Raw genomic sequence first — 528,524 nt, forward strand, 5'->3', positions numbered from 1 at the left:
ACATCACACACTGTTGAATATTAAGATGAAGTGGGGTGTCTGGGTGATCCTCCGGCAGTATTTCTGACTCGACATCCCTGATTAATGTTGTACTCGACCCCAAATCCCCACCCTCCACAGTTTGGAAACAAGTTTGTTTTCTTTCCTTTTTTTATTGTTCTTTTTCTTCAGTGTGGAATTGACATCCAAATTTGCAGAAAAAGCAGAAAAAAGGCACATGCCATTGAGTGGAACACTAGAAACCATTCAACAAAAGAAGTGTGAGGATGACAACATGACTGTATATGTGTTGAGCTGTAATGGCACTGGTGTGTGGGCATGGGAAAAAAGTTCCTGGGGTAAGTATCATCTCAGGGTGTATGGAGTAGTCAGTCACTCCAGTGGGCGTCTTTCGTGAAGAGGTCACCGGCAAAGTTGGTGGGCAGTGAGGAGCGTCACCTTGGTGTGTTTGTATTTGTGACTGTGGGTGTGTCCTGTATACTCTGAAGGTGAGAGTTATGACAGTTACGTGAGAAATGTGCTGGTAACATTATCCTTTTTGTCATGATCAGGCTACATCCAGTAACATTGCACGTGGGCTATTCCCCAACATAGAAGAGTGCTGGAAACAACCAGTTTTTAGACATCCACTGAACGTGTTGCACACAAATCAAATGTGACAAACAGTGTTCTTCTGTTTTATGTATATACATATAGACATATATGTATACATGTATATATCTTTTGTATTATATAATATCTATGTTTCATTCAATATCCGTCAACAAAGTGAAAAGTGTCTCAAAAAATCCAAAAGGTAACAAATGTGACAAAGGGCATAGCTGGAAGCCATTCTATATTATTGTTATTATTCCTTTTTTGATTATTAGTAGTAACATTTTTAAAATTCCATATTTACAAAAACACAACAAAGCATGCTGATAAAATAAAACAATATAATACAATATTTATAGTTTCTCTCAAAAAGTTCATCCTTTATCAGCAATTGTGCCATTTACATCATAGCCTGCACTGTACATATATATGTTTTTGTGTTTTCCTTTTTTGTCTTTTTTCCTTTTTTTTTTTTTTTTTTCCAAGTGCGAACGTATCATTCTAAAACATTACATCCAAGATGAACATGGGTAAATTGGATGACATTACTCACTCCTCCTGTGGTTCTCATTGGGAATGTATTTGGTTTCAGTGTGCAGCAGCCAAACTGATTAAGAGACCTCATATTGTAAACAGACCTCCATTTATTGTTTTACAGGGGGTTCTGGTACAGGCAGTGTTAAACACACCAAATGGCAATAGTGGTGTGATGATGGATGCTAGATTTATGTCCAGTCATCCACTGAAAAGTAGGACCATCACTCCTATGTAGAAAAAAAATGGCAGAACATCTATAGAGGCAGTTGTATCTCATTTACCGAATGACATAGCCTCGTTTAATTTTTTTTTTCCAATGGAAAAACACCAACAAAGCATATCATACAACATAGCTGCTTTATGTGAGGTCTGCTGATGGTTTTTCTCGGCAAGTGTTAGCTTTTCTACCTCCATCTCTGGCACGTTACTTTTGAAGCAGGTGATAGAATTTCGAAAGTCTGCAAGTATGTAAAAAATATGTTGCGACCCTGGGTCCAAGACCACACAGTGATTAAGAGGTCCCACAAAAGCACAATGATACACTGACAAACATGGGACTTTCAGCAGTCTGACTTGGACCAAAGCACTATTCTCGTCTTTAGCTCTTGCTGTTCTTTTTCTCATGGCAGTCAGTCGAAAACCTTGCAGGGAGGGCTTCTATCTATGTATTGGTCCATGTTTAAATTGTGTTACTTATCACTCATCCACCTCCCTGAAAACCAAACAGAATCCATTTATTTCTACAGTCTAAACCACAAGCCCTTCATAGCAATCCACTTTCCATACATGCTAGGCACGACGAGGCATGTCCTTGTGATAATTCTTTGCTAACTCTGCTGTATCAGGTGGTCAATGTCACTCTCACTGATCAAACCCTCTTCTGAGAATGATAGCATCACTTTTTTTTCTTTTTCTTTTTTCTAAAGCTGACAACTCAAATTGTCTGAAAAGCACTGTCCAAAACCTCCATCCAAGGAAAAACCTTATGTGGACTTGACAGAGTACAAATGAGTAACCTAAATTAAATGAATCAGTAAAAGTACTCTTGAATGTCTTTACCTAAACACAGTTCTTCCAATAGCCCTAAACAAAACCCCAAACAGAAAAATAAACTAAACCAGACATTTAAACTACATTTCCATTACCTTTGCAGGAACTACTGCAGTGGAGGTGATACCTATTGACACTTAAGCACACTGGACTCATACTGGTGCCAGATATGGATTCCTTGGCGTGAAACATCACCTGCTCTTGTTGCTGTAACAGGGACCCGAGGTAAGTAACAAAAGTGACTGCTGGATGGCTGTAAGTAAACAAAAAGATCCAAGCCCCAGATTTGGTTCAGGAAAACTGACATGGCCCTCCAAATCTGTGCAACCTCAACATGAGGATATTCTGCTTCCTAATACTCAAACACTTCACACTTTTTCTATGCTATTAATATTCAGAGCAGCAAAAAAAACTTTTCTATTGCATGTTGTTGGCTTATCCGACTGAGACTGTGCCTCTGAGTGCTTACATTCACCTGATACTGACATATCTGCATGTTGAAAAGCAAAACTAGTAAAGGGTGGGCTCACACAACATCATTCCCCCAACATCCCATATATCGTAATTCAAAACCATCATTCTCCATTTATAGTTCTTGTAATTTCCCCAGTGGACAGCCTCAAACTTTCAGTCAAGCCACTAAAGTGGTCTGAGAATTAGTGTCTGGTGGACTATGATTACTCATGCATGATTCCTGATCAAAACATGCCTTCATGCAAGTCATTTCTATGCATTTTACGAGCACAATAATTTTTTTTTTTTTGGAACTCTGTATGAGCAAGTTTCCTTCAGCCCAAGTCAAAACATTGACTAATGACCCCTATTCACTCAGAATGAAAGCCCATGTAGAAAATGTCTTTTTCAATGTCAGTATAACAAAGAGAGGATGAAAAGACGAGTGACATGGGCCAAAATGTTTTTTGTTTTTTTTTGCTGCTCAAATAATGTAAAGATGCAAGTATATTCTGCACAAACAAACAAAAAAAACCTCTTTGACTACAATACTGTGTCCCCCCCTTCCCTTGTTAGTGTGTTCCTCATAGCTAAACTTGCTTAGTAGATTAATGTTCTCTTCTTGGTAAAGATGGCAAACTTGGTGGAACAGACCCTCCGTTAGACTGCTGATACAGTTCTTTTGAGATCTGTGTGATCCAGCCCGGCAGCATAAGAGCTTTGCTGCAGGATTCCACACTTGGTGGTGGCAGGTATTTCGCAATCCTCCAATCATTTAGCAGTGATTTACTGTGGCAGTTGGTCCCAAAAGAAATGTGTGCCACTGGCCGGCACACTGAGTCACTGTTTTTTTGTTTTGTATTTACTCCTCGTTTCTATTAACTTAGTCGCTATGCAGCAAAAGTTCTGCAGTAAACTGATTGTGTTTGGTTCAGCTGTCTCTGACAACATAGGAAACCACATTTCCTCAGTAGTATTTGAGTATGTAAACATTTTTTTGTGTTTTTTTTTTCTTTTTTTTTTCTTCTTAGTTTGAAATGATTTTTCTACATTTGTTGGGTGTTTGGGCTCAGAGTCTCATCTCACTGTGTTTTATTGGATTTTGAATTACCGAATCCTAACACTTGGATTCCCACTCATCTTTTTGGTTTTTGTCCTTCTCTTTCCTGGCCCAATCCTCTTTGCTTTTGTCCTGCTTCTCCTTGTCAGGTTTGGTCACGCTGTCATAAGATGGGAGAGAGGCTGTGGACGGTGTGCTCTCCTTCTTCTCTTGGTTGGTACCACCATTTTCAAGCTTATTATTAACAAAAGGGTGGCGCTTGAAGATGATGCCACGCCTGATGAGGTGAGAGCGGTAAGCATTCTGGATAATTCTGGCAGAGACATCCTCTTGTTTGCGGCGGAGGGTGGTGGTGATTGGTTCATATGACACCTTGGAGGGGTTGGCTGCCACGAAACGCTCCTCCATCTGCTGCCTCAGCATGTCCAACTCACCACTGTCACCCAGCACACGCTTTGTGAAGGCAAACAAGATGTCCAGGCAGTGAATGCGATCACCACTTACCATGGGCATGTCCATAGCAATTAGTTCTATAGTGTTGGGCTTTGGCACACGAAGTGGGTGCTCCAAAGTGTCAGCAAAGTCAGACAACTTGGCAAAAGTAATGAACTGAGAGGCAGTGGGATCAAACTTCTCCCAGATCTCGTAAAAGGTCTCAAAGTCATCCTCACTGAGTGGATCAGCACTTTCCTCTGTGGCCACACTGAAGTTCTCCAGAATGATGGCAATGTACATGTTAACTACAATGAGGAAAGAAATTATGATATACATGACAAAAAAGAAGATTCCTACTGAGGGATTACCACAGTTGCCCTTCACTGATGTACCAGGGTTCTCATAATTGGGATTGCAGTCTGGTGGGTAGTTGAGGATTGGCAGCAGCAAGCCGTCCCAGCCAGCTGATGTGGTGATCATGAACAGGATGATCATGCTGTTGCCAAAGGTCTCAAAGTTGTACAAGTCATCAATACCCGCTCCATGTTTTACGTAGCCAAAGTTAGACATGCCAAAGATAGAGAAGATGAACATGACCAAGAAGAGCAGTAGGCCAATATTGAAAAGAGCTGGCAGTGACATCATCAGTGCAAAGAGTAAAGTCCGAATTCCCTTGGCTCCTTTGATCAGACGAAGGATACGTCCAATACGGGCCAACCTAATCACCCTAAACAAGGTTGGTGATACAAAGTATTTCTCAATGAGGTCAGCCAGGAACATGCCTGAGGGGAGGGAGAAGAGAGGAAAAGTGTTTAAACAGAATTAAATCACATTTCTAAAGGCATTCTCAAATCATCCACTCATTGCTCCATGTCCTCCACCTCCATCACTCACCAACAATGGACAGGATGACCACCACCACATCGAATATATTCCACCCATTGGTGAAGTAATAGTGGCGCAGAGCAAAGAGCTTCAGCAAAAACTCTGTGGTGAAGACTACAATGAAGATAAAGTTGACCCAGTAGAGGACATTTTCTGTTTCATCCGACTGGTCGTCTGTTTCCACCATCATGGTTACCATGTTGAGGCAGATTAGTATCATGATAGAGATGTCAAATACTTGCTGCGTCACAAAATCAAACACCATTCCCTGGATCTTGTTCTGCAAAGCGAGAAGACACACAGCGGGATGGAGTTAAGTTTTACTGAAGTTCCAACAAACACCTTAATATGCTGAATATTATAGCCAACATCTGGCTATAAGCAGTAACCATAAGAGAAATTATACCTGTGGTCGAGGAATAGGTTTTTGTGGCTTTTTGGACCCCAGTTTTTTCATGGCATTGTAGTATTTCTTCTGTTCCTCTGTCATGAAGATATCCTGACCTCCAAAGTATAGGAATAAACAAAAAATTGGTTATAATCTAGTTCACGTTTTAGAATTATTTGACCAAAATAGGAATTAGGAGACGGAACAATTCTTATCTTTTTCTTCTGCTGATTGAAATTGTCAATGATCACACCAATGAAGAGGTTGAGGGTGAAGAAGGACCCGAATATGATGAAGACAACAAAGTAGATGTACATGTAGATATTGACTTCATAGTCAGGCTGGTCTTCCACCTTAAATGGAAGAACAATGTTTAAAGTTAAGATTCTATTTAAATATTTCAATTTGAAGGAAAAGCTCAACATTGTAGGAAATATGCTTTTTCTCTGACTTGGCAGCTGGATAACTTAGCTTAGCATAAACAAGCATAAACTATGGGGAAAACGGGTTGAAGTCTAGCTCTGTCCAAAGGGTTATCTGTTCAGTTATACCGATAAATGTATACTACTTAACACTTATTAGCTTAATCTATGCAAAAACCAAGTGAATATTATCTATCTTCTATGTACTTCTCTGGCAAAATATGTCTTTGCAGGGACTTGAGTGTCCTGTGGCTGCCTAACAACTGAATGCAACAATAAATTGTCCAATCTTTCTTATAATCAAATTAATTTGGCTGCTGTAACTTCATATCTAATGTTAAACATGGAACTCTATGTTTCAGCAAGAAAGTGAATATACCTTCTTTTCCTTTATGACGTGTTACTCACAGTCAGGCATATAAAGAGATCATTTAAATCAGCATTGTAATAAAGCAATAAATATACCTCTCTGGAATCCACAGCAGCATACATAATGTCCATCCAGCCTTTGAATGTGGCCTTTTAAAAGAGAGACAAGGTCTTATGTATACATTTGTTTATACTCAGAAAACAATATAAAGAAAATAAAAACTGTAAACAATTGCAATCCTCAAAGAATACTCAAACCGAAACTGATGTATGTCCTGTGGTACAGCTTGTGCACAGAAAGAAACAAGTGTATGAAGAAAAGGGCATGGAGAGGCATACAAATATACACAATGAATATGGAGAATAGGCATCATCATAGTGCTGTGAAAGCAAAAAGCAAATGGAATTTAAAGTAACAACAGACCTTCAGGTGAGGCACATAAAGGGAAAAAAAAGTGCACAGGAAAATAAGAAAAGAACACAAGTTAGCGTGAAACGAGAAATGGAGTCAGGAGACGAGATGAAGAGCGACGCTCTCACCACTTGCAACAAGGCGAGGTAGCCGGCGCCCACATTGTCAAAGTTGATCTTGACATTCTTCCACCTGACCTCAGTATTGTTCTCGTGAATGAGTGCCTCACACTGGGTTTTGTTGTTGACCACGTCGACAGGAAAGTATTCCTCTGATGTCTCATTGAAACAGTAGTAGTACTTGCCCGCAAACAAGTTGACCCCCATGATACTAAAAATCAGCCAAAAGATGAGGCAAACCAGCAACACATTCATAATGGAAGGGATGGCACCCACCAAGGCGTTGACTACCACCTAGACCAGACCAGGAGAGACAGGATATAAAAGTGTGAGAACCACGAAATAGACAGAGTTCATTCTACCCCTCAGATATGACACTACATACTGTTATGGCATTACACTTTCTGCTTGAAAATGCTTCCATCTTTTTACACTCAGCATTAAGAGCAGCTGTTAAAAAAATGGTTCTGTGTGCTGGTATGTGCAAACTGAAGAGTGGGCAATTAAAGGCAAGGAGAGCTGTATCAGTCCCAGTCTAATTCGAGCATCACTGATGTGACTCTGAGATGTTCTTTGATCTCTTTAAGAATGCAACGAGGACTGCTTTAGGGACCCTCAATCACACATACTCGCACAAATATGAGGCAAATGAACACTTAAAAATCAGTCAAACTCAAATGATGTAAAATGTACAATTCACATTTCTGTATATAACATATTTTTCATGATTAAAGCAGCTTTCATACCACACCGATTTATATTTGTAATATTTGTATATTGGTAGTTTGTAATGCGTAATTTATACGTACATTACTGCAAGAGATTAATTGTACATTTTACAACTTATCTATTCTAATTTCTGAAATTAAAGACACACACACATAAATACACACATCCTTCCAAGTGTCTATTTTCTAAAGCTTTAGCTCCTCAAAAAAATCACCAGCTTGCTAAATGTTCCAATTTTTTAATTAGAATATACATACTGAACATTTATTACATTATAAATGTGTTAATATATTTTAATATAATGCAAAATAATAATAGGATTTGACTGTAATGTGAGAAATATATTTTCACATATTTAGAATTTTTCATTTATAAGTAAAAAAAAAAAAAGTGTTTGCCATACCACTATGAAGTGTCCACTTTAACCACCCCAACTTTAGACAGTCAACAGTTCTACTATAGCTCCTCTCCAAAACTAGCCCAAGTCAATCAACGTGACATTAAAGCAGTAGAATCATTGAATAATTCTTCCCACTACCACCCAAAAAAATCTATTCCTGTCTAGCAATTCAGACTGATTTCCCATAGAATTATAAGCTCAGCACATAGTGAACAGGTTCACTACCAGTGTTAGGCAGGCCGACCAGCAGCTCTCAGGCAGACAGCTGAGCATGCATGTCTTTGGCAGACTCGTTTTGTGGAGCCATATTCCCTCCTCATTACAAACAGACAGGGAGGAGCTTTAGAGCAGGATTCTTTCAGCGTGTGCACGATCCTCACAGGCTGCTAAGTGTGAAATCAAAATTTTATATATGGAGTATAAAACACAGTATTGAAATATTGTTTTGAATGTAAAACATACAACTGAAGGTCTAAAGAAAACTACAAAAATGGCAGTTTAATCTTCGACAGTGATGCCAGTGCACTTGCTGAGAGAATGACTCTTTGCTTGATTGCTTGATCTGACTTACAGTTTAATCGCTTTAAAAAATTCTGTTTAAAGAAAAAAAAAAAGAAAAGAAAAGAGGGAATTAGGCCATGCTATGTAGAAAGCATTCTCAGAAAGAGGGAAAATGGCTTTCAAAAATGCATAATGTGCATCGGCAGTTATAATACATGCGTGTTATATGGCATTGTGCAATCTCAAGAATCTGCTCAAATCAATACACAAATAAATAGAGAAATGCTTGGAGAGAGAGATAGTGGATAGAGTGTTGCTCACTAGTTTATCTGACAAGTAGTTCTGGCATTTACATAGTTTGTATCAGAGTCTAATAAATATATATGTAATGATGTGATGATGTGGGATATCAACATTTGGAAGCTTGGTCTGTAACATGTGTCAGCTCCTGATTAAAGCAGCTGGGGTTAAGAGTTTAAATACAAAGGCCTTATATATCATATAATTTCAAAATCTTTTGGTTGAGCTCAAACAAATATGTCTGTAAAAAAGGAGCTAAAGGTGCTTGTCCCTTAAAATGCATCGCTCAAAAAACTAGAACCGAGATTACAACATTAAAACAAAAAATAAAGTCAAAACAGCCCCTTATCATTGCACGGTAAGCAATGCAATGTGTCAGATTAAAGCATATCTGCTATTCATATCATAAGACTCAACGATGATGCAGAGGTTTTCATGATTTCAACTCTTCAGAATCTCTTTCAAATGGTTTCATCTCTCCATTCATGTACTTCCCTACTCATTTATTTATTGCTTTGACCTCTAATTTTCCATTTCCAGTTCAAACAAAATGGTATTTCAACTGATTAACACAAACATTAAGTAAAAATAATGCTAATAATAACAAACTGATACAGCAGGGTCAGATTCCTCAGCTTTTTCCCCTTTACATTACTGGGCCAGCCTGAAATCGCTTACCACATACACCCAGAGAATGAGTTAATTCACAGGGGCATTGGTAATGATATAGTACTTGATTTAAGCAAATGTGCCATGTTTTCCAACCCCAAAAATGACAACATCTTATTGACGCTTAAACCTAGGAAATTTCAGAGAAACAGTCATGACGGCATCCATAAAGCCTATCCAGGGCCTAAAAGCATTGATGTCTGCTCATGTGCAACAGCATCGGATTTTAGTCACTGGATATCTAGTATGAATGAAACTTCGCTCTGAGTCAGATTTGATGATATTAGTTAATTTCCAGTCAATCCACCCTCTAAATAATTCCACTCTCCTTCTTCATCTGCTGGTCTGTCATTTTTGGGACGTGCTAAACAGAGACGACACATCTGTCTATGGTTGAGAGTGTTGTCTGAGCGCTGTAGTGCTAGTCAAGCTATGAGCCACCGGGCGTCTACAACTCAAAGTCAGAGTTTAACTTTGCCCATTGTTGCCTCCCAGTTTCACTTCCTGTGGGAGTGGAAGGCAACATGAGGCCAGGGCCTGCTGTATGCGCTACAGTATGTGGTGCCATGACATGATTGCAGAAATGCTTTGTGGAAATGATAGTCTAGCATATTTGCTAAGCTTCTGCCTGCATTCCCAAAGGAAGGCATTAAACCTGCTTTTATGTGTTTAATATGAAATTTTTTACATAAAAAACATAACAAAATATGCTGTTAGAATAGACTGATAGCTGATCAGCTGTTCAGATGGTACAATCCAAAGTCTGACAATGGCAGAAGCTTGACAAATAATTTTCTCCCAAAGCCACAACACTGTGAGTGTGTGGTTTATGTCTCTGTCCCTGATGCAAAAGATCCTGAACAAGCAGGAGAGAGTGGGGGACCCTCCAGCAGTCCAGCCTAGCCATACCGGGTCCAGGTGGAGTGAGTAGTGGAGGGATAAAGAGGTGCGGAGGTAAAGGAGGGGGAGGAAGGGTGGGGCGGGTGGGGCAGGTGCTGCGCAATGCTGCACATGTGGGGCTGAGTAGGAGCAGGTGGCAAGAGTTTGAGGTGAAAAAGAGAATCTCAAACTAGAAGACAAGACAACCAGCCCAAGAATAGTGAGAGGAAAGGAAGAATGGGATCAAGAGGTCAAGAAATTCATAAAGAGAAAGAGACAGAGGGGACTACAAGTGACAACAACCAGGTGCAACCTATCGTTAAAACCAGTCACAGAGACGACCAATCAGATCTGCATATTTTAGGAAGAGACGGCTGGGGCAACCACAGGTACTGCTGCAGCAAGTCATTTCTGTTCTGTAAATAATACAGATTTCTTTGAGTGGTTGTTTGTCAGCCGACCTTACAGAGTTTTGGTGTGACTGGCTGGGCAGAGGTTTCCGTGTCCTGCAGCTCCCCGGTTCCTGCTGGTTGTTCTCGATGCCAGATGCATTGAGGTATGGGTGACTGGGGTGGGAAGAGGTTATGGGAGCAGGAGAGGTGGGTGGGGTGGGGTGGGGGGGGGGGGGGGGGTCATGTGGAGGAGAGGGGGAAGGGGGGGTGTCTTAATTGAAAGCAGTGGTTGATTGAATTGTTGGTTTGAATGCGCTATGAGATGGCATGTAAGTTTGGTTAGCTTTGACCATTTTCGCATTCAGTTTGGCCAATCAAGAAAAAAACAAAGGAAAATGAAGTAATAAGAACTTGTAGTTTGTCTCTGATGTGATGAGGCAGCTTGTGAAAAATATTTCTTTCTATTTTAGTCATTTTTATTTTCAAACAAATCAATTTTTGTGTGTAGACATTTTTGTTTGTTTGTTAAGGAAATTCAATTGAAATGTATGTCATTCTGCTTGCAATGTAACTTTACTGTTGCTTTACTCAGTCTCCCAGCTGCATCATGACTTATTCTTTCGCTCTAACAAAGGCATGGTACAGAACTGCGCATGGAAATGTGACTTTTTGGCTTTCATTTCCTGGTTTAAAATCAATTCCCCCAATATTTTCGATTTTTTTTTTTTGTCCTCTTAGTTTGTTTTAGATCAGTTCTAGCATGCTTTAAACTGTTGAATGGGCATGCGGAAGGATCAGCTGCTTAGCTTTGGATCTTACCCTCATCCCCTCAAAACGTGACAAGGCTCTGAGGGGTCTCAAGGCCCTTAGTGTCCTGAGTGATTTAATGGGCCCTAGATCGGAGTAGCCCAGCGCATTAGCTACAAGGCTGACTATAGACACCTACACAAAAACAGAGAAGCAAAAGAGGTTCCAAACTGTTAGACGTGAGAATATTCACTAGGGAAGAGAAACGGCCCTGGTATAGGCGGAGATTTGCTTGACATACACACATAAATCTATGCATGTATATGCATGTATAATATTGCATTTATACATGTATATACACTGAGAGAGAAGGTCAGTGTTTAGTATAGGTTTTATGTGCGTTGTATTTTTAGTAGCAGTAGGCCATAGGGATTATTTGTCTGTTATTTTGGGGCAGTTGACGAGATGTGAAAAGTCCTTTGTACCTGCAAAGAAATTTGTGATTGAGAAAGAGAGAGAAGAGAAAGACATAAGACTCGGAGGGTAAATTAGGCAGAGTGCTACATGATTAAGATACAAGTGAGAGGACTGGAAGAGCAGAGGAAGAGGATTTGGGGAGGGAGGAAAGGAGAAAGGTTATCCTGTGGAAGCTGATAAAAACCCAACAGACTTGAGAGCCTTACCCTTGCCCCTCTAACATTGTCTCTCCATGTCGCTCTTGGGCTGAGGCATAAAATCCCATTTAATTTAAGACAGACAAACTAACGGAACCTAAGAGAAAGAATACAAGTGAACATGTACAAGTATGTCATTTTGCAAATGTCTTTCTAAAATATCAAATCAAGTTTTCACACAGCGTTTTGAGTCAAATAGGAGAGCTACAGTCACATGAACCACACACAGGAAACAGGGATGGAGGTTAAGGGCACACCTGATATAGTTATTAGCACTGGATGGTACTGAAAGGACAAAAAAAAAACACTGAGTACAGTCGAGTTACACACAATTAACAACGGTTAACAATAACAGCACATGACCTCAAAGAAACTGGTGCAGCCCCTTATCAATTCCACCAGCACCCACCAAGGAATTACCGCAGCCAAGGAACACTTGGTTGAGCATTATAATTTGATTAAGACACTCACTAAATCCTCAAATTTACTCATTATCTCACAAAACTGCATCCATCCACTTCAACATCATACACAAAGGGAACTCTTAGGCTTCTATTGATCCAAGCTTAACACATGTACAGAACTGCACTGTTAACCAAGGAGGAAATGGACAATCGCAAGTGTGGTCAATAAACTGCACTTATGGTCTTTGAGCAGCGGTGAAATAAGAATGACGAACTTAGCCTTATGAAAAGAGCCATGAAAGGCTCTCTGCTGCACAGTGAAGTATTGTAAAGATGGATTCTATTGCTGGATGCACGCTACTCAAGACACTAAATGCAAGTGTCGGCAGCTATATCAGAGTGAGGTCCAAGTGTCAATGTTTAGTTACATTTTGTTCTTGATTTACTCAATAATCTGAGAAACCATATTCTCGAGAATTTTTTTTTTTAAGCATTATTGTAACTTTCTTGTTCTGGATGCTGGAGGGATTGTAGCAGAGGGAGTGCCAGTTACTTATAAATAAGAAAAAATATCAACAGTAAACACATGTGAAAGCACCTCCAACCAGCCACCGACACCAACTGGTCAAACTCACCGCAAGAAGTACACAACAACCAAAGCTTACCAAAATCACGGAGGGAGGTTTGTAACAGGCAAAATCTTCATTTTGACTGATGCTGTTGTCAGCGAAAACTACAAGAGATAGATAATTTCAACCATTTAAAATCTGTCAGAAAGAGCACAAGGGCAAGTGGCAGCATGGATGCAGAGTCTCTCCTTACTGGAAATGTTAGATACTTGTCAAACATTGAGTCCCAGGAGGTCTGAATAAGGCCTTCATTTAGATCTTGTTGGCATTGCTCCAAGCACTTACTCTTTGGCACGATCCCATTTAAATCAATGGACTTGCCTCTCAAACAAGTTAGCAGCAATTCTAATGGGTACACAGTAAAATAAAGATTTTGCCTTAATCTAAACTACAGTGTTTGGGGTAATTGTCACCTTTAGCCTGACCCCTTGGAGAGCCCCCCTTTGGGGTGTCTGGCCTCTGGCCCCCCCCGCTGGGCCAACTGTGTGGTAGCGGCCTCAGTGTCTCAACGTCCTTCTCACAGAGCTCTGCAAGGCAAGGCCAATGACATCTGGGGCTGTGATCCCATGATGACGACAGCACAAACCAAACAGAAATAAAATGAACTAAAAACAAAGGGAAAAACACAACAAAACAATGATAATAATATGAGTGAAAAAGAAAGATGAATGGAGTATGACACCTATAGGCCTCATGCTACATACATTTCTTAAATCATTAGATAAATATATATTTTGATAAAAATCAGGATTATTATTTCTACAGTGCAAGCAAAATGTAAATTTAACTGTTTTTTTTCCTTTGCAAATATCTAGTTTATATAGTGAAGATGCCACTGCCTTGGCATGTCACTTATACTACACTGATCACTTGCCTTTGATAGATAACAACCACATGATAGAATACAAACATTTTTAGAATGAAAATCAGGGAGGCGCAAATCAAATGAAAAACAAAAAGATGCAGTAACAGGGAAATGAGGAGGAACAAACCCATACAAAGAGTCACATTCAGAGAAAAATACAGGCCGGTCTAATGATGGTGCCCCCCCTTTTTGAGTCCACGGCATTGGTTTCACCCCACAACACAGGACAGCGGGAGGCACAGTCAGGCCACAACACAGCCCAGACTCATCAAGCACAGTCTTTTTCTTTTTTTCTTTTTAAGGGGGAGCGCTAGTGAAGACCAAACTTACCGCTGGCCGCCTGTCACCCACCATCATTACATCTCAGCACAATATCACCACATTCCTGATGTTACACTTCCAAGAAGGAATGAAAGGGGGATGGATAAAGAGGGGAGGAGGGACATTATAACATGTTCACAATTTGGGAAACATGACACCCCGTACTGCCCCAAGTGTTTGGCTACACAACACACCAAGAGGGAGGAAGTCTGCAGTGGAAATAATCTGAATCAGAACAGTGTGGTTTGATTGCAATTCACATATAGCTGTGCATGCTCTAAGTTTTCATTTAAAAATGAGCTATGGTTGTGAATTGAAGTGTAATTTCATGTTGTTTAACCTTAAGAATATATGCAAAATAGGTAATGCAACCGAACAAAGTGTACATCATCTGGAGGAAATACATGCATGTTTGCTGAAGGGGGGGTGGGGTTGGTGGGGGGGGGGCTGAATAAAAGGAGCTCAAAATGAACCAACATGGCAACCTCTGGCCATTGATAGGAGTCCATTCACAGGTATTGGCTGAGGTGTTGAACACTGCGGAGAGGTGGTTAGTTCAAGGAGAAAGTCAGATATCAAGGAAATTCTTATTCTATCCACCTGTGCCACTTAGCGCATATTAAGCCCATGATTAGCATGTCAGCAAAGTTAGTTTTGAGAGCTCATGCATCTCAAATCTTCTCCCTATTTCTGCCCCACACTGTAATTGGAGTGAAAAAAATTATACATCTAAGTACCTTCAACTAATCTAAGGTTGTGAACTAACAAAATAAACACCATACATTTAAACTGTGGTTATACTAGTATGTGTGGCTGCCAGAGAATAGAGTAAAGAATTCCTGTTCTGGACTTTCAGTCTTGACTGACACAAGGAGCACAGCAGTACACAAAGAGAGAGGACAGAGGCACAAATAAAACATTGTACAGGTCAAAACCACAGGCAGAGACAGCAGCTTTACAGAAATACATCTTTCACACATCCCATTACTCTGAGTATGACTTGAATACAGTTAGTTAAACAATAACTTCAAATTATTGATCATCAGACTCTAATATGGTGTTTGTACAAGTCTGTTGTACATAGATGCGTGTTTAGCTCTAAATTAATGTTTGATTTTGACTAAAATATTCAAATTTCAATAGAAATTTGCAAAATGAGAAACAGATTAAGACATATGTGCATGTAGCACACCTCACCTTTTTATTCATTTGCTGATGTACAGAGTAATGTACATAATCAAGCATCTCAGAGTGATATACAAAATGTTGCTGGATAGTGTTGTAAAAGGTGACAGAGGCATGAGTGTGCTAGAAATGGACAGACTGCAGTAAGGTCTTGTAAAACACCGTCCTTAGAGCAAGATTGAAGAAAACCAAGAACATTTTCTGTTTTAAACAACATACCCTCTCACCAAATGCAAGCTACCAAACAGATATTCAATAAAAACCCTGACCTTTTAGACCTAACCACACCCAATGGAGAACACAAAGGGCAACACATAAGTAGACATGCAAATATCATATGCTCTATATGATATGTATAGAACATTTAACTTAGTGTCTAATAGTCTAATTAAGCTAAACACAATTTTTTACTAAACTGTCAAAGTCAAATCTACTCTTTGATAGTCTGTATGAGTCCATGATAGTGTGTCACTTCACCAGGGTGCGGTTAGGGAGCCAATTAACTACTCATGTCTTCAACACATAGAGAAAACAAGAGGGTGACTTACGTCAACAATGAAGAAGTCCAGCCAACACCAGGCATTGGTGAAGTACTTGACAAAACCATAGGCGACCCACTTCAGCAACATTTCCAGGATGAAGATGTAGGTGAAAACCCTGTCGGCATACTCCAAAATTATCCGAATGGTCTTCCTCTGCTCAATGTACACATCCTCAAAGGCCTGTGGAAAGACAGGAAACATAAGTCAGTTACAACCAAGACAGCAGCAGAAGTATTACAAATGATGATTTACGATTCTGCCAATGAAATTACACACGGCACCAGAGGTGGCTGATAACTAGCAGTCATTTACAGGGGGAAAAAATACCTGTTCTGAAATATTTTGACAAACTTCTCAAGTGTTTTAGTATTATCTGACATGCTTGAGAACATGACCCCCTTCATCCCCAGAAATTCACCTCTTATTTGATAGATGGTGCACAGTCCATTAATCACCAGCGTCCCGACCCCTCACCAAACCCAGCTGCCTACACCACTGATTGACTTGTTTTACTTCCTCACTGTCATAGACACACTGGAGTCTGTGATGCCTTTATTGAGTCATCTTTATTCCTTCTTTATTCATCCAACTTAGATTTTGTACAGTCCATAAAATGTGTTCACTGAGAAATTCATATAATTTATGGTTTCAAGTATCTGTACAGCCTGTTCGTGTGTCTGCAGAGAATGCAAACACATGCCTCCTTACCAGGGCGCCACTACTGAGGAGGATCATGAAGATGATCAGGGTCTCAAACCAGTTGTGTTCCACAATCAAGTAGCAGGTTTTTCTCAGGAACCACCAGTTTTTCCCCCAGCCCATAGTGATGTCAAGGGCACAGCACTTATACTTGGCCACACAAGCTGAGGACAAATAGAAGGGGCAAGATGAGACAAAATATGAACTGCAATATCAAGTCACATGTTTTGATATGAGTCTAGCGATGAATCAGCAACTGGAAAATGTTTAAATGTTTTCTACTTTACCTTGTCTGTATCTATGTAAAATTGAACAATATAACGTGAAATTAAATACATAAAATATTTGTGCTGTAACTGTTACTACATTTTTTTCTAGGGTTAATGTTCTAATACAGATTTTGCCAGCAAAAAAACATCGGAATTACATCACAAGTTTACACTTTTTTATTTTTAAATCCATGTATTTGTATTAATTCAGTGAAGTCCTGGAGCTATGCAGACACGAAATTAACAAACTTTTCCCTATTAAGGGAATTTTCCGCTTTGTTTCTATTATCAAAAATGAGGCTTTATCATATAAACATTTGTCTGAAAATGTAGTGAGACATCAGTGTAGCCGAATATGCATCAGATGCATTGACAAACTTCATGCATGAGTGATCCTTCATAATGAAATTCTCCTTCATTCTGCCCCTGTAATGTGAACCTAACCCAGGGGAGTCCGGGTGATGTGGAGTGGAGGTAATGGGTGCATTGGATGCAGAGAGCTCACCATCTGTCCAACATGCTTCTGGCTCCATATATTCCTCCACAGTCTCCACCACCACCACCTCTTCTACGTCTGGCTTGATGTCGATTGTGCTGCCCTCTGAGGAACTGGTGTCGTCGAGCTGCAGAGAAGCAGATTTATGAGTGTGCGTATGGACAAGCGTGCAAACATTTCAGCTTTGATCGCAGAATTGAGAAAAAGGTAAAGCTGAGCTCATGATGCCTCCTGGGACCTGCGAAGGAAATGTACATTTCATGTCATTTTCAAATGGCATTTACTTAATAAATGGAAGATTTGCTTTAAATTTAAAAAAAAGCTCAAAGAGACTTTTTTCCTTTATACTGAGATGGACTTTACAGTAATCGTTATCATTTACTATACACATAAATGTTGAAATGGAATATCAAGTGGCAGATAATCTGCTCTGAAACGCTTGTAAATACATTTCATCAAAAGGCATGCATCAGAGGGAAATCATTCTTCCACACTCCAGTTACTCTAGATGTTTCTGTTGAGTAATGGTGTTACATTAGTGTCTGAGCAAAGTCAAAGGAGCCAGCCACACCCATGGCTTTACCGCACAGAGAAAGAAAATTGCACTGTGTGAAGTAGCTTAGGATTATAAAAGGCATGTATAGAATCATTTACATTTTCATGCTTCAGCTAAATGGTTAGTGTTTGAAAAACACGACTGTATTTCTGAGTATGATTCAGATTCTTCTTCTGTATGAATAATGTGATATCTGACCTCTTTGCTGTTCTCAATGTCTGACTCGCTGCTGAAGTCCTCGGTGTTGAGATTCTCAAAGTCGGACTCTCCTACGGCTATGGGTACGCAAACTGTAAGATTTGGGTTGTGGATGAACGACATGTGGTCTTCGTCAATCATGTATTTGCCCACGCTGCTTCCAATACCGCTGGTGGTGCCGTTGCCGTTCTTGGCATAGTCCAGGTCACGATTTATGTCCACCCCGGTGTGATTAGTAATACAGATCGGCTTCTTGTCATACATGTCATCCAAGGGCTTCTGCTCATCCTCCATCGGTGACTTCTTCAGCAAACTTGCCACCAGTATTCGCATCTTTGCCTTTATCCACGCAATGCCCTTCTTGATGCGCTTCACAGAAATCTGTAGATTGTTGGGCTCACCGTCATCGTCTGTCGCAGCTAAGTTGTCAGCACTGAACGAGCTCAGCAGCAAGGCAAGGAACAGGTTCAACACCTTGAAACACACAACAACAAACTTGATGAGTTCTAATTTTTCAATCTCTGACCTCACTCCAACAGCCTCCCAGCTTGGACACTCACCACAAGGTTACCAATGACCATGACCATCATGAAGACAATGAGGCACATTCCCTGGCCAGCCACCTCCATACAGTCCCACATGGTCTCGATCCACTCGCCGCACAGAACCCGGAAGACGATCAGAAAGGAGTGGAAGAAGTCATTCATGTGCCAGCGAGGCAGCTCGCAGTCACTTGCGATCTTACACACACAGTCTTTGTAGCTCTTTCCAAACAGCTGCATGCCCACCACAGCAAAGATAAAGACGATGATGGCCAGCACCAGAGTCAGGTTTCCCAAGGCTCCCACTGAGTTACCAATGATCTTGATTAGCATGTTGAGGGTGGGCCATGACTTTGCCAGCTTAAACACCCTCAGCTAAAGAAAGATGGGTGGAAAGAGTGGGAGGGATGTGATTCAGTCATAATATGTTCTCATCAGTAAACAGTTGCTTCACTTTAGTGAGGTAAAAACAGGATAAATGAATGTGTACTTTATCCAAATTACAAGAACTACTTAGCTTAATAACTTTGAGATACAGATTTAGCATATTTTATATGATCAGAAGATAATTCCATATGTAATCTGTATTTGCTTTTGTTCAGGAAGGAGCTCAAATCAATATTTACCAATCGGAATGACCGCAGCACAGACAGGCCCTCAACGTCAGCCAGAGCCAGCTCCACTAAACTCAGAGTCACAATGAATCCATCAAAACAGTTCCAAGCCTCCTGGAAGTAGTAATATGGATCCATGGCCACAAGCTTGAAAAGCATCTCTCCTGCAAAGATCCCTGTGAAGACCTGTTATGTAGGAAAGGAAGATGATTGGAACAAGTGATTTCACAGGGGAGAATGTGAAGTACGATGAGCAAAGAATAGAAATGTTAAAGAAGCTAATCATTTTATACAATCCTGTTTCCAAAAAATGTTGCAATGCTGTGTGAAGTGCAAATGAAAAAAAGAGTACAACGATAAGCTAATCATTTAAAGCTTTCATAAAGTTCAGATAAAATACGATATCCAAAATGAGAAATGTCATCCTTTGAGAGAACATCTGCTTTCTTTTAATCCTGCGCTATTATTAAGACTCCAACAGGTCCTCATGTGGGTGGTTAGGTATTAACACGTATCTTTTCTAGCTGGTTGATTTATGTGACCTGGAACACCTGTAGACCTGGTAAGTACTGTGATTTTTCAAGTCCTGACTTCAGTCTAATCACTCTGCTCCCTGCTTAAATGAGATCAGGCCAAAAGAAATTGGTGGAGCTTCTGCATTTTGTTATACATTTTTTTCTTGCATGCATGGATGTGGTAACTGAATTCACTGACTATGGGTTTTCAGGGGTGTTCCCAAACCCTTACAGTGATTTCCATAAGAGTGGAATGCAGTGCCACCTCGGCGGCTGAAAATCAAAACCCCTTTTTTTACATCTTCTTAGCAAAAACCTGGATTTTTAAACCCTTCACTGTACCAAAGATGATGAAATCCCCAAATTATCTGCAACCTGCAGTTTAACTAGTTCTTATCTTTCCCCTCTGAAAAACTCATGTATACTCATGTTGCTGATCTGTTGTCAATTAGCCTATTACCCCAACAACTTTTTAATTTTTTATAGTTATTTTTTTAAAGCTATCTAGCCTAGAACATTTCCAGTCTTTTGTAGACCATGTCCCAATATTCAAAATGAACTAATGTTTTTCAAAAAGCGATAGAAATGCACATATACCAATAAGGAAGAACAATTACTATTGAAGGAATATATTTCTTAATTATTTGAATTCCTATAATAACGCATAAGTCTTACTAAGGATACAGTAGCATTTTACTTTAGTAAGCTAATCTGAAACAATCATCACTGCACTCAGCTCTGGACATGCGATTGGTTGATATTTCACCATGTTCCCTGAGTAGTTTCAGCTTTATTCAGTTCAAATAGACATTCTAAATTAAGTGTTTAATATATATTAGATATAATGGGTAAGCTTTTCTTTGGTAACAGGGATGTACAGTATCTGACATCTATAACTATCAATTAATATTCTTTCACCAGTAGAATATGTCTAATTGTTTAAAGAGGGAGCCTATCTAGATAATGTTAAGTGTGTGTTCCAGCTGTACTACAGGCAGTGTGAATAAAATTATTTTTTCAAACTCTTCTGTGATCTCATAACAGCTCTAATAAATGATTGAGGACTACCGTCAATCATAGAGCTGACATGTAGTAATGAATAAATGCATGACATAATGCATGTGAGTTTGTGTGAGTGTTTGTGTGTACTCCTGTGAAAGAGGATAACTTATATCGTATCAAGATGACCAAGAAATGTATGTCCTTCCAACACATTTGCATTCTCTGGCAAGAAAATGAAAAATGACACTTTTTTAGAGCTTTCAATGGTAAGTTAATACCTGAGCATACTAATGTACCCACACACAACTCACAGAAGCAGACACGGCGAGCGGTTCATCATTGCAGTAGTTATACTTGTGTCTGTATCATTTATAACCTACTGTTTTTGGAGGCTGAAGTAATATGTTATCAAACATTATGGTGCCAAACAGATTTAGTGATTTAAGTCAAATAGAAAATAAAAAATAAGCACTAATAGTGAAAATGGCCAGGTTGAGTTAACTGAGCGGTGATTCAGGCACCATTTTGGTGCAGTTCATTGATCAGTCTCTATGAAATATTAATGCAGGCCTCCCAGCGGTCAGCCAACCAGCAGAGATGCAGGCTGGTCCCACCGAAGCAAACAGCGGCTCCACAAACTCAGAGGAAAAAAAGAGGGAAAAATACAAGGAGAAAGGACAGGGAACATGTGTGTGCAGGAAAGATCCAGGAAAACAGAAGACGGTTTGAGAATTTCTTCCTCCTCTTTCAACTCCAGCTAAGCAGTGACAGTGCCGCCAATTATGACTCAAAGATAACACCTCTCTATGAGCAACTGAAAGGAAACAGAGAATTAGATTAAAGGTGGGAAAAAATAGCACAAACATTTCCACTCACCAGATTGCCTACAGAGAGCATGTCCTCAAAGTCGGGGGTCATGGGGTAGTGCTCCATGGCCATGAAGAGGGTGTTGAGGACGATACAGATAGTGATGGCCAAGTCCACGAAGGGATCCATGACTATCAGATTTACTATCTCCTTGATCTTAATCCACATGGGGGAGCACTCCCAGATCAGGAATGTATTAGAAAATTTATACCAGCATGGTGGACACTTGCGCTGAGACTCCTCCAGCTCTGAAGACATAGCGCGGACCATACATCAAAACCAAAAATAGTTACGTGCGAGAGCATACTGCATGCAATGGTATAATATGATAGAAAAAATTTTATGCATTGTATGTATCTGGTACTGTTGGATATGCAAAGCAGATAAGCAGGAAATTCATGTCAAACTAATTCAACCAATGAAAGCAGCCCTAGTTAAAGAATAATGAGAGAGCAGGTTAAATAGCTGGGTAAAGTGGCAGTACCCTCCACTAGTGTGTTGGTAATGACGCTCATGACACTGTTGGCCCGCTCTTTCCGCCCAAAGGAGGTATTGAGCTGGTCCACAGACACCATCAGGGAGCCCGACAGCTTCTTCTTCACCTCAACCTCAGTAGTCGGCTGTCAGGAGGAGAGGAAGAATCAAGCACCCATGGAGAGGACATGAACACCATCCCACATCACCACCGGTGGCCGGCGGAGGGAAGTGCACAACAGCATTGGCAGGATAAAGTAGTTGAGAGATTTTTGGGGTTGGAGGTAGGTCATGTTTCATCATTTTCTATCTCAATGCTGGTTTCAAGGAAGATGTGTGTATGCTGTAAATGCATGCAGGTCTCAGCCAAAGTGGGAGCAGTGATCTAGAGCTACTTGACCTAATTGTGTTTGAATGTAATTGCTCGTCCCAATTGGATAATAAATGGATAGTGAGATATTGTGCAGGGAGAACTGCTTCTGCATGAATGCATTTTCAGTCTTGTCATGCAATAATGGAGGCTTTGCTGCCATTGCAATATAATCATTAGGTTACTTTACAAATTGTCTCCCAAATCTGGCCATTTTATTATCACTTGCAAATTGATACTAATATATCTTCCTACTTTGAAACCATACAACTTATATTGCAACCATCAAGTCAAGAGCATTGTAAAGAGATCATATGGAGGCAGGTAGTTCAGATCCATCCAGTAGTCATGCATGAGCATGCTCCAAGTCAAAGAGAAGGAGAGGAAAATTACAAACAACATAACCATTGTTCTACTTGTCTATGTCATGCTTGTTCTACTTTAAGATTTACTACCATGCTAACTAGAATGAGACATGACTAATTAACTACTGTTGACCAGGGAGAGTTTGGAAAACAGAGACAGGTAAAGACAGACAAGGACAGCAGCCCTCCTTTGTTTCTTAGTGTCTTCTAAATGCCTAACAGGGTGGTGTATGTGTTACTATTATATCTACTCTTGAAGAAAATGGGGGGGGATTAGGGAGGAATATAAAAATATCTGTGGCTCTACAGTTCTGGGCCCTTCTGTTTCCTACTGTAGATCTACCCACACACAGCAAAGGACCTGGATGCCTGGAGGAACACATTAACACACTGGAGCATGTTAACTCATCATTATGTATTCTTTGATAACAAACTTTGTGTGTTAAGCAGGACGTTGATGTCATCCAAAACATAATTGTGCATGAATTCTTAACCAAGCTTTGATGTAAGTGTCAAAATCTCAAAGGTAAGTGGTGAATCAGCTGATTGACAGAATCATGTTTGTTTGATTAATGTCTGTTTGACTAAATTTGATCATTATAATTTCATAACCTTCATTTTTTAAGTCAACCAAGAAAGTTTACTGGAAGTCACTGACAGACCCAGTTTTACTAACCTATGGGAAGCAGGGTTGAGTAAAAATTCCATTTAACTACATCTAATTTCTCCATCCTTTGCCTACTGTTGGAGGGCAGCATACACTGCAGGGACTTAGGGAAGGGAGGCGCGAGCGCTTAGCCAAGAGATACATACGGACTTGCAAAGATGACATAGTAGAAGAAAAAGAGCAAAAACGGACGGGAAGGGGGCCATGCCTAGATAGGTCTACTCATTGACTTCCTTACACTGTCGTCAGTAGCTGCCTTATCTATTTTCACCTCAGGCAGAAGGCGTCCACCAAGCCCAGGGCCGATGAGGGACACCACCCCGTTGCAATCCACTGTGCTGTTCCTCTTTCCATGGAAGCCACTGTAGCTGTTCCGCCGGTAAGGGCTGAACAGGGAACCACGGCGCTCCTCGCACTCCTCAACCGTGCTGTGCTCATCATCGGCGAATTCATTCTCTGAGCCCACGTCCTTATTGCGGCCCTTGAAACTAAAGATGCTGCTCTTACTGTTATGGCGGGAGAGGATAGGCGAGCCGGGTATGCTCAGGAGGGACTGGAAGAAAGGAGGTGGAAGAGGGATGAAGATAGGAGACATTTGTGTGACAGATGTTGCTGATGGAAATTCTGAATTACAATTGATCATTTATATGGTGTTTGTCATCAATTTTGGAGGATAAACGGTAACATGTGTGGGAAATCTGATGCAACCAGAGCAATTTCCCAAGAGGATGAATATTGTGCCGGAGCCATCTTGTTGACTTAATAAACAAGAGGGAAATATATAATTAAGTCAGGGACATGGTATACCATCAAGGTCACAGTCACACAGCACAGATATACACATCTGAAACAATGTGGAAAAATTCCACAATGATACAAAATTTAATATATATACATTTTTTACAACAATTCTCTGCTTGAGTAGATGATGACTGAAAAGCAAGAGGTAATGAATACTTGAGTTAAGATAGATTTTAACACCACCTTGTTAATGTCTTTAGTTCGAACTACACTATAAAAAAACTATGTAAGCACCAGCGAAGCATGAGTTCAGCTCAAATACAAAGGCAGGACTGCTTCCTTTGAAACATTCATGTTTTCACAGTAAATAATTCAGAACCTGGAATTGTATTCTGTAACTCTGGCTGCTATATGCTCCTCTGCATGTGAGCTTTTGAAAAACCACACAGTCTATTCTGAATCTGAGATATTCTGCATCAGCCAGTCAAAAAAATGAAAAATAACACCACTCATAATAGCACATCTACAGTCTTTCCATAGAGATTAAATGTTTAATGTCCTGCTCTACTATTTGGTAAAGCACATCACCCAACTCTACTACTCAGTGTGGGTATCTAATGCTAAAAGTGAGTATAAGGCATATGAAGTAATTTTTTTTTTCAAATTTTGATACTATCTCCAGTCAGAGAAATCTAAATTATTTGTTAAAAACTCTGATTCTTATTAATATGGCCTCAAGTAAATAAAAATCATTTTCTATTGCTTCTTTCTCTCTGATCCTGTGGTGTTTGTTTCCCTTCAGATGTGTATCTCCAGTCATACACATATTTTTACATTTATTAATTGAGATTTTTTTTTTCATGATATCTGTCACCAGCCTAAACATGTGGAGCTAAAAGCATTCACAACTCCGAGGGTTAGGGTTAGGGTCAAAAAGAGCTTGTGTTTCTAAAATCCATGTCCCGCTCACTCAGGATCATCTCCAAACTTTGCAGTTGGAATTGCACAAATAAAGTTGGATTCTGTCTTTGGTTTTATCTTCTGGGAGTAATGCGGGGACCCAGGGATGATTTTTTTTCTCACCTGGTTCATAATCGAAGACTTTCGGCCCAGGCGGTTATCAGGGAAACGGAATCGGCTCCTTTTGCTGCCATCATCAGACTCTGACTTGACAAACTTCTCACTGTCGCCCTTCTCCTTCTCCTGCTCTTTCTGACGCCACTTTTTCTTACGGTTGCGGCGCTCTTTGGCACTCTTAGAGCTGAGTTTTGACATCTCAGAGGAACTGCAAGACAGATGCCCTCCTCCATCATCCTCTACCGCGTCCTCCGACACTGTGCCTGCAGAAGTTGCCATGTTGTTTTGCTACCAGGAGACAAGCACACAGTCAGACAATACTATTGCAGGATTCAAGAGTAGTTTAAGCCTCCATTTTTGCAGTGAACTGACCTGGGCGTCCTCTTGCTGTTTCTTGAGCTGCTCCAGCATGGCCTTGAATTCTTCCTCCTTCTGCAGGGCCTCTTCCATGGTTGCTTGATTCTGCTCTTCATAAGCCATGGCCACCACAGCCAGAATCAGGTTCACCAGATAGAACGAGCCCACAAAGATCACCAAGACAAAGAAGATCATGTAGGTCTTCCCCGCTGCCCTCAATGTCTGGAAGGAGGCAGTGCAGCACATGTGGAGGAGGAAGGTTAGGGATAAGGGAAGAAGGACACTCATTACATCTAGTATATGACCCCAATCACTGAATTGACAGTCACTCTATCATAATGACTGATCTGAATTATGCATTATGCAGATTGGCATAGGCCTGCTAAATGATCAACTGAGCATACTTTTTTCCCTTCCTCTGGAGTTAAAAACATGATACAGATGCAGCTTTCACACTTATGTTTACATGTTTGTTTTTTAAATTAGCTGAACAGCCATCTAATGAGTCCAAGATTGCTCTTCTTTTTCATGCTCACTATACAAATCAGTGTATGGTCAAACAATCTGGATGCTTTTCCATGTGTAAATGGGCAAAGAGATGGGCACAAATAAGAGAAATCAGGAAAAACCTTTTTCACTTATTCCTAATGTTAATACACAATGCCTAAATTCCATTTGGTCAGGGAACCTCTACTCCACTACTACATTTATTTAGATATGTTCATATTTCAAGGTTTTGACACATTTTTTTTACTTACATCTAGCAGTGGGACTCCTCTGGATTCTCTTAAGGGAACAAAATAAAAACTGAAGACTTCCACACAGAGAAGTTAAATTCCCTTTCACATTAAATAAGAGTGTAGTTGACATGTAGGACTGAGAAGTATGTGCACCACAAGATTTGGCCAGGAATCACCTGGCCACAATACTGGGGAAGAAGCATGACCATCAGGATGACTCGGCATTTAATTTCTGAACATCTGACAAAAATCATTCAGTACTAAACCTAAAGACAGCAACTTAGGGATTCATCAAAACACAATAGCAGAGAGAGCTTGAATGCTAGATGCTGCTTTTCAAAGATGGAAACAAAAATAGAAATGTGTTATGGGGAGCTGCTATCATATCTCAGGTCTCATCTCTCACAGGCCACACTAAAATCCTGAGCTGTTAATATTTCATGCTTCCTTCTATCCACTCTGCCAGCACATGAGAAGCCAGGAGCTTTTCACCATTTCAGAGAAACTAAGTGAGGAACGCTCTGACACACGGTGTGGTGGTTAGCACCATCGCCTCACAGCAAGAGGGTTCCAGGTTCAGGTTGGAGTTTGCATGTTCTCCCCGTGTATGTGTAGGTTCTTTCCGGGTACTCTGGCTTCCTTCCACTGTCCAAAAACATGCATATTAGGTTAATTGGTGTCTCTAAAATTGTCCTTAAGAGTGTGAGCATGTGTGTGATTGTTTGTCTCATTTGTCTCTGTGTGGCCCTGGACTGGCGACCTGTCCAAGGTGTATCCCGCATCTTGCCCGATGACTGATGGGATAGGCTCCAGCCCCCCGCGACCCGACCAACGGATTAAGTGAGTATAGAAAATGGATGGATGGATGGATTGGCTCTGACACACTGAGAGGATGACAGCACCCGTATCACAGTTTCAAGGTGGGGCAAGTAGGGAGTTGGGATAAATATGGAGGTATACTACAGTAGAACTATGATCATTCACAAATCTCCGTCTGAGAGGTGAAGTTAGAGTTTATAAATAAGCCGAGTGGAGGGGCCGATTTTTTAAAACACTAGCTCTGCAAAGGTCAAAATCTCACAAGATATCTGCTACTTTATTGTTGCCATTTTTGGATCTTTTAAATGGGTTCAAACGCAAACATTTTGGCAACAGTGTTCTAATAATAATTCAGCCATACCTATAATATTCATAACTGTTTATCTTTCTTATTTTATTGATTAATGTTTATTCTATAAAATGTCATAAATTTAAAAGGACCACTTCTGAGGCCAAAAAGATCCTTTTCAATTTATTTTGTTTAGTAATTAATGCTTGCAGTCCAAAAATCTCAAATATCATAATTAATCATAATTTACACAAGGCAAATTACAGAAAAGCTGTAAATCCTCACATTTAAAAGTTATGTTTGTTTTTACTGTTCGTGGCTCAATTAAAAGTGGAAAAATGCATTTTTTCTATCGATATGCATTAGTATTTAAGGACAGATAAGTGTTGTATAGTGAAAAATTCAGGACATGTTGAAACATCTGCTTTACCAGCATGTAAAGGTTTTCCCAGAAGTCCTGTGTCATGAGTCGGAAGAGAGCCAGGAAGGCCCAGCCAAAGCTATCAAAGCTGGTGTAGCCGTAGTTTGGATTTCTACCAGCTTTCATGCATGTGTAGCCCTCCGGGCAGCGGCTGAGGGGTGAAGAGAGGCGCATAGAGTGAACAGGGCATCCAAAATGACTCAGCACCATTTACTTATAATGCAATGTGACTACAGGCAGTTCCCTGTATCAGTAGAAGCGTTTGGAGGAAGGAGGAGAATGCAACTCACCCAGAGTCGGAACTGTTCCCACAAAGTAGAGCATCTAACTGGTTGGGCAGGAAGTAGAAATTGGCTGCAGAGAAATCAAAAAGCCAATATAAGTTATTTCACCCACATTTTTATCAGAGCTACACTTACTTTGTGTGCAAATCCTTTCAGACCAATTCTAACTTCAGTTTCAACCCAACACTTAAATTTTAATCCAATTCCTTTTGCCAAAATGACATATTGCTTTCTCATCCCAGCATATGGAATGACTCATACTCCGACATGGCTGCCAGGGCACTGATGGTGAAACATGCTTTACTTACTGTCGTTCATGATGTACTCATTCCAGTCGAAGCCCTTGCTGCCATTGTTCAGATAAGTCTCATTGAGATTGATTGGCCAGATCACACACTTGTGGCGCAGGTTGCCCATGAAGAGCTGGAGACCAATAAGGGCAAAGACGCTCAAGCAGAAGACTGTTAGGATCATCACATCTGAGAGCTTCTTCACAGACTGGATCAGGGCACCCACAATGGTCTTCAGGCCTGAGAGTAGCCACACATACACAAACCACGCAGGTGATGCAGCAAACTGCTAATAATGTCACTGGTATGATACTAGATATTCTGTTTTTATTCTATCAATGGGAAACTCTCAGATTTTGATAAAAAATCTGGGCCTGGCAAAAAGCCACCATATTGGAGTTAATCAAATTATTAAGAGAACTGTATTCATTTACTTACATAGGGAATTATCAGTGGAATTATATACTTAAATGCTCATTTCTGATGTTGCAATGACTTCAACACCTCATCAAAAAAAATGTATTTCATCAAATTTGAGTCTAATAATATATTTTGCACAAAACTGACATACTACGTTAAAACACCTCTAGGAACAACAAACAGAAATAAATCAAAAATTAAAAACTCAGGAGCCTTCCCACTCTTTTCAGAACGATCCAAACAGAATATATAGAAAGAAATTGAGTCAAAACTGGAGAATTTGTATTCCCTGTCAGTAATGGATGATGTGAAAAAGAGGGGGAAAACTGCAAATAAGTGAAGAAATCCATAAGGAAGAGAGCACAGCAGCACAACAAGGGGCCATGAGAGGGACATAGGCACAGGCAGGGGCTGGAAATCACATGCAGGTCATTTAAACTCCAAGGCTGAACAGGAGCAATTCAATGCCAGTGCCGGTGCTGGCACTTTCTTGAACTGTCTTGTTTAAGGTGTCATTAGGAAAGCACTGACTGGCCAAACCGTGACCCTGCAGTCTGTCTCATCCACAGTTTCACTAAAGACAAAAATAATTTTACCTTTCAAACAAGCATCCTCTGGCAGCGTTCATGTGGGTCCACATGGAGGCAGGATGAGCCACACCTCCTTTATTCAGCCTCTACAGGTACAGTGGACTTTACCAGCTGCACGTGCAGAATATTCTTCCTAAATATGCTCCTAATTTAGGTTTACACATCAGCACGATGTGAGGAACGCTTTATTGGCTTATCAGGTTCAGTTTAGACAGACAGAGTTACTCTTTTTTTAATCAATTTTAAAAAGTACATGAGAAGATTCCAAGGAGAAAATTGAATTACGAGGCAATCAATTGTGCAGAGGCACTATGTTAAAATAGATCTGTTAGTTCCAAGTAAACTAGACTCTCCAACGTACTTACAACAAACCGATAAAGCTAAATTAACTGAAATTAAAAAGAATAACTAAAATCTTTGGGAAAATTCTGTTATTCATGTCATGAAGGAGTGCTAGAGGAGATCAATACCTCCTGAAGAATATCTCTCCATCAAGCTGGTGGTTCATTAAGCTTAGCAGAAATACTGGAAACACAGGGAAACAGCCAGCCTGACTCTGTCTGAAGGGTAATTAAATCTACCTATATGTGTTTCAAAAGCTAAAAAGGCATTGTATCTTGTAATAGCTGAGCTTATAGCCACACATTTTGTTTTCAAATGTTTATTTTTGTACAGACGGAACAAATATAATGTGTTAGTTAGTGAGCTTTAGAGGAGCTGGAAGGTGGAGTCTTTCATATGCACGTACAGGCATCTGGGAGCAGTGACATGCCTCATGTAAGAGGTACAAACAAATTGGCTGTTGGCACTGCATGGATAAAATCGATTGGATATTACTCTGAATGTAATTTTTTCAGTGCCAGCGTGTAACTGTGGTGCAGTGTTGTAGTGGAGGAACCTGCAGGAGCCCCCATCTCACCATCTTTGAGGTTGGATTGTAATGAGGTAGTCGAAAGTGGTTTCGCTACAAGTACATATCATATGCCAAGGTTTCCAATCAATTTCCATTAAAAGCATAACATAACCAAAGACAGCCCAGGTTTAAAGGGATATTTTAGTTTCCATTATATATAAAGTGTACATTATGTTAAGAATATTTTCAATGCCTTTTTAGCCCTAGGAAATGAAGATGTTATGTCCATCTATGCTCTCTTTAAAACCCCAATACATTAAGCCAAATATAACACAGAGGCTGCTGGACTACCAAAACCTCAATCAACTGACTTATATTATTCTGTGACTTAAGTGTTGTTCAACATTTGTTCAGATTCAAACTAACACCATAAAGGCATATTTCATTTTTGAACTGGGGTTTGGTGTTTTACGTCTGAGTTATCAGTCTCTTGCTTGCAGTAGACATCAGTCTGAGAGCTTTTTAGAAGCAATTTTTTATCAACAGGCGGCCCTAACCCTGTCCATAACAACTCACAGCTCAGAAAAATGTATAGCAGTTCAAGCGACAGCTAATATGTGTGTTTTTACACCATGTCACTACTGAATCAAACAGACAGGTGTGTGTTTCGTAACTACATTTGCTTCATTGCAAAGCATCAGTTTTGTAGCACTGTGGCAACAGATACTGGTCCACTAATCCAGTACATGTAACTAATGCAGCGGTCAAGTGGTAAAAGAAAAAATCCCAGTATTTATAATTTAACTTTGAGCAGTTTTAGATGGTGAAAACAAATCCTCTTCTCATGGCCTCTTTTTAAGTAACATATGGCTTAGCTCTTCCATCAGACAACATTTTGATCATTTAAACTGAGAGCTCTCTGACTGTCTACTGAAACAAAAGACACTTACTACTAATAAGAGCTTCACACAACCCCACTTTTGAAAAAAAATGCAATACATCTTATGAAGCACCTGCTGAGGGCGGTAAATCAATATATATCTTCATCATCATCATCATCATCATCATCCATGGATTCTAAAATCATTTCCTATCATGTTTGTGTTTGCTCCTCTAGCAAGATGGTCGATAATTGTGCAAAACTGTGGATAGAGAATAGCGTCACATGTTGCCTCTTTGGACAAAGCAAAGCTAGCTGTTTGCAATCTTTAAGCAAAGCTAATAAGTTGCTTGAAGAATAATGTACTAACATGGGAGTGCAATCCATTTTCCAGAAATACTTTTACTATTAATGCACTTATAATGTACTATGATCCATTTGGTTTGCACTTAGATTGGTCTTTCTTTTTTCAGATTTCACATAAAATGTGTCATTATTTATTAATAATAAGCCAACCACAGTTGCCCTTTTGAGTACACACAACATCTGATTGACATTTTGTCAACAGATGTCCGCATACTCCACCGCACACACCTCTATAGTGTGAGTACATTGATTTATTTTCCAAGGGATGCTTCATTCCAGTAGTTTGTTGAAAAACAACAATCAAAACATAAAAATTGAAAGAAAAATCAATAATAACAAAAAAACAAGAAGAGGGCAAATCAAACTTTCAATGCCATTTGTCAGCCAAGCTCTTGATAGGCTTATATTATAAAAGCAAGTGACCGAAAAGCATCATGCAGCATAAGAGATATGTTCACAAACTAGGCTTGGCAGTCTTCATACATTTATAATAAGCATTCTGTGGGATCTCTCTGAGAGCTATTCCATTTCTCTTACTATATAACATAGACCAGGGTATTTTTGGGATTCCAATTGCAAGAACCATGTTTTTCCAATTCATTCTCTAGTTAAACATGTGAAACAGAACACATTTCTTTTGTAGAAGGAAAACTACAAGGACTGGTGGGAAATTTGAGAGGCTATGATCTATTTCTATCTGCATGAATTATCACCTGATGTTTCTCTGTAAGAGGAGGATACTGTACAAATTTCTTTTTTACAGACAGGGGCATTTGCTTATTGCGAAAGCTAGTAAAATGAGTGGGTTAAAGCTATTTCTTAAGAGAAACACAGCTGCCTTGGAGACAAGCCTAATAATCAGAGTGCTACTGGGGCAGAAGAGAGTGCAGACACTTTGGACGGCCCTAGAGGAGACTGCAAAGCCTATCAAAAATGTATTAGTACCATTTTTGATAATTTTGGAGGAAAAATAAATCAAAAAATGGTTGTCTCCAATTCTTTTGTTCTTGCTTAAATCATAACTGTAATCATAATAATAGTGAGTGAAAAGGGAAGGGTGAGAGGATCAGCCTTAGTGTTTAAACTGAGTCTCACCTGGAATGACAGAGATAGTTTTCAATGCTCGGAGAACTCTGAACGTTCTCAGCGCAGATACATTGCCCAGGTCCACAAACTCTGTTATATATCTGAAATAGGGGAAGGATCACACACAAAACAAACACGATGACAAAAACCACACACGCCAAGAGCACAACACCACCGAACCAGGAGGAGACGACGCCACTCACAGAGCCTGTCCACTGAGGAGAAGGGTGGAAGGTAAAGGAAAGAAAGACACACACACCTAACACCGACCCCGCCCCACCGCCCCCCACCCTATCCTGTCTTACCTGGAATTACAGAAATAGTTTTCAATGCCCTCAACACCCTGAACGTGCGCAGAGCTGAGACATTGCCTAGGTTTACAAACTCTGTTATATACCTGCAGGATCAAACCACAGTTACAACAGCTCATTATTTACATTCAGATAGAAGATGAAAATGTGAATTCACACACAGCTGGGCCTCTTGACGGGTCAACAAACAAGAAATTCTGTATCTTATTAGAAGAGGATGACTTTGGAGTATACGTTTTCTCATATGGACTCTGGAGGACTGAGAGCTCAAAAGTAGTTGAAAAGGAGAGCTTGATGGCAAGACGAGGACAAATCAGATGAATGAGAATGATATGTGGGTGCTTTCAGGGAGGCTGCAGAATGTCAGATGGTGATCAGCTTCAGTTCCCAAAGAGAAAGACCAGAGAAGTCTCACAGCAATGGAGGGAACATCGAAGATGGGTTATCAGACAGCAAGAGTGAAAAAAGTCAGAAAGGCAGATAATCACTGAAACATCAAAATCTGCACCCATTCTCTGTAATAAAATGGCACAGTTTCATTCCGTTATCTAATGACAGTTCAATTACAAGCAGAATACTTACGCCATCGAAATGACCATGAAATCCAGCCAGTTCCATGGATCTCTTAGGAATGTAAACCCATCTATACAGAATCCACGTGCAGTAATTTTTACAAGAGACTCAAATGTATAAATTCCTGTGAATGTGTACCTGAAAGACAAAAGCATTGACAGAATCAGTTCACCACACTGGATCAAAGCTTGCTCCATCATTAGTTGTTAAAACACCCAGGAAATGATAAATTTAGAAGCATAGAACCGGATAAGCTAGAAAACAGTATAATAAGCAGACATGTCATTTACAGAAATCAGTTTGTTCACATGCGGTGTTAAGTCTGGTGCCTTGCTATGGCTATAGCACGATCGGCCATTTCACTGTCCACATTATGAACCAAAAAAAGTAACAAACAGTTTAGCTGAAGGCAAATTCGGTCTATGTTGCACAGTGAATTTGGACCGCTTAAAAACTCTACTACAAAGTGCTGTACGCTTACTTTAAAAAAAAAAGACATTCTTGGTTATTTTATGTTGGTACTGGGTTCTTCTTCTTCTGTTACTGTAGGGTCAAAGCCTGGAACATGAACTGTGGAGTATGCAGAGTGCCGAGGCCACTTCAACATATATCTGTTGGTGCAACTCGGCTCCCAATCATGTTTTCTGTGCGCGTTAGTCCAACTTTTAAACTTTTCTGTATAATTTCAGTCATGTTTACACCTGTTTCAATAGTTTTGTTTAATATGGATTAATTTAATCGTTTAATTGAACATACTCTCTGATAGCGCTAACAGACTGCCAATGTCAGCGTCAATATAACTTTACAGTCTTAGCATGCTAACATTTCCTAAGTACTGATAAGGGTTAGTTTTAGTAAAACTAATGTTAAAATGGTTAGCATACATTAATAATACTGACTTAGAATATAAAATGTGTACTTACTCTACTTGTTTTGACCACTCGGGAGGATCACTAAAGGTCATGAATATACAGTTGGTCAAAATAGTACACATAATGATCATGCTGAAAAGAGTGAGGAGCAGGTTAAGGAAAATATTGAACATAAAGACACAAATGTCAAACCTCCAAAAGGTGTAAAAACAAACATTATCAAACATTACAGTTTATAATGTGACTTCCTCAGTATGTTACTCCTGCCAGTCTTAACAGCCTTCACCACACACAGGGTTTAAGTCATAAAACCTACGACAAGCACTTAACACAAGGTGCCCACCACCACAAAGACCAATATTTTCTCATGAAATATTCATATGGTTGATATTATGCAGAAAGTTATGATTAAAACAATGGTACATTGTGAGGCTTTTCAAGCTTTCAATGTAGAGAACTGTACACTCAGAGTAAACCAGGAAAACCCAAGGATTAGCTTCGGAGTAAGCCAGAGGTCAATAATAACAGTGGCTGTTGTCTTTAAAACAGGAAATGAAGTTAAAGTTAACAATCACAATATAAGTTATACATTGTACCATCAAATGTACATTTCTCATTATGGTAGAGAAAGAAATGCTTTTTTTATTTTTGAAGGTGTTTTAAGTTTTTGTTACTCTGTACCTTCAGTGCACTGGATTATATGAGTCGTTGCAAGGAGTGTTGCAAACATCATACAAGTGACAATATTATGCTATCTAAGATTCTACATGCTTATACTTTTAAAGCTGGCAGTTAATCGTGAAACAATGATTGCATATGGCTACTTCCTGACAGCAGTGGTGAATGCTAGCTGATATTCAGTTTGAAAGTCTAAAATAAATTTTCACTCTCTTTTCAACAAGTTGTAATTGTGTTAAAACAGTCTATCAGATTTTGGGAAGATTTGACCAACGCTCCTTTTAGCTTGTGTTCGTTCTGCTTAAACAATTGTTCTTCCTCCTACTGCATCTTTGACAGCTCTCTAACCAAAGAGAGGCACAACAAGCAGTTAATCATTGAACTTAGGAGGTCTAGCATGGTTTACTGTTAAGGATGACTCATCATTTGGGCCAGCCTTTTACTTCAGTAATAAAATGGCAACTGCATAGCGTCACGTGCACTCCTATATGTGAGGAAGTTTTCTGACTGTAACACACTGATCCTCTCCTGCAGCACCAGTCACTGACAACATCAACAGAAGTACGAGCAGAGAGACAGAACATATCACCATGAATAATGCACATGAACAGGAAACCCTCTTGCAGTGCCATTAACAGCATCGTTTCAAAGGATATGAATGTATCAAAATTTTAATAGCTATTCGCCTAACCAAATTGAAAGGACTTATGAAGTACAAGGCAGGAGTGGCACTAAAACGGAAGATTGTCTTCCCTCTATTTAGCACTATAAATGTCTGTGGAGAGAAGAAAAGAAGAAAAAGAGAGTAATGATCAGTTAAACGAATGCACATGCATAAAGCAGACAACAGTAAGTACTGTTAGCACATTTTCAGCAATTCAGTGTGAAAAACATATATACATATGTGGATAGTACATCTTAGAAAACAGAATATGTGTATTTACTAATAAAGTAGCACATCATCAATTTCTTAACCAGAATTACAGAAATACAATGAAACAGAATTTAAAACAACTGTCAGGATGTTTCCAATTTTTGCATGTTGTCCCAGTCTCTCAAGGTTGTCCTGCCCAACATCACAGCAGTTGTAAAAGAGGGAAACGAGCAAGAGGAGCTAGCAAACCACTTTCTGAGGATAACCTCATAATTGCCTAAATAAAACATGGCAATCTGCATGAAACTTTAATGAAACTGTGCATTTGCACAAGTGATATGGGCTCTTGTGCTTTTAACAAGGCATCCCTCACTACATTAAGCACTGCTGAACCACTGACTGTGGAGTCAGGAAGGAGGGTAAAGAGGAGGAGGGAGGAGAAGCAGAAAAGATGGGTGGTGGTGTCACATGTGTGAAGGTAAACTATGCACTGCCGGTAGATATGAGGAGCATGTGTGAAGTGTTGTTAACAAGACAAGTAAACATCTCAGGGGAGACAACAATGAGTGTTCCTGCCCACATGATGAGATGCATTTGATCCAGGACAATAATCTGAATAAAATTAAGAGATGAGTCAGATCAAGCCATCTAAATTGAACATAAATAGATGATTGGATTCTTCATAGGTCAGAGCAGCAGTGTCTCTCATAAACATCCCCAGAAAAAACTATGGTCAGATGTAATGACACACTTGGAAATGTCCCAGTTTCTGGGTGCGTGACATTTCTGTTAAATACAACCATCATAAGCAGAGTGCATATGAATGGCTGCTCCACGCAAACACAGAGACTGAGAGACACTGAGAGAGTGCACACAAACCTGCATGTACAACGCACAACAATGAATTGGCAATATTGTTATTCATACAGTCCTACTCACAAATTTCTTCATACCTAGAGTCTTTTTTTGTAACACATGACTGCACTGCTGCAAAGCTACTGAAAATTTCATTATCCAGAGCTGAGCAAAGACGACAGCAAAGAGGAGAAAGGCAAGAAAACGGTGGAGATGGAGAGCAAGTGAAGCAGGCAGGCAGCAACTGTGGCAGCAGCAGGCTGAGGGAGCTGGGCAGAAGACGGAGAAGAGGAGGGGGGAAGGGCAGGAGATAGAGAGAAGAAGAGAACAGCTTCGACAGAGAAGCTCGAGCAAGCAGGCAGTGATACAACATCTGCATCCGCAAGAGCCACAGCAGCCACTCAGAAAGCAGCCCTCTCTCAAACCTTGTGCTAAATGGTAGATGGACTGCGCTTTATGGTGCCTTTAGTCTAAGAGCCTCACACTCATGCACATACATTAACAAAGCAATAACTCCTCTGCCATGCCAACCTGCTTATGAATTCCTTGTCATGCTTTCTTTTGTTGTAACCACTTTACATGAAAAAACAATTATGTCTTAGTGAAGAAAAAGTATGATTTACCCCAATAATTTAAATGCCCTTACACAGATCTTCGTATCATGTAGGTATATATCCCTTACATCATGGTTTGTCACAAACTGTCTCTGGAATTTGCGATATTGTGTTTGGTTTATTTTTCACTTTAAAGTAAAAATCCTCCTGAGTGATTCTGACTGCAGCAAGAAGAGCTCATGTGTGTACTCATGCATCCTTACACATGTCGTCAATTTCATCTCTGTCCTCACATCATCTCCCCCTCCCTCTATCTTTCCCCTGTCCTTGAAAATTATGTTTCATCTGCCTTGTACGCTGACGTAAAGCATGACCTGGCCCAGCTTGGCTCAGACCATCATGCAATAGCCCTGCTTCGACCACCAGCTGGGAGGGGAGGGCTGGATGCTGCGTCTTCACCCAGCCAGCCCTCCGGTCCTCAGTCTCAGTTATGATACAATCTAAAAGAGCCACAGATTAAGATTTGTCATGAGGATAGATGAGCCACCCTCCTTCACACTTTCCACCCCTCTTTTATGAAGGGAAAAGGACTGCAAGCTTTCATTGACAAAGACACACAGATCAGTCATCAAGGTCACCACCTGATCTGACGTCAGGGCTGCTTGAGATCCAAAGCAGCATCAGTTCCCCTTGGCACTGGAATGAGACTAGAATGAGGTCCATATTTAGATTAATTTGAAGCCAAGAGCTGACATGACTGCTGGGGAAGGAAGGAGCAAAGACAAGGGGCAAAAAGTCTGCACAACCAGCATGAATCTGTGACAGTAATGCATGAAACATGAGGGAAAAAAGGCAAGAGAGCTGTCTGTTAGCGAGAGAAAAATCAACAGTCCCACAATGAAATGCTGGACATGTTTGCCACGTGTCATTTAAATCGTGTCTCCTCCTTGTGCGCTGGACTGGTGTGTTACATAACAAGCAGCGTGCACTGTGTAAAGACAGGGAGGTATAAGAAGGAAACAGACGGAGAGAGAGAGACCAATACTGTGCACCTAAACGCAGACACAGGCACAGTATCTAAACAAATCAGTTTAGCTCATGATGATGGTGACTAACACTCTATTACAAGCTTGTTTTCAGCTACATTTCAAGGTACAATGTGGACCGGCAGAGAGTTACACAACATTGCCGTACAAGTACATCAGTTTTTAAATGAGTATGAGACTTAGACAAAATTTTGTTACATAATTCTTTGTTAAAAATAGACAACAAGGAGAGGATTTTAGCCACAATGTTCAGTCCTGTTAGAAACTCACCACAATTCACCCTGGATCTGGACTGATGCTCAGGAAGAGAACAGCCATTTCATGATAAAGTATTCTTGCTTTTGGATGTAAGTGAAAAAGGAAAGTGCATTTGTGGCTAAAACTTTTAAAAACAGAAGCAAATTTGACCTATTTCACTGTTGTTTCAGCCTCTTTCAATATCTGTGTATATCTATGTCTTCCTGTTCTCTTATAATCTCCAGTCAGAAATGGATTGATGCACCCAGAAGCATGAAACAAATGATTCTCCTTTAGCAGATTTAGTTTACAGTTAGCTGGTGATACTCAGAGTCTCTCAAGGTCACACCTGGTCATCCTAACACAGAGCGTCAGGTGTGACAGGAACCCCAGAGAGACATGTGCCTCCTCTAAGACAATCACAGTCACCTCTACCTGATGCTGCTGCTTCCATCTTCCACCTCAGATTAAATTTTAAACAATTAGGAAAGTCTTTTAACAGTAACTGCCTCTGACCTTCTCCCAAGCCACGTGAGCACATTAGAGACACGGCAATGGCTCACTCAACATCTTGAGAGCTCAAGTCTCACAATCCCTGAAGGTCTTTGAGGAAGAATACACAATTAAGTTCAGCCACCAAATATGAATATCAAAATAACTGTTAACATTGCACACCTGGAGGTGAAACTTGAGAAATTGCACAATGTCTCCTGTCCAAGAATATATGACTGACTATGACATCACGAAGCATTTCATCTACCAGCAACTGTCAACTGTCATGTCTTACACCAGAACACCAACCCACAGGGCAGAACTACAAAAGTTAGCAGATCATTTAGGGAGAAGAAAAAACAAATCACCAGAACTAACTGTTACAACTGTTTCAAAAGCAGCACAAGTGAAATATATATATATCAGACATAAACTGCAATAACCTGGGCTTAGAATATCCAAATGAATGGACATGGTTCTGTACAAGAATCCACAAAATCATTGATTTGTATTGAAATGACTTTGATCAATCACCACAGAGATTTTCAAATCTCAGAAATCTTAACACAGACCTAATAATCCATATAAAATCTTTATAAAGCAGCATGATGAAGGCAAAACAGGCGATGCACAACAACTAAAAGGTGACCGTGATGTAATGTTGAGAAGAAAAATGCAATGCTGGAGTTTTTCGCAGAACATCTTCTTGTAAATCAAGACTTGAGATGCTTGAGAAAAAGGGACAAATTGCAAACACAGAAATACTATTACTTTGTGTCAGAATATATAACCGCATGTGAGTATATTTGTATGTTTCTCTAAAAAACTCTTTGTGTTGTATATGAAAAGAAGCCTGAAATGTTAAATGGGGGGGGGGGGGGGGGGGGGGGGGGGGGTGTCCTTGTAAACTCACTTTCTGAGTATTCAGGTAGTATGGGTCCAGATCCTCCAATGGTACCGCCACCATTCCCTTAGGGGTGTCCCCATAGATGTAGGGCAGACTCTTCCCAGCCTCCAAGTCACTGTTGGGTTTGGGCTTGTTCTCGTCATCGTCGTCACGGTAGCTGCTGTCCTGCTTGGGTGGCTTCCTGTTCTTCTCCTCTTGGATCCGCTGCTCAAGGACCGCCAAAGATTCCACAGTAAACTTTTTGAAACTACCAGGTCCTGGCGGTGCAATAAGGGGTGCAGCCATGTTTTCATCCTGCAGCTACTTGGTCATTAGGTTTGTACCATCCACAGTAGCAGCTCTGCAAGAGGGGCAGGATTACACATCTTTTATTTGCAACACCAAGAATTTGCTGGTCTCTTTTACATTCAATGCAAAGGTACAAACAATACAACTGAACTCAATCCAGACTCAACCTGATTGAGATGTGTGACTGCACAATATACCATGACCACTTTATCTTGTATAGATGTATATTCTTAAAATAGCTAAAGTGAGGAGAGTCATTAACAGATTTATTTAATGTCCCTTTACAAGAAAACTGAAATAATTGTACAAATGCAATATGTACAATAGCATTTTCTGACTAATTACTTAAACTAAAGTGTCAAACAGGAACAGATGGTATTTTCTAAATAGAAATGTTAATGGAAGAAATTATATTATTTTAATGTAACCTTGGCGATTTTATTAGTAGAATTTAAAAAAGAAATATCCAAACTTTCATGCTTCATGACATCTGATGAATTTGGTGAGTTGTGTTACAACATAGGAATCCAAAATAACAGCCTCAGAGTTTGGCAATTACACAGTATTGTATAGTCATTACCAGTTTCTTATGGCTATATGTATGTATATATATCTAAGATTGTGATTAGACTACAAAATCCAAAACATAATTTACATATCTAATGAAGCATCATGTCAACAAACAATAACAAAATGTGACTAAATATTATCTCTTATTTTCAGAGGTTGGAAAGGACACTATATACTAAACAAAGACCCATTTTAAGACTTTACTCCTCATTATTTTATTCAGTGTGGAAACACTGAGAGAAAAGCAAGCACAGTTAATGGCTGCATGACTCAGTAAAGCCTTTCTCCAACACAGTTCGGTGTTAAAAGGGTATAATGGTTACATGACAAGGGTTCAAGCTGCATGCAAGGCAGTGCAGAAGGAAAAAAGAAGGTGGTTGAAGTAGAGAAGAGCTCAGCCACACCTGAGAAAGCAGAATGAAATAATCAGATTTAGGGGACTTTTCATCCTTCTTGGGCTCCTTTAATTAGTCATTATAAAGCTGTATTTCCAGTATGTGGTGGAGGAGAGGAAGGTGGATGCAGCCTGAACAGGACTGTCAGCCATATCTGAATCACAAGGCCTGTCACTCCCCTGCTCCCCTCTTGCATAACACCCTCTAATTGCAAATGCTCGACGTGTGAAGCTGATATCATTCAGGAAACAGTCGACTGGTATGAGGTGGAAACGCACACATACACATAGCACACTGAGAGAGAAAACATGCACCCCGCGAGACAAGACGTCTGTTTTAAAATGGACCCCGGAACCTTCTGCTGCTCTGTTGGCGCTGTCCGCTTCAGCACCACACGAGGGCACGCGTACTTACACCAAACACAACTGTGTGCGCGCGAGTGCATGCACACGCAAAGGAGAAATCAAGAAAAAAAAAAAGAAAAACGTTCTGCTCTTCAGCAGTCCTTTTAGGTGAGCTACAGCCTTCTGTCCCGCACAGTTTATCCTTCAGTCCTCTTTAGGTCGTGCTGGTTGCACTCGTCTTGTTTTGTCTCAGTGTCGTTAGCAGCACTCCGCTTAAATCAAAGCTTGGCAACGGGATCATTCTCACGCAGAAAACGTGCCCATTCTGTTATCTACTCGGTTATTTTCTTAGATGCAGTTGAACAGTTCAGTTCAGTTAAAGATGGGTCAGAATTCGCCTGTGTTTCTCTGATATTTAATTAAATAGAAAAGTACTGCTCCGCCTCTGTGAGGAGCTGGAGGTTATACTGCGCAGAGAAGTGGCCCGTTCCAATCAAATCGGCCAAAGCGATACTGCTGCAGTGGGTGGTTTGTATGTTGAGAATATCGCGCTAAGGTTAACGCAGCCATGGATTTGTGACAGACATGAGCGTAATGTCGATGTCTCTCTATAAATTTACCAAACGTGAACTGCAGGTGTTGTTATTCTGGGAAAAGACCTGATCCCCCCCCCCCCCCTCCCCCTGGATATTCTGTGCGTTTTTGCGCGTGAGAGATCTGCACCACACCCGCGAAGCCATGTCGACAGTCAAATCAATAAGGGTCTACCCGTGCGATATACAGCGATGAGAATGACAGAAAACAACACACGGTGTGCAACATAAGGTGAACCGATCCTACACGATGTATAGCGTACGGTTATGGCGCTGCCACACCAAGATCACTTTGAGGAACGGAAATTTCTTGACCATCACTGATAAGAGAAAGATCAGCCTACTTACACAGCGTCAGCCCCTTTAGTCGAAGCCTTTCGTTCAACTGCACCATGCTATAGTCCAGAAGGTATAAAATACCTGCGAACTGAAGCCACGAAATTGAATAAAAGCCTCAAATTGTGGGGGTCATTTTCTGTGCTGGAGCGGTCAGACTGCGCCCTGCCTGAAGCCTAATACATGAAGTATCTTCACACTCAAGCCACGGGTGCTCGACGAATTCCCATAAATTCCTTGTAATGGAAACCGAACGGTTGGTAAATAGAAATTTTAGGTGGTCTGGTCCAGCAGAAATATACTGCAAGTGCTGACAACCCCTTCGGTCCCGCTCCAAAAAGAGGAAAAAATATCAGTCAGAAGAAGGAGACGTTGGGCAGTGTGTAGCTCTGCGACATTTAGGCTACACAAGGATACCAACGGAGAGAAAATCCCCCCTCAAACACCGACACATCCCCGCTTTTCCTCAAACCACTATAAACGAAGCATACTCACTTTTTAAGGGTTACAATGAATCCGGAGAGGCGTTGCAGGACTGCAGATGTGGAAAAGATTGAGGAGAAACTGCGGTTGTCGCCATATTGTTGCTGCTATCTTCCCCCTCAGTGCGAGCAGCTTCCCTGCATAATTGATGACTCTCAGCAGAATGTGAGGGGAGTGTCGCCAAGTGCGTTTCGTAAAATCGTAAAGGTCATTTAGGCCTGCAGCCTCCGAAGCCCGGTGCGAGCCCCGACATACAGGTTCAGAGAGTCTGGGTTAGAAAAGGCGCGCAAGGATTTCTGAATAAGCGCGTTGGGCTCTCTGTGCAGGAATTTATTGGCTGTAGGAATTCAGCTGAGACGACTTACATCAGACCACTGCATGACTGATATGCAAAAACAAAAATTAGACGAACATTTATTGACACTTAAGCATTTTTTGTTTAATTTCTTGATTTAGATGTAGCTAACATTATTTTCGTGAATTGCAAGCCTGTAAAAAATATTACAGTATGATCAATTTTGCGCAGACTCTTGCCCTTTTCCCGCACTTTGTTCTACTAGTACAAATTGATGTTCAAACGCTTCTGAATCTGTTAACCTGCTCCCTGTCTTTTGTTACTTGATATCTGTGTGAATGAGCACAAACAAAGTCAATGAAACTGCTCTAAAAAGTGTTCATATCGTTTGTTTACTATCATTATTTCAACAACTAATCAATTCTTTACTGCTGGGTTTTGTCGTGGCTTCACTACTCGCTATCTTTAACCAGGCGCAGGTAAACGAGCTTACCGTGCACATGACGTCACGTCGCGGAGGGAGTTGTTTTTGTTTGCGGTTAAAAAATTCCCTAAAGAATGCAAACCGAATGGCGATAAAGGCTCATCTGCTGTTTGTGACTGCCTTGTGTTTGACTGCGCCAACTTCAGCACAGCACAGTGAGTTCAAGCAGGGGGCTGAGCAGGAATTATGCTCGTTGAAAAGTGCTGACTTTTATTTCCTCTGTTTAATGAACCGATCAGATTTTTTTTCTTAAAAATTCTCAAAAGTTCTCATGTTGATTTTCTTCACTAAGAGTTCGTTGTTTTTGGCAAAAATGCCACTTTGTTCATCCAAGCAAACTGTGCGCATATGCTCTTCAAAGTAATGTGCAGCAATTTGTTATAATTTTTGGGAATTTATTTTTTCAAAGTAAGAATTATGCAAAATGTGAGACCTTTGAAGGAGAGAACACAGTCCTCAAATGCAAATGATATATTTTACTACTAGCAAAAAACATTGTTTGTCAGTTCAATTATATATTTAAGGACTATGTGGTGAATAATGTTTGATAACTCTAAATTCAGTTAATGTTACTGAGGAATTATTACTATTGAGTAACGTTTGCTGTGTTTATCAATTTGTGTATCAGTCATCATTTCAAAACCAACAAACAGGTTCTGGTATTTTCTATTCCAGCTCTATACCCTAACACAGCAGCCATCGTGCCAGAGGCAGGTAATATCCTGGACAGGTCGCAGTCCAACACAGACATGAAAAAATGATGGACAATTTGTATTGCTGCAATGTAGATTATTGTGATTTTTATTTGACTAAATTAGATGGAAATTAACTGAAAATAATTAAAGAAAACTTTTAAAAGTTGAAGTGCTGCAGAGAAACTTCAATTCCCAAAAGTTTTGTTCTCTGTGGTTGAAATCCACAGAGATCACCAAGAATGGATTGAAATGTTGTTTTGTAGCTTGACAACAACTTTGATGATGATGTCACACACAGCGTTGGCAGGCAACACTTGTGAACTCTCTGTCTGCCGTCTGTGTCAGCCCATAGAGTTTAAAGCCACGTAGAGAGGTATTAGAGTCGTTCTTGCAGCATTGTTTTGGTGAAACAAATAATGCTACATTCCCAATATCCTCACTGCATCCTTGTGAGGGATTCCAGGCTTGTCTATACATCTGCAAGTGATCTCACATTTCCCGTGAAGATCAAAAAAAGAAATTATTTAAACTTCCTCCTGAATTCTCTATGTTTAGTTCCTACATATCTTCTGTTTGAGTGATTTTGATTCTAATTTCAGGCATGTTTTAGGCTTTGGAAAGGTCAATCAGCTGTTCCTACATGCAAACAGCTTTCTCGTTGGCATAGTTACGCATCACAATAGATTTTAAAAAATAACAGAATAACCTGCATGGTTAATTCAATCACACACCATCTAAACGCGTACATAAAGTTGAAAAAAGCCAATGTTTTCATAGAAAAGCTGATTTCCAGGATACAAATAAAGACACAATATATCCAAAGCTGCTGCAGCAGGCTGCCACTGGTGAGACCAAATAGTCTAAGGCATGCACCCAGCCTCCAAACTTCCCAGATACCAATCAGATGGGATCTGTTGGCATCTAATGAAAACAAGCCTAATCTACATAGATCCCATTCCTCAACCCACGTAACCCAAAGGACCCATAACATCCCAGTACCAAACACTCCAGGACATTATTAGACGCTCTTTGTCTATTTCCTTACTTGTCAGAGCTCTTTTTGGTGCATGAAGAAGACATGCACAATGATAGCTTAGATGTGACAGATTAGGCGGCTTGTTTGATGTACATAATGCATTTTATTGGTAATTAAATGTTTTGAGATTATCAAAGAGAAAAAAACGTATATTTTCTTAATTCAACACTGTGTGGCTGTCTAATGATTTTTTCTAAGTAAGGAGCAATATTTTCAAGATATATCTAAAAGCACTTAACAGGCGTTGCTTATTACAAAATTGCCCCTTATTTGTATTCAGTAACTGACTACACTGAACAGAGATCTGATGCAATACTATTGCTTGATATTCAATTTAAAGTGCTCACAAATATAAGCATCATTTCAATTTAGTTTCCTTTGCTTTGGCTTTTTGCTACTGCCAGTTGGTGTGACAAGTGTGGAAATCAGACAAAAAAGGAAATAAAATAATGCACACAAAGGATAAAAATAATGACAGCCCAGAAGGAAAATTTTTTCATTTCCTTTATGAAATTTAAAGAAAGCTTGTCATATCGCAGTCACTCCACCATTACTTTTACTTATAATTCCTTATTTCAGATTGAACTTTGACAGACTTTTAGGTAATCCAATCAAAGGGGTTTAGTTTAAATGTGACAAACATGGCAGAACCATGATTGAGCATAAAGCATGAGTATTATAGAGTAACTTATAGAGTATTGGGTTTTGAAAAAAAAGTGTGTTGATGTTGTTTCTGAGATGAAAACTGATGTTTTCATTATCATATTGACAAGTCAGCTGTTGACTGATCACTTTGATTAGCTACAAGTTAGCTACAATTAACATTTAACATTTGTACACACATTTAAACAGTCACATCACAGCTTGGCACAGTGTGAGCAAGAAGTTATCATTTCAGCATTCACACCAAAACTTTGATTTTGTTTATCAGGATGTGGGAAGCGATTTCTGGTGGGGCCCCCAGGCGCATCGCGGATAATGGGTGGCCACGAGGCTCCTGAGGGGGCGTGGCCCTGGCAGGTCAGCATCCAGATCCTGTCCAGGCATCACTGCGGCGGAACAATCCTCAACAGCCTCTGGGTTCTCACTGCCACACACTGCTTCTACAAATACCAGTGAGAAAAAAAAACTTTCTGTGACCAAAGTGCCCGCACACACTGGTTTTATTTGATACATAAGGGTTGTGACAGCAGGTTCTAAACAAAGACAAACATATGCAAAACAGTGACTATAAATAAAAACTAAAGCAACAGGGCTACATTTAAAGGTGAATCTGGGTTTATCGTCTGTGTTCTGTGAGAAACCAAGTGGGCAGCATGTCTGTGGTGCATCACTGGTTCAAAGAGAAAATTAAATTCATCACAAGCCCAGAACACCATGATCATCTTAACGAAAGCCATGAATGGTTGTTTAAGTAGGTTTCTGGTTTGAAAAATTGTGAATGAAGCAAGCTTAGTGTCAAATCTAATGAGGAGTACTGCAAAGTACGATGTCTATAACAGTCTGCAATATTACAGTTGAGTGAAGTTTAAATACTTGGGAGCACGCTCATCCACCAATTAAGACATCGAGATCTTTTAAGATTTTTTTTAATCATGTTTGCTCGGACGAAGTGTGTTCCTTCTGCTGGACACATACAAAGAAGGAGGGGGTGAAAATGTAAAACTGACTTAAATTTCATGGGCAATAGGGTCCAATGTAGCAGCTGCAGTGAATCAGACAGGTTCTGTTTTGTGTTCAGATGGATCAGCAAAAACTATTTTCGTGTCGTGGCAGGATCACGTCAGCTGTCCACTCCTGAAGCTCATGCCCAGTTTCGTTCCATCAGTAAAATTAAAATGCATGAAGACTATGATGAAGCCACATCTGACAACGATGTAACCCTGGTGCTGCTCAGCTCTCCCCTCTACTTTACGGACCACATTCAACCCATTTGCACTCCTCATAATGTGAGCGATGAGTTCATGTTTAACTTCAGCCACTGTTTCATCAGCGGATGGGGGAGCACCTACTACAAAGGTCAGTGTAAAAACAGATTCTGCCAGGTCCCTGTTGGTTTTTCCAGGTGCTTCAGAGTCACAGTAGAAGACGTTATCACTTTGTGGAACCAGAAAGTCATTCATTAGGGACGGCTTTGCAAGTTGGAAGGTTAGCTTACAAGCCGAATTCCCCAAAAAATTGAGACACTGTATGAAATGTAAGTAAAAAATAGAATGCAATTATTTGCATATCTCAGAAACCAATATTTGATCTATACTAGAATATGTAAAACAAATAAAATGTTTAGAGTGAGAAATTTGACAAATTCATGAAAAATATTAGCTCATCTTAATTTATGGTCGCCACAAGTCTCTAAAGTTAGGATGGGGTCAACAAAATGCTGAGGGAACCTGTTGCAACTGATTAGGTTAATTGGCAACCGGTCAGTAACATGATTGGGCATCCAAAGAGCACCTATGTGAGGCAGAGTCTCTCAGAGGTAAAGATGGGCAGATATTCAGGAATCTGCAAACAATTCTTGCGAAATTTCAGAATAATGTTTGCCAATGAAATTTGCAGATGTTGAATATTCAATCTACAGTACAAAATAGAAAAAATATGAAGACAAACTCAAACATATGACAAATTAGACTCAGGACATGTTGAATCCTATATCAGACAAGAATGGGACAAAAATTTTTTGTCAAAGGTCCAGCCACTGGTCTCCTCAGTTGCCAGATGTTGGCCCTGTCTCAACTTTTATGAAACATGTTGCTGTTTTAGTGTGCCCTTGGGTTCTTATGATATTGGCTTAAGAAATTTACAAATCATTGCATTCCCTTTTTATTTTGATTTCACACAGCATCCCAAGCTTTTGGAGTTTGTGGTTGTATGAAAACAAAGTTCACATTCAGTTAAAATGTCTTTTATTAAACCTTGAATTATAAATGTATTCATCTATGTCTAGTCGAAATTAAAGTGAAACCTTCCAGTAGATACAAAGCATCTGGCCAAAACATATTTTATTAATGGCTCAATAACATTTAAAGGCTGCAGTCTTGATGGTGCATTTTAGAATGAAAACCCCTTTTATTTATTTATGACTTTTACCAACAACTGTAACTGTGCAGATACCCATCACAATGAGCCAAGTTTGCATCACAAATATTTCTGAGACTTGCAGCTGTAGAAATGTTTGATTATGTGAGGGGTAACATGTTCAAAAATCATGGCAACAGTCTGTACAATGTAAAGAACTTCTGTACGTATTGTAGCTTCATGACAGTATGTTGTTATATTTGATAGTAACTGTTAATACTTAAGGATCATATATTAATTACAATTTATATTGTTTGTTACCAATAACAGAAAATTAGTCTAATTCACTATGTCAAAAGGATCATTATAATCATTTGCAGGTGAGTTTCTTTACTGGCTACTACCTCACGTTAGCAGAGGCTGAGGAATGTAAATAGATGTGATGCTGCCGAGCAGTCATCAGGTGAACACACTGACATAACATAACTAAACCTGACATCTTGTGATGTTTACACCATGCCACACAGCCTGCATGCGACACAGTGATGACCTGTGATATTTGTGAATAAATTTTGCTCGCTTCTGTGGTGTGGCCAAATTTGAAACTGTCATTGTTTAGCTTGCCTGATACCACAAGTAATGTGTTACCTTTTTTATATAATTCCTCCAAAACTGGTCTTACTTTTATTATATATTTTAAAAAAAAATTTAAAAGTCCCCGATTGTATTACCCTTTTTAAATGAATGACAACATGCTGGTAGACACTGTGGAGCTAGATGAAACTTATAGTTATCCATCTGACATGTATTTTAGTTCTGTACACTGCAATATCCTGTTAAAGTATATGAAGATGTGGAAAACTCTTAAACAGTGGAATTTTGCTCTACAAACAAACTTGCCTTGCCTTTGCCTTGTTTATATCTGCTAGTAACTTCATTACAGTGTATTATCAATCATTTGTTACATATTTAGATACTGTTTGTGTTTAATCTCCTAATGTGATTTTAATTGTTTTAATTTTAATCTTACATTTTGCCGGTTATCACTCCATAAAGTGTGAGTGGGTCTATGTTTACCTGTTCATGACAAACTCTTTTCAAGTCAAGCACCATATCGGTTTGTATACTGTAGGCAGGCTGATGGACAGACTGCAGGAGGCTGAGGTTGAGCTCATTGACACGACAAGGTGTAACCAGTTCACTTGGTATGACGGCTTCATCACTGAAAACATGCTCTGTGCAGGACTGGAGAGCGGAGCAGCTGATGCCTGTCAGGTCTGGCTGTGAATTGGCGTCTTTTGAAAATCTTTGTAGGGTTCAACATCAGTGACACAAGGAGACTGTTTGTGTCCGGTGCAGGGCGACAGCGGGGGTCCTCTGCAGTGCTACAGTGAGAACGATGAGAGTTTTTATGTGGTGGGAGTGACAAGCTTTGGAGAAAAGTGTGGACTTCCTCAGAGACCTGGGGTGTATGCACGGACCAGCAGGTTCTCAGATTGGCTGAAGGCAAGTCAGGTGGCAGCTGCTGCTTCTGCTGCACAATGCAACACAAGGCCGATCACAGCTCTGCTGAGTGCTGCTCTGATGCTGCTCTGAATCACCCAGTCTGTCGGCAATAAATATCATCACAGACGCACTACTGGATCTGAATGTTATTGTCACGGATGAATAAACAAATTCTCTGTCTTTTTGGACAGTCTTTAGTTTATCACCAGTGAATTCAGTCATGTTGTTAGAGGTGTCATTTTGTTTAAAGCCCTTCAGAGCCTGTGTTTCTCAGTGAGCTTCCTCCCTCTGAATGAGAAGGACATTTACATCTTTCCATAAAAACATATTACTCGATAATAATCATTTCACATAAAAAGATGTATGTGAAAAAAAGACCTGTCGTTCTTCGGTGACTCAGATGTCTATATTCTTTCCGGTTTTATAGTTTATTGGGCTGCTGGCATCTCTGGTGCTAATGCTGCTCCCCCACCAGACCACAGCACAGTCGATGACACTCTTCAAGATCTTCAACACTTTACTGCACACATTGGAGGAGCTTCCTCTGAAAACAGAGTCTGCTCATGCTGTACTGAGCGTTAGGACCGGTCCTCCACTCCAGTCTGTGGTTCAGACGTAAACCTAGAAGTAATTTTGGTGCTCAGCAATCTCAGCTTCCTCTTGTATGATGTTTGTGGACTTAGAGATCTTCTCTTACCGAACTGTAAATCACCAACTCCTTGGTCTTGGTGACATTTAAGAGTTGATGATTTCTGCAGGAACGATCTGCACAGTTGTCCTCCAGCTCCCTGTGCTCCAACACCAATCTCTGATTCATCAGACCTCAGAACAAATTTCTCCTCAACCTCAGTCCATTTTAAATAATCACAGAACCAGAATAAGCAGAAACCTCTCTGAACCTTGTGTATATGTGTTTTTCTTGACATTCATTTTGTCTGCACCGTTGATGGCTGTTAGAAGTGTTCCTGTCTGTCTGTGTTAAATGGAGGACTGCCCATGGGCATCACAGACATTATGTCAACACAACACGTCGCTGGCATCAGGTTCAAAATGAGCACATTTTTAAAAGAAACAAAAAAATATACCCGCTCAGTCTTGTGTGTTGACCTCAGACCACCTTTGAATAAATACAGCCTTTGCAAATCACTGCATTAGTTTTTATTTTCATTTACAAATTTGTTTTTTCTTGAGTAATTTTATCGGTTATTTTATCGGTTATCATTTAATGATATATACTCTGTAAAAGGTAGAGAATTTGAAGAGTTCTCCATAGTTGATGCATTTTTAGTTTGACTGCTGGAAACCGTTAATCAGAGCTTTCGTTTGTACTTGAGTACAATTTCTTGTGCTACTTTATACTTCCTCTTCACTACAATTCAGGGTAAAATGTCACACTTTATACTTCACAACATTTAGTTAGTGTTGTTTGATGGAGATTTTGAAGAGTGGATCATGTAAAAAGTCAGAATCAAACGCTTTGCTGAAGATTAATCAGGTGGTTTCTGGACTTTTTTTTTTCAAAGAAAGTCAAAGAACAAACACGGTAGTTTTAGCTGAATAGCTCATTTGATTTCTTCTATTGTAAGGTTCTTCACACAAGGCTTAAATTTCAGCTCAAACATCTGCTGCTGAAAATGACTGAAAAACCACAGTTGTTTCAAAAATACATTGCCACAACACTGTTCATAAATAAAAATGTAAAATGCGTTTCAACAAGATAAAATGTTTATTTCAGTCAGTGTGAGAATTTTAAAAAAAATTTTCCCTTGTCCTGTTCAGCATTATGGCAGCAGAATTGTAGTCTGAATACCTTTGATGCCAAACAGATTTGCTCTGCCAAGGGAAGTTTTATAAATGTAAAGCTCCCCTTGATGCCCATTTATTTATTTCTGTTTACAATATATAACATGTAATAGAACTGAACCGGACCGGGGGACAAGGAAAGAAGGGGAAACAGAACAAAAATAGAAACAAAAACCAGACAACCAGCTGCTACACCTGTAAAAAACAAAACAGACAACAATCCATGGCCTCTGAGGGGAATCCAGCCTTAGAGCCACCAGGAGCACCTGAAAGCAGACAAGCAGAGAAAAAACAAACACACAAACAAACAAAAACAAGCACAAGAAGCGGCAATCGCATACAACACAGCTGTGAATATAGATGACCTGAGACGACATGATAATACATCAACTGCTTAGCGACCATGCTACTGGGCTAATGAATGTGTGTGTGTGTGTGTGTGTGTGAGAACATGCAACACCCATGGCACAGGACCTACATGATAACCGTGCTTAGTTATGAGTGTATAAGTGTACAGAGCCACAATCCCCCCCCCCCCCCCCCCCCCCCCCCCCCCCCCCCCCCCCCCCCCCCCAGCAATCAGAAGCAGGCAGAGAGGGCCATAAGACCCAGGCCACCAGCAGCCCCCACAGAGCACAGAACCCAGGAAGCCCACCGCAGGGACAACCACGCATCCACCCAGAAGACTGCAGAGGAAGCCCCCGGACAGAGCCCCCATAAGCATAGGGCAGAGGCCCCCCGGGAGCCAGGGGCAACAGCCCACCGACCCCGCCAGGCCCCAGCCGCCCAGACACGGGCCGTGCACCGGACCAGGGCCCCAGGAGCCCGAGCGCCCCCAAACCCCCCGGCAGAGGCCCCACCCAATACCCGGGAGGGCCAAGCGCCCCAGACAGCCACACAGTGGGTCAGCGCCTGCCCCAGCGCCCCTGGCCAAGTGCCCTGGGAGTCAAGACGTGCCCCCAGGTGGGTGAAGTCGCGAGCAGCGGGGAGAGGCAACGCCACCCCCCCATCGGGAGAAGCACAGGCAGGCCAGGCGACAGCAAGTCCCAGACCCAGGCCCAATCATCACCACACACACTTTCTCGTCCCATACATCCACACGTCAGTGTGAGAATTCAGAAACTGAAGTGACAATCACAAGTAAATAACAGATGAAACAGCAACACTGCCGCCTGGTGGGGATATTTTTCTGTTGAGCAGCTGATTCCTGAAGCTTCCAGACACATCTGGATGGAAGTAAGAAAAAAAAAAAAAAGAAAAAGCTGGAGAGTCAGACAAAGCATTTTTATTGTTTGACATGAAACACATCCAATGACAGTGTGACAGTGTTTTTGTCAAGTAAGACATATTAGTTATCGCACCATTGACTAGTCCAGAATGTCTTTACTGCAGCTCGACGATGCATAGTGAACAGACAGTTGCTGAGGTATACACGGTGGGCCCTTGAGTTGTTTTTGTGTGCATGCGTGTGTGAGAAAGACCCTAATTTCATTACCTCACATGTACAGTTACAATTTGTGCTTAGAATAATTTCTGAGGTTCGAAATGTAACGCACAGCACATGTTGAAAACTGAAGATGGAAAAAGTGGATTTATGTCTGGTTGCATTGTCCAAGTAGAGGTGCCTGTTGAAAGGCTTTTCATCAGATCTCAGAGGTGATGACAAACTATTTCAAAGTCCAGGGGGTGAAAAAAAACAAAAACTTATTTTCACACAAAAAGGGCATCCGAGGGGGAAATCTTTTTGTGATGACATTGGAGGACAAAAATCTGTCAATGCTCCTTTAATGAATAGCACCAATGTCTATTGAAAAGGCTGGAAGGCCAACGTGAAATTATAAAACTTTATTAAAACTCGTCGGAGTGAAACAGTAGCAACAAAGCAATTATCACACAGTTATTCATGAGTAACTAACTTACTGGCTCACATACATGTCCTCAGTGCCTGTCACTGAAAGAAAAGTGGTCTGTGGAGGTGTTGCACCATGTGTCCAGCTGCTTCCAAATCAAAACCAGCTGTTAGCAAAGGTTGTGCAGTTCCAAATGCAAAATGCATCGGGGAAATATCGATGAGATCCATATAAAATATATTAAATCCCAATTCTGGATGGAAAGAGTAAAAATTCAGTGGAGGCGACATAAAAACAAAAGAAATTTGAAAAGAAAAGAAAAGAAACAAAATGTCTATTTTGGGATTAATTTCTTACAAAAGACAAACTTTGCTGCACCATAAAAGCTAAATATCACTGATAAGCTGAACACACGCACACATGCCCTTATAGACACACACACTCACACACATCAAATGATAGTGAGAAAGTGCACATTGTTTCTGCCCAAATAGTCTCTTTTCAATGTGATGCCATTAAATTAACAATGCAGAAAATGCTGTCAAGTATGAAAGATCAGTCAAGTTTTTATCTACAGTCCATCCCCATGTACACAGTAACACTAGGAATACAGTATGTGACCTCTAAAATACAGTTTACAGACATTATTACCCTCGTGTAATGCGGTTTTTTTTCTTCTTTGAAATGGAGGATTCTGTCATGTTTATTTCACAGGTTCTTACAGATTTTTCCTAATTTATTATATTTTTTTCTTCAGTGTTACAGACATTCAAAAAAGAACTGGCTTCAATATTGATGGTTATGTTCAAAATCAAAAAGGCATGACCACAAACTTGAAGAGAACAAGACAGCTCCTACCTTTAAAAACGTTGTGGTTATAAACTGGTGTTTGATTTCTCCCGCAGACTGGTGGAACTGTTCTTCAAAAAAACCAAAAACGTAGAGAAGTTCCACAGGTTCAATAAGGCAAAGTTCTCTCCTCACTCAGCATCTGCTGTTTTCTTAAAAATTATAGTCCGTAACCATAAATGTCTCGATGGTGAAAGGCACTGACCTGCCTTCTGATGAGCCAGAATTATCTTATCAACTGTGACGTCAAATGAAAGTTGTTGGATTTCAGGTTCAAAACTACACACAGACTGAAAGCTAGCAGCTCATTTAACAACCTCAGTCCAAGCCCGGACCCAGCAAATCCTCCTACCAAACCAGACAGCAACAGTTCAACGTAAGGTCCCCTCCCATTTTTTTTTTTTTTGTTACAAGACATTCAGATTTAAACTGTTTTAATCAGCAGACACTCAGACCTTAGTTGAACTTTATTTTTTTTTTTGCCAACTCCCATTTTCAAAGTATAGAATAAACTGTTAGGCTTATCATCCAATCCGTCAGCTCTGCCGACATCAGTTTGAGCTTCTCATTAATCACCATTCAGTTGAAGTCACAGAGCCGTGGATCAGATAGACAGGAGACATACCAAGCAAATATCCAGAAGGCCTTAAACAACACTGCTGCTCTGAAAGCATCTGCAAGATGAAAACGTTTTCTGTTCTGTGCTGCGAAAACATTTTCAACCCATTTCCCAAGATGTTAGCCAGAAATTCTAATCGTGCACAATACTGAAGCCGGCCTGCAAAGTGAATAAACACTGATTTATTTTTGTTTTTTCTGCTGGGAGTTCTTCTGATGGTTGAAATATATCATCCATCTAACCAACGCCTTAGATTAAGCATACTGTCCCCATGGCTATGGTAAACTGATCAGTACATTTCTTTTAAATTATGCCTTACATTACTGTATATTCTGCTTTTTTTCAGTTACAAGCATGAGTAAGCTACCAGGATGACGAAATATGCCTGAAAATGTTGCTACACCTGACATTAACCGGGCTCAGACAGCTCTAAGCACTGGAGATCCAATGAGCAACACTGGGAGGTTGTCTGCACCTTATATGGCCACATTTTAGCAGTATGAACACACATGTCCCAGCCACACCGAAGGACTATCTTAACTGACCGGGTTTCTTGAGGCTCTCTAACAAATCTCTCATTTTATCAACTTCTTTACTTTTACTTCTGTCTCCAATTGCATCCATTACATTAAAAAAATTTTATGATGACCATCAAATACTACTATTAAAGGGATTCAATAAGGTCTGAAACAGGTCAATGTAATGGAGCAATCCGGGTGGAGATGTGTTCTAAGTGTTCTTGTACTAAGATGTGTCCATTTTTAATTGGATCACACAGAAGACTAATCTTAATGTCCATGCATACCGAGAGCGTCCGTTACACTGTATGGTTGCAGAATCTTTCAGAAGTTTTCAGAACAGCAGTATTATCAACCAGGTGGCTCCAAAAACAGCAGATATTTATTTCTGAGCTGTGACTAATAAGAGGCACAAAGTGGGGCTAAGCTCTGCCAGCATATTCTAAACCGACCAGTCCACTGCTGTGACTCCTGGGCTTGTTAGGGTTTCTTTTTTAATTATTATTATCCTGCGAGAAGACATCGATTGCACTCCCAATTAGCATGCACACCTAAACACCTGGCATAGCTGCAAATCCTGCTCTGAAAATTGGTGCTTCTAGTTAAAAAAATGATTAGTATCATCACAATCATACAATCTATCTAACTCAGCGAGTCCTACTCACACCGAAAATTAAGAATCTGTTTCACCTTTACTATCCAGGTTTGTATGTTTCTGAGGAGAGTCTTTCGTTTCCCGCACCAGCAAGTAATTCAAGTGTATTTTAGGACGTTTTGTAATGGGTGAATGCCGACACCATGGCTGCTGGCAAATACAGTATGAGAGCCACTGTGCATCTTGTGACGAAGTCATGACAGCTGCTGTGGCTGGACTCGCTGGTGGCACTTTTAATACTGACATTGATTTGCTCTTGTGAAAGCAGCAGAAGGGGGAAGGTCTCCCTTTGAGGCGGGTGACACAGGAAATGGAGTCAGACGTGCGAGGACATAAAGTGCAAGGGGAGGAGGAAGTTCCAGTGGGCCATCCTGCCTTCAACAGGAGAGGGGTAAAAAGAAAAATTCAGGAAAAGTAAAACACACAAAGATTCAAGATTGACAACAAACAAGAGAAAAGGTGGCCTTTTTTTTCTTTGAGGAAAGTATGTAATCAAAATGTCTTAAAATCTTAAAAATATGAATTGGATTGCTGAGGGTGAAGCTGGGTGCAGATAGTGGATGGAGATCATATTTCTTCCAGTTGACAGATGCGTTTACTCTCAAGAGAAGAGAGAATGTCGTCCCCTCTCTAACCTCGGTGAACCTGGACTGCTGCGATCAAGCAGGTAGAAGCAAAGGAAGAACCGCTTCTCAGAGGGAAGCATTTGTTGTTATAGTGCTTGTACTATCCTTGCATTCCCAGATTGTTTGGTCTTTTAATTTGTGTCTGAGACTTAACGTTGGGGTTGCTACTGTTCATACCCCTAGTCCTTGTCCCTCATGTCTGTTCTCAGAGCCTGGCTCAGTTATATGCATGAGTTTCTGAAAGTCGTTCACATGTTGTAGGCCACGTAGATGGGGTCTAGTTGGTCCGCCAGGAAGGAGTCTCGCAGATGCATCCTCTGCTTCTCTCCCCTGGAGTTGATGGGGATCACCCCGGGGTCCACGATGACCACCACCCCGACGATGAGGTGGTGCTCCTCCAGGACCACATTCGTGACGAGTGGCACCAGGTCCAAGGCTTCCTGCTCCGAGCCGCTGAGCTCCGCCACCACCACCAGCAGGTTGGTCCATGTAAACACAGCACTGTGGGGGCGACACGCATGTAAATCACTTGTTTAGCACTGTAATCCGCAGCTCGACGTTATGTGCATGACTGGTAAAGAGCCTCACCTCTCTGCAATGCTGCGGTGGGCTCGGGACACAGATGTCTCAATGTCAATGGGGTGATAACGCAACCCCCTCAACTCCAATGTTTCATCAAGAGAGCCCACCACAAACAAGGCATCATGGCGATCTGTGGCAGAAAAGAACAAAACTAGGACTTCAGTAAAGCTGTCATCTTTTAGAGATTTCTCTATACCACCGATACCGGGTATCTCGTCTTATGATGAGTGTTTGCTACTGTGGGCAATGTTACAAATCAATAAGCAACACTGATTTATCGCACTGGAGGATTTTTGCATCAATCTACGATGATCCTTTATTGTTCTGCTACTAATATTAAATCAAAGAGCAAAAGAGAAGAAATTTGTTTAGATTATTTAATTTAGCAACAATTTCTCAACAGATTTTCAGAGAAACGTTATTGACGTTGTTATATAAAATCACAAATGTCAGAAGAAGATTTTACAGCAAAGTCAAACGGTTCATCAAGCCATGGTTATGAACAGAAAGAGCGGCACGGAGTCCACTTTCATCAAATGTCCACTCACCTCCACTCGCATCCAGCAGCTCAGTCCTTTTGATGAAGCCCAGGTAGCCTGTCCTGGCCCACAGAGTTTGGGGCTCCCCAAAGCTGAGTCTGGTGTTGAAGTGATCTGCCTGGAGGCTCTCCTCCCCATAAATAGTGTAGTAGCCACTGGCACTGTGCGAAGAGGTTACCCAGATCTGCACAATGATAGAAAGGCAGATGAGCAGGGCTGGAAGGACGTCTGAACTCTGAACAATTACAACTTCCCTGTTAGACTGATGGGAGAAAAGCGGATACTGAAAAGGATTTGTCAAGCTACAAGTACGAGCACTCTCCCGGTTTTAGGGTCAGCAACCTGGATTCATTTCAATCGATTTAGGGGAAACCATTCACGATTCAGCAAAAGTCTAATCGTAGTCTTTGTGCTCCTCACCTCCCCAAGATGTGAATCTCCCAGCGGGCCTCTGGTCTCTGGGTTGACGATGATGACCCTCACTCCTGGCAGAATCTTAAAGGAGAAAAAAAAGAGAAGAGTTTATCTTTCTGGTTCTGTAGCCACTAAGTTTGACACAAATGGAAATGAATACTTACAGTGCCCGACTCCATGAGCGGAAGGCTCTGTGGTGCTCCTCTTTCCACCAGCCTTACCCTGAGGGCCACACAAAAAGTAAGTCATACGGTTTGTTTTAACCAGTCAAATCGAGTGACCACTGAAGCTGCCTCTGTACTGCTTACAGGAGTAATTCGGTCTTACCTGTCATGACGCAGGGACTTCATGTCAACATAGACAGTGGAGGGGTCTGGTCCAGAGGTGCCCTATTATCACAATATAGTGTCATAACATAAATCGGACTGAGCTTGAAGCTTTTTAGCTTGTTTAGAACATCAGTAGGTAGCTGTAGTTAAGGTTCTAATGGAAAGTCTGTTCAGCAGAGCAAAGGAAAATGCCTGTGTGAAATTGAGGTGCGCTGATGAGACAGTTCAGTGTGTGTCAGTATGAAACCGACCTGCATGCATATGGCCAAGTTGACCCTGGAGCCGAAGGCGGTGCTGACAGCTCGTGGCGACAGGCCGAGGTCTTTGAAGAGCTTGGAGAAGGACTGCGTGAGAGCGAGGCGAGGCCGCTCTTCTGCGATCACCACACAGCTCCGCACACATGAGAGATTCAGACCCCGCGCCTGGAGACACACACAGCTAACAGTTAAATGTGGACAGTGCTTACCAAAAAAATAACATTAGTGCAAAATTCCATTTGCTTTGAAGTAGGAATATAAAGCTGTTTAAAAGAAAAATGGATTTTGATAGAGACGCCAGCTTAATCACACTGTAAAAATGTTTAACAAATTAAATTTATGTCATTCCAGGCATTTGTTTAGGCTACTTTTCCTTTTTGTTGATGGGATACCCTGAGGAACCTTTACAGCAAACTAAATGCTTTTATTCTGTTAAAACAAAAAAAATAAGGACACATATTGTTCCCTCGCCGTTTGAATAATTACTGTTGTCATCAAACCTTTTGAAATATAATAATATCTAATTGATTAGACAGAGGCTTTTTAGCCGCCATCACAGCAGTTAAGATTTCTTTGAGAAAATGATTAATTAGTGTGTTGTTGCTGGAGTAATGACACCGTTAATTCAAGACAGCAAACCACACGCAGCAGATTGTGTGTGAGTGTGTGTGTGTGTGTGTGTGTGTGTGTGTGTGTGTGGTTCTGACCTTCAGCATCTCAGTCTGGGTGCCCAGGCCTTTGGTGCAGAGCTCCATGACAGAGTAGGAGCAGAACGTGTCTCTGATCTTGTACTGACTGAGTGTGCTCAGCCACAGAGGCAGCGAGCTCTCCAGCTCCAGGGGAGGAATAAGGATGGACTGGTGACCTGAGTAAACACTGGAAAACAAACAAAAAAAAACACTCGCTACAGCAACAGTGTAACATACAGAGGAACCCACAGGTTATGTGAAAAAGTGTTTCTGACTTACCTGGAGAGGCACCACAGGACGAAGCCCAGGCCACAGTACGGGTCCAGGCAGATGGCTATTTGGCGTGAGGAGTAAAGCTCACACTGCAGCTTAATGGAGCGGCAAAGAGTGCTGACGGCCGCATGGGACATCTAAAGAAATCAACCAATTCTTCAGAATCACGAAAATGCCTTTTTCCTCTTCCAAGAACTCCCTTCCAGTATTGCTTGTCAAACATCTAAAATTATTCAATATCCGGATCCCCCTTCAGTAATCGGACGCCATCGTCTCCCCTAAGCAGCTGCCCAGAACCCTGGTAGCCATTACCTCAGTTTGTAAGAACATAGTTAAGAACAGTTGACATGAACAGTTAAGGCAAATTAAAGAAAGAAAATCTAAACTGGCGTTTGACTGTAAAAGACTCTGGAGTGTCAGTGCTTTACGCAGCGACACCTGCAAAACTATGACCATCATGACAGAGACTTCAGTAAAAAAAAACTGCACCCTCGACTAAATAAATTCATCATCACAAGGTTTCAAATGTGGCTGATAAAGTTTAAAAAAGAACATTTTTGGCAGAACTGAGCAAAAGTATACTTGGAATGAGGATCCAACAACAGGAAAATGATCCATAAAGCACTGTGACATACTGCAGAAAGGGGGTTCTCCTAATGTCTTCTGGACATCAGGTCATCTTACTCACTTTATGATTCACAGCAACAGAAAAATCCAACCAAACGTTTGTGTACTGATAAGAACTTCCAGTATAACGGGATTAATCGTTCTTCGGTTAATAAAATAGTTTTTCTTGATATACAGGGTGTGGGATAACTTACCTTGACTCCAGTTAACATGCCTGTAGTGGACACACTGAAGTCCAGGTAGGCCAGCATCTCAGCTGTGGGGGGTTTATAGATGTGTGGAGGCCGCTTTCTGGGGAGATCATCTGTGAAGAGAGAAAAATAAATAAATCTTTAATCGTTCAATCGAACACGTATTTTCAATATTTCAGATGTAAATGTACATTTCACATTATGAACAGCACCATTATGTTCAGAAACACGTGGAATTACAAAGGAGAGCTTAATCAACATATGGTCTCCCTCATATGCTCAGAGTTAGTCAAAGCGCTGAAAGGACACCTTGTGGCCAAAAGAGGGAAACATTTCTGAGCAAAGTCTGTATGCATCCAGAGCTGGGTCATGAAAGAAGAGCATGAGCAAAATAACTGGATTCAGAGAGTCAGAGTCCAGCACCTGTATCGATGATGGTTGGCCACGTTTTAACATTGACGCTGGCAGCGGCCTCCCTGGACCTGAGGATCCTCATGAGGGGCTGAGTGGTCAGGATGCAGGCTGCTTTGCTCACCTGAGACACACAAAAATACAAACACATGCTCATCTAAAAGAACAAAATAGTGCTTTAATACTGGCGTATGATGAAGAAAATCAGCCACAGGTGGTATAGCTCAAATAAAGTTAATTTAATTATTCATCATTTATTGATATCAGTAACAGGGCTCAAAGCAGAAGTACTTCACTTTATCAACGAAGGACTCTTCAAGGTTAATGATTCGTAACTCAAAGGGGCATCAATAGAAAAAGGTTCCTGGTCATTTTAAGGTATATCCAAGTATCACAATAATGCAAAAAGTCTACTTACTAAGTGTAAAAACCCTAAAAGATTTATAATATATATTTGTACTTTACAAAACTATCATGGTGCAGTGACTCACATCGATGATCATGCGGACAGTAGGGAGAGTAGCAGCCAGGTTCTGAGGATGGGGCGGCCTCACAGTCACAGGGATGACACCAGCATAGAGGCAGCCATAAAAGGCAGCTATCAAGTCAATACCTGCAGAGTAAAATATCAAAACCTTGTGATTAGGACACATCAAATTTTTTATTGAAAATGGAAAAAAAACAAAAAAAAAAAATAACAGTGAAAGATGGCGAAATTCCCAACGATAATGTGGGATGTTTTAATCTGCCTGCTCACCTGGAGGATAAAGCAGCACCACATTGTCTCCTGGTTTGAGGCCTCCTCTTTCCATCAGGGTGGCCGTGATTTTCTCTGCTCTCTTGTGTAGCTGTGCACAAGTGGCTGTGCACACTGCTGCCCCCTAGTGTAAAAATAGTGGAGATACAGCTCAACTCACACCACAAAATGGATCACCATTAGCACTACAGAAACATGTAATATAGTGAAACATTATGACGCCTGTCAGCATGCATTTAGATGCTCTGGCTCTTTTTATTCAATGACTTCTCTGACTGATTGAGTCTCCATGTGATTTTGTGTAGGAGCCATCAGTGTTTAATTACCTTTGCATTGAGCAGCACATACAGAACATGGTCAGGGTCCGTTTGGGCTCTCCACTGCAGAGCTTCAGACAAGAACTGATGCTGAAAAAGCACAGAAAAGAATGTGTCATCACATGTACACAAACTAAAAGAAAATAGAGATATCTGATGAAAAAGGTTTTCAGTCTAGGACTGTGCTTAATCCAAAAGATTAGCGTTTTAATTGTGTAGTTCAATGTCCCATCAAGTTGCATCACTGGCACTTTGTAATCTATTTCATGATTAACAGATAAAAAGCTTTAAATCAAAAAGTGGCCCTGTCGACTAACCAAAAGCACACAGTGCTCTCAGTGACATGTTTGTTCATTTCAACCAGACTGGTAAGGAGAACAGAACATTTCAAAGTATGTCAAAGATATCCTGAGATGCTTTTAACCTCCCATACAAACACAATTAAGCGTCAAGAGAATTATTTTGCAAAGACATGGGTCATGGTGTCACCATCTGAATCAGGTAAGAGGCAAATCTGACAAGGTTTACAAAGAAAGTCCTGCTACAGTGTCTTGGGGTCTATTTGGTAAAAATATTGCTTAAATGGAACAATTCCATCTATCTTTACTCATTAGTAAATAAGTATTATAAGAATTATAAATTTAATGATCTGTGGTGGCAAAAAAAGCTGAGTAAGTAGCCACAGTGCCAGACACAACAGGACAGAACATGTAAGCGAACAATTCCTTTGCTGGAAGAAAACAAAGACACGTCAGGCAGCACATAAAAAACAAAACGTCACCATGATGTACAGTCGCACATTCGAAACACTAAAAAGCTTTACTGACATATCTAAGTCACGAGTCAGAGTCGATCTCTTGTGCCGCCACACAACATGTCGTGCTCTGAATCAGGAGTGACATCATGCAGACTGGTGTCCCTGAGCACTCAGCAAGCCATGCTACAAGTGGGAGCGTCACAGTGAACCCAGCGAGCAGAGGTGCACACAAAAATTCTCCTAAAAGACACCTTTGGTGCTTAAAACAACACCTTTGTCTAACATAGTAGTATATACATAGTTAAGCACACATAGAAATGTCAAACTTCAGTTTCAGCCTCACATCTATGAATGTATGATAAGAGTAAATGTGTGGACCCCTGCTGGCTCAGGAGCCAGCCAGGACAGTCACCACACTGGGCCAAGCGGTGGCTGGACGCTGTCAGGTTGGTGCAGCTGCAGAAGCACATGTGACTGACAGAAGCAGCACAAGCAGAGACGGTTTGGGGCCAGACTAGAGCCTTACCATCATGGTGGGCCACATACAGAGCTAAAGCCCAACCCAAGTAAAGGCAGAACAACAACAGAGGTTTAAGATGAAACATCAGCATCTATTTTCTCTGGCAGATAAAAAATAAAAAACAATCATTTAACTTGGCAAACATATTCAGAGCATGTTTAAATTGTCCTTTAGATTCATTTGAAGAGATTTATATACTATTTCCTACAGTCCTAATTCAATGATTGTTTGGTCTAAAATACATTTAAAAAAAAAACATCACCCAAACCCAAAAATGTTACATCATAACAAATCAGCAGTTAACTACCTACATATCTTTTTAATCTTCTGTTGTCTGAAACTAATGGGTAAGACAACACAGCACAAATAAAAGCAGCGCCGTTATAAAGGATGGCATTGATGTTGTTGCCATAGACATGCATTGCTTCAAATTGAACAATTCACAGTATAACAAATTGAATTGTTGAAAAAGTCACTCAAGGAATGGTCCTTTTTCCTGACACCGTGCTGAAAGAGGCAACATCCTTTATTAACAGTCAGTTAAGTGCACAGTGTGTTCAAAGTATAGAGCGGCCTGTTTGGAGTTACCTTTCGAATGAGATCCTGGTCCTCCACCACACCCAGCTCTCTGCCCGTAGCTTGGGCAATCCGCTTCCCTGCCACCAAGTTACCGACCAGCATAGAAGCTGGACCAACATCCACTTAGCAGATCAGAGAGAGAAATTTAACAGTCAGAAGCAGCAGCCCCGATGCAAACAGTAGAAATTCATAAATTGCCAAACTGACGACCGGATTATGAAAAATGATGAAACCAAAAAAGCCAGCAAAAAAAATGATGATTTGAATTTGGCTACTTTTCCTAAAAGAGTAGCCACTTTGTGCACCCAGCTTTCCTGCCAAGCTCTGAACACTCCCTGAAAGTCTTTTCTGTCTTCTGAAGGTACTGACAAGCAGGTTTGCATTTGTAATTTCACAGCAAGTTTCAAAAGAGAGCAAACAAGAAATTCTGTTTAAACCTGAACCTTCCTCACGGTGGGGATCATCAACGGTGCTGAAAGCTGGATGATTGATAACATTCAGGAGACCAAAGAGTGAGCTCCAGTGAATGAATCCAAGACTACAGAATGTACGTCAGGTCAAGAGTGCGACCAAGAGCCCGCTTATTGCTTCTCTGACATGAACAGGTTTGGGCATAACAAATTCATCTCTTAAGATCAGACTGTTAACAGGAAGCTCTGGTGTAAAGTTTTTTTTAAAAGGAGTCAGAGGGAGAACATCCAGTGCAAAATGACCTGCACTGTGACACAAATAAATGCCTGCTCCTAACATGTCAAGACACTTATTTTTTGGACTAACAACCGCAATCATCTCTCATATTTGGCCTCCTTTCTGGATTTGAAGCTTCCTGCAGCTTTTTTCTCCTCTCAAAAATGCAATTCCAGTAGGAGTGTCTTTGCTTCACACAGTGAAAAAAATTCAGTGCGAGCCGCAAATGCACAACTCAAAGTGGTCAGAGAAGGAACCTCTGGGAGCATCCAAAGAGTGGGGTTTGTGTTGGTAGTAGTTTACTGCTGCACAAGGCAGAAAGCTGCTGATTTCACTGAGTCACACAACATACTCTGAGATGTATTATACTGTATATATTCCTGCTGCAGCTTTGTTTAGTATACATAGATGATGCCTGATATTGCTCACCTGGCTGTTTCTGACGAGGCTTGGGCATGTTTGTAACACAAGTGTGTGGGCACATAAGAATATTGCAGGGGTGCAGGTTTCCCTCCAAAAAGCTCTGCTTGGTTTCGTAGATGTGGATGCCTCCCAGTGGTGTCTTTGGGAGAGTGTTGGCTGGGACGAGAGCGAGGCAGTAAAGGCCAACCTGGTGGATACTGTCGATGGCCTTTAGAAAAAACATGCATCATGTGAGTTAAATGGATGGGAGATTTACACAATGCAACCCGTAACTGCCTCTTTCTGTTTTAGTTAGGAACGCCTGTGAGAGCAATGCACTGACACCCTAAAAAAAAACCCACTGATTTCAGTAGATGTATAACTTACCTGAAGAACTCGACTCATCCACTGGAAGCTGTCTTCTTCATTGGCATCAGGCCTCTGTTCTGCCACAATCACTATTCTCTCGTCAAAAAACACTGTCACAGAGAACACAGCAATCCTGCATGGATGAGAAAGAGCATTTAATCACACATACTTTTACGCATCGTTTGCTGGATTTTTTTCCAGAGTGTGCACCTATGGACTCTTATAAGAGGACAGTGTGCACACACTGGCTCACAGGCAGCACGTAGTGTCATACCTCCCCCTGTAAACAGTTTTGACAGGCTCCACTGCTAACGCGGTGGCCACCAGGTCGTCAGCATTATGGCGTCGCCCGCTCACCATCAGGAGTCCCTCAATCTTCCCCACAACAAATACAAGACTTCCCTGTGGAGCAGACATATTCATCTTCACAAAGTGCCGACTGTCAGCTGTAGTGTATTTTTTTACCTGGGATCTATTAGTCCTAGAATCAGATTGTCGTAAGTGTCTGACAGCATCACAGAAAGGATCTTTAAAGTGTTGCTGGTGAAGAAATCCTAAATAAAAATATTTTAAGATGAGTTGTTGAAGGAAAACAACAGTCTACACATGAGCGTGGGGGCTGCCTTAGAAAGAGCAGAGCAAAGTCAGAGTTGAGACACGAAACACAGCTTTCTATAGACAAACACTTGTTTGAGTAGTTGCTTTTACTAATTTAAGTTAAGAAATTAGTCTTGGTTCTCTGAGACGGGAGTGAGGCATCTCACTCTTACAGTCTAGTGAGATAACAAGTGTTGAAAGAGACCAGTGGGAACAGAATGTCAAGCCACCCTTTGTTTAGCTCTTACAGACATTCAAGGCCGCTTGGGAGCGTAGAAGTGTAGACCATCCTGTGTTTGAACATTCTGACATGGCTGATCACAGCCATTCAAATGGAGAAATAAATCCTACATTAAGCACTGTTTTCTAAAATAAAAGAACGCTGTTCCAGAAGCAAGACCTGCTGTGGAGTTTGTGAAGATCATTTTTTGTGTGAGGCGAGGATCACTGAAATAAATGATCAGGTCTGGTTAGATTTGTTGATACTTCTATTTTTCAAACATCACATGACCCACGGACCAACACACATCTGACACCAGAGGAAGAAAAACGTAAGCAGAAAAGTCCGTCTCTGTAGACATCCTTTCCATGATGTGTCAGATATTTACAATCTGAGGTGAAAATAGAAACCTTTCACTTTGCTGCAAATAATTGTTCCAGGCACAGAATTGTGGTTTGATAGTGTACCGGCCAACGGTTCTGAACACTTTAAATATTGAGACGCTCGTCTGTGATATAGTTCCTTTAGGGAGGCATCTCATTGGTTGATTTAATTCAGCAAAACAAGCCCAATCATACAGCCATAATAATAAAAATGTATTCCATACCGGTCCCACAAATCCAAGCAAACCAGTCCGAGAGAATGGAATTTCTCCTATGGGTGCTCCAGCTTGGTTGACAGGAATCACCTAAAGTATAAATAAGTAGAGAGATCAGAGGGACTGAAGTCAAAGACACTGCAGAGTAAAACTCATCCCTGACACTGGACGTGAAAGTGATGCGAGTATGAGATTACTGTAGATTTACTACTATGGATAGTTAAGTAACTAAAAATATTAAAAATACTCAGAGACGATGGTGAAAGGAACAACTATGAGTGAGGAAACATAGTCCTCTCATGCCTCTCATGGACAAGTTAGAGAGTAAATACAATATTTTCCATGTCACCTATAAATAAATAATGTAAGAGCTACTTTACCATCCAGCAACATTTTCAATACACCATAGATTGTGCAAGTTTGAGGAGGACCAGAGCTGATCCCAGAGCTGATCCCAGTGCAACATACATTGATGTCTCATACCACAATTTCCACAGTCACAGCATATCACAGGTTACACTCAGTTGGAAGAAGATAATGAAGCAAAGAAGCGATTAGAGTGATTAAACATCCGTCTAGGACAGACCTCAAATGTGTTCTTGGTAACACCAGGAAGACCGTAGTACATGGTGCCTCCAGCCCGAGAGTTGATGACAATCTCTCCAATCTCATCTGTCTTGCACAGCTGTGGAGGCCCGTCTGGTTTTACAATGCACATAAGAGCTGGAACACACAATTTGGCGAAAACATTAAAAATCCCATATGTTTAAGCTCCCTATCTGTGAAAAAGATCAAGAGTACGATAAATGTGGCAGCTGCTGTACTTCTGCATTGACAGCTGAAACCAGATGTGGTGGCTAACCTCCAGGCATGATGTGGCCCACATCCTGTACAGTGAGAGCAGAGTTCTTGTCTTCTGTGTTGACCCTGATCACCCCGTGGCTCAGCCCACCCATGGACAGGATGGCCCTGGCTGGTAGTGGAGCTCCTCGTGCACCAGGCCTGGAGAGAAGGCGAAAATCGGGCAATTTTACTTCCAGTGTACTGTGTATATTTTCACTATGTGTGGTCCACACAGTATTTAAGAAAACTATAATCCTATATTTTAAAACCTACCAAAATTCAAATGACTAGTTTAAGTATCAGCGTATGTCTTTTCAGAACAGGAGTTCTGAAGTTCAGGTACCTGCGTATGGCCACAGTCAGGGCCTCAGGAGAGGTAGCACATGGACAAATGACCTCAGGCTTCAAACCGTGAGACTGGAACACATTCAGGAAGGCATCACACGACGACACAGACCCTGGTTGGAAGCAACAGATAAAAACATCAGCAAAACAATAACTGAAACTAAACCACAAAGTTTAAAATGTCAAAAAGGGACTGCGCTTGTGGAGGAGAAGCTACTCACATGGGTTAGCTCCATCAGCCACTATAAGCATACGTATAGAGGACAAGTTCGTGTCCTTCTGTTCCTTGTGGGCCATCATGGCCCAGTGGAGGTCACGGCACTTCACCAAGGCAACACGCGCTGTAAGAAAGTAAAAGCAACATGTTATACAAAGTACAATCGTATGAAGAGAACTTTGTTTTATCTTAAAATGTACATTTGAGCTTTCTAAATAGTCTCCTTGACCTTTCTCCAACTTTCCTCAACATGCGGGCTGGTAGGTGCTCACTTTCATGTTATACTGGATATGTAATCTTTTTAAACAAATGCTAGTAAACTACAAAGAAAAAGTACATCTGCAGAAGCATTTAATACAAAAGTAAAATGGTTGTTTGGCTGAACCTTTGTGAATGTGAACCCTCTGCACCCAGGAAATGGGACAGGCTTTCATGACAGCATATGGGACAGTGATGGTGTGGATTCTGTTCATGACACTCTGCAAGGAAAGATACACATTTTCAGTTTCACAGTCCGTCACACCGAAGACACGAAGAGCATCCCGATGGCTTTACAAATCGCTGCATCCAGCCTCACCGTTAAGACGCCGTGCCACAGGCCCATGTCTTTCTTGCAGTCCAACACATTGACCAGCGTCTCCCCTAAGACAAACGCGAGCATCAGCATCTCATTTAAACACATAAAAGAGCAGACGAGAGAACGATTTGACAGATCTATTTCAAAATGTTCTGACCTTCGCAGTAGTTGCAGGCCTGAGTCAGGGCTTGACAGTGGGTCAGCATGGAGATCTTGGACACAGCAACTCCCATCACTGTTCCCTCCTTACTCGCTTTGTACTTTGATGGGAACGAATCAGACACACGAATGTCAGTGTGACGTATGAAAAAGATTTGAGGCAATCAATGAGCCAAAAACAATCATCAGAAAAATATTCTGCACAGGATTAAAAATTGTGTCCCTTGGCTGAGAGAAGAGTTTTCATATCTTAAATCCAACAGGAAAATAAAAGTATAGTTGGACTATGAAGGTCAAAACATTACAATTATTTCCAAATTTCCTTTCAGAGAAGGCTTTGTTACAGTGAACGGTGCAGTATCAAAAGGATCATTCAAGCTGATGAATCAGAGGATAAAAGAACCCTAATATTTATACATTTACAAGGGAGCTGATACAATCATTCATTTAAATTCATCTGACAACCTATTTGGAAATACAGTCAACTGTAATGTCATGTTTTTACCTCTATGTAGGCAGTATCTGTGTTGGCAGTGGGGATGTGAGGCTGCCAGTCTTTAGATGGTTTGGTCAGGTACTTGGTGTCCGTCACTACCCATTTCATCCTTGGCCATCCTGTAATCACAACAACACAAAGAAGATGGAGCACACTGACGACACACTGCTGACACAAAGAAAAAACGTGCTTTTGGCTGAATGAATTAGGAGATGTTTTACATTTTAATGTTGTGGGACAACATTGGCCAGGGGAGATCATATTATGATATATATCATATATATGATTTGCCCTGGATGTATAACTCCTGTTGAGCCAGCAGCTCTGGCTCAACTCATTTTCATTTTCAAGCTCAAACGCAACTAAAAGGGCTTTAAAGAGCAAATGGAGCGAACAGCTTAATTTAAAGAACACCTGGACATGAAATAAAATGTAAAAAACGAGTAACACTTACAGTACAATAATGCAATGAGCAAAATAACAGGAAAAAGAAACAATAAAAAAGCAATAAAAAATATATAACAAGGCAGTTTAAGCTTGCTTACCTTTGAATTGCACAATCTCTCCATTGGGAGTCTTTGGCAGCCCTTTGAGGCACACCTCACTGGTCAACGCCAAACTCACACCGCAGCTGCCCAACAGAAAGCCAATCTGCTGGCTGCCTGCATCCTGTGTTCAGAGACAACGGTCAGGATGGTGAAGACATGGTCTACAAAACTGAAACGATGATACAAAAACTCTAGCTGACAACATAAACGATGAACACTTATGCAGAGAAGCATCAGTCCCTTTGGGTTCTTCCATCATACTTTATCCGGTCTTTCATTTGACAACAAACCATTTCACCCACGTCACGTTTCTCTGAGGCTACCACAGAGTAACTGACAGCTTTACCTGTCGTGACAGCGGTACTTCGATGGGCACAGGGATGACCTCAGCTAACAGACAGCCATAGAAAGCCACCCAGAACATGCCAGGGTCACTGTTTGGATAAACCAACGCCACCTGAGAGGTAGAAAAAGCCGTTTCCATTGTTATGTTCCTTTATAATTTGATTACCAAGAAGTGTTACTCGATCTCTTACTCGATCTCCAGGTTGTAGGACAGGCTCAGTCTTGGTGCCCAATTTATTCAGTAATGTATAGGCCAGCTTCAGACTGCGACTCCATAGTTTTCCTGTGGAAGAGAAAAGGAGAAGAATTATTTTCATTCTTTTTTTTTGTTAATCATAATGCATTATCACTATGTGATATTTGATGAAGCTCATTTACAAGACATTTCCTTAATAACACACACGTGAAACGCATGAAAATCACACATGAAAATCACACATGAAAATCACCCCTATAACTGTATATAAACCCAGAGGCTCAACCAAAATCTTTAGTTGGTTAATCTCTAAGTTTTGCTCACCGTATGTGAGGGTATAAAGGGGTTTGCCAGTGATGTCCAGTACTGTGAGGGCAGGGCTCTTGGCCTGGGTGGCCCCCCAGCGGGCGAGAGCGGCCTGCAGAGCAGGAGGCCAGTTACTGACCACTCCGAGAGGCTCCCCCTTCACTGGGATGATTTGACGTCCTTCAGGTTTTGGGGTGTTAGGATCTGGCTGGGGAACTAGACATAAAAAAGAGAAACACATTAGAAAGAAACTCATCTGCAGTCCAGTGAATTTCAGACAGAAACACAGCGTTTCATTTGTCTGGGAAGGGAATTAAACTAAAAGATGTGTGCTAAACAAGAAGCATGTTTATTTCTAACAGTTTTATTAGCTTCGTCAGCACAAATAAAACATAGAAGGCATTATTTAAATATGTTTTTCTACAGTTCTAGCTGTGTCAGGAAGATCTAAAATTACAACAAAACTGCCATTGAAGCAACCCATCCAACAAACTCTGAGCTCTTGTTTTACTGACTTTTAGGACAGTGAACTTCAACCATGATAAATGCTTTTGCAAACTGATGCCCACTATGGGTCTTCACCTTCTACGATTTCCTCAGAGTCATCGAGGAAGAATTCGCTGAGTGGTGGTCTTTTGGGCCGCTTGAGGGTGTTCAACAGCTGCTGGATCTTAGTGGACACCCTGCTGCTGACAGGCACGCCTGGACAAACACCAAGAGAAGGCCGTCATGACAAACATATGCAGACAAACAAAGTAACACACACATGCAGTTCTTTCCAGCTTATAGCTCTACGTCATCACACGCTCTCACACAGGCAGAATCCTACGCAAGAGCACAGTCAGTGTCAGAATCAGCAGCAGGAAGGATTCGAAAGGGAAATTTGTACGCAAGGAGACACAGATTGGATGGTTTTAAGGAAAATCAAGTGTAGGAAGTTTTCTACTTCTAAACCTACGACACCAGACAAACAAAGAGATAGGCTGAAAAGCAAGCTGATTTGGGCCTCTTCAGCATCCCTCCCCTTCCCCAGGTTCGATGTATATTACCTTTTCTCTTTCCTTTTTTAAATGAAAGGCAAGGGACAGGGACAGGATTAATGGACCCAAAAGAAAGAACAAAATATCTGTCATTAGCAGTATTCACCACAGTGAAATGACAATGACTTTGAAGGTGATTCCCGGCCAACATTTGTCCCTCATTTGATCATATTCAATCAGCTTGTCACTGCGACACAGTGAGCCTTATTGGTCAATGGAAAACAGAAATATGTTAATCGTTGCCATGGTTAGAACATGCAAATGGTGTAATCTCCTGATTTGAAGAAAAAACTGTACCCAAAGTTTCACACTTGACGATGAGTTAGAAACCCCCACTTTATCCAATAAAACACATTTATCAACCTCCTGGTTTGTGTGAGTTTACCGTCAGCAGTATCCAGCATGCTGGAGCGGCTCTGTCCACGACTCATACCCTTGACTGCTGGGGGAAGGTCCACCCTGGAGCCTCTTTCCTGTGGAGTGGAAGATGTCACATCTGGGGGGACACTGTTTTCTGTTGGAGGAAATAAACATGAGCACTGTGAAGGACAAAAACAGCATCAGCAGTACTGATCAACCAACAGTGGAGCTCTCCATTAAGCAAAGTTTACCTATGCGTGTGTGGGCCAGTACGTCGGCTAACAAAGAAGCAGCAGGCGGAGGCTGGTGCTGAGGCTGAGTCTTAGGCTCTCCATGGGAGAGGGTTGAGGAAGCAGATGAGGAAGTGGAAGAGCTTTGGACGGAGCGATTGATCCAGTAATCGGGGCTCTGGAGGCTCTGGGCGAGCACTGCACTGAGTGCTGCCTTTCTGCGGAGAGAGCCTTCATCCTCTGATGCAGAGGATGTGTCTGAAAAATAACAGGAAACGCCCATCATACGTAGATTTAAATCAGCAAGTTTTATCATTTTGACATGATTTGGCAGAAACAACCTTTAAGGTCACAACCAACAAATCCACCTGCACAGTGGGTGAGATTTACCTGGAGGTGTGCAGGTGTCTAGAGGAGACTGAACAAAGGCGGAGCGTCTCTTGGTTGGCATAGGGAGCGCCATCTTCTCTTCTTTGTGTTTGGCCAGAGCCGCCTGCACAGCTTCTGTATGGATGTCTACACAAAAATAAAGAGACACAAACCAGAAACAAAATGACCTAAATGGTGAACAAACTGGCTTAAAACTTTACTTATGGTGGGAAATTGTTTTTAGAATACATTTTCGTCATATAGTATGCTGTATACCTGATCTGTAGCGCTCGTCCCTGGCCCCTCCACTGCGATGTGCACGATGGTGTCTGGAGGCTGAAGAGGTGGAGGGGCCCGGGGCCTCTGGACTCGGGCTCGGGTCGGCACTGTGGCTTGGGGATAGCTGTACATCTGGCAGAGAAAGATCCACATCTAAAGAACAGAAGCGAGCATGTGCAAAGTCAATGCAGATATGTGCAGGTCAACATTAATAAATAAAGCAAACATGGGTTTTAGGAACATCACACACACCTAAAGAAAACTCCTGCTTTACATAATGCCATTACAACAACATGTAGGCATAAATATTAGATGATTCTCTGATAATATATCTAAATTTAGCCTCACTAAAGAACCTCAGAAACTTAGAGGGGAAATAAGGATATGGACTAGAATGATGCAACTTACACTATTAACAGAGTATATGAAACTAGGTTATATTAAAGCAAATGTATTCTTCTTTTCTAAGAAGGCAGCAGCACTTGCAGAGTGGATGACTTTGAGGAACAAAAGAACCAAAGAAGATGGGCGTAGGAGCACAAAATCATCCTTGTGCAAACAAAGTTTCTTGGCTTCTGTCGACGTTGAAGGTAAACTGTCAGTCACTGAACAGAACCCACTAAAAACCAACAAAGCATTGAATATGGACACAATGTAAGTCTTTAGTTGGTCTTTGGGTGTAATCGCTCAACGTGAATCATGTGGTTGCACAAGCAGAAGCAAACCAAGGTCAAACTAAGAGAAAAGGAAGTTTTGTTTTAGTCTTTGGAAATTAGCTTACACACGAAAAAGTGCTTCTGTTAATGTGGTGCAATCCTTCCTGAGGAAACATAAAATGTGACTGAATAAATGTAGCACTCCAATCGGCACGAAGGCGACTGGCTCAAAGTGACACAGAGAAACGTCCCACTTTCACCGAATCATCACAGAGTCGAGAAAACCGAGTCAGACGACACTGAATCTTCAAAAGCGACAATATGGTTATTCTATATGAAACGCAGTTTTCATTTTGGCCACTAGAGTGCCACAGAAAGCCAGATATTCTATTGGACAACTTAGACAAAGAGAATTACACTCACTCTGGAGTCAGTAAAATTTCATAAAAAGGAAAATGGTTTCAGTCCAATTCACTTTGCAGCTGCGAGAGAAACATTGAATAAAATATAAATTCAAGCTTCGGGAAAAGCCTGACTTGGTAAGTTTCTTTGATGCAATGCAGTCACTTTACGTTTGTCCCTTGACAAAAGGTAGAATTCAAACACAGGAGAGAGAAGACAGATTCAGAAAGAAGGTGATAAAAACACAATGAGCAGAAGAAGAAGAAGAGCTGGTCTCACTTGGCAAATGGGGGATGTAGGAGGCCAGCAGCTTGGCTCTCTTCTTCTCATAGCCCTTCTGCGTGATGTCACCTAGGAGAGAGAACAGCAACACCACACTGTTATGTTAGTCATAATTACCACACAAACTCAAGACAACTGCACACACACTGCACTCCTCTGACACACACACACACACACACACACAGCTTCTGCTTCAGCTAATATATTTGCAGCAGTTGAGTCATATTAATAATCCTCTTTAAAACAAATCTTCTCAACTTCACATGTTGCCAGCTAAGTCTAATTACAACTACGCCAAGTGGTAGCACCATTGTTTGGCCTTACATTAGCCCCTGTGAACAAACATGATTAGTAAACAAAAACCTCCTCCTCGCCATGAAACCCAAATACGACTCTGGCATCTGGCAGATAACTGTGCAAGGCACAGAACAGCAGAGCAAAGAGGAGGACAGGTGAACAAGTTTCACATGGGGACCATTTGTCTCCTCGAACATCACCCCCCTTTCCCACCGTTCACTCAGCACCACTCCTTCCTAATTCGACCTTGGACTGTCAGGACACTCAGCGCTATCAGAGTTTGCAAGACAGCAACAGAGGTATGACAAAGTCCACCTATTTGGAACCCCAAAACACAGTCTGCTTATGCAGGAAACATTCATGCAAGACACTCTCTACCCCTCTCACCTCTCAGCTCATACACACTCCCCTGGTGCACACAAACAATCCTAATGCTACACTCCCCTACACAGCTTTCTTCTTTTTTTGTGCCCAGTGATAACAAGGTATGCGGTGTCAAGTGCAACAAGACAAAGGGCTGCTTAACCTCCATCCTCTGACATCTACCCCACACTGACAAGTGACAAGAGACCCTAGTCCAATCAACTGAGAGGAGGAGAAAGACCTGAGAAGCACATATAAAGAGGGGGTGAGGGTCAAAGCTGGAGTTTGAATGAAATGGGGTGATAAATGCACACTGAGGGCCACTGGCAGCAGCAAAACATAGTCTGGTGTGTGTGTGTGTGTGTGTGAACCAACAATGGAAAGAAAATAAGAGGAGAGAGTGAGTGCCAAAGTTCAGCAGGCAGAATGGAGGGAGGTGGGTTGGATAAGGCGGCACTGGGTGTGGAGTCCCAGATAGTGTGTGTTGTGTCTCAAAGCTTTCTCACACTCTGGTTACTGTCCACTGGAGTGTGGGATTTGCCTGGATAAACACGAAAATCTCCCCTTGGATGGAGTATATAGATCACCAGTATGGGTTAGTTTCCAGTTTTGCAGACTAACTTCTGATCGATTCCATACAGAAAACACTTGAGGTTTCACAAGACGGGAATTATGAGCAACAGGGGGAGAGGGAGGAACGTTTATAGAGAAATGGCCATCAATACAAAGTCGGACAGTTTTAGAGTGCGAGCGTATGAGCGCTCAGTGCTTTGTCACTCTGTGAAAAAGCTCAAATGGGGAGGCCAGCATTCAGCTGAGTCCACGCCCGGGACCACACTGGCTTAAAATCTATTCGGGAGTAAAAACACAACAGCAGATGTGTGTTATCGTCTCTTTTTCTTTGTTTATCCATTTCTTATGCATGTTACAGGCTTGTTTGTGTTGAGGCAAACACTCAGACAGACATGCGTGCAAAGCAATCAGAAGCAAATTAATTGTAGTGGACTGGAGCATCATTGTTGTCGGAGACAGCATTATGCCAAGCCCAGTTCTGATGCCCAAGCGGGGCCATGAGGGAGGAAGGGGGAGACGGAAAGACGGAGGGAGGGCAGTCATTAACACAGACAGAAGAGAGTCTGTGTTGATGTGGGGCTCAAACAACAGGCACAGATTGGCACGACCACACTGACTCTGTGTATGACAGAAGGCATAAAGACACTGAAAGACTCTGGGTTGAAAGACTGACTGTAACAGCTGGCTCAAAACAGAAGAAAAGCTGCACGTTTAAAGAGCAAGAATGTGGTGTTTTGAGTGTGAGCACGAGCAAAACAGTACAGTAACTGTGCGTGTGTGAAATCTGAGGTCAGAGGACAGGATATGAGCATTACCCCACCCTGTGTGCGCACTGCCAAAACTGTCTCCCTGCGTCTGTCTAGAGAAAGAGGAATGTGCTGATTGGAAAACACCATGCTAACAGAGATGGCCAACTGGCCAAGAGAGCTAGCTCATTGGCCAAAAAATCCCCTGTGGTGCAGGAAGCTGGTGGATGTGTGTGTGGACACAGCTGGTGCAGGTTAAAGGGTGCAACAGAACTCAGAAAAATGAAGGCTAATGGAGCCTGAAGCACAGTGACACTTCAAGCCTTCTCTGAGATGTGTGTCAGTATGTCAAATCAGAGGTGAGGGTTTTGTCCAGGGAAATGTCAGACCTCCTTAACATGCTGCAGTACAGGCAGCGCAAAGCATGTCTCTGAGATACATGAATGAAGTCACTCATCTTTTTTAATCCAGGCTTTTTAAAGTTTGTGTTTATCACGCTGGTTGTGTAAAACAGGCCTAACGATTCCTGCTTTCAACTGCTGCTGTAGACCTTTGACCTCAGGCCAAGTTAGAAAGAAGGCTGGACCCCTCACAGCTGACAGAACAGGTTACAGAGAGGATAAACACACACTCACACAAACCCGAATCCCAATGACTCAAACAAATACCGAGCTAAAGGCATGAAAAGGGTTTTACTAAACAGTACAAGTCATGCACTTAAGCATTACGGGTGAATTTTAGTCATACTCAAAGTGAATCAGCACAGTGGAGCCTTCAGTGTTTGTGTGGCTCAAGTGCATTTCATCTGTGTGTCATGCATCCCTCATAAAATACATCTCAAACTCCCTGCATCTCATAAAGACACACTTACTCAGAGAATGGAATGACTCCGAACGTAAAGATTACAGTGGATGGAGGGTAAATCACGGGGGGCAGAAGAAGGTGTTCAGATTCCATAGCAAGATAAAAATCTGTTGTTTTTCCAAGCAGCTAAAATACTCAATTATCTGAAGATGACATACTTGGCTTTCTCAGGAAAAAAGAAAGCAAAAAAAAGTGTGGCAACAGAAGAGAAAACAGTCAACATCCCTGAATGTGAGCTCATAACTGATGCGAGCAGACAGGGTCTGAAATGGACAGTTAACACTCACTCCTCCACCAGCCCAACTCCTCAGAAATCAGATCAATGTCAGCAGAGCACATTAGAGAGCAAAAGATTGCTGCTGTGCGTATGCTGTGTGGTGGGGGCAGCGGATGCCTTCAGAATCATCTGACTGGCCTTCCAGCACTCACATGTTTACGTTAGATGAACAATCCCTTACTTCTCTTTTAAGGAAGCTTAAAAAAAACATGAGGTCATCTCCCCAAACACCATGTGCTTTATGTTGGGGGGGGGGCTCCTTCCACTTGAAACTAGTTTGCGAAAACACTCGAGTCTTGAATCACTTGAACTCACTTGAAAAAAAAACTAAACACCCAAATCCATCCAGATCTCTGCAGATTAGTACCACACCTCTCTCTGTGCTATCCTTCCACTTTCTAAAAGTTTGCCCGCTGACCTTCATTTTTATTTCTTATCTTTTTTATCTTATAAAGGTGGTCTTGCTCGAATAACTAAAGGAAGTTTTAAATTATTTGGGGCCCATTTGGTTGTAAAATGATCACTGGACATTCTACCCACCTTTGATATGCAAGGACTTTTGGAGTTAAATAAAGCTTTTAAGGAAACATACATTTATTGAGCATTCAGAGCACAAGGACCCTCCCCTGCTTACACACATGCAGTCCCCCCCCCCCCCTGTGTAATTACAGCGGGCAGATTAGCAAGTGCCATGAGTGCCACCCACAACTTCCACTTGCCTCACTCACACCACATCAGTTCCGCTCGCTGCTTACAGACACACACGTTTGAAAACGCATAACTTTACCATGAGATGCACATTTCCACGAGGTTAACTGACCTGATTATACAGTTAGCTAAGCAGTAAACAAAACCTTCCTTTTTACAGGACAAAAATCAGGACGTGCTCACTTTTTGGGCTTAATCCGTAATCTCACTTTACAGATCAGATTATTTATGTGAATTAGTCCAAAGCACTGATGTATAAAAAAATGAATTAATAGAAAAAGAACTGAATCTGGCCTCCAACCGTAGAGCGTAGGACCTCTGACTGTTAGAAGTCATGGATGTTACGATCTACTCAAAAGCTGACCGATTTACAGTCTGTGACAAATGTGGCGCAAAAAACATTCAACACTAATACTGTCCTGTATCACAACATATCACAAAACCTAGTGGCCTTCTGTGAGAAAATAATAGTGAGAAGATGCCCTGAACAAGCCCAACACACAGCTACAGTATGCACATTCACATGTAAATACAGACCAACACTGGGGTTAAGAGAGGAACTAACGTCACCCACAAGATCTTATTTATAGAGACTCTGAGCAGAAACACAGAAACAATGGGCAGACTGTGCCGAGAACATGGGTAAATAGCACTTAGCAGGAAATGCAAATGAATGAGTCTGACACCAAGGCCATTTAATGGCACCTGGTCTCTTAGTTCTTAGTTAAAGAAGATGCTGGCAGCTTATTTGAACCATGCTTGCAGAAAGAGGGAAGCACAACTCTGATTTTGCACAGCAGAAGATTCACAGCTCATTTCAGTACAGTAAACTACAAGTGGAACAACCGTCTTAATCAGTCAAACCGGAGAAAAGTTTGTGAAAACTACTTCGATGACAAGAAAAGGCGAAAGCAGCCTCGTCTGCAAATATTCATTTAGATGCCAAGAGTGGTTTAATCTTTTATCTTTAGGTAAAGCTTGTTTTTGCATGTTATTTCCATCTTGTTTCACAACATCTACTAACCTGTTATAATGAGAAAACGAGCTTTGGTTCTTCGATGTTACAAAAGTGATGATCACAAACAGAAGACAAACTTAATCACATTAACCCCGACAACACAAGGCCAGTTATCTCGATATAATAACACACATTTATCCATTTTCACAACAAAACCATCCTTGTCCTCAAGAAACAATGAGAGAAAAACCCAATATCGCTACTAAGTGTGCGTCGTTATCTTGAGATGAAGAAATAATTAACTTGTGGTCTTGAGATACTAAAAAAACGTTTGGAGCCTTGTGGCTTTGGGTTTCTGTTCATAACTGGCAAATTATTTTTGACAATGCCAATAATTCCAATTTATAAACAGAAGGTTTGCTGTCTTACAATGTTTTAAGTAGACTTTAGAAGATAAGAATCTTTTTTTAAAGCCCTTTCTCGGTCTCTCACTGACTGCGCCCATCATTTCTCACTCACGGCGCATTTTGTCCATATCTTGGTGGTGATTAAAACAAATTTGTTAAGACCTCCCACCACTAGAACCGATGTTTTCCATTCCAAAGCCAACAAATCCATGTGGGGGGGGGGGAGAGAGAGATCAGTCAAACAGAGAAGATGAAGTGATCTCTGGATGGCTGAAGAAATCTGCCGGCCAGCTGAGAAAAAAGCTGGGGGAGTGTAATTTCTCATGGCAGGCTCTCCATCTGAGGCTGGACTTGGTTTGTATTTGGTCTCTTGAAGGGCGGAACGAGCGGGTCGTGACAGCATACGGCCTCGTCTAATGATGACTGAGCGCGGTGGGCAAAAACAGAATTAACTGGCGTGCATCACAGTGATCTTCCGTAAGATGAACATATTTACAGTGATACACAGATATTATGCATCCATTGGCCAGTTTACGAGGTAAAAGTTAAACAATGTGCATTACAAATGAAGGATATCTGTTATGTGAAGCGGGTGGACAAAATACACAATATTAAAGAGCACCATAAACAGACATGCTCTGAAATGCTCTCTGAGCGGAATCAACCCCTCTCAAAACAGCGAAAGCCCAAATATTCCACAGAAGTACTTATACAGCTGATAATGCAGGTCATGAAATTCAACAAGACACGCTTACATATGTAGATAATGTAAGATAAATTAACATAAAAAATGTGTTGTTGTCATATAATGATGGGCTCTATGGAGAAAGTGATGGATATCACCACCGTTCACTTAGTTAATCGTCTCCTAATCTGTCTTTTTGTTGTTGTACAGCAAAATTATGTATTCAGGAGTTTATTACTAGTCCCCTTTCAATTGGAAAAAAAAGAAAATATCCCCAAATTTCAAAGAGAAATTTGACTTTTTACGACCTTCGTTTGCCCGTATAAGGTTTGAAAAAACTAGATAATCAAAGACGATAATCTTGAATAACCCAGCACGAAGAATATAACAAGGGATGTCAGTAGTGTTCAAATTAGAGGTGAAACCACCTTAAAGGGCTCTGCTGGCACACAACTGAGGTAGGAAACTTCAGATGGCTAAGCTCCAGAAATGGAAATATGCGTGCACGTCAACACCAATGAGATAGTAGCACAAATGTGAGGCAATCACAACCAAAAAGCCTTTCAAATAAAATGCCCATGAAATCTATGAGGAAACACACCCATACACACATCAACATGCTGCCTGAGTCAAGCACCTAATCACTCCGTGAAATCAGACCTTCCGGTATGGGACACGAATTCTTAAGCACAATTGTATTGGCCCCCTTAAATTATAATTAAGTCCACTAAGAAGTATGAATAACACTCTTTCTGCGTTGCTGAGGTAAGATAAAACTGGACTGACAGCATCCTGAAAGTCTTGCCAAAGTAATAAAATAATGTTCCTTCCAAGCCTTGAAAGCATTTTCACTCTGTTTGAGAGCAGAGGGACTTTTGCAGCATTCCTCCATCACTTCCATCATGCGCGACATTTTGAGCTCACTGTGTGAAAACGGTGATGTTTTTTGAGCGGGGGGGGGACTTACACATCACTGAAAGCTCACTTTGGCTTGGTCTCTGTGAGAGAGATTGAGGAAAAAGCACACTTTCTGTACACTTCTTTACTCCGCATCACTGATTCCAAACTCACTTTATAACTCACTTGAATGTGGCACTCTGGACTCACGTATTTTGCTACATCCACACGCTTCTCTGGGTCACTCTGTTCTCAAGTCATTCAAGTTTCCGTGTCACAGGCTATTTTCTAGATAAATTCAAAAGGCATCGCTTCATTAAAAGTGAGAGAAAAAAAGAGAGATTTGACTGCAGAATCTGATATTTGATGTCAGGGAAGTAACGACAGGTCTACTGTAAGTAAGTGGTGAGCTGTAAGTTTCGGCTCTTAGTTGGATGGATAAGCGAGACCACTTGAGACAATGATTTCTGGTTGGATTACCTAAAAAAAAATCTAATCTGTCCTATCAGTCCAATTTTGGCATTTATTAAAAAATTCTTGCCAGCGACTTCCTTAGTGACAGAGACTCAATGACGTGGCACTGAAACAATGGGACAATAACATCACTGATGTTACTTGTTAAACCAGAGTTAAACCAGAGCCTTTCATGAGTTCAGAGACTACATTTATCACAATTCCTACACGAATACATGTTTCTGTGATAAAATGTTTCAGCGAATAACCATAAAGGGATAGTCTGATATTTTCATGCACATTTTCTTTCATGACAAGAGCTACATGAGGGCAACCACAATCACGCCTGTACATGAAGAATGAAGCTGGAGCCACGAGTTGCTTTCCTCAGTTTTGCTGATTTATTGCCATTTTCACAGGATCCTAGTTCCCCAGATGTATACAACTCAACTGGCCCAGACACAAAAGGAGGTGTAAAGTACATCAGCAGAATAATGAACTGGGGAATATGGGATCTTGCTGCTTTTGATGTGCTCCTGGCTTTCCTCACAGACTGATAGCAGTGACTAACAGCTATAATGATTCCTGAAAGTAGAAAATTCTTGTGTAAACTGATGACCAGGTGGTTACGGCTCACACGTCTGATTCACTGGATGTCATCTACTGGTCTAAACCTGCTGACTGCTGGATTCTCCTCTCCTTTTCCACTTCCTGCGTTTTACAATGTATTAAAAAAAAAGAAAAGTCAATATATAAGTCATATAAGTGCATATGTATATAATATTCACAACTTTATAAAGGGGACATTAAAGAAGGTTTTTCCTGCCCAACCCCCTTACAAGAATGCTACAGCATATCGGCCAGGCCACTCTTTATCACAGACACATCCCTGTGAAGATGGATCTGTCTTTGCAAGCGAGACAAACCACGAGCTAAAATGCCCTCAGCAGTAAGGTCAGTGGTTTGACTCCCAGGCAGCTGAGACTCTGCTGAATGCCATTTGCCCGTCCTCTTTCTTTTTCCGTTTATCTTTCCTGCACTGTGAAAACGAAGTAAAATATCATTCTTTAAAAAAGAAAAAGCTCCTTTATTAACATGTTGCAGCTCATGAGTTAAGTCGGTTCAAACTGTGGTGATTTTAAGGGGAACTTTGAGCTGAAACCATGTGACGAAAGGCAAACTGGATCCGAACAAAATTGTCTTTAATTGTCTTTCATTCTGTGTCTAAATCAGCTTTTTTCACAGCAGAGATTGTTCACATGTCAGAGGTACAAAAACACATTTTTAAACAGTCAAATTAACGCTGCCTGAACGCCACCTTCAGACTGACTCTCCGTTGCACTTGAATCAAACCAGGAAACGTCAACAAGTCAAAACATCTGTCCTGCGGTACAAAACAAGCAATGTGAGAAGTTTTGTCACTTCCTCTACTGTTTCAATGAGGCTAACCTTGAGGATAGAGTGATCAGGTCAGCAGTTTGACTCATTTCAGCACGCAGAAAAGAGAACAAAAAGAGAAGGTGCTCCTTTAAGGCTCCTGTATGACAGAGTAGTATTTTAGCTTTGCTGGGTAACCAGATTGTATCGACTGGTGGAAGTGAGTTTGGGGTCTCGGGTTTCCGTGCAGCAGTGTTGTGACAGAGATACAGCGGCCAGAAGTGTGGGGCGGACCTGACCTAAGGTTCCCTCAGCCCCATACATCAACTGAAGGGTCATGAGTGTGTTCTGCTTTCCAGAAACACTTGGGTGGTCAGTGAGTATCCAAGAAAATTTAGTGCAAGTTTAGCAATATATTCTGATTGTTACATCTCTCTGTGGGGGACATATGAACAAATGATGCTCCCTGATAGTGCTTCATTGCTCACGAGTAAAAAGGGGACATTAATGTAGAAAGATTAAGGATAGCCTGGCAGTTGACCAAATTAATATGGGACACTCATAATAGACTAGCAGCAGCCTTTGAAAAACACCTCCTGGGGTCTAAAGCTGACACTGCAGATCTCACTGCCTACATTCCACTCATAGACAGCTCATGGTCCTGACCTCACGCCACCCACCACTCACAATCATTAAACAGCCTGTCATCAGGATGGGAACCTTTCACTGCAACTGTAAATGATGACTTTCACTCTGCGAGTCGTTCAAAAGGATGCAACAGCAGGGAAATGTGTAAAGGAGGAACGCAAAGTGGTGACAAACACGTCTAAACAGCAGTTTACCTTGTTAGAAAACGTCTGTCACAATATTTGTGAGAATGTAGTTTAAAAGATACACTTTATTTGGAGTCTGGCCGACTTCTGACATTTGTGAATTAAGTCAGCATTATAAAAGTATGAATAATCTTTGCACTGTGTTAGTGTTTATGGAGTTTGTTATGAAGCTGTGCAGAAGTACAGACATATAGAGTGCATCAGATGGGTCGATATGTGTGGAAATGTGAGTCGGAGTAAGGCATCTGGGTTATTCAGCTATTCTTCTTTGGCTTTTCAGCAGCCCTTTCTTCCTTCGTTTCGGTTTGTGGTGTTAAGTTATGGTGGAGCTGTCCCCTGAGAAATTACGCTATAATATGGGCTGCCAAGTTCTATCAAAGTTTTGCACAGAAACAACAGGCAGACATGCCTTCACGGCTGTACATCAAATCATCTCAACCTGTTGCATCAGTGCTTGTTGTTGGCCAGCCCAGACGCAGCTGTACGAATAAACGAGAAGGGAGGGGGAAAGGCACATTCTGCCATAGAGAAGGAAACGTGAGCTCTCGAATTTGTATTTTTCCCAAGCAAAGTCTAAAGGATAAGTTTTATTAGATATTCTTGTCATCATAACTCCGGTGACTGTTCCGCCCCAATCCCAGCCAAGTGATTTTAATAATAACCAGACAACTGTCAGTGTGCCGTCATTGCCTGTGGGAGTATTTCAGACACGGCACAAACCTCCCCCAGAGTTTAGCCTTCCAACTGATGTCAAGAGTGTAAAAAAATACTGTTGTGTTAATATGGCGAAACTACTCGCTGTGATATGTTGGATACATTTCCAGAAACACTCAGCACTAACGTCACAGAATGCAGTTAAAAAAACCTGCATGGTATGTTCATAACAACAAGCATAATGTTTACAGGCACACAACCAATTTTAGCCCGTCTCCAGGAAATGACTAAGGCCAGATCTGCAAGTAACTCTACCAAGGGAATCAAAATATCAACCCATATTAACTCCAAATATGAACCCACTCAATGCAATGAACACATAATACATTGACTTGTAAAAGACTGACACTATAGACAGTTGTGAAGCCACTCCCATTCAATGTGTTCTCAAGGCCTTTGTTTAGCCTCCTTCTCTGGGGAGTTGAATTAAAGGGGTCCATGACTACAAGCCAAGCTCAAGTACAATGTGTTCTGGGAGGCCGGGAGGGGAGATACACATCGGATCGTTGAAGGGGTTTCCTGAGGACTTCTACTCTACTCGCTGGGAAAGTTTGATAACCCTTTGGCTCTGCACAAGAATTAGGAAGGTAACTATTCAAACACAGCACATGTCCAACATAAAAGAGCTTCTGAAAAAGAAATGGCCCGATGAGCAGGACACAGAGAAAGCGGCTGACCTTTTGGAAACTTTCATTGTACATTTACAGCAGGACTGTTTTACCCCTGATCTCTGCTTTCCCATCAGCCCTTCCTGTGACGCAGGCCTCAGTTTTCATATATAGAAACTTTCTGGCTGCTGAGAAAATACCTCATGTTCCTCACACCCACTTAAAAGGTTTCAGCGATCAGCTGTGGAGGACCAGCTGAAGAGGCCAGGGGGGAGACGGAGTCAATGTGGTGGAGACCGTGCAGGACAGCCTCTACAACAAACAAGAAGGTGTGTGACCAGAGCTCTGCTCAAACATCTGTCTCCAGTTAATGGCAATTCTTGCTCATCTTCATAGATGAATCACAATTTTCCCCTCGGATCTGCTCACTGAAAACGGACAGCAGGGGTAACCCAGACAAGTTAATTAACCTCTAAACCTGCCATCTCTGGGACGCTAACAAGCTAACTAACCCAGCCAAGATACTTTGCTGCTGGCATCAGTCTGCATAATTTACTGGCAACAGGTTACAGTGCAAATGTTGCAAAACACTAAAACATGAAACGTTATCTGCAGTGTTTTGCATGCATGCAGTCAGGCGATTTCATTTAACCAAGAGTAAAATGTGACTTTAAATAGTGTCTGAGGAAGCGTTATCGTCAGGTCAGGTGACCAAAACGCTGCACTGACAGGCTACAAAAGAACCGACTGCTGTAGTATACTGACTGGAAGAAATGTCAAAAGCTGCTTGTCAAGCAGAAAACCAGTCAAAATACTCACTGGTCTGATGCTTTTACCATTAGCACACCTCGAAAAAGAAACTCAGGGGGTCTGACAGCGGGTTGATTGGTTTAAGAGGGGTACCTCCAAACAGGCTGGGGTGTTCCAGCCAGTGACCCACATGTAGCAGCCAACCAGCCAGTTAGTCAGTTGAAGCCAATTGGTGGGTTGAAAATGTGTTTGCTACAAACCAATGTATCGTAGCCAGGAATTAGCTTAAATGAGAACACGCACACCTTAGACTGGCTCCTTAAAACTTTGAGAGGCCTCCACTGCAGTAACGCTGGAGCTTTTGTGTCAAAGAGATGCTTGTTTTCTCTTCCTCAGGCATGAAACCAAATTGGTCTTGCCAGCTAGGTCTATTTATGTTCACAAGAGCATTCTTGAGTATTAGCATAGTCACGTGGCCCCCTGGATAGCTGATATAAAGTAGCGATAGACCAGAGGGGCCCTGGAAAACTTCAGGAAAAAACTCCAGGAAAAACAATTCAATCAAAAAGCACTGAAATACTCAGCTTCTAATTTACCCAACAATTTATTAGTCTGTTATCAAAAGTCGGTGCAATGTCCGGGAGGTGTCGCACCCTCACCTGCAGCTCATGCTGAGATAACATGTTGGTTAAATGATGAATGAACGTGGGTGCTGACTACAAGAGAGGGTCTGATATCATAAAATCCTCATTCATTCTTGCCCTACGATGAGTCACAGTGTGCATCTGCCTTCAAAACAGAGGCAAAAACAGGTTCTCTCACTTTGTGGTGGATGGATGTGCCCGGAAGAAGAGGACACACCTAAATTCAGTGACTCACAGATCTACAACAGCACAGGGCACAGCATGCACAGTTTTTTTTATAAACACTGACTTGAGACACGTGTTGGTAAGATGTGACATCAAGGTGAAACTTTATTCATATAGACAACAGCCAGGTCTGCTCAAGGACACGTGAATTCTTTCACACACAAATACTTAAACTCACGTTTTTAATGGCATTCTGCACACACTGTCCTGCTTTTTCATGGCTTCCATGTGTCCTCTTAGATTCTCACTGCCAAGTAACAGCTGAGGCCTGAAGCTGGGGCATGGTAGAAGTTTGAGCTGCTAGTGGACTTTTTTTTGCCACAGTTTAATTATTAAATGCAACAGCTTAGTAATATTCAGTTTAGTGCATCAAAAGTCTCAAAAGGACCATTTCTGATGTGCTACATTTGAGTTTAGTTTATTCAACTTGAGCAACATTCCACTTTCTCCTTATTTGTTGATTTCAGCCGCATTGGCCACCTTTACCCGACCTGAGATGTGAGCACCGTCTACAACTTCAGCATCTTCAACTATAACGATGAGCTTTCACTCATCAAAAACTGTGCATGTGAAACGTTGGGTGCTATATTGAGTGGGACCTCAACATAGCTGCTGGCAAATGTTCAAAGATGTATGGTTGGGGGTTTTCACATGCCTCAACTTGTACCTGGGGAACATAAAGAAGTCACGTTCACCAGCCACACAACCAACAAGCCCACCCACACCACTGTGAGGGTGTTCTGGTATTTAATGAGAGCATGTGAATAATTCAGCCAACTATGAGGCTGGAAGAGGAGGAGGGACTGCAGCCATCATTAACTATTCACAGAAACAGTATCATGTCAGATATACACACACTCGCATGCGCAAATATACTGTGTACAGACAAATACACAAAACAAAGGACCTTTACCAAGAATATCCAGCCATCTGCCAGCCCTAAGGCCCTGGCTCTGAGGCTTAAAGGAAGCCAGTTTCCGCTTTTTGGATTCTGACCTACAGGAAACGTATGAAAAAATACAAAACCCAGCAGAAACAAACTTCTTCGATGCCCACCAAAATCTATGGAGACGAAAATAATTAAAAGCATTAAAATCTCTTTCTAATGTGCTGAGAAATAAATTGATCTGTTTCTGTTGACTTTTTGCAAGCAGGACAAAAGATGCTTTTTCAAACCATTTCTGTTAATAATCACAGCTACAGAACCGCCATCACCATGGTTCATATGTGCCAAGTATAAACAAAAAACAAGTTCAGTTGGACCATAATCTGCCCCGAGACGATCGGTGACGCCTGAAAACATGCATTTTTTTCATATACAGGTACTGTGTTCTATAAGAACAGCAGAATAACTCAATGGGGTTTAACAGCCTCATGCACCTTTATAAACAGTCAAGAGGATGTCGTCCAGTAGTCTGCAAACTTCGTATTTATTATCATATGCTTACTTAGCTGTCTCCGTCTCTTCCTTCCCACTTTGACGCTTTACACATTAAATTATACAAGAACAGCAAAAACATATTCATTGCATATTCTTGAGGCAAAACGCAAACATTTACAAGATATTTTACTATGTCAAAAAGACAACAACACTGTTGTAATTGTTGTAATAACATCCATTTTAATTCAGCTCTCACTACGATTTGCAGGAGAATCGGGCAGTGATGTACCTCCAAGAGTCAAAAGTTGAGGAAGTATCTCAATCATTTCACAATCAGAGGCCCCTATTCTTCTTTTTGTACCAGACAAAAAAAACAAGTTTGCCATGCAGTTAGAGGAAGTGTCCATCACATGTCTCAAAATAAGCACTTAGTCAAACAAAGATGTTTTCTGTATAGCCAACCCATAAATAATACAGACAAGATATGTTTTCACAGCACTCCTTCCTGATGGGATGGCTCATGAGGAACTACTGGTAATCAGTTGGGACTCAGCTGGCACGGCTACATGACCAGTCTACAGTAAGCTGCCGAGGTATGCATAGTTCCAGTTCTTCTGCACTGCATCTCCTTAACACAAGCATCCACGATGCTCCTCCACTGCTTGTCTTTTTTTTGTCTGTTGTTTTTCTAAACAGAAATTGATCCAGGCACGTGCGCAGTGGGCGAGCTCAGGCAGCAGACTCACAAATCTCTGTGCTGCACAATGTTGGCTGCAGAAGGACCAGGTGGACCCTTGTGGACTGGTGAGGATGATGACAAACTGATGTCACGCATAGCATAAATTCCTGTTCCCTTTCATCCTCCAGGATCCATCAGGATTCGTTTGGGTCCACATTAGCACCATCGCGCTGTGCTGAGGACCCTTACTCTTAATATGCATATGCACAAAGCCTACTTCTGCGGCATCTGTGTCCTAGAAAAGAAGCAACCTGAAGTCATGAGGACTGTCAGTAACACCACATACAAATGGCCAAGCATAAGAACTCTACACATAAGAGTAATGCTATTGAGCTAAAAATTAAATGATTAAAAATAAATAAAAACAACTGATGCACACTGGCAGACAGTCACAATCATTTAAAGTATTATAATGTCAAAGACACCACTTTTGCCTTCATCACCACCTCCTAATTCAAACGGGTATCATTTTTCTTGAGTCAGCATGTTGAATTTCTCACAACAAACTTCCCCGACGATGTGGGATATAAACCAGGTGGAGTCAGGCAACCTTTTACCCCTAACCACTATAAACGGCAGGGGAAACCACTCCTTGCAGAAGTACATGACTAGACGTCATCCTCTCAAGTATGACCATTCACCAGCCCCTCCCTTCCCTTCATATGGAGGCAGCTCATTCCAACATGAACACAAAGACTGGGTTCAGCTAAATGGCCTAAATGGTCGCAGAGCTCCTGGCCACTGTGGCTGGGACCAGCTCAATGGTCCTCATTGTGCCCCTGTGGTCGAGTTGTTTTTAAAGAGACCATTTGGCAAGCCTGTGTTCTTATCCGAGCAACGCGGGAACAGGCATTTCCACTTGGTTCAGATGTAAGCTTGTAATGGAGTCGATGAAAAATGACCAATAAGGCGGTGACATGAGGCACGCATTCAGTCACAAGGGAACAGTAAGGCGTATACATCCACGAGCAAACACAGAAATATTAAGTTAACACGGCTTCAGAGCAGCAATCTAAAAGACATCGCACTCACAAGCTAGGTGGCCAGACGAACACTGAACGTATAAAGCTGAACCAGAATAATGTGATTCAAGGGGCTTCTCGAGGAAAAAATGCTCCTGTTTGGCAACAGACTCTCAAATCTCATACATCTCATGAGCACTGCAACATGACAACCAGGAAGAGTCTTCAAAAGAGCTCACGCTTGGGACCACATTACTGTGACAAAAAGTGGAAAAGCTCACCATTAAGCCAGTTTAAAGATAATTTCAAATTAAGTTTGACACAAAGTGACAATCAGCAAACCATTTAAATGAAGAAAGGCTACTTAATAATGAGAAAACAGCAGTGGCCCATATGGACAAAGCAAAACATCTGGTGATATTTGTCATTTCAAACCATAGCAGACGCAGACTGCAATGTAATGCACTTCTTGGTACATGTCTGAACATTTTATGCATAAAGCAATCCAGCAAATGACAATGACTTAAAATCACAGGGATGCAAACATATGAAAATGAACTGCTGCTACAAAAAAAGTCATGACTAATTTGCAAAACACCGCCCTTAACAATACACCCTGGTAAGCTAAAAGGACACGCATGACTGGTTACAACTGTGTAAACATCACTGTCAAATTGTTTGTCTTTTTAAGACAGATATGGTCACATTAATCTCACTCATAATACCCATGATTAGTTGCAAATCTGTATAATATGGTCAAGTAGCAGCAGGTTTTTTTTGGCAGGTCAGCTGACATAAACAGAAAACAGAGTCATAGTCAGTCAGCTCCTGCACACGCACTCATATCAGGAATATTATAGGCTGATATGCCTTAGAAAAAAAGATAACAAATAAAACAAATTAATCACCCCTTTGAAGATTAGCCCCCACCACCATAACCACACACACACAGCAGCAAAAACCAAATACGATGATGTCAATCACGGGTTTGTTGACAACCATCTTAAATCGCTGAGTTCAGCATTTTGGCCATGACCTTAACCTCCAAAAAACGGACGTTACAAGCGAGTGGCGACTGAGAACTTGTGGGCACTATGAATGGCCACCACATTTGATCAGTTTAACTATAGTTTCCCTATCTAGCACACAAATGGAAGTGAGAAACTGTGCTTTTAAGAGTCTTGAGTCACTCTGGAATAATCTAGCTCAAATCTGATCCGTCCTAGGCTACAGTTTTAATCAAAACCAATCTCCTTCCAGGCAAATGGATGAGGACAGCCTTTGAAATAATCTCTGTCTATAGTAACAAGCCCAAAAATTGCTTGTCAAAATGAATGCGGGGGAAAACAAAGAGGTAGGAAACTGATACCACCGAGTGTGTTTTTTTTTTTTGCCTGGACTGATGACGAGGTGGAGCTACTGCTTAAAGAGACTCTTTTAGGCTACAGAAAACACAGATTGTGAGTCTTTGCAAAGATAATAGGGTAACATAGAGACAGCAATATCAAACGCCAGAGGAAGCAAAGTAATGGGAAATACCTATTTAGACCAGAAGTCCGCAGCTTTTCCTCAATCTATTATATCTAACCACAACTCGAAGCTGAGTTCAATTTAGCTCAGAATTGGGAAATCTAAGCTATTTTGCGCTTGCTTTAGTTTTGCTTTAATAGGCTAATTTCCATCAGTAATTACATGGTTCACGATGCTCTATAATGTACTTATGTACTTATAATGTCCAATGTTTTACGTCCCCAGTGTTTGAGAATATCCCCAGAAATTACCCACATAAAGAAAGTGGAAATTCCAGGTTACCACTGTACCAGAATCCTCGATATTCTATAAAATGCTGCCCATATAAACAATAGCTCTTTTTTTGTTTGCCTTTATAAATTACAAGAGGATATAAGCGAAAGTGATGCCACGAGTTTATGGAGCCTATATAAGACAGTGGAATGTCAAAGTGGCCGACTGAATGTTAGCTCAACTTCAGTATTCTTATCAGTGTCGCGTTTCACCAACCTGGGCCAACTCAATGCATGACTCCCAACAAGATTGTGTATAAGAGAGGGATCAGTTCGAACCGGTTGGTAGACTGACTGCAGTCTAGGTACCGTGTGCTCTCTCATAGGCTGACAACGTACTCCGAGGGTTGTGAACGTGGTCACTCACAGATGGACATAGATCTCAACGAACACATACCTCAAAGCTGGAGCGTTAACGGCTCCCTCCAACCCTAAACCGGTGTGCAATGAACAGAGGTATAAACACATTTCAGTAAAAGGCGCTGTGGTACTGTGACCAAAGCATTATATTAGGGTTATAAACAAAAAAACAGTATTAACTTGAAGGGAAAAAAATCTCCGATTTAAAGGGCATTAAGGCTTTACCTAAAATGTTTCATATGCCAGGAAAACTGCAAGAGACAGTCGCTTGAAGCAGCAAGCTAAATTTCAAATTGGAAGTTGGGATCTAGAAGCCAGATGCTACGTGCGCCTGTCATATAATATTATTGTTGTCAGCATCTTTTACAGTGCTATGGTCTCTTCGTCTAAAGGGCTTTTATTTCAAGCAAGTCATTAAGCGTTTGTATTAAGAGTTGACATGGGATGGGGGTATCAAATGTTCGCCGTCAGAAATAATTATCTTATCCCTATATTGCTCACATCATGGATAAGAAGACTTTGAGTGGTCATCGTACAGGATAATTGGACTAAGCTGGATGTAAGCCTGGCTGCCACGAAGCAGAGCGGAGATGTGTGACAGTGTGTCATTAGTGGTGTAGAGGGGCTAAACAGCTGCTCTGGGGGAGGGGCTGACTTCAACTATCCCTTGGATGGATGGATTGTAAACTAAAATACACAAACATATCCATTAATCTCCTCCATCAGGAGGACACTCACACCTTACAAGTGAAAAATATACATATATACCTTTGTTGACCGCTAAATTGAGGGTGTGTGAGTAGCACAGGTACATAAGCCTATAATTGTGAAAATGAAAGGTTTGCACAGGAGTATCAAGTGTTGTTTATGTTATCAGTGAATCTGGCTAAACTACTGGGTCAACGATCTCCACAGACCGTATTCTCACGTCACACCACAGAAGACGATGACTGTGGGCCTGTAGGCATTACATGTCAACACTAATCACAGTGACTCACAGGTTTACGGCCATGAACGTCTCTTAAACGGAAACTTAAACATACACACACCCTGTCAGAGGCTTTGAGTGTTGCTCAGCCGGGACGAATATGAGGTCACAGACGAAATTAAAAACGAGGGACCAAGATGACAAGAGCAGGGTCGAGCCTTGAAAACCAGACCTTGCCTGTGGCCATCCCAGTATGTCAGACAGATCCCACACAATGAGCTGTGGCTTTAAAAAATGTAGTCACAAAGCCGAAGAGGAGATATGGTACACAGCACGGCTGGAACACGGCGTTTCGGTGTAGAAGATAAAGAAACACTGTGAAATGGATGAAAGGCTTACCCTTCCTCCTGTACAATGCTGCTTGTCATGCACTGCTAGCTCGTAAACCCACATCCTCTCCGTTAGCACCAAATAAGCTAGGTGCCACCGTCTGGTTGGCTGGCGCGTGCCCTCAATCAATACAGTATACCACTGATTTCATTTAAAGTATTGGTTCAACGAAGCCGGTAAACACAGACAGCTGAGAAACACACATAGCTAGCTAGAAAATCTGCTATAGCACCCCCATCTGCCCCATCAGCCCCCTCCCCTGGTTTACCTTCAGACAGCTCCAGATCCAACTCCGCCAACTGGTCTCTAACCTCCTTTGGCAGGGCGGACAAATCCACGCCGCGGTCCGCCATGATTTCGCTGAGAAACACGAGTGCAGACTAGTTGAAATGGGACCAGGCTGTTGTGGGTAATTGTTCAAAAACAAAAATAAAACCCCTCCCTCAAGACGCGAAACAAGCATCAGAGTGGGAGAGACTGTCCATCCGCACGGCTGGTCCTTCCGCCATAATGGGGGGAAAACTCATCAGCGGCAGCGCGCGATCACGTGACCGCCCTTACCTCGCCTCGCCTCGCCTCCGCGAAGCCTCACCGCATCCGAGCCGAAAAATCCCACCGAAGCTGCTGCTCCCCCTGGCGTTGCACCGGCACGAACACACACATTCAAAATACAGAACAGCATATGCCGGAGCTTGTGGAAAAATAAAAGGTCAGAAAGTTGTTTTAAATATGCTCCCGACAAGTCCAAATTAACACTCTAAAATGACCAAAGCAATTCTAAAAATGAAAAATTAATGAATGTCCCTTAATGTTCTGTTTGACTTTCAGACAAAATGCATCGACAAAAGCAAAAAAAATAAAAATACAACAAGAAGAAGGATGCAACATCATTTGAAAACATGCAACATGAAAACAGAAAAAAAACAATGACTTTCATTTTTGTCTTTAAATGTAGATGTGTTATACTTTTTGTTTTTGTCTCTTAGGTTCGTTGGTTTTATCGGATGCAGTTGTGTTTTGCACTTTTCGAACCAATCTAGATTTCTATTGATCATACAAAATGCTCAATTATGATATATCATCTGTTAATAAACAGCGCACAAATGGCACATGTATGATGGACAGAGTCACAAGAAAAAGAGTCTGTGAGGGCCTCTTCTACACAGGGCCCTGTGGAGGTCTTCTGGATATTACTCTGGATAAAGTGGCTTCATATTTTATTGTCTCAAATGTTACATATAAATTAATGTGCTACTCTTGTATAAGCACGAACAGATGCTCGACTACACTCCTCGAGACACTCCCTCAGCAACTGGAGCCCACTTACCAAAAGTTATGATCTTGTTTTCCTCATGAGAAACATCCACATTGTTCTCTGAGGAAAATCATCTTCAAAGCAAACTGAACAGAACAACATATTTTAGGGCTGTTGTCCTCCCTGCATTTTCAGACACACTGGAGTTCAGAACAAGAGCATTAAATTAAAATAGAGCCAGCTCAAGGAGTTCCTGAACACTGACATGCTGAGTTCAAGCCTTCTGATACTTCCCAAATGTCCTGAGCAGATCACAATGGTATGAAATCATTCTTAACTTATTTAAATAATGTCAGACTTTGAAGTGTTGATGAAAATGCTGTGTCAGCTTCTTGCACTCAAATATAAGATAAACAACATTATGCTCTAAATTTGATCCTGGAATAACTCAGTAATAATATGTCATAAAGTAGAATAAACATCCTCCTTTGACCCCTACGCCTGCCCAAAGGTCCAATGAAAATACAGAAGACATGACCTGTGTCACAGCAGATTTATCTAACGCTGAACAGGCCTATAATCCATATGAAACAACTATTTAAAACCAATTACATTAATGAGAGTACTTAATAGTATATTTTTGTTGTTGTAATCTGCAGTCATTTGCAGCTGAAAGGGGAGCGAACAGCATACAGGCGACTTTAACAAAGTACACATACAACGGTGTCATGTATGTACTACATCAGGCCGAGCGCCCGTCTTAAATCTGAAGGGTGATCTCTTTAATTCATGTAAAACTGCAGCAAATTTACATGAAAGCAAAGCAAACGGAGCGAAGTTGAACAGACAAAACAATGCGACGTTCATTAAGATGTAGTTTCTTTAATTAAAACTGCAGCACTGTAAGTGTTTGTTGTATTCCACTTGGACATGCATGGAAAAGTAAATATATTCATATAGCACAGATATGTACAGTACAAGATTTTTTTTTTTCTGCAATCATCCGTCCAACAATGGGAGTGTGAAAAACCGTTAATATTCGAAGTGAAACTTTCGCACTGCTGCATTTTTTTCTGATTAACTCCTCCTCTGATAGCAGTTCTATCACGGAAAGGCCAAAACCTGAAAAGAATATTGTAAATTGATCAATTAAAAAAATGAAAAAATAAGTTAGACGAGGATATGACCGAATTTCACCTTAAAGGGTTTAAAACAGGGGTGGCAACAGTCCTTTTTTGAAAAAACAAACAAAAAAAAAACAACAAACCAACAAAACAACTCTGTGTTAAAGAAATTAGTCTCTATATTCATCAGTATAACCAAAAGCTTTACGAGAGGTTGAATAGTGCTGAAAACAGCACACAAAAAAAGAAGGGGGGGGGGGGGGGGGGGGTGCCCGAGACACAAATGACACAACAACATGAACACTAAATATAGTTTGAATTGTCATTTCATAAGAATAATCGTCTATACGGGACTGCCGGCTAAATATATAGTGCCAGCGAGTACAACAAAATGCCAGGGTCGCCATTGGGACTGTAGGATGAGAGGATCAGTCAATGGTAAGATTTAAAAGTTGCTGAGCAAATTCCCATTCATGTATACAGTACATATAAAAAAAAAAACACATACTGAAAAAAGTTCTGACTCTTGGAACAAAACAAAAAAAAGGGACCACGAGGACAAGAGAGCTGCAAAACCTGAACAAGACGAGCAGGAATACAAAGCAACAATTAACTCTCATTACATTAGTGCATACAGACATGTTCTTATGATACTGGACAGACATCCTGCTTGTGAAATATCGCATCTTGTAAATATATGATCATAGCGGACAAAAAAAAAAAAAAAAAAAAAAGGACAGACATGTACAAGAGAAGCAAGGAAACCAGAAAACTTGCTTCAGAGTTGATGCAAAAAAAAAGTATAATGACATCTGGATAAAATATCTTGGTGAGATTTCTGAAGAACCGGAGCCTTTCAGAAACAGTCACAAGATGTCTCTCTGCCCTTAAAGCTTTGACCACTAAAAATGTCTTTGTTGTGCTCCTCCACCAGATGACAGAGAAGAACTGTAAGATTTTTTTACGAGTCGTGAGTTAAATAAGCACTATATTTAAAGGCTTTGAGGAATCTGCAGCAAATTATTGGACCTTTTGTTCCTCATTGGCTGTTTTTCATTTGATGAACTGAATTAAGACAAGTACATTTCTCCAAGGCTCTGTTGTTTTTCAAATCAGCAGATCTCTATATATCAACATGGGGATATTGGAGGCACCGATGTGATCTTAAGGCGAGAATCATCAGATACATGTGTTTGAGACTGTGTCTAAGTGCATTCAACAAGCAGTGACATACTGCAGATTGTGTCTCTGTGACCTCTGCATCACAAAATAACAGTCAGGCTATTTGATTCCTGCTTCAGAACAAGTACAAAGTGGTCTTTGGAGATCCAGAGATCAGTTTTATTGTCATATATGGCTTGTTTAGGTTTGGTAAAGACCAGAAAGACTAAAAGGGCTCATCGCACTTCCAACGAGCAGCAATGACATGCAACCATCCTGAGAAGTGTGAAAATAACAGTTACACCAAGTCCAGGACCCACACACGGAAACACAGTCATAGAAAAGGCAACACACTTACAAACCAGCTGAGCATCCCGCCTATGTTCATTTTGTTTTTTATTTCTATTTAGTAAAAATGTGAAGGATGGGGGAGACTTAATTCCCTTCAAGTTAAATGATAAGTTTGCAAACAGATTTGAAGCCACAGTCAAACATATTTTAGTTGTGTCAATCTGGGAAGATGTGCCAATTAGTTAAAAAAATATATATATACATATACATACACACATATACATATACATATATATATATATATATATATATATATATATACAGTATATATTTGTATATACATACATATACATACACACATATACATATATATATACAGTATATATATATATATATATGTATATGTATATATACACAGCTGCACATACATTATCTGAACATAACAGTTAGAAGTTAGAAGTCGCATGCTAACAATCCTGCTAATAATGCATCAGATCAGGAGGAGGCAAACTGCTATGTTCTGGTGTACATAAATATAAAAATCACACACTTAACACATTTTATCATAAAGGGGTGTAAATGAGGTAAGGTTTTTGGGTCCGAGTTGACATTAGCTTGAGGTGGAACCAAAAGGTGTGGGTGGATAATTAGGACACGAATATCTGTGTCAGAGAACAAATGTTGCATCTTTTCAGCCGAAGATGCGTGGGGATGGTGTGTGGGTGTGAGTGTGGCTAAAAAGTCGGGGAGCACAGGGCGCTATTCCCTGCTGGAAACAGCGTAAAGTGTGCTGTTTGATATCCGATTTGATCAAAATTGTTTGATAGAAACTGTGCACGAGTGTGTTGGAAGTTTACATGGGGAGTTCATCATGGCAGAGTACTCGACGCAGTCCCTTACAGTCTGATAAAAAGTCATTTTGAAAGAGCTAGAGGAGAGACGAATAGGTGGGCTGAGGGGAGGGATATTGGAGTCCAGCCCCTGTAGTTTGTGGCAAAGTGAACAGGAAGCTCTCAAAAAGTTTCAGTCCATTACCAGAAGGCTGCTGCTGAGCTCCAGGCCACAGCATGATGGCTCTGCAGGAAGGTTAGAATGAGGAGAGAAGAAAGGGGGGAGGTGGGGATGTGAAATTTGGACTCTAGGATTGGGGAAGGTGGGAGTCTTTTCTACCCCTGGGTGATGAGCCGAGTCTGGGCCACGGTGGCGCTGCTCATCATCTGGCGGCAGATTGAGACTGTGCAGCCATGATAATGTGAGAGGATCCACTCTCAGCCCTCTGCTGCTGGCCCATTCCTGCCAGCACAGACATAGCCATGGCCTCAGCTGCTGCCCTTGAGCTCAGGCCATTGTGGCCTGTAGAGGGGCTGGGCGCCAAAGAGCTGTGCTGAATCACAGGGGCCGGGGAACCTGTAGGCTCTGAGGTGTCTTTCATGCTCTCGTCTGCAGCTTCAGAAAAACAAAAAATAAAACAGGCAACAAACGTACAGATTAGTAAATAAATGAGCAAAGACATCATTTTTAATCTAACTCATAAATATGTAGCTGAATTACTAATCCCTTAGAAATATAAACTGTAAGATGCAGGTTTTTTTAAAAAAAAGTTTTGATGGTATATCCTGTAACTCGTTGTTCTGCGACACCACTGTTGCTGAAAAAAAGCAACTCTGTGAAAGCACGAGAAAAAAACAACTACAGATCGTGTGAAAACACAGAAGCTGCACCAGCGTCGCCACTTTTGTCTCGCAAACAACCCCTTCTTAGGCACTTTTTCATCCTCTTGATTGTAACCTATGTCGTCCCAACTCCCTGCCAGAGCTACAACGTCACAAGAGTCAACCACATATGTCACTGTGACACTTTAAGCCGACAACCATCAAGAGCTTGTGGAAATGTTTTTTTTTTATCATAAGATGAAAAAAATCCATCCATCCATTTTCTGTACATCCCATAGATGTATCATCTATGGGGCGAGAGGCGGGGTACACCCTGGACAGGGCGCCGGTCCATCACAGGGCCACACAGAGACGAACGAGACAAACAACCACACACACACGCTCACACTCACTCCTAAGAAGACAATTTAAGAGTCACCATTTAACCTAACATGCATGTTTTTGGTCGGTGGGAGGAAGCCGGAGAACCCGGAGAGAACCCACGCATACACGGGGAGAACCTGGAACCCTTTTGCTGTGAGGCGATGGTGCTAACCAGCACATCACCGTGAAGCCCCGGATGAAAAAAAATGTCTCATCAAAACATTGTGACTGTGACTCACACGTATCTATCGATAGAGGAGAATGAACATTACGCTCATAATAAAACCCTGACAATCGAACTCCAAACCTCTTTTACTCTTACTGAAACTAATCTTAAAATAAAGTGCAGTTATTATGCAGGTGTTTTTGCACAAACAAACTATGGAAAATGAAGGTGTAGCACATCTTCCTCGGGGCTGTAACAATAACTTAACTGTCTCTGCACAATTATCCTGTCAAAAAACATCAACATAAAGGTAGTTTTTTTTTTTTAATCCCATTATCAACAGAAAACTTGAAAATAAATGTTTTGTTATTAGGCTAATTCATCCTTCTCTTTAAAGTTTTTTGTCTCCTTTTCCAGCATTCAAATTACACCGACAATCCGAGGTGAGGTAGCTCTAACAACTGAAGCGATCTGCATTCGTTCATGACTGTCGGTCTCTCTGCTGAGTGTTTCACATGACTGACTGAATCAGATGTATCTAAGATTCACCAGCTGGCCGCCAGTCACGGCCAGATAAGCAAAAAATGGAAATATCAACTGATTAATCCGTATGTCTCCATAAGACAGTCAAGTTTCCTCTTAACATTACCTTGGAAACAACAAGGCACGCTGTATCTGTGCAGGGGCTCACCTAAGTAGGCAGTCTTCTTTTGTAGGGTGGTTACAGGACAGTCCTTATGGGCCAGCAGCAGCTGCTTCAAATGAGCCACTTCATTCCGCAACAGAGACACCTCGTTCTTAAAAAAGAGAGAATCAAAAACTTCATGTAATGAATTTCCTTCAGGATCAATAAAGTATCTATCTATCTATCTATCTATCTATCTATCTATCTATCTATCTATCTATCTATCTATCTATCTATCTATCTATCTATCTATCTATCTATCTATCTATCATGTGTGGCAGAACAGGAAACAACATAGATACTTATGCTGAATGACATAGTTCAAAATTTTGAGGCATTTACAACTTTCTTCCTTTGGTTTTCTTTTCAGTTCTTTTCAGGAAGGCAACGCTGACACTTAATTTGTTTTGATTCCAGTGCACATGAGCTGTCATTGGGCAAGTGGGCAAACAGCTGAAAAATAACTTAAAACCACAAACTAATACAATGAGGATCCAAATTTTTTTTTAAAAGTCCTAATTGGTTCGATGGCTTCAGTTTTGCAAGATTACTCTTTCCTAATACTACCAGGTATTTCTTACCTAGAATCCCACACTTCAACTTTCAAAACTAGTTGGAAGCTTGGACGTTTTCAACTAACACCACATTTCATCCCTTTCCACCCACCCACTCACCGACAGTGAGACGTTCAGAGAGCTGAGCTCCTCAGCCTTCTTCTCTAGAGAACAGACCCACAGTTTGCGTTTCTGCCTGCAGCGCGATGCCGCCGCCCTGTTCCTCTCCAGGAAGCGCTGCCTTCGCTCATCCGGGTCATCGTCTGTCGTCCGCCGTCGACGCCCACCTGTGGGTTGTGCTGGAGATACCTGAAGGGAAAGGAGGGGGAGAGGTCAGAAGGAAACAGACAGACAGGCGAGGGGACGGAGAGAAAAAGACAAGAAAGAAAAGGGAAGTATGAGTCAGAGTTTCATTATTTAAAGCCAGTACACGTAATAGTCATCCCAGTTCAAGAAGTATAACTAAAACATTCTCTGTAACTTCATCAGGTTACGTCCCGCAGATGGAACAGGCTTAAGCTCCAACAGACTGAGTTGCTTTTGGACCTTAAAAGCACACTGTCAGGATTTCACAGAAAGTACCTGAGGTTGTGCAGGTGATGGGGCATCTGGCTGTTGGACAAGCAGCTGGCTCTGCTCGGCCTTTTGAGGTACCATGGGGCTGCTGCCCATGGCCATGACACCCATACTGTGTCCTGATGGGCTCTGCTGGGACAGCGCAGCCTTCAGACGCTACAGAGATCAACCACATGAGCCATATCAAAGTGACAGTATGAACAAATTAGATAAGAAATTTTGAAGATAAGAAAAGATTGAAGGTAGAGGGTGATATTCTACAGCAGTAGAAAAAAATATTTTACTACTTATTTTATTGTTTCAGGGAGAATAACTAACTTTTAGTTCATTTTTGACAGAGAAAAAGGCTGAATTTCCACAGCACACATCGAGTCTGTTTGCACTGAGTTCAGTTCTCAAGGCTTTACATGTTCCTGGAAGGCTTTTCAGACGTTGTTGCTCCATGGTTATAATATTGCTTTGTAATGTTGCACTATCCAGCTGGCATAACAACTGCTCAACGGCTCATTTATATAAACACCACTATGACAATGATCATTTTGTACAAGGAGAAACAAAACATGACGAAACAAAACAAGCCTGTATTTAGACTAATGGTCTTTCGCCTTAAGTTGAAGTGTAGGCACTATGAATTAAAGGGACTGTCTACTAAAGCAGATACATTGTACGTTTGAATGCTAAAAACACATGCTTTCATACAGCTTTGTGCATGCTGTTGAGTCTCACAAATACAGTATAAAGTGTTGTCAAGCGCAAAGTTAGAAAAAGTCATATGATGAGCAAAGTAAGCTGGAGCAGACAAAGTCTGGAGGGTGAAGATGTAGAGGAGAAGAAGAGATAAAGAGATAAAAATAGAGAGCTAATCTAGGGCTGACCATCTTGGCCTCTGAGTGGATGCTGTAGCCAGAGGGGGAGTTTGAGCCGCTGCTGCTGCCTCCCAGAGGGGGACCAGGGATCCCAGGAATGTTGGGTACCATACACATGGGTCGAACCAGCTGAAAACCGTACATGATGCAGAAATACACATGCATTAAAACTCAGCCAACTTTATCATAGTGAAACTGAGACACAGCACACTGTCGTTCCGCCTTACGTTAATGACCGAGGGAATATGTCCCGGACCAGGGAGCACGGGCACTGCCTGACCGGAGGGAAGCATCATCATCGGATAATGACTGGTTGGAGAACTAGAAAGCAGAACCAACAAAAGATTCAGTCATATTTGTATGAATTAATACATACAATCAACACAGGAATACATTTCAACTCTGCACATGAAAAGTGTAGAAAAAAATCCCAACGCACAGGTTTTTTTCATTTATTAATGAGAAAAATTAAATTAATTCCCAAAACAGTGAATGCATTTCAACATTTGAAGCCACAGATAAACATTACAGCATTTTCAAGGACTTTCAGTTTCTTATAAGCGCCTGCAAAGCAGGAACTGAGGACTACTGGAGCTCTGAATCTGCAAGTCACCTGTCACATTAACAGATTAACAACATTATGCAGTTCAAAGCAACACTGTTGATAACCATCCTGTAACAGGCCGTCTGTTCAGTTTGGGCCAAGAATGCAGTATTATTAGAGTCTTACCTTGTTTTTGATAAACTATCGCCTATTAGAGACACTGTAAAGTGTCCCAGCATTGTCCCAGTGTCCTCAGTTTATTTAAGAAGCGCAGTAATTTCACTGGTGTTGATTAACGAGGAGGAAAAAAAAGAGTGACTGAGCGCCGTGAGGATAAATGAAAAGTGGATACTGATTGAGCTTATCGGCCTGGCAGCAGTTCAGAGTGTGAGGCAAACAAGTGGCAGCAAGGAGATGAAGAGGAATAAGCAGATTCGGTGGAAGCAGGAGTTTTAATGGCTGAGGAAAGAAAAATGGCCAAATGTCGTACGATATCTGTAGAACAGCTAACACGAGCAATGGATTTGAATGATTATAAAAACAGCTAAAGACATACTGAAGCTCTGAGGGTGGCCAACGGGAACATGCCGACAAAAACTGTAAAAGCAATGACAGCTAACGGTGAATACTGCTGGAAATAAAAAAGAAAATAGCCTTGAAGGTATTTAGTTCCCCAGTTCCTTGCTATCATCAGAGAGTCCACACAACCTTTTGATTTGAAAGGTTCACTCATAAGAACACACAGATATTGTCGCACACAGTTGATAAATCTGTTTTAAAAAGCCCTAAAATGTATGTAAGCTACATTTTCAGAGACAAATAGAGGTTAGCAGAGGTCAGCAGTAGGATGCTAAATATTACTCACCCCAAAGTGCGATTTGAAGGTGGTGCCTGTGTGATGACAGAGGTGGGTGATGGCATGGTCGGCTGAAGAGCATCAAAGCCCAAGTGTAGGGGAAGGGAACCTGGACGCACAATAGTAGGGGTGGGGGCTGAATTCCTCGGTGGTGTGTCCTAGGAGATTAGCAATGTAAAGATGTCATTCATAAAAACATTTTTCTAATGTCTAGCGTTATTGAAAGAAAAAATATGTTACTACATAACAACTTCTTTGATAAATAATAAATGAGGAGCCACATTTTTTCTGCAGGGTTTAAACCCATCTGCTCTGAACCCTTGGTTTGTGCCGTACCTTTCCTGTAACTGAAGAGTCTTGGTTGCTGTCCGACGTCCCGGATATTGATTCAGGGCTGCCCGGTGGCGAGGAGTCAACTTCTACAGGTGCCTCCTCTTTCACCTTCACATCCGATGGTGTCTGCAGGCTCATGTCCAAAGCCACAGAGTTTCCAGCGGGGAGCTGAGAAGAGACAAAGAAATTAAGAGAAAAAAAATCAAATGATCAATAGACGGTGTATGAAAAAGGAAGTTGGTATTTATCACACAAAGCAAAAGGTCACACCTTCTCTAACTGAAACATTATTTTAAGTGCAACAAAACACTGAAGTGCCCATCGTGCCCAGCTGCACAAACTCTAATGATGCATGAACAAAGCGTGCAACGTAGCACTTTCTGGCTGTAGATTTTAGCCAAATCAACACTTGAGACATGAAAGAAGGAAGTAAAAAAGTCTTGTTGTTTCATTACAAGGGAGTCTTTGCAGAAAGTTTCCCTGGTTTCTGAACAAAGAAATACATGCAGAGTTGCACGTGCACGGGCGTCATCCCCAAGCCTTCCTTACAGAATTTTTGGCCCTCTTGTCTTCATCGTCTTGTTCAAAAGAGCTGGCCAGCTCGTTAAACAAACCAACTTCCTCACAGTTCTTCAGGAAACGGGTGGGGGTAGGTGTCTGATCTGGGAAAAGACAATGATAATGAAGGAGGTGACAGTTCAAAACAACACTTTCACACTTGGTTCACACTTAGAGACCAATGTCATGTTTAATCTTCGAGCACAGTCACTATGGGCTATTCGACAACGTGGTGCAGTGAGGCAGTGGTACCTGCAATGATAACAGAGTCAGTCCTGGCTGGTCCAAATTTCAGAGTCATCTCATGTTTGTGTTTGTGTACCGCCAAGTGGTCCTCATTGGTAAACCTCTGGAACAATTTAACAAGAAGAAAAGAAGGAAGATAAGAATATTACAGCCAACAGATCACTGCAACAGAGTCCTGGTTGAACCGAGGAGACGGCCTTTATTACTTTAACCTAGATATCATTTGGCAGTAATCACAGACACAGCACATGGAGCCAGTTAAAAATGATGAGACAACTCACAAAGAAAACTGTTTCTGTGGTGTACAATTCCTGCCCTGTACAGGAATCATTATAGCCAGAGGATAAAGGCTCAAATATCCTCACACCAACTTTAAAATGTCCAGCAAAAGACAAAGGGCTAGTGTGTATGAAATTCCTGAAATTATTTTAACGGGATAAAAATGCAGAAAATGAGACGCGGAATGGACGTGAGAAAACAAGATGCATCAAAGGAGTTCCTACAAATGCAAGTGCGACTCGCTGTTGTCAAACTAGTTGGTGTGTAAAACATAAGGATACGGTAAACTGTGGCTCTGCACTCATCCATATTGTGTTACTTCCTATCAAGTATCCACATTAGAAGCCACAGGAGGCCTGGCACTCGGACTCATCAGACATATAGAAGAGAGCGGTGCTCTCAGACATGGAACGTCTTCTTTTGAGAAGTGGCAATGTGATTCACTCAGAGACGTAGGAGGAATAATCTTGGCTCTGGCACCAGCCTATTCACCATTCACTGCAGCCTATTTTAGGGCGCCGCGTTGCGAGCTCAGTCGCGAGAGTGAAGTGGAAACACAGTCAAGTGTCAGGAGCCTTATTTTTAGCCCGACCAGAAAGCATCACCAATACAACGCACGTCTCATCTGTCTCTTTCCTCTGGACAAGGCGACTAGATCTAGCGGAGGAAACTATCTCCGACTAATCTCCCTGCGAGAAATAATGGCGGCTAGGATTACCCGTCTCCCTGCAATAAATACTGAGCATCATATTAATGGGGGAGCTGCTGTTGTTTTTGTTGTCAATGCTAACTTGGTAAAAGGAAAATCCTGAGCAAAGCCAAAAGTCAATCATCTCTGTTCTATTATGGGCATGAATCAGACTTTCCTGGTAAACAACTGTTGCCTGTAAAGGGCAACAGTAAAGCAGCATTTGAACATTAAGACCTTGTAACACTTGTGATGTTCTTTCTGTACGACAAATATACATCACGGCACGTATCATTTAAGGCCTTTAAAACATCCAGAGTGAACTTCAATGCTTCTGCTAGCAAGCAAAATATGCAAGGATAAGTCAACTAGATATCATTAGTATAAGAAATAAAACGTTTGGTCGGTTTAACAGTTTAACTATTTATCAGCGTGAATTTATATAAAAAATACAGTTTTACATGATATTTAGTCAAATATCTTGTTCAGCTTGATAACATGTGCGTATCTGAGCTGCAGACACAATAAACAAGCATCTAATTCTAAACCACTGACATGAATTCATCAATAAGTCAGCTGCAGACCAAGATATTTCTCTCACAGGAAAGTAACACGAGACTTCGATTTGTCACATGGCCAGAAAAATGACAAGTTTTTTTAAAAGCCACATCTGTTTACGTTCCACAAAGTAACGCGGTGTTGCGACATTAAAAAAAAAGACACCCAAAAGTTTAGCGCCACACTACAACTCCAGACCTGTTTAGTTTGACACTCAAACAAGACTGCTGACAAATCCACAGCTGCAGACCAGCACCGTCATCAGAAAGCCCTGTGAAGCTCCCGCACTGCTGTTTTAACTGTTTACTAAATTAACAATGGAATTCCAAATGAAATATGCAGAGTATTTACATGTCCAAACGAAAGTTGGGACCCCCCCACGGTGCCCATGATGTTGGGAGGAGAAAATAACCAAAATGATTATGATTTATTCATCGAACATGCATGTTTGATCGCTCTACATGGCTGTCCCACATACAACAGATCACTTTTTCAGACGATGGAAGAAGTCTTATACTGGCCAAATGTTTCATAACCACGCGAACACATTCTTCCTGTACACCACCGGGGAGTACAGTAGAAAACATGCGCCGCATCAGATACTATATTTCCTGTACTGAATAACTGTGACACATAGAACCTACTTCTTATAATTTCAGCTTCTTCTTTCCCATGACCAAGCCGAGTTCCAAAAGTGCACCATGCAAGCGGCATGTGAGCGCAGTATTGGTACTCAGCTGAGTCACTGCTGTGGCTCAAACCTGTGTCTGCAGGCGCTCCCAAGTCAGCTGTGACAGGTTGAAACAATAACTGTGCTCTGATTACTCACTGGAGCCTCCTGTGAGTCATTGCTAAAGGAGACAGCATTGTCTCACAAGAGCATGTTCGGTAGAACATTACTGGTATGATGTTCATTAAAACTGTTGCATAATTCAGTCAGTTTTCTTGTGTTGGCATATGCCACAAAAATCCAGCCCCTTTTCAAGAACATGTATCAACTTTTGTCTAACATTTCTTAAAGAATTTAAATTGTTCAACCGCACACAGCAACTGCCAAACACCAGAAAAAAGAAAACATTTTCCATGCCTGCCACACACACACACACACACACACACACACACACACCTGAAACCTGGGACAAGGTGGGAGAGGACTTACCTGTCCACAGCCAGGAGCACAGCACACAAAAGGTCTGTCGTCACCCATTTTTGAAAAGAGCTTGCAATGTAACTGTGGGAGAGGAGAAGAGGAGAACATTGCTGTAGCTTTTCTCAATCTGTGAACGGGCAAATCCCGAAAACAACAAAACAGGGATGCTGCGGCTTGTAGTCTTTAGTCTGAGCAGGAAGCCGAGTGCTATTTAAAAATAACCCTGGCGCGGAGGAAAACATGCACAGAGGCAGCGAGAAGAAGTTTCCCTGGTGATACTTCCTTCACACAGAGGGGCTTCTGGTTGGCCAATGAGGAGCTGCTTACAGAGGACAACAGCTACCATGTACACAAAGGCATCTCCCTCTCCTTCTCCCTTTCCCTCTTTCTCATTTGCCTTCAATCCCTCCTTTTCTCATTACCACTCCCTCTCTCCACCTCTCCCACACCTTTCTCCTGGCAGCCCTCACTCAGTGTGTCTCCGGCTCTGATTCAGCTGTTTCAGTCTGCTCACAGTCTATGTTTCAGTCATCTGCGACTCATATTTCTGAGGACTCCCATGTGAATCCACAGCACAGACATCTTGAACTGGGCAGAGTGGGCACACTCACACTGACCTGACTGTAACTCACTCACTCTTGTTCGAGTGCCTAAGACAGTCACCAACAGTACAGACAAAATAAGATTTCACTCTCCACACGATAGGCCTTTGTTCACCAAGTCTGCATTTTTTCTGTCCAGTGTTGTCCCACATTAAGAATAAACACGATGTTACATTATGCCAGAAAAATGTACACATTGACTCCGTCCCCCATTTGGAACAGGTTCAGTGTTTCAGCGCCACCATGCATACAAACATCAGTACTCCAAATTATATCTAGTTTACTTTGTTTCTCAGAACCAAGCATGTTATAACAAACAAAGTCAAGAATACAGCGTGAACTGGATTGCAGAAATTGGTGTATCCCAAAACTGGCGTCTTTTCAATGTGGGATCCAAGCTTTGCCAGAGGGGTAACAATACTGAAACAGCTTACACCTGGAAACGATTGGGATCATTTCTCAGATCTTCAGCCAGTGAAACAGGCCTTGCTCTTGAAACCGGATTGGATGGACCGAGTAATTGTTTATTATACTGTAAAGAGGTGGGATGACAGCAAAATCGTCCTCACGGCTTCATTTTGACTCATATCACAAACATCGGTGATGGATAGATCACCAAAGGCTTTCAGTGCAAAACAACTTTTAAAGTCTGACATACATATCCTTTTTAAATGCTCACAAAGACACATGGACACAAGTCAAGATAGACGTACTGTTGAGATATTTTCATGAAAATCATTTCGAATTATACACTGACTGGGCTTTATTATAACGTAATGCGTCTCTTGGACATGTACCTTTGCTGACTGTTTGCTGATTTACAAAATAATCCAACTCAAAAAAGCCAACAATGCCTAAAGCCTCTGCAGCTACTTTTAAGACAGTATAGCAATGGACATATTGGATAGTATAATCAAAAGTCTGGGCTATTTTTGGTGTTCCCAAAAATGATTACTTTGACTAACAGTAACCCCTATTGTGAGACAGATTAATGCATCTTTTTTATGGCTCTCCTTACTCATGTTATACTATTTTAACACCAGCGTGAGATATGTTTCGAGCTACTTTAACAGCATAAATTATATCTGAGTAATATGAAAATAGAGGCACATAAAGGCATGTGTGTTGGACACAGGAAACACCTCCAAAACTTTCCGCAGAGCTCCAAAATACTCTTTTTGTAAATGGCCATGTAAAGATTTAAATATTAACAAGCTCCTGTTTGCTTTCTCTTCCTGTTGTGCTCCAGCTGGAGTGACATGGACTAAGGCTGAGCGTGGTTTGCTGCGTCAATCAGCAACTCAACCCCAACCCCATCTCCAGCAAGCCACCCCACCCTGCACTGCTCTGCACAGCTAGACAAAACTCCTTGTAAAGACGAGCTGGAAAGTTAAGAAAAAAAAAAAAACTCATTAAATCTAAATCAGGGAATTGTTGGGGGGGTGGGGCGGGGGCTGACATGAATGTTTCAGCACTCTCAGCTGGCCCAAAGTGACGTCTGGCAGCTATATTACGCAACGCCGTCCCACTGTCAGTGCAGCAACAACGAACATGCATGCAGTGCCCTGCTATGCATTAAAGTAGAAACAGATAAAACAACAAAAGCCACAATTAAACTCGGGACTGCAGTCAACATGGCTCTGGTCATGAATGTGTGCGGTTGTGAGCAGAGATCCTGTCCAAATTGAATACTACAATGCCAGGTCTTCAAACTGCACATCCAAGAAGTCTTTTGTGACTCACCTTCTCAGCTTTCACTTTCAGTATGTCAGTTTAGCATGGCAGCTTCAGCACACTGCTGTTAAAACTTGTTCTTTTGTTCGTCTAAAAAGCTCCAACATACGGACATTCCACCAACTGGAAAGCGATTTGAATTCAAAATCCTTAAAGTCGAGTAATATCGCTGATAAAACTCTTGTAAATACTACATGGGTTGAGCACGTCACTTAACATTATTGAGTGGGACAGATTATTCATTACTTTGGCCCGGGATAAATGTCTGAATGTTTTCCCAGTGTTGAAGTCAGTATATTTTCCTCCTTCCTCCCTCCATCTCCCTCTGCTGAGGACAGCTGCCCCTGAGCCAACACATGATTACTGAGGCCTTGTGCTGGAATATGACGCTCTCCCATGACGCTGAGCTTGTAACGGGCCAAAATGTTCTGTCTTTCAGCTTTACGTTTTAACAGGGAAAGGGCTCTGAATCGCATTTGCAGGCAAAGGCCGCTCCTCTTTGCACAGATCACGAAGTCCATGAAGCAGAGCGGTCCGATTTCTTGCAGAACTCCTGCATGCTCTGGACAAAGGCAGCAGGTCAGTGACAAAATGACTCCAATCCACTGAGTCTATTTGTACAGAGATGTGTCTGCAAACAAGATACTCCATCTAGCCCATTATACCAAGGGTGTGGACTGAGTGGGGAAATAGACACATCTGGCGTCGGGAGTGGGAACAGATTGCACAGTTTACATCTTACTAAAGACATGCAAGACATTAACTTGGCTGCCTGGCACCTACATAAAATGTGGGGTTTTGATCATGTGGAAACTCCAACATGACTTGCACTTGACAAATGGAAAATACCATTTGTTGTCATTGCTTCCCCCAAACAATATCTAAGCCTGGTTAAACAGATGTGTTGGGTGTTTTCATCAGCATATACTAAAAAAAAACAGCGCACCTTGTGCAGCACCATCAGCAAGCGTCTGCTAAATTCCTTTGTATATAGAAAGAAATGCTGTTGTGTGTTTGTGTCTTTGATTGTCAGATGGGACTTAGAGAGAGTAAACTCTGGGGAGTCATTTAAGAGTTGACAGTGTTTTATTGCACTGTGTAAAATGTCTGCTTCGTGCAAATCTCCAGCCTGTGAGAGCCAATAAATCAGACGGCTGGTTACAGCACTCTTGATGCACATCACTGATATTAATCACAGGCTTTGATATGAGGTCCACCTGTTTTCACCTCCTTTCATCCAAGGTGACATGGAAGCACTCAGAAGTACCCTGATTCCTCTCCCTCTCATTGAGCTTCCTGCCAAAGTCCCACCGTTAACTTGGATTTCTCCGACTCAGCAGGTGTAGGGGAACAAGTCCCAGCTATAATCAGCCACAGCCATGGAGTGTTTGATGCAGCTTGCTAGGAAACTGACTAAACAAACTGTATTAATAGCTTGCACAGCAGCCATGACGTTGGAATCTGAGGCTTAAATTGCCAGAGGGTAGGGGAGACCCCACAAAAAGAAGAAGAAGTAACGGGAAGGTGAGGAGAGAGGCAATTTTTGCAATAGTGAAATCTGGAAAAAAAAAAAAACTCTGTCAGCAGTCTGTAAGTTAAGTACTGTATCTTGGATTTGTATAGGATCACAGGTATACACGTCTATGACCTTTTGAGACTGGAGATCTAGGTTGTGGTTGGGTGTGTACTGCTGCCAATATGCACTTATGTAAGCAAAGCGAACACAAGATTTACAAACTGGAACAAATGAAATCCTATATCCACGTCTGCATAGCTAACAAGACATAAAAGCTAAATCCATCCAAGCTAGCGGGACAATGCGAGATGGACCTGGGGCAGTTTTCTAAAATTAAATCGAAAAACACTGTGTACGCTCTAGCTGTCATATTTTACTCCTATAACTACACATTCAAAAAGAAAAATACCACATTACTTGATGTTTTGTTGTTTTATTAGAGGAAGAGCTTTGCTTTATAACTTACTTCATCTTCAGCAATATCAGTTAAAAAATAGTAAAAGTCCAAGAAAAATTAAGTTGCAATACGTGACGCAGCAGAACAACACACCAATATAAATCCCAAAGCTTCACCGATAAAATACTGTCAGTTGTCAGTTCATTCAGTTTACAAAAAAACATTTCTACAACTTAAAATCTGTCATTTCTGAGCGTGCAAAGAGGTTTGGACATACAGAACACACTGCAGTTTTCTCTGCTCAGACACTTCTCGAAGTGATGGAATGAAGTACATCTCTGCCAAAAACATGACCTACATTCCTAATGAAGGTGTTGACATGCATGGGGATACGGATCGTCGGGCGTTCAAGAGTTTAGATTGCAATACCATGAATATCACTACTACTTGAGACGTTGAATTCTTTTGAGGCTCTTCTTGCAGACCCATGTTGTTATGTCAGTATATTCCAACGCAAAATACACGGGTAGGCTAAGATCTTAGCAGAGATCCGGGCATGCAAGAGTGTCAAATGTCAAATCATGTTCTCAAAGTCCCTCAAACTTTAGTTCCTTCTTCCAGACAACGCTGACTGGCTAGTAAAGGTTTGTCTTTTTTAGCCTCCATTACCTTCTGGCTGCAGACTTAGCCCTGCCTTTTCCCGTAACAAGACCGCCTATTCTTCGCTGCCATTGGACATCAGCATGTCAGTCAACAGCCTCTCACGCACGCATAGCTTTGGACCCTGTCAATAACAGCAGTTAGAGGAACCTTATTGGCTAAAACCACGAATTCAACTTTTTTGCGTCCACGCAAAACTTATTGCTAGCTCCTGTGGCTAGCTTTAACAACAGGCCGAACGCACATTGAAAGTGAGTAACAACAACGTTACTAACAGTTTCTGCGCTAACAACAAACACGCAAGAACACCGATTTAACTGTAACGCAAGTGAACCAGTTTATTTTAAAGTCGTCGTGGGTAACCAAAATCACGAAAGCAGACAAAGCTAGCAGTTAGTTGGTTAGCGGACTGACACTTGAGTGCAAAGCGAGACAGTGGGACCGAATGAAACGTTGTAACTGCCAACAGTTTTGACAATTACTCAAACGTCAACATTTAACAGTACCAATCGCTATAAGGAGTCGCGCCCGACGCAAATTTGTTAGAGTTTGGTGAAGGCGACATATCTTACATGAGTTTAGAGGTTAATAAAGTGTTTACAAACTCACCCTTGCTCCCCTCTCTCTGGCTCCCCTCTCCTCTCCTCTCTTGGAATTTGACACTCCCCTCGACGGTGAGTTATCGCGAGATGTCATGAGTTGTCGAGACTCGGTGGACTTTGAAGTGCGACCCTAATGCTTTTCTTTCCCATAGATGTTTGTAAGACCTCCAAAAAATCAATTCTAAAAAAAATTATACGCTTTATAACAAAGTGACGTAAATGGCTTCACTTTTGAAGGTAAAGAAAAAAAAATCAATCCATGCCATATTCAATTAAGTAAAGTTAAGCTCATTCAACTCCAACTTTATTTTCAAGTTTTTGAAAAAGGTCATTCCTTTATAAATTTGACTTTAGATGTAGGCCAGGGGGAAAAAAAACACCTATTTTCTTCATAACACAGATATGAAAGACAACATTATTCTTATATAAACATTACCAACCCATTGAAATCCACGTGTGGGGCAATATTTTAGTACAATGCATGCAGTACCCAGAAACGGTGTCTGTGATTTAGATGTGTCAGAATTTAATTTTCTCCGTAGAAACTTAAGCTGTATTAAAAGAAAGAATAACAATAACTTCCAGATGTCTGAAAATGCACATACTACTGAACTGAATGCAGCTGTAGTCATTTAAAGTCTATTTTCCTTCAAACTGTAATTTCACTTCAAATACAAGTGAAACTCAGCTTTTCATTCTCTTACAGTTTTAAACGTGGTTGTCTGTAAATTTAGAGATAAGCCTAGAGAGACCCCTAATGGATCCTGTGAGAATTGAACTTGCTCAGGTGAAAGAGGGAAGTAAACAGACAGCCAGTGCTTAATTTGCCTACATAAATGTTGCTCTAAACCTATTCATTCAAATTCAGTTTCCTAATTTTTCTACATTTTCACCATGTAATTACAGATGGTGTTAGTTCCACGCTTCCACATGGCTTTGTTTTTTTGAAGATCGTACACAGTATGTTAGATCACCACATCAGTAGCATCAGCAACGCCCGCGCTTTATCCTACGAGTGCACAGGTGTCTGCTATGTGCGCTGTGAAAGAGCTTTTGGAAGTAAAACCTCTGACTCTGCTCTATTATTTGAATGTGTGAAATATTTTACTACAGGCTTCACAGCCCACTACGACTGAGAGAGCGATGTGATGATAAAACTGTGAGGAAAAGCAGGAAGGAAAAAAAAGTCAACTGGAATATAAAGGCATTTACTTAAAGTACGGTAATAAAGAAGCACCTTTGTAGGTGAACACAAGACATGATCATTCTTAGGGTTAACTTTTAACACACCACACTTTTCAGCCTAATTGAGAGGATGCTTGAGGAACAAAAACCTGGTTACCATGACATTTTATGCTTGTAACACTTAAATAAAGTGATTTTCATTGTGGACCAGTGAGCACCCTTGAAAACCTAAACTTTTACAAGTTAAGACGAGAAGCATCCATAGTAAAAAAAAAAAAAAAAAACTAGAAAACATAAACACCTATATACCAACTTGGCAACTAGAACTGCACACTTGGTGAAGTTAGTGAATCACATATGAGAGAACACATGTTGATGTCACTTTTGTCAGCAGTGAACATTTGATTAACAGTAATAATATTCAGCCACCTTCTGCTGCTTCAACATAAATAAAAGTGTTCCCATCTGGCACAGTCTTTTCTTTGCTCCTCAAAAGTGTGTGTTCTTTTAAAGTCCTACTTTCCAGAAGCAAGACATCACTGACAAGCAGGTGGATACTTTAACTATGACACAAACTACTTTAAAACATTTCTTTCAGGCTACAGCAGGAACTGCTTCATTCGACAGAATTACTTGACGGTCTGAATCATTGGGCATCACCCTCATTCATTCATAAACAATAAGTTTAACTGAAATATAGCAACGTGCTTTTGCCCTAAGCTCGGTATTTGGGCTTTTCCTCACTCTCTCGGGCAAATAATTCAGAGTATTTTAATTTTTTTTTCCTTAATTACTTTTCTAATTTCACCAGAATAAACAGAATTATGCCAATTAACTTACTAAAATGGTCATAGTTGATGGCTCTTCGTGGAGCATATTCAGAGCACCTGGACACAAGGTGTTTCTTCTCACTCCATTCCTATGATGAAGCCAAACAACTACGTCACAGTTGCTCTTTCTGCTGCACTAAAAGTAGATAACTGAGATAACACTTAATGATTACACTGCTCAAATGTATCCAGCGACACTTAAAATTCCTGCTCATTTCACTGTGTAACTACTGGATAATAAAAAAGACGGGATTTTTTTGTTGATCTCTCTCGGTGCATACATTTTTATCAATTTTCAAGAAGGTTTGGTAAACGAGGGCCACATGTCACACCATACCCTGTGACTTCACTTCCTTGCCAATAAATCCCATCTGATGTCTGATCATCAGCCAGTGAGGTCTGAGAACACCCAGACAGCTTCAACATCATTCTCTCAACAGCAGGTAGTCTTTGATGGTCTCTGGTAGAGGAAGCTCTTTTACGGCGGAGGGGAGGAACTGCGCTCCGAGACTCTGCCGCACGGCACAGCGTGCCAGAGAGCGAAGCGTTGGAGCCTGAGCCACCATGTCGGTGAGCCTTGCCAGCAGCTGGGGATCTTTACTTAGCTCTTTGGGAAGGGTGCCGTCAGCCCGTCGGATATCAAACCGCCCTGCTGCTCGATACAGCAGATCCAAGCACTCTTCCTCCTGTTCGGTGCCCAGGCCCCGGGCCAACAGGGCTACCAGTCGGGAGATAGGGGTCTGGCCCTTCAGGTTGGTCACATGTACCTGGGCTCCGTAGTCTAATAGAACTTTGACACTTTCCAGGTTGCCTTTCATTGCAGCCCAGCTCAAAGGTGTGTCATTGTTGTAGTCCCGAGCATTGGGACAGGCCCCGCTCTCGAGCAGGGCCCTCACACACTCTGGGTTATCTTTGAAGGCCGCCCAGTGAAGTGGAGTGTCCATGTTTCCGTCCAGGGCGTTCGGCTGGGCACCATACTCCAACAGCAGCTCCACGCAGCTCTCGTCCTTCTCTGCAGCGTAGTGCAGCGCTGTACGGTTATAGCCATCCAAAGCGTTCACCTAATGAGGAAATTAAATATTCTGAGAGGTCCTGCACTGAGGGAGTCAACAACAGCAGTCCAATTTCATTACATTTTTGTTTATCTTTGAGCAGCAGCACTAATTAAATGGCGGTACATGTTGGAATACATATTATATTCAGATATGCTTAGTTTAGAACGCTTTGTTATCAAAATGAATATTCTAAATTAATGCTGAAAATAAAAATTGGAGGGAACTGGCCCATTAAAAGAAAACTGATTTCTTTTTGCAGGTTTTCACTGACTAACTAGAAACAGACACATTCTATTTTCTGCCTGCAAATCATCCTCAGATTAAAGTACTTTTATCAACTTTCAGACAATCGCTGTGATCAATTAAAAAATGGATTTACCAACACCAACAAGTTCACCTCTCTTTGGGCTAACTTCCATTTCATACATCTCTCTGAAAGGTTCAAAATTAATCAAAAGCTTGATGATATGACAAAGAATAGATCTAGTTACAACACGACAAAATGAAAGTGCATTTCCTGGTGCCAAAAAAAGAACAAAAAAGGTGGAAATTGGCTCAGGGGGTAAGACTCATGCATAACATACCTCTGCACCCTTCTCCAACAGTAGCTCCACACAGTCAGCATCAGCCACCATACAGGCACAGTGCAGCGGTTTGAGTGTGCCATGCATCCGGTTAACATCAGCTCCCTGAGGCATAAAAACATACAAATATAATTACTGCTGAAGATACTTGAGAATATTATTCCTTTTAAGCATTACAGGATGTCGAGCTGCCATACTTTACGAATAAGATCCTCCACGTTGTCGTGTGGGAATGAGCGAATGGCTGCGATGGTGCGGATGAGCCGCTCGGACAAGGAGTATTTACTCTGAATGCTCTGCATGATGTACCACATAGTAGAGCTCATGTGTAACGGAGGACCATGGCACCCAGGCTGGGGTGACTCTCAACACACTGAAACCCATTTTTCAAAAAAGCTGGAGTTAGAAGACACACTGAGATCACAGAACATTGGAAAAAGAACTAAACTTATTACCAAAGAATTGCATTACATTATTAATTACATATTAATAATAATACATTAATGTAATATTTACGTATTACATTTATGTTTTACTTCTTTTTGTGTGTGTGTGTGTGTGTGATGGTGGGGGTGGGGGGTAAGTCATGGAAGGAGGTGTATCAAATGAATATTACTTGGCGTTTGCCACTTGAACACAATTTTGCTTTGTGTCCTCCACCGTTTTACCAGTATCTTGTTTTATTCTGACAAAATACGCGCTATAAATCAACTTAATGAACAGTTACACTGCTGGTTAGGTTTATTGATAGGGTTTTTTGCAGTGACTTATGTTGAATTTTAGGGGTCTTGTGATAGATCCTTTTACTGTACGCTTGTAAATCATATTGAGACGGGTTTTGTTTTTTTTTCATATCTAACACCATATACCGGTAATGGAAACTGTACTGTGGCACCAAGATGCAAAACGCAACACTTTTCACAAAACACGCAAATAAAGCTGGAAAAGCAAAATCAAAACAGAAAAATTTCCTAAAAAACATCACACACAACTGTAAGATAACAGCTGTGTTTACTGACATGTTGCTCTTCTTTCTGTTTCGTAACTGTTTTTTTCTGAGATGTTGCTATGTTGGTCTTCCTTTTCTTTTCAGTAACATACTTTGAACTGTTTTTAGATTCTTATTCAATGTAGATACTTTATGCACCTTAGTACCACCACAGAAATGACCTGACTGACTTTTGGAGAGTAACTCGTCTATGGATCTCAACTTTCAAATTGCATATAATTATTACAGAAAATAACTGCTAATCCTATTTTAGAATCAATTTACTGTTGCTATTTTGCTTCTACTGTACAAAAACAGCTGTCAGTAAAATTTACGCTGAATACTCAGCAACGTAACAACGTAAACAGGCGACTAACACTAAGCTAACTCCCCTCGTCAAGAAAACGGCTGCAACAAAGACACACGGCCTACACTGAAGTGACAGTACAAAACGTTAATGCATTAATCTTAAAAGCCACGTACTGGTCCGCAGCTGGCACGGAAGGTCAGGTTTCGAGAGAAAAATAGAGATCCCCAGCTACATTTTCTAGCACTCAGTTAGCTAGCAAGCTAACGTTAGCATCGACTTGCTAACAATAACCGACAGCTGTAGGCATAAAAATCGAATGACACAACTTTCAAACACTTGTAAACATTCTTAGGAATGTTATTAGCAATAGCTATCGATACAATATCGATGGTTGTGAGATAGCGTACCGTTTACAGTCCACGATTTGGAGGTCTTGCAGGTTATCTTATGGAAAGCTGGCTGTTGAGTCGACATAAACACCGAGCGTCACGCGACCACGCCTTCTGGCCGTCACCTAAACAGTTAAGCTCGTTTTCCCCTGTGAACTTTGCCATGTACCGGGTCTTGCTGTAGGTTACGTCCTTGCCTTGCGTACTGGCATTCCCAATATAGTCATGTCTACGACACCGACAGGCATTCATCGGCCGGCGTGCCACAAATACTCTCTGATCATGTCCATATTAAGGAGCCGACTGTAAGAGGCACCGGAGTAGAAATTGACGTTCTCCGTTTTTCAGGGATACAGTAGATTCTAACCCGTTATTTCACCAACCTTGTAAACTCATTCTACGGCCAAGAGACCCAACAAATGGTCCGCCAAGAAACGAATCCACGAAGAGACAAATATCACTGGGTTGTTTTTTTTTTTTTTTTTTTTTTTTTTAAATATGGCATTTTTAATTTATTCCCGAAAATAATATAAAACTGTGATACTTGTGTTGTACGTAAAACGTGTAACATCGTAGTCAGGGATCGTGTGTCAGAATCCTCATCTTCTTAAATAATTTACATACTTACAAGGGCAAGATAAAACTGTTTGATCAGAATAATTCTCAATGTGAGAGAATGAGGAAATGCAGCCATTATACTTTCAAGATCCCTTTTTAATATAAGACAGTGTGAAAAACATTGAATCCTGTCCACTTTTTGTGTGTGAGCGCATATATGTATATGCACAAAACTAAGAATAGTCATAAGAAATGCAACACTGGGAAGCCAAATCAAAATAATTTATTTTTGGTGACATTTCGTACAGTTCTAAGATTGTGTCTCAAACACTTGGTTGATCCATTACTACATTTCCTGTTGCCACCCCAACCCAAAATTAACAGAAAATAACCAAAACATATTGCAGGGGCAAAGCGATTCCTGTAGGTATTTGCAAGCCTTTCAACATCAACCATATGCTTCTAAAATTATTTCACATTACTCATGAGTATGATTCTTTAAAAAAAAAGAAAAAAAAAAGTTAGTGCATTTATTTAATCATTCTAAATCACTAGCTGCTCATACTTATTACTGAAGAAACAAACAAAATAAACCAGCCCCAGTGATTGGATACTCATTTACTGCATTATTAAACCCAAATTCAATGCATCAAGTATTTTTTTCCTCTCGGTTGACATCTCAAATCAGTATTATAAATGTCATGTGTGATTTTATTGTGCCAATGCAATTTCACACAACTTTGGGGAAACCAGCCTACCAAGATTGGGAGAAAAGCGTTGCGCATTAGAATTAAAATAAATAAATTTAAAAAGCAATACATACAGTGAGTCAAACTTCAAATTCTAGTCAACCTGTTTGTTTTTCAAACGTTTTATAAAATAGGAAAAAAGAGAAGAAGAAAAAAAAACACGAAAAAAAAAGCCAGCAAACTCACCCTAAAGCAGGAAAAAAAAATAAATCTGGTGATAACCTGCTGCTGAAAGCCTCTCTCTTGTAAGTTCAGTACTAGAACAATTACATTCTCCCACACACATTTCTAGTGAAGGGTTATTACAATATAGCATAGGCATCTACACCTCTACAGCTTCTCAAAATCCAGTTTCACTGAGTCAAAAAGTTTCCCAAAGACTAAATTATTTAGCAGATCTCAATAAAAATCTTATTCTAGCATTCTATGATCGCAGGCTGCTGGCACGTAGCACGAGAAAATGAAATGTCCCATTTTCTTTTTACCCACGACTTGGCTGCAAGATATCATATAGCTATCATCCTTAACTAACAGCACTCCTCAATCTATTTTCTGACATTATGCCGCCGTTATGAACATTTCACAGATATAAGCTTAACCTGGATATCCTGTGATGATATAGAAAAGCCGAACCTCACCTGAACCACCAGGCACACTGAACAGTCAAATCTTAGCATCAACCTATACATTTTTTCATGGAAACATCAACCTACTACCCAAACAGACATGTAAACAGAGAACCTGACTGATTATCAACATGAACGATTTCCTGAATCCATTCCAGTGGGTAAACCTAAAACAGTTCAGATAAACGGAGATAAAAACTCAACATGAAAAAACTTTGGACCAGGCTAGCAGGTTCACCGTGGCTAATAGGCCAGTGTGTGCCCCAAAGGGCATTTCGGCTTCAAACAAAACCACACAGATGACAGTGGTGTACATCAACAGTTTCTAATGTCTGACGGCGTTTAAGCCAATCGTGAACCAGGATCAAAACCACATTTAGAACGCATTTCATTAATATACATTAGAAGAGCACACTGTCCAATTTTGGTACAATGATTCAGAATCTCTGCCGTAAAAATCAAAAAGTCATCCATTTCATTACATCAGTGCAACAGCACACTGCAGCACCTCAGTCATTTTGCTTCACAATCAATGCACACACAGACATCAGTCAACCCTTCAGTCATACTTTCAAACCTAAGCACACAAGGAAAAAAAAAAAAAAAAAAAAAAACTGATGTCTCGTTGCTTGTTAGTGATATCTTTGTATTTGTACATGACGTATATGCATGTTCTTTTCGTCTTAGTGCATATTGTTCTTGCAGACCCAACAACTATTCTTGGAGAAAAAAAAAAAAAAGAAAAAAAAAAAGGTAGAGGGCCATTTGCATGGCCCAGCATCCCACCTCTCCCTAGCAGAGCATAAACGAACGGCTTCCAGATAAATCGCACTTAAATTCTTTTAAGCATAATGCTGGAGGCCAAACGAGATTTTTGTTTCCTTTTCAAAATCGCTCATTAAAAGTTCTTCAAGTGTCACTTTGCCCTCAAGTCCTGGATGTCAAAGTCCTTTAAAAGCTTTTGTTTGGACGAGTTCCAGGTGGGAAGGTGGCTACCATAATGTTGTTGCTTTTATGTTATTCATTTTTATATAATTATATATATCCATGTATATATTCATACATCTTTTTTTTTTCTTTTCTATTCATATCAAGTTTTTACTTTGGCGATACAGGTGGGATGTTCTGCTCTTTGCCGGTGTGCCTGTAGCCTCCCTGAGGAGAGCTGCGTCGGGCTGGAGGCGGGCGCCGCTGGTCCCGAAACTTGAGGCCCCCTGTTCCTCTGGGGCCGTTGCTGCGGTAGTAACCTTGAGAGTCACGTTCACGTGGTGGTCGGCTCTCCATGCGTTCCCACCCACCCTCCCTGTCGTGGCCTTTCTCTTGCTTGTCTCCGGGGCTACTGCTGGAGCCCAGCTCCTCAGCCTTGTTCACGCGCAGCTCACGTAGCGGCTGGCCTGACGCCGTGCCAGAGGAAGCTGGAGCAGGGGCGGCAGGGGGAGGGTCCTTGGGTGGCCGTTGGCACACTTCGGCATAGCTGAGTTTGCGAGGCTCCTGAGGCAATGTGCAGGGGTTACAAAAAAAAAAGGGGGAGAAAGGGTCACACGGTTTTATAAACTGGCAACATCAATACACTTATTTTCATCATATCTTCTTGTCAATCCCTCAGATCTCATAATCTTGACAGTCACTGGGGTAGGAGTGAAAGTTCTGGACTTGTGGTGGGACAGAGTAGAGAGAAGAAAAAAAAGTAAGAGACAACAAAAGAGAGAGAGATAAACATGAGGGAGACAGAGCCAAAGCCCGTTACTTCACTACCTCACTTCCCTCTCTGCGCAAAAGATCTCATCATCAGGAAGACAACTACGCTCAATTACTGGCAGCCAAAGTACCAGATATCTACCTGTGTAGGGGTCGTAATAGTGGCTGTAGCAGGGGCCGGCGTGCTGGGTGGTGCCGGTGTGGAGGCAGCAGGAGGCTGAGGCCTGGAGCTAGGCGCAGGCTGCGAGGAGGAGGAGGCGGCGGCGGCAGAGGAATTGACCGTAGTTTGAACTGGTGTGCGTGGAGTTGCTCTTGGAGCAGGGGGCTCTGCCCGATCAACCCTTTTCTCCTGACGAGTCATACTGTCATAACAGAGGTTTGAGGCATCCAAGTTAATAATAAAGATTAAAACAAGTGTTTCAATCAAAATACAAAATATCCTCAATTCAAAGTTGGAATTACTGAGCTCATCATACCTGGAGCCCTGAGGTCCGAGTGGTTGAGTGGTGGATTTTGTGGCTGCCTGGGCAGGAGGACTTGTTACGGCCACAACTTCCTCTGCGGCAGGAGCTTGGCCTGAAGCTGGACTCACAGTGGCTTCTTTATTGGTTTGTTCTGTCTATAAAATGCAAGCAGTCACACAGATTATACCTCAGAAGTCCAAATCTCAACAATCCAGTCAGTGAAGCAGGACTCAAAACACAGTTTCTTACCTTGTCTCTGTACAAACCACGAACAACATCCGACATTCTGTTTTCTAGCACTGGCTCTCCTTGTGTACTGACAACACAGCCAGGAAGGGGTGGGAAATTGGTGGCAGCCAAATCAAACTTGGGAGGAGAAACCTTCACCTCAGCTAAAGGTACGGGCCTCTGAGAAAGGGTAATTGGAAAGGAGTAAGGCTGGATCTCAATTAAGATTCACGCTCTAAAAACAAAGCATAAGTTCAGTGGGAACAAGACGTTGCCATTTACCGTGTTCCGCTCGTCTTCTCGCCTCCTCCGTGTTCCTCTGTAGGTTGTGCTCCGTCTGAAATGCACAAAAACGTGCGAGTCAGTGTCTCTGCCTCAGTCAGCGCATTTCCATGCTGTGTTACTGTTACTCTCTGGATTGCAACTCTATTTGAAAAGGCCAGTTGATTTTAAATGTACTTTGATGGCTCACACAACAGTGTGATTGATTTAAAATTACACAGACCAGACAAAGTGTGTCAGTTAAAGTTGGATTGTGGATCATTTTCAAACAAGGATGCGTGGTCTCTGCGTAATGACCTCTACTTATCATTTAAAGATTTATATTCTGAAAACACCACAGTAAACTTAGACATACAAAAGAATTGCAGAGAAGTACATTCAGAGCAGAGAGAAAGCTACAAAAAAAAACAGAAAGCTGGTTTCTTATTTCCATTAAAGTTAAACCGGCTTTCTGCTACAAGTAGACCTGTAAGTGCATGAACTGATCCGAATCACAGCCTGCAAACAGAAACCATTACTGTGAACCATCCACGCTCACCTTCCACGCCCAGCCATGCCACCGTCATCACTAGGATCCAAAGACGAGGAGGAAGAGGAGAGATGTGAGAATGCCGAGCTCAGGTCAGCGGTTGTCTGGACTGGGTTAGTGGTGGCGGCCGCAACAACGGAGGCATGAGGTTGCGGGCTGCGCAGCCCAGTCAGACTCTCCAGTGGGACAGGTGTTACAGATGATGGGGACACATCGCTTGTCCTCACCTGGGGCTTCACATGGTTTCTGTTGCAGCAAGGGAGGAGGATTAACGGCAATTTGCAAATGAAATGCTCCAAAGACAAACTGGCAACCAGTGCTTCCTATTGAACTTGAAAAAAAAAGCTACAGGGCATTACAGTCATAAGCTTTTTAAACCCGTTATTGCTGAAAGTAGATGGAAAATTGTGCCGAAAACACTTCAAAAAGTTTTTCTTGTTGTTGGTCAAAGTCATGTTAGGGCTGCTCTTATACACCAGGAGGCACCAGGAGGGCCAGTGAACTCTGTCTCTCTTTTTGTGGGCAACGCACCGTCGGCTCTGTTGGACCACGTCAACGTTTCTTTTCAGCTGATTCAGCGTTGGGTCAGTCACAGAGGGAGACATCGCTCTGATTGGCTATTCAGTGAAATGAATGACCACAACATGTTGATGTGGAAATTACTGTTACTTTTCACTGTGTGAAGCTTAAAATCCAAATGAAAGCATACAAAAAATGCATAATGTGTTAGTTGGGATTGAAACATAGGTTACTGAGCAGTCTGAACACAGTAAAACGTGCCTCACTGAGCGAGCACTATGCTGACTTGATGCAGACATTACTTCAACCTTCCAAACCCACCCTCCTGCTTTTTTAAAGCCATCTTCCAGTTTCTCTTTTTTGTCATACAAGGGAAACCGCTCTCGTCTGCACTTTAAAGCTATGGACTCTCGTGCTGGTGTCGGCTGTACATCTTAGCTTGCAGCTGGATTTAGTCTTTACAGCACGTTTGGGTGTTAATTTGAACACTAGAGATTGTAATGAGGCCCAGCAGTGAGGCATTTGCCACCACTGCTGCATCTTGACGTTGGTGTATAAGAGCCTTTTCATCTTCAGGAGATGACATGTTAAATCACCATATGGTAGGTAGAGATTCTCTTTATATTACTTATGAAACAAAAGAAATCCACTTTAATAGCAGCGCCAACTGGAGTAAACAGCTACAGGCATATGATTTCAAAAGGAAACACTGGTGGCACCAACTGAAACTGGACAGCTTTGTGGGACGGCATGCTGTGTCCTCAGACTGAATGTAGACATGCAGGTCATTCTTAGACCACAGTTTGTGCTCATGATTGGTTGAAGCAATGGAGACTATGGAGCAGAGCTGACACCACCCAAGAAAGACCTGGCTGGGCACTACAAATAAAACCTCATTTTATTTGCAAATATCTATTCAGATATATTGATATTCACAATAGTCTTTGACCCTCAGATCTCATAATCTGAACGCTCATTGGGATGGGAGCGAAGTAACCCACTTTGAAAAGGAAAGACAGAGAGAAAAAATAGAAAGAAAATGAGAGAACCAAAGCCAGTTACTCCATCCCCAATTGTCCCTCTATGCGCATCATGATCTCATCATCAGGTCTGATTCATTTCTTTGCCAGGTTTTTTTTTGTAAGTAACATACAAGTCGTCATGTCAGTTTAAGCAAAGATGACCAACACTCAACTCTTAACAGTCAGTCTTTCTGTGTAATAGCAAATAACCCCTCATGGCCCACGGCCATACAGTCAATGATGGGGGAAGCATTCAAGAAATTTAAATAAAAGAAAATGGGTGGTTAGTTACGATGGGGGGGGGGGCTTACAATGTGTGCATACATATGCAAAGAGGATGTTTCTGGGGCTAAAAGAAACCTTCACTGGTAAAAAGCAAAAGCTCAGCTGACAATGATCACATGACATGACAAATCCAGAATTTTTTTTTGTAAACACTGCTTCGTCACACCAATGAAGAGGGTTAATATGGCAAAATGAACAAAAAAGATCTAACTGCCTGCGATGGATTGTCATTTGACTGCTGCAGTATGGTAAGAGATGAGTGTAGCAATGAAGCTTATTGTACAGTGTAATATCGGTACCTGAAGGCATTTATTACATTCTTTCTTGAATAGAGGGGGACACTGTGGGGACAGTAAGAAGACAGGGAGTGAAGAGCAGTTCTCTGGAGAGGCGGGGAGGGGGGGTTACATTATCCTGAGACAGCAGTGCATTGTAGATGATCTGATGTTCACAGTTTTTACTTAACATGCAAACAAGGACACGAGTGGTAAATAATACATCCCAACTGGAGAATGTTTATGCAAATTGCAGGCTCAGATTCAACTTACAGTTTAAAAGGCTGACAGGAAGAAGAAGCGCTTACCGGTTTCTGTTGAATGGGCGGGTGATATTAAGAGCAGTGGTGCCCGTTTTGTAGTGCGCAGCAGAGCCAAATCCATTCACAAAGCCGCTGTTGGGAAACGGAGCCTGCTCAAATAGAAAGGCAGCTTTTACTAATCCAGTTTCATGTAACAATCCACGCAGTTATTTACTCTGTAGCAGTTCAAGGACCTTGCGTATAAATGTTCAGTATCATCAGCCCTACACGTATGCATCCAAAGGACAACTGCACACCAACCAAAGAACTCATGTTAAACAAAACTGTGTGCACAGTGATGAGGACTCAAACAGAAAAAAAGAGGAAGTCTCATTTGAATTCACTCAGATATCACAGAAAAAAAGGTGGCAGTGACTGCTCAGGGTTTCTGCTACAGCTGGCGCAAAACAGGTGGCTAACAAGGTCAACTTCCTGCATTACATTTGCACCGAATGCTGATGAAGTCAACGTTTTTCCTATGAAATGTCTGAAAGACGTGTTTTGGCTGGATTCTTAAAGCAATTTACTACCAGTTGTTGCACAGTCATACTGGAAAGAATATGAAAGTCAGATGGAAACCAGCAGGGAGGATATGGTTTTGAACTAATTTAGTTTTAGGAGCATTTTCTTTTTCTCACTTCTTTCTTGAAGTCAATGACTCTATTACTTACAATACAGGTGCCCTGTGAATCTGCATGAGGTACAGAAAACACATCAAAATTTAAACTTATTCACTTTAAAGACGAGGCAATTACTTGCTATGAGCCTGATGTGGACTGAAATTCAAAAACGACCATGAAAACCTGCAGCACAGTTCTCTGACACAGCTGATTCCTACAACTAATGACTACACGGGTCACAAAGACCTCACTGCAACAAGAAGAAGCTCTGTGCATATTAAATATAAGACTGGTACACTGTGAGCTACTGTAGTAAATCCAGTGCAAGCTGAACACGATCATTTTGATTCATCTTAGTGGTTTTCATCTGTACAAAAATAGCCGAATGAAACTAATAAATGCCATTTTCCACAGCTTGCCCCCATTCTCTGCACAAACTCTGCCTCTAAAATCGGACTCAATGCATTTTGATCAGTATTTAGGGACAGCATCACAATTTGGAACATTTCATTTTTAAGCCAAATGAAAAAGCAGAGTCCCAAGCGATGGAATTTACCAGACCTGCAGCTGACAAAGGTGCCAATGTAACTGGTCTGAAACAAACAGTGGCCAAAAAATTCAGTCATTTCTTTTAACACTTCATAAGCGCAACAGGCCTGGGTGTGCCGCCTCGTTAAGAGAGCAAGTACAATCATTCTTACCAGAGGAGTTTCAAAATAGGGTGTTGGCGAAGGTGGCCAGGTGGGAGGTACGATGCCATAGACTGGGTACTGCTGCTGGGGATAGACATGCTGCATGTAGAGTGGAGAGCTGTACTGGGACTGGTTCTGTGACTGCTGAGCGTACAGGCTGCTGTCCATGCTACGGTAGCCATTCTTTGCAAAAAACGTGTTGATGGCCTTTATCCTGGCCTGTCAATAAAAAATGTAAAGAAAAACGCATGAAACAATGAAAGCTTAACAAAAAGGGGTCTTTCCAAACTGACAAGCTTTTCTTTGACTCACCATGATGGGTTTTCCCTGAAATGTTTTAACTTCCTCTCTCAAGTACTTGTATGCCTGGAAGATATTAAAAGAGTCACAGGGTCATCCGAGGTCCTGAATTTCAACACAGTAAAAAACACAGGAATGAATCGGTGAAGTGGGACCAGCTGTACCTGTTGGGCATCCGTGTCAGACTGGAATGTGATGTACCAGTTGTTGTTGTGCGCAAACTCAACACTTATCACCTTTGGACAGTTGTCGTTTTTGAAAAGCGACTCCACTTCCTGTTAATTTGAGACAAAAGACCATCTAATTTCAGCTAAACAGACTATGATTAACAATTCGGCTCGAGCGTTACACATTGCTAAGCACATGCACGACTTCGGTTTACCTCGACAGGTGTGGTTTCAGGGACTTCTCTCAAGATGATAATGCACCGCTTGTGATTGGGACGCACCTTCTCCCCCTTCTCATCCACTTGTACCATAGGAGAGGCTGAGGGAGGGATTTAAAAATGTCAGTGTAGCCATATCTATAAACAGATATCTAAACCAGCCATCCACCTCAACCTTTCACTTACATCTCAACACATCCAGGATGAGATCCATGTCAGTGGTGAGAACCTTGATGCCCTCCATACTGGCTATAGTCCAAACAGGGACGAACTGATCGCTGTCCATCTGGGACATGAGGTACAAATCCTTGGAAAGGTTTTCTCTGCATTCAAAAAAAAAAAAAAAAAAAAAAAACAGAATCGTGCAGATTAGCGTTTGGATTTGTGAAATACTGAGACAAAATAATAATAAAACTAAAGCTGTTTTCACACATCATCAGCAGAGAAGTTTTCGGGGGAAAAATATGGAGAAAATCTGCTCCAGACTTTATCCCCGCAGTTGCTCTTCACATATGTGCTTCACAGCTGGAGACTTTCTGCTAGAAATGCACGCCAAAGGATGGAAATGTCAGGGTTGGTGCGGGGGAAAGTCAGCCTACAGGACTCGGGACGTGGTGTAGTGATAGCGAAGAACAGGAGATGAGGCTCCCGGTTGTGTTGAACGAGTGGAAAGCAACACACGGGTCAGCAGAAACAGGAATGAAGCTGCAACTCCCATCTGCACACACACTTGCAGTAAATATTCAAGCAGACTTGCCATGTTTACCCGTTGTCTCACAGACTTAACTTACAGAGATTTCACTCAACTGCACACTGAAAGATCTCAGTAAGAAGTCAGAAGCAAGTGCTGCGGACATTTCCGCCACCCGTCTGAGACGTCTCTAAAACCTTTCAGGGTTCGCAGCGCATGTGTGAAAACCGCTTTACAGTAGCTCTGTGTGTTTGCTCCTTACCGAGAGAAATAAAACTCCAGCTCTTTCTTCAGAGACTCTCGTAGATTCTCAGAGGAGATCGGCTGTTCTTCAGTTTTGGAATCTACAGAGGACAAAAAAATGAAGTGGTCAGAAAAGGGACAACATGATATTACAGTAATAACAAATGATTCCTCACTAATTAAGGTTTGCCAACATTCAGTCCTGTGACGGGAGAGTAATCTGGCCTAAATTTCATGACTCTTCCAGAAGCGTCACAATTTGAATCACACTCCTTGCAGATAATGCAACTGAACTTGTGATCACACAATGAGTTTTCATAAGATTGCCTGGTTACAAACGTCATCATTTTAACTTAATCTTAAGGACCTTGTCTTCTGATGTAATTTATCTAGTTGGAAGTGATCATTTATGTCTATGTTTGACACCCTTTTATAAGCATCAAACTAATGATCCACTTGCCACTACAGTCGTCCTTTCACAAAACTCACACCATCATAATCCTTAGAGCTCCCCAAAAGGACTGTACTAACTGTGGTGTGGCTAAACAAGCTATTGGCTAAGGAGCAATGAATACAAAACTTCTGCTCTGAAAACCAAATCATATAATAAACCTGATGAGGAATAGCTTGTTCATAAAAAAGAGAAAGCATCTTCTCAGTAGCAATCTTTCCAGTCTAATGGTCTGAGGACAGATTGCTGCTGGAGTCGGTGCACTGTTTAGGGGCGTCAGAGAGTTCAGAGTCAAATACAGGATGTGAAGTTGACGTCAAAACAGAGCGGTTACAACAACCGCAAATCTAAACCACAGTGGTATTAACAGGTTAGTCGCAGGGGGATGTAACGTAACAGCAATCAGACATGCAGCATCCAAGCCTGCTTGCTGAACCCCGGATATAACACGCCGAGGACCATGAGCATGTGATGTTGGGGTTTGTATTGAGGCCAGGCACACAGTTCCCATCCTGTTCCTCCAGGTCTCAGATCACAGCAAAGCAGCCTCACCTAAATGTGGTTTCACCCACGCACACATTCAGATACCAACTCTCTTCCCTCTTTTTCCGGTGGCAGCACAGCAGTTTGAATTTATTGGCCCTTATTGTTCCATCAAAAGTTTTAAAAATTATTCAATTTGAATGGTGACAAAATATTTACCTTTTGCATTTTACACAGAAGAAACCCCAACAACAAGTTCCTGTATGTTCCTGACAAGATGGTGCTCCCATACCAAGCTGCAACAAGACATCACGTACCTTCACATTTTCCACTGGCACTTTCCAGTGGATTTGTGTCACTTTACACCGTAAATTGCTCTTAATATCGTCTCCTAAGAACAAGCTGATTGATAGTTACAGCACATCTGAAATACCCTGTTTGATGAGAATCTCTTTCAACAAGTGGAAACTAGTGTCATAGTTGAGGGAATTCAGACATACGATATTGTACTGGCCATAATTGTGGGTTTCGGTCGCTTTATCCAGCGGTCAAAGTTCAGCTTAGTTGAACTTTGACCGCTGCCTCCACACAAACTCGCTCACCTAGCGCTTCGTTTGGCGTATCTACAGACTCAGCATGTGGTATATGCCATTTGAAATAATGGGTTTCAGAAAACAGCAGTTGCATTACGCCTCAGAAAGCAATCCATAGAGAAATTACTCTAAGAGCAGCGGTGTTTTCGGGACTGCGTTACATTCACACGTGCTTCCACTCCTCTCCCTGTATTTAAATAGCAGGGAAGACATGTTGAAAACCCTCAAAGTTGATCTAACAAAAGGGAGCAACTGGTTTTACTGTTGTACAAGGAGGAGAGTCGGCTTCCTCAAGTCAAACGCAATGATCATGGAAATGTAGCAAATCAAACAAACTGCTGTAATGGTTAGGTGTGGACCAACAGTCTGTATGAACAATGTTCATCTGGCTGCAAGACTAATTTACCTTTGATGTTTCACAACATTAAGCTGGACCTTAAGGCACGAACCTAGCACCAGATGGTGCCTGTTCACACACTGTAGTGGAAAAAAACTCCTGTTGTGTCAAAGTGGTGGAGGCTGTTGACACTACAGAGCTCAAACTTTATCTCACTGCATGCGACACTCACATCCCACCCTAACCTTATCACTTTCAGTTGTACTGAAAACAGATTAATCTCCGCAGCAGCAGCCAGTTAATGTGTGGAGACAACTACATGTGACGTGACTGACCTGAGGTCCCCGTTGTGGACTCGGCGGGGGAAAAGCCCAACTCTTGAGGGTCCATTCCATTAACTGCTATCTCAGCTGTTGCTGTGGAGCTGCTGTCATCCAGAGCCGTGAATCCCTCAGTGTACTGCTTGCACCCAGCAGACAAAGGCTCAGAATAATCTGTGGACAAAGTGAAAAGTTTGATTCGGAAACAACAGCAGACAGTTTAAGTCCCCAAACACATCTTCATTACTGTGTGATGGGTGGGACATACATGCCATTTTGTCAAGTTTCTCCAGATAAACTTTAGTCAAACTTTAAAAAACAGAAAAATCAGTTTGTGTTATGTGATGGCTATTTCCTTCAGTTGACAAAAGTGTATCTTACCCTCACTGATGTCCGGGGGAGGCCAATGAGGGCTGCTGGTAACGGCCTCGCTGGGGGCCACGGGCATCTCCTGCCACACCTTGGCATTTGGGTTCAAACCGGCACCCTTTGAGGTGACCTTCAAAACAGAAACTGCACGATCAGACGAGTTCTAACTCATAACTACATCAAAAAGGATCAGGAGGCTTGCACTGCAGCCGCATCAACTTTTCCAAACATGCACAGAGATGAGAAAACAAAGTGGACAATATCTTGCGTGTGAGGCGGTAATTGGAAGGCAACAGGTCAACACAATTTTTCTGCACAGATTCGAATGAGTTGCATTCACAACCCAGGCCTCAAAAGTACTTATTCTTTGTGAGGAACTCAAATAACTGGGGCTAATTTGACACAAGTAATAGCAGGGAGAAAAGGTTAAAAAAATAAATAAATGAAGATACATGAACTACAGACTTCATCAATGCCATGTAGGACAGAACATTTAGGTTAGACCTAATCACCACAATAACTGCTGCTTCCACTACCACTTTAACCAAATACTGAGGAAAAAAAAAACTGTGTGGTCTCTGGAGGACAAGAACATCTGCATACTGCTGCACCTCTGTCAAAAAAGAAAGCCGCCATTACCCTAATAACCTGCAGCAGGAGCGTTATCAGAAACATTTTACATAATCAAAATGACAGCTGCCATTAATGTGTTGATAAAAGTGGATAAAGCAGCATAACAGCAAAATGTTACCAACGCTCCATCTGAGATTCACCATCATTAATGCATTTTAAATGCATCCTATTCAATCATTGGATCCGAGTCTCCCATATCAAGCCAGCTGTGTTCTGGCATAAAAAACCCTGACCCTGCAAAGATCTGTGGCCAATAATAGGTCACATACTGTATTTCATGTATACCGTTTAGGCCAGCAAAATATGTATTTCGAGCATTTACATCACGATGTGTTTGTATGCCACAGTCGCGATGTTCAAAGTGACAAGTAAGGCAAATAAACCCACATTCATCACTTCCTGTGGATAATAAGAGAAGAGTGTCTGACAGCATAATTGAATCACATTTACCAGGGTTCTTGGATTTAAAGAGTTTTATGTAAATATTTTATCTATCAAACTTTTTTTGTTGCTTGTGGATAACTACAGAATATACCCGAGTGCAACAAGACGAGCAAAGACCCAGAAGAAAACAAAAGGGGAAGATTTGAGCTCAAAACAAAACGCAACATTAGCTGTAAGAAACCATTTCTATAACAGAAAGGATGGAGATAACGGCAGCACCTTGTAATTGTTGCCAGGTAATCCATAATTAGTTTGATCCCTACTAAATGAACACCAGTATTTTCCTGTTAATCATTGATTTTTTTTTATTACTGCAGAAAAATTACATTCAACAATGTCATTTTTTTCCCCAAGAAAGTGAAGCCCTGGTGTAGACTGTTTGTGAACAAACCTATTTAACCCAATGGGGAGAGAGTGACAGCTTTCCACTAACTGTCAATTCGTCCAGCCTCCCATTTTAACGTTGCTACTTGCCACCTGCTGACAGATCCCCTTTGTAGAAACCATCGGTCTGACAGCAGCAGCTTCCAGTTACAACATGCATCACGACACCCCTCTCTGTACCCCGCAGTTCAGAATTGATGCAACGAGCCGATCGGCTTCTGCACAGTTCAAACAAGCACGGGCATTTGTGAGCTGTGCAACTTGACACATGGTGACAATGCATGCTTCAGTGTAACAGGCCGTAGCGGGCCAAGCAGTGTCAGCTGACTGCGCAGCGCAGCACAGGCCAAGTGTATGCAACGCATGTCACCGCGCTAGCTAGGTCCGCTATTTCAGCGATTAGCTAACACATAACGTTACAGTGTATGAACGTATATCGTTCAGTATATAATCGAAGCATCGATGGCATACAAGTTGCAAACAGCCAAATGAGAGCTCCTCTGCTCCGTGTAGCGGTATCGTCATTCCACGGCTGCGTCAAACTTAAGTTACAAGCTAATGATTACTCAGCAAACTACTTAATGAGCGTGCTTGTTAAAGTGGCTATGCTACAGTTAGCCGGCAGCAGTGGAGCCGCGGCTAATGTCCACTGTGTTCAATTAACTGCCTGTACCGTCTGCAAGCGGCCGCTCAAGCGCTGCCGTGTGTGCGGTGTCTGTCGAGAGTGTTGTCACAACACTACTTTGTGACTAAGCGCTGTCACACACGGGGCTTAACGTTACGCAAAACGCAAGAACGTCAAAGTCAAACTGACATTAACTTGTATAACATTAGCATTGTTTTGGTTGATTTAAGCGGTTGGCTCATCAACATTGGTCATCCCGCAGAGGGCGGCGTACTGCGCGAACAGGTCTCCCGTGAGCAGATGCTAGTTAACTAGCTTGCTAAAGAAGGCCTCACTCACCATGCCGCCTGACCCTCCCTCGCTCCCCAGCGGAGCCTCGTCCTTCCCACCGGTCTTCGGTCCGGGATCAGCCTCCTCCTGCAGCAGCGGCGGCTCTCCGCTCTGATCTGAACTCATCAGCCGCTCCTGACTCACTTCCACCCCGTCGCGTTCTCCCGGCCCCCGCCTGCCACCACCGCCTCTCTCCGAAACACCGGCTGTGTTCAGCAGTCAGTCGGCTTGTCTCCTGGTCGTCTGGATTGGCGAGCAGCACACTACAACTAGCTCACACGCTAGCTAGCCGGCTAGCGACCTAGCGTAAGATGAATCAACGAAGCAGGCTAACGACAGCTAGCTCAATGAATCAAGCTCGCACGCTATTATACTAATAGTATAAGCGATGCCAAACCATGACTCTTCTTAGACCACACTCCCTGCTGGCGTTTCATCAAATATTACACCATACACCGGCTGCTTGAGGCGCATTCCTAACCGGGCGACCGGAGCGGACACTGGGGACATGCACCTTTCCTCAGCGCAGGCATACAGTCCGCCAACGTCCCAGCTGCCACCGCGAGTTTTCGGTGACCTTTGCTGAAACTATTTCCTGTTCCTTTTTCCCGTAGTTTTCTACAATATTTCAAATGTTATGTTTAAAAAATATATATTCATTTTAGTTAGACACACAAACCTATGCTGTCTTCTTTGTGTGTTTTAAAAAGAAATGTTCACTTTCTCATTCTAAAGTCGCATTTTAAAGCCAAGGTGACTAAATGATCTGATACTATATGAATGTTTATCTTCCCATAGGCAGGAACAAGACTGAAGAACTCATTGACCTAAAAGTATTTCGAACCATAAGTTTATAAATCACACTGAAAGAAGCACTAAATCATACATTTCCAAAGATACCCTATTCTACTTTTATGTTGATCCTTTATCTGTGTTTTGATAGTAGTTTCTTTCACTTTGCATTATGTATTAAAACTACATTACATTTTTATAATTTTCTCTATGTTAACTGTTTAAAAAAAAAAATTCATTGATTTTTTTTCTGTAGTTGTCTGCACTTCTTTATTTTTAAAGCAGCACACTCTAGAAATAAAAAAAATATATCTGAATGTAAGAGTGGAAAGGGGTGCTTCGTGATTACCAGCAGGTTTTCATGTGTAGTACTCTGACTTCTTGTGTTGAAACAAAAGAAAAGAGAAACTTGTGGTGTAATCGGTTCTTGTTTTTGCCCAACTTGAGATATAATCACGATTGATAAACAATGTCAGCCAAAATGTATACTGGTGGTGTGGATGACAATGGTTCAACATTTTTTTTTTGTTAGATAGTGGAAGTTAGGAAACAGTAGTTGCAATGTCATACTACATTTGCTGTAGGACACCTTCACATGCTATAAATATGCTCTTTTAGATCAACTCATGTCAGTGAACGAGAGTTATAAAACAAATAAGTCTCTGGCAGTGATACAGCCCATACGTTTGCCTTGAAACTTTTTGATTTCCACCATGAGTCTTCTCCACACCTCCAAGAAATGTTGGTATAACAGAAGAAAAAGATCAATTCTCTTGTATTTATGCACATCTTTATTGTACCATGTGTTACATCAAAGCTGCTTTGTAAGTCAATCTTGGTTCACAAAAGTCTGGATATGCACGAGATCAGTTTTGAAAAAAAAAAAAATTACATTTTTACCTCCATCTAGCCAAAATGGTAAACTGCAAAGTAATTAACAACAATATTACAATGAGTCAGTGATGTTTAAGTTATTTAACCTGTTCTAAAAAGTCTCAGCTGCAAGCTCAACCAGATTTGAAGCAGCAGATAAGTTTCAGTCACAGACGTATGAATGGTCTGGTCATTTCAGTGAGTGTGTCACATTTTGAAAAATTCAGGACTGATAATAGGTTCCATTTCTGTAAGAAGTATTTTTATCCTTAGATCAGAGTACATTAAAATGCCTAAAAGATATCCGAAGAGGATTTTAAAAACGGGTCAGTACTTCAGAGATCCTGCAGGCAGCTTCAACTGTCTCTAAGATTCATGAGTTTGGCAAAAAATGGAGTGATTAATCGATGTGTTGACCGTTAACTTTTAGAGACCACAGGTTTTTAATCTGGCTGCTTCAAGATCTAGCGACATGTATGCACCACATAGGACCATGACCAGATTGTGTGTTCTCAACTAACGCAGGAAGTGCTTCTGTCATTTCTAGAGTAAGGATCTAGTCTTCTCCACAAACCAACGAAAATCTCTTTTATCAAGGCAGATGGAGATGAAGAACAATTTTCTAATGGAACAGAGAAAAATCCCCCCCCCCTTGCTCATGCATCTACTTCTTGAAGGAGCCAGTTTTATTGAACACATGCTCCATGTCAGCGTGTTCAGACGTGTCCAGTTTGATGTCGTACTTGGCCAGGATCTTCATGATGGGTCTGATTTTCAGCCACCATTGTGTCCTTGGGATGCGGCGCCTGCAAGTAAACAGAGAGGATCAGTCGACATTTCACCTGATGCTGTACTCCTCTCAGTGAGTCACTCGGCAGATGTGCAGCTTACTCAAAATCCGTGTCTGCCCTCAGTTCAGCAAGAGGCTGGAAGGTGAGCGCTCTCTTCTTCATGCCCAGCACGCAGGCGGAGTCCGGTGTGTTGGCGAAGATACGACCTAAACAACCCACAAAGTTAAACTGTTTCTCTGCCATGTAATCATCTCTTGCAGTGGATAAAAATATGAATCTCCAAAGAACATTATGTGGGTATGTAATGCAACATACAGTGCAGTCCCAAGTTTGTCATAATGATAATAAGTACGTCCAACACTTGCAGTTTGTGTTGTACACTGATAAGCCAAAACATTACAACCATCTGCCTAATATTCAAGACCTGCTTGGCAACAGATCCTTTAATTATTACAGGCATCCAGGGATTGTTTTTCCAGAACGACACAGATGCTTGACCTGATTGAGATTTAGGGATTTTTGTAGGTCAACACTTTGATTTCTTCAGCATGATCCGCAAACCACTCCTGAACAGTTCCTGCAGTGTGGCACAGGGTGATTATTCTGCTGAAAGGGAATAGCAGTGCCAGTACTATTCCTATGTTCACATACTATTTGTACTCTCAGCCATTTCGATCTTTAGGTTTTCACCTCAACGGCTTCAAGAACTGGCCATTTACTTGCAGCCTTATACTTTACCTCCCACCCCTTAGAGTGTCCTTATAACAAGAAGCTCAGAGTAATTCACCTCATCTATCTGTGGTTTTAATGTTGTAGCTGATCAGTTTGTGTCATCAAATGTGCTGAATTTTTTTTTTTTATGTTCACGCACCATGTCTATAACACTCCTTGAGTTTATCAGTCAACCACAGAACAGACTTGGCACCCATCTTTGTGCCAAAATTCCTGTCAAAGGGTGTTGGGGTGCCACCCTGCAATGGACAGAGAGGCAATTAGGACACAATTCTTAAAAAAAAAAAATCAAAGATCAAATCAATTTCTTTTATTCAGAGTGCCTGTAGACACTTTCCCACCTGTTGCATGTGTCCGAGGACGTTTTTACGGCAGTCGAAGATTCCTTTGCCTTCCTCCGAGTACAGGTTGAAGATGAAGTCAGTGGTGTAGTTGGAATTGCAGTTTTCATTCCTTTTGAAGAATGAACAGTTGCGCATTATTTTTGCTGTCAATTTGAAGGACGTGGACTCGCAGCTGACATACTTATCAGGATATGAACTGAGGCCCCTTTAATGCAAACATTTTGTATGTTCATCGCACGAGATAACAGGGGTTACCTACATCACGATGACCGCTGTTTAATTGAAGACTCCCGTAGAGTAATAAACTAGGATGGCTAAACAGAATCTAGCTATTATTCTTTTTATGTGTGCCTGTTCTATTGTAACACATCTTGGTTTGTGTATCCTGTGACCAAAGGATAGAATAAAAGGAACTTGTATTTTTGAAATCATGATTAAGGCTCTGCTAAATGATTAAACAAGAACCTCATGTGTTTTAACTGGTTTGAATTGCTTACAAGTCCTCTCAGGAGTATGCGAGTGTCCAGACCACTGGTATTTGAACAATATGCCTCAACCGTTTTCCTTCCCCAGAAGAAAGTTACCTGAGAATCAGACCTCTCTTCACTGTCGTCTTCATCTTCTCCACAAGATGCTCCACGTTCGTCTGTGAGCAAAATTTCATACACATCGTTCAGACTCTGCAGATCATTTTACGAACAAATAAAAGATGCAGCACTTTGAACTTTCTTTCAGGTAAAATGTATTTAGACATTTTTTTTCCTGATGAAAGTTTTAAGAATATAAAGGATTCCTTAGTTTTTCCATTTTAAAAAAAAACAACACCGATGTCAACAATATCATGAGCTATAAAGTGAAAACCTGCTCTTTCATGGTCGCCCAGCTTACCTCCAGATCTCTAATGCTGAATTTTTCCTCGTAGATGTAGGCAGCATCAGCTCCCGCAGCCAGACCTGCCATGGTGGCCAAGTAGCCGCAGTATCCACCCATAGTCTCAACGATGAACACTCGGCGCTTTGTTCCAGCTGCAGACTGCTTGATTCTGTCACAGGTCTGAAATAAAGAAAAAAAAAAATCCAGAAATGTGTTATGCCGTTTGGGTTTTTTGTGCATGTATGCGAGTGTGTGTGTGTGTGTGTGTGTATGGGTCACTCACGGAGGTGATGGTGTTGAGGGCAGTGTCGGCACCAATGCTGAAGTCAGAGCCGGGGACATTATTGGAGACAGTGGCGGGAATGACCACCATAGGAATGCACATCTCCTCATATTTCTCTCTGGCCTGAACCAGCTCCAGGCCTCCAACGTAGGCCTGCAGCGGGGGGAGGAGGGAGGGTGGTTAATTTGCTTTTGCGTTTTTCTAACAGGAGATCTTAAAAAAGGAGAAAAGATGCCATCCTACTTCAAATCCACCGATGATCACCAAAGCATGGATGTTGAACTTAGCGATGTTCTGGCTGATTTCCTCCAACAGTTTGCCTGGAAGAGTTCTTTAGGAAACCCAGAAAAACAGTAAAAAGTAAATCACATCGACTGTATTTATACCACTAAATGAAAGTTTCACTGAAAAACAGAACAAAGATTTTTCACCTCTTTGTGCCCAACACTGAACCTCCTTTTCCAGTCCAGCCAGACACCGAATTCCATGTGATAGGCTCAATCTGCAGAGTCAAAACAACCAACCTTAGTCTTTAAATACCAAAATCTAAAGATAAGCATTTAGAGTATTAAACATACAGCAATGTGTTGGTAAATTTAGAATATGTATTATGTGAAATGTAAAAAAAAAAAAAAAGTTTATATATCAGATAATGCAAATGAGATGTGGGATTACAGTATCATTAATATAACCAGATCAGAGCTCCAATTATGCAAGATAAAGTGTAGAAGCACTGCATGTTCACTTTCAGTTTGTATGTGATAAACTATGGTTGGACTTTGTAGATGCAGCACAGTACGTTGTTCTTGCACTGTTTTTGCCCTTATAATGCATCTATACATCTATGGCTTGTACCTTGCTCTGCTCTCATCCAGCACATCATGACACATCTTATGACAGACTTTATGTTAAACAAAAGGATAAAAGTAATGTCTTACTCTCGTTCCATTGTTACTTTCCCTGCCATTTCTCAGTTCAAAAGTGAGCAAGATATCACAAAAGCGCAAAAAAGGTTGCAACCATAAAGTCCTTTACAAAAAGCAGCAATGTGGCTGTCCTTGACTCTTAGGAGTCATAACAAAACAAGGTCTGAAACAATGACGGAAATGATCGGTTACCTGTCCGTGAGCCAGACCGTCAAAGCCGTCGTGGACGGCCAACATGCTGTGACCCTGGATGATGCCGATCCTGACTGCTGCACGCACTGCAGAGTTCATTCCAGCACAGGGAGCTCCAATGTTCATTATGGCCACGTTGATGTTGCTCTGCCATTAAGAAAGACAGCTGAGGAGTCAGTTGTAAATGTAAAATGTTGTCTCTGTTACATGAATAACAGCAGTGGAAAGAGTCTGGTGCAAAAAACAGAGGGAGCTCACCTTAACATCTGGAGGATTTATGTGAGCCAGCAGCTTGTATGTGTTCCAGTTATTCTCAAAACTCCTGCAAGTCATAAATCAGGTTGACTGAGCAAGATTATCAGCTCAATTAAAAATGTAGTTAACTTTTTAAACGGCTTATTTTCACCTCAGCCAATTTTAGGTTTTATAGTTTTTCCAGAGTTTTGGCTCATGTTTTCAAACCACAAAACAAAATATCCTTCGTTAAGTCACTGGGACCTACTCGACTTTAATCACCGTCATAATACAGACTACACATTATAAAGGCTGAAGTAAAAGGAACATTAGATATGACAAAAAGTAACCTTTCCTTTTCTGCCATAAGTAGTGAAATATTTTTACATTTTATAAAATTTTACAAAACTGAAACTAAAAACAGCCTTTGAATTGAGCTTCTCATGTCATGCACAGCCCAATTTTCAGAATTCAATACAAATAATTTGACATTTGGGATGGCAATACGTACTTTCCTCTGAGCTTGATCGCATCTTCAAATTTGCCTTGAGACATGGCGGCAGTCACGTCTTTAGTCTATTAAAAAAAAAAAGGGGGGGGGGGGGTGAGGAAGAGGAATAGGAAGGACGCTCGGAAAGTAAAGTAGGTAAAAATACTTTACCACTTGCACACACTCCATAAGGGGCAGTCTGATTGCCTGGTTCCCAGACAGGCTGACAACACAAGCAGGAGTGTCTGGCGTGGCCTCCAGCAGCGCCATCACTGCTTCAACACCCATCCTACTGCCCTGGACCACACACACACACACACACACACAAGATGTGCATGAGAACAGGCAAAGACAGAGCTGCTCGCTTGATATTTGCTGTTCAACTGAGACAGTCACCAGGATTCTGTCGAAGGCAGAGGGTGTTCCTCCTCTTTGGACATGTCCAAGAGTAGTGGTGCGGGTGTCAAAGCCGAGCCTGTCAGTCACCAGCTGGAGACAGATGAGCCCAGTTTGTTTGGAATTTTGACAATGCAGCTCAGAATAACACCATACAATTCTGACTACATAAAGGGGAGCTTGCCTTTTTGATCTGATCAGAAGTAATTGGTTTGCCGTCTCTGGAAATCGCACCTTCTGCCACAATGATCACATTCAAACGAGAACCTCGGGCCCTTTGCTAAAAACGAGCGAAAGACAATGTGAATGTAAATGCCTTCCAATAGGCATGTGTGAACAGCAAGCGTAGGCAGCCATCTGAATAAAGACAAACTCACATCTGTCAGCCTCCTGCACAAGTGGTTCTCCCAGTTCTCATCTGGTGGCATCTCTGGAATGAACACCCAGTCAGCACCACAGGCCAGAGCTGTCACCAGCGCCAGGTACCTGATCACAAACAAAACAGAACCAGCAGAGTCTGTATGCAGTTCAGGCATAGATAAACATGCATGTTCATAGCAGGCGATGTACCACTTTGTTCTGCAGATGCTGATATGCTGGGCTTGTGTCAGAAAAAAAATAAATAAAAGCATTTAAAGAAACAGCAACATTATAATAGAAAGGAACAGCTGTTTTTCTTTTTTAAACTGGAACCCCTGTTCTGACTCATTTTCAATCACTTCACCAACTGAAACTATGTACGTTTTCTGGTTTCTCTGTTGCGTTTTGCATTGCAGAACCATTGAATCTTAAACTAATTTTCAAATTCAACAACTTTTACAGTGAAACAAACGGTTTTGAAAGCATCTTGCATTTTTAATTTGATTTATGGAGTGACCTAAAACAAACAAAAAAAAAACAAACAGGGGTATTAATATAGTTTTTCTACCTTTTTTTGTTATTGTTGCTGGCTGTAGAGTCGTGACGGGAAATAGGGGGAACAGAGGAGAGATGACATGCAACAGGTTCCCTGAAGGACTTGAACTGACACTGTAATTAAATCTAAGATGGTTTAATGGGCTCATCAAGTTATACACGTTTTTGTTTTGACACAAAAATACCTGAATTAATCGATTTTATAAAGCATAAGAACTTAGATTAGGATAAAGCCATCTAGAAATAAAAATATTTGAAATTAGAAAGAAGATTAGGTTGTATTTGTGGATGAATCTTTATCACGTAATATGGATAAACACTAATGGCAAACAAAACTGCCATTATGTCTTAAAGCAGTGGCACACGTGGACACACAAACAAATCGAGGTACTGACCCGCAGTGTCTTCCCATCACTTCCAGAATGAATGTCCTCTGATGGCTGTGGATGAACACATTTTGCATTTTATACAATTTAAAAGGGATCGGTCACATACTCATAGCTGCACGTTCTGTATATACACTCACAACAACCTATGAATTAGTTAATCCATTGAACATTTTTCTTCACTATGTTGAAGAACAGCATGGGACAAGCTTTTTGTGCCACACACAACCTGGACTGAGACTGCGCTTACTTTTGTTTTCATCAAAAATTGCTACCGCTGGGAATCATTTTCTGCCTGTACAGGTGCAGAAGAAACTACTGCTGCTATAGATTTTAAATTATACATTTTAATCATTTGAATGAACGAAAGAAATTTTGTATGTACGGGAAGGGCTGCACAGCAACCAAATCTTACCTCTGTGCAGTTGTAGTGATGGCATCCACCACCTCAATGATGCGATGCAGGGCGGAATCCGTGCCAATGGTCATGTCAGTGCCACAGAAGTCATTGTCAATAGAGCCAACCATGCCAACAATGTTCAAGTGGGAGGATTTCTTGGCTTCTTGGTCTGTTATCTTATCTGCAGACAAAAGGATATTTTATCTGCAATGACGAGGCAAATATAGAAAGATAAAGGTGTGAAAAAGATCTTGTAATAGGGTTTTACATAAAGATATTTCTATTTATCAAGACATTTTTTGTTTAAAAAAGAAAAAAATAATTATTTGGTTCATGCCATGTCTTTGAAATTAAATAATTACATCTGATTACTTATAAGTTGGAAAAGTAGAAGCAAAAAAGTAAATTACAAATTCAAAAATTAAGAATTTGACATATTCCATCTCTTTCAGCTCATTAGTCTTTTTACCAGCTCGGACCAGGTCAGCCAGCAGGCCGCTCCACTCTGTTCTGAACTGGTTGGCTCCAGTCAGACTACCATCGCCTCCAATCACACAAAGGTTGGTGATGCCCAACTTCACCAAGTTGCAGGCCGCCTTCATTCGACCCTCCCTGCTTCTGAAGTCCATACAGCGGGCGCTGCCAATGACAGTCCCACCCTGACACACACACACCGAGATGAGAAGTTACTGATGTGCAAACATATCCTGCCTTTAAGGCAGGCAGGTTTATCAATGAGGGGAATGCATACATTTAAGCCAGCAAAGTGTACAACAACTCGTTACGAAGCCTTAAATTCAAATCAAGTGATGTCACATCATTTGTGGGTACAGAGGCTTTTTCTCCACTGCTACGCTGCTTTATTTAGACAACAGAGATGACAGAAATGTGAAACATGAGCTTCAGTCTTAATGCAACTCCACCATCCTTCAGTCAGAGGGTTGGCTGATTAATGTCACCATCCAAAGAAAAGAAATTGGAGTATCGAGTTATCAGAGCCTCTGAGGCTTGGGGGAAGCTCAATGTTCCAGAATAGTTCAAGGTTAAAGGGTCAATTCACTAAAAATTTAAGAAAAGAAAAAAATAAAACATATCACCATAACAACAGCAACTCATCTCTTCATATCAACAGTTGCACTGTTCACTGGCTCAATGAGTCTGTGCTTGAATAATTTCATATAGTTTTTAGGAAAATTATTTCCTGTGAAAACTGAGTTTTGCATATTTTCTGAAAACACATGGGAACATCTTCTGAAGCAAGTCTTTGTGGTGCCATGAGAAGCAAAACAAAATTATCCTCCCTTTGACTTATACAAGTAGCAGCATCAGCAAATAATTCCCAATGAATGTCAAAACATGGAGAAACAGAACCAAAAACATGGGATGAAACAGCACTGAACAGCTCAGAGAAAGAGGCAATAACTCAAAACAGACCTCAGCTCACCAGAGACTAAAGACATCCGTCATCTGTTTTGTCTCATGACGACGGTCATGTTTTATAAGAGCGGCGAGACAGTGAACAAGGACTTTCAAAGTGTGTCAAAATCTACCACTTCCTCAATTAAAAAAAGAAAAAAAGAAAAAGAAACCATCCCTTTGCACCTGGGTGAAAAAGTGGGTAAAAATAGTCTGAATTCAGCCGTTTACAGCTGGCCCTGCACTGGGAGAGGATTACCCTCAGGGCACTCTAGCAGAAAAGCTCCAGGAAATCAGTTTGCATATATGAAGAGCTGTAAAATCCACAGAGGAAGAGAGTTGAGTGGATGGGTCAAATGGATGGTGTCCAATGTGAAACTAAAACTTGACCTTATAGGTATGACAAAAGAGGTGCGGGCGGGGGATGCTTTTGATTGAGAACAGGGGAGTAAACGTTTCAAGGCTTTTTTGGGTTTTGAAGTGCCATCTTCTCATTTTACTTGCGTCTCCCTGTCGCTAGACTGCAATAAAGTGTCATGGAATAAGATTATAAATGTACTTTGATTTGATTTCATGTACACAGCTCGTGTCTCTGCACGCGTCTTTAGCTCACTCACCAGCTGAAGCATCATAGACACACTCTCCCAGGTTGCAGGACGTATGTTTTCTCCTCCATCCACCAGGCCCTGGTAGCCCTTCAGCACAAATACACCATTATCATTCACAATACGTACATTTCTTAACAACAGGCGAGTTTTGTGTGCGATACCACAGTGAGTTGGTGTACAGTCACCTGCATGCAGAGCATACCTCATGAACAAAGTAGACTTTGGCTCCGGTGTAAAGACCAACTCTTACAGTGGCTCTCACAGCAGCGTTCATACCTGAGACACACAAACATCACCTGTGACAAATGTTTAATTTAGATGCAAGGCAAGTGTGATTCTCCTTAACGCTCTCTGTCAGATAGCCACTATGAACAGGACCATCTTGGCCTTTTAAGTGACCTACATGTTGGCACCAGATAAGACAAAAATAGTCATGTGGAAAAGAACAGGAGCAAAGTTTAGGGGACTGTACATCTTGTGAGCCCTCTCACCCCGGATATCTGTACACTAAAGGCCACTAAGAGAGTTTGTGTTGTGACAAGCTGGCATGCTCCAGCTCTTGTTTCAGCAGACAGCAGCTGTGGTGGGTGGGCGTTTCTTTCCTCCATACCAGAAAAAGGTCAGCATCTCTAAAATTAGCCTTAAAGAGGTAAAATAAGGAAACTAATGAGGGCTAAATAAGTGGATCAATACAATGGTTTGGACACTGGTCTGAGCAGAAGGCTTGCAACATTTTCTTAGAAGACAAAAGAAAAATTGGTTGATGGAAGAATGATGTCTAATCATATTTTCAAACCAAAAAAAAAAAAATGTTAGATCAAACTTAACTTGTGAAAAGTCTAAATCATCCATTTAATTAAAAATTTTTAAGAGATTAAACCTCAAATGTGCATTGAATCCAAGTTGTAATTCGTCATTCACATTTGTGACTTCAAGTCAGATTTATAGCCACACATCCATCAAAGTTCAATAGTCGGCTCTTGCTTGACATCTCAGAAAAAGGTGCCTTTTGGGCTGAAGCTGCCATTCAGTCAAAGTTCTTCACTGGTCTTCATAAAACATACTTCTGCAGCCTCTTAGGATTCATTGTTGCTCACAGTTTCATCAGCAGGGACTGAGGTTGTCCAACAAACTCTCCACTTATGGTGGGACTTGTTTAGTGTTTTAGTCCATAATATAATTGTGATTAAAGATAAAAAACTCCATCAGCTTCTTACCCTGGGCGTCTCCTCCTGAAGTCAGCACAGCAATGGACCGTCCGAGGCCCATCTTCGTGGGATCCATGACTGGATGGAGACCCTTGGACAAGACAGGTGTCCTTGAAGAGGGAGAAAGAGGAAGTAGAATTAACAGAGTGCTCTTCCTTCACCCTGCTTCTAAGGGGGAGTCACAAGGGAGGGGAAAGGCTTTATGGACTACTGTTGCTGCTTTTGCCCCCTCCCACTAATATCTCACAACTACTCACTCACTCGCACAGCTCTACAAAAATATAATGAGGACCAGTAGGCACAGGAGACATAATGCACACAGCACCAATGTACCAGGAAACTGCACAAATGTATCTCACATTAGTTATTTCCAAATAATACACTGCTACATCCACCAAACTGCGCTAATGACTTACTGCAGCTGGACTCACCCGGGGCTGATTACTACCAGCCCTGCTCAATCAAGCTGTCACTCGAATAGATCAGTTTCAGAAATTGGTGAAGGGACGAGAAATACACCATGTCAAAATCAAAAGAAACACTGGAAGAAATCAGAAAGGCAGTGACTGAAATACTGAAGTCAAAGAAGGGTATTAGTTACTTCTAAGGCTCTGAGAATCCACATTGAGACATTACTGAGAAATAGAGAAAGGGGTCGACCTTCCACTGACCTCCAAGAGCAGCAATGATCCAGCAAAAATATGTGAGTAACTCAAGGCCTTTCTCGCCTCACATAAGGTCGGTGTTTATGATCTACTATCAGAAAGGTGCTGGGCTAAAAGTTGTCCATGGGCAAATGGCAGGACAAAACTACTGCTGACAGAGGGACAAAAATTGTTTGATACAATCCGCCTTTAAAACTCTCAAGGAAGAATGTTCTGTGGACCGAAGTTTTGTTACAGGTGCTGAAAACCAAAAGACTTTTCTCACAGGAAGCATGTTGACTTGTCGCAGGATGAAAAGTACAGATGTATTTCCGATGGCTGCATTCCACTTGGTAGGGATCACACTTTTGTGCATGCAAGCTGTCATCATTTAATGGAACTGAGCTGCCATAAAAGAGACAGCTGTGCTTTCCTTATTGTGATAAGACATTAGTCTGCAGCTGGCCGTGCAATGGCAGAGATTTGCTGTTTTGAGGTAGTTTTCCATTATTGAGGCTGACATGTCATTGGTCTGTGAAATGAAGATTGTCTGCAACAACAACTGATTCAAACATGAGAATCAGTCCACCTCTGGGCACATATAAAGGAATTAGATTTAAAATTTTGCGGTGGCCAAGTCTAAATCTGGACGAGAGCCCTTGAGATGTGGTGGTGAGACTAGAAAAGAGCAGTTCATGTTTGTTTAACAAGTTGAGTTTGAGGAAACATTACTTCTTTAAGTTAACATCCCACTCTTCCATACATTTATGGAATACAGGTGACATACTTATGAAAAATAAACAAGGGGATTCATTAACTCCAAATATATCAAAATAATATTTCACAGCTTATTTTTTTTAAAATCTGTAAAATTGTGATTTAAGTCATCTGGGTGTTTTTGTTCTCCAGCTCATGTCTGACAGTCTGTCAGCGGCTAGCAGATTCAGCAGCAAGGCGTCTTTCGTATGGACTGGATGGTACCATATGTCCTTTCCCTACTGGACAGTGTAACATGATTTAACATGAAGCTGACACGATCTGCGAGCCTGGCTACATGATCTGGGGAAAAAGGCATGAACCCTGGCTGTCCCAGAGGCAATCTGTGGAATGCAAGACAATATCACATATCATGTAATCCTCTTCTGCATAGGTCCTCAGATAGCGTGGCGACCCATCCATAGTGTACCCCACCTGGCACCCAATGGCTACTGGGGTAGACGAAAGTAGCTACAGAAAATTAATGGATCTTATGCACATCTTTAGTAAAAAGCATTACAGGTGTCCTGAATAGGACTTTTCTCACAAGAAATCGCATCATGTCAATGGTTTCACTCCTTTATTGTGGACAAAATAAGTGATTGGTTAGTAAATAGACGCAGTGACATTTGTATTGAGTGCCCCTTTTTTCACAATTTAAAGTGTCAAAAGAAACCAGGCGTGACCCATTAGTAACATTTACACAATAATTACAAACAAATATACAAAGAATATTTTCGGTCAACACAAAGTCTGTCAAAAGTAGTAATTCTCTGTGCCCAATTCATTTATACTATAGCTATCAAAAAGTCTGCAGTGACTTAAAAATCTACTGAACAGGCAGAGACAGTTGGACCAACATCACTTTTATTGTCTGTACACGTAGGTTAGCTTTTCACAGAACAAAATGTGTCCATGTAGTGCAAATCATCTCTCTTGCAGTGATGAAGGACTGGAAGAGAGATCAGGGCCGATTGGAGCAAATCTCTGAAAAGCATAATGAAAATGAACTTGAGTTTTCATTTGTGTTTGAGCACAGACAATTTAAAAGGTTCATGTTTAACAAAAAACAAAAACAAATGCATCAGTTTTATCAGCTGATTAAACCACATTCAGCGATGGCAGCTGCTGATTCAGTTTTATTCATGTAGCACCAAATCACTACAAAAGTCACTTCAGTAATAATACGGTCCAAATACAGCTGATTTGTTTCCATGTTGCTTAAATTATGCACCAAATAAATGTTGTTTATTTGTGGTCATTCAAATGTGATTTAGGATTAAAGAGTTACTTTGTCATTAGAGCCTTAATTACTGCAAATTACCCAAAAGATGGATTTTGGTGGACCTGTTTGACTCTAGTAGTAAATAAAAATAACTTTTTCCTTCTTTGCACTCATTGAACAAACTGAGCATTCAGTTCAGTTAAAGGCTCAGTTTTTACTCACTGTGGAGTCTTCAAAGTGCAAGATGGAGGCCAGCGGGTTTCCACAGCGAGGCCGAGGGGGGACAAACCCAGGAGCGGCTGGGACGGCCACAGAGGTGTAGGTGGCCACCTCCTCATCCATAAGCAGGTCCTCCAGAGGAGGAAAACGGTTACGCAGCATCGCCATCACAGGATTTAGAGAACAAGACTTCTGAACAATGAGGTCTGAAACAAACAATAACGCACTTAGATTAGTGCTGTCAAGTGACTAGTTGCAATGAATCATTGACAGCACTTTTAAAGACATACCAATCTCTAATATGAATTATTGTGGGGTGTGTGAGGGGTCTGCAGTACCTGTGTGCAGACGCCGAACAGAAGGCTTGATCTGACTGATTAGTTGAGACTCAGCGGATGTTTCATTGTGAGCCGTTGGCACCTTTCTCTGTTCTGATGACAAGGGACCCCGTTGATCCTGCTGAGCTGTGCTCTCCAGCTTCTTAAACCGTGGGGCCCTCAACAACGTTTTACCTGTCGAGAAAAAAATAACTGACTCCCTGGGCAGGGCTTGCAATGTGTTCTTCTGCTGCTCCTCCTCATCACTGTTGGTCCCACTCGTCTCTCCCTCTTCTTCACAGGGAGGTTTATTCTGAGGATGTGGAAGAGAGGGGGAAAAAAAGCAATAAGCTCACGGCTTATTTCACATGGATCAGAATTTACTCTGAATATGGATGTCTGGCTGATTTTGACTTCACTTCGTACAGATGGAGCTTGAAGTGGAAACTGTTCTGCTTGTGCCACAGGAGCTTTGTCTGTCACATTTGTGTTCTGCTCATCTTCTGGATCATCAAATAATCTCTGGACAACCTCCTGCTAACACACAAAGTCATCTGAATTGTAACTCAGAGTACAGTATGCTCACTTCTGGTTTAAAAACTCTTTCTGCTCAGACTTTTGCACAGTCTCAAAAGTTTGAAATATCTTTGAATCCGATTGAAACGGTGAGCATCGTGACTGCCACTGACGTGCTCTCACCTCCTGACGTGGCTGAATGCTGCTTTTGACGCTCCTGGGTCCAGGAGTGCAGTACGGGGACTGCTGTGGTGACTGATGCCATTTCTGAAAACAGCAACGTGGTGAAATGAGGCTGCATGAAAAACAAAGTGCCAAACTGACTGGAAGCAGGATTACGAACCATAGCAGACATGGGCTGATGTTTTGTGTTGCGAACTCTCTGTGGAGTCCATGTCTTCAGAGGAGTCTCTTTGAGTGCCGCTGCTCAGAGGAAAGCAAACACGCCATGTCAATGTCAGGGCAAAAAGAACAAATATACAAAGCTGCATTTGGCGTTTAATACTGCTGTATCTTACCCACTGGACCGCCAGCTGGTTCTGCACGGTTTCTTCTAACAGGAACTCTCTGAGCCTAAAAAAATAAATAAACACTCAGTTAAACTGTTCCTATCAAAAGCAACATCGGAATCTAAAAGCAGTAGCAAAAATACAACAAAGACAGAACTCGGAAGTGAAAAAATGTGTTACCGTGTAGATTGATGTGCTTCTGCCAGGTGGACGGACTGAATTTCTCGGTGTGGCACCTGTCGGCCGCCCGTCCTTCACACCCTCGTTCAGCAGGATACTTTGCAGCGCAGCAGGGTCCTGCGAGAACTGCGCCGACCTCACTGAAGGTGAAAGGTGCAAAGAGAACGTAACGGGCTGGTACGAAAGGAGGGAAAGCTCTATACTGTATTTCCACCAATGTACAACTAACTACTGCTCAGTTTGAAAGGTTTGTTTTTTTTCCAACAGTTATGTTTAAAAATCTTTATTTTGGAGGTTTCCCATTGGTGATGAGAGTAGACAATTAATCCACCATCTTCTACTTTAAGCATTAAATATGTATTTTTATTTTCATATGTATTTATTTTAAATTAACACCCATTGTTTGGTTTGTCCAGTAAATATGAAGCTATGAGAAACGTTAATGCAGATTGAAAATCAGAGTCAGAAAATTTAAAAAAAAATTATGAATAAAAATGTATAAATAAATAAAAAATTATGACTCTGCAGCTGTGCAAAGACGGAACTAAACCTAATAAAAAATTTAAGTGTAAAGTAAGTCAAGAAGTGCAAAACTGTGACCAGTCAGTTTGCCTCCTCAGAGAAAACATCAAGTGCATTTCCAGTGTTTAAATCTCCAGTCTCTTATCAAACTCTTACCATATTCAGCTCCCAAGCTTTGTTAAATACCAACCTTAATTCAGTGAAGGTATTATTATGAAACATCAACCAACTTTGCAGTGACTTTACATGACTCTACTTCTGTACATGTGAGCTCTCCAATGACCATCAACCCCTGTGGTGACCAGTCAGAATGCCTGTTGATTGCACCTCATCTTTTAATGCATATCAAGTAAGTGTGGCTGGTTGGGCATTTCTGGTGTCTACATCTTATTCTGCACTTAAGGTCCACCTGTCAGAACCCCTTAAAGCTCATCACTTTCTTGTTCCAGGGGAATAATTTAATATCTCAAGCTGGATAATGTGCGAAGACTCCGGGAAGTCTGTTTGAATCTATAACTTCCTCCATGAGACTGCAACCTCGTAGGCTCACAAATCATGAAACAGTTTTGTACTGTGATGTCATGGGGAATGTAAACGGACACATTGTGTTCTCTTGTGTAATGCTGACCTGGACCGGGTCCAGCCATCTGCCGACTCTTCAGCACAGACACTCGCTGAGGCTGCAAACAAGACGATTCATAGAATTTGTGACACCAAAATTTCTGACCCTTGAAAACAAAAAGCGCTAAACACCAAACATTAGCATATATAGGGATAAAACATGCTGTAAAACGAAGCCCTACTGCACATCTGTGACAAAACCAACGCACCAGATAGTTATATGGTTTGGAGTGTGGAGTTGCAGATGCCCGGCCTGCCACACCAACTCCCTCGTTCCGAAGGATACTTAATAAAGCTGCATGGTCTGTCAGGAAATTTTCCCCTGTTGTGAAATTAAAAAAAGTTAAACCAAGAAACGCATTAAACGACTGTTCAGAGGATCAAAGTAACCTAATCAAAGATGTAACTTTAAAAAGAAGATTATCATGAAGAAACACAGGTACCAACATTGATGCAAATATGATCTCTGCAAAACATAAAAGGTGTACAGTGAAAATGTAGAGAAAACTGCTTAATTACCATTTGAAGCTTTCGAGGCATTGCCCTGCGTGGTTGGTTGTGCAGTCTGATCAGCATTTAATGTGCTGTGTGAATCTTTGAGACTAAGCAGGTTCATGTTATCCAGGCAGACCTCTGCACCAGGAGGCTGCTGTGCACAGGAAGTAGCTTCATTCTGATGTGATGTGTGACCAGGAGCGGATGACAGAGGATTTGACAAAGTGGCTGAAGTCTTTAATGTGTTGGACAGACCAGACTGTTCTAACAGGTGGGATACTTTTTGTGCGGTTGTTCCATGAGACTTCCCCACACCCTTAACTGAATCCTCATCGCTTCCATCTTGACGTTTAGTAGGTTTTGAACTGCAGGTATTTTTTTCAGGTTGGATGGAATGAGTCCGCGATTGTGGAGCAGTTAAAGGTTGCTGTTTTTCATTTGCCACTTTTGTGTTTTTGGGCTGTGACAGATTGAAAGGAACAGGCCGGGTGCATGGCTTTTTCTTCTTAGCTTTCCCCTTCAGAAAAAATGAGAAAGGATTAAAAGCATGAAAATCATCTAATTAAACAAAACTAATCTGAATCAAAAGGATACTAAAGAGATACTTACAGCTAAAGGTTTCTCTTGCCACCTGAGGTGCGACTGCCCAAAGTCCGAAGGAGTCTGAAGATGAAGGGACTTTGCGAGCACCGGAAGCCTACTTAGACTTTGTTGCCAGGGTGGTTTCAGACAGGATTTTGCTGGATCTTTGTTCTCACAGTCTTTTTTCGAGAGATGGGATGAAAGCTTTGGATCTGCTTGTTTTTTGTTGTGTCCATTCTTCATTCTGTGTTGGGGAGATAAAATCAGTTGTAAAATAATAGATGCAATTACGAGTGGAAATGGAATTATTCTAATTATTTTGCTACTGACATACCTGGTTTTAAAACATGATATACAAAAAACATGTCGTTCGTTAGGAGTTTGTGAAAAACAAACTGGATATGCAATAAACGGACTGACTAAAAACGACAGAACTATGAGAGCTATAAACATATCTTACTTAGACGTCTCCTTTTTTATAAATAAGACAAATTTATAATTTATTTTATTCAACACCAATCCAATACATAGAGGGGGGGAAAAAAGTGAATACTAATGAAATGACTTGCCTCTGAAAGTCACTGCGGATTTTGTTCTGATTTTGCTGACGAAGGACCGGAGAAGAGTCCATGATGATGGCAACAGGAGGAGGATGAGGGGGTGAGAGACGAAGATCTGAACAACTGGAGGAGCAAAAACAAAATAAATTTGAGCAACCTTGCATGAAACACTGAACGGGCTTATAATAAAGGGAGTACGAGGATGGACAAAATAACACGAAGCATTCAATAACACAAGTAGACGCGTGTAAGATACTGGATAAAAACATGTGAATGAAGCGCCATGCAGCCAACTCCTGCATCGATAACACTGCAAATAATCAAAAAGGAAAACGACCGTCGCAAATCTAACTATTCCAGCAGTAAATACGGACATCTGCGTCATCGCAAAAAGGACATATCTAATATCAGGTAAACCCATGCACAGCACATACCAAGACAATGATAATCAAGCGGAGAGCAAAGAGTTAGTCTAACCCGAGACACAGAAGGCTAAGTTTAAAGTACAAGCTACACTCGACGTAAAGCTGAATGTCTACGTTCAGGGTTCAAAAAGGCGTCGGTTACTTCTGTCTAATAACCTATTCAACTATTTCTAATACAACTAAATCCAAACTTTAATTCGTTTTGGTTTACCAGACGTTTATTGCTGATTTAAAGATCCTTCGTTCAGTTCTTTATGTCTATGAGCAGGACTGTCAACTTCCTGAACTAACAGCGGTTTGTAAAAAGCGCGCCTCACTATTGGTCACAAGAAGAAGCCGTGTCAACCAATAATAACCCTCATCTTGGGGATGACAACATCTTCGACCAATGAACAACGGGCTTTAATAAACAGCTCCATGGTAACGATGCGAAAGTTGTTTTACCACGTGACTAGTTTTTGCCGCGGCTTCCTCCACCAATAAAGAGACATTCAGAGAAACTATATAGATATTTTTTTCCTGTTGCATTTATGGATTAATTTGCCAAAGTTTCACATTGTGATTTGTTTGATATGTGAATTTTTTTTATCCATCAGACTATGTGAATAAAAATGTTTTTACTGTCTAGTGTTAGACAGAACAATAAGTGTTTTCAAGTTGTCAACATTTGTGACTTCTGCCTGTGCAGACAGAGGGGATGTCAAATAAAGTATCCCTAAAACCTAACATTGTAACGCACGTGATAGTTGTGATAAACATTTAAGTATAGTTATACGATCTTAATTCCCATTTGGGCCTCAGAGTGTCATGGATCAGAGAATTTGGTGCCACTTTCACACAGGTTATAGATTAAAATAATACTAAAGATAAAGGCTTCATATGAACTGTATGAAATGAGCATAGTTTCACAGGAAACCACATGACCGAATGTAAGGATATATGAAAAGTTCAGGGACTCAGGGAAGTTCAGGGATAATTATTTGATCAGTCAGCGATACATTAATTGAGTATTCAATAATATCTCCACACAGTTTGAGATGTCTTGAAACAAGGTTAATGTATTGAAGGGTGCAAAGGTAAAGTTAGGGGGTTTTTGGGAAAAGATTCAGTCTTCATGCTGGCAAAATAACAGGTAGCATACAAGTTGACAACTAGGTGAGACAAGCAAATCAGAGCTTGGACAAAGCTAGAAGCTAATTAAGTTAGATCCAATGCTGAAAGTAAACCCATAACTTAAAACTACTTCTCTAGCTTAAAATAATGAGACTAATTTAAAAGCAAACAGTGTTAGTTTAGTTTGCTGATACCTCTTACTTTAACACATATCATCAAATTAATGAGAACTTATCATCAATACTTATTAACTGGTCCACAAAGGCAGCACAGGTCTGCTGTACTTGATATATTTGATTTATCCTCTTAAAACCCTGCATCCTCAGGGTCTAGTGAAATAGATCCTGGTCCTCACAGGAAGACTTTTTTTTCAACTTCATAAACAATTTCCTTTTTGAAGGGGAGGGGGGGGTGCACAAACTGTGTGGCCCTCCCTGTTTCAGTGATCATGGACGTCCAGCAGGTGTCACTGCTGCCGGGCTTTGCTTTAGTGTGTGTCTACCTCACAGCGGCAACCCAGTGTGTGTGACAGCCTGTCACCCAGGGGCCCTGTGTGTCAACAGCAGAGAGAAGAAGAAGACACGTAGAGGAGGAAATCAGAAAATAACGCTACTGCAGACATGGACCTGCGGTCTGAACTGCTCAAGTCCATCTGGTACGGTTTCACAGCCCTGGATTTGGAGAAAAGTGGGAAGGTATCCAAGTCTCAGCTGAAGGTGAGTGGATGGTCCTCAACCTGTGAGATGGGACTACAAGACACCTTCTTTTTCTGGTCTAAGACTTGTGCTGCCTCATTTCCTCACTTTGTACTCTGCCACATGCCCTCACTCTTAATAAGATCAAGTTTGTGAGGTGTTCAGTAAACTAAATCCAACATATACTAAGTGTATTTTCAAGCCTGTGCTCCAGGAAATAAGAGTTGTTAATCATAAATATTTCCTGTGTGAAACGCTTGTTTTTTTCTTTGACTATGTTTGCTACAACCAGGAACAAATTTGTTCCCCTTATTCAGAGTAAAATGCTTACACTGCTGAAAGAAAGCACAATATGCACTTCTGTCTTGCAAGAGCATGCGACTAACAGTTTGCTCTCAGTCTGTATATGAATGGGAGCCCTCATCCCCAAGCTGGGCTCACACTGGGCCTCGATGTGCCACCTTGTAGTGCAAAGGGACCTCTGGCACTGGAGAACAGCATGTTGAATGGAGTATGCTCACAGCATGAACGTCAAAAGAACATTGTTGCAATGAGAGCAAGGACAAAGTGGAAACATGCTGGTGATAGCTGTCTCTTGCCACAATGAAGAGTACTGTACTTTTTGTTGATCTCACTGTTATGTCACTTGGTCTTGGCGTGGCTCTGACTCCATTTCCAGCCACCTCCACGTTCCTACAATGTGCTGGTTGGTGCTGCTGGCTCCGTGCGAGTCAGCCTCATGACTGGGCTTATCCCCCGCAAGCATGCAGCCTGTGTACAGGCCCCACGCTCTGTAGAGACGCACACAGCCAAGTAGTTTGCATGTCATGGCTTCAAAAGCGCACAGATGTTGTAGAGCATTGGAGACAGGATGTGGTTATAGCTCAACACACAAAAAGTGGGTGCCTGATAGCATGCAGTCGATATCTCAAGATTTTAAATGAGGAAAATATTTACTGAATAGATCAGACATTAGCGGTAGTAACACTGCCTATTACATTCATATCACGTATGGCTGATTTTTACATTTTACTTCCTTTTAATTCTAGTATTTGCCTTTGCTTTTCAGTCATTAGTGACATTTCTTTCACATCTCTGTATTTTATAACAGAATTTGCAACGTTTAGGCTGGAGCATAGCAAGTGTTACATAGTTGCTTTCTACACCTTGCCCTACAATATTCTTACAAAGTATAAAAAAGAAAAAACTGAGTAATTCGCTTAAGAGCACTTAACTTGAGGAAATGCTGCTTATGACCAACAACACACAGACTAATTGTAATGTGGCTCCAAGGGAAGTTATCAACCTCCCACATAACTTCACACTTATTGTAACATGCATTCTTCTACAACAGCAACTTTGAGTTACCAGTTATAGAGAGAACTAGAAAACAAAAATGCCAATTTAGTGGAGAAGAAGACCAAAATAACAGGAAACAAACAAAAGCTGCTGTTGAATTGACACTGAATTAACTTAAAATAACTTACAAATTTGACTCGGATCAAAGCATGGCATAAGGCAAAGTCATTGATGCGGCTCTGAACAAAGGAATTTACTGAGAATTTACAGAGAGACGTATACGGCTAATGAAAAACAAAGGGAATGCAGGGTAATAGGTTAATTTAATAAAGTGGTTCAGAGAGAGCAGAAAGAAGGATAAACCGTAATAATCCAGATGACAGACAAAAATATAGAACATGAACAAAACATTCAACATGAACTTAACCATGTCTAACACAGAAAATATGGAAATCTGAAGGCCTATCGAGCATCTAAACAGACCTAAAAACATAACAACACATTCACAGACCAGGAGATTTAAAGCTCAGTATACTTAAGCTGATATCCATAGACAAGGTGTCTCAGAGAGGGGTGCAGTTTTGAAAAGATTAGCTCTTTTCAGCATTTAAGAATGATAAGCTATAGTGTATTTAGAGTGTACCATGTACAATTTATGCCACGTCAGATTATAAACTCTCAGATAACTTTCACCGACAACCTCCTGTAAGTTGTCAGAGTCATGACTCGCTCTACCAAACATGAGCAAACATCCCACTGTTAGACATAGAAAGAAATAGATGAGTGAAGTTAAAAAGATGATGTCGTCTACAACACACAATGGATTATGTCAATAAGCACAAGCCAAGTTCTTCGTCATCATAACGCACATGTATGAGCTGTGATAGTCGTCAAAGGATGTGTTCAGGAGTAATTAACGTGCAGCTTGCTCAAACCTTTGAGTCTTTTTCTTTCTTTTTTTGTTTCAGGCTACATAAGAAAAAAGAAAAAAAAAAGAACAAACTTGATTTGTTTGAGAGACATTTATCATTTTGAATTTCATGCCTTTTCTCAAATCAGGTCATCTTTTACTCAACTTAAAAAAAAAAGGATTAAATGTAGTTTAGTCCCAAACAAGAACTAAAAAGGACCTTTGTTCACTCTCAACTCCACAACATCAAACACTTTGGATTTGGAGTACTTTGTCTGGCATTAGCATGTGTGCAGATGCTACATATAAGAAGTCTGATTTGATCTTTCCTTTTCTAAATCAAACAAAAAATGTATCCTTAAAAAAAGAAAGAAAACAGGTACTGCAGAAAATTAAAACGTCAGTTCCCTGAAGTTTTCAGTTAATCTTATTTTTTCCTCTTTTCTGCCCCACTGCTTTGCAATGATACTAACACAGAGTTTGTCACATCGAGCAAACTCAGCTGTCTCTAGAAACAATAACGGTAATGAAGCTTGTTGCCCTACTTTTGTTCAAAAACATTTCCTCCCTGTTCAACCTGATTTTTCAGGTGCTGTCTCACAACCTGTGTACAGTCCTGTGTATCCCTCATGATCCAGTCGCTTTGGAGGAGCACTTCAGGGATGATGATGATGGCCCAGTTTCCAGTCAAGGTTACATGCCTTACCTGAACAAGTATATACTGGATAAGGTGACTAACAGAGCAGCCCTCCGCTTTTATTGTTCCTGACATTTGTGTCATGAAGTAGCTTTTTAAGTGCTGCATTTGTGTTGCTGTAGGTTGTGGAGGGATCTTTCATTAAGGAAAATGTAGACGAGCTCTGTTGGACCCTCACAGCAAAGAAAAATTATCAGCCAGACAGAAGCAGCAGCTGCATTCTGCCAGAGAAAGATGCCTTTCGACTGTGGTGCCTTTTCAATTTTCTCTCTGAGGACAAGTACCCCTTGGTAATGGTTCCTGATGAGGTGGGTTCAGCCAGAATATGTATGTGTTTTTCTCACTTTTTACCCATTACATTGAGTATTACAAGATCAAGCTTGTATGTTTTAGTTTGGAATATGACCCAATATTTTGACTCTGTACGAGAGAACAGTTTTCACTTTTTGCAGTCATCATGTGTCAATGCTGTTGCTTTTCTCTCTGACTTTAATCATATGTCTTTCCAATTTATTGCGCTACATTGTAATTCTGAGGCTGCAGTCAGTAATCTGTGACCTTAAAATAGAGTTGGATCACTGAGTAAACTGGCTGAAACTTTGCGTCATGGCATTATGGAACATGGTGCTCTTTTCATGCAACAGTGTGGGCTTGTTTCTCACTTGCAAACTCTCATTTTGGTTTCCTGTCGTGCATTTTTCAAAGCCGGGAGCCAGTAGAAAGCCTCAAATTTCAAGGCCAAATTTCAAGTAGTTCCTTTCACACAGCTTTAGAGGGTATCATCCACTTTAGTCTTGGTATGTTTTTCACACACGTGGTGTAACACGCATTACAGTGCTACTACAGGAGGTTTTAGAACAAAACAACAACATTTTAAAGGGGTTTTTTTCTTTTGTTTTTTAGGAACATAAATGGGGAAAAAAGAAAATAGAATTGCAAATAAAGAGTTCCAGTGAAACTAAATATCTTTCTCCACCTTTCACAGAGAAACAGGGTAAAAAAATATAAATGACCTATCACTCCTTCCCTCTGCAGGTGGAATACCTCCTCAAGAAGATATGCATGGCTATGAGTATTGAGGTCAACTGTGTTGAGTTGGAAGACTTCTTTTCCCAGGATTCAGTGCAGCAGAGTGGCATTACTGTCTGGATTTTTTTAGAGATGATGAACTCCGGAAAAATAACCCGGGGAATTGATAAGAACATAATCAGCATGGCTATAGAGGAAGTGTATAGAGAGATAGTTGGTGATGTTCTTAAAGAGGTAAGAGACCATCTGCCGCCAGATAAGTCTGTGTTTCAGTACCCAGCATGCTTCACTGTGTGTCAGTGACAGTATGTGTGCGTGTCCATTTGGATGCATACAGGGTTATCTGTGGAAAAAAGGCCAACTGAGGAGAAACTGGAAGGAACGCTGGTTCACCTTGAGGCCCAGCAACTTGTCCTACTACACTGGGGAGGACCGCAAGGACTGCCAAGGCAACATAGTCCTGGATGGGAACTGCTGTGTGGAGGTGAGCAGGCGGCAAAGATCACTTTTCAATGCTGAAGATTTAGTCACATATTCTTTTCTAGTTCGTTCACAAAAGAAATATTTATTCTACACATTTGTCCGCTGCTGCTGAATCAAAACATCGGCCTTCAAGAAAGCGGTTCTCAACATGAGGGTGGAGATTCCCCCAAGGTGCCACAAGATGAGGCTGAGAGGGTGACAAAATGGTTACCAGAGATTTCTGTTCTATGTTGGCATTCATCTTTGGCTTTTCTCGTGAATCATTAGAAACACATCTTGCTGTTATATATATTCATAGCCCTATGACTAAAAAAAAAAATTAACAGACTTTTCTCTGACAGTGAATTACTCTGCTAGCTCAGAAGGGCTGAACCTTCTGTTTCTCTCGTCTTACCAGACTAAACGCATCCCACTCTTGACTAAGAAAAACTCTTTCATAGTTTTGACAGGTCAGATACAGGAACCACGCTGTTGCAGAAGGGGCAGGATGTGGGTGACCGTTATCTTTATGAAAATACACCATCTGCATGGAAGCATATGCTGCTTCGAGATGTTTCTTTGTCTTGCAGCATTGATTGTGTCAGGATATTTGTGCCCTCAGAGCAGCCCCAAACCCACTTCATAGGGGCTCTTAAAAGCCCACAGATATGTGAATGTTCCACTCAGCAGTTCACTCAACTGGAAACGTAAAACAAAAGCTGTTGGAAGAGGAGACTACGCAGCACATTTATCCGGCTTGTTGTGTTCTGTGATCTATTTGAGCTACTGCTAGAACTCTGAAACTTCACTGTTTCTATCACTCTGAATGTGTACTAGGAATAAAGAAATGTATGATCCAGTAGGCAACAGATAGCGCACCTCTAAATTATCCCCACATCAGGTAGTGACAGGACCTATAGAAGTTACACCGTGTGCACCAATTCACCTCCATCACCGATGCTGGTTTGTGAATGGTTGATCGTAATTAGCTGATAATAAACCCGATGGTTCCTCTTCACTAGTCTGAAGGATGTACCATTTGTATTAACCAAACAGAATTCAAGTTTTTCATTCATCAAACCAGAAGACACTTTTCCACTTCATCTCAGTGCATTTTAAATGAATACTAGCCCCGAGACAGCTTCAGCTATTCTGGATGCTGTTTACGTTTTTTCTTCTTTGCATAGTGAATATCATTTGTGGAAGCAGTGACGAAAGTCGGCTCAGTAACACAGTAACAGTGCACTGATTTCAACCATAGAATAGTTTGTTTTTAACTCAGAAGTGCTTAAAAACACCACAAAATAGATTTCTGTGTACTTTTTCGCAACTTTGACTATTTTTTCAATGAACAGAAAATATCCAGTGCAAACCTCAGAGTGCAGAGGACAGTTAATTTCAAATTTCACTGAATACTTTCAAATCTAGAAAATTAGCAAATAAAATAAAAAAATCTAGATATTTGGCTTGCCTTTGACCATTTTCACCTAAATATGGGGTTTAAATAATTTAGAAAAAATGTAACTCTGCTTTTACTTATATTTTATAGATTCTCCCAACTTTGCAAACTTTCACTTGTTGATTTTTAATATGGTCTGTCACATTTTACTGTTTAATGTTGTACTTCTATCTGTGAAGATTTGCTGTAGAATATTTACAAACTATGTGTCACCAGCCACCAAAGACCCTCAAGGTCTCTCCCAAAAAAGGAGAAAATACTGAAGACTTCCTCTTTGGACCATCACCTCCCACAGGGTTGTTTTAATTCAGTCCTTCAGAAGACATTCTTTTTATTTAAGTCAACTATCAAGCTGATAAAAGCACAACAGTTGAAACTGAAGGTTGCTAAGTTTCACATTCATTTTCTTTAAACATTTCACAGACCTCCAGTGAACAGAACTAATTAGTCACTCATGAATGACAGAAGTGTGAAGCTACAGAAAGAGGGTTTGTAGTTGCTTTCTTTTGATGTGAACTCATGACAAACATCTGGATACATTTAGCCCAACACACATTTAATTAGAAAGAAAAATGAGGAGACAAGCAATGGTTGTGAAATTTATGATTTATGATACGAAATATTTTTTGGTTGTTAAAAATGGATCAGAAATTACATTTAAAAATATAATAAGATATTAGGACACATGTAAACAGCAGAGATAGAAGTTATGCAAGATGAGATGATAAAAATATCAATAAAAGGTGCATTTGTTGTTTGATCAGGTGCTGCCGGACCGAGATGGGAAGAGGTGCATGTTTTGTCTGAAAACCCTCTCCAAGACTTATGAAATGAGCGCCTCGGACACCAAACAGAGACAGGAGTGGACTACAGGTCAGACGAGACTTATGCTCGCTGAGTTATAAATCGGTCTTGAAAATGTCATCTTCCTCTCAAGATATTAAACGTCATCTCCTTCACAGCCATTCAAACAGCCATCCGGCTGCATGTGGAGGGCAAAAAGTCTCTCCACAAAGATCTGAAGCTGAAACGTCGGGAACAGCGTGAGCAGCGGGAGAAAAGACGACAGGCCAAAGAGGAGGAGCTGCAGAGACTTCGGGCCTTGCAGGAGGAACGGGAGCGCAAGCTGGCAGAGCTGGACCTCCTGAAGGAGGCGCAGAGACAGGCTCAGGTGCTTATGGAGCAGGACGAGCAGAGGAGACGCCAGCAGCATGACCAGCTCCAGCGCGCCCTGGAGGTTCAGCTTCGTGAGGCTGAGGAGGTGAGGGAGGAGGCAAAGGAGGAGAAATTCAAACAGCTGAAAGACAAACACATTCAATCCTCTGCATCGTTCTTTGCGTCTTCAGGCACGGGTCAGTATGCAGGCAGAGATGGCTCTAAAGGAAGAGGAAGCAGAGAGGCAGAGAAAGAGGATCCAGGAGCTGGAGGAGATGCAGAAACGTTTGGAGGAGGCGCTTCAGCAAGAGATTAAAGCCAGACTGGACGAGGAGGCCTTCCGCTATGCTCAAGCAGGGTGAATATTGCACAATGTGCAACCAACCAGATGTGCAGCATCACACTACATTAAGCTGTAGGTCGAGAGTTGCTCATGTGTGCAGACTGATATCAAACTGATAAGTTCTTGTTGCGTTATGTTCCTGAGGAAGTTGAGCTACCGGCAGAGGAAGTTGTTAAACTGTGCAGTCACACAAATTAGAGTGTCGGCGTTCCCTCCCAGCTATCAGATTAAATTTCCTGTTCAATGAAGACACCTCACTGTTGACTCCTGTGTGTCCTTTATAGATGATCAGTTGTAGAAATGGTCACATTTGTGTTCTCTGTTGTTCTCAGGCTGCTGGCCGAGGAAGAAGAAAAAATGAAGGCCCTAATGGCCCTGCAGGAGGAGCAGGAGGAGTACATCCTGAAGACACAGAGGGAGAAGCAGGAGCTGAAGCAGGAAATGGAGGTCAAGTCTCGATCCCTCGAAGAGGCTCAGAGGCAGTTGGAGGAGGTCCGAGCCAACCGGCACAGGGTTGACCAGGATGTGGTGGTAAATCGAAAAAAAACGTGAAGATGATATTCTATTGAATCTTATCTGGTTATCAGATTAGACCTTCGTTACTAGAAATGATACATCTGTAAGAACGGATGGAAGTGTTGTTAGAACCAAATAGCATATAGAAAAAAAGAAAAAAAAAGGTTTCTCTGTTGTTTTATGGTCATTTCATTATCAGTTTGTTCCATTAGGTATGTCAGATGTTGCTGATGGGGGCATGAAGATTCTGCTCTATCTTTTCAGTCGCTGCTGAATATTGCCAACAATTTGATACCAAAAGCTTGTACAGTTATCACAAAAAGGCACACAAACCAAGAAATGGAAGCAGCCTTTAATAGTAATAATAATAATAAAAAGGACTGCTGCCACGATGAATTTAATTTGCAGCCCATAGAGAGATGAAGCTTTTAGTCCTGAAGTATTCAGCAGTTTGTTTTCTTCTCAGAAGTTGATGCTTGTGGGGAAGAGACCTTTTAGAGATTTTTTTCCTCTGACAGGCTGCCCAAAGGAAGCTTCGCCAGGCGAGCACCAACGTCAAACACTGGAATGTCCAGATGAACAGACTGATGCGACCAATAGGACCAGGTGGTAAGTGTGCTATCCTTATGAGGAAGAAGTGCATTCAGAGACATGACTAACTTGTGCTAATTCATCCTGGTTTACCAGCAGCAACTCAGGAACAACAACAGCTTTATAATAAAGGTTAATGCTGTGCTTCGGGGTGCTGTCATTTTTTTCTGCTACCATGAGCAGTGACACTAAGTTCCAATATTAAAGAGAGAGATAATATGTGGTGCTTTTCTTAGTTCAGAGGGTAGGAATATTGGACGTTTCTCACAACTGAGACAAAAAAATAGATGTTAGTCACATTTCATTGTGTGCTTTGCAAATACATTTCCTTGAATTTGGTTCCTTTTCTCATATGTGCACTCCTGCTCAGTTTGCTTCATTGCAGAACTCATTGACATTTAATTTGACATTTCTATTTCACTTTTTTTTTTTTTTTTCAGAGAAAAGACCGTCCTTGGTAGGCTTCCAGATCCCGACACAGAGGGACCCTGGACTCCGTCTCAGAATGCGATCAGGATCGGAGGATCAGGACGAGGAGAGCAAAGAAAATGTTGACAAAAGAGATGGCTGTGATTTAGAGAAACGTCGCTCGCATGCCTCTAACGGAGACATGGACATCCCCTAAAACATGAATCATTGAGGATGCTTGGTTTGCCCCTGGTGTGGTTTTCCTGCAGGAAGGCCAAGAGACAACTGTCTAATGTGTGAACATTATGAAAGCAGTGGGACATCTGCACTCAAAACTGAACTTGTAGAACTACCATTTCTAATTAATGTTGAATATACTGACCTCATAACAAAAAGCAACAACAGTTTGAGCCATTTTAGTGAGCTTTTTCCAGTTTTCACAGCTTGACTACTGCTTTGATTGCACCCTGTGTGAGGTCTGATGTGATGCATCAGTGCAAAGAAAAGAGCCTTAAGAAAGACCCTCGAATGCAAGGTTAACGGTGATGCTTAAAGAGTAATTCTTACGTACAGTGCATGAATGAGGCTCGGAGTTTTGTAATATAGAAAGTTTGGTTTTTATCTAAGTCATTTTTGGCATTGTAGCAGGTGCCTTTTGATGTAGAGAGTTGATTCAGTATTGGTTTGTACAACCATTTCACTCCTGAAAACAGGAAAGACAGAGAAAGAGAGAGAGAGGGGAGGGCAGAGCACTTCCTGTTGCTTCTGTGACATAACGTTATTGTAAATAAAAAAGTGAGTTGATACCTTAACCAGATTTCTATCTGTATCTTTGCTGAGTATCATTTAAGGTCTTCACCATCATAAAAGTCTCAAGTGATAACATGAAATGGAAAACGAAAAAGTTAAACTGCTGCGGTAAAAAAAAAAAAAAGGTACCGAGGACACGGTGGAAGAAGTCAACACCCACTTTGCTCAATGTGAAATCTGCACGTCGGCTTTAGTTTGCATTTGAATCTACCTCATTTGTGAGTGCAAAACGTGTCACCACTGACTAATCTGACGCCTCTCGGTAGTAAAACTTGAGTCAACAGAGACATCAACTGACAAACTGGCAAAACTGCACCCTGGCTGTTACATTTTGTGTTATTTAACTGTTTCTAAAAAGCTTTACTCTACATACTGTATGTCTTTTAATTTCACCTGCTAGTATGAACTGCTTCTCATCTTTTACGCTAAAAGAATCCATTCTTATATAGTTGCTGATTTACAGTAAGAACTACAAACTGTAAATCAAGAGAATACATAAAATATATGATTTTGATATTATAGTTCTCTGTATGCGAGTACTTATTTCTATTTGCTTGGGACACACATGATTGGGTCCTAAAAAGTAGCAGCTTGTTGGAAATGCCTGTAAGAGAAAAAACAATGCTACCCAACAATGAAGGTTTAACCGACGGTACTTATTTCTTGGGGGAATTTGGAGTTTGATAAATCCTCGAGATTATGAGTGCAGACCCAGGGCTGATTAACCTGCTGGTGTGGATGAAGGGGGAAATGAGCAGTCAGGGGCCTACAGTACACCGTTTCCATGGTAATATTAAATGGTGATGTGTAATTTAATCAAACAAAATCAACCAAGGAATATATTTATTTTCCCTTTCTTTTTTTTTAATCATAACTCTAGTGTTTCTCTCTAGAAAAATAAAAAATGAAACCAGCTCACACTTGTTGACTATTTGACCTACTTTCAGTGATGTTGCTGCCTGGACAATTTAATGGAACGCCACATAAACAACATTAATGTGATGACTGGCAGTTTCTTCCCAACAAAGTTGCAACTCCAGCATGAAAACCGTATTCCATCTGTGAAGCACAGAGTCTGTAGCATGGGACCTGTTTAGCTGCACCTTGGCCAGCTCATCTGACCATAATTGATGGAACAATGTGTTGCAACTCCATTCATCCGTCTATTTTCTTTCACTTATCCGATGTTGGGTCATGGAGGCAACAGGTGCAGAGAGGGAAAGTCAGACATCCAGCTCCCCTTGAGGTATCCCAAAGTGTTCCCAGGCCAGAATGGATATGAAATTCCTCCAGGGTGTAAGGGCTCTTCCTTGGGGCTTTGTCTCAATTGAATGAGCCTGTAAAATCTCCAAAGAGAAGCAAAAAGATGGCATCCTGATCAGATGCCTGAACCACCTCATCTGACTCGAATTATAGAGGAAATGTCAGGCAATCGGACTGATACTAAAAGCAAAAGATCACTTTTCTTTGCCATAAGTTTTCAAACCCCTCAAAGTTTCACATAACGTATGTTTTAGACTTATCTTAAAATAGAGTCACCTCACTTATTTTTCCCCCCATTAATTAATTGACACCCAGTGCCCCAGTATGTCCTGGACCCGAACCCTGCAGAGCATCTGTGACGTGACCTGAAAATGGTTGTGCAGTCTACCTGGTCAACTCTCAAAAAACGTCTGGGAAAAACCTTCCCAAGGTTTGGAGGATCGTCCCCCAAAAGACCTGAGGTTGACACTGCTGCAAAAAGGGCTTTGACAAAGTATTCTGTGGAGGGCCTGATACTTGTGTAGATAGGATAGTTCACCTTTCATTTTTGATAACCATTCATTCATGCTCCTGTTGAGAATTGTGAGTGGGCAGATAAGGAAAGAAAAAAGGTTAATTTAGATTAATCTAAATCGAAATTAATTTCAGGATGAAACTGTAACATAACAAAAACGTGGAAAGGTCTTAAAACTTTCCACATGCTCACACAACTTTGGATAATTTCCCAAAATGAATAAATGCCCCCAAAGTGTGTCTGTTGCTGTTAGTCATATGTAATGAAGTGGGTTCGTTCTGTCTACTTTCACCACTGTGGAAATCTCCAGTCGGATGTGTGTCATTTGTGTGTGGGGCGCTGTGTCCTGACATGTGACGGAGGAGGAGGTGGAGGTGGAGAGGGGGGAGTGAAGCAAAGCAAAGCAAAGGAAATCAGAGTAAAAGCAAAGCCAGGAACACTAGACAGAGAGGGACAGGGTGCGATTGCCTCTAAACTTTGCTTATTTGCATGTTTTATACAGCAAACAGCGGCACCAGCGTTGTTTTTCTTCCTCTCTTGAGCTCAGCGGTTTATCGGGTCGGTTGCTACATTAAGGCCTGGATCTGTCTAAGTTTATGTTAGTTAGCAGGCTGACGTTAGCTCCTGCTATTAGCCTGCTCTTGCTGGTGACTTCAAACAGCTTGTCAACAGCCGATCGATCCCGGACGGGACTACTATCGCTGCCTGTTTGTTTTAGCTAGTTGCCGTAGCGCAAACATCCTCTGAACCAGCGGCACTACTGAGAGAGGTAAGCTAACTTAGTGGTCAGCCACCGTTATTTAAGACACGCACGGGAGTGAGGGTTAGCAACGCTAACAACTAGCTAGTGGCAGTACTCTGTCAATATCAAGGTTAGTCGCTAACTAGCTGAGTTAGCTAAATGAGCTGACTCCTCGACGGCCGACCGGCAGGCAGAAGCAGCCCCGGTGATGGGTCTAATATAGTTTTTAGTGTCTACAAACAAAGTTTGACGGGAGACGTGTCTGTAACGTGGCTGTCCTTTCATTTATAAAATGCTCGTATCCAGTTACAGTTCTGTCATTGACTCACAATCCCCGGTAAGTTGGCAAATACTTCCGAGAACCAGTATGACAGGTTGTCTTTTAGACTGGTCTCAACATTTTAACCTTCTGTGTTGTATTCTATATCATACTTATGGGGACAAAAAAGCCTCTACACCATGTTCCGCATTTTGGACATCATGTACGTGCATCACTGTTGGCAACTAATGAGCAAAAAAGGTGTTTTTGTCGCGAGTCAAAGCTACATACATGGACGGATTAATCCACTAGGGGGGCCCGGGGTAAAAATATTACCCCCCACCACCTCTTCAGCTCACTGCCCCACCGCCAACCCCAGCGAGCAGCGCTGCACAGTGTGTACATAGTACATGCACCCTTTCCCCTGAGCGCATCCACCGAGCACCCTGCCACGGAACTGAGGCAAACAATAATACAGATGTCTTTAAGCTGCAGTAGAGAGGGAGGGAGGCCTAAAGTCAGACCTAAAGCTGGTTAGCAAGGGAATCTTTTCCCGCATTGAGCTAAACTGGATGATTTATTTTTTTTCTACATGCAGTTAAGTGGTTCTATCATTTTTAGTGCCATCAGGCACACCTGGAAGCTGTCTTCTTAAATAAAGAAAAAGCAGTTCCCTTTTTTTTTTTTAAATTTTCTGCCAGTTTGTCATTATATGCAATGAAACTCTCCTTTAAAAGCCATTATCGAGAATTTCATGCCTTTATCATCCACCCTTTGTAGGAGGGTGTCCTCCTACAAAGTTTTTACAACTTTGCCTTCTCTCAAAACAGGGGTCTTCAGGTCGTGAGGCTCCTGCTTGTTTGTTCTAGTTGCTTTGCAGGTCATGCAGACATGACTATAACATATGCAAATCATGGTGAAAGCCTGTTACTATCAAAGACATGTACTGACTGCTCAGCTTAAAACAAAACCAGTAAGAATTTCCTGACTGAGGGAAACACACACACACACACACACACACACACACTAAGCTTAATATATGTTCTGTATTCAGTTATAACCAAGCAAATGCTAAATAAAAGCACCTTATGAGTTAATTTACCAGCATGCTTATATAAAAACCTGACATTTAGGCTACTGTTTTGGTTCTGCTGCATACTTTGACAAGCTGGAATCGGACTGTTAACCACTCACATGCTGGATCTAATGTCGAGCTACGTGATATACAGGCATTTGAGGCCACTTAAGTGTTAGCAGCTGTTCATTCTAGCTCCATAAGTAGTTCACATGGAGATTATACATGCCGCTTGTTTTGATTTTTCTTTCACAGCCAAATCATTTCGTTTTCAGAAAGCGGAGCGACAATGGCCACGTGACAAGAGATGAGACGCTGAGTCAGCTTCAACAGGAACCATGGAGGGGTTTCAGGAAACTGCCACGGAGCAGCTTGACAGGGTGAATGGGTACAGCGAGCCAAAGCGCCCCAAGGACACCACCGATGTCAGGTGGACGCCACCGGAGGTGGAGTCTGGAGGCTCTGACAGCTGTGGGGGCACAAGTGTGTCGGAGCTGACGGACCTGCAGGAGTTGAAGACCAGGGAAAGTGAGGACGAGGAGGAGAAGGAGGAAGTCCTTTCTTCTAAAGGCCTGAAAGGGGACCAGAAAAAACGACAGAAAGAGGGTGAAGATCAGAAGGACAATCACAGCAAGCAAAACAGCAGTGCATCATCCAGCTACACAGGTACAATCTCTTGACTTCATTCCTAGAAACAGGAGCATGACATATTCAGACAGACACGTAATTAATAAGCATTAGTATTCATGTATTTTTTTTTATTCCCTTAAACGTAGACCTTTCCCACACCTCGTCGCCCTCGCTGTCAGAACAGCTACGTCTTGGCAAGGAAGATAATGCAGGGCCTGGTATCAGTGTGGAGTGTAAGGTCTGTGGGGACAAGGCCTCTGGCTTCCACTACGGTGTACATGCCTGTGAAGGCTGTAAGGTAACAGAGTTTGTGCATCACTGCAGAACGTGGCACCGTTTTTTGTTTTTCTTGTTTTACCGCATCATATCAGATGGTCAGCCAGTTGTGTTGTCTTGATTCAGGGCTTTTTCCGGCGGACTGTGAGAATGAAACTCGAGTATGAGCGCTGCGAGCGTGCCTGCAAGATTCAGAAGAAGAATCGCAACAAGTGCCAATATTGTCGCTTCCAGAAGTGCCTGTCTTTGGGAATGTCTCATGACGGTGAGTCAAGTGTTAAGGGGGGTTAAAACCTTTCTCGAGTCTGACGTAGCTGATAAATGGATCTTCCTCGAAGATTTGACTATTCTTTAAAAATCTTTTCTCAAGATTTGTTGCAGGGGAAAAAAAACCCCACAAACATTTCTATGATAAACGTGCTAAATGACGTTGTCAGTGCTCCACTTCGGGACTATTTCCAAGAGAAAAACGTGCATCTTTATTTATTTATTGATATGATATTTGTGTGTTTGCGCAGCGATCCGATACGGGCGTATGCCTGAGGCAGAGAGGAAGAAGCTGGTGGCAGGCCTGCTTGCGGAGGAACTGAACCTCAGCAAACCAGGTGGCTCAGACCTGAAGACCTTGGCCAAACAAGTCAACACAGCCTACCTGAAGAATCTCAGTATGACCAAGAAGAGGGCCCGCAACATCTTGACTGGCAAAACCAGCAGCACCTCAGTATGTGAAGCCAGACTTGGAAGTTCAAAATGTATTCGTATTCATGTCTTCTGTCATAAGAAATACTCTACCCCAAATCTGAAAAGGAGAACCTAATTAAACCTTTCTTTATGTATACTTTCCATCGTCTAATGCAGATCTACGTTCTCATCCTTAAGTGTATTAGCAGCCTTTACAGATGACTATTTAAGAGCTGTTATTTATTTTTTCCCCTCCTGTCAGCCATTCGTGATCTACGATGTGGACACGCTCTGGAAAGCAGAAAGTGGTTTAGTATGGAGCCAGTTACTTCCAGGGGCACCCTTGACCAAGGAGATAGGAGTTCATGTATTCTACCGCTGTCAGTGCACTACAGTGGAGACTGTGCGAGAGCTCACCGAGTTTGCCAAGTGCATTCCAGGGTTTGTGGACCTCTTCCTTAATGACCAGGTGAGTCACTGTGGCCCCCAACAGCAAGGTGGCATGTATGTGGCTGTTAAGAAGATCATGAATACATACCCGTCTCCTCGCTCTCTGCAGGTGACTTTGCTCAAGTACGGTGTTCACGAGGCGATTTTTGCAATGCTACCATCTCTCATGAACAAAGATGGACTGTTGGTGGCCAATGGCAAAGGCTTTGTGACAAGAGAGTTCCTGCGCAGCTTAAGGAAACCCTTCAATGAGATCATGGAGCCGAAGTTTGAGTTTGCTGTTAAGTTCAATGCTCTGGAGTTGGATGACAGCGACCTGGCCCTGTTTGTTGCTGCCATTATTCTCTGTGGAGGTGAGGCCGAGCTGTTTACCAGTAAAGTATGAAGAATTGCTGATTTCAGTGTGTATTGATTTCAATGTTTGTCTTAAATCGTACTGACGTCCTCAGCTGCTAACATTATGTGCTGTCTGACTGTGGGCTGGCAGGAGATGTTAACCAGTCATATGTATCTAGAGGAAAACATAAAATCACATGCAAATCATTCACATTTGCTAGCATCTTCCTCCCACCACATAAGCAATGTTAACAGCATCCATCTCGAACAACCCAGTGGGGCTGTTGTTTTTTTCCTGAAAAACGTGTCTCTGATCCAGAGCAAACAGTAGTATTTGACATGGTCTTGGCCTTTTTACAAGGTTCAGACAAAGCTGAACCCTTAACTTTGCCCTGCTTTTCTGGTTTTCCTACACATTCTCACTTAAATGGCATACAGTCTGCTTAGTCATCAGATTTGCTGTCACTGTAAAGTGAAACCGTTTTTTTTTGTTTGTTTTTTTTTAACAAAGGTTTAGAATCTACATTTTTTGCCAGTTATTTTCAGTTATTTTGCAAATGCTTTCATGCTGTTATTGTCTGTTCAAGATGGCTTTTACTTTCTAGTCTCCTTGCCAGTCTTCAGAGTTCCTTTTGCTGGATCTCAGAGCCAAAGCTCAGACTATAAACTTGGAATTTGAGCAGAATATCATTATAGTTTGAATGTCTCAATTTTGATCAAGAAGTGACAGCCCTAGTAGGTATTGCAACATACTGTAGATGCTCTGCGTTGATATAGATATATAGATAATTTTTATCATGAGGATCTTTTTTTTTGCTTTATGATGCAAGCAGGTTTTGAAAAATGTGACATAATGAGTAATTCAAAGCCATTGAACCTCTGCTGGTTTTCTACCATAATTTCGTTCTTTCTAGCTTGATTGTGAAGTAGGTATTGGGTGTAGGTATTACCTTATTAGCAAAGATAACTGCTTGTGAGGAAGTCTTCAATACAGCTGCCATGGTAACCACATTTTACACAGTGAGAGGGTCACAATATGTGAAGATGTTTTTACCCATGAACAGCATTTACACTTTTCTTGTTTTCAACAGACGTGACAATAAATCTAAGTAATGTTTTATGAAAACAACATGGGCAGTGAGCTGGGGTGTGTGGTCAAGCCTAAGTCCTACATGTCTCGATCCCAGTTTACATCCACCTTTTGATAAAGTGTAGGTCACATGTGAAATATCCAGGCCAGTTCACCAGTCCCTCACAGGCCCAACACAGAGACAAACCAATGTGGACATGACAATGGTAATAAAGGCCCAGGTTTATATATTGAATGTCATTCCATCTACATATATATGTAAAATGCACACAATAGAATAAAAGTGTTTCTTATGTACAATTGTTAAGGGGAAAAAAGTGACATCGAACAAACACATCATTTAAACTGGATTAAAATGACCAACATAAAAGCATCAATTCGCTGAAATAAGTCTTACTTGTTGCTATAATGTTTGTATATTATCAGTTGCAACGAAATTTATTCAAAAGAATAAAAGTTCAAATCATTATGTAAAGCTCACTGGCTCCCCTGCTCCCTGATTAATTGATATCATTATTAACCCTGCTGGTCAATTACTCATCGTAATAGTTTTTAAAGTCTTGCCTGGTTGCTCTGTGTAAATTCGGAATCATGATAAATGGTGTTTCGTGCTCTCCCAGATCGTCCCGGGCTGATGAACGTGAAGCAGGTGGAGCAGAGTCAGGACAATATCCTCCAGGCCCTGGACCTCCACCTCCAAGCAAACCACTCTGACTCCGTCTACCTCTTTCCCAAGCTGCTTCAGAAGATGGCTGACCTCCGTCAGTTGGTTACTGAGAACGCTCAGCTTGTCCAAAAGATCAAAAAGACTGAGTCAGAGACATCGCTCCACCCTCTACTACAGGAGATCTACAAAGACATGTACTAGAAATCTCCAGCACAGACTGACTTTAGCAATACTGTTACAGACTGAATCTACGGTTACAATAACACACTGCATTCGGTTCAAGCACTGTTCCGCGTATGGGCATGGATTTTTATCCTGCAGAAGAGGCTAATTCACTTGGTAGCGCTAACACAATCAGCAATGTCTTCACAATGTCAGCATTACCTTCAGCACAGTAACGTGTGTGTGCGCATGTGTGTGTGTGTGTGTGTGCACGCTCGCCACGAGCATCTGGAATCATTTGCCTGCAGGCCTTAGTTTCCCACCATGTTCACTTAATAGGAAGGGTGATATGTTTTCTTGTGCTGCTCGTGTTTCATCCTCGGAGCACCGCTGACCCCCAGAGCAGTGTTTATAGAGAGCTTCTGCTCATTCACCTCATCTCTGTGTTCTGCTGCAAAGGGAAAGCGTTTCATGTTCTCACACCAATGGCATTGTTGAAATGGCAAAGAGACATCTTTTTTTTTGTTTGTTTGTTTGTTTTTTCTTCCCTTGCAAGTGTTGATAGTAATTGTTCTCAGACTTTTCAGTGAAGCTGGAAATGTGCGAATTGCAGATTGTTTACAGCGTAACTATCATCATCGATGACCACCACCTTGCCATTTGGTTTGAAGAACACAAACTGGGCTGGCTCCAGCAGTATAGAGCACTCTCAGTGCAGCTGTCTGTGCAACACCTTTTCCATTTCTCAATAAACGTGAGATCCAAGTTACATAGGTTTCATCTTAAAGCCATCTACCCAAGTGGTAACCATTGGAGCGTGCAGCAAGTTTTATCCTCTGAAGACGACACTATAAACAAACAACCCGCTGAAGTACAAGAGACGGCGTGATTTTTTTCTTTCTTTCTTTTGACATGCAAAATACAGTGAAATTGCCATTCTCTGGTTTTTGTTTTATTATTTTTTTTGTAAGTATGTCACTAATTTGTAATTCTTGATCACATTTGTAAGGGCAATACACGGATTCTTATTTCATGTATTTTGTTTGGTATTAGGTGACGGCGTGTTTAGTTTAGTTCCTTCCCAATATATCATCAGGCAAACCAACAAACTTTCTTTATGAGCAATTTGGAGTCCATGGTGCAGTAGGATTGAATTTAAACCAGCATACTAAATCATATTTTCCTGGTAAATTTGGTGGCGATTGAAAGTTAATATGCAGCATCTAGTATCGTGCTGCTTTTGTATTCAACATATACACTGTCCTAGATTACTACTCCTTTTGTGTGTCTTGATTTTTCCAACATCCTTACTGTCATCCAATTCTAAACATCTCTAAAGGTTTTCCCATATTATGGCTCCTCAGTTTCTATGGTACCTCACTCAAAGGACTCAATCATGTCAGCTCTGGTGCACACCTCAGCAGTCTCCTCATGTGCTCTTACTCAGTCTTGATCCTGATCTACCTCTAATGAATGATTATTCCACTTATCTAATCCCTGACATTTATTTTGCCTTAATTTCTGGTATTAGTGCACATGACTAAATTGAAATCGTCCAATGTGCCGTGCTAGCAATGGGTGTGGATGGATAAAGCAAGAATTTACACCAAAAAGTGTAAGCTACCTCTGTGCATGTGTAAGTGATGGGTTGACGAAAATATGTTGCGACTTGAAAGATTTTCTACTTTATTGTCACATATAACCTGTCTGCAGTTCTAGTTTAGTAGTTTATCTCGTATAAAGTTGATTAGAAATATTAATGAATTTTCTCTTTATTATTTTTTAAATGCAAAGCAGTTGATAAAGTTTGTTTGACGCGCATAACCGCTGCACATTGGCTATTTCGGCCCAGGTCAACCTGGTTTGATTGACACATGTCTGAACCAATGGGATCGGGAGTAAGTAACGCAGCAACGCCGACGTCCTGCTTCTATTGGTTCGTTGCTACATTAATTAATAGGAAGAACCAGCTGTAAACTATTTAGTAAAGCAGGTATTTGGTTTGGCGGCTTGCTCAAAACACAGAGGATGGATTCTGCTCGTAAGGGAATCTGTAGGTAAGCAAACAATCTCAGCAAAATGGTCAAAAGTGGAAACGCTTTGATGTTGCTTAGAAACCGTTTGTGCGACCCTCGAATTTTTTATGGCGATAAGAATGAGACCAAAATAAATGACATTGGCTATTAGTAGTGGGTATTCGACTTATTGAGGAATGTTCTAGCGTGGAGAGCCATGTAATTAAGACAGGGTCGATGTGAAGTTACCGAGGAAGTGCTTAGCGATTAGATATTATCCGGAAGTTGAATCGACTGGTGAGGTTGGTGGTCATTTAGATGTGGCATCGATAACACTTAACCAAACTGTTCAGTAGCGCCTGTCTGGTTTGATTCCTACTACTCGGCACTATCCCAGTTAAGTTGACACTTAACCAAAACCAAATAACTACTGCAATGTATTCGTTTCAGAGCTGTTTGATAAAGCCTTGTGAGAACAGTGTTTTGCTTTGTTTCGTTTCCACTGTTTGTTGTGCTGCTGAATGTGGTCAACAGCCGCATCCCAAACGGGATCAGATATGTTGGTAATGTCTGCCGTCAAAGGCGTTAAACAGACGCCAGTTTGCGAACTGTTAAACGAGACATGCTCCCCCTTTAAATTCGCGACTCCCCTATAGATCAGCTTTTCCTATTCATGATCTGAGTCAACAATCTCAGGCATAATTTATTCATCTTGTGTGCGCCTTTCGTTTTCGTTTGGGGGGGTAGCCTCTCTGTCTGTTAGACAGATTAATTAACTTAAATGTATGGACTAAAGCAATAAATATATGCTCACAAAGTTTCTGCTCCTATTCAGTAACGTGCCATTTTATTTTTAGGAGTTGCATACATCTATGCTTTGAAACTTGAGTATCCTCTTTTTGACAAGTTGGCAATTTTGCAAATATTCTCTCATATTTAGAGATGCCACTTAAATTTTATTTTTTTCAAAAGCAAATGTCTTGTTTGCTGATCACCTCTAATTGTATTATCATGTGGGATGATGGGGAACTGATATAACATGTGGCAGGGATCAAAACTGACCTGTGTTGAAGGGAGCAGACCTCTTCATGTTTGTGGCATTGTTGCGAAAAAAAAAAAAAATATATATATATATCCAAAATGGATGTCCTCTTCTGCTGTCGGTGTGTCCTCGGATAAGACGTGCACAATTGAGTCTGATTAATCCCCTGACTTTACAAATGAATTAAAACCCTTTTAGATGGCATTGACTCTGGAAAATTTACATCAAAACAGAACCTCCCTAAACTTCCCTTCTGCTTAATTGCAGGCATTTCATAAATGGCAACTGCAGATTTGGTCCAAGATGTAATTACCGACACGAGTGGCCTGTCATACCATCATCCCAAATATGTAGGTACTTTCAGAAAGGTGGATGCTGGTATGGTGAACGCTGCAGGTAAGCATTTTCTCCTTTTTTTTTTTTACTTTAAAGCAATGAAAGTGGAATTCTCTTGTTGATTCAATGTTTTCCACCACTAGGTATCTCCATTTCCACCAGCCTCTGGTCCGCACAGATGTTGCAGGTAGAAGGGGTTCAGTGCCTGTCGTCTCCTCCTCCAGTGTGGCTCATGTTCAGTCTGAAAGAAGAGGGTCAGAACCAGCTCTTCTGCGTGCTGCTGCAACGTCCAGGCAGGAGTGCAGTGGACCGGAGTTGACAGTTAACGCCTCAAATACTCGGCGTGAGATTGGGCAACTGCCAGACAATATTGTTGAGGAGCAGTCACAAGGTATTTTATTTTTTTAATAATGGTGAAGCTTTTGTAAATCTGCTTTTCTTTATATTGCACTGAACCTGTCTTTACAGAAAATGACTTGACGTCTATTCAGAGCCCAGAGGTTGCTCAAGCAGGAGCGTGCCATGGGAAAGATGAGGTTTGTCTAATTTAAGGGATTATTCACCCCCTTTTGTGGCATATCGAATTGAACAAACTTGAACCTTGTGTTTTCAGGGGACTTCTTCAACCACAAGACAGGATGATGGGGCTGGGGCTACGGCTGCAGCGGCCCCTTGTGCCAAAAGTGATATAGAGGAAACTGAGGCCTTCCTGCAGAGCAGGAATGTGACCTGTGGCATCTGCATGGAAAAAGTCTATGAAAAGGTGGATAAAAAAGACCATGTTTTTGGGATCTTGCCGAACTGCAATCATCCCTTCTGTTTAGAATGCATCACAACCTGGAGGAAAACGAAAGAACTCGGGCCAGATGTTGTAAGGTAGGTTTTAGTTTGAACTGAAGGTCAACTACGCATAATGTAGTGGACATGACATCCCCATTTGTTGTTTGTCAGGACCTGCCCGCAGTGCCGCGTGAGATCTGCCTTTTATGTGCCAAACAAATACTGGGTTGAAGGTCAAGCGAAGGATGGTGTAATTGCTGCGTTCAAGAAGAAATTCAGGTGAAATTCTGTGGAGCACCACAGTAAAGGCTGCAGATCTAATGTGAATTAACTTTAGTTCAGGTTTCTTTTCTGTTTATTGTAGCATACCTTTTAACTTTTGTGTTTTTTTTAGTTTTTTTTTTTAATGATTTAAAGCCCAATATAGTCTGTTTTCACAGGGAAGTACTGACATCAGATAATGTAAGGAGGTAGATGTCTGAGGGGCGTACAGACGATACTGAATCAAACTTCTGCTTTATTCTCAAACTATTCTTTATCCCCCCCCCAAAAAGGGGGGGCAAAGAGACTGATCCTCTATCTTAAAGACAACTTCTCTACCATTTGAACCACAGCTTCCCCCCTACCTAGAGGGTTGAGTGCTAAAGAAAAACCAAAACAATTTTTACCAGATTTTAGCCTTCCAACATAATGCAGAACAGACCTTTTAAGTGACCTAAGTTTTATCTTGCTCATTTTCATTTAAAATGTATTAAACCTAAGAATTGAATGTCGATTATGAACACTAACGGTGCTTTATAGTGGTCTGTGCAAAATACTGCTACATTCAAGAAACTGTGATTTGAGCCACAAATGTTGTTCTTGAAATCTCAAGCAAAGCAGAACTCAGTAGTTTGTGGTTCACACAGCCACTTGACGTCCCACCTGTTCTCCTCTGTGATTCCAGTAAGAAAAGATGCTGTTTCTATGACCGATACGGATGCTGTCCCTTCAAAACAGAGTGCCTTTATCGACACGTTAAACATTCAAATCACATTGCATTTTCGGTAAGAACACGGCAATCGCTTGAGTGCGCCACAAGTTCTCATCACTGTCGACTTGCATGTTGTAATTCCCCCTTCTGTTTTTCTCTCAAAGTATTTCTCAGATGACGAAGACGACGATGGTCTAGATCTGCTTAGTTTTTTCATAACCATGACCCTCCTTGGTGGTGATGAAGATACTGACGATGAGGATTTTCCCTTTTATCTGACTGAGGAGTATGGCGTCTGAGCCTCTTCGCTCTGTCAGTACGATCAATGCTGTCCCCAGAGGAACATGTGGCTGTGTTTTTGACTTTTCTGTCCTCTTGGAATCTGTCCTGAAACAGCCTTTTGAGTAGCCCTTCATCAAGATCAGGGATATCGACCATGTCCCATAAAGTGCCAAATATGTTCAGGTTTTTCAAATGGTTACACTACAGCAGGTGATCACTTCAGCAATCTTTGTACCCAGAAAGAATCTAATCTGTGATGAGTTATAGTGTGCCTGGAAATTCATGTGCATCTTTGGCTCTTTACAACGCATAGTTTGTCTTGATTTATCCCTGTTCTTGTTAGGTTTCTTTCTAGTTCGGTTTCATGGTAACCCACTACAGCCTTGGCATTTCAAACATAGTGTGGTTGACTTTTCTTTTTTTTTTTCTTTTTTTGTTCTTCCTCCCCATAACCTCTCCTCAGATCTAGTGTATTGTCAAATTGGACTCGTGTCCTTGTTTTGACAGTTTGATATTTTTAAATTGATGGTTTTAATTGCCTGAAAGTTAAAAAAAGAAAAAAAAAAAAGAAATGTACTGAACCCTTTATTTCTTGCTAATGTCCAATACTTGTGATAACTGCCTGAATTGATTGTCATGACTCCTTTTCCCCCTAATTTTTGGCAAGAATATAAAATGTTAAGCTTTTATTTCTTTTAAAGAAGTTGTACCCGTACACAAAAAATAAAAATGCTTCACTCTTTGTCTCACTGAATAGTTGTTCTTTTTATTGACATCCTATACAGCAACATGGGAATTAGACACTCGGAGGTTAATCTGAGCACAAATGGTGCATTAAAGAGGGAAAATGGTTTCCTTATCCTGGTCAACGTGCTGCAGTACAGTAGAGGGCGATGTGCCTCAGGTTGCTGCTTTTAAAACCACAAAAGAAGAAATGTAAACAAAACTGGCGGGTAAAGTTGATGTTGTCCATGCGACTCGCGGGACTGACGCGGTTAAAGCCCTCCGCACCGTTCAAGGCCGGCATGCTTCTGAGGCGGTTTGACGGCCAGTCGAGGCTGCTGCTTCGGGCGCTGTCCTCGGGGACCTCCGGGACCCTCAGAGCGCTGGCGGTCTTCCGCAGACAGCAGCGGGCTGACCCCGATATTTCACTGGGTAACTTAATAAAAACACTGTGTCAAGACGAAATAGCCAGCCCGGAGACTGAAACTGAGCCGCTTGCAGTGTAAGTACACGGCTCTGGCTCCCCACAGGGAAATATATGGCATAGTTATCTCTGCTTGTGATTTGGAGCAGGAAGTAAATAAATGGATTTTAAATTCTCCTTACGAGTTAACACGTTTGACTTGTTCCTCGACGTTTATTCGGTCATTGCTTCTTAAGAAGGACCGACTCGTTATTAAATAAAATTTAGGATTGTTTTTCTCATCTCTGTTCAACCTGTACCTATTTCACAATGAGCCGGTGTGACGGGGTTAGACAGGTCTGTCTAACAGATGTAAAGTCGGTATTCAGTTATTCTGTGACATTTCATTCATGTACATGCTACTGGTCTTATCTTTTTGGGTCACAGATTTTGATCTGAATTACACCATTTAATCCCACTGATGTCTCCTTAATACCATGAAATGATAATCTTCTGCCGTGCATCAGAAAAATACTAAACTAGGTCCGTAGTGCTAACCTTTAACCCACCATATTACATCGCAGATAATTCTAAGTTCTCAAACCTTTTTTTTTTTATCTCAATTTCTTCCAGTAAACCACTTGTGTGCCTGTTTTCAGCATCATTCAAACAAAATCTGCTGTCCTTCATCTATGTGGCACACTCTTCTCTTCCGGGGACCACCATCCTCTGTCTGCTCAAATGTCTCAGCCAGGATTCCCATCCAAACCCCTGGGTGACCGCTCTGTCTCGACAGCTCGAGAGAAATCTGGGGACCCACCACAACGAGCCTCTGTACACCCAAGTGTGCAGCCAGAGGCTAAAGGAGTTGTCGGAGCGTTTGGTTGGTTTCGGTGAGACTGGAGGGTGGGCCAAGTGCTTTAGCAGTCAAACGGTAGGCTCTGAATGTCAGAGTGAGCCTGATTTATCTGAGCTGGGGACACAAAGGAAGAGGAGGGGCAGTTTTGTCCATCTGGACTCACATGTTGAAGAAATGGGACAGCAGAGTAAACGGATAAGGCTCGACATCGCCGACGATGAGTCCGTCACTGCAGACGAAGGTGGTGTTAAACATCTAACACCGGGAGGATCTGAAAGGGCTGCTCCTGAAGAAGCTCCTGCAGAAGCTCCTGCAGAAGCACCTGCAGCGGACAGTCAGTCTGACGTCCTGCCTGAACACATGAAGGTAAACAAACTGCTTTCCAGTTATCATCGTTTTCATTCCATAAAAGAGCTTAATTTCTAAAATGATTGACTGAAACTAGACTAAGTGGTGAAGTTTGAAGTGCTTTAAATAGGGTAAAATCACTGAAACAAACCTGATCTATTGTTTTTGTCTTCATTTAGGCCTCTGCTGTTCAAATAAAAGAATTACTGGAAAATCAGGCAGAGGTGAGGGCAATCTTTTCTTCCTCATACAGGGCAGGGCAGCCTGGGTGGGACGTTTGCTCCCGCTGTAACTGTCTGTATATGTTTTATTTCAGTGGGACCAAAACTCCTCGGATGTGTTCAAAGTGCTTAATGACTGCAGTCCTGGCCAAGTATGTCTGAATGTTTTTATCCACTTCCGCATATAGAAAAAGCAAAGTAAAGTATCTGTATTTCAGTGTGCTGCAGCACGACAGCTTACATTTCAGAACTCCTACAGTCTACAGGTACTACTGAGTGTGTAGCAGCTTTGATATGCGACATCATTTAGAAACAGATAAGACACTGAACACAGAAGTTGTCACTGGTTTGTTAAGTGTTCTTTCTTTACAGGAACACTTATCACAGGAGAAATATCATTTTAACCCAAACAGAAAAAGCTTCATATGAGGTTTTCTGTCCCTTTAAGGTGGAGGTGTTGTGTAGCATGCTGAGATTGCCTGACCTACCAGAACACAGTCTGTTGAAATTGTGCAACAGCATTTTGTCACTCTCCCCTGACCTGAGCTACAGCACGGCAGCGTCTCTCATTAGGAGCCTCCTGCTGCAGAAGGTACATCAATGCATTTGCAAAGGACACAGATAGAATTGCAGAGCTTGATAACTGACGGGATGTTTGCCGTAATTTACAGGTTCTGTCACTGTCAGAACCGGCCTCCAGATGTCTGATGACAGCAGCGACATCTCTGTGTAGCCACTATCCCAGACCAATGTGCCACGCTGTAATTGGACCAATGCTGGAGGAGAAGAACATCGGTGAGTTACAGCTGCTACTGAGTGTAGTAAACAGTTATTATTGTGCAGCAAAGCAGGGGGGCAGATCCGTACATTAAAAGCTCTTTAGACAGCAGACATATTGACTTTTCGTAGGAGTATGAAAGGATACAGTTCTCGATGGAGATCAACATGAACGTGATAAAGTTAGACATTCAGTAGTCTCTTTAAACAGTTCTTTTTATGTGGCAGAGTAATTGTGCAACATGTGTCTTAAACTCACTCAGCTTTAGATTCAGTGATGCTAAAAGTTTTTAACTGTCTTAGTTAGCATGACTGACTTCTCTTCTGACGAGGGTTTGTAGGACTGAGCAAAACACGGTGCAGTGGGAAACTCTAAGGAGGCAGTGCAGATCTGGAAAAAGGCTTGTAGATTCACAGAAGTAAAAAGTGTCTTTTGAAGCCATTTCTAGACAACTGTACCATCCAATGTCATCGTACATTAGTGCCACTTGTTGGGAGGTGCAGCCACTTTACCAAAGACTAGAAAAAGACCTAAACTGTCATTTTCCTATTACAAGAAAATGATCCAGACGTTAAGGAGCAACGGGGGCCTAGAAACGGGCCGGCAAGGAATGCTGTTGAAACACCCGTGTCACTGTTTATGGTAAAGCCATTTTTACACCAACATGGACTGAGAGGCTGATTCAAAATGTTTCAAAATCAAGCTCTACAAGCTTGACTGCAGTTTGCTGCTGGAGGAAAGTTTTATGGTGTGATGAGACAAAGATGGAGTTTTTTGGCCAATGGGACCAGAAGCATGTTTGAAAGACTAAGAATGAGACAGTCATACCCGAGAATAGAGTACCTTTTGTTAAGCACGATGATGTGAGCATCATCTTCTGGAGCAAGTCTAATACTCAGAGTGGATTTGAAAAAAAGTGCATTCTCCCGAGGCACATGGTCTGTGCACTGCTGTTATATTTGGAACCTACAATAAATTAAATCCCCTGCACCATTTTCTCAATGTCCATGTTACTTTGTAATGTTTTGCTCAGAACTGTAAGTGGTTAATGGAATTCAGCTCTCAACCTGGTGTGGGTTTATTGTCCTGCTTTAAGTGCAAAAACTGGAGGAAAGATGATTTATAGTTAACGGAAATCTGGTCAAGAGCCTTTATTTTCAGTGTCTGGCCCTGACATCAGTTTGATTCTCTGGTTTGGCCTTTTTGTGTTTTCAGGGCTCCTGCAAGCAGAGCTGCTGAACAGACTAATAGAAGGCTGCCTGGATTCCCACTACAGACTGCTGGTGCTTCAGTAAGACTAAATATTTGAATACTTTGTTCAGTTCAAGCAGTCCGATTCGCTTTTAATTTTATTTATCAATTTGTTTTTTATTTCAGAATGACATTCAGAATCACATGGAGTGAAGCAGTGCTCTCTATTATCCACAGCTTGCTAGACTCCAAGGTAACAGCTGTTGATTCACGGGAAATTCCTGCAAGTTGATTTATTTATTGATTGGTTTATTTTTCTCTTCAGCCTGTCTTGAATGAAGAAGTTTTCACACAGTTCACGGAACAGCTCGTCAGCCAGTGTCCTCAGTTCACCAAGTCTGTGAAGTTTGCAAAGATGGTGCTGACGGTTCTCGGAAAATACAGCAGCTATGTACGTTTGTAAAGGTATCTTATGTATGATGGCTGAACAGTGGAATAAATCGTATTTGTAATGCTTCTGCATATGCATGGCTCTGTTTTCCAGGTGACTGCTGCGCATAAACAGTCCTTGAACAGCTGCCTGATGTTAAATGAGACGTTCCTGAAGAAGTCTCTTCAAGCTGCTTTGAAACGAATCGTGCACTCATGATGCGTCATTGGACTTCTTGTTCGTTTATAATCCTGCTGAAAATGAAGCACCTAAATCCATCAGGCAAGCAGGAACCACACTCGGTTTTGTTAGATTCAGCCGTTCCTGTCTTACATTTACCTGTGCATTACAAGCTACTGTTGTCATCGTCTGTGTGGAAAATTTAGGAAGGGTGTTTTGTTTAATTGTTGGAGTTAGAAGTTCCAAGAACTCGTGAAATAATCAGACATGAGTTAGCCATAAACTGCACATTTTACCAAAGCTTAAGCATGTTTCAAATTGTTTCATGAACATTGCTGAGTCTTTGATGTGGAGTTATTTGGACTGTTTGTTCTGTTATGGCGTTTAGTAACAGCATAATTCAAAGTATTCTCTCTGCAAGCTTTTGCCAAACAAATGTTTATGGTTGTGAAATGTAACAGAGTGCATTTACTTAGGCAGAGTGATTAAATAAAACTTTAAGATGGATAACCTGATTTTTGATTGTATTCACTATAAAAGGTTCACTTCACTACACCATACAAATAAAAATATTCCCTATTTAATAATGATAATAATGATGATTTAATAATGAACTTATCCACAAGTACCTCCTCTGTCCTGCTACCTCTGCTTAAAATATGTTGAAAAAAATAAAAATGTTGAAGCACCTGGATGCCATACTGAAAGCTATATTACAAAAGTGAATTGCACTTATATAGTTTTAAGACTCTTTTTTTTAATTATTCAAATCCATCAAACCTGGGAGTATTTTTTGCATTTTCATTCACTTTGTGTTGTTTACACCCCTATCAAGAAAATCTTTGCTGATAACCATCTTAATTAGACTAATTATACACACCAGTAATTTTATTATATATAACATAATATTTTTGGCAGAGTTTAATTTTTTTACCGCTTTGTATATATTATTCTCTGTATACTGCCTACCTACCTACCGTTCCGTTGTGTAAATAAAGTTTTTTTGAAAAAAAAGAAGTCCTTTCCTGATGACGTCGACACTGCACGCCTTTATTTTGCGTAACTTCCGACAGCACTTCCTTTTTCAGCGTAGCACGACGAGAGGGACAAGCTGCTAAAATGAGGTTAGACCCAATGTACTCAATACATGTATTAAAATACTTTATTCACGTGTCAGTACATCGTTGTATAAGTCTTATAAACACATAGAATTGTAACATTATACGTACTGTTAGGTTTCCTTAGTAAAACTTGTGGTTAAATGTTACTCATGGTCCATTAGCCGGTGCCCATAAGCAGGATGCCGTGCCTGCTCATCTACACTTAATCTGCCGCCATCCACCGATTTAAATCTTCTTTAATTTAACAAATTTGTATTCGATTGTTAGATTATTTCTTGTAGATGGTTGTGACCTGATTTTTGTCGCACTTTGCCGCTATTTTACAGCTTTTTGACTGCATTTTAGAATGGCATTGTTCTGGACGTGATTAGATTCTGTTGACCGCTGTAGCCTCAACAGCTATTTTGATCCATTGTTTTTTACAGTAAGGTCTCCAGGGATACGTTGTACGAAGCCGTGAAGGAGGTCCTGCAGAGCTCTGTGGCCAAGCCAAGGAAGTGCGTATATAACAGAATAAGTGTTTAAACATATTGATCCTTGAAAGTGACATCCAGAACACATTTATAATCTGCTGTTTGTCATCAGGTTTACGGAGAGTGTGGAGCTGCAGATCAGCCTTAAAAACTATGATCCCCAGAAGGACAAGCGTTTCTCCGGCACCGTCAGGTTCGACCTTTTACTGTATCACCCAACCTTTTCCGTGTTTTCTTCCAGTCCTGTCTGAGGATCAAAATTATCCTTAATGTGGCACCTTGAAGATTAAAAACTCCAGACAGGACAGGAACAGACATGGAGAAGTACTCTGGGTAGTCTGACTGAGCCCACTCTGCTTTGGCAGGTGATGGTGAAGCAGACGGACCCCTACCCTGGGTCTTAAAACATGAGGGGAGGCTTTGAGTGACTGAGCTGATAGGTTCATGTCCTCAAGCCGACCAGTTTTACTTAATATTACCAGAGAAGTCAGCCGGACTCTGGCCACTGGTGGTATGGGTAAGAGTTTTCTCTACTACACAGTAAATACAAGGTGGTGTCATTTGGAAATTGAAACATGTTTTCATCAAAGTATTCATAAAAAGTTTAGAATTAATGCCATAAGTTGACATGAACCATATGCAGTAAGGGTGCTCATGCTGTTTGAAAGTTTTTAGTTTCATGACACTGAAAAGTGGTGAGAATAGTCTTTTAAGTCATATTCTGATTATTATTTTTTTTTTTGCAGTCGGTATCTGTATTTCCAGTGTTAATGACTATTTTGTCTACGTACAGGCTGAAGACTCTCCCCAGGCCCAAGTTCTCCGTGTGTGTCCTGGGAGACCAGCAGCACTGCGACGAGGCGAAAGCTGCTGACATGCCCCACATGGACATCGAGGCTTTGAAGAAGCTTAACAAGAACAAGAAGATGGTCAAGAAACTCGGTAAAGATTTGCCAACGTGACCTGCGGGACATCTGATCTACACTGATCGTCGCGGTGTTTCAACCTTAAATGTTTCCCACCGTCTCATTCCAGCCAAGAAGTACGACGCCTTTCTGGCCTCAGAGTCTCTGATCAAGCAGATCCCTCGTATCCTGGGCCCCGGACTGAACAAGGCCGGCAAGTTCCCCTCCCTGCTCACCCACAATGAGAACCTGAACACAAAGGTGGACGAGGTTAAATCCACCATCAAATTCCAGATGAAGAAGGTATGTGCAGCAGTTTGGATTTGAAAACGCTTTATGTTGTTGGCTTTTTGTCCTCGGTGTTATTGAAGAAGCTGACGACCCGGGTCACTGTTTTTAGGTGCTCTGTCTGGCTGTGGCCGTCGGACACGTGAAGATGACAGAGGATGAGCTCGTTTACAACATCCACTTGGCTACCAACTTCCTCGTGTCTCTGCTGAAGAAGAACTGGCAGAACGTGCGCGCCCTCTACATCAAGAGCACCATGGGCAAACCCCAGCGCCTCTATTAAATACAGCTTTTCTATTAATAAAAGTGGAGATGCTCCAAAGTCTGTTCCTCTGAGTGATTTATTTATTTTTTTGTCAGATTTACTTTCTTAAGTCTCGAATCTCTGTTACTTGATGGTGTCTAAGTCAAATTAATGTCATCTAAGTTTAACTTTTCAATTCATCATATATGGAGAAGTCTGTGGGTACTGAAATACTAATGGATGCTTTCAGTTGTGGATGAAACATTTTAGCCTCTAAAGAAAAAATGAAGGCTCATAATTCTCAAAGCTCTCTCTGAGTAGGATGTTTCTTCCTTAAATTAAAAGCTGACCCCGACCTTTTACTGCAGAAGTATAAAACCGACGTTTTGATGAAGTGAGGCAAAAATTCTGTCCTAATATTTCCAGAGTTGCTTTAAGTCAACGTGTGTTTTGCTGATTTTCCCTGAGGATCTACAGTTTACTTCATTACATGTTTTTGCTCCTGTTTTTATGCAATCATTGGTCTTCATTTGTTTTTTCATTAGTCACACTGAAGCTAAGTACAACCAATTGATTGAAAAGATCCATGTTGCTGTGGACATGTTTCTTCTTTGAAGGGACTGGATACAGTTTTAAAGCAGTTTAGTAATAACAGTTTGGATGCTAATTTTTTATATTCGGTCCGGAGCGCACAGTGTCCATTCTATTGAAAAATATCTTGAATACTATCTTGATCTGACCACACTATACGTTTCCACTTTGTGGTGGTTCATCCAGATACCTCAGAGCCCAGAGAAGTCAACACTGCCTCTGGACAAGGAACATAATGAACATAATGCTCCTTCTTTTACTCAGTTTTAAACAGCATCTGTTACTGTAACTCCATGAAAATGCCTGTCCGACTAAGTTTATTTTATTAATGTCTTGGAGGCCAGAAATAGTAGAATTTATAGTAACAAATGAACCATTTATTGTTGACAAACAAAAAGAAATGATTGTTGCATCTATAAAAAATCTGAAGGAAATGGCACAAGATACTCACTTTGAGCATAAGATGCCCAGGCTGAGTTGACTCAGACAAGTTTACATTCAAACATTTAATGAAACCATTGAAAAATGACATTCATTGAATTCAATTAAATTCATTCTGCAGTGAAATAAAAGTCAAAGCAAACACCAGAATCTATAGTACAACCCCAAGACAGACACAGCTTCCCATGAGCCTCTTGGGTCAGTCATCTAGCTCTGGTTTGACTGTGGATCTCTTAATAGGATTAACTATTCTCAGGACAGGAGAAAGACAGAGGGCGGAATGAGGCTAAGACAAACTTCAGAGAATCTCTCCACATTTCAGCTGCATTGAGAACCCCAATTCCCGCTGTCGAGGATCTGGATAATTCGGTCATCTGATTAAGACATTTGGATCAGTCTGATGTGCTCAGTGGGTGACTCACAAATGAACACTGAGGTGAGTTAAACAAGCTGCCAGCTGCCATAGACCTGCTGCTGTACACACTAATGCTTCCATGTTGTTTTCAGCCTGATGCAGACACGAGCAGCCGCAACTTGTCCGCCAAGCTGCACAGTGATGACAGTGAGGAAGGTAACGGCTTAAGAAATGATCACAGAAAACAGTGAACTGTTGTTAGAGCTCTATAATCGAACTTTATTCAAATTCTTAACAGAAACCAGTCATGAGGAGGCACCGGTCATAAGCTGGAGCGAGCTGTCCATCATAGAGCGTGTAGGCCTCAACAGGTGCAGCACATGCCGGTCACACACAGCATCAGATGATGTGTTTGAATTTAGATAATTAAGATAAATTAATAAATCTTTTATTACCTTTTCTGATTAACTGATTTTCTGACAGTGTGGAGATGTCTGAGAAGGACGTGGAGGTAAGCCAACTCACTTCTCTTTCACCTCCTCTGCTCTTCCATGACCTCACCGTACTACTTTTGATACGTGCATAACTTAAGTCAAGTTTTCTAATTGTTAAATTACAAGAAGAGTTGAATTAGATGCTTTCTGCCTTCAGGACTGTAGTCTTAACTCCGGTCCTGAAAAGTATACCATCACTGTAAAACCTGTGTGCAGTTAATTATTTTTGCACCCAGACGGCCTTCTCTCAGATCGCCCTGGCCTTCCGCTGTGATCAGTACACCCTGAAGCAGAGACTGCAGGCCGAGGAGCATGCCCGAAACCTGGCTGAGGAGAATATCCAGCTGGAGCTGACCAGAGGAAGGGAGACCCTTGAGGTACGGTCACAGCAGTGCAGATTTCAGACTCTTTTTAACAAGTTTTTCCACATTTTGTTGATCTGAAAATCAATCAAACCAATTTACCCTCTAATGATCTGCACAGAAAGTCTGACGATATGTGCTTTCAGATACTGAAGGGCCTGTGTTTGGACAGCAAGCGCAGTAACATCCTTCAGAGGCTGGAGTTGTGTTTGGATATCCTCGGAGGGACAGTGGAGCGAATCTCCAACACAGCAGAGGTGCTGGGTGCTGTGCACCAGGTACACGGAGGCGTTTTTGTTTCTAGGTTGTGAGAAAGCAGGTTTCCTGCTGTTCACAAACAGAAGACAAACAGCAATGATATAACAGAGTTGAGTGATAGTAACAATATACACAGGCTGAACTACAAAGATTAGCTTTGAATGTAAGTTCATATTTATCCTTATCCAGGATTTAACAGCCGACAAGTTGCTGAATTGGTTGTTGAAAGGATCTCAGATTTTATGTTGAGACTTTTTCTATATCTGCATTCTAGCATTGATCTACACCATATGAGTAATTCATTTACCCGTCCAAAGCTAACATCACTTGACGCTGTGAATCTCACCATATACTTATATATGCTACTTATATTATGCCTTGTGCAGGAGGCTCGGGTGAGTCGGGCGGTGGAGCTCATGGTGGCTCATGTGGAGAGCCTGAGGAAGCGTCATGACAGAAATGTAGCAGAGCTGGAAGACATCAAAAACACGATGCAGCAGCAGCAGAACGTCTACAGAAGCAACATCCATCCCACAATAACACCAGGTTTATGATACTTTTACGTGTTTCTTTTGTTCTGCCCTCTTAGAGCAAATTCAACTGACAAATTCTTTTGCTGCAGACGCAGAGGGAAGTGACAGCAACAGGAGAAACTCTCACCATGTATGAAGATTTTCTTATCGTAGCAGCCAACGTCTCCTTTATGGGATTTTCCTTTCATTTGAGTTCTATCCTATCTTTTTCTATCAGAGCATCTTACGCCGGAGGATCAGTGCATCAATTATTACCAACCAAACTCAGGTAGAACGGTTTCTTTGGTGAACTCTCCTGCTTTTTCACAGAGCTTAAACCCATCATAAATCTCCTCTTGTTCTACACAGGAAAAGAGAAAGCGAGAACTGAAGAAGCGGGTCTCCTTCAACAAGAAGCCGTCCTCTCTGTGCCTGTCTCGTTCCCTGAGCTGCTCCGTCCTATCCAAGGAAGACAGCGTCTTCATGGATGACAGGTCAACTAGAGACTCAAAAGCTCCTGCTTTGTAATTGGACCTTATGGTGGTATTTTTCATTAACGTGTTCTGTTTCAGGCCCCTCAGCTCTGATCCACCAGAAGAATCAGCTGCTCAGCCTCCGCCCCGCTCTTCTCCAATCCTCAAACCAGAGTGCCCCCCATCTGAGCAAGTGGCCCCCGTAAAGACACAAAACAAAACGTACGGCAGTGTTCGTGGACTTGGACAATAACCTGCAGTAATTAGATAAATAGATACTTTATTAATCCCTTAGAGAAATTCAAAGTATTCAGCAGCTACATAGATGCCCGAAACAAAAACAGCAAACAACAACCAAAACTCAGTTAGTAATAACATACAGTAGGATGTAAGTGTATAAAAGAAATACATATAAAAATGTGCAACGTTACCAATTTGCCGAAGTTTCCCTCCTTAGTGAAGGATTTCTGTGTTTCCTGGATGTTGTAAATTTATTCTACCACATAATGTGACTCTGAAGAATTTGTGACTAATGGGTTTAGCTCAGAAAAATGAAGATAAAACACTATAGATAACAGTAGAGGCTTGTTTTGCAGGTTTTAAACTCAATTTCTAAGTTATAATTCATTCTATCCTGGGGCCTTTTAATCTGGTTATAGCAGCATGTGTGTGTTTATAATCCCTGATTTGCTTTCCATCTCTTTTTTTACCTTAAAATGATCAGAACTGTTACTGATTGACCACAAAAGTCACCGTCAACAAGCTCAACAAAAACCCATGCGGCTTCAGTAGATTGGTGCCTAATGAAGGGATTTACTCATCTGTCTGTTGTGTAAATGGGAATACATTTAATTGTAGACCTTTCTGGCTACTTTACAGCCCTTCTCTGGAGACTCTCCGACAAAGACACAAGGGCAAAGCAGCTTTATCAAACAAAGGAAAAGAAAGGAAGGCGGCAAATATCCACAGACAAAACTCCATCGGCACGTGAGTGAATATATCATTCGTTTGTGTGTGTTTATAAAGTGTAGTGCTAATTGTGATCATTCCCTCTGAACAAACACTGACTGATGGCTCTGCTCAGGTATGGAACCCCGTGTCGGCAGCATCCTCTGGCTCTCAGGCTGTATCGCAGCAGATGGACGCGTATCTGCATGAACCTGTTTGTGCTCTTCTGTTTCATAATGCTGACTTACCTCTTGTGGTAACTTTTCAACTGGAAATTAGGCACTTTATGAAAACTGTGTACCAGTGTTGTGAATGACAGGTGTGTGGAGAAGCTGCCTGTAAGGCTGTCTGTTTTTGATTATTAAACATTTTGATTAAATATATTTGGTTGTTGAAATATATTTAGCCTCAGGATAAGGAAACATGCAATCTTTGGTTATATTATTTATTATAAATATACGAAAAAAACATATCAAACTCTTACAATCAAGTCATTAGTAAGACAACATCATGCTGCAGTGAAAACTTTCATCAAACCACCGTTAAAAGCAGCAGTGATTAATTATGTAGAGTTAATGGAAAATGTTAAGGTTGAGTTTACATGATTTGAAATTGGGGAAAAAAGGCATGTTTAAATCTATTTCTCTCTATAGATACATATATAAAATAAGCAATGTTCAAAGATGTATTAGAAGTTTAGAGACAAGTCAGTGATGCAATGTTAGGAGAAACTTTTAATAATAAATATGGGGGAAAATTATATTAATAAAGGGGAAACTTATGACAACTACTGTAGGTGAGTTTTGTGTGCAAATTGTGTGCCAGCCACAAAGAAACTCTGAAACAACAGCCGGTTTATGGTCCATTTCACACATTTATGAGATTGCATAAATGAGGCCCAATTCACCTACGATCTATTATGATACAACCTAAAATAAATAAAACTGGCATACCACCTTACATTAAGTTTTAAATTATTTACCGATACGGGTAGGTCCACGTTTGCTGCATCCTGTCAACAAATGATCTCACAGAGAGTCCAAAGTCTTAATAAATACAGAGATAAATAAACAGGAATGACTAAAAAGGAGGGTGGCAGTTACACCTGGCTCACGATTTCATCATCCTCAGCCACAAACCACTGGACTGGAGTCCCGTCTGCAGCTCTCTGCAGGATCACATTACCCAAACCCTGTGGAAAAATGTCATCACATCAGTGGTTTTTTGGAATAAACACGAGTTAAAGGTGCAATTATTTGATCATCAGTCAACCAAAACAACATGAATTATTTTTCGGCAATGTTTTGAGTAAAAATTCCTGAAATCTGAGAATTAGCTTTTTTGTCTCAATGTCATATCAAATGTTACACTTCATATATTTAGACAGAATAAGGACATTTTTCAAAACTCCGATGTTCCCTCTCTGTCAGCAAAATCTTGCAAAGAGAATTTCATGAAAGTTTATGCAGAGAAGGGGAACAGGTGCACATTTTTTGTACATAGTTGGACCATTTTCTTTAAAACTGCAAAACAAGGCATTGGCCTTGGCAGAAGATGCACTCTGCGAGTTCCCCACCGCTTCACGTCCATGTTGTATACACCAGACATTTAACCCAGAGAATAACAAATTGCACCCCTCATACGATAATGCATTGGAACCTCTATTGAAGATTGAATTATTCTTGTCTGACTAAGTACCAACCTGTTTAAATGGAGGCAGGTGAGGTGAAGTGGGGCTTGTGACGCTAAGCGAGCTCTGCTGTTCCCTGCAGTTTGACCATAACTTCTGCATCTGATTCCTTTGATGCCAGGACTTCAGCTCCTCCGACACAATCTCCCGGGGCATCAGTCTGACCGCATGGTTCGGGTACTCTTTCAGTGATGGCGTCCGCACCAGCCTGGAGTAAGGTGGGGGGAGCTTTAGGATGCTCCTCTGGGAGGATGTTCCTCTTTGCTGGCTGCGAGCCACAGGAGGGGTGGACACGAAGCACTTCCCAATGTCCAGATCCTGTGGGGAGAGGGGGCCGTCCTCTGCTGTGGCCCTGACATGATCGCAGCTGGACTGAGGCTGGTTGGTGTTCTTGTGTGGGCTGGGAAGGTTGGAGGGCCCTTTCTTCTGCGCTCCGAAGTGGAATCCGTAAGGCGGGGGGCAGAGTTTAGGAATCTCAGTGGGTCCATTTCTTCCCGGAGAGCTGATATAAGATGATGATGAATGCTCTGAGCTGCTATCCTCTGAGCTGGACTGGTAAGGACGCAGAGGAGAGTACTCTGGAGAACGGGCCATGAAGTCTGCAATGCATCGCTGGTGAGGCAACCTGGCTCGCCCACGACTGTTCTCAGAGCTGTTGCTGTTGCTCTCCATGTCAGCAAATGCCTTTTTTTTGGGAAGTCTGAGGAAACATATGAAATGAAATCATGAGATAACAGTACACACATGGTTCTGCTCTTTGATGATCATATCCGTGATTCTGACGTGACTTCTCTGTGTACCTAAAGGACTGGGAGTACTGTCGGCGTACGAGCAGCTCTGGAGTAGAGGGGGCGCTGGTTGAGTTGTTGAGACGCAGAGTCGAGTTTCTGACAAACTGAGTGAGAGGAATCCTGCAGCTTTCAGTGGGCACCTGTGGCCCAGCTGGACTACTGCAAACAGGAGCAAATAGCATCATAAATAACACTTTCCCCCTAATCCTAATGTCAAATTAAACATTTCTTCAACTTTCCAGTTAACTTCTGTCTCCTACCTGGACCTGCTCCTGCTAGCAGACTGAGGTTTTGTGGCCCTATGGTAAGGCTGGTCCAGACTGGACTCCCTCCACGGAGAGTTCTGGATGGGGGAGCGCTCGTACTCCACACTGAGCTGGCTTGAAGTCTGATGGCATGTTGGCGGGTCTGACACCTGCAGAGGGTCTGAACACGAAGTGCCCAACACTGGAGGTGAGTCCTCGTCTATGGAGGGTCCAAGAAAACATGAGCAAGTTATTTTCTTACATTTTTAAAAACACGTGCAAAAACAGATTCACAGCTGGACACACTGAACTAGTGCCAAACCCAGAGTCTTATTGACATCAAATTACAATTTAAAAAACTATTTCCATTTACTCCGTGCTGACAATTAATTCAAATTCAACACCGTTAAATCATATGCATGCTGGCATGCTTCTTTGAAACTGCTCCTTCCTCACTTTAGAATACCCCCCTCTTCAGTATGTAAGCCTTCTACTATATCTTTCATTTCAATGCACATTTGTATAAGTGTAGCAATGAACTGTAAAATCATGCAGGTATAGACATAAACTCAACTCACCATCATCCAAAGCCACCACGTCGGAGAGGGAGCTGTCATCGGACATACACAGATCTGCATAGAAACCACGCTTTATTTTACACATCTGCATCAAACCCACTCTGTGTGCCACAGATTGGCCTGAAGGGGGCAGCGGTGTCGCTTACCTTTTGTTTGGCTGCTTGAGATGGGGACGCTTGGTGAGTTGCACTCACTCTTGACCCTGTGCTGGAACACGGCCTCCTGCAAATCCTTCACTTTCTTCTCCTCCCTCTTGCACTGTTGCAGACGGCTCTTCTTCTGTGGTTTGCTGAGGTTCTCCTCCAGGGAGAGCTTGCGGGCTGCTTCATAAATCTGCCGGTGCAGAGCCAAGTCGGTTTCTAGCGCTTGCAACTCTGAATCCTACAATAAAGACAAAAATAAGTTTGAGCTGGAGGACAGTAGTTCCTTCTGCTGATTTACTCTCCTCAACAAAGGCAGATGGGATCAATACCTGTTGATCCTGACAGATGAGACCTGCGTCCAGCTTAAATGAAGCTCCAATTCTCCTACGAACCCGAGGTAGCTTTTCATCAGGCATCAGCGGATAGTCTGAGGGCAGTGTGCCTGTCAGTTCCTGTCAAGACAAAACAGAAAGATTGATTGACAAAAGCAAAAACAAGCAAATGAAATGCAATCCTTATTATAGTGTCCACCAAAATTGAACTTAAACACCAAACAGGTTCTTGGTGGTCCGGAGGTCACTTACTGCCTCCCTGATGCAGAGTTTCCGGAGCTCTAGCAGGCAGAGCTCCAACCGCTCCTCCAGAGACTGGTGCTTCAGCTTCAGGGCTCTGGTGTTGGTGCTCAGGTCCTTTAAGGGGGACGTGGGGCTGTCTGGACCTGCATTGAATAAACACAAGACCAGACTTTCCTTATCAGCATCTGGAACAGCCATCAAAATAGATACTTATAGAGCTGACATTACTGTTTGAATCATTTCTAACCAGATGAGTGGTGAGAATATTCATTTCTTGTTGTTTATTCCTGCCTGCATGACGCGGTATCATGTTGGTCACATCTAGCACTGCCCTTGGGTGGAATACGCATGCATGTGTTGTCTTTTTTTTGTCAATCCTTTTTAATTGGGATTGTTTTGAAAAACAATTATCATCTATGTCTATGTCCTTTCAAGGTAGCTACTTAAAATATTTATTTCTTGACCAGAATATCCTCAGAAATATGTGAAAGTTAAAGCTGTGTTAATTGTATGACACTTTGTAAGGAGTTGTTAATGGATGTGGCTCATCCATAAATTCTTGATTTTCAAACATTTGTGGCTGATTTCTAATATACTTCCATTAAATGTTATTCTTAGAAAGGTCTGAGAAGAGAGTACAGAACATAGTTTCAGTAATTAATAACATTAAGAGATCTTTAATGAAAATGTTTGGCACTGTTATGTGTTTATATAGAATAATGCTAATGAATGAATACTAATTAGTAGAAAAGTTGCGTTTTGACGTTGACATATAGAACATCAAGTTTGTACTGACCAGATGCTGCATTTGTAATTTACTCGATTTTTCTTTGGTGTTGCCTTACCGGAGTGCAGGATAATCCCACTGTCAGTGTCACTGATCTCCTCTTTACTCTCGATGGCCGTCATCTTATCTTCTCTTGAGTTTTTCTAATTACCTGTGTTGTAGTAAGCAAGGTTAAATCAGATTAGCAAAATGAGATGGATCACTTTTAAGAGCATATATTCTCCCTCTGTTTTCCAACCACATGGCTTCATTCACTCCCTCCACTGCTTTACTTAACAAAAGTGAATGACTGGCGGGTGTTCTTTTTACACCCTTATCCACGCATCTCTCCATCCCCCCTCCTCCTCCTCCTTCCCCTCTTCTCTCCCATGCTCAATGACAAAAGAGGCAGACCCCCGCAGTTGACTCGGCACATGTGCAGGGGTCAATCTGAATCGTGGTGCCATGGTGACGGGGCACGGGGAGGCTGGCTAGGGGAGCGTGTCGCCATGAGGCGTGTCAGAGGGCATTTAAAGAGCCCAGACCCCAAAAAAGAAAGCAGATGGCAGCGGGAATTACCCCTCTCGTGGACTGCACCTGTTCCCCCCGTGCACCCCTCCCTCAACTTCTATTCAACCAGTGTCCAGAAAACCCTCTGGGAGCTTTGAAGTGAAAGAATGTCTCAATGCTGGGCTTGTCCACGCAGCATCACATCACAAGGTCCCTGCTGACTCCTGCGCAACGCTGCCCGTTTCAATTACACATTGAGCACAATTCTTGTTTTTGGCCCGCCCTGTTGCATTGTTGCTCTCCAAAGAACATGTGACTCGTAATAAACAGGGAGTGGAGCAACAGCAGGAGGAGAAAAACAATGACAACAAATAGAGATATTTTGAGATGACGCCAAAGGCTTGTGTGAGGGTGAGAAAGAGGCTACCCTTTACATGCCACCACCACCCTTGATTTCAACCAAAAAAAGCCAGAGGATCACCAGAGGTAACGTTATTGGGAATCGAGATGATTATACGCTTTCCCTGATCAATGCTTCCATTCCTTAAAGCATAGCTTGGTGACTCTTTTAGAAATATATCAAGTAAAGAAAGCCTGTATTGATAGTAAAAATTGTTTTCTTGGTCAGAAATAAATGGGAGATAAGTTGACATGAAGACAGACACTGCATGAAAGGATGTGTTGTTATGGCTTCAGTGTTTAATCCTCTGCTCCTGTCTCAACTGCTGTGTTTGGAGATTGATATCAGGCCTTTTCCTGTAGGGACGGGGAAGACTCTGAGCCAGTGTGAATGAGAACCTTCTCTAACAGGATATTATTGTGTATCCTGTAGGTCTGACCCATTCACCACAACAACTCATGTGAACTGACTCAGCTATCAGCAGCCAGGAGCACAATGAGGCATAGCTAGGCAGCTTGAGTCAGTAAAACAACACTGCAACAAAGGCCCTGTATCCCCCAATCCGCCTCAGTAATCTGCTGCGGGTGCAATATCTGCTGACAACTCAGGCTTGAGCAGCGTTGTTGGGTCAGTACCGAGACAAACCTACCGGGAGAAGCCGGGGTGGGAGCGGTGCTGATTTCTAAGCATGCAAAGTCAGGCCTGCTGCACTCACAGACACATGGCTCCATGTTGCAGCAATCTAAAACTAAAGACGTCAACAGACGAATCCAGTCTGGTAATAAGACACAGGCGAGGTAGCAGGGGATTTACCCACTTACACCCCATAACTGTCTGAAGACTTTCACAAGAGTTTGTGGTCGGAGGTCTAGGCTGAGTGAGTGGGTGGGTTTGGGTGAAATGCTCACTTAGAGTTGCAGCTTATTGCTAAAATGCTGATACCATTTGTCATTGCTTTCAGAGGAACCTGGAGTCATGGGAATGTTAAAATTGCTCTTTTAGGGAGAGCCAAAAATGTGAGACTTTTCTTGATTGAGTGTGACAAGAGGAGAAGTCCATGCCCCGAGGGAATGGCTGCTGATAGCACTGTCTCCACCCGGCAGACCTGATTGGTGTAGTCGCAAACATCTTAATTGAGGGTAAGACTGTGATCACTGCTAATGATGACAACCGAGGAAGATTTCGAGGATGGGAGCTGTCTGTACCACCCATCCTCACAGTTAACTGGACTGTGACCGCGTAACATCTACGGAAGTTGTTGTTTATGGCAAGAGATCATGATATGGATTTACTGTCTCCCAGACTTCCCCTGCCACCCTTTCCCATGAGCCCTTGGAGCTGCGTTCTTCTGGATTGCGGCCATCCCACTGTGCTCATTACCACTGTGGTTGGCCCTGGAATTACCAACGGGGACTAGCCTTACCGAGGAAACAGTGAGGGTTGCCTGAAACCAGACCGGGGCCTATTCGAACCCTGTAATTAAGATTCTCCTCTGAATGCTGATACTATGGAAGAAAACCAAACAACTTTACAGCATGCTTTATTTCAGAGCCTGATGAAAAGCCAAAATCCATTCAGCAGAAAAGATTCACTCCATACGCAATATGGGCTGCTGAAAGGAAAGTGCATCAATATGGGGGAGTGGTAGGAGGAAAAAAAGTGGTGTTGTATTACAAAGGACGTCACTAGAGTTAGATCTCTGCCTTAAGAAGCAGTGTTGAGTCTGGAAACTTCACAGTCAGAAGTAAAATGAAGACAGGGTGGTGTAAAAACATAAATTCAAAAGCTGAAGTAGCTAGCAGTGTCTTAAACATGTCCAGTCTCTTTCCTTGACCAACATTTATTCAGACCAACATGGTTAAAGTGGCGTAAGGGCCTTCCAACAAAGACAATGCAGCAGTAACAATTAAGCATCCTGCCAGCCGGCTCAGTCACTGGAGGCCATATGCTGGCCAGACACACCAGCTCTGTCACAGCCCAATGACAAGAAGCAAGAAGAAATGCTTTATTGTTCTCTTGAGGCTGAAGGTCCGGCTGTGGACCGAGCCCCCTAGTCCCCCTGTATCACCATTTCTAAAGTCCCTGAATGGACATTGATGGTCATCTCAGGCCATTGGGATGGTTAAGTTTAAACTCTTCACCCTCATGCAGCCACTACAAATAAGAAAGATGGAACTCCGGGGGGTAATAACAACAACAAAGAAGTGTTGTGTTTAGCACCACTTTAAAGCTTCTTGTCTGTCAACATGTGGACTGGCTGTAATTATGTTTATTCTGCTGCCACCAAACAGCCTGTTGCTCCACAAAAGCCCCACTGTGAAAGCACCATGTTCTTGTTAGAAAGCAAATTATTAAAGTGCATTTACACCCAATCCAACACTGCTGTTGTGTTTTCATTATATACCAAAAAGAGTGTTAAAAGTCCTGCACTTACAGTGTCAAAATCATTTCTACTTATCATGAAAAATTGTTTCTCTCAGACGAATGTGGGGTTTTTAACCTCACCAACCATGCAGGATGCACATTAATGTTATGGTTGCTCAGTTTAGAGTTAGATTTAAAAAGGCTAAACTGCTGACTTAGACTGGTTACACACCATACTTGTGTTTTCCTTGTAAGTTGATAGTAATTATTAGTGAAGTAACTCAGCTCAGAAAAATGAATAAATAAGCAGAAAATGGAAAAGTAAATTGCAACTGATTATAACTGATTCAGTTACTCCCACTGCAAAGGAGTGGACACTTACCTGGATGTATTTTCATAGTGTTTTTTGTCTTTTTTTAATCAAAGCTATATGAGGGTTTTCTAAAAGGTATCTAGTGTTTTTACAAGACTGAAAGATCTCATTAAATGCAAGTTTTCCTTAAAATTTGAATGACTTTTAGGATTATACTATTTTATCAGACTCTAAATATCTTTATCAAGGTTTTTGTTTCTTGTCTGTCATTGTTTTCCTTTTAAATAGTGCAAACCTAAACAAAATAGTTTTTCATACCTTATAGTTTGTTGTTGATGTTGTCCTCTACAGCATCCTCTCTGAAGCCGCAGGACTTGATGTGACTTTCTCCGGTCAGACGTGAGAAAAGTGCCTCGGACATCTGTTCCATCCAACTCAACTTTTTCTATCAAGGGGGGGAAGTGGTATTTATAAATACTGTAAAGGAGTTTTTGATACAAACAATATACCATCTCAAATTTAGTGGTGTTATTTAAATTTTGTTTCTTTTCTTTCTATATATATTCCTTCAGAATATCTTTCATTTTACATAATCGTGTTGAATAAAGATTTTTGTTGCCAGCGATTCCCCCCCTCGGACTCTTCCTTAATGGTTTAGTCCGACCCTGCTGACTTTCCAGACACGCTCTGCGTATTGACACAGCAATAACACAACTCAATGCGGAGGGGGCGCTTTTAATTTAAAAAAGAAGCACAAAAGAAGAATAGTGGGTCTGAGGCAAAGACAAGTTTCACTTAAAAAAAAAGAAAAGCTGGCTAGTAAATAGCGGTGAACAAGACAAACTCACCTCTATCTTTAGTCGTGATAATGAAAAAGTGCTGAAAGTTTTTGCTAAACATTAAAATGTTTCTGTTGTATAGACCAATGTACTTTTGATTACCCGTTACTTTAAACTGGAAGATGCATGGATATAGTTTGCGCTGAGTGGAATACATTTGCTGTGGGATGATGTTGTACCCAATATGTAGCAACCATTTTACTCTGGACTGTATCAAGTGGAGTGATTGAAAAGCAACTACGATACTTTCTCAGATTGAGTACACATGTGAAATACGTATCTAAAGTTTTCCATTTACTTTCTAACAATCAGAGGGAAACCTTTTTCTCCACATCATTTATTTGACAGATGTAGTTACTTTTACATTTAAAACATTTGATAAGTAATCAAGCTCACCTAATGTGTATAAAGTGTTGGATTCTGAGATTAGTTTATTTGATGCAGCAAAATCTTACACCGTAATCTATCAGAATGATCCAGTTATAAATAATGCTGATAATATTACATAAATTTTAAGGGTTACTTTATTAGTATTATATATTTTTTTATTGATACCTTTTTATTCCTATGCATTTTAATTAGCTTCTTTACACTGTGTTGCCCCTATGTGCGGCATTCTTGTATCAGATGGTACGAAAACAACCTAAATGTAACTCTGAAAGAACGATTCAGCCTTTCCGCCAGTGGCTTCCATGACCATCCTGAATGGCTGCAGTTCCTTAACCAGACCCATGGGTATTCCTGGCCTATTGGGTACATCCTGAAAAGCCTCCTCCAGATGGCCCGTCCTTTCTCCTCTCGACCCATGATGGAATGAAAAGATTACCTAATTAAACAAAGTCCTATATCCATGTGAAAGAACTGTGAATCCTCGGGGAGAGGAGCTGCCTGCAAATCAATCCCCAGTGCTTTGAATTGTTTCCAGCACAGCAACACATCACTGCAAACCATAAAGCCTTTTTTTTTTTATTACTGCGCCACACATAAACACACTCGAAATGACAGAAGTCATGAGAGAAACAGGTAAACAAACTTGGAAATTTGTGACGATGGGGGATTGTTATTGATAAAAAATAGTTTTGTTGGAAATGTTTCTGTCAGCAGTCCCACTGTGGTGAAGAAGCAGCAGGCTTAGATGGTATGATGATCATAAAACACTGTCATGCTCCGTTAATCCAAGCAGAAACATGAGGGGCTGTTGGACGAAATGATTAGTTCAACAAACACACACACACAAAAAACAGCCTTGTAACATCGGTTGCCTTCTCTAAACCAATATTAATGTAACTCCTAATAGAAAAGGAACACTTCACTCTTTCAGCAGAAACAGAACTGTGAACGAGATTAAGGAAATTATTGATAAATATTGATTAGGTGATAGTCTGCATGCACATTTCTATGCACAAACTTCAAAATACAAATTAACATCCATCAAGAAATGTGAAGTATAACTGGTGTCTCTAGGACGTTTGTTTATCTGTCGCTCTGTAGGCAGTGAGCATGAAGATTTAGGGCCACAATGGTGAGAGGCTGCACTGTTTGGTGGGAGCCTTTCAGGGCTGCTCAAATGTCTGTGTGCGCCTCAGGTTGTCCCTGACACGGACAAACTCTGGGATCTTCTGCTGGTTCTCACGCTGCCTTATCTCCTCCTGTTCGTACTAGAAAAAAAAGGCACATCCATCTATAAGCTCAGTGTCAGTTGAACACCATGGCAGCATATCAAAAAGAGAGTTAATGTCCCCGGATCTAAAGTTTGACAATAATTATTCATTCAAATGTTTGAGAACTGAAAAGGATTCATTTGTGAAATGATTTTCCACAAAGATTGATATAACAATAACATAACTAAAATTGTCTCTACAAGTTTGAACATCTCAATATTTAACTTTTGTTGTGTGAAGTCTCTCAGCTGACCTCTTCCAGCTTCTGCTGCCTCTTGCGAAGCTCCGTCTCCAGATCTGAGGGTCGTCGTTGTGCCATCTCCTCCTCTTTGTGCAGCTCCAACCTGCGCTGCTCCAACACTCGCTTCAACTCTGGTTTCTCTTCTAGCAGCAGGCCCCTGCACAGTCAGAGCCACACGTTGCACAATATGCACAGCATAACTGCCCTCACATAGTTACAGTAGCTGGCAACAGGATGGGGTTGTCAGTGTTTGACCTCCTGTACCGTTTATGGCTGAGCAGCAGCTCCCGGTGCAGGTTCTGGTAACTCGGTGGCTCCGCTGAGGAACCGTTAAGCTTCCTGGGTGGAACGGTTTCAGCACCGCTGCAGTCGGCTGCAGAGCTGCGAGACAGAGAGACCTGTCCAACAGGGATCTCTGTGAACAAAGCTAGAGAATCAGTGTTTGTCAACTCAGATCTGATAAACTGACAATATATGCATCTGACTAAACACTGCTTGAAAGTACAAAGGCAGTGCTTGTATATTCTTGATAATGTTTGATTAATTAATCAATGTGGAAAAAAATAGATAGAGATACTTCTATCACAGTAACGACATTCCATCATTCATCACATATTTGATTGATAGATCAATCAAATCAGCATTCAAATAGACTCTTTGATTCTTCACTTGATTGCTCAAACAGATTATATAAGCAAATATTTATTTTGCAACATTTCAGTGATTATATCAATCAAATGATCCGATCTATCATCAGCCATATGTTTGCTTGTTTTCACTGTGAAATTAATACTTATTGATATTCAGTATCTTTGCTTTATACCTTTTTTGTGTTGTCTATATCCTGGTTTCTGTGACATTTAGAGAAAGAAAAATAAAAGAAGTTAATGAAGAATTTCACAAGTAAATTATTTCACAGCCACAAGCTGAGACACCACATGTCACCACTGATGAACCAAAGTCGGTTTATCAAAACATCTCTATTTTGATCTACCACTGACTGGACAGAGGTTATAATTAGTTGAAGGTTAAAAGTGACGGCGCCTTGCAGTGCTGCTTAAGCAGGTGAACAGTGTTTGCAAAGGTGACATAACAACTCTGTGAGCCTGTCAGAGGCATGCAGGGTATGGCCCGACTGAGACTGTCATCTGCAACGCATGAAAAGAATTCTACCTGTAACGAAGAAGAAGTCACACATAAGTTCATTCCACTCACAACAACAGGGGACAAACATCTCTTTAAGAGAACTGAAAGAGATCGCTTCCACACCCACTGAAACCAGATAACCTGGAGAAAAGGATCACATTAAGCAGGGAGCAGATGGTACATGCTGTTACTGTTCTAAGCAGCCTGTCTTAAAGTTGAAGCAGCTGATAAGACAAAGTTTCTGTCAATAACTGTCGTATGGCTGCACACTATGATCCACAGGTTTTGTCTCTGGGGATTGTGCCTTTTTACTGTTCCTGTCACGAACATGCAGTATGCCTCCACACCTTGTCTCTGCAGGGAGGTTGAGCTGGGAGATAACCTGTCTGGTGTCTGATGTGATGGAAGCCATGGTTCCCGTCAACACCAGCAAAACTGAGATGGATGAAAGCAAACTCATTCATGACTTTGAAACTTCTCTTTCCTGTTTTTGTGTAGATGCTCTGAACCTTACTGTCAAGCAGTCACTTTCTTATGCAGAAAATATACACGCAATGATGAATACATTTTATTTGCCAGGGAGAGCCCAGTGTGTCTCCCATGTATTTTAAGGCTGTACATTCCCCTTTGCAATCATCCCAGTACTCGGAATACCTTATTATGTAATTATTTCCATTACGTTGAAGCCGTACAACCTCTGTTATTGGAGCAATGTTTCCACTTTCCAAGTCTTATGACAGAATCAGCACTTGGTTCTTTCAATTCTCTTAAAAGATCTGAGTAATTAAAGAATCAAGAGACCATTTGATGATGCATGAAGACAAAAAAACAAAACAGAAATGTTATTTCTTATCCTTAAACATTGATTAAAAGGGGATTTGATAAATTATGAGAGACTACACTGTACTTCCTGGGTATCATATTCTATAATCTTGATCATCCTACCAACAAGAACATCCCAACAAGGGTATTATGTAACAGGGTTATAAGACATAAAGTGTCCATACCGACATGAAAATAAGCCAGGATTGTAAACTCCCTTAGTCAACCAAAAGTTAAGTAAAACCTCTGACAGATGGCTACCGGATCAGGTTACCTCTCACTCACTAGACAGCAGCAATGTTCCAAGGAAACAACTGGCTAGAACTCACTTTTTTTACAACTGACCCCTCCATAGCAGGATAGTGGAGGTCCACTGTTTTTGTCCAGTAGCAGCGTTCCTATTTTAATCCATTGTTAAAGGAATCACACTTCCTCACTCAGTCTGTCTGTTGCGTGTTTCTTTGCTCCATCCAAGGCCATCATATTGTTGTTGACGAGGCATCCACTGACTCAATATGCCACCTAGCAATGGTCAATAGTGGTAGTAGACTCTGAAAGCTCATTACGCCATTCAAGATTACCTCACAATCCCCACAGGGCAATGGATGGCAGATTAGTTAATTATCGTCGACACAAATGCTGCTTAAAACTAACATGGCACGGCGCAATTACCAGTGAACTCCTCTCCCAATAGACCTATGAAGTTACTTGCAGTTTATGGTTTTTGTGTTTGCTGCATTTGAACTCTGTCAGTAATTTTTTCGTACAGTAATAATGGTTATTTGTGAACAAGCAACTTTTAAAAAAATAGCATCTTAATGATTCCTCTGCTTTTACTACAACCAACTACTACTACTACTGTGTGTTTTTGCACGTGTTTGTGTGCTTAGTTATTGTGTAATGTTATGCATGAATTAAAAACTGCAGTAGGTGCAAAATGTTTACCATGTTGATCTGTTGTCACAAATCAATCTGTTAATGTACGAATAACATAAATTCTCATTTTGAATGATGATTTTATTCTGGTTCTGTTAACAAATCAGGTGGTTTGTGAGCGCTTAAATAAGAAATAAAAAAACAACTTGTGTGATAAGTAGCTCGTTATTGTTTATATACTGTGTTATACATATTGTATATACATACATATTGTGTAATATGTTTTTATATTTGCAGTGCCTTCCGGTCCTATCTGATCTGATCTCATATAGTTTTGTCAATGTTTTTTACCTTTTTGTTTTTGTTTTTACTTTAAAGTACAAGTCAGGGTTCTTCTCTGATCTGATTACAAATACTGTGTGGGATCCATCTGTGGCAAAAACACTAAAGGTATAAGAAAAACTTGCCCTACAAATATAGTTCAATATACTGTTGAATTAATTCTGTTGCATGGATCTGGGTCGGTTTCGTTTCTGTCACATTACTCTTCACTCCTTTGTCGTCACTTTATCTATTCATTGCAAGAATGAATTTAATGCACTCTAACTTTTATCTTTTGCTTATACAAAGACATCTGGACAAAGGCTGAGTGCTCCTTGGTTGGTATGAGCAGTATTATCGTCACTTCTGTCTGTTTGGCCACTGGCTGGTCCTTTGTCGATGTCAAGATAAACAGCAAGGATAAATGGAGTGAGGCAAACTAGAAAATTGTCTGGCGTGCTTATAACTTGCAAAACTAGACTTTCTAAGTCTAGACTCCTCGTCTAATGCAGGAAATGTAATTTAAATAGATACATTGCTAAGGTGTCGCCGTTCATGGCCACGTGAGGTCGACATTCCATTGCGGTTTACTTTAAATTCCCCATGATTCCATGCGGCTTTTACCCTTTAACCGGATCCGGAAAGCCGGAGTTCCTCATAGTTTGAATGGCGTGTATGTTGGTGAATGTTCGCTGAGGGTTTGCGTGCGTGCGTGAGTGAGTGAGTGATGTTTGCGTGTCTGTATGTGTGCATTTATCTAAAAACCTACACAGTGATCTTATTTGATCTGGTCAGAGTTTGGCTCTGCTCTGATCGGAGATGATAGGAAAAGCGCTCTCGAGCCTTCGTGGCGATGAGCAGCCGGCGAGATGAAACCTAAAGGGGCCTCCACGCTTCGTGCTGTGGTCAGAGGTGATGAATTGATCAGATATACTAGTTCAGGGTGAGGCTGAGGTTCACCTCAAGCTTCATTGCGGACAATGAGTATAGAGGCGATTCTGATCTAACCGCAGCCGCGAAGCAAACCGGAGCCCTGGACGATGCTGTGCAGCCGTTTAAAATGGCCGACGTACTGCTGTCGATACACCGCTAGTTTTAATGTTTGCCCAAATGTGGAAACATTATTTTGGTTTTAAAGAACTGTGAGGAAGGTTTTAAATTGGATACTACCAGCAAAGGCGTCTCTCGATTGAAGTTCATGTTCTGAATAAAAGGAGCGCCGTGGTCATGGTTACTTGATTAGTTCCTAAACTTTGAACATTCAGGGTTAAAACGTTTTATCTCACATCTTGTAAGTATCATTTGGTGCTGTTATTGCCTGTGAAGTGGAACGGAGACTAAATGCAATGTCTTAAGTTTTTGCACAAAACACAATGGGACGTCGAGTGGAAGCTTAAATGAGGCCTCCAGAGGTTTCTGTTTAGTTCAGTATTCAGGTTTTTCAGGTATCGGTTAAGAACTGGTCCCCCATCAAGGCTACAAGCTTGAGCTAAACTTTAAAATGTGTTTTCTAGAACAACTAATCATACCCTACAAAAACAACACAACCTCATACAATGCTCAGTGTTTAACATGGGGGGGCTTTCCTAGACATGAGGCTCTTCTGGGGCACAGCCCTGCCATTACCCAATCACTTCTTTTTAGCATAGAGGCCTAATTTGAGTATAACCTGTGCAGAATGACATATGCCTCCTAATTCTAAAGTGTCTGTTCCTGTTACACACCAGTTGCTGATATTGAACTGGTAAGGGTAAAAATTCAGGACATTAATCTTAAATAATCCTACTCCTTTCTCTATCAACCATTGTTTCAACTAATTGCTCGATTATCTGAAATGATTTAGATTTATTCTCCTGTGAAGTGGGTGAAACAGTAGCTGCATTGGTATAATTTACTCTGTCCACCTTCTCATCCTGCTTCTCTTCCTCTCTCTTTTCTTGTGCTGTCATCCAGGAAGCAAACGTAAAAAAAACGGTTCTGCCTGAATTTACAGCATTGTTCTAACTGAAAGTTATAGTAGCTTGTGGGAAATGCAGTAAAATAACTTCACTTTGACTTCACACTCTCCCCTGAACCTAGCCCAGCTATATCAGAAAAAGAGGTGGCAACTTTTACTAAAAATGAATAAAATTGGATCAATTCGCTTATCTCACAAGTATGCAGGCAGCTCAGACAGAGTCAGAGCAAACATACGAAACGTCTCTCAGTTACACTACTGCTTTGGGTTTGAAACGGTGTGCCGTGCACCTCTACATTGGACGGCTACGTAAGCAGACTTGCACACTGCAGCTGGCTTCTCCAGACCCCGTGTAACGGTGTCCTTGGGCAAGAAACTGTACCCCATGCTGCCTCTAGTGCATTAATCTGTGTGTAATTATGTAGTCTGTAATGTAGACTAAGGACTGCTGTGTGAGCGAATAGGTGAATGTGGGTTGAGTTGCCAGCTAGACTAGAAAAGCGCTCTGTAGATGCAGTCAAGTTACCATTTATGTTTTAAAACATCTAATCCTTTCAACTAGCATGTAGTTATTCTGTTTAACCAATTTTTGATGTTTCACAATTTAATCCAGTATTGTTTCACAACTAATAACAATAAATGATTTTGCTGACCAATGTGTATTTCTTATAAACATTTAGAATGTGTTGACCCATTGATATCCAGACCCTAGATCAAATTAAATATATATATATATTTTTCCAAACTGCAAACTTAATAATAGTGAGGAAGGTTGATTTATTCTATTCACATTTAGTTTGTTAGTTTTCCCATAAAACTCGAGGCCTGCCAACTTAAAATAACAAATGTTTCTGTTTAACACTGTCTTATATCATCTTTTGGGCTGTTTATTAATTTTGATACTTTACTATAACTGCTGTGTAAATTGAATTCTTTTGGCTTCTACTTTTTACATTTTATTTAAATTACTTGCCTTGATCCTTTTTCTTTAGCAGTAATCTGGTAATTTAGCTTCACTGATGAAAGCGTCAGAAAACTTTGACTTTACCCAACATGTCTACTTGCACATGTGACAAAGTGATGTTTGATATTTTTCTTTAACATCTCATTTATTTCCTACTTTCAAGCTATTGGAATATTAGTGTTACATATACAGTATTGTAGACAAAAGTTTAAAGGCAGACCTGGTAATTGAGATAGAGTAAAAACGGATTAAATAACGGATTCAATAATTTTAAAACATTATTGTACTCTATTCAAATACCTCCGTATTAGAAAGTGAAAGGAGTCATTACATTTATTTTCATAAAATGAAATTTCCTAATTACGCTAATTGTCAATTGAAAATGAAATATTTTTTAATCACATAGTATTTAAGTATTTAATATCACATTTTACAGTAAAACGTTTAATGCTAACACAGTATGTATTACCTGGCAGTAAACCATTGCAAAGTGTGCTATCTTCAAAAATTTATATTTCAACGCTTATTTTGTTGGTGAATTAGTAAACGTTTGAGATACTCACTTCATAACGCTTAGTTTAGTTTTTTTTTATGAACATAATTTTCTCGCGATAATTAACGTTAGCTTCAGCCTTTGTGTATACATGTGACTTATTTTGTCCAATCAGCTTTTAGCAACAATTTAGCAAAGCGCGCGGGTCCGAGCTAGCTAGTTGTCGTGCACGTTCTGTCACTATGGCGGAGCCCAGTAAAAGACAGCGACTAAGTGAGGCCAGCAGAAGCTCACAAACTGCCTCTGCGAGCGTAGAAAACATGCTCGAGGACTGTAAGCCCGATGGAACTGGAGGAGAACGTCGATTTGTGGAAGGGTCCATGGTGCGCATCACGATGAAAAACTTCCTGTAAGTTCCTCCTCCTCAACTGACAGCCAACGATGCAGAACAACGGCTGCAAACCGAAACTACCGCCAGGCGTGACAAACATGAGCCTGTAGATAGGGCTACACTGGCAAACTAGCACACATGCTAATATTCTAACGCTGCCTATTATTGTGCCGTAATGCTTTAAACAGAAACAAGTTGTTAGTCTACTGTAATGCAATGGCTGCTAAAGTAATGCAATAAGTGATCAAGTCAAGATTAAATCAGGTCTTTAAACTTTGGTCTATGGAAGCTCACTTTGTTAGGTTGGGTGCTGATCTGGAGTCGTTTACATAGTCCTTAAAACGTGTGGAAATATTTTGGAGGAGACCGAGTCAGGGCGAATATAATTTATTTACGTTGATTGTTGAGATTATTGGGTGCACCCTGTTAAAATGACAGACATTAACTAGTTATTGTGTGTTGTTTTAAGTACAAGCAAACAAAAAAGGAAATGCACAAAACAAAGCACAGATAAACAAAAACAAAAAAACTGTCTCGTGGCCACTGTTATAAACATAATTAGGATTGCGGTCTCAAACTCTTGCTGCTTGGCTTTAGGGGAAGTCCTCAATATGAAATTATCTGTAACAATTGAGTGGTAAATAGGGCTCAAAGATAATTAACAGGGGAGGTGAGTTAAAAAAGGTTCATTGGTGAGGGGGTCCCAGTACTGGGTAGCAGAGTTCCTTGATCCAAACACAGAATGATATAGAAAGCACAGCAGTTCAATTCCACCCCGAAGAGAGAAAAAAAAAAAAAAACATTCAGTAACAAGTTCAGGGAGAAAGCAAAAATAAAATCCAGTCCAAAGGTTCCAGAAATATCCAAAAGGTACAATCCAAGGGCAAAATCCAGGAGGCAGAAAAAAGTCAAGACAGGGCAGACAAGTAAAAAAAACAAAAACAAAAAAACTTATTGAACCGTTCAGGCAGAGATCAGGGTCAAAAACAGGTTGACGGTCCAGTAATACTAGATAACAAAACAGAGGTTAAGGCTGACATGTGAACTTTCAAAAAGTTGGCACAATCTGGCCACAGCTGTAGACCTATATATGAAGGGGAGAGGACAGGTGAGAATGATTAGCGGTGATGAGGTCGGCACAGGAAGTGAGCTGGAAACCATGACAGTATCATGGTCATTTTGGTGGCTGAAGTGTATGATATTGTTGATCAGCTTTATACTGAATTTCTTTGCGTATTTGTTTAGCTTACCTTATTTATACAACGCTAAGACAGATACACAAAGTCATGTATTAGTCACTCATAGTATGGTATGAATCATTCATATTAATTTTGGTCAGCATCAAGATCACAACTGTTTATGTTCACAACTATCTGTTGACCAAGGAAACATTGTGCATTCATTGAACTGATCTTATTGACAGGGATTTTCCTTGAACTTGAGCTCTACTTAAATAGATGGAAAAGAAAAGTAAGAAGTGAACTAAACGCGCAACAGCCTGGCAGGGGGGTGGTTGTGGGTGTTTTGAGGAGGAGCAAATGGGCACAAGCATGACGGAATGAGGGGCCCTGAATTTTCACAATGTGGCACTGTAATCTCATTTAGATTATTTTCATAATCATGGACAACCAATGTGATATTTTGAAAAAATCCACTGCACAGCCCCAGAAAACATTCGCATTATAAAATGAATAAATGAAGTGACACTTCTGCTATAAAATGCAGAAGGCAAATCTGAAACGTCTGGTTTGTACTCTGACAGGACATATGACTACTCCGTGGTATATCCTGGACCAAGTTTGAACATGATTGTTGGAGCAAATGGAACCGGCAAGTCTAGCATCGTGTGCGCTATTTGTCTGGGTCTGGCAGGCAAGACCGCGACTCTGGGAAGAGGAGACAAGGTAAACAGCAGAGTACACAGCCACATGTTGGTATACTTGAAACTATTAGAGAATATGAAGGTACTTCCCACTCTCCTGCTATCTGCATCCGTCACCGTTGTTGCTTGGTTGGGTTTGGGTTAGTCTGGCTAAAAACTTGATTTCATTGAGAAGGATAGAGATGGCTAATAAGAGATAAAATGGACATTACCAAGGAACAGGATAAATGTCACAGATCAAGACGCTGGACTGGATTACTGACTCCGATGCACTCCCTCTGCTCTGATGCACAATGCAAACTATGTATTAAATTCACTTTACGCGAGTTCAAAAGTTACAAATCCACAGAAGTTCGCAAATTATTTGGCAGGAGCCAAGTAAACCAGTTATGGTACTTTCCCATACGTTCATATGTGTGTTAATGTTTGAGGAGTCTTAGTTAGTGGGTGGTATAACTATAATGTTAACAAAGATTTGCTTTAATCTCGAAGTGTATAAAAAACATGCTTTGATTAACTTGGAGTTGCCGAATACATTTGTGTGTTTATCTTGCTCAGAAATGGATTGTGAGAGGATTTTAGAGGTTGGTTTAAGATCAGCGGGTTAAACTGATACGAATGGTACGAAATCAGCAGATAGTATAGTTCTGCAGGAAGTCGGGATATATGAAACATAAAATGTAATTCTTTGGAATTCACGTTATGTTTCTCGGATCCTTGTTTAATTTTAATCAGTCAGAATGTTGAAATAGATTTTTAGAGACCATTTTAAGTAGTGTGTAGCTTTTACCTGTATCTTGTGGCAAAACCTTCCCTTTCCAAAGGAAATCTTTGCAGTTCTTACGTTCAAGTGATTGTGAATTAATGAAAACATAATCATGGATAATTATATTGCCCTCTGACAATAGCTCTGCTGCTAAATCCTCAACATTATAAGATAAACAAACAAATTTTAGTACTGACGATGATTATTAACACTTGTATTTTGTTTTTCTTTCTTTTTATAGGTTGGGCTCTATGTCAAACGTGGATGCCATAAAGGCTTTGTTGAGATTGAACTGTAAGTTGTGTGAAATTCTGTATGGGTCAGGTTATAAACCAGGTGTCAACCATGATAATGTAACTCATCATTTTAAAGATACAGACAGCCGAATAATGCTGAGGAGAGTCACTTATGACACTCTTTTGTGGTTTTGAAGGTTCAGGAAAGAAGGCAACATTGTAATTAACAGAGAGATCCATGTGGAGAACAATCAGTCGCTTTGGATGCTTAATGGAAAATACTGCAGTCAGAAAATTATAGAAGAACAAGTCAAGGCTTTGCGGATCCAAGTCAGCAACCTCTGCCAGTTTTTGCCACAGGTACGCTTTTCTACTTTCAATTTAGTGCTTCACACACAGAGAGTCACAGCTACTGGAATAAGCTGTGGAGTTACTGTGGTTCTCTCTTTCCTGTTGACGTGGTGCGTTTTCCCCCAAAGGAAAAAGTAGGCGAGTTTGCAAAGATGTCCAACGCTGAGGTTCTAGAGGCAACTGAGAAGTCAGTGGGACCACCTGAGATGTACGACTATCACTGTGAGCTCAAAAACTTCCGCAACAAAGAACGGGAATTGGAGGTAAAGGAATGAAACTTGCATGTGCTTCAGGTGACGAGTCTTGGCTTGTGCTGCTCAGTTACGGGCGTCACTCTGTAGAGACAGCTTGATGTGAGCGATCTGATTACACAAATTTTTTGGAAGAAAGTCCAATCACATTGGTTATTTATTTAAAAGTGACCCATATTTTAGGTTTGTAAAGGCAGATTTGTTTCAGGCTTTTGAGTTTTTGCCGGTTGTCTGTTTCTCCATAGAATGTCGTTAAGGAGAAGGCAAGCTTTCTGGAGAAAGCCAAGCAGAGAAATGAGAGAAACAAGCATGATGTAAACCGTTACTATGAGAAGAAGAGGCACCTGGATGTGATTGAGCTGCTCGAGAAGAAGAAACCATGGGTGGTGAGTCCTTAACAGTGGGCACAGGAAGGGGAGAAACAGAGCCATGGTTTGTAGTCAAAGGAGAAATTGGACTCTTCTGACTGTTTGTTTCCTTGTGACACCAGGAGTATGAGACCACCCGTAAGGAGCTTGAGGGCGTGAAGAAGGAGCGAGAGGAGGCCAAAAAGCAGCTTTCTGCCCTGAGGCAAACCCAGGCTCCCATGGTGAAAAAGATTCAGCAGATTGATGACAAGCTGAAGCCCACTGAGGCACAAATGAAGGCTAAGGTAATAAAATGGATAATGTTACGCCTTGAGGTGTGGACAACGTGAAGTTGGGGTTTAAAAGATGTTTTTTTTGTACATTTAGAATAACTATTTGATTTTTTACCTCAGGCCTTTTACTCTAAATTGAATATATTCAACCCTGTAGTAGAACAGTGCATTGACAGTTAAACTGTTTGCTTATAAATCCTCAGAAAATAAGTACAATTTTGTAGTTAACTAGACTTAAAGAGCTTTGATCATTCTTTTCTGCAGTTAAGTGAACGCAGGAGCATCTGTAATCTTTATGTTGTAATTAAGATGAGGCTCATGTTTTTCAGACCGCTGCCCTTAAAGAAGCCTCTCTGAAGTGCAAACAGAAACAAGACCAGCTGGATCGAAAAAACAAAGAGGTGAGGCTGTTCTCTTGGAAAATAAACCTGCTCCTGTGAAATTGGAAAAATGTGTAATTGTAAGCACGGAGCCGACTATTTGCAGCTGTTCATAGTGAACGACCGCCTGTGCCTCTGTACAGATTGACGACATTAAACAGAAGCTGAGACTGAAGCAGATGGAGGAGGATGACCACCAGAAGCGAATCAGCAACACCAGACGAACCATTGAAGACCTAAAGGCAGAGCTCGCCAAAGTGAGTGACCAGCCAGATTTAACTCCACAAATCAATGCTGTAAATGTGGAGCTGAGGCAAATCCAGGAGGAAAAAGCCAAGATAGAAGGAGAGAAGGCTGACCTGCGCAGGGAGAAGGACAACCTCACTGCTGAGTCCAGAAGTAAGTTTCCAACAACCTCGTTCTAAGTGTGTTGCTATTAAAAAGCATATAATGGACAACGTCTGACTCTGTAAAACACCCAGGTAAAAAACGTTTTTTTTTTTTTTGCATTGCTAGTGTTGGAGCGGAAACTCAATGACATGAACAACATGTTGAATGCCAAAGAGGAGAAGCTGCGAGGACGCCACAGGGACACACACACTGCCCTGCAGTGGCTCCGGCAGAACAAACACCTCTTTGAGGGGAACGTCCACGAGCCCATGATGCTGGTGGTGAGTCCCACAGATACCCACAGCAGTGGGAAAAACAATTCTGAAAATATAAAAGGTGTCTTCCAAGAAGTTTTAATTGTTGACGAATGGCATTATTTTGATGTCCCAAAGCTTTATCAAACATTCAAAGAGTGCTTATAATGAATAAACGAGGGGTTTAAACAGTACATATCTGTATTGCAGGACAGCTCAATGCTTAGAGTTTTTCTTTTGTAATTAGACAAAATTCTTCCCCGTATAGGGATTCTTGATAAAGTAAAAAAAAGTTTTTTCAATTGTAGAGTCCCAATGTAGTTCTACCATTATTCCACAGATCAATGTGAAGGAGCATCGCTTTGCTAAGTATGTGGAAAACCACATCTCATTCCACGACCTGCGAGCGTTTGTCTTCCAGAAGAAAGTCGACATGGAGAAGTTCATGGCTGAGGTGAGGATGATGCACGCTACCACTGTCGCCTCGATGGACAGTGACAATACTTCTGAGGGCAAAGTTAAGTTAAGGACACACAAAGTTTAAGAGGAAGTTTGACGTGCTCTTTCCTGACTCTCAGGTGCGTGACAAGATGAACTTGAAAGTTAACTCTATTTCTGCTCCAGAGGAGTCGTGTTCCAAGCGCCAACCGTCCCGAAATATCGAGTCTCTGAGGTGAGGGGAGGGGTTCATTTGAGGTGAAGTCTGCTAACAGCGTGGACCTGTGTGTACGGATTAATTGTGTGTGGGTTGTGTTTTTTTTTTATAGAAGGTCAGCATCTGCTTTACATCATTTCTGGCAGAGCAAAAAGAGGTCAAATCAGACTAAAGAGAAGCCAGTTGAGACTATCATCCGCTGAAACCTTCTCTGGATCCTCGTGTCCAGCTGACACTGCTTACTGTTAGGCAAAGGATGGGAATTTAGCAGGCGACTATTTGTTGAATCTAGATAGTAACTCGTGTGTCTAACCCTGAGACACACTGGATCAGTTACTGGTGAGGCTGGATATTAGATATTACATCTCTGCTGTCAAACTAGCCACCTCTGATTGCTGCCTATAATGCTGCTTTTATGGTAAATGCATTTAAAAGAGCAAGCAGGAATTATTTAGGAGGTTTTCAAGAAGCAACAATTGTTTAGTTAAGTGAAACAAACTTGAATAATGTTGCTAATTCAGTCTGACAGACTAGTTTGGCTGCAGAGATGTGAACAATGGCTGAATTTTCAGTTCTGTTCTGTGGGTTTCCAGCCTCAGTATGCAGTCTGTTACTGGGGTCTGAGATCACCTAGATCAGATAACTCCTCATCATTTCATTCCCCAACTCCTAGTTACCTGGATCACCTTGTCATCGGCAGGATTGGTAGCTAACATTGGCGAAGAGATCCTCCACTGTTATAGTTGGAGACCTTTTTCTAGTTTTTTGTACCTGTACAGTATGACAAGAGAGTTTGATTGTGTTACAGCCAAGTGGAGAAAAAGACGGTACATGTGAAAATAATTGTTTTTTACGTTTTATATGTACCTTTTTTTGTTTTTGTGTTGTTTTTTTTTTACATTTTCAGCCGTTTTGGGTTCGTCTCTTACCTCCGTGAGATGTTTGATGCCCCTGATGAGGTGATGAGTTACCTCTGTTACCAGTACAAGGTGCATGATGTGCCAGTGGGCAATGATCAAACCAAAGCCATGATTAAAACGGTATGTTCCCGTTTTCATGTGAATTAAGCTTCAAGAACAGAGAATCAGGGTGGAGAAAGCTTTTAAAAACTCCTCTGTGGTGAATTTTGAGTCCTTTTTTTTTTTCTCACCTTTTTTCAGGTGATTGAGGAACCCTACCTCAAGGTGTTGTATACGACACAGGAGAGGTACACTGTAAAGAGGTCCTTTTACTCCAACAAGATCAGCACCAGTAATTCTGCACTGCATCCCTCGCAGTACCTCACCATCACTGTGGATGCTGAGGAGAAACGGCATCTGGAGCAGCAGAGACAGGTGAGAAAGAGACATCAGAACAAATCCCTTTCTTCACCTTCTGTGTTTTAGAAATCCTGTTTAGTTGAAAATGTGCAACCGTACGATATTTAAGAATGGTGTTAAAGTATAGAGTAAAACTGTTTCTCTCCTGCGGCCAGGCCTGTGAGTCAAAGTTACATGGCATCAGTGAACGAATGAAGGCCCTGCAGAGGGACTCTGCCGCACTGGATCGCCGTGACAATGAATTGTTGGCTGAGAAGAAGAAACTCTCTGAAGTTAAGGGGAAAAAGAGACAACTGGAGCAGAAAATCAGTACCAAACAGGACAGGTAAGCCTGCAATAAAACGTCATAAGATTTTACACGAAGATGAAGTTTTCTTCTGCTAAAAAAGAAAATGTATGTTTCTGTACTTAAATAATAGATCATCTCTGTAGAGCAGGATGAGTTTAGTTAATGCAGCTATGACAGCAGATATGACTTTCTTTTTTGGCTTTTAGTCTGAGGCAGATGGAGCACAATGTTATTGACCTGAAGAAGGTTGAAGAGGAAACCAAAAAAAAAATTGCAGACGTCAATTCCCAGAAGGTGGCCATAGTTGCTGCGTTCATGGCCCAAATGAAGGTATGGACGAGAAAACTTTGAACCAAAACCTGTATACGACTTCAGTGCATGTGTTAGCTGCTGGAGAAAACGTTTAAACACGGTCACAAAACTCCTCCAAGGCCTGGTTATTATTATTTATGGATTAACTTTAGCTCTGTCCAGTTCTGTCGTGATAGCAGCCCAACTCTACAATCTAGCCAGAGTAATATTCACTCTTACTCTTAATGCTGAGCAAACTTCAATCAATGTCACATTTTTTTGTAGTTGAGAGCCACACTCACGATGGAGAAGGTGTATCTGGCTTTGGAGACAGTGGCATTGACAGCAGAGAAGAATAAACTGGAGAATGACTGTAGAGAAGGTGCCTCTGAACTGAAGACCATGGATGTACGTATTTCACACACGCCACACAACCACAGAGGTAGTGTGTGGTTGGCGGCTTGTGGAGAGGATGTGGAGACGATGCTTCAATGTCACTGAGCTTCCACGTGTTGGAATTTGTGCTGAAATTTCTTGTTATTGCAGCAAAAATGCAGCCGCCTGGAGCTGAGGAAGGTCCAGCTGACAGAGCAATGCAAAGGCATGTTGAAGAAGGCAAAGTCGATCTGTAGGATGCAAGCCGATGAAACATTACCTGAAGACCTGCGTAATGTTAGTTAATACTTTGTCATGATAATATTCCCACGTTTGTTGCTGTGAAGGCTTTTTTGAGCACCATATATTAATACTTAGGTCTTGCATCTATTTTTTTGGGTTAACGCAGGCTTTCAGCAACCTGCCCGACATACTGGAAGACGTCGACGCCATGCTGAATGAAGAGCGGTCCAGAGCTGAGTGCTTCACTGGCCTCAGTGAAAATGTAAGAGCGAGAAAACGGAAGATATGCCTTTACTCAAGAGTCGGCACTTAATTAGCAGAGATTAGAATTCTCCAAACTTGCCCAGTAATGAGTCTGAAAACCACTGAACAACAGAGTGTGATCAGAATGGAAAGCCATTGTCACGCATGATTTAAAATCACCAGTTTATCAAGTGAAATTTCTGACTTCTCAATTGATATATATGTTCTGTTAATTATCCCCACTTTGAAGGTGGTTGAGGAGTACAACAGGCGAGAGCAGGAGATCAAACATCTGGAGAAAGAGCTTGAAGAAAAGACAGCTGCCCTGAACGTCTACCGACAGAACATATCAGAGGTGCTTTATTATGTTACTGCAGTGTTTCCAATGAAAGAAAATTTAAAAAAACACTGAGAAAACAGCTGTTGTGTGTTGAAATGCGTGTTCTGACTTTGGTGTGCGTCCAACAGGCGAAGGAGCGCTGGCTGAACCCTCTGAAGCTGCTGGTCGAACAGATCAATGAAAAGTTCAGTGAATTTTTTCGCTCCATGCAGTGTGCAGGAGAGGTTGATCTGCACTCAGAGAACGAGGTACATCAGACGCTTTGCGTACAACCTGCCTTTGAAAGAGGACCTCATTACTTAACCTGAGAGTTCCGGTCATGTCTGGTTGTGTTCAAATATATTGTTCGACATTGAAATTCCAGGTCTTTCCACCACCTTTATTTATGAATTGGCCTCGACAGCTTGAGAGTCATTTTTGTTGTGATTCAATAAGATTGCAATTATTGCCCCCGCTGTTCTTCTTCAGGAGGAGTACGACAAGTATGGCATTCGCATTCGAGTGAAGTTTCACAGCAACACTCAGCTTCACGAGCTGACGCCTCACCACCAGAGCGGTGGAGAGCGCAGCGTCTCGACAATGCTTTACCTCATGGCCTTGCAGGAGCTCAACCGCTGTCCCTTCAGAGTGGTGGATGAGATCAACCAGGTAGTGCTTAAGCCTTATTTATGCTCCCGTATTAGACTGTCACAGATCTTCAGGCTTAGATGTTCACACGCATGCTGCCACCTGACGTGTGGCCTTAACGCAGACTCCTGTGAACAACTGTGAATGGTTTAATTGGTATGTAACAGGAGAGGAATGAGCGCTTGAAGACAAAACAGCTTTTCTGATTTTTACAATATGAGCTTCGCTGCCATGAGTTTGTCCCATATAATCACAATTAATTAGCTGTTTGAGAACAGTTAAATCAAATAGTGTTGACTATTTGATTAAAGTTGAAGGTGGGCTGTGAAGATAAATGTACTTGTACACAGTTCATTGCATTTTCTGCATTCAAGCCAGTGCATGCAGTGTATCATTTTGATAATCAGTTTTTTGAGGTTTATGGATTTGTGGTTCAGATATTGGGTTTCTATTTTAAAATGTATTTATTGACCTACTTACATCCCCTCAGAGTAACTGCTTGCATACCAAGATAAGTTCACATTGAATATCTCTGTTTTCAGGGAATGGATCCTATAAATGAAAGGAGAGTCTTTGACATTGTGGTCCGGACAGCTTGCAAAAAGACAGTTTCTCAGTACTTCTTCATCACGCCAAAGGTAAGTGTTCCCTTTGTTCAGACAGTAGTAGGGCCCGGCAGACTCGTGCCAGTCAGGGACACAACTCCAGTGAACTGTAATGATGCTCCCTAACAGCTGGATGTGAGTGAAAGGTGCTTTTTGAAAAACTGTACCTCTGGCGTTTCATTTTGCTGAACTTCCTCTCCTGCTGTGTTCGTCTGCAGCTGCTGCAGAACCTTCAGTACGCAGAGGAGATGACCATCCTGTGTGTCCATAATGGCCCTCACATGCTTCCTCCCAGTGACTGGGACGCAAAGGCTTTCATCAAGCGTCGTCTCCAAAGAAAAGCCAGGGCATGAATGCACCAGGCCAAAAAATAGAAGAAAGGACATCTTTTATGATCAAAAAGTAAAACGTTTACCTTTTTTAAAGAGAAAGTGAATATTTTAATTTTGCATTACTGGAAGACCTTCAGTGCACAAATGTTTAGTCTATTACCTAAGTCTGTCTCTAATAGGGTACACAAGAATAAATTGGTTAAGCTTGTTCTTTTACCATTTGCACATATTTGTATTTATGCAACAAAATTTTAAAGTTTTTTGATAAAACAAAATATGAAAGTTAATGTGTGTATGTTTATATATTTAAATAAAATAATTTGTTGTTTCTGTTTGTTTATATTTACCCTGAAAACCCAAGAAATGTATATATATATATAAATAAAACAATTAGAGAAACGGGTTTATTCCCATTTATTAGAGGTTAGCAGCAGTTACTGAGGCTTCATGTTGTCTTTGTGTATTTGAGAACCTGTTTGAAAAAGCCTGTGGGGGGAAAAACAGGTATTTGTTTATAGAACACATCTGTGTTCAAAAATCCACCCATCGTGGGTGGAGTTAGTTTGGTGTCTCTCTGCAACTTGTTTAAATAAACATCTTAACTATTACATTTTTATCATTGTGAGTTTCTAAGGATTTTCTCAGATTCAACAAAACTTCATTTCTGTCAAATAATGGTGTTAATTGAGCACTTCTGTGGTTTTATCCACAGTGGGGACCTAAAGTATTTTCACCATTACATCGTAATTATGGACAACCAAAACACAAAGGGTCATTTGGATTTTGCTGTGATTTTGATCAACCGGGAGCAAGTCAGAGGCATCGAGCTCGCTTGACAAATTTAAAAACAATATTTTGAGAAAATATTACTGCAAATGCAGTGGTTAAGTTCACGTTCAAAATAGGCCTACCGCCTACGTTATGTAATTGTTTTCACACTTGTGTGGTTATTTTTCTGAATAAAAATGTTTCTAAAAATGTTGTTTAGTCTTGTCAACGTTTTGTCTACGTCGCTAATAACTCATGGGCACGTGCCTCGTGACTAAAGATCTAAATATATATAAATTACATGACTTCTCCTCTAGAAGTGCAATGTTTTTCCAAGGAAAACAGCTTTTTAAAGAAAAAAAAGTCGTATTCCTTCTGTGAGATCTAAACGGAAAACAGCGGATGTGATCAGTGAACACTCGAGTCTGAGAACAAGTCGATGCTGCGCAGTGCCTGACAACGGTTGCTAAGCGAAAGCCACTCGAATGTAGGCGGGGCTTTCAAACGCGTATGTCCTTAGATGTCAATGACGTCACACTGCAACTGGAAAGCGTTTATATGTGTGTATATATATATATATATATATGTAGGGAGGATATTAATCTTTTCCATGTTCCAGACACACATTATTTTTCAATTTTTATTACACTAAACCAAAGAACATATTTTCTAACAGAATATTCTGACTGTGGGTTCTTATTTTTGTTGTGGACCTATTCAAAAACCAATGATGATAATTAAAAGCAGCTACCGTGTCTATTCTGAGCGGTTTGCCAAAGTGTGTGACAAACTTCCTCTAATTCTCAAAAGATTAGCAAGACCTTTTCGAATGGACACACGTGGAAAGGACAGAAATGTGGGCCAAAACACTCAGAAGACAGACAGGCCCACATACACCAAAAAACAAGATCAGAGTTCAAGAGAAAAAGAATTAGGATGCCAGAAAAGTGTGCTAAGTCTTCTTTTGGCCCTGCTTTCACGGGCTATCAGAGAAGCCAAAGTGACTAACCCTTTAGACAATTTCTATGAATTCTACCGCCGGATGTTTTACAAAATAATGGCTGAAGTCAGCAGTGAGGATTTTAACATTCTCACAGAAAAAATGGAGAATCTCGACCAGGTCATTTTCAAAAGCCTTTGCAAAAAATTTAGCCTTTCAGAAACCATGCTGGCTCTTACTTCGGTTAACCAAGAATTTGATGATGTGATTGTGTCGGTTTTCAGAAAACATGTCATGAAAACAGCAAAGAAACCTGGACTCCTCGGCAAGTTAAAGAAAACTTTAAGAAACTTCCGCCTAAGGTCCTCGGAGAAGAAAGAAGCTCATCAGAACCAGGATGAAAGGTCACAGCCTACAGTGACCTCTGAACAAGTGACAACTGGACCTCTGGCGAGTGTTTCAGTGGTTGCTTGTAGATCTTTGAAAACACGTGTTGTGAAACGAGCAAAACATACACACAAAGAATATGTTAACAAGCTTGTCTTGCAATTGATTGTAGAAGTTATTAGAACAGCAAAGAGAAGCTGCAGTCAAAAGACTATTGAAGCCATTCACGCCCGCCTGTTTAAAAAAATCTGGTCGACAATTGCTCAGGAAGGGTTACTGATAAAAGAAGAACGATTTAGCGAGCCATACAACGTGAAACAACTCTATTTGTAAATTTTCTGTGACCTTTGCGGATATTGGATCTCTCCTGCTTTTGTGCTGAATTTCATGGAGTCAGAAGGTCCACAGACTGATGACATAATTGTTTCCACTTTCTTGGAGCATGCGACCGTAAAAAACGGATACTTAGACGGTATGCTCTCATCTATGAGCAGAATTGTCCAAAAGCCCTTCAGATTTTAATCCAGGACCATTTACAGATTGCAGATGTTTTTTTTAGCTTGATGGACACTTTTAGAGATCCCAAGTTATTTTCATCAAAGTTGCAAGAAGAGTCATTGACATTTGCAAATAATTTTCCAGTAAATTATTATTTCAAAATGTTTAAGACTACAGAAAGAACATAGATATATAGAAATTGAAGAAATGAATACATATAAATACATAAGCAAGACAGATCATATACAAGAATTTATAAATTTGATTTTAAATTGAACCGAATTCAAAATCAAATTTATTTTGACTAACTATAAATATGATTTCAAGTTAACTTTTTGTTACTGTGCAAATGAAAATAACCATCACTACAAACATAAAACAAATATAAAATAAAACATTTAAATTACTCTTCGGACTTTTCTGACTGTTCTGTTTCTCAAAGCCACAAATGATTTGCTTTAAGTCCAGCTCTAAATTCTAAAATGTTGGCACCTACTCTTTACCTTACTTCATTACCTGCCTGCATTAAAAAAGCTATAAAAATGTATGGAGTGAATTAAATATTTTTCATTGGTGTGTTAACTATTAAATAAGTTACATCATGTTATTTTACTCCTGAATCTACTTTATTTCCACCCTCACCTTTTCATACCAAATTGGTTCTCTGAAAGGCTTCATCCTGGCCGGCACTATTCCAGCCAAAGGGGAAGAGGACTTCCTCACGCTGGCCGCTTCAAGGCTCAGCCGCAGAAAACGTATCATAGGAGCTGCTGTGGGTGTTGCCATGGTTCTACTTCTCTTAGTGGCCATTCCCCTACTGGTCCACACCACCAAAGGGGGTACCAGTGGAAGTTCAGGGAGTCATTATGAAATGCTTGGAAGCTGCAGGATGGTATGTGATCCCTACACCACATCTCAGCCAGGCCAGGAGCTGACAGCTGTCTCTCCGCCTCCACAGGATTACTCTGGAAAAAAGTTGAAGTCTGGGCTTTGAGAGCCTCCAGGGATTCCTGGCCCTCCAGGAGAACGTGGACCTCCTAGAGAGCCAGGCAAACCAGGGCCACAGGGGCCTCCAGGTCCAGGCCCTGGAGGCTATTCTCCTTCGATCTACAAAAATCCTTGCCTTTTATGCAGGGATTACGCAAGCAGCATGAAGGCAGTGAAATACTGAAGTTTGATGATGTGGTTACCAATGTAGGTAACTATTTTGAGCCTAGTACTGGCAAATTCACCAGACAGAGGTCTGGGATCTAGTTTTTCACCTACCGTGTTCTACTGAGGGGTGTAGATGGGACCAGCATGTGGGCATGTAAATGTGCACACATGGCTATGCAACAGATTTTTTTTCACTGCTGACCGCCCTGTCTGAAGGTGTACCTTCTTTTTCACATGACTGTATATTAAAAAGCTGGGAGCCCGAGTTCACAAAGTTTGCTGTGATCCTCCTCAGCCACCATAGGGAAATGGTTGTTGTATACTTGGTATTCAGGTGCTCAGAATAGAACAGACCATGACCCTGCACTATGAAGCAGTGTTTCTAAAGCAGTGGTATCACAATGGCCATTCGAGCTGAAAACCTAAATCAACACCACCTTCTGACCAATAAACTCTCATAGAGAATGAAGAAATGAAAAAAGGGACATCAGCGCATTGACAGTGAGATATCCAGCTGTCTTAAAGTCAAAGACGGACTGTACTGTTGGACTTTCACAGAGAGGGTTCTTCATTAGACATGAGTCAGCAGGAGAGAATCCTGAGACCGAGACTTTCTCAGTAATACACCATTACGCTGACATTTGAATCTTTATGGAGTTCACAAACCACAGCCAATAAAAATGTGCCAATTATAAAGTGGCATTTGCCTTTTAATCCAAAAAATGAAATGTAAAGTAGAATAACTAAGGATTACACAAGGACATAAAGTGGAACTATTTTTTTCTTATAAGCTACATGTACTTTTATTTGATTTGATTTTCTTCATAAAAAATTATTCATTTGTTTAGTTCAATGATGATACAACGATCAGAGGTGATAGAGGTGGTCATGACGATGCATTCAATAGAGGATGTAAAGGTGACCGTATAGAATCTAAAATCTATCAATGATGACTTTTCTGATTCCTTGTAGAACATTATTTATTTTTTAGCTGATGATCTGGACTCTTTGAGGATGATGAAAGAACTTGAATACATTTGTCTTTGATGCATGGGAATAACTCAGTGGTAAAAAAAATATATTTTTGTATTAGACAAAAAAACATCAGTTGCTAAATGTACCATTCCTGTTCTTTAAGGGTTTCTTAGTATGAAAAACATAAAGCATTGACACAGTTGCTTCTTTCTGTGGATTTTGGTTTCAGAGCAACTGGCTGACAGTGTTACATTTCATTGCTCAGACTCTACACACAGGTATCATCTGCTCAGACGACAGCTTTGTGTATGTAATTTGGTGGAATGGAGCACTTCTTTGGTTCGACCCACACTTGTGTTTGGGTGGAACACGACATGTTCCCCTTCTCCAAGTTCTCCCTTTTCCTGTAAATGAACAAATTTAAATAATGATTGACATATTCATACAACCTAAAATACCACTGGCACCAAATCCCAAACCCCCACCTATGGTCCTCAGAGACCGTCTCCTTCTGGCACAAAATCTGACTCTTGTTACAGAAGGCGTCTTTGTGGTGGTCATAGATTGAGCTCAGAGCGAGGTCAAGACTTTTGTTTGGTGCCTGAGATAAAGAAAAGAGAAATCACAGATCATTACCATTTCTCTGGTTTGTTACATGAATGCTGCCGCAGCTCTCTGTGGTTTACCTGATGCTCACAGTATTCAACACTTCGTCTGGTGCTGGCCTGAGTGGGTGTGCTATGGAGGTGACTCCAGGGATCCTCTGTCTGGGTGATGTGACATGGTTCGTCATACGTTTTTCTCTGCCCAGCAGAAGGGGAAAAGAAGTTCAAAAGTAATTTCCAAAGAAGTTGAACTGATGTAAGCATACAGGACCAGGCCAAAATAAAACAGGCAAACCCATTCATTTTGAATGAGTGTGTCCATCCAGCCTTTTGATTGGAACAGCCAATCTTATCAAAGCTGAGTTTTACCTCTGGGGCCATTTTATGACCTGGACTGACTGATATCCTACATGTGTAATGGACTAGATGTACTTGGTTTGATCTAATCCACCATGAATTAGCTTTGTTTGTTTGTGACAATCCTTTTAACTTAATTTGGAGAAAGGATAAAATTATGGTTTTATCGGTTTTCACTTTGTGGCAAAAAATGTAAGTCAGTTGAACTGAATTCAATGGGAAACTGTTCACTAGTCATTAGTCACTGTGAAAAAAACTCATTATGTTGTTAGTTATTCATTTAAATAGCAAGTTATGAGTAAGTTAAGAGTTAAAACTCTGAATGGAACTGCTGAAAGACAGACTTAGTGGTTTGATCACTACGCTTTGTGGATTGTGTACAATCCATTATGTCCATTATGTTGAGCAGCTTTTGCAACAATCGTCTTTGCATAATAAGATCCAGAAGCTCTAGAGGAGTCCCCAGCACAGACTCAGCTCCTTTATCAGTTGGTTCTGCTTATTTGAGTCATCGGCTCTGATGCTGCTTCTCTAAGAGATGGCTGCAAACCAGAATGCACTCTTCACCACAGACTTATTGAAGGTAAGACTAATCTATGTGTGAATTGTCTTTTTTTTAAATCATTTTATAGAAAAATGAATTGTGCTGTATTGTCCAACTGCACAAAGCAAAAAAACAAAATAAAAAAATCGAGATGGCTGACTATGTATTTTGCTTCATTCATTTTTGTATTTTTTATATTCCTGGTAGCGTGTATAACTGTTCACCCACCTCCGGCGGTCTGAATCCACTCAGGGTGAAGTCATTTTCAAATTTTGGAGAAGGGTACGGATCCCGGCCCGACATACTTCAGGAAAATCACACAGAAAAGTCTGATGCTGTCACTCTGAAATCACCAAAGGGAACTGCGATATTCTATAGAATTCTGGTTTCTAGGCGACAGCAAACTTCCGGTTAAACCCATCACAAGAAAACATCCATTCTAGAGCGTTTCCGTTAACATTAGAACTCGTTTTGAATTGCGAGTTCCTTTTTGATGTTCATTTCTCACGTTAAACTACCGGTTTGCAAATGTGTTATTATTGCCATTGCTTGCTCAAAGCCATTGTATTTAAAAGCAGGTGTATTTTGATCGAAGGAGTAACGTGCGGCCCAATAGTTCAAACATGTGGCAGTCAAGCTGAACCCTCTGTGGGTCATTGGAGATAACAAAACACCAGAGCCAATCATATCCCTGTATTTGCTCTTTGCTGCGGGAGCAGCTACGCCTCCAGTGGCGGCGGAGGCAGCACCTGAGGGCGCAGGTCAGGGTCTCCATCATTTCAGCACTGATAGCACGCGACCATGCAGCGAGGCCCGACACACCTGAGCCACTGTGCTCACACTATAGCTGTCCTGTGGCTGCTTTTTGCACAAGCATCTGCGGAATTGCCCATGTGCAAAGAGGTGAGAAGATTTACATTACTGTAAGCCATTACGTTACAAATAACGACCTCTTCCAGGCTACAAATAGTTTTGTTAAATTAATGTGGAGATTTAAGGTGCATTCGGAGCCATAGAATATATATTTATTTTTTGGGAGTGAGATATTAGTAGAAACTTTGCCTTACTTAAACAAAATATGAATTTGTTTTAAAAGGCCATTTGATGTGAGAGGTGGGAGTAAGTTCCAATGTGCTCCAATTTATCAGTGGGACACAGTGATGGCAGACATTTAAGAGATATTTGCAAGGAAACTTGTTTAAGCTGTGCGTTTGAAAAGGGTATCATTAGAGCTCCGACTCACTTGTTATCGCAGTCAGACAGCAGTTTGTTTCAGTAGAGTCACTTAGTTCTTATTCACGTACTGTGTGTTTGTGGAAAGCACATAATTCCCTTGCAAGAGTTTGTATTACAGTCTGCTCCCATCTGTGCTGTTGTTATGGTTATCAGACACTTGTTTCACTTGAGCTTCCATATGTTGCACTATTCTCTGTGTTCCTCACCCACCTGTCTCTGTTTTCAATTTGCATAACAGCAGTACCTTCTGATAAAAGTCGAAACCGACTTTTTTTATCAGTTTACTTTGAACCCTTAATTCAGAAAGAGTAGTGCAAGGAGCTGTAGGTTTTTCTTTGCAGTTTTATTGAGCTAACAAAACTTTAGTTCAGGAGGGAGCCCGAGCAGGTGAGTTGTTTCCATGCCAATTTCTTTGACCTCGAAACACAGCTGTCATGATGTCCTGTTGCCTTGGTTTCCTCATGTTTGTTTAAAGGACGTGATTAAGCTAAGGCACATCTTGCATTTTTACATTAGACCCTCGTATTCAGACCCATATTAATTTCCAAGCACAGCTAATGTCGGAGCTCCAGTAGAAAAACACAGAGGCAGAGAAGTGTTGCTGCTGCTGCTGTGTTTCTGTTAACTATTAATCCCACAGGGCTGTGTGTGGGCTTGGATTGGTCTACTAAGCGACCTTCCATGGAATATTACACCTTGTTGTTGACCAGAAACCAAATCTTGAGATTACACAGAGCACAGTATTAATGGACTGTTTCAGATGTCAGATCAACAAGGCAACCTTTACTGTTTTAACTCACTCCTAATTGCTTTCCTAAATGAGATCGCCTTGAGCGGGATGATGTTTGCCAGTCACCTACTGTAACAGCACGGCAAAAACTTCCCACCTGCGTTATTACTGTCCGTGGAGCCACTAAAATTACATGTTTACACAGGGATCCAACAAATCTGCATTTCTCCCCCGAGTTTAGTAACTAAGCCCTGAAGGCTGCACAGAAGCCGCAGCTCATCCTTGTTAAGTGAAAACAGTTGAGAAGGCTTCCATGGCAAATATTAGCTTCACCTTTTATTTGTAAAAGAGGCTGGGCTGGTGAGGGACTGGAATTCCAGTAGTGTGTAATGACCTAGTCATATAATTTTACTCACAACACCATTTATTTTATTAAATGCACAACAAGTGGGTATGCTTTGTGCTCTTTGGTTCCAGATTCTGAAATTCTAGAGTTGTATGCCTTACTGACATTCTAGTTAACCCAAAGTTTTGTTGGGAAAAAACGCCTCATAATTGAAATTGATGAATATTTGCACAACCCAAGCTGTTTCTGTATCAGTCTAATTTGTTCTTTCTTTATGTGTATTCTTCCATTTTGCATATTGTACTAGATTTGGTTTATTGTTCAGCCGTGGGAAACTCACACCTGTGTTTTGACCCTGCAGTCAGATTATCACTTTGAGTACACAGAGTGTGACGTGCTCGGCTCAAGATGGAGGGTGGCGGTTCCCAACAAAGCTGACACATGTACAGGCCTCCCAGATCCAGTCAAAGGCACTCACTGCAGTAAGTGTCCTACTTTTACATCCTACTTTAGATATTTTCTCCAAACCCTCAGTCTGTATCTAAGCCTCACTGCAGAGTGTATATCTTCACTGAGCTTTTACATTTCGGGCCGTCTTCTCTGTTTTTGTCCTTTGTCTTTAGCCTTCACCTGTAATGAGGGGGAGTTCCTTGACATGCAGTCGCAGCAGTGCCAGAAATGTGCTGCAGGTACCTACTCTCTGGGCACCGGTGTGGCCTTTGATGAGTGGGACAGCTTGCCAACTGGTTTTGTCACTCATGGGGTGACGATGAATGAAGGGACTGCTTTTACAGACTGCTCCAAGTTAGTGTAGATCGAAACTTGCTCATTTTATTATAAAAGCCATCCTTTTTTTTCTTTAAGAGGCTCATCCAACTGTTTCTCCTGACAATGCTTTTACAGCTCCACCTGGACGCCAAAGGGTGACTATGTAGCTTCAAACACAGACGAGTGCACTGCAACACTGTCTTATGCTGTGAGCCTGAAAAAACCGGGAACTCTGTCGTTTGAATATTTCTACCCTGACAACGGCATCTACTTTGAGTTCTTTGTGAGTGTTGCTTCTGTATGACTGATAATGGCACGCAGGGGGAATACTGAGTTAACTTTTTTTCCTTTTGTAGGTCCAGAATGACAAGTGTCAGTCAACAGACTCCGGGAGCCGGTGGATGAGGATCTCAGAGAACAATTGGAGCCAGTACAAGGTTTGTCCCAGTGAGGCATCAGCATTTACACCACATTTGTTGGATTCTGGTTGTTATTTGCTGGAGAGGTTTAATTTTAAAAGTACTTGCTTGTTCACTCTGTGCAGGTAGAGCTGAGAAACGGCAACAATGTGCTGTACTGGAAAACTAAAGCATATGCTCTGCAGAATAGTGTTGGTAAACCTGTGCTGTTAAGAAACATTCAGGTCTCAGGTACAATAATGCTTGGAGTGTGTCTGTGCGCTCAGCCATTCTAAACATGTGTTTATTCCCCCGCTCCCGGTGTCTGTTAATGATTAAACGCTGATTGATGCTTTCTTCCAGGGGTGGCCTACACATCTGAGTGTTTCCACTGCAAACCGGGCACCCACAGCTCAAAAGCAGGATCTGCGCACTGCATTGCATGCCCTGCTGATACCTACTCCAACAAGGGCGCCACTGTTTGCCATAAGTGTGAACAAGACAAATACGCAGGTATGCCTGTTTGCATTTCTAATCTCTGTCAACAGCCACCAATCATTATCACACACAGCTATTTCTAGAAGACTCACAATGATTACGTATTTGCATTTAGTTCCACTCATGCAAGGCAGTCAGCGTGCAAATACAGGATTTACTACTTAAATGGTTACAGAGGGTTCTTATCACTGAATCTTGATGTAAGCTGTGTGCTTTCCATCACATCTGTTGGCTGTCTCTCTCGACTTTGATATTTCCAGAACCCGGTTCAGGGAGCTGCAAACCAAGACCTGCATGTACAACTAATGACTACTTCTACACTCACACCCCGTGTGACTCTGAGGGAAAGGTACAGACTTGCTCCGTAGAGACAGACAGATTGATATTTTTTCTTTAAAAATCCCGAAACCAGTCAATTGGTGAATTGTTCTGAAATAACCCTGACTCATGTCTGATTTGCTGTGTGTCTTAGACTCAACTCATGTACAAGTGGATTGAGCCCAAGATCTGCAGTGAGATAGCAGAGGGAGCAGCGAAGCTTCCAGCATCAGGGGAGAAACAAACCTGTCCGCCATGTAATCTGGGCTTCTTTGTCACCAACTCCTCCACCTGTGAGCCATGTAGCAAAGATTCCTACTCAAACGGAACAGGTGCAGTATCATTTTGTTTTTAGTTATATGTCAATCTAATGGACTTATTTTGCTATGATGAATTCTGCAGGGATGTGTTGATTATGTATCACAGTCTCATGTATTACTTACTAAATAGAAAGTAGTGATTTCATTTAAAGTTTATTTGCTTGTGATGGAGTCTGTTGGTGTCAGAGGGGGTGAGGGGTTATATTCCAGTAAAATACTGTACATCTCTATGTAAACAGTTTGTGCTGCTGTTGACGTCTGAGATGGCTGGTGTGGAGAGTGTAGACAGTTTGTCTGGAACTGCTGAGTTTGTTTTTTCCATGAAATATCACGATAAATATGTAGCAATACTGATTAAATTGCTTTGGAACAGCAAAGACATATTGGACTGAAACACGTGGAAAACACCTAAAGTCAGGCAGTACAGTTTTCCATAAAGTCTGGAATTCCACAGTTATTGGACTTCTTATCTACCTCTGCGTCTGTGTAAATTGTGACATGAAAAAACATGGTTATTCACATAGAATCAGACATGTAGCCAATTGTCATTACATTGTAAAACATGCCTGTACATCCTGTAAGTGTCATATTATTGACTCACAGTTTGTACGAAGTGCCCCGTTGGGACAGAGCCAGTGCTGGGCTTTGAGTACAAATGGTGGAACACGATGCCGACAAACATGAAGAGCTCTGTCTTCCGACAAGAGTACAGCGACTCTGACCGCAACACAGGTGAGAGACTTAATATCAGGGAACACCATGCCGAGGAGGGAGGACATTATAGGAAGGATAGCACTAACAATACCACTGAACAGAAAATAGCAGCAATTATTTCCAAATGAATCAAAGCTTTATAAGTGGCACCTGAATAAAGATTATTTAGTCTGATAAGAATTAAGACCATAGTTGCTTGTAATCGATACACCCTAATGTAAACAGTTTTGTTAGAGAGCTGAATGACTTGTTCTCTGAATGTAAATTAGTTCCTGAGAGGATAACACATAAGAGTTGAGCTTCTTTTTTTATAACTAATTTTGTATATATTCATTTATTTTTGCAATGGTAGTATGGGAGGTAGCTGGAGAGTATGTCTACACCACCCCGGGGGATCAGGACACTGACTACCTGATGCTCACGCTCACTGTTCCAGGATACAGGTGAAGATTTCCCTTCATGGAATTACTCGGAAAAACCCTCCCAGTATATGCCTTATGTCCTAAATTTGAGATCTTAACATTATCGATGAATAACTAAGAGGAAAATTATATGATATGTTCCTTCTCTTCACAGGATGCCTCAATCCATGACCAAAGACGGAGAAAGGAGTGAACTATCTCGCATCACCTTTGTCTTTGAGACTGCATGTACCGCCGACTGCAAGTTTTACTTCCTGGCGGTAAAGAGTTTCTCAGTCATCTTTGTCTCATAAATGCTTTCGTATGTTTGTGTGTAACTCACATACATTTCAAATAAGCTGGACATTGCATGAATATACGAAGTGTGATTATTTCTCTGCAGGGCTATAATAAGTGGAATAACAACGTGGTGGAGCAGTGGAAAGGCAGTAGCAGGAAGCAGTCGTACTCTTACCTGATTCAGAGCAACAGCACCGTCAGCTTCACCTGGACATTTCAACGGACAGAGGAATTCAGCGTGGTGAGTCACATGTTACACATCCCACATTTCAAAGAATATTTCACAGTGGTTTCTCACAGTCACCTTAATTGGTTAGACGACACATGTTATCTCACTTCAGTCATCCATCACTCTCACTGGCCCTTATGGAGGAAATCCTATGGATGTATGAAACCTGATAAAATAACACTTATTGGTTCAAGTTTACCCATAAAAAACTAAATGAAAGAAAACTAGATTTTCTAATTAAATTTCTTGCCATTGCAATTCATTCTGTCGGATCAGCACAAGACTGAAATTTTTTTCTAATTCAATTTTTTGAACATTACAAAATAGATCTAAATTTTGAACTGATCCCTATTCACAATTTTGTATGTGAAGTCTCTTTTTTTGCATACATGCAATGTATTTTGTACGTAATCTTATTCTCACTTGGAGACACTACTGTGACTTTGAATAATGATAAAAAGGTTAAGTGCACAGCCATAAAAGCAATGTGTTTGCAGTTAGAAGTGATACAGTATTCATGTAAAGGTTTCTAGGACGTGTGAGAGTTTGTTAGAGCGCAAGAAGAGTGTAGTTATAGTAGCTGTAGATCTTTTAAACTGTCACCAAAACCTGTTGTTACAAGCTGTTGAGGTGTTCATGTTTGCTTTGGCAGTTAGTGTAGTGTTCTTGCGCTGAAATGACTATTTAACGTTGGTCCCTCAAATATAACACTGTGCTCTAGATGGCAGTCTTGAGCTGTAAGACCACTTTGCACCCCATAGTTCTTTTTTCTTTACCTCTGTCTTATACTGTACATAGTACATAATTCAGGAGTAAACTGTATTTATTTTAAGCTGTGTGGGCAACTACAATATGTGTGCAAAATGGTTGCTGAATGACCCCTTGTTTCTCTATTCCCTCAGGAGAGAAAGTTCAGTGCTGACGTTGCAAAGATCTACTCCATCCACATCACCAATGTGATTGAAGGTGTGGTCTCAGAGTGCCGTCGCTGTGCTCTGACATCTTTTAGGGCTGACTCCACCTGTGTTCCCTGCCCAGTGGGACACTACATGATCAATGCGACAGGAGTGTGTAAGAGCTGCCCGCCAAACACTTTCATCAGGACCAGTCAGCCCGTCGGAGCGGCTGCTTGTGTTCAGTGTGGACCAAACACCAAGAGAAACAACGTAAGAAACCTAAATCAACCACAAAGTTACTCTATAAAATAATCCTTATTGTTTTTGGCATTGCATAGACATGTAGCTTTCATAGCTTTTATTCTCTTTTTCTTTCCACCATGAACCTGTTTAAGATAGAATGAAGCATAGCTGTTAAGTTAAAGTACAAATAATTGGATTAAAAGGATTCCATCTTTACATTGTACTCTAAATGTGCGGGAGACCTGTACTAAAAAGAACAAATGCCTACAGAACATCTAACTAAACAGTTTAAAAAATGAAGAAAGTATGACATAATTAGAATATAGAAAAAAAAAATTACAAAAAATGACATCTTTAAGCAGACAGTTGCTGTGCGATCTACAATCAACAAACCTTCTCTATAAAAATACAAACCCTTGTGTTGCTGCTGCACTATTTGATTTTGAATTGATCGGCTAATTTCCCTGAAAGAATGAGGGTCTCATTGAGGTGCTGCTTATTTTCCATTTGTCCATATTCCATGAATATCAGTTCCATCATAATACTTCGAAATAACAATTCTAAACTAATTCTGAACCAAAGAAAGTTCTACAGTCCTAAAAACACATAGGTTTTGTTAAGACACCTTCTAATGTGAAGAGAGGAAACACAATAAAGCCTTCAGCCCGACGTCAGGTGAACATTTCCCACAGACTTATTCCACCCTCTGTAAACAGAAAACAATGTGCATGTAAACACACTTGCTGATACCCTGACCTTGATCTGCAGGCCCACACAGCTTGTCTCAGCGACTGTACGTTGGACGTTCAGACGGGAGGAGGAGACCTGCTGCACTACGACTTCACTCCTCTGTCCAACGTCACCAGCTTCCACAGCAGCCACCGCTTCACCAACAAAGGCCTGCGCTATTTCCATCGCTTTAATTTGGGACTCTGTGGGGCAGAGGTGAGAAATCGGTGTTCAGAAAGCCTGTTGTCTTTGTGAAACCCATTTTGTTGTATATATTAACCTGGCTGTGTGCCTCTTAGAGTCGAGTGCCAGCCTCCTGTGTGGACAATGTAACAGAGAGTGAGAGAGTGGTCAAAGGTTACGTCTGTCAGTCTACTGTGGTTCCCTCTGACATCAGGAGTCAGAGCATGGTGTCCTCCCAGCCTTTCATCATCGGTGACTCACTCATCGGTATGGACTGAATCTGCATCTATATATATTTAGTTAGTGCTTTGAAAATACAGATTTGCTAACTAGAATTTGCTAATCATTGTCATATCAAAGAAGTAGAGAAGTAATTATTTAGACCATCTCCATCTCGTGACAATATTTGGATATGGAGATGGAGCTGGATGGACAATAATATGCTAAGAATCTTATATCCGTGGAATTATTTTCAGAAGAAACACAGGCACATTGATCAGAAAGACTGAATCCAACTTTTGACACAAAATCAAACGACCCAGCTTTTCATTAGAGAAGTTGATGTTTTTAAGTCATTTTTAAAGTGGTCTGCTGGAGATGGTGATGTTTTGGTGCCAGTCCATTGTGGCCGTTAGTCACTTAGCATTTTAATGCATTTTTTAAGAAAAGCCTGTTTTTTACTACTACTAATTTTAGTATGAAATGTTTATCCTGGCTGGAATGTAGGACTATATCTAAAATGAGACTTTTATGCATTTCAAATATCATTTTCCCATTATTTCCATTTTGTGACCTTCACAAGATATTGCACCCTGAATCAGAGAAGTGATAAATTCATAAAATATTTATGTTTTTATGTTCTCATTTCAAATATCATCTATGAAGTATTTTTAATCTTTTGCTTATGAGAAAATAACTGTGAAACTAGGACACAAGAGTCTGTTAGCAAACACCAGCATGATGACACTCTATACCATGGTGGCATTATTCGGCACTCACTACAAGCTTAAAACGCTGATGTGTACAGGATTAAAAACCTACGAGCATACAGGTTCTTATGGGTCTTCTTTGTTTACTGCTTCTTCAGACTTCTGAAACAGTTTTAAAAAGGGATCATCTCATATTTTCATACTTTACAGATACATGCGGCCTTGGAAGAAGCATCAAATAAGCACAATTTTGTCGGGTTGCTTGCAAGGAAAAAAATATGTTGATACTGATTTAGTCTGTGTCTCTAATCTATCAGCTATTAATGAGCCATATCTTTTAATTGTGAAGGTGTGACCACTGAGACGACTCTGGGTGGCATCTCTTCTCCAACATGGTTGTTCCCCTCAGCGTCAAGCCTGCCAGATGTCATATTCTACTACAAGTAAAAAAAGACAACAGTTCACTCACTTCACCTTTGTTTGTTAGACTTGTGTTCAGCTCATGTATTCAACAAACATAGATTAACTAGTGTTAGTGTATTACTGACATAAAGTATTATCACTGTTTAAATTGTGCTGAACTCTCTTTCAAATGGACTAATATGAAAAGGTCAAATCATGCTCATGCGTTTAAATGCATACTGGCAGATTTGATGCTGGGGAGTTTTATGATTTTTGAAACAATGACATGTAAGTGGGAATCAAAAATGTTTCTGATGTTGTTGTTCTGATGTCTCCAGGTCCAGTGATGCAACTCAGGCTTGTAAACAAGGCAGGTCAGCCACCATCAGACTTAGATGCAACCCCACAGTCACTGCTAAAGACCACATCACAATCCCAAGGTACTGTGCAGAAACTCAGATTCGGACCATTTGATACTCATAGTGTGTTATAAATATTATGCTGGATAAAGCTGTGGACAAAGTGACTCCTATAAGTCACTTATAGTGTTGAGGAAAAAACATGCAACTTCTACATTGCCCAGAAGCCTTTTCTTCTTTATCAATGATTTGTGTTTATTCTTGTTTTTTTTTTCCCTAGCCTATCCTGAATTTGCTTAATCTCTTCATGTTTTATTTCTTTGACAGGATAGGTTAATACGCTGTTGCCTATTCTTGCATTACATAATAGGTCTGACCCTCCAATTATCAAATGTCTACCTCCAAACTCAACACCCACAACCATGAATCTACTCTCATCTTTGTAGTTCTCTTAACCAGCGGCAGATCTAGAATTTCCTATTCACCACTTCCATTTTCAAGATGAAATAGAATGAAACATCACCCGACATCACTTCCAGTCCATTAGTGATTAATATGTTAAAGTCTATTTAGAAATACCACTTTCTCACTTAAGTGTACCTCTTTATCAACATTCAAGTTGGATTGCTTTCCCATTTATTGTCTTTTTCCTACAAGATATTGACACAGCATCAATATACTTGCAAAAAGTGTCAATATACTTGTATCAATATACTTGTAAAAAGTGATTAAAGTAATTAAACAGTTTGTTTTTTTATCTCCATTGTAAAGAGTCAAGCTACCAGTGACTGGGCAGGAATACTTCAGGGGCCAGTGAGATTTCAGTATTTATTTCCCTGTCCCTGGATGCACCCATTACCTGATCAATAACTTGCCTTCATGGCAGTAATATAGCCAATATAGAAGGAAAGACATGCTGTGCTAATAGATATAAATGGCTAATTCTATGGTAATAAAAGCCTTACAGTTAATTTAGCGATGCAATGATATATCATTAGAAACACATTTTTATTCATCAAACTATCTGTTTCTCATGGATCTTTGGTATAGTTACATATTGCAATTTTAAAGCTTGTAATTGTCTCCCTGATCTGGTTTTCCTTCACAGTAACTGTTCTGAGGGGACGTGTGATGGTTGTTCTTTCCATTTCCTTCGGCAGAGCCAGCATGCGTGTCCTCTCTGCACTAAAAACCACTACAGAGAGATTGTCAGCGCTTGCATCCAGGGAATACAGGTAGTGATCCACAGCCATGAACTTAATGACATAAATCATTCTACCTCCTGAACCCCACAAATCCATCACCGGTCTATCACACGCAAAGAAAAAATATTGATGGTGTACATTTTCCTTTCCTTGCAGTGGTTTAGTCGCAAAGAGTGTTGTCTTTTATTCGCTTGATGTACGTGATATAAAACTGGTAAAGCGTCTTTTATCTGTCTGCCAATGCCTAATGTTCTGGTGGCCGTAGCTTTGCATCAAACTGAGAGTGGTATCAGTCAAGAAAGCAAATAAGTGTACGTCTCGAAATGTCGAGCTGTTTTTGTAAATAAAATATTCAAAATGATGTAAAGAATTCAGATATTAAATGAATATTTAACTGAGAAAATCTGACTCTCTGTGTCACAGAGAACCACCTATGTGTGGCAGCAGCCTCTGCAGTGTTACGGAGGAGAGTCGCTACCAGCACAGACAGTCAGCGCTTGTGTGACTCTGGATTTCTGGCTCAAGTTTGGTGTTTCCACAGGAACGGTCGCTGCTGCTCTGCTCATCAGTATCAGCTGTTATTTTTGGAAGAAGACACGCAAGTGAGACCATTGTGCTTTACATTTGCTTTACGTTTCCAACAGGTGACCAGCTGATCTGATATATCTAAGATGTTATTCTGGTCATCTCCCACCTGCAGGCTGCAGTATAAATACTCCAGGTTGATGATGACCTCTGGAGGTAAAGAGTGTGAGCTGCCCACTGCAGACAGCTGTGCAATAATGGAGGGAGAGGATGCAGAGGATGACCTAATGGACCTCACCAAGAACTCGTTCTTCACCAAAATTAAGTCTTTCTCACGAGAGGTCAGTAACCCCCTCAAAAAAACTCACTTGAGCTTACTGATTGCACTTGCTGACGTTATCAATGTGTTTGCAGAGAACATCAGACGGATTTGATTCGGTTCCACTTAAGTCATCCTCTTCATACCACCAACCAGACGAAGAGGACTCTGATGATGCTTAAAGCAGGACTGAGGAAGTCTTCAGTTTTAGTGTTAAATGTCAGGACCACTCTAACAGTCTTTGTTTAGTCCAAAAACAGACATGGGCTGTTTTTAATTTATTACTTAAGATAGTAATACTGTACTGAAATGAAAAAATGGAAATTTTATTTAGTATTATTTGTCAGATGCTACACTGTCAAGCCTCATTCTGAAATGCAAAGCCTCCATATGGAGATTTGTTGTACTTTTAAAGCCCAGGGCCTTTTCAAAACTATTCAAATATGGATGGAAGTTACATTTTTTTGAGGATGTGTAAAAAATGTATAACTGTGATTTTTTTTATATATATATATATTTTCCTCCTCTTTTCCTCTTTTTTTCCATATCAGACTAGTGTGTTCATTAAGCCACCGCCATTTAGTCTTATAAAGTTATTTAACAATATATTAATTTTATTTACCGAAAGTAATTTTTTTTCTGCTGTCCCTTATTGTACTTTTCTATGAAATAAAAACTTTGTGTACTATGACAAAAAGCAAAATGTACAACTCAAGGAATTACAGTAAGTGTGACCTTAATGCTGCCTTTGGGCACTCTATATTAGATAATGTCAATGATGATCCAAATAATTTAATAAAAGAATGGAGGTTGCTTCAACTGAGGTAAATACAATTGTGTACAAGTGTGAATCAGATTGTGAGGATGTACTAGATACTAAATCTGCATGGTATTTACACTTGACAGATAATGTGAACACTGTGAAGACCGCCTTCACAGTCTTTTAACAACAAAGTACTGTTCAGTGTTAATGCTACACTGTTTATAGTTTATGTATATATACTTGGGCATAACTCCATAACACTAACCCTAAACCAGAGGCCACTGTGCGGATTAATGTTTTTATTTTTAAATTTTTTAAATTTATTAGAATAATTTTGGTTTCGTAACTGAATGCAGCACTGCTTTCTGTTTCTGCCCCCTTCTCGTGGCTCAGCTGTCTGGTATTGTTCATCTCGCGATATGTTAGTGAAATCTCGGCAGCAGTTCCGAGACTGAAGGAGGAACAAATAACTTGACGAGTTGAGAGTGGTGCACTTGGCAGGCAGTGATTCTGCAACTTTCTAGAGAATACAACCTCGAAACTTAAGATTGCGCCGAGTTGTCTTGCGAAGAGAAACAGTAACTTTCCAACTATTTTTGTTACTCCGGTGAAGAAGAACTGTGCACGGCTTCGTTTAGCCACCTCAGGGCAGAAAGTCGGTTGGTGGTCGGCAGTTGGTTCTGCAGGAATGTCGCAGAGAGAGAGACCCAAGTTTTATCGACAGGAGGTCAACAAGACGATATGGGAAGTGCCGGAACGGTACCAAAACTTGTCCCCTGTGGGCTCTGGCGCCTACGGATCCGTTTGGTAAATCACTTTTTACGTAAAGTATAGTTACGTGAAGCACTCTGGTCACTGAACTTCACCTCCATTCATTTTGACGAGGCCTGCGCTGCAGGAGCTAAAGTTAGGTTAGCTCGTCCTGATTGTTGGCTAGCAAGGTGGAGCCCCGATATGTCTTTTAGCAGGAAACATAACGACTTATCTATGACATATCATCCACTTCTAACAGCTGTACTTCTCTAACTTTTCGTACCTTTAACGAGTCACCTGGCTGTATATCTCCTACTTACAAGGAGACTGAAAAAGTAAAAATCCTGATCTCATCAGTGATCTGTACGAGAAGTGACTGAATGACCTGCCTTTCTGTTTACACGTAAACTGTAGCTGCTGATCTCCACTTTCTGCTTTGACATAATGTGTTTTTTACAAAGCGATTTATTGCACATTCACAAAGTGAAGCATGGGAGGGTAAATAATCTTTGAGTTCTCAGGAAAAGTTTGATATGTTTTCATGGAAAATGTGTATGGTTTGATAATTATGAATAATTTGTAATAAGATAAGATGCCAAATGAGTCAGCTCTTCAAGTATGGACATCTGTTTTGTTAGTTTTTAGTAATTTAGGTCAATTGAGTTTGTTTTTTTGTACTGATCTAATCTAACGATGACATTTTTTTTTTTTTTATACAGCCACTATAACCAGAGAAATGTCAAATTCCTCTTCAAGCAAACATTATAGTAATGACTTGATAACTGCTCCACAGTGAACGTTCTTGTTAATTATTAGGCAAATCTGCAGCACAGAAGCATTTGCATTCACAAAGCCAGAGAAGAGAGCCTCGGTGACGGTTAGAGTTTTCTTTCTGCATCTTGGTGAGAAAAGGTACGCTTTCAGAAGATGGACCAGTTGTATTAGCCCAGTGATTAAATGGGTTGTGCGGATACTATCTGGCACATATCAGTGGAACACTTGGTTTAGTGAGCAGATGTTTGTTTTGCGAATGGATGAGAACAGCTGCGCTGTTGCTGGGCAATGGGATAATCTGTTTCTGGTCAGATTACTGGGCAGTGCATGGACTCTGATTTTTTTTTTTTTTTTTTTTTTTTCAAACATCACACTGATATATATTCAAAGAGTTTACGTTACGGCTTTAACTGTAAAAAGCTATTTTATTTTTAATGGAAGTATATAAAAAAAAAAGTCCATAACATTTGTTTTGGTTTAACACAAGTTGAGTCCGTCCCTCCCCCCCTTTAATACATGTATTACTGTAATGTTTACTGTAAGCTGCACGGTGGTGTGGTGGTTAGCACCGTCACCTCACAGCAAGAAGGTTCCAGGTTCAATTCCTGGCTGGGGTCTTTCTGTGTGGGGTTTGCATGTTCTCCTAGAGTATGTGTGGGTTCTCTCCTAATACTCCGGCTTCCTCCCACCATCTAAAAGCATGCTTGTTAGGAGCCCAGGGAAGAGAAACCTTGGAGAAACAAACCAGGGTAGTGGATGCTCTTCAGCCTTGGCTGGCAAGTCACTTACAAGAGGGAAAACTTAGACAAGAAAACCAACGCTGAAGACAGATGTACTGGGCCCCTGGCGCGTAATAGGAATACAACGCAATTACGTCATGGAGACGAACGAGACAACAACTGCCACGTCTGACCATCAAGAACACTTTAAACTACGTGTTGACCAGGGAATTAAACCCTGGCCAAGCTTGTGTTTTAGTGGATTTTATTGGTCCTTTATATTGCAGTTTTACCATGACAGACACATTACAGTAACATCTGTCACATATTTCTCCAACCTAGCCTGAGTGCAGTTGTAATCTTTCAGCACTGTGGTTGTCTTTTCCCAAGTCCATATGAATTTTCTGTCAGGGTAAAGGAGAAAAAGTTTCAGAAATGATATAATATGGAATTCATTTTGACTATTCGACTGCAGTCCAGCTGATTTTGGTGCAACATCAACGCTGGTGTCTGCTCTCTCTCTCAGGCAGCGTTTTCACCAGCCATGATAGGTGAGCTATAGAGAAGGATGTGTTGGTTTTTGGTCAGAGACAGTCAGCCCTCATTGAGTGGGACAGCCAGGACTGTTCCCAATCTGCTGAGGGGTGATATTTTCTGCTGATACTGCCCTTTTCTTAGCCTAATTTGGTTTTGAGAGCAAACTCAGCCCATTCCAAGCTGTATGAAATGCTTCAACTCATCAACCTAAAAGGGACAAGCCTGCTTGTTCTAAATGCAAAGTTAATGTTCATCATTGGAAGGTTTTGATATTTGAATTAGTAAATGGCAGGTTTACACATATAATGTGTAATAATACTGATGATTTAAGTTCTCATGTTTGCTCTCTCTCCCTCTCCAACAGTTCTGCATATGATATGAAGATGGGTTTCAAGGTCGCTGTGAAGAAGCTCTCTCGTCCATTTCAGTCGATTATCCACGCCAAAAGAACATACAGAGAGCTGCGGTTGCTTAAACACATGAAGCATGAAAATGTGAGTTATCCACCGCAGCGTGTTGACTTTAAAGAAGAAAAAAATCTGCAGCTTAATGAAGCTTTTAATTTCCACCCTCTGTTTGTGTTTGTTGCAGGTTATTGGCCTCTTAGATGTCTTCTCCCCTGCTACTAGTCTGAAGGAATTCAATGATGTGTAAGTCAAATGAGCTCATTTAAAGTACCATTAACACGAGTCTCCCTCTCCACACCCTTTTTAGCTCACTACAGCTACACGTGCATACTTTTAACAATGTGGATGTTAATGTTTCCTTCTGTTTCTCGGCAGCAGACAATTAACTGTGGCTGGAAACCACCTGGAAACAGGCCAACAGACTAAACACTCTGGAACGTTTTTTAGACTGGCCGGTCTGTTACTTATTCACTTTCTGGCTGTTACAGGAGGTTTTCATCACCAGCTTCTTTTGTTATGTTTACTGAATTCTGGCTTTGTGAATCATAGAGTTGCTGCATTGCTAGTTGCAGACAAGTAGTCACTTTGTTTGATCTGGAAAGCCCTTAGAAGTAGAAAGTGAGCTGACAGCGACTAAGCTCTCACGTGTAACATCCTCCTTTGTGGATTGTCAGACTGTTTCACTTCTAGGCACTTATGTAAAGATCAGATTTTTTTGTGTCTCTCAATACTTGGAGCCACTTTCCCAGTTGAAAATGAGTCATGCATTTTATTTTGAAGCGGGGAGCGCAGCACCTGCTTGATTACCTGAGGCCTTGGTCAACAACATGTAAAACAAGCAAACAAACAAACACAAACGCTTGGGGAGAATGTGAAATCATAAGTGCAAAAGTCAGCTTGCGTTAGTTTTTAGTGCGCACCAGAGTGCTTCCTGACATGTAATGGTGGAAACTGCAAGCACTGCCATGTCGAGGTTTTCACCTTCTCACTGAGCCACAGGGGAGAATATGCTGTCAACATCTGCTTTGTCATCAGAAGTAGGGATTTCTAAACTTTTCTAATTAGCTTGGGAAATGAAAATCAGCTGTAACCATTTGTGTCAGGACTCTTATTTCTGTTGCAAAAATATGGCAGAGCAGTTAAGCAATCTGTGAGTGCATTGGGTTTCCCCCAGGAAATTGCTTTGTTGAGGTTGTTAGTCTCTGTGATTCTCATGTACGTCGTCTCTTGATCAATTTAGTTGGCTGATGGCAGTCTAAACAGTAATTTAAACTCACGAATAGACGTAATTATCTTTGTTCAAATTGTTTGTGCTAATTCTTTCTTAAGGCTTGTGTCATATTACGCAAGAGACCGCTAGAGATGGTACACGTATGGTTCAGCTACCTTGCAAAGCAGCTCAGTTCTCCTGAGATTACAGTCACAAGACCGTTCATATGTCTGTGGCAAAACGCAAAAGTTCATGTGATGACGGTCAACTTTAAGCACGTCCTGACACGAGCAGAAACAGAATTATTAGTTCAATCTCGTACAAGCATGCAAACATGTTTTTCTGCCTGAAATAGTAGAAAATGGAGATTCTCTAAACCACGCTAAGTTTATGTTGATACACCTGAATTCCCAATAAAGCTGCTCGCTTATTTTTCTGTTTCTTTTGTGAGACAGCCAAACGTGTCTGAATTTCTGACTGAAAAGAATCCCGCTGAGACTGTGTGTCAGCGCCTGAGTTTAAAACTGCCCGGTCATCTGACAAAATCACCGTTCATTCAACTTCAAAAAGACAACTGTGCAGTGATTCTGAGCTATGATCTGCCACAGAGAAAGTTAGAAGCAGCAGAATGTCTTGAATGTTTTCTCACACAGTCCACAGCGTTGCGGCGTCAGGCAGTTGGTCAGTAACATGATTTCCCTCCCCTGACAACGGTCTAGTTAAGTGGCCCAGTTGGGCTGTAATCTTAGCCTGAGTCAACTGTGCATGTAACCGTGCTGACTGGAGGCTCATTGACTGGCTTTGCAATTACCTTAGCATGTATTTTGCATCATATCCTGCCCCCATTTGCACTCCACTCAGATACCACTCAGGAGTTAGTCTAGTTGTGAGAACAAGTCTCACACAGTCTTCCTGTTTTCTTGTACACACACACAAACAGACTCCAGACAATTTCCAAAGCCGATTCTTTTGGTTCATGTGAGGAAAAGGCTCATGTGGGTGCAGGCTGCCAAAATGACTCAGAACAGCCAAGATTCATTTGAATGCCAAGTGTGAAAAAGTTCACTGACAGAGGAAGCTGGTGCTCATGTCCAGCGTGACACAGTTTTTTGACAAGTAAAAGAAATTTGAATATTCGGTAACTCGGGTTCTCTTTCATGGCTTTTGATTGACTTCTCTGTGATCTGTCTGCTTGTGTTAAATAGTATGTTTATGCAGCAGCTCTGCAGAATTGACACGTCACTTCATAGAAACACTGCAACGTTTCCTCACTCCTTCAGCAGCAGTGGCTCTGCTTGCTGTTGCAGTGGAGAGCTGTTGGCTCAAGAGGCCACACCCTCCTCCAAGATTAGCATGATATCATGTCAGTCTGAAGGCAAATACAAGGTCACACGTGTAGACTTTCGTAGTGTGGAGAGAGAGGGTGTGACTAAATATGCTGTTTGTGTGACTTCAGTGTAATATTGAGGAAAAATCTCAGGCATGCAGGTGCTCTTAGTTTGGATTCTCTTAGCTCTGACAATAATAGCGAGTCACAACACAGAGGCTGAGCTCCCTTAGAGCTCCAGTCATTCCCCTGTTTCTGTAGGAGGGAAAAGCAGGGGTCACTATTTATATGCCATTTTTCCAAGGCGGGTGAACTTTGGAAAGTGTCTGTGTCCCTGTGTGTGCTGCTGAAAACAAGTTCAAGCACATACAGGGGCTATTTTAAGCCCTCGCTCTCTGTGCTGTGAGAGAATATACGAGTATTCATGAAACGAGTATTTGTTGAGCAGCGGACTGAAGCGGCGCTGTGAGCTCTGACTCGAGCACTGCCGCTCCAGCTTCCTGCTGTGAGCCTTCTGTAAGAGCCGTCCGGGCATTTTAAACAGCTCTGGGGTTAGATTGGAATTATCCACGGACGCAGTACTGTTTAGCCCATTTATCTTTATGTTTGTTAAATGTCATTTCATTTGATAAGGGCTTGGCCTTTGGGTGCTTCCAGAGAGAACTAAGAGTGGAAAGGAGAAGCTGCAAAACCGGTTTAAGCTTTTATGTTCATCCAAATGGGAAACTAGCTGCAGGCTGCAAACAACAATGGCAAAATTAGTTTGCAAGTTCAAAATATATTTATTTTAAGTCCATCAGGTTTAATATATATGGAGAATCTTCTGTGGAATTTGTGTGTTCAAACTCTGATGACAATCTTTTGTGATCGACAGGTATCTCGTGAATCACCTAATGGGGGCAGATCTCAACAACATTGTGAAATGTCAGAAACTCACAGATGACCATGTGCAGTTCCTCATATACCAGATCCTCAGAGGATTAAAGGTGTGGTTATTCTTTTTCAAATGTGCTTATCATCTTTCTCATATCTGCTTAACGTAAACACTTCTGAAGTCTCTGCATGCTGGCTGGCAAACTCGCAATGATAAGATCAGACACGTTCAGTGAGTTTCTTGTTTTCTTTTCTTGTTTTCGGCCTGGATTTATCCACACTGGGCGACAAGGACTTCACCACCAAATGAAATCTAAATCTAAAGCTGAAAACTCAAAACAGAAGTGTGACAAGTTCCCCAAAAAGCGAGTCAGTCTCCAGAAGTGTTTTTGTTAAAATGCACAGCTTTGTAGTGGAAACAATCGTGTGTTGCTTTCACAGAACCCAAGATGGTGATGGCCAACCGTAAGACAAAGGGACATCTCTGTGGCCTCATCGACTTTGTATATCTAGTGTGGGATTTCCACTGTTACCTGCTAGCGAGGCCAACTTGTCCTGGTCCCTAAACTGTTCCAGTCTCAGCACTTTCACATCCTCTTTCAGAAATTTTGTCGTGTAGTTTGGTTTCACTTCTTCGTTATATGTGTACATGCAGAGTAAAGACCTATTTTACTGTTTATTGATTGTCCCCTGCGGTGTTAAAACCTCTATGTTTACGTATCACATGGTGAAAGAGTTGCTAAAGGGTGCATGTTTACTACCTTTGGATGAAGTCTTGAGCGGACAGACGAGTGGTGGTTTTCTTGTCCTAACTTTCAGAATTAAAGAGAATGAGTGTTTCTTTCGGCTGCTCTTCTAATGTTCAGGAGAGGTGAATCAGTGGTTTTGACCTTCTATCTCAGTTCTGCTGGCACGTTTCGTTGTTATAAATCAATGTAAACGGATGTCAATTTCTCTGTTTCTCTGCAGTATATCCACTCAGCAGACATCATTCATAGAGTAAGTGCCGTGATTGATTTTTGTCTGATAAATGTCACGCTGTCTTTGACCTCAATCTGGGGGGAAAGTGTGTGTCGGGGAAAATAATCTTCCACTTGAGTGTGTCGAGTTTTTGAAAATAGTGAAGGGAAGTCATAAAAGACACCTTTACATTTCATGATGTTAACTGTGTGATGCCTTTGAACTTCAGCTAAGGAGAATATTTGTTTTCATCCATTTTGAGTTTTGATTACTCAAAAGATGAGACAGCAGGAGTAATGTCAATGACCCTCACCTGAACTTGACTCTTCACTGTTTCAAATGAATGGCTTTCTTTCCCACAGGATTTGAAACCTAGTAATCTGGCTGTGAATGAAGACTGCGAGCTGAAGGTCAATTAACTTTAGTTATTAGTCACTTTATCTCAATTAATTGTGCAGATGGGAATATTTTGCTAACAAGGCAGCCTTTTTGCACTTAAATTGCTCTCAGATTTTGGACTTTGGCTTGGCGCGGCTCACAGATGATGAGATGACCGGCTATGTGGCAACCCGTTGGTACCGTGCCCCAGAGATCATGTTGAACTGGATGCATTACAACATGACAGGTAGGTGTCGCTGAAAGCTCCTTTGATGTCTTTGCTTCCGTGTTCCATGATAGATGGGTTTTTGTCATGTTGGTGTCCTGCTTCTCTGTGTTTCAGTGGATATTTGGTCAGTGGGGTGTATAATGGCAGAACTTCTCACTGGAAGAACTCTGTTTCCTGGCACAGACCGTATCCTTTTCACTTAAAGAGTTCAGAACGTGCAGCGCTCCCCACAGTCCATATTCTGAAACACAGTTTGGAAAATCAGATCAAACGGTTTAAAAGAACATTAACATTGTCTCAGTGGTGCTGATTTCTGCTGTTTTTGCCACCACAGTAGAAGCTGATCTGCGATGAGTCTTTTCTCTGTATCCTCGTACAGACCTGCTTTTCTCCTCCAACATGATTCTTCCTGAGAAGTTTTCATTCCTAAGGTGTAACACTGATATTACACAATGTTTCCACTTTTCTCTCCAACTTGACTCCTAACCTTTCAGTAGTATTTCCACTTCAACCCTGTCAGTATGCATCACTGGCTCACTGTCTGCGTCATCAGATGATGAATCCATCATCTAATGTCTGTGCTTACAGTCGAGTTTATATTCCCTCCTTCTGATGCCTTTTTTCTGACTAATTGCTGAGCTTCTCTCTTCCCTCTTCCCCATTTTTTGAAGCTCAAGCTAAATATGACTGAATATGTCACATGGTTTCTAATTTATGAAAGTTTAACAGGAGGTCAGAGCACAGATTTTCCCCCATCCAGCACCTGGTCTTCCTTCACTGTATGCTGTTAGACATTGATCAGTTGAAGTTAATCATGCTGCTCGTCGGAACACCAGGGCCAGAGCTCTTGATGAAATTATCTTCAGAGTCTGTGAGTGCACAAATATGTACAAGGATTTTTTTCTTTTGCTCTTAACCTGCCTCTCTGCTGTGCAACAGCGTGATGGTTCTGCTTTGGGACTGACAGCACGTTTTCCACCCTTGAAGCTTGTTGGATCGAGACTCACTCTGCGTCTTTAAATGAAACACTTAAGTGTTTGCTGTGAGATTATTGTGACACAACAATGTCCTGACTGTTTCTGTTCTCTAAATCTAAGAGTGTCCTCTTTTCACTTTGTCACATTTTGCTTCAAAGCCTGAAGTTTGCTTTTCAACGTAACATTGTAGTGCACCAAAAGGTTTTTAGTCACACAATGTTATGTTGAGAAAAAGCTTCTTAACCAACTCTGCTCTGTCGCTATACTCCCCTTGACACAAGCTTCCTAGATATAAACCAGCTTCAGCAGATAATGCGTCTGACAGGAACGCCCCCAGCAAATCTAATAAACAGGATGCCCAGCCATGAGGTGAGCAGGACCCACAGTCGCTGAGAGGGTGGACAGTTTGTCTCCCTGCACAGATGTTGAGTGATCAGCAGTTTTTCAACAATAAATCCTTATTCAGGTGCTGTATTTTTAACAGGAAGGTTTCATCTGTCTGTTAAAGCAACGCCTTGTATGCTCTCCACTCTCATGTGTCAGAGAAGCCGCGGCAAAGACAAAGAAGCCTGTGTTTGGTGATGAGTCAGTGAAGGTGTTAATAATTATGGTGTGAGTGCTGGGCTCTAAGGATTACCACATGACTTAATACACTTTAATCAGACTTTGGTCTAAAGGGGAGCAAGGCTCCTTGTGGCCAGAAGCAGAAGTTAAAGAGTTGTTGTTCATTTTCTAAACTTAATCATGGCACTTGTGAGGTGTCTGATACGTCTGCTGCATGTAATCGTGATCGCAAAGATAAGCACTGAACTCGTGGTAAAACTTGCAGTTTTACAACAAATAGCAGCGCTTCCTTCTTGTTTATTGTAGTTACTAACACTACTCTGATTTGGAGAGTAATTTCTATCTGGCTTTGTTCTGTTTTTTCTTGCTTGCTTCTCTCGACGCGTTTCTTTTAATTAGTTTTACTTTAATTGTTAGGATTATTTCTTCTGTACGCCTTGATTTATTCTCTGGAAAACTATGTGCAGCTCATTGTTTTTTAGATTCAAATATTCAAGATCCTTTTGGTTCTTTTAATTAAAAAGTGCATTAAGATCTAATTCATTCTTCTCACAGAAGGACCTCGTTTATAACTATCGCACGAAGAAATAGTGAACAGTTATACCTGTTACCAGATTTTAGCACTTTTCTTTGGGTTAAGCTCACTTTTAGTGTTCAGCCAACACAGGCTGTGGTGCAGAACGCAGGAAGAATGCACAGAAACGATTAAAGAATGAGCGACTTCAGTTTTGGAAAACCTCTCAGTGCCACTACCTCTCACTGTTGCAGTGAAAATAAAAAAGAATAAATAACGGAAAGGCAGTGTTGGGCAACTTCGCACTTTACAACAACTAGTTCAAAGTCCGGTTCACACAAATTTAAACTGAACATGTTAATAGTTCACCATCTGAAACTGAAGTTCCCGGTGCCAAAATGACCTTCTTCATGTTAATTTTTCACTTATTTTATGACTTCCTCCAGCTGATCCTCCTTATATGATACATAATATTATGAGGGGTTATCATGTACAGCAACATGGGCCCAAGGATGCATGTTGCATGAAGATTTTATTGACTCAGTCTGTGGTTTCTGGTGTTGGTTGGAAACTGCCTTGTTCACTTCAAAATTCACTGGAAATATGCATGCGTGAACATGTTCATTTTAATGTGGTCATGCACAACGTTTGAGGGCGAAGATGTTAGCAGCAGGTAAGTCATGAGGAAGAGTGCTTTGCTTATCTTGCTCGTCTTGCTGTGTGGAGCTGAAAAGATTTTCATCACAGTGCATGTCAATAATGAAAACAAGATGTTCAAAACCACAGCCTTGCAAGTGTTTAAGGATATTTATCTCCGATTGGGGAAATTCTTAAGTTACAGCAGGTGAGTAAAAATGTGAACAATTACCAGAATGAGCCAGAAACTGTTAAATGAAACATGTTGAACTCAAATACAATCATTCTGGGGGAAAAAGAGCTAGAAATAGTTCAACATTTTCTGTAAAATTAAAAAACAGCAATCGAGCAAACGGCAGATATTGTGAGCAGACTAATGCACTGATGCAGCTCAAAGACGAACATGTGGAATGAGCGCGAATTACATCATCACATGTAGCTCAGAGAATTCTTTAAGTAGCAGGAAAGCAACAAAAGAATATGATGCCTTTTAATGTGGAGATCTGTTCTGTGAAGCAGGTAAAAGGATTTTAGATTCTGACCTGAAAGTGTGTTACAGCGAGCTTGAGATTGAACATCAACATGTCCACTTTGCTGCATTCATATACATAACAAGCTGTTCCATCTGCAGTCAGAAATGTAATAATCGAACTTTGATGGCCTGATGTAGGTGATTGCTTTGAACAGAACTGGTAGCATGAAATTCCCTCTCGTGCGTGTCGCTACTAGGTCTGACTTTTTTCTTCTTTTTTTTTTTTTCATTTTCTGAATCTGTTTAATTTCTCAGGCCAGAAATTACATCAACTCCATGCCACTGATGACTAAGAGGAACTTTGCTGACGTATTCATTGGTGCCAACCCACTTGGTAATGCAAGCAAAAAAAAAAAAAAAGATTTCCTCTGGAGGTGGACTATTTGTGATTCAGTTCTGCAACATGTTGACTTTTGAAAAAACTTTTTCTTTCAAGCTGTGGACCTTCTGGAGAAAATGCTGGTTCTGGATACAGACAAGCGGATAACTGCTGCTCAGGCTCTGGCTCACCCCTACTTTGCTCAGTACCACGACCCAGAAGACGAGCCTGAGGCCGAGCCCTACGACCAGAGCTATGAGAGCCGAGAGCTCGAGATCGAGGAGTGGAAACGTACGTCCTCTTATCTTAAGAATCGAAACAAACAATACGAGGGAAATGGTTATTCTGATTTCATAAATTTCTCTCATGTCTTGTAGGATTAACCTATGAGGAGGTGTGTGGTTTCGTGCCACCTATCTTTGATGAGGATGACATGGAGTGATGAGATGAGCTGCCCGCACCTGTCACAGCCTTTTTAACATGTGCATTAGTGTTCAACTCTCAGGCACACATCACACTGCCTATCAGCCTCTCTTCGTCTTTGTTATATCAGGAAAAAAATGTCAGTGATTAACTGTGAGGATATCATTACCAGCACGATGAAAGCAAGAACTGGACCAGCTTTTATTGTCCTTATTTATAAACCACTTAATGTAAATGGTCTGTTGCTGGGGAATGTCACTTCTTGCCAACACCTGAATAATTTTATATTCGTCAGATTTTTTAAAATTTGAACTTTGATGACTCATCACTGTGACACCGAGATGCTGAAACACCCGAACCTATAGCTGTGCTACTTTGTGTTTTAAATTTCCTGTTTAGTAACTTATAAGCTTTTGTCTATCAGTTGAAAAGGAATATGCTCGTCCACCTCACACCATGTCAAGCTGTAACATACAGCACTCAGACACTCTTCATCAATGTGATTCTTCTTGTATTTTAGAAAAAAATACATATGAGACTGAAGGAGATTTAATGTTTTTTTTCTCGATATTTGACTAATTCAGGACGTGTCTGTTCTGTGTAGTTGTTGACCTTCAGTGCACGCCAACTGAAACTCACAAATTTCAATGTTTATTTTTATAGTTTAGACGGCCTTACACAGAACATTCTGAGCCTCTGCTGGTTAAAGACGCTTTTTGATAAGAATATTCATGGGTGCGCGCTCTGCTTAGAAATTTGTAAATACCTGTGTCATGATCTTCAAATCGGACTTTTTTGTAGTTCTAAAGCAATCATCGTTAGCATGTACGTGAAGACAGTGTGTTTGTCCACAAGTGTGTTTTTTGGTTTACAAAGATTTTAAGTGTCATACTATAACCTATTATAGAAATACTGCATAACTATTAAAAAGAGGGATTTGTATTTATACTGTGTGGAGGTGATATTTATAAGCAACAATCGAAAGATCCCTTTAAGATGTTTTTCAGTCCTGCGGAGTAACTGCAATCTCCAGCCCTTTAACAAAATAAAGACTTATTTTTAAGAGACTTCTGTTACTTATGTCCTTATTTCCAACCCAATACGTTTTACACTTCCTGAGTGATTTCAAAGTAAACTAATGGAAATAATTTTGACCAAAACTCCAGTTTTATTGACATTTGAGGTTTTTGTCAATGCCGTGGTTTAGGAGTGAGAGTGGGTCGTCCAATATCCTGAAGGTTAGCGGTTGGATTCCCACTCTCACTGCTCAAAACGACAGCTGGAGGGGTGTCAGTCCACCTCTTTGCCACGGCCGAGGTGCCCTTGAGCAAGGCACCGTCCCCCATGCTCCCCAGGTGCTGTGAATGGCTGCCCACTGCTCCAGTGTGTGGCATCTGTCTCCATGAGTGTGTGACTGCAGGTGCATGTGTGTGCTCTACAGGTGTCAACCTGGATGGGTCAAATGCGGAGGAGAATTTTTGTGTATTTCTTGTGACAATGACTACTTAACAATAAAGTAATCTAGATAACGGCGGCTGCATCATCAGAGTGTAGGAGGAAACATGATGACGCATCACTGCCTGTTCAGCAGTACTTTGCTCAAATATAAAAGCAAATATTTACTGTGTCTCTTCCGTGTCAAATTGTCAATGCTTCGAAACTAAGCCTAAAACTTAATTTTTTTTCCAATACAGCATTGTGTTCTTCAGTCTAATTAACAGGTGATCTAACCACAGATTTGCACTAATAACAACCAGATAAGATTAAACAACAAAATGTTTAACTATACCAATGATTTCCATAAAAACACAGCCTTCTGAGATGTTGGTGAAATGTGCTATATTTGATAAGGCTTTGTAACACTTTCATAGATTAAATAAATCAGTTTAATCTATGAATGTGCTACTTATTCCTCACTCTGAGTCTTGTTTTTGCACATAACTCTCTGAAATTGAGGTATGTGAATCCGCATGTCCAAGCTAGTGAATATACGTTCAGAGAGTCTATGTCTAAAATGTGTGCTATTCCTTGACTTTGAGGGCATTAGAATATTGGACAGTATATTGTTATCACACTTAAAAACCCTAACACTAAAGAAAAAAAAAATTGACGTTAATGTCAGGAATCCAATGTCAGCCAGACTCTAACAAAGACCCTATGAACACTGCAAGTATTCTGTACACATCATTGTATACCTCAGTCCGAAATTCAGGCAACACATACATGCAAGCTTCTTTCTTATTCAGCTATATCATAAAAAAACAACCTTTCAATCACCTCATCGGACATTTAGCTCTGTAGAACCACCTTCTAGTGATTCTATAATGCTTTGTCATGCAGTACAAGTAAAGAAAAGGTTGATACATGAGTTGTAATATCTTTCAGTAGCGCCACATATAATACATATAATTTGGGAAGATTGCAGTCTTTACTGCCTGCAGTTTGAGAGAAGCAAAATCCATAAAAAGCAGGTTTGATGATCAGTGGATACGTCACTGCTGAAGCTTTCCTTTACCTAAACGACCCAATGCGCATGCGTCGAACATTTGCTCATTGCTGGAGTAGCTAACGGCTAAGCTACGAACCCTTCCGACATGGAGAGGAAAGGTAAATCTTTACGCGACACCCCTCATGCTTTGTTTGCAAAGTTAGCCCGTGTATGCGTGTATTGAGGATTTAACATGTGTGTGCTGTCACAAATGTAGATTTTTAATTTTTTTTTTTTATCAATTTGCAGACAGGGATATGTGATTTGATTCAACGCGTCTGTCACGCACTGAGCTGGAGCGAGCTACGTTAGCTCCATAGACATTAGCTTTAGCGTCAGTGGGACATGTCAGGATTAGCGCAATACCTTTAGCTTTCTTGCTCCTTCTATTTTAAACACAACTTAAACCACCGACTGTATGGTCTATGTTTGGTGTTAAACATTAGCTTGCAATCCGAGTGTGCGAAATTACTCCATGCCACACTGGCGTGTTGTAGAGAAGCGGTTGCCTAGGTAGATAGCTTAGTGATGTTACTAAATAGGGTACTAGTGACTGGGAGACCCACATATGTACTGTAAATAAAGATTTGCATGCGGGTGGCCTCAAAGACGACGGAATTCAGTGCTTAACGAACTTGTTGATTGGATTTAGGGTAAGTTAGAAGCATGATAAGCCTCAGCTTCATGCCTTTGTCTTGAGTGTCAGCTGCAGAAAAAAAGGCAAGCAAACAATAGGAACACAATTTGTCTGTGGTTTCTTTTCAGTTCTGGCACTCCAGGCAAGGAAGAAAAGGGGGAAGGCAAAAAAGAGCAGCAAAAAGTGAGTATTTTTTTATTTTCTTTTTCCATTTCAACCTCGTAGCCTCTGTACGTTTTGCAGGATAGACTCACATTAGCGTGCGTCATGTCAGCTGTGCCCGGTTAGAGGTGGTTGTTTGTTGCTGCTTCACACATCTGCTGTCACTTCATGGAGGTGGCGGAGTGGACTTTCTTGATGTGAAACTGTCACAATGGTCGCGATTGAATTATGCTGTCACACTTTATTATAGTCTGTGCCTGATCCATAGATGTAAAATAGTCTGATTTAAGTATCTTAAAAGACACTTTCCACTTTTGTATGGGATTTGGGGTCGGGGCTGTGACATTATCCATAAGGCTTTGGATGGTTACTTTCCATTAGAAATAAGTACATTTTAGACAGTATACTGTGCCTGAGATAAACTACCCAGTGTCCTGCTATGAAAACCGTTATGAATGAATGCACATATCTGACTTAGAGTAAATGGCTGCAGTATTGATCTCTAGAACTGATTGTTTTGGTTTACCTAACAATGTACTAATCATGACTGCACCAGTGGCATCCTCTAGAGTGTTATATAACAGCCTGTGCTATATTTAAAGCTAGAGAATGAAGAAGCCCACATCAGCCCACTGAAGCGTGGTGTTTCACTGAAAGCAGCACTCTTGGAAATACTCACCTTCCGACAGTGTTGTCTTCATCACTGAAGCTGACATGTCCATTAACCATTAGAATTACTCTGCTAATAGAGACTACATTAAAACGGTACCATCCGTGCTTACTGAGCCATATAAAGAGCAGTAGGACTGAGTTGCATTTTGGACACAGTGGAGTGAACCGGATAAACTTCTGAATGAGCTGTGAGTGTAAATGTCAGCGTGAGATTCACAGACTAAATGTACATAAGAATAATTAGAATTGAGTTGAACATGGGTGTATACAATGGATATACCCATTGGTTTTTAGTTTTTTTTTTTTGTTAATTTGTGCACTACTTTGGATAAGCATGGAGACAAGAAGATCATTGCAGATTATGACTTTAGCAGCAGTCCATATGAAACACGACAGCTCGGTTTTAGAAAATTATTCGACTTGCGTTTCGGCACCCTTGGTTCCCATAGAGATGAGTGGCCTCATTCACTACTATGGAGGAAGTAATATGAGACTCTTTAGCTTTCAAGTTAATATTAGGAACTGAACTGTTGGCAATGTTCTTAAATATGCATGCACACACATATAAATGGCTGGACAAGAAAATGTTCGGTTATTCAATCCACTCAGATCTGCAAAGTTCAATCCATTGACTGTTTTGTTCTGCAGATGTGGAAAAAAAAACAACTTATTGAGTTTGTTTGAGAAAGGGCCATAAAGAAAAATCCAACAAAGGAACATAAAGTCGAAATAAAAATGGCTGTATGTTCCTTTTAATAAAGCCTTAAGGATACACAGAAAATTGCACTCCCACCCTACATAATATGCTGGCTTTGATAACATCTGTAACATTCTGTAATCTTACTGGGTCGGACCTGGTAAGGTTTGCGGATCTCTTTTAACACAACACAGGTTTGAACTTCTGCAGTCATATTAACATGGTCTAAAGCATGGCAGCAGTAGATTTTAATTGAATTATATCGGAGTATTATTAAGTATAGAATCAGCTGTTAGAGGGAATCCCTCAGATCACCATCATTAAAGAATTAGAAGGCAGCGTTGTCGAGGCTTCCTTTTGTCCTCCAGTTTTCTCAACAATGATTATTAAATTATTATTATCTTTTTGACAGTCTGAACCAAATGAACAGGAGAAAATGATTCCTTAAAGCATACGAACTGTAGCTTTAGCGTCTTCTCTCTACACAGTGTAGTCATAATGTTTTCAGCTGCTCCCATCCACCTCTGTTCTGTTTAACACAATACGGCGCACTTTTGAGGCCGATATGAATTTTTTATAGCAGAGGTACAGGTTATGAGCAAACTGTGACTCTGCAGTCTCGGCCCTTGCAGACTTTTGTGCGTTGCTGCAGTTTTTCATCTCGAACTCAGCTGTCATGGTGGAGATGGGGTGAAGTAGGAGAGCTTTTGCCCCCCCCCAGCTATGGTTAGAATTCTACAAGTGCAGTCGAATTCTCATGAAGAAACAAACTATCAATCCTTGTTTTTTTATTATTATTTTTTTTTATAGCATACACTCGGTAAGCTTAATCATGTGGCGTGTTGACTTATATTGTTATGGCCATCTTACATGTTTTTGTGAGAAAGCTGTGTCCATGAGGACTTCAGTGGGGGTGGGGGGGGGGGGGGGGGGGGGGGGGTTAAAGCTGATTAAAGCTGGGAGGAATATTAGCTTTGTGAAAGTGACTAATATCTTGATAACTGAATGCTGTCACTTTAAGATATTTCTGAATGTCTGAGAAGAGCGAGTGATTGTTCATCAACAGTTTTTACAGATGTGAAGAGGGTATACGGATATTGCACGCTCATTGTTTCTCACATTTTCACCTCCCGTTTGTTTAATATCATACTCACCCCTCATGAACACTGACTTGAAGTAATAACCCATGTGTCATTGTTGCCTGTTGTGCTCATCAGTTGCCTGAAGCTTTTGAAATGAGAAAAACTGAAGGCAGAATTCTGGTTGTTGTGTCAGCATCATGAGCAAATTTTATTAATTTACATTCGTTGGTTTTTACATTTTTGTTCCCTTTGGGGACAAGAACAACGCACCAGTTGGATTAATCTCCATCGTGACATACAGTTACACTGATAGGGAGATACATTTGACGAAATTCAAATTAAAATCCTTTCCCAGATTTAAAGCTCTGTTATCTGGCCGTGTGTTGCTCCCTTTTATGAATAATACTTTTCACTGTTTGTCTTGAGTGAACTGTTTCATATATAGCAGGATTTTGGTTTGCTGTAATTTATTTATTTTTTTATTCCGTGTCTGTGGTAACCCTCTTTGACATTTGTTAAATGATTATATGACTGGTAATTGATAAGGACTGTGAATGTGTCACTTAAAGAACTTAAGATAGGAAAGGACACATGCGGGACACTGTCCCTCATGAAGTCTGTCTCATTTGTCCATTAGGCAGCCAGCCAATCCCAGGTCTCGACAGCAACCTCAGCAAGAAGCTTCACCTCAGGAACCAGAGGAACCTGAGGAAATTCTCGGCTCTGATGACGAGGAGCAGGAGGACCCCAACGATTACTGCAAAGGTGACTCTCGTCCCTTCCTAGTTCCTTCCCTTGGCCCTAACCCTCTGTTTTACAAAGATAAGGTGCTCCATTTCTCTTGGGGAACAAGTTGGGTTTTTTTTCCACCAAAGCAGTTGCAGTGCTGGTTCAGAGCCAGAACTGAACATAGAAGCAGTTTCTTTTTGTTTTAACAGCCAATGAGCTGGCTCCAGCACCCAAAAAGCAGCTGCAACACCAAGTCTTTGTTGGGCCAAAGAGCTGTTGGGGGTGGGGTCCTGGAGACTAACCGGACCACCTAAGATATTGTAACTGTCATGTTTTAAAAAGGTCCAGAGTCACTGTAGCATGAAGTATGCCCAGTCGAAAAGATAACAATAAGAAGTGAGCTGAGAGGTTGAAACGGTAGAAGAAGAACATAATCTCAGTGTTCCCCTCATTTTCCTGCTGTTTGAGGTTTTTATATGCTGCCAAATGCGTTGTTGTATCGGCATAGAAATGATTGTTTGCAGCTCAATGTTGAATTGGTGTTTGCAGCTACTTTTATTAACATTTTTGGATATTCTAATAAAGTTAGCTGGTGTTTATCAATTCCACCGAATCAGCATATATAAATCCCATTTGTGTCATTTTTCAGCAAAGCTGGTTCAGAGTAGGAGTGTTCACAAACCCCAAATGCATTTAGAATTTAAACCGTTCATATTAAGACGTCACCACTGCCAGGAAATGAGACTTGCATTGAGATCTGATTTTGGGAGGATACACTGTCTCTCTGCCCTATAGTCGTCTACAGAAATGTCAAATTCAATGGGGGGAAGTTCAGACACGTATTGAAGAGACATTTAAAGAGATGTAATAATGTGGCTCTGCTGTGTCTCTCCGGCTGTTGAAACCAAACCAGTTCTTGGCTTGAGCCAGCTTAGAACTGTCTCTAGCGCTGGAACTGCTTTGTTCGAATAGGGGAAGTTATAGTCATCATTTCACCCTTTAACAGGGTTGTTGTGGGGCCTCTTGAATGGCTGAATAAGCACTGCAAGTTGATCCTGAAGAGAGCAGAGTCATCTTAACCTTTCAAAATGGAGGGGAAGGAATTGTGAACAAACTTCAGTGGAACAGTGATTCCAGTTGATTACCTGAATTCAAAAGTCACGGTGTGAAGGTGTTTGTGTAACATATGTAACTGCTGCTGGAGCACTGTTCTTACAGTGTGAGCAGATGCACTGCCAGCTCTGTGAATGTTTAACGGTTTAAATGATGTGCATTTGCTTGTCTTCGAGGTGGCTACCACCACGTGAAAGTAGGAGACCTCTACAATGGGAAATACCACGTAATCCGTAAACTGGGATGGGGACACTTCTCCACCGTGTGGCTCGCCTGGGACATCCAGTACGTGATATGCTTATGCATGCTGCACTTTTTTTTAGGGCTGATGGTAGATAACATGCATCATAACAGCTGTTTTTAAAATTTTTTTAATTTTTTATAATATGATCGTTTATGTTGCTTCCTGTTTGCGAACTTTACTTGCTCTGTGGTTGCAGGGTGAAGAGGTTTGTTGCAATGAAAGTGGTGAAGAGTGCAGAGCACTACACAGAGACAGCTGTGGATGAGATCAAACTCCTTAGATCTGTAAGTTGCTGAGTGTACTGCTGAAAGTAGTTTGAATCAAGAGACATATTGTATGTTCACTAGTGTGTATAGGTGATCCGTAACAAACAGTCCCAGACCGCATACCCCTGAAGTATATATGTTTAAAAAAATCTTGTTACCCATTTCCTACTTCTGATTTCTGAGTCGGTTACTGCTCAAAATTCCCCGAAATACTTTTAAAGTCATCTTGCTGAAACACAAAGTAACAAACTGAACCAAGCAAATAACCTCCTGGGCATGGTTGCGCCTACTGTGTGACAGCTTTCAGGCATTAAAACATGAATGTCACCCCCGTTCTGGTTTGGTCTATGCTTAGTAAAGTGTAAATACTAAATGTTTTCATTGCGTTGCGGCTTTTATTTGTTACTAGGTACGAAACTCTGACCCCAACGATCCTAACCGTGAGATGGTGGTCCAGCTGCTAGATGACTTCAAGATCTCTGGTGTCAATGGAACTCGTATCCTTTGAGGCTCAATATCACTAACGCTTGGTATTTTTTGTTACTCAGGTTTAAACAGTTATTATAGTTTTAAAGGCAGTGACTAAAGTCTGCTACTTCTTAAGGGTTACCTTTGGAAGGAAGGGATCATTTCTGCTCTTTTTTTTTTTTGTCAAATTTTATGTAAAAAGCTGTATTTATGTAACGCAGTAAACAACAGATCATGGATGTAACAAATGGAGCCTTATGTGACACAAACAGACCTGCCTATCACAACACTCTGGCTGAGTAAGATCCCCTGAATGCCACAGGGTGGGAGCTGTAATACGAGTGTTTCTCTCTTCAGTATAAATAATGCTCTGCCTCATGTAGGTGAACGACCACATGTTCCCAGGATAGTTTTCACCTTTTGGGTTTTCGGTTTGGTTTTTTCGTTCTTAACTGCTTATCTTCAGATGTCTGCATGGTGTTTGAGGTGTTGGGACATCACTTATTAAAATGGATAATAAAGTCCAATTACCAAGGGCTGCCTCTGCCCTGCGTGAAGAGCATCATAAGACAGGTAACACAAGACCTTCAGTCTCACCTTTTCATTCCAGGTGACTCATGATACAGTTTCAGTTTTCGCTCCCAATAGTGAGAGCTGTGTAGCCTCCAGGCTGCGTTAAAGGTAGAAACCAGTCGGGACAGAGCATGTTGTAGTAACTGATCCTGTAAACAGTGATCTAACCAGCGAGGCAGTCTTGTCACGTAACATGATGGTGAGGGGAAAAAAAAAGTTGACATGGAATAGATCTTTTACATGGTTAAACAAAATACTGATTCAGTGGCAATATCCTGTAAGAGTCCACTGAAACAAGTATAACTATAAAGATTTTTGGTAGAATTTTGACACTTTGTCTTGTAGAAATGGCAATTAATATTGAATACATTTATTATATTTGCTTGCACTTCTTTGAGTTGTGTTCTCATGAGGTATATGTGTCAGTTTTTTACTCCATGGGGAACATAAACGGAAGACCAATTAAATATTAAAAGGCTTCGTTCAGTTTTAATGATTAATTAAAAATTGCAGAACTTTTGTCTCTTCCTTCCGGCACTGAGAACAACCACACAAAACACCGTCGGTGCATGTCAAAGTCCTTTGTTTTTGCTCGTTATTATTTTCAGGATGTTTACTTCTCTGACTGCCTAGCTTCTTTTTTATCTCTGTAGCTTTAGAAACTTTTCTTGGATGCTCTAGATTTTTTTAGCTGTATACATGACACACATTGCACCAGCTGCACCAGAGCAGGAATGTTTCCACAGACAATGGAATTAAAACTCTGGCACACTCCAAAATGCAGATAGATTTACTTGGTGCTCACAGGCCTAATCGGCTTTGTGTGGCTGCGTTTAACAAGTCCCAGAGGGCTGATTTAACTTCTCTACTTTCATCAGATACTAATTTCCCATTGATTTATCTTTTTTTAGGTTCTCCAAGGCCTGGACTACCTACACACAAAGTGTCAGATCATCCATACAGACATCAAGCCAGAGAATATCCTGATGAGTGTTGACGAGCCTTATGTCCGAAAACTTGCAGCTGAAGCCACAGAATGGCAGCGGGCTGGGGCGCCTCCTCCCTCCGGTTCAGCGAGTATGAAACACGCATTTGTACACGTCTATGCACAGCTTGGAAAAACTTGTACTCATCTTGTGTTTTCTTTACAGTAAGCACAGCACCAGCTCCAAAACAGGTATGAACCTCTTATTGTTCACTTTGTGCCATTTTATTCGCTAATAGCAACATCCAACGTTCGACTTCTTTTGTTTCGTTTGTACATCTTTGTCAGACTGTGAAAATGTCCAAGAACAAGAAAAAGAAGTTAAAAAAGAAGCAAAAGCGTCAGGCAGAGCTGCTGGAAAAGTGCATCCTGGACCTGGAGAAGATGGAAAAGACCACAGAAACACGAGATGATGATGATGATGAAGAAGATGAAGACCCGCAGTCTCCGAAGGGACGAGTCTGTGCTCCACTCAGACAGGTGTCTCTTCAGGAGATAGGAAACGAAGAAACAGCGGGTAAGAAGCGAGCATCAAAGGAATTATGTGTAAGAATAGATATTGATGGGAATTTACCAGTACTGGTATCGATTCAGATATTTCCTATTATACAGATACTTTTTGATACTTTTATTGATTCTACTGCATAATTTGGAGCAAAATTGGAGTCGTAATGTTAAATGAAATGAAAGGAAAGTTATATATGTGGGTGAGGCACACAACAAGGTGTCTTGTTTTTAATGGCTACCCATGGCTGCTCTAATTAGCTTCATGTCACTAATGCTCGGCTACAGAGTGACCACTTGGCCTGCACCCAGCTGTCTAAACTCAGTGTTATGGGCTTATGCTCCTTTGATAACTGGGCTCCTCTCAGGAACTATGCCTGTCACTGCACAGTAGGCAGTCTTATTGTTTGCTGTTCTCATTTGTTGGTTCCAAAATGGTTGAACAGGCTACCAGTTATTATTAGAACAAGGGTTGTTTCTCTTGTTTCATATGTGAACACACCTTTCACACCCTGACACGCCTAACTTCTTCACTTCTTTACCTGTTGTACTTGTTCTTTAGCTCGAATGCTGCTTTGGCTTAAAGCGTGTGCTTGATAATAAAACTAACTGTCATTTACTGAGCTCACATCTGCATCGACTATGTCGCTCACTACATTTTGCACTTTATTCATATGATCTGATGCCATCCTCAAAAAAAACTATCCCTTTACCAATGTAAAGTGCAATAATGCATGACATTATTTATGAACACAGTCTCTTTACAAATTAACATATTAATTACAAACAGATTAGTTGTCTGCAATTTGTTGGGAATTAATCAATCGCTGTGAGGCATATCTTAACCAGCTCGACTCCACTGAAATGAAGGGCTTTTGTTCACCTGCATCGATGGGGTGGACTGGGAGAGTCTGACCTCTGCTCCCACCTGACGCAGCTGTGGCTACAAAACAATGAATTAATTAGAAGTGGATAAAACGTAAAGAAGTGTGTCCTGAGTTAGACCTGTTTAAAGCTATAGTTGGTGTTCCCTTGGTGTGATGAGGTTGCATTTTGTTTTTGGCAGGCTGTATTGTTGTGGAGTCTTCAGATTTTTGGAAGGTTGTATTTGTTAGCATTTTTTTTTTATTTATTTTTTTATGTAACTCTGACTCACAAGACTCTTTTAATGCATTTTGTTTAACTTGGATTACATGATGTGGAGTTAAGTGAAACTTCAAAAAGCTTTGCCTTGGTCGCGACTGACGATCACAGATGTAAACATTTGTCAGTCAAACACATTTTATCAGTACTTATTAACTAATTAGTCCAAAACCAGTGACAGTTTAGCCGTAACATATGCAGTCACGTTAGCTTCTTGGATTTCATGGCTGTTTGTCAAAGTCATAAAAGCTCTGCTATGAATATCTACTTATTTAGAGAAAAAAAACAATCTTTTCTCAAAACTTTCAGAGAGCAGTGTGAATGCAGATCGCATGAGGATGGGACCAGAGGAAGTGACAGAGGCCAACTGTAATGGCCACGTGGAAATGGAGCAGAGGCATTCCCATTGGAGGACTGAAGACCAACACAATGGCAATGCAGACTCTCCAGAGGAGCAACGTAAGGGGCCCCCAGTCTACCCCATGTGCAACGGTGTGGATTCTACAGATTTCAATGAGTTGTACACGGAGACTGAAGGCAGGGGCGCTCCCAGCGGTGACGATAATGAGGAAGACCTTCCTGCCAGGCTGGAAGAAGGAGAACTGGAACAAAGCATTTTGCAGGAAGCAGGAGAAGATGAGACTGACTGTCATTACAGAACCCAGGAAAGCCTGAGAAACGGTCAGTCAGCCAAAATCTCTACATCCACCAACTTTGGAAGTTGAATTAAGACTTCACACACCTGAACTTTGAGATTTTGGTCATACCTTTGTATATTTCTTCTTCCCCTTCTGATGTAGGCAAGCAAACCGCAGGATTGTTGCTAGTTAACCCTCTTGAGCCAGTCAATGCGGACCAGATCAAGGTCAAGATTGCAGATTTGGGAAATGCCTGCTGGGTGGTGAGTAGTCTGCTAATGACCTGAGGGATTTCCTGATTAGGGATGGAGACTTGCAGCTTGGGACACATGCATTATAATCTGTATACCAAAATAGAAATTCTTCCGAACTGCACTTTTTATGTGTTATATTGACTTGAGTTTCAAATGGATTGGCACATGCGGCGTCCTACACTTCTCTTGACCAGAGCCAGTGAAATTGAACGCAGAAGTAGAATGCACTTGTTTTATTTCCTGGTTTGAATTTCCTCTCTTTGAGATGGGGTACAGACTGTGTTAGCTACATTTTAAAGATGATTTTTAAAGATTGATTTCTACTTCTCTGTCAGCACAAGCACTTTACAGAAGACATCCAGACACGACAGTACCGTTCGTTAGAGGTGCTCATCGGGTCTGGATACAGCACACCAGCCGACATATGGAGCACAGCCTGTATGGTGAGATGATGCACTGACAGTATTTAAACTATATTTGTAGGAGCACACTGGAAAGATTATCTGCCTTTATTCAGATTCTTGTAGATTTTGAAATTGTGAAGAGCTGAAGCAACATATGAATGTACCTGCGCTCATGTCCAAAGGGCATCATGTATCAGTATAATTATAACTCAACATAATTTAATCAGATGTTACAATTTTGAGTGGCTGGACAGATGTATGTACATGTAGGCAGATGGCGTTGTGCTGTGTCGTTCTCTGTATTTCTTATCATTCTGTTGTTCCTTTAGGCCTTTGAGCTTGTCACTGGGGACTACTTGTTTGAACCACATTCTGGGGAAGATTATTCAAGGGATGAAGGTATTGCTCCATCTTCCTCTTCCTGTCCACTTCCTGTTTTTTTTCACATTTTAACTACACACCATTAATCCTAAACGCTATGTTTGGTTGCAATCCAGCAGTGTATGCCTCACTGTTGAGAGCCAGTTAGTGTTGGTTTTAGACCTTTAGTTATTGCTCCTGTGAAACCCCTCATGGTTTTAGTCATGAGAAATTGGCTCAGATATTGTTTAAATATCTACACATTCTGTGAGTTTCACAGTATGCAAAATGTGACCATCGCTCCAAATGATTGTGCATTTTGCATGGTAAGTTGCAGTGATCTTTGCTTTAACACTTTTACAGTGTTGGCACCCTTGTGTAAGCCCCTGCATTGTAGTGATTTCAGATGGTCTCAAATATGGAAGAAAAATTGTGACGGATCAATCATGTGATGAATTGTTTCAGTATTCCTGGGTTTATTTCCGAACTCCTCAAACCACCTCTTCTTTTCCCGAAATGGGGCCATCTTTTCACTTCCTCACTGATCTCCCTTCATCTGCTCCTCACTCACGCTCCGCGTTTCCTTGTTCACCTCCTCACACTGTGTAAACAAGCTGCTGCTCTAACCTGATTCTGCTGTGCATGTGCCGGCAGTCAGGCAGCGGTGAAGCGCCTACTTTATTTTCAGCAACATTAGCTTATTAATCAAGTGCTTCTCTTTTATCGCTGCTGTTTCTAATTGAGCCTTAATATTGCTTTGTCTCAACATTCATTGTAATTCTTTTTTTGTCATAAGTGGAAGTGTATCACCTGCACCTCTGCTACTGTTAAAAGTTTTGGCATCATCATACTAGGCCATCATCATCCATTGTTCCTAATACATTGTTCCATCATTGCTGTCTCCTCTCCAAACTCTATCCCTGTGCCTTCCTGTCTTCTCTCTCCTCCTCTGATGTGCATAATTTCCAGACCACCTTGCTCTCATAATTGAGTTGCTTGGTAAAATTCCTCGCCATTATGTGCTGAATGGGAAATACTCACAGGAATACTTCACCAAGAGAGGTATGGCACCCCTCTGTCTGTGGCTCACTCTGGAAAAGGTGGACAGGAGGGTGGGGTGGGGGTGAGGGATCCCGTCAGGACATTCAGACCCACCTGACCAGTTCTGCCAAAGACTGGCTGTCTTTGTCAATATCTCTGTCAGTCACATTTTTAAACCTAAACAACCCTTTTGCAGTGGGTTGCACACATGAAATCTGCTGCATGTGATGTGGGAAAGTAACAAATGAAAGAAAAAAGTTAGAAGAGCGTGCAGACACCGTCTGACTTCTGATCTGAACAGCTCATTGATCACAGTTTAAAATCTCATTATCAGTTTTGGAAAGTCCTCCCTACCCCCCTTTAGTTTGAAATTGTAATCACTAATATCGCAATTTTCTACCTGAACGGTTGCATAAAAGGAAAACTGGGAACTGATTCTTGATTAAGGTTGGAAAATGTGGAGCTCCTGTAATGCCTGGTGGCCTTGTTTAATAAGCATCAATGAAACAGTTTGTGCTGTCAGCTCGACCCTTCCCTCCCTCAGCCTTCCACCCTCGTACCCAGAGTGGGCCTGTGACCTCGACACACTCTGATCAATCTGTTGTCTGTGTTTTCTCCTCCTGCAACCATCTGCTGTGTAGATCATATAGCGCTGATCATTGAGCTGCTGGGGAGTGTCCCACGCAAACTCATAATTACCGGCAAATATTCCAAGGATTTTTTCACCAAGAAAGGTAAAGAATAATAATAATTATAATAGCAAGCAAGAAAAAAAGGTCTAAATGTCAAAAATAGTAAGTTTTTTTTTTTTTTTTTAATGGCTATATTATCGTGTCGTGTGCAGACTGGAGTCATACCTATATTGAGTTAAACCCTTTTTTTGAAACAGCTAAAAACTTTAATGTTGATTTTTCACGTAAAGATTGCGTATATGAGATGTTTTCTCAGACGTCTGTACCAGCTATCGACTTCTTTAAAGATGGGAACAATTTGACTTCAGTAGCTGCATTGCTCTCTGAGATGGCCGTCTGTTTGGTTGGTCTGCAGGGGATTTGAAACACATCACTAAGCTGAAGCCGTGGGGCCTGCTGGAGGTGCTGGTGGACAAGTACGAGTGGCCCCGCGAGGAAGCGGAGTGCTTTACCGATTTTCTGCTTCCCATGCTGGAGCTGATCCCTGAGAAAAGAGCCACAGCAGCGGAGTGCTTGCGCCACCCCTGGCTTGCCCTCTAGTGGACACCTCCAGCCGTTGTACCTCCCTTCCCTCCTACTTCCTGAAGAGACTGCAACAGATCACTTTCCACTTTGCGCATATCAGATGAATATTTATTTCTCTTTTTGTTTTCATTGTTTTGGATTTCTTATGTTCTTGGTATTGAGCGATTGCTTCACTGTACATTTGCTTTGTATTTGTTGGTTCTTCTTTTGGTGTGATGACGTCAGGAATCCAGTGGATTTTATTACTTTGTGGTCATGTTGGCTCCAGCTACTGTGCTCGATTCACCCACCAAGCAAACCTGTCATTGTACTGCTAGTGACTCATCCTTATTTGTTACACTCCTGCACTAAAACTCAAACAAATTAAGGATATGTAGCCTTTAATTTTTGTCCCCTTAAAAAGGACTTGCTATTACTTTTTCCTCACACATTTTCATTAGTGCTGTGTTCCTTTTTAATGATTTAGTTTATCTTATATCGCACATGTAAGGTAAACATTTCGTATTTGTAAAGTAGGCTTAGGAAGTTGCACACTGGGCTGACATTTACACTGACTGTGGTAACATTCATAGCGTTTCTTCAGGCAGGCTCTCTAGAGTTTTACTGACACTGTCTGATGAAGTAGGTCATATTTAGCCATAACAAATCCATTGTCACCTGGTATTTTAGTGGGTAGTTAATAATAAATGAGAGCTTTCATTCTCATGGGATGCCTATTACTATTCAGGTATGTAGTGTTAAAAAGTTTCAACAAGACAAACTAAAGCCCAACTAAAAAGAGAAAAAAGTGAAAATAAACTGTATATATCTGTACCAAAGAGTTTGCCTTTATGTATATTAAAGTTATGTACAGTTTTTAACAAATCTTATATCTTAGCTAAGATTATTTAGCTGGGTAGCTGTGTTTTAATAAAGGGTATGAAAGATGTGTTGGAGCTCAGTTGTATGTACGGCCAGCTGTTCAATAATGTCACTTATGTGATGGTGTTCCAAACTGATCATATCAAAGTAACCTATGTTATCTGTTGAGACCTAAAGGTAAAAAAGCAAAAATTTCCATTAGTGTCACATTCAAAAACATAGACTTTGTGTGAGCTGTTGCTATAAAAGCCTGTACAACACACCATTCAATAAAACAGATCTTCATACAGAACACGATGGCCGAGTAAAGTTATTTATTTTGAAGATGTGAAACGCTGAGACCTGGGGATGTGTTGCTTCTGAACACGTTAACAGGACGGCTAAATTCTAAAAGTTGTATATAAAAACTTGAAAGAAAGAAACCACTCTGTGATTATGAAGGTCCATGCGTCCATCAGGGATTTCCTGTAAAGGAGGAGAAAGAGTTATTACTTTATTGGACTTCAGAAACCGCTGACAACATAAAGACAAAACTGGTAATCGGACGGCAAAAGAAGGAGAAGCACTGTGGGGTGACGTACAGTCTCATTTTTAGATAGAAACATTAAATGAAACAGAAATGGCCAGCAACATATTTAAATTAGTATGCACACAGATATATCAGCCTTGTATTGGTGTCAGATGATAATTTAGCTGGCTGCAATCGACTTGTCAGTAAACGGAAGAACAGATGATGACGCTGGCTGATATCTGTCTGGTGTGTCCTGGTTGTGTTACATTAACTTTGCCCTGAAACAGACAAGCTTTATCCACATCTAATGTTTGGTGCAAAACGCTCTCATTTGTACGCACTGAAAAGGATTTAATTTGTAATGATTTAACAGGTTAAGAAGTCTTTTGAAAGAATTTTAGTTTCATGCGTTCCTTAACAAACTAATTGACCTATAACATGCCAATTATTTTCAATATTGAACAGGTGTGGACTTCAGAACCTTTTACTCACAAACTGTGCTGATTTAATACATACGGAATGTGGTTTGACATTGTCATGCTGAAGTAACCAAAGTCTGGATGGCAGTTTATGTTGCTCCAAACCTCAATTCATTGTTTGGCATTAATGGTGTTTTCACAGCTGTGCAAGTTGCCCACGCCATGTTTATTAATGTGGTTTGAGGGACATTATGCATGGATAGTGCCTCTTCTCTTGCCCAGAGGAAATGTGTCCATTGCATAAATAATGTCCATGATTTCCAGCAAGAATTTCTATTTTTGGCTTATCAGACCTCAGGAGATGTTGGGCCCAGAGGAGGCCTGTATTTTTTGAATAGCATTCGAACGGTTTCCATTGTTCCTGAGCCTGTGTTTCAATCTTTCCCCTCAGATGAGGATTGTTCTGGATTCTCTGGATCTATTTAAAGATATTATCTACCATAGATGATAAAATCCTGAATTTTTTGGCAGATTTGCTTTAAAAACCTTTGATGTCATTGTGATTGTTGTCTATGAAATATTTCACACTCCTCCATTTTTACTTCTGAAAAACTCTCCTGATTCCAATTAACCAAAATACTTGGTGATTTTCCAGAATGTGTTTCTTTTTTTTTTTTGCACGTGCACAACTGTCTTACCAGACTTAATTTCCCCTGTTTTGATTTTCTTTAAAATCAAATTCAAAATGAGCAAATGTTGTTCAACCATATATTTTCTCAGTTTCAGTCTTTGATGTGTTTCTGTACAGTTCTGAAATATTAGAAAACTATTAATTACTCTCCTCATTTACATTTCAACAGCTTCCAAACTTTTATTCAAACAGGGTTGTATTTTGTAGGCCAGTTTTCTTATAATGATTTAATTCACTAGTTGGTTCAGAGAAGTTGTCTAAATTAGAATGTTTACAGAACTCAAAAGCTCAGATAATAAACTATTTGCTGATGAAGATCATATATTATGACTGGTAGACTTAAATCAAACATTGATGAGACCCTCAGGTTTGATTATATAGTGTAAAAGGTCAGAAATTAGGCTTGTTGCTCAAAAGTTTAGTGACAGCACAAAGGAAACTGAATAGGTAATTATTGCGCCAAACTGTAAATTGGTTCAGCTAAATGACATCTGTTACATTCATCTGTTCTTAATTCTTTTCCAGGTTTAACACAAACAAATGTTTTGGGTGGAAAGGGTCTCCAGCCAGCATTCTGACACTTTTTATCTCACCACAACCCTCACCTGCTCCCTCCATCTCAAAGTCATCTGGCAGCAGTTTGTCTTGCCGGTTGCCGAGGGTGAAAGACAGCAGTGCCAGGAGGAGGGCGTCCAGAATGCTGATGATGGCCAGGATGTAGGCCCAGCGCACTGTGCAGTTTCCCAGTGTGTACTTATCTGTCCTCTGGCCACACATCTGCTTCACCTCTGGAGCATCCCAGCCATCCGGGTAGATCATGCAGCCCATCACCATCAACGCAGCTGCAGTGGAAGGCACACAGAAATGAAAGCGCCTTGCACTAAATACCTATTGTGTGTCTTAACTTTGATGTGTTATTATGAAGGATATTCATGGGAGCCTCCAGTGCAGGATAAAGCATGAAGTACCCCAATAAAGGGCAGAATATGCTCAGAGCCATTTGGATGATGTTAAATGTTAAATACTCTTCATCTGGTAAAGTTTCCTCTGAGCTTTTCTACTTACCATAAAATCTGTCAAGAATTTGCCAAGTTATACAGGCTTTTACCATGGCTAATCTCTCTCTGGAAATTTGGCTCTGGTATGTTTGTTGTGTAGTTTTAGATGAGTTAGCAACACCTGATCAAGTTACATGTAACTAATCCACCACCAGAGGTGTCAGCGTCTGGGCTGACACCAAATCCCTTATCAGCCTCGACAGTAAAGAACAACACATTGAATACGACAATACATAATGCCTGAAACCAGAGAGGTGTGAAGTTGGCTGATGAGACAATTACTTTATCATCTCCTGCTTGGCTTCTACCAGAATTTTGGTATGTCGGTACTAAAGGTGCGGAGAGAATGAAAGAAAGGCGGTGAGCTGTTACTCTGGCCAATATTTAATCTTGACAGTCAGCCGCAACCTTCAAATTGTCACTGTATGCATAGTTCTGACAAAACCAATGACCAGAGAAAGACTGGGTGATTAGTACACTGTTCATGGTTTAGGAGGAAGATATCAAGTATAATTCAGTCTTCAAAAATTCTAGTTACAGATTTCTTTATCCAGAGTTTCATAGTGTTATATAGTATCCTATGTTATGTTATTTGGTGGAGGTAAAATTAGTTTTGACTCCTATGAAGCATATTTCACACAATGATGATTGGCTGTGTTTAAAGTAGACTTGCTGTAAAGTAACTGTCTAATGTTGGGGAGTAAAACTTGCAACATTAATTTCTAAAAACTGGCAAAAAATAGTGGAATAAAGTACAGACGCTTGTAAAAATGTCAGTTAACCTCGAAGCACTTTAAACTGACCTGAGGCCAGCTGCATCCACGCACAGATCTTGTAGACGTTTCCTGCGTTGCAGAAGAAGAACAAGCTGAAGCTGACCATGGTGCCCACCACCAGCAGCATGGAGGTCCCGACGAAGAACATGGCAGTCCTGAAGGCCGGCGACGGGATGGAGTTGAAGTCCAAGATGCTACCCTTGCACGTGAGCTCCGAGGTCAGCGCGTTGCCGATGCAGTAGTGGAAGAGACCGAAGTAGCCGGCCTGCGGGGTGTTAACGCTGTCCCCAATCCAGTAGGGCTGGATGAAGACCACCATGGTGATGATGACGAAGCAGATGGTGAATACGGCCCACATGACGCCGATGGCTCGGGAGTTTCTCACGTAGTTGGTGTGGTAGATTTTGGCGGCCTCCTGGGCTGGAAGCAGGTCCATGACAGCGAGTGTTGGACTTTACAAACTTCCAGAAAACACCCAGTTGTTCTTAAATTCTCTCTGTTCTTCACTTGGTTTGTGAAATCCTTTGTTATGGGACTGTCTCAGTTTTATCCAGGTGTTCACACGTGCCACAAAACACACATGCGCACATTTCTGTCTCGGCCTCTTCACTGAGACCTGGATCAGGATTCAGCACCCTGGACAGCACCTCGTCGCTCTTCTTAATGACGTCACGTAATGTCACTTATTTACGCCCACTGACAGCGTGGGAGTAACACGCACAGATGGAAAGTAACTAAACACCTTCTCAACCGTAATGTGTTGTTGTGTGAGTAGCCTGCCTGCTGTAGCTACTCAAAAAGGGCAAGAGTAACTAAGTATTATCAGGGAACTCATCAGTATAAGTCTGCTGGTGTTTTTCTTTTAAACGATGATTTTATTATTAAAATAATTTACTTAGATAAAGGTACAAATCCCACAATGTTAGAGGACTACTTTGTTACAAACGAAAGCATATGACAATAAAAATTTAATTTAAGTAACAGAATGCGAGTATTCTTTTGAATATTTTATTTATAAGAGTAAGAGAAATTGTGACTCATTATCATTCGTGCTTTAAGAAAGGTTATACCTCTTATCTGGTTGAGATGCTCATTGAACTGTTTCATATATATCTGCAACTAATTATTTGAACCATTCTGGATTAATCTGATGATTCATTCTTCTTTAATCTGTTTTTTCTTCTTTTGGATTGTAAAATTCCTCAAATAGTGAGAAATGCAATCACAAGCATTCCAAGCCATAATTTAAAAAGCTGCCATTATCTTTCATTCTGTGACTGCTCGAATTATAATTGACTGCAAATAGTTTGATTTAGCTTATGGAGTAGTGACCGAAAATATTTAGACTCTCACAAATTTTCTAGATTTTGTTTTTATAACAATAGACACACCATTGCCTCATAGCAAGAGGGTTCCGGGTTCGATCTCCACCTGTGGCTTTTCTGTGTGGAGTCTGGGTACTCAGGCTTCCTCCCACTGTCCAAAAACATGCATGTTAGGTTAATTGGTGACTCTAAATTGTCCTTTGGAGTGAGTGTGAGCGTGTGTGGTTGTTTGTCTCGTTTTGTCTCGTCTATGTGGCCCTGTGATGGACTGGCGACCTGTCCAGGGTGTACCCCGCCTTTCGCCCGATGACAGCTGGGATAGGCTCCACCCCCAACCCCGTGTGTGTGTGTGCCCCCATAAGCATGGGGCAGAGGCCCCCGGGAACCAGGGGCAACAACCCACCGACTCCACTAGGCCCCAGCCACCCAGACATGGGCCGTGCACCAAGCCGGGCCCCAGGAGCCCGGGCGCCCCCAAACTCCCTGACAGAGGCCCCACCCAATACCCAAGAAGAATTGAGAAGTCCTTAATAGGTAAGCTTGTCAGGTAAACAATAAAACACAAAAGTTTTAAAACACAAAATATCTTGTTTGCATGACTTGCAATTTTATTGAGTTTTCTTTTTTCAAATGAAGAATGTAATTCAACACAGTGAGAGTGGGAACAATATCTATGTATAATAGGCTACAGTTCACACAGGTGTAGCCGAATGTGTATGTTAATCATTTCTCCAAAAGCACTAACATTGAGCATGCTTTTTCATTTTCATGCTGAAGTTTTATTGAATGGTTTTGTTGCTTTGAGTTAGTGTAAACACCCTTTTACAGTCAGAATTCTGAAATGCCACAACGTAATATAGTGAACTTTATATCTCCTGAATTTTAACTCCCTTGAGAAAGTTATTGCTGATGCACAGGAAACTTGAGATAAAGGTTTGATAATATAGAACTGAATACTGCTTCAGCTAAGACTAATAACTGAACCGCTGATTATCTGAAAACTGCTGACAGTGACGGGAAGACAGTCTGGAGTTTATTTGGATGGATAAAAAAAGGGTGATCATATGGATAGATTATTTAATTGTTGGTGACGGTATTGAGAGTTCAGCTGTATCGCAGGGCACCGAGCAACAGAGAAGTCTACCTCGGCTCAGAAAAGAGACTTTTAAAGACTAAACACATGTGGGCAGCTGCCAAGTCACACACCACATTTAAATTTACCAAAGCCAGCTTGTCTGTAACTCTCAATGCCAAAGCAGATATCAATCAAATCTTTGTGGATGTAGTGCTCACTCTCTCACTTAATGTTGTTCATATGACTGTTCTTCTACTTCAATCTGGAGTTGGTAAGTCATCAAATCTAACAGCCCAAGTCACAAATCTAATTTTCAACAGCTCCACTCTGTAAATTATCACTACTGGTGCCATATTATAGTTTGGGATAATGACTTTGGCTGGAGGCTGACAGGAGCAGCCGGACAGAGCATGCCACCATCTGTGCGTTTCATCCTCCAGTAAGAGCTGGTAACAAGGAGCATTAGGGCCTCTGCGCCGTGTAAAGTGTTACAGTATTCAGAGATCCCTGATGGTTCTCTGCAGCTCAAGAGCTGCTGGTGGGGAGTAGCAGAAAATATAACTCCAGCTCTGCCTGAAAGGGATGGGATAGAGAGGAGATGTCGAAGTTTAGACAAAAGGACCGATCAAACCCAGTGTGAAGGCGTGAAATGCTGTGGTTGAGCTACTTTCCTGTGTTGCTCTAATGAGGCATGATATCTAATAAGTCTGATGACTGGAGGTAGAGATTGGATGTAAAAATGGATGAAAAAAGACTGAAAATGAAAAGAAAAATTGAAGATGGACTACATTAAAACAAGCAAATGCATATCTATTACTCTTGAATTCAGTCAAGTTTTACATGTTCAAATGGGTGAAAGTCAAACCAATAAGTCTACAAACAAAGAACATCTACAACAGAAATACACATATTTAGAGAGGATTAAGGTGCACAAAAACAAACACAAATAATTTTGGTATTTCTGTTCAAAAGTCTGACTGTTTCAGGAATATAACCAAAATAGTCATACAAACAGATGCTCAAAAGTTTTACTCTGAACCCTGCCAACCACACGCTAAGACCTCCAGCTCACAGCTCTCATTATCTGTTTGTCTCTTCACGTAAAAGTTGAGATTGTGAAACCTTGTACTCACATGAGCAATCAGTAAAATCCAAATGTAATCCCACTTGTGAATATTAAGATGAATCCATGAACATTTTCTTTAGTTCCAGAGCAGTGCTGCTGTGTTTTGGCTCCCAAATTAAATGAAAACAGTATCTATCAACATATTATGTAAGATGCTGGCAATTATAACACCAGGTGGGCTGTAAAATGTTTTATAGATGTTTCCATCACAGGCAGGTACAAACATTAACACAGGAACCATGATCTCACCTGTGATCTCACACTATGGGGAAATCTTCAGTCTTCGATACATCACTCAATGAAAGCATAATTTCTCCGCCAGTAGGAAGGGTGACTCATTGTTTGCAACGGCTGTGCAGTCCCTGTGCTGCCTGTCACTCTAAAGGATTTCAGCTGTTTCTGTTCCGAAGCACAGGAGGACGCTTTCTTTGTTTAAACAAAATAATCTTTCTCCTCAGCAAAAAAAAACTATAGACAGCAACAAACTTTGAAGAAAAAGTCTGGAAAGGGCCCAGTCAGCAACCACCACATGGGACCAGAACACAGTCACAGAGAGCTGGATCTTACATGCAACTGAATTCTTAATTGTGCAACTGAATGATAGCACCAAAGTTTTTTAGTTCGAGAATCACCTGTCTCTTAACTGCCCATTAAAAAAAACAGCAACTGTCCAGTTCCACCTGACATTTATATGCAGAAGAAGATATTTTCAAATGGAAGGAGAAATAAGATATATATTTTTGGAAAAATTGGAGGTGTACGGGGATCATAAACTGGTACTTTGGGAAAAATCTTATTGTGTCATTAAATGGCAAAAAAGGGAAGAACAGTCACATAGTGTATGATATAATATCCTTTCTAATCTATTGTAAGAATTCTGAGATTGATGTTTTAATTCTAATAATTAAAATCTTTATTTCAAAGTTCCTTATTAAGTTAGAAACTCTGATTGAGTTGTAATTATTATTTTTTGTAAAGCTTTATATTCTTTATGTTCCAGCCTTACCTGACGTGTTTATAGACTCATCATGTCATCATTTGGAAGAACACTTCTTTTATGGTGTACTCTTTTCTACACTTCTGACAATGTGCTTTAGAGAGTGAAACTTCATTGGTATTTTGGGGGATTTTATATGATGAACAAGGGCAGTAATATGAAATGTTAATGGTTAATGTTATTTTCAAAGATACATTTATTTTGTTCTTGTTTCTTCCAAACTTCCAAAATTCTTCTGTTATTCCCTTCAGCGACACAAACCGCTAATAGAAAAATGCTGCGGTTGTATTGTCATTAGACAACAGCATTACCCTTTAAACTGGGATCTGTACAGTGAAGTGTTAGCAGGCAGTTAAATACAGTACACTGAGTAGAACAAGTGTTCATCCAGCTAACATTAGCTAATTAGTACAGTGAGGCTTGTGGGAATGGACAAGCAGATTGTTTCACTCAGTGGTGGCAGTAAGTATAATGCCTCTGGTCCTTTGCCCAGTTTGGAAAACAGTCCAGGTTTATACCCTTTCACCTACGTCAGTCCTTTCATGACTGCAGCCAACTGCTGGGATGCCAGAAAACAACCCAAGCTTCCAGTTATTACAGTGTCTTACAGATGCATAATAAGTTGTGTGGCACTGGCCTCATGACATGTTCTGATGTCTTGAGAGTTGTGTGTTTGTTTGCCTTAATCCTATAGTTAATGTAAAAGATGCTACGTGATATAAGGTGAAAAATGATGGTGTGCAGCTGGATTCAAAGAGTCGAAGTCTGGCCAAAGAATCAAGTCTAGGCATCTTGATACTGTAAGTAATTATTACATCATGGACAACCACAGGCTGTGAATATTGACAGTGTATTGAGGTTTTGATAAACATTTCAAATGTATAAACTTGGCTTTTCAGTCAAAATTCAATCCAATACAGTATAGAAGTATGCTGTTCACATCTTTTGAACTTCGGGATGTACTGTCCCACAGTCCATGCAGTTGTCTTGGACAAAAATCCAGTCAAAATAACTGCCTGAGAACTTGGTGAAAAAAAATGTGGCGAAATCATTGATCAATGAAAAGGAATAAACTAGTTTCTACAACTTTGACCTTTTTTTCAGAATAAATATAAAAGTCTTCCTGCAGCTGGCTGTCTGGCCAAACTGAGTAACAGAGCAAGCAGGTCAGTGGTCAGACAGGTCCAAGGCAGATCAGCGCACCGACTGCAGCAGATTACTTGCTGAACAGAGAGAACACGCTGGAACAATGATCATCTTTGCAGCCCACCATCAATTTGTCCCCTTATGGGACAATAAGCTACAGTAAACGGATTATAAAAGCTCTCAGAGTTTGCCAAACAGCATTTATAAAAATTTGACAGCATGGGGAAAACAATCTCTGATCTGATGAGTAAAAAAACCAAACTGTACTATCCGAGAAGAACTGCAAGCTCTGTGCATCAGGCATTTAAAGTTATTAAAATTTTCTAACAGTTTTGTGTGCTGTGCAGAATGGGCTACATGCTTACAAGACATGCAGGAGAAAAATGAAGACAAATAGAAATAAACAGCTGTGACAATGTACAGATTGCAGGGAGCCAGTGAGTGATGGTTAAACATGCTGAGGAGTGAACTTGAGGTGATGTGTCATGCTGTGAAAACTGCCCAAAATAGAGGGGCAGCAAAGTGAAATGCTGCTGATTTATCCAGGTCTAGTACACAATATACAAAAGAAGGAGGACAGTATTTCACATTGTCTTTACATTAGTCAAAGACATAAACATGAGACACAGCTCCTTTTATCTTCATTTCATCGGTCAGGTAAATCAGATCACCACTGCTTTTACTGTACATCAGATTTCTGTATTTCTGAGTTTCAACACCAGTTTTACTATTATTTACTTAGATTCCAATGAGTTATTATTAGTTATTGTAACTAAGTAGCAACTAGGGTTTCTGAGGTTCAGACTTCAAGAGCAACATATAAGGAAATGTTTTCTCTCTGCATACAACATAATTATGCTTCAAGGTTCATGATGATGTGGATTATTTGAGATGTTTTTTTAAACTTCTATTATGATGTTTTGACAGAAATTTTTTTTCTCTAATATTAACACAAAACATCCACAAACTTTTTAAAAAAAAATCTCTTAAATTCACCCCTTAACTTGATTATAATCAATATTTTTACATTAACAATGAAATACGTATACATATACAGTGACAGACTTTTTTTGAGAGAATTACTGCTGGACTCCACACTTCTCCTGTCCAGCTCAATACATTACTGTTGTGGTTTCGGTCACGCTTCTCTCATAATTTCGTTTCCAGACGCTGGCAACTATTTTCCACAATAAAAACCCTCATACGTCCCACTCAGCACACAAAACACGTCAGCATGATGAAGATTTACAAATATTCAAATGCTCATCGACAAATATAAAACTTACAAGTTACTTATTGGTTTTAATATCAAGAATTGAAATACCATATGCCTCATATACGCTCATAACTTTACTCTGTTAATGTCAGAGATACAAGATTATCATTGCAATAAAACCAGTCTACATCATAACCAAATGTCACAGCCAGTAACCAAGAAAACAGATCATGTACAGAATGCCAAGAAAGACTCAGATCAAGTCCATCCTGTCCTCAACTGAATACTTGTGTATGTGAGATGTGACCTGATCTGTAAAGGTTTTTAGTGAACTGTACTTGCTGTATACAGACAATTTGTGGATGACATGTACAGACATTTGAACTGCATCACCCTTATAAGGATGTCTGAGAATTTCCGCAGGGCCCAGAAAAATACAGGGGATTGTCATTGCCGCAGGACTTAATGTGTATGAATGGATTCAGTCACAAGCCATTAAACCTCCCCAGGTCCCTTGTAAACGTGAAAGCGCTACCTCCTCGCTTCATCATGTTTCTCCCCATAATCCAATATGAGGTGTGTGAGCTGCTATAAAATGGCCTGTGGCACTTCTAATAACCTTGGCAGCTTTATTACGTTTATGGCCAACTTTCATCAAACGAGCCACATGCTTATTCTTTGATGTGATTAGAGTGTGCTCCTGAGACAAGGAGCAGAGCACATCATTACATTTTGTGAAAATTGAACACATTTTCTGTCGTCATTATGTCCTTTTTGCTGTACAGTTGTTCAGTCTTATATGGCTCTTCCCAGTACAATGCGCTCCTTGGCAATTTTTGGACTTTAGATTTGTAACAAGCAACCACTGTTTACCATATTCTAGGAGCTTTACATGCACCTGCAAATTAAATCAAAAGGCAGTTCAATCAGACCATCAACAGACATTTCAACTCAGTCACTGGTTTCTTTGGAGATTTGCCCATTGATGGGGAGAATAATGAAATTTAGTTAGTCATTTGGTATTCAGACTAACAAACCTCTCCAATTAGTATGCTGGAGCAGTGTTACAGAAGGGCAAGATGTTTCTTAATATATTCTGCATTCTCATTTAAAAAAAAAAATCTATCTCTAGTCTCACTGAGATTATCCCACTGAACACCCCCTTGTGATGTGAGTAACCTCGACCTCACTGTATTGTGGCTTTGTCTTCCTGCAGCAACAATGCATCAGTTTAATGAGCTCTGTGGGTCCAGTTCAGGTGTTTTAATGGTTGCAGCTCAGCCAAAGACAAGAGCTGAGCATCCACATTTTTTTGCTTGTCTCACAGCAACAACTTGTGTTCATGAGACAACCCAGACTGCTCATCCTCCCCTTCCTGGCACCTGACCCCTCGCTAATGTTGTATCCCCTTCATAATGACACGAAAGCCTCACTGATGCTTGTCCAGCCAGTTCTGAGACCAATTTTCTCTCATCCCATCTCTGTTCGAAGTGACATGGTTTGGCGGCTGAAAGTAAGAGCTGACCCAGAGCCCAGCTAGATACATCTTGTTATTTCAGACAGAGAAAAGAGCAGAGTTACATCACTGTCATCGGGATAACTGGGGCAGCTCCTGTGGTTACAACGTATGAAATGTGTGTTTGGCGTCACACTAATGAGAGACTCTGCTTTTGTGCTAGAAAAAAAAGAATAAATTGAAACACATAGAATGCCTTTTATGATTTCAGATTGTCCAAGAGAGGGCAGTATGCCATTTGACTGTACTGAGTCAGCTCTTATTTGACTGTATGGAGAGGATGGATCAAGCGTGTACTCTTATTCTTCAACTCAAACACACACATTTGCATTTGCAGTTGGTATTTTTACACTGACATAATCACAAAAGACAACATATCTATTCATGTATCAACGTGAAACAAAACAAAAATGTTTTATGGCAGGGTATTCCTGTGTAGTCTTTAGATCCCCAAGTGTATTTTACAAGTCCTTTGTGGTGGGATGTTGTTTGAAGAGCACCGGTGCCTCAGTTAACATATAACACACAATCTTCAGTCATTTTCATACATATATATATAAAAAGAAACTTCTTTGAAAGTGATTCCCTCACTGCCTATTTCCCTGCTGGCCTCTCTGATTGAGATCTATGAATATGAGTTTATTCTGTAAAGGCCAGTGCGTGAACAGGATATCAAGTGTGAGATGGGTCATCATTCAACCCTCCTGACAGACTGAATCCCAGTGAAAACACTGCCCCTCCACCACTAGTAGTGCAGGTACACCTCAGAGCTCCCACACACGCTGCATGTGATATCAGGTAGGGGTGCAGTTATGCAAGGGTGTGCGTGACAAGAAAGCCCTTTTAACTCAGAGTGAATCTCTTCGCTATTCTTTTTTCTCTTGCGTCCTTAGGCTGACTTGGTGGGATGCAAAGACCCAAGGCTCTGAACCTTGTGTGCATGTACTATCATTTGTATATCAGAGGCATATAAAATACATTTCAGGACATGATGTGTTCTATAGAAACACTGTCACCAATACTATAAATCAACATGGACAAGGACATGGACTGCCTTTTTTTTTCTTACAGAAAATCAGTCTCTGTCTCTGAATGTATATGGGAGAAAGTCTGACTCCAGTTGCGCATGTGTGAGTGATGCTCCATTTGTTATATAACCTTGTGACACAAGTAATAAGAGGGCAGATTCACCCTCTCAGCCTCTCAAACATAGAAATTTGCCAAGGTGGTGCTTTGAGAGCTGTGGGGAAAATTCTTGCTGTTAATTGGACTGTGAAGGTTTTTTTTTTTTACTGCAGCATCAGCCCACTCTCCCAGTCACTTTTTTTCTTTGCAATTTCTCCCCCTTAGATCATAAAGGTGGAATAATTTACAGCATGTTTTCCCATTGCTTGTTTTCATCCCACTGGATGCAAAAAAAGAAGAAGAAATATTCACAATTTGCAGGTTTTGCTGTCGCAATACAACCTTGTTTTACAAGTTAAGTGTACGATTAGGGCAAGGGCTGGGGTTAGGCACTCAGTTGTGACACTTAAGGCAGGAGTGAGGGGTGAGGGAATGCATTAGAGAAATACCTGACGAAGAAAAAAATACAGATGTATTACCTCAGCCTAATCTGATGGCACAGCTTGTAATAGTTATATTGGACCACAGCCCCAAAACAAAAAAAAGACTCAGCGCAGCATACATGATTATATAGATGCCCCCCCCCCTTCTCTGTGATGACACTTATGTGCCACATGTCACTGCATGATGATGTTGTTAACCTGTGACATATTGCCACATGGCCCTGCACACATATTTCACATTTCACACTTGTTTTGGTCACTTATAGGAAGGAGGTGGGGTGGAAGATGGTGTTACACTGCTGACTCTGATGCGAGACACCATGAGACTCATCCAGCACAACATTTCCACAGTTAATTGATTTTTCTGCTTCACTCTGACTAACGAATGGTTACAGTTAAGGGTTCAAAGCGCATGGTAAGGGTTAAATTAGGAATGAAACATTTTAGTATTCATGGATCACTGTTAAGATCAAGTCACAAAGACCCTCCCTGCCATAAAACAAAGCCCACACATACGCTGCCATGTCCTAACTTTTAATCATGATACTAGCTCTTCTACATTTTAGGCATGTTATAAACTAACCTATTTCACAATTTCCTGTTACACTGTGTGGTGTCTGGATATGTTTTACTCAACCTGACACAGAAATACCTGACATGATTTTATATACATGTGGTTGAGTCATATATGATGTTAAAAATGTGTACCGGCGCCTGGAAAAGCAACAAGCCTCTCCGTCATTGTCATGTTTGCCTGGGTGAAAAGTCCCATCAGAAGTGGTGGTGATGCATAACGGCATTGTTCATCTGCCACGTGACCACAAAAAGCGCCATTTCTTTTCAAGAGATGTCATTCTGCCCAAACCATGAATGATTAATTTTGGTGCCTGTATCTAACCAAACAAAAAAGTCATCATAGCATGACAAACACAAAATAATGAGGTAACGTGGTTATACATATTGGCTCACTTAAATAAGATAATTTTGTGTTCACAATAAAAAAATTAAAAAGCTGCAAGTTTACTTTGGATTGGAAGTAATGCAAAGTCATGTGTCAGTGCCATGCAAAGATGCTGCAGGAGGGCCAGTGGGCCATACTTGTGGGTTTTAGACAAATTTCTAAGGAGAACATAAATTTTGTTGGAAGCCATAAATATTTGTTTAGTTTTTTTGGGGTTAGGCTTACAAGCAGGTTGGTGTTAGACATTCAGTTGAAATGGCAGAGCTCAGGCTTTTTTTGTGTCTGTTCTGATGTGTTTTTATGTGTCCACAGTAGACTCTGTTCAGAGATGCTTTGGAGGATAAGAAAGTATTCACTGTGAAGCTTGTACTTCAGCCTTTGCTTCAAAAACTGCTGAGTGAGGTTTAGTGCTGTTTGGTAAATCTAGTTAAAACCAGCTACCTAATAGAAGCAAAGCAATGAAAAGCAGTCTCAAACACTGCCATTTTGATCTTCTAAGTTTACAAGACAAACTTCAGTTTAGTAGCCATCTTGGTTACCTCAATTTTGTCATTGTTTTGGTCCCATAGATAACCGGAGCTGTATTAGTATATGAACGGGGATGAGGTAGGAGGGGGATACTCTGCCACTTTGCGCTGTGGTGGAGGATGAGTTGAGCAGCAAAGATGACACAATCTAGCACCAAACCTCACAAACCTGCTTGGTACTACTCACCCTACTCTAAGTCTTACCACCAAACACAGCAACGTGTCGCTCCCACTTTATCTCAGTTTCTGCCAAAAACTGAGTTCACAGTTGCTCTCAGTCGGGGTGATTTGAAGAAGTGGGAATGTTGCCATCCAAACTTTAGTGCAGACCTAACAAGTGTACAGGGACCCACATTTTCAGGGTTCTACTTCTAAACTAGCTCTGGAGAGCTTTATTTGAAATGTGAATGCATCAAAAACCAAAGACATATAGTTGTTCAGCAATTAATGCTCATTTTCAAGCTTGCCTAGTTTTTCAAAACATAAGAGCTTTGCCACTTATTACAGTTTGTTACAGGTGTCAGTTTTCTTGCTTCATATCTTAATTTGTATGCTCAAGCTAATTTTAAACATGTCAATAAGTCAATGTGATATCTATTGGTAAAGAAGATAAAAAGAATACATTTCTTCCCTCAAACATACAGCCTCACTAAGGAAGTTTGTAAGTTTCATCAACAACAGAAAAAACGTCTGGGAAGCTGTCCAATCACAGGGTGACTTTATGCATACGTCTTTTGAGGGTTTTTTTTCTCCAAAGAATTTATTCTTCGGTCCAGACCAAACTACAATCTTATGTTTCCTGTTTATGAGTGTATATTTAACAACAACAACAAAAAAAAAATCCGAAATTGTAGTACTCAATCATGCAGATATATAGAAACACTGCTTCCTGTGTGTGGTCTTTCTGTTAAGCTAAGCTAAGCAGGTACTGGGAAAGTCTATATCTAATGATAGCCCTCACTCAAAGGGAAATCATTGTATATGTAAAACATTTGTTTTTCTTGTTGTTACGGGGACTGTGTTTGTGAATTTGTCTCAATGTGTCTTTTGTGCACTATGCTGTTGGACACTAGTGCCCGTCAGAGCACACTGAGGAATTAATTGACCATAAAAGGACACTGGTGTACTGTTCACTTACTAAATACTTCTCACTGGGAATGAAGAGACACTCAAATTCCTCATTGCATTGATTTGTCGTGTGAAACAGGGCTTAAAAGCAACTGTATCTTCCTTTGTCTTCTTCATACATTTTCAAAAAGGTTGTTCCGGCGAATGCTATCAAACAAACATAATTTGCATCAAAAGCTGATGAAACAATGAGTGGTGATGATGCCAGCTCATGCAAACCAGTAAAACTGGATCAAGCTTCAAAGGAAGTTGCTGCAAAAAAATATCTCATTGAAATTTCAGATTGAGTAACATTTGGCACTACTATGTTTTCTTCCTTCATATTGTCTCTACTTGAGGCTTCTTATCCCTCAATCTAGGGTTTACATTAGCTTTATGAGTTTATTTATCACTGTTTTGGTAGCTCAGGCAGAAAAGAGGACTTGTGTGTGTGATTTAGCCATTAAGTGCTTCTCTTTTTCCCTCAGGATAAAGAAAAGAAAGGGACTCCCTCACTTAAAGTAGTTGCTGTGACAACTGGACAACATGATTGGAGATCTAAGAAAATTAACAGGCACTTGGTAAAAATGAAAGAGCTGTGGATCTCAGACAGCCACGGTGCAGATATATATGTGAAATACACTGTAAGACTGAACATTCTGTGCCTGTGTCATCACAGAGGGTGTTCATGGAGGAAATGTTCAGTAGTTGACTTCATAAGCTCTGCCTCTGGGGGTGACAATCAATTTTTGAAAAGTGTGAAGGTCAAATTATGAACAATGTGTGACTACAGAAAATCATTTATGCTAATAAATGAGTTCCTTTCACTTAATCTGTTCTTGACTAAATGTAGAATACAATGTCGGCAGGTGAGCTGTCATTTCTATGAAAATTGTCAAGTGGCAGGGCAGGTGGTAAAAAATAGCTCAAAGAATTCAAAGACTGCTGGTGTTAACGACACCACAGCAGGCTAGTACTGCTACTCACATCCACCACTGATGAGATTTTTTTCTCAGCCAGCGATGACTTCCTGGAGGCTTCTGAGAGCATGTGGATGCCCATGAACTCCTTGAATCATGCTGGTCGTGTAATGAGGAAATCCATGATGGCCAATCCTGCTTGGGGCATCTTTTGGCAGTGCTGACTGCACCAAAGGGCACGTGGACAGACATGGTTGGGGGGATGTCTTAGTTGGCTAGCTAGATTTCCACATTATCTAAATGTGAGAGCCACAAGGGTCAACTAACACGAAGGGTGTGAAGTCACATTAATCATGCTGCCACACATACACAGGTCCACTCCTGAGACGAGAGTTCATGCCATCACATGCTGATGCACTGCAAAAGACAAGAGATACCTTAGAGGTGTTATGGCACATACTGCAGGACTATGGAGCTTGTTTTTTTCTGTTTTGCTTATAATATTCAGGGAAGGGTGTTGTAATGTAGTTCACTGACTCAGGGGTGCTCTGTTGCACCTGCATTAGCTCTCTGTGTGGGAGGAATCCAGCTATTTCTCCTCAGTGAGCCCTTGGTGGTGCACAATGTCTACTGTGAGCCTAGCCATGCCATTGTTCACATATCATCGGCTGTGTATTCGTGCACAGGGGATAAATCCAATGATTTGCACGGTTATAGCTTTGAGAAAACACTGTGACAAAATCCCTCCCACCTACAATGGAAATCAGGAATAGGAGAGAAATGTATGCATGGCTCCTGGCACTGCAGGGGCAGAAGGCTACAGGGGTGCAGTATTTAAAATCGGATACATTGCTTGTTCATAAATAGATAAGGTCAAAATATATTCTTTTCTGTCTAAAGGATGTACACAAGTTTCAGCCATGTTGCTGATGCCTCTGATGCTGAAAAAAGCCTATTATTAAGCATCTAAATCATTTTAATTTCAATAAAGATGAGCAGTGGAACCTCTGAGTTTCAGTCAACACGAACTAAATTGCTTCAGTTAGCATTCTGAGATAGACTGATTAGTGGGTATCCTGCTGCTGCACGAGGAAGGTGAAATGGAAAATTTAGATGATGCTGTTCACTGGAATTCAGTAGATGAATATATGATACATTTCTTTCTGGCGCCCTGCCTCTGTGGTAACACAATTCATTTTCTTTTATTGATTGACACTGGACACCGTGACGTTCACGGTTCATGCAAGCAGGCATCGATAATGAAGGAATTTCTTGCCATTCGGTTCCTGAAAATAAATAGCCGCTTGGTGAAAGCTGACAAATAGAGCCAATAGTGTGTGTATGTGTTTCCAACTTCTATCTTTGTGGTAAGATGCCTGAGACTGAAAATATTTTTACTCACCATTTCTAGGGCACGTTTGAGGGCTTGTTTGGTGTTAGGTTTAGCCATGTGACACTTTGGGTGTTCCCACAAGTACAGTATTACACATATGTGTGCAGTATTGTATGTCCATGTGTGTGAGGATCAATCAATTTGACAGAAGGAAACATTTTGGCAGGTCTTCACTTCTTCATTAGGCTATTTGAGGTTGTAGAGTTAGGATTAAAAATAGTGTAACCAGGACAAAGTGATTTTAATTTGATATGTCAGGCAGTTCAGCAGACAGTGTCTTATTTAAACATTAGAGGAAGAAATATCAATCATTCGAAGCTGAGTATGTGACAATAAAATTAAGGTCCAACAAAAACCTACTCTATATGAAAGCTATATTTGATTTTCATCAACTTCAGCAAGAAAAATCTTCCTATTCGTTTAGTAAAGTGCTATGTTCATCAGCTATGGTCAACTTTGTTTGTCTGCTAATTGAGACTTGGTAGAGATTGTAGCAGACAACAAATTGTTGCTTGAGCATGGATACTGAATGAACTAGCTGGAAAACTGAATGAGTTATCAAACAGCTCAGATGAACAAAAAAGAAATGAGGAGTGAACAAGAGTGTCCTTATTTGCTCAAAAGAACACGAGCACATGTGTGAATTCTGTCTTGACAACACAACATGACGCTGTCAACTTTGTGTTGGTTTTGTCTTTCTGACATTTTTACTCTCTGCAGCGTTTGAAGATATTTCAAATTTTTTTCATGAAAGCCTTGTCAGATCCTATCAGACGTCAGGTTGAAGGAAGAAAGGCGCTCTTTTATTTTCTGGTATTTTGTTTCAGTGTTTTGACTTTTGCAGGTAGTTATATTTTTATTGAATGTCTCCATCCTCTTTGTAGTCACCTAAATACTGAGCTACCTGAGCCAAGTGACCTATCAAACCTGACCACAGGTGTTAGCCTTCCATTATCTGCAATTTACTGTACCGTTACACCAATTTTACATGTCAAGATAATTTTCCTGTTGTACTCCACTGCTTGAGAGAAAAAGTTTGTAATAATCACCTGTGTGCATCTAAAGGAGCTCTGTCAAGTTTAAGAAAATGACTCGAGATCAAACATATGCCAGTTTTGGCCTGAAGATTTTGGACAATTGTACAGATACAGAATGTACAAGATTTCAAGAAACAAGATCGACATGTGGATGTGTGAGATAAAGTATTATATCAACCCAAAGAGTGGATTATTGTCAGGTTAAATCTGGGCCTTTTCTGCATCAACTCTGATCTGAATCTGTCTAACACAGGCTCTAGTGTGGAGTTTTGTTGCTGACTCACAATTATTCATGACTTTTTAATGAGTTTTACATACCCAGAGACAATGAACAGTTTTAATTTTTTATGGAACGATCAGTCTGATGTAACCCACTGCATCAGTTGTATTGCACAAATATGAGCTGCCAATCTGATCAGACCACAATCGTGGTTTGATTCTCTCTCTTTTTTTTTTAAGCAGTTTACCTGAACAAAAAGAAGGAAGTGTGCACGTAGCTTTTTAGCTATTTCTCAAGAGAAAACTGCTGGAGACCATCACAAGGTTTAGTCTTTGAAGCACCACTTCTGCTGAGCAGGCCTTTTGAAGTGTCCTTCATGTGTTTATTAAACATAATATGACAGGATGAGATTCACAAGAGCTCACTGCAACCATTTTTTCATATGTGACCACATCCATGGTAGACGACAGCCAGGCTTGAACCCACATGAAAACAACTGGAGAGACACACACAAACAAAAACCTGTGACAGGCAACACAAACGCAATAGATGAGCTGCCGCCCAGATGATAGCAACTAATGAGAGAGTTTTCTCTTCCGCTCAAGGGGCTGCCATTTGATTAAGGGAGCCCAATGAATATGTATATAGTTTGAGCAGCGGGATAGCTGGATCTAGGTTGTGCTGCTGGTGGGCGATGCGTTGCCTAAGAGGTGAAAGAAAAAGATACACTATAACATTCAATTGTTCAGAGAAGTCCTCAAGAATTACTCAAATAGGAGGGTCCTTAGCTTTTCTGGATTACATCTCTAATAAGTTTGGCATTCATGGGAAGGCAGCTTATCCAGCTGAGGAGTCCTAAATGACCTCTCTGGGGATCGTTTCTGTCTGTTACAGCTTGGCATTTAAATACAGCAACTGGATTCATTGATTGGTCTTTGCAAACAGAATCTGAGACATACACGACACGATGGTGGAGTCAAGTCAGCACCCAGGGATAGTCTTACATTTGAAAGAATATCTGCAAACTTTTAAGAGTCTCTGCTGATAAATGAGTGAAAAATAGTAAAAAATCCAAGTAAAAGAGGTAAAAAGTCAAGGATTCAACAGTCATGAGTCATTATTCTCAGTGACCCTTCAGCACTTTCTGAGGTAAAGTGGCTGTGCTGTGCAAAATTGAAAATTATGTTTTCAGCTCATGATCTCCTCTCACTCCACGATAATTATTATGGACTCCTAGAGGTGCTGCAAGGAAGAATAATTTTGTAAACAAGTAAGAAAACAAATGATGAGATACAAAATCAGAATATATAAGTAGATATAAAGAAAAATGTGGAATGTCTTAAAAAAATAATGGTTAATATGGACATTCAAAAGAAATACCGAATCAAAATGATTATAAGAATTTTTCTGCAATCAACAATGACTACAAACTGTTGAGCAGCTGAAATCTTGCATGTACATGTATTGTTGTTGGCATATTATTATAAATCTGCTTATATTTTCTCTTTTCAAAGTACAGATTTAGGTTTTTACTGCATTTTTTAAAAAGTTTTTTGAAAATGCGGTTTGTATTTGTTGTCTGCAGATCACTAAAAATGTCTTCTATATATCTTTGTCAAATCTCTTTATTCATTTGAATCAGTTTATTTCATCACACTATCATTCCACATCTGAATAATTTCACGGCTCGCAACAAATGCATGTGGCTTACAAAATCAGTACTAATGTAACAAATCACCGAACAAGCTGAATTCCAACTTAAAGTTTGCTTTGGGTATAAAGTGAAGGAGAAAAGACCTGACTGCCACACAGCTGAGTCCTCCTCCCTGCTGTCACAAACGCCTTACCAACAGATCTGTCAGAGGATATGAGAAATCCTGCCTCCATTATTTTCTTTCATTAAAATGTGCAAGCATTTCTTTCTATCACTTCAATCACACTTGGGAATATTGAAACATTATACTATTTCTGCTTGCATGACAGCTCTCAATAAAGCCAATGATTTGTTTCTGTGCTTTCTTCTTGTGGAGGTAAAAGTATTTGAATGAATTACCTCATGTGTGCAGCTTTTCTAAGCAAAACCACAGAAAACCAGGCTTGCAGGCTTCTATGACCGCAGCTCTACATGTGAGTGAAATTCTCAACCTATTATTAGAGGATAAAATCTGAGATTCAAGACACAAAAGGATTTTGTCTCTGAATTCTGCATCTGCTTCCAGTCAGAACACACAGAGCAGGTCACAGGGTGTAACATCAACTGAGCTCTATAATAGGAATGTCTCAACTTTATGGGACTCTGAATCTCTGCCTGAACATAATGAACCCCCTGGCAAGTGAAATAAGACTGTTTCCTGTCACTGCCACAGAAAAAAAACCTGAGTGTTGTAGTGGTAGAGGGAGAGCGGTTGCTGACATCCCATTTATTGGCGTTCAATCAGTGTAGCAACTGAGTCTCTGCTACAGTTATGCTGATACATAAACATGCATACACACTCCCAGAGAAGCCCTGTCCTATGATCCCATCTGTAGTGGTCACATCTCGCCATTTATCTGACTCGAAGAAGATGAATGAATCAGGATCTGACACTCTTCCTCCCTGCAGGCTTAGTGACACCCCCTCCCATCAGTGCAGCTCGACTGGACATTGCAATGGAACAGCAATGAACTAAACACCATTTCTTGTTTGAGGTCAATTGTTCATTTGTTCTGTTATGTATGACTCTATATCCACACACAAACATCCTTACACCAGAAAGATTTAATGCCTCCTGTTTTTTTTTGTAGTGAAGCCACAGCACAGACAGAGTAATTGGACCGTCTAAAACGATCACTCTCAGCACAGAGTGAGGTCGATTCATGTGATTGAAGAGTGAGAGAGGCTTTTCTTCTTGTCATGCAGGAAAGCAGCATCTGATTCAGGTTTTATATGTAACATAAAGCACAAGAGAGAGATTATTATTGTGCCAAATAAACTTAAATGCTGGTATGTTTGCATATTACTGTTACCTTTTTATTTTTTACTGTGTCTTTGCTTGCGGCTGTACATCCATTTTCTTTAATGAGGTGATACAAATCTTTTAGCAACTGCAGGGTAAAGTAAAACTAAAACAGTTTAACACAATTCAATGGTGCTTGGTAAAGGTTATGAAGCTTGTAGAAATACAACACCAGGTACAAAAACAGTTGTGACGCTGTGTAAAATGCTAATAAAAGCCCTGATATCCAAATCTTATAAACCGATATTTCATGCACAATAGACAACAGAAAACATCAAATGTTTAGAGTGAGACATTTTACTATTTGATAAAAAAACATTGCTTCATCTTGATTTTGATGGCAGCATCTCATCTAAAAAAGTTGGGATGGGGCCATGTTTACCACTAGCATCCACATTTCTTTGAACAACAGTCTAAGACGGCTGGGAACTGAGGAGATTATTAGCTGGACCTTTGGCAGAGGAATGTTTTCCCGTTCTTGTCTGATATAAGATTCGAGATGCTCAAGTCCTTGGTCTTCTTTGCTGTATTTTGTGTTTTATGATGCTCTAAATGTTTGTAACTGGGAAAAGGTCTTGACTGCTGGCATATCAGTCCAGCACCTGGACTCCTCTACTATGAAGCCATGCTGACTTAACAGACGCAGTATGTGGTTTAACATGGTCTTGTTGAAACAAGAAAGGCCTTCTTTGAAAAAGGCATTGTCTGGATAGGAGCATATGTAGCTCTGAAACTTGTATATACCTTTTCGCATTGATGTTGCCTTTCAAAGTGTTGAAGCTGCCTGTTCCATGTGCACTAATTTACCACCATACCACCAGAGATGCAGCACCCAGGGATAGTCTTACATTTGAAAGAAAATCTGCAAACTTTTAAGAGTCCCTACTGATAAATGAGAGAAAAATAGTCAGAGGTAAAAAGTCAAGGATTCAACAGAGTCATGAGTCATGCATCTCAGTGATTCAGAGATTCACGTTGTCTATTTTAAATAAGTTTTGGGCCACAGAAGACGGCTCTCTGATCATATGGTTTCCTCTTTGTATGATAGAGCTTTAACATGCATCAGTGGATGACACAGTGAACTGTGTTCACAAACAATTATTTCTGGAAGTGTTCCTGAGTCCATGCAATGATTCGATGAATGAATTAAGTGCCCCCTGAAGGCTAGATGATCACCGGAACCCCATATATTTATTTTTCACCATGGTGTTTCAGACAGAGGTGTCTCCAGATTCTCTGAATCTTTTGATAATATCATGTACTGCAGATGATGGAATATTCAGTTTTTGCAATATTATACTGTGGAACATTATTCTGAAACTTCTCCATCATTTGTAGATGCAGTTTTTTGCAGATTGCTGAACCTCTTCCCATCTTTACTCTCTACGGTGCTCTTTTTACACCCATTTGTGTTACTGACTTGTTGCTAGTTAATTCAATTAGTTACAACATGTTCATCCAGCTTTAAGCTAATAATTTTCATTAAATAGTGAAACATCTAATTTTTAATGTTGGATATTTGGTCAGTGATCTGTTATGAATGACATATTGGTTTATGTAATCCAAATTATTGCATTCAGTTTTTTTGTCATTTTACACATTATTCCTCCTTTTTTGGAACTGAGGTTCTAAAAGATAAAGATAAGATGAAGAGAATCACAATAAAGAAAAAAAGAAAAAATAAACACAAAAACATTTCACTCAGTGATTTATTTATTGACGTAGATTATTCACCATTTGCAAGCATAAATTAGTGAATCTTTGCCATTAGTAACTGGTGTGACTTCCTTGTGCAGAAGTAGCTGACACTAGGCATTTCAAATAACCGTTGATAAGCCCAACACATTGTCTTGGCAGAATTTCAGCTAAATCATCCATACAGAAGAGCTTCAACTCTGGGTTCTTTTTCACACAGGTCCTTCCAACACCATTTCCTTAGATTAAGGTCAGGGGTTATCCAGCCTCAGGATTTCTGTCAAGTTTTCTGTTTCAGTTTACTTAATGGAAATATGGTCAAATGTAAAATATTTCTTTCATTTGCTTGCATTGGTTCTCTGTAGAACTGTAGAACTTTAGGTCAAACTTATGTAGAAATCTCATATAAACTAAAAAGTAAACATGGCTTGAAAAATCTCTAGAAACCACACAAAGGAAAAGTTATGAGACAGTAAAAAGACGTGCTACAGTTGAAGTTAAGAAACGATCATCTTGGAGAAAGCGTTTACACATCTGAACAACAACAGTAATAAATTAGATGAACATATGTTTCTCATTCCAAAACGTCTCATATAAACTTAAAAGAAACTCCTCCGTCTGTATTTCCCTTGTGATCTTGTGCTGTGAGCAGGGTGCAAATTTGTGCAGACGACTGCTACACTTGGTGTCTTGATTATGGGAAATTTCATTTAGTGGGACAAGCGAGATGAACTGAAATAAATTCATAGAGTAAGCAAACGTGTCGGAACACAAACACTTCTGAAAAGTGTTTTCTTTTTTCAACACAGATGCTGAAAACTGCAACAAAACACAACATCAATCCCAGTAAGATTCCACTCTTTGCTACAATCATTTCAGGCATTTTCTTCCATTACTTCTTCCACGGTACATTTAGAATATGTTGCTTCACAGATGTTCACTTCAAAGTAAATGTCTGGAGTGTCTCCAGGCTGCACAAAAAAATAGATATTAGACTTCCTAGAGTGCTTGGCCTTGTTGTAAGCCATTTCACAAAAACAGGAAATGCCAGCAGCACAAATGCACATATGTTTTCTCTCTTCCTCTCACAAATGTTTTCTTGTGATGTCATAACATTTAGTTGTAGAGCATGTATTCAGATCCTTTCCTTCCTTAGATCCTTAGCTGTAGCATTGCTACATCAGATAAAGCAATGCCAACTACATCCTGCATTGAAACATGTACTTCAAGCTGCCCTTTTTACAATTTCAATGAATCAAGTAACGTTGTGTCTTGTGAATATTTCTCACTGATTATTAATCCATAGAGTGCCACAACATAGTGCTGCTATGTGGAGCTTTTGAGTCTCTGTTCGTTGTTTACATGTTTAAGTGTTACCATTCCTCTAATCAGCTGCCCTGCTCAGCACGAAACCCCATGATTAACCCAGTGGACGCTCTCTGCTTACCTCATCTTTGAAGCTGGTGTAGACCTGAAGAGAAAAAGACATGAGATGTTCATTTTTCAAGTAGCCAGAAGTGCATGACTCTGGATGAATGTTAATGTTGCTCTAAGTCTGTGAAACATGCAAGTAGTTTGCTAATGTATTTAGAAAAAACAACTTCATTAGAAGAAGTTGTGGAGATGTAACAGCTGAAATCAGTTGTTACATAAATTTTGGAATTATATTGAATGTGCAATTTAGCGAAAAAAATCTACTAATTATTTTCTTGTGAAAGTTTAATTTGTGCCAGTAATCAGCTATTAGCATCTTTATATATGAGACGACTCACAACAGCAGGCAGCTCTATCTAATGATCCCCATAAACATGGACTTACCAGCGATTTACAAAAGTTGAATTTATTTCATAGAGCTTATAACAGAAAACAAGTCCAACTTCTCCTGAAATGCCAAGCTGAAAAGTGTTAATTTCTTTGATTATAGTTCAACATTTATGGCAAACACCCATTACTGTTTTTTGTCTCTTTGTTTTCCTGTATAATCAGGCAAATAGCTTTCTCAATAGCTTTGAAAATTAGGTTTTGACTCCTTTGTTGAAATGAAAAAGGGTTGCTGTCCACTGTGCTCGAGTGTGATAACACTTCAAGGTCACCCCAGTTTGGAACCAACATCTATATATATATATAAAATGAACGCCCACATTAATGAATGTGAAAAAAAGGAGTAGGAAATCCCCAAATCTGGCAACATTCTAAAGGCTGAGCTGAACTTTTGAACTATTGAACAATGAACTATACAGGGAAAACAAACAGCAGATTACAGTGTGATAAGAGAAATGTTGGATTAATATTTTATTTTAATTTCAGACAAACATATTCTCATTCTTGAAACTAAAAAGTATTTTTTCAAATTGGCTTATCAGTGTATATTATGCCTGAACTACACTGTGTTCATTTTAACTCAAGAATTTTTTTTACAACAGTTGCAGTGCAATTCAAGCTTCCACTACTAGATTGTGGCAGCAGCAGCTGAGTGCGTCAGAAAATGTGCAGGTAAACTCGCATAGAAGCACGTGACTGCTATTTATTAGCGATTAAAGAAAACGTAATCTGTTTTCATGTACTGACTTCTCTGTTGCCTGTTCTCAGGTGCGAGAGTTGACTAAACGTTTTCGATAATGTGCATGTTGCCATACTTTCAGTCAGCGGAAGTTCAAAAAAGTTTTTGAATTTAGAAATTAAGTTATGCCAACCCCCAAAGCTAGTTTATTGCTTTTTTGTTGTTGTTTCGTGTTGTTTATTTGTTGTTGCTGGTTAGATAATTACTTTGCCAAAGTCAAGTTACTATAGAGAGCAGAGGATTACATATTATTTGTTATTCATTTGATAGATTGTCGTTTGTAACTCTCCACACACAGCTATGCATTTTGATACACTGGTGGGCCTACATCATATTTAATTATGCTTAATATAATATGTAAAATACGATCCCACAAAAGTAAAAGCTCAGTAAAATGCAATGTAATAATATGCTAAATACTTACAAATATTTAACTCCATAACACTGTTGTACAAAGTTATAATAAATCAATCAAAAAAGTAAAAATTAGACAAATCTGGAATTTGTAATCAATTATCCCATATTTTAACATTTTCTCTTGTTCTTTTAGACTAAAACAGTGTTAGTGGAGTTCAATCCATATGTAGCTTCCTCCCATTACAGATGCTGAGGCCTGTTGCTGATGCAGAGCAGGTGTGGGTGGTAACACTGCTCACACGTATGCACAGGCATGCATGCATGCACGCACGCACGCACGCACACACACACACACAAATGTTCCCCACTGAGAGGGTTCATATGGCCATAATTACTCTCTTTCCATAGCTATAGGAAGAGGGGTGACTGCGGGTGGGAATGGAGGAGAGATTCTCAGCAGGCAGCGAGGAACAATGTGCTGAAGGGAGATCAAAATCAGCCAACCAAGGGCCACCACCGGGCCTAATTACAGAGTGAACATGAATAATGATAAATCAGTGCTCTGTTGGACCGAAATATGCAGTAATCTTGGCCCAGTTTGTCCAAGTCTGAGTCAGATCCCCCACAATGCTTTTTGCTCAAACATGACAATTGAAGAATGATAGACAACCTGTAGCATGTATCATATACTGATCTTGAAAACAAGAGTATTTATATGTGAACCGTGTAGGTGTTTAAGTATGTAGTGTATAAATTTGTACATGAGCTTTCAAGTGTCACAAATTGAAGCAACTGTGTGTATTTCTCTGTAAATTCATGATTTTGAAGACAAAATGTATTGTAATTGTACAATCATATATTCATAGGTGAAGATATTTAAGGCTCTATACGTTAGAAAGTTAAAAAAGTAAACAAGACGTAAAAGAATGTTGAATAAATAATGTGTATGATTAAAAATCTGCACAGGAAAAACGTGTTGGTGTTTAGAGCATAGTATTTATAGTTGCAAAATCTTCAAATGGTTTCAGAGGAAAGGAAGACTGATCCAGTGTTATGTCATAAAAGGTGTCATGCAGAGATTTCCTGGTGGTTTTCCTAGGAGCAAGTCACCACTATATACTGATGAATGATATCCCGCCTTATGAATATGTAACAGACGTCTATGGCAGTTTTGTATAATTCTAGACAGTTTGAAAATCTCATATCTCCATCTTTTTCAATGAAGAAAACAAAATGAAGAAATACAGAAATGGTACTCCCCTGGGAGAGAAGAACTGCTCATAAAGACTCCAAGTGTGGAATATACTGTGTTTTCTCCATTAAGATACACCAGAGGTGCTCTGACTGAAGCGGTGGGAGTTCGAGGAGCTGTCCAGATGCTGAAAGAGCACCAGGCATCCTCTCAGTTAATTATAGGCAATGTCGAGAGACTGGTGTGATTTCTATAGAAGCTATGAGCTTGAGAAGATTTTGTTTGTTTTTAGCAAAATTGGAAATAAGGAAAACTGCACTCTTGATAGCTGCTTCAGTTGAATATAAAATATTGCTACTCTCTGAAATAACAAGACATACTTTACAGTGGATGGCTTTGTTTACGCCCTAATGCGCTCTTGTTTTCTGTTAGAGGCTCTTCAAACTAATTTGGACCAAAATAACCATCCAACCACCACAAATCAATAACCTGGAACTACACTGAGAGACAGCCACAGACCGCATGTACAGTTAGAGAATGCGGACGGGAGGGGTGGAGTTCACTGCATTTACTTTTCGAAGCTCCTCTGTCTCTGGGAGCACAAGCTCATTCTTTGTCCGAAAAACAGCAGAGTTGGCGTTGATGCGTCCTGGCATGTGATCCCATTTTTGATAAATCAATCGCATCACAGCTGCAGCCCCCATTGAAACTTTTCATGCTGTTGCCCGTCCAACGGACAGCATCAGTGGTTTGTCTGGACCGCGTTCTCTGCTGCTCGCTCTACCGCTGCGCTCCGGTTCTCCACCCTCGGCTCCTCAGGTTCACAAGGACTCGCGCAGCCAGAGGAGCTGGCCTGGTTCTCCCGCACGCATGGAGGGAGACGTTATGGACAAGGTGGAGGCCACGGCACCGGTCTGTGACTTTGACCCCATCAGTGGGAGCATCCCGGCCACCAAAGTAGAGATCACCGTGTCCTGCAGGTGAGTCCAGCTCGGTGCTGGTGCTGCCGTGGCTGCGTCAGCGTTTTGCAAGCCCCGCGCGTCATGGTCACATTTTGTTGTGAAATTATCAGACATTATATTTAAAGACTTGATATTTGATCAATATGTTTAAAAATAGCAACATGAGAGATTTTGAAAAATAAAAAAAACTTTAGGTAAAATGGCAATGCTGTGTTTCTCACCCGCCCAGATGCACAGGCGTTCGAGGATTAATTAGAAAACCTGACACCAAAACACTTATTTTCCTGAAAAAAAAAACCCAAAACAAAGTAAATTAAAACAACGAACAATTATTAATTCTTCCCCTCCAGCACTGCAGTGATGTCCAAAGTTTTCTCAACCACATTGAGTGAATCAACCCAACACAAAGGAGTCCGTCTGAACTTTTGCGCTTTTGTTTGTGGCTTCTATTGATAGTTTAGATTTGCTCTTTGGTGTCTGTTTCATTCACCGTTGGGTTGATTACAGCGCTGTGTTGCTTTGCGCGCGTCACGTCGCGTTCTACGAGAGATATCGACCATCATCATGGATAGTTCTCCCCTGAGGCATGTGTCATGTGTGTGAAGCCGTATCGCTGATCTCCAGAATCCGAAAACACCAGTTCACAGAGACGTGAAAATGAACGCTAAACATAGTCTACCCAAAACCATAATATGAATTCTATTAAGATTCACTTGAAGAGTCGCGGGAGAAGATACCACGGAGATCACAAGAGCCTTGTTAAGATAGGGTGGGGCTGCAGGTAGAAACGCTGCATATAGGCTAAAGCTTGATGCTGAAGAAAATCGTGGCTTTAAGACGACGAATACAGGATGTGCAATTATAATTAATGTTTTACATAGAATATGGCATAATTAGTGTTATTATGTCCTCCACAATTCTGCGTCATTTTGCCTTATAAAGTAAGAATAGCCAAGGGGGAGATATATCCACCAAACAATATGCATCTACCGTTCATTTCAAATTTATTTTCCCTTATTCACCTAATCAAGTGAAAGGAGATAAATCGATTTAATAGGTTTTCAGATTGCACACTTACTTTTTTTCCCTTTAAACAAACCCGATACAGCTGTCACTTAGCTGACCTTAAAATCCATTTTGTATATTAATTAGCCACATTTCAGAGCAAGACAGTTAACCTTTATGAGTTGGGCAAGTGTGAGGAGGACGCAGCTGAGAGAGATGAGCTGCATAGAATTTGTAACAGAGAAAAAAATAACAACACTCCTAACATCCTACGTTTTGATAGATAATATATCAATCTGATATTTTGAATTGAATTTGTAGGAAGCTGGCATGTAAGGCTGCCATATGAATCTAAGGTTATGTGTGCATGTGTGTGTGTGTGTTTATTCATTGTGAGACATTTTCATGAGTAGCGGCTGGTCTTGTGTTGTTTCCCTTTTTTGTACACCGTGTTATTTTTTGCCCCCTCAGACCTTCATACTTTAAGCCAGGATCTACGCTGATGCCCTCAGACTCTGTTGATCTGCAGTTCCCTTGTCTTCTATTAATTTCTCGCCAAAGCTGCTCCTGGACACAATATGATAGAGAGAAAAAAGGTCCTTCCTGCTTTCACTGGCTCTTGAAACATTGTCTGTTTCAAATTCAAAGACTAAAAGTCCTGTCTACTCATCTTTGTGACTCCTGGAGATTGCTCCAGTCTGACCTCTTATGGCTGCTTCAAAGACCAAGACATGGCCAGACAGCTAAAAACCAGAACACATGAAGTAAGTCATGCAGGCAGCTACTCCATCAACTTATCAGGTTGTGAGTAGTCAGTCTTTCCAATAGAGGCATACAGAAACAATGGGTATTATGCGGGAGAGAGGCAGAGGCTCCACAACCCTGTGTAATTGATTTAGTAAGCCTGAAAGCTCAGAGATTGCAGTGCACATGGAATTGAACTGTATCGTGCTGCCCTCCAGGCATTCTCATAACCCTCTGCCAATATTGCAGCAAGCTCCCTGATGAACTGAAGCGACTGAAGCAGACAGACGCTTATCAAAACAAGTGCATATCACTGTTATAGCACATTGCTGTCTGTCTAAGGCTTTGATTGGTTTTGCTCACAGGTCAGTGATTGAGCCATACCTCAAGTGTTTCTAAAATGTAAAGGCTACTCTGCAGCTCAGTGATACGATTGCTTCTCACACTCAAATGGCCTCTTTTCCTACATCTGTCTCATTAAACATATTTCTGTGAATCCAGTTCAGTGGGTGAGCTTCCGGTGGTCTCCTGTGTTTTAAAGGCTTGATTCTACCTCCCAAGTGCCAAAATGAATGCGTTCATTACTTAATATTTAAGGAAGCTCTGTTTTATTAGTTGTCTATATGGTTTGCTTTAATTTTGAGAAAAGTTGTAAATGACAATCCTGCTGGATTGTAGAGAACATCCTTTTTATATCTCAGCTTACTGGACTATCTCAGAATTCACATGTACAATGGCTTTAAGGAAACAGTGGCTTTAGCTCTATGGCTCGACTGTGAAGCACTGTTATAATTGTTGGGAAAAAATGTGCACACAGATGAAAACCACACGAACCCTTAAGGCTTAACATGCAGAGCTTCATTTAGGGAGGATATTGTTTTTTCACTCTGTTTCTCGACGGCCTGGCACAATACAAACACACTTTCAGAGTGTTAGTAATCATTGCAAATGTAGTCTTTTTGAGAGAACAGAATCAGGAAGGGAGTCATACTAATAAGCATGGAAACCCAGGCAAAGATTTACCAGCCTTATCTGAAAAATATGGCAGGGGATGGTTTAACTTGCTTAAGAAAGATTCCTTTTTCATTCCATTTCTCATACATTTAGAGAAGAAAGTAACTGAGTGACTTAATAAAGAGCCTAGGGACACTGCATCATTGGGAGCACATGACATATGCTTTAGTTCAACAAAACCCACAGCTCAAGAACACAGGCTGAATCCGTTGTGGTATTTTATTTTTATGGTTCACTATGTCAAAGCACACTACAGGTATGCTGTGAAAAGTGACAGCAGCTGATTAAGCCACCCTCCCTTCCTCTACGATCAGACTCCCACCTGATTGCTTGAACATGAAACTTTATTAGCCTCTACAGCCAATTTCATGGGAACGAAAATGCTGCATCTTGTCTATCCCCTCCTGATCTTTTCTGTTGATGTGGAGCTCCCCATAACCATTCAATTTCTGCAATAGATTGGTTAGAATGGCATTGCATCAAATCACTTCATTCTATAGATGGGGGATATAACTCAACCAGGTTTGTCCGCTCCTGAGGGATTAATTATTTGGTGAAATACACAAGAAGCCACATGAATGCAAGCATCCTGAAATAAAAAGGCTACTGATTTCTGTTCAATAGAGTCCAAGAAAAACTTGAGGCAAGCTTCTTGATCTGGTCTCTTCCTGAAGCAATCATTGCAGCAGAGGAGGAGGCCTAATGAAATCTTCAGGCTGATTGTGATGTGTGACATCGATGCTTGATCTGTCAAAAACAATTGCTTGAGCTGGCAATTGGGATTCAAGCTGTGCAACCAACTCATTGTTTGCTTGAATGTGTTGTGATGTCTTCTAACTCTGCTGTTGTTGTTGTGTTAATAGCTGTTATAGTTGTTGCTCCCATTCAGTCTTGGTTACCCCTTCAGTCAAATCCTGTGACCTGTTTTTTTCTGGTTGATACATGCTTTTGTTTTGCCCTGGCAGGCACCGAGTTTGAGTTGAACTAGTTTTCAATGTGCAAGAGCATAGAATATTAATAAAAGACCTCTCAGTGAAAGATAGACATTTCAAATGGCAGACTGACCTGGGGCAAGCTTTCAGCTTTTATCTTACAGCATGTCTTGTGTTTGTGAATGATGTGCCATATCTGTTTTGGGGATCAAGATTGTGAGAGGTTGCCAAGAACAAGCAGATTTTTCCTCCAATTTTGGGGGTGTTATGAGTGAACCACATCAGTCGCACTAGCTGAGGAAGCTTATGAATATGCACGGACCCATGACACAGTGAAAAGAATTTGGACTTTGGTTTGTGGTGGTGTCAATGTTAATGATGAATTCTCACATATGTTAGCACAGGTGAATCCCTTGGAAGCATAGCTTTGGGGGACATGCCAGAGGTTTACAACTCTTAACTTGTTGCATGTGTCATGTTACAGTTAATGTTGATTTGAATGTCAATAACAACAAGAGATCAAAGTACCCCCTGGTGGCTCAGCGATACCAAGCTACATATGCTTGTATATTCAGAGAAACTAAAGGGTCAGCAGCGCATGCTGGAAGATTTATGTGTTGGGGATATTTGACCTAACATCACAGCTTGTCTGGGGAATGTGTGAGTGGTGACAGATCCGCACGTGTAGCAGGCTTCTCACTGAAGCTTCACCACAGTTGCATTACGTTAAAGGTCTTTCACTTTGTTGACAATCTTAGCTGAAGGGAGGAACAAGCTACTTATGGTCAGTGTTCAGGGTTCGTTTTGATTTTTGATCAGAGTGGACATGCGGACTCTGTCTGTGTGGATAAGAGTGGATAAGACTTTGCTACACAGCTGAAAATAGACCACAGTACAAATATAACTTGCTTTCACTGTTGTGAAAGTTGGTATTTTGAAAGGTGAAGCACAATCCACCAAACTGTGACATGATTATCACACTGACACACAATATTGGATTTTTGCTAGTATGTAATTTTACAGTAATTTCCAACAAATGTTGCAGATTGTCAGTGTTCCTTGTATGCACATACTTTTCCCACTTAATTCATCAAGTTTTTTTCTGTTGTTGGTTTAGCATTTTATTATAACATTTCTTATCTTGATTGTCCAGAGGCAGATGCAACTTAAAACACTGTGCATTTCAAATGTACCCATTTACTGGGCAAAATAAGAAAACAGTTCAAACTATTATGCCATGTTAGACTGTGGTAAGACAGGGAAGTTTTACCTTGCTGATGATGGGCTGCTGCAGTGATAATAAATTTTTACGCAACCTTCTGAAACAAAACTTTAAATGAGGGATTCACAATATCAGATGATTTGGCTGATAACTCACATGCTGATATTCCTTTTTAAAGCCATTTTCAGCTGATACAGATTATATCATCATCTGTTATCACTGTGTACCATAGATTATGAGCCTATGTAGAAGCTATCAAACATTTTTAAAGTATGTTTTAATTTTTTTGTTAGATGCTTTTTATCAAGGTCTGTTGCCATCGAGTTTTTGAAACCAGTGGTGATGTGCAGGGATGGATTTTGACTGAAAACCCCAGGAGTAATTTGACCCACATGTCACTTAAAGCAGTCACACACTTAATTATGCATAAAGTCAAAGCCCTAAAGCAATCTAAACTGGTGTGTTATGTAAAAATTCTATTTCAAATTCAGTTTTATTTATGCAGTGCCGATCCAAGTTAGTCCAAGTCATATAATGTTAATGAGAAATAAACTTGCTTAGCTAAGGAAGCCAAACGATTGCACTAAAACTTCTCTTCTACTTGGTTCCCCTTCCTCAGCATGCAAGAGGTGACAGTGGAGAGGAAACACTCTCTTTTAACAGGAAGATATCTTCAGCAGAATCTCAGGAAGGATGGCCATCTGCCTTGACCGGTTGGGGGATGAGAGAACAGAAAACAGGGCTTAAAGGCCAGAGATGTCTGCTGAGAAATTCAAACCACGTCCGGTTGTCATGAACAGGGAAATCACCCATAGAGTTCCCATGGAGGGCAGAACTGTTATTTGTGTTAGTTTTTTCTGTAAACTTTGGCATTTTAAGGTGGGCTTTTTGGAAACTGAGTCACTTTTAGAGTCTGTGTTTGAGGAACTGAACTGTTTTAGGCATTGCTGCTGCATTTGAGCAACATTTTTCAGCGTTGAGATTTGGGTGGTGTGAACAAAAATAACTAACTGTAATCCTCTGAAAATGATTGAAATATTCCTTTTTTTAGTGTCATGGGAAAAAAAGATAGAATGGAATATTGAAATATAGAAAAGTAGAAGGAAGAATCAAAGGTCTGCAACAAAAAAATCAGTCCTTAAAATGCAAGAAATTTAGAATATGGAGCTTGCAGAAAATGTTTGTGTACAAAGCCTCGAATACCTTAATGAACTATAACCCACTTCTTTTATCTGGCTGCTCAGCAGGAGCAGATTAGGCTGATGCAGTAGGACAAGGTGACTTACAGAAATTATGACTTTAAAATCAACATGTTTGACTAGTGTGAAAAAAATGCATCAAGAAACTTCTTTATCAGCTTTCATCTCATAAAATGAAGCAATGACAAAAAAAAAACCTTGTTATTCCTTGTTATTCACAGGCTATTTGTTTATGAAACAGCATGGGAAATGTGTCACTAGTGAACTTGTAGTAGACAGTTTTTTGTCTAATAAAGTCAGTGTTTGTCCAGACCAATTTTTTAAATGTCTTTTCAGCTAATGAACACAGAAACCAAAGAGTGGAATATAGTCTAAAGGCGATTGTCAGGAAAAGAGGAAGGGATGGTTTGGTGTTGATGCTTCATGTATGGCTGTCAAACTGTTGACACAAGTTCAGCTTCTCTCCCAACCACTGATGTTTTTGTGTAACTGTACTGTACGGAATTAAAATACACACTTTTAAGGGTAGGAAACATTAGAGCCTGTGTTAGAACAGACTCTGTAATAATGTACCACATCAATTCTGCTTTTCCTGGATTACCATGTGACTCACTCCACCCCCTTGGCTACACACAAAACATCTTTGAGACACAAATCAAGCTTTCCAATATAATACTTTACTTAGTTGCTGAAAACATACAGTTCATCTGCATGAATAAAGTTTCTTATTTTGTAATTATATAATGGTTTGCTTTATGACCAAGCTTATTAATGACAACTTAACACTAGCTATGTCTACACTATATAGTGGACTCATCCTTTGCTAAAAAAAAAATATTGAGACTTGGTTTGTATACCTGCTATGATGATCCATTTTGAGATTGACCGTGCTCTTTTTGCTCCATCTCTGAATAAATTAATTCTCAGTTTATTTTATCTGTCTAGGATCTGTTGCTTTTATTTCAAAGCCAAAATATATACGAGATTAGTCATGCTTTACCGCACCTGAATTGGTTTCTGTTGTACATTGTATATTGTGTTAAACTATGTAGCCAGTCAGTGAAGTACACAGATAGTGTGCACAGTTCGAAGATATTTGCAGCTTGGGTTTTTTAAAGATGGAATGGAGAGATCAGGGGAAAAATTGCTTAGAATTCACAGTAGACTGTGTGCAGCATGCTGCGCCAGGGTTATAACAGCCATATAAAATCGCTGTGTGTTTCCCTCAGCTCCTTGCAAAAAAAAAAAAAAGCTTTCTCTGCACAAACCCGAGCTGTCACAGTATGCAATTAGCAGTGATATTATTCCCTAGTCAGACATTAGTTACACACCAGAAGCCAGTCCGAAACAAAGAGTTGCAGTGTATGTGCATACTCATTTATTATACCAGTAGAAGAGCAGTTTTATGACTGAGATTCTGTCACTGCCCACGAGATGGCTGCCTAGGGAGTGCTCTGCTGCAGATATTGTCGACCTTAAGAGATCCCAGGTAGAAACTGAATAATTAAACAGATGGAGCAGAAGAAGAAGACACCTGTGCCATCACAGAGAAAGCAATGGATGTTGCACTAATCAAAGAACCCAAATGTGTTTTGAATGTTTGAGTGCTTTGAGATACAAACAAAAGCAACATCACTACTAGTCTTGTCATGTGTCACCATCCAGTGATTAAATCATAGAATACAGCTCAAGATAATTACCAATAATAAAACACAGCCATAGATCAGATTTAATCAGTTGTTGCTTTTCTCTAATTTCAGAGGTGGTGCCTCTTATACGCATGTATCTTGTAAGCTTCTCTGCATCATATATTGTGCATTATCTTTAAGTTACAAAGGTTTCCCTGAGGAGAACTGAATATCTCTTACTAAAAGATTCCTCTTACTTGTAAAGGGTTGGCAAACCCCCACAGCAGCATGCTTCTCCTCTGCTTGGCTCTTTGAGATTTTGACCCCTAAAAACTGCCTAAGGGTGTATTAGACAAAAGTAAACCTACTGACCCTGTGAAGCGTGAGTGGAAAGACAATGTTTGTCCTCAGTCAAAGAAGAGAGGGCCATAGGGCAAAAAGAAACTGAAGTGCTAGAGTAGCCCTCAAAATGCAAACCATCCTTCCCTTTCTCCTCCCAGCTATCTCTATTGCCTCTAATGTAACATAATGACGTTTCATTCTGTAACAGGTCAGACACTTGTTTTTCAATCTTTCATTTGTCATTTTAAGATACATTAAGGCTTCAGGTCATTGAAAAGTCAGATGCAAGACTGTTCAAAACCATTCTAGTCTGACTTAGATGTTGTTTCTGCAAGGGGCCAGTTACGATTTTGACAACACCAAGAAAGTGGGAAAATTGCCAATAAGGCGCTGTGGGGTACAGACCTACTTTTCCTAGTTTATTAATTAACCACATGGATCACACACCTGAAAAAATATGGCCAAAGATCTATCAAGAGAGAAGTAGGGTTCCTGATATTTCTTTCAAACTTTATTCATATTTGGTTTGTAGGAAAACCATTTATCGAGGTTTTGGTTAAATTGTTCTTTTATATATATATTTACCCAGACTCAAAGATGATTTACAGTTTGATTTAAGAGTACATGTATCTGCTGCTTTTACTGATTTTACTGATACTGCTTAATTGTATTCGCTAATTGTGTGCCTGACCAGTATCCATGAGCCTAACTAACTGCTGGATAAACAAATGTTGCTTTGTTAGGGATAATTGGGTACATTAAGAAACAAATTCAAAGGATTTTTCTGTTGTTCTGAAGTAAGCTTAATTTTCATTATTTGTATTTTTTTTGTTCTACCTCTAATAGTGCACCCCTGATTGCTTCACCAGCTATACAACTTTAGATTCTCAAGTTTATAGCTGAGATAATGCGCTCTGACTTAATGAAAGTGGTGGGTTCAAGAGAAATGGGAAAAAAATTATATTAGCTATTTTCATAATGGCATGAGATGATTACGGTGATGACAACAGGGGTTTTCTCAGAAGGAAGATGATCAAATCTAACACTGGAGTGAAAAGTGTATCTGTCTAATTGCATTTGCCCTACTTTCAATGAACTTCCTCTTCATGAACAAACTTTTTCTACATCAACTTTGGGGATAATTATCTTGTTTTATACCACTAAAGATTGTACAGAAGAAATTGTTAACTTGAAATATGCAGCATTACTTCAGTGAAAACACACAAATTATCTGAGATATTAATGCCCATCCAGCAGCACAGATCTCTGCGCTCTGCCCATGTACACAATTAGACAGTGTATTTATGCAAAAATAATTTCTTTGTGGAATAAAGATGTTCCAGAGAATAAATTATGGTTCAACACATTGTCTTATGCACTAAAGGGTGACTTGGGGCATGTCATGTTTTCTGACTTTTCTTGTGTCCAGCTGACCCACTCTTGCACTGAGAAATGGGATAAAGCATTGGACAAGCTAACTGTTGTTAGTTAATGGATGCCAGACAGTAACAGGTGGCTACAAAGTCATGGATAGCTTTGTTATCTCCTATGATAATTGCTCTGACAATTTTTCAACTGTTGTCAGGTTAGCCCAAGGCTAAAGCTCCAAGTGAGGCCGCATCTGTCATTCCCCGTATCTTGTGACAGAAGATTTAATATGCAGCAATGCCGAGATACATGTACATGAACGATGTCATATTGCTTGGATTCAGTCCAGAAATCTCATCTATATTCATTAAAATCCTGCTGTCCCCTAAAGGGACAAGGATAATTCTCAACTGGGTTTTGGTTATATATAGAGGTATTACTCACAATCAGAAACCAGGAACAAGACGTATCTTTATGCTTTTGCATTATACTGTTATGCTAATGAAATAATTGAAACCATCAGGAATATGTCTGTCATCTAAAATGTTGAATGAAATGATTGATGATAACTTTGTCTTATGTAAAGGTAATGTCTGCTTTATTATACCTTGAACAATGAAATGGGAAAATATCAAAGGAAATGGGCCCAGTCATTGGGGAAATTAAGAATTTCTCTTCCTCTCCCATAACAGCTGTATGTTTGATCTGTGTTAACCTCCTCCTCCCTGGAGCCCTCTGTTAGGTCTAGCTGTATTTACATTTATATTTAATGATTTAGCAGATGGTTTTATCCAAGGCAACGTACCACTTAGGAACAATATTCAAGCTTCAGTACAGTAAAAATGTCTCATTAGGTCCAGGATTTTGCATGTCATATGTGTTTTTGATGAAAAAAAAATCCAACTGATGCAATTTTCAGAAGGTTTCCAAGCATGGCACATTCATGGAAGAGTTTACCTGAATAGACAAGCAAAATGAGACTGACTGAAATGTCATCTCTATACATCTGTTTGAACTGTTTGACAGAAATGACTGACTTACTGAAAGTTTACACCTATTTAATGATGTCATCATGTTGTGCCTCCTCTGTTGTGGATGTGGTGTGACGTGCGGTTGTTTAGAAAACCTTAAAGGCAAACAGATGTATAAAATCTTTTTTCCTTATGGTCCTTTATTATTTCCAATAAATTACAGTCATTATTTACAAAAATGGCAGCCATCTTTATGGGAATTTTTAAACTTTTGAATGAATAAATGAAGACAATTCAGTTGTAATTCTTTGTTTTTTTTTCCTCAGTAAATAGACAACTAAAATGTCATAATCATGACAGTCATACACCCAAAGAAATAGCAATAGCTGATATAAACATAATATTTTTTGTGCTTAATTTCTTTTGCAACTTGAAGCTGTTACATTATTTCAGCTTTTTAATTTGGCAACTGAAACATTTTTTTAATCACCATCTTGTATCAATTGAGGCAAAGGTTGCTCATTTTGGCCCTTCATTTGTGGAGTCATTACTGAATGAATTTAAGGACTGCTTTTTAGATGGGACTGCTTTTTATATGGGAGAAATATAAAAGATTGGAGCTTAAGGGTTTAAGAAAATGGAGTGTTACTGACGTGGGAACATAAATGTACAAATGTCATGTCAAATATAAACATCATAAACACAGTGAGCATTCTTGGACTCTTATAAGACTCTTAAGAGTCCAAGGATGCACATTGATGAGCCTGTTCAATTAACTGATGATATCATATTGCTTTGAATATATCAGTGTAGATTCAATCATTCAAGTCATGGTAATCCTGAGGGACTTCTGGACTTCAAGAATCAAGAAAATAGAATTCATTAAAATACTGATTTGAACTGTGAAATCCATCTCTGTAGTTTGCGTTGTAATTAGTTGCAATTTGCTCTAAGACCAGAGTCAGCAGAGCAAAGCTGAACCCTTCATTGTTGTTGTTATTTATTGTTGTTTATGCATTTAGCAGATGCTTTTATCCAAAGCGACTTACAAATGAAGATATAACAAGCTATATAAAAAGCTAACAATAAACTACATATGAGGAAACCACTATTCAGACTCTGTCAGAGGTGACAGAGTAGAGATAGAGTGCAGGCATAGAGGGAAGTGCAGAAAGATAAAGTGCAAAGATAGAGGGGGTAGGGAAGTACAAGGTAAGTGCTAGGATAGGAGATGCTCTCTGAAGAGCTGGGTTTTCAAGAGTTTCTTGAAGATAGACAGAGACGCCCCTGTTCTGGTAGTGCTCGGTAGGTCATTCCACCATCCTTGGAACGACACATGAAAAGAGTTTGGATTGTCTTAAGCATGGTGTAGACACTGCTAGACGACAATCCTGCGACGACCGCAGGGACCGAGTTGTGTTGTCCACATACGCTTTGATTGAGCAGATTAAGTGTTAACTGTCATGTTGTTTTCACATAATAATTGAACAGTACAGTGGTTTTTTCATCTATAAAAGTTCCTCATCTGATCATATACAATGGTTTAGAGACTTACATTTCACAGCCCACACAGTATGCCATAGAGTTTGGGCTACTACTGATGCTATTTTTTTTGGCAAATTGCTTTTGTGGTGAAATGGCAGAAAATAGCCAAAAAAGCCTCTTGACCTTTCACACGGTTGAAAGTGATATCCAAAATTCAAACACATCCCTTTTTAAAGATAAAATAAAGCAAAAACAATGCCATCTCAGAAAAAGTAACCACAGAATAATCAATATCACTATTAAAACACCCTCAACTAATTTATCCAGCAGTTATTTTTGATAATTCTGATTTTTGCAGCTCTTATTTGTGACCTTGTCTGACTTAGCTGAGGGACTTCACACAGACACGTAACTAGCCCAAAAATAATGTACTTATACACAACTGTAACTTGAGTTGAGCATCAATAGCTGACATTGTCACAATACATGCTGAACGATTGTGATCATCTTAGTTGTGTTACCACTGAAAAATAAGTTTCTGCCATATGACCTGCAGTCTTGACCGTGGTCTTTACTCCAGAATTGCTGTGGAAATGCTGTCATTATTTTACCATGACAGCTACAATCAGTGACAACAGCATACTGTGGAAGAATCTTGAGAATAATACCATAAGTAACTAAAAAAACAAATAAAAAACTTATTACAGCAGTTGCATTGAGCTACACTATGCAAAAGAAGCTGCTAAGTGTCGTATTTGCTTGTCTTTTTGAAGTTTTATCTGAATTTCTTAAGTCTAGATAGCAATTGTAGCAAAATTTGTTTGTGGATTATGTCATAGGCTGAAAAACACTTGTTATGATCAGATTTTAGTGTACAACAACTACACTTAAGCTATTGTATTTGGTGTAGATAAACAAAAAGCTTTTGTATACAATGTGCATCTGCCCGTGTCCTCTGTGTCCTTTCAACGGGCTTTAATATGCTTGTTGTACTACTCATTTGGAAGTGAAATCTCAAGGGCAGCAGTTTATTTATTGTAAGTGTTTATTATTATGCAATTACCTCCTAGTTCTTTGCATATAGAATTTTGTGATTAAACTGCATGTAAGAAGAAGTAGTTACATTTCTGTAAATATAGATCCTCACAACTTTGATGACTTGACTTTGATTTGTTAACTAATATACAGATTTTGACTTGCCATTTTTCTCCTCTCTTACAGGAATCTTTTGGACAAAGACACTTTCTCCAAATCTGATCCATGTGAGTTCTCAGTATTTTTCAATAATGGTTGGAATCTAGTGTTGTCTACAGGAAACTTCACTCAGGGTATGATTAATTGAAGCCTCCTGTTCTTTTACAATGCTTTACTTTTTATTTTTGCTGAGCTTAACTTTGATTCAGTTTACTCTGCTTTTTCAAAGTGTTCCTTCAATAACTGCATATCATTTGCACAGTAATGTGACAACCTTTCCTCAATGTGAGCTAAAGTACCATAATGCATGCAGGATATAAACGGCAGCCCTTGAATACAAATGGCTTTTGGTGAGACACAATGAGAAATGCCATAAAGGCATTTTTTTTTGTAATATGGAGAGAATGGAGAAGACAATTTAAATAATACGGAGGGGGTTCAAACCCTTTGTGTAAAAAAGCTGCAGGAAAAATATCACACTCGTCCTCTTTTGTACGCGCCTGAAGCTGAACCTTGGAAAATATGACAGGTCACATCACCTGTACCTGCCTCAGCTTCATTTTGAATTTTCAATTTCACTGTAAATTGTTCTCCAGAAGCTTTCAGTCTTTTTTTTAGAGCTTTGTTTTATATGCACAGATGTCACCCCAACCCCCTTCATTGAGCTGTCAGGGCGTGGCAGGATAATTAATGATGTATGTCAGCAGAGAAGGAACAAAACAAACATCATTTATGGATGACGGTTGCTTGATTGAGGCTGTTTAGTGACCGTGTGTTTCTCTGCTCTCCCATCGGCTCTGTCTGTACCTCTATCCCTCACATCTCAGTGGTCGTTTTATACACCCAGGGTGTGGAGTCCAAACAATGGAGAGAGGTAAGAGATCACAGCTGTTTCCTCCGTGAACACAACTCAATCAGCCCATTTCTGCTCCATGACAGCCCACTCTCTGTTTACAACCCCTTTTCCTCCCCTCCTGTCTCTCAAGGTAAACGCTATGTGTCAATCAATTGCAATTGATTGACCCTGTGAACACTGGTGTGCTGGTCAGCGCTGCTTTAACTGCATCTGATTGGCTGATTACAGTGGCAGTTACATGTATCTATAAAGATTTTCCTCTCAACATGAGTCCCTTTGGCTGTTGGAAATGGGACCGGAAAGGCTGTTAAAGCTGGCAGCAAGATAGACAGCCCGACTATAATTATTATGTATATGAGAACATTGAGAGTGTTGAGAATAAAATTAATAGAAATACAAAGAGATTGTAACACAAAATACATGCCTTTTCTTTAAATCATTATATTTTCTTTATTAATTTATTTTTGGTCTTAGACAGCACAATAGTTCTTTGTGAACGTAACACTCAGAGCAGTACTGTGTATCCTAAAAATGTTGCTTTTGCTTTCATACTCACAGCATTTCTGGTTGACGGGCACCATGCTTACAGTCTCCATAGAGAATTTTGTTATACACCGGGGTGACAAAAGAGTCATATGGAGTGGCAAACACTCAAAAACCTTTATAGCACATGTGAAAACAACCTCAGCTGACTAAAGTCAACAATCAATAATTCAGCTGTTGATATGAACAAAGTTAAACAATAAAACATGAAATAAAACTTGAGTAAAATGGAAATGAACTGTGCTTATGTAATAGAAACAGAAATGTCTTTTTCAGCATTGTTTTAAAATGATCAAGGGTCTGGGTCTTATGGATTTCCACTCAAAGGATCCGTCACCGCTGTTTTATTAGCCTGAATCACAGAAACTCCAAGAGTTCGAATACCGGTTCGAATCCCGGCTGGGGCCTTTCTGTGTGGACTTTGCATGTTCCCCCCCCGTGTCTGCGTGGGTTCTCTCCAGGCACCCTAGGAGTGAGTGTGATAATGCGTGGTTGTTTGTCTCTTGTAATGGACTGATGACCTGTCCAGGGTGTACTCTGCCTCTCACCCAATGACAGCTGGGATAGGCTCTAGTCCTTCTGAAAACCTGAATTGGATTGAGCAGGTATAGAAAATGGTTGGATAATTCAGTTGTGTTTTTGCTGGTGAAAATACTCCCCCATAGAGCCACAAAAAACTTCAGTAAAACATGATCACACACAGATTTTACGCTAGATTTGGAGTCTAGATTTTTTTGGGGGGGGTTTAATCTGGAGGTGGAGAAAGTAATCTGGTTGAGACAATTACCCTGCACTGACCACACTGCTCCAGTGGAAGCATTCATACACAGTATCAGGTCATGTAACTTGAAATTTTCCCTTCTTTTGCGGTAAAACTAACTGTTCTTGGATAGAAATTATCGTGGAACTGCACTGATAGTTTGTTTACACACACAGGGCAGCTGTAAGTGTGAGGTTAGCAAAAATCCCCATCCATCCTCAGCCATTGAGTATATTGTCACAGACTTAAAAAGTGAAGTTCTCGTGACACACAGTGAAAACAGAATGACCCAGAAAAATGGGCCGCTTAAAGTGAGAAAATGAAGAAAAATGGAGGTGGAACAGCAGCGGGAGTCTCCTCAGAGATGAAAATACTCAGTTCATGGAAGTTTTGACAAAGGAGTATGGCCACAGAGGCAGCGGGGAAAGAGTGATATGACAGAAACCCTTAATAAATCCATAATTCTAAAACATACTTGTCTATTGAAGGAGTATTTTCAACTTAATATATATAAATGGCTCCTACAGTGCCCTGACCTAAAGCTCACTGAACACAAAAGGATGGAATTGAGGAAGAAATGTGTGCTTCTTAATACTGTAGTATGGATTAATTCAATGTTCACAATGTTTATTAACTATTATTCAAACTAAAGGATGGTCAAATAAACACTGAAACATTTAGCCTAATATCTGCACTCACTTGTAATTCAATAATTGTAATGGGGAATTTTGTCTTACACTCACTGAAATTTAAAACGCAAATATTTGTTATATTTATTTTGTACAGTTTGTTTTCTTGTTTGTAGAGGGAAAAGTGTCAGAAATGAAACAATAACTTCTACCACTTCTCTTCAGAGACAAAAACTAATAGAAAACTAAAGTTTATTACATAGATTAATTTTCTTAGAAAATATTGAAAAACATTCAAGTTTGTTGTTGAATAATTTTGAAAATGATTTAAAATAGTTGGACTGGGAAGAGTTTAGTTTTATTTATGTGCTACTATTGAAAATCAAATATGTTGCTGAACGTTGTTGTTAAAAATCGGTTAAAATTTTCTGATAGTCTCTCATTGAGTGTTAAAAAAGGGTAGAATTGTTGACAAAAAAACTGTGTGTATTGTGTGTATTCATATTTTAATATTTTGTATATCGTGTGTATATGTGTATCGAAGTGCATCTATTGGTTTAGCCAGACAGTTTTGAGGGTGTTTTACTACCTTGTTTGGTTTTGGACTAAAATTACAGGTGTGAAACCTGCCTCAGACCATTGTACTGACAAGATAGATTAAATTTGGTCTGCAGATGGACTATGGTTCTAACTATGGTTCAGTTTTTTCTGTTGTGAAAACATTGTGTTCATAAAACCTGCAGGACTGCTTGCAGGATAACAATGAAGGAGGCAATACCATTGCCGGTGAGCAAGGTTTCTGTTGATGTGTTTGTTCTGTGAATACAAGCAAGCCCTCAGTACTGGGCTTCAATTTTTGCTGCCACAAGTAGCACAAAAGTAATATTTTTATAGCAAAAGGATCCAGTATATTATTTTTTTCTCCATTCATTAAGACAGTAACAGGCCACACATCAGTGTTGACGGTGTTGACATATATATATATTTCATGTTTATTAATTTTTTTTTATGTTTATTTTCATGCATTCAGCAGATGCTTTTATCCAAAGCGACTTACAAATGAGGATATAATTACAATAATTTTATATCTCTTAAAGGTAGGCAGCTGGTCTTCTGAGGTTGAAAATGAGTTTAAATGATTAAGATGCAAGTATATACAGGCATCAAGAGAAGAGCCCCCCACACCTGTCACCACTCATTACAGTGCCACACCTCAAGCTTAACAACTGTAGGAGCAGCCTGAATGTCTCTTCCTGAAATAGATACAAAGGTGTGTTTTCAGTGCAAATGACAGCTGGCTAAGCAGTCAAGCTGTGCAGCATTGATAAAGCTAAGCATGTTTTTTGACCTGCTGTGTAATGTGTTTTGGTTGTCCTGGGGGTAGATATGTTTGGTTGGAGTACCTTTCACTGTGTCACAAACTGTCTGTAATCCAATTACTCTTTTATGAGCCCTCACTGGCTCCTTGTCATTCATATTCCTCCTCGACTGAAGAATATTTAAACAAATGATATGGATACATTGTCTTTTCTTTTACAGCTAGAGATCTTTTGGAGACTGTGGCCCCATTATAAATGTTTGTGGTTGAATTATGGAAATACAGCAGCAGTTTATCACTCTGTTACCATTTCCAACTTCCTCATCTGTTATTACTCTTACTCCAAGATGGTTCTCCTTCTGCCCACCACTTTCACCTGGCTCAGCAGCTGACACGATAAAACATTTCTGAATTTGGTTTAATTTAAGCTTAGCCTGACTTTTCCACTTCAAACTCATAGATGGAAAACTTTTTACCAAGATAAACTCTCTGAAACACTTGGTCACAGTTATTCTTACCGGTATTATCAAGGAGAAAAAGTGAGCATCCCCACTGAGAGTTCATTTTAATGCTTTGCAACTTTGACTTTACATCTTAGCCATGTACATGTCAAGGTAGGGATACTGTGAGAAGTGGGAGATCTGTCATTTGCTCAGATGGCAGATCAGAGCTCCGGTGCTAAAGCCTGGGACAAAAGTGAATATGCTGCAGCCCTCCTGCTGTCACTCTGAGAGTGTGTCATTGAAATAAGCCCCTCTTTCCCAAGTGTAGATATCATCTCCAGCAAACTCTCACACTTCCTGACAGGAGGAGCAAGAAGGGATATAGTGCAACACAGCACTTTTTTTGGTTTTTAGACACACTTTTATATTTGATTGCAGGTGACACTTGAGTGAATTCAAACTCTGATGGTGACACATAATCCAGCCTTACTGTCTTTTTTTTGTAAAAAAAGACGCCTGTCAGTTAAAAGTATTCTGCTGCTGTAGTGTTAATTATGTGCTTCCATTTTGGGCCTCACTTTGAGTTTTAACCTAACTGAATGTATACAAATTTTCCTCATTAAATCCCAACACTGCTATTATTATTATTTTTCTGTGTCAGATTATGGTAACATTTTAACTTGCAATATTTAATTTAGCTTAACACCAGTTCTGTGACTTTGAATTATTCATTTTGGATGCAATCAATATGTTTGTGCTTGTGATTCTCTCGGAAGTTGTAACACTGTTGTTTGTTTTTTGGCCAGTATATCACCCTTACAGAGAGTATTTCAATAAAAAAGATATTTCTTATTGTCTACACTGATTGTTTCATATTTTCTTCTTAATGTCTGTTGACAGGTTTTGGGAACTATTTGGTTGTTCCAAACACTTGGTTGTTTGGTTGGTGTAGAGACTTAATGTCTGTCAGTCGAATGCTTTCCTTTGACTCACTCATTTCAACTCAAAGATAAATTGTGGAATAAGAGAAGTGACAATGTAGAATCACTGACTTCTGTTAATTAAATATGGTCTCATCAGAATCAGTGAATTCACACAGCTGTCTGGGTATGATGGAGGGGCGTATTGTACATGTAACTGCGTATGTTGACTCAAAGCTCTTTACTCACATCTTCCTTGCCTGTCTTTTCACTCCCCTTCTCTTTTGGCTATGATCCAGTTTGGGAGAACAGAGGTGATAGACAACACGCTAAATCCAGACTTTGTCAGGAAGTACATCCTGGACTACTTCTTTGAGGAGAAGCAGAATCTGCGCTTTGACGTGTGAGTTATTCTGTTTGATCTGGCTCTCTGAGGATACATACCGAGGTGTGTGTGTGTTTCAGAAGTGCTGCCTTCTTCTAACAAAGTTCTGCAATTTAATTTTCACAATAAGGTTATCCTCTTTTTTTCTCACCACTCACCTATGTCACTTTTTATCTCTTCATCCCCTCAACCTTTTTTCTATCTTTTATTTTTCCCTCTAAGTCACTCTTTCTCTCTTTTCTCCTTCTCGTCAGTAGCTCGGCTCTCTCCTGAGGAATTATTCATTGGTGCCATGTCTCAGTAGTCACTAATTTATGAGAAGATTGGTATAAGCGTCATACATATTTCATATAAAGTCTTATCCATAATCTGGCTGCTGCAAAGTAAAGCAAATGTCTGAAAGCAAGTCCGATAAAACTCACAAAGACCCCTGTCCCCTCGCTGTCATCCCCTTTTCCTCATGAAAAGGCCAGGCCAGTGAGAGTGTAAAGAAGGTGCAACTTCATTTCAAGTTCTCCCAGAAAGATTCAATATCATTCTTTCCACTCAGTTCTCCCTAAACGAGACAAGATATTCCTCCAAAAATCCATATCTCTCAAGCATGAAATCCCAGGTGGACTCAGCACATGTATCCAGGACTGAACTGGAGCTATCTGAGAATTATTAGACTCATAATGAATTTATTGGACATGCTTTCATGATACAGCGTTGGAACGGAAAAGAAGAGAGTGCATTCCCTCAGAATTAGAGTTTCTAATTTGCATCTCTATTTTATCAAAGAGTAAGGAGCTTGGATATGTTCGGTTTAATTATTTTACTTTAAGTTTGACTGGTAGATGCTCAAAACTTTTTCTGCAGTGACAACTTGTTTCAATATGTCTCCCTTGGCTCAGTACGGAAATTACGCCCATAAACTATAGACTGATTTACTTGATTAACTGTTGAATTATTGCTTCTGTGTTTTTTCACATGCTCCCATGTGCCCCACTGATGAACCAATTATGTGATTAGCAAGCCATTTTGTAGTATATTTGTAACATCTGTTGTATTGCCCACACATGAATGACCATGGTTTGTGGTTTCTTTGCGATTTCAGATATGATATTGATTCTAAAAGTCCAGATCTGGCCAAACATGTAAGTAAAGAACTTTTGTTGTGGATGAGGAACTCACCTTTGTGTTTAACCTCTGAATTATCAGTGCATGTCTCTGATATTTAGGTTCTATGCAAACCAATGTTTGCAGCATCTAAATACTCAAATATATTTTGAAATATTTAATGAATTGTGCTTCATCTGGCAAAATGTCTCTTTACCTGTCATCTGCTTCTGAAAATGAGTCACTTTTCTGTGCTAGAGCATGGGAAAAAAATTTAATTTTCATCTGGCATACCCTCATTTCTTTTGGAAATGAGAAATGAAGCATTGCTCATCATTATCAAAGCTATTCAGCACATTCCCTTTTGTGCTGTGCTATTAGATTTTGATTTCCCAAGACAGCACAGGTTTCTCTGAACAGTATTTATTTGTTTTAAAATGGCAGTTTTTTGTCTGAAAGGGGCATTCATTTACTTCAGAGCACAAGTTCAGGAAAACCATTAATTGAAGTGAATGCATGGTGGTATCATCCTTATGCTGAAAGCTTTGATGAATAAGCACATACATTACAGACAACTAACAATATATTTGACAGACTTGGTTTGCATACTACTGAATTTTTCACAATTAAATCTGCTTCTGTTGTGCAGTTGTTTGACTGTTGTGTGTTTGCATTTTGGTCTGTACCCTGGAAATAGACTGCTTCCTGTATACAACTTTGTGTGCCTTCATCACTTTCCTTCTCTTGTGCTTTTTCACTTACCTTTTTTATTTGAGACTCTGCCATTTCCTCTCAGCCTATCTGCTCTCTCACATGTCCACTTTTGCTCTTCTTTCTTGCACTTGGGTGATGACAGTCTGGTATTTGAGTTATGTGCCCTTTGTTCCATGATATGCTCTGTTGTGTCACTGCTGCTGCCCGGTCTTTCTCTTTCTTCCTCCTCTTTCCTCTCCACCCTGGAAGCCCACCGACTTTAACGTACGTGTCTGCCTCAGATGTCATAATATAAAACTGTACAATGCATATAATGATACTTAACTCCTCACCAACTCTCCTTGTTACTCCCCGTAATCCACTTGAATGCCCCTGTCCTGCATTTCTCTCCATCCCACTTTTTGCCCTCCTCCTTATGACAGGACTTCCTGGGACAGGTCTACTGTACACTGGGAGAAATTGTGGGCTCACCTGCCAGTCGTTTGGAGAAACCACTCGTGTGAGTGTTCATTTTACTCTTGTGAATTAAAAAATTTTGAGTTGTTTGATAATAACAGGATCCACTCTTTAAATTGCTTTTATATGAGTTATCATATCAATTAAATGAGAAAAACAATTTGAAGATGGCAAAGTTTTCTGATATTACTCAGTACACATATTCCTGCAGAGATGGGTGTGTAAGGAATATGTCTTCCTTTTGGAGCCCTCTGTATTGTACATTACAGTGCAAGATGAGACCGATGTGCTCGGATGGCAATCGGTAATAAAACATGATTATGTGCTTCCTCTGTACAATCACTATCATTAGGGAGGTGATCTAGCATGAAGAGTGGATTGAAGTCAATGTTAGACACATGCCGTTATTAGCTTCAAATCATTGTAATTGGAGACATGAAGCATTGAAGCAGCTGGCACCAACAGATCTGTGCGTGGTTCCCTGAATTCTGTGTCTGAAAGTGGAAAGTGGAGTGTGTTTGTGTGTGAGACAGTGTGTGAAGTATAAGGTGATGCTGGCCCTGGCAATGGGGAGTGAGAACAGCATGGCTTTGGTGTCGACCATGAACTCTGCCAGGGGCTGGTGGGCTGGATTACAGAGCTCAGTTCCCTTCAGTGCTGAATAAGAGGATGAGGGGGATCAAGACACAGTTCTCTCCAGTGTGCTGTATACTAGGCTTCACATCCCACATCAGAGGCAGTAAAGACGATCGGCTGCCCCAAGCAGACACGATGGAAAAAAGTACTGATTCCAAAGCTTCACCTTGATCACTGCTGAGAGAGGATGATGAAAATATGTGGTTGTTGTTTCAGATCACAGCTAACAAACAGTCGTTTGTGTTTTGATTAACTGCCCAACGTTTTTTACATTTGGTAGTAACAATTTAGAAACACGTACACTTCTATCTTTTCTTCCTGATGACATTAAGTTTGGGGAATATTTTTTTTCAGTTCTTTCCTTTTGAACATCTAAACAGTATCCGGAGGTAATGGAGCTTTCCCTTATAGCCTAGAAGTTGCTTAATGTATATGTGCTCCATTTCCTTGTCATGAGGTGACAGGGCCTCTCTGGACCATGGCTTTGAGGAACGGTGCTTAAAGTGACTGAGGAAAATCTGTTAGTCACGCTTAAACAAGCCGTCTAACGGTGCGCTGTATCGGATGACCTGCTTAAGAAGCACATCAGCAACCCCTTCCCCTATTCTCTACACTTCATCTTTAATTCATTCTCCTTCTTTCCATCCACGAGATTCTTTTTTTTCAGTTTGACCCCATTTCTACTCATTGCGCTCCCTTTACTTTTTATATTCTTTCAAACCTCTTTCTGTCTTCATGCCTTTCACGCTCTCCATTAGGATTGCAGAATTTATTGTTTCAGCATCGACACTCTGATGTGCATGAATGCAGTGTACGTGCACACTGTAAAAGGACGGGCAATGTCAAATTAGCCAGATTAATTCAAACATGTCGTGCTACAACTTTTCGCTGCTTGATTCGGAAGCCAATTTAAAGTAGTTCTCATTTCATATGACAAATCTATGAGAGGGGTCTTTCAGATTTAACATAGTTTACTCAGACTGAAGGGTTCATGGTTCCACAAATGATTTTTTTTTTATTCTGCTTTCATATCACATACATATGTAAAAAACATAGAACAGAAAGAGAATGTACTTTCTTTCTCACGTGACTGTAGTACAGTTCACACATGTCAGCAGGAACATAATGGAATACTGAGCACTCAGGCACATATACAGAAATATGCATTAGTTGTTTCTGAATTTATGTGTGTTGTGCACCTGGGAATAAGTGTATGTTTCTGAGAAAATATTTTCCACAGACTTGTCTTTGGGTTGGTAACAGGCTAAATGCCTTCTCCTCTCATGCCATAATTAAGGTAAATAATATGCCAGGAATATGAGCTGACACTGTGATAAAAAACATTTTGTTTATAATTTATTTTTCACGTGAGGTTTGTATCAAAGAAATATGTAGAAACGAATATGGAAATGTTAATGCCTGATGCAGGTGAATGACATTGTTTACTGTGAAACAAAACATCTGTGGTGCAGCTCGTATGAGTGGGATTGTGTGTATAGTTATCAGGAAGGAATCAGGAGGTAGCATTTGTAGGTATGATGGAAATAGAGTTAATTAAACAAACAGCTGTAACCTTTTTGTTGGTATGGTGATTTATACCACACAGTAGAGCACATGAATGCAACACAACATTAGCATGTTAAACCCATTAGCCTACTGTGACTGAGCCCTCCTGCTGTACGCTTCAAGCAGGAAATGAACAAATTTACAATGACTGTTGGGTGGGGTGACTGCACCCACAGGAGCCAAGTAAATGGGGAAAAGCATTTTTGAAAATATATAAAATAATGGGTGGAAAAACAGGCACGCCAAGTAGAATAAACATCAAGGCTCACCTCAACTATTTCCAATCTACGGGGAGAAGAACTCACTGTCTAAAGGACTGATCTTGCTTGTGTTACACTTGTTACTTCAGTACTGAAATCAGAGCAGAGATAAAGTGGGAAGAAGGAAATATTTTGTTCGCATGGTTTATAAAGTAAGTAACTTCTTAAGTGTTCATGTGTGAATTGCTTTGGTGTAATACAAGCCTCTTTCAGATGTGCAATGCAATCCATTAATGTGATGACAACTGAACGTGTTCTGCGACCTCAACCAAACATTTATGTATAATTTTCACCATGGTGTAAGTCTGACCTGCTGCTGTCACGTTAACAGAATCACAGTAAGAAAGAAAGATTTGAGATTGCTTTACATACCATCCTTTTAAACCAGGACTTCTCTGTGGTGACTGGTGCTTTATATCAACATGTCTTTTGCAGTTGATGAAGCATTAGCCTGTAATATATCTATATTTTTTAATCTCATGCAAATGTAGGCAACTCTATCATGTCTATTTCCGGAGGAGTCCACTGGGGAGCACATCATACAGATCTTCTGAGTTTGTGGGATGTAAACAGTGCACATAGAGACATTAAAGGAGTTTAGAATAAAGGATGCCAGAAGTCGTGTCACACTTGTCCATATACTGCCTTTACCAGTCACTTTCAACTGGTAAGTTGAAAATGTAAATTATATATTTATGCCCAAACTACCATTATTACATTATTAAGGTATAAACTAAGTGCATCTTACTCAGCAACTGGAGCTCTAAATAGTCTTAAGCTGAACCTGACGCACGCAACAACACCTCAACTACTACAATCAGTACGGACTTTTCAAGGTTAGCTTTGACTGACAAACTTTCTGGTGCACTCATAGGTATTCAGATGCTAAATTATAAACAGTAAAGGAGGCGATGGTAGTGATGTTTTGAAAATGAAACTTGTTTTTTGCAATGTTTTCAACAACTAATTAATCTCTCAATCAAAACAAGTCAAAAAGGCATCTTTAAGGCGTGTTAAAAGACATTTTCAGTTCCACAGTTTGATTTTTGGATGAATTTTATGAGCAGCCATAACAGTGCAACATTGTGATGCAACACAACAGTTGTGTGATGAATTTGACATCTAGCTGTTTTTGAGACTGAGTCAGAGGTGCTAATTTACTTTTATGTTAGATATTCGATCAGACATTACATTTTTATTTGATTTGATTTGCATTGTAAAGCATACGTTGAACAGTTGTTTATATACTACAGAAGACTTTTATAACAGATATGTTTGTAAATCATCTCAATCTGTTAGCTCTTCCACATATTCTCTGTTGTTCTGCTGGCAAAGCTTTCTCTTGTTGCAGGCACTAATGCAGCTGACAGTTGTAAAGTGGCACTTACTCCTGAAGCTGATGGCAATATGTATAACAGTGGGCCTTTAGCAGTGGATAAATCTTGCATTACACTTGTGGCAACTGTAGCACAAACTGTTGGAGTTTGTTAGTAGTGGCTAGTTAAAGCTGATATTGCCTTGCTCTATGGTTTTCAATCACGCAAATCTTCATTTTACTGCTCTGTGCACTGAGCAATCCCAAAAGTTCATGTCTTAAGTGAATTGAAAATTAATGTTTGGCTTGAATTATTAGGGTTCTGTAACTGCTGTCAGGTCAACAGAAACTCAAGTTTGCTGAAAAAAACACTTTGACCACTCTTTGCACTTTTTCTCTTTTGTGTTCGATGTTATAGTTTACAACAAACATCCAAGGCTTTAGATGTTAAACATAATTTTTTTAACTTCATGTGAACACTTTAAATACATCTTTCAGTAAAGGCCTGCAGGTAAGTGCCTTGTTTCGTTGCAAACTATTGACCGGACAACCTACTTCATGGAGGCATTTCGTTAGGAGCCTGTTAAAGCTTTGCAAAAGCTCAATGAAATACAGTTTCTATGTTGGGTCTTTTTTTATACAGTATAGTTAAGAAATGCAACATAACACAGTAATCTAGTTAAAATGCACAATACAAGATAAAATACACAATGTCATGCTCACAAGATCCAACTACTGCGTTAATTCATACGGTGCTGTAAATCACCACAAGTTTACTCAGGGAGAAGTTTGGCAAAGGGCATCACTTGTCTCATCTCTATTTCAAAGATTCACAGTTCTTTTACAGTTGTTGGTGATTTTGGTTGACTCACTGGCTCGGGGCTACACAGCAGCACCTCATCTGAGATTAAATGATCTGCAGTTCGAAATGATGAGTGGGAGTTAAAATGGGAGTCGATTTTTGGTGAAACTTAAAACCTTTATTCTGAGCTCTCATGATACTGTACATGGAGAGATGAATGCAAGAGTAGTGTATTCTTCACTTTCAGCTCCATGTTTTCCTGTTCTACTTCACTGGAAGGTGAAGTGCTTTAGGTGGCTTACAATAATCAACGTTCTCTGCCTCTGGACATCACACAAAAGTAGAGCATTCTGCTTCTTAAATACCAATGTGGGCTCCAAGGCTGAACACTGCTTGTTAGTGTTCAGCCTTGTAATAATGTGGATATTCTCAGCTGTGCTGAGTGTGCAAGACCGTCTTTTTCCGACAAACTAGAGACTTATTTGATACCATTCTGGGTCCTTAATTGGCAGTACATCAAAATTTGCTTTCCTACACATTCAGTTGAATCATCAGAGGCTCTTTTTTTATGACCTTGACACCACACAAAATCTAAAAATCCATTTTTTGTTCTGCTATGAAACAATTAATTTAACATACACAGCAGCTGTTAAAAGTATAGGTTTATAGAGCTCTGCAGATAATGAAGGAATAGATTTTTTTTCTCACACTAATGCAGGCATAAAGAGCAAGAGCAGCAAGGACAACAATGACCAGATTTTATATCTGCTGAAGAGGTGAGAGACCAACCTAAAGGGCAATGAATTAGTGCTCTTCTTTCTCATTTTTAAAACATCTATGTTGCTGATCCATTCCACAGGTGAAAATAGTCTGGTCTTGGCATCCTACTGCAACATGAATTCCATTACCCGTACACAGCACCAGGTGGGGGGTGGGGGTTGAAAGTTCTCCGTGGCCTTTAGTGACTCACAGCAGCGATAAGGGAGAGGTAAATCAGTCATGGGTTGATGTCACACACCTGCAGAGAGAAAGAGGCATAAAATAGGGCTCAGCCAGTAAGTACAACAATAATGAGAATTGAGAATCTCCTTTGGCCTCTGATGAAGAGAGATGTCCTGTTCTTGCCAGTGGGAAGTTGAAATGGACTTGGAATACAGTTTAAAGAAGGGATTTTTTTGTCAGCAGACAAGAACACTCGGACCGAAGTGAACTCCCTGTTATGACCTGAGCAGTTCTTGCATTTAAATGAGAAAGTTTCCTTCTGATTGACAGCTTCTCCTAATCTTCTCCTTCACTGTCAAAACAAGTGATTTATGGCTTGCAGGTGGTTGATGAAAGCCTCATTTATTTAGAATCCTAAGAAATCAAACATTGTTATTGTAATTAAATCTGTGCTGTAATCTGTGTAATCAAAATGTCAACAGCAGCCTTAGTGTGTAAAAGCACCCTCATAAAATCAAATACAGTAATAATTTACTGTGGTGTTTTATGAAACGTCCATAAATATATGATTACTTCTGTTCAGTGACATTATGGTAAAGACCATTATCCACCAGTGGCAACTACTTAACAACTCTCAATAGGTCACATGGTGTGACTACAATATTGATTGAATGAAGAAATTAATTTGTTATGATTTGGTGGTAGTGGAGAGAAGAAGACCCAAGTGAAGGCAGCAGAATAAACTGGCTGGAAAACTAAACTGCGATGACAGACAGACCAGATGGCAAAAACAAACAAGCAAAGAAATAAACAACAAAGAACAGAAAAGATAGTAGCGAGGATCTGACAATGACTAAGACAAACCAAGGAGCATAAATACTGGGGAGTTGATGAGTAAGTGACTGCAGCTAAGACAGCAGATGAGTGTGGAGCTGAGGACCAAACAGAGGAACTGAGGTCAACTGCTGTGAGAATGTGAAGCTAACTAGAAACTAAACTGAGACCAGGACACAAGAACAGAACTGAGGCAAGACAGACAAAAGCAAGAATAACAGTAAAAACAAACCATGAGAGGGAATTTAAACAAAAAGGCAAATCAAGAATGGACTAATGCAAACTAACACTATCACAGCTCATTCTAACAAAGACACAAGGAACTTCACACATTTTGCCTGTAGCTATATTGTTGAAACACAAGTGCTAGCTTATCTTGCCATATCAGTATGAGGCAGCTCTCTGCTCCTCTCTGTGGAATTTGGTATGTATTCTAGTGTCATTTAGAATTAGCTGTTGCACTTCACATCCTCTTTTTTTTAATCCTGGTGAGGTGAGGGATTAAAAATGCTTATCAGGATATGTAGATCAGGGGGATTAGTGGTATAATCCTATTTGAACACACATAGAGTTCCGGCAACCTTGTCTAATTCTGTTCAACTAAAATCTGCCCACTGCCCCGAATATTTACATTGGCACAAAACCTGATTATCTGTCTGCCACCCCTCTCTGTTGTCCCACTCAAGCCAGTTAGATTTGTTAATTCATCCCAGTCCCCAGGTCATCCAGACATAAGCGTTAGATTCACTGACCTAAACAATCTAGAATTTGTTCTGTGTAATAAAAATGACCCCTTTTCTCATCTTATTCCTTTGTGTGCTTTCTCTCCTTCCTCTAAACTAATATGTTATAATTGGTTTATCTCCACTAGAGTGTGAAATTGCAAAATAACACTTGCATGATAGCATTATAACACTGCAGTCATTTCTTCTCTTAGGAAATGCTGCAACAACTGCAGTATTAAAAAAAAGAAAATTTCTTCTTGTTGGGCTCTCACTCATGTTGTTGAGGAGATAACCGCCCTCAGTCTCGTATGCATCACACGTTCCTGCGTTGTTAAATATCAAGACCATTCCTCATCCTAATGACCTAGTGTGCATTGCATCAGCAATGGCTTCCTTTTCCCTCTTCGGACTTTAATCTCATCCACCTCGGCTCCACAGTGACAGGTAATGAAGAATACAGACTTTATGAATCATTATTTGACCACAAGCCACTGTCCTTCGGTGGGAAATTATAGAAGCCATACATTGCTCCTGAATGATTTATTATTTACATTATTACATTGTTTTATGTAATATGTAATGCATGATAATTTCTTATGGTTGTTTTTGAACGCATAAATTATGTTATTGTACTCTCCCCAGGCAAAAAAAGAGAACCAGTGTTCTCCTTACTATTCTGCAGAACAGCAGAATCAAAATCATTGGCCAAGAATTGTAGGGATGCTGAAATATGCTGCTTGATCTCTTTCCATTCAGTTGATCAAACAGGGGATCTGTCAAGATAACTCTCTGTTTCATTGTGAGTGAGGAGCACGACAGCGGTTCTTCCCTCCTTTCTTTCACAGTAAAGGAACAGATGGAAGTAAAGGAATGATTGATAAAAGACCTTGTTTTGTTTCTATCTTAACTTGTTGTTTTCTTTATGAAATTTTGTTAAATCATCAGGGTTTCTATTTAAGACACACAACCACAGACATGGTTCTATCTGACTGGAAATATAAGGTTCCCTGAGGTTCTCATGCAACATTAGTGCACATTATGGATTGGTCAGGACCATATGGCACAGTGTCTGTTGGGTGCCAACAGAAGCTTGTAAGTGACTGTATGAATTATGATGTGAATGGTGTTGATGGTTAGGGAGCCCAGGTCCTTAGCATATGATTATAAAGTCCCTGCTCACCTGCATAGCTGTGGTGTAGGGAAACTCTTTTAAATCTATTCAATAATTTTTTTTAATCATTATTTGAAAGTACAGAGGTCATAGCAGATGACAAGCTGTGATCAGTCTTCTCTAAGCAAGTCTACGGCATCAGATCTACTCTTCACTTATCTCTAAAGTTAAATATCATTACTGCCTCTTTGCTAGCGTTCGTCTTAACTGTGTTATGCTTACAATGTAGGGAATCATGATGATATAACTGGTCCCTCCTCATGCCCTGGAGACACCAATAAACACAGTCTTGACTGACAAAAAGAAAGCCCACAGATGCCAAACAAAGAAAAAAAATACTGCATTTTAAGCCTCATATTAAGTACACAAGGATGTAACTCCAACACCAAACTGTCACTTTTTCATACTGTTTATTATCAGGGGATTTTCTGTCTTTACTCCATCTTAAAGTAGATTAATGCTGTATGACAGAGTCATTAAAATGTTAAAACATTAAAGTCTCATACACATTTACATGACTAGCAAAATAAATCACCTCAGTTCCTCTTAACAGTCTCACCGCAGACATTGTCTAGGTACAGCAAGGACAACCACTCCAGCACATTTCAAGCCATTTCATCATCAACTTATTTTTCTGTCCATGAGAGACAGATGAGAGAATTTGGCTTCAAAATGCAAAACCTAAAGTCCTGTTTCAGTGGAAAAGCTGCACAGTAAAAAATTCATGTGCCACACATACTGTAACAGGCAGGAACTGTATTTATCCATTCAGCACGTGCTCTCTCTTCACATTAACAAGTTACCGTCAGAGAAAATGCCATACTCAATAATGCATGACTAATTTGAAATACCACTGGCCTTTTGGTACCTGCTCTCTTATCAGCAGCACATATTAGAGCAGGGTGGTGCATCTGAAGCTGATTTTTGACCAATCACTGGATCTCATTTCCCAGTTTGATGAGAGAGTCAGCCATTGCTGTGACCTCAGGGAGATCATGTGACCTGAGGAGTGTACAAGGTTTGCAGTCTTTACTGGTGAACATTTTACTGGCTCTTGGGGTAGCAGCTTGGAGTGAAACATCAATAATTCAAGGACAGTTAATTCACCTTGAGACTAGTCTTGCTGGACCTTGAAGATAGAGACTGGGAGTTAAATGTGCCTGCTATCAGAATATAATGGCTTCTTTTTACCTATTGCCTCTTTAAACATTATATAGCAGTTACACCTGAATGCTTTGTTTACTAGACTTGTATTGAGATATTGATCAAAGTTGATACCAAGGGAGATAGATGTGCTCTTGTGGAGCATTGTAGTACATGTGTAACAGCATACTGAAAACACCTTGTACTGCTTGGCCTAAACAGAACACAAACATTTCCTGCACAGACAGGCAGGAAAGAAGAAGGTACACTCTATCTCTTAATAGCTCCCCGGCATAATTCAGTGCTGAAAGTTCAGATATTGTAGGTTTGTACTAGATTGCCTTCGTTAATTATGCAAGCCTCTGCTGCTGTAGTCACAGACTGCCTCTGGGATAGCTGTATAGAACTCAGTATTAGTGACAGATCAGCTGTCACAGCTTGATAAAGATTTGCAGCAAGTTTGACCTTCTAATGATTGGACTCCAGCTAAGGCCACAGCAAGACACGTTTAATTTCCTTCTTTAGCCAAAAAAGATGACAGGAGTGTCAGCAGCTGATGTGCTACTGTATGACTGGACAATTGATATGACTCTTGTTTTGCTTAGGCTGCAATGGGCTCTGCCAACTATCCTCAGCTGCAGTGAGTGCTGAGTGTTAGATTGTATATATAAAAAAGAAAAGAAGAAATCTATTTTAATACCAATTCAAAAAGGTAAAACTAGATATATCTTTTTTGCTTTGGGAGCAAGTTTTTTTGTTAGATGAGGACAGAGGGTTGGCAAGGCTCAGGAAAACATAATCTTTCTTTGGTTGTGATATATCTTCATCATCTATTGGAATCAGTGGTAAACAACTGCATGCCAGCTGATTTTAAAGTCTCAATGTGGTGTCGACAAACCGGGATCAAAGTTGTTCTGTGTCTCGGGTGTTTTTTTCCACACTGTACAAAAGAACATTTTCTTTTTCTTGTTTTTTTTATCCTCCTCAGGTGGTAAAGAAAACTGAAATAATAGTGCCACTATATAAAAGCTGTAATCTTTTGTTTAAAAATACACTTGTTTTATTAACCTGATATAAAATGTTACAAAAAGTTCTGTAAACCCTGGTGATAAATCAGAGCTGTGGAGTCAAAGCAAAATTTGGCTCCTCAGTTGTGGTTGGACTTTCTCTTAAAAGATGGCTGGATTCACCAAATTTTAGCTGGAGTGTGCTGTTCATTAGCAACATTGGGTGAATTGCAACGGTTGAATCCAACCTAATGCCTCTTAGAGCAAAGCCTCTAAAATGTAGAGTCATCCAGTGGCTCATTGTGACTGTTTTCTATCGGCGGAGTTAATGATTTTTATTTGCTTCCACAGTGGCATACCCGGGAAGACATGTGGAACCATTATTCTGTCAGCTGAGGAGCTTGGAAACTGCAGAGTGAGTAAAAAAAGTTTACTTCTTAATTTGTTTTCACTGTTTCAGAATAAATGTTAAGCAGTGTTTGCTGATCTGATTTTAACTATCCCCTTAAACAATGGCACATCAGAGCTTAATTGAACATATTAACTTGCAAAATGCATGTTTAACAATGTTCACAAGCCTGCTGAAGTGAAGTGGGATGTTTAATATCCTTGTCATCACTAAGATATATTGCATCATAACTGTCCTCATTAAATGAACAAGATACGCAGCGTTACCAAGCAAATGTGTTTGTCATTTGAATTGTTTACATTATGAATATGATAAGAGTTTGAATGGCTATGTAATGAGACTGCTTTCATTCAACTCACTAAATCAAGCATTTGTGTGGTGTGTTCTTCCATGAGTCTGCATTGATAACTTGTGTCCACTAATGCTCATTGGCTTTCCCTCCACAGTGCTAAATGAAGATAGTAAATAATCACATTACAGTGCTGCCAGAGGAGCAGAAGAGAACAGCAAGATTTACAGGCCAGAGCAATGGCCTCCCTCTGAGGCAGCACAGAAAGCCATCAAGCTTGCTTTATGATGTCCTAAAACATATAACAATGTTATTATTCAAGACTTGGTTACTTATAATTGTGCTTGTTTAGTTGATAACACCTAATTTGACAGTACCTTTACTTTTTGTTATAACCGATAGTGTCCTATCAGGGTGAGGCAGATCAGCCATGCTGATAATGAAACTGCAGTGATGACAATTACTGATTCTGCCCTGCTGGACAAAGGTGTCAGTACTCATAGTCATTGAAGGGCTGATGTGAGTCATCAGGTGCATTGCATTTCCAATGATAGGAATTTGCAACATTACTGCAAAGCACCACTTCAAGAAGCAATTTAGTAATATAACTGCAAATGATCATTATTGATACAAATGAATGTTTCCTCGCTTAAAGAGTCAAGCTGAGGTACAAAGACATTTCAGTCACTTCAGACCTGCCCTATTCATGTGGAATGTAATCCTGAATGGCAATATCTTAAGCTTGAGAAAATAAAGAAAAAAATTAAAGAAAAGGACAAGATGAGTGGATAGCTGTAAAGACACTGCTGTTGGCGAAAGTCCCACATCTGTGAATTATACTGCTGCTAACCATGGGGATAGTGCTTTTCCTGTAAATTCACCTGTGTCCAATAAATAGAGGCAGTTGAAAAGGGAGAGCGGTAGAGTGGGAATCATCAGGGGCTGTTCTGCAGGCTTGGCTCACACCTTCATGGGGGATTTACCAGGTATCATTAGACAGAGAAACAGCCTCTGCATGGATCAAAGGCTTCCCTTTGGCTGTCATTATCTCTGGCACATATGACTGCTGAGCAGTGGCTGGCTCATGCTCAGATCTTTGCTCCGGTCTATCTGCAGCTCTGGTTGATTTTAATCTAAGTAAACCACTTTACATGTTACACCTGAAAACCAAAGAGCATCCCTGTTTATGGATTAAACAGAGGAACTGTACGATCAAGTCTAATCAAGGTAGTTTTCATTACAGTGTCCAAAATCACAAATTTGCTACAAACGGTCCACATAGTATGGAGATTTTAAATATTTTAGATTGTTACTAGCTTACAACTCACACAAAGCCATTATTGCTATATTAATTTGGACTGTGTAATACTTTTTCCTCATGCAGATACTTTCAAGTTTTATTAGTGGATTAAGAATAAAAAATGAGTAGAACAATTACAATTTTCCCTTTTCATTGTCCTTTATGTATGCATAAAACTGACTGACATTGACAAAAATCCTTCCCTTCAGGCTTACTGTTGTAATAGGCAAACACTGGAATGAATGGAGCGATGTGTGGAGAATATAAAGGAGCTGTGCTTATGTCTGGTTCATATAATCCTTTGGCACATGATTCATTTGGTGATTCACTACAGTCTGTGATCCTGAGGATGTAGTAGAAGCTTATGTAACATGAATTCAGGTATTGTCAGCCTTACTCTGTGGTCCTTTGAAAGACCAATCCCACTTTGTGAAAGAGACAGTGTGCAGTGCTCTGCCACTTACCCAAAGCAGCGGTATCTTAGAAGAGCAGAAAAATAATGCAGACTGCAGTCTGTATTCCCCTGCTGCTGCCGCTGAACCTCAGTGGCTGAAGTGAAAGCTCTGCCTTTTACCCACTTAATGAGAGAACAATGCAAAGCACCAAAGTGGGAATGTATTATCTGTGCATGATAAAGGCTTAGGGCACAGTGTAGCCATGACAGTGTAATTTTAGAGGCAGGGTATGTCAGGGTTATCCAGGATGGTCATAGGATGGCACTAAAGGGATTTAATAACTGACATCAGCAAACTCGTGATTTCTTATTTGATTAAATTGACCAAATGGGAACTTGGAAAATGAGGTGTTCTTGTCAAAAGCCACCAAGGGAGAGCTTGATACACTTCAGGTATGAACTGCACAATTATTTGCACTATAACGTTTGCTGATCCAACACAAGCAAGACAATGTTCCATCAGCATTCCCCCTATTTCTATTGCAGACTGGTTTGAAATAGAAATAATGCTTAAAAGTTGCATTACGAAATTAAAGTAGATGTACAGCAGTGCAATTTAGCTGCCACCACTGACTGGTTTAATGAGATTTATACTTTTCCTCATTTCCACTGTGTTGATTGAAAAAAAAAAAAACTTTTGTTGGAAAAAGCAAGATAACAAAGTTTGCTCATTTTTAGACGAGTGCTCTATGAGTGTTATTTATTTGTCCTTGAGCAGCTGCCTCAAAAAAAAGGCAGGCCTGTGCTATGTGTCTGTCCAAGACGTAAAGTGATGTGATGGAATGGGGGTTAGTGAGAGGCAGGTCACAGCCAGGACATACCACACTGATGTGGGACAAAGGAATCAATAAGCCCCTCTTTAGCACATTGCTGATTGAGATCAAATAGCAGCATATCAAAAGCCCAGGGACCTGCAGGGTAAAAGCAGCTTCTCTTTTATGCCAGTGGAGGGCCCTGAAAGTTTTCTTGTGTCACTCTGTCACACACTAAAGGTATGATCATTAGACTCTTGACGATCATATGCAGCATGTTTCAAGGCTAAACAGTTTTTAAGAAAGTCTTACACAATGCTGAGGTGGGGCTGTTGGTGACGGAGAACACTATGAAGACTTTCCTGTAGTGGACAGTCCAGTGTGCCCATTAAGCAACCTCATTATTATGACATGCAGAGTAAAACCTGGACTACGGGGAGACTATTTGGAATCAAAAGGATTAAAGGGTACGGACGTTGTCCTTTATACAGCTGTACACATTGAAATGCTACCTGAATAAGTATAATTATAATGATATTAATCTCCCCTTTGTACACAGCCTCCAATCCCAAATCCATCTCTGTGCCTGTGCACTGTGCCTCACATTGTGGCTATTATTATATTCATCACAAATAAGGTATTTTTAATGCAGGAGTTGTATAATTAAAAAATGGTAATGAGTGCTTTTGCAGATGTTAGATATGAGTACCCAGTGGTTGGTTTTGCTCTACTCTTATTGGGATTCAGTCAGCACTTTCATTGTCTTTGGCGCTTTTACATCTTTGCGCAGTGAAAGTATAGACAGAAAACTGGAGACATAACAGAGGCAAAAGTGTGGATTTACAATGTCCTTTACTTGTTTGTCTTTCTTTTCCTCTGCATCTGTTTTTTCCTTTGTAGGATTACGCCACCATGCAGTTCTGTGCCAATAAACTGGATAAAAAGGATTTCTTTGGAAAGTCAGACCCTTTCATGGTCTTTTATAGAAGTAACGAGGATGGCACGTGAGTTTGTCTCTTGGTTCTATTTCTAAGTAGATTGTTAAAGCCAGGTTGGTATGTACAAAAATCATAGAGGAAGATAACCAAGGTTAAAAGGATTAGATCCCCGTAAACTCAGCTGCGCACAGATACATCCATGCAGATATGGTACTGCACTGTGCAAAGCAAAAAGGTTGAGAGAAGATATTTACACTTGGTTTTGTTTTTGGAGAAACACGTTTCAAGATTTTAAATGTTGATCTTCTGCTCCAGCTTCACCATCTGTCACAAGACTGAGGTAGTGAAGAACACTCTGAATCCTGTTTGGCAGCCCTTTTCTATTCCAGTCAGAGCGCTCTGCAATGGAGACTATGACAGGTAAGTTGAGTGATGTACATTTGAATCTTTTGAGCACACACAAATTCACACACATATCACAGTGTGATTTTCCAGAGAATATAAAAGCCACACAGAGGTTCAGTCCATAGTTTTAATTTTAGCAATGCATCAAATTCAGGAAAATGAGATTTTCCTCTTTTATTTTGTCTGCTGTTGAAATTTACAATTATTTCAGATACCTCTGATGATATGCTACCAATCCTGTGGTGGCTGTACTCGTTCTATACATGTTGACAGCTATAGTTCCAGGACGTTAAATGTTGCCCTCTCCACTACACCAGGTGTCAGCTAGGGTTCCTTACTGTGATCCTGTCTTTGCTCACCTGCCTGGAGAAGCTAATTGGGTCAGACAGATGGAGCAGAAGCATGAAAGATGGCTGATTCCCTTTGAGGACTTTAATGGCAAGAGAAATCCTCAGCAATTTGGGGTCTCTCCACTTTTCTTGTGAAATATCAGTAGTTCACTTCGATGAGGTTTTTGACAGACTGTTTCGAAGCAGAGCCACAGCACTTTGAAATTGTATTTAAAATGCAGACATTCTTAGATAATTATGATTGATGGTTTTGAGCCATAGTTTTATGGTAATTCTGAATATCTTTTGACTTTGCATAAAATGACAGAGTAGCTGAAGCTTCAGCCCAGAGGGCTCACATTTTCCACTTCATATTTCCTGCTTGTGCATGTCTCTTGTAAGAATCTACAGCAAAGATGATGATGAGGAGGAAGATAACCCACTTACTGGCTCTCAGCAACACAGATCGTTCAGCCTTGTATGAATCTAGTAAAACTCTTGTAATCATCCAGCTCCATTAGTGATTAGAAAGTGAAATCTCCTCCATTTCCACTCAAGCAAGCACTATGGAAATTAAATTGATTTGAGGACTGAGAGCAAAGTAAAGGACGTGCCTTCCCTTATTTTAATGTTGTCTCTGGGTGTAAAAAAAAGTTAATTTTCTCTAATCTTGTTGGTTAAGACCATAAAAAATGGATTATTTTGTCACTTATATATGGTTTTCATAAGTAGAGGGGGGAAAAAATCAGATTCACAGCAGGATTCCTCACTCATCTTTTCACCTGTTACACGGTGTGTAAACAGTGCAGACAGAATGAGTTCAGGTCTTGATAACAGGGCAGCCTTCCAGCATCCTGCCTCCTCCTCGACCTACTAGCACATGATTGACAGCAGCTGATGGGAAGGTTGGGACAGCAAGTCGCTACTTTTTCCCTCCTATCAAGAAAACCCTTTCCTCATTCTTAGTGAGTTCTCGCAGGCCAGTTATTTGTTTTTACACACTCACTTATCTTGGAAACTTTCCAAACATACTCACTACCAAAATCACCCATATACCTGAAAGCTGGGGTTTTCAGTTATGAATCTGCAGAGCACCATCTACAATCATAAGCCTCTTTCACACATGTCTTTTGAAGCAGGGACTGGTGTGCCTTTGCTGCATATCATGTCATGTGTGAAAGGGCAGAGGAAGAACAGGAGATCGAAGTTGATCCACCACATACACCTCTGAGCTGACAGTAGAGGTAGTAACAGTAGTTAAATTGGCCCACCTCCACTGTGCTTACACACATCAAGCCAGAATCATGGAACTCGCCACCCTAACCGACTGCATTGTTATCACTCAGCTTATTCTGCAACGTTGGCTTGATTTGTAAAAGGACACAGCGATGTAGGGATGACTTGTTGGCCTGTGGGTAATTACAAGGAGGTACAGTGGTGACAGTTTTTTAGCCTTTAAGGCACAGCTGATATGTGAAAAAGGTTTTTAGGGTAGACATCCCCTATGTTCTATGTATGGGACTTCACACAAAGGAGTTTTATGGGATTGATAACTGATGGAGAGGGATTTCAAATGTTTTCACGTTTACCGAGACTGGCATTGTTTGGTTATTAAAAAATCTACACTATAGATCATCTTAGCTTCTAGTCTGAAAGTTGTAATAAATATTTGTAACCGTTATTAGATTTTCAAAAAGATGTTTGTCTTTTACATGCAAATCACAGAACAGGTTCTCTGATTGATTTAATTTAGCTTTCACTAACAATGAGCTTTTATAGCTTGTTTTTATCTTGCATAATTAAAAAAAATACTCTCTCTCCAATGGGACAAAACAGTTGCAACTCATTTGTGTATTATGTATTGCATAAATGTGCTCATACAAAGTCTTTTCCTGTTTTGATGTCTTTTGTAGAACAATCAAGGTGGAAGTATATGACTGGGACAGAGATGGGAGGTAATGATTGGATTTAAAAGTACTTTATGGAGCTCTTGTGATATCTTGTCCCTTCTTATATTTAAATTTAAACTTACATTTAAATATTTGAACTATACTACCAACACTCACAATTTTGTCAACTGTGTTGTAATGGGTGTCATATAGATTCCCCAGTTACATTTATGTTACACCTCTTTAGGTTTTCTGTATCTGAATGAACTCATGTAATTCTATGTCTTCCTTCAACAGCCACGATTTCATTGGTGAATTCATCACGAGCTACAAAGACCTGTGTCGGGGTTCTAGCCAGTTAAATTTGTATGAGGTGAGTGAAGATAAAAACCCCTTCTCCCTGGTTTGCCCAGAGCAGAGGATTTTTTTGTTAATCATGAGTGTTGTTGCACATTTCAGTTAGAATATTGTACAGAACTGTTTCATGTTTTTCCTTTGCTTTTTACTACCTAAAAGTAGAATTTGGGTCATGATGCAAATCTGACCTATTTTATCCAACTCTGAAGAAATGATGAATCCATTTATAGTGAACTGTGACTGGAAAATATAGTATGCCAAGTATCACCGAATGGACAGTGGTTGCAGTTATTCTTCTCAGAACAAATAAAATCCTGAGACCTATCTCAGGCTGGCACTTTGAAAATATGTCTTGCACTTTGGCTCAGCAAGGTCTTATTTAAGGACTGGAAACTGTATGGGTTTTGCTTGTTTGAGCTGAATTGTTACTGTGTGAGATTAACATCTAGAGTACTCTGGGTGTTCTCACCTTACCATTAAGAGTCTGAGAGGTGAAGTGGTTCAACAGCATCTGAATCAATTGTGGAGGTGGCCATTGAAAAGAACAAGGTCTAGAGTGTTAGAAGGGGAGAGAAGAGATGAAAAAGAGAAAAAGAGATGACATGATGGGTTAATTGAGACAGAGGGGACGCAGAAAGAGCGAGTGAAATGAAGAGCTGCCCCACTAAACTGCTGAAATACCATAAAGAAATGCCATTACCTTGCAAAAAATCCTAATGTATTTTTACCTGGGAGCATACCCTCTCCACCGGGTCAATGATCACGAATCACTGTCAGAATGGACAAAACCCCGCAAAGCTTCCTTTTCAATACTGACAAATAAAAACTTTGATACAGGCTGCAATGTTCAGCTTATTGCACACTCAACCTGATATTCACAAAGTTTACAAACATTAGCTCTGAAAGTTAAGATGACAGCCGACTTATACTAGCAGAGGCTGCCTTAATGGCAAATTATGTTTTTGTGGCATAATGTGAACTTGAGTGACTGGGTGATGGCGGTCAGCTGTGAGGCATTGTCTTTGTAGGAAAAGTGGCTTTACAAACCACAGAGCTAGAATGCAAGAGTTGAGGAAAGAGAATAAAGCTAGTGGAATACATTTGACTACAGCAAAGGTTGCTCCTGGTTGATCCTTTATGTTTGTTGTGCACAGACATGCAGAGTGAGCAGCAAGCAATGCTTGCTTTCTGTTGTATACAAACTTTTAACCGTAAACTTTAAATATAACTCTCATTAAAAGTAGGAAATGCTGTAATTGTGCATTTTCTTCAGCTTATCACCCATTTCTATGCACTATTATGTATATATCTCTATAATTTTGTCTGCCTGTGTATTCCTATACAATTTAATTCACTCTGCATGTTGTCATGATTTAGTTTATTACGTGGGTGAAAATGGGACAAGTCTCCCCAAGAATGGTGGTGTGTATGTAGGATATAGAGTAGATGCTTATAAAAATTCTCCTGAATAATCTGTGACTTGCTCCTAGGCATGATCAATGGTATCTTATTCACACCTACTGCAGTTATTGGATTCATTCCCTCTGCTTCATTATCCTTACAGACATGGAATAAGAGGACAAAGATGTCTTTATTACTTGCCCGAGGGTGGATAGAAAGAATTGTGCTGCAAGTTTACGTTGTCATTATCCTTATCTGCCTTCATACCAGGTGGTGAATGCCAAGAAGAAACTAAAGAAAAAGAGATACATCAACTCTGGGACGGTGAGTCTGAGATCTAAGATAAGATCTCCTGGTGCACTCACACTCCTGCCCCCTTTGCTTTTGTATTCATCAGGAAGTTTCCACTAAGTGGATTGCACAATGCAGTTCAGCTCTGTTGAATGTTTTGTTCCTTTCCCAGTCTGAGAGTCATAATTCAGACTGCAAGTCTAAATGGAGGGGAAAACATTTGTGTGACCTCAAATAACCTCAGATGGTTGAACATCAAATGCATTAAGGGAATCTTGGTTGTGTACTTCTAATGAAGTAGTGATTGATGTTTATAAATGACAGATAACAGATTTGTTGCTGCTCCTGTTGAATACTGTGGTTCTGTAATTAAAAACTGTGTTTAGTTATCCATCATGCTGATCATCCATCAGTCTGCCGACAGGTTAATGTTCAGGGATTGTAGCAGTAATATGCTACATGTGCATCCTGTGTTGATAAGTCATTTTGTGGGTGGTTAGCTCCAAGGTCAGTGTTCATGTGTAGAATGTAGTTTTTATTTAATCAAATGATCAAGCTTGAGTTAATCTGTTTGGACTTTTTCTTCCCCTCAGGTGTCCTTGTTGTCATTCAATGTAGAGTCTGAGCACACTTTCCTTGATTACATCAAAGGAGGGTAAGTGTAATGATCCCCCAGCTCACAAACTGTTAATATTGCCTTTGAGCTAGTTTCCTCAGGGCAATAATATGTGATATGCAATAAAATGTCTTCAGGTCAACTCTTCTCTCCAAATGCATGTTTAATTTGTTGTTGCTTGATAAATTGAATTTACAAATGAGCCTCTTATAGATAAAATCGTGTCAGACAAAAAGCACAGCTGTGACTTAGTTTGTGAATGGTGTGAAAGCTAATAAAAAGTTGGTCTTAGAAACAAACTAAAGTCTAACAACAGAATCTGCTCAGAAATTCAATTAAAGGACAGACCCTTCCTCTCATATACCCAGGCTTACTGTATGGCTTGAATTTAGCATCTAGCTAAACACATATTGTCAGTAAAATGTGTTTTTGATCCATGTGCATTCGAAGTACAAAAACAGAGAAATTTGTTACATGCATCACATTTAAGGTTTGTGTCATGATATTATTTCACTTAAAAGGCACAGAGATGCTAAGTGTATTAATGTCAATGTGATGTTGTTGTCGCAATATTTGAGTCGTCACACTAACAATTCTGTGATCATACACCCATTTAAGAGTTATTATGTGATCTTTTCTTCAACATGGAGATTTTTCCAGGCTGTACCATGCATGCAATATGATTTAAACTAGCACACACTGAAAATCAGCCACTCCCTAAGAACGTTTCCATGTGACTGACAAACACAACAGGAACTCTGCTAGCTACCCTTTTACAGCCATATTACGTGTAAAGTGGTCGACAGCCTTCTTGTCCTAGTTTAAAAAAATTGTTTGTCTTCATAGATGTGTCAAACACCTTGTTGTCTCACACATCAGGACAGAAAAACAGCCGAGTTTTTGCCACATTTTATTTTGTGTCTCCTAACAACTAGTGCTTATTGTTTTATATATAGTTGTGCTGTTGACTGCCCAACAGAACTATCCTGAGCCTCTGCCTTGATCTGCTTTATTTGGTTACCAGTGGATTTTTGGTTTATGATGTTTCGGTGGTGATGGGCATCACAGTCAACAAATGGATGAAAATGAGTGATAACTGCAAAGTAATGTCATTCGCTCTTGGCTTTAGACATTTGTTGTGCGCCATTCTGATATTTTTCCCTTCCTCTAAAGAATTTATTTTATGAGACCAGTTCATTTGACAAAGAAACTCAGCAGTTACAGCATTTTCAGTGAAATCTGCACATCTTGTGGCAGTGAAACACACACTCGACTCATACATGTGGTGTTAAAATGGCTCATTGTGGGGGTTAATACATAAGTTGAAACAACAATACAGAGGACACTAATGAGTGTTGTGTTAAATTTGCATGTCATATTGCTGACATTAATAAATGGAAATTAGGTAGAAAAGGAGTAGGGTGAGATACAGTTGCTTTGAGTGCAGTTTGTCTGCTCTCCTGACTCATTATGTTTTCCACCTCTATTGCTGCTCATTACAGTACAAGCAACCTTCCACATTTTCCTCAGTTTTATTAAATGCAATTTTGAATGGCCTTAAATTTATCACATTTGAATGAAGTGTGGCCCCAATAGAGATGGTGCCCACAGCCAAAACTTCTGTGCAAGTGAATTTGAATGATTATGATGAAATATAAAGAAGATCTGAGAGCTTAATTAAGGGTGGACAACCTGTCACATGTGGGAATGTTTCTCAGTGGATCAGCAGCTGGCCTGGTTTTAGTTTTCTGCTTTGCTAGTGTCCCAGATCTGTCCTGTTGGTCTCTCTCCAGCTTACACAAATCAATGCTCATACTGTACCTGCACATACAGTAACCTCACTTACACCTTCACTATTTGTTCAGTTCTTGACTCAGTTTGTCCTTAGACACTGTAAAAAAAAAATGGAGGCAAAGGAGAAGTTGGAAAATCAAACTAGAATGTGCAGCTTAATTTACTGATTTTAGATTTTGTTTAGTTGTTATCATGTTAGTGCAAGTAAATAATATTCTATATCTTGAAAAATTCAGATGAACAACCATTCAGGTTTACAGTAACCAACATGTAAGCTCTGATTGCTCGATATTGGGGTACGTATTCAACGCATTGCCTCCCACCAAAGCCTCACGTTAGAACAGCCAAATTTCACAGGCTGCAATTGAATCATGTAGATTGTTTTCAGTAATGTTGCTCAGTTACTTCCATATTTCCACACTATTTCACAAGGTCATCAAACTATGCCTTGTAGTACAGATTCAATAGTGGCACCGATTGTATACACTGAGCCTCAATTCAGAACTCCAGAATCAGACTGGAAATGGGGTCTTTATCTAGCCATTATTTTGAAATGTAACACAGCTTTTTAACCACCAAACTGAGTAAAAAGTGCCACTCTTCCCAAACAGCTGTTTTATACACAGACTAGACAGAGATTTTACCACAAATTAACCCAGTGAGGGGTTTGAGGTAGTATCTAATCTTTTTGTTACAAACAGCTTCTCAGCACGCCTGGGAGAGGGACTAATGATGCAGATAATTACTTTAAACACATATTATTAAAATATGTGAAATCTCAGGAAGAAACTCTTTCTACCACCTGTGTACTGTTGCCACACTGTCCCCAGTGTTTTATCTAAGAAACACTCTCGACAATATAACGCCCTGTATTCTCTGTACATCAAAATTCTCCAATGAAGCCACAGAGACAAGAATTGTCCAGAAGAAACCACCTAAAATATGTGTGGTTCAGGGACACAGAATTGTCAGGATTATTTTTTCCTGCCTCATTCTGTGTGCACTATAAGTCAAGACAATTCTGTGTTGGTTGTGTTGTGGTTTTTTTTTATGCTTCCTTCCTAATACCTCTGATGAGAAATGAAATAGAGAACTTTCCTTTTTCTGCCGGCCAGCGAAGTTTTATTTTTCCTTGCAAGGAAAAGATCAGTCCACACCCTTCAGCGGTTATGGTATGGAAAGATACAGACAAAAGGAAGTCAGAGCATTTATACCTGAGGGGGGCTCTGTTCTTTGGGTGTGGAAAGGTAACAGCTGATTTGGTGAATTTAATGGAAAACTTTGAAGCAACTGAAGTCTTATAGTGTTATTCTTAGTTAATCTATTGAACATTTATCAAATCAACATGATGATACCTTGATGTCCTGTAAGTAAGAGCTGAGGAACTTTTCCAAAGGGAACTTATATTGTTGCATTACACAGCATATATTTGAATATTTGTTAATATTTGTTACTGTTAACTTATTGACAAAAGGAAAAAAGAAAATTAGAAATGAAAAAAGGAACTAAAAGTAATTATTTAGAGTCACTTTTATAAGGCTAGTGCATTGGCCAGGAATGACCTCAGCTGAGCTGAAAAAGCCTCTGCCTAAAGAAGTTCTCGTTTAATCGCTATATTATGTGTGTATGTGGAAATGTGTGTGCAGTGATGTCTATTTTTCAAAAAACTTTTTTTTTATGCAGTAAGCTTAAGGGATACCAGAGTTTCTTTCAGTTTGTTCAGTTTATTTTGGAAACAGGTGACTTAAAAGAAAAAAAAAAGTTCTATCACAAACTTAAAGAACGAATGTAACATGTTAGTCTCCATCTCCTCCACCTCTATGCCCAGGATGGAAATAGCGTTTGGCTTGTTCTTCAATCTTTCTAAAATCCACAATCATCTCCTTGTCTTGTTTATATTCAAGAGGAGTTGATTGTTGTCACATCATACCACAAAACGGTCTACCAGTTCCCTGTGCTCACCCTCTTGTCCATTACTGACACACCCAAAAACTGCAGTCATCTGAATATTTCTGCACATAATAGTACTCTGACTTAGGAAGTCTGGGGTTTAAAAGATGAAGAGACAGAAAGGTGAAGAGAATGTGAGATCACAGTCCCCTTCAGAGCTAGCATGCAGCTGACCACCTGCTCAGCCTTTCAGTTATATATGCTGTGGTATATTTCAGGTGGTCAGTATCCCAGGTGATTATGGTGGCATCCACCTGTATATTCTGGAGCTTCTTACACAGCAGTGCAGGCTGAATGATATAAAGAACAACAACAACAAAAAAACATAAGAGTACATGCCTACCTTGTGCCGATGTGGACTCATTTAAGCAGGTAGATGCTTCACCGGGTCTCGAAAGGTGGATTATAATTCACCTCTGATAACATGATACTGGATTCTGTAAGTTTGAAAAATAGTACAAACAATCACAAGTCACAGAACAATGTTCTTCCCTGTGCATTATTTTGTCTGATTTGCCATCTTGCTCGGTTAAAAAAGAGATTTATTTTAACCCCCCTTCAAAAAAAATGAAAAAGGAACTTTAAAAAAAAGAGAGAAAATAAAAGAACTTGAATGCCCAGTAACAACATCTTTCAGATAGATGATGAAGAGTATGAATAAGGAGTGTGAGCAGTGAGCTGTATAAAACTGATCTAAGGCCCAACTTTGATATTTTAGATCTCTGCTATTGATTTCTCTCCTTTCACGTGTGTTTGCTTTACTGCTCCATCTCTAAAAGGTGATACCTAACACAATGCATTTAAATGATTTCTTAAGTGAAGGGGAAAAAGCAATTTCTTTTTCTAGACCCACCGCTGCACCCTGTAGGGTTTCACAGTGAAGTGTTTTTTTTTTCATTAATTCTCATTAACCTTCAATTTGTGCAGCAATATAGTCAAATAGAAGTAATTAAAGTCAAAAAGCCATATACTGCTCTGATTCAGATAGGCTAATGCAAGATTTATGTTCTTCCCAAATTAAATCTGCTGGTAGATTGATAATTGAATGACTTTATTGTGTGCGGATCATATTAAGGTTAAATGATTTTTATCCCAAAATATCCTGAAACTCGTACTGTTTATTCATTATTTATCTATTTTTCATTATTTGTTGTTGTAATCTTTGTGGTCTGTTTGAAAATGACACTTTGACAGGATCACACAATATTCTATTCTTTTACATCCAGTGATTATTGGAAACATGTGAGATGTTTCTCAGCTGTGACATTCTCTTTATTCTTCTACAAAGTCATATTAATTTTTGCATGTGTTATGATTTGCTTTTTGCTCAGCTTTGTGAAAAGGCAGAGGAGAAATGCAAGTGATTTTAAAGGGTTTCACATATGTGTGCTGGTATGCCGTGATTTGTAAAATCTGCTGTTTTGTCATGACAAGGGGCCACTGGGGCTCATGTTCATGTTTGGGTTAACTTTACATGGAAGCAGAGGCAGTATACCTCACTTTCAGCCACCAAAGTCCAGATAAGCTGAAATTTGGGCAGTAAAATATATTGATTTTCTTGCCTGAGTTTTTTTGGGTATTACTGTGTATACAGGCTAAACGGTTGTTAACAAGACAGGAGAAAGTGAAAGAACATCAAAAGGAAGATGGTTGTGGATTTTGGGAGGACCAAGAATAAATCAAACACAATTTACACCACCCAGAAAAGAGTTGGAAATAGCAGAGGACCATACAAACCACGATTGTCACCTGAACAAAAGACTGGACTGGAAATGCAGCACTCAGGATGTAATGGGCAGAGCAGGCTTAGGTTCTTCGATTTTTGCTTTAAGATGTGGCATATCTTTTATATATAACTGAGGTGAAATGGTTTGGGTGGGTGTGGGCAAGTAAGCTATAGGATTTATATAACCTGAAAATGAGTTGCTACATCAGGAGGCTATTTGTTACAAAACTCAAACTTGGGCAATATATTATTTGAATCATTAGAGGAGGAAATTTAATATTACACTTCAACATATGTGCCCATTTTTTTAAACTATTACAGTAATTGAAGGTAGCTTGCAGAGTGGGGGCTGTAATTTTAGCTGAGAACAAAACTTAGGACTGATGTCAGATGTATTACCTCCTGTCCAGTTCTAGGAGATAATGATGGCACATTATTTTGTCCTTTGTGCAATACACCTCTCAAAGAAGTGTAAAAAAAAAAGCAAAAAATAACAAAGCAATTACCCTCTCCCAAAGACTATAGATTTGAACATAACAAGGATTAAAATAGCATCTGCAGATGAGTCCCTGGTTGTTTGCAAATGGACCTACAAAACAGACAATACTGCAGCATCAGTCAACATTATTCCATATTGATTTATTTGTTTCAAGGTAATTTGCGCAGCTCTTTAACAAATCCCTACTTTGTATCATAAGTACAAAAGAAAAGAAAAAAGGTCTCTCTGTGCCAAGGTCTCAAAGATACTACAAAGAAACTACCCTCAAAGTATCTTAAAACTTAAACTCACTCTACTTTTACTCGCTAACTCTTTTGCTTTGTTCTTTATTTTCTGTGTTGGAAAGTGCAACTGAGTGAGCCTCAGACAGACAGCGGATACTGATCCATAGAGAGATCTGTGTGATCATGGCCTGCTGGTTCAACACTTCTTTAGTTTAAAGTGTCATCACTGAGAATGCACAATGACTTCTGAATTTGTTCAGAAGAAACAAATAACAATCTTCCAAACCCCTACCCTAATTAATGATGAAAGTCTGTAGAGTCATTAGTATAGATAGAGTTGATGTTTTTTTCTGGGTGTATGTGGTATATTCATAATATAATATGTTATGATGTTTAAAGTAATTATAATCAATATGACCAGTATGGTAGATCTCATGTGAATAGAGAATAAAATAGCATAGGTAGGATTATTATGCTGTGATTGTTATTGGTTGGAGACGGGCAACATAAATAGGAAATTCTTATATTTCAAAAGTTCTTAAATTTTGGCTTCATAAGCAATTATCGCAAGTTTTGACTTGCAAATTGGAGGAGTTGTAAGAACACAACAAGTTAACACATGAAGAGAAACCCAATAGTTATTTTCAAACAAACGCTTGTTGACAAAGGAGTGGGAAAAGAAATCTGTTAATGGGAAGAAACCTCTAGTAAATCCGGACTCAGGGAAGGCAACTGCCTGCCGTGATTGGTTTGAGTGTGGAAACAGAAGCAAAGAGAGAAATTAAAACTTGATAGGTTGATCAGGCCAGTAACCGCAGATTAGAATGTAGAAGATACTTGCAGAAAAAAATCCGGAAACAAAAGAGATTAAACAATAGGGAAGACAAAGTGAATGGAAAGTGAGATGGAGGATAGTAAAGTGGAGATGCTCTGTACATTATGGGAAATCTTTTTTTGTTTTAAACCTGATCTTAAATGTAGAGAGTCTTCTGAACCCAAACTGGGAGCTGGTTCCACAGGAGAGGACTCTGATAGCTGAAAGCTTTGCTTCTCATTTTACTTTTAAAAACCAGAAGGAAGTGTGCGCTCTCAGAGAAAAGTGCTCGATAGGGAAAATTCTGAACTTTTAGATCTTTAATATATGAAGGAGCTTGGCCATAAAGAGCTTTAAATGTGAAGAAGAGCATTTTAAATTCTGTTCTGGATTTCACAGATAACCAACGAAGAAAAATTAATACTGGAGGAATATCACCTCTCCTGCTAGCTTCCACTAGAACTCTCCCTGCAGCATATTTAATCTGGAGGTTTTTCAGAGTCTTGTTAATAAGGAATTACAATGACCCACCTAAGAAGGAACAAATGTATCAACTAGTTTTTCTGAATCACTGTTTTGATGGGATCTTCCTAATTTTGGAAACATTAAACAGGTAAAAGAAGACGGTCTCACATTCTTTTATGTGTGAACTAAAGGTTAAAAATAACTCCTAATGACTAATAATAGTCTCCTCAGTTGTAGTCCAAGCCACAGTAATGCCATCCAGACTAACAACGTGGTTAAACAGTGGTTCTCTGATTTTTCAGTGTAAAAAAACCCAACTTTTTTTTATAAGCAGTTTATTATGTCACCAGTACCTAAGCATATTGAAGACATACTTGTAATTTAGATAACTGATTATCTGCAGCTATAGAGAGTAATACCTTGCTGTCTACTTACATTATCTAATGAAAACCTGTATATGGTGAGAAGTATTGGTCCAAGTACAGAACCTTGTGGAATGCTATGACTAACACATGGTTCACATGAACAAACTTGAAACTATCGGCTAGAGGTGGCTTAAATCAGCCCAGCATGGTCCCTTTAATCCCATTAACATGTTCAAGCTTCAGTAAAAAGTAATTGTGTTATTTTGATGAAATCCAGCACAGAGATCTTACAGGACGTGCATCGACACATGCCCATTATCTGAGGCCAAGAGGAGAATGCTGAAGATCTATTAGAAAAATCATAACTAATGTGTAAGTGTTAGTTAAGGGGAAAACTGCCTTGATCGATCTATAAATGTTGTGTAAACATAAATTCATAGATAAAATAAGAAATCATGTTGTGAGTATTTCAACTTACCACAGAATCAAGCAGCAAATGTCTAAGAGTGAACCTTTTGGTGATGATCAGTTTGCTAGTGGATTGATAGTCTCTATGGTCTGTGCCTTTACTCCAACTCACCACTTTCCTTTTTTAGGCAAACATTAAAAAACAAACCGCAGAAATCAGAAAAGAATTTCAATTCGAGGCAGCATGCCAACGTAACAACTCCCCTTTGTCAACTGAGTGGTCCGGCTCAATGCTGATTAATGAGCTGAGGCCCGTCTCTGCAGGAGGAAGCCGCCATTATCTCTGATACTGTGCTTGTGTGAGTTTCTGAATGAAGGTGGAATCAAGAGGAGGCAATCAGTGTTAATCACAGGGAAAGGGCACACACTTTGATCTAAGCTCCCCTCTCCTTTACTCTTCGTTTGCCTCTCTTGGGAAACATGCAAATCCAGCAGAGGGTTTGAGCCATGTTCAGTTTCTTTTTAAGGTTCCGGTAATCATTATGCTCATGAATAAAAAATATCTGGTTTTTGGAAAATGCAGAAGACTTGTTTTTCAGCACTGACGCAGTGGGTGGAACACCTCAAATTTCTCATTTGTCCTACAACAATGACCACATTTAACAAAGACAGTGAAATTAAGCATTTTAACAGCTACAAGCTTGTGTAAATGAGCACATTTCTTAAACAGACATGGAAATCAATCAGGACAACTTGAAAAGTTGGAAAAAAGAATTACATCTCGTATAACTACTCTGTTGATAAATCTTCAGAGGCAGACTAAGCTAAATATTCAATAGAAAAATATTTTATTTTGGTCTGCAGCTGGCCACAGCTTGTTGTTCTCTTTCTGAACACCTTTAGATTATCGAGCACGGTGGGAGTGGATTATTGTTTTTGCAACAGTAATCACTTAGTTTGTTCCAAGTAAGACAGCTATTTACACTCCTAACAAAAATCTTGTATGGCCATAAAAAATGTATATGTTTTTGTCTCTCTTTCAAAGCATTTGATTTGAAAAACCTGTTTATTTCATGTGTTCTACTGAATAATCTGTGAAAGCAGATAATAAAGGTGAATAAAGAACACAGTAGTTCTGAGTACAGTAATGAGATGAGAAATACAACAAAGAACACATTGAAACCAAAGAAAGCCCCATTAAACTGCAGCTTTGACTTTTCCTTCTTCTCATTGTCCTCATTCATCTATTTCAGAACTCAGATTCACTTCACAGTGGCCATTGATTTCACTGCATCAAATGGTGAGTATTTCGACTGCTGTTTTCCTGTTGTGCTGTCATTTGTCATCAGATGTACAACTTTGTCATTCTCAACGAATTAAAGGAGGACCAGGCTTTTCTCCCTACTTGTAATCTTCTATATTTCCGTTACATCTTTTTCTTCCAGCTGTTCACACATTAAACAAAGTGCATTTACATCTGTTTCCAAATGTATAAACAGAATTGGCCAAAGAAAGAAAAGATGCTGTTTCTCAAGCAACGTGCAACACAAACAGAGCATCCATATTAATTCAGATATGTTGTATAAACATATAAAGATGTATAAAACATAAATGTAACTCTAACATCTGACACTGTTCTCCTCCTGTAACCTCTCTTCATAACCTTTCATAATCCTAAGTCTGATAGAAAACTTTTATGTTACATCAGACTTATCATGAGAAGTTTTTGATTTATTATTACCACATAAGTTTGCCTTGGTTTGTTGCAAGGCTCAATATATCTGACTTTGAGTGTCATCTTATGGACCTTTTTTAACAGCTAAGCAAACAGATATGCCTCATTTCAGCCAGAGTTCCTTGTTCAATAACATTAAACCCAAGTTTAGAGGATATTGCATTGCTAATTCATATTGTGCATTTCACAGTGCATCTGGGATTTGGCATAAGACCCTTGCTTTCGGAAAAAAAATCCCGATATTATCAAATTAGACAGTTAGTGACCTGGACACAACCTGTCTGATATAATACAGATCCACCCCCCCCCCCCAATATACATCTAGTCAGATGACTGAGAACTTAAGTCTATGCTCAAAATCCGCTTAACTGTTTTTTTCTGCATGTAATATTTTGGGCCATCTAAATTCATGATTAGAAATCTTTCATATTCACAACTAACTCTCTGTTAGTCCCATGCTGCAGCCATTGTAAGATAGCTGAGTTCCAGTGTTGCAAATAATGCAGGCGCTTACATCAAGCCTCATTGCTGAATCAAAACATTAGCTTTAGCTTCGGTTTGTTCTTTGGTTCTCTGGTCACATCAATCAGATTGCTCTGTCTGTTGGTTTTCCTCACTAACTCTGTCTTTTCTTGTCTTAAAAGGAAATCCATCCCAGTCCACCTCACTACACTACATGAACCCTTATCAGATGAATGCCTATGCCATGGCCCTAAAGGCTGTTGGAGAGATCATTCAGGACTATGATAGTGATAAGATGTTTCCAGCCCTTGGATTTGGTGCTAAACTGCCGCCTGATGGGAGGGTATCCCATGAGTTTCCACTGGTGAGTAAACAATGGGATTATTTTTGACACTGAGGTTGTAATTCAGCCAAGAAGTTTGTCATGAAGTTAATGTGAATCATATTAAAAGTGATTTTGGCTCTCACTGTGGAGTTTTGAGAGGGCAAGTTTGGGTAAGCTCAAGTTCATGTGCAATATGGATGTGAGCATTTTAACATAAATGCATCTACACCTCTAACATGCATAATTCAGAGGGACTTCTGTTTACCCTTTATAGTGCAAATTAGGTTCTGTAAGGCTGAAAGATTCTTAAATCAATTTAGCTTCTCTCAGCCAGCTAATGTGCTCTGGCTGCTGCATAGTACAGCCTAATGAGGAGTGTGTCTACTGGATAACGTCTGCATCACTCCATGCTTCCATTGAAATTTGCAAATTAAGATTAATCTCACCATATAATTGAGGCCTGTGTAAGTGGGCTTAAAAGTAAAGTTACATTCCCGTGTGGAATATTTTTTTGATATTGTCTAATTTTACTTTTATATTTGCTGTATTGCTAAGGAAATTAAATTTAAAGCTAAATTAGTTTATTAAATTTATTATCAAATTTAAATTGTATACCATATCTTTTATAGAGAAGAGGTGTCAGGGTTTTTGGAGAAACACAACCAGCTGCAGCATCAGTCTTATTATATGAAGTTAACCTCTACTTGAATTAATATTTAACAGTTTAAGCTAAACCATGAAAGTAAAGTAGACCTGCGGTTCCATAAGCTACATGGTGCAGTAATATTAATTCATGGACATAAATGGCTCTAACACTGCAACTTAATTGAGTAACAACACCCATTTTGGATAATTTATTAGGAGGTTTGACTACAGAAGCAAATGGAACTTGGTTTGTGCTTCTGAAGAAAACTGAATCAGCAAGTTAGAGCCAGAATTTTTGTTGTGAATGTTTGTCTACCCTTCTCTGCAATTTTATGCAGTAAATAACATCATGATATGCTCAACCAATGGTATTGAGCTCTTCCTGGTTTTCTCCTCGCCGATGTAGGGGAGTGAAACAAGCACAATCAACTGCTTCTTTGTAAAATTGGAATGCGTGAATTATCAGATTTTAGAGGAAGCTGAATAGTGAGAAGCAGGGATATCCTTGATCAAAACCTGCTCCAGAGCAACTCAGGACCCAGGACTGTGCAGAAAATTTGCCTTCCAACAGGACAGTGACCTACAACACACAGCAAAGACAAAGCTGGAGTTGCATAGGGACAGGTGTGGGAATCACCTGGGGGAATCCGGACAAAGGCTTTACTGAAAATGATGTATATATATCTCGAGTGACCTGAAACTGACTGTCCAGTAACTGAACAAATTAAAAGAACTTGAGAGGATCTGCATAGAATAATCACATCAAATCAAGGTGTGCTGAGCTTGTTGCATCATTCCCTGGAGATTCAGGGCTGTAAGAGCAGCCAAATGTGCATCAATTAAATACTGGATAAAGCATCTTAATGCTTTTTTACAAAGTCATTTTCAGTCTTTTACTTTGCAAAAATGAAAATTCAGTTTTTGCTTTGAGTTAAGATTGATAAGGGGGGATATGATATATATAACACAAAGTGTAAGTGAGAAGGTCTTAATATTTTCTGAACTTTACTAGTTTAGGTCGACCATTAATTCCTCAGTTATTATGAAATGTCTGAGATCCTTTATAAATGTTTCAAGATTTATTTTGTTGGCTCAAGTCCGACTGCCATGCATGTGTTTTTTGCATCAGTAAAGCTCTTGCTTTTGTTTTTTTTCAGAATGGCAACATCGAGAACCCGTACTGTAACGGTATGGAGGGGATTCTTGAAGCTTACCATCAAAGCCTTAAGACAGTTCAACTGTATGGACCCACCAACTTTGCTCCTGTTGTCAATCACGTGGCAAGGTGTGACCACAAGTGTCTATGCCGGTGAACATATCTCAGCACAGTCACCTTTTCTCTGGAAGTCAGTCTGTAAATAATCCTTAGCAGGCAGCCATCAGAGGTATTAAGTCAGTGAGTTGTGGTTTCTCTAAGGACTGAACAGAAGTAATGTGGGAAAAACAAGCAGTCAGCTGCCTGGCTGAGAAGAATAAAAATGTTAAAGAGGCACATGTGAGGCCTGACATTTTCAAGCACAGCTGTAATAGGATTTTTTTAGACATAAAATAATGAGTGGGAAGGTAAGATGCTGTAACTTGCAGGGGAAATGATTTAATATCATGCTGTCTGTCATGACGAGTGTTGGTGAGAGCTTTACTGTGAATGGGGAACTGTTGCTATACAAATGTCATGGTGTCATGGTTCAGCTAGTGAATTTAAAGGTTGTTTCACAGCAGAGGTGATTTGTTTAAAGAGGGCATGTTGTAGTTGAAACAGTTGTCGAATTAATAAGAAGTCGAACAAGGTTTCACCCCTCCCCTGTATTCTGTTGGGATCTTAACTTGGCTTTAACGATCACTGTCCGATTGATTAATTTCAACTGTGATATTGCTTCGCTAATTATGAAACAGTAAGATTTCATCTTGCAGTTTATTGAGGGATTTATGTCATGGTTCATGAGTTTTGGTGTTTTGGATCTTCTAGTTTTTCTCTTTTCATTCATGTCTCGTCATTTCCCGTCTTTTTTTTGTTCCCGTGAACAAACTCAATCAGAAGGTTGCTGGTTTGTTTGCCAACATCTAGTTAGCATATCAAAGTTAAATTGCAAAATTTACTGACCCCCACATTTACGCTCAATGTGTTCTTCACTTGTTAGTCACTTTGGATAAAAGCATCCACAATATGACTGTCATGTAATATCTTTTACTCTCAGTTGAGGTTTTGTGTGCATCACAGGCCAAAATCTGAGTAATTGATGGAAGCAGTTGATGATGTTGAAGTTTGGGATAAATGTTAATGAGTGACACATACTGATTACTAAATGTACAAATAGTAAATACTCTCACTCCGCTCATTCCTTGCTCTAATTTAAGTTTGGTGCCACACTTACTACTCTGACAACTCCCCTAACAATTTCCAGTGAGTGTGGCCTACATTATTGTGAGGCAGTTGAGGAGCACAAATGCTTCTTTAATCTCTAAACACCGTTCATTGCTCTTGCTGCTGTCACTGACGGGCATGCTCATTGATTAAAATGTCAGTGCCTCGCTGGGAAATTTATCATCCTGGGGACGAGAGTAAGGGCTCACCTCTGACCTGTCCTTGGCTCTCAAAATCATCTGCTTTGATTTTTTTCCTCTTGGCTCATCAAATAAGTCTGGTCAAATGAGTGCTAGGCAATCAATAATGTTCTGAAAGAATTGGACTGCTGCACTTGCCTAAACAGTTTAATAAATTATTCATAGTGTGGGAAGCGATGGGCAACAGAAACTAGGCCACACTCACTGTGGCGTCTCTGATGGGTTTTGTAATTGCATCTAGATAGACCTCTGAGATGTAAAGAGCTATACAGCCCATTTTTCTTCTTAACATGCCTAAATTAAGCTTTCGTGTCACTCACTTGGTAGAGGAACATGCTTTTTAATTTTTTTTGTATATATCTGTCACATAGTGGTTACTTCTCTGTTGCTCATAGATGTTCTCTTTGATTGTTCATGCCTGCTTCAGAGTTTAGTGTACGGCCAAGAAGATACAGCCTTTACAAGATTCAGCTCTGCTCTAAAATGGGTTGTTGTATTCCAACTGCTCTGTTCTCACAATTTATTTCATACAGGTATGCAGCAGCAGTGCAGGATGGATCTCAATACTTTGTCCTGCTCATCATCACTGATGGAGTAATATCAGACATGGCTCAGACCAAGGAGGCCATAGTGAATGTAAGTGCTGCTTCAACACTAGCTGAAGGATATTAACATCACCCCTTCACCCACTATTCTGCACTGCTGTGCCTTCACATTCTATGTGCTTTTAGCTTTCTATGGCAATGTGCTCAGGCTCTGGTGGTGGCACCAGATTTTGGGACTTATGAAATATTTTCTGCTCCACTTGTCTCACTCTCACATGCTTTGATGCTCTGTCCAGTATTTGTCCAATATTTTTCTTTCTTATGGAGAACTTCAGGAGGATTTAGATTTATTCTGTCATCAACTGGTTCACTTCAATGAATCTGACCCATTCTTCTTGAGAATTTGTTGTTTGTTTAACCCTCTGAGGTCTATGATCACGCTTGCATGACGTCATTACGGCTCAGACCCCAGAGGCTTAATGCATACTCTGCATGTTCTATACTTTGTGTGTCTTGACAACCCTGCGGCTCTTCTAATGTAGTGATAAGATGGGCACTCTGGAGAGTCATCATCAACAAGGTGCACCTTCACAGCAACGCAGTGCTCTGACCCCCAGCAGACTGGGTTTAAAGGGAATTTGCGACTGTTAATCAAACCATTCGAACAGCCACACCTTCCTTTTAAGATCTTGTCTGCTGCTCTGCTCTCTGCTCAGCCTGAACTTGCTGCCATTGGAACTAGGCTTCTCTCTTCTCTGCTTATAGAGCAAAAGACTGGATGTCCTGCTTCACTTTGCACTCAGTCTTTGCTCTGTAAAGATACATTTCCAACAGGAGCTCTGTGGCAAACTCGTCTCTGCGTTTTGGCTTTCTGCTGTGCTATTTCCAGAGCTATTTCTAAAGAATACATACAGCAGATATTTACCGATGAGTTCTGCTAATGGCCTAACAACAAACCAGCTTCCCCAAACTGGCTCAGCTCAGCTCCAAGTAACTAATGTGTCCATATCTCTAACAGAACAGCCTCCAGGCAAAATACAACCTGCATACATTTCCTTGGATGTTTTTCCTTTAGGGACCAAATTTCATTTCAGGACTTTAAATAATATTGGAAAGTATATGTCAGCCCTGGAAGGCCCAACCATAAATGAGTTTGTTTTTAGGTATCAGATTATGTCTACAGTTGTCCATTTGCTGGTTGGATGGGACAGTGGTTCAAACAGTAACCTAAAAAAATCCACAACTATTCTACAGTTTGCGGTATTCTCACAGGGCTTGCTTTACCAGAGTTCATCTGACAGTTCTAAGTCAGAAATTAAATGGTGTCACCTTTGTGTTCAACTTCAGAGGCTTGAAGTACAAATACCAGCACCTCAAGAAGATGTACTGCATGTACGTTTTCTGTGACTTTTTCTTTTTTCTTTTTTCCCCCCAAATTCTTGGTCAAACCTATAGGTTAACTTGTTATTAATGAACTTTGCAGTGCTCTAACTCTATTCAAAACTCCTGTCTGAAAGCCAACTGTTATTTAAACCCAAACAGGTCAACTTCCAAAGATAACATGTTGATGTCAGGGAAATGTGTCATTAATAATGAATAAGACATCTAACATGTTTCCAATTCATTAAATGATGCATCCACAAAAACATGGATTTGGACTTGAGTTTTTCACTCAAACATTACCTAGCTTCAGCGCAGAAATTGATTAAGCTGATTAAGCTGACACTTTTGCATAAGTGATGTTTTTTCCACCTTTAAGTTACTGCATGAGAAGATAGCATTTAATGGTTCAGACTCATGTGGAACAGATGGTTCTCCATTTTGGATGAAATACAGAATTTGGCACTCGTGTCTGACTCACCTTTTTCACACCAGATAATAAGAAACAAAAAAAAACAAAAAACACAAACACTCATGTGGATTTTTTCTTCAGTGGTAAAGGGGGCAAGGCAAGGCAAGGCAATAAATATCTGTGACTACAGCAGAGCCATGTGACTCAGGAATGAGCCACTTTTACCTTTTCCCTGAAGTCAGAAAGGAGGTTCCATGTCAAGTCAACCAGGGGTCCCCACCACACAATTTCAGTTATATTTTAAATATGTATAGACTTAATTTTCATCATTAAACATAACATTTTACAGCTTAGTGTCATAGTAAAATGGGATTGCTTTTCTTACACTGGGCCACAAAATATAAGCGGTTTCATAGTGATGTTTACTGGTTCAGAATGGAATCCAGCTTTTATTAAGCAGAAAAGTTACAACAAATTGTCATAATAGATATAATCATACACAAAATAGTTTACTTGATGGATGGTTATTTTTTTATTTAGTCATTCATTATTTATACTCACCTCATCCTATTCAACACTGAGACAAACACCCATACACTCATACTCAGTGTGTACATATATTTCTATCAGACGGTGCAGAAATCTTTTAATCAGAAATACAGTAGCCCAGTCACTTTAATTCTCTTGCCCTTTGGTCAGAGTGTCAAACTTCCAAAATGTTTTTGTAGACCCTTAACGATGAATAATGGGTGTATTACCCGAGCTAGTGTCGCTCAGTATGTCACTGTGGTATATGCAGTGAAAGATGGAGGTTGAGTTCAGTCCCCAGAGTGACTTTACTGTACAGGCAAAGTAACAAATGGTGTAGACTGAATAATTCACCTCTGAATGCAGAATCTGGTCTGCGGTTTATAGGCACTGTATTTGCTTGTGGGATCTGGTCTGCTGGAAAAGGGGCAAATCGAATATGAATTTTTTGTGCAAGAGCAAGAGATTGGGAGGAAAGAGTAAAGTTGAACGAAAGATAAAATGGCAAAAGAGATGAAGGGGGTAAAATTGATAAAGACCACGAAGGGGATGGTCCTATTTAGTCTATTTACTTCTATGTGTGACAGCCTCTACCCCTCGGAGCTTTTTCCAGGAAAGCTGACCTACTTTTGCTCTGGAAATGCATTTTTACCACAAGCACATATAATTCATTTATGCCAGAGCATTCTGCACATCAGTGCTGTGGTCTAAATTCATGTTTCACAGTACAATCTGCACTACAAACTGTTCCCTAATAAACCTCTACTTGTTAGGTAGGTACAGGGCCTCTCTGTTTTGATGCTAAGTGTTTGAAACTTTCCTATATGCAAACATCATGAATAAGTAATGTAAGGCTGAGTGGTGTGTGTAGGATTTCTTTATAATGTAAGAACTGCGTGATATTATGTATTTTAAAGCTGCTGTGCAAAACTTATGTCTCCTCCTTCTGGCTGTGACAGTAATTACACAAACGATGTGAGAAGATTCTCATGATTTTTTCACGACTTTGGGTTTTGTTGTGTTTTTGTTTCTTGATTTTTTTTTCTGTCATGATTATAGTTTTTGTTTTCATGTTTTAGGTTTATATTTAGTCAATAGTTTTTCGCCATGTTTCCCCTCAGTCACTCTTGATCATCAGTTCACTCAAGTCACCTTTGCTTTCTCCCTCAGCTGCACTCCATCACCAATCACCTCCCTTCAGTATTTAGTTTCCAGGTCTCCCCTTGCACTTTGCCAGATCCTCACCGTTCTATGCCACAGCGATTCTCCGGCATTGTTCCCACGTCAGGTTTGTTCATTGCCATAGTTTTATTATAGTCATGCTTCATGTCGTGTTTTGTTTTGTTAGTTTTTCATAGTAAGTTTAATGTGTTTGGTTTTCTGGCCTCGTGTTCCTTTTGTTTAAATAAATTAAGTTTTTCTTTACCATTATCTGCATCCGGGTCCTACCTTCACGCCAAGCCACGCCACGCCACAGCTCACCCTTGCTGACAAATTTATACCAAAGGAAAAACTGTTTGTCCTTGCTGTTGATCACTTCCTTTTTTGTTAAAGACTTAAAAACCTTTCTCTAAACACAGATTTTGTTTTTCATTTGGAAGATTTACAACTTTTCTTGGACCTTTTCTATTTTGCTGCCTTATCTCAGTCACTACAGATTTTCCCCCCTTTAGTTCTGCCAAAGCAATTACTGATGGTTGATGTAACGTACAGAAACACAAGATATAAACTTGGTTATGTGACATACAGGCTTAATGAGAAATTCTAAAATGAATTTGGCATGTCTTGAATGTAAAAGATGTGTTCTGCACTCCAGTTTTAAGTTGTATATTCTACATTGTCAGCGCAACCTGCAAAATGAGAGCACTGTGTTCAGTGGTTTGTAGAAATATTCTGTTATATGAAGGCTTTTGTGTCAGCCTTTAAACCCCTGAACTGAATAATGTATGTTGTTTTCTTTCCCCCCTGGACAACAAAGACTTCGTTGCATAATGAGATGTGAAACAGTCAAGAAGCTTATGCTTTGTATAATTGTCATATTGTCATCTCCTCTATTATTTTTTTTTCCCCCTTCCCTGGGGAACTGGGCTTGCAGGTTGATACTAAATTTGCGAACAGATGTGCACTGGAATTTGGAGAAGTAGCAGCTTCATATTCTGATTGTTGGTTCTTCTTGTTTACGACAGGCAGCTAAACTTCCCATGTCGATCATCATTGTTGGAGTTGGTCAAGCTGAATTTGATGGTGAGGTTTTTTGTTGAGAAAATATGTTGAAACCAATCTGTTGTCTGCTTCAAAGGTTATGTTGAACATATGTCTGCCCTACCTAGTGTTCTGATGAGCTTAAATTGTTATGTGCATCATTTGGATACCAAGACAAACTTGAGATTATTTATTAATAAGAATTTTTTTTTTTTTTTTTTTTTCCTCCTTAGCTATGGTTGAGCTGGATGGTGATGATGTCAGAATCTCCTCACGGGGGAAGTTGGCAGAGAGAGACATTGTACAGGTGAGTTAACTCTAATGTGATATCACATCGTTGTGGGAAGGCACAAGCAGAAATCATATCATCTCTGCCCCATTGGGATTCATGCCTTTACATGAAATATCAAAATATAGTGACTATTATCATGACACTTACCTAACACATTTGTAAAATATGAAACTTTCCCTTTTTTTTTTTTTTTTTTTTTTTTTTAGCAGAATTTATTGTCCCCCACACTTCATCTGGATGACCCAGAATCTACAAACAGCATGTCCTCAATTTGGAATGTCAGCTTTGTTCACATGTTACCACAAACGGAGGCGGGAATTTCCTTTAAAATTTATTTGATCCATGTTGTTATGCGGGGCTGCATGTCGCCTCACAGCAAGAAGGTTTCTGGTTCGAATCCTGTTGGGTTCTTTCTGTTTGGAGTTAGCATGTTTCCAAAAACATGCATGTCAGGTTAATTATTAAACCAATGACAGTTGGGATAGGCTCTAGCCCCCCCCACGACCCTGAGTATCCAACTTTAAGAGAGTATATTAAAAAAGAATAAATGGATGTTCTTATGCTGTAAGAAAACCATCTTTCTTTGTTTCCGCTTTTTTTTTCTTGAGATTAAAATGATCACCATTATCAAGTCTCATAGTTTTATTGACAAATGTCTGTAACATTTCTTAACATATTTGTGCTCAATTCTTTGGATTTCAACACCCTCTTATCTCATTAGTTGTTTCCCCACTAATCTAATACGCTAAAGTTTGGTTTATGTTTTTGCATTAAGAGCTTTTGCATGCATCCTTGCACACTTCACCTGTTTAAATGTAGCCTTCATGTTAGTGCTTTGGTGGCTATAACCATAGTATACCAGATGGTGACAGTATATCTACTTACAAGTTTATTCAATTGGAAATTTTGTTTATATTAGTTTCTATTTATTTTCAAATATATAATGCGATGATACTGGTGAATATGTATATGTTGTTTGGGATTGTTCTTTTAGTAAATGCTGTTTACCAATCACTTTTGTGGTAAATGTCTGAAATTAATTCAGAAACCCTTTTTTTACATTCTACATATAATTTATTCTCTAATGTTAAATATTGTCTGAAAATGTAATGAAAGGGCTGGAAAGCTGATTCTGAAGTATCTAAACTTTGAAGGAATAGACAGGGAGGTAGAGAGTTATTAATGGTGACGGTGATATTTACATGTAATCGCTGATAGCCTGTACAGGTTTTTACAGGGAGTTATGACTCATTTTGTTCTGTTTGTGTCCGGATTGTCTGTATTTTCAATAACTATTGCAAAATAAGGCCCAATAACTGACTATAATCAGAGGGTGAACTCTGATACGAACTACAGATGGAGACGTAAAGGTGGCTGAGAGACAGATTAAGGCCATGACCTAATCCATTATTTGAAAAGAGTAATTTATTTCTTTCCCTTGTCACTACAGTTTGTACCATTCAGAGACTACATGGACCGCACAGGTAACCACGTGCTGAGCATGGCGCGGCTGGCTAAAGATGTACTTGCTGAGATCCCTGACCAGCTGATCTCCTACATGAAGAACAGAGCCATTAAACCCAACCCCAACCCTCCAGCTCAACTCAACTCAACATGTGACCTCCCCGAAACCAACCCTGTCTGAGGCCCTCCCCCACACAGGTCTGCTTTGAATAGTGCAGGGTCCAGAGCCACCAACTGTTCTTTGAGGGAAAGTGGAGATCCTCTCAGAGCCCTTTCAATAAATATTATTCCAGCTAAACAAACAGGTGATGAGACTCCATTTTGATTTGGAGCAGGAGACTGTTGCAGAAGCTGATGATGATCAGGGGGTGTTTGTCTCTCTGAATGCTTGAGGATATGAGCGCTGAAAGGAGACTGGTGTACAGGGAAGTTTTAGTTGTTAACTGTCAAAGTGGTGATGTAATGGATAGCAAGTGAACCCATAGAGAGGGCCTGTTTGAAGGCATAGATATGTTAGGCTGTGCCAGTGTGTATCATGTTTGTGATACCTTTTGGAATTGATGTGTGTTGAACTAGGAAATCTTGTGTAAAATATTTTTTTGTTTATTCATTGCAGAGATAATTTATTCCTCTGAGGGGGTTCTAAAGGGTGGGGATTAACCTGTAGTTTTTCATCTTATATTTTGTGGCCCAGTGTAAGAAAAGCAATCCCCATTTCTACTTTGATAAAGACTGTAATATAAAAGCATGTGATGGAACCTATTCTGCAATTCATTAACCATTTTCACACATGGACTACAAGCTGGATTGTAGATGACCTCCATGCAGAGTTTTCAGCACTATGTCTTATACATATTTCTAAGATTTGTATTAACAGAATGCACTAATTACTGTCCAAATAAAAGCACAAAGGTTGTAATCTTTATAAGCTAAACAACAATGAAAATAATTGAGGCCTAGACATCATGTTTGCATCATGGTTTCAACCTTGTCTTCATTTTAAACAAATAATTCTTATAAGAAATATTATACTAATATGTTAAAGTTAGCTGATATTTACCATTAAAAAAAACAAAACAAATATATGAACATACAAGCTGATTTTAATCCCATCCTCAGTCTGTTCGTATGCAAGAAGGGAAATTATATTTAGGAGTTGCTGCCATATGTCATTTATCATCTTGCTGTTTCGTGTTCCTCTCCATTATATTTATTAGTTACTCTTCATTTTGACTTTTTCTTTTTTTAAAAGTATCCTTTACATATACTTTTAAGTTGCTGATGTCAATCTTCACACTTTTTTTCCTCCTTACATTGATTTCTTTGGTTAGTTTCCCAGAGTGAAGATTAAATAATCACAAATCCCACAGAAGATAGTTGGACTTTAATTTTTTATTTTTTTTTTTATTTTTATCTACTGAGTGCACAAAACTGAAGAGTTAACCTTTTTCTTGAGTCTGTGTCTTGTGTAATGTCTTATCTGGGTCCACTTTTGTGTTTACCTACAACCCCCTCCGAAAAAAATTTGGACGGTGTGTGTGAAATGCAATGATCTGAAAATCTCTTCATTGTCATATTAACAGTAGAACATAGAAAATACATCAAATATTGAAGGTAAGATGGTAAGATTTCATGGAAAATATCTGCTAATCTTGAATTTGATCAACAGGTCTGGATCGTCTTTGTCGTATTTTGCATTTCATGATGCGTCAAATGTTTTCAGTTGCACCTGGACTCTTCGACTATGAAGCCAGGTTTTTTTTTTTTTTTTGTAATAGATGCAGTTGTCATCTGGATGAGAGCATATGTTGCTCTGAAACTTATATAGACCTTTCAGATGTGCCATAAGCAATAATTCACCCCCATAAGAGATGCAGGCTTTTGAACTCAGTGCTGATAACAAGCTGGATAGCCCTCTTTTAGTCTGGAGGATGCAGCATCCATGATTTCCAAAAAGAATTTCAAGTTTTGATTCACCTGTTTTCCACTTTGCCTCAGTCTATTTTAAATAGACTTTGGCTCAGAGAAGATGGCCGCAGTTCTGGATGATGTTTACATTTGGCTTCATCTTTACATGAAAGAGCTTTAACCTAAATTTGCAAATGGCACAGTGAAATGTGTTCACAGATAATTATTTCTGGAGGTGTTTTTGAGGCCATGCAGAGTCGTACCTATTTTCAATGCAGTTCTGTCTGGGGGCACTAAAATCACAGGCATCCAGCATTGATTTTCTGCTGTGTCTTTAGTTGACATATATTGATTCAGTTTTTTTCAGATTGTTGATTCTCTGTCCATCTTTCACTCTGAGGGATTCTTCCTCTCTAAGGTGCTCTTTAGATGCCCAGACGTATTATTGACCTGTTGCCCATAAACCTATTTACTTTTGGTAACACTTACTTGTCCAAGCTTTTGGTGCCCCTTTCGCAACATTTTTTTTTTTTTTTTTAGATGTGTTACTGCCATCAAATTCAATTTGAGCTGATATTTTCATTCGATAGTAAAATGTGTCACTTGTAATGTTTGATGTATATTTTCTTTTCATTTGCATTTCATACTGCGTCCTAACCTTTTAGGATCTGGGATTGAACATTTCTGTCCTATAAACATTAACACTGTTCCTGGATTAGACTGTTTTAACGTGATGTACAACAGTCTGTAACTCATTTAGAAACCATTTAAATTCTTGCGATACAGTTACAAAATTAGGCGTTACCATTAAATGTTTGCCAGTTGTTGATACCTGCACATTGCTTCACGGCTTCTTTTAGGGACTGTCCTTAAATTTATGTACATCCTACATTATCTTTACATAATGGCCATTATTTTCAGACATCACTCTCTCAGAGTCACTCAGTATCTCAATCCAAATGTGCCTATTGTATTGAAACATATCCAAATTCAGTTACCCAGGTGTTATTGTGGCGTTGCAGCGGGTCTCATGTTTAACTTGCACACGTAGAAAATGTCGGAGATGATGAAACTGCTTCCAGATTAGGACTAGTATCAGAGCCACAGCAGCCAATACACACTGTCTCTGCCAGTGTTCTGTACTGTTTTATACTAACAGCTCTTCACTTAAAACTTTAAATGAAGTAATGAAAGTTGACAGTCTCACCAAGCCTTGCTGTACAATATTCAAAGTCAAGACATGTTTACAATTCAACTGTTGCTATTTGCATCACCTCAAGGAAAAAGTAAACATTAACGGGTTTCATTAAGAGAGGAATTTGTTTTTTTGTTTTCTTTTGTGCATTGCTTAGTGTTTAAACAAGTTTCACTGAAAGACAGTGGACAGCCAATGTTTACACATATCTTGTATCTTATGTTGTTTGAGGATGTAAGTCTCTTTCGAATTTTGTTCTGTGTTTTGAGCAACTGTATCAATGTGACGGTCTTTGTTCGCTGCTGTTCGACTCCCACTGCTCTGTGCCCACAGAGAGCAGAAAGAGTCTGATGATTTTGCAGAAACTCACTCCAGAGGCACCACAATTATCCTGTCACAAACCCAGAACCTTATTTTTTATTTTAAAATTCTTTTATTTCTGGTTACATTTATCCATCACAAGATAAAGCAAAATTGAATCTGCTGCCAAAGTCAGTGGGTCATCTGAACTGAAAGGAGGCCATTATTTTTTAATTTTTTTTGCATAGCACTCAGAAATACAAATTTACCTCTACAGAAAGCCATTCAATCTACAAGAAAATAATTGGAATATACTGAATTCATTCGTCGGGAAAAATATTGATGTATTTAAGTAACATTTTTTAAGTTTACTTTTCCAGAATGAGTCAGACTTTCTCACACTGTGGAAAAGCTATATTTAGCAGTCTTGAAGCTCATTGATATGCATCTCATGTTCAGTCAATGTCTGTGAGAGACAAATACAACTAAAATATTAGGTGGAGGTGTTGCACTTTTAAAAAACATACTTAATGTAATTATTATGACACAAAACCAGTTGAAGTAGGATTAAATGGCTTTTTTCAGTAGTTCTTCTAAAACGATAAGAGGCTCTTTGTTTTTTTTGTTCCTACAACCTCTCTACCAAGAACACAGTGACACTTATGCAATTGTGAAACATGAGATGAGATTATTGATTACATTTTTCTGCAGCAGCTGAATCATTTATTTTCTCATATGGAAATTGCTTCATTTGTCCCTTATATTTGATTGGTCTTTGAGGCAGAACTCTAATTATGTACATAAGCCCCATATGAAGAATACTTAGTGCCAACAGGTGTTCAGTTGTTGAACCTCTTTAGACAATGTGCATGTTTGTGCCAAAGTGGCAGAAGGTTTGATAGTCTGCTGTCATTTCATAGTGCATCTGCCATAAGCTTTCTTTGTTACTTAAGATGTTATTTGGAGATAACAGCTTCTTCTAGCATGTTGCATCTTAGTTTTCTTTCCATTCTGATCCTATGAGACACATACTGTATGGGTTATTCTTGCCAATGCTCCCATTTTATCCCAGGTTGTTTACATACCTCTCTTGGTCTCTGACTTGCATGCTGAATATTTTCCAAACCAGGTGTTGGACACAATATTGTCGTCATACTGTGGTTTGTGAAATGCTTTGTAATGGATTGCCTTAACAGAAGATTAATAAAGATATTGACAACTTTGCCAGAATGCACAGTGAGTTTTTACTGTGTCACCGTCAGATGTAGCAAGAATAAGTTACAGACTGTAATAACTTTTTATTACAAGTTATGAGAATCCTTGAGATAAACACAGCAACAGAAACTTTGTAAATTAATATCTGCATTCATCTGCAGTCTGTTTATTTCTTTAACTTTACCAACTTTTGAGAAAGTATGAGACTCATTATCTGCTTTGTGTATCTGCTGTCTGAAGCCTATAGTATGTAATTTAAAGGGGAACTCCGGTATTTTTTAAACCTAGACCTTATTTCTAGCATGAAATACTTTCATCTACTCCCTGAGAGCAGTTTGGTAAAAGTCGGTGTCCTTCAAAAGCTATTTAAATTCTAAATAAGGCATTATTTCTTTATTTCATCAATACTTTAAGACAAATGAATGAGTGAACACGTACTATTGCACTGTTAGTTCATAGCTGCAATGTTCATGTTATTGGCGGCTCTCGGGGGGGCTTATAGAGGGCTATACACGGATATCGAGTAATCCAAATATCTTCTGAAGGATGCCGACTTTCACCAAAACTGTTCTCTGTGAGTAGATAAAAGTATTTCATGCCAGAAATAAGGTCTAGGTTTAAAAATACCGGAGTTCCCCTTTAAATGGGCCTACTCATAGGTGAACATAGCTGATCATTGTGCTTCAAAGAAACTGCGTCAAATCTAAAATACTGAAATAATGAGAATAACAATAGTTATTTTTGCATGTTCTTCGGCTTGTGTAACCACTGAAAATGAGGCATTTAATGTGAGTTGTTTACCTCTAAAAAACTAAATATGTGTGCCAACAGCTGCTCTTTACAAAGTTGTTAAGATCTCATCTCTTCAACTTGTGGTTAACCTCAAGTCTAAATATGGGTGAAACGGCATTCACACACATTGATGTGAGAGGGAGAAACAGTATACAGATTCACATTTTGAACAACATAAATTGGCACTCTTGCACAATTTGAGATTCAAGAGAGGGAAATTAAATCAAGTACCAATCTAAAACATGAAATGTGAAATTATTTATACTTGTAGAGCTAAAGGTGAATGTAATTTCATCAGTGACTATAAACAAGTAGTCTTTACATTTTTATACAAGTGCATTTTCTTTTTTTCCCTTTTCATTAGGGTTAAAGTATCAACGCACAAGTTGGATTGCCACAGAAAAAGAGTAATGCTTCAATGCTTCAGTCTGAAGCATTACAGAGGGACTTTGTGACTAAGTACCTGATGATATGATATTTTTAATCCCTTCAGTTTCAGACAGCACTGAATTTCGTAAATACAAATGGTTTGAAATCTTTGCCAAAGGCAATAAAACAGTTTCTTACTTGAGGATTTATTTGTATCTATATGAATTATGTTCATTTTAATAACCAGATTAATCCTATCTACATATTTTCCAAATATCTTCTGAAGATTAAAGTTTTCTATGTATTTGTTGCAATGAATACACAAATTTTGCCAGAAATTCTTCATAAATAGGAAAAGTTAAAGTAAATACAAAATAGTATCTGATCACCCATAACACCAATATTTTCTTTTCTTTTTCTAAAGTTTGTTGTTGATTGAGTATTGATTCAGTAGAAGCCAGATTCTTTTCCATATCACACACTAACTGACTCCAGTGTGCAATAAGAAATGGTAACAGAGTATTATCTCTTTGGACCAACCTAATGATCTGTTCTATAGATCTTTTGTTACTACCAGAATAACTGGAAAAACTAATTTCATGACACAATGCACAGTGATATGTGTATATTTCCTTTTACTTTACATCCTTGTTATATTCAAATTATTATCATGTAAAGCATTTAAAGCACTTTGGGTTGCACTTGTGTTTGAAAAGCACAAACAGAACTGTCTTCTTGGTTTTACTGAGATGCAACAGATCGACAGAAATTTCAGTGAGTTCAGTTATCTTTAGTTTGACTATTTTCATCCTTAGTCCCTGCTGGGTTACATGTTTTAGTTTACTGTGAAAAAAAGTACAGATGTTCAGAATGTTTCTTCCTATGGTGGTGTGGGTGTGCAACTACAAGTGTGTGACTGTGTGTGGTTATTTGGCCTTTAAACTATTTCTGTGCCCTCCATCCAGTGTAATGGTTTCATCTTCCTTTTTTTCCATGCAGGTGCCTGTACTGGTGATTCAGCTGGGACATTATAATTCAACACCAACGTCATCTAATGCTATTTTTTTCCTGAAGTACCAGATTTAAAAAAATTCTATGTGCACACAACATTGTGATTTTTGGCTATGCCACTGTATAATTGTGCATTTTCAGAGTTTAGCTTAAAAAAAACATCAACTGGTCAAAAGAAAATAAAGATGAGGAAAGATGTCACCGTGAATTAGTGTAGATGGAGAACATGCCTCGTTGGCAGTCTTGTAGTGATGCCAGAATAGACACTAGAATCTCGTTCTCCATGCCAGATGCTTTCCTCACTGAGGTTACACCCAACAATGAGAAACAGTAATGGAGACCAGGTGCAGCTTTGGCGAAGTTCAATGTCCACACATAACAGGCCTGACTTAGTGCCAAGAATTCAAACACAGCTCTCACTATAAGTATGAAGGAACTTTACAGCATGCAGAAACAGTCCAATCACCATACATACCAAAGCAACTTCAGCTGATTTCAGCTGGATTATAAACATTGACCTGTTAGAGAGAACAAAGTCAGTCCACAGTGCCAAAGTTTAGACAGAACCTGTAGTCTTCTTCTTATATTCAAAGCTCAATTATTGATCATCTGCTCCAGTGCTCTGGCTTTACATTTACATTTACCATGGAGTGTCCTTGGGTTTAGGATTTTGCCAAAGCGCTTTTTCCAAAGCCTAGCAATAGCGACTGTTGAAGGCAGTGTCACCTTCCTTGCTGAACACTGATTAGGTAATATCATTATCATTTTCATTATTATTATCATTATTATTATTGATAGTAGCAGTACTAGCTGTAGTAGTAGTAGTAGTGGTGGTGGTACTGGTATTAGTACTAATCTTGTCAGTGACAGACAGTATTATCATTATTATCACAAATAACTTATATGTTTGTTATGATTATTTACAATGTTACTATTGAAATATGGCTGCTTGAATCATTGGTATTATCTAAGTTTGTCTATTTACACTAACTCAGCATGGCTGCTGAGTATTTCTCACGCACACACATACCCTTACACACTGAATAACACACTTAAATTAATCTTCAATCACACACCTATATCTTCACTTGTCTTTACTCCTAATTGTCTTGTTTATTTTTCTCACTTGTAACTTGAGCAAAATCACAAAAAAAAGGTAATATCACCTCTTTCTCTCCTGATCTGGATTCCAGACCTGTTTGAAAGCAAGTGGTCAACGATCTCTTTACGTGACCTTTCCAAATGTCTCCCTTGGCAAAAGTGGTGTTCCTTCCATCGTATCTAACCGTATCCGTTCTAATTGTAACCTAGTGCAGTATTGGGGCTCCGCAGGGTACCGTTTTGGCTCCTTTTCTTTTCACCTTGTACACATCGGACTTCAGGTACAACTCTGAGTCCTGCCACATACAGAAGTATTCAGAAGTATCAGTATTCTGATGATACGGCTGTTGAGGCATGCGTGCGCGGTGGACAGGAGAAGGAGTACAGGGACCTTGTGGAGTCCTTCTATGGCTGGACCAAAAAGAACTGTATGCTCCTGAACACTACTAAGACCAAAGAGCTGGTGATGGATTTCAGAAGATCTAAGACTCCATGCCAGTCAGTCTGCATAGAGGCGAGATAGAGACTGACCTGCAAATACCTGGGAGTGGTGCTGGATAGAAAAACTGGAGTGGTCTGCCAACATAGAAGCAGTGTACAGGAGGGGCCAGAGCCGTCCCATCAATGTCTGCAGTGACATGATGTGCATGTTTTATCACACTATCATTGAGAGTGCACTGTTCTTTGCTGTTGTCTTTGCTCTTCTATGCTGAAGTTGCACTACAGACAAAAACTGTAGGTGCCTGGACAAACTGGTGAAAGCTGCTTTGAACTACTTGCCTAACTTGAATTTCCCCCACTGGGGGATGAATAAAGTATTTTTCTATTCTGCTTTAATATATATTTTTTTCTTCTGGTAGCTATGTCCTGAATCCAGCTTTCCAGGCTCAGAAATTCTCCCTCTTCAACATAGTGGCCACCTTCGCATTTGGTGTCCACCACCAGGTCCTGGGACCGAAGGCCCTACCTCCTCTGGAATGTGGGAAAATGTCTTCTACAGTTAATTGAAATAAAAGGTCAATTTTTTTCACCCTGTCTTTTCCAGCACACCTCAAAAATCCTGTTTGAGTCTATCAGGCCTGTCTGACAGCCTCCTCCCATCTGATCGGACTCCCCTTCAGAAGGCGATCTGTTGTTAACTCTGCTGAGCGCTGTCTACTTCTAAATCCTGTTTTTCTTGTTCCAGAGATGATAACAATTTTGTTTTAGGTTCTCATCAATAAAAATCTGATGGTCTTCTTTTCATTTCTTTCACTCAAGTAAAACAGTCAGAGTGGGGATCATACAAAAGAAAAACTGCTCTGGTGAGATCTTTTATTTTTTTTCAGGTTGGTAGATTTTTATCCACACATCTGTTCCCTTGGGAAAGTGGTATCCCTGTCTCAAAATGCATCTCCCTTAGACTTCTGTTTTTCTCCCCCTAATTAAACGCACTGCTGAGGAATCAAGATGTCCACCTGGGGAGGGGGAGACAGCAGCTGGAGCCATAAATTACCAGCCTAAGATAATACTAACACCTCCCTTGCTCACCCACATGCTGCCTGAACAATAACTACCAACTGGCAGCCAGGAAGAAAATCAACAGCTAATGACATAGAATTACATCCTACTTGTACAGTGTATAGAATTTCACATGTATAAAATGCAAAAATCCTTCAGATGAGAGTTGTGTTCTGAACATATTCATCTGGAAATCTGACAATTAACAACTGATGAGTCAGAATAGATATCTGACAAACCTTTCTGATCTGTAAACTAACCCACAGGAATGGTTGAGCATTTTGGGAAATACACAAATTCACTTCTGTGCCAAAACCCTTAAGGCTCATTTGTCAACAAATTCTATCTTCACTGAAAACATGAAGTCTAAGTAAAATTAAATCAAGACAATGTATGCTTGTTTATGCCTGACAGAATGTTTCTTCCACCCAGGATACTTTTACATCAAGAGAAATTACCTTTGCCTTAAGTGCCTTGGTCTGTAATTATGTTAGTGCAATATTTTAAATGGTTATTGAGATTGTATGAGTGAGTAAATGCTTTAAAATAGAAATACAAAAATGTATCATTATTTATTTTTAACAAGTACAAAAAGTAACATGTGTCTTAAATTAATTTCTTGTAACAACACAAATGTCCATGTTTTTAGTCTAATTCACTCTTACTTAAAGATATATGTGGGGTCCCTGAGACCAGTAATACAAAACAAAGTATGAAAATGACAAGTTCTGGTTCCACATAGGCTAATGTGGAGATATTTCTCAAAAGAGTCCAGTATACAAACCCCTTATCACCAGTAATGTCTCATTTCTAACCTTAAAAAGAGATGGTCTACAGAAAAATATGAAGCCATTCAATTAAAAAAGCTAAAAGAATTGTTTAATGGTTACATTTTCAAACCGAGTGTCTAAATAACTACACAGTGTATGAGAATAGCATCAATCCTCTTCAAGAAAGTCATTTTGCATATTTTTCAAACTCTGGAGCCATTTCTTTAATAAGGAATCTTTAAAATGGTAAAAGGCACTATTGTTTATCTGTACACATATGTTAAAATGTATAACTACATTTGATGATTGAATGTTTATCATTTGCATCACATCAAAAATAGCAGACTGAAGAAAGCAGAGATTAAAAATTAAAGCTAAACATTTTACATTTAAGCAGTGACAAGACATTTGTAAAATAAACAAATTAATACTGGATGAAAGGTCAGTACCTGAACAATAACCACAACCACCTCTTCTTGATATGTCACAGCACTGCCAGTGTAGCCTAATTAAAACACATGGCACATTCTGCAGCAGTCAGCTGAGTTTCCTTATGGCAACATCCATTACTTGTTGAGCTCAGGTCAGTTAAGAAAACAGGAACTTAAAGCGTGGGATGGCTGCAGCTTCTACTAATCACCTCTCACTACTGTAACGATATTCTACACCTTTTTTTTGTAAGCTTTCTGCTCTGCTGTTCAAAATGAACTCCACTCACCTCAGGGCTACAACACGGGTCTCGCTGAGCAGGACAAACCCACTCACCACCATGTTTCCCTTGCTGCTCTAGAACTGGTTATAAATCGTCATTAGGCTACCGATAAAGAATTATGTCATAAGAATGAGTGAATTTTCAGTGCACTGAAGTGGAGCCAGAGAGGAGCAGTAGGTGGTTTCACATTACCACCTATATCGGATAATGTCCTGGAGATTTGTCAGCTGTGCAGAGCCATCCACTCAGGAAATAATAGTGATGAATCAGCTTGGTTATTATGTCAAGTTCAGAGAAAATAAACACAAACATGCATATTTCAGTTGTTTAAAGGACACAGTGCAGATATTTGATTGCAGTAACCTTGAGATATGCATGAAATATTCTGCCTTGATGTTAAAAGGGTAAAGAAAAAATTGATGGCCTTGTAAATTGGCAACAGTAACTGCAAAATATAGAAGAGCAGAGTACCCGCTGTATGAGAGTGCTGACGTCTCAGAGGGGAGTCTGTAGTGCTGGACATTATTACATCTGGCAGAGGGAGCCTTCTTCCCTGTTTACTGCACATTGGAGCAGCCTGTTCCCCATTTTATTCAAATTACACACAGAAATAACTGTCAGGGATAATTTGGGGCTCTCATTTGAATATTTATGCCTGCATAAAACATAAACATTTGATGGTAGATAAGCCAGTCTGTAACTAATTAACAGGATTTTCTATAGTCTTAACTGCTTGCTCATTCAACACGTCAACTGTTTCAGGATTAAATTAGAGACATAAACTGTAATGTTTTTGTCTCTGAATTTTTCTGCGTTAGAGGTCAGATATTTGATGATAATTTCTTCTTCTTGACAAAATAGACCAATAACATATTAAGTTATTACATTTGTAGGGCTTGTTTGATGGATGGAAAATGTACCCATATCATATTGATCAAATTTATGTTTTTCAACCTGATGCACATTTTAGTTGAACTTTTTGATCTCTCTCTATGTTTAATCAATCTCCCTGCTGAAGTAAAGATGTGATGCAAATAAAAAGGCTGTTACATGACTGAGTGCTGCCAGCAATCATGAAAGATTTCATTGGTGAGAACCATTCCCTGTTGACATGTGCCATTTAGTGATTAACTGAAAAGAGCTCACAGTGCTCGCTTTGGACAGATTGCCATGTTGTAAAAAGCTGCAGAGAGGTCAACTAAATGAAAGCAGATGGATGTTTCATACAGCACATTATTCCCAGATAATAATTTTTACTGACAACTGTTGCTCTCTCTGCTGTGTCCTCTGCATGTTTGCACTCCTTACTCAGATCACCTTCACAGTAATCTGGAGTAAGTATCATATCTATGAGGCTTGCAGAGAATGAGAAGAGAAAATTGAGGGAGGTGATCGAGGGGAGGAAGGTGAGTGGTGACTTTAAAAATGAAGAAGAAAGAGATACAAAGAAAAGTGGGGAGAGGACAGAGGAAGAGGATAGAGAGCATTAAAGTGAAGCAAAGAGGCTTGAAGAGGGAAAAGGGGGGTAAAAACAAGTGTATAGAATAGCTAAAACAGTGGGGTAGAGTTGAGGAGTATAACGGTAGGAGTGGGGAGGAGAAGATGTGGTACACAGGCAAGCAGAGTCTTACAAATCATCAACCTGCAGCTGGATCTGCGCCTGTGAAGGCTAAAGGCTCCCTACCTTTGGTATGGCTTGAGGGTAACTCAATAAAGAGAGCAATGACTAACTTAACCTTAGATGAAGACAAAATACAGTAAGAAAGTCTCACATAGGCTGATTCAGACTTTTCTGAAGTAAAAGAATGTGACAAATGAACGAGAAAATCATAAACAACTTGTAATGATAACTATTAACGTGCATCCTGATATTTCCCGTATTGGGATGGGAGACTCCCAGTTTAATGATGGCTTGTTGGAGAGGGAATTGCAAGAAAGGGAAAATGCAGCTACATCTTGGAAAAATAATGAGTTTGGCAGCTTTTACCCCTGCTCCCCAAATCCTTTTCCGCCTTCTCCCCAAATAACAAAGCTGTTTGCTCATCCCTCTTACCCCTGCTCATCCTTGTGTATTTACAATCTCAGAAGACACAAGCACATACACTGCAATATGTGTGTGTGTGTGTGTGTGTGTGTATGTGTGTATGTGTGTAGACCTCTGCACAGAAAAACACTGGCAGGGACAACAGAAATAGCAGTAGACTGTAAGCAAAACGTTAATAGCTTCTCCTGCTGTGTGGGTGGGACACAGCTCAGCTTCATCATTCCAACTCTTTGCAACAGTCTGAGAAAAGGGGACTGAGAGAAATCACTACAAAGTGCAGAAACCAGTGTTTTTCTTATTTTCTGTTCCACCACGCCAAAGGTCTTGTGTTGCTCGTCTAATGTCACCTATGCTGAGCTCTGAGGTGGTGCTTGTCTCCCACACATTTCTGTCAGAGGCATTGTCTTTGAAGAAGCATGAAGGCTGACAGACTCGGCGTTTTGAGACCTCAGAGTGGAAATGAAACAGGGAATGAGGTTTTCTCTGAGCTGGGAGTTAAAAAGCTGTTCTGTTGCTCACTGGTTTAGCCTGCAGGAAGGTCCTGTGTCAAGTCAAGCGGTTTGTCAAGTTGATATGTTTGGTTTAACTTTTCTGTGTGATGTGATGCTTGACCATGGTGAAGACTCCTTCTGCATTATGGATGAACGTTTATCTAGACTCCAAAAACCAATCCCCAATCTTTGTAAAGAAGAAAAAAAATACATTAATTTTAATGATTGCTATATTCATTTTTTTTTTCATGGTCACAAACCGTTTTCTCCTCTACCGAGCAAATATAGGGATATTCAAGTGTTGCCCAAAATATATACATACATATATATATACATATACATATATACATATATATATATATATATATATATATATATATACATTATAATGAGAGAGAGAACTAGCTTATGGACTAAAGAGGTGTAACGTAACTTGCGCTAATTAAACCTTTGTAATTCAGAACCTCCTGTGTCTGTATGTTTTAATGTTGAAACTAAATTGGAGGTGAGCCTTTCAACTGTCTAATGACCCTCATCATAATAACAAATCCAGCAAAGCCAAGATAAAGCCCATATCTAAGTGTCATCAAGGAATTTGAATCAGGAAGTTCAAGCGACCACAGAATTAGCTGCACGAGAGAGAGTGGTTCAGAATGTCAGCAAATAAATGTCAGAGACTTGTTGAATATTGAATAATACCTGAAATAAGCTATTTATGCTAATGGGGGCCTAATTAGCTTCCAAGGACACTGAGGAATATTATATGTATTTAAAGTTTTTCTTTATAAATAATTGGAAATGTTTTTTTGTTTTTTTTTAAAGTTTACACTTTCACTGCAGTCACTGTTTTTTGACTGTTGAAAAAGTCCACAAGTTCCATTGCTTTTACATTAATGTTAGGTCACATGCAATGTGAAAAGAAAAACAACATTATAGGCCTTTTAGGTGTTGCTAAATCAGAGATAGAGCTCTAATGATTGTACACCTAACCATGCTTTAACTTGCCAACTAAACCTCTAAATTAATCCAAAGAACATAACTTCACCTTCATAGCATAGCAAAGCAGAGAAGGCTGCAACTGGTCTGCTTCTGATGTGCTAAATAGAGAAGTAACTGAATACTACTGTGTACAGTGTCCACAAAATCACATAAATGCCTACTTAGGTGGATACAAAACAAATAAAGGTAGAGATAACCACAACCCAGCAGATACACACAATGCTGTGCTGAAATATTGGTAGATGAATAGATAAAAGTATTCACCAGTGTGTGATTATAGAATACTGAGACAGCTTGTAACCCATGGCCAACTGATACAGGGAAACAGAAGACTTTGAGCCAGTGTGACAGAGCACACATAAACAAGAGGAAACTTGCTGCTCACATAAAACCACAGTCAACCTGACTCACAAATTAGTTGCAGTTTTAAACAGCAGGGCAGTTAATTTTGGTTGGAGCATGGTACTGACGATTGGTCCAATCAGACCAGGAGGGAGGCAAGATGAGAGAGGAGGAGTCTGGCATGATGGTTGACACAATGAAGGAGGAGCAGCAAAGCGGGCATTGCTGCCAACGTAGTGATATCAGTGGCATCCTACCGCAAAGTCCCTGGTCACATGTGTGAAGAGTTTTAGGATAAACCACAACACATCCGTTGTCATTAAAGCTTATGAAGATGTTGATTTGGTCAGAATAATATGTAGTATATATAGATAGATAGATATATATTGGGCAACACTTGAAGAACCTGAACTGCATTATGGATGAACGTTTATCTAGACTCCAAAAACCAATCCACAAACCTTGTAAAGAAAAAGGTTAATTTTCATGATTACTATATTGGTTTTTTTAATGGTCACAAACAGTTTTCTCCTCTACCAAGTAAAGGAATCTAAAAATGTTATGGTGGCTAAATAAATTAGGGAAATGGAGTATGTTTCTTGGAATAAATTGAAAAAATGACAAATAAATAAATTATGACTGATACCTTACACCAAGATTGGCAGTAAAAATTCAGACAGTGGAATACAATGAAGCAACTCAGCTGAAATCCTCCCGTGCCAGGTCAAAAGCAATAAAACCTCTGAAAATTACTTGCTGGGAGAAGATAATAATCTCCAGATTTGCTGTATAAATTATAATGTAGATACTATGGGATGACTTCAGAAAGAGTAATGTTGAAAACAGATACATAATCATGGTACGGGGAAAGCAAATGCACATCCAGACTCAAGAAAAGAAATTACTGCAGGATGAAAAAAATCATTCTTCACTGCTCAAAGAGTTGGGGGGGGGGCTGTTATTTAGCAAATTCACACTTAAAAAAGGAAGGCAGGTGCACATATATTGTCATTGGAATTTGTGGTTTATGACTAAATTTTTGGTTCCTAGATGAAGACAGCTCCTGCTAGAGCAGAGCTATAATTTACACAGCTGGATCCTTCTCTTCTTCTTCTCTGAAGCACAAGAAGGAAAGAGAAACACCCACGGCCACATTGTGAGTCTGAGTGGATTTCTGTTTGCTTTCCCCTGGCCCGCCAATTATTGCCGTAAAATTGTAATTCATCACATTCATGATTAAGTAGCCAGAGCCTGTGATAATCAGATCACCATACTTAATGGAAATATTGATTTGAAGGGAGAGTGAAATGCTAAAGCCACATAATTCTGTAAGCAGTGTGACTCCTAGAAAGAGGTCTTGGTCTTGCAGGTGGCAGTGTCCTCATGATTTCCACTTGAAGTAATGGTGTGTGTGAGGAATCCATTACTTTAGCCCTAATACCCTGCTGCGATGCTGTGGGGGTATGAGACACTTCATTTCCTTTCACTTCCTGGCCAGAGCTTCATCTTATTATTTTCATCCTGTTGTTGCATTACAATGCACTGTCTTGAAATAGCATTTGGGAGTTACAAGTTTGTTAGATATGCAGGAATCTTGATGCAAATTATATCTCAAGTCTGGTCTCTTCCTGATTATAATTCAGCCACTATCAGTAGGACAATAGTCTGACATCCTTGCTGTCAGGAAAGATTACTATAATGACTTTAATCTGAGCCACTGTATCAGCTATCCATCCATAGGTTCCTTTTGTTCTAAAATTTGATTTCTTGGCATCCTCACAGAGCACAACATCCTGATTGTGCACATAAAGGTGGGGCATCTCACTGTCAATACAATGTCTGCCATGTGTAGGAGTTACGTAGGGCTCATCTGTAGAGTCAGCATCAAACTGAAAGAATGTCAGTATTTGTAAAACTTATATATATATATATATATATATATATATATAAAAAAACTTAACCAAATTTGTGGTCATTTGTCAGTGCAACCATCTCCTGCTTCCAGCTGCTTCAGTGAAGGTCTTTCTGCTTAGTAATGATCTTCTTGATAGTTTTGAACACATTCAGGCAATGATGAATAGCTGCTGTTGTGTATATGTGCCGTCGAGCTCTGCCACTAGCCCCAACAGGGACAGCAGTAAAATCCGCCTCACTCATAAAAACAGCAGCTAAAATCGAATGATGTAATATAGCACAAAGTGTTTGGACAGTTACACACTTTCTGTCCAGCTTTTCAGCACATTTATTTTTAAATGAAACAATGCATCAAGTTGCGAAGTATCAGGTTTGCTTTGAGTATATTTACAGTATAGGCCCAAAAGATGTGAATGGTTTCTCCAACAGTGGTCATCAAACAGCTTTATCTGTATGTGAGCTCTCCCTCTCCTAACACGCATTGTAACATCCTGCAGGAGGTGGTCATTCATACTTTATGAGCACAGCAGGGGGCTGAGGAGACTCCCGTTGGCAGCTCATGTAAGCCTGACATCCCACTGACAGTGACTCGATAATGTTGCCACATGATACCTCAGAGATTTCCGAACTTCACACAGAGTCAACTTCTCACAAGACATGTTCTCAGAGTGCAGCTTAATGGGATGCGTTAGAATCAGAGCCAACTGGAAATGTTTACACAGCTGGATGTGTTGTGCTGTTTGTTCAGAGATTTTACACTGCTCACTGTGCTATTCTGGGGAGGTTCTGGTCTCAGGATGATGGATAACGTTCATGCAGGGCTTCAAACTAACCACCGTGTGAGGTGGCTGAAAGTACTGACATCAGCTTCTGCAGTGAGCTGGTGCAGCAGGCGAGCTTCAGTATACAATAACGCAGAATTCTTAGATTTTAAATTCTGTTGGCCGGTGATAAATCCTGTCACGCAGCTCTTTTTTGTCAAAATCATATTATCTTTATATAAAAGATGGGGGGGGCAAAAAGAGATATTGCTCAAATACTATTACCACCTTTATTTTTCAACAGAAATAATAACAGCTGCAGGAGAATAAATTCAAATTAAATAAAGAGCAAGACACACTGCTGAAATTCCTTTGAAGACTACTGCCATCTTTGGGATGATAATGGCATTGCAACAGGAAACCGCTCAAATATCAGGCTTACAGTAAGCCCATAAACAGATCTGTCCCACATTCTTTAAACAAACAGCTTATGCATGAACCTTAAAACAACACTAAAGAACTTACATTTGAGAAAAAACAGTTTAATTTACTCAGGAAACGATTCATATATAAGCTCTACACGGTTGAATGTCTTTTACAGGGAAATGCCTTTCCCTGTAGTTTACAAGAAATTAGTGCAGGTTTCTGATTAGTATTCAAAATCAATTAATAGAAAAGCTAACGTGTGGGTTACGTTTCATTTATTGGAATCAAATACAAAGTAATTATTTCTCCCAAATAAAAAGGCAGCGTGGCTTCACAATGTGAACAGGAGGAACAGTTTTAATCAGAGAAAAGACTGAAAAAAACTAATGTAAACAACTAAATACAACTCAATTCACAGGAGATTTGTGAAAGACTAACAGAAGAGCAGCATTTTAAGTAAGAAAACACTTAGTTTTGAGTGCTACATATAGTCAGGTTACTAACTAAACTGTTACTAATATCTATACAATGTAATCCCTACAAAATAATTTACTGGTGATCATTGTCATAATGGGTTCAGAGTGAATGTTATGTTTAGATTTATTAACAGATTTCAAGAGAATTTACAAGGAGTGAGAAATGAGAGTAACATTTACTGTTTTTCAAATTGTACAAAACAAAGTGTAGCTTTGGACAAAATTCAATACAAGTAGGTTGGTCCACAAACAGAAAGCCGGGGAAATATTTTACAAACTAGCATGTGAGGTTTAGAGCTTATAGGTAAACAATGAAAAATGAGAAAATAACCTTGCTTCAGTGATCTTCAATCATCATCTTAATTGAATACAGGTTTTGGCACCTTCTAAACACGTCACTGTCAGAACATATTAACACTGCTGCTTCATGTCATTACAAAGTGAAACATGTCAAAAGAACGATAACAGCTTATTTTGGAGTACAACTAGAACATTACACCATGGCAGAATACATCTCAGAGGCAATAGTAATATTAAATTCAAACGCAACAGATTGAACAAAGATTTTTTCCACAATCCTAACCCACATGGTTAGTGCTTTATTTTGTACAACCCACAGAAAGGCAGTTAGAACAAAAAAGAAAGTATTTATCATCAATTATTCAGCCCGAGTTACAAATGTCACAACCTTCTCTTGGCAAAATAAAAATTAAACCAAAATTGTTCACTTTTAATGTCAATAATTGCATCTGAAAGGAAACCTACAAAAAACAGTCGTGCCAATTCCAAATTCAACTTTAAAGGTCAGTTCACATAGAGAACCTGATATATGACAAAAACAGAAAAGTGTTTTTCCGAATGTGATTTTAACCTTTAGGTTAAAACCAATCGATAATCTTTGACTATCAAGGTCACAGCCATTATACTGCTAATGTGCATACATGCTTTCTGTACGAGGAGAGTTAGTCTCATTCATGAGCTACAGCTTCACAAGCAGCGAATACTAAAATCAGACTTGTATCTGAATGTACAAAATAGGACAGTGATGTAAAACTCAACGTCAAACCACAGAGATTCAGACAGAAGACTTTACTCAGATTCATGTGCAGTTTGCAGCACAGCTCAGATGTGGAGGGCAGGGGATGAGTACAGCTGGCTTTGAACTGCTCTCCAACCGAGCAGGACCACAGCTGAGCACGACACCCTTCTGACTCGAACCCACAGCATGCGAGTCTGAAAATACCTTAAATGTGACTTCACAACAAATATGAAGAGCGAAAGATGTACTTCAGCTGCATCTTTCTCTTGTCACAATGTCATCAATGCATTACCCCCCCACACACAAAATGTAAACCGTTTCCTAATGTACTGTATTCTGGCCATGTTTTCTACACCAGAAGGCAAAAGTTAAGGTTGGTCAATGAACAGCAAATTTTTGTAAAGTTTAGGTCGGTAACAAATACTGGAGGCACCACAAGGAAAAGTAAATAAGGAACCAACATCAAGACCGTGCTTTAAGGTGCTTATGATAAGACAAAGAAAAACAAAAGGGCCTTTACAAAAAGGCAAAAACAAGAATATCTAAGCATCTGTCTTAGATGTCATCCTCGTCCTTGAAAGGTAAGAGTGTAAATTTTTGCACAAAGCTCAGTGGCTGAAGGCCCCTCTGTTTAAAGTCCTCCTCTGAGAAGTGCAGACACATCAAAAGTCTGTTTTCATGCTCCTCTACACACTCACGTTGCAGCTCATTTGAGGTGGTAGATGAAGCCAAGGAGGCGTTGTCAGGGCTGGTCTGTAGGTCTGAAGTTCTGCAGCTCTGATGTGTCCCACTATGCTGACTCATGCTATCCCCATCCGACAGTGTGACATGTCCTTTATGCTGACTTTGGCCCATTTTGGCTTTAGTTTCAAAAGCATTTCTTCCGGTCCTGATGGGGTTCAAGCAGCCCTTAGTGTTTGTCAGAATCTCCATTGGAGCAAAGTTGCTTTGGGTGAGTTGACTCAGTGGCACCGACTCTGCCATCACTATTTCCTCTGAGACCGTCTGGACAATGTTGAGTTTCCACGTGTCTACAGCTCCTCCTCTGGTTTTTTTAGGGGTGAGATTCATGCTCGCATCAACCAGGATACAGTCCCTTTCACTACTTTCTGTGTCCATCTCTTCCTCAGATTCGTCCTGCTCCAGGCTGTCTTCCTCCCAAGATTCTTTACACAGTTTCCTAAATCCCTTCACTGGAGAATCAAATACCACTCCTTTGGGAGAAAGAGGTCTGAAGTGTCTGCGCCGAAGGCTAGTGTACGTTGACGAGCTAAGCTGCCTCTCAGGCTGCTTCAACATATAGTGACGGACTGATTCAGGCACTAGGATTTCATGCCGCTTTTTGCGTGTTAGTAAGGCAGACAGACTTCCAGGTAGACAGTTTCCTACAATGGGTACAAGGGAGGTGGGTTTAAGTGCAGAAACAAAATCTTCCAGCTCTTGATAAGAGGAGTGGTCTGAATAAGGTACAACATGAACATTGGGGTGGAAGGAGATGAGGGGCCTGCTGGTGGGAAAAATGGTCAAAGTGGGTTGTTCTTTGTTCCACTGGTGCAATGCTGCAGCGCTAATCTCTGACTGGTCCATGACTCGGATACGACCGGACCCTGGCTCAGTAGTGAAGACGTCAGGCAGCTCCAGAGCCTTAAGGGTCTCCATTCTCTCAAAGCTCACCTCAACCCAGGTTTTAAACTCCATCGCCAGCTCTAAGAGTAGGGACTCTTTACCCAGAGCATATAGGCCTGCAAGACAATGTGCAGCACTGGTTTTACAAATGTGACGTTTAATAAAATCCCTATAGATAGCATCTGGGTTTTGATTTTGGCTGTATAACATGTACACAGCTGTAGCATGAGGAAGACTTGCAATTGTTCAGCCTGGTTGACAGAGGCCAAGAAGAGTCTTTGCCTCAGTGGGGTTTTTTGCAATAAAAAGTAATTACAGTTTGAGCAGCACGTGGCTAAGTCTGATGCGAGGAAAACTAATATGCTAGGATATAGGTTATCCCAGTGGAACATGTTTTGTAAAAGAATGAACAATGTTAAATAATTTACCAATCAGTAGTTTTATGTTTAAGCTGACTGCTGTATAAGGACACAATTGCTAGATAAGAGTCTGCAACCCATGTTGCTCCTCCAAGGAGAAATAGGAGGGATGGACTGTGCTCTGAGTGACAGCAGAAACACAAACATTAGCACAACTTTAAAAGGAGAAACATTTGGCTCAAAGCTGCGTTAGACATTATTAATACAAACTGAACTGTCTAAGTTTACATTGTTTGAAAAAGTAGCAATATAAATCAAGAAGTCATTATACTGCCAGACCCCAGTCAAAATCATACGATTGTCTTCTCTTCACCCATCTGTTCTGTTCAGCTCTGTCAGACACATATGCGGTGCAACAGAAGAGCAGAGGCAAGAAACAAACCAATGAAAGCACAAAACACAGAGGAGCTGAAACGAAATGCCTGCACATAAACTAGGTCAATCGCATGAATAAAATATATTTGGAAGCCTCTGTGTCACTGAACAGTGCAGCACAGAGCTTCTCAAATACAACCTATAAAGTTAATTGCTTTCATACGATTATTTTCAGGATAACATAATAATACTAAAATCTTTTTTTTTTTTTTCCCCTCAGAGGGCCTGGTGGCCAGGCTTGTACAACACTAGGTGAAACACTGTTTCTATATAAACTCACCTATAACAACATTGTGGTTGGGGTGGCTACGAATGATCTCTTTGATTTGTTGAGTGGCTCTTTGTCTGGATGGCAAAGTGCGGTTGGGGTCACAGTTGGTGTTGTCCAGGTACAAAACATCTATGGTGGCGTTGTTCCTTAAACATGGCTCACGCAGCATGGAAGGAGTGTATCTAAAGTCACCTGAAGTCAGGAAATGTAATAATACTGTCATCAACATGGTACTATATGCTGCTGAAAAGAAAAGAGGTTAAGAAAATATTTTCTACACAAGTGAAGATAAACTTACCAGTGTACAAGACGGAGCCAAAGTAGCCCTCAAAGAGAAACATGACAGCCCCTGGACAGTGGTTAGCATCGATCAGTGTGACTGTGAGCTTCTCTTTGCCTATGTCGTCCAGTGGGAGCAGATATGGCTCACCGAGTTCTAGAGGATGAATCCACCGTTCTTTCACCTGAGCACGAAAAAAAAAAAGTGATCAGCAGAATGATAGGAGTGCCACAAACAAACAAACAAAAAGAGTAAGAAATTAGGAAATATAAAGAGAAATGCCAGTTTGGGTACAGGAAGCAGACACTCTCTCTAGCATTAAGAGAAGACTTAAAACATTCCTTTTTGACAAGGCTTCTGATTGGGGATGGCTCAAAGGACCCTAAAACATCCCATAGTTATGCTGCTATAGGACTAGACTGCTGGGGGACCTCCTGTGATGCACCTCTCTTCACTCTCCCTGTAGTTAACAAATCATTGCTGTCATTAACTTGTGTTTCTCCCTGGCCTGGTGTTATGGTGCCAGTCTTTCTTGTCCTTTCAACCCCCGCCAGTCGAGGCAGGCGGCCGGAGGTTTCTTCCTTCCATCTTTCTTCCTGATTTTGTACAGTCACCTAATCGCACGCTCCGGATGGCTGATTAAAGTAAAGAGACAGTTCAATGCAATCTGTTGGCTTCCTTAACTGGGAACTTTTTTTTTTTTTTTTTTAAATCAAAACTGTATAAAATGTATTTATTTGGATGAATTTGATTTGACTGGATTAGGATTGTATTACTGCATCTTTCAAGTGCCCTAAGGTGACATTTGTTGTAATTTGACACTAAATGAATCTGAATTAAACTAAATTCAATACATTTTTTTTTTAAATGTGGGTAATATAAAGAGAAATAATATATGAAAATATGAACATTCAATTATTATGTTATTTGTTCATTATTTTTCTAAGTATCAATTATTATATGTAACTATACTGTATCAAGGACAACTCAAGCTGTTGTGATAGAATACAGCGACTTTATGGAACTAAACATTTCAAACATCTTCTAAATAAGCACTACACTATGTTAATTCCAAAAAATATGTATTTATGGCAACAGTAGTACATTTGATAGGATATAAACATGCATTACATGTGTATTTTAGGATCCATTATATAATTTAATGAAAAGGCCCGTAGGGTTCTGCAACAGGCCTTTTTCACGACTTACGTGCGACTTGTGATAGCAGGTAAAGCACAGGTGTCACTAATGACATTAAAGAGGGCTCTGTTCCAGTAAACAATTTGAATGTCACAACAACCCTTCATGATCAATACCAGGAGCTTAAAACTAATGCAGGAATCAGGTGTAATTATTTTTTTGTACTTTATTGTTCACACCTGTGCTGGTCCTCCTGTGAAATGTCAAAATGTTGAAGTGAGAAAAATATTTGATAAAGTAAATACTGCCATTCAGTCTTCTTTTTTCAAAAGTATAACGTTGTTTACTTGTATTTGAACAACTAATTTGAAAGAATTCTGCAAAAGATTCAAAATTTTCACACCTGCAGTTTGAGTCGCAGCAGAGTGGCAGTGGTTGGTGAGCAGTAGATGGGCCGGTTGCTCCAGGTGGAGGTCAGACCCATCGTGTGGTCTCCGTGCATGTGGGATAGAAAGAAAAGTCGCGTGCCTGGACACTTTCGCACATGCCAGAAGTCCACAGCCAGCGGCGTGTGCGGGATGACGTTCCCATTGCCGGGCATTGTTCATGCCTTCAGTGGAGCTCAGCCAAGTGTGTCGCAGTGTGGACAGCCACAGGTTTCCACCAACGCCAAATGTTTAACAGCTAATTATTTCAAAGCAATTAGGACAGACCTGTTAAGAGCGTACATGGCACATTGTAAAATACCACTCAAAGCTTAGCTATAAGTCCCCCAACCGTCCCTTGAAAATCGTTTTTCAAGGGACGGTTGGCAGTCCTAGCTATAAGTTAAAGCTGTGTGGGCAATTAAGAATATGACACTTCATTAGTCTGCTGGTAAATATCCAACGTTACACCTGTACGTAGCACTTTTCGACCACGTATTACTGTTCCACTGCGACGCACAAATTTCGCGTCTTGAAAATATTTTGCTCACTCTTCAGAATTATTAACATGTGGCCTGTCGTTACATTTCCATGCTTTCAAGTTACATTTCATTCGATGCTTACATACCCCGCCATATCTGTTTTTAAGTTAGCGTTCAACGCCTCTTCCTTATCTTCTTCTTCTGCTGCTTTGTGCTGCAGCTATGATTTTTTTTCTGCACTATAAAGCCACCTAGAGGTTGAACTGTGTAGGACCCCGTGTGTCGCCTCTTTGGACAGACGAGTTTCCTCACTGATTGGGATGAAAATATCTAATCAGCATCAACAGTGAAAACTCCTGTAACTATGGGAAAATACACCAAATAGAAATGAAAATAAATAAAAGCTCTCCAATCAAGTCAAACAAGAATAGGAGCAAATGAAAATAAGTTTGAAAATCTGCTATATATATATATATATATATAGCTGTAAGACATTTTTAGAAACATTTTATTCAGAAAAATTACCACACAACAGTGTGAAAACATGAAAACTGTTTATTCTTGTGTAGATAAACCTTACACTTAGGCTATATAATGTAGGCGGTAGGCCTATTTTGAACGTGAACTTAACCACTGCATTTGCAGAAATATTTTCTCAAAATATTGTTTTTAAATTTGTAAAATAGAAATAGCATTTTAATTCTTTCCCGATATCAGTTCAACAGAAAACATGAAATACCACAATCTACTGTCAAGATGGTTTCTTTTTTTTTATGGTTAATTCCAAATCGCATCGTGTATATATAGCGTGGGGACACACATGGGTTTAATTTAAGAAATATTTAAACTTTTGAATAGGAACCAAGTTTATTCTCCCTGAGATTACATTACAGGCGTCACTGTTGACTGAATTTGATTTATTTTGGCCCAAGTTACACACACAAAATAAATGCCTATGAAATAAATCAAGCTAAACAACACAAGTATGTCGTAACAACAAATAAACGGATTGTGCATATGTAGCGTAATCTGTAGTTTGTGTTGTTGTAGTTTTAGATATATTGGATTAGACATTTGGATTGGAAACCATCAATAGAAAAATTGCACTCAACTCTCCACAAGATGGCACCATAAAGAAGCAAAATGCTGTTTCAAGAACGATATTATGACATGAAAATGATCATGCTAAATGTTTGACCTACCAATAATATATCAGAGAATTATTAACCACAAAATAAATAAGTAAATCTCTATAAGACAAACAATGAAAAAACCATCAGGTGTCAGGGTTTATGGTGTGTCAACCGAAAAATAAACAGGGTCATAAAAGTGTTCACCTAAACTATTTCACACACGTGATTTGAACGTACCAGGACAACATTTTAGTAATTAGTTTTTTTGATTTTTTGTCCAAAATAATGGGAGACGGGATAGTACTAAATGGGGGCGTTGCTATGGTGATGGCAGCAACCGATTGCAGTGCCCCACCCCCATCATTCTCGTTGCACACCGCTCACTTTCAGGATTATACCTGGGACTGCAACACATTCCTTTTATTTATCACACAGCATGTGTCCTGTCCTCACTCCTCAAAACATTTTAGTCACAGCCTGCTTTACAGTTAATTATCCCTCTCTCACACACACTCTACAGAAAGTCAGTGGTCCTTTACTAGATCGTTCGCTTAAAATCTATAAGAAGTAATGCATTTGGGAGGAATTTACTATTACGCATTGTCAATATGACAAGATGTCAAGTTGATGAATTACAGTGCAATACTGAAGTTTTTAGTGTAAGTCTGTTAGCCTGAAAAAAGTACGATCCCATTGTAAATATTCTGTATGTACAAACAGAATCACAACTGAATTGACAGTATTACTCCTATCAAAATATATGAACGTTCCCAATCAACATTTATACAAATCAACATCCTTACTAACACAAGCAAGACATCATACACGCTCAATGTGCACTTTTGTCGCTCTCCAGATTGAGAGTAAAAGCACAGTGACGAGAACAGCCCTGTTTACAAGTGTCAAGCCAAGGCTTGCAGAGGTCAAGAGGATGAGTTGGGTTTTCTGTCTTGTTGTTATGCAGGAAAAACAGTGAAGCTGTGAAAGCAGATGGTTGCACAGACTGTGATCTGCCAATGCTGTTATCAAAGACAACCCTTTAAATCCTCCATGTACACTTGCACTGACCGCGGTGAGCTGTTATGACCTCACTGACTCCTGCTGTCATCTAAATTTTATTGAAAGTAGTTTTAAGCATTGTGGGTGTCAGGTCTCTGCATTTCTAGCAGTGGCTGTGATGACTGAATGAAATATGGTTGAACTGCAATATTGTCTTATCTACGGCTCTGAATTCTTACTTCTCCAGCATTGTTATTTATTGATCCAAAGCAACAAAGACCAGTTTGAACCATCTTCACAGTCAGTTTATCAGCATGAAAAAATTTGTTCAGTGAGAGACATGGTGGCTGCTTATGCTTTATTTCTCCCTGGGGATGATGCAGCAGCGATGCACACAAAGTCCTGCAGAGACATTTATGCTTTTGTGAGAAAAACCTAAAATATCTCTGGGAGGGCTAGTAGCAAAGAGACAGCTTAACCATGCTGGTGCGGACACTCCTTCACATTTTGGCAGATGCTCTCATTCATCCCATCTGCGTTGGTCTGTTTTTCTTAATGTCACTTTCTTTCCTCCGCCCTCTCTCTGCAGTAATGTTTCAGTTTTATTTTATTCTCTTTATTCTCTTCTGTCATCACAGTAGCGTTCACTCCTTTTGTGTTCTTGCCGTTTGTCATGATCTGACGTGTCAGCACCCTCGGCACAATACCACAGCACAGCAGCATGATTGCTGCTTCTTCATTCAGTGACCAACCCTCTTTTCCACACTGCTGTAACACCCCTAGTGTCAAAGGCAGAGAAGCTTCCATCTTGTCAACTTCAAGCCATGATAAGATGCTGTGCTTTCGATTACAAGAGCCCGGGATGACTCCCGTCCCTCTGATTTGATTAGTTTATGAGACTTTGAAGAGTGAGTTGAGTGGTGTGGCACATCTGGTGAGGGTCCCATATGGACAAGTACCAAGGCTGTACTGTGTTCTAAAGCACTGTGCTCATGGCTTGCTTTCACAGCATCACTGCATACTGAGAGAAAGAGGACTCTAATTTTTTCCTGGGCTCCAAGTGTTTTGGATTTTTTTCTTGGTAGGATGCAGGGAAAATCGTAGGTAAAGAGAGCTTTCATAACTGTTGCCACCTTGATAAGCATAATAAAAGCTGAAGGGGTGGGCTGGAGATGGTCATTAATTCTCTCCATCTATGCACAGAGGCTGGTCTCTTGTCAATTTTTCAGGCAGTCTTTCATGAAAACAGATGCAACCTGGGCTCCCGAAGGAGAGAGTAAACAAATTGATATTAATCTCCAGCCTTCCAGCCTTGGAAGATTAACAGCTATATGAATATAGGTAAAGAAATATGCTGTTATATCTCTCTGCTTTATTGACTGATGGTGTTTTTGCCTGAATGTGAGACAACTGGATACATTATGTACTATAACAAAACTCTGAACCAAGGTTGGGTAATATAAAGGAGATACAAGCACAGACTTCACAGAATTTATTTATTTTTTCTTATCTAGCCGAACTGCCTTTGTGTAATGCTTTGTATTTGTCTCTGTCACTGGCAAATCTACCATTCATGCCCCTTACAACAGATCAAAATGTGTAAAAAGGGGAAAATAATTTTGGATTTTGAGTCCCAGCGTTTGCTGCAGTTTTGCTGAAGCAGATGGTTGAGAGAGATCTCCTTTCATTGTCCCCTATGTTTACAGCAGCTCAGACAACTAGCTGCCAACTCCTCGTAAATCTGCTTTCAACTAGAACAACCAGCTTGAAGTAATTTCGCTTTTCCATATGAGCTCTAAGAAACATGATTCATATACAGTCGGTGTGTGTATCACGTTTTGTGCAGCCGGTATAACATCTTTTTAATTACTTTGCATGTCAGTTCTGTTGACTCTCATCATATGGCTCAAGATTTCAGAAGAGTGGATTCATATTTTGGTTCAGTTGTCCTGTGGCTATAAAATAGGGGAATTAAACCGGCAGTCTTTGAAGCAGATAAGTCTTATTATTATGGACATAGTATTGTAACGTTTCAGAGGTTGCAGTAAAGGCGTCAGTTAATTTAAACATTTCACACAGCTGAAAATATGATTTCAGGGAGCTGTTTGCTGTGGGGTTGTGAGGCTAAATGAATTAGGTGAAAACTCTGAGGCCATAATGTCAAAGAAAAATTGTCATAGGAAAGTAAGACTTTTTTTTTTTATCTGTCTTATTTTGTTTTACTGGACTGTGACCACCGTAATATTAGTTCTCACTCTGAACAGATGTCTCAGATCTAAAAAGCCCATGTTTATGTCATCCACACACCCTGAACACTAGATATAATAAAGAGTGATGAATAATTGATCAGAAAGGTCCCTTGGAAACTATTCTCACAGTGCTGCAATATACTTCTGTGAATCAGTGTGAATGGCAAATTTAGCTTTTGCTCATAATTTAACAAAGTGCTCCCATGTGCATGTAAGAAACAGCATCACGAATGACTGTGTTTGCTGCCAAAGAAGCACTCGGTTATTTCCCAACATTTTTATGGCCCCCATGAGACTGCAAAGAGTTTTTCCTCTGGGTGCTGCTTTCTCGTTTAACTCATTTACAGTAATGCCATTCAATGGGGATTGGCAGGGGAAATCCTTTGTTGTATTTGTGGGTGACTGTGGAGGTGCGGTGCTTGTTAGTTGCTTCAAGCAGCCTTAAAGGGGATTGGTGCTAAGCAGCTGCAGAAAAATGTGTACGCCCATTACATGCTGGCTGCTGAAGCAGACAAACGTCAGAACAGTACTTTGCTCTTCTGGTAATGAAGCACCAGGGCATGTGCACAAACACACGCACACAAAAGAGCAGCAGGCCTGAAGGTCAGTCAAGTGTGTTAACCTGATGTGAGTATTCCTGTGAAAGCAGCTTAGTGCACAGTTTGTTCACAGGGCAAAAACACAGGTTATGGAAAATCCAAGTGTCAGTGTGTCAATGCGTACGAGGCGCTGAGGGACACTTTCTCGTTAACTGCGTCATTATATTAACCATCTGCGCCCTTCTAGTGGATACCTCCACACACTTGCATCAACAGATTGATTTGCATTGCATTAGATTGCACCTATACTCTTATAGGACTAAAAGGCAATCAATAATCAGTAAATGTTTCTGAAATTAATCTGTAATTTTGGTCTAATCAGTAATAAAAGAAAACTTGTGGTACTGCAATAATGAGCAGTGACGTTAAGAGACTTTTAAGGGAGGCCTTTAAGTATGTGGAAATTCAAAGGTTTTTACACAACATGTACTGTCACAATAGCCACAGCCAGGTTTTCAATCATTTAAAAGCAAATTCAGTGAATATATGAGATCAGTGCCACTCACTTTGATAGCAGTTTGGGTCTTATCTCCTCCTACACAATCAGGCAACGACGGACATTCATGCATTGCATATGATGAGGTTTCATGGACAGTTAATGTGTTTTATTTAGACAGTTGAATTAAAAAGTAGAAGTTAACTTTTGAATTTATTATAAAGGTTGTAAGTTGTCGTACCATTGATGATACAGTTGGTTTTCCTTTGTTTTTTTTTGTTTTTTTTCGGGCTACTTAGAGTATGAATAGATGGGACGGTCAAGTAAAATGAGAGATGGCAAGTTTTCAGCTAAATATTCCCCAGATTATATCTCTCTTGGCTTGCTGGCAATCTCTGTTGTACCCCCATTTTTTCATCCAAGTTTTGGATTCACTCAGCGCAGCAGAAAATGGTTGAAATTATTTATGTAGTTCCGTTTGAGCTGACATAAAAGGAACTTTTATGGCACCTCTCCCGGATGTTTTTCCCAGGATGTTTCTATTCTCGCTCTTTTTTCTTCAGATCTTTCTGTCTTTGTTTTATGCAAACTTTTTCATTTCAGGTTATTCATTTATTTTTGTTTGTTTTTTCAAATACAGTCTTCTTCCTGATATTATCACAACCTGGCAGAACCTGGCAACCTGCTGACAGCTGAAGTTAAAACACAGCCAAATTATTATGAAGTATTTATTACACAGGTAAGCTAAAAAAGAAGCTTTTTTTGGACAACATTTTGATTCATGGTGAGAGTACTTCTTTAAATAACAGACTGCAGTCTGATTTTTTTTTGTCATTAAGCACAGACTGAAGAGGGGAAATATGTGCAAAAACTGAGGAATTCTTAATATTTTCTTAAGTTGCCATATATATTTCAGAGAATCACTCTGTGGAATAACATCTGTTGAGTTGTATTTCTTTCCCTTTTAATGTCCTGAAAACAACATTGATAGAAGTGAAACTAAGCCCATAGTTTACATTCACATTCATTTTAAAAGAGCCAGATGTGCACACATAAATAAGAAAAACTCAGCACTGAGTGCCTCCACCACAGAGAGTGGAGGGAATGAAAAATGCTCTTTTCTCTCATCCTTCCTTTCCTACCAGCCACATGCTGATATATAATGCTTACAGATGGCCTAGTCGGCATCAGTTACAGTCAGTATAAACTGAGGTGAACCAGTGCATATGTTATTATTATGGAGGACTAAGAGAGCTGATACAACAGTTTTAAAGGTCATGGAGGGAAATCTTCATCTTACATAGGCAGGCACAGAGTAAATTAGAGTGTAGCTGCACAGGAAGGAGTCATCCTGTTAACCTATAGAATCAGATCAATGTATCCCATTTTTGAGCATTTTTCACTGTTTGGTCTTGAACCCTGTGCGATCAAGTAACATTTGAACTCTTTGGTCATTTTAAAGCTCTTAGTGCTGTGGTTGACCTGGACTGCCCTAATTCGAAAGGTGTTTTCAGTTTAAGCAGCATTTATTGGAATTGACCAATGCCACATACCACAGCATTTATATCCTCTTAGTTTGAAACGCCCGTCTACTCCTCTGTCCCCCTCATCCGTCCATATATAAACAGGGCTGGACGAAACATTAAAGATGTCTTTAAATGAAACAAAACTGCATAAAAATACTTGATGTGTTGTAAAAACCTCACAAAGTTTTTCTTTTCTTTTTTTTCACTATAGATCCTATTACAAAGGATTGCAATACGCCGTGTATCCAATAAGCTGTTAAGTCTGTCATTCAGTTGAACTGCAAGCACCAATATGACTCAACTTTGAAGTAAACTGCTGTACCAATCATGTGCAAAAGGATTGCAGACATTCCCTCTTAATTCTTAATGCACAGAACTGAAAAACATGCAGAATGGCTTCCAGTTATGAGGCGTAACAACACACCTTTATTTGTCCTCTTTAACTCTTGTCGGAGTTAACGGACCTGAAAGACTGGACTTAAGTTAAAAAAAGAAAAATTCACTGAGGCATTGTAGCATTTGTTGGTTTGACAGCATAACAGCAGAGCAGGTTAAAATGAATAAGAAACATCACACACTGTGAATTAATTTATTAAGATAAGAAGTCAGTGTTTTGGCACGATTATGCAAAGGTATAAAACCGCTAAGTCAAAAGTCAATGACTTTAAGATGCAACCATTTAAGTTATTTTGACTGAATAATGCATTTAGACTTACTTAATACATAATAATCTGTAATACATAAAGGATGAAGATGAATATAAGTATCATAATTAAACATATAGAAAGGAGGGAGCACTATTATAAATTAGGAACAAGATCAAAATACTTTTCAAAACATTAATTAAACTATTCAACTGTTAAAACTGCAATCAAAATTTACCTTTCAAACCATGCATACATTTAATCACGTTTGAGTGAACTATGGGTCCCTTTAGTCACCAGCCGATGAATAGAGGGACCACGTTTCCTCTCTTTATAGCTCCTTTCGTAGGTCCACATACTCCTGGGGAGTTCTCTCTCTTTTTACTTCCTTTTCATTGGGAATGAAATTAAGGAAATTAAGAATATCTGATTTTGGAGTTTAAAGTTATCTTATTCAGTAAGGTCATGGAGGCCATCCAGTTACTGGTCAGGTGTGGACTTTTTTTTACATCTGGCCCTAAATTTGTCACATCTGTTAGTTTTGTTATGTTTTTAGTTCGTGGTTTGGTGAAACAAACAAAAGTTTGGCCATGTTTTCTCTTGCCTGCCATCAGGTTCATCCACGTCACCTGTGTTTCTTTCCACAGTTGCACTCCCACCAATCACGCCCCTCAGTATTTAGTTTCCAGGTTTTCCATGTTTCACTGCCAGATCCTCACCGTCATCAATGCCACAGTTACCCATGTTAAATCAGGTTTGTCCATGTGGGTTTTTCTCCATAGTCACAGTCAGGTTTTTGTTTTCATAGTTAAGTTTTTGTATTCCGTCTCAGCCGCGCTTTGTGTTGTTTTTATGTTTAAATAAATCAAGTTTTACTTTTTGAAAATATCTGCATCCAGGTCCTATCTCCACTACGCACACCACCCATTCCTCAAATGTGACAAAATTAGCTCAGCTCAGACACATTAGCATCCTGACTGCAGTTTACACACAGAAGGAGAAAATTCAATTGTTTTTGCATAATGCAAAGCAGAGAACGTCACATTTCCATAAAGTCCTCCACTGAGTTTAAGCAAAAGTTTCAATTTGCATTCTTCTCACCATCTGTTGTGTCAGCTGCCAGTTTTGGTGGTCTGTTGTGTTTTGTACAGGGGTGAAATATTAATATCTTCAGAGGCCACAGGGCTCAAAGTGTTAACAAATCATGGTTGCTTTATTCACTGGGGACTGCAGCAAAGAGCTGCCATAGATTACAGAAATAGCAGTAAAATTAGAGTAAATAAAGCAGTTGCTTTTAAAGTACAGTTGTCAAATGGACAAGTTATAGCAAATTTATTTCCAGCTTTGATTTTTCTGCTGTCAAAAATGAAGCATTCATTATAGTGATGACAGGGAAAAATGGGACATACAGCTCTGTCGTTTGCCAGCCTATAGTGCACCATGTCAGCAAAATAAATTGCTTCTGAGTGTTTTTTCCTTTGGAAAATGTTGAGATAGTGAGACAAACTCAAGCAATCATTGATATATTTTTCAAAGCTTTGAAATCAGCAGCCATTTTTGATGTGCTTCCAGTTCATCTGTGTCAGCTGCGTCAATTTCATTGTCAGTAGCACTCTCGTTACCTTTTTATGAGACTGAGTTGGTGGAGTGTCTTTGGCAGAGTGCTGTACGCCTAAGAACTGCTGGACTGAATTAATTCAAAACAGGATTGAGACACTGGTTCTTGATATTTTTAGTATCTTCTCATGAAGAGGCTACAGGGAGAAAATGTCTAGAGATTAGACGGGAAGAGGTGAAAGCGAAATCTGTTCTGGGGCCATCGCTGCTGAGCTGATAAAAGCTCAGGATCAAGAAGTTGGAGTTCGTAATTTTTTTTAACTTTTGTTACCCACTCAGATTTATCAACTTTATATCAGGAAAATCTACAACCTAGTCTTTCTTGCTATAATCAAATTATCAGAGCAATGTTTTTAATAGGATAACTATTAAACAACTTGTTATTATCTTGTTCAGCATCGAGCAGTAGCTTTAAGTCCTTATCATCTGTTTACTTGGATGAATTACTCACACTGCTGGGACTACGCTTGTAGGTGACACTCTTTACACTTTACAAATTAGCAGCCCCTCTCAGTGTATCATGTACTGGTAGATGTGTCTGTTCATCCTGCTAGAAAAACACAAGCCTGCTGAACAGGGAGAGAAATGCAGCTCAAAGATTCAGCACCTCAGCACTTTCACAGGGCTCTTGACCTTATCTCTATGCCCATGATGGGGGATTATTTGACATTCACTGAGGCAGTTATCATGTAGTTGTTGTGAAATGTTTTCTCCTGATTGCTTTTTGTGTGGATGCGAAAGACAAAAAACATTTTGTCATTTCACAGATTTTTATTGAGAAGCATCTGAAAACAAGCAGCTCCCTGACACTATAAACTACTCCCTGACTCATCTATTCTCTGACCACTTGACTCATTAAGGAATGCTTGTGCAATTAATGTCTCAGAAGCGCGAATCCATAAGGATGTTCTGCAGTCGTCATTAACTATCTGGAATCTGCCTTTGCTTTAATGCTTTCCTTGAGGGCAGATTTTCCCATTGTTAGGAAAAAAAGCCTACAAAGAAACTGTGAGAGGGCAGAAACACACAGTAGAGAAATTCTAAAAAGAACTTGGCTTTTTTCATAGTTAATTCCTTTGCTTTCATCAACTTTTAGTCATGAAGTTATGGATTTCAAGACTAACTCCGGTCTTTAACCTTGAACCTTTTCATTTTGATGCGTCAGATTCATAGACTTAAAAGGCGCTGACCTGCCAGCTATAGATTTCACAAATGAGAGATGCAATTCGATATTCGGCATCCTCCCATTGTCATGCTAGGCTTCCTTGTTGACAGTGGACTATTTTGAGAGCAACATGAGTGGCCATTCATAATTCATGTGGTTAAGAGCGCTCTCTGTATGTGTATTAATTGCGTACAAAGATTTTTTATGCAAGCAGCTTTGTAGCTTGTAAAACATTTTCTATCAGTGAAAAACTCAAAATATACTTCTTACTTTTGGCTTGACATTTTGCTAATTACATGCACTTCCTCTGCAGCAAAGTGTCAATGATGTACATTAACTTTTACGAGCAGCCAGTTTTGAAACCACTTCTGCTGCCAGTTGCCCTGTTCATCACGAAACCTGTGCAGATGTAAAGAGCAGCAGAAAGAGGTGATGACATGTGGTCAGATAGTGTGCATAAATAATGCAAAATCATAGATATTTAAAGCCAGACTTTGAACACTCAACTGAAATTTTCCTTTATTTCAAACTGAATCCTTGATCACAGTTCATATGAATCTCTGAACATCTCAGTTGAAATTTATGATTGCACTTGTTTGCATAATTCAGTTAACTCTGTGTTTGGGCTCCAGGTTGTGAGTACACATACCTAGCATACCTACACAACACACCTGGAACAAAGAAAGATTAACAGTGATAAAAGCAGTGGAGAACTGTGCATTCAGGTGAGTTTTACTTTTTGTTCTCCGTGGACTGCCCTTACATTTAAGACTTGTTGCATATGCAAACACCAAACATCAAATGTCATGTCAACCCACTCTCTTTAATACTTGGTTCTCTTTGTCTGTTTCAGAGGTGAGGTCTGTGTGAGTTTGCTGAGAGGTGAAACCCACTGACACTCACTATTAGCTTGTGGCATAACGTAATGGAAAGATGTTGACAGAGATAAAATGAAGGGACACGCAGTCACACACTACACATTACCATAGCATGCAAAATAATGTAATAATTTGAAAATGAAATTCTCTAAAGACATGGGGAGTTAATTCTAGCATTACCATTAAATTGGCATGTCTGTGATGACATGTTGGAGAGTGGCTGTCAGGATCATGGTTGAACTGTGTAATCCTTGATTGTCTTCTGATTGAAATGGCGTTCAGTCCCCTGTTGAGAGCACACTTGAATTTTATATTACAGCCTCCTACTAATTGGCAGTGCCCCCATGACAGTGTGATACTTGCACTTTAGCAGCATGATGGGAAAATATAAAACATGGGGTTGAGTGAAAGTGTAAAAACATCTCTGTGGGTGGCTGGTGGGGGTGGCAAAAAAGATGGAGGGCTGTTTGAGCAGAAGTGTTCTTGTCATGAATAGAGACTGACTGTGAAATTTTTTTTGAACCAAGATGGAGAGACCAAAGGAGGAAACGTTGATTTTATCAAATATAAGATTCCATTAGAGGCCGTGGTTTGTCTTCTGTTTTGTTTTTACAGGTGTAGCAGCTTCTGGTTTTTCATTGTTTTTTCTGATTGTTTCTTTCTATTTCTGCTCCGTTTCTTTTTATTTGCTCTTCCTCTTTCCCTGTCCCCCGGTCCGGTTCGGCACTATTACATGTTGTAACAAAAATAAATAAATAAGAAGTTGATGGGCATCAAGGGGAGCTTTATATTCATAAAGCAAAGCAAAGCAAAGGTGTTTGGCATAAACAGTATTCAGATTACAATTCTGCTGCCATGATGCTGGACAGGACAAGGGGGAAAAAAAAGGATCCCATTCAATTGCTTTGCAGATAACATACAAATCGATCTGATCATAAAAATAAAACTATAGATTAATGGAAGCATTTGCTGGAATTCATTTAGACTTCCTTAATCTTTATGAAAACAAAACTGGGGTCATTTTATTTTGATGATCTGATTTTGTAGATGACAGCGACAGTTGTGGACCTCTGCTTCCAACAATCATTCTTCTGTAAAAAAAAAAAGAAGAAAAAACAACTTTTGCTCTTGGGCTTAATCTATGTTGTAGAACTGAGTAAAAGATTTTACTTCTGTTTTTTAGGGCTGGGGTCCAGGGTCTGGCTCTAGGTACCAACATATACAACTAAATCACTGCCCAACCAGATGCTCTTAAATATTACAAAATCCAAACACAAAATTGCTGAAAGGTGATCATAGATGTAATTCGAAGACCTTGATTACTTTTAAGCTGTTATTAAAAAACCTATCTGTTCTTATTGGCATTTTCTTTTATTAGAGCTTGACCTTGTGTTTAAGGGTGTCTGCTATTTCCTTATTTTGGTCTATTCTACTATTTATTGATTGATTTAACCTATCGTGCCTCCCTGTGTTTTACTGAAATATTATTCAATCGCTCTTGGTTTGCTTAATTGTTGTTATATAACCACATAGTTTGAGTATTAGTATGAGCTATATGCATAAAATTGGCGTTAACATTCCAAATCCACCACCCTCCACTAAGATGCAGAGGTTCATTTTAACGATAGATGTCTAACTCGTTCTGCCCATGAGTGTTGCTTAAACGTTTTCCATTAGGAGCACACTTTTAGCTTTCCAATCTAAATATAGTTCATCAGGTTTTTCAAGTGTCAAGTTTATTCCTTAGGGGCAGTTCAGTTCCCTCTCTGACTAAAGTATAACCAGAAATGGGCCTGAAGAGTGCTGCTGTTTCTGATTTAAGATCAGGTGCTCCCACAAGACCTTTGCAGTTGAATGTCTGATTAACTCAATTTGACCTTTGGGTTTTGGCACTCCAGAGTATCACCAGGGGTTTAATTAATCCAGAGATCAAAATTTGGAAAGATATGGAACATAAATAAGTGGGTGAAACACCAAAATCAATGCTATTGTGCTTAGTTGGGAAAACATCTTTCACTCACACATTGAGGCAACAATAGAAAAAGAAATCTTGCGTGAGATGGAACAACTTAACAAACATGGATTAAATAGAACTAAGCCTTGGTATGAAAGGCAAGACTATGATCACCTGCTGTATGCAGAATGAGAAGATTGAGCTTTTTTCTATCTAAACTTCTTGCTTGATATTTTTCAACTTGTCAAAATGAATCAGCAAAACTCTTTGTCATGGCTTTCTAGTAATTATTTTATTCCACTTCTAATGGCCCTATCTGCAGGATAATAGAATTTGGTCATTCTGTTTTATTTGGTCAAAAACAGAAATTGAACAAATATGGTAAAGACAAGAGAAGAGATAAAAAAAGGGAATGAGAAGGAAGAGGACTGGGATGATTGAACTGCACAGCTGAATGCCACATCTGCTATTTAACAAGCCAGTATTGTTCCAAATCTGATTCCCTGCAAAATTCAACTCTTGGTTTTGGCCCTACTATTAAAGTAAATTAATTTTAACTTCTAATTACACTCTGCATATTGTTTGTTTCATGGACACATATGCAGTGGATTTTATGAGTCACCACATTGATAATAAAGATGGGTTGTATTTGTGGAACTCATTAAAAATGTTTATTACTTGAAGTGGACAGACAGTTTATACTGTGAGTTAAATTGACCAGAGTTTAACACACCATTTGGCAACACCATGTAACCAACAACCATTCTGGTATGTCTGGACTATCATTGGGTTCAACCTGTGTTTACTTTCTCATACCACTGAGTTTGTTTGTGGAAGGTTATGTGATGTGAGTCATCAGTATGCAGAGAAACCAGGCTCCTGATGTCTTGTTCTTGGGTAAATACCCAGACTCCTTACTAGATGCTTTAAATAAATTGATAAAGGACCTTGAGATATGTTATTTATGTGTATTTAGGGGGAGGTCATAAAAGACCCTTTTTAAACTAAATGCCATTGCAGCTTGTAAACAGTGACTTAGATATAGCACAAAGAGGAGGCAAAATGCACCCTTCTACACTCCAGCAATGTAAGAACTGTTTGACGAATCAAAGGTGGATGTTAATGGTGGGGCAGCTTGTGCAGACTTGACTTGATCTCAGAACACTGAGATTATCTGGATGCCAGCATCATTGTATCTGTGTGGAAGCGGTGTGTGTGATGGAGCATTTTGTGTGTCTTTATATTTTTTTCATTTTTCCTATCTTTTTTACACCCTCATTTGTCGTAAATCATATGATACGAATCCAGCAGAGACAATCTCAATCCTCCTTGCAGGGCTCTGCTCAGTGTACCACGCCACCAAGATTTTTATGAATGATAATAATGTTACGCCCCCAGGCCTTTGTGTGGGTTTGCTGTGTGCATGTGTTTTTTCTAGGACTTACCTGAGTGGAGACTCAGGAGATGGTTGGAAATGCTGTAGGGCTATTTAAACCCTGCCTTCCAAGGCCTTATCCACTTCCTCTGAACATCTGCATTTTTTTTGTCTTTATGCTGATGGGTCCACATTTTTTAAAGAAACCACAAATATTGGCAAATTACCCTGAAATTTGCTACTCATGGAAAAAAATACTTTTGATCATTTTAACTTTTGTGCGTTATTGCAATGAAAAATAATTTTTTGCAGCTCCAGGTAGTGTTACGTATTTAACAATATAGCTTAACTCATGTAACTATAAAGAAAGATTAAGTCTCAGATGTGCAGACGAAGCATTTCTGACTAGTCCCATCTGTCTGTGGTCAGAGGCAAGATTTTTTTTTCTTCATTTTTAAATGAAAAAAGCTAATTACTACATGTTTTTTTCTCCCCACTGTCTTGTCTAGTATTACATGGTGATGATATTTTAAACTTGGTCTGCAAACTGAACAAAATGGGTACATTTCTTCCAAGACACCCAATCACTCTGACCTCAGGTATAATTGATGTGTAGCGACCTTGTCAGTGATTGAGAGGTATTTCTGTGGCCAGCAGGTATTATGCTGCCCTCCATTTGATGTATCTCGTAGAAGGTAGAACAAAGCCTGAGGTTGCAGCTGCAGTAGCCTGTGTACATTCACTTCTGTCATACAGAATCAATTCTTGCACATGAATATGCTAATAGAGGATAACAGTGCCACTGGGTGTTTCACAGTCCTGTAACACCTCAGTTTTAGTAGCTCTGAGTTGGTCAGCAGTTTGCGTGCTGCCAGCATTGACAGTAATTCCTCTGAGGCCAGGAGTGTCCTTAATGCATTCCAGCCGATCTTTGTGATAACTGGCTCGCTAACCATCTCAAATAAGGGTTCCCATATTTGAGATTCCACTGTAATTATTCACAAGGACACCCATTTCTGCCTAAAATCTGAGATGTCACATGTTAATGTTGTTCACTTTTACTCACCTATTCTGCTTTTTAAGAATAAATAAATATACAAATATATCCCAAAATTAAAACTTTGATATGACCCCACTAGCCAGGTACCATGCTCATGCATCCACAGTCTATCAGGTTTTTAATGATCTACATACACCCACCGTTAAGAGGTATTGATCTCTGAGGACCACATACTACCTTCATTTATTGTTATAAGCATTAGCCTTTCCAGGGCAATGTAAATTGACAAGATTTTCCCAGGTGTAAAACATCTAAGTAGTTAAGAGACGCTGCTCAGAGACCTGGGTTAAAAGGATTTGAGGCAAATGAGGGAGAAAATGCTCACCAAGTGGTTTTGCAAAAGCAGCTAAAATCTGTTTTCTCTGGTAGTCTGCCTCCTTGCAACTGAAAACTAAAACATTCAGCCTGACTTCAACACAATAAGTACATGTACATGAGCGATGCAATTACTCCATCTTCCCTTTGCCACAAATTTCAAAATGCATTAGTTCATGCATAGATATCTGTTGCCGGAGGAACAAGCATGAATTCCCAAGTGGGAGGTGGGGGATGACGAAGGGTGCATACATCAGTGAATAAGGAATACATTTAGCCTTGATCCAAACACTTAATAAAGAGCGTTTTAAAGGCTGTCACGTACACCGTTAGGGTCACCGGGTCTGAAATGTTTTTATGTCTGCGTAAAAACCCCAAATTTCAGAAGGAAGTCAAAGAATTTCATATTAACAGCCAAAGCTGTGAGGCAGTCTGCATATGAAAGTTTGTGATAGTGACCAAGAGGAATGTAACAGCCTTTGAGCTGATCAGCCCAATCAAGTGTTGATTATAAGATGTTTGAAAGAATGGCAGGAAGGAAGAAGTGACAATAAAAAAGAGTGAGAAATTAGTTTAGTGGATAATTGTGGAATTATGGTTGAATGGCTGAATAGAAGGAGACATGTTTGATGGGTGTAGGTGGATAGATGCAATTTGGTTCATGGATGAAGAATAGCAAGGTGGATGGGTACAAGGTGTGATGGATGAGGAGGGATGGATGGAAAGATGAATAGCCAGTTGATCTTTAGATCAATGAACTTGAAGATGAATGTATTGGTGAGGTGTTTGATAAATGAAATAAAGGAAGAAAGGCTGGCTGGATGGATGATGAAGGAGGAAATGACTAATATCTCAATAATATCTACAGCAGCATCTATGAATCACTATAAGAGGGCCAATAGGGTACATGATGTTTCAGTTTCTGAGTCTTTAAAGTTCATGAAACCTGTTTACCTTCAATCAGTCAAATCTAAATCTAGTCTATTTCCATTTGTATGCCGAACACAGCGCACCACTCGGACTACCTTGATAATTCAATCATGACTATTCAAAATACAGGCTAAAATGAGCCTTTCTCATTCTCCTCTGAATATTAACTCATGCTCATTTGTCACTAGGATTTTGTTCCCTCCCCCACTGACAGACATGCTCACATTGCAGAACTCTTTATTTCCTGATGCTTTCCAGCACAATGAATTTGCTGCTGCTGTATTTATCTTTTCTTGCTCCTCCTTTTTATGTGAACACAGACCATTATCCAAGGGATGTTTTGTAATACCACATCTGCCAATAGTTTACTGTATGTGTAATATTGAAATACTCATTAATAATGATTCTTGTTCATTGAGATTTGTCTAACATGGATTCAGTAAAGGTAAGGATTCAGCAGTGTTCACACAATATGTTGAATATCTCAAAAGCTTCAGAAGAACTGCATATATTTACTTGCTTACACATCTTCCTATGCACATCTTTATCAGGAAATCGTTATGACTGACAGGTAGTGAACAGAAACAATGCTGCAGTAAGTCATGTAGGATCATGTGCTGGGTGAATGTAGTCCAACCTGTGAGGCAAGTCTGCTCATGTTTTTTGCAGATGTTGACCTCGAGGTTATTCATCTAAACACCAATAAATCCCCCAGGGCTGTTGGTGGTTGGCTTTGTTTTAAAGAAATAGATGGCAACACATTTCCTTATGCACAGACATGAGACAAATCGAGAAAATGATGCAGATTAGTAGATTTACATCTATATAAATGAGAAAAGACTGAATATTAAAAACACCTCTTAATGAAAAGCAAAACACAAACCTAAATCAAAAATATATATCTAAATATAAATATAAAAGATGTGAAACTTTTGCAAAAACATTATTACCATCATGAGGGCTGGAGTTATAAGAGGGCTGTTTTAGCATTAGCTATACAGCCTGTAGGGCCTAATGAATGTACAACAAGTCTTCCAGATTAAATCAAAAGATGTGCAAATTGTCCATGTTCAGTGCAAAATCATTTCCATCACAGCACAGCATCTCACCAACAAGTTTATGTTTCTGTGTTCATCTTTCTATTGAAGGTACTAGAGATATACAGAAGCCACATAGAATTACCCTTCCATTCCAGCTGTCAGCATAGCTGGCAGACCTGGAAGCCAAATCTTATTACAAAGAGACCTTGAGGGTCATTGAATCAATAGGTTTTCTCATGGTTTCTGTGCTGTGAATGGCGCAAATCTAATTCTGTCAAACTGGTCTGAGAAATGTGGTCCCAAAGAAAATTTGCTATAAGTAAGGCACTAAACAGGAACACGGTCATAATATGATAAAAATCAATAGGTGCTTTTTCATGATGTTAATGTGAATCTGCACAATGAGTGTTCTGCATTGGCATTAAGGGTTTTGAAAATAAAAAATGTTTTCTTCAAAGGGAAAAAGAAAAAACTTAACCGAGGCCACAGCATGATATCTGAGCCAGAGTCTATTTAACTAACAGTGGGTAGCCTGCCTTTAGGCAAACTGACGCAGTTTTGTGAATCAACAGAACACAAGAATGAAATTTGTTCTTTTGCTCAAAATAGGCAGATAAGTCCAAATGACTTAGATCAGCAGTCTTTGCTGTCTAACAAGCAGCTTCTATAGTATATGTATGCAAGTGATGTATTATTTCCCAATTTGTCAGAGAGTGATTTATAGCTTGTTATGCATGATAGACCTGGGTGTCCACAGTCCCAACGCAATTTCATTGTGTGGTAGCTTATAGAGCTAAGAATGAGTAGTTTGCATGCAAACTGTGTGCGCTTAATGTTGCAGCTTCTTGATGTATCCTTCTATAGAAACTGGTTTGATCACTGAAGCTTATATTTGCAATATTGGCTCTTGACAGCCTCCAAAACTACTCCGCACACATCAAAGAAGCTGAAGCTGGACCTCAACGTCCTGTCCCACAGAGAGAAAAACCTATACAGTATGTTTGACCCAGTTATCCTTTTCTTGCCAGGAGCTGTTTTTCAAGGGATCATCACAGCAAAAATGGCCAAATACATCCAAAGCTGATAAATACACACAAGGCATTGTCAAATCCTTTGGTTTGGGATTGACCATACCTCTTAAACAGACTAGATCCTTGGTTTTGTCACAATCCCCATACATGTTTCCACTTCTAACTCAATTTCCTTTCATCCACATTCATGTCTTCATGGTCACAGCACAGAGCCCAAACTTATGCCTCTTTCCTACTTTTCTATCTAATCATACTCTCTCTGCCTTTCACTTATTCTCCACCAGTTTTCCCTGTGTTGCCTTTATATTCTAACAGTTCAGTGCTGCTGAGGCGAACAAGATAAGGAGCTTAATTTCAAAGGGAAGTGCTGACTTGTTTTTTGAAAGCTATTTTACTCTTACTTTATTCTTCGCTCTTCCTCTGCATAGAAACTGTATGGTGTGAGACTTATTCATGCAGTAATAAGCATAAACGACACTTACATGCAGTAGTCCTCTGATTATATTGGCATATTGGAAACTTGCAGAGTGCAGCTGATTTAAAGTAAAGCATACATTTTTCATGTGCAAGCTGTGACTATTTGAGGGATGTTGCTGTTCTGTATATGCCGCTGTTCAGGTGCATCCGGTTACTGTCATGCAATATTGTAGGAGAGCGTATTCAGACAAAGACAATTGGGTATTCCTTCTCTCAAATCCAAGACATGATCAGTCTGAAGGAAAATGTGGAACTAAATCATTTAAGTTATTGGCTTTGGCTATTTGGTTGCTGGCTCATGGTGGCTAATTTAAGCACCATAACATTTTTTTTTAAAAGAGCTGTACAGCCAATCTAATACTTCCACCTTTGTGAAAACAGGATGCATGTTCCTCACTAATCACTCTTAGTCAATTTTGTGATTGTTGTGTAGGCTGGTACTCTATGTTTCACCCCCACATATGGAAAACCAGCTGTGGGGAGCTGAGAACTTTCCACCCAAAACTGTTCATCAGTTGGAGGGGCGAGACTAATTATCTATGATGACAACATGCAACATGAATTGCATATTCATTCTTGATATTTTTACAGCAACAGAGAGACACGCTCACTGCATTCTGTTTTTTTGTTGTTGTTTTCATGTTTAGACAGATGGTAACTGAGGGATATACAGCAGAGCTTTACAGAGGCTCAGTATTTTCTGCACAATAATCTTATTTGAGCCTGGTGTTGAAGCACTCTACCCAGAGGGTTGCATTATGGAGTCATTGGATTGAGTTTAGCTTGTTTTGCTAGAATAGGCCCCTCTACACCAATTTGGTGTACTGACAAATAAACTAATAAAACAAATGGTAGATTCCCCCACTCAATGCTCCCAGAAGAAGAAAAAATTGTGACATTTTACAATAATACTGATAATTCTTGTTATAGAGGAACAAATTCGGAACTATTTCATAGTTAATGCCTTGTTCATGGGTTATTTCCTGATATCCAGGACTTCATTGTACATATAAACTATTTAAACTGTGTAGATCAGCTTATGTTGGAGTAGTCAGTAATGAATAGGTTGTTACTGATTTAAGCAGCTCAGTGTTCATAGTTAATTATTCATAAAGAATATAGTGTGATCACTATACAGGTAGTTATCCATCCATCCATTTTCTATACCTGCTTAATCCACTTTAGGGTTGCAGGGGAGCTGGGGTCTATCCCAGCTGTCATTGGGCGAGAGGTCCTGTACAGGCCGCCGGTCCATCACAGAAACAAACGAGACATACAACCATGCTATACAGGTAGTTATGAAATACTAATTCCCCAAAGATTGATCAATATTGTATCTGAAAGCTAGTTCACCAGTGCATTATCATTATTCACGATACAATATGGGAGTCATTAGGGATGAACTTATGAACAAAGCATAAACTGTCAAACAGTTCCTCATTCATTTAGTAAAGATTCTTTGCTCCGTATGTATGGTGAAACAATTTTTCCTTCTTCTGGAAGCGCAGTAGAGGATTATCTCCACTTGTCACCACTGGGAATGTGAATATGAGAATCAATATGTACCATAAAGTTCTGTATTGGGAGTAAACAAAGAGATACTTTCTCTCAAACATTTAAAGAAGAAGACAGGACTGTGAGGAGTGACAATAAATGGCTTTGTCAGGACGGAAAATATAAAACTTTAGCCAATAGATGATTAGGGTAGTTTAAGATGAAGCCCAAAATAGAGTGAAAAAAGCTGTAGGGCTCTTCAGAAAAGGGTAAAAGTGTACATGTTTATTAAAAGTATATGACCTCATTCTAAATATATTTAATCATCACATTTCAAATATGTTTTTCGACGGAGGGATGTTGCCATTGTTTAGCAATGCCTCTTCTTTTAACAACTGGTTCTCAAACTTTTCTTTTCACAATAAGCCAAATGTTTTCAGCGGGTGACATTTCTGGACTATTGGCAGCCAGTTTATCACCCTGGTTCTTTCACAATACAGCCGTGCAGCTATACATGCAGAATGCTTCACTGTCAGTGGTTAAATTCCTTTAACAGAGTGGTTTCTGAGCCTATGCCGTGATGGTTTTTTCTCCCTTTTTTATTGCAGTGCGTCCTGACTTTCTGAAGATCACAACAATTCAGTTCAATGTCACAATTCAATGTCACAGTGTTTTCCAAAGTGTGTATAATTTACTGCTATTGTCTACAACAGGTAATGAAATACCCCAATTCTCTATCATTTTAACTTGAGTAAATGTTAATCTCTCACAGAGTGGTAAACTTGATCCCATTTGTTTAAAAAAAATTCTCATCCACTCTGTTCGTTTTCTTTCAAGTCATGACCTGTTGCCAATTAACTTAATTAGCAGATTAGTTCCACAAGGTGTTTATTATTAACATTTTCACACATTTTCCACTATCTCATTACCCCATACCAACTGTAGGATAGGAAAACATGTTGCTGATTTAGATGCAGATATCCATCCATTCATTCATTTTCTATACCTGCTTGATCCAGTTCAGGAACGTGGGGGGGGGCTGGAGCCTATCTCAGCTGTCATTGGGCAAGAGGCAGGGTACACCCTGGACAGGCTGCCAGTCCATCACAGGGCCACGAGGGGACAAACAAGACACAACCATGCATGCTCACACTCTTAGGGTCAATTTAAAGACACTAATTAACCTGTTGTGCATGTTTTTGGACAGTGGGGGGAAGCCGGAGTACTCGGACAAAACCCATGCATACACGGGGAGAACATGCAAACTCCCCACAGAAAGGCCCCGGCTGGGAATCGAAATCTCTTGCAGTGAGGCGATGGCGCTAACCACCACACTAGCAAGCGTATCAAGTAATATGGCAAATTATACATTTTCCCAGTTTGTACATTTCACATATTGTCTCGTACTAGTTTCAAATAAATATGTTAAATTATTAAGGATATTTTTTTTTGTCCTTGTTTATATTTATATTTCATGCAGCATCCTGTTTCATTTTTATCTAGGTTTGTATCAAGACTGGCATCATATATATAGCCATCTGAGATAACTGTCACAAGAGCAGTTTTGCATGTGTGTGGATGAGTATGTTCACAGTGAGGTACATTCAAACAAGGCACCGATATCTTCAGGATCTATCAATTCATTCATTCATGAATAATTAGACTTTGAAAGGTTCACATGCTCCTCTTAAGTTGGTTACCTGCAATGTGAAAAGAAATGTCAAGGGAGGGTTGGGTGGTTGAGCTCTCTCCCCTCTTAAACGTTTTCCTGACACATCTTACTTTGATTTTCAGATCATTGCTAATTATTTGTTTTATTTAATCTTCTCTGATGCCACAAAATACACTTTTGCTGCTCATCAGGAGATCCCATCTTATCAGTTTCTTAGTTTTCAGCATACCACCAAGACAAAGGAGCTGGTGGTGGATTTCCACAGGAGGAAATCTGCCCCTACACCCATTTCCATCAATGGTGAGACTGTGGAAGTGGTCCAGGATTACAAATACCTTGTTGTACACTTGGACAACAAACTGATCTGGGCCAAGAACATGGAGGCTGTGTACAAGAAGGGTCAGAGCCGGCTATATTTCCTGAGGAGGCTCCGGTCTTTCAATGTATGTAACATCATACTGAGGATGTTCTACTGGTCGGTGGTAGCCAGTGCCATCTTCTTTGGTTTGGTGTGCTGGGGCAGCAGGCTGAGGGCAGCAGATGCCAACAAGATCAACAAGATCATCAGGAAGGCTGGCTCCGTCCTGGGGATCCAACTGGACTCTTTGTTGGTGGTGTCTGAGAGGAGGATGCTGTGTAAACTGCACAGCATCCTGGACAACAACACTCACCCTCTCCACCAGGTGCTTACCTCCCACAGAAGCACCTTCAGCAACAGACTCATTCCACCCCTTTGTAGGACTGAACGCCAGAGGAAGTCCTTTCTGCCATTAGACTCTCAAATTCATCGGCCTCAGGTCGAGAGAGGATTAGTGGAAACACTGCGTCCTGACACCAAATACCAATGTCACTTTACCCAATGCCACTTTACAATGACACTTCTCCTAATCACTTGCTTGTACATACTGTTTTCTTTATTGAGGCTGCTATTTGCCATTTGCACACCGTACATATTGTACTCAGTTACTTATGCTATTTTATGTTAACTTTATCTTATCTTATTTGTCTATTTAATTTTATTTATTTTTTCTCTTTAATTTTTATTATTTCATTTTATTTTATTTAGTACTTTCCCCCTTGTCCCATAACTGTTGCACAGCAGTTGCCCTCGGGATAAATAAAGCCTCTTGAATCTTGAATCTATCTATGACCTGGTTGCACGAAGAACATGTGTTGTTCCATCCAAAGATCCATGTGGGGATTTGCTGAGTTTTGCCCATAACAAGCTCCCAAATCTGTACCTTTCCATTGTTGATATAGGTCATCTTAAATGAGGGAAGTATTACTTTTCAGATTACATTCAGAGAGTTTTTATATGAAGTCAGTGGGTGGAATGAATAAAACACTTCCAGCAGGGTACTTTTTCAGTCAATGGAGAGCCTGTAGGTCATTTTTCAGTCTGTGTTAATGTATAAAGCAACCAGGGAAGAGAATGTGGGTTCATTAATCCCTTTACACTCCACTCTGTCCTCATTATAGCAGTCACACCCACAGAAGCACATGAAGCCATGTGGAGGAATGCTGTAGCTTAATTAATTTTAATCTAAACTTTTATCTTTGAGTTTTTCTGTCATCGTATATGTGATTCTAATCATATGGGTGTCTTGTTAGACTGCACCTAACTGTGCACAAACCACTTTCTCAAGAGTACCTGTGGCAAATTGTTCTGATTGCCTGGCAGCTGACAGAAGCTTTGATATTTATCTTTGAGCTGCTACTTTTTTCTGCATGCCCTGAGAAAGACTTTAAAATCCAATGAGGTAAGTCCATTTTTTTCTAAAGTGGTGAAATGATACTACACTGTAGATTTCCATGAAGGATATAGATGCAGGTAATATTTCTTTTTTAAAAAAAGCTTAAAGCTTAAAGCCTTTAATGAATCATAAAAGCAGGTAAATATACTGATTTATAAATATTATACAAAGATAAGGCTCCACTGCAGGAAACAAAGGAGGCCACTGTTCTCCAAAAATATTTCTGTGTTCTTCATGTTTCCCAAGAGTTCTTTGGCACTCATAGTTTTACTAGGGAAATCATTTGTATACTGATTCAGCTGAGGCAGAATCATTTGCATTAAACATGTTACACAACTACATGTGTTGTGTAAAAACTGTGCGTCATCATATTATCATGAAAGCAAGGTTTCCCTTTGGAAGACCAGCAAGAGACTTTTATTTTTTCCCATTACGCATGGTTAATACAGCTCCTGTTTTCAGTCTGAGCGTTTTCATGTGTCGGACTTTATTACATTAAGAATATAAAACTGTTTGGGTTTAGAATAGAAAAAATAGAATAGAAAAATACTTTGTTCACCCCCCAGTGGGAGAAATTCAAATTTAGTTTAGTGGCCAATATGACTTAGATGTAGGTTTAAAGGTATAAAAAAAAAAAAAAAAAAAAAAAAGGTATAAAAATACTGTTTAAGTAACATAAAGGCCACGGTGTGAAGTAAAATGCAGAAAAAAAACATTCAAAACCCTAAACGCTATCACTATGTGACAAAACAGAAGTGACGTTGGATCCTTTGTCTGAAAAAGTTGTATAGGTGTGGTTTATCCAAAACCATGCAATATGAACGTTTTAATGGCTGTTATAAATCCTACTGGAGGACCTCAAGAGGGAGAGATGATGAGATCTAATAAGAAAATAAGTTGCTTGAGTTGAAGCAGTTCTGTCTGTGATGATAAATGTGACGAAATGCACAGCAATTTCTGACTTTTAGAATATGCTCTCAGTCGATATGAACTCAATCTGAGATTTCTTGTGAGACCATCAAATACACTTTTGGGCAGAAGTCAAGTAACTCTTTTTCTTTAAGTTTTTTAGTTTTTTTTAAACACATTAAACACAAGAGGTAAAACTGAACTCTTCTTGGTGTTAAAAAACATATCATTTACAGAGAGAAAAGTACATTTACAGTGAGTTTAAAATGTAGTTTCCCATGTGAATACTTGAGACTTAACATTGTTAGTTTAACAGCACTTGCAGTCTATTTTTATGATATACAATGTAAGAAACAAGAAACAATCATGTGCTTTTCACTGACACAGTCAAGGTTAGATCACCTATTAAACCTATGGTTCACTTGCTTTCAAGATAAGATAAGTTAAGATCACATTTATGATCTGTTTAAGAAAAGAACAATCCACCAAGGTCCCACATTTGTCCAACAACAGCATTACAGTTAGTAAGTATTTTCCCAAAATGATGAATTATCCATTTAATCAAAATATACTACAAAGTGTTGATGTGCTATTCTGTAATTAGATCAAATACTGCACCAATAACCAATAAGTTACAAGATATGGATTATCTACAGAAAGATCTGATAGCACATAAAGCCTGTAAAAATTTTACTTACTTTTAAATAAACAGGAATATAGCGATTGGAAAATTTGTGCTCTTGCTTTGTTCTTACTGTGTGATTAAAGAGTAAATCTGTCAACATTACAATCAGCATCTCAGATTATTACTGTGTAACTGTCGCAGAAGTTGCTATCTTGTTATGGTTTCTAGGAGGAACTATTGCAGGAAAGAAGGTAAGTCAGATTTTACAAACAGCACATAGCCCTGTATCTTGTAAGAATAAATGAGCATTTCACTGGTACCTGATTCACGCAGACAAAACTGTGTGGGGTATATGTCTCAAACTACATAATTCACAGTTCTCCTGTCAGCTGACAAGGCTGCTGTCACTGTTGAGGACACTGGGGTTGTGTCCTTGTGATTGTTTCTTGTAATTTGGTTGTCTTAATTATTTACAGCTATACAGAGTTGCCAAATTAATGGAGTTTTGAGAGTTAGATGAAGATTATCTTAAAAATGAAAATTTATCTTGGGAGAAGAAAAGAGCTACACTTTAAAAAACGAGAACTTGTGTGTTTTTATTTCAGTGATTCTTGCAGGAATAAGACATGTTTGAAATAGCATTTGGATAACCGTGTAAGAAATAGCAGTGCAGACATTATAATTAACTATAACTATAACATTTAAAACTAAAGTTGAAATTATTTCAACAGCAAGAACATTTAACTGATAGATAGATAGATAGATAGATAGATAGATAGATAGATAGATAGATAGATAGATAGATAGATAGATAGATAGATAGATAGATAGATAGATAGATAGATAGATAGATAGATAGATAGATAGATAGATAGATAGATAGATAGATAGATAGCAGGAAATTATGATCAGTATAGACAAAAAATGCGAGAGCCACCAACTTGACAATTTCTAAATTCCTGGTTGCAGCCCTGTCAGTGAGCCCAGGCAGCAGCAGGCCTTGTGGAGAGATTCACACATCACAGCATCCCAATTCTGATCAAAGGAGAGCTTTTGTGTGACTCCAGACAACAAGCTGCCAAGATAGCTGTTGACATGTTTCATTTTCACAAGCTGGTCAATTTCTCAAGCTGGTTGAGAGAATGGGTGAGACAGTTCAGTCAGCTGACATCACCAAAAGCGACATGATCTCACATTCACAATGAGGAATTGTCCATATGTCAACAAGAAATCAAAAGGTAGTAAAGTACCTAAATTCTCTGCATCACTGCATACTATTATTGTGCATTCCAGCTGAACTATCTCTCAACAGCTTAACTGTATTGTGTTGAAATATACCGCAAATCCGGATCACAAGGATAATGTGCAGTTTAATAACAGTAAATGCACTGGGTCTGCATCTGAATTATATAATATTTCCATCTTTAAAATCACATGCTTGAATGCCTTCAGTATTTTCCCTGAAGTCTGCCTCTGTGGATGTCCGCTAACTTTTTACAATGGCATCAACTCTAACTACATTTATATATTTTTATATATTTACATACAAAATTTCTATAATTTTAAGGGAAACACACTGCAGTGATCACTGTTCATCTGAAAAGTAACAAGCTTCTTTGGAAGAGATCAGTACACTTGAGTGCTTTTTCTTATCTCTCCATGAAGCACATTGTTCCGAAAAACTTCACTCTAAATTGCACTTCTATTGCCAGTAATATAGTTTAGAGGCTGTTCAAGTTGTCTCATTCAAGTTGTCTCAGAACACTATTCTCATTTCCTGATAGCACCAGTCTTATTTGAAACTGATAAACTGTTCTCATGTAAGAAGATCTGACTGATAAGGTGAGAGCCAAAGTGCTCTTCTTTCTGGTTCAGTGGTGCACTGTTAAGGTTACTGCAGGTTAATACATGGGCTTTTTAATGGTCATATCAGCAGACGAGACACTGGGGAGGAAGACTCTATGTGATCTTTTCTAATTTAAGTATGAACAGGGTTCATTGCTTTGTTCCATATCCAAGCAGCTGAAGCTGTCGCATCGATTCTTCTACATCAGAACAAAAAGGTTGATGTACTTTAAATGCTCCCATGGTGTCACACTAATTAGTTTAATTTCTAAACAGTATCTATGTTTAGGTTAATAAAAAAGGTGTGAGTTTCACTAGTCAACACCTACCTTCTTTCCACTCATAAAAAAGGCCATACAAATATTGTTGCATGCAAAGGTTTGGCCCGCATGGGGAATTTCTCTTCCTGATAATATTTAGGGGTTAAAAGGTCACACTTAATCAAAAGTCATTAAGATGAAAATTAAACACTCTTCAACATTTTAAGAAAAAAATTAGTTTACATTTTTTTTGGTCAGCTTCAAAATTTAGCTGTGGATAATAAAATTCCTTCGAAGCCTTGAGCTGTCTACACATCTGCCTAGCACTCTAAACATTAAAATAATTAACGCCCACAAGGAAAAAAAAGTGTTGACAGTTAGAGCAGTACATTTCCATGTAAGCTGCTTCCTCAGTTCATATTGTGATTAAGAAATAGCAGTTAACACAAGGTCAATTCTGAAAAGTCAAATTCACAGTGAACAGCAAGGAAGAGAAATTAAAACCCTTGAAAGATGGCAAAAGACCTCCAGGAAGGTTAAGCAGACTCTGGAGTGTTGGCGATCTGTTCCACAAATATGACCTTTGTGGCTTGTTGGCTATTTTGCAGAAAGAAAAATGGATTCAGTTAAATACCAGCAAAAGATATGGATAACCAGTCAAAGTTCGGCTTCAAGATTAAAATAAAACTGAAGCTGTTGTACTTACTCCTTTAAACAAAATTAGGGCTGGATGTAGAACTTAAAACTGTGTCTCTGACTTTGAAATGCACTGACCTTTTTTATGCTCATTACCAGGCCTGAAACTGCTCTGGAACACCCAGGGAGAGATTAACTTTGCTTCATGATACCACATCAGGCACCAACATAGTTTTTTTTTTTTTAAAAAAACACGCAAAAAAACTAAAACCTGAGTGACAGACACAGTTTAGAGACCCAATACAATGCTATTAGTAGAAGTGAAGAAGAAGAAATGAAGTGCAAGAACAAGACACATTACAAGAATAAATACCAGACTGAATTTTACTGCTGGAGAGAGCTCAGAGAAAAAACAGGAACACAGAAGGATGTAGACTTAGCTTTAATGCTATCTGTAAGTAGCAACCGATTAGCTCCTTTGATTAATGTTGTTTCATGATTGCGTAGCTTGGCTCTATCGATAAAGTTGAAGACATGCAGGTTTGAATGAATAAAAAGAATATGATCATGATCACTTCTCCCTCTGCTCTGTGTAGGTTGTTAATCAGAGGAAATTGAAGCTGTCTTTGATTCTGATAATAAAGTAATTATGTTTGTTGTTCCAACTGTAACTTTGGGGCTCTGTATCATGACTAAAAGGAAATACAAAACATCACTACAGCAAAAAGGACTAAAATGTAAATCATGCCTTTTTAGTTGTCATCTCTGCCCCATAGATGAAGTCTCACTTAACCACTGCCATTCTCTGTCAGACTGGCTTGTAAATAAGTGATTCTCATGTAAAAATGTGAATGATAGCTTTTCCAAAGTTCCTGCTAAAATCTTGGAAGTTCACAGCCTTTCAAAATTCCCACAACCGTAGGTAGAGTCAAAGAGTAAAAGATTGCTCAAACAAATTTCTGAAACGTCCTTCTTTCCCTCACATACTATTGTCAAAACTAGAGACGTCTCATCTTATCCTAAATCCGCAGAAAAAGCAGTCCATGCATTTGTCACATCAGAGGACTATTAAGCCTAAATCACATTTTCTTTTTTTCTTTGTTTATGCTGCCATAGGGTCTGGTTACTTGGGGGCCTCCCAGGAAGTGCATTGCACTCACACTCTACTCTCATCCCTCCTTCACTTTTCATGCATATGTACACTATTATAAAACATTAAAGACTTTTGTGTTTCTCTCCCATAGTTTATTTTTTCTACCTATACATTTCTCCTTGTATCGTTGGCTCAATACCTGCATGTTTCTGATCTGCAGTAGCTGGCCTGTCTGCCTATTGCTAATCATGTCTCTCTCTCTCTCTGCCTCCAGCTGTTCTTTTTATCTCTTCCTGGCTCCTCACACAAAAGGTCGAGGTTGATGGTCACTCTCCCAGTGATCTCTGGCTCTGACAAAGGTTTCTTCCTTTCAAAATGAGGGTTTTTCTTTTTCTTTATACTGTTGTCATATGTTTACTCTAAGGTTATTTTTGGCTCTGAGATCAGTTTTGTTGTTAATCAACAGGTCCTCCAACTGAAGTCACATGGTTAATTTGTTCATGTCCTTGAATACTGCTCAGTACAAGCAGCAGAGATGAAATATATGGGAGTCATTTATCAAGTCTTTATTTTAAGAACCGAAAAAGTCCTCATAAGAAGGAAGAAGGTGGTGTGGAGGAAGAAGTTAAGTGATGCACTTTCAACCATGGGACTTTGTGTGATGTGAAATTATGACCAACATATGTTCAGTTATAAACATACCAACACTTTTCTCACTTAATGTTTGGGTTCAGGCAATACATTACTTGCTTGGAGTTCTAAAATAGATTATTTGTACAAAGCAACCATCACCCACACGGTCACCAATCTGCAGGTTGCTTTGCTTACATGTGAAGTAAACACATCACGATGAAACACTGTCACCTTCTGTTTAGCTTCAGAAAATAACATCTCTTGATTGGTATTAGAAATTAAATCTGTTCGGGTAGAGTAAGAAAACAATCATGTTCAGGGTTTTATCCTTCACATGCAGTTGCTGAAGATTACATATTCTTTGTTTATTGGCCATGTGGGTATGTTTTGGGGAGCAGGACCATCTCAAAATTGAAAATGAAAACTGTAAAGGTTCTACAGCAGAATTCTTATCCTCAACATTGTATTAAGTTCCACAATGACTAGTACAAGAGCAACAAGCTGAAGCAATTGCTGTGGCTCTAACAGTCCGTACTAACAGTTATATGGATGTGATAAAAAATCTGTGGACACAAAGCTATTCAAGACAGCCTGAGAATCTAACAGAAATAATATAAAAGCTGTGATTCTTCCCAGTGGGGCCGTTTCTGAGAAACTGTCCATGTACAATGCTTTTGCTTCTGATGCTCATGTTATTTTTAAATTGAAAAATATGGAAATAGGTGGAAATGGACATTTTAAAAAAATATTATAGAAAAGTCATCTCTGCCTTCACACCTCTTGGAAATCAGGTCATCTTTACCTCAGTTGGCTGCACAGAAACTCTGACATTGGGTGCCCAAACTTTTGCATGCACTTGTACCACAGTATATACGCTATAGTGTATCACTCAACAGGAGAAGTGCACTGAACTGTAGAGTCTGTCACATCAAACTAAAGCACACTGCACTTCACTGGTCACACTTCCCCAAATTGCAAAATCTGACAAACGTTTACTGAAGCATTTCCTTGGACACGGATGTTGGTGTACCCAGACCTTCTGTCCTCAAGTATTTCAGGGCTGCTGCTCACATTCATCCCCGAAAGGTACTAATAATATGAAAAATCAAACCATTTTTAAGTTCATATGAGATAGAGGAAAACATTTGCACCAATGTCCTATGGATACTGAGTTATGAGGTCTGAATATATCATGGAATGCTATTATGGCATGCCTTCCACCCCAGAAAAGTGAAGGAAAGTCATATTTTCAGAGCCTTATTAAGAAAATTAAAGAAGAGCTGCTACTTGACTTTGACTTTAAGATTAGCAGCTTGTGACTCCACTTGGACTTGAGCCTTAAGTTATTTGAAAAAAAGCATGTTCATTTCCTTGTCTGAATCAACTTTGAACGCTGTTTGTTCTCAGCATGTCTCAACCTAACAATCCACGGATCCCTGAAACCTGAGAGACAATCATAACGAGGTACAACATGTACTAAGCACCATTTGATGATTTCAAACAATTATGAATGAATAAACTAAAATATACCAAAAGAATAATGTTTTTCACCTACTAAAATAAGGTTGTCAATAAAACCTCTATGTGACTTGCAAAAAATAATGACTTAGTCCCACATCTGTTTTAAGCTCTGGCTTGTCATACTATAACAATATTTGTGTGGACTGATTCATACTTAAATAAATTAAAGATGGGAGGTGCTTCCTTGATCAGGATGCCTTCAAGATTTAATTGTCAGCAATACTGATGCGGTAGTCGATACCATTTCCTCTATAATGATTGATTTCCCATGCATGACAACCTGGCATATGCTCTTTATAATGTTCCAGGTGGGTCGAATGCCAATTGCTGCAACTAAAAAAAATGTTTTAAATAATGACCATATGGCTTCTTTGCTTCTTCTGCCCACATTGGCTGACCACTGTAACTCATGCTGACAACTTTCAGCTGAGACTGACACTGTCTTCAGTGAACCTCCTTACCGCAAGCCCTCCCATCATCACTGTCTCTCAATATGAATGCTGGCCACAGTATCACAAGGAATCAGGTGCCAACTGTAAGCTGAAACCCAAGACTTTTACGTGGCTTCTCCCGTAATCCATTTGAGTGAGCACAGTGCACCATCTGTGAGTTCTGTCTTATCCTGAGGATATCCTGCAGGCTGACCTTTGAACTCTAATGAGATGTCTGCCTGTTGTTTTACTCCTTAATATTTGTAGTGCTCCCCTTCTCCATGTTCTCTGTGTTTCTCAGCAGACAACAGGGTGATGTGCCCATCAGTTCATTTGATCAAAATCAGATGCAAGAATTATCCTTTGTCACATGTCACTTGATATGAATTGGTCTCAAGGTTTCCATTCACGTTATTATGACCTTGAAGTCCTATTAGTTTGTAGGGCTGGCCTGCTACATTAGTAAGAGGAGCATAGAGTGGCCTGCGTATGTATTTTGGTTAAAGATTTAAGCTTATCTACTTTGTTTTGAATTGACGTGTTAAGGAGTAAAACAGTGAACTTTGTTTTTTGTGTTTCCACTTTTAATTATTCTTTTAACCACTGTTTATTCAGTCAAGTCAATTAGAGAACTGATATATTTTAGTAGCTTTATCTGTCTGGGTTTTTTTCTCGTTTTTTTTCCTCATCTGAGTTACCTCACTGCCTCGCCCATCAGGCCAGTTAAATCACTGAATAACTGATCAAGGTCCATTTACGTTTTCAAGGGTGTGGAAGAAATGCATGCACAGCGTTACGCGTAAACCTTGAGTTCAGATCACCTCCGCTCCACTTCTTTGGGACAGTCCTACATAAAGCTACATATTTAAATCTGCATGGAAAAATAAAGCCGACGCACCCACCAATGGAAAAAGACGACGCTGAGGCTGAGGAGGTTCTCTGCCGAAGTAACAGCAAATCTGCTCGAAACCAGTAAGGCAACGGAAATAGCACTTCTATTTTCATCACCCGCGTTATCTCGCTGGTTGAAATCACACCAAAGGAGATAAATATAGAGAGTTCGCGGGGACTGCTAAACTGAACCGTTTTTCTCCTAAAAAAAATCCAGTGTTAAAATCTGCTTTGTAGAACTGGAAGATGCAGGCAGACTAACCCGAGGCGCCCTTTTGAAGAGATCGAATTGCGTGGAGAGGATGCTGCGCTTACGAGAAGCAGGTGTATCCTGCCAAGGAGGAGGCGCAGGGACCAGCGCAGGACCATACCGCTTCCAAACGAAAACTCCTCCGTCTTAGCTGCTGTTTAACGCGCATTTTCTCTTTAATTTAACCGGATTTGTGTCCTCAACTTATATCTGGTAACAAGAGAGTGAAGATGCTATGAAGCTGATATACGCACCGCTCGTTTGGGAAACATTGTAGAGACAAGAGAGAAAGCAGAAATCAAGGACTTCTCACACAGCAGCTACACTGAAATCATTTCTCATCAAGGAGATCCGCAAATCGTCTGTAAGGATGACAGAAGCACTTTTAACAGCGAAGTCACTCTACATTGGAATGGAGGTGCTCATTGCTCTCGCCTCTGTGATCGGGAATGTGATGGTGGTTTGGGCGGTGAAAATTAACAAATCCCTGCGAGACACCACGTTTTGTTTCATCGTCTCCTTGGCTCTGGCGGACATTGCAGTAGGAGCGCTCGTAATTCCTTTGGCCATTACAATCAGTATTGGACTTAAAACTCACTTTTACAGCTGCCTGCTCGTGGCGTGTACGGTGTTGGTGCTGACTCAAAGTTCAATCCTGGCCCTCCTGGCTATCGCGATTGACCGCTACCTCAGGGTAAAGATCCCGACCAGGTAAGCAGATTTTCTCAAACCATACTTGAAGACAAGGATGGGGATAATAGCTTATCATGCATGTTTGTTTTGGAGAAAAGTGAAAGCGATTTTATCAAAATATTATGCTAAGCTTTTTTCTCAACAGCACAAACCAGCGCAGCTCCAGCTGCTGTCTCCCTGGTTATTGAAATCCACATAGTTCTCCTTTCACTTTACGGGATGCTTCCATACTACTAGTTTCTTAATGTGCATGCAGCACAGGACAGCTAACAGGAGCATTATGTGCAACCTACAGTTTTAACTGGGTCATCTATCCTCTGTTTTGTCTTAAAAAAAAGAAGCACACTGTCACATAAGTAATGTTTAATCAGCCTTTTATAATGCACGTTTTATAATGCTGAAACAAAAGCTAGAGCTGTCAGAGGTGGTGGGAATCTGATAAGATAAGCCACTTTCAGTAAGAGATTCTATTTTATTGACACGGGTTAGCTTTTGTCCAAGACTTTTGCTTTCATTTTGGAATTTGGTCTTATTGTGTATGAAGTTCTTTGAATCCTCACTCAAGCTGATAAAACAAGAAATTTGCCATGAAGTCGTCACTCCTTCACTACACATTTCAGAACAGTGAGAGAGAAAAAAATTAAATACAAATTTAACACGTTTCCTCCTGCAATTGAGTCAATAGAGATGAGTTAGTTTAGAATCTCTCCTCTTCTGTGCAACCAGACTTGCAGGCTCTATGTTCCACCTGGTCTTCTGACTTAAACATAACTTAACACATATGTCCCCTCATCAATACTAATCTAACACATGGCAGTTGTGACAGTCAGGGCTAAATATCAGGGTCCAGTTTGGCTTTGGGCTACCCTTCAGCAAAGGTCATGTTGTAATGCAGACATTTCATGTGCATTAACAACATCAGACATTCTAATATCAACTAATGGTAATCTGAAAATGATCCAATCACTGCCCTGCATGCTTTCTAACATGAGCTGAAATAGATAACAGTTTTCATCTCTGCCTCTAGGCAAATATCAGGCTGAGTTTCTGTTTAATTTCCTGGTCTCATGACAAGACAACACTAATAAGATTTCAGTGCTCCTGTATCACTTACCTGCATGTATATTCTACATGCGATTATGTAAAAGACCTGCAACCTGCACCTGTAAAGCCTTTAGTGTGCCAAATAATGCAGCTTGTTTCAACTGAAGTAGGGAGAAATATTGAGCTAATTTAGGGAAATTAAACTCGCCTTAATGAAAGATGTAAAAGATTATTCCCGGTCCTTTAACATCCTCCTCCTGATTCTTTACATATGACACCCAACACTCACATAAGACTCTTATATTGTAGTCCGCGGCTGCCCACTCCTCAGTTGTTAGATGTTTCTACATATGACATACTTACACCTCATGCACACATGCACACAGGGGGGTGCATGTTGGGAAATGCCTGGCTGCTGTGTGGCCCCTGGGGGCCTCAAAGTGAGGGAGTGTGTGGCTGGATGTCCGAGTCTTTGTATTTGTGTTAGTGTGTGTTTGTGTGAGTGTATGTTTGTGTTGTGTGCACGGCTGTCCTCTGATGGACCTGGGTTCGGGGCTTGTTGTCATCTTGCTCGCCTGTGCTGCTCCTTGTCGGGGGGGTTCCCACTGCTCCCTGCTGCTCTCATGGATGGGTATATCTTGGGTCCTGGGGCACTTTGCCGGCATCAAGGTGGGTGCTGGCCCGTTGGGGGCGGTTGTATGGGGTGGCCCGGGCCTCCCTGGTGGGCCCTCTGCTGTGTGGAGGTATGGTCCTCATACAGGACTCTTGGTGCTGCACTCGGCTCATCCTGGGCGACCGATGCCAAGCAGAACACTGGCCCGTCGCCCCTGGTTCCCTGGCTCTTTTGCTCCATGGCCGTGGGAGCTCTACCTGGGCTGGAGCATGGCTTTCCTGTGGTGGGCTGCCTCATTTCTCTCATCCTTGCTCCATGAGGGGCTTCTGGTTGTCTGGGTCTGGGGCCCCTTCCTGCCTGCTCTTGATCCCTGGAGTGGGGGGTGGTTGCGACCCCCCTCCCCCATTATTAAGCACAATTTATGTAAAGCCTTTGCCACATATTTTGCACCCACATGCACACACACACACACACACACTGGCACGCATACATGCATGCACACTCAGTCATACACACGCATGCTCACCCTACAGTTGCCATGTCACTTTGTGGCTTCACTAATATTCAGTGAGCATAGTTAAGTCTTCATATGCTTGTTCTTGGCAATATTGTTGCTGTTTGTTTCTTTCATTTTCTTCTTTAATCTTTTTGCAGGTGCGCTCGTAGCTGTTGTGTGTTTTCTTTTCCTCCACAGACGCAGCAGCTGGTTGTCTGTTTTATGGTTCTATCTCCTTAATTTTCTCCTCACTTTCCTGCTTTCTTTCATTCCCACCTTCAATTAAAATTGAATTTAAAATAAAACTACAACAGTGCTGCACACTAAGATGTGAACAGTGGCTCTGTGGGCTTCGGCTTTGCTGATGCCTGTGCCTCTTAGTGCAACAACAAAAAAAAAGAAGGGTGCACAATCATAAAGATTTTTCAAAATCTCTGTACTGCAAGTAGCTTTTTGTCTCGGGTTCAGGTTCTTGTGGTTGAAATAATAATTTTTTCACCCAAGGACATTGACATAATGAAAAATAAAGTAGAAAAGAAAGGTTCATGCTTCGGTAGTGCTGACAGGAAAAATGCTGACATGATGTTTGTTTTTGCAGGTACAAGCGAGTGGTGACCCCTCGGCGAGCCGGCCTGGCAGTGGTGATATGCTGGATGGTGGCTTTCATTGTAGGGCTCACACCCATGTTAGGTTGGAACAATCTGTGGCGCCTCCAGCAAAACGGCTCCAACAGCTCAGACCATATTATAACCTGCCAGTTCGAAAACGTAATCAGCATGGACTACATGGTCTACTTTAATTTTTTCGGGTGGGTGCTGCCTCCACTGCTGCTCATGCTGGTCATTTATGCTGAGATCTTCTACATGATCCACAAGCAACTTAACAATAAGAAGCTCAACACCAACCACTCAGACCCCAACAAGTACTATGACAAAGAGTTAAATCTTGCCAAATCTCTGGCTCTGGTCCTTTTTCTGTTTGCAATCAGCTGGCTCCCCCTCCACATCATCAACTGCATTACACTTTTCTGCCCCAAGTGCAAAAAGCCCATAGTCCTCCTCTACATCGCCATCCTTCTCACACACGGCAATTCTGCTGTCAACCCAATTGTCTACGCTTTTCGTATTAATAAGTTTCGCTCAGCCTTCCAGAAAATCTGGCAGCAGTACTTCTGCTGCAAGGACACCCCGACTCTGGACTTCCAGCACAGTGACAGGAAGGATATACCCAATCTGGTACCACTGCAGGAAACTCCAATCCAATCCAGTCAGATGGAAACCCTTAAATCTAATTTACCACAACAGCAGCAACAGCCTCCACCGGACCCACAGACGGAGCAGAAGACCAAAAACGAACATCCGCCATCACTGGAGCAGAACACAGTCTAAGCAAAGGATTAGAGCTGACGGCTCGAGAAGTAATGGTCAGTGCAAAACCAATCTTACAAGAAGCATGAACTGCTACACAGGACTGCAGTATTTTTGGTGATTGAGGCAAGAGATCACTGGAAATGAATTGCCTTTCCTTAGGCGGAATGTGTTTGCTCAAAGTTTTATCAGAGTGCAAAAATACATAAATAATTTAAAGAAAAGGCAGAGGTTACAGATGATAAACTTGCAATAAATGAAATCCATTTGACTGTGTTTATCTTAGTAACAGAATGAAAACATTAAGTTTTTATTCATTATGATGAAACAGTTGGTGTGAACTTCACAATATAAGACATTGTGGATGTTACAACTTGCTTGAATATTTATACATCCAGTGCAGCAGGATAATCTTACTACTGTAATACTGTGTGTGTTTAAACTGACAGTGGTAAAATAATATGAATGTAATAATGTAAATATGAGACTGTTGCAGCACAGCTGTGAATGGTCATTTCTTCTTCAGGGTCATAATTGCACAACAAAGTGTAGAGGAAACAGTACCCTGGGAGAGATTTTTGCAGCAACATGCTGCAGAGAAGGTTTTGTAACCTATATAGTTCTCTACACCGGACCTCAGGCCCAGTTTTCCGTTGCAGAAGAGCCAGGAAAGGATAAAAAACAACATGAAAAAAAACAATAAGTAGATGGAGGCACCGGGAGGATTTTAACATTTTAGAGACTCCATGCAGGAATCTCATAGCAACTACTCATGGGAGAAAAACCCAATATGCACTTAAAGTTCTTCTATGTCTAGCCTCTACGTCAGCTGATGGTGAGTGTTTTTTTTTCCTTTTGTCCCAACATACCACCAAACTTACCACCACAAACTTTGGCTTCTGTGGCTTTTTAAATATTTTGATTAATATTGACTGAACCCAGAAATGATAACCTTAAGATTTATTACCCTGTTATCCCAACAGTTTGTGTAATGCCAATCTGTAGATTAATGACAAACTATGTTAATTGCCATTCATTTAGATTCACTGTATGAGAATGTAATGTCATATTGTTTTCTCCTTTGTAAAGATTCTTGAGTTAAGGCCAAAATGCTTTGCTGATATTCAAAATTGACAATCTTTCATGTAAGGTGAAGACATTTTCTACACCTATGTCAACCAGCTAACAGGCTGGGAGAGATAGAGGACATTTTGATGCTTGAAAGAGTGAAAGAAACCTTAAAGCTGTCAACAAACAGGTGGATCATAGATATACTTATTAAAAGGAAAATTGGATGAAAAATGTACAACAATGATGTTCTTTCTGTAGATAATGCCACTTGTCATCACACATTCATTTGTGAGGATTTCAACAGTTTCACAAAAGATTTTTTGTGCAAATGTTACTTGTGAAAATACTGTCTCACCTTGTCTCCTCGAAAGTGTGGACACAAACTGAAAATAATTTCCAAAACAAATTTGATTTGAGGAAAAGAATGCAGATCTGTTTTATATTCATTTTAGAGAGGAAATGTTAAATAATGTACTTTCCATGTGACAAATTACTGATATCCCACATGAAATTTCAGATTTTTCTCTATATTATGGACTGTCACTGATTGCAGTATTATTCAAAATTTTATGGTTGTGTGTTGGTAACAAAAGCGCCTTTGTTAAGATAAGACTTTGGTTTTGATTCCATGCACAAACAGTCTTTCAGATAGTTTCAGATTGAACAAAAAGCACAAGTATTGCCAAACCCTAATAAAAGTGCATTTATCCGAGTCTGGGTGTTACCCACACTATCAGGTGTCAAAGTCTGCATTTTATGCAACGACCACAGTCACATCTGTGCAGCTCTGGTGTGATCAGTGATTGCAGTTTCCTTTACTCCAATCAAGGGTTGCTTATGAACATAGTTCACCTCGGAGTAAGTGGAAAAAAATAAATAAGTGTTTAAAGGTGTGTAAAAACAATTTGCAGAAGGTTTTTTTTTTAAATAAATAAAAATCCACCTGAATTCATCGCCTTAAAGAATCAATATCATGAATAGTTTAAAATTGTTATGAATTCCGCACCCACGGATAAATATCACTGAAATCTGTTGTTCTTTTAGCTTTATGTTTTGATTTTCTGTCTCTCAGACGTCTTGGTTCTAACTTGCTGCTTTCATCAGGTTCAGCAAAAACAGACTTGTTTTGGTTGAGGTCTGTGAAGCAAGAAAGTAACCAGAAAAACAAGAATAGTTATGCTGCTAAGTGTCAAGGACAACGGTGAAGGTAGGACCCAGATGCAGTTCTTCCAAAAAGTAACAAGATTTATTCCACAAAAAACAAGTAACAGGGAGCAAGGCAAAAAACATAAAGCGCGGCTGAGCCAGATAATAAAAAAATACTTTCAACTACGAAAAACTGGTAGCTGAGGCATCAAGGGTTAGGGAGGAATCTGCGATGAGTGAAAGGAAACCAGGAGACTAAATGCTATGGAGGGAGTGATTAGTGAATGACGTGCAGCTGATGACAATGAAACAGGTGATGTGAGTGAAGCTGATGGCAGGGGAGAAACATGACAAGAACTGAATCTAAAAACATGACAAAAACCTGAAAACATAACAAATGACCTGAAAACAAGATTTAACAAAACATGAGCTGCGACACTAAGCATATTTAGTATAAAAATAAGCATCTGTTTACTGACAGCTGTATTGATTTAAAATATTTGAAATATTTTATCAAATACATTAGACACATTTAAAAGGAGATAGTTTGTCACTTTTGTGTGTTAATTCAAGTTTAAAGCTGGGCACAAAGGTTCTTATTAATTTGTCTTTCTCACATAAAGTCAGCGCTTTCTACAGCAGTTAAGAATAAGGTTAACTACCTAACCATTACAGCTGTTTTTTTTAAACAAAAGAACAATTTAGAGAGTCTTTTCTACCTATTCATTCACTTTGATGAGTCATCATCTTCTGAGTTGCAATTATTCCATAGCAATCCATAACTCTAAGCCCTAAACATACCAGCTTTATATTGGTACCTTGCTTCAGCTCAGCAGAGCTGTGAGAATTTGTCATTAATGTGGCACAATGATGCAGCAACTGGCTGTCAGATAACGCTTGAGAGTTGTCACGGTTCTGACAACCCATTTCCCGTCTCAATATATGAATTCCTTTGATATGTGGAGACTTGTGAAGTTCCTGTAAAGATCTCATAATCCGAGTCAAAAGTGCACACGTTGCTGTGTCTGCGAGGTCTACTAACATGCTGTCAACTAATTCCCTTTGTTCTCCTCTTGCAGATATAGCCCATGCCCAGAATCCACAACAAGGACAATAAACTCTGTGTGCCCCCGTTTATGGTTAATAATGTGGACCAGAAAGCTTTTAATAATCAATAACCAGGTTCAATAATGTTATTCACAAAGTGTATATTTCAGTCTGAGTGACTATTCTTATCACAATTCTTGTCATGCTGGGTTCCAGGGAAAGACTGACGACCAAGTGGAAGGAGATTTCAGATAAGAACAACAAAACTGGTGTGCTTCCAGTTGAACAGTCGAGGTGACCTTCCCTGCGGGGAGTGTCTGTGGGGCTAATGTGTGTGTTAACCACACATCCTAAGGGAAGGGTTGGGACTTTTAACACTGTCATCGTACAGTCAAATGAAGTAAAAGTGATAAGAAAAACGCTAACTCAGATGTTGTGAAACCACAGATATATTATATATTATAATACATTATATAAATGAATAAATAGAATGAACATTTGCTAGAAAATCTTAAAGAAATACATACAGTGGTAATGAAGTGGCTGACGAGTGACCTCGACACCTCTGAACCTTCTCATTTCTCTGGTTGGTTTATTTCACTCATGTTTCATGTTAATTCTAGCTCTCCGTTTTCTGAATCCTCCAGACTCCTTGTGGCTCAAACGGGGCACACATTGAGTAGTGAAAAGTGTGGCGTTATATTTACATCGCTGTAAAGAGCTTTTTCATTAAAAATAGAGGAGCGGTTTGATTTACCTGGGATCTTATCATGCAGGCATCATGAATAAGCTAATCTCGTGTGCCCCCAGTGCTACAGCACAGCAGGAAACACGGTTCCTTATCAGACCCTTTTACCATTGCAACATCTGTTGTAGGGAACAGCTGTAACTTAGACAGCTGGGAGCTGAAAGGAGGATAACAACTGCATAAATCTTTTCGTGCTGTGGTGGTGTTAAACAGTAGAGCCATGAACATGATCATCCTTCACGAAAGATAATTGTTGGTACTGTGCCATGCATATGACATCCCGGAGAAGCAATCAGTCATACAAAAATAAGGCGTGAGTGTCTGTGTTAGACACATTATGAAAAAGCAGAGAGGGAACAACGATTCCAGATTGGCATCACAGTTGATGAGAGGCTGCATCCAAAGGGATGAGTCTGTAAATTAGAAGTTGAAAATAAAATGGTGGATTGAAATTTGCAGCAGATGGAAAATTTGCATTTAGGAACAACTGAACCCAGCCAATTAACTTTGAAATGATACACAACATATTTTAGCTAAAGAGTTGCAGTAAACAGATTCACCGCCATCAGCTTTAGCTGCAAATTGAACCTGAAAACTCTGTTATTGATTGCTCTTTAAAAGTCCTGTACAAATGTTTTTAACAGACCACCTGACCCTCAAAGAACTTTCAGTTAGGTCTCACTGCATTTTTGTGAAGAAACTTTAATAAAACAACATTAGAGTGCTGCAAATAGAATTATTTCTGTCCCTTTTTAATCAATTATTCAACAAACAGGCTTACAAAATTAGAACAACATCAATATTTAATCTTTATAAAAAGAAAAAAGAGAAATGACTGCCTTTGGATTTATCTAGAGAACACAGCCTTGAAGCACAATTGTAAATTACAAGGGGGAGTAGCCTCATGCATGGACCCACACAGAAGAAAAGGAGCAATAAATTGCTCTCAGGATTTCATTTAAAATGAAGCTTTTATGGATCAGGTTGAGCTGTGATGATTTGCTGCTTTGTTAGCTATGTAATTCACTTCCTTGGATAAATTAGAGATTTTCCAGTGTCAGCGTAGTTGCTCTTAAAGCTTGATGCCGCATTTTCTTACTTGACACTAATTCCCTGTACCAGTATTCTATTTCTAACTCTGCTTTGCCCTCGTTGACTGCTCTTGTGGCACAGTGCCACCTCCTGGTAAGGATTATTTAGGTTTAATAATATTGCAGCCCAGTGGTGCTGAGAGAAGCTAATCCAGTGTCTATGGCCTTTTATCAAAAATCTTTGATGACAGCGACACATAGGAGCATGGCTCCATGACAGGAACTAATTAACTTCATGAAGGAATATCTATGAAATCACAGCGCAGGACTAAAGGAGTTCAATCTAAAACTCTTAGGTTGAATTATTGTTTTCTACATTTTAGCAGAGTGAAAACTAAATCAAGAATTTCAACTTCAAAACAACCCACAGTGCAGGATAAAATTCTAGTGTATCATGTGTTTTTTATCATAAACAACATTTTTCTATATCTTTTCAGATTTGTTAGCAAATATTTGAACCAGATGACTATCTCACAGAGATCCTACAGGTATGATTCAGAAAATGTTCCCTCTTTCATCTGATTTCACCAACAATCTGTCAGGGTCCAAAATATTATTCCTTTTCCTTTTGGAATGTTGATATAATCTAGTTACATTGGAAATGAATGGAGTCCATACTTTTCCTGACTTCACTCTGAAGGCATCCTAATTAGGTTACCAAAGTTGTGTTTGTGATTATGTTATGCTGGCTGCATTGCTGTCCTCTTCAATGACAGCTTCAGGATCATCAGCAGATGTGTAACCGCAAACAGTAATGTCAGGGTTGAAGTTGTTTTGCTACATTACGGGAAAATGGCGCTGAGTGTGCACAACAGATAGGTCTTTTTCCTGGAGGGCATGCTGCATTTATCTAAGGCCTTTTGAGTCCAAACCTCAGCAACCCCACATATGGTAACAGCAGCCTCAAAGCCCAACAACCCCACATCAAGAGGAATAACTTGCATGCCTCAACAAGTTTGCATAAAAGTGTGCAGAGCAAGCTGAAGGGCCGAGTCTGACTCACTTCCAACCTGCTATCAGCTGCTTGTCTTGTATCTTGGAGGGGAAATTCCCATCCCTTTTCCCATTTTCTGAAACAGTGGTTTGAAAAAACCTGCTGAATAGGCTTACATTGCTTTAAACTGTTGGGGAGTGATAGGTCACGAAAGCTTTTTTTTGGTAGAGTTTACAGGCCTTTCTTTTGTCTGTGGCAGATTTTGAAAACAACTCTTTAAAACAGTTATGAAGGCGTAGTTGCATGCACAGTTAAACAAGCAATTACAATATGCAGTGCAATCAGAGCTCCCATCGTAGCCAATGGTGTCAGTCCTTGTGGCTGTCCTTTGGATGGCATCCACCCATAAAAGCCACTGCTTATGACTGGCAGTAATTTGCTTTTAATGGTGGTAGAGAAAGATGCTTGTCCATAAAATCAACACAACCCCGCCTGCCTCAACTTGTCCTCTGCTGGCAGCAGACACAATCCACCCTCATGCATGATGCTAAGCCAGACTTTTCTGTCACTTATTAGTGATATTATATAATTACATGAGCTCATACAAATCCCTATCCCAGCCTATCCCAGTGGTCGTGGGGTACACCCTGGACAGGTCGCCAGTCCATCACAGAACATGCAAACTCCTATTTCATGGCATGTTTATCCTAAATTTATTCCTTTATAGAATTTTCACACGGATAACCAGTGTACGCAATCAAGATGACATGTTTGTCATATGAAGCCCCAAATTACACAACCACTAACCAATGATGTTATAATCAACATTATATCCACACAAAGTTGTTGCAGAACATCTGTGCACATGCAGTCATTTGCTCTGAGAACTCTCTGTCATATCCTATTTCACTCATCAGCTTCAGCGTGACCTAATCCTGTGAAGTACCTGAGAGGAGGCAGAGGAAGTGTTGTTTGGCTGCCTCCAAAGACTCTGGCAGAACAGGAAAGACCTAAGTGATAAGCACTAATGGTTTACATGCAAGCTTTAAGAGCTTTGTATCAGCTTTGTATGGCACTGTGCTTTGATCCCTGGCACTTATTTTCCACAAATCACACTGAGAATCTTCTGCTAATGTGAACCACATAAAGTCTTTTTTTAAGGCTTTACCATAATCTGAATTTTTATTGTGTTAATTTCAGATTGTATGTGAAAAAAGCTTAAAACACTTTCAAATGTGTTCAACTTTTTTTTTGATTGATTCCTTTCCTCTATCCAAAAACTTGTCTATATTCTGATCTTTTCAACCCATCATTAGCTTGTGAGTCCAAATGTTGGTCAGTAAGTCAGAAATATTCCCAGAGGTGACTAAACGTCTGGATTTGATTAAGTGATCTGTTAAGCAGAAGTACCTCTACAGTCTGTTGCTCCAGGCAAACATGAGTCAAAGCTGTGGCTTCTTGTGCTGCTACATTCCCATTCAGATGACTGTATGCAATTTAATGGCAACTGCTTAAAGTAACAACATGGTTCCCGCCCTGTCAACTGCTTGTCTGAAATAGTTTTTGTTTAGTTGTTGTTTTGTTGGCTGTGCTCAAGCATGCATAGTATCTTGACAAATTGAAAAAAGCTTTCAAATATTTCAAATAATTGTTGTTCTCTTCATACGGTTTTTGTTTCATTAGTATCATAAAAATTAAGTGAGTATAATAGAATGATTAACAAGTCAAACAAATGAGGGCTTTCTTGGAAAACCATAAATAAACTGTTTTAGTGGGTTACAAAAACAAACCTATTTCCTGAATAAATGCAAGGCACAGCAGACTCAGCAAAGCTTGGTAAAGTACCTGGATTGTGGTGATGGGGTAACATTTCCTCCACATCAAATATGGTGTCAGCCCTGTGTATTGCACAGTCTCAGAGCCCCACCACAAAATCAACAATCCAGCCATCATAAAACACAACTCAACTGAAAAAGGAAGCCAGCCAAGAGCCACATCAACTGCAGCAGGCAGGAGTCATTTTCTTGCATCTACAACCGCCTGCTAGAAACAGTCCGTAAGACATAAACAGTCTTTTTAATGAGCAGTTTGAATCTAAATAGGGCATTTCATAGTTAGGGACAAGGTTGCAAAACTTGATATACAGTGCTGAACTGCAGACACCAAATCTAGGTCAATTTACAGAAAATTAGAGCAAGATATAAACCAAGTTTTGGTGAAATACTACCCTACTCCATTTTGAGACTCAGAATTTAATCAGAGCTTTCTCCCAAAGCAAGACTGACCTTAAAATGCCAAAATCCAGAGCATGCCTCCGATACATAGCACTCTTTTTTGTTGCACTTCATTTCCCTGTTTGTTTTTTCATCCCAAGGGAAAACATAGAGATGTGAGGAACAACAACGTTTTGGCATTTCATGCCTTTGTTGTATACATGGTTAACCTAATTATAAAAACCTCGCCCATACAAGCAGTTATCCAGTTCTCTTATGACGCAATTTGCCACCTTATATGGGGACACAATGTGTGCCAAGAGGCTGTGCTGTCATTGAGGGTAATTTGGGGAAAAATGCCATGCAGAAATGTGTATTTTTCAAGGTTCTTTGCCAGACATCATTTTGGGAGCAAAACCAAATCAAATGAGACATTCATTAAAATGCGTGGAGCCGTGTTCATTAAAGCTTCGACGCCATGTAAAATCAGTGGCAGATGTTTCCCAAGGAGGGAAGAATACACATAAACAGAATTAAGCTTGTGATTGTGTCTGAATGACTAAAAAAAAGGCATCAGATGAAAGAGGGTTTGTGTTAAAAAAATCATTTGATTTGAGTCTAGGAAGAGCAGCTAAAACATTGTCTAAATGCAAAAATATTTTAAGATAACATTATTTATAAATGAAGTTGCTAGACTACAGCTGACATTCTTTTTGTGTGTAAATATTTTTGTGAAACAGGAAAATACTCCTACAGATGAGTGGGAACATCATGGATGTATATAGATGAATACTGATGAATTCAGTCAAAGTGCTTAATGAGAGGAAGTTATGGCAACATTTCTGTGACGTGTCAACAGTAAATTAGTACACATGATGAAGGATATGAGTCAAAATGTGTAACACATCAAACACCACCACTCAATAAACGACAAGTTTGATAAATTCTGCGAAATCTGTTACCATAAAAGGCAAGTTACAAGAAGATCTCCAAGTTAGAGGATGCGCAGATAATTATTTTCTGCTAAAATCAACTAACTCTGACTCAATCACAGCAAAGTTTTTGTATACTTCTGAGATTTGGCAAATCATTACCACGCAGAAGCCTGTGCAGCCTTCCTTCTCCACTTTACATGAGTTGTTTCAATCTTGCTGATCTCTTCATTGTTTATTTTCCTGCATCTGAAAATGCACAGAAGATGCTAGGTCAACATAGCTGCATGGGAAGAAAGGATGTGAGCTACATACTCATAAAAGTCCCCCATCCACAGCTTTGACCATTCATGTGGCTTCAGAGTGAGTCATGACTTGCCAGCTAAGACATATCTGCCACCCTTGATTCTCGCATATCCCCAAAATATCAACATTTAGCCACCACACATTAACTATTAAACATAGCTGGTACTCTCAAGAATACAGATTAAGACATCGGTTGTTCTTTGTAATAAGAAGTTAAGCGTGAGAGATAGGGAAGTATGCCGTTCTTTGTGGGAAAAATACTACAAACATGTGATGCAATTCCAAATGAGACATATAAGTTGTTACCAATGAATTGGGTAATTTTGGGGATGGAGCCATATTTGCATCAGCAAATTAAGGGAAGACGAAGCAGGAAGTTCCCAAGTCTGTGGCCTAATATTAATGATGAAACTAATAAGAAGAATGAGAACAAGAACAATAATAATCTGGCTGGAATATTAGTACTAAACCGAAAAATTTAAGTGGAAGGTGATGAGTCAGTCAGAACTATGAATTCTCAAGAGAAAATTAAGAAAATTTAAGTTGGTAATAAAAGCAATCACGGGCAACAACAGAAAGCTTTTTTTTCCCTGTCATCTTCTCTACTTTTGGCTTGACCTAGTCTCACAATACAGGAACCACACCTCTATTTATATAAAAAAGGAACAAAAGTTTTTTGTATGAATATTTACAGCGTAGAAAAAACAGAAGTGTCTGGTAGGTCCCATGATAATTGCATTCTGTAGATATATCAACATGTTGATAATGAGTACAGATGAGTTCTTTCCTCAAACAAACCATACTGATCATGAAAACATACATGTGCTCTCTTTTTATTATTTTGTATTTTATATTGTTTATAAAATAATTTGTAATTTGTTGATTTGTGTGTTTTTAGTTAACAGGCACATAAAGCAAGCATTATAATTTGCTTTAATTGGACCAACACTGCCTTTGATTACCAAGAACAACGCCCTCCTTTTTTGAAAGATTTCCAAATAAGAATACAACTAACTTACAACACATTGGCCCTTAGGTAAAGTAATACATGTATGTTTTGGAAATTCCCCATGACCAATCAACCCATGCAGCCTGTCAAGATATAAGTAGGAGGACTGAGGTTAGTGTAGGCGGGAGCGAGGTTAAGTGACTAAGACTCTGCGCTGCATAAATACAAGGTCCACAACCCCAACCAAAAGCATAACAGAGACAGACAACAACAAGAGCCGTCAGTCAAAACAAAGAAAGAAGCCATCACTGAAAAAGGAACAGCGCTGATCTTCAGAGAATCTTTTTTTGTCTGAATTAGGACTTGCTAACTGCAAACTCTGTGAACATTTTTGTTACATTTTGCTCTTGTCCACAGTAGATCTCAACATGAGATGCTGCACTTTAGTTTTGCTTTTGGGGATAAGCCTGCAGGACGGATGGAGCCTTCCCCTCAAGTCGGTCTTTGTCACCTTCCCAGGAGACATCATTAAAAACATGACTGATACGGAGCTGGCAGAGGTGAGTAGCAGATTGCTTTTTTCCAAAACAGTTTTTTTCCAAAAAGACTTCCAAAACAGGGTCCAGCCAAGCTGTTCAGACAGCTACTTGCTTGAAGAGAGATTCATATCACAATGTTAATGTGGATACTTATTTTCCAAATTTAAGCCTAAAGAGAGTTTTACTTGGAAAAATAATAAGTGTAATGAAACGCAAGGACAAAATGTGTTTAGTACTCCAAACTTAAAAAGAGCAATTTATAGGCATCTAGCAAGACACTCTGAGGTTGTTTCATTCTGATTTTTTTTTTTTTTTTAATTTCTTCTCCAGAGTTATCTAAACAAGTATGGCTACATGGACACTGTGCACCGCAGTGGCTTCCAGTCTATGGTTTCCACTGCCAAGGCATTAAAGAGGATGCAGAGGCAGCTCGGGCTGAAGGAGACTGGAGAGCTGGATAGGTCAACACTGGATGCCATGAAACGGCCTCGCTGTGGAGTTCCTGATGTGGCCAACTATCAAACCTTTGATGGGGATCTCAAATGGGACCATCGTGATGTTACTTATAGGTGAGTGGATAAAAAAGGATCTGTATTTAATGTGGAATGAAAGAAGCACTATGCACAGAGTATTCAGAAATTTCTAAAAAGACAAATGCATCAAGTAGTGTCATTTATGCCATTTAATTATCATGCTGCTGTCCTTCACAGGGTCCTTAACTATTCTCCGGACATGGACAGTGCTCTAATCGATGATGCATTTGCCAGAGCCTTCAAGGTGTGGAGTGATGTAACACCTCTGACCTTTACCCGCCTCTTTGACGGCACTGCTGACATCATGATATCATTTGGGAAAGCAGGTACATGAGGGTCATTTCTTTGTTTTTAATTTTGGGATTTTTTCAAATCAATATCACATAGTTGCATCTTAATTTGGTACTAAACAGAGATCTGAAATCAAACACTGATTAGAAATTGATTGTTCTGTTTAGACCACGGAGATCCATACCCATTCGATGGCAAAGACGGTCTTCTTGCTCATGCCTATCCACCTGGTGAGGGTATACAGGGAGATGCCCATTTTGATGATGATGAATTCTGGACTCTAGGAAAAGGACCAGGTAATCACACATATCATATTGTATGCTATGGACACCATCTAGTGTTCACTGTAGAGAATGCAGCCAATATCCAATCTTCTCTCACACCACACCAGCCGTGAAGACTCGCTATGGGAATGCAGAGGGCGCCATGTGTCACTTCCCCTTCACTTTTGAAGGAAAATCTTACACCACCTGTACCACTGATGGCCGTTCAGACAACCTCCCATGGTGTGCTACCACAGCTGACTATAGCCAAGACAAGAAATACGGCTTCTGTCCAAGTGAACGTAAGCTTGACAGTTTATTCTACAAAGCAAACCACAGATCAGAAGTTGGCAAATATGGGACTCACGTATCTCTATCCTTGACTCTCTTCCTGACAGTTCTGTACACGATTGGAGGAAACGCAGACGGAGCTCCGTGCATCTTCCCCTTTGTCTTTCTGGGGGAGGAGTATGACAGCTGTACCACAGAGGGCCGCAATGACGGCTACCGCTGGTGTGCCACTACGGACAACTTTGACAGTGATAAGAAATATGGATTCTGTCCCAGTCGTGGTGAGAAACGGGAAATACACTGTGTTAACTGCAGAGTGCTACCAATGGCTTGTTACTTTGTTTAACCACTGCTGTTATGTCTCTGTTTGTCTAGACACTGCTGTAATTGGAGGAAACTCTGAGGGAGAGCCCTGCCACTTCCCCTTTGTGTTCCTGGGACAGGAATATAACTCATGTACCAGTGAGGGAAGAGGAGATGGCAAGTTGTGGTGTGCTACCACCGACAACTATGATGACGACACGAAATGGGGCTTCTGTCCTGACCAGGGTAAGTAAAGTAAATAAAAAGAACAAAGAGGTAGAGGAGGTTAAAATTAAATTGATTTGAATTTATTGTTATCACTCATACATAATGTTTTACTGGGTGTGTTACAGGTTATAGTCTGTTCCTGGTGGCAGCCCATGAATTTGGACATGCCCTTGGCTTGGATCATTCCAGCATTAGAGAGGCTCTCATGTACCCCATGTACAGCTATGTAGAAGACTTCTCCCTGCATGCAGATGACATTGAAGGCATTCAGTATCTCTATGGTGAGGTCATTAAACGATGCTATATCTTGCTAAATTCCATCAGCAATATATTTTTGACATTTTCCCTCATTCAACTTTTTTAAAACAGGTCCTGATCCCACTGGTCCTCAACCCACCCCCCCTACCACCACTGCTACTTACCCAGACCCTGATGAGACTGACCCCACAGATGAACCTGAACCCACCACTACACCTACTGTGGATCCAACCAAAGACGCCTGCAAGTTGACCAAATTTGATACAATCACTATAATGGGAGGAGATCTTCATTTCTTCAAAGACGGGTGAGCAAACTGATCACTCCAATCGATGTACTTCTTCTTTATCAAATAAATAGACTATCTGATACAATAATTTTACATATTAATCAACAGACATTACTGGAAGATGTCCAGCAAGGATGACGCAGGGCTCAAGGGACCCTTCTCTATTTCTGGGATGTGGCCAGCTTTACCTACTGTCATTGACTCTGCCTTTGAGGACCTTCTAACCAAGAAATTATATTTCTTCTCAGGTAATGTGACCTCGTACCAGTGTTAATCAGACCACCTACATACCATCTTCAGTAGTAATGATTCTTATGATTTTCTTATCTATAGGAACCCGATTCTGGGTGTACACCGGGCAGAAGGTTCTGGGTCCACGTAGCATTGAGAAGCTCGGCCTGCCCAACAACATTCAGAAGGTGGAGGGAGCTCTGCAAAGGGGGAAGGGCAAAGTGCTGCTGTTCAGTGGGGAGAACTTCTGGAGGCAAGTTAAAAATATGCCTTTATTTAATTCAAATGTGTGACTCTGTAGCAGAAAATTACAAAGCAAAGTCTGTATTAGTTGATCACAAATAAATTTTGCATTCCCTGATTTTATTTTATTTTTTTTAAATTTTCTTTCTATTAAACACAGGTTAGACGTGAAGTCCCAGAATATCGATAAAGGCTACCCCAGATACACCGACACCGTCTTTGGTGGAGTACCTAATGATGCCCATGATGTATTCCAGTACAAAGGTAAAAAATCATCAACACTTATGCTCAATCAACAAAATCAGTAAATAGCAATACAACGGCTATTTTTATTAATTTGTTTTAATTCTTATATTTCTCCTTTAGGCAACATCTACTTCTGTAGAGATCGTTTCTACTGGAGGATGAATTCCCGCAGGCAGGTGGACCGCGTTGGCTACGTGAAATACGACCTCCTCAAATGCACAGATGCCTCAGGCAATCGCTACTGAGATAAATGCACAGATGAGCTGGAAATTCTCTGTAATATGGTAGCAATCACTTTTCTCCACGTGCAGGTTCCCAGGAGAATGCCTCGCCGTGTTTGTGCATAGTGCCTGCTTTGCGGGGTGTGAATAATTGGCCCGCATTGATGTTGGCTAATTGTAACACATAGAGGATGGGCCTAAATATAGATATAAATAAATATAAAGACCTAGTACAAGAAAACAAATTGCCACATTTGGCACTGCTTTGCCCTCAGTCTGATTATCTGTGAACTGATGGTTATGATGGCCTAAAATTTGAGACCCATAACCACAATTTAAACAAGTGCGAGATGGATTAAATTCCAGATTTGCAAAGTAACTTCTATGTCTGACAGGCTCAGACTCTTGACAGTATTGGATTATTTTGGTATTTATAGTGATATCTAACATTAATATTATTTTTGTGTTGCAAGCTTATTTGTTTTGTATGACTATATGTGTTTTTCTTAAAATGGCTTGAAAGCCAGATACTTGCACTGGAAGACAATGCATGTCTCCTTCTTGGAAATTATTTATGAGATAAATAATTTTGTATAAAAGCCTGAACTTTCAATGCAATAAACATTCAGTGAGAACTACATATGTCTGGCATCTGTCCTTGTCATTCATCACAACACTAGTAAATATCAAATATAACTTCATACACTAATTGAAGGGGGAATTTAGGCTGAGAACTGCACAGTAAAGTCATGATGATGGCAGATTTTTAAAGGAATGAACAAAAATCGTGTGTTTCTGTGTATTACTTCGGTCAGTAAAAACAGGAACTGCAGTGGTCAGACAACAAGAAAGGAAGGAACAGATCTGTGATCAGAAAACACTGTCAACAGTTTATTTAAAACCTAATTTGCCACAACTGGTCTTTTCCAACACTGCCATTGACCACCACTCATTAGCTACTATAGGTGAATTATATGTGGATATTTTGGACATTCTCCATGTCCAAACAACAAATACAGCCTGTCTAGATGTAAGTAGTAGTAATGTTAATAATAGTAACAATAATAATACTAATAAAAACAAAATCCCCACTTAATCAAATTTAGGCTCGAGGGGGGGCTGGAGCCTATGCCAGCTGTCATCAGGCGAGAGGCGGGGTACACCCTGAACCGGTCGCCAGTCCATTGCAGCGCCACACAGAGACAAACGAGACAAACACCCACACATACGCTCACACTCACTCCTAGGGTCAATGTCCAGGGACATGCAGGACAGGCACCTAACTGGAGCCTATACCAGCTGTATAAAGATGTCAGACATTGCCAAATGATTTCACAAAGATCAAAGTTTTAAGGAGGGATTTTTAGTAGGAGGACTCGGATTAATGTAGACGGGATTATGGTTAAATTACTATTACTATTACTATTATTGGTCTAAATACAATCTGAGCCAGAGGTGCAATACACTGACAAGAACTACCCTCAAAACAAAGAAAAAAAATCACTAACGGAGAAACTTGCTTATCATGACAGAATTATAAGATTTTTCTGTCTAACTAAGCACTTGCTAACTTCACACTCTTAGGATAAACTCATATTGTGTTTTATGCCAGTCCACAGCACTTACCTTGTACTTACCTACCCCCTCTATCTTTGCACTTCCTTCTATACCTGCACTCTATCTCTGCTCTGTCACCTCTGACAGAGTCCGACTAGTGGGTTCCTTCCATGTAGTTTATTGTTAGCTTTTTATATAGCTTGTTATATCTTCATTTGTAAGTCGCTTTGGATAAAAGCGTCTGCTAAATGCATAAACATAAACATAAACACAGTGGATATTCACATGGGATGCTGTTTAGTTTCATGATTACTTTAGGGAATGAGCACTCAGAAGGGATAGGGCCTTTTCCCTGAAGTTGGTCCTTGTTACTGATACGTAACTGGAAGAAGAGAGAAACAGATGGTTAATTTTGTCTTCATAGATTGTGACTCCCAAAACAGGGTCCAATCAAGCCGTGCAGGGAACTCATTACCCAAGGAGCTATCCAGATCACAATGTTAATGAAAATAATAACTTTGAAAAACTCAATCTACTGGAAGGTTTTACAGAGAAATCAGAAATGTCATAAAAACACTGGGACAAAATGAAATCAGTATTCTAAACACAGATGGTTTTTATGCAAACTATTTTGAAGTATCCATCAAGATACTATTGTGTCACACTGATGGGGTTATGTTTTCTACAAAGTTATCTAAAGAAGTTAGGCTCCATGGACACTGTGCACCACAGCAGCTTCCAGGCGATGGTGTCCACGACTTAGGCCTTGAAGAAGCACAATCTTCTCAAGTGCATAGATGCCTCAGACACTCATTACTGAGATGTATTAATAGATGAGCAGTAATTGTCTGTAATGTTACTTCTCCCACTCTCACTGAGCAGGTGCCTGGGAAAATGCAATACAGTGTTTGTGTAATGGTCCTGTAGTAATATGTTTGTGTGTTCCAGAAAGACTTACAGATTTGCATAGTAATTTCTACACCAAAAAGGATGAGCCCTTTGACAGTGTTGTTTATTTATGGAATAGCTTCTATTAATGTTACTTTTTTGTGCCTCATGCTTATTTTTGTATAATTGTATGTAAATGAGTTTTTCTTTTTTTGAAAATGGCTTCAAAGCTAAATACTCAGGTTGACAACACATGTCTCCTTCACTGAGATTATTTGAGACCAACACTTTTGTGCTTAAGCTTTGACTTTCAATACTATAGACATGCCAAAAGAAAAACAAAATTTTGTAAGCCGCCTCCGTCATTCACCAAAATATTGCTAAATATAAAATGTAATTTATCCATCCATTCAAAAAAGGGGTTTGTCCCTACAGCTGTTCATGGGAATGTACAAACATCAAAAACAGATATTTCCACTATAATAAAATGATAATAATGGAGACAAGACAGTATGAATCTGTGCCATTTACTGGAACGTGATATAGTAATTTTGTGCTGTGGTAAACTGACATAGAAGGATCTTCTAACATGTCCACACCCTCTATAATTTGATATTTTAATAGACAGGTATACAACTTACTTGAATAATCATCAGTCTAGCTCCGAAAATGACATTTAAATGGGAAATTTAAAAGGAAATTCTACCAGTCGACATGGTAACATTCTTTTCTTACAGATGTCTTACTTTGCCCAGCTCACGAAAAAAAAAAAAATTAAACACTTAGTGAAACCCTGTCGAACATATCTAGAAACAACCTACATAAATAGACCGAGCCAGTTGAATTATAGATACAGCTATATTTAGTGCCAGAACAAGCTTTCCGCGAATACATAGTACCATGAAACTTCTCCGGTTACTTACAATGAAACAAGTCTCTATATCAGTTCTCAGTTTTACTTTCAGATGTAAACATGCATTATCCAACTAAATATGTGTCATTATACAGACAATAAATGATCAACTGACACAGTCATTTGTTACCGGAATAATAACTTCTGTACTTTATATTTTTAATGTTTCTGTATGTAATTGTTGTTATTTGTCTTGTCCACCACGACGGGTGAAAAATAATTTTAAAGCCATTACAAGCTTATCAGAAACGCGGACACCCAGCAACCCGTCTTGCGTTCTCACCCTCTATAATACCTAAATGAGTATTACTCCGCACGCCACTGGGTAATACGTCCTCCTCTAAAAACAATAGTCCACAACGAAAAAAGTTACCCATTTCTTACTCGAAACTAAAACCGGAAATTCCCTTAGTAGACACAGATTTTTAAAATCTGAACAATATATCAAGATTGGGATGAAAAACACGCCGTTTTCAACAAAAACGATAAATAAGATCCGGTTGGACGGACAGGAAGCGAGGAGAGACTCATGGCGCCCGACTAGAAAGAACCAACAATTATCGGTTCCAAATTTGTGTCCTTTTTAGCGCCTCTACACTTAAGGATACGCTTTACCTCGACAAAACACGGTAAGAAAAAGGAGCAGCGATTCTAATGACGGGAGAGAAATTGTTTTAATTTTCTTCAGGGAGATTATTTGGGCGGTCTGCCGCCGCTGAGGCCCTCGAGGTCCCCAGGCCAGGAGAGCTTACAGAATGCCTGAGTGGAAAAGAGCGATGTCTGGTGTAGAATGGCGACGCGGTGCAGGCAGGATAAAGGGCAGCTTGGCCTACATCAAACGGCTGAATTCTATAGTTTAAGCCACATACACGTTGTTCTGAATGACTTTACACTTACTGTCAAGGACTTATTGTGTCGACAGTTGTGTTTACAAGTGCAATATGTTGCCCAACCACAAACTATTGTTTTTTAAATGGAACGTGTTTGGGTTTAGCATCATTCAACAACAAAAATACCACGGTAGTGAAAATGCTGCTTCGCCTGCGTGAAGCTAACCAGCTAACTGTTCTGGCTATCATAAGCAAATGTTCTTAGGTAACATGTTACCAGTGTTTTTATCATGGATAACTATTGACACAACATTTATTTTTTCTCCCCCAAATTGGTAGATTTATCAAATGCACTAATAATTCAATGCCTGTGAGAAGAAACGCTTAACAGTTAAACATTACCATCTCGAAACTAAAGGCATATGATAAAACCCGAGAAGTAAACCACTGTTTACATTATCACTTTCAAGGTTAACGAATAGCCAGTCGAATAGTAATATGTTGACGGTATTTTGAAGCAATATGTCTGCAATGAAGTAATTAGAGTCGATTTATAAATCTACACCAAGTTAATGCATTTAACCCATAGGAGTTGAAGGCTACACAAAATAATAAATAAATTGGTAAGCAGTGCACCAGTTCAAGTTATTGCTTTCCTCCCTTGGACAGTAATATTGCTATGTTTGAAATGTTATAGTAGGGCTGCATAACACTGGAGATGATCGACGTAATGTGCAATGACTGGAGCAAAATTAACAAATTACGTGAATTTGCGCATATAAGCTAAAAGGAAATAATGGAGAAGTTTAAGAGGTTTATATGAGTGCTTACTGTTTAAAAATGTCAACAACAAAAAAACATCTTGCAGATAAGATAGTATAATTCACATATGTTTAAAGACCATGAGTACGGATGTTGTGACGCTGAAGAAAACAACGATTGAGGTTGTAGCTGTTATATTTACAATAAATTAAAGAAAATAACCAAAAACAATGCTTTAACTGCTGCTCATAGTTTTTAAGTACTCACAAATATCCAGGCCAGGAATATCTTGCAGCCAGAATATATATGAAATATCACATTACAATTTGATTTCTATAAAGGGACTGTGGGAGTTAAAGAAAGCCAAAATGCGGATACACTGGCCAAGCAATAACTGAAGTAATGATAAAAAATAAAACTTGTCTACACACTCTGGTAAGAAAGCAGAGGCTATGAAACATCATTATCAAATTTTCAAATAAAATTTCAAATTCAAAACCATGATGTTGTTTGAAGGAAAAATTAAACAGAAAAAGCAGATTTAATAAGACATTTCATGTATTGGACTAGCACCAAGCTGCATCCGGTACGTTGGAAATAAGCAATCAAAGTTTGACGAGCATGTGGACATGCTGAAATACAATGCAGGGATTGTGAGAAGGAAAGGAATAATTAAAAAGAAAATGTAGCTTCACGTAAGAGAATGTCCTTGAAGAAACATTGTGGTGAATATAAGGCCATTTAATGACCATTTGGTTGAAAAAATGAAGTAAAACAACTAGCACTTAGGTCATCCTGTGCGGTTTCATTCACAACAACTCACTAACATCTGTTTAAAATCTTAATTCACGCAAACACCTTTAGCATTGTGTGCTGTGTGCGTCTTAATGGTAACAACTGGCAGTAATGTTTGAGTCATGTTTTAAAGTGACACTTGATCTTAACTTGATGTTTTTGTTGTGGACAGTTATGGAATCAGAGGAGAATGAGGTGGAGAGCAGCAGCGATGCCGGCCCTTCCGGGATGGAGGAGCCATCTGAAAGTGGCATGGGAATGGAGTCATCAGAGGCTATGTCTGCAGACAGCAGTGATGCTGCTGCTTCTCATACACAGGCCCCAGAGTCAGACTGCCATGTCGGACAGAGCTCAGAGGGAGTTGTGGTACGTTTTTATAAAAAAAAATTGTAAAACACTAGTATATTTGAACCCCCAATTTATTCTTTCCCCTCTGTGGCCAGGTGTTCATCCCAGAAACCAGCTCCAGTACAGATGTCAGAGTTTCTTCAGTTCATCTTCCAGACTCTTCCTCTGTGGCCCAGTCCACCAGCGTGTCCAGTGTCTCCACAGTGACTCAGTCGGTGTTGGTGTCTGAATCAGCCCAAGTGCTGGTCCATTCCAGCGCTGTGTCTGAGGGAGCCATGATGGTTTCCGACTCCACTGCCTCCACCTCGTCTGATTTGGGGTCAGCTATCGACAAGATCATAGAATCCACCATCGGGCCCGACATCATGAATGGTAGTTTTACAGTTTTTTTTCCTGGTTATATCCCAGTACGCTGGGGATAGTTATTTAGAAAAATATGTCTGACATGTGAAGTTGACTGCTCAATTTCTATGAAGGTTGCATAGCAGTGACCAGTGCAGAGGATGGAGGTGCAGAAACTACCCAGTATCTCATATTACAAGGACCAGATGACGGTAAGCATGTTGTTACTGCTAATGTATTAATCCTTCAGCCTATTACGAACATTACATGAATATTTAAGTACACATGAATGTAAAGCATCAACTTTATTTAGTTTACTAAAAAGTTAATTTTTTACTTTTCTTTTTTAAAATGAGTTTGAATCCTTTTTAATTAAATTTCTACAATCTATTTATGTGTTTGTCTGGTGCAGGGGCTCCTATGGTTGCACAGATGTCATCTTCTGCCCTGTCCAATCGTGTAGCCTTAGAAGCTCTCGCTGAAGGTCCCACATCCACCTGCTTTGACCAGGGTGACCTGCAGGGCAGTCTTGAACCAGACCAGCCTGACGACCAGCCTGGACACTCAGGTTACCCAGAAGACAGCAGCAGTCAGCCTGACCAGCCCCAACACTCCCACCCCTCACAGTACATGGACTGCAGTGCAGATGGCCCAGACCAGACCGAGGAGTCCTCATCTTCATATGTGGAGTGTTCAGGTGAGGAACCTGACCAGACTCGCTCCCAGTCAGGTTTCCCTGACTACAGCAGAAATAACAGTGACCAGGACCTGCCTGGATACGTGGAGTGCAGTGGAGCTGACTCAAATCCTACCAGCCGAAGCCACTATGTGGTGGAGTGTAGTACTGGGTATCTTGAGTGTGCAGTGGATGATGAAGAACAGCCACATCATTCACGCAGTTACATTGACAGTAGTGCAGACCACCGGACCCAGACAAGTCGGCAGTATGCGACTGAGTATGGGGGAGAATGTGTTGCTGCTGCAGACTCTGAGCAGCCTGGTTGTTCCAGATACCAAGCAAGAGACGATGATGAAGATGACGAGCAGAACCAGGATCCAGATCAGCCACAGCACTCTCAACAGCAGCCCCAGCGCTCCTGTTATATGGAGAACAGCAATGGCCCTGAGGCCTCAGTGTATGTTGATGACAGCTCCTCATCAGACCACCCGCTGGCAGACACGGCTGGATCAGGCGGGCTTCCTGAGGCGCTGGAATGCAGTGAGAGCCAGACAGGGCTCTACATCAGCAGCAGTGGCACATATACCTCTAATCCAGAGCCTGAGCTGGTCCAGCAGAGCTCTTCCAGCCAAGAGGAGCCCCAAGGTTCCCAGGATGAAGCCAAATTGTCCAGGGACACGGAGGCATCAAGTGTCACGTTGGGCTCTGGAGACCAGCCACCAAACCTGGCTGAGTTAGAGGAGATGATGGAGGTAGTGATTGTGCAGCAGTTCAAGTGTAAGATGTGTCCATACAAGAGTGCCTCTAAAGATACGCTCATCAACCACATGAGAGACAAACACTTCAAACCTGCAGGTAAGGTTTTCGATTATTTGTGACAGCGATATATCACTGAGCTGACTTATTTGTTACAGTAATGTCTGATTTATTTTTCCTCTTCTAATCAGGGGAAATGCCAAAGAAGCGTAAACGAGGACGACCGCCTAAAAGTGAGACATTAGCCCGTCAAAAGGCAGAAAGAGAGGAGGCACAACAGAGGAAAGCAGCAGAGGTGAAAACTGCTGAACCCCAACAAGCTGCAGAAGAGGAGGATGATATTGTGGATGCTGGTGCTATTGATGATCCTGAAGGTCAGCGAACAAGATATTAATTTAGATGGAACTCACCGTGTCATTTTTTCAGTCACACAAATTTCATTTAACCTTCACAATGGTCCTCTGTTTACCCCCAGAGGATAGTGACTACAACCCAGCAGATCCAGATTACAAAGGAAGGCCACCTGCTATTCTGAAGAAACCACCTACTCCTATCTCGTCCTCCTCCTCCTCCTCCTCCCAAGGGCGCCCTCGACGAAAGGTCGGCCGTCCGAGGAAGTACTGTGTCTCAGACGAAGGCTATAGCAGCAAGGGTGGGTTTTCAGTTTAACAGCAAAACAAAAAACAGAAATTCCAAACTTTTGATGGCTGGGACATCATTCCTCTTCTTAAAATATTTGTTACAGAAGCAGAAAGTACTGCTAAGAAGTCATGGGTTAGTGCGGACGTTAGTGCGTCTGAAGAGGCAAGCTCTTCTGGTATAGGCAATGGTCCCGCGAAGGTAACTGATGGAGACACAGCTGAGGCAGCAATAAGCCAATCAGACTCTGAGAACAAAGACCCTTCATCCAATTCACAGCCAGAGGAGGAATTCTTCCCGAGGAAGCGTGGCAGACCATCCAAGCGCTTCTTACGGAAGAAATATAAGAAGTACTTAAATCGAAAGTAAGTCTCAGATTATTGCAGTTTTGTCATAAGTGGTATAAAAAGGGTTTCAAAACACACTAATAGCTTCTTTCGTTCCATTGTGCCCCAGTCGGTACTATAAGTCTCTCAAACCGCTCCTGAGACCTCACAACTGCTGGATCTGTGGCTCACGTTTCCTCACTCAAGAGGATTTACGTTTCCATGTGGATTCTCATGAAGGCAATGACCCAGAACTTTTTAAGTGCCTGCAGTGCAACTATCGCTGCAAGCGCTGGTCTTCACTCAAGGTCTGTAGATATGAAATGAGTCACAACATTTAGGTTAACCTCAGGTTACATGAAATTTTCCACTGTGTACTTAAAGTCGTCGGGGCTTGTTCTACAGGAACATATGTTCAATCATGAGGGCACAAAGCCATTCAAATGTGAGGAGTGCGACTACACAAGTGTATACAAGAAAGATGTTATTCGACACTCAGCAGTCCACAACAAAGAGAAGTAAGTTCCTCATGTATCATATATTCTGAAAATGTCTTTTAGGTTGTGAGATACCATGACTAATTATTTCCTCTCTATTTTACAGGAAAAGAAAAACAGAGTTGGTAAGATTTTCATTTAGTTTATATTCAAGTGCTCTCTGGCATGACTATTAGCATGATTATGATGTAAGATTAGCTGTATACATTCTTTGGCCACAACATGAGAACTACCTGCCATAGGCTGTATAGAAAAAATGGACAGCAGTCATCTGGTGTGAAGATGTTCAGCTGATGCAAAAGTACCCTAAAGTGCAATACGATTTATGGCTGCTGGGTGCTGTCTCCAAAACATTTCCGACTCCAATGGACTCCCATTCAGAATGCATTAACTTCTCTTATAAAATATAAAGTTAGTATTTCTGTGTCTCAAATCATAATGTTGTCATTTGCTAGATTCCCTTTGTCCTATCAGAGTGCCGGTCATTTTAAAAACAAGCCCATAATAAAATAGATATCAACCCTTAGAGATTGATATTTTTGTATTGCTCTCCAGCTCCACCCTATCCAAAGATGATCACTTCTTGCTCTAAAAAAAACTAAAATTGCAAAGGCCAAATGCCAGATTTGAAGGTTTAAGATGGTAGATCACAAACCTTTGGGTGACGTCACTGTGGTTGCGTCCATCTCTTATACAGTCTCTGCATGCACATGAAACCTCAGGGGTGTCTTGTGGTGTTTGGCACCAGGACCAGGTGTTTAGGGTGGGGGCCTCCATGGAGTAGACTATTCACTGTGCCTCTTGAAAGGTGATTAATTTGATCAGGAAGGTTAAAGGTTGTTCTGAGCAACTTTTGTGTTGGTGTGGGACACACTATCCTGCTGTTTGAGGTCACTACTTTTGGTGGCAGTGGTAAAGCAACATCCACGTGAAGGTTTAACCGAGAACACTACATTATGATAAGGTGATCAAATTATTTTAGCCGTCAGTGGTTTTAAAGTTATGGCTTATAAGTGTATACTTTTAATTCTACAGCAGAATCACTGCAGCCCATTTCTGCTGTGGCTGATTGCTGTTGTATTTTGAGCTGCATTCTGTAGCTGGCCAACAGTGTTCACTCTTGTTTGCGCTCTTTCAGGCACCAAAAGTGTCAGAGTTTCCCTGCCCTGTGTGTAGCAGGGTTTACCCTATGCAAAAGAGACTGACCCAGCACATGAAAACCCACAGTTCAGAGAAACCACACATGTGTGATAAGGTCAGTAAAAAAAAAAAAAAAGTACACAACTCAAAAGCAATTTCAGTAACCACTTTAAAAAGAAAATCTCTTGTTTATGACGCCTGTTTGCAGTGTGGGAAATCCTTTAAGAAGCGGTACACATTCAAAATGCACTTACTGACCCACATCCAGACTCTCGGAGAAAACAAGTCAGTGCTGAAAACCTTTCTTTGTCATTACTTGTCTGCAATAAATTTAATAGAGAAACAACCAGTTTTGACTAGAATTTGTCATTTTGTATGACGTGGGTTTGCTAATGCCTGGATGTCTGTTTGATGTGGATTTTCCAGATTCAAGTGTGAGTTTTGTGACTATATGTGTGACAACAAGAAGCTGCTGCTCAACCATCAGCTGTCCCATACCAATGACAGACCCTTCAAGTGTGACTACTGTAAATATTCCACTTCTAAAGAGGAGTTCCTGGTCTCCCATCTGGCCATCAAACACACAGGTCAGTGTGTCAGAAAAGGTACCACAGCTTATTAGAGCAGACCATGTCTATGTCTTCAGCTCTTGAATGTATAATATGTTTTCATGTTGCCTTGTAACTCTCTATAGGGGAGAAGCCTTTTTCCTGTGAAATGTGTCACTTCACGACCAAGCACAGGAAGAACCTGCGTCTTCATGTTCAGTGTCGGCACCCTGAAGCTTTTGAGGAGTGGTCAGTGACTCACCCTGAAGAGCCTGTGAGGAAACGACGAAAACCCTTCTTTACTCTGCAGCAAATAGAGGAACTCAAACAACACGATGACACACAGGATCTTCAGAACACTATAGTGAGTCTTCTTAAGGTTTCCTGTTATTTAGTGCAGGGTTAATTGGGTTTTAGCTTCATTATCTGCTGTGTTTTGTGGCATTGGTAGAAAGTGTGCCATAACCATTTTTTCCACGGTTGTTCATTAGGTCACTGTGGATTCTGCAACACTACAAGCCATGCAGAGTATGGAAAATGCCTCAGTGTCCCAGGATGCATTGGGAAACACCACTATCATCTATGAACAAGGTTGGTGAGATAATGAATAATAAAGGGTGTCTTACCACCCTGGGATAGTGTAGTGGAATGATTGCCACCTTTCATGAGGGAGACCTGGGTTCAAATCCCCTGCATGAAAGGTACGACCTCCTGTAGGGGTCCTTAGGCAAGACCCCCTTACTCTACCTGCCTACCAGTGTAAGTCGCTTTGGATAAAAGCGTCTGCCAAATGCATAAACATAAACATAATGACATGATGTATTTCTGATTTGGTATCTTGCCTTCTGGACAATTGTGAACTTTTTTTTTCAATGTTATCCATAGCTGAATCCAGTGATCTGTCAGCTCAAAATGCCCTGGATCTACTTCTGAATATGAGCAATGCTCGGGAACTAGTTGGAAACTCCTTACAGGTTCATCAAAAATTCAGCTTTGCATAGTGCATGTCAAAGATTTTAATGCGGCAGATGCTGTATGCTTACATTTAGAAAATTGTGTAACTGTGCTCTTCAGGTGGCAGTGCTGAAGTCAGATGGAAAAACAATGGAAAAGGGTGCATTTAGCACTGTGACTGCGGCCTCAGGCCAGGCCCAAAAGATTGTGACCTTCCATGTGTCTGAGACTGGTGAGACGGTTCTACAGGAGGCTTACGAAGCAGCCACCTCTGAAACAGGAGAGCTGACCCACATCGCCATTGAAGCCTATGAGGAGGGAGGAGATTACAGTGTGGTGGAGGAGCCTGCAAGAGAAATTCATAGTCCCGAATTCAGGTAAGATAACCGAGACAATCTGCTTATGTCTGTTAGGAATATTTGTCATAACGCAGGGAGGAAATGAATCAGAGCACAGACAGACATTTTAACTTCTATTGTGATCTCTCATCAGTCTCTTATCTTATTAAATTGATGTCATTGCAGCAACAGTGAGAACAGCCCCTCACAGGCTTTAGAATTCTCTGGGTCAGAGAGCCTGAAAGGTGAAAAGTTCTATGTCACTTCAGCTTTGGCAGATGGTGTATTGCAACAAGTGGAGGTAGCTATAACCTATAACTTTTAAGTTATGGTTTACAGAGGTGTACTCCTCGGCCTGTCGTGTCTCACTGAGTTGTTTGCTTTTCGTCAGCTGAGCAGTGAAGCCCCAAACTCACCTTCTGCAGTGAGCTCTCCCAGCATCAACACTAAGAGGTTTTCCTGTCGAATCTGCATGGAGTCTTTTCATGGACGTTCTGACATGGAGAACCACAAGAGGGCGCACTTGGATCCAAATACTTTCAAATGTCCTGACTGTGATTTCACTTCCACCTCCTGGCCTGAGGTCAAGGTAAGTCTCATGGCAACAGTTTCATGAATTTTTAAGTAAGGTTTTTTTTTTCTCCTTTTCTTTGAATTTATTTATTTATTTTTGTTATGTTGCCACAAATTTAGTAAAAGCGCCTCCACTGGATGGCACATTGGTATGGAACACCATTGGTTTTAGGGTTATAAAAAGGCACAATCACACTCTGAATTTCTTTACGCAGACATGCTAATTATTTCAAGGATTATTATTATTTCTTTCATCTTTGCTCTCTTCAGGTTCACATGGGACTACATTCTTATCTGCGTCCTCATAAGTGTCCAAACTGCAGCTTTGCCTCGAAAAACAAGAAAGACCTGCGCAGGCACATGATGACCCACACCAACGAGAAACCTTTTGCTTGCAAACTTTGTGGACAAAGGTTTGAGCATAACAACATATCTCCACATTAGACATAAGAGGTGCTCGGCAGCTGCTAATGTCTCTGTTTCTGTAACCTCAGATTTAACAGAAACGGCCATCTGAAGTTCCACATGGAGCGTCTTCACAACCAGGATCATCCTGCTCGCAAAGGCCGTGCCAGCGGCTCTCAACAAACCATTATTGTCAACAGTGATGAGGAGGCTTTGGCTACACTTCAGTGTAAGGACCACAGCGCTACACAACCCATGAAACTTCAACTGAGTTTGAGCTGAAAGACATTGAATGACATTTGGAATTAGGCTTCAAAACAATGTATGGTTTATGGTGGGTGTTTGTTTGTGTGCAACAGCCTTACAGGCACATCAGACAGTGATCTCTCCAGAGAGGCTGCAGGCCCTGGGACAGGATCACATTATTGTAGCTCAAGAGCAGGCGTTATCAGACCAGGTAACGGCACTCAATTTATATGCAACTTAGTGTAAAGTTATTCTATCAGATGGATTTTATTTTTCATTTAGTTTGTAATCGCTTTGCATCTTATGAATATATACATGCATTCATATTTTTATCAATCAGGAGGAAGGTACATACATCCAGCAGATAACCACCATAGATGGGCAGACTGTTCAGCACCTAATGACTGGAGATAACGAGGTGACTGAGGTAAGAGCCTTGTGATTGTTTAAAGGCTGTAGTCTGTTAGAACACAGCTAATGAAACGAACACAAGAGCAAAAGTATAATTACATTTATCTTGTTTGTTAACAATTATCTTAATGCAAAGTTCTGTAAAAGGTATAGATTTTTGCTATTTTTTTGCTATAAGATAGCCTGGGTATGAGTCTATACCTTTTTTTTTGCTCATTCAGAAGCCAAGTTTCAATTAACTTGTGACGCAAACCTGAAGCAAGTGGTTGAAAAGCCTCAAAAAAATGTTCGTGTTGCCAGTGGGTGCTGGTAGCGTTTCTGGTGGTTGTAACTCAATAGAAAAAGTAGTTTTCTTTATAAGATGTTCAAATAAATAGAAAATCCTCCGTTGGACATCCAGAAGAGGAAAATACATTGCTCTTCTCTTATGGCTCTTCTCTTACTACTTACTTTAATCTGGGCGTGATGTCACACTTGGGAAAGAAACGGTGTGCTCTGCATAAAAGAAAAATGATCATTTGATTAACGTGCGCTCTCACACTATTGTCTCCAGGCTAAATCTTGACAGCGTCAGACTTTATCATTTGCTTAGTGGGAGAATCCACCTGTTTTATGATCAGATTTCTGAAGCAGCAGCACGAAAAATGAAAACTGCAGACCCATGTCCTTTCTGGTATTTTTGAGAGGATACCACAAAATCTCTAATTAAACTAATTCCAGTTCTAGTCACATCATGCTGTCATAGCCATAAACAACATATCAGGTGTACCATCTTTACGAGAAGTGCAAAACCCACCAGGTATCTTCTTCTCTTTGCTTCTGCTGTCTTCTTCACCTAGCTTGTGCTAACATTTAGCAGTTTGCACTCACTTATATTTTCTTGGTTCCTCACAGCACATACAGATTAGCTGTAATGCCACACCCAATGAATAGTTCTTCCAGCTTCCTTTGCAGAACATACGGGCTGTCTGACCCCACCTAAGTGAGACTATAAGCATCGTTCTGCTAATTCAAAGCAGAAATCCACAGTCAAAGCGTTATGGCTGATTTTTATTTATTTTTTCCCCATTGTATGTCTTGTAAAACATTAAAAAAAATATATCTTATGGTTCAATTTAATGTTCACAACATTAAAACTAAAACTTTATCTTCTTGTATGGTATTTGGGGAAATACTAGAAGCCAAACGACTTGATTCTGAATAATTTTTTTTTCATTATCATTTTGATACCTTTTTAACTCGCCTTATCTATGACATTTTCTGTTTCAGGTCCAGTACATAATCTCACAGGATGGAGTTACACACATGCTCCCTCAGGAGTATGTAGTTGTAGCTGATGGTAACCATATACAGGTAAGTCTATTTTTTCATATGAACTCCCCTTTACTGATAGAAGTACACAATTTTAGGATGAAACATTTTCTCCAACTGTCCTGCAGATGCCAGATGGACAGATCATCCAGTATGAGCATGATCAGCAGGTGAGGCAGATTTTATTGATCTTAAACACAGTGCTGTGAAACCAACTTTGTTATAGTGAGGTATATGAAGTTAGAGTCAAAAGATCAGATTTTTAATTTAATTTACATGTGCAGATTGCAGTAAGTCATGACGGTCAGATCCAGTACCTACCTGTCAGCTCCGAGCAGCAGATCATGAATCCTGAAGACCTGGAGGCTGCTGCCCACTCTGCTGTTACAGGTTAGCTCTATGAAAAATATTTGCTTTTTCTTTTGATTTATTTGATATATTTGTCACATATATCAGATATTCTATTAAATGCAATGCTTGTGATCAGGTCTTGCCAGTTTACTTTAAAACCAACCTTTGTTTTGGACATGACAAACATAGATCATCTATATTTGATGTGCTCAAACTCACCAGTCTATCTGTCTTGTACTTTGAGTGGCTTTTCCATGATGCAGTTGAAGTTTGATGTTAAGTTGTATGAAACCTCCATTAAGAAAAGTATGAAACCTCCATTAAGAAAAGGAGTGGTGACTACAGCATCCAGATAACAAATCAAACTGAGAATCTAATCTTTGCACTTCCAGCTGTGGCAGATGCAGCCATGGCGCAAACACAGACAGTCTACGCTGAAGCTACACCTGAACAGCTGGAGCAGCTACAGCAGCAAGGCATCCACTATGATGTCATTGCTTTCACCAACGACTAGGAGTTCAAATAGAAACAATAATGAGCTTGTAGAACAGTGACCTCAACGTATTTATGCATTCATGCATTTAGCTGGCTGAACTAAAGCCATATCTCCTCCGCTGCATCATCTGCTCGTGGCAGCTGCATTATACGAGATCAACAGCTTTTATAATTCAGATTATTGCACTTAGGCTAATTTGAGCAAGGTTTGCCTGTTCTGTTATTATTGAAACTGTGTTTGTGCCTCAAATGCTTTGACTTGCAAGACAATGTTATCAATGAAAATGCAATGGCTTATACCATGTTTTAGAAAATGTTGGATATACTAGTTTTTGAGCAGAATGAAATGAAAAGGGAGTGTTTATTCTTGATTTGTTCTAAGTTATGATTCTTGTTAGAATGACACATGTTTATTGAATATTAATGTACATACATTTTGCATTTTGTCTTCTGTTGTATTATGGAGGAAATGTTTTGATTTTGTGAGTACAAAGTGTATTATAAGTCGAAAGCTTACACCAAATAAATCGCTTTGTGTATACATGCGTGTATTCCTTAAAGCGTCCGCAAACTTTCAGTTTACTCAAAACAAATTTTCTGTATCTTATCATCTCTTAGTATGTAGTTTATTCAGCTGTGGAGTAATTTTGAAGATGCCAGAAGTTGCATTGTGATCTGTTTCATGGAAACCCTGTAATGTGTCAGCAATTCCATAACTATACCACAGGAGGCTGATGCAGTAACAGGAACTCATGTAAAATGTAATGAAATCCATCACAAGTAAATACTCATTTGACACTCAATAATGAATCGTTATTGTAAAGCTGTTTAATATTATAACCCTGTTTCCAAATTATAATCCAATAATTGCATAAAAGTAAAACACCTTATTCATCTGAAAATACTACAAAAGCTAAAAGTGAAATTTCGTTGTTCTTTTGGAAATATTATATTAGATAAAGCTGCACTGTATGAAATTAAAAAAAAGCTGGTAAAGGAGCAACAGCATGCTGGAAAAAGTTGCGTAAGGCAAAAAATGTGTCATAACTAAGAACTTTTGAGACAACAAGTAAGTCAGTAACATCATTAGACGTAAAACAGAGAGCTGTGAAAATAGTTGAGTTGATTTCATCTTCCGGTGCATAGTACCATTAGAGGTCATCGAGAGGAAAATTATTTTTCCACAAGGGACAAAAGCCCAACTTAAAAAGAGCGTGATCTTCTGGCGGCACAGCATTTAAAGCGAAAAAAAAATCCTGTGGTGACAAGCGCTGCATGCGCTCCAGACGACCTCTAAAAATTACTGTCAGTAAACATTGTTCATTGCCACATCCACAAAAGCAAGTTAAAGATCTGCCAAGCACAGAAAAACAAGAACCAGAATCACTTCCACCTTCTTTGGGTCCAAGCTCATTTAAGGACTGAGGCAAAATGGGTCAGGTTCTAAATCATGGATGCATTGCCCACTGAGCCAAAGTCATAAGCTACCAATAGGCTTTTTATAGGCACACAGCTCAGCAGCTTAAACGCCACCATCTGTGATGGTTTGGGGTTCCATTACTGCCCATCATATGGGCAAGTTGCACATCTGAAAATGTACCATCAATGCTCGACAGTATATACAGATTTGGAGCAACATGCTGCCAATCCAGATAACATTTTTTTCAGTAAAGGTTTTTTTATTATCAAGGCAACACAATGACAAACCACATTCTGTGTGTATTCCAGCAGCACAGTTCTGCAATCAAAGGGTCTGAATGTGAAACTGACCTGTCTGCAGTCCAGAGCTGTGACCCACTGGAAACCTTCAGAGCAAAATGAAATGAATAAAATGAAAAAGGAGGTAACAGACCGTAAAGCAGTTGAGATCCTGTATCAAAGAAGGGATGGAAAAAATTTTTAACTTCATAACTACAACTTGTGTCCTCAGTTTGAAGAGTGTTTTAAATGAACAGGTTGATGAAACAGAGAAATGAATCAGTCCAAGTCCCAATTTATTCTGTAAAATATCGCATTTTCAGCATTTGATACATTGACTTGTCTCTATTCAGTATAAGCAGCATTAGAATTCCTGGAAAATGGCGTTGTACGGTGGCTGTCCTTCCACCCACCCCCTTCAACACGTGATTTCAAAGAGGCCAGAAATAAATAGGATCAGAAATGTGTTTAAACATTTCTCAAAGGACCACCAGTCATGTGAGGAACATGTCTTTATTTGTCCTCTTGCTGATGAACAAACGACTTCCTCTTCTTTCCTTTAAGGAGTCACCTCAACTCCTCAGAGTCTTCAAAAGTGGAAACTGTCAACAAGTGCTGAGAGTCAGTGAGGATGACTCTGAAGATGAGATTTCCCTTTGTCCTTATTCTTTTACTAGGTAAGGCTGAAAAAAAGTTTGCAATTTTTTGTTCTCAGCTGCTTGCAAATACATCGAAAGAAATGTTTGTCTTCCAGATATCCCTCATTTAAAAGGGCAGCAGAGGATTGAGGAGCTTCAGCAACACATTTTGCTTAGACTCTCCTTTCCTCCGTTTTACAACAATTACAACAAGTCTTGCTGCAAACTGTATCCTGGTGGATGTTACAAGCTGCTGGACAGTTCAGGATATGCGTGTGATTTCCTGAGAGGAAGAGTGAAAAAAACTGAGAGGGATGGGTGGATTGAGTTTGAAATATCAAATGTGCAACTGGTCGATGCAGGCTATTACAGATGTGGTGTTTTGGGAGCCCAAACCCAAATTTATAGTGACTACTATTTTGAGGTTTTTGGTAAGTATTTCTGTATGAATTATTACAACTTCACCATGATGATAGCTGGTTTCTTGTGATATTGAAGTGTAGTTTTTCTTTAGTATGTAAAAAACACTTTAGAAGGGTGAATTGATGATCTTACAATTTGCAGAAGCTCCAGATCACCACAGACAGTTTGAGCCTCCTTTGACAGCAACAATTGAAACCCCCAACAGCTCTACAACACACCATGAACCCACTGATCCTACTGTGTCAAAGAATCACACAGACAAAAGCAGGTAATCCTTCTTCAGATAATCATTTGTGTTGCTCACTGTTCAAGTAATGATTTCTGGAAGAAGGAAGTGAAAAAGCTAATCAGAATGTTCTGTCCCATCCCTTTTGTAGGGCTCCCTGGAGTTTTGCTATGCCTCTGGCTGTCATCGTGTCTATTACAGTGATGATTTTTGTCTCTGCAGTGATCGGTGCTGTTTGCGTCAGAGTCAAAACAAAATGTAAACAGTCGGGTAAGCAGTTTTCTGAAACTAATCATCCCATGGCTCTGACTCTCTGTCAGTGCTTCTGACAATAACAAATTGTTCTTTTTTTTATAGAACAGACAGCCAATGTGATGTTGTGTTGTTTTTATTTCTTGTTTTGTAGACATTTATGGAGAAACTCTGTGTGAGTCACTGAAACAAGAAGCTCTGGTAGGTGCAAAATAGGGGTCATGTAGTCTCTGTGACTCATTGTCAGGGCATGGTTGTTCTCCAGACTTCCTCTGCAATACTGTCTGGTAAATAATCTTTGTCTCCTGTAGGAAACAAATAGCATAGTCTACACAACAGTGGATTTCAGAGCTCACCAGGAACCTGAGGAGGTATATGCAAACCTGAGGGCGCACACAACTCGAGCAGGTGTCCCTGACATGGAGTGTGCTGGGATGGTGGAGTACTCCACACTTGCAATCCGACTGTGACTGGTAGCTTGTAGATTGTAAAATATGGTCAACTTTATTTCATATGCTTTACTTACACTTTACTTTTAGGAGCTTCAGACGTGTTTATTAGGCAGAGAGGATGAAACCTAACGTTACAGTTAGTTGGTTTGTGGGAAATGTAGAAACCTTCGTATTTGGAGCCTGACAGCCCTACGTCTGACAGGATTTCTTAACAATATTTGAAAACTGAAATATCACATCATCTGTTTATTATGTGTAGTTTGCAAGAAAAATACAGTTCTAACAATAATAAATACATTCATAAATAAATAAACTCTGCCATGTTGAGACTGAGGTAATGAATTTGGGTTTTCTTTGGCTCTGAGACTTTTAAGCACTTCTTTCATTGAAATAGCAGCGGACTTGCCAGATTGAGTCACCAGGTTATCTTAATATCAGTGTTTGGTCTTATCTTGGTCTTTCACATTACAACATCAGTGGCAACCTAACTCCACTGTTCTGAGAACCGTTCGATATCTTGCTCTCGGCCTGACAAAAAAGCCGGTATGTTTCTTCTTATATCCATTGAAGGTCAACTTTCTCTTACCTGTAAATGAAGGAACAGACTTGACTGATTCTTATTTCTGTGACATTTCAGAATAACATAAAGGGTATTTTTTTGTTATGATGTATGATGTGGGTTGATAGCTAAATTGACACACACAGCTGTAATAGGTTGAATGGCAAGGCAGCAGTAGCTTGTTCTGTATTTTACACAATCTCACCTAGAAATAAACTCTTATTTGATTATAAAGATTTGGCCAAGACAGCATATTTAGGATGATTCTGAAAGAATACTCCCTGATACAGACATCTCCCAGGATCCAGGGCTTGTGTTAATCAAGTTCCATGAGAAAGCAGGATGTTTCCACAAATGCTCATTGTGTGTATTTTACCAGTTGAGCGGAAGCAGGGATCTAACTAACCTGAGAGATGTGGGATGATGCAGAGTCAGTAAAGGTGTTTCCATTCAGAGTGTAGGTGACATTAGTCATGTTCTAAAAGTTGTGACAGTCCACTGCGGCCTGAGAGAAGAGCAAAGTGGAGGACCACAATGAAGCAGAAAATGTGTTTATTGGTATTTCAATGGTTTAAAGCTGAAGCAACAAGCCAAGTCCTACTTAATTATTTTTATTAGAGTTTTGACGTCAGGGCATTTGATATCTGTTTACTTTAAGGTGAGAAAAGGGGGAAAATCTATGCCAAATAGCATGGTACGATGAGATGACTCAAATCTCTGTGAAGCTCGGCTGAGCCTCAAACCCAGGTATTTATGTTGTTAATGTCACTGGTTGGGCCAACAGTCAGGGAGGTACCGGTGTCAATGACGGCAGCCTACAGAGCAGCCCACAGTCTGCCTATGTGAGGAGGTGCAGCAGGTTCAGCATTACAGTTAAACCAGTAAGTTTTTTTATCAATTTATGTGTAATCTTAATTCCAACGGTTTTGCTCAAAGTCACCGTTTTTGGATGCATTTCTTTCTACCTGTCCATTTGACCTTCCGATAAGTGTTTAAAGACAGAGGCATCCATGTGATCTGTCCAGCTTAGTGCTGCTGTCATCACCACCAAAGATCACCTACCTGCCCTGTTCCCTTCTGCTAAGAGAAAACAAGTTAACCAAATGTCACATTTAAACCTGCAAAAACAAAAAAAAGCAAAGCAAGAAACAAACAAACCAAAAATTATCTATACTAATATGACTCCAACAGACTTCCAAACAGCTAGTTTCCATCTCATTTTAGTACTTACTCAGGTAAATAGGGCACATGGGCTATGACACCCATCCCCACTTGATCGTGTTGTTGAAGACAGGCGTCACACTGTCAGAGGCAGTGAACTGGAAGGGCAATCCAAAGATGCCGTCAGCCGGCATGTAAGCCATGAAGGGTGCCTCTGTGTGGTTAATTCCAAACACCTGGTTGGATGGAGAGATACAGCCCATCTGGATCCACAGGACAACTGTCAGTCACAGTTCAACAGACCACAAGGACACGCCTGTTTAAGCTCTAAACTGACTTTGCATTTTGTTCCAGAGGTTGTGGTTACCTCAAAGTGTCACTGGCCAGATATACAGTCATGCTGACAGTGCTGTACTGGATGGACTGGAGCTGGTTGACTAAATTTAAGGTGGGGGGCTATTGTGGGTTGTATATCTTGTGGTTCTCTGCAGATGCACTCTACTTTTTTGATCTGCATTTTGTGACTAAGTCAAGAAACCTGTACCCATTCAAGCTGTGGTGTGTACTGGTTGCTGTACCAGTGCAGAATGGCTACTGTCTGTGTGATACTAATATTGCTTGCTAACTGGCTTGTTCACTATGTTTGGTAAAACTGTGTTCACAGACAGTGATTTCTAAGAGTGTTCCTGAGCCCATTTTCCATGACAGAATCATATCTATTTTTGTTTCAGTGCCCCCTGAGGGCCTGAAGACCATGGACATTACAATATTTATTTTACCTTGTGTCCCTGGCACACAGAGTTGTCTGCAAGTTCTCAGATTATTTTGATGACACAGTATGAGGTAGTGTTGATGGTGGAATAATCAAAATCTTTTCAACTACATATTGAGGAATATTTGCCTGAAATTGCTTCACAATCTGGGGATGCAGTATTTTTTGTTTAAACATTTGTCGTTTGCTCATGTCTTCTGTGAATAACATATCTGAGACTTGCAAATCATTGCATTAAGTTTTTATTTACATCATACACAATGTCCCAACATTTTCAGTTGGGGTTGTACATTTTTTAAAAACTGTTTCTCACAGTGGATACATCAAGCAAACAATGAAATGCCCAAAAGGTTTGATATTCACTCTGGTAAGGACTTATATTACCATCATAGTTCATGGGCTCCATCCTGTCTGGTAAAATTGTGCTCCATTATGCAGTATGGATGTTTCCTCCTGTACAATTCTCATAGTCCTCTATTCTTCAGCATTTACTTAGCTGTCTTCCCCTTTATTAGGGACACCCTGCACACAGCAAAGTGATAACAAATCATCAAAATGCACTGGTGTCTTATATCTTGCACTTGCAGAAAAGTTAGCTCAACTGTGAGCTTTGTGCATTTCTAAAGGGTGTGTTAAAAGCAGCAGGGACCAAGATGGCCTTTAGGTTTCCCAGCAGGAACACAAGACAGAGCCATTGCTTTTCAAAGTTCAGCCAATTCAAATGTAAAATTTAGATAAAAGTTATCAAAGAGACTGCTTTTTAACCAACCACATCAGACTTACTTGTGGAGACACTGAGGAGTCCAAAAAAGGTCCACGAGCTACTTCTTCATGTTGGTGTCCAATCAATGCAACCTGTAAACTTTTACTGGAGTAGCATTTCTTCTCTTAAAAACAACTTTGTCATGTTGGCCTTCTACTTTTGATTCATTTGAATGTAATTCAAGTGCAAGTTGGTTGTTTAAGAGATGCAGTTTAGTGTGGGAATATTTTAATATGTGGACATTATAGTTCACCGCTTCTGTTGAACACTGATTTCGCTGATTTCTGAATGGACTCACTTGAGCTTATTTTCTTAGTTATTTGACATGTCACACAAAACAAACATATGATGACAAAGATACAATTGCATCCAGTGTGGGGAAAGAATAATAAAATACTCAAGTAATTTACTTAGAACCAGATGAAAACTTTGATCAGAAAGTTAACTTTTATTATGTTGGGGGCATATACCAACTATAAAAGTATTTGAGTAAATATGTTTTTTGGTAGAAAATCTGCTTTAGAAATGACATGAAATGGTCAGATCACAATACTGATATATAGTTGCGCACACCTTAAAGGCGAGGTCTGATCATTTTCTCTCACTAAACTAACAACATTCACAAAATGCCGTCACATTTTTCAGTTTTGAAATGTTTTACAGCAATGATATTGTATAATGTCAGTGGTCTGACTCACATGCTATGCTGCTTTCTAAAGTGAACGTGAAACTGTCAGATATTGTTGACTCTGTTGACCGGTTCGAGCCCTTCTAATGCTCCTCTTGGCACTCTTTTTCCGTCTATTGTCTTATCAGAGTTCCTAAAATATCATAGAATCAAAACGTTTTGAAGAAGTTTTTTCACTGGAGCTCTTTGTCTTCTCCACAGCAAAATGAATAAAAATGCAAAAACATTTAGATATTCTGCAGTAAAACCAGCAATATTTCAGTGTTAACAAACTCCCCCACGAGTCAGATTGCTGTACTCAAACTCTCTGTTATCCCTTTCATTTTGATAGATTATTGTCAATAATCATACTGTAACTTGAAAGCAGTTTTGTGTCATGGTAGAGCTTCTTTCTGCACTACACTGCAATATTCTCTAAATCTAAAAATAAGTAAATTCAGTTGTTAAATAGATCAAGTACAAATTTCTTCTAGGATATGGCAGAGTAGAAATAGAAGAAAAATAAGTTCTACTAAGAAGTAGAAGTAGTACTTTAAGTAGTACTTTAAAACTTATTTAAACACATTTTGTATTGAACAAAAACACAAACACTCTAATGAATGTTGTAGCTTATAACATTTCTGGGGATGGACATCTTTAAACATCTTTTTAATTCTGACTGCATCTTCAGAAATACCTAAATTACTAATATGTTAACAATGTATTAATATGTGTACATTTTTAAAAGAAAAAATTTTCCTCATACTGCTGAGTTCATGATCTTTATCATAATCAGTGGTTATATAAGCCACTACTGTCACACCAATCATGTTTCATCACACAACAAGCATAAGACATGGAGGATATGACATGATAATGTTGTTATACTTTTATTGACAATAATATATGTACATTTCTCTTGATAAATGAAGTAAACATGAAGTGAGCATGAAAGAAGCATCGGATGCTCTAATGGTGCACAAACATCTAAACAGAAAACCCTCACATCTACTGTGTTTCTGGTTTGTAAATTCTTACAGTCTTAGCTTCTGGCATCTTCTCGTTGTGTACATCAGAAGAATCCCAACTATGTATTATAGTGCATAGACCACACAAATGAAGAATACAGTCACCAAAGATTATTTTGCCTTTTCAAGTCTTCGCTCAGATCTGCTGTTTTCTGCTGCAGCCCGTCTTTATTACAATGAGTGGGAATCTGTTAAAAGTCCATGTTTTTGAAGTCGTCAGTACATCTATACTTGCTATCAGCATAGCTGGTGCACACCAAGTGGGGGAGGCAGGGGCAAGTGTGATGTAGCCTTTTCCCTGCATACGGCACCTGAAAGTGTGACAGAAAAGAGGAGGGTTAATCTGACATTTTAAATCCCTCATCAACTGACAGGTGATTATGTGGGTCTTTAAAAGTTTCTATTTACTGAATTACAGAGATGGATGTCGTGCTAGCAGGACTAATTGTTGACTTGTCCAGAAAATCAAAGAGATATATGACTCCAATCGACTCATTCACTGTGGAGAAAATCAATAGCCTCTGCAGTTATCAGCAACTCTTTTCTAAAATTTCAGCCAACCTGCCAGCTCTTGATAGCATCTGAATTTCTGAAAGCAAGGGTGAGTTTGACCATGTGTGCTTGCCTCTCTGAGTATGCTGCTGAAAGGCTGCAATACTGAAAGAGTGCTGTAATAATATTTCAGCCCACCTTGTGGCTGAAGGGGTGGCATTCATCCCCTTCCACACCTCTTGGAATGCACATCCTAAGACCCCTCAGCCACAAACTGACGGCACAGCAAAGACCGAAACCACACTGCATATCTCGCTCACAGGCCTGCAAGACAAAAACAGACACACCACACTAGAAGAACAGACAGAAAAGAGGAGACAGAGAACCAAAGTTCTTTTGATACCAGGCAACATATTTATCAATATAGACTCTTATGGTGGAATTCATTTCAGTGTTACTGACTGCAACAGGGGCATTCTCTTGATAATACATAATGTCAGCCATTTTATCAATTGCCTGTCATCTTCTTAATTCACTTACAAATGAATACCAATTAAAGGACTGAGATAATTTCCTCTGGATTTTACAGTAGACAGAAATGGAGGAGGATGTGGACTGTCTTCAATCACACGTAATCAAATTCAACATTGTCATCATCCTGAGCTAAGTGTTCTGTTTGGTATCTAATTCTATATTTGGTAGATATATATACCTTTAGAATAGAATAGAATAGAATAGAATAGAATAGAATAGAATAGAATAGAAAATACTTTATTCATCTCCCAGTGGGGGAAATCCTAAACATTATTCAATAATATTATACATCTATATATATATATATATATATATATATATATTTACATCTAAACGAGAGATCTTATGCGATTCTACAATGTTAAATAGTAATAGCTACATATAAGTCAGTTATTGGCTCATGTTTTATACTTTTCTGTCTTCAGTTTTTGTGAGAATTACAATATTACAGGGGTCTTGGGATATTTCAGATTAACAGTCATCGCTATTTTACATCAAAGCATAAACACGTGACTGTTAGATCTGTTATATATATGAATTATAATGAAATAACATGATATTTCAAGACACATTACTGACAAAGAATAATTACTATGACAGAAAAGGACGTTAACGGCTATGTAAGGTGTCATTTATGAATTGACAGAAGAAATTGACAACAAAAAAAAATAAGATAGTAAATGGTAATTCAAACTCTTGCCTAAACACTGAGTAGTCCTAGATCTAGAATTAAACAGAAAGTATCAGAGCCATAAGCTTCCTGCTCACCCCTGTGATGACGGCTCCTCTGGACCAGCTCAGAGACAACAGGAGGAAGGACAGCAACACTGCGCTGAAGTCCATGACTACAACAGGAGACTTGGACAATTCAAACGTCTCAACAGTTAACAGGCACCGGGTCCCAGACTCTTCAGGCAGTCATGAAGGTTCGTAGAACTCCTCAGATAGAGAGGGGAGCCTCTCTCTCTTCCTCTCTTTATCCACCTGCGACCCCCACCCAACACTTTCTCCTCCCTCCTCATGTCAGACATCTCCCCACGCCCTCTCTGCCTGTCTGCTCAGAAGCTTTGTCATCTTATGGAGGCTGTCGGTAGTCAACTTGTAGCTCTTTGCCTGTTGTATGAGGTTTGACTGTATGTCTTCTTTAGTCTGAGATTGAGCTTGTCAAAGTTTCCATGACTCAAGCAGTTCAAACTAAGAAAAATATACACCAAACAGCTCAGGAGTTTTTTTTTCCCAAAAAATACTAAAAAATGAGGTGACGCTCTATTAGGTGTCACAAAGTCCAGAATTATTCATCTGTCTAAAGCCGTAATGACAAGACTAATCACAATCAAAGCCATATAACAAGTGTTCTGAAATCCCCACTGGCCGACTCAAGCGCTGGGCTTCATTTCAAAGGGAGGAATGTGATGTTTCTTAATCATTATATTATGGCATGCACAAATCCAGCTATTTGTCTGTATTCAGTCCATAGTGAATGGTCATAACGCTCCGACACCCCTATAGCAGGAAGTGAAAAATGCAGAAGGGCAAGAATGATATGAAAAAGTTATTAAAAAAATTTATAAAATGTAAAAGATAACAAAACAATTACAAAAAATAAGTATGAGCAGAAAATGAAAAAGATGGTCACAAAATGTAAAAGATGTCAAATATGGATGTGCATTCTAAAGTAGTTATCAGCAGAACCAATGAATACAGAAAAAAGGGAAAAGTATGTAGCAGAGGTATTGAAAAATATGGCAATAATTCACATATCTAGATAAACAGTATATTTTTATTTTCCCCTGTTACATAGACGTGACTCGTTGTTTGATGGAATTGTGAATTGTATGACGGATTTCGTGAAGCATTCTTTCTGACAGTGGAGCTGAATGAGTCTGTCAGAGAATGAGTTCCACTTTTTCTGTAATGTGTCATGGAGAGAGTGGGATGGATCGTCAGTGATAGACAGCAGTTTGTTCCTTGCCCTTCTGTCCCTCACTGACTCAAACATCTCCAGGTCCGGACCAATGAATTTTCCAGACTTATGGACAAGTTTCACTGGCACTGATGCTGTTCCTCCAGCAGACCACTGCTCAGATTATGACTCGTCACCAGAGAATGGCAGAAGATCTATAGTATTTCATTGCACACATTAAAAATAAGTGTATTCATCCCCTTCATGCACATAGTGTCAGTGTTACTCCTCCTGTCCAGTCTGTTGTACAGGTGTACACTCGCTTTAAGTACTTGCACTGTTCTGTAACCTCAACCTCCTCATTCCGGTGAGATTCTTGCTCGAAACTCCTTGTAAAATTGCTTATTAAGCTGGAGTGTCACTAAATGGACACCAGAATAGGAATAATGAGTCTTAATGTGCCTGGATAACAGATAACAGTTGGCATTACACACTACGATAGGATGGTGATACCCTGACTCTGAGACAGATCTCTATTGTTGTCCAACACATCTGCAGACTTGTTGTGATTGTAAAGTGGTCATATGTTACAAAAGAAGAAAGATAATATCGAAGCCAGTCTTTGCTTGAAAATGAATGAAGATTCCTGGTGTGTGTGTCCCATGCATAGACATGCATGTGATCAGGGAAGACACTGTAACATGTAGATCGTGTAAATCATTCTGCCTGCATAAACTTGCACTTGTACGCATGTTTGTCTACGTCTCTCCTTAGACAGTGATGGGCAGCTGGTTCACAGCAGGAGCGGGCAGACCGAGATTTAAGATGCAAGAAGAGAAATATGAGTGCGAGAAGAGGAGAGTCTAAGAGAGAAGAGTTAGAGGAAAGGAGGGGGGTTGTAGCCCATGGGTTAGTCAGCAGGACATTACCCTGCTGCGACGCAGGTGATGGATTTCTCCAGTGCAGCGGTCACATAATTGCATTCACCCAGTTCTGCCCTGTCAGCAAGAGCACTGACGTCTCACCATCTTGGGATAGGCAGCAGAAATTATGCAGGAAGGTGAGGCCACAGGTCTGAAGCAAACTTTAGAAGAAGGCACATTAACAAACCCCTTCAGTGCGAGGCAGCAAAAAAAGGTCCCTGTTTCAAAAAACAAAATCAATACTATGTTTCAGTTCACTTGGTTTAGTTCAATTTATGTCAGTGATTGTTATGTTAAACCGTGTTCACACAGTTTTGTTGTTATTATTCTGATGCTAGCTTGTCTGGCAGAGAGGTCTGTGCTTCTGGAGATGATTTCACTGTTCTGTGACAGCATCATGAAGCAAAGCTGCTGCAGCTCTCCAAGTAACTGTTTTAAGACTGCAGGGCATGTGACTGGAGATATTTTAAGCAACTTTGACTTAAACATGAGCGTCATATGAATGTGACAGCTTGTGCAGTCCAGAAGAACACAATGGAAAATTAATTGCAATGAAGTGCAATTTATATTCAAGAGCGGAAAAATTATTAAAGTAATCTAATTAGATATTTATGCAACTCTGAATAACATTATCCATTTCTAGGGCAGGGTGACAGATCAGCGATGAAATATAGTGCAGCAGGATTTCATTATGTAACCTATCTATCTATCTATCTATCTATCTATCTATCTATCTATCTATCTATCTATCTATCTATCTATCTATCTATCTATCTATCTATCTATCTATCTATCTATCTATCTATCTATCTATCTATCTATCTATCTATCTATCTCTCTAAAAACTGCACGATGATGGAGGATCTAAAAACTGCTCGACTCATATATGTTTGAATAATTCACAGCCTTCTTACTGTCACGTTTTTGTGGTCGGTCTGAAAATTATTTAATCGCGCTTCACCTTTTTTGGTCCTCATCGGAACTCTTAGTGCACGTGACAGTCAGATGACTGTACCCGGAAGCATTGAGGAAGCGGACAACAACAAAAACAGACTTTCGGGTAGAAAACTTTGAATTTCCTAGCTATTTACAATTTGGGAGCGATGGAGTCGACCCTCGAACAGCATCTCGACGACACGTGAGTTTAAACCACTCAGAGAAGTGTTTGTTTTTTATAATATTTGACGCTAAAGACGACTTTGGTGTGTTTTTTCGTCAGCATGAGGAATCCAGCTGTTGTCGGTGTGCTCTGCACGGATCAACAAGGACACAACCTGGGCTGTAAGATACCGCTTAGTCATTTGTTCTTCATTAACATTTTAGGGGAAATCCATAAAATACATTCACAGTAAACTTTACGTTTACGGGGCAAAGTATCTTTGAGGAAGAACTCAATCGAGCTGGATGGCCACAGCGTCCATCAGAGGGGTCTACTTTACTATTAGTAGCTATGTTCCAAGTGCACGTACATCATTTTGTAATATAGAAGTAATTAGTTATTAATCAAAGCAATGTTTGTGTAAGACTTTTACACTTTATGGTATAGTTTTTACACGAATAACTAATCCGCAGCCTAGATATCTCATTTGTTTTGCCTAGATCTGGTCTAAAGCTTTGTGTCTCAATATTTAGTGACCCATGACGAAAACATCTCAATGACAACTGCAAGTGTTCATAGTGTAAGATTATTAGTGAGAGTGGTACACACCACCTACCCTTTCAAATGAAATGTCATCGTGTAAAGTTATCTGATTTTGTATTTTGTGAAATGTGGCATTTTTTCTCATTTGCTGTAGAATCTTTTATTATTATTATTTTACTGCCTAAGTGTCACAATTTTGCATGGCATTAGTGAATGTTGTATTAACCATTGGTTAAGACATTTACCAGTGGCTCTCATTGCCACTGTTCCCCTCCTAATTAAAGGTGTGTCATTTGAAACTGCAATTTTTAGAAATGCTAAGTATTTGCCGCGACAACTCTCTAAAACGCCTCATGGCTCGGTGCAACCTCTCTCATAATCTGCTGCTGTCTTCAAAACACAGCAATGAGACTCTGTGTCAACCCCCTCCCTCCGAGGCCTGCCGATCCCTTTGTGATGAGCACACACTCCATATTCAGTCACCAATATCTAAAACTCTGTGTGCTCCTGGAGGTTTTTCTGTGGCATATTTGCTCAAGTGTTTTACCTCAAAATAATCCAATTTCAGATTACTGTTCTCCACAAACATTTTCATGTTAGATAGCACTGAAAAAATATTCAGTGGTCTTCAGTCTTGGTCATAATTGAGCATGAAAAAAGTATCAAAAACAGTAAAATGATATGAGGTCTTCCTTTTAACTAGCACATGAATACTCACTTTAACTTTTTATTTTATTTTAAATGGTTAACTGAACAAAAGACAAACTCATCTCCAAAAGACATACAGTTAAAGATTAATTATTCTTTTCTGCAATAATATATTAACAATTTGGTATATAATTCAGTATACAACAAAGAGGTCTGAGCTCTGTGGTGTCTTCTTCAGACCTTTATCACTATTTTGTGGCTTGTTCACAGACTAAGTGATGCAAATGTCATTTTCATGTTGCGACTCCAACTTTGCCTTAACAGTCATCCTCCTCACAGCTGTCTAGCCCTCTGAAAATTGAAATGATTCATGTCCACAAAGCAGGCGAATGTCATAAGAAGATGGATGTTTTTTTCAAGTGGCCATTTCCTCAGTTCATAACTGAATTAAAGAATGGCAGCAGGCAAGAACGGTGGAGGTCAAGTTGAGGTTCGAAGCAAACATTCTGAGAGATACTCATAGAATTGCATAAAAAGCAAAGCTCCCCTTTGACTGCAAAAGATCTTCAGGAGGTTTCAGCAGACTTTGATTTTGCATCACTGCTCTGCTGTGCAGCTACTTGTCCACAACTATGACCCCCCAATGAAAAAAGGCGTTTTTCCTGCATCCTTGTCACAACAATCAGCATCACATCTGAGGCTTGCATGTTTTTGGGAAGATGTTAAGGTTCCCAAAATGCCGTGAGCTGAAATAGAAATGGTGTTTTTTGGGGGGTGAAATGAGCAGTTGTATATTTAGAGAATAGAAAAGAGCTTCTCTCCAGTAGTTAAGTACAGCTTTGGACTCCTTTTGAATCCAGTAAGTGAGGGAGCATTCATTGGTTGAGGGAAAACTTGAGTGAATTAAATACCACACAAAGCAAACACGCACTGAATGAAAAATGTTTAAAGATGAAAAAGGAGGCCCTCTGCAACCTGGTAATGATCCTAAACACCTCAAAATCCATAGAGCCACTGTGGGGTCCAAAACGGTACTGGTAGGTGTCAAAAAGAAAGATCCTTTTAAGAGAGCAGCTGGGATAACTAAACAGCAGAGAAGTATATATATATTTTTTTATCATTTCCTGTATTTAGTAGAATACAAAAACATAATAAATATATATATATAAAAACACTCACTAAACTTATCAAATGTTGAATGTAGTTCACAGCTTTTGAAGGAAAGAAACCAAAATTGAAAGTAAGATTTGTGTTGCGATGCACAGATTTCCTCAGTAGAGAGTTTTATCAGCATTTGTTTGTTGAATGATGTCTGTTTTTTCTTTAATATAAATATTTTCATATCTCCAGGCCGCGGGTCCTTGTCTGATGAACATGGCGGTGTTATATCCGTTTTAGCCAAAGAAGCTGCAGCTCTCACCAGAGACCCAACAGACACCCCGACCGTGTGCCTGGAGTCTGATTCAGGGTGAGGATGGACACTTTTCTTTCTTTTTTTTTTGCTTGGCAGAATTGCACCTCCTATTTTCTCAGAGAATTGGATGTATATTTGTGGTGGTTTTGATATATGTGTGTGTGTGGAGATCAGTAACTTGAAAGAGATCCAGAACCAGCATTTGTGCCTCAAGTTGCCTGGTGAAGAAGCGGTTCAGCGTTTCCTGAGAGCAAGGGGCACTGTAGAGCCAACATCAGATGGAGCCTTTCCGTGTTTCTCTCCAGGTTCTCTGCTTTCCGTCCACAGTCCAGAGACATGCATGCCATGTTAATTGGTGATTTTAAACTATCTGCGTGAGTGTAAACAACTGCCTGCCTCTCTGTATTGGCCCTGTTATGGGGTGTCCAAGGTGTTGCCTGCCTTGCCCAGTGGCTGCTGGAATAAATTCCAGTCCCTCCTAACTGTGGACCGGATAAAGCTGGGATGGATGGATGTTTGTACTTTTACTGGGGGATTATTTTTGTGGCTTTACTGCCACCTTCTGGACTCATTAAAACAGCATGTGTCAGATACAGTAACTTCTACTCTCAAAGTGAGTATGTCTTTTAAAATTGCACAGCTTTATGATTGTTTGCAGTATGACTGCATGTCTTAGGGTGTAAATTAAGAACTTGAAAGCCGGGCCTGATGTTAAATATCAAAATAAATGTGACTAAATCTGTGAAGTAATTTCTACTCCAGTGGTGAGATTACCTGTTATTTCTTAATAATAGTAGACCCTATACCGTTGGGTATATCTGTACCATGTATTTTAAATAGTTATTTTAACTGTGCATTAAATTGGGTGTCTAATATTCAGATTATTAACTCTTCTGCTGACACTCAGTATGACGATGATACAAAAAATAAGAGACATCTCAATAAGAAAGTTGTGTATGTGAATGTTGAACTGATTGTTAATACATTAGTTGGCAATACATTTTCTAATGATATTGGATATCAATGACTGAGAGGTCGACAAGATTAGCCAGTCAAAGGCTAACACATGCTCAGCACAATGTGTTTGTTCTTCACTCTTGACTGGTCCCACTTTGCCTTTACAGTTGTTGGTATTTAGTTGCATGTTTGTCTGGTTGCATTGATTTTTTTTTTTTTTTTTTTGATTGTCTTTTAGAAATATTCTGGTGAGGAGCCATGGGACCATCACAGTCGCAGTTCACAAGATTGCATCTTGATGATAGCGGGACTCTGAGAAGTTTTTTTTTCTGTTGTTGTTGTAAAGAAATGTACATGTGAACAAATAACATAGGTCACACAATCCAAATAAATCTGAGAGACAGAAGGAGAAAACTGGAGTTTCCACATTGATTTGCTGTGTTTTCCATATATTCTGATTCCATGTTTAAACAGAAGGATGCTTGCTAATTTTGTACTGTGCAGTTATATTCACGTCATGTGTTGTGTAATGCGCAGTCACTTTAATGCTATGCGTGTCTGTCTGTGTATTTTCTTTAACATCCTAGTTCTTAAATCCAATCCAAGGCAGTCATGCACAGAGTAACAACCCTTAATAAACTTTAACTTGACTTTGAGCTGCTCTCTTATGTGTTAAGTATTCATTATTTTCTCCTTTGCACTGTGTTATATGGTTAACCAATAAATTTTCTTTGGCATGCCTTGCTGAGATGGTCCCAGGGTTGGCAATCATAAATTCAAGTCACTTATCTCAGACACTACTTTACTTATATATTTCCACTAAAAGCAGGTATTAAAAGGTTGCCTCAAATGCTGAGGAGATTTCAGCCAGTATAACTGAACATAAAGGCAAATTAAAGATACTGCTTGCGGGTATTTTGGAAGCGAAAAGCCACGTATGGTGTATGTGCAGTGCGGTGGCTCCGACGGTTTGCCCGCAGAGGTTGTTTTTTCCTCACACCCTCTGAGTTCTCAGATGGAGTTCACTGCTACGTCTCAGTCACGTGGCTCTTCTCGGTGAGGGCTCTGCTCTCTGCGGCTCTTCGGCACAGCCAGCGATGCTGAGGCTGAGGTGTGAGATGCAATCCATTGACTCCCGTGCGTAGAGGCGAAGTTATGGCACGGTCACCCTCGGAAAGAAGAGTCCGGCTGCAGTTTCTCGCAAAGTCCCGCACCGGTCCCGCACACGCCTTGCAGAGACTCACAGCCCCGGAGCGAGAGAACCAAACCTTATCGGTCAAATCAAACTAATTGATAAAAGAAAGAAATAAAGAAATTGAAATTAAAGCAAGTCAACGTGGACGGAAAGGAATTACAGGTATGTGGTGCTTGCTTTTTTCCGCTTATTATTTATTACATTCAGTAAATATTGTGAATAGATCGAAGTACTCCACTGTAAAAAAAAAAAAAACAAGCAAAACCTCATCATACATCATGATCCAAAGTTATTTTTCTTTAAACTTTTCACCACAATTGCGTCAGTTTTGGTCTTGTGCGTCTCTCCACACAGAGACGCATCGCCTGTAAAGAGGCATTTTAAGTGTCAGTCAGCCTGCGGTGTCTCATCTGCCTGAACGTCCCTTTCCTTGGCCTCCCAGCAGAGTTGAATTGAGCGAGGGTCGCAATGCAACAGGCCTGTCAAGTGGAGATAACAATTGGTCCACAGCTACACACGGTAAGAACACCCTATTTTCTCCCCCACAATAATGCGGTTTTGCGTTTGTCGCTGAGGACTAAACCCCACAGCTTACAGTTTAACACCCTGCATTCACTACATAAGCTCACAATTCCTCAAAACTGATGTATAGCTTATGTGAGAGCAGCAGGGAGTCGTGCTTATATTTTGAAGTTTGGTTATTTTTGAACAATAGAGTCGTTTTTGACAATTGTATGAAAAGTAACGTGATCGTTACTTTAAAGCAGAAAAAGTAGTTAGTTGTACAAAGTTAGATTCGAGGGAAGAAATAGTTAACCCATGATGCCTAATCTGCACCAGAGGTTAGTGGCCTGGTTAGAACATGCCCACATCCTCTTTTTTTTTTTTACTATGTAAGTAAATGAGTACATGAGTACCTGAGTACCTGGTGTGCTCCCACCATTTAACAAAACTGTCCAGTTTGGATTAAAGTGTAGACTTGTTCACCTCTGCTGATCACCTGGAGCGACTGATCAGGACATTTCATCTCATCAGAGAGTAAGGAAACTTTTATGGTCAGCAAGATCAGATTGTTGCAGTGGAAATGAAAACCTATATATGGGCTAGGTGGGTGCTATACTGTATATAAATAATCCGCTGTTACAATGACATCAGCATAGTTGATAAATTAACTCTCCATCTCGGTTTTCCAAATTTGAATCCAAGGCAGCTCTGAATCTTTTGCTGTGTCAGATGTCAAACTATTTTGAAAGTGTGCTGTTTGTTTTATCCACTTTTTGTACAAGTTGCTCTATCAAGAATTTGATTTTTTTTTTGTCTAACTAGTCAGCTCTACAGAACCACCCACTTATATAATTGTATTCATGCCGTTAATGTGGTGGTTATTCGCTTTAAGACATGCCTGCACAGAGTCCTCAGGCTGACAGTTCTTGTGAAACTGCTGGCATGAATTCCATTAGTTGAGTTAAATAATCTTTGTGTCAATTTTTGAATACATGCATGTAACTAAATAAAATAAAAAAAAACATGTTATGTGTATAATGCTGTACTGTAGAATACAGAAAGAATGTTAGCAAACACTGTCTTAAAACCTGTGGAACTTGGTGAGTTGGTGAGACTTTTTCTTGAAGGGTAGGTGTAAATGCTTCTTCACTTTATTTAAATGTCTACAGTTCACATGTCAGCAACAGATAGACATCTAGCTAATTTGGTTTGTGGTTTTAATTCATGGTTTCCTGTTATCAAAGAGGGATTTGCATAGCTGGGATTTTGGAGGAAGAGGAGTTTATTCTCAGTGGACCAAGAGAAGCATGTAAGACAAACTTTTCTCCTGCACAATCGTCAGGTTAAACATTTAGATTTTAGATTTAGATTCACTTTTACGATCGTATATCAGTAAAACCTATTAGACTCCCAGTAGCTTCAACTGCTCTGTCTCTTCAGAGGGTTGTACTGCTGTACTAAATAGCAAATTCAACACAGCCAGGGCTTTACTTTTTTGTGTTAGCTGGATCAATAAAACCTAAAACAGGCACTTCATCAGTAGTTCAGGTCTGTCTTTGTTTGTTTAGGCTCTCTTCTTCAGGCTTGTTTACAGGCCTGAACAGACGTGTTTAACACATTGTTTGACACTTTGTGTACAAAGTACCTAGATTATCAATTAGGGCGGCCATGGCTCAGGGGTTAGAGTGGGTCATCAAATAACCCGAAGGTTGGCTCTACAGGGTTCCCATTCTCGCCACTCAAAAAGATTGGTGAAACTGACAGGTGGAGGGGTGTCAGTCCACCTCCTTGTCATGGCCAAGGTGCCCTTGAGCAAGGCACCATACCCCCATGCTCCCGGGCGCTGTGAATGGCTGCCCACTGCTACAGTGTATGGCATCTGTCTCTATGAGTGTGTGACCCTGTGCATGTGAGTGTCAACAGGGGCCAACCTGGATGGGTTAAAAGCGGAGGAGAAATTTCGTGTGTATGCATGACAATAAATCTGATCTTAAAATCTTACCTTACTCATCATTCATGAGAAAAGCAATTTTGTTTGAAAGGAGAGGTGAAAGACGATTAAGACATGATTTGAATGCTGCAAGACAAGTTGTGCAGGTTAGTAAGTTGAAATATGTCATGCTTGTTGTTAATGTCCTTTAACTGCACAAAACGCTCTCAAACTTTTAACTTGATATTCAAAAGTGCTTCTAGCTCAAATGCTTCTCTATAAAAATATGAAAATCAGTTAAATTTTTTGACCAAATCAAATTCTATAGATTCAGTATTCTCTTCTATAGTTACTCAGAGTACTAATAAAAAAATAAATATGCCTTCTTTCATGTCCGAGGTTGTAAAAGACATGAAAAAAAGGTACTGGAAATAAGTAACAACCTTAGATGAACAACACTACTGGGCATGTTACACGTGTCATTATTGACTAAGCAAAAACTAAACTAAAATGAAGATACACTGTGTAAAAGAAGCTAAGTACACGTTCATATTTTCATAGGAATTAAGAGGTTGTAGCCCCCAAGGGCTACAAGTCAAATGCACTGGAGTAATTGATCATCAGCAAGTGTGAGCACCTCTATAAAAGCAAAAGTTTTGTCGATTTGTTGGTCTGGAGCATTGGGGTGCGTGTTGACACTATGCCGAAGAGGAAAGATATCAGCATCTATCTAGAAAGGGTTATAAGGCCATTTTCAAGGCTATTTATTTTAAAGTGTGAAAGATTATTTACAAGTGGCAAACATTTAAGAAAGTTGTTAATCTTCCCAGGAATGGACGTGTCAGCAAGTTCAACCCAAGTGCTCCAGCTAAGACTCTACAAGCTTCAGTTAGCTTGCTAAAGTATGGCTTGTTTGGAAGGATTGTCAGAAGAACCTTCTTCTCTCTTAAAAGAATAATTGGCATCATAGGTTAGGTTTGCAAAGTTGCATATATGAAATGCTGAAAGATGTCCCTGAATCAATACTGTACATTGGTTAAATCTGACATTTTAGATACCAACATTTGATCAACATCTAAATTTGATACATTGACAAAAATATAAGATGACTGTTGAATGATTAATTTATTGTCAGTTATTTCACAATTTGACAACACTGTCAGAAATTGGCATGGATTTCAGTACTTCAATACTAACTCAATACTTTGGCTGCGTGGGATATCATCAGGAGAAGAATTGTTAAAGGGTGGCACGTAACTCTTGACATAAACTCCTCAGGAGTAGGTTATGTGTTCACCATATTACCATGGTCAAGCCTAGTTAAAAAAAGTCGAACTTTAGCCATTAATCCTGCTTTGCCAAACTGCCTCCTGGGCTGAAGATCAAAATAATTATTAGACTCACAAAACAGCATCAGTTAGCATTTAGAGCTGCATTTGTATACACCTGTAGGCTGTAATTAATGATTTTATTAATGGTTAATTCATCATTAATTATTGTTTTATGATGGTGTTCTATTAAAAAGAGGTATCAGATGTCCTTATCCAGCCCTAATCCTAATGGTTGATTTCTTGTATAATTTCCATCTTCACCTGTTGTTCTTCTTGTAGGTATAAAGCTAATCTGGATGCAGCCATAGTTCCATGAGCCCTTTGGCCAAACTGAGAATGACACTAAGAAAGTAGGACTCCTGAGTCTTATCTTCACCTGCAGTGCCTTCAGGCATACTACCGAGACAGCATTACAGGTAAATCTATAAGCTCCCAAAGTGGAAGATTTTTGAGCCACAAAGAAGCTGAGCCAGAAATCCATGTTAACTACAGCAAACAAAATGTTGTGTAAAGTGTGCAAACTTGTGTAACATAATCATTCAGTGCAGCCGAGTTCTCCTGTCAGTGGATGGTACAGCATATAGTTAGAGAAGGTTTTTATTTGATACTTATTATTATTCATTTATTGTTATTGTTGTGATGCCATAGTTATCACCTTTTCGGTATTCTATATCATTTGTCACTCCCAGCCCTGGGTATCACATGCAAAGTGTTTTGTTTCAAGTAGAATAAATGTTTGGTCAAAAGAACTCACTCAATAAGAATGAAACCTGCCCAATTTTTCCAGCCAAACTCAAAGCGTGCTTACCCTGATCTCCAAAGCTTTGAGTCATTTGTTTCCACAACTGAAGTGTGTGTTTGCGTGTGTTGTGCAATAACAAATAACAATTGTGCAACTGGGGTCACAGAAATCGCATTGGTTACCTTGATTATGGTCTGATATGAATTCTGTAGAGAGGCTCTATGAGCTCACAGTGAAGGTGGGGACACAAGCTGTCATTCTTTATCTTGTCCAAACTAGCTAAATAAGATGCCTGTGAGAGATAAGCTATGGAATCTACAAAGGTTTTTTGTTCGAGAAATAAATGAACTGAAAACTGTATGATAATATACAGGTACCCAGAGAGCAAGTTTCAAACCAAAGAAGGTAATAAATTTAAAGATAATCAGTGGAATTTCTCACTCAGCCTACTGTAGTGTTATTATAACTTCAACTTCCCTTTACAGTGAGTGGCTTGTCGACTCAGTCCCCATCATTTATTATTCATGGTTGCTGGCTTTGAACCCAGACAGCAGATATGCACATAGTTACTTTCATACTTGGAATAAGGGTACTCGAGGGTCTGCATTGCAGACAAATTATTATTGTATTTCAGTAAAGGTCATTTCCGGTAAAAATGCAAGTGGATGTTTCTCAAAGGTTGCGGCTTTTCTGCCGCAGGATCCTCACAGCAACGTCCAACCCTAATTCCAAACAAGTTGGATGCTGTGTTGAATGTCAATAAAAAACAGAAGGCAATGATTTGCAAATATCATAAACCAGTAACTTATTCATGGCAACATCGAAAACACACCAAATGTTAGAAGTTACAGGTTTTATAGTTGGAACCATCTTTTAACAACAGTCTGTAAACTAAGAAGACCAGTTGTTGGAACCGTGGGAGAGGAATGTTGTCCCATTCTTGAGTGATATAAGATTCTAGCTGCTCGATAGTCTTGGGTCTTCTTTGTTCTTTGCTGTTGTTGTATCATGATCTGACAAATGTTTTTAGTTGGTGTAAGGTCTGAATTGCAGGCAGGCGCTTTGAGGAAGTTTTTTACTGGATTAAGGTCGAGACTTTTATATCCCAAATGTTTCTTTATTCTTGTACACTAAAATAAGAATATATTGACAAGTGTTGAGTCACGCAACTGTATTTTGAGTTGATATAGCTACCCAAATCAATTATGAGATGCAGTATTTGACATCTTCCATTCCATTTAAAGATGGCGCTGAAACCTGAAATTCTTTGTTCAATAACTGAAAACAAACTTAACAGCTTTGTTTGTTATTTTTGTCATGTTGACGTGGCAATAAATGAGTCTGTGGTTTTATTGCACTGATGCACAGAATGTTTTTTGTCAGACTGTGTAATCAGTTTAGCCCCCAGCAATCATGTGTATACAAGACAGGATAACCTTTAAGTAGATGTTGAAACTTTAAATTTCGAATTTGTAGCTCCAGGACCCCTGTTAGGCCAGAGCCAAAACCTTTGGCCAAACTGCTACTATTGATGCTACAAGCATGAAAATTACTACATTCTTGTCAGTTTATTTCAAGGCCATGAACTAAACCGACTACCATGACTCATTTTGTTTCACAATCGTCATAGTGTCTTGTTTGATTCGTGTGATGTCTGCATTCTGCAGATGATCATACATCAAATCCATTATTTCAGCTTAATGCAAATCTGTAATGTATTTCCTGACATTAAACACTAGGGCATATAGTAGGCAAGCGTGTGGAAATTAGCTGTATTATCAAAATAAATAGGTAACACAGAGGTTATCTCACTTTAAAAGTTGACTAACAAGGTTTGGTTTGACTGTTTTGGGCTTTCCTCCCTGTCAGTTAGCCAAACTATAATTGAAGTTATAGGTTAAAGTTAGAAGCAAGCTACTGTTAGCATTCATTCTTTTGACATGGTCTTATTCTCAAACACTGTAGGTTAGAAAATGAAGTGCATTAGACTACCGAAAAGATTTACTATCTGCATTAACTTAACGTGTCTCCATTGGTTTGTGTTAAGGACATGAGCAAAGACTTTCAGAAGGATGGCAAGCAGATGATACACAACGAACGTTTCAAAAAGTACATAGTGTTAAAAGATTCCTCCTGGTATGAAGATTGAAAGATGTTGTGATATTTATGATTACAAGTAACCATACCCATTTTACAGTAATTACCCTTTTTACCTCACCCATGCCCCATCTTGATGAATCTCAACAGTAACGACTGCATAGTGGAACTCTTTGAGAAATCCACAATCACCATAGCAACAGTCTTGAGACTATTCTCAAGTAGTAGTTTGACATACTTTATTGGAAAACGTGGTTATTGGTTTTACTTCCAAGAGCCAACTGATACCATTCTCAAATAAAAAAACTGTTGTTTTGTTTTTGTGGATTTGTGAAGGACAGCAGGCTAGCTTCCTGCACCAGTTTTCAGCCTCTCAAGAAAACTCAGCACTGTACCTTTAAGATTAATATTTTCAGTTTACTTAGTGTAGATATCATTCACAGTCACGGACTCATAAATCAGGCCTTCAGACCGTGAAATATCATAATATCAAAAGTATCTGCCTGGAAATGCTTTTTAATTTATGGCTCTATAAATGAAATATAGGTAAAATATGGAAGGATTTTGGAAGATATTCACCGACTAACCTTGGTAAAAATCTAGATTAGCCTCGATGAAAATTGTTGACGTTGATGAGAGAATATACTGGTATTAGTTTGTGGTAACATGGTGTTAATTCTACCAACCAATCCACTATCGCTCATACCCTCAGACTCACATTCATGAACATGCACTCAAGCACTTTGAGGACAATTTGTTAACACCACATAGAGGGGAAATACTTTCCTTGCATTACACTAGCCCAATTCATTCCACTTTTAATCCGCTCTGTGCTACGTCTAATTTGGCCCTGCCTTCTTATGCACGCCTAAGTCGCACAGAGTTACAAGAGTCTGATGAAAAACACAACTTTTATGACACCACCTGCTGTTATTCTTTCAAGGTGACTTTGCTTTTCTGTCATCTGTAAGTTAACACACCCTACATGTTGGCAGCATGAATAAGAAAGACAGGTTTAGATAGATGTGCGGCATTCCTCCCCCCTTAAAACGATACATGCACATACGTAAATGTGACTATGACTGCTTTGACTTTGTTTTTAGTACAGAGTGACACTGTTATGTTACAAATGCATTTCACCAAAAGTGTTACACAGTATTGCTGTCATTTATGTGCAGAGTTTGTGACAGCTCTGCTCAGTATTCATGTATAATGTGCACTGTAACCATATCACATACTTCTTTTCGGAGGAGTGCAGGGCAGTTTAAGTGAGCAGAGGGCAACTGATCCTATGTTTGATCATCCAGGACCCTCATAATTATGGCAAAGGTGAAGGTTAGATCATGAATCCACTGAAAAACTGCATTTACTACATTGTGGATTTTTTTGTTGTTTAGCATAAACACATAAGCCATGCTCTGTTTCTGAAGAGCTTATGGTTAATATTTGATCTGATGACACATGGTCTTATTCATCAGGTACAGCAGAATGATATAGGCTATTCTATCTTTGCAAGTAGAAAACACAAAATAGGTTTATTTGGCTCACACAGACTTCACATACATCTTCAGCCAGTTGAGAATCTTGGTATCATGTAAGATAATCCACAGCCATCATTGAAGATAAAGGATTTTTAGAAACATTTATTGCTGAATCAGCACACCATCATCGGCACACACATGTCCGTTCATCTTCGGACTGTAACGCTGGCTGGTTTTAGAGGTCGGCTTCACAGTAGGCAGAAGATCTCTTGGGGAGAATGTAACAAATGACACGCGAGCAAAGTCCTGGGGAATGTAAACAAACTACAGCAGTATGATAAACTGTTGCAGAGTGAAGGGTTACCTGCAGTATTGGTCATCTTACTTTAAAAAAGTAATTAGTTACAGTTACAAATGACTTCTCCCTAAAAATAATTGAGTTAGTAACTCAGTTACCTCATTGTGAGAGTAACTACTTACTCAGCAAAGTAACTGTGACGTTATTTTTCAAGTTCCATACGCTATTACGTTCTATGACATCTTTAACATCAAAGATGTTTATAGCATTCTGGTTTTTAATTTCAATGAGTGAGAAGTAGTACTTCCCTGGCTCGTCGCCATCGTCGTTGTCTTGTTGTGTTTGGCAGTCAGAGCTTGCAGTGAGACAGCGTGAGCAGGGCATGATTCACCCACCCAGCCAATCATCATTCCATTTGCAACGGCGTCGTCGTGCCTACTCCTGCTCTCTCCAGGCAGCTGATGTGGGGCCAAAACCTGACACTATGCGCTTCATTCCACCGAATTGTAGTAACACACCACTTCACATTTTTGGTAATGGCAACGCCATTGCAACAATGGGAAAAGTAATTATTTAGATTACTGGTTACTGAAAAAAAATAATGCCCTTAGTAACGTTGTTATACTCTAACGCCGTTATTACCAACACTGGTTACCTGGTTTTAAAACCAAAGTAGAAATGCACTCCAAGGCTCTCAGTAATACACATTTTAGAGAAAAACTAATCCACACCAGAATTTAAGGGGTTCTTCCTTTCCCCATGCTCCACCTCTGCATCAGGTTTCATAACATTCAGTCAAGTCAGATTGAGCAACCTTGCAGTTAGATACATGGCGCTAAAAGCATACCTCTGCTTCAGCTTTGGCAGGAATATGGTCAGCTGTCACTCTGTTGTACACTGGTGAAATAGTAACAGGATGGTAAAGATGATGTATTGCTATTACTCATCACTCGCAGTGCACATTTTTCTGTCTTCTGGGGATCAGTGCATGTGCTTCCCTTTGTGGTTTATCTCAGACCCTGGCACCACTTCAGTATCCATTTGGGGGCTCTGTTTCTCAGTTTTTCCTTGTAGAGAGGAGCAAAAATATATGTGCATTTCACATATCATCAGTCTTACTGCTTAATTATCCACTTCATTAGTTGTTGCAGTTTTCCAAATATAAACACACACAAACGGATGCCAATATGGATAGACATCAGTTACAAGAACATTCAGTAATTAGTTCTCCACTGTCATCGTCTTTGTGTAAATTTGCAGTATGGCTTCACATATACTGAGTTATAATCATACAGGTCATCAGTAAATTTACATGCAGGGCTTTTTCTGATTTCTACAGTAGCCTGGTGTATGTTAAATAACCCTGTCAGATTAGATTTAAAGTTCCCATAAACTTGTTCCCAAAGAGTTGCCTCTGTGGGATACATCCTCCTCTGATTGGTCAGCTTTAGTGGCCTGATAAGACACAGCCCACCATTCACCAGCTCTGTTGAGACTTAAAATTCTGGGGGGGGGGCATTGGATTGGATACAAGGTTACTGGATGTCCCAGAGTGCAACCACAAATAATACCTCCATAGTGCTGGCAAAAGTCAGAATCTTTGCTGGATACATTTAATCATTGTAAGGAGTATATACATAGTATATACATAATTTCTTGACCATGAATGCCGATACCTGGGTTTTAAAAAAGTTTTTTTAAAAGGGCCTCCGTGACAGTATGACTAAAAAAAAGTTGGTCAGTCACATTTTTCTGACACTATGGTCCGAAATCCTTGTGAAGCTCCTTCTCAGGACCAGGTTTTTCTCTGTAAAGTTATCTATATCACTCATTATATTTTCTTGTCACTCATAGTTAAATCATCGTCAGCCCAACATGCAGAGGACATGCCGTTAGTGCTGACCGAAAGCTTAGAAATACACATGATTAAATATTTGCTCTTTCTGTGATACAGACAAGCTTAATGTTAACACTGCTTAGACATTCAGTCCAGGTCAGTAACTCTAATAAGGGCAAAAGAGGTGGAAAAGTAACCAGGTTTGGTTGTATTGTGACTAATCTGTTACATGACGGACTGACTTATAAAGTTAATATTTTTTGCTTTTTGTGTTTTGTATCCAAGTGAAAGAAAGGCCATCATGAATCTGTTCAGAAAGGATGCCATGACCTCAAAGAAGGAAAAGGAGAAGGACATCCAGTATGAAGACCCTCCAGATGGAGGTTGGGGCTGGATGGTCGTGCTGCATTGTTTCCTGGTAAGTTAATCATTTGTGATCCTTTATCTTTTAACAGTGAATACTCATTATCAAGATTCCCAATTAATCTGACTGTCTCTCAGAGATGTTTATGTTGCTAAAATCTGCTAAACCTGTACACATGGATGACTCACTAGCGTTGTTTGAACATGTCTACGTTGTAGATGTTTTGCTTTTTCAACATATGAAAAATCAGGCCGTATCTGACTCCATTCAGCATTGCGGCAGATTATCTGCACTTCTTTACCTGTTCTGCTTGTGCTTTTTGCTTTTGTATAAATTCAGCATTTGATACTTAAACAAATTGAGTATTATTCACTCTTTGTAAGTTGCTTTGGATGAATTTTAAATTTTTTAGGTCTCTCTGTCAGCATGAGCAGGAAACTAATGTATGCACACACTGCATGTAGCTTTAGTATGTCCTGATAGGAAATCAACCAGGAAAATATCAATCTACTCTAATTTTTGTGTATGTGCAGGTGAACGTCCTTGTGATGGGCACGCTGAAAAGCTTTGGGATCTTTTTTGTGGCATTCCAAGATGAGTTTGGAGGCTCAGCAGAGAGCATCAGCTGGATAGGGTCCATCATGTCGAGTCTGCGTCTGTCTGGAGGTTTGATTTAAAAACATAAATGAATAAATAAAAAAAGGCTATCTCTAGCTCATACGCCCCCAATTTTACTCTTTGTTAAGTCTGTAGACTGGACTTTCCTTAGTATGCAATAATGTTTTCTTCACGTAAGGAACTGTAGTCAATGAGTTGCATGTTTCAGCACCGTAATGAATGATGTAGGGCCTGAAACCCAATGTTAGATTTTTTATTATATTTATGCATATATTTCTGAATTACGTTTATACGTAAAGCTTCCCAAAGAAATCCCTTCATTGTAGCACATTGGCTCACTATAGTTTTACTATAAGTTATATGTTAACAATAAATTACAAAAAATTGATAAAAAAGTAAATTGCAATGATTAACTTAAGATATTCCCATAATTGACAGTAACTAACTTTAAAAGATATTTATTGGGAAATTTCCTTTTTTTGTACTTTCTTTTCTGTTGTGTCTTTAGCACCCCTCGCCTCAGTGGCCTGTGCCAAGGTGGGAGTCAGGGTGACCTCAATCACAGGGGCAGTGTTGGTTAGTGGAGGCTTCATCATAAGTATCTTCGCTAACAGCGTAGTGTTCCTCTACATCAGCATGGGAGTGATAGTTGGTGAGTTGAAAAATGCAGTAAGTTAAAAAAAAACGCTTGATGATGCTGTGCTGAGGGATCTATTTCAGATGGCAGTAGGGTGTTTGAATTCTTTTTTTTTTCACTTATCCACCACTAAGTTCCTGTGACTGACAGAATCTGATCATGCCATCTTTGTTTTCTCTTCTTAGGAATGGGCTTTGCACTACTATACCAATCATTCTCAGTAGTTACAGCACTGTACTTCAGAAGAAGGCTGGCAACAGCATATGCGATTGGGCGCTCAGGGATGGGTTTGACCTTTGCGCTTGCCCCATTTACTCAGCTCCTTCTTGATAAATATGCTTGGCAAGGTAGGTAAGACAAATCTTTCAACAAATGTGTCAGTATTTGTGTCAGAAAGATTTTAGGTCCTGAGCTCTCTTTGCCACCTGTAGGGGCAATGCTGATTCTCGGAGGTCTCATGTTGAACCTCGTGGCCTCTGGGATGCTTCTGCGACCCATCAAAGTGAGGTCATCTGTGTCAAACCCTACCTCTTCACCCATCCAAAAAAGCCCTGCTATTTCCATCAAGAGCTCTGAAGAGAAGGACTGCTCTAAGAACTGCTTGAGTGGTTCCTCCCACTTATCCAACGGTGTCTCCATATCAGACTCTCTCCAGTCCTCTCCTCCACTTCAAAGGGACACTCATAACCAGAGTGGGGAATGTACTCAGGGACCTGAGGACCAGTCACTGAATCCTGAACTAACCAGACTGGTCCTCAATGGTGTTAATGGTCATGAGCCCCACCATGACACGGAACAATGTAAACCCACAACTCCAGACAGCCTAGCAGAGCTTAATAGCAGCATGAATGGTTCCACCATTGTGGGCTTTCCCTCGCATGCCAGCATGCCGAGTGAGGTGACCATCACAAAAAACAAAATACTGGATTTCTCGTTGCTGAAGAACCCATTCTTTTGCATCTACACTTGGTCCTTGGTCTTCAGTCAGCTGGCCTACTTCATCCCCTATTTCCACCTGTCTGCCAGAGCCAGAACCCTGGGCATCGATGCCATGGATGCTTCCTTTATCATCTCTGTAGCAGGTGAGACTTACATTAGACTAAAGAGCCAACCAAATTTTTGTTGATTGTAAAGAGAAAAATAGATAGATATTTTTGCTTTTTTAACTAAATTTAAATGTTACCCCAGTCAGAGCTGTACAGTAAATGAGTAGCTATCAGCAACCAGTAAGATTAGTTAACATAAAGACTGGAACTTATGCAAAACAAAACACGATCAGCATCTCTCAAAGTTCCTAATAAACTCTTTTTATCACATGGGTTTAACCTGCACAGTAAAAAGTTTAAAAGCTTAAGTAATGTATGCAGAAACTTCCTCAAGTCTCCATAACTGCATGTGTAGTAAGAAAATTAGCTGTTTCAAATATGAAAAACATTTCACTAAAATGATTATGACAGGAAAATTACAGAATTACAAGCTATGTAATCCAAAATTAGACATAAACAGCTATATCAGGCAACTAGGTATACACACAGAAATATTTTGTCAAAAGATAATGTGGTTTCAGCCATAAACACCTATAGATTGTATACTACAAGAGCTGGATGTGGTCACTGTGATGTCAACCATTACTTTGTGAACTGCCAAATACACCATTTATCCATCACCATCTTTGTCCTTTCAGAGCAAAACTTATCCAATAGTTGGATAACAGGGTGGAGATGAAGAGTAATAGTCAAAACTTGATTAAACAAAAATACAAATTGTTGTGGCCTGATATTAATTTAATCATGTAATTATTTTGAACATGACCACCAGTCCTCTGAAGAAGTGACTGTTACTCACACCACAATGATGAGGAAAAATGGAACATGGAAAAGATGTGTTGACTGAGTATCTCATGATTACTCTTTTTGAAGCGGAGTCTCTTTGAGGCAGAGATGTTCTAGAAAGAACTCCTTGCAGCCATCAGTCAGTAGAGTTACACGCGTAGCTGAATCAAGCTGTGGTTACAGCTCAACTTGGTCATTTAACTGGATCACTGTCCTCGTCCCAGTATACATACATGGGAGTCTTTTTTTAAAGAGAACGTATCAGTAGTAAGTTTGAGGTTAAACCACCCAATGGAAATTTTATTGTGCAAAAGCTGTGTACTACTTTTAGAACTAAATGCCAAGTCTGTGGTAATTGTACTGGATAAATTTAGTATTTTTCCCTTTATTGAAAGTCAAAGTTGCTTGGTTTTATTGAGTGTCATCATGAAAAGAGTTGAACACACTTTACAGATCTGACAGAGTCCTTGTTTAACAGACTGTGGACTGTTGCCCACATGTGTTTGAATATGATTTCTAGCATGGACTGTGAAGGGGGTATCACCAGGTTTCTTTCAGACTGGATCTTAGAAGTGATGCAAAGAAGTGCTCAGTCAACTTTTAGGCATTAATTATTTGTGAGCTGCTCAGACTCTGCAGTCTTATGTAATGAATGTGCTTACATAAAAGCTGAACTTTGGTCCACTGGCCAGGACTGGTGGGTTCAGCAGTATACTATTGATGAGGCCCCTCCATATGACCAGAAAACAGTATTAACATTTCGACCAGCCACCACATGTACTTGTAATTCTGTCCGTGCTTGGTCAGGCCTTGTGAATAATTGAAATGCAGTTGTGTATTTACACGTTCCTGTTTTATAATATGCCCCTTGCTAATCAGTTGTGAGCAGAGAGTCAGATGCAGTCTTGCCTTTGATGAAATGTGCTTTTTAAATAAGAATTATAACACAAACTAATTTGTTGCAGTTGATCACAAGAGAAACTGACATTTCATACATTTCTTTTTTCATATTTCATCTTTTCGGTACGTAATGTGATTAAATTCAGCAAGGCTTTATTTAGCTCTTGATGACATGTAAGGTTTTAGATTTTTTTTTCAGGGGATACATTTTTAGCTTCGAGACAAATTGTGTACTTCAACACAACTTTAGTTGTAAAGCATTTTTCCAAAACAAATACAACTTCAGGTGATTTACAGAGCAAAACCTAAAATTAAAACAAAGTATAAAACATTGAAAGATAAAATCACAACACATATAAAGGGAATTTGCAAGTAGCAGTGAGTCATTGATAAGTGTTAAAACAATCATTTTGAATATACCAAAGGTTTAAAAGTAAATAAAGGACAACTATATTTTAAGAAATGTAGTGCACAGCAGATTAGGAAATCAAAGACTTTTTCAAGGAGGTAAGTTTTACACATAGACAGGGAGATGATGTATGTATTCCATAACCTGACTGACAGCTGGTTCTATGGAAGAGGAGCCTGAAAACTAAAAACTCTGCCCTTCAATCTACACCCAGAGACTCTGGGAACCACAAGCAGGTCTGCTGTCTGGGAGCGAAGAGCTCTATTTGGATAATAGGGGACAAAACAGCTCTCTCAGAAAAGATGGGGCTATGCCACTCAGAGCTTTGAATGTAACAAGAAAGAGTTTAAAACCTATTCTAAATTATACAGGGAGCCAATTTAAAGAGGCTAAACCAGGAAAAATGTGATCTCTCATGGTAGCACCAGTCAGTACTCTGAACACAGTATTTTCGAGCAACTAAAATCTTTTCAGAGAATTGTTTGGGCAACTAGCTTAGAGAGCTTTACAGTAGTCAAGCCTAGATGTAATGAATGTTGGTCATTTTCCTTACATGTATGCTTGTGAAATTTGTATTCTTTTGTCAGCATTTGATGTGAAACAGCAGCTGTATACCACAAAGACCCAGAAACACATACTGAGGAATTGAGCCAAAGCTCGGGATCAGATAATGCTGCTGTGACAGAAATCTAAAGGATAAAGTTGTCTAAATTTTCCCCAAAGCTCTTTGGGTTAACTTCTATGAGATTTATGCCAGCACGCAGCAACATTGGTAGATTCTTTTGACTTAGACACATTTGTTCTGTCACATTCATTGGTCATGTGCACTGTAATGAGGGAGAAAAAGGGACAGAGCTTTAAACATGGGGTGCTACCCACACCACAAAGCCACAATCCTCGTGTCCCGCTGTCCCTCTTTTTCTGACCCAGCGTTGTCATCAACTTGGCTGACGGAAGGAGAGGCCACTATCATCCGGGTCAGTGTGCTCAACAGTTCTCCGCCACCAACGCTCGAGCTAACTGGAGTCGCTAAGCAACAGCTAACTGAGTAAAGTCTTTGGCGTGTGGACAAGAGGGGCTCCCAGTTTTGTTTGAGTCCAGTTCTAAAGTGGCTTATGCTTTGCAGAGGAGCACTGAAAAGCTTCAGAAAAGCTGGGAAAACCAACATGCCAATTATAATTCCTTGCTTTAATCTTTTGACAAAAATGCCCCTACCTATGACAAATTGATTGGCATGTCTCTGTGTCTTGCAGCCCCCCAGGGCCTGTTAATGGCCAGATGAATTTACAAATGGTAAATGTTGTATTGGATCAGTCGGAGGAACTTTGTGCAGTGATTGATTGTTAGAGTTTTCATAAATCGGATCTAATAGCTGATTTAATCTAGCACCAACCTTAAAAACCTCTTTACCTGAAGGCCCAGTGGAGAAAAATGGACTGAACCAATGTCTCTGATGCACTTTGCTTGATGCGCTGCTACTTAGAGGGGGCAAATTTAAACAGCTTTGTACTAAGTTTGAACAGGAACAGCTGCAGTGCTGAACCAACCTGCTGGGGCTAAAACACACAAACAAACTCACAACTTGTCTGTACGCAAGCAGGGGACACTCCAGGACGTGTCTTAGGTCACAAAAGGAGGACACATAAACATTGCACAGCTGCCTCATGTCATCTTTCTAACCTCGGTGAAGAGGAATGTTTTAGGTCCTGTTAGGTAAGGGGAGCAGAGGTGTTCACTGATGAAGTGTTTCATTGTTTTCTTATCCAGGCTTTTTTCAGGGCCTTAAAGAATGAGGACACAGTGTGCTGTCATAACTTATCATCTGCTTTTTAAATTATGTAGACAATAACTGGTGTAAGCATGCATGCTCTGTGCAGACTCATATTCAACATGGTCTGTTGTGGTTTAAAGCCCAGTGTTAGTGGATGCAGCTTGTGGAGTTGCACTGCAGAGGCTGTACAAAGGATGGGTTACTCTGATCTGCAAAGAACCAGTTTGTTTCATTGATTAGTGGCTAAGCGCTGCCTGCTTGTAGCTATTCCTGCGACAGTCAATACACCACTGCAGTTTCTGCATGGCATCGCGTTCCAGTTGACCTCAGCAGAGAGCAGTCCATATCTGCTCAGTCATCATTCCGAAGCAGGGCCAGAGATCAATCAAAAAAGATGGTGTGCGTAATGAATAGTTTGCTGGGTGTGATGATGCAGATGTTGACAGCTGAACACATCAATTTCGTGTCAGAGAACAGGGACAACAACTTCACATTTGATACCTGTGCAGATAAGTGCAGTTCTGACCACTGCATTCTGCTGCTGCAGCATTTACAACTTTGTCTATCAATTCCAACATTTAATGAAAAAAGACTTTATCGCAATAGGATGACATATAAATGATGGTGATGGTGCAATATTCAGTGTTAAGAATTCTCAAAACCCCCTGTAGGTCATCCATTTGGAAAGAAGGGGTGTAACAGATTTCAAGATAATCTAATGTTTGTTGAAAATTTTATCAAAAATAAAGGAGCAAAACCTTATCCAAGTTCTGGCAAGACCTTATCCAAGTGCACTGGCAGTTAACTGAACTCTTCCTGCTTCATGTTGGTTAACATATCAGCTACACTGAAAAAGCCAATTTTACTGCTGTTGTCTTTTGGTCCAGTGTCAGTCTGTAACAGGCTAGAAGATGATCCACTATAAGTCCCTGTTCCATTAAAAAGTGTAAGCTGATGTGTCATTGAGTAATGTTTTCTTTATTTAATCCAAAAACAAACAAAAAAGGATTTTTACCAAATATAGAAAAACTTTTCTCTCAACTCTCTTCTCTTACGGCTTTTTAAAGTAAACTGCCAGGAAAATCTTTTTGTTTTAACAGGATAATCCATTTCAGCTGTATTAGTTTTATCCCAAGGGGTCCTGAATGTAGTCTAAGTGTAAACATAAGAATAACACCCCGTATTTTTTATAATGTGTGTCTTGAATTGGTATGTATTGATTGATCATTACCATTAAGCAGCCTTTTGAAATCACTGAGCTTTCACCGTTTTACACTCTTTCACCTCTACTCATCTTTATCTTGCAAATTCCTTCTCATCTTACACTGAATTAAACCATTTGAAATATCACTTCTGCCTCTATTGCTTATTTTTGTTCATTTTTTAAATTTTCATTTCAATTGTAGCTGTACTTTGGGTTAGGGTTAACTTTGTCCCAGTTTGTCATTCTCTTGTCCATCTACCTTTGCTACTGTTTCAGGTATCACAGAGACCGTCGCCCAGTTGGCCTCAGGCTGGGTGACAGACCGGAACCTGTTCCATAAATACCACTACCACAAAGCCTACCTGATCCTCTGTGGCTTGGTCAACCTGCTCTCCCCACTGGCAACCTCCTACATCCTGTTGATGGTCTATGCTGTCTTTTTTGCCATCTTCTGTGGCGGCTACATGGCTTTGCTGCTTCCTGTCCTAGTAAGGATCCACCCATCTCAACAAATACATTGTTCTTGCTTGAAACATGTCAACATAGATTACCCATCCGGCATGGTTGTACAGCATTAATTTGCACCTTGTTTTGTTTTATACCTTTCGAATCAAATTAAAAGAAAACCACATGCAATGAACTGTGAAAGTTGATATTCTATAGGTGTACTTCTGTTCCACTGTGTGTCACCTGTAAAGATCTGTAGTCAGTGAGCAGCACGTCTGCCAAACAGCTCAAACGTACTCATACTCCCAGTTTTAACAACAATATTTTAATGATCACTTCATTAACTTTAGGAATTTGTTCTAAAAAACACATTTTTACCTGAAGGAAGCAGTAAAAAGATACTGACAAAGTAATCACAATTAATCCTGTGGGAAACATGAATATTTGTACACAGTTTTAGTGCAATCTATCAAATAGACCTTTGGATACTTCACAGGATAAAATAAAAACTGACCTGACATAGGGAAAGTAAAAGGTTCGTCAGTGCCAGAACACTTTGTCCTCTGGGGAAAATGAGAGGGTCTACAAAATGTATTGGCAAGTTATCTGAGAGTTGATGTGATATTTGAGTCTGGACCAAAGTCATGGGGCAATACAGCAAGTTTAGAGATGTATTAGTATGTTCTGCTCATGTGCTCAGCAAAACCAACAGCTCTTGGAGGATGGAAAATCTGTTTTCCAATTATGACTTTTTTTTCCTAGGGAACTTGCATGCAAGTAATAAGGAAACAACAAACCAACAACATGAAGTGTTTAAACTTATAAGAAATGTTTTAGGTAAGAGGTGATGAACGTTTTCTTTATCATTTTACATTGCAGAGCAGAGTAAATTCAAACAAGTTATTTGGGAAAGATGAGTAAGGGTTGTTGAGCGCTACAGAGTCATCTTTATATATTACCACAGTGCGCTTTCTCAATATCATTTTTCCACACTGTGTCACCCCCATGAGTTTCATAATACTATCATTCAGTGCTTCTTTTACCTAGCGAAACTTGATGGTATGAGACTCGCCCATCAGGTGAAATAACAGTAGCAGTTGCAGTAGGATGCTGTTGGAGATGTTTCCCAACTGCCGGAAAGGGTGGAACAACACATTGAGTCATTGGGTGTACTGTATCTTTAGATCATATCAGTCCAGAAACTAGAAAAGGGCATATGGCTTCATTTCAGCTTTCAATGGTGTGGTCTCAAAGGCCAGGACATGCCTTTGGGCCTAAATAATGACGTGAAACAACCTAAGAAATCACAGTCTGATTTTATCACCAAAATAAAGCACTGATCTGAAACCTGCAGTCACTCCAAAATGTTTGACATGTTTTTCAGCAGAGGAGCTGCATTCACTAAATCTTAGAAGTAGTGAAATGCATGCCTGTTATTATTTGTATTATTGACTAACCTTACGCTGATTGTATCTGTCTTTATGACAAAAAAAACATGTTCTTTGAATCTCGCGTTTATTGGGCAACATCTTGTTTCTCTGAGGTGCATATATATGCATTTGTCACGCCATCAGAGCTGTCAAAAAATAAAAGAATTACCGGTAAATGGAGCATAGTATGGAAACAGTAAGAAAATCCTGAGTGTGCTCAGCACAAACATGACACATGAAGCATTATGCAAGTCAAGCAAAATACCTTGTTGGCGGTTTATCATGAAAATAGATTGTTGCGCCCCTCTGAGTCTTTTGTAAGTCTTTCTGACTGTTTACTTTAGGTTTAGACATCAATATGTGTCTTCTGCAGTGTAGCAAAGCCTCGTGAGACGTCTGCTCTCCTACGAGAGAAAAACCTCAGTTCTGTTTCATTCTGCTAAGCGCAGCAGAACACTCACGCATGCCTCACTGTATTTCATCTAAATTTACTGTATTTCATCTAAATTAACTATTTATTGCGGGATATTACAGGATCAGCCCAATTTGGATCAAATAGATCTACAATAACAAATCATAAACTTTGTTCAAAGGTGTTCTAAGCTGTTTAAGATGACAGTTCATGCAACCCTTTTTCCATGGACTGTGGAAAAGTTGGGACACTCTAAAATGCCAGTTTTGAAGCAGAGGATTGTTGTGGGACTGGAAAAACAACACAGAAAACTAGAATAGTTTTATGCAATTCTGTAAAAAACAACACCTTGCAAAACATCTTACACAGTACAGAATCTTTCAGATGGAAGTATGGGGAGAGGTTCAATACTCTGTGAGTACGTAGGTAAATAGTCGAGCAATTTAAGAAAGATGTTTCCTGACATAAAGTTATGAATAGTCTAGAGATTTCATCTTCACAGAACGTAATGTTATTAACAGACTGAGACAATGCTGAAAACCGGTATTTCATAGTTGTGATCTTCATGATCTTCATTCAGGCAGTAGAGCATTTCTGAAAACCATGTGATGAGGTGATCACAGTTCATTACACAATTCAGGAAGTTGTTGTCTTTTCTGGGCCCAAGCTAATTTGAAGCGGACCGAGGTGAAGTGAAAAACTGTCCTGTCGTCTGATCCATCAAAACTTTTCTTGGGAACTCATGTCGGCTGTCTCTGCGAGGCTTAAGAGTCGGTTAAAAATCCAGCATTTGTGACAATAACGGGGTACATTAGTGTACATGACTTTAGTAAATTGCACATCTGTGAATGCATAGTTAATGCTGAACAATATAGAAAGGCATTTGATTAACATAACTCTTGCAGACAATGTATTTTTTTAGGAAACGTGTTGCTTATAAAATCAAATCAATCACAATATCAAAGCACATTCTGAAAATATTACAACAACATTGCTCACAATAAAAGAGTCGAAGGGCTAAACTGAGCCTCGTGCCTGCTGTTTTTTTAAGTTTTTGCACATGTTTGATTTATACAGTCCAGGAATTTGTGCAAATCATTTTGCAACTGTTTGACACAAACAATAAAGAAGATGTCATTAGTCTTATACGTATGTAGGTCTTAATATACATAAGGGTTTCATAAACAATTTGTGTTTCTGCCCTGCAGGTTGATCTCGTGGGCTCAGAGAAACTCAATAACTCCATGGGCTTCTCCATGTTTTTTGTTGGCTTGGGTTGTCTCACTGGGCCTCCTTTGGCAGGTGAGTGAATCATTTCTTGGGAAACTTTCAGGAGATACATATGTTGACCCACTTTTCCAAATGTACACAAATACGTTCATATGCACTACATGTGCACTGGATGATCACCATGACATTATGTTTGTAAAATGATTTATTACAGACAAAGTTTGGTATGTTTCTGTGTGTGCGTGTGTGTGTGTGTGTGTGGGAGGAGCTCAAGACAGGGTGTTAAAGACTGGAAGGGGAGGTACTTGACAGGCTTCCTTATGAACTTACATATCTTGTAGCACATATTTTCATTGTGCCCTAAATTCTCTGTAGTGCCTCAGAGTCTGTAACTGCCTGTCTGTGTGTATGGAGCGTGAAAACTAAAACATACAGGAGAGAAATAACTTCAGTATTCCATTCTGGAAATTTGGGTTTGCTTTAAGGAAAATGCACACAGGGGTTATTGGGTTAAATTTCCTCCTGCCAACAAATCAGTCAAATGAAATGACAGAACTGTATTCATAGTAGGTTTGATTACTTTATGTAACTGATGGCAGCTTGGCTTTGCTTGTCTTAGAGAGCAGTTTCTAATCTGCAATCTGGTTTTGTGTTATAGTGCTTACTTTTTACATGTGATTGGAGTCTAATTTATTATGTATCTGTAATATGTATGTTATCTGCCTGACTCTTGATCAAGTGATGTCTTCTTTGATATGTGGAGCAGTAAACACTCAACCAAATAAGCATGTGTCCTAATAGTAAACACACACTCTCAGCCAGGCGTTTAGTCTTTGACTATCTTGGGTACTTCTAGGAAAAGAACTCCTCTTCTCCTAATGGGAAACATTTGGTACCAGTTAAAGTGAGGGGGTCTGCTGTTATGGTCTCTGCCCTCTGTTGTTTACTAGTCTCCTCAAAGAAGCTTATGAATTGTTGAAACCTGACTAACAATCCCCTTTAGGGTAGTATGACATTTTAAAACAAACATTTGACAAACCATGGATCGTCCTTTTTGCTGTACTAACAGACTGCAAGGTGCGGCAGTATTCCTGTTGTTCAAATCTTCTTGCCTTGGGCTCAAACTGTGAACTGTCTCTGTTGTCAGTAGCTCAAGTGTTAGCTCAAACCTGATTTTTTTAATTAGATCAGTTTCACTCTTTTGCTCTGAGGTGTTTTTATGTACCTTGCAAGGCAGTTAGATTCTTGTGAGACCTGCAGGCTCTCTGCCACGAGCATAAGCTAACTTATCAGACTTACCACTGTCCTTTTGTGGCTCATGTACAGAATTTTGAACCAATTAATGTTCTTTACTGGTAGCAACGGACAGGTTTTAGGCATGATGACAATCAAGACTGGCAGCTCTTATTTAATAATTGGTTCGTTTAGTACATTCGATTGGTTAAAGTTTGTCCATAACTTTAATAAATACATGCTCCATCCAATCATCAGCGAAGTCACATGTTTTTAAAGTGCCTGCTGTTTCTATGTCAGACTTCCCGATACACAATGCACAGAGATTTATCTGTTATCTGCAGTCTAGTATGAAACTTGGCAGAGAATTAAGACAGGCGCAAAGGAAGAAATGATAAATTATTTTGCTGTGGATCGGGATTACAAATTACAGAACACAATGCTCTTTAATGCTTTTATTTTCAGTGGGACAGGCACCGGTTTAGTGCTGGTTGTTGGGCCAGAGTTCAAGATCAAGCTGTTTTATTTTCATCCCTTTTTACACATAACTGAACATGTCATAACTCTAATAAACTAATGATGGCTGGTGAAAGTTAAAGGGGAACTCCAGTATTTTTAAACCTAGACCTTATTTCTGGCATGAAATACGTTTATCTACTCACCGAGAACAGTTTGGCGAAAGTCGGCGTCCTTCAAAAGCTATTTAGAAAACTTGTGTACAGTAGAGTGCCTGTGTAGAAATCACTCCGTTAGCTCTCCTATAGCCGGAAGAAGCCACATAACAGCACCTATGAGCGAACGGAGCTATAGTACACGCTCGTTCATTCATTCGTCTTAAAGTATCGGTGAAATAAAGACAGATAATGCCTTATTTAGAGGCTGCATCGTCTTTGCCCAATTCACTCCGTTATATGGATAAACGCTGATTGTGAGTTATCTGAATAGCTTCCCGAAGGACGCCGACTTTCGCCAAACTGTTCTCGGTGAGTAGATAAACGTATTTCATGCCAGAAATAAGGTCTAGTTTTAAAAATACCGAAGTTCCCCTTTAAGAGAGCTAAACTTAAACTTTTTATTTCAGTTCTAAAATTGTAGAGAAAGCAAAAGGTACGCTGCTTGTGCTAATTTTTAACTTTTCATGCCTTTTAGAAACCAGTTAATCCTCAAATAACATTTAATAGCAGAGCATTTTAATAGCAGTGGCGCAGGTATAAGCCTTCGGGGTCTTGTATAGACATGGGTATGTACTTTACCTTCAATTTAAGATAGTGTTTTGGAAAAGAACAAACATTTAGAGATAGTCAATAACCGGTGAGCTGAAGGAAGGAAGGAAGGAAATGCAAATAAACTAAATGTGTGTAACGGGAATATTTCACTTAAATTTCAAATGTCATTTGACAAAAAAATGAAAATAATGCGAAAATAACCGAATAATTATGAAAAAGTTCCACTGTCAGTGTGGATTGAATTGGCCAATTTAATTTTCTTTATCACAAATATGAGAGCTGTATGAAAAATTTACCAACAAAAAACACATAATAATTCCAAAAGCTAAGCTAAACGATGAAAGATCTTGAAACCTCTCGTCACATTTCATAACATCATCAAAATGTTTCACAGTAATAAAACATCGAGGACATTCCCAGCACTCAAAGAGAACAGTCTGTGTGGGTAGGTGGAGATCATGGGAAAAAGATATCTAAAATACTTTTATCTGATCTGGTAGTTTTTATCGTGTCGGGATGGCTACAAGAAGCTTTTAGGCACAGTCACTCTGCAAACAAACATTAAAGGAAAAGAAATGGTTCAAATAATTGTGTCAATGACCACCTTTTGAGTATTTTCTATTTCTATATTCAGTGTTGTTGTTAAATGTATGCATTTCATGTAAATATTCAGATTGTTCAAAAAGTTTGTCATTACTGATGGTATTCAAAATGTTGTGCTTTTGATTATGGGCAACAGTCATTCTGACCATGAAATGTGCACACATTGAGTAATTATTGCTTGAAACATAAACTTTTGGTTACAAATACAATTTTTCACCATTTAGATACTGTTGAATGCAAAAACCAAGATTGTTCCTGTTTCATAGCCTCTTTGTACATGTTATTTCAAATGAATGGAAATGCTGACAACTAGTCTTATCAATACTTTTATTTGGTTTCTGCAGCCTTTTCGTCAATAATATACCAATGAAATTAAACATGAGCTTTCACTGATGAACAGTCGTGTTGTTTCTTTTTTCTAGGGTTCCTATACGACTACACTCAGACTTATGATTGTTCTTTCTACCTGGCGGGGCTCTGCTACCTGATCTCCTCCCTCTCCCTCTTCTTGGAGCCACTGGCTCAGCGCTGGAAGGCCAGGAAAAAACTGTCCCAGACAAAGAGTACAGAAAGCAGCTGCAAGACCAACGGATGCTTCACCCCTGACCACCTGCAGAACGGCGCTGTGTAGGAATGAATTCCAGGGAAGGATCTTGAACCAACATGTTCATTACCACAGGCCTGCATACCTTGTACTCTGAAGTTCAGCTTAAAGTCAGGACCATCATCATTAAGTACAACTGGAGTGTGGCGACAGGCTCACAGTCACATGATGAAAACATGTGATCATGCAAAGTCTTTAAAAAGCCAAAATTATATTCTCTGCAAAATACCCCCCCCCCCTCTTATACAAGAAATACAAGCATCAAAACTGAAGTAAATCCTGACATAATTTATTCAACAAAAAAATAATCACAGTTTCCAGTGCATCAACGAAACTGCTCTGACTTTGCAGCAGTGTTTTCCTGCTAGAAACTGAGCAGCTGGTCTAAAAAAAAAAAAATCCTGTCTTCAGTTGGTTTTTCTATGTCGGCATTGATGGAGGAATGCTGCACCTGATGTCCGGGGAAGCCTTTACCTGTATCTGTAAACCTGTGCTCACCAATACCCACTTTTGGCCAATTTGTGATTATGCTGCATGACAATTCCTCTGATCTTTAACTGCCAGGTACTCAACATACTGAGCAACCATGCTAATGCTGCCTGCTCCTCTGACACAATGTGTAATCCTGTATATGAAGCCAAAAAAGCACAATAGCTTACATAGTTTAATGGGAAATGTATCTTTTCAGTTTATTGAAGGCATGTGCCAGCATTTAACTGTCAACGACGCACACTGATGGTATTTCTGTGTTGAGCTGTAATAATCCAGATTCTTTTTTTTTTTTAAAAACTATTTCAACATACTTTTCATCCAGATCAGTGCTCTCAACGTTTGGTTCAGATTTTTAGAATATCTTTTATGTTTCAACCTTTCACCTCAGAAATGTATCTGCTGATCTACTTCTGCTGTCACATATTTTTTTGCTCTTCCTCAACTCCTTCATACTCAAACTCATACACATTTGTACTTTTGTCTAACTCCCACCATTTGTACTTGTTGAAGTTAGCTCAGTTTTTCATATTTGTTGGCTTTTTTAGAATTATATTTGAAATTTTATGCTTATGGAAATTCAGTGAACACTTACACTGAACTTGCACTGACTTAGAGTCACTCTTACTATGCTTTCAAATGATGTAACCTCCATGCAGTGTTCACATGTCAACTAATGCTTCAGCTGCTGACTTTCCAACATCCGTCTCTTATTTTCAACTGGCATGTAAACTTCTTTCTGCATAAATAGCTCAGCAGAAGCACCCGACACTTTAACTGATTCTACTCCTCAAATAGATATTGAACTACTTTAACTGACACGAAACCCAGCTGTCACTGCTTGTGTAACAACACTTAAATATTCACACACCAGTAAAAATAGTAACTCCCTTCATTGTTCACAGCTAAAAAGTATTTTCATTATTTAATGCTACAAATGCAAATTTGAGTTCTTGAAAACAGCTGTAATCAAGTAATTCAGCTGACACTGCGCCTTCTTTCGTCACACTTTCAGACATTTTAGCCGGTTAAAATGGTCAAACTAGCACTAAGTGAGAACATTTTAGAGATGTTTTTCATTTTATTATGTTTTCAACTGTTTTTTAAATCATAACCTCGGTTGTTGCCTTTTAAAAGCTACAACTATAAACTACCTTTCTCCTTTTGTCAGTAACCGAGAGAAACATTTGGTACGTATGTCCAGTTGTACGTTTAAGAGCTTACAGACATCTTCAACCTGGGCACACCTGCAGATGAGAGGGTGGTCACACCTTGCTCATTACTCCTGGGCTGTTCTATGCAAGTGCACTCAAACACTTTTTTGCTTTTTATTAACGTTCACACGTTTTAACTTTTGCAATTCCACCAGCTCCTAAGAGAGGAAGCTTGTTTTGGTGTTTTCTACATATTTTGATCACAGCTGGACTGAGGAGCAGCGGGGCTGATGAGCTCTGCTGAACAGCAGGGTTTTCTGTGCTATTATGTGCGATTATTTAGCCAGCACCATATGTCTGTAAATTTCTGACCAACCGTGTTGATGGTGTATTGTTGACCATATACCCCAACAGGACTGATTCAAACGATTGCCCAGACTCTATGTAGAGTACAATGCCTGCAAGCTGCCAGCCAATGGTAATGCAAACTCACAGTGCTATAATGTTTATAAATGGGAGTCTGTTGGTTGTTGAACCTTTTTTATATTGTAGCAATTTTTGTGTTTTCAATGAGTTCCTTATTTTTCACCACTATTTGCCTTATAAGGTGATGTATCTTTTACTAACTTTCCTGTATTGTCAGCCAAAGATCACATTAGAAACCTATCTTCAACTTGAAACTCATTAATGGTTGAATAGCATGGACAGTGAATAGAATTTAAACCACTTTGAACACCTGTTTTTCAGCATTTTCTAGGTCTTACTTGAGAACAGTCCAAAATCTAGCAATGTGTTCTGTTATGCTGCCCTCTTCTGGCTGAAGATGGCTCCTGTTCAAAGAATGCTGTCTCAATTAGCACCAAATTATTCCCCTTCAACTCGCTTTCACAATAATGCCCAAGGCTCTTTGTACTGTTTCTATAACGACAGTCATGCACAAAAGCTCTTTTGGCTCACGAGTTGCATTCACCGCCAGTCTGCTTTTGTGATTTAGGGCCACTGAAGCTTTTGTACCATAAAACTCTTTTATTAAAAGAATTTGACGCTTTAAAGGTAGATTTGGTTATGGATTATTTTACTTGTTAGTAATTTTGGATGTGTTAAGTAATGCTAAGCAATATGTCAGAGTAATTTCTAAGTCCTTTTGGTGGTGATGAAGAACTGGTTGCTATTTGATGGTATTTGATCTCGGTTTTTTTTGGGGTTTTTTCCTGGGTGTTTTTTTTTTTCCAGTAATTGCATTATCAAGGAAAGCGATGTTTAGTCAATGCTCTGGTTCCTGGATTTGGTGGTGGATTGACTCTAGAGAATATGCCTAACCAATCTTAGATAGTCTGTTCCATTGTTCTGGTTTTTTTGCTTTGTAACAGTGCGCATGTCAGCTGTAATAAACTGATGTGTGACTCTGTCTGTTTTCGTGTGATTCAGCAGACATTTAGACAAGTTTAAAAGAAAAAAAAAAGACAAGTTACAAGTCAAATTAAACATACTTTATTGACACAAAACTTGATAAATGATTGATTTTTGTTTTAACATCAAAGTAAAAAACAATAAGAAGAAGCTTGTTCTAATACCTCTATTTTCCACTTTAAAACATTCCACATATTTCAGATCATTTCAGATAGTTTGTGCACTGTTAAGAGCATTCAGGTTACTTACAGAAGATGACGCAACACCAAGAGCAGTGTCCTGGGAACAAACCCCCGTCCAGTGGATCTCTGTGTGGAAAACAAACATGTTGACAGTGATGAGAAAAATTTAGGCAGGTTTAATTACCTTAAATTACCTTTAAATGCATGCGGTACACAAAAGAAATACCTCAAATAACCACAATTTAAAGAATAATAATAATCTTGGTGTAGATAAACACATTAATAGATTAAATTGCTCATTAAGCATAACAATGTGAAATTTGTGCTATATATCCGTCATATGCAATCAGCACGGATGGTATTAATATGTTAATCTGTGGAATTTTGTAACCAATTTAACTGAATCAGACTGTCTAACAGGGATGCATTAGGAAGGCTGCTATGACTTGTGTCATGAACTGAGTTTTTAGCACACTGTGCATCAGTTTGAATCAAGAATTTAATAAATATTTGTGAAAATACTTTTCCAGCCAAGGTGTCTCAACACTGACCTCTGTATGAACTTTTTGTAGTGTTCAGCTTTCCTATATTTAGATAAATAGGCTTCAAAAAGTATATTTCACACTTGGGAAATGCTATTTTTTCTCCAAGGTTTTAAAAATAACCTGACCAAAGGTCAATGCCTTAAATAACCTTTGGTTATCAGTTTCAGTATTTTTATCTCAAACTGGAAATACTCTTAATAGTTTACTACGCATCATCCCGCTGCTCTAGTCACACTTACGGTATCCTGTTTCATTGATGTATTGAATGAACTTTAGTTGTCACGGACTGTGTTAACTGACACAGCGGCTGTCCATACGGCCTGAACACATGCACAGCTGCGTAAAAGACATATCAGCACTGCCTCTTGGTAGTTCAGAAAGCTTTAGTCAAAGATCGTGTTTATATTCACAAGCTACAATACAATGATGTTTGATTTACAAGAGCCAGAGCAAAATGCCTGGAGTCAGCAACTGGAATTCATCATTTAAGTTACTGTGTTTTTGTTTTATCTATAAAAGGGGCTTGGGTGGTAAAGGCTCTCATTGGCAGCACTGTAGAAACACAGTCTAAGTATTTGAATGAAGCTCAAAAAGTAGCAGAATGCCATTATATTACAGGATTATCGTCACACATTAACATGTCTAGTCTTTTAGTGTTTCTGCTGGTAGAGGCGGGTCTAAAGTTAATTACATTAACAACTGTTGTTTTATCTTAAACTTTAATGATGATCAGAATTTATTCAGTATTATTAATCAAATAGTATCAAATAAATGTTGAGAAGTAAAACAATCCATACACTATACTGCTACTACTATCAAATCCACTACACTAAACATACCCCAGTTATACTTCAGCACAGTACTTGAGTACATGTACATTACTGTATTACTACCACAGCTATAAGCCATTGATTTGCTGCACTCTGGAAGAATGAGGACTTTATCATCGAATCTACATCAGCTTCCTCACTGGTCACATCACCACCTGGGCAAGTCTGCATCCATCTTTTTTAATCAAGACCATGGCACATATTTTTTTGGTGAGATCTACAGCTAAAAATAAAACTAAGTAGTCAGTACTTGGTGCAAAATCCAACTGAAAAATTCAACACAAGCTGTAATCTAATTATGATGTCAACAAATGCCTCAGCTTGACTATGTTATCAGAAAAATCCAAATTTAGATTACAAAAACACTATTTGAAAAGATGAAATGATCATTTTCAGCTGGCATTTAGGTGATCCAAGCAGCACTGTGTGCAATACTGTGCTGAAGGAATAAATTGCTCCGATTTTCTTCATGTGCTTTGGGATTTGACCTGTTACCATCAGTGGAAATAACTTGCATAATAACGTTGGCTAAGAACAAGTGACCATTTTGCATTTCTTATTGGAAAACATGTGGTGTTGACACTTGATACTCACCACTGCTGCCAAAGCCACCGATACAGTCATGGCAGACAGCCCTTGTTCATCTTACTCACCATCGTGCTGTGTCTGTACAGCAGGCACACACAAAGATACCGGCTCTGTCCAGAGGATCAGGCAGAGGCCTGACAGAGAGGAAAGCGGGCACTCCGTGGTCCTCAACATGGCAATGCCTCTCGAGTGAAGTAAGGTGTCCTTCTCGGCACACGACACTGCATTTGTTTTTGCACGGCTATGGCTAAGATGGATGGAAAACTTTATTTCCTGTGTAAGGAGGTCTTAAACTTGTAACAGGGAATTGAGAAAATACACAGGTCTCCTCAAAAAGAAAAACTTCAGCGATGGGTGCGGTCCGCTGCATGGATTCCTTCCAGCGATGGCAGAACAAGTAAACAATGTGGCCTGTTTGTATTTCATTTCCATTCTGCAGGACGTCAGATGGAGATGGGATACAGCTTCAGAACAGCAAACACACTGCTTCACTCATCTCCTCAGAGAGGGTTCAATCAGAGGAGAGCACAAAACAGGGGCCAACAATATTCCTAGCTGAGGTTTGATGCCAATCCTCTTCCCTGAGACAAACATTAAGTCAAATCAAATCATTACCGGGTAAAGTATAATAAAGACAGATAAGCCCAGTGGTTCAGCAGCCTCTGCAGGGAGACAGCGTGAACTGTTGACACTATGGAAATTTCAGTGTTGTGTCACCTTCAATCTCCCCAGTGGAGTGTGTGATGGCCAGTGATGAGCTTTCCTCGCCTCCTATTCAGAACCAGGAACACCTTTTTGAGTAAAGACCACAGTAGACAACAGGAAACTGGCATGTGATGCTGGTTGCTCGCCTCTCAAACCGCATCACGGCATGCGACCGTCACCGTTTCGCACTGCAAACTGGACTCTGGCTTCAAACAAGGATGAGCGGAGGCTCCTCGATCCAGATCAGGTGTTCACATGCCCGCACGAACAGTCGAGGGAGGAAGTAAATAATGATGGGCAACTTAGGAGCTCAGAACTGGCCTGTAAGCAAACAGTGATCCTCACAAACACAGGTCTCTCCTCAATGGAGCTAAACGGCTTGCAAACTGTCTCCCCTGTTGCGAGGAGAAACAAAATTTCAAGTGACAATTCCTTCGAAACACAATAAGGTACTGCAGCTTGTTTCTTCAATTGACTTCCATCGAAGAAACACGTTTCCCTTCAAATGAACAATTTATTGATATTCGGTCACATTAAGTGCCCAAAACGCACTTGCAGGTATGTCAACAGCTTCGCATGGGCACTATGGATTTTCCTGTCCCATGACATCAAAGCGTACATTGCTCAATTTTCCATTTAAAACAGAAGTCATCACAGGAGCAGTTGGGCTACACAACTTAAAAGCTGCCTCATCAGTGAGGACTCACAAACACTAGGGTGCCTTTTCCTGCAGCTCTGCAATCGTCTCCTCTGGAGTCCAAAGTTTCAGTGGGTGCGATGTTCACATGTACAACAATTTGCCACATATGAATGTTTTCAATACAAATCAAACCAAACTGAGCAAATCATAATTCATAGTGAGATGCTAATGCATGACAAACAAACAGTGGCTAAACAATATAGGGTAAGTAGGCCTTTGAAAGATGTTGGCATGAGTGAAATACTGTTAAATTTAGACCTCTAAAATGTCTCTCAATATTTACTGTTAAAGTACATCTAAAAGCATAAAACTGCACGGACCTTCTAACTGAACAAACAGCAGGTTTGATGCTTTGTACCAGCATTTTACTGTTTTTGAATATCATTGTTGCAGAATCTACTGGTTTTAGGGGGGGGGGAAATGGAGAAAAAAATAAATTGTTCAAATATTAACACAAACCCTCTAAGCTCTCTGTCCACTACTGGTGTAATTTATCATAGATCACAATGTACAACCAAGTCTAATATGAGCTCATATGGGATGAGCTAAATTAAAATAGCCTAATAGGTAAAAAAAATAGATATATATAACAAAGGTGTTAGTATTTGCTTTACAATACTTTGTGTATTAAGTTATGGGCTGGCCCTTAGGCGAAAATGTCACATCTGTTAGTATTCAGCATTCCACACATAGTTGATAGAGAATTTAGTTTTATCTGTGGACACACACTTGAGTTTACCATCTATACCACAATCTGGCATTTAAATTAAGAGTAACACAATACAAAGAGACGCAAACCCATTTTAAGTAACTGAAATGTATGACCTGTTTCTAGATGTTTTAACTTGACCTTCACGTTGCTTTTCTTTTGCATTTCTGACACTGTGAACTTGTAATTCATACTGAGTTCAATCAAAACACACTGCACAGCTTTTTCAGTACACCACTTTTAGAGATACTTTACAAAAGGATATATATATATATATATATATATATTTGTAAAAAGAAATATATTTGAAATATTCCATGTGAGTTGCTCGATTCCCTCAAAATAAAGGAAAGCTGTGTAATGTACTTTGAACCAAAAATGTCACCAGGGTTTCTCTCTCCAAAGAGATCGTTCACTTTACCTTCAATAAATACCTTGAGCTCAAAATTGTCATGCTCACCTTCAAAATGTGAAAAAAGATGGCGTATTACAGCGCTGTTAAGTCAAGGCTTTAAAATAGGAAGTCTTTTAAGTCCCACTGTGTACTACCTAGAGGCGAAGCTGTCACAATAACACCACCAGTAGGGGCTGAGGTAATACAAACCCAGAAATAAACATGACTTTTTAAGAATATTTTGTTTCAGTTAACACGGTGCCGAAGATATGGCTTCGACACTAGTAATTTTAGGTTTTGCAGTAATGGGAGGTGTTATTTTGTAAAAGCTTTGCAGGTGTAACATGCATTTGTTCCCTGTAGTACAGCTGGATAAGTGACATTTCAAACCTGCAAATGAATCAAAATATTTTCTGTAGAACTTATAGGCTCTTAAATTTAACTGGCTTGGAACTGCTTAAGCTGACCTACTTAAGCTAAAGCAGCCATTTATAATGAACCATTTTACAGAACTGTCTGAATCACAGCAGGTTTGTGACTGATGAAATTCACACACCCATTGAAAAGTAATTTTCAAAATCACACAACCTTTTAGTTTTAGAGGGCACCGTTTGTCCTTTCAGTGGATTACATGGCAACATACAAACACTCAGAACCAAACTACTGTACCCCATGATGCAGAACACACAGCATGCAATAATTACTGACATACAGCAGATTTTTTTTTCTTCTTTTTAAAGATTCCACTTGAACTTAGTGCATTGAGACTTTTTTTTTTTTTAAGATGCACCACGAACCACAATCATGACCAGATAGTCCTCTTCACTTTTTGCCAAAGCTTTGGCAGAGGAATCCAGGAACTGCTGGGAGAAATCGCAAGGGGGGAAAGCATGAAGAACCCCTGTGTTGTCTTTATCTCTGCTCCCTCCCACAGGCAGGCTGATGACTCCAGCTGCTTGTTTTTGGTTGAGGTAGGACACCAGGTTGCGAAGCGGCCGCTGAGTTGAGACTGCAGGGTCAGACGATGATGTATCCTCTGTGGTTCCGGGAACAGCCAACAGGATTGCGTAGCCACCAGGACCTGCCACTTTGATGCGCCGGGACACTTCGTCAAGCTTGGGCTGGTCCAGACGGAGACGCTGCGTGATCTTCAGCTCGCTCACCTGCCTTCCTGTAGTGCTGTCAACAAGCAGGTCGCTGGCTACACAGTGGTCACCCTCCAGCAAGTGCATGTTGGCTGGGAAGTTGCTGTTCTTCAGGAGCAGCATACCACGCCAAGCCAAACTAAGTTTGGTGCCATCCGGCTTGGGCGGCTGACCTCCCTTGGAACTGCTCTCAGAACGTTCTCTCTTAGCAGGCCCTTTACCACCATCACCTGCTTTGCGCTTGCGCTCTCCAACTGCAGACAAAGCGCTGCCCAAAGGTCCCTTGTCAGAGAGACTCTGGCTTTTGAGCCTCCGTTCAGCCCCTCCTCTTTCCAGGCTACTGTTACGTTCCCTCGCTGGGGAGGCTCTCTCCCCCCGCATCGGGCGCTCCGAGTCACTGAAGCGCCCTCCGTCTCTGCTGCTGCCTCCAGGACTGCCCTCTGGAGACGCACGCCTCCGTCTTACTGTCCTCTCTGTGCTGTCAGGAGAGTGGTCTAGATGACGACCATCTTCCATAACACGCCGCTTGCGTGCAGGTTCTCGTGCTTGCAGTTCTCGCTCCAAAGACCAAGGCTCCCGAGCCCGCCGCTCCCGCTCCAAATGTTCCAGAGGCTCAAAAGGTGATGCCCGTACCCGCTCACGAATAGCTGGGTTGGGCCACTCAGTTCCAGGAAAGAGCTCTCTGTCCCTAAAATGAAGTGGCGGCGGAGTCCGATCTCTGATCCGAAGAGGTTCAGGTGTGGCACGATGAACAAATGACTCAGCCACCATGTCAAATGGTGGTATAGGGAGAGGCTGCAGGAACTGCTGCTGGTAACGGTGCTCAGTGTCTGCAAAGTCCACTCTAAGTCTTCTTTCTGGTCCTCCCAGCGGGAAGCCCCTCATATGTGTCCAAGCTGCTTGTGCAGCATCTAAACTTTCATACTGAATGTAGGCCCAAGTGTCCCCTTTTCTGTAATCAATGGTCCTTATCGTGCCAAAGCGATCAAACTCTCTGGCTAGAGCAGCTAAGGGAACCCAGGGCCCAAGTCCACCCACCCATAAGCACGTAGTGGGCGTTGCTTTCCCATAACCTATCTTTATGGGGTTACGACCGACTATTTTGCCAGACATACTAAGCTTAGCGCGATGCGCCATGTCAAGGTTCTCAAATTTCAGAAATCCATATGTGCTGGTTTGTCCTCGTGTAGGTCTTTTAATGTCCACCTCTGTAATGACCCCAAACCGATCAAAAGCTCTCCTCAGGTCTGCTTCTGTAACAGTAATGTCCAGGTTGCCTAAAAACAACGTCCTATTTGCTCTTTGGTCATCTTCTGGAGATATAAAATCCTCTTCACGAAAAGCTGCTCGCTCTGCAATGAAAGCTGGACGTGCCCTGGCTTCAAACAGGGCAAACTCTCTGTCCCGCTCCAATTCTCTAGGCAGAGGGGGTGGCGGGGGAGGGGGGAGCCGTCCCAAAGCCAGCTGCTGCAGCCGGTAGTCTCTATATCCAAGCCCAGTGGGCGACAGAGGTCTCTGCAAATGTCTATGACTTTGAGCTGCACCATACAATTCCCTCTCCACAGGGGAGCGGCTTCTCCTCCTGTTAATGTAAACTGCCTCGATCTTCAGCGGCCGGTCGTACAGAACAAGTCGACCTCTGGCGTGTTTAGCAGCTCTGGCGTCCTCCGGCTTCCTGAAATTAACGAACGCGATCCGTTCGTCGTTGCTGCGGCTTATCTTAACGCTCACGTCGCCGAACTTCTTGAATTCATGGAAGAGTCCATCCTCTATATCCTCATCGCTCAGCTGAGTGCCAAGGTCGCTTATTTTGAGTGTTTTGTACTCACTCTCGGTGTTGGGCGGCTGAACCCGCTGCTCCCCCCGTGAAGCGGTCCTCGGCGAAGCTAAATCCAGCGTCAGGCTCAGGCTGTGGTTTTTACCGACGGAGCTAGTGGCAGCAGACTGACAGCTGTGGTTATTTCCAGCCCGACTGTGACCATCGAAGTCTCTGTCTCTTTTTTCACCGAGCAGACTGCGTCTAGTCGAGCCACCGTCGCTTTTGGTTGAATTATTCCCATTATTACTCCCACTGGAAACGGAGAGAGCCCCCATTTTCTTGCTGGTCGGGTGGCATCCTCCCCTATCTCGAATATCGTCCAAGGCCCGGGAGCGTTTTTTAATCGGCGACCGCTCTTTGCCTTTCATTTCAGCCCACGCGAAGTCGACCGTTGCTGTACTTAACTATTTATTGTGCTATTTCTGCAAACTAGTGCAGGAATTTACTGAAAATATAAAAGGATTTATTCACTGACCCTGCGGCAAAACAACAACAGTCGCCATTTTGGTAAGATTAGTCTGAAGGCCCGCCCCTTCATTCTGATTGGCTGAAAAGGGGGTGGAACCGTTTGAAGCACTTGTCAATCATTCACTTAGCGGTGCAGTCTTTATGTGATCTTGACATTAATTAAGGATCCTTCCTACTGTGTATGCTGAACTTAGAAAATAAATAGATAATTTAATACATGATTGAATAACTGAAGCACTTAAAAACAATCACAACCGATCAATGAGTAAGCATATCTTTGACGTAACCTCACAAAAGATTAATTTCTTATTATATAATTTAAAGATCTCAAGCTAGAAGCTCTGAAGATCTTATCGAGCCACGGATAAGTGGAAGATCAGATCAAAGTACTTTATCAATTCTGCAAGGGGAAATTCTCTAAAGAAGAAAATGGATGGATGAATGGATGGAATATCTAATTCGTATGAACGTATGATGTGGGGTGCATCTTTTTTGTGTGTATTCACTATGTACTTCAGTAAAAAAAAATTATGACTTAAACTATGCTCTAAATTTTGTCAGGATGAAACATTATTTTCAAGAAACCAATGAACCTTCTTGTCTTCAGTTAGACCACATACCACAAGGTGGCAGCATTCTAGCACTATATGAAAGAGTACAGCACTCTGTTATTTCTCTTTCCTCCTTGAAAATGACACGGCATGTCATGACAATGGCAGAACAGTTTTCCTCACTGGGTACATGGAAAAAGCAAGCTGCTATCATGCATGTTGGATTTCCACATAGATTAATGAGACCGACTTAAAGTTGCTATATACACTAGTAGTGTTTAAAGGGCACTTCTGAATTATTTTGAGACAGTTGTACATTTGAAGATATAAGTGTAAATCAAGTTACTAAACAGCCCACTCTTCAGTGAATTAATTAGTTACTCTCTCCTATTTACAAGCACACCTTTTTTTCTTAGAATTTAGACCAAAAAGAAGAAGAAGAGGAAAACCCCTAATTTGAGGTTTGCGTCTTGATCTGTCAGCCTTCGCTCTTTTGCAAAGCTTGCTATGTAAATTAGTGAGACACCTAATGTGTTGGTTTGAACAAATGAATGTCTGCAGGCACGTAGCAGAAAAGCATAGCACATCGAGGATTGTGGCGCAGTGCTTATCACCAGAAATATCTGAACAAGTGTTGCGCATTCTGGCTCAGTCTATCCATTCCACTTTATCTAGATTTGATCCTGAGGAACACCCCAGACCTCAAACACTGATGAATAAAATGTCTGAAACAAGCCAAAACAATTTACAACAAACCCGTCCTGCACACTGTTTGCTCCTTTTGCAGTGCTGGTCATTCCATGCAGGCACATTGTTTAGCTTTGTAGGACAATACCTGCACACTGAGACCTAAATAAATCCTGTTGAGATCAAAGAACATAGCATTGACCCGCTGCCAACTACACAACTTTTAATGAGCCTTAAATCATATTTTCATTCATTAATGAGGCTGAATAGGTTAGTGATTTCCAGACTGTAATAACAGCCTTCATGTAATGCCCGCCAGACTGATGCTCAGTAAGTAACTGCCTATGGCATTGTGGAGTTTTAACTCACCATTTTTCTTTTATTTCTGACAAATCATGTACGCCCTTCTTTACCTGATTTATTGAGTCGGCACAGATCAAAGCTTATTCCATAGCACTGTAACTTTATGGGAGCTTAATGAAAAATGATGGCTTCCTTAAGTAATATGGGGTAATTATTTTTATCTTTAACCTTTTTTCTCTGCCAAATAAGCATCTGTGCAACTATGCTGTCTTGAGTTGAGACAGCTTCTTGACAACGTTCAGAATTGAAAATGAATACTAAGTAGATATACTAAATTGTTGTTTCCTCTTTGTTGATGGGGCAGAGGATAAATATATCTGCTCCTATTGTAAAAAAGAATATAAAACTAAATACCAACAAACCAACATCTGCTATTTTTTCAGCTTTTCTAAAGATGCCAATCTTCCAGTCCTTATCCCAATTGACAGCTCGTCTTATCTCTTCCACTTAATCTGGGATTTAATCAGTGGGGACTATGTAACTGCAGTAAGAGCTGCCGTCTCCCAGGGCCTGCCTGGAATTTGAAGCTGTGGGTGTGGAAAGTGTTTCTGATGGGTTTTTGCTTTCCTCTATTGGAACCACATGTTCCTCTCACAAAACTGAGCACAGAGCGAGGGAATGGCAGCTAATCTGCCCCGAGCGTGGCTGTCATAGTGAAGCAAGCAGAGAGAAAGGAGAGTTTTCTCTGTAAAGTCTTGTAGACTCCTGGGAGGGCTTTGTCCACCAGTCAAACTCTTTCTTTTCTCAGTCTCACTCAGATTGACATGTTTGCCCATTTGACATGAATATTATGGTATTTAGTCATTTAAACCAGATGGGATGGTACCATGCGATTCAATGTTTCCTTGACAATAAACTAAATTGTTTGGGGTAAAGCAGAACAAGGAGGTGCTGGAGATGACCTGGCTGCAGTGAATAATAAGACCCAGCAAAATGCTATCTGCACCAAATCTTACTTGCTCTTTCACACTGTAAATCACTACTCAGATGTACAGGTGAACAACAACGCCAGGTTTGAATGCAACGTGCCTGACTCAGTTTATGGCCAACCATGCATTGATAACCATTATCACTAATATTAACATGCTATGATTATTTGCTTTGTTTGAATGAACTGTTATACAATGTGCCACCTTAGGTGTACTAAAAAATCCTATAAACTGAAACATCTACTGTCTCTCTGGACAATTCTTGCAAAGCAGAAATCTTTTTGTTTATGACAACCACAGCCTTCAAAGCATTTCTGCCTTACAACCACATTCCCTGTTTTTTTTTTTTTAAATAAATAAATGACAGACGGATTTTCTTTTCTTTCTGTCTTTTTTTTTCACTGAAAGAGTGCTGTCAAGGCTAAAAAAAAATCTGGCAGAGATTGTTTGTGTTTCCCCCCTTCTTTTTCTACATCCTTTTCCAAGAATAGTCTTTTACTAAATAAAATAGTTCACGTAAATGGAGGCCTTTATTACTGGTCACACTATAAAGCACAATAGACATAAACAGAGATTAATATGATAATTACACCTTTTTACATGCTTAAATAATTTTTCCTCTTTGGTCTCAGCATTGTAATATAAAACCGAAATTGGAAACAAGTAAGTTAACTAAATGTGTAGTTTTGTGTAAGAAGCTCAAGTTGCCCTCAGTTTTCCAACATATTCTGAATTGTGAACAGTCTCCAAGTTGTCTACATAAATGAGTCATATACAGAGGTGGGGTATGTACATCTCGGACTGTGTATGGGGTCACAAATGTAATATGTTTTGGCTTAGTCAGTGCATAATGGGCAACTGGCACTGTGGTGGTCATGTGGGCCAGGAGAGGATGCTGCCCGGCTCTTTGGCTTTCATCCGCAGTGCCACTAAGCCTGTCGGTTTGTAGTCGGTATCTGGCCCTTCAATGGAAGGGGGCCCAAGGCCTCCTGGGAAGCTGTGGAGTGAGTAGAGGCCATTGATGCCAGGATGGTGGGGAGGGTGGTGGTGGTGCGGGTGGCTGGGAGAAGTGGGCATGCCCATGAAACCTTGCAGGTTGCTGTGGGGGTGAGAATATGGACTCATGCAGGATGAGGGGAGGGAGTCAGCTCCGAGAACACAGCCAGCACCTGAACTACCACCTCCAGCTGAAGCTGCACCAGGCCACAGGTTGCTTTGCATCTGGATGGGACAGATTTAGGATGAGACACATTTGAAATTTGATGGAATGAACATAAAAATGCATCATACGCTCAACTCTGAGTATGTAATGTTAGACCAACTGCACCCTACCTGGTAAGCATCATGGCGAGGGAGAAGAGAAATATCATATGTAGCAGCAAAATGGTTGCGGACCTCCTGGATCTTCCCGTAGCGTTCCCGTTTCCTCCACTTGGCTCTGCGGTTCTGGAACCAAACCTTTAAAATAAAGAGGCAATGTGCAACAGGTAATTATAACTCTTAAAATTATACACTCTATTCTGCTTACATTTACAAAAATGAAAAGAGGGTAAAATGGGATGCAATTGCTCTAACGTACCTGAACCCTGGCCTCAGTGAGCTCCGTCCTCAGCGCCAGCTGCTCCCGGGCGTACACGTCAGGGTAGTGAGTCTTCTGAAAAACTTTCTCTAGCTCCTCCAGCTGAAAGGTGCTGAAGGTGGTGCGATTGCGGCGCTTCTTGTTTTTCCCTGACAGGTCAATGGAGTCAGCGATGGAGTCCCCCTGTAAGCCCGGCTCTTTCAGCTTGCCACAGCAGTCTGTACCCATCCCAGGATAGCCCATGGATTTCAAAGCTACTTTTTCTCTGACTGAGACACACAGGAGAACACATAAAGAACAAAACAGATGTTGGGTATGTTTGAAAAAAGATCACATCATTTGCAAATTCTACCATTTCTATTATATCTATTTCAAAACTGTTATCCAAAAGGTTTTAAACTGCTGGTGAGTCGTCTTTCAAAATATATTTGTATTTTTCTGATGGTGCCACATTTGTAATAATACCATTCTAAATAGAGTTTAAAGTTGTTTTTAATGCCTGTTAAATTTTATGAGCGATGCGTTTCCTTTTGTTTGCCTTGAACACAATATAGTCCTCGTTGCAGCTCATCCTCGGATGAACAGTAACATAGGCAAGACGAACTACCCATATGATTAAGGTGTTTATGGGGAAAAAAGGGGACTTGCCACCTTTCATGTGGGTGACCTGGGTTCAAATCCCCTGCATTAAAGGTACCACCTCCAGTAGGGGTCCTAACACAAGATGCTCTCACCCTACCCGTCTACCAGTCTTTGGATTAAAGCATCTGCCAAATGCATAAACAAACAAACAAAAAAACAAAAAAAGTATACAGAGACATATTCCTGCCTACATGCAACGTAAATATTCTTTTAAACTAAAAGTTAAAAACAACACAGTTTTGTAGAAAAAAAATCCAAACTCTTTGCACCACCGCAAACAACTAAATGCTCAACCACTCCGACTTCCTCCTTAACACCAACACATTGTAATTCTACAAACTGTTACAAAAAGGATATCACCTTAAAAACTCTGTAATGTTTCACTGAAAACCAGGAATGTTTCCTTGTTTTTCTTTCACTCTAAAATTCACACAGCCAATATGACAAATCTGAGATGCCCGAGAAAAACAACACACACACACACACACACACACACAAACAACACTAATTCTGATTTAATTAGATCAGTCCAGACAAGCCATATTTAGGCAGTGAACCCTCGGTGGGCTGGCTTGAATTAAACCTGTGGGGCAATACAAGATTTGATTGAGATAATACAGAAAAGACATCTTTAGGGTCATCTAATCCTGATGTGAACATTCTGAATTCTCATGTCAAACTTTACAAGGAGAATGAGATAGGTAACAGAGAAAAGAGAAACACACAATCCATGACTGTTGTTTTACATTGTGCTGTGTGGAGAATCAGAGAGAATTATTTTCCTTCCTGTTAAAAGACTATGGAGAGGGCAGTTCCCTCCTGCAGTGTTTGGATGCCGTGGTCCATGTTCATTACGTTTGGCCCTCCACTCTAAAGCAGCTCTCCATTTATCTGCAGGCACTCACTCACTGGGGGCAGAGGAGACACTACACTGCAGTCCTCTTAATTCAATATTGGGCTCAACGGAGAACACTTTTCATTGCAACATTAATTTCCTCCCGTCCATTCGATCCACCTTACACAACATGTTGCAAATAGGGTCATCGGGACATTTTAACAGCTTTTTGTTTGACAACCACTCACATCCGCTCTGCCTGCACTTCAGTGTAATTGGAGATCTATGAGAGATGCAGGAAAAGTCGAGGCAGGATGAAGTCAAAATGCAGGCGTATCACAAGGATCAGTCCTAATACACTGTAACTGTTTCGGTGCACATTTCAGCAGCATCAAATGTATTCTTCATTTTATTTCTAATATTTATCAGTTATAAACTAATCTGCTGAAGTTGCTGTTGTAAAAATAATCTTAAAAATGTAACTTATAAAACATGATGGAATATCAGCCTCTACTCTGGAAGTCAAAGTTGGACTTTGTGATTCTTATCAAAATGATGTATATAAGTTAGTTTTCATCCTTGAAGAGAATATGATGCATTTGTGTTAGTGAAATGTGTTCATATCGGAAAATGTGAATAAAGTAAGCGATTAATTGTGCCAGTGGTTATGTTTTGTCAGGAATATATTGTTATACCAACAAAAGAGTAAAGAATCACAACTCTGGTGTGAAACATTTACATCCATTTATGAAGCATAAGAAACGCAATAAATACAATACATTGTTTAAATATTAAGAAAATCAAAAACTCCTCGATGACTAGCATCAAAGCATGCAATGCTTTTAGAATACTTGTCCCCCTTTAATTTAATTTAAATTATTTCTAAAGATCTCATTCTGTACAAAAAACAAAACAAAAGACTTGCTGTAAAATTTCAAGAAATTAATTAAAAAACATGGAGAACCAATGAACTGATATTTGAATTGGATTTTACTCTCCAAAGACATGATCGAGAGAAAAACCACAACACAAATCTAAATAGACATTTTAAAATAGACGTTGGTTGAAGTAAAGCGCTATCTTTGAACCAACTGCAGACAAAACAGGAAGATGTGTCCATCTTTGTAGATGTACGAGCCCAAACACACACTATATCTATTCTGCACATGCAAAGCCCAGCACACTTGGCTTAATCAATTTGAAAACAAATTGAACTTTCATTTAATGGTTATTAGTGTAACCTTGTGTGTATGTATTGTGTTCAGAAAAAAGACCAAATAAAGGGAAAATAATCCTCCTACTTAAACAGAATTTAATTGAAAAGAATAAAAGTCCAATTTCAAAGCGCTCTACTGTCATAAACAGTTGTGAGGTGGGGGGGTCTGTCCAGTCCATTAGCTGTTTTTGGCATTAACTTGAATGAAACCGTTGTATATTATTCTGGACACAGATATCACAAAGTCCTTATCGGCGCTGATATCCTCTGTTGCTTTTCAGAATTATTTGCACCAATAAACACAGTAAGAGACCACATCATTTCTTCAGGCTTCAGTTCAACATACACAACTGTACGTTTTCTTCCCATGATGGACATTTTCCAGTATGTCAAACAGCATTTCAGCACAGACCTGTTAGCACTTCTGTTGTCTTACATTTTAAAAGAAGGCGAGGAGGATGAGCCAAAAAAAAAAGAAAGTTTAAATGTGGAATTGCAGAGATGTCATTGTGAATGTTGGCCTAAAAGGATGACATCTGATCTAAGGACACGCCCTTGCAACAGAATCATCCTTAACCTCAGTCATTTGGGAATGAAAACTAATTTTATTCCAATATTCTCAGAGTCAGACTTTGTCTCATTGTGGCCAAAAAGACACATTTCCAAAGTTTGCTGGCATAAAGACATGGGGAATTTTTTTCACAAATCTAAACACGTCTTTCCAAAGGGTAAGATTATACTCATGTTTCTTTTTGTAATTTTTTTTTCCATCCACCAATTTATTTCATTATCTGACCCGCATGTCAAGTAAAACGGATCTACAAAGACTGAAGAAGTTTGGAGAATTAATCTTATTTCCGGTGAGGATAAAAATCACGAGTTCAGCTCAGCTTTGTTTTCAGATAAGACCCAACTAAAAACAAGAAAGTATAATCTTATAGTATTTGTGTGGATCTCAGTTTTTTTGCTGTTCTGTTACTCATCTGTCTGACATTTCCTTTTCTTTGTAGTTTAAATTAATTAATAAGTCCTCCCTCCAAAAAAACTTACCCTCCGTGCTGTTGTCATAAAACACCGGTTTGCCGCTTATCGTCGCCCCCTTTTGATCCTGGTTTAAAACGTCCAAGAACTTGCTGTGTTTGGGCGGTGATTCGGGTGGGTTCGCCGAGGCGGAGCCGTGCGTAAAGTCTGCTGCAGCATCGCCGAACCTGCCCATGGCCGCGGCGTAGAGATCCCCGCGCAGACTGAGACGGTGAGAAAGAGGAGGAGGAGGAAGGTGCGAGGGTTTCTGCAGCTCGTCGCAGGGGAGAAACGAGCCGGAGCCGCCGCCGTGCTCCAGTCCCGGAGAGTTTGCCGGCGTCCTCCTACTGTTCTGCGCAGAGAAAGGCAAACAGCTCTCCGTCTCCATCTCACGGCTCCAGCAGGCAGTTTAAACAACAGCGACTGGGCGCTGTCAGCGTGGGCGACTGAGTGAGAGACTTTTTTTTCTTTCTTCTGTGTTCATGTCAAGTGGGTGGGATTTAACAGATCAGAAACAAAGATCCGTGAAACTGGTGTGTATTTGTGTACGTGTGTTTATGAGTGTGTGTGCGTCAGAGAGAGAGATTGCGTGTGTTTGTGGCGTCTGTGTGTGTCTCCAACAGTCTGATATAATCCGCCAAAAATTCAATCATGGGCGGTTTCTGTCCCTCCACTTAACCATTTAATTCCTATTTCATATATTATTACGGGCCTAATCACAAGATCAAGCTGGACATACAGACCGCGGCCTCACACAGTAAAATAAAGTAAGAATAACACTGTACTAAGAGCACCAGTTGATTTATTTGATTTACCTTTTTGATTTTCTTGCAGCTGCATTTCTTTTTCATTTACGTAACTTTATATTTCATTTGGCACAGTCAGTCACAATCACGGTATTTTTACATAAAATTTTTTTGTCGAAAAGCAAATCTTGTCCCTCTTAGTCGAGCAAAGATTCGCGTGCGCACAATTAGTAACGTGTTTTTCATATGGATAGGATTTTTTTTTTCCATACAAAATGAATGCAAAAACCTGCTGCCGATAGATGCGACGGGATTGCGCCCTGATGTCAAACCATAAAGGACACGCAAAGTCCACGTGCGAAAGAGGAAAATCACCGTTTTGTGACGTTCATTTGGGGCCGTAAAAAAAATGTCGGTAAGAAAAAACAAGTAAACAATATAAAATAAGTTTGAAATTCACAAGCTGTTCAGTGTGCGGTAATCACAAAAAAACTGCCGAGGTCGAACACATTTGGAGGACAAATTACATGTATCCAAACAGTATTAAATAGACTAAGAAAATAGACATGTCCTTTCAAGTAACGAACAGTTACAGAGATCTCTAAAGTCTACGACTCTTTTGTTCTCTTGTGACACTTTTGTCCTGCTGAATTTGTTTTTGACAGGCTGGAAACATCTTTTTTTGTTTGAAAATGTTTTGTTGAAAATGTCTCAATAGAATAAAAGTTACAGAGCTGTTCACACCCTTACACATTTAGCCTGGAGTTTAAATGTTTAAATGCCATTAAACTAAATATTTTACAGTCACTTTATAATCTAAAAAAAAAGGACATGGTTATTATTCAATAATAAGCCGCAATACTGAAAATAATGCCATCATCTCCTAAATAAAGTTAGTGTAGAGAAGAGACTGATTTAATGGACATTAATATTTTTGTGAGAGCAGCTGCAGCTCACTTCATTATGTTCTTGTTGCTCTCCTTCACACAATGGAGACAACAAACTGTGGTCCTATCAAATAATACTCAAAGCCTTAAATGACTGAAACAGCTAAACAATAATTATGAGGGTCAAAACATTCAACAGTTTTCAGCAGAATACAGTTTTAACTAAATTTCTTTGAGCGCTAAACGCTTTTCTTCTGTTTCATATTAAACCACATAACATATTCTGTACATAAGTACTTGAATATAAAGGAAAAAAATCTTAAACAAAAGCAGAACAGCATGCGTCTTCCGAGGCTCTTTACCATTCACCTTCAAAATGACCGAATATACCCAGACTCAGCATTTAAAGAAAGGGCTTTTGATACTGACATGTTATCTCAGATCTACACAAACTTCATCCAAACACAGTGCACTTACCAGGTTCAGACATGGTGCCGCTGGTTTCGGGGCCATCTCATCATCTCTCTGGATACTCGAGGCCGCACACTGCTCAGATGATGGACAAGTGTATAAACATAAGGTCCATTTGGCCTGAGAGGCCTCGTAAGCCCCATTTGATTCCATTTTCGTCCACTGTGCATGTTACGGGTCCAAGTGAAAGAGAGAGGGCTCTGCAAAGAGAAATAAAAGACTGCATGTTGAAGGGAGCAGCAAAGCAACAAATAATTCAAATTTCAATATAAAAAAAATTACTTCTGACAATCGTCCGGATTCCCCAGTGTGAAGATAATAAAATCTAAACTGCCATGGACAAAATAAAATTTCTAATCTTCATCTTGACACAAATTGCAAAGACATGGCTGCTGTGGTGGAAATGAAGAGCCCCCCCCCTCCAAGTTTAAAATGATTAGTGTCCATACATATAAGGAGTAATGACATTTCTGAGCAGCATGACTTTGATTAACATGTGCGGGTCAGTAGAGAAAAAAGGCTAAAACAGACCTCGCTGTCATGTTAATTACAACCACAGTGCCACCTTTTACCCTCCCACACTCACACTGAGTGTATTCCTCCCTGCAAATATTAGCCTGTAGCTGCCAGCTACTATCAAACTCTCTAGCTGACCACCATTAGAAACTTCATAATTATGTTACAGGAGTGTATAAGTTTCAAGATGTACACGTCACATATGTTTCTTAAATCTTGTGACAAGCATGTCCTCTGTTGCCCGAGGCAGCAGTGCACTCTTGAATTCACAAAAACCAGCTGAGTAAATGCATCCCTGAAATGTGGGCAAGAGGAAGCGCGTATGTGCTGTGATCTCTGAGCCGCCCCAGGTAACGGTGTTTATATGAATATTGCATCAAGCGTGCATAAGAGGCAAAGGATTATGGGTATGTTATATGCAGAGGAATCAAAGTGTCTGTGTGAAGGTCTGGCTTGCTTAATGACACTAACAGGCGGAGAATACGTTCATTCATGCACTGAAAGGTCCAAGTTTTAAAAAAGAATATGTCTTAGTGACATCAAAAAAAGCACTTGTCCTTTACAAAATAAGCACATTCTGTGACCTTTTGACTAAACCCTACCTCAGCCTGAGGTGTGCGTGTTCTATCTTGGGCCCATTCGAAGAGAAAGCTGGTTAAAAGCATGAAAATGGCACCACTCTCTGCTCCCTGCGGCCCCTAAACCCTTGTCCTGCTAGCCTGTCCTGGGCATGACCCTGCACAGGAAATCAGTTCAGCCTGTTAGGAGTTCCAGCTTCCCTCCCACCGCACCACCACCACCAGCAGAAGCGGCTCTGGGCACAGACAGCGTGGATAAAGGTGACCCTGCACTCTCACTGCACACCACGCAGCCTTTAGGCTAAAGAGTCACTTCCACCCCTGCCTCCATTACATCCTCCCTGCCTGCTTTATCGCAACCTGTGACACCTTACATCCTCTGTCTAATACACACAAGTAAATATCACAGGCTTGTACCATTAGATAAGTGAATTAGTTTGGCACTATACAGAAAATTAGGCCTTTAATGGTTTGATTTAGCAGTATTATAGTAGTAAATAATGTTTGTCATGTGGGAGGAGAGAAAACAAAAATCTAACCTTTTACAGTAACAATCTGTGAGACCTCCAAGCAAGGAGATGGAGAAGTTATTAAGACCAACCTGCCACATGAATACCAATGTAGTTAGCCAGCTAAAACGAAGAACAGCGCAGTACTTCATACAAGATGGCTGTCTTTGTCTGGCTGTCACTGCCTGGGGCTTTTCCTCTCACGTACAGGGTGGCGATTCAACCTGAGGTTTGCATTAGAATAGGAGAAGGATAGCTAATTTAATTATCCGGCCATGAATGCACAGAGATGATCCCATATGCAGAGCCAGGGCTCCTCTCAGAGGCCTCCCTCACATCCTCCAGTCTATGTCCAGAAGCTGCAGAGCCAGCTGAGGCCGTGATTGACAGCTGCCGACCCTGGGGTCGGCTGGCTGGAAGAGGTGCATTCTGGGAAGCTTAAACTGGTCTCTGTAGTGATGTGTGTGTGTGTGTGTGTGTGTGTGTGTGTGTGGGGGGGGGGGTTGTTGATGTTTCGAAAAGATGGGAAGTGGGGTTGCTGTCCTCTGTCTGACCTCAAGTGAGGCGTCGGTGAGTCCTCTGAATGTTCAGATCCACTGCCGCAACACACAAGAGTCAAGCTGGCAACTATTCTGTAACGAAGAGACAAATCATTTTCTGCAGAATGTTACTGTACGAAAACATTATTTTCCACCAGGCATTGAGAAAAAAAAGTATTTGTATTCCTCCCACTGCTGGACTGACTGTGTCATAATAAGCCAGTCGACCAACCCGCCAGTGATCTTCCAACCAAAACAACTGATGTTCGGCCGTGTGAACATGGCATTTATTAATGAAAATATGGAAATTGTCTGTCTCGATTTGTTTTGTAAGACATGCTGTTTGACAGCCTACTTTCTAACTGCTGTGGAAATTAAGAGATCAAATCACTGCAAATACCAATTCTACAAACACTTAGATCAAATTAAAGCCATCACTACGACAAATATCCAGCAGCCACGCACAAGTCATGACAATCTACAGTGACAGAAATTTGCTTTTGACGTGTGAATGTTCAGCAGAAACGCAGGTTTTATGTCTGCATCGCCCATATTTAGGCTAGAACAAGTGTTTCATTATAACTGCTTTGACTGGGCTATAGCGACAAGCTAGAAGGCCGATACAGGTGCAAGCTGAACCTCTGACATCCCAGCTGACTAATAACGTTATTTAAGCTCTTTCATATTGGTTACAGGGAGATAAATGGGGAAGTTCGCTCGGCACAGTAGCACAGAAACTGAAATGAAACGCTGGGTTATGAAAGCTCAGTCTGTCGTGATAAATGCTTCCCTGTTCTGACGAGCTTAATGAAGGACAGACCGGTGCAGCCTCGCTCCTAACTCCCGATCTGCAGGAATCCGTAAACATGTACCTTAGCAAAACCATCTGGATCCTTCAGCTATAGGCCTCGAGACAGCGGACACACGCCAGATCAGTAAATAAATAGATCTGATCCCTAAAAGGGTATTATGGTGAAATGGGAACGGTTAGCGTGGCGCATGCGTGATGAAGTAGTTTATGCTCCATATTAGCGCACAGTTTAATTAGCTAAACATATGAGATTGTTGCTTTTGTCAACTGTCAACTAACTACGTAGCAGTTTATTTATTTATTTTGGCCATAAAGTCTTTCTCAATAATATAATTTAGACGCAGGTAACACAAACGGCGAAAAAAAGGCTAATACCCCTTACAGGTTCAAATAAGAACCTGCAGTTCCTTGCAGTTTGGATGCATATATTTCCTTTGGAGCCCAATATTTGCTTTTTCGGATAATTCTTGGATTACGTTTTTAACATAACTGAAAGGTGTATTTAATGCCCAAGCCAGGTCAAAGTGGGCTCCAGGCAAACCTGGCCTCTGTGATTGTTTTCTCTGATTGATGCTGGTCTGGTGTACTGTGGTGTAATGGTGTAATGGGGACGGTCGCCTTCAAACAGCCTATAGTTGATAAGAACTCTACTGACACAGACTTGGTCGGGCACAGAAACCTTTTATTGCAACCAGGTCCGTATCAGAATTTCAAAATGATGCATCAAGTCTGAGAGGAGAGATCTTCACAGCCCAAATGTCCTCTCAATTTCTTCAGGGTCACCGACCCTGAAGCTGCTGCGAGCCCCCGTCCACAGGTGCATAGCCAGAAGATAAGCCTCCCCTTGACGCACTATGAGGAGTGTGTTATTATCAAAATGTTTTATGTTCGACTATGAATTTCCTATCCTGAGACGCCCTGTTTCCTCCACTTCGCACAACTATCAGACACTACATTACAAAAGAAAGCAGTAATCCAGAGTCTCGGATTTAATTAAGAGGGGCGAACAGAGATGAAGAGGATTTATAGTAGATCATGCGATCTTCATGATCAAGAACCGGAGGACAGAAACATCCTCTGCTCCTCCTGTCCTGCAGCTGCTGAGCCGGTCCGACCAGCCGAGGACTGACAGCGTCCGTGTGGTCCTGATCTGTTGCTGTTCTGGCTCAAGTTATTGTCGATCAAGACTTAGGTTTGTTTTTTCTTTTAATAAAAAAAAAAAAAAACGTGTGAAAAAATGAATAAGTTGTCCATCTGTAATAATTAAAGAGCAGCTACTTTTTTTCTGGTGTATTCTGGAAAATAGGAAGATGTCCTGACATACAGCCCAAAGACGCAACTTCAGAGACGCAATCAACTTAAGAGTGAAACATACATATTTCAAATGAATTAGCACGCCCTGTCTTAGTCTGCGTTTGGTTTGGGGTTCTGAAACTGGCTTCATAAAATACAGTTTTACCATGTGGTCCTTTCTGTCTCACTGAATGAAAGCAAACTGCTTCTGACAGGACTGAAGCCGATTTTTACATTCATAATACGCTCTTTTTTTTTCAAATTAAATTGGACAAATTTCGCTGTTTGCCAGTCATTAAGGCTGAAGTCAAAATCATTTTCCCACTGGTTTTCTTTTCAGAATTTTTTTTAATACAGGACCACAAAATGGCATTACCGAAAATTATGCAAAAGAAACGAAAACCATTTAAGAAAAATACAGGATTGATTGTATTAGAGATTCTTAACAAACCACTCTCGAATGCTTCTAAATTCTAAAGTTTTTTTGTCAAAAAAACCCACAATAGTAATTGTTTATTTGCAACGAAATACAATATAAAGTCCTTTTTTTTCCGCCGTGAAAAAAAAAGGTTTTCAAGTTTTGTAAACTCGGCTATATCACAAAAAGTTATCTTGTTTTAAAGATGAAGTTATCCTTTCTTTATTTCTTTCTTACTATCACATTTTGAAAATATGCAACTTGTTGTTTTCTAGAAACAGCTGTTTACAAGTAGAATCCTACGTTTGACCCGGTCAATGGAGCCTTCTTTTCTCAAAGGTCAATTGAGTTTCGTTGAGACATTCATCGTCGCTCGTCTTTTCGGAGAAAGTCGTTGCCTTTAAGCGTGTGTGCGTGACAGTCTGTATCATTTCATTTACATTGTGACAAAAAAAAAAGACAAACAAAAAAACCACACTCACACGCTCATCTCTGCAAAATCTGAGGCTCCAGACAGGACCTGCGGCTTTGGCAGGCGCCTCTGTCTCCAGCACGTCGAATGAGAAAACCCTGACGCACAGGAGGTCTCCGGTAGCGCACCAGCTTTCTCGATTTCTTTTGGAAGAAGTCAGTTTAATTCTGAATAAATAGTTCTGAACGTCAACGAAAGAACGGTCAACCAATAAAGACAGTTTTCGCTTGATCAGCTGGAGGGAGTGTGCTCATATTTCTCTGCTATCAGCTGTTCCATTGGAATATGTTGACTATGCAATTTTTTTTTTACAAGATAGACGGATAGATAGATAGATAGATAGATAGATAGATAGATAGATAGATAGATAGATAGATAGATAGATAGATAGATAGATAGATAGATAGATAGATAGATAGATAGATAGATAGATAGATAGATAGACAGACAGACAGACACTTTACCATTACCAGATAACACTTTTCTGAAAATATTTTCCCTTTCCTTCCACATACCCAGCAAGTATTTGAAATATGAATCTTTATCTTAACTTGGAGAAAATATCACTGTGATTCTTGTCGAAGAGAATTAGATCTTCTATCTGCTGAATGCTAACCCCCCTGGTGCAGGGCAAGCCTTTGTTCCTATCCAATCAGACACAGCTGTACAAGCCAAACTCAACAGAGATAGCTGGGGTCAACCTCCTGGCGGATGCTCAGGCCCATCCTGCTACTGGTGCCCTGAGGGCCTGGGTACAGAGCATGACCCCCAAAACAGCCACCCAGATACTGGCCATAATACCCCTCTTCAGCCACAAGTTTGTATGCAGGCTCCAGTGTTTTCTTTCAGCTCTGACTCAGCCTTCATTTTTCAAATGTCTTGTAGTCCTTATCATTTAACCAGGGGGAAAGGATTCATGCAGGTGAAACTGATCCGATCATTCTATTACCAAAAGATCGGCAGCATTAAGGTGAGTTGGAAAATTAAAGGAACTCTGACACATCTGAACGAGACTGTCACAACTCTGCTGGTGAAGAACAGACAACCATGGCGAATTAGGCTGAGTGGAGTTCCACCAAGTAAGGACATCTGAGATTTCTCCCTGTTTAGAAAGAGAAAAAGCAAATGACCTTGGGGGCTGAAGTGGCTGGATAAAAAATAAACTGTTTGGAATTACTCTGCACATTGCAGAATAGAAAGCAGCTGCAAAAAGCTGAACTTACTCAGTTGATTTCTCAGTGATTTGGAAAAGCTTTCAGCAGGCACATCACACTAACCTCTAGGCTTAGAGTGCAAAAGCTTCAGTTGTAATGTTTTCAACATGTTCCCCCCATTTATGAAACAGATAAAATGTGTCTCTGGGGTTTCAAGTTCAACTAAAACTAACTTTTTGCCTTAAATTGCAGGGACGTAGCTCTGCAGCAGACGGAAAAGCTGCAGCACAACTAAGATCCTTCGTACCTGACAATGGATCAGCAAAAATTAAGGGATTTAGGTAATGATAATGAAAGCTGCTGTGGACGAGGGGGTGCTTGAGCTCTCCAAGAAACGACACACTGGAGACTAAATCTGCACCAAGTTTCAGAAAATCTAATTTATGGCCTCTTCGCAGCAGCTGGATTTGCACTTCCGACCAAGGGATACTGTTACCAAACAACACGGAGAAGGATGATGGATATGCAGGAGTTAGCTTTTGTTTTTATTCTTTTGCTTCTTTCCGGCACACTGTATATTTACAGAGACATGCACATTAACTTGCACATGCTCACTCAGCAGCACATTAAACTAAAATATATGACACTGCAGCTCATCTTATTTTACACTCTTATTTTCTCACTTTTGCTAAGTGACCCTTCTTCTTATTTAATATTTTATATACCCTTCTTTTATTCTATTTATATAGGTGTAGCTAAACTCTCAGTCAACGACCAATCACTTGCATGGTATTGTAGCAAAAGTTTATATCTGCTGTAAATCCTTTGGTGTACAGGATACATACGTGTATAGGATATACATTTGGCTATAGCATCAATCTGCAATAACACTTAGATCGATAGGAGCTGCTCAGCTGAACATAAATTAGGGACTTTTCATGAATAGTTTTTTCATTTAAAGTTATCTTTGGTTTGTTTTTCTTTTTGTTTTTTTTTATTGATGCTGTCTATAGAAAACTATGGTAAATATTACCTGTCTGGACAGACTAAATTCCTCCCATTAGAATAGAAGAGAATTGTTATTGACATCTAAAATTCAGCTGTGTATCCCTCTAAACACTGCCATGGAAAGTCTAGTCATCTGCAACAATGATTTATTCCCTAAGAGCCATAATTTACAAGCTCTGCACAGTCTCATGGGTGGAAAAAAGAGCCAAAGCTTGGCACCTCTAAGACCTGTCTGGTAGTCAGTGATGAAAGAAGAGTTCAGATCCTTTATCTGAATAAAAGTTACAATGCCATAGTTTTAATCAAACTAAAGTATTTAACCAAATGTTTTTTGGTCCTTGAATGATTATGCAATTATACAACATGAGTTTTTTAATGCATAAATTAGATCGTCAACACTGAGTCATCAGCGTGTCAGCAGCAGTTGTTGTTGTAGCTGCTGGAGGTGGAGCTTTTATATTTAGGCACATCAGATAAATTAGAGGCATCCACTGAGGATCAGAGAGGGAAGAAACAAGAAAAACTTTGATTCAGGGTTAGAGAGAGAAGTTAAGAGGACATTTTACACCAAACAGACACATCAAACAATGACTTTAACACGTCATCGACAATTTTTGTAGAACATCAGAAGGCAAAATGTTTAGAAAAAAACTTTAATGTTGGATTCTAAATTCATCCACAATTCTATCCACTGTGTAAAACCTTCATCCACATTTACATCTTCAGTTAAGCAGTTAAATAAATTGTTAAGGGCAGCAGAATGGAAGTAGGAAGTGGTATAACAGCTGAAACACACAAGTTAAGAGCAAGTATCTCTTCTTAAGTCCAGAAGTTCAATAAATGTGTTTAGTTAATTTCCACCACCGCTGATAGTGAGCGCTTTCATTCTTGTTACTTCATCTGTTAGACTGGCAGTTGACATTCACAGTCTCATATCACCAATCAACAAAGCCACAGTTGTTGTCAATTCAAACAATCTTTAAATGGATACAGTAAATCATCACTGCTATGGATGGGTAGTATACTGTGGTTAGCAAACCAGATACAGTATGCTACATCTTTTTCCAAGCTCATTCAGAGGAATGTTGGGATATGGGAAATGGCCACTGTCCCCTTGGTTTGGAGACCTGACAATGAACTCTAAGCAGCCAGCCACCCCCTAGACAGCCTCCCCTCTGGCCCAGAGTCTCTGTTATCCAGTCGTTGCCTGGGGACCAATCACCCCGGCTGCCCTCGCCGTCTCTCTTTTTCCCATTTTCCTTCTCTTTCACTATCTGTCTTCCCCACTCTCCCTCTTCCTCTGATTTTCTCGCTCTCCAGGCTCTCTTTACTCGACTCTTTCAAGAGCTCCCTGTGTCACCAGACTGATTAAAACAAACACTGTCCCTATTTTGCTATCTAATCCAATTGTGCTCTTTTTCTTCTCACCGGCCCTGGAGCATGCAGAGTATTAGGTGTCCTGGGAGCCACGGGGCCCCCCCTCTGTGACTGATCTTAGATTTCAAACACTCAGGAACATCACATATGGTGGGCAAACAGTAAATAAAGCCTTATTAAAACCCATTCTAGCACTCGTGCAAACAGGTTTCAGCATTTATTGTGATCGTGATCCATACAAACTTGTGGTTAGAAGCATGACACATGAATGAAATGACATATGTGTGCATGTTCTCCAACATGGTTGCAAATTAGTTGTGGTCAGATTTAAGATTAAGTCCATTAAACCCTGTGTTTAGAGAGGGCACTGGCTGGGGGATATTGAGAGAAGACCAATGTTTATTGTTTTATTAACAGGGGCATGTTGGTCTCAGGTCAGGTCTTTGCCTTTGACCCAAGGAAAAATACTAGAGACCAGCAGTCTTTGTATATCACATGGGGAACTGTGCTTATTGAATTCTGTGTGTGTTCTTGTGTTTTGACAAAGTAAGTGTTTTTTTGTAAGACCCCATTAATTCTTACTGCCTAACTTTTAAGACTTGTTGTCACAAAGCTTTTCTACTTGCTTGGTGCAGGGGTCCAGGGTTTTCTGATGAGGTCAGAATTGATTTCCTTCAATAGAAGTTCTGTTGCTTGAATTAATTTAATGGAATGCATAGTACAGCCACAAGTAAGTGTTTCTCTAGCCTGGGTAATTCCCGTGCAGGAACTCTAGAGGTAGAAATGATTGATATTAAATATTGCTTCAAAAATGTGAATTTAAGATTAGCATCAGACTAAACTGCCACACGTGTCATGTAAAGATGGTACAAAGGAGGAAAACCTGTCCCACAGAGGAGAACTGTCTCTGAACTGTCTTAGATTAGCAAATGCATACTGTCACTATTATGTGAAAGGTCTTTCAGTCAATTCCAGCACATCATCAGGCTCAGTGACACTAATAGTACCACCTAGTGGTGATGCCCAATTACATCAAGCCATTTTTTTTCATCACTTGCACTTGGAGCCACTTTTAAACATAAAGCCTCTGGGTTCAAATATGAAGTTAAAACATGAATATATATATAAAAAAAAACATTTGACCACTTATAAAATTTTGCAGTACATTTACTGAAGTTCTACACAGGTTTTTGAGGTAGTCATAATATAGAAGTTTTTGCATATTATGCGATTTCAAGCTAAACTTCCTCAAGAGTTCAGAAGCCTTTGATATGTATAAAAGCTTAACGTTTGCCATCTTGACCAACTACAATATCATTATGCTTCTTTAGCATCAATACAATACATAGGCCATTTTCTCTGTTGAGAATACTTTCAGTTCGAACATGTTGTGTATGCTGCATTACACTGATGATGATGGGTTGTCTTGGTTTCAGTGACTTATCCAAAGCAAGACTTTTATTTGTAATTGAGTACTTTTGTATCTCATCACAAAGTTATGAGGCAAGACAATAAAGGTGAGCAGAGTATTAATTTTGACTAATTTTAGGACACTATAAAACTGCAAAAGATCGGTTAAGAATATTTTTGCATGAAAGAATTTATAAACTCGCATGTTTAAAATCAAATGGTGTATTATTTCATTAAAATAGACCTGATTTGTGTATGCATTTCTTTTAACTCCATAAATCAGAGAAGACATCTTACCATGACAAATTAACTATTTTTGTAAAGTGTTTGATCATAAAATGTGATATAATTCAGGCCATGAATTATATATGGCCATAAATCGCAATTAAACCAACAGATTATAGCTAGCAATAAGACTGTAAAGTCAAAGGCCATTAAAGTGGACAAAAAAGGATGTTTGTTCAAGATTTTTCAATGGATTATAAAAGTTTACACAATTTTAGTACAAATGTATTTACTGTTAACCTATTTGAACATATCCTTATCACCATGAATCTTCTCAGACTAAACACTTACTTTAAAACTACTCTTTATGTTTGACAGGTTTTCTTGAATTGTATGTTGTACTATTCACTGGATTATACAAATGCACAGTACACAAAGTGTGCTCAAACAAACACCTAGACACCTTTTACTTTCACTATTGTACTACATCAGCTTTGCATTAAAACTATGTAATTGTCTGGCACTTCTCTCCTAAAAAAAGCATCTTAACATAAGGAACTCAAAGTATTTTTCCTGTTGAAGTTGTATACTGTATATCAAGAGGTTAGAGCTTAGCAGCCTCATGCAGGCAGACAAATGGCCTGGCAAACAGGCACCTTCGGTATGTCTGAACCAGAAAACAGCCAGAAACTCCTGGCCTTGTTCTAGTGAATTGGGGCCTATTATCTCCTACCTCTTTTGACAATCATTTGTTTTCCCTTCTGTCACTGGCAGGGCCATAGAGTTGCTTTTATATAAAACCCCAGTGGACGACGACAGGCTGAAATATATGTCGGTGATCCTTCCCACTAATGGTTGTCGGACTCAAAGCAAAGTCAGCTTTTATAGAGCCCACAACTGTTCATCAAACCCAGACACAAGCCAAATTTTATGACCAGGTCATTTTTACCCTGTTGTTTATTGTTTTAATGGCAAACAGTTACAAGTTTCTTGGCAGTGATACTTAACTTTAACTGAGGCAGCATGCTCCTGACCCCAGAGTTATGCATCTTTACAGCAAAAGGGACACTCTTGCTTTACCAGTTTTTCACCATCCTTTCAAATGCACAGCTTATGAAACTTGCCAAGCTATTTGAGGGAGTGGTTATCTGAAAGTTTTGTCTGCAGGAAGAATTTTCTGTGGCTTTTGAAAAAAGTAGCAGACTGAAAAATAGACATCAAGCTCCCATCACCCTGCATTCCAATCTATAATGAAAAGGGTGTGAAGAAATCGAGAAATTAAATGAGCTGGAGGTTGAGGGGGAGGAAAGAGGAGAATAAGACAGTGAGCAGTGATAATCAATGTTGGCCACAGTGAGATGGCAGAGATGAGGTTGTTTGTCTCTACTAGAGTGGGGAAGTGACACAGCGAGGAGAGGGGTTATATAGACAGAGCTGTCTGCTGATGGAGCTGGCAGCTGGCCAGGCTGTGGATGAGGGCGTTTGAGCAACTGCAGAATTTGTCACAGTGGCTGTTGGCCTTGTTACTGATGAAGACATTAATCTGAACTGGGAGGAAAATAAGGCTGGAGAGCAGGGTAGGTATATATCAGACATAACATTAGTGCCCCCAGACCACGCATCCAGTTAGAAACCAGAAATAAAAGAAAAACTATCTACAGATATTGAGTTTTTACTGTATGTGTGTTTATCTTTTACCTTGCTATCAGCCTCACAGCTGATTATTTTAAAGGAATAAACCACTGTATTCCCACTTTTTTAGATCGATAGACAGTATCTTTAGCTTTGGTTTTGTTTTTTTGAGAATTTCTCATGCCAACCTTAGGTTTTCTCTTATATTCACTTTGAAGCTTTACAGACTCAATCTGATATAGGGGCCTTTTTTAAATCAAGAGATTTTTTATTTTTAAAAGTAAACATTCTATATATCTGATTTTAGTTAAGTTGTGTTGTCATCCAAAAATACTTCACAGCAAGCTTTGAAGTCTGGTACTCTGTAAAGTCTGGTAGTTTCAAAGAATATATTAAGCATCTGTTTTGTTGTAACTGTCAATGCTTTTAAAGATGATTTCTTTGATTTATATTACAAACACATCTACATGCCATGTTTGTTATTTGATGGCCTTAGTATTTTTTCCCCCTCTCTTGTTATCCTCTGCTGTAAGCTCTACAGCTTTTTTAAAAAAGCTATGTCTTACTGCCAGTACATGGAGGTTAAGCATGTAACTGGTGCTGCTATCATAGTTGCCACTCCCTGCTTCAGCCCAGATGGCAGTGAAGCCCTCCCTCCACAGTAGAGGTCTCACCAGCCGGTGCTGACAGCCGGAGAGGTGATAGAGGGAGGAGGAAGGATTACCATGTTGCTCGCTTTGAGACAAGAGACTGATTGTGAAAACAAAGGGAACAAGGCTAATCAGTTCTGTGTTTTGTTTGATTTTAGAACAAAAGCCTATATGAATAGATCTGTGTGAAAAGTCAAACACCTTTTGGTAACATATG

At 40.1% G+C, this 528,524-nt stretch overlaps 30 protein-coding genes, 1 non-coding gene and 2 pseudogenes across 44 annotated transcripts; 17 read left to right on the top strand and 16 right to left on the bottom strand.

Moving 5' to 3' along the window:
- Positions 1-1,026: 1,026 nt before the first annotated feature.
- scn8aa (sodium channel, voltage gated, type VIII, alpha subunit a) lies at positions 1,027-43,505 on the bottom strand. Of its 6 annotated transcripts, none has more exons than XM_072366266.1 (27): positions 43,229-43,505; positions 40,214-40,547; positions 35,899-36,017; positions 34,616-34,705; positions 33,702-33,830; positions 32,818-32,909; positions 28,632-28,853; positions 28,330-28,393; positions 28,049-28,190; positions 25,786-25,992; positions 25,420-25,701; positions 23,867-24,148; positions 22,204-22,339; positions 21,729-21,967; positions 19,348-19,521; positions 18,740-19,096; positions 18,180-18,653; positions 17,435-17,552; positions 16,670-16,824; positions 15,968-16,141; positions 11,414-11,536; positions 6,734-7,018; positions 6,290-6,343; positions 5,618-5,755; positions 5,421-5,525; positions 5,024-5,294; positions 1,027-4,911 (listed from the first exon to the last, which is right to left on the bottom strand). In XM_072366266.1, the coding sequence occupies exons 2-27, from the start codon at positions 40,490-40,492 to the stop codon at positions 3,752-3,754; spliced, it is 5,871 nt and encodes a 1,956-aa protein (XP_072222367.1). In that variant the 5' UTR covers positions 40,493-40,547; positions 43,229-43,505; the 3' UTR covers positions 1,027-3,751. The 6 variants fall into 6 exon arrangements, with proteins under 6 accessions (XP_072222367.1, XP_072222363.1, XP_072222368.1 ...); XM_072366262.1 differs by having other exon boundaries at positions 23,834-24,148; XM_072366267.1 differs by lacking the exon at positions 32,818-32,909 and adding an exon at positions 33,114-33,205.
- Positions 43,506-44,026: 521 nt separating this feature from the next.
- On the top strand, positions 44,027-50,340 carry LOC140272399 (transmembrane protease serine 11D). Its single transcript, XM_072367831.1, has 5 exons — positions 44,027-44,150; positions 46,658-46,841; positions 47,468-47,749; positions 49,881-50,019; positions 50,104-50,340. The coding sequence occupies exons 1-5, from the start codon at positions 44,081-44,083 to the stop codon at positions 50,338-50,340; spliced, it is 912 nt and encodes a 303-aa protein (XP_072223932.1). The 5' UTR covers positions 44,027-44,080.
- A 2,978-nt stretch (positions 50,341-53,318) lies between these two features.
- On the bottom strand, positions 53,319-94,430 carry dip2ba (disco-interacting protein 2 homolog Ba). 3 transcript variants are annotated; one of them, XM_072366781.1, is made up of 38 exons: positions 94,145-94,430; positions 74,933-75,004; positions 73,593-73,727; positions 73,338-73,463; positions 72,969-73,205; positions 72,743-72,871; positions 71,900-72,019; positions 71,336-71,533; positions 71,007-71,098; positions 70,817-70,927; positions 70,468-70,591; positions 69,932-70,041; positions 69,425-69,527; positions 69,268-69,332; positions 69,076-69,169; positions 68,695-68,814; positions 68,472-68,586; positions 68,148-68,287; positions 67,872-68,008; positions 67,295-67,375; positions 66,145-66,272; positions 65,889-66,003; positions 65,529-65,730; positions 64,422-64,534; positions 62,566-62,646; positions 62,240-62,363; positions 61,974-62,095; positions 61,495-61,606; positions 61,075-61,184; positions 60,260-60,390; positions 59,999-60,167; positions 59,286-59,456; positions 59,033-59,094; positions 58,870-58,927; positions 58,712-58,786; positions 58,301-58,475; positions 57,759-57,882; positions 53,319-57,671 (listed from the first exon to the last, which is right to left on the bottom strand). In XM_072366781.1, exons 1-38 carry the CDS (start codon positions 94,227-94,229, stop codon positions 57,419-57,421), a joined length of 4,719 nt encoding a protein of 1,572 aa, XP_072222882.1. In that variant the 5' UTR covers positions 94,230-94,430; the 3' UTR covers positions 53,319-57,418. The 3 variants fall into 3 exon arrangements, with proteins under 3 accessions (XP_072222882.1, XP_072222881.1, XP_072222883.1); XM_072366780.1 differs by having other exon boundaries at positions 73,593-73,748; XM_072366782.1 differs by lacking the exons at positions 72,743-72,871; positions 72,969-73,205; positions 73,338-73,463; ... (1 more) ...; positions 74,933-75,004; positions 94,145-94,430 and adding an exon at positions 72,367-72,643.
- Positions 94,431-98,128: 3,698 nt separating this feature from the next.
- Positions 98,129-113,470, bottom strand: atf7a (activating transcription factor 7a). Of its 2 annotated transcripts, XM_072367358.1 has the most exons (12): positions 113,321-113,470; positions 107,812-107,883; positions 105,134-105,230; positions 104,873-104,985; positions 104,327-104,491; positions 104,000-104,148; positions 102,818-102,911; positions 102,600-102,719; positions 101,731-101,880; positions 101,269-101,457; positions 100,601-100,706; positions 98,129-99,147 (listed from the first exon to the last, which is right to left on the bottom strand). In XM_072367358.1, exons 1-12 carry the CDS (start codon positions 113,405-113,407, stop codon positions 98,921-98,923), a joined length of 1,569 nt encoding a protein of 522 aa, XP_072223459.1. In that variant the 5' UTR covers positions 113,408-113,470; the 3' UTR covers positions 98,129-98,920. The 2 variants fall into 2 exon arrangements, with proteins under 2 accessions (XP_072223459.1, XP_072223460.1); XM_072367359.1 differs by lacking the exons at positions 107,812-107,883; positions 113,321-113,470 and adding an exon at positions 107,297-107,567.
- Positions 113,471-114,505: 1,035 nt separating this feature from the next.
- asb8 (ankyrin repeat and SOCS box containing 8) lies at positions 114,506-118,786 on the bottom strand. Its single transcript, XM_072367353.1, has 4 exons — positions 118,673-118,786; positions 117,165-117,340; positions 116,968-117,072; positions 114,506-116,389 (listed from the first exon to the last, which is right to left on the bottom strand). Exons 2-4 carry the CDS (start codon positions 117,291-117,293, stop codon positions 115,754-115,756), a joined length of 870 nt encoding a protein of 289 aa, XP_072223454.1. The 5' UTR covers positions 117,294-117,340; positions 118,673-118,786; the 3' UTR covers positions 114,506-115,753.
- Positions 118,787-119,480: 694 nt separating this feature from the next.
- On the bottom strand, positions 119,481-134,636 carry larp4aa (La ribonucleoprotein 4Aa). 2 transcript variants are annotated; one of them, XM_072367953.1, is made up of 17 exons: positions 134,101-134,636; positions 131,688-131,805; positions 131,322-131,480; positions 129,142-129,223; positions 128,375-128,511; positions 128,186-128,289; positions 127,968-128,078; positions 127,816-127,869; positions 127,513-127,722; positions 126,198-126,301; positions 125,914-125,955; positions 123,798-124,034; positions 123,260-123,314; positions 122,999-123,157; positions 122,762-122,904; positions 122,428-122,647; positions 119,481-122,078 (listed from the first exon to the last, which is right to left on the bottom strand). In XM_072367953.1, the coding sequence occupies exons 1-17, from the start codon at positions 134,215-134,217 to the stop codon at positions 121,686-121,688; spliced, it is 2,445 nt and encodes an 814-aa protein (XP_072224054.1). In that variant the 5' UTR covers positions 134,218-134,636; the 3' UTR covers positions 119,481-121,685. The 2 variants fall into 2 exon arrangements, with proteins under 2 accessions (XP_072224054.1, XP_072224055.1); XM_072367954.1 differs by lacking the exon at positions 125,914-125,955.
- A 1,779-nt stretch (positions 134,637-136,415) lies between these two features.
- Positions 136,416-146,044, bottom strand: LOC140272002 (ATP-dependent 6-phosphofructokinase, muscle type-like). The gene is made up of 22 exons (XM_072367304.1): positions 145,960-146,044; positions 144,945-145,018; positions 144,752-144,829; positions 143,188-143,377; positions 142,734-142,899; positions 142,328-142,372; positions 141,395-141,503; positions 141,202-141,297; positions 141,018-141,110; positions 140,793-140,918; positions 140,643-140,707; positions 140,156-140,219; positions 139,898-140,044; positions 139,211-139,281; positions 139,023-139,110; positions 138,780-138,932; positions 138,512-138,676; positions 138,208-138,269; positions 137,621-137,732; positions 137,419-137,518; positions 136,648-136,753; positions 136,416-136,562 (listed from the first exon to the last, which is right to left on the bottom strand). Exons 1-22 carry the CDS (start codon positions 146,024-146,026, stop codon positions 136,421-136,423), a joined length of 2,319 nt encoding a protein of 772 aa, XP_072223405.1. The 5' UTR covers positions 146,027-146,044; the 3' UTR covers positions 136,416-136,420.
- A 1,992-nt stretch (positions 146,045-148,036) lies between these two features.
- Positions 148,037-152,774, bottom strand: troap (trophinin associated protein). The gene is made up of 12 exons (XM_072366788.1): positions 152,564-152,774; positions 151,979-152,471; positions 151,669-151,781; positions 151,467-151,518; positions 150,317-150,456; positions 150,146-150,200; positions 149,971-150,050; positions 149,811-149,894; positions 149,538-149,648; positions 149,133-149,424; positions 148,798-149,000; positions 148,037-148,337 (listed from the first exon to the last, which is right to left on the bottom strand). Exons 2-12 carry the CDS (start codon positions 152,073-152,075, stop codon positions 148,278-148,280), a joined length of 1,287 nt encoding a protein of 428 aa, XP_072222889.1. The 5' UTR covers positions 152,076-152,471; positions 152,564-152,774; the 3' UTR covers positions 148,037-148,277.
- Positions 152,775-155,151: 2,377 nt separating this feature from the next.
- On the top strand, positions 155,152-165,081 carry LOC140271940 (differentially expressed in FDCP 6 homolog). The gene is made up of 12 exons (XM_072367235.1): positions 155,152-155,350; positions 158,128-158,268; positions 158,358-158,543; positions 159,271-159,498; positions 159,602-159,748; positions 161,950-162,058; positions 162,148-162,446; positions 162,532-162,698; positions 163,016-163,214; positions 163,718-163,808; positions 164,231-164,740; positions 164,772-165,081. The coding sequence occupies exons 1-11, from the start codon at positions 155,255-155,257 to the stop codon at positions 164,413-164,415; spliced, it is 1,848 nt and encodes a 615-aa protein (XP_072223336.1). The 5' UTR covers positions 155,152-155,254; the 3' UTR covers positions 164,416-164,740; positions 164,772-165,081.
- A 2,101-nt stretch (positions 165,082-167,182) lies between these two features.
- On the top strand, positions 167,183-174,913 carry ppardb (peroxisome proliferator-activated receptor delta b). Its single transcript, XM_072366783.1, has 8 exons — positions 167,183-167,554; positions 169,137-169,527; positions 169,638-169,789; positions 169,894-170,032; positions 170,286-170,488; positions 170,711-170,917; positions 171,008-171,251; positions 172,945-174,913. Exons 2-8 carry the CDS (start codon positions 169,200-169,202, stop codon positions 173,190-173,192), a joined length of 1,521 nt encoding a protein of 506 aa, XP_072222884.1. The 5' UTR covers positions 167,183-167,554; positions 169,137-169,199; the 3' UTR covers positions 173,193-174,913.
- A 71-nt stretch (positions 174,914-174,984) lies between these two features.
- Positions 174,985-179,327, top strand: mkrn4 (makorin, ring finger protein, 4). Its single transcript, XM_072366784.1, has 8 exons — positions 174,985-175,210; positions 176,478-176,606; positions 176,690-176,937; positions 177,015-177,082; positions 177,160-177,422; positions 177,498-177,605; positions 178,273-178,372; positions 178,464-179,327. The coding sequence occupies exons 1-8, from the start codon at positions 175,182-175,184 to the stop codon at positions 178,596-178,598; spliced, it is 1,080 nt and encodes a 359-aa protein (XP_072222885.1). The 5' UTR covers positions 174,985-175,181; the 3' UTR covers positions 178,599-179,327.
- A 132-nt stretch (positions 179,328-179,459) lies between these two features.
- Positions 179,460-184,216, top strand: fance (FA complementation group E). The gene is made up of 10 exons (XM_072367260.1): positions 179,460-179,806; positions 180,341-180,932; positions 181,094-181,138; positions 181,231-181,287; positions 181,584-181,727; positions 181,807-181,930; positions 183,129-183,204; positions 183,291-183,357; positions 183,430-183,555; positions 183,649-184,216. Exons 1-10 carry the CDS (start codon positions 179,475-179,477, stop codon positions 183,751-183,753), a joined length of 1,668 nt encoding a protein of 555 aa, XP_072223361.1. The 5' UTR covers positions 179,460-179,474; the 3' UTR covers positions 183,754-184,216.
- Positions 184,217-184,742: 526 nt separating this feature from the next.
- rpl10a (ribosomal protein L10a) lies at positions 184,743-186,823 on the top strand. The gene is made up of 6 exons (XM_072366882.1): positions 184,743-184,838; positions 185,261-185,332; positions 185,421-185,501; positions 186,102-186,250; positions 186,344-186,516; positions 186,614-186,823. Exons 1-6 carry the CDS (start codon positions 184,834-184,836, stop codon positions 186,782-186,784), a joined length of 651 nt encoding a protein of 216 aa, XP_072222983.1. The 5' UTR covers positions 184,743-184,833; the 3' UTR covers positions 186,785-186,823.
- Positions 186,824-191,610: 4,787 nt separating this feature from the next.
- Positions 191,611-199,946, bottom strand: inavaa (innate immunity activator a). Its single transcript, XM_072367261.1, has 10 exons — positions 199,873-199,946; positions 196,047-196,139; positions 195,211-195,344; positions 194,956-195,078; positions 194,630-194,864; positions 194,484-194,537; positions 193,921-194,125; positions 193,670-193,819; positions 192,882-193,569; positions 191,611-192,371 (listed from the first exon to the last, which is right to left on the bottom strand). Exons 2-10 carry the CDS (start codon positions 196,108-196,110, stop codon positions 192,279-192,281), a joined length of 1,746 nt encoding a protein of 581 aa, XP_072223362.1. The 5' UTR covers positions 196,111-196,139; positions 199,873-199,946; the 3' UTR covers positions 191,611-192,278.
- A 1,785-nt stretch (positions 199,947-201,731) lies between these two features.
- On the bottom strand, positions 201,732-203,853 carry LOC140271320 (protein FAM107B). Its single transcript, XM_072366487.1, has 4 exons — positions 203,754-203,853; positions 202,560-202,710; positions 202,308-202,452; positions 201,732-202,051 (listed from the first exon to the last, which is right to left on the bottom strand). Exons 1-4 carry the CDS (start codon positions 203,851-203,853, stop codon positions 201,947-201,949), a joined length of 501 nt encoding a protein of 166 aa, XP_072222588.1. The 3' UTR covers positions 201,732-201,946.
- A 2,241-nt stretch (positions 203,854-206,094) lies between these two features.
- Positions 206,095-206,467, top strand: LOC140272543 (small Cajal body-specific RNA 2). The gene has a single exon (XR_011907954.1).
- Positions 206,468-209,044: 2,577 nt separating this feature from the next.
- On the top strand, positions 209,045-220,021 carry smc5 (structural maintenance of chromosomes 5). Its single transcript, XM_072366897.1, has 24 exons — positions 209,045-209,283; positions 211,028-211,169; positions 212,155-212,207; positions 212,347-212,509; positions 212,629-212,763; positions 212,997-213,137; positions 213,242-213,403; positions 213,721-213,792; positions 213,915-214,170; positions 214,288-214,442; positions 214,756-214,869; positions 214,994-215,088; positions 215,978-216,110; positions 216,231-216,404; positions 216,545-216,714; positions 216,885-217,008; positions 217,255-217,377; positions 217,516-217,641; positions 217,754-217,849; positions 218,081-218,185; positions 218,299-218,418; positions 218,639-218,818; positions 219,340-219,435; positions 219,621-220,021. The coding sequence occupies exons 1-24, from the start codon at positions 209,117-209,119 to the stop codon at positions 219,753-219,755; spliced, it is 3,237 nt and encodes a 1,078-aa protein (XP_072222998.1). The 5' UTR covers positions 209,045-209,116; the 3' UTR covers positions 219,756-220,021.
- Positions 220,022-221,667: 1,646 nt separating this feature from the next.
- On the top strand, positions 221,668-223,683 carry LOC140271321 (complement C1q-like protein 4; annotated as a pseudogene).
- Positions 223,684-224,746: 1,063 nt separating this feature from the next.
- On the bottom strand, positions 224,747-227,287 carry cfap276 (cilia and flagella associated protein 276). Its single transcript, XM_072366492.1, has 5 exons — positions 227,207-227,287; positions 226,192-226,267; positions 225,144-225,260; positions 224,943-225,058; positions 224,747-224,861 (listed from the first exon to the last, which is right to left on the bottom strand). The coding sequence occupies exons 2-5, from the start codon at positions 226,264-226,266 to the stop codon at positions 224,747-224,749; spliced, it is 423 nt and encodes a 140-aa protein (XP_072222593.1). The 5' UTR covers position 226,267; positions 227,207-227,287.
- On the top strand, positions 226,737-238,845 carry elapor1 (endosome-lysosome associated apoptosis and autophagy regulator 1). The gene is made up of 22 exons (XM_072367258.1): positions 226,737-226,866; positions 228,637-228,757; positions 228,899-229,079; positions 229,179-229,326; positions 229,400-229,480; positions 229,588-229,693; positions 229,805-229,954; positions 230,200-230,288; positions 230,412-230,589; positions 231,181-231,309; positions 231,644-231,734; positions 231,868-231,973; positions 232,096-232,233; positions 233,124-233,387; positions 234,129-234,305; positions 234,389-234,539; positions 235,551-235,644; positions 235,942-236,043; positions 237,071-237,197; positions 237,591-237,769; positions 237,868-238,033; positions 238,107-238,845. The coding sequence occupies exons 1-22, from the start codon at positions 226,765-226,767 to the stop codon at positions 238,191-238,193; spliced, it is 2,967 nt and encodes a 988-aa protein (XP_072223359.1). The 5' UTR covers positions 226,737-226,764; the 3' UTR covers positions 238,194-238,845.
- Positions 238,846-239,193: 348 nt separating this feature from the next.
- On the top strand, positions 239,194-251,973 carry mapk14a (mitogen-activated protein kinase 14a). 2 transcript variants are annotated; one of them, XM_072366355.1, is made up of 12 exons: positions 239,194-239,581; positions 241,922-242,051; positions 242,149-242,207; positions 245,376-245,487; positions 246,344-246,373; positions 246,697-246,744; positions 246,845-246,959; positions 247,056-247,127; positions 247,733-247,812; positions 250,420-250,498; positions 250,601-250,774; positions 250,861-251,973. In XM_072366355.1, the coding sequence occupies exons 1-12, from the start codon at positions 239,463-239,465 to the stop codon at positions 250,923-250,925; spliced, it is 1,083 nt and encodes a 360-aa protein (XP_072222456.1). In that variant the 5' UTR covers positions 239,194-239,462; the 3' UTR covers positions 250,926-251,973. The 2 variants fall into 2 exon arrangements, with proteins under 2 accessions (XP_072222456.1, XP_072222457.1); XM_072366356.1 differs by lacking the exon at positions 247,733-247,812 and adding an exon at positions 248,208-248,287.
- Positions 251,974-253,424: 1,451 nt separating this feature from the next.
- On the top strand, positions 253,425-267,736 carry srpk1a (SRSF protein kinase 1a). Of its 2 annotated transcripts, XM_072366482.1 has the most exons (16): positions 253,425-253,513; positions 254,160-254,214; positions 257,282-257,409; positions 258,663-258,771; positions 258,927-259,014; positions 259,406-259,493; positions 259,931-260,037; positions 260,949-261,114; positions 261,189-261,214; positions 261,311-261,539; positions 262,979-263,350; positions 263,470-263,570; positions 263,897-264,004; positions 264,295-264,364; positions 266,008-266,100; positions 266,414-267,736. In XM_072366482.1, the coding sequence occupies exons 1-16, from the start codon at positions 253,501-253,503 to the stop codon at positions 266,596-266,598; spliced, it is 1,938 nt and encodes a 645-aa protein (XP_072222583.1). In that variant the 5' UTR covers positions 253,425-253,500; the 3' UTR covers positions 266,599-267,736. The 2 variants fall into 2 exon arrangements, with proteins under 2 accessions (XP_072222583.1, XP_072222585.1); XM_072366484.1 differs by lacking the exon at positions 266,414-267,736 and having other exon boundaries at positions 265,295-266,096.
- A 50-nt stretch (positions 267,737-267,786) lies between these two features.
- Positions 267,787-271,490, bottom strand: lhfpl5b (LHFPL tetraspan subfamily member 5b). The gene is made up of 3 exons (XM_072366485.1): positions 270,927-271,490; positions 269,671-269,907; positions 267,787-267,909 (listed from the first exon to the last, which is right to left on the bottom strand). The coding sequence occupies exons 1-3, from the start codon at positions 271,333-271,335 to the stop codon at positions 267,899-267,901; spliced, it is 657 nt and encodes a 218-aa protein (XP_072222586.1). The 5' UTR covers positions 271,336-271,490; the 3' UTR covers positions 267,787-267,898.
- Positions 271,491-296,422: 24,932 nt separating this feature from the next.
- cpne5a (copine Va) lies at positions 296,423-360,419 on the top strand. Of its 2 annotated transcripts, XM_072367693.1 has the most exons (21): positions 296,423-296,813; positions 309,927-309,967; positions 310,727-310,773; positions 315,668-315,771; positions 316,850-316,889; positions 317,815-317,829; positions 317,988-318,064; positions 328,774-328,837; positions 332,527-332,630; positions 332,880-332,984; positions 335,212-335,253; positions 335,485-335,560; positions 337,216-337,269; positions 337,830-337,891; positions 347,351-347,397; positions 348,477-348,658; positions 350,422-350,549; positions 352,360-352,462; positions 356,878-356,935; positions 357,127-357,200; positions 358,636-360,419. In XM_072367693.1, exons 1-21 carry the CDS (start codon positions 296,704-296,706, stop codon positions 358,828-358,830), a joined length of 1,728 nt encoding a protein of 575 aa, XP_072223794.1. In that variant the 5' UTR covers positions 296,423-296,703; the 3' UTR covers positions 358,831-360,419. The 2 variants fall into 2 exon arrangements, with proteins under 2 accessions (XP_072223794.1, XP_072223795.1); XM_072367694.1 differs by lacking the exon at positions 317,815-317,829.
- Positions 360,420-376,367: 15,948 nt separating this feature from the next.
- dclre1b (DNA cross-link repair 1B) lies at positions 376,368-383,235 on the bottom strand. The gene is made up of 5 exons (XM_072367563.1): positions 383,179-383,235; positions 382,529-382,809; positions 381,004-381,169; positions 380,715-380,897; positions 376,368-379,756 (listed from the first exon to the last, which is right to left on the bottom strand). The coding sequence occupies exons 2-5, from the start codon at positions 382,724-382,726 to the stop codon at positions 378,570-378,572; spliced, it is 1,734 nt and encodes a 577-aa protein (XP_072223664.1). The 5' UTR covers positions 382,727-382,809; positions 383,179-383,235; the 3' UTR covers positions 376,368-378,569.
- Positions 383,236-416,253: 33,018 nt separating this feature from the next.
- Positions 416,254-422,556, top strand: adora1b (adenosine A1 receptor b). Its single transcript, XM_072366964.1, has 2 exons — positions 416,254-417,185; positions 419,919-422,556. The coding sequence occupies exons 1-2, from the start codon at positions 416,845-416,847 to the stop codon at positions 420,706-420,708; spliced, it is 1,131 nt and encodes a 376-aa protein (XP_072223065.1). The 5' UTR covers positions 416,254-416,844; the 3' UTR covers positions 420,709-422,556.
- An 8,635-nt stretch (positions 422,557-431,191) lies between these two features.
- Positions 431,192-454,898, top strand: LOC140271325 (uncharacterized). Its single transcript, XM_072366493.1, has 47 exons — positions 431,192-431,684; positions 431,994-432,232; positions 432,374-432,522; positions 432,655-432,783; positions 432,879-433,052; positions 433,149-433,322; positions 433,417-433,590; positions 433,698-433,853; positions 433,942-434,137; positions 434,228-434,367; positions 434,453-434,603; positions 434,754-434,857; positions 434,960-435,015; positions 438,935-439,047; positions 440,875-440,900; positions 440,978-441,171; positions 441,249-441,525; positions 441,630-441,707; positions 441,908-443,029; positions 443,122-443,304; positions 443,406-443,582; positions 443,676-443,934; positions 444,026-444,203; positions 444,301-444,413; positions 444,499-444,517; positions 445,531-445,647; positions 445,741-445,817; positions 445,959-446,119; positions 446,227-446,444; positions 446,572-446,671; positions 446,966-447,054; positions 447,155-447,411; positions 447,559-447,673; positions 447,764-447,961; positions 448,216-448,358; positions 448,440-448,579; positions 448,710-448,807; positions 448,937-449,023; positions 450,277-450,360; positions 450,447-450,488; positions 450,603-450,708; positions 451,062-451,181; positions 453,617-453,931; positions 454,065-454,191; positions 454,301-454,419; positions 454,556-454,602; positions 454,713-454,898. Exons 1-47 carry the CDS (start codon positions 431,553-431,555, stop codon positions 454,869-454,871), a joined length of 7,632 nt encoding a protein of 2,543 aa, XP_072222594.1. The 5' UTR covers positions 431,192-431,552; the 3' UTR covers positions 454,872-454,898.
- A 1,251-nt stretch (positions 454,899-456,149) lies between these two features.
- LOC140271327 (pepsin A-like) lies at positions 456,150-457,751 on the bottom strand (annotated as a pseudogene).
- Positions 457,752-459,733: 1,982 nt separating this feature from the next.
- On the bottom strand, positions 459,734-461,699 carry prok1 (prokineticin 1). Its single transcript, XM_072367569.1, has 3 exons — positions 461,598-461,699; positions 460,494-460,619; positions 459,734-460,114 (listed from the first exon to the last, which is right to left on the bottom strand). The coding sequence occupies exons 1-3, from the start codon at positions 461,670-461,672 to the stop codon at positions 459,995-459,997; spliced, it is 321 nt and encodes a 106-aa protein (XP_072223670.1). The 5' UTR covers positions 461,673-461,699; the 3' UTR covers positions 459,734-459,994.
- Positions 461,700-464,656: 2,957 nt separating this feature from the next.
- Positions 464,657-468,972, top strand: lamtor5 (late endosomal/lysosomal adaptor, MAPK and MTOR activator 5). Its single transcript, XM_072366710.1, has 4 exons — positions 464,657-464,793; positions 464,875-464,936; positions 467,296-467,413; positions 468,555-468,972. Exons 1-4 carry the CDS (start codon positions 464,759-464,761, stop codon positions 468,613-468,615), a joined length of 276 nt encoding a protein of 91 aa, XP_072222811.1. The 5' UTR covers positions 464,657-464,758; the 3' UTR covers positions 468,616-468,972.
- Positions 468,973-469,312: 340 nt separating this feature from the next.
- On the top strand, positions 469,313-495,706 carry slc16a4 (solute carrier family 16 member 4). Of its 2 annotated transcripts, none has more exons than XM_072367162.1 (11): positions 469,313-469,673; positions 469,954-470,030; positions 473,556-473,692; positions 480,017-480,149; positions 480,629-480,761; positions 481,222-481,365; positions 481,536-481,697; positions 481,782-482,432; positions 487,743-487,954; positions 490,964-491,057; positions 494,470-495,706. In XM_072367162.1, the coding sequence occupies exons 4-11, from the start codon at positions 480,033-480,035 to the stop codon at positions 494,676-494,678; spliced, it is 1,722 nt and encodes a 573-aa protein (XP_072223263.1). In that variant the 5' UTR covers positions 469,313-469,673; positions 469,954-470,030; positions 473,556-473,692; positions 480,017-480,032; the 3' UTR covers positions 494,679-495,706. The 2 variants fall into 2 exon arrangements, with proteins under 2 accessions (XP_072223263.1, XP_072223262.1); XM_072367161.1 differs by having other exon boundaries at positions 469,957-470,030.
- A 5,342-nt stretch (positions 495,707-501,048) lies between these two features.
- On the bottom strand, positions 501,049-505,851 carry rbm15 (RNA binding motif protein 15). The gene has a single exon (XM_072366472.1). The coding sequence runs from the start codon at positions 505,687-505,689 to the stop codon at positions 503,137-503,139; it is 2,553 nt and encodes an 850-aa protein (XP_072222573.1). The 5' UTR covers positions 505,690-505,851; the 3' UTR covers positions 501,049-503,136.
- Positions 505,852-508,944: 3,093 nt separating this feature from the next.
- Positions 508,945-513,999, bottom strand: alx3 (ALX homeobox 3). Its single transcript, XM_072367492.1, has 4 exons — positions 513,642-513,999; positions 509,899-510,167; positions 509,652-509,777; positions 508,945-509,540 (listed from the first exon to the last, which is right to left on the bottom strand). The coding sequence occupies exons 1-4, from the start codon at positions 513,997-513,999 to the stop codon at positions 509,193-509,195; spliced, it is 1,101 nt and encodes a 366-aa protein (XP_072223593.1). The 3' UTR covers positions 508,945-509,192.
- Between the last annotated feature and the right edge of the window lie 14,525 nt (positions 514,000-528,524).

This window comes from Leuresthes tenuis, unplaced genomic scaffold, assembly GCF_036924035.1.
Source record: "Leuresthes tenuis unplaced genomic scaffold, fLeuTen1.0.hap1 SCAF_16, whole genome shotgun sequence".
Lineage (NCBI taxonomy): Eukaryota > Metazoa > Chordata > Actinopteri > Atheriniformes > Atherinopsidae > Leuresthes > Leuresthes tenuis.

What these genes read in the sequence shown, in the direction of transcription:
- asb8 (XM_072367353.1), bottom strand. Translation starts at nt 117,293, where the DNA reads ATGAGCTCTACTATGTGGTACATCATGCAGAGCATTCAGAGTAAATAC. An exon ending in TGGAGGATCTTATTCGTAAA is followed by an intron (nt 117,073 to 117,164) that starts GTATGGCAGCTC and finishes TTTATGCCTCAG; the next exon opens with GGAGCTGATGTTAACCGGAT. An exon ending in TGTTGGAGAAGGGTGCAGAG is followed by an intron (nt 116,390 to 116,967) that starts GTATGTTATGCA and finishes TTTCCTCATTAG; the next exon opens with GTGAACGCTTTGGATGGCTA.
- lhfpl5b (XM_072366485.1), bottom strand. Translation starts at nt 271,335, where the DNA reads ATGGACCTGCTTCCAGCCCAGGAGGCCGCCAAAATCTACCACACCAAC. An exon ending in GTGGATGCAGCTGGCCTCAG is followed by an intron (nt 269,908 to 270,926) that starts GTCAGTTTAAAG and finishes CTTCCACTGCAG; the next exon opens with CTGCGTTGATGGTGATGGGC.
- srpk1a (XM_072366482.1), top strand. An exon ending in CCAGGAAAGCCTGAGAAACG is followed by an intron (nt 263,351 to 263,469) that starts GTCAGTCAGCCA and finishes CTTCTGATGTAG; the next exon opens with GCAAGCAAACCGCAGGATTG. An exon ending in TGGGAAATGCCTGCTGGGTG is followed by an intron (nt 263,571 to 263,896) that starts GTGAGTAGTCTG and finishes CTTCTCTGTCAG; the next exon opens with CACAAGCACTTTACAGAAGA.
- elapor1 (XM_072367258.1), top strand. Translation starts at nt 226,765, where the DNA reads ATGCAGCGAGGCCCGACACACCTGAGCCACTGTGCTCACACTATAGCT. An exon ending in CTTGCATCCAGGGAATACAG is followed by an intron (nt 237,198 to 237,590) that starts GTAGTGATCCAC and finishes TCTGTGTCACAG; the next exon opens with AGAACCACCTATGTGTGGCA. An exon ending in TTTTGGAAGAAGACACGCAA is followed by an intron (nt 237,770 to 237,867) that starts GTGAGACCATTG and finishes TCCCACCTGCAG; the next exon opens with GCTGCAGTATAAATACTCCA.
- alx3 (XM_072367492.1), bottom strand. Translation starts at nt 513,999, where the DNA reads ATGGAGACGGAGAGCTGTTTGCCTTTCTCTGCGCAGAACAGTAGGAGG. An exon ending in TCACTGAGGCCAGGGTTCAG is followed by an intron (nt 509,778 to 509,898) that starts GTACGTTAGAGC and finishes TTTATTTTAAAG; the next exon opens with GTTTGGTTCCAGAACCGCAG. An exon ending in CTCGCCATGATGCTTACCAG is followed by an intron (nt 509,541 to 509,651) that starts GTAGGGTGCAGT and finishes TGTCCCATCCAG; the next exon opens with ATGCAAAGCAACCTGTGGCC.
- larp4aa (XM_072367953.1), bottom strand. Translation starts at nt 134,217, where the DNA reads ATGAGTTCAGATCAGAGCGGAGAGCCGCCGCTGCTGCAGGAGGAGGCT. An exon ending in TCCCCCGGACATCAGTGAGG is followed by an intron (nt 131,481 to 131,687) that starts GTAAGATACACT and finishes CTTTGTCCACAG; the next exon opens with ATTATTCTGAGCCTTTGTCT. An exon ending in GAGAAGACGAGCGGAACACG is followed by an intron (nt 123,158 to 123,259) that starts GTAAATGGCAAC and finishes ACCCTTTCTCAG; the next exon opens with AGGCCCGTACCTTTAGCTGA.
- LOC140272002 (XM_072367304.1), bottom strand. Translation starts at nt 146,026, where the DNA reads ATGGATCCCACGAAGATGGGCCTCGGACGGTCCATTGCTGTGCTGACT. An exon ending in AAGTCTACTTTGTTCATGAG is followed by an intron (nt 144,830 to 144,944) that starts GTATGCTCTGCA and finishes TTTGTGCTGAAG; the next exon opens with GGCTACCAGGGCCTGGTGGA. An exon ending in ATCACTACAACTGCACAGAG is followed by an intron (nt 142,373 to 142,733) that starts GTAAGATTTGGT and finishes GTTCATCCACAG; the next exon opens with CCATCAGAGGACATTCATTC.
- mkrn4 (XM_072366784.1), top strand. Translation starts at nt 175,182, where the DNA reads ATGGATTCTGCTCGTAAGGGAATCTGTAG. An exon ending in TGGTATGGTGAACGCTGCAG is followed by an intron (nt 176,607 to 176,689) that starts GTAAGCATTTTC and finishes TTCCACCACTAG; the next exon opens with GTATCTCCATTTCCACCAGC. An exon ending in CGTGCCATGGGAAAGATGAG is followed by an intron (nt 177,083 to 177,159) that starts GTTTGTCTAATT and finishes TTGTGTTTTCAG; the next exon opens with GGGACTTCTTCAACCACAAG.
- LOC140271940 (XM_072367235.1), top strand. Translation starts at nt 155,255, where the DNA reads ATGGACCTGCGGTCTGAACTGCTCAAGTCCATCTGGTACGGTTTCACA. An exon ending in ACAAGTATATACTGGATAAG is followed by an intron (nt 158,269 to 158,357) that starts GTGACTAACAGA and finishes GTGTTGCTGTAG; the next exon opens with GTTGTGGAGGGATCTTTCAT. An exon ending in GAGACAGGAGTGGACTACAG is followed by an intron (nt 162,059 to 162,147) that starts GTCAGACGAGAC and finishes TCTCCTTCACAG; the next exon opens with CCATTCAAACAGCCATCCGG.
- smc5 (XM_072366897.1), top strand. Translation starts at nt 209,117, where the DNA reads ATGGCGGAGCCCAGTAAAAGACAGCGACTAAGTGAGGCCAGCAGAAGC. An exon ending in CCTCACTGCTGAGTCCAGAA is followed by an intron (nt 214,171 to 214,287) that starts GTAAGTTTCCAA and finishes TTGCATTGCTAG; the next exon opens with TGTTGGAGCGGAAACTCAAT. An exon ending in ACGAGCCCATGATGCTGGTG is followed by an intron (nt 214,443 to 214,755) that starts GTGAGTCCCACA and finishes ATTATTCCACAG; the next exon opens with ATCAATGTGAAGGAGCATCG.
- dip2ba (XM_072366780.1), bottom strand. Translation starts at nt 94,229, where the DNA reads ATGGCGGACCGCGGCGTGGATTTGTCCGCCCTGCCAAAGGAGGTTAGA. An exon ending in AGACACCTGCACACCTCCAG is followed by an intron (nt 73,206 to 73,337) that starts GTAAATCTCACC and finishes GTTATTTTTCAG; the next exon opens with ACACATCCTCTGCATCAGAG. An exon ending in AAGTACCGCTGTCACGACAG is followed by an intron (nt 70,592 to 70,816) that starts GTAAAGCTGTCA and finishes CTCTGAACACAG; the next exon opens with GATGCAGGCAGCCAGCAGAT.
- dclre1b (XM_072367563.1), bottom strand. Translation starts at nt 382,726, where the DNA reads ATGCCCGGCAATGGGAACGTCATCCCGCACACGCCGCTGGCTGTGGAC. An exon ending in TGGCTCCGTCTTGTACACTG is followed by an intron (nt 380,898 to 381,003) that starts GTAAGTTTATCT and finishes TCCTGACTTCAG; the next exon opens with GTGACTTTAGATACACTCCT. An exon ending in CAACCACAATGTTGTTATAG is followed by an intron (nt 379,757 to 380,714) that starts GTGAGTTTATAT and finishes ATTGTCTTGCAG; the next exon opens with GCCTATATGCTCTGGGTAAA.
- rpl10a (XM_072366882.1), top strand. An exon ending in GAAGATGGTCAAGAAACTCG is followed by an intron (nt 186,251 to 186,343) that starts GTAAAGATTTGC and finishes GTCTCATTCCAG; the next exon opens with CCAAGAAGTACGACGCCTTT. An exon ending in TCAAATTCCAGATGAAGAAG is followed by an intron (nt 186,517 to 186,613) that starts GTATGTGCAGCA and finishes CACTGTTTTTAG; the next exon opens with GTGCTCTGTCTGGCTGTGGC.
- troap (XM_072366788.1), bottom strand. Translation starts at nt 152,075, where the DNA reads ATGAACCTGCTTAGTCTCAAAGATTCACACAGCACATTAAATGCTGAT. An exon ending in ATCAGCCCATGTCTGCTATG is followed by an intron (nt 149,895 to 149,970) that starts GTTCGTAATCCT and finishes TGCTGTTTTCAG; the next exon opens with AAATGGCATCAGTCACCACA. An exon ending in GCATTCAGCCACGTCAGGAG is followed by an intron (nt 149,649 to 149,810) that starts GTGAGAGCACGT and finishes TTTGTGTGTTAG; the next exon opens with CAGGAGGTTGTCCAGAGATT.
- ppardb (XM_072366783.1), top strand. Translation starts at nt 169,200, where the DNA reads ATGGAGGGGTTTCAGGAAACTGCCACGGAGCAGCTTGACAGGGTGAAT. An exon ending in TTTGGGAATGTCTCATGACG is followed by an intron (nt 170,033 to 170,285) that starts GTGAGTCAAGTG and finishes GTGTTTGCGCAG; the next exon opens with CGATCCGATACGGGCGTATG. An exon ending in GCAAAACCAGCAGCACCTCA is followed by an intron (nt 170,489 to 170,710) that starts GTATGTGAAGCC and finishes CCCTCCTGTCAG; the next exon opens with CCATTCGTGATCTACGATGT.
- fance (XM_072367260.1), top strand. Translation starts at nt 179,475, where the DNA reads ATGTGCCTCAGGTTGCTGCTTTTAAAACCACAAAAGAAGAAATGTAAA. An exon ending in GGAGCCTCCTGCTGCAGAAG is followed by an intron (nt 181,728 to 181,806) that starts GTACATCAATGC and finishes CGTAATTTACAG; the next exon opens with GTTCTGTCACTGTCAGAACC. An exon ending in ACAGCTTGCTAGACTCCAAG is followed by an intron (nt 183,358 to 183,429) that starts GTAACAGCTGTT and finishes TTTTCTCTTCAG; the next exon opens with CCTGTCTTGAATGAAGAAGT.
- cpne5a (XM_072367693.1), top strand. Translation starts at nt 296,704, where the DNA reads ATGGAGGGAGACGTTATGGACAAGGTGGAGGCCACGGCACCGGTCTGT. An exon ending in CCAAGGAGGCCATAGTGAAT is followed by an intron (nt 352,463 to 356,877) that starts GTAAGTGCTGCT and finishes TGTTTACGACAG; the next exon opens with GCAGCTAAACTTCCCATGTC. An exon ending in CAGAGAGAGACATTGTACAG is followed by an intron (nt 357,201 to 358,635) that starts GTGAGTTAACTC and finishes TTGTCACTACAG; the next exon opens with TTTGTACCATTCAGAGACTA.
- prok1 (XM_072367569.1), bottom strand. Translation starts at nt 461,672, where the DNA reads ATGGACTTCAGCGCAGTGTTGCTGTCCTTCCTCCTGTTGTCTCTGAGC. An exon ending in GAGGAGCCGTCATCACAGGG is followed by an intron (nt 460,620 to 461,597) that starts GTGAGCAGGAAG and finishes TTTGTCTTGCAG; the next exon opens with GCCTGTGAGCGAGATATGCA. An exon ending in GCCACCCCTTCAGCCACAAG is followed by an intron (nt 460,115 to 460,493) that starts GTGGGCTGAAAT and finishes TCACACTTTCAG; the next exon opens with GTGCCGTATGCAGGGAAAAG.
- cfap276 (XM_072366492.1), bottom strand. Translation starts at nt 226,266, where the DNA reads ATGTCGGGCCGGGATCCGTACCCTTCTCCAAAATTTGAAAATGACTTC. An exon ending in TTGAATACTGTGAGCATCAG is followed by an intron (nt 225,059 to 225,143) that starts GTAAACCACAGA and finishes TCTTTATCTCAG; the next exon opens with GCACCAAACAAAAGTCTTGA. An exon ending in ACGGTCTCTGAGGACCATAG is followed by an intron (nt 224,862 to 224,942) that starts GTGGGGGTTTGG and finishes GTTCATTTACAG; the next exon opens with GAAAAGGGAGAACTTGGAGA.
- scn8aa (XM_072366262.1), bottom strand. Translation starts at nt 40,492, where the DNA reads ATGGCTGCACCCCTTATTGCACCGCCAGGACCTGGTAGTTTCAAAAAG. An exon ending in GGGAAAACCTTTACATGCTG is followed by an intron (nt 25,993 to 28,048) that starts GTAAAGCAGATG and finishes GCCTCCTTCCAG; the next exon opens with ACATTGAGGGCAGCGGGGAA. An exon ending in AGGCAGCTACTGACGACAGT is followed by an intron (nt 22,340 to 23,833) that starts GTAAGGAAGTCA and finishes TCCTCCTGACAG; the next exon opens with CCGACTACTGAGGTTGAGGT.
- LOC140271325 (XM_072366493.1), top strand. Translation starts at nt 431,553, where the DNA reads ATGAGATGCTGCACTTTAGTTTTGCTTTTGGGGATAAGCCTGCAGGAC. An exon ending in GAGATAACGAGGTGACTGAG is followed by an intron (nt 449,024 to 450,276) that starts GTAAGAGCCTTG and finishes TTTCTGTTTCAG; the next exon opens with GTCCAGTACATAATCTCACA. An exon ending in AGTATGAGCATGATCAGCAG is followed by an intron (nt 450,489 to 450,602) that starts GTGAGGCAGATT and finishes TTACATGTGCAG; the next exon opens with ATTGCAGTAAGTCATGACGG.
- rbm15 (XM_072366472.1), bottom strand. Translation starts at nt 505,689, where the DNA reads ATGAAAGGCAAAGAGCGGTCGCCGATTAAAAAACGCTCCCGGGCCTTG.
- slc16a4 (XM_072367162.1), top strand. Translation starts at nt 480,033, where the DNA reads ATGAATCTGTTCAGAAAGGATGCCATGACCTCAAAGAAGGAAAAGGAG. An exon ending in TCGTGCTGCATTGTTTCCTG is followed by an intron (nt 480,150 to 480,628) that starts GTAAGTTAATCA and finishes GTGTATGTGCAG; the next exon opens with GTGAACGTCCTTGTGATGGG. An exon ending in CAGCATGGGAGTGATAGTTG is followed by an intron (nt 481,366 to 481,535) that starts GTGAGTTGAAAA and finishes TTCTCTTCTTAG; the next exon opens with GAATGGGCTTTGCACTACTA.
- inavaa (XM_072367261.1), bottom strand. Translation starts at nt 196,110, where the DNA reads ATGACGGCCATCGAGAGTAAAGAGGAGATCAGTGACACTGACAGTGGG. An exon ending in TCATCTGTCAGGATCAACAG is followed by an intron (nt 194,865 to 194,955) that starts GTATTGATCCCA and finishes TCTTTATTGTAG; the next exon opens with GATTCAGAGTTGCAAGCGCT. An exon ending in GCTAGCAGGAGCAGGTCCAG is followed by an intron (nt 193,820 to 193,920) that starts GTAGGAGACAGA and finishes TCCTGTTTGCAG; the next exon opens with TAGTCCAGCTGGGCCACAGG.
- atf7a (XM_072367358.1), bottom strand. Translation starts at nt 113,407, where the DNA reads ATGACATCTCGCGATAACTCACCGTCGAGGGGAGTGTCAAATTCCAAG. An exon ending in ATATTCCCTCGGTCATTAAC is followed by an intron (nt 102,720 to 102,817) that starts GTAAGGCGGAAC and finishes TACGGTTTTCAG; the next exon opens with CTGGTTCGACCCATGTGTAT. An exon ending in TCCACTCAGAGGCCAAGATG is followed by an intron (nt 101,881 to 102,599) that starts GTCAGCCCTAGA and finishes TGATCTCTGTAG; the next exon opens with CGTCTGAAGGCTGCGCTGTC.
- LOC140272399 (XM_072367831.1), top strand. Translation starts at nt 44,081, where the DNA reads ATGGCGATAAAGGCTCATCTGCTGTTTGTGACTGCCTTGTGTTTGACT. An exon ending in GCCAACTTCAGCACAGCACA is followed by an intron (nt 44,151 to 46,657) that starts GTGAGTTCAAGC and finishes TTTGTTTATCAG; the next exon opens with GATGTGGGAAGCGATTTCTG. An exon ending in CACTGCTTCTACAAATACCA is followed by an intron (nt 46,842 to 47,467) that starts GTGAGAAAAAAA and finishes TTTTGTGTTCAG; the next exon opens with ATGGATCAGCAAAAACTATT.
- adora1b (XM_072366964.1), top strand. Translation starts at nt 416,845, where the DNA reads ATGACAGAAGCACTTTTAACAGCGAAGTCACTCTACATTGGAATGGAG. An exon ending in AGGGTAAAGATCCCGACCAG is followed by an intron (nt 417,186 to 419,918) that starts GTAAGCAGATTT and finishes TTGTTTTTGCAG; the next exon opens with GTACAAGCGAGTGGTGACCC.
- mapk14a (XM_072366355.1), top strand. Translation starts at nt 239,463, where the DNA reads ATGTCGCAGAGAGAGAGACCCAAGTTTTATCGACAGGAGGTCAACAAG. An exon ending in CTGAAGGAATTCAATGATGT is followed by an intron (nt 242,208 to 245,375) that starts GTAAGTCAAATG and finishes TGTGATCGACAG; the next exon opens with GTATCTCGTGAATCACCTAA. An exon ending in AGATCCTCAGAGGATTAAAG is followed by an intron (nt 245,488 to 246,343) that starts GTGTGGTTATTC and finishes GTTTCTCTGCAG; the next exon opens with TATATCCACTCAGCAGACAT.
- LOC140271320 (XM_072366487.1), bottom strand. Translation starts at nt 203,853, where the DNA reads ATGGCTTCCATCACATCAGACACCAGACAGGTTATCTCCCAGCTCAAC. An exon ending in GCATGTTCGTGACAGGAACA is followed by an intron (nt 202,711 to 203,753) that starts GTAAAAAGGCAC and finishes CTTTGTTCACAG; the next exon opens with AGATCCCTGTTGGACAGGTC. An exon ending in CTGCTGCTCAGCCATAAACG is followed by an intron (nt 202,453 to 202,559) that starts GTACAGGAGGTC and finishes CTGACTGTGCAG; the next exon opens with GGGCCTGCTGCTAGAAGAGA.
- lamtor5 (XM_072366710.1), top strand. Translation starts at nt 464,759, where the DNA reads ATGGAGTCGACCCTCGAACAGCATCTCGACGACAC. An exon ending in ACAAGGACACAACCTGGGCT is followed by an intron (nt 464,937 to 467,295) that starts GTAAGATACCGC and finishes TCATATCTCCAG; the next exon opens with GCCGCGGGTCCTTGTCTGAT. An exon ending in TGCCTGGAGTCTGATTCAGG is followed by an intron (nt 467,414 to 468,554) that starts GTGAGGATGGAC and finishes ATTGTCTTTTAG; the next exon opens with AAATATTCTGGTGAGGAGCC.